This window comes from Lissotriton vulgaris, chromosome 3_2 (genome assembly GCF_964263255.1).
Source record: "Lissotriton vulgaris chromosome 3_2, aLisVul1.2, whole genome shotgun sequence".
NCBI classification, from domain to species: domain Eukaryota; kingdom Metazoa; phylum Chordata; class Amphibia; order Caudata; family Salamandridae; genus Lissotriton; species Lissotriton vulgaris.
The window spans coordinates 69687992-70264707 of NC_141690.1; the positions used below are offsets into that span (position 1 = coordinate 69687992).

Here is a 576716-nt window from a genome sequence, read left to right on the forward strand (position 1 = left end):
GGGTTATTTCCCCTCTGATGGGTAATTGTAGATCCGGAAGGGAAATCGGCTCCTAAGCAATAATGTCCAAATTGCTAGTAGACCAACCCAACATAGTGTAAGAGGTATGTACTGATTTTTCACCGGAAGGTGTTGCTCGTGCAGATGCGCATTGATAATCGGAAGACGTTGCCGATTCGCACCCGGGTGCGTTGCTATACATACCCTCGGAGCTATGATCTATAGTATCTTTAGTTGTTAGTATTATTTCTTTATCAGACAGACATTCTAAAAGTGTGGTGGTTTAGGCATTCTGAGAAGGGATGTGATGAGTAATGACTCCATGGCTTTTTATAACTGGCTATAACACCCGAAAGAGAGAAAAATAGCAGTCATTACATCATCTTTGGTGAAGTTATGTCTAATTTATTGCTTCTTTTTAAACAAAAGTTCAATCTCTGTGATGATGGAATTTTCAAAGGTAATGACTTCTTTTGCTATCAACGAATTGGGTGGAAAGAAAGTGGATCGATTATGCAACCCTGTGTAGTCAGTTGCTGAAGTCAATGTTTTGCATGCAAAGAAGTTCAATTTTACAGATCGAAAAAATTGGTATAATTCCAATTTAGGGGCTCATTAGGATAGCGGATTTTCCGCATCCTCTGGGCCGGCGGAAGCCACCGCCGGCGCAGAGGATGCGGAAAATCCGCTGCGGACCCACCAAAGACCCACCGCCACATTAGGATGGCTGGTTTCAGTCCGCTTCTTTTCCGCTGCGGCGGAAAAGCTCTAATATGGTGGCAGTGTCTCTCAGACACCGCCAGCCATATTAAGATGGGTTTTAAACAATGCTTTTCCTCTGCGGGTTTTCCGCTGTGGAAAAGCATGTGGAACTTCACTGCATGGGCCCGTTGCGGGCGCCCTGGGTGAAGGGGGGCGTGGGGGGTGCACATGGGGGGTACCTATGGTACCCCCCTGCATTTGCATGCAGAAATCGGCAGGCTCCGCACGGTGCCTGCCGCTTTCTGCGTACTAATGCAATGTATGCATTTTTACCATTGCGGCGGGTGCAGCTTCAAGTGGCACCCGCCGCAATGGTAAAAATAGGGGATGTGACCGCCAGGGTGGCGGTCACATCCTAATTTCACAGGGTGGAACTCCGCAGGCCAAGCGTAGGTTCCCTCCTACTCTGGGTTCGCGGACTGACGCAAGTCCGTCCGCGATCCTAATGGGCCCCTAAGTTTGAAAAGGGTCACTCTTATTAGTCGGTACAAAGGATAAACCCGATGACAAAACAGCTATCTCTGACTCTGAAAGGATGTATTGTAAAAGATTGAAAATTGGAATGGTCTGTTGGCAATTTACCATTCGTAGTACTGGTTCCTTGTCTGTCTGAACCCAGGGGTGTACTGGTTCCGGAACCATCCTCTCTTGGACGAGCGTTGTCTCCAAGGTTGGCCTTGTCCCTTCAGGTCTTGGCCTAAAAAGCCTGTCTGGAGGTGAAAGGTTGTTGTTCGTAGCATTGGCGATGGGTATTGTCTGAGGCGTGTTCGGTATCGGTATCTGAGTTGGTATCTGAAAACGTAGTTTTCTTACGTTGAAATTGATTGGGACCCTCAGGTAGATAAAAATCTTTCAGAAGAGAAGGATAGGTCCTCTCTTTACTGTATCACCTAATATCTTTGTGTAATTTATCATTTTTTTGTGAGAATTGAATTCCACAAATTCCTTGATTGTGAGTGCAACCTTATCTAGGAGTATTTTGGAATTAGCGATATTTGAATCAGATTCAATTTTCTTCTCTAAGTTCTCAATTTCTCTTAAGAGAATCTTGATGTGTTTCAAAGAGGTTTCTATGCTCAGCACCATCCAGGTGTGTCAGCACTTGTAGGCAGAATAGCTGAAACCTACTTTGAAATCATCATCATCTGTGAAAATTATTGGGATGTTTTTATTCATGTAAACTGAATATGTTAGGGATAACATTTTAACCCCAGACTTATGCATACTTTTTATTAGATATTTTTTGAACTGGACGGTGTACAAGTTCAATTTCCTTGGCTCCTTAAAAAGAAATTATATAAGTAAGCAACACTATTTTGATTACCTTTGATAAGAGGTAGTGTTCCTCTAAAAAATAAACGCTTTTTCTTTAACATGGTGATTTGGGTCCCTCTCCTATCCACAATTTCGGGTTGAGATGTAATTTTTCTTACTTTTAAAGTTTGGCTGCCTATATCTTGTTTTTTCACACAGTGCGTCTTTCACTTCTTTTAATATACTGATTAAGTTTGTTGACAATGTTTAAATATTTATTTACTTTGTACATACAGAGATACTATTTGGTTTCATATTCAACTCCACATCCTGAAGATGGTCTGATGGTCTCAGAACGAAATGTCGACTGCAACATCTATTTCTTTCTTCATTTGTTGATTTAAAGGAATTATTTTCTGTTGTATCACATCGTTTTCTTTTACCAACTCACAGAATAGATAAATACATAGTTTCTTTGCAGGCAAATTTATGTTACCTTTAGAACTATGTTAGGTTGATTCCAACTTCACTTTCCCTGGTCCTTATTTGTTCGTATATTAAATATATGTTTTGTTTGAAGTAAAGTCTACCCCGTGTGTTACATTTTATGATTTTATGACAGATGTCTGCTAAGTAAAATCACTCTTTCGATGCTAGATTGATCTTCAGTTCACCACTAATTAGGGTTGAACAGCAATAAATCCTTTTGAGATAATATCTCTGAAATTCATCTACAAATAAAATCCCTTGTAGGCAAGCCTTCACTTATTTCAAGTTTTATCACCCAAGCCTCCAATGGTACATTGAGTTTTCCCACTCCTTTTGATATAATCCTTAAAGACAGGCCATCTGAGGACTCCTGCTCCGAGGTCAGTGTTTCTGAGTCTTCCTTAACCTCCAGTACCAATGCCCCTAAGATCACGCCGAGATCCGCTGAGGATCTCCTTTGACTATCACCCACAGGGCATTGACAGCATCCTCTACCTAACCACCGACCCACAGGGAACTCAGGTGACACTCCTCTACACTATATGGGTCTTACTATGGGGGTCTCCGACTGCTTCCATGGACCATTGACCTGGCCACTCGACACTGTTGATTTGATCCTATGTCACGTCCTACCATAATTCCTATTTGGACTGTTTATTTATTTTATTTATTTATTTTAAACATTTATAAAGCGCAACATATACCCGTGGGTGTCTTGGCGCTGTGACTTAAGCTAGCAGTCTCTGGTTAATCAAGGTATCTACCTTAGGGAATATTTGTGCTGAACGGTTATTGGTCAAATAGCCAAGTTTTTACAAGTTTCCTGAATTGAAGTAATGAGGGTGCCGATTTTAGTTCCATTGGAAGCATGTTCCATAGTTTGGCTGCGGAGTTAATGAAGCATCGGTCGCCCCATTTAACAGTCCTGGTTCGTGGCACTACCAGAAGAAGTCTCTGTTCCGATCGAAGAGATCTTTTCGGAAGGTAGTGGCATAGTTTCTGTTTAGGAAACGCTGGGCCATGTTGATTGCATTCTCTTATTTTTTCTTAATTCTTACTTTCGATTTTTGAACACATATGCGGGCCATTCTGTTAGCACCACCCGGGAGTAGTATTGCCAAATTGATTGAATGTTGTTTATTTTTCTAAGTTATGCTCCAGGACTATTCGTGAAGATTTGAGGTAATCTTGATCCATTTGTCACAAACATCTGCATTGGAGATGGGGGTGTACATGGATGGGACACAGCGGCACGCGAAGGAGAGTACTTTCATCCTACATGTCTTGCACGTCTTTGCAATGCTTACAGCCATGCTTACATCAATACCTGACCATTCTGCACCGCAGTATCACATACTTACCAGGAATGTGCAGGGCATGGCCACTCCATCCAAGCGCTACCTTATTTATGCGTACCTCAAATGTCACAATACTCATATTGCGATGCTAGAAGAGACCAACCTTACAGCATTGGAGCTACGTAAAGTACGCTCTAAATGGAGAGGGCAGACTTACGGGACCACAATGTCAGCATATGCCAGGGGCGTTCTTATAGGGATAGCCCAAGGGGTCCCCTTCACTCTCGGTACACAACGGGTGGACACGGATGGGAGGTATGTCATATTATAGGGAAATCTGGATGGGGCCCCCCTCACTTTAGTGGCCATTTATGCTTGCAATTCCAACAAGGTGAAGTTTCTAGATAGTTTCACCCCAGCACTCCTTCATGACCCACATAGTGCTGGGATCTGGTTAGGTCATTTCAATTGTGTTTAAGCCACAAAAGAGCTGCTCCTAGCGGAAAAAACAAAACAAAAGTGAGCTAAGTGTAAATGTTCCTTAATTTAAATTATTGCCATCTTACAAAAAGTGTAAGACTGGTCTCACACACCACCTGGTGTCATGCTTCATCATTGACCAGTCCTCGCCCTCCAAAAACTCAGTTTGATGGAGGGCGGGCATGCACCTGACGACAGGGATGCACTTCTAAGCTAAGTGGGGGCCCAAAGAAAACGTGAGTTAAAAATCCATTATAGGCGTCATATTATTTTTAATATTGCTGGCACCTATATGGTATACTAAAAACGTGGTCGGTGTGTTGGGGTATTAATTGTCCCCAAACCGATTCTAGGAGGTCGACATGTTTCTGCCAAATGGCCCGTGTGGGTCCGCGGCATTCATCAGGACCAATGTGTGACTAAGGGTCGGGCTCCACCCAGTCCAAACTGTAGTTGGAGGGTGTCCACTGTGTGGGCAGATGGTGATTATGCTCCACTATAAGGTGGCCTTGGTAGTAGTAGCCTGTAATGACATATCAATACACAAAAAGAAACAATTACACAAAGAACACAGGGATAGTGATAATACATGGCGTGCAGCAAGGGAAATGTCTGCACACTATCATTATTACTTGGTAATAATGCTTACCCTAAAAAATTGGAACTCATTGCTCCATAGGAGGGTGAAAGACCAGGGATCCTTTTGATACGAGGCTTTTGTTAAAAAATGAGGAGAAAGGAGAGAAATAAATGCCCAGATTTAGTTCTTTTAAAAAGGTATAGGTGAAATTTCACATATTCCCAAGGTAAGAGTCCCGCTCTCTTGGACTCGCTCACACATTCTCACACAAGCATTCTCTTACTGTGTATTAGGATAGTCTCCGCTGCTCCACCTATACGTCCTTCTCCTCTCCTCGATGGTTGTAGAATAATGTGTGAGGGGAGGGGAGTATATATAGTGTGTGCACCGTGAGTAATGCAACCCGATGCCTGGTCACCTTACGTGTATGGAGGAAAATCATGGAGGTTGCCTGACTCGCCATAAATGGCCCTTCCGGACTCTGGTTTCCGATTTGAAACACCTGTGGTATTCTTTAACGCGGAGCGCTAGTGTTGTAGCTTGCGCAAAGGAGTGGTGTCAACGAGTCGGAGCATGTGCAACCGGTTTAAGTTGCGGCTCGTGTAAACAAGCGGCGGCATATGCGATTGTTATGAGACTCGGTTCATGTGCTACCCATGCGCACACAGATGTTGTTCCGAGCAACCTTCTATGGAACGTGTAACTTGGTCGTGCACCGCGATCATAGCCTCATTAGCATGTGCGTTTTAAAGGGGCTGAGTTTGATGAGTATTCTGTCAAGTACCGAAGGTGCATATATACAAAGAGGTCATTCACAGGGGAAAATGAGACCAGTTTTGTACTGTTTGGGTATGTATGTACTGTGCATGTGCCCATATGGAAATGAACCAGACACTATAGCTGTGGAGTTTACTTAATTGAAAAGTGCCAGGCACTGGCGTTTAGACGGTACTAAGGCACCAGGTTTGTTCATAACATTACAGGAATGTGGAAATGTATCGCCATGTCTAATGTTCTAGATAGACTCAGTTATGTGTGGCTCGTGATGCATTCCAAAGAAAGTCAATTCATTTCGCCAGTTGTAGCCACGGTATATCATCATTCAGGCCGTTGATACATGTTCGTAGGCGGTACACCCATCGCTGTTCTCTAATGTGTAGTGGTCTGGTAAGATCATTCTTCTATTTCCTCATTACTTCTAGCACTACCCATTTGAGATCATTGTCTGTGTGATTCTGGTCAACAAAATGCTTTGTGAGTTTGGTGTTTGTTTTTCAACATCTGATGGTACTCCGATGCTCATTGATCCTGGTTTTGATTTTTCGTGTGGTCATGCCCGTGTATTGTAAGTTGCATGGGAATGTCAAGAGGTACACCACATTCTCTGTGTTGCAATTAGAAAAGGTGTTCAATTTCCATGGACGTGTGTTACCAATGTAATGATAGTGTGCCGACATTTCCCTTGCTGCACGCCATGTATTATCACTATCCCTGTGTTCTTTGTGTAATTGTTTCTTTTTGTGTATTGTATTGTTATGTCATTACAGGCTACTACTACCAAGGCGACCTTATAGTGGAGCATAATCACCATCTGCCCACACAGTGGACACCCTCCAACTACAGTTTGGACTGGGTGGAGCCCGACCCTTAGTCACACATAGGTCCTGATGAATGCCGCGGACCCACACGGGTCATTTGGCAGAAACATGTCGACCTCCTAGAATCGGTGTGGGGACAATTAATACCCCAACACACCGACCACATTTTAGTATACCATATAGGCGCCAGCAATATTAAAAATAATATGACGCCTATAATAGATTTTTAACTCCCGTTTTATTTGGGCCCCCACTTAGCTTAGAAGTGCATCCCTGTCGTCAGGTGCATGCCCGCCCTCCATCAAACCGAGTTTTTGGAGGGCGAGGACTGGTCAATGATGAAGCATGACACCAGGTTGTGTGTGAGACCAGCCTTACACTTTTTGTAAGATGCCAATAATTTAAATTAAGGAACATTTACACTTAGCTCACTTTTGTTTTGTTTTTTCCGCTATGAGCAGCTCTTTTTTGGCTTAAACAGTTATATTGGAGGCCACTAGCTCCTAGAACCCCATGCCTCCAGTTCCCTTACACCTAGACAAACTCTGGGTCATCGTGGTTATACATTTCAATTGTGTGCCTGATTTGCAGTTCGATCGCTCTACCTCACCACTGCATGCAGCAGCCTGCGTCCGTAAAACACACGTCACAGCAGGCTGCATGTCTTGGTGCAGACAAAAGTGAAAACACGACATGACTCATTCCTGTCCCCTAACATGGCATGTATTATTTGTTAGTCACCCCTTACAGCAGGCTTTACAGTCCTGAGGCATGGTGCTTCATATTATATGTGAGGGCATATCTGCATGAGCAAATATGCCCCAGTGCTTGTCAGTTCCATTATTGCTAGTACAAGTGAACAGGGAAGACATTTTAAAACATGTGCTGTACACTGGTGAAAAAGAGTTCCCCAGCTACATGATGGCTTCACTGAAAAGAGGGATGTTTGGTATAAAACCTATTGTATGAAGAAATCCACACCGATGCCAGTGTCAGGTTTAGTAATACATGCACCCATAGGGCACCTTAGAGGTGCTCCTTGAAAACCTACCAGCCCCGTATGCTGACTGGCTTTCATCAGCCCATCACCAGAGAGGAGTGTATGACCACCCCAAGGATGAGGGTCTTTGCTCTTGATAGGCCAGAAACCAGGCCTGCTTAGGAAGGGGGCACATTCACCTCTTCCCACAGAATGACCTCAGATTAACATTCCAGGTCAGGGACACATCAAGTTTCTCTCACACCCCTCTTTTCTCCAGAGCCATTTGGCCACTGAGCAGGCAGTACAATTCTCTAGTCAGATAGGTGTGGCCTGAAGTGGACATGACTTTTCAAAGCCAGCCATATTGGTGATGGCAAAATAATTATGGGACAGGGTTAAGACCACCTCCCTCAGGATGTAGTCATACTGGGATTGTAGTAACCCCACAGGTAGGTGGTCCATTGGCTACTACCCTACACAGACCCTACACGCCCCTAAATTCAGTATTTAGGGAACCCTGGCACTAGGGATTCAGATAATGCCAACTAAAAGAATAAAAAAGCCAGAAGAGCCGCGAAAAGCAAGAATTGTGGAAGAAGCAACTGACTTGGCACCAACCCTGCCGGCATATCTGCTGTTCCAGAGGATTGCACCAAAGTTGACTCATCCTGCAAGCTGCTGTGCCTGCAAAAGCCCGGAAGTTCTGCCAACCCTTCTGTCAAGACTCAGGAACTTCCGTAGAACAGCTGAGCTGTTCCCTGCATCCTGCAGGCACCCAAAGAGACCTGAGAGGGCTCTGGACCACCAAAACCTGACACCAGAAAGCACCGCCTAGACCGAGCTGAAGTGAACCAGTGGTGCCAGCATGGTCCCATGGCCCTCCAGAGACAAAGCTCACCCTGGACGTGCCCACTGTGGTCTTCCCAACGCCGCCTGCAGCTTCTGTTTGCAGGCCCCCTCTACCGTGAGTGCTCCGGTAATGAAAATCCGATGCCTGAAGGCACCTATGCATCCATCGCAAAGTGGACCAAGGACATCTCCATGTACCCCAAGCCTTTTGAGAACTGATTCCCCCTTGTGGTTCAGACCGACTGGCTTTCCAGTCCAAGCCTGCAGCCTCTTTTTGACCGAATAGAACCCATAGGATAACATTGGGCACCCAACACTGCCCCAGTGCCGCTCGAGGTGGCCTGTTGGTGCTGCCTTGGACCTTGTCCCATACTTAACTTAAATCCAGTACATTGATCCCATAAGACGCTGCGAAGTGCCCGAATGCAGTATATGTTTTTTCCCCCAACGTTTAAAATTGGGTACCCAGTGCTAAAAAGCACCTCTGCACCCGAGGTGAACTGTAGGTGCTGCCCTAGACCTTGCCCCATACTCACCTTTAGTCCAGGAGACTAAAGGTGAGTATGGGGCAAGTAAGTCTTGTAAGTGCTGTACTGTACCTGAATGCTGTACGTGTTTTCCTCCAATAGGATAACATCACAGCTTCTGAAAAATGCACCAAGTGTCAACTTTTTAAATGCAAAAGTATTCCTCTTGAAAAACGTTCTAACCAGATCGTATTGATATGTGTTATTTATTTAAGTTGGTGTGGATCTGCTTATTGAGTCATGTGAATGGACTTTTGGAGCTGATCGGACGGACGTGTTGACGGCTTGCAATTTGTTGGCCTTATTATGGCTACAACGACTCCAGGGTCTTCCTACGCAATACACTGGAGAAAATTTGTATGAGTTTAAAGCTGGTAAATTCCTATGTGAACAGTTCCCAAGCGGATATCATTTAAAGATCTTATAAGCCCTGATGAAGTTCCCCTTGAGGGAATGAAATGCGTTGCCTGAGTGTTTTATACTCACATGAGAAACAAAAAATGTTTAAAAAAAGGATTATTTTACACTACTTTCAGTCTACTGGACTTCATTGCCTGGCGCACTCTCGCTTGTAGTAGTTGAGTCGTGTGAATTATTTGTTGACTACTGTAGAAATTTGCAGCTGTCTAACACTCCTCTCTGATAAGCCTAAGACTGCTCCATCACACTTCCCCTGGAAGAGCACCCTAGGATTGCTAGAGCAAGCTCCTGCCCACTGGTAAGGGAATATCTGGACCCTTCACAGTATACCTCTTTTTGGTATGCTATATAAAGAGCCAGCTTCCTAAAATATATTTCGTTCCAGCATTGGTGTTTTATTGTCCCACATAAATGATGAAAACAGTCCCTCAAAAGTGCAAAAGAGTGCTGCATATAACAAATTTAATAATGGCAACACCGACATCTGAATCAGTGCTATTCTGCATTTTATAAATAGAGACTTAATTTTATCTAGTAGAAGTAAATAGTTGAATTTAAAGAGATCGGCTACATTTGTGGTTGTCTATATTCAAAAATACCTTTTTGGCCTCAAATTAAACAGTGGCTACATCTCTGGAAGTAAAGTGTCTATATGCAATTGTATTTTAGAACTTCGACTTTCATATAAAATACATGAGGCCATAGCTGGGCTTCAGCCCAGGAAGACTCCAGGTCCACACGGGTGCCCCCTGGAATACTATAGTAAGTTCTGAACCTCCTCTCCTTGCATCTCCTCAATGTGTAAATGGGGGCAGACCGAGCACACAGCTTCCTACACCGAAGACGGACGTGGCTACGATTGTGGTGCTCCTCAAATCTAACCAGCCCTCGTCATGTTGCAGCTCATATAGGCCTATATCACTTATAAATCTAGAAGTGAAGATCTTGAGAAGAGTATTGTAACCAGGCTCGGGTGTGTGATTTCTAGCTGATCCACCCTGATCAGCATTACTTCATGCCCAACTGCAGCACCCAGCACTGCATATGTCAGATGCAAGTGGCCTTGTCCCAGGCCATGATATCTCGGGGCCTTGCTTGCTCTTGCTCCTTGACTTTGAGAAGGCCTTCGATTTGGTGGACTGAGGCTTTATGCAAGCAGTCCTACTCAAGATGGGCTTCGGCCCATGGATTTAAGAATACGTTGATCTTCTTTATTTCCAGCCTACGGCCCAGGTTTTAATAAACAAAGTTCTCTCTGACCCTTTTCCTATCGGTCAGGGGACTAGACATGGGTGTAAATGTCATCCCTTCTGTTTGTCCTAACTATCGAACCATTGGCACGACTGAATATGCTGCAACACCCAAATGCGGGGATGGAGCTGGGAGGGATTCATGGAGGACAGAATTGCACTTTATGCTGATGATGTCCTCCTGCATCTGGATGTACCCCAGTTGTCAGAGCCTCGATGCCTTCATCCTTAGCACTCTATGATAAATCCTCTGGCCTCAGGATGAATTGTTCCAAATCCTTACTAGTACCAATGCAAGGGGACAGTGGGACTACGAACTGGCAATCTTCTATACCCATAAAATGGCTGGTTCAAGTATTTGGACATTCACATAGCTCTTCTTCCTGAATTGACTTGGAGCCTTAAAATGGCACTCCTCCTGATCCAAACAAAACTAGATCTCCAACGTTTTTAATCTACTGGGCCAATTGGTCCTCTTTAAAATGATGGTCCTCCGAAGCTATCTTTACATACTTCAAAACTTCCCATTGTTGACTCCCGACCAGTGGTTTAGAGGCCTCACCTCTATGACCCGTGACTTTTTATAGGGAGGTAAGCCATCTCTGGTCTAAGTGCTGGTTTTTCCTATTTGACAGCGGTATGGCAACGGTGGACTTCCAACTATACTTTTGGGCTGTGCACTTACTGGGGGTTGGGACGACCCTGCTTATTGAGCAGAATTCTCTCTGTTGAATGTGTACAAAGTCATGGACTTACTGTATGGGGACCTGTAAAAGGGTAGCTAGACAACCAGTGACCAAAGACCCTTTTGTGTTGCCCGGCGGTGTCGCCTCTATTACCCACAAAATAGTAATCAATAAAGAAGCAGGCGCTGGAGACTGAAAGGCAGGAAACGAGGGTTTATTCTCTCCGGAGGAGAACACATCAATTCGGACAGCAAGTATCGTCACGAGGTGCTCTAACCACATCTCTGAGGCCTGGCCTCTTATACGCAGGTTTATTGCTTTATTACATGAAACACATATTCGTCAATACTTTGATGTTCGGAAAAGCATCCTAGGAATCCCCGCTTCAAGCCCGTTCCCACACATTTACAATTGAAGCCCCCCGCCCCGGTCACAACAGGTGATGATTATCGCGCAGCTGGACATTCCGCCGATTCACGGAATGTGTGGAGTTGATCGGATCTCATGGGGTGAAGGGTGTTCGATCGACTCGAGGGTCCTTTGATAGGGGGAAGTTTCCTACTGTACGGGGGTGGGATAAACAGCATCCGCAGAGCCAGGTGGCGGCCTGGGAACAAGGGAGACAAACGGGTATACAGGAAAAGGGGGTTTGTATCAAAGGACTTGGGACCAAAAAGGGGTGAAGGGAGGTGTCGCGCTGGGAACAGGATGGGATTCCGAGGCAGAGCCGCGCTGAAGAGGGGTTTATGACCCAAGGCATGTGAGAGCGGGGGCTGTCAGCGTGCGGGGGGATGCTTGCGAGGTCAGAGAGAGAGAGAGAGAGAGAGAGAGACACGCTGGCTATCATCGAGGGCAGGGAGGCCATGGTGCTTAAAATGGCTGTCGCTTACGCGCAAGGCATGCGAGGGCGGGAGTGGTCAGTGCGCGAGGGTGCTTGTGAGGGTGATTCTGATCAAGGCAGCTAAAGTGGTGGGTGTGTGCGACAGAGTGTAGCATCGGGGAAAAGGGAAGATGGCGCAGATAATGTTCACCAGACAGTATTTCATTTTCCACAGTCCTCCCTTTAACATTTCTAAGACATCTTGCCGGCCTATTTCCTATCTAGGTCTACTGCGGTGGTCATAAAATGAAAACCCAGGCGAAGGAACTGTACATAAACATCACATTTTTAAAAATCTTTTCATCTTAGTGGGCAGGCTCATCGTTAAGCTCGTTGCAGGAAAGTCATAGTAATGCAATATCAGACAAAAATTATATGGTGAGAGCGTTGGGTACAGATCATAGATGCTTATAGTCATTCGGAATAGGAACTGATAGGTTACCACGAAGGTAAGTTCTTTTTGTACTCGGTTGGAGCATAGTCAATTCAATGGCGGCTGGGAGAGAAATGAGACATAGTAAAAACAATAATCGGGGTTTCCAGTGTCTTGTGGTCGTGGACCATCATTAGTGAGTTCTCAGCATTTTTTGTCATTTTCTGTTGGCACTGTTGAGCACCTATATTACAATTTGTTCTTTAGTAGAAATGTCCGCGTGGATTGCCTTTGGAGGTCTGCAGGCAGGAGTGTGTTTTTGTTTTGTTTCGTCAGACCTCGTGGGAGAAATACGTTACAGTCTTGGAGCAGGTGCGCTTTCTTCCATAACCCAGAGCATGGTCATTAGGAGGAGACAGAAAAGGATTGTGATGAAGAGTGCAATTGTCTTTGAGCGGTGGAGTCTGTCTATCCTCGGGTCTCTGTAGTGGGTATTTCCTGTTGCTTCCATCATCTTCAAGGTGCTCGGTAGCAGGCAGAACCACAGACTTCGTTTAGCTTCCCTTTGGGGTGACCCTCGGTGGTGTTTAGGTCATCGTTCTGAGATTTAACACAGTTTGTGGTCTACTTAGTCGGAGCTCCCCCCCTTTTGGCGCAGGAAATACCCTTCTCTAGATGGCACAGTAGGATTTAGAGGATGTTGGAAGTTCAGGTGGAGGGAGGGGGGTGTGCAAGTAGTCCTTATGGTAGGTCGGAGGAGGAGGGAATGGAGCAGGGCCAGATCGGGAACAGACCAAGGGGACGGAAAATTTAGACAGACGGGTCCATAACCAGGTTCAGAGAGCGGGGACTTTTTCGGCACATGTCGATCATAAAGCAGGGGCCTCAGGTCAGCCCTTTCCTTTCATTCTGTCAGAAACAGTGCCTCGTCCTGCGACTCCTTACTGTTGCGGTCTCGCCTTGGCCAATGTCGCTGATGTTCCACGATCTGCAGTCAGGCCGCGTGCTCCCACATCCGGTCTCTTTCTCCTCCGACAGTGGTACCCTTAAATGAGTTTGAAAAGACAGTCTTTAGAGATTTCGCAGAGGAAGGTAATCACATAAATCTATTTCTCTCCCAACACTAAGCAACTGGGTAAGCATCCGTTACATTGAGGTATTGCAGCCAACGTATAAATAATCGGTGATAGGTTTGCTGGGTTCCCTACAGCTTTCCTTCGTGACTATGTCTTTGGCATTCTGTTGGTACCACATTCATTGTCGTGGAACGAAGTCTGATACTTATTTATTGCATTTTATCACAGTCACGTCAATTCTTCTGGCAGAGACCCACTTTCCTAGTACGAGTCCTATGGAGCTTATGCCGTCCTTCGGGGCTTTGTATTTCACGAAAAAGTGCAACGTGCTATTCACCATGGTCTGATAAGTATCTTTCTGCGAGGAATGAACATAGGCTAAACGATTTTTCATTATCTCAATGCATTCTATCCTTCGGCTAGACAGTTTACTTTCAACAGGGTTTACTTGCAACAATTTCTTTTATTTTTGACTTAATTCTAACTTCACAGACATTATTCTAAATTCTACATAGTTTCTTACAACTTGGCTACTTAATTGAAAAACTCGGGGCCTGTGATGACTATTCAACTCATCCTTGGGGTGAGCGAGGTCTAAGGGAAAACAGCTAGGAATATAGCGAACTGGGGCAAGGGACATTTTTAAAACTCTCGTCCGGGGCAGTTGATACAAAACTGGGGGGCATTCTGGGAAAACGGGGATGTCTCGATCACTTTTATTGTTTGGGCATTGATATAATTTCGGGACGGGGAAGGTCGCGTTACCTGAGGTAGTTTTATCATAGAAGCCACTGACAAGTAGTTCCCTTAGTACGGGTCAGATTAGGGAACCTTAGTCGTCTTACCTGTCCCTTTCTTATTGGCCAATCTAGGTTTCATCAGTATTTAGCAGAAAAGGAGAGGTAGTAACGTGGTATCGATGTAACTTTTATTTTAAGACAAATTTGTGCAAATACTTGTGGTATTTGGAGCCAATCAGGTGGTGCACCAGGGGTGGTGGTTCACCAATTAGGTGCCAGTCGCTAGGAAGAGTGAAAGTGTGGAGGAGAGAGAGAGAGAGAGAGAGAGAGATAGAGAGAGACAGATATAGAGAGAGAAAGAGAGATCAACAATAGGCTAAATAGTACACGTGTGACATGGAGAGTGGCCGTGTACTATTTAGGCTATTCAGTGCATTACCCGACATGAGACATTTCGGGTCTGTGTTAGAATATGGAAAGCATGCAGTTTGGGACGGAAGAGCATTAGGCCGGGTACATAAGGACATGCATTGAGTTGGGTGTCTTTAGGTGCCATCTTGCAGCGTAGGTCCGCTTCGGGTATCGGACATGGCGTGGCTCCGGATCTTTACTATACCCTAATCGTGATTCCAAGGTAACCTGTAGAGGGAGAAAAAGGAAGAAAGGGAGGGGGGGGGACAACATTCAAGCATATCGAAGGTACGGGCACGAAAGTTCTTTACTTACCACATACTCGTCTTATCTCCTCGGGATAGAATCCCTAGGGTCTTAGTTTCCGAAGTCAAAAAAGGGGGGGGGGAGGGGGGTCTGAGTGTGGCGTTATAGATCGTGTGTAGGGAAACGCTAAAAAGAAATCAGAGGCGCCTAGCGCGAGGTATCTGGTTTGTGGATGTATCCAGCTATCGGGATCCTGAAATCATTCCCAATGCTGTGATGTTCTAAGGCATATCAGTCCTTCGGCCAACCCTGTCCCTTAGTACCTTCGAGCATCATACCTTTATAACATTCTGACATTCATACCGCTTCGCTTTTACCCATTCTCAGAAGTCAAGGTCCTTCTTTATGCGTTAGTTCCTGAGCTTAGTCGCATATTTGGAGGCAGCGTATCACACCTTAGATTCGATCATCAATCCGGGGCCGAACAGCCATTTTCTAATAACCTTAAAAAGAGAGCAAAACGGTTGTGTACAAAATAGCCCTCCCGCCAATTCCCACATTTACAAAAGTATGCGATACCTGTTCATAGCTTGGAAAACCTTTATTTGCATAATTGTTCAGTAAGTAAATATGTGAGTGCAATCGTATTTGGCCGGACACGGTGAGGGCTGAAGCACATACAGTAGGGGCTATTTTGCAGCATTTCAAAAACATCGAAAAAAAAACGTCTACTTAGTCATTTGCAAGGAACTAAAAACGTCTATCAATAATTGAGGGATCAGAGAGTATTTATTTCATAAATTGAAACACAGTCAGACTAATTGTAATCACATTTCCTAGATGTATACCATGGGCGTGCGTCATAAGCTACGTTACATATCGGCTACAATAAATATCATAATAAGTCGTACATTGAAATCAACCTTTTAACGGGTTCCTTTCAACTGTTCGCCAAGTGAACCCTCCTCCCTTTTTCGTCAAGTGTACAAAGGTTCACATACATATCTCAGAACATCAAGTCTTGTTAGCCAAGGAACACCACGAGGTGTTCGTAAGTTCCTATTGATACCGGCGCCATTTTGGACGATGTCGGGTTGGTTGCACCAGAATCCCTTTCGGCAGTTCAGAAACCTGTGCTAACAGAGGGACTGGTAATGTGGACCGTCAATCAAAAGGGGAGGGAGGTAGAACCTTCCTTACCGGATCACGTTGAGGTTCAGCCGGAACTTACTCGAATCCGTTAGCCCACAATATTTTTGGATGATTCAAACTGAAGCTGATGCTGACACGAGAGCACCACCATCTTGTGGCTATGTCGAGGTCATTTCATTAGTGATCAAGGCAGTTGTTCCCCACCGGGAGCCTGTGGATGCCGAGGGCTTCTGGGACTCTGGTAGAATCTTCAAAGCTGTGGGGATGTTGTCGGAGGTGGGGGCTCGTGCCCAGGCAGGCAAGCGCCCGAGTTGCAATACCGGACAAAGTTACTCCAGCGGCCTAGACCCGCCTTCCAGGGGGCCCAGACGCCATTTTGAGACCCTGCAGCAGCCGCCCTTCGTCGCGTCTTCAAGAGTGGAAGAGACTTCTCTGGGGCGAGAAAAAAAAAAAATGGAACACCGTGTCGTTGGAGCAGGACATTGGCTCGGGGCACTAGGATGCAGCTGTGGCACCTCTACTTGGGGAGGTGAGGGAAGCTCGTTCGCGCCATCTCCCTCTCCCAGTGCATTCCACGCCGTTCCTTCAAATCAGGGGCGCACATGATGACCACCCTACACCCCTGACTCGGCGAGTACTCTGGAGGGCCATTGCATGTCCGGTGCTGCGCAAGTATGCCCGTCGGACATTGCATGTTCTGTGCTGCGGAAATAGGTCCGTCGGACATTGTATGTTCTGTGCTGCGCAAATAGGTCCGTCGCCCGGCTGGAGGACTTCGGCGCCGGGCCGGGGCTGGGAAGCCTCCGAATCCTAACCACTAGACCACCAGGGAGGAGAGGATGGGAGGTGCCGGGCCCATGGTGCCTTCTGGGCATCCCACCGGCGACCTCCGTGATTGCTGGCTGTCGGCAGGACCCCGCCCCACTCGTGCTGAGTGTTTCACCTTCCGGATGGGCGTGACCGGAGACCTGTTGCATTTTGGGGACTTCCGGAGTTGGCGTAATTTTATTTATATTGTTCCTGTTAGTACAGTTTTACTTTACAGAATGTTTTACTAGTTTTCTATTTATCGTTGGTTGTGTGTTATCTTTACTGTAATTAAATCTTAAATTATATAACAGAGATTTGGCTTCCTTGAATCCCTTTACTACGAGGACCTCATTACAGTGGGGGTAGGTGTTTATGCCTGGGTAATGGGGGCGGGGTATCCACGAGCACAGATTTCTTGCAGGGGGGGTTGTCTATGCAGGCCTGTAATTGCTTTTATTTTTCAGGGTGGGGGGTAATCAGTCCCAGAACTCCAACATGTCGTTGAAATCGGTCCGACGAAATCTGTGCCATCGGGCATAATCAAACGTTGTAGTCCTATCTGTCCTGCCCGTGCTAGTCTGATTCGTTTTTGTCTCGCGCCTTTTCCCTTTCTGCCGGCCTGTTATTTCTGTCGGCCCTCCGCTCTTACCTATGTTCCGTAGAGTCGGGCATTGGGCTTTCCAGTGCCCGAGTCTTTTACAAAAAGCACATTGGTTTTGCCTTAAGTCCGTTCGCCCTGCGCGTAGTGTCGGGGGGTTACTTTCGGGTCGTTGTGTCTCGGGTTTGTCCTGTCGGTACGTCCCTTTACACTGTTCCCTTTTTGTGCCTAATCTTTGGAACTGTGTCGTCGCTGCCCCTTCCTTTTGCCTATCAGACGCTTGGAAGGTCATCTGTCGCGTTTCTTTACCTACTCTGACTTCGTCTCTTTCCTTTCGTTGCATTGCTTCTTTGCGCCACATACCGAGACTGTCGAGCATAATAGGCGTTGTCTTGCTACTACGAAGGGCTATTTCTAACGTCTCTATTTTGTCAAGATCGAAGGATCCTACCAGTGGCCACTGTTTCTCTTGATTTGCTTTGGTATACTTGTGCCATAGCTTACTATAGGCTATGGTAATTAATCCATACTTCGTGAACATTTCTTTATTAGGGGTGCCTTCCAGCGGAGCTAGATGGTCCACCTCTAATAAACGGTCCGGGCTGAACCAGCTATCAATCAGTGGGGAGAAGACAGGCATGACGGGTCACAATGGGGACGATAGTCAGCACTACCTATCTTATCACTGTGTGCAAAGACTAGACAGAATATTTCTATTCTACGTTGTTTGCAGGCAGTGAATACCTCAAGAACCAATATCAAAAAATGGTCAATAAAATGGTCAGTAAAATGGTCAATGGGGAGAATAAGTAGGCCTGCAAAGGTCTGCGTTACCTACCCTTTCACTATCTGCAAAGAGGGAACCTATTCTTTCCTGTTTGAAGACAGAGAATCTCCAGAAAACAATTCGTAACAGTTAATCAATGGGGAGGGGCAATTGATCAGTGGGGGAGAAAGATAGGCACGACGGGTGCGTTACCTATCCTTCACTGTTTGCGAAGGGAGAGCCGGTTGTTTCTCCGTTTGCCGACAGCGAAACGCCAAATAAATTAACAAAAAGTAATACTAGTATTTTTTCAATCGATCAAACAATTTCTCAATTCGTCGTGTCTACACGACCTTACCCAGACCGCATGGACAGTTTCTTGTCTTCCGAATCCAGCGCCCGATCGTCCTCTTTTCTTCGTAATCCTCGCGGCACTCCTGATGGTTCCCAGTCAGGACCGTAGATCACTCGAGAGAGGTCTGTTCGGAACCAGTGAAGTTCGGATGATCGGCTGTCAGACGAGGGTCTATCGGACAGGGTACCTTCCGATCGTTGCAGTCGTTCACTCTGTCGTCAGGACCTCTCTCACTGGATCCACGAGTCGCTGATGGGCCCCACGCTTGGGACGCCAATTGTAAAAGGGTAGCTAGACAACCAGTGACCAAAGACCCTTTTGTGTTGCCCGGCGGTGTCGCCTCTATTACCCACAAAATAGTAATCAATAAAGAAGCAGGCGCTGGAGACTGAAAGGCAGGAAACGAGGGTTTATTCTCTCCGGAGGAGAACACATCAATTCGGACAGCAAGTATCGTCACGAGGTGCTCTAACCACATCTCTGAGGCCTGGCCTCTTATATGCAGGTTTATTGCTTTATTACATGAAACACATATTCGTCAATACTTTGATGTTCGGAAAAGCATCCTAGGAATCCCCGCTTCAAGCCCGTTCCCACACATTTACAATTGAAGCCCCCCGCCCCGGTCACAACAGGTGATGATTATCGCGCAGCTGGACATTCCGCCGATTCACGGAATGTGTGGAGTTGATCGGATCTCATGGGGTGAAGGGTGTTCGATCGACTCGAGGGTCCTTTGATAGGGGGAAGTTTCCTACTGTACGGGGGTGGGATAAACAGCATCCGCAGAGCCAGGTGGCGGCCTGGGAACAAGGGAGACAAACAGGTATACAGGAAAAGGGGGTTTGTATCAAAGGACTTGGGACCAAAAAGGGGTGAAGGGAGGTGTCGCGCTGGGAACAGGATGGGATTCCGAGGCAGAGCCGCGCTGAAGAGGGGTTTATGACCCAAGGCATGTGAGAGCGGGGGCTGTCAGCGTGCGGGGGGATGCTTGCGAGGTGAGAGAGAGAGAGAGAGAGAGAGAGAGAGAGAGAGAGAGAGAGAGAGAGAGAGAGAGAGAGAGAGAGAGAGAGAGAGAGAGAGAGAGAGACACGCTGGCTATCATCGAGGGCAGGGAGGCCATGGTGCTTAACATGGCTGTCGCTTACGCGCAAGGCATGCGAGGGCGGGAGTGGTCAGTGCGCGAGGGTGCTTGTGAGGGTGATTCTGATCAAGGCAGCTAAAGTGGTGGGTGTGTGCGACAAAGAGTGTAGCATCGGGGAAAAGGGAAGATGGCGCAGATAATGTTCACCAGACAGTATTTAATTTTCCACAGACCCGATCCCCAAACACCTCTCAGGGGCAACCCAGGTAGTTTTTCAAGATAGAGGACAGCTTGGCGGTTCATCTGATGGCTTGACAAGGTTAAGCAACAGACCCCCACTATGGCTGGGTCGATGCCTCACTCACACCTCTGGCCTGCTTGGCTTCCGGGGATGGGATTACATTGGTGTCACAACCCTGGGGGATATGTGGAAAGGGAGACACATTCAGTCCTTCCTGGAGCCCCAGATAGAATGTGACCATACTAAGACACAATTCCATAAACATGTACCACTTAGGCATGCTCTCTACATGCATAGAGACCACCTGATCTAGCTCCCAGAACATAGGCCGTTGGAAGCACAACTACTAAAGGGCAAACTGGGGAGGGGATGGTTTTCACGCATCTATTGCACACTGATTAACAATACCCCTGATGTCCTCATGTCCCTGATATGTAAGTGGGAGGCCCGGACTGTAAGATGTGGACTGAAAACATACAACTTGCCCGCATAGCTCCCCGCGAGATCACAATATCTTCCTGTCACAGGTTGATCCCCATGCATTACCTTCACTTTACAAAGATAACACCCTGGAGGTTATGGCAGGTGAGGAAGCGACAGACTCAACATTGTTTTTGCTGCCCTTGCCCAGATGCAGAGTTTTTCCACATGGCATGGTCCTCCCCTCAAATCATCCTATATTAGAAACATGTAGGGGCAGATGTATCATCACCATCATTTGCGATTCTGAAATAGTGATTTTTTAGAAATCGCTATTTGAGAAATGCAATTTGGGATGTATGTAGAATATCGCTATTTTTTAGCGATTTCTTAAAATTCCTTAATTGCGATTAGCAAATTGCTAATCGCAATTAAGGAATAATTTCCCATTCATTTCTATGGGCCAAGAGGCCCATAGGAAGGATTGGGAAGTGATTCTCAATTTGCGATTCGCAATTAGCGAATCGCAAATTGAGAATAATTTCAAGGATGCAAGGGTGTCTTAAGGACACCCTGCTGCACCCCGGAAATTTACATGTGTGCGCATATGGCGCACATACATGCCCTAAGGGCATGTATGAGCGCCACATGGCACCTTTACAAATGCCAAAAAGCGCATTTGTAAAAGAAAACGCAAAGTACCACCAACTACAAGTTGGTGGTAATTTGCGATTTCTTAGTGTGAAATCGCAAAGCTTTATTGTTTCTTACATAGCATTTAAGGAATCGTGTTTTGCGATTCCTTAAATGCTTGCGCAAAATCGCAAATTTTGCGATTCCTTAATTTTGAGATGCGATTTTCTTCATACATCGCATTTGCCGATTTTTTTGTCGCAAACGTTGCTTTTGTGCGTATCGCAGCATTTGCGACAAAAAAAAACGGATGATACATCTGCCCAATAGTCTCTACTCTTTCACATGTTTTAGGATACACCCATACACTGTCAGGCAGGGAGGCTTTGTGGTGTATATTGGATGTCCTGAGCAAAACTAGAGGGGAATGATTCTTCATTGGGCTGGCCACGGTGGTGGTGAAAAGGGACATTACCCGAACTCGAAAGGACCCACCACACCCTCGTTGTCTGAGTGGAGGAGGGGAATGGACCAGTGTATTACACTAGAACAACCCATTTATATGACACAAGACTGTCCTTGTAACTACGAGTGCATATGGGGGAAATTGATGGAACACTATGGCCTACAGGTTTTTACATAGACATGTCCATGTATTCATCCCTAGAGTGTGTTGGGGAGGACTTGTGGTTGTGGTGGCAACTGCAGTATTGTGCTTTGCTTTTTCTTTCTTTTTCCTCCTTTCATTATGTGCTTTTGTTGAAAAATAATACAATTTTCTAAAAAAGGGCTCTTTCAATACATCTTAACAGGTCACAACCTTTCAGGAAGTCAAACGTCTGTTTGTAACTTTTGGGCAAGCAGGAAGAGGAAGAAAATCAACCAAGGTGACATTGAGTAGATCATGGAAGGATACTATTTTACAGTCTGGTCAAGGATCCTATGATGGTGGCTCAGTTCAGAGCATATGTACCAGAGGCATGGCTACTTCTTGGGCGGAGTTCATGGGTCTAAATCTAGGAGATTTGTAGGGGGTCCTATTTGGAGAAGAGAAGTGTGCAGAGGTCTGGCCCGGGACCAGGGTTCAATTCCCCGCCTCGGCGGGTCTTGGGCTCAAAATTCCACGGACCTGATAATTCTCGCCTCGGTGCCTATTCCAATCATGGAGTCCCACTCTGCAACTCTGGGCAATAGCTTGCTTAAACTCCACAACGGCCCCCACAACGCTAAGGATGCCTGGCCTCCACCTTGGGGGTGCCCAGGAGTGGACGCCTCACCGGGAAAGCCAGGATGGGTTCCACAGCGGTATTCGTACAAGCGCCTCGAGACTCTTGCGGGTGAGCAGTGCGCTATACAAGTATCAATTTACATTTACCTTTGTCAGACATTATATACTGAATAATGTGCTGATTATGATGCAAATTTTGGTGTTGGGGGTTTCAGGTCTGTGTAGGAGAAATCCAAAATCTGTTTTGTTTTTCATGTTAGTGGGCATTAAATCATTAGGTGCGCATTCTACTGTCAAAGTGTTCTTTTTTATTTATCAAAGGCATATGATGTAGTATACCTCAAGTTCAAATGACTGGGACGAGGACAAGGGATGTAGAGGTAATTTTGTGAATACTTACCGGTAATGAAGATTACCTGTATGTAATCTGGACACTTTGCAGTACCTTTTAAAATTGCATCTTTGCTATGCACAGTCGCAAACAGCTTTTTCACCCTTAGCAAGTTTGAATTGTGTTTTAGCATCAGGTTCTTTGAATTTTCAAAGATTTGAAAAGGAAATTTGAACAGAGGAAAAAGAGAGCGAAATGACAATTGGAACAAAATAAGGAAACAAACTTTTTTTTAAAACCCAGAAGGTTAAACGGTGAAAATAACGAAATGAAAAGTGGAACCAATAAATCAGGTATAGGAACGAAGATGAAAGTGGTAAATAAGAATTTGGAAAAAGAAACAGTGACCTCGCAGGGAAAATATAAAAAGCACATTCAGCACGCCTAAGTGTCTAAAAATAAATCGAAGTTCTGTAATAGGTTACCTGTGTATAAATCTTCAGGACATTGGGTGATGGGCAGCCGGCAGGTAGATGAACAGGTTTCTTTCTTATACTCTGCAAACTCCACCCATGCTCGACTAGTTAATGCTGACGTAGAATAAACAGCGAGCGCACGCAGCCAGGAGCAAGCAGCCAAGGAGGCCGTTTATGGCTGCCTGGTTTACCACTGTCCTGGGGAGGCTGCTGCTGAGAATTATCCCCCCGTATCGCAAGAACTCCGATGCATGGATTTATTCAGCCATGAATTCTGACAGGACAGAGAGCGACTGGCAGGGGCTAGTGAATGAGGTGAGAGACTTTGAGAGAGTGAGGGGGGCGTGTTGGAGGGTATATGTGTGGGCGTGATGCGGGTTTAAAACGACGTGGCTGCATTTTACGTATCCCGAAAATAGGACTGTGGAAAAAATAGATATCAAGACAGCGAGTGGCAACCTGTGCGGCAAGGCAGCAGGTGACACTTCGTGTAATACTCTATAGAATAAAGCAGTAGAACGTGCTGCGTGGAAGTGTTATGACGCCTTCATGTAATATTTAAGGCGTGTGCTTTCAAAGTCTGTAATTATGGCTCTGACAAGGGATTTCTTCGAGCCTTGCAGGCTAGCAATTGTGAAGGATTACAAAATACACCTTGCCTCTCTCGACAGGGGAAGGAACCCAAGTTGACGTGTTCCTATCGAGAAACCAGGATGTAGCGAGTCACGTGTGGTAAGGGAGTGGAGCGCGCCAAAGAATCAGCTGTGTGGCATTTGTGCATCTAAAATGAACTAAACAAAACCAGCAGGCTGGCTGGGGAATAACTCCTGCTTCCACTGGGACCTTTGCTGTCTTGTCATTTTTCAGAGAAAACCCATTTTGGAAAAAAAAGTTGACAGGATTGAATAATGTCTGTTCTCTTCACCTCGTAGCCGGGTGCTGCCGGAGGCTCGATCCCTTGTATGCTGAAATTAATCCCATCCTCTTACAAGTCGTAGTTAGGCGGTATATCGATCCAGGTGGTTTGATCAAAGGCAAGGAAAACAGCAAAAATGCAATGTTCTGTAAATAAGCACTCCAGAGCTAAGTACATGGTATTCGATGAACACGGTGTAAACAAACATAACTTTAGCAATGTGTGCAGGAGGAAGCAGAGCGCGCAAGTTGTTATGTCAGGTTTCAAAACGAGACCCGTGTTTCGATCACTTCTCTTTGCATTCTGGTATATGCAGTTCTGCTTTTGTCAGGAAAAACACAGGAACCCCACCGTTTGTCAATAGAGAACTCGACGTGCTTAATGCCACCAAGCATTGTGGTACACTCGTGGTAATTGTACAATAATATTTATGTATTTATTTATTTATGTTTGTTAGAAATGGGATTCCTGCTTGGGTGAGGTATGCACCCAGGCCAGGCAGGAACCACCACTCCAGTCAGAGTAAGCTACATGCACACTTAAAGACAAACTGTGCGCACCCCCTGGGAGCTTGGCACAGAGCAGTCAGGATTATCTAAAGAGGCAATGTGTAAAGTATTTGTGCAACACAAACGCACAGAAACACAATAAGTACATCAGCACAAAAAGACTCCACACAGGTTTAGAAAAATAGATTATTATATTCTGAACAATACAAGAACAAAATGAAAAAAATTGAATGTTAGAAGTTGAGATATTGAATTTTAAAGGAAAAAATGCAGTAAAGTGGTTAGAAGCAGGTAGCGCTAAAAAGGTTGTTTAGGTTGCACTGGACCGGGGCAAAGTTAAAGTTCACGAGGACCACGATGAAGCGCCGGCTGGCAATAAGATTCACAAAGGGCCCAGTGAACAAAGTACTTTTCCTGGTTGCAAACAGCGAGATGCGTTGATCCTCTCCATGCAGTAAAGGCAATGCGTCCGTTCCACAGACAGGTGCTGGAGTCGAGAGGCGCCATTCGATGCGACGGATTCTGCCACACAGTTGAAGGGATGCATCAATTTCACCCAGTTACAACAGCGGCAATACGCTGTCCGATGCATTGGTCTCTGGAGGCAAAGGGCTGGTTCTGATGCGATGAGACGATTTTGCTCCAGCAACCGAGTTGATGCAACAGTTCTGCTACACGCAGAGATTTGTCAAAATCTGTGTTGCAAGTATCTAGACTACTTCCAGTGAGCCGGGCACAGGAGCAGTGGGTAGAGACTTTGATATCCCTGAGTCTAAAGCAACAGGAGGAAAGCCAACAAGCCCTTGGAGATCACTTGGATTGATGGCAGAGTCCAGCTCTCCTTCAGCAGAGTTGGAGAGAAGCAGGCAGCAGGACAACAAACAGAAAACCAATCCTCCCAGATTAGCAGTCCAGTTGAGTCCTTTAAGCATCACAGCAGTTCTTATGGCAGGGCTTCAGTTACAAGTCAAGTAGTGTCTGATTTGATAGGGTCAGAAACCCAGTACTTTTACCAAAAAGTGCCTTTGATGTGTGGGTGACTTCAAAGCAGTTCTCTGACAGCTACTCTACTTTAGTGGCATGTGTGAGCGGATGCGAGCAGCGGGGGCGCCAAAGGCAAGCCCATTAGCGCTCGTCCTTGGCTGTCCGGGGCCAGGGGCCACCCAGTATTCCCGTTTAAAACCAGCACACCCTTTGCGGTACTCTAGCTGCGCCCTCTGTACTATGGAGCGGTCTCTGGCTGGAACCTGTTATCACTCTGTAAAGGCAGGAGAAGGGGTTACACACTGTACAAACTGTCCGTTTAGCCTCAAACCCTGCATTACTGCATCCCAGCAGGACCACTTGAAGCATGCCCTCATAAACTGTAGATCCCTCGTCAAACACAAAACAGAAATGTATGACTACCTCACTTACCACCAGCCTGATGCTTTGTTCCTCACGGAAACATGGCTCAGTGAGGACTCCGCCCGACATTTTAGAAGCACTTCCCAATAACTGTGGTATGGTCAGACAAGACTGCATCTGAAAATGCGGTAGGGGAATAGCCATAATTTTCAACCTATCCCTCAACTGTACGCTAGATAAAGTCCTAGTAGGAAGCTCAGAGGCAGCTCTATTTAGTTTAAGGAGAGCAAACAAGACTACGATGAGTGATCTCCTAATCTATCGCCCACCTGAGCCGCTGAACCATTTTATGGCTAAATCTTATGGACCTGGCCACCCAACCAGCCCTTAAACACACTAACTTTCTGGTCTTGGGTGATCTTAATCTACACCAATAGGATCAACTCAAAACGGAGGCACAAACCGTATGCAAAGAACTTGCGAGCATACAATTAAAACTCGAATCTGTGGCACCCACACATTGTTCAGGCCACCTATTAGACCATATTTTTCAAACCACGTGGGCATGGTGGTGGATTAACTGACTCCTGTTCCTTGGTCCCACCACCACCTCATAGAATTCCGCATACCTCTACTTAAACCTCGCCCTACCAAAAACACTAATTTTCATGGTTCCCGCTGGAACTGGTCCAAGTTCAACTGTGAAAGTTTTTCAAGGGCACTTCATAAAACCCCACCTTTACACAATAATGACGTTAATCTGGCTAACACCTTGATTAATGAGTGGATGACAGAATCATTTGATGAAGTGGCTCCTTGGACATCTAAGATCCCCAAGCGAGGGTCTAAATCAGCCCCATGGTTCAACGAAGAACTCAGAGTTGCCAAACCAGGATGTAAGCGTCTAGAATGCAAACGGAGAATAGCTTTCTCCAAAGAAGCGAAAGATGCTTATAAAACAGCACAGAACAAATACCACTCTTTCCTCAAAAAGAGACGCTCTATATATTAAAAAGAGAGGATTGATAGGGCAGAAAACTCCTGTAAAGAATTGTATGCCACACTGAAAGGGATCTCGTCTCTTGAGAGAACACTTACAACTCCTGTCCACTCTGAAGAGAGTTGTAATGCTATTGCCAACTTCTTCCCACAAAAAGTATCTACAATATACAACTCTTTCCCAGAGGAAGCTCGGAATTGCCTTAGTGAACCTAAAGAGGTATCTAATGAACGATGTGCGCCATCCCTGAGCATGTTTACTGCTCCCCTTACATTGGTGTATAATTGCAATGGGGTACCCCTGTGTCCCTCAGAACCTGGGTATTTATGAGAAGAGCTACCGTGGTTCTGTTGGTGAACAATTAATTTCTTTACAAAGACGTGTATAATTCAAATGGTATACTTTGATTGTGATACTATTGGAACACAGAACAAACAAACAAGAACGCACTTCTTAGAATAGCACTTTTACTTCTTACTAAGTAAGGCAATCAGAGTATGCATTTATAAGGCTTTCAAACAATGAATGTACAAATATAGTGACATAGATTACAGTGAGGTGGAGTGCTCAGTGACTGTGGTGCTGTGATCTATCAAGAAGGATTTACAAATGAAAACATGGTCAGAACAACATTAATCGATGTCTCCGGTAGATGGCATAGTATGTATGTATGTAATTGGTTTTGAATAGCGCATAAATCACCTATAGGTCTCATAGCGCTGCAGAAAGATCAGATAGAGAGGAAGAAGAGAGGTGTGGAACATCTTGGTCAGAATAGCCAAGTTTTCAGGTTTTTCCTAAATGATTTATGATTCGGATCACATCTGATGGATAGAGAAAGTGTGTTCCAGGTGGCGGGCCGATTTTAGAGAAACGTCTGTCTCCATTTCTGACTGTACGGACCTTAGGGATTTTTAAAAGGTGTTTATTGGATGATCTAAGAGTTCTTCCTGGACAATAACCTCGTAGCTTTTGCATCAGGTACTGTGACCCTTGTCCATGCAAAGATTTGTGGACCAGGCAGCAGACTTTAAATTTAATACGTTTTATGATTGGCAGCCAATGTAGTTTTTTCAGGCATGGGGCTGAAGGGGTGCGGGGTGGAAGATCAAGGGTCAGCCTGGCCGCCACATTCTGAAGAGTCTGAAGCTTGGTTAAGGAGCTTTCATTAACATCCGCCAATAATGAATTACCATAATCCAAGCGACTGATTATGAGCCCCTGGACAAGGGGTTTGCGTGATGCCAGCGGTATCCATTTGAAGACCTTTCTAAGGCTGCGCATCAGTCCAATGCTTGTGTGCACGTTTTTATTTATGTGGCAGGCCATGGACAGTTTATCGTCAATGGTTATACCTAGGTTTCTAATGGTGTTTTTTGGTGCCGGGCAAGAGCCTAGAGACGTGGGCCACCATTCATCTGTCCAGATTTAGTTTGCCATACCAAATAAGATGATTTCAGTTTTTCCGGCATTTAGCATGAGGTAGTTGTTTGTCATCCATTCTTTAACTGACATCATGCACTGTTGAAATCTGTGTTTGGTGTCTATGGGATTAGGGCCAAGAGTGATTAGGATCTGGGTATCGTCGGCATATGATACCGTGTCGAACCCATGATCTTTAATTATCTTGGCCAGTGGAGACAGGTAGATATTGAATAATGTTGGGCTTAATATAGAGCCCTGCGGGACGCCTTTGTCGTTTTCGACATGGGCAGATGAAAAAGGACCTATTTTAACCCTAGATTTTCTTCCCGAGAGGTAGCTCTGGATCCACCTGTGGGCTAGACCCTCGACAGCAAACTCACCCAGCCGTTCCAAAAGAATGCTGTGTGAGATGGTGTCGAAGGCCGCCGATAGGTCCAGCAAGATCAAAATGGCTGATTGTTTTGCATCCAGTGCCATGCGGATGTTGTCTACTACCTCCAGGACGGCAGTCTCCGTACTATGGAAGGCTCTAGAGCCTGACTGTGATGGATCTAATAGTTTATTATCTTCCAAATGTTTTGTTAATTATTTATTAATGAGTGACTCCATCATTTTACCAAAAAGTGGCAGGAGGGAGATAGGACGGTAATTAACAGGTTGTTTGGGATCAGCGTTATTTTTTTTCAGAATGGATCTTACTGTGGCTTCTTTCCAAATTGCTGGAAAAATAGCTTGTACTAGTGATAGATAAAAAATTGCACTTAATTCAGTGATTAAGGCTGGGGCTATTTTAGCCAGGATTTGTGCTGATGCTGGATCGCTAGGGGAGCCTGACTTAGTTTTCCTCATTATATCTCCAATCTCTTCCTCCGATATAATGTTAAATTCTTTTAAAGTCTTGTGTAGGGATATTTGACCAGTATGTGCAGAATTGTCAAAGTTTGGGGCCCTGGAAGGAATGTTTGATATAGGAAAAGATTTGTGTATGTCATTCATTTTGTCTCTAAAGTAAGAAGAGAGTGTGTCGGCCCATTCTTGGGACTCCGTAATTGGGGGTTGACAGGCCGAGGGGTTAGTGAATTCCTTTACTATTGAATACAGTTCTTTGTGGGAATTTCCAGCTAGAGTGATTTTCGTTCCCAGATAGGTTTTCTTTGCTAGTGCTATCTGGGCCATGTACTCTTTATGTGGGGTCTCATATTGTAATTAATCTTCTTCGTCCTTTGTTTTGCGCCATTTGCGCTCGACGGTCCTAGCAGCTAATTTAACTGGTTTTAGTTCTGGAGTAAACCAAGGGGATCGCTTGTTTGGGCACTTAGTTCTCTGTTTTGGAGCTATGAGGTCTAATGTCACAGTAATTGCTATCTCGAGGTCAGTTGCCACTTTATTTAGATCTGAGCTTTCATTCACAAGGGGGGGGCGAAAAGGAGCGCAGGAAGGAGTCTATATTTATTTTATTCCAAGCGCGGCTCATTTTTACCTCTTTTTGATGAGCAGATTTGGTTGACTTGATATTAATGGTAAATTTAATTATTGAATGGTCAGACCATAGGACTGGGTGTAGTTTATAGATATGGACTTCCTGAGAGTTAGTGCATAGCAGGTCTAGGGTATGTCCAGCACTGTGGGTGGCCTCTGTGTCTAATAACATCAGGTCTAATGCATGGATCAGTTCGATAGTGTTGGGGTCATTACGTAGTTCAGCATGGAAATTGAAATCTCCTATTAACAGAAATTTTTTACAAGCTAATACATGTGGGGCCAGAACATCCAGAAGCTGCGAGGCGAAATTAGTTTTGCTTTCTGGTGGTCTGTAAACAAGCGTTCCTTTCCAGGATTCCTTGTTGTTAAGGTCAAGGGAAAAAGTTAAAAGTTCTCCCCAGTTGGCAATGTGTGTGTCCGCTATACAGATTTTTATATGGGATTTGTAGGCTATGGCCTTGCCCCCACCTCTCTTTGCAGTCCTGTCTAACCTTAAGATGTTGTAGCCAGTAGGCAGGGCTATGGCTATGTCAGAGCAGGATGATTCTTGGAGCCAGGTCTCCGTGATGAAGAAAAGGTCTGGAGAATTTTGATCTAATAAATCCCATATTTCAAGAGAGTGCTTCGGTAGAGAGCGGACATTGCCATACAGGCAAGTGAGATAGGTGGGGTATGGTACAGCTGACTGATATATCGGTTTCTGGCCATTTTCGAGGGGGAGTGTATTGAGCGCTAGAAGTTCTCGCCTTGAGTATCTAAGAGTGGCCATGACACAGAGCGAACAAAAGAAAACGAGCAGGGGAGGCGCTAACTTGGCGCGGACGGGCGCAGACAGGCAGGGCTTGACTCTGGCGCGACTCCGCGCATAGATGCTCATTAGTCAGAACCGTGAGACTTATTGTAGCTGAGCCAAAAGTTATCGCCGACGTTTCTACCCTGACAACAGGCTGATTAATTGATGTCAAAGCGGGTCTTCTTCAAGGCTAAAGATTTTGTTGTCAGCCCAACATAGTGCGGAATTTCCTTGAAGTAGCCTCTTTGGTGGAGGCTAGTGGTAGCCTGATGAAATTTAGGAAGACGCAAGAATTGTGAGGACGATTTCGCAGGAAAACTCAATGTGGAATCAAAGAGGTCCTCGATCATGTGAACGAGGGCAGACGTAATTATTCATCAGCCAACGGTAAAGCAAACACAAGTTATGCTCCCAGAAAGCAAGGCGGTCAAGATCCAATCCAGATGGAGTTGTGTGAATCCGTGAGGACTTAAAAAAAAAAAGGCATGGATATGACTCCAGTTTTGGCCGACTCACAAGGACAAAATGCATCCTGATTGGATCTTGATCATTACAAGTAGCCTTTTCAACCCAGTCCTGACTGCCAGGCTGTCAGGGGGTGTAATCAGTCCTTTGTGTGGGGACAGGTCACTGCCTATATTCAAGTAAAGTGTTAGCCCCTCCTTTCCATCCTACCCAGGGAAGGCCATCAGAATGCAGACATATGTAGATGGTTACTCAGACACACCTATCATTCCTGTGTTGTGGCTGCCTAGAGGAAATGCACAAAGTGCAGCTGTCACCCATCCCACACGTGTAGTGGAAAACGACTGCAAATCACACAGAGTTATAAGCACAGAGAAATCTACACTTTCTAAAAGTGGCATTTCTAAAATAGTAATGATAAATCCAACTTTACCAGTAAGGAGGATTTGTCAATACCATTCCAAACATATGAAACATGAAAAAGCTACTCTTCTCTGATCAGGAATTGCAACTTAAAAGTGTATTTAGGAATGCCCAATGTTAACCTATGAGAGCAGTAGGCCTCATAGAAGTGAAAAACGAAATAGGCTGTTTGTTACTACCAGGACATGCAAAACATACCAGTACACATCCTACCTTTCATTTACATTGAACCCTGCCCTTAGGGATACCCAGAAACCCCCTTAGGGGTAACTTGTGTGTGATAAAAGGGTAGTTTAAGGCTTGGCAAGTAGTTTTAAATGCCGAGTCAAAGTGGCTGTAAACTGCACACATAGGCCCTGCAGTAGCAGGCCTAAGACAGGTTTGAAAGGCTACTTCTGTGGGTGGCACATGCAGTGCTGCAGGCCCACTAGTAGCATTTATTTCACGGGCCCTGGATATATTGTATACCACTTTACATGGGGTTTACAAGTAAATCAAATATGCCAACCGTGTGTAAACCAATTATCACATGTTTAGAGGGGAGAACACATGCTCTGGTCAGCAGTGGTAAGATGCCCAGACTCCTGAAATCCACAAAAAAGATGGTCAGAAAAAGGAGGAGGTAGACAAAACATTTGAGGTGACACTTCAGAGAGGGCCATTATATATATATATATATATATATATATATATATATATATATATATATATATATATATATATATATATATATATATATTTCAATTCATATTTGTTTACAAGAGGGTTTGAGAGACAAGCGAAAGAAATGGCTGCCTCTACTAGGAGAATCAGTACGTATGCGGTAATAAAATCTGTTTCTATATACCCCTCACAGTGGACTACATGTTATTTCACTACACGTTATTTCACTACACAAAACATAACCCACTTCATACGTAGCTCGTGACCTTACACATGACATCAAAAATGATATTTTAAATTCCATCACCAATGACATTGATAAGATCACTGTATGGGCGAATAATGTGCGATGCAAAGTGTGTGCAAGACGAGAGAGCACACAAATTGGTTGAAGATTACATTATAAACCTCCAAGGAGCTGAACATCATCAAATACTATGTGCAGTGTATTCTGAGGATATGAATTGAAACACAGATATAAAAAGGCCCAAAATCGTGAGTCCACAGAGACCACTGTACACAGCCTGTTACAGTGCACAATGGGTCTGGGTACAATGTGTGATCTTTGTAGGCACTCTGCACTTATCCTTCTTCCTCCCAAACCTTCTGCGCATGACCTTCACCTGTGCGCAGTAGTACCTTGTGCAGATGTCCCTTTATTTTCTTCATTAACCTCTTAAAACACAAGTTCACAGAATTGAAAACACACATTTCAGGGCAGAGGTCTGTAGGTGCACCCTGCACCCAGCGATGGTGCTTATGATGTCCTTTGAGATGTCATCAGTGATATCATGCGTGAGGTGTTGATAGTCCTGCACACTTCAAAATACAATTCACCTTGTGAGGAAGGGGGTGTGGCCTTAAAGGGGCAGGGATTGATGCAGGAAACTGACTGAGAGGTATTGTTGTCCCGCCCCCATCCACCTCCCTCCCCCCACCAAAAAAAGTTGCTTAGTTGTTGCCAATGTCCTAGGATGTTTTCATACCCTTTAATGACATTGACTGCTTACAGACTCCAAAGATGAGCTGGAAACACTGAACGCAGGGATTTTCAGCTCTTTGCCTGGCACTGTGTAATGTCAGATCTTCACCGTGTGACCATATGAAGAGAGCAGATATCGTGTGACACACAGTGGCACGGTGTGAGTTGGCAGGTGTGTCATGATTTAAGGTTTATACAGCTTATCACAACTGGGGAATTTCAGTGATTTGTAGGTTTAAAATGATAACTATATCATAGTTCTTAGGGGTATTTTTGAGGCATTTTATAATTAAATGTTATTTATAAGTAAAAGTAACCATTAGTTAGCTTACACGAGGTTTCTTTCAGTGAATTAAAAAGAGCCATTATGATGACTGCACCTAACCCTCAATAGTGTGCTCTGGTCGCAGGACCCGGCCGATGACGCGGCCCCATGGCACATGCATCCATCATCCCTCCCAAACCAGCTATGCATTGGTATTGCTATTCCAAACTAGCTGTGTGCAGCCTCCGGGATAAGTGTGAAAGTACATTTTCCAACATTATATGTAGTCTTTTTTTTCTTTTACTGAACCATTTATACGAAAAAAAAACTTCATAAAGGAAACAACACAATCCTGTTTAATGTTGTCAGACTCTAGTTGCATGCTGTTGTGTTGTCTGTTACTGATTTTAATCATCTCTCTTTCGCCACATTATAAATTCAGAGTAGTATTGCTGGTAGGTGGTAGAGATATTTCCTGTATACTCCCCTTCCCTCAGTTCCCTTTACAAAAAACTCCCCATAGCCACTGACGAGGGACCCGCCCACCATTAAAGTATGGTTTGACGAGCGCGGGAAGGTCAATGATAAAGTATGACACCCGAGGGTGGTGTGAGGCCATCCTGTTAACTTTAATAAATGCCCAGGGGCGCTAGAGAGTCAGTGTGCAAGATGGCTGCATGTCCCTGAGGCTCCTGCCGTTCAGGGCCTATAGCCATTAATATCCTACCCCGAACGCCAACATCAGCCTTAAAAACTGCCCACTGCGTGTGCTGTATACTGCAGGACGATAAATCACCCGGCTTTTGGGGGAGAACAACTGAAAACTAGCATGCGGATCAACAGCGGGTCTTGATGCTCGTGATGGCGGCCTGACTGCTGGCTACTGGGCAAGGGTTGGCGTAGGTACTCAACACAGCGGAAAAACATATAGGACAGGTACCTGTGTTTGTGCGCTCTGGCATTGATGTCACAGGTGCAGAATCTGATGAGGGAGCACACCGGAGGCGGTCACCTGTTTGCGGTGGGGGCCCTTGCTCTGCTGTCTGACTCTCCTGGACCCGGGAGCAGGTAACTGCTGAGCTGGCCCAACCGCTGAGATGCGAGTCTACTGTGTGGTGCCTCCATTTCCCTCTCCAAATGTCTTTGCTGCCACTCTGGAGAGGGTGCTGGCACACGCTGCCCCCGGGCTGGGTGACAGGAGTTTATGGCCAGCTCGGATCGCTTGAGGGAGCCTGAGACCGGTGGGGGATTCGAGACACCTGGAGTCTGTGGTGGAGCGGAGGCGGTATGAACTCACTTCGGGAGAAACATTTTTTTTTTAATTGATTGCAGCGGGAGAGATGCTGTGCCGACTGCTGCTCTGCAATGAACCGCCGTGCACTGGATTTGAGCAGCAAACACACCAGAGTGCTGGGAGGTGAGTCTGAAGACACGGTGCAGCTCATTCTATATCTGCTACCCTGCGCCTGTCCTCCTCTGCCATAGTTCGCAAAATTCATAGATCAGGACAGGCCTCTCTTCCCACGCCACAGGAGGGGTGGCGGAACCTCATGGTTGTGCACAGACTGGCGCTTATTCCCGGGCATCAACACCCTCTCTGAGAAGGCAGGAAGAAACACACTCTGCATCTGGGTGCTTTAGGTCCTGACAGACATTTGGTCCACAACTATGGGTAAGTCAGACCAAACTCCAGTTTGATGCCTGTAAGTCCACCCAGATGATGGGTGGAAATACTGATCACACGGGCCAGAGGGTTGCTCCACTGAAGAGCTCACAAAAACAGCAGATATGGGATCCTTACTAGTGGCAAAGCAACAAATTCTCACATCCATTGAAAGTAAGATGTACAGTTTGTGCACCAGAAGGGATGCTATCACTCATAAACTGGAAAATCATGATAGTTGCATAACAGAGGCAGAGCATGGATTGTCTGAAGTGTAAGATACCGCATCAGGCCGTGGGAAAAACTACGCAACATGGAGAAAGTACTCAAAATAATATCAGCCAAGAACGAGGATATAGAAGAAAGATCACATAGAACTAATCTTCGTTTTACAGGGATTCCTGTATGTCCAAACACTGGTCGAATTGAAAAATTTGTGGCATGCCTCCTCACCACAATTCTTGGCACAGACACATTTTCCAAACTCCTCATAGTGGTAAGGGCCCACAGAGCGTTGACGACCAGGCCCCCTCCGGGTGCTACTCCTCACCCTATAATAGCCAGGGTGTTAAATTATTGTGATAGAGATACTCCTTTATGTCAGGCCCGCAAAAACACACATTACATTTTGAGGACAGCGCAGTGGCTATCTATCCCGATTTCACACTTGCAGTTCAAGAGGCCCACCATAAATTTCTTGCTCTCTAACAAAAATTGCGCCAAGCCAATATTCCTTATGCAATGCTGTACCCGGCAAGACTTCTTATCTTGCATATGAGAAAAGACCATGTCTTCACCTACCCCCAGCAAGCAGGAGACTTAAATAAATCCCATACTGATCTGTTTATGTTTAGAAGGTCCTTGAAAACCTGGCTGTTTGCTCACTAACAGTCAGGTTCTGCGCCTTCAGACTTATTCCAGTTGACTCCCTTACATAGTGGTTTAGCTAGTGCCAGGATACCATTTTTGGTCACAGTGCGCTTTATAAATACAAAATTCATAGATAAATAAACACCATGAGACACGGTCCTCCACATCGGGTCGGGTGGTGATCCCCCCCCGGGGACCTCCTCCCCACTATTGGAACAAGACTGAGTTGACCCTCATTGGTAAGACTCATCCAACTTGGGGGCACCTTGGACTGAGCTGCCCGCTTTGACTAAACCATCATGCGAAAAGTATAAGAACCTATTCTGCAGACGTGTCTTGTCTTTCTGTTATGCCACCACTCTGGTACCAAATGTGTTTGTAGTGCCTGATCATATGCTCATTATTGTTATTAGCTATATCAATGTAACATGCGGTACACAAAGCATATGACGTCCAGCCCGAACAACCTTGCCATGGCGGGGGGATTCCGCTTAGCTCTCTGGTTGGCTTTTCCACAGGGCACCCCTAGCAATTTTATCTAACCCTTTGTTAGTTCTTTTTTTAACTCTGGGATTTCTGTTCCTTTCCCGCTAGTGATGACTGCCACTTCTCCTGCTCGATACTATATCTAATATTCCCTTTCCGTTCTCTTCGATCTTTCTTCTACCTCTTTATTTTTAATTCCTTTTCTCCCTTTGTTGTCTTTCCTGTGCTATTATCTTTTCATCTGAATTGCCGCTAATTACGTGTCACCATGTATTACACCCCTGCATTATATCTGGATGGTTTTGGACTATTCCTTTACCTATCATTAGCTTTTGGGGTTTGGGTGGCACTGTTATTGCTGCCAGGATTGGGCCGCCTGTGTGGGTTGTAGGTAGGACAGGGGTTGTTGTATTTGTAATCTTATGCACCTTTACCTGTACGATGGTTGACACGTAGTGATACACACCGGCATGGCACCGCTTAGTCGGTCTGCCCCGCTAAATCTTTGATATGTCTTTTGACATGGCTGACATTCGATCCACAAAAGATAATAGTACTCGCTCCTGCATAAACTGACTCAAATGGAATGTTCAGGGATTAGGAGACCCACGTAATCGTAGGCATATACTTGCATGCCTAGACAGACACAATATACATATTGCCCTATTACAAGAAACTCATTTCGTTGATACTACTCACACCACATTTGCCGCACATTGGGCATCCAACAGGCAATTTGCTACACATTCCTCATATTCGCGGGGAACGGCGACATTGATGTGTATGGGTACACCGAATGTCCCACAGGGAGTGCATTATGACCCTCAGGGCTGCTATACTTTGATACGGGGCGATACCAAAGGGGATGATGGACGGAGCGTTTGAGCAAATCAAACACTCACCCCAGTCAACTGATCTGGGTTTAATCCATCATCATTCTTAAGCTCACTCCACCACCCCAGTTCAGACATGGCCATATGCAAATCAGTCTGATCCTGTACCTCATAGGAACAGTCCAGCCTGAACTGCCAAGCCATGTGCCACTGGATTCAAGCTAGCCTGGCTGAAGAAGGGTGACATACCCTGAATCCGGTCGCAGGATGCTTGTTTCCGGTCCAGGGAGGACCTGGCCTGGCAGTTCAGTCTGGACTGTTCTCATGGGGCACAGGATCAAGACTGATTTGCACATGGCTGGGTCCAAACTGGGGTGGCGTAGTGGGCAAAAGAACGATGGATTTAAACCAGATCTTTTTACTGGGCAGAATGGTGGCATTGTCAGCATTCCGTCCATCATTTGTTTGCTGTAATACCTTGATACGGGGCAGATTGGCATCTTTTTCACTCACCATTGCAAATTGTTATGTCCCCAACACTGATGATTCCTTGTTGTTCGTTAAACTCTGGGACAGGTTAACCGATATTGGCTTCACGTACTTCCTATGGGGGGAGATTTCAACTTGGCTATTCAGGCAGACCTGGATAGGCAACACGGCCTGTCTGCCCCCGACAGCATGGCTGCCCGCCATGCCCAGGACATTGTGGCGAAGGAGGCGGTGCTAGATGCTTGGCGCACACTACATCCACAGCTGAGGGAGGGAACCTTTTACTCAGGCGTGCATGCAGGTTGGTCCAGGCTGGATTACTGGCTTGTATTGTGAGGGTTGAGGTCCTGGATCAGAGACACTATTCATTTGGCGCGTACTTACTCAGACCACTCCCCCGTTCTATTGTAACTGTGCCCCCGAGGGCTTTCTTGCCGTATATGTTGTGGCGTCTTTCTCCACAGAGTCTCATGGATACCCCAATCAGAGTGGAGCTAAGACAAAAAATTAGAGACTTTTTGAGATAAACAAGGAATCTGTACCCAAGCTGTGTACTGTCTGGGAAGCCTTTAAAGTTACAATTCGGGGAATCTGCACGGATAAAAGTGGAGGTGTTGTGTGGGCAGTACAGGCCACGCTTAATGGCATTGAGCTGACATTAAGAACCTCGAGTCCTTGTTGGGCACTCCTGGAACACCTGAGGTGGCCTGAAAAATGAGGGCAGCTCAATCGGACTTTCAAGAAACTGCTGAACGTGAATCCTTATACCGAGGCAAATACACACAGGCATGGATATATGGTGAGGGAGATCGCCCTGAGCATGTGCTGGCATCTCTGACAAGTCTGCCCCGGTTTGCAAACACGGTGCTTGAGAACACAGAGACAGTGCCTTAGTACTGGATACTCTGGACATATTACATATGTTAACCTCCTTTTATGGTACATTTTACACGTCAACGAGAAGCCAGGAGGTGGATGTTGATGCTTATTTAGGAGATGTTGCGCTGGGGTGGTTGAGCAATGCACAGAGAGAACTTCTTGCAGTGGATATTGAAGAGGATGAACGATGAGAGGCCATAATGCAGTTACAGCTCGGGATGGCCCCTGGCCCTGACAGCCTACCCACTGATTTTGATAAAAACATATATCAGCACTCTTACTCCGCTGTTGAGGGCAGTTAACTCTGAGTTGAAAGGACATGATGTGCTACCACAGCCTATGAGAGGGGCCATGATCACTGTGTTACTCTTACTGGCCCCTGTCGCTCATCAATTGTGATGCCAAGATAATGGCTAAGCTGCTGGCAAACCGCCTCAGTCTCCTAATGACATTTTGGTATGTCAGGACCAATCTGGGTTCATAGCAGGGCAGTCCACCTCCCATAATTTTTGTGCTCTGTTTGCGCTGATGCAGGATAGTGACCCCGATCTGTCTGCAGTTGCGGTGTTCCCCGACGCCTCCAAAGCTTATGATACGATGAAGTGGGATTATTTACTAGCTGTGTTTTGTCGCAAGGGATTCCTCCCAGCGTTTCTGACATGGATTGCTCTCCTATACTCCCAGCCAATGTCCGAGGTAAAAAAAAAATGGGTCATGCTCAGAGCCATTCTTTATTACTCATGGCACACTACAGGGCTGCCCTCTATCGCCATTGTTATTGTGTTGGTCCCAAACCTTTGACAACATCACCGTCAATATTCGTCAGATATTTTACTAGACATTTCTTAGTTTCGCTATACGCTGATGATATTAGCCTATATCTCCGTGATCCTCAGGATAATCTGGGGACATTATGTATTCACTTTGGGGGTTCGTCAGGCATTCAAATAAACTGGGCAAAATCAAATATCTTTCCTCTAACTGATTCAACCCAAAAGCTTCAGCTGGACTTCCGGTTAATGTGGTGTGACGACAATTTTAAAAATCTCTGTGTAAAGATATCTAGAGATCAAGACAAACTTATACAGGCAAATTATGGTAAGGTTCTTTCCAATGTGACATATAGTATTACCTGCTGGATGTCATTACCTCTATCCCTTGCAAGTCGAATCTCCCTTATGAAATGGTCATATTACCATGGTTATTGTATTTGTGCTGTAATATCCCTTCCTCGCCAGGGCGACATTTCTTTAAAATACTTTCAACGCAGCTAATACGCTTGACCTGGGTGGGTATACAGTTGCACATAAAGTGGGAGATACTCACTCTGCCCTGGAGGAGGGGAGGGTTTGAAGCTCCAGACATAGATCTTTACTAGCTCTGTGCACAGGCACACTATGCCCTATTCTAGTATAGGCCTGCCCCTTACATGCCACACTGTTGAACAGGACTACGTGGCCCAAGTCCCTTCCTCTACTTACCTGGAACCCTGCGCGTTCAATGTTGCCCCTGCTAATTTTACTGTTGCATACACCAACGCGACATGGAACAGACTTACAAAAAGAATAGGTAAACCACTAGTTTAGTCCCCTTCCTTGCCACTAAATTATCAGGCAGCACTTCGTCACCCATGAGCTAGCTTGTCGAAACATGCTTACCCAGGCTGATGGTCTATTTATTAGCTGTGAGGTCCTGTTCGTGGATTGCCAACCAACACCTTTAGATGTATTTTTATACCTGGGGTTAAGACATTAGGTGAAGGTTGTTGACTCCAGCTTTCTTAAAAAAAAAAAAAAACACAGTTAATACACTACTGACCTCCAAAGGGCGGAAGCATTTGGTCTCCTTTCTATATCATACAGAAAACAGGAGAAGCCGAATCTCGGTGATGGAGCTCTGGAGAGCTGGAACTGGGAGATGTAAACTCCCCTCACCGATGCGCAGTGGCAGTTCTGCTGCCAACAGACTTGGCGCATTGCATCAAGTAGTTGGTTACGTATTATGCATGATAAATTACTGCATTGCTTATATTATCCACCTGCAAACCACCACAGATAAAAACCTCTGCCCGGACGACAAATGTGGCAGATGCGGTGCTGGATTTGTGGACATTCTGCACCTGGCATGGTCATGTTCTTATATTTAGTATCATTGGTGGGAGGTCGAGGAAGCGCTGTCACTCATGATTGATCAAACACTCAGCCTCACACCACTAGTCGCAATTCTGGGGTAGACAGGAGGAGTAGAGGCAGGATTTCCGAGGTATCTCTCACTATGTCTCTTCTTAGCTAAAAGGTGGGTAGCTTGTTCATGGGGAAGAGGTTGAGCACCGAAATTTAAGGGCTGGCTGTAGGATTTGATATACTGTAAGGAGATCAGCTGACCACATATGCCAAACTTCTGCCCTCTAGCTCAAGACTCAGGGATATTTGAGGACCGCTGGAAGTTTAGCTTTGTACTCAGGAATCCGAACCTGTTGATGACATTACTTCTGCTCTATAGATTGGTGATCCCGTTTTTGGGTGCATGTCCTGATAGCCTGCATACTTCCTCAAACAATGGTGTGTCATAACCGTAGCTGCTCTGTTCTTTGTTGTTAGTGGAGAGATCTTGCATCCCATGTGAAGGTATAACTGATAGAGGCGAACTGTAATTCATGTCTCCCTTTGCTATGCAGAACTACACTTGTATATACCTTGTTGTCCATTGATGGATTGCTAGAGGGGAGGCTGGGACCTCGGTTTGCATGTATGGTACTTGATTAGCTGGGAAGATGTTGCACAAGAGAGTTGTAACTGTTAATTGTTTTTCCTGGTCCTTTTGTACATCCAGGACAAATTAATCCTTAATGATCCAACTTCAAAATGTCAATAAAGAAATGTATTTAAAAAAAAAACTTTAATAAATGCAAGTATAGACATAATGGTAATTCGTCAGGAAAACCGAACCCACCCATAATCAAGAAATTCCTCATAGGGGGGAGGAGCCAAGCTCGCGACCGTGATGGCCGCACTGTAGCTCGGCTCCGCTAGCCTTCCTGCCCAACACACATATCCTGACACGCATCCTGCCCCGAGACGGCATACTCGGGAAGATACGGAAAGACAAAGGGAAGCTGTACTCCCCATCTGTCCCGGGGGCTCCTGCGAGCGGCGGATCCGAAGTTACACCCCTGCTTGGTCTGGGGCCTCCGCGGCGTAGAGACCGGGGACTTGCCTGTGGAGGTCAGCCGGCGAGACGATGTCGTCGGCGGCCCCTGGTGGAGAGGAGAGGTCGGCTGGGAGAGGCCGTGGTGCAGTTATGCCGATGGCAACGGATCGGGCCCGGTCCAGCAGCTGGAGGGCCCCGTGGTGAGGCGCGGCACGCCGTGGACGGGGGAAGACCGTGTAGGAGGCTCCCCCCTTTTTGTTGCCTTGTCCGGCCATCTTGAAGCTCTGCGCCCGGAGTCGGCGTGTGGCGCCTGCGGGGCGGTGGCGCTGGCGCTGGCGGTCCCCCTTTTGGTGGCTCTCCTTTCTGCACCCAGATTGCCATTCCTGGGGCTTGGGGGGGCTCCCGCGGTGGCCTTGCTTGAGAGCCCGCTCCAGAAGTTGAGGCGCACGAGGACGCGGCTGGATCTGTAAGATGGCCGCCGGCGCCCTGAGTCACGGACTGAACCAGGGCGGCGAATTTGTGTCGCTGAAGTGTTCGGGGGCCTGGTCGCGTGAGCGGGAGCCCACGCTTGGTGATGTTCATGACGCCTTAAAGACTTTACGCACGACCCTGGCCCCCGACGCCCTTGTGCTGGATAGAAGGACGGCCCCCATTGCTGTCGGGCCATCCCTCATGGACGCGGCTCGACTCAGAGTGTGTGCTGTTTCGTCCACCTCTGTTGCCGGGGGAAGTGCCGCCACCGTGCATCGGCAAGACTATATACCAGCGGCCCCGGATCCCGGGGTCGCCCTGATCGTGGCGGGCGCGGGCGTGGGCACCGCGTCGGAGCCCGTTCCTGCTCGACTGATCGGGGAGCAACGTAGATTGCCGATTCGAACTGCCCCGGCGAGACCCCAGTGTTATCCTGCGGGGACGACTCTTCTTTCCTGGGCGGTGAGACTGTACCCACACTGTTTATTGTTCCCGTTGTCGTTGCTGAAACTTCTAGACTGCCGCAAAAAGTTCTTACTTGGCCGCTGGTTGCTTGAGTCCTCTGGTTTGCTCCCATGGTCTGTCCTGCTTCGACCATACAGCCTCTCCACTTTGATTTGCTTGCTGCCCACTACTCTACCACGAGCGGTAGCGTTGGCTAGGAAAGGACAGGGGTGAGCCGGTTCTGGACCCGGAGGATTAATGGTTGGCGGATGGAGATGAGGAGTGCCCTCAACCATGATACCATGGACGATTCCTTCGAAGGTTTATGATACCCAAGACTATGTCGATTCGTTTTGATGTTGCATTAATGTGGGTGATGGCGGGGGGTAGGGGCCGAATGGTTCGATTGATGGTTCTCCTCTCCCCCTGGTTCTTTTTCCTTTTTGTCTCTTTTGTTTCCTTTATCTCTCTCTAACTTCTCCTATATTTCGGGTCTCCTATTTAGGGCGACAGGCACGCTGCTGGGGGGGGGGGGGGTAGGCTGTAGCCTTCTGCAGGGGTGCAGGGTGGGGTGGGTGGGTTGGGGTCTTTTTTTGATGGTTTTTTCGTTTCTACGGCTCTTTTGTGTCCCTTTCTTGGGACGCCGTGGCTGTGCGTGTTTCCCACGGTGTGATAGCTTGTGGGGGGGGGGGGGGGGGGTGAGCTATTCCTACTTTACACGATATTGATTGCACAGATATCCTGACTTGAATGCCCCACCCCCCAATAATGTGGTCCCCAGTCACTTGGCTCACCGTTATCGCTGTGGGGGAGCGTACAGCAGCGCGGCGTTCCTGCTTGTCTTCCTTTTTTAGCGTTCCCCTTTTTTTCTTATCTTCTGGGTCAGTATAGAGAATGACTGTAACTCCTTTTGCCGTTCTGGTTACACAGTTATGTACAAGCATAATCATTTGGTGGTCTGTGGTTACGTGGCGGGCTAAGATGGGTATTGATTGGAAATATGGCATCTATATTCTGCCTGCTGTAAACTATTGCTGATAACCGTTTTTATTGATGCCTTACTGTTTTGCTGCTTGATTCGTGACGCTATGGGCACTCAGATGATTACACTGCAACTGATCCTGCTATAATTTTTATTATAAAATTCACCTTCTTTGATCCTGCATCCGGCGGTCACACTCAGCTCCTTTACGATTGAACTACTTGTTTGCAATATACTGGGTGACTGCCGTGAAACCCCTTTATTGATCTACGTACTTTTCAGATTGTTTCGCGGCCGGCCTAATTGGTTGTAGGCCCGTATTTGTATGCTACTATCTGCACAATAAAGGTTTCAATAAAAAAAAATAAAAAAAGAAATTCCTCATAAAATAAGGTGTTTATGCCCGAAATGTAGGCTTAATTTAAAAGGTACGCTTGTTTTTTGTGTGTTCATAGAAAGTAACCAGCCAGTATTCCTCACTCTTCACTATCTGAAACTACCTAGCATAGTCACTGCCTTTAGTCCCAAACCTTCCAACACACAATCTCTCAAGCACCTCCAAAAATATGCTAACTTATAAATTAGATGATGAAATGACTTCAAAATAACTGCTAGTTAAGTACTCATATATACTAAACAATAGAATCTCTAAACTTGAAAAGGCTAACACATAATCTTTTCACAGCTATATCAGTTCTTTCCTGTCTCTGTGGCTCCAAATACACAAAGTTTTAACGAAAAGCGCAGGAGGCTATAGCGCCTAGAAGTGGGTCACTATCGCCCAGATGAAGTCCAACAGAACATCTAACTGGAAGACAGACTAATTTAAAATTCTAAAATAAATATTGAGCATCTATATCAGAAATGTGAACGATATATAAACTCTGTTTTAATAACTTATATCTTGCAGAAGTCACAATATACTGTAAAGTTTTGTGCAAACCCTTGGACCTTGCGACATTTCCAGTGTCTAATTTCTTTATCAAGCAAGCTGGTAATCAATCTATCTCCATAGAGTACAAAGTATCCTTATAAATTTTCACTAGTAAGCATTAAACAAGACTCTTTGAAGAGACTACTTTACCATTTGAAAGCTCTCCATCGGAGGACCTAAATATTCTAGTAGAGGTACATGCAAAGGATGTGTTTCACGAGATCAAGGCTAGTCAAGAAATGTATTAAATTAAAACAATATATGGAAATAATGTATTAAAATATAGCAATTCCGTCAAGAAATTGTTTATTTGATTGTTGTAAGCAAGTCAAAAATCTTTTCCTAGATCCTGACAAATGAAGAAATACTTAATTTCCGATTATAAATGAATGTAAAAAGCAGGGTTTACTTTGGATGTTTGGGAACGCTCACCAACTTGTACTTTTGTGGATATTCCCAAACTCCAATCCGTTCCCGTTCCACCAAGGGGTCAGAATTATACTCCAGTGTAAATCCTGTTCCACAGTGGGCAGAGGAACACTCATCCAAGATTTGGTGGGACTATAGATGAAGAGCTTCCCTCAAAAGGAAAACTATTTTCCACATTTCCAGGCATACTCTGTAAATGTTTACGAATTCCAGAAATGTCCTAACTTTCTTAATGGACGGGATCACAGTCTTCTATTCACCGGATTTCAATACTGACGAGTTATATTTTTGCACCTCAATTCAGTTCATGTAAAACCGTATGTTACACATTAATTATGCTATAAATTGTTAATATATCAATCAATGAATATAGACTCAATCGGTCATATATTAAGTGGACATGTCCAGCCGGACAGAGGTCTAGTATTTACTTACAAGCAGTTAAACAGTGGGTAAACATTAATATATAAAGTGGGACGCAAACCTGTGTCCTACTAAACCAATGTTTAGTAGGACAAACAATGTAAACAAAACAAAACAACAGAGGGCTCAGGCAAAGCTTGTGGTTTGTTACATAGGAACAATTCACAGTGTCAAAGAACAAATCGCGAAGAACACCTTTACACTATTCAAATGGAGAATTTTGAGTGTATAAGGTGTTTTAAAGTATCGACGGCATTTCGATCCATTGGGGTAATGTGCGGATCATCATCAGGACATTCAATTTATTCCTGTTGGGTAGAGCCTTAATACACCTGGGAGAACAAAATTGGTAGGGAATGGAGGAGGAAGGAAAATACATAAACGAAAATTTAGGAGAAGATCTTTAGGATTTACATCTAGTCCACATTTACACAGGTGTTCAAGTAGTGACAACGGAGCATGCAAGTATGGTTAATGAGGTGGGAGGGTGATGCGCAGGAGGTGTAGTGGCGCCTAATGAACCTCCAAGAAATAGCGATTGGGGATCTGTGCAGGGTAGCAGTGCCGTTGTGCGGTAAAAACTTCAATGATTATGCAGTTACCCGAGATCAGGATTTATGCACAATGTCGGTGCCATTATGCAATAGAGAATACAGTGGTTATGCATATACCTGAAATAATACTAAAGTTCGGTTTAAAACATATGTAGTCAATTTCAACGTATCCAAGGTAACACGGCATGACGAACAATAAGTAGAAACACTAGAATTTAAAGAAACAAGGTCACTGTAGGAAATGGAAGATACGGCATGGCTGTGATCATGTTACACTACAATTAATACATGGTACTAGTGACATAGGGTGTAGGAAGCCAATCGGCGTAGTGGTGATGTTGAGAGCGCAACGGGAGGGAGAATACTTCAAAATTTGCTAACATTCGTGACAAGAATTTTCAATTCTATTAAGGACAAGGAGGCGAGGATTATGCTTAGTCTCATTTCTTTACTGACACATAGCAGCCAATCACATTACAGTAAAGAAAAAACAGAGAAATACGTCACGTATGAACCCAGGGCAACCATAGAGTAGACCCATAGTATATAAACAGTCTCAGAGGTAACCACTTCCTCTTTCTTTGTCCAAATCCAGTAGGAAGAACCAATTGAACATCAGAAAACCACGGAGAACATCATCCGAAAGGGCCAAAATCCGAACGAGGAGGAGGAGGAACTTCCAAAAGCCACAGGAACAGAAGCAGTCCAACGAGAAGTAGAAACTCGCAGCAGAACTTCCACAAAGGCGGAGCCGGAGGAACCTCACTTGGGATCAGAGCCTGAAAAGAGACACAAAGCCGTAATACACATCCTGTGTAATCATGAGCAAACAAAGGGTGGGTAGAGCAAAAAATCAAAGCATTCATTGCATTTCATCAGGAAAGATCTATGAAGCATTGCATAGTAACAATATAATGCATATACAACGGGTGGGATAATCCTCGCCTCCTTGTCCTTAATAGAATTGAAAATTCTTGTCACGAATGTTAGCAAATTTTGAATTCTATTTCAGGACAGGAGGCTCCGATTATGCTTGTTTAAAGCTCATCCACCACAACAGAAGCAACAGTAGGAACAGGCTTGAAATAAAATGTCTTAAACACTGAATCTGAGGACCAATCAGCAGCTTTCATAATGTCACATAAAGAGACCCCCAATGAAAAAGCCTTAGAGGCCATGGCTCCCCGAGCCGAGTGAGCACCAAAAACAGAAACATCAATGCCCGCTTCCTCCATAAGCCATCTTACCCAACGGGCCAAAGTGGCTGGAGCAACGGGACGAAAGGGTTTTTGCAAAGCAATCAACAATTGACCCTGCATATCAGATCGATGAAGAGAAGTACTCACCTCATACTCCTTAAGGCATTGAACCACACAAAGGTTGGGTCGAGCCGGAAAAGAAGGATACGAAATGACCTCCGTGTTAGTTTTTGTGCGCCGGGAAAGGCGAAAGGAAACACCCTCAGGCGTGAAACTACGACCCGCTAGATCTAGAGCGCGGACGTCAGAAATGCGTTTGCAGGAAAGCAAACACAGTAACATAGTAAGCTTGGCTGAAAGTTGCTTACGAGATAATAAGGAATTAACCGGCCAAGCCTCTAGAAAACGTAGTACCACAGAAACATCCCATAGGGAAACATATTTAGGCTTAGGAGGAGTAGCCATACGAATACCTTTCAGAAGTTTGGCTACGAGAGGATGTTCCCCAACTGGCTTGCCATCGACAGGAAGATGACCCGCCGAGATGGCGGAACGGAAATTGTTGACTGTGCAATAAGCCAAACCCGAAGAGGAGGACAGAGAGGACAAAAAATTGCATATCAAAGAGATATCAGCCGATGTGGGATCAACTTGCCGTTGAGCACACCAATCACTCTAACGTTTCCAGGAACTTCTGTAGCGCTTGTGAGTGTTAGGGGCCCAGGCATTGCTGAGGAATCTGGCAGCGTCCTCAGAAAGGCCTGGCACCGTCCAACGTTCCCCGAAATTCGCCACGCCAGGAGAAGGAGGGAGCCTGACTGAACCAGGGGATGCGGATTCTGCAATGGATCTAGAAGGAGATTCGCCCTCTGAGGAAGAAGAAAGGGCAGGTCGCATGCCATCTCCAGAAGAACAGGGAACCATGGCTGAGCCCTCCAGAGAGGGGCAATCAGAATCAATTCCGCCTGAAAGCGCGTCACGTAGGCCAGAACCCTCGGGAGCATCATAAATGGGGGAAACGCATAACAGAGGGATGTCGGCCACGTCTGGAGGAAAGCATCGGTGGCTAGAGCCTCCGGATCCGGTCGCCAGCTGAAGAACTGGGGAAGTTGGGCGTTGAGCCGGGACGCAAAGAGGTCGATCAGACACGGACCCCAGTTGCGAAGCAGCTGGCGAAACACCGTGGGGTGGAGTCTCCAGTCGCTGAAGTCCCTCAGATGTCTGGAGTTCCAGTCCGCCACTAGATTGCGAGACCCGGGAAGGTACTCTGCAATAACAGTGATCTTGTGTTGGAGGCAATAATGCCAGAACTCCTTGGCAATCTCTGCCAACAATCGCGACCGAGTTCCCCCCAGCTTGTTGATGTAGCGCACTGCGGAGACATTGTCCATCCGGAGAAGGATGCAGCAGTGGGATTGAAGAGGCGACAGGCATTTGATCGCAAATGACCCCGCTAGCAACTCCAAACAGTTGATGTGGAGTGAAAGTTCCCGCGGAGACCACCGTCCCCCCGTCGAGACCGGACCGCAACGGGCTCCCCAGCCCCAACGACTGGCATCCGATTCGATCACAATCTCCGGAGAGGAGCCGAAGAGGGCTCTGCCGTTCCAGGCCTCCATGTGATCCAACCACCATTGCATCTCCAGCCTGGCCTCCTCCGAGAGAGGAATCAAATCGGAATACCGGAGGCCACGCTGAAGATGCTGGATCTTCAGACGCTGAAGGGCCCGATAATGTAGCGGTGCTGGAAATATTGCCTGCAGGGAAGACGCCAAAAGTCCGACTACTCGTGCTAACAACCTCAATGACACAGTCGGACTCGAGATAATGGAATTCAATTCCTTCTTGATATAGCGAATCTTCTGCTGGGGCAGCAGCAGCTGACAAGTGATGGAGTTGACTCTGAACCCCAAGAAATCGATGACCTGAGAAGGATGAAGAACAGATTTGGGAACATTCACCAGAAATCCGAGGGACTGGAGAAGGTCTATGGTCCAGTCCAGATGAGTCATTAGTCGGACGGGACAATCCGCCAGAAGGAGGATGTCGTCCAAATAAATGATCAAACGAACCCCACGACTGCGGAGCGATTCCACTACAGGACGTAACAGTTTCGTGAAGCACCACGGTGCCGACGAAAGGCCGAAGGGAAGGACTTGGTATTGATACCAAGTCCCCTGCCACTGAAACTGCAGAAAACGGCGATGTGGATGGAAGATCGGGACCGAAAGGTAAGCATCCTTGAGGTCCAAACGAACCATCCAATCCCGTTCCCTCAAGAGGTCTCTCAACAGATGGATACCCTCCATCTTGAAGTGTCTGTAAACTACCCCCGCATTGAAGTCCTTCAGATTGAGGACCAACCGTGAACCTCCTCCCTTCTTGTCCACCAGAAAGATCGAGCTGGCAAATCCCTGCGGATGGCGGACTGTCGGCACAATGGCCCCCTTCAACACCAGAGACTTGAGTTCCTCTGTGATGAACTCCTGACTTTCCTTTGAGAAGTGAAGAGGGAAGGGAGGACGAGATTGGTGAATGGGATGATAGAATTCGATTTTGAATCCCTGAACCGTTTCCAGCACCCAAGCATCGCCTGAGATTGCGCGCCAATTGGCTAGAAAATGGCGGATCCTGCCCCCCAGAACAACACTGCATGCAGGAAGAAGTCTCACCTGAAGCGGCGGAATCTTGACGTCCGCCGGAGTAGCCACCTGAACCTCCTTTCTTGAACTGCCCACGTCCTTTCCTGGAAGGGTAGAAGTTAGACCGCTGGGCATAACTGGAATCCTGATGGCCTCCTTTCTGGGACTGGTTCCCACGTTGAGTGGATTGGTATTGACCACGGCCGGACGAACGTCCCCAGTTTCGTCCGGCCTTGTTAAAAACCGGACGCATGGCCCGTTTTAAAGTGGCCTGTGCCTTGTCAATACTACTAAAAGTGCTGACAAAATGGGTGAGCTCTTTCAAAAAGTATTGACCAAAAAGAAGACCCTGAGCAGCAGCACCTGCCTCCGAGGAAGAAAGTTCAGACAATTTCGGGTCCAGTTTCAGAAGAATAGAACGCCGGCGTTCACTTGAGAGGGCACAGTTGGCGTTCCCTAAAAAACAGACGGCTCGCTGTGCCCACTGAATGAGCTCGTCAGGATCGACAGTGGAAGACGCTTCCTTGGCCCGGAAGCCTAGGTCCAACATTTTTGTGATAGGACCTAAGAGGTCCAAAACTATATCCTGACAAGCCCGCCAGGAACGGTCTAAACCTTTTTTGGGGTCCTTGGAAAATTTGGTCATGTACGTAAGAATGGTAGGGTCGACCTCCGGCGTGTCCGCCAGGTTGTCCGCCAAATCTGGCCGCGGACACTCTGAGCGAAGACGCGCTCGTACATCTTTATCAAAAGGGTGCCTGATATACTGCTGAACATACTCAGCCACAGCCGGGGAAGGAAGCCAGGCGGAAGAATTCGGGTGCACAATATCCTCGGGCTCAAAAGTTAAAACAGGAGGCCGAGAGGAGGCGTCCACAAAATGTTCTTTGCATTTACATTTTTTGGGAGGAGGAGGCAAAACCTCCGACGAGGAGGAGGAAGCATCATGGTCGTCGCTCTCTACCAGTACAGGGACAGCCTTGGATTTAGAGGACAAGGACCGAGCCAACTTCCTAAAGTCCGAAGAATGGGGATTACCAGGAGATGAGGACTTCTTGGAGGGAAGCCAACCTTGCTGTTGCGCATATTGCGTCAAATGGCGCTTCAGGGGTGTAATGGCGCGAGCCATTGCCCTATTCATAGAGAGTTGTACCCCTTTGTCCAGTGCCTCAACCAGGTCCTGCTCAAAAAAGTCAGACCCCTCCTCCTCAAAGTCACCTTCCTCCTCGAAATGATAGGAGCCACTCATGATACACTGGGAGTGTAGTAAATCAGCCCACCAGGTGACAAGGAATCTGGTATGTCAGTGACACAGTCTGAGGGAGTGAAAAACCTCACAGTCAGCAAGAAAAGCAGGAAAAAACTGCGTAGAACACAAGATTTAAAGCGTGGAGGGAGGCTTGCCGACCAAAAAATCACCACTCTAGGCAAAGCCTATGCAAATTCACAACCGGGACCTTTTTCCAAGCTCCGGCGTCGAAAGGGACAAGCTGACAGGCAGTGGGCGCATACGTCAACAGGCGCGTTCAAGAGCCGGCGCTGTGTTGACAGAAAACACAGCTGCGCGAGGAAAAGCCCTTAGGGACAAAGGTCGCGCATGCGCAGACACACGGCTCGCCCGACAGCCAAGGAGCCTGCTCGCGCTGAACGCGCGCGAGGCAGGACAGTCCCCAACTCCCTCCACTAAAATACGGGACAAACGGCAGCAAGTGCCCGACCCCGGGAGGTGACACACGCTCCCACCGACGCGCCGGCCGAGTGAAATGGAAAAACGACCAAGACGGCAGCAAGAGCGCGAAATAAGCGCCAAAGCAATAGTACACAGCGCGCACAAAGCGGTATGAATTTAAACCAATAATACAATTTAAACAGTAATAGAATAACAAGTTTGCACTTAACTGGCTGCGGAGCAGCAAAGAAAGAGGAAGTGGTTACCTCTGAGACTGTTTATATACTATGGGTGTACTCTATGGTTGCCCTGGGTTCATACGTGACGTATTTCTCTGTTTTTTCTTTACTGTAATGTGATTGGCTGCTATGTGTCAGTAAAGAAATGAGACTAAGCATAATCGGAGCCTCCTGTCCTGAAATAGAAATGCAGCATGCAAGGTAAAGGTAGCCGCAGCGAATAATGACTGGAGTGAACCTATTTCTACGGAGTGAGGGTTGTGGGCTTACCAACAATTACGGGAAATGGAACATGGGGAAGGAAACGAGGGCGGCATCAATGGCGGCTTCTGCAGGAGAGTGAATAAGGGATTAATTATATGCCTTGTGAGTATGGAGGGCGGGCGGAATGGTGACAAGAATCAGGAATTACCAGAAGGTAGAGGAGGAGTGGGTCACAGAGGACTTGTAGGAACCGCATGCCCGTACTCTGGCAGCACAGTGGCCTGGAAGGAAGGGAGGGCATGGTTAGATACGGGTTGTGGCTGTATCACTGTGCAAAGCCATGCTAAGTGCCAGAGCTTACTGTTCTTAAGATGAAGCAGGCTAAATAGCGGGAATCTACTTTCGGCGGTGCGGGAGGAGGAGGCGTGTCAGAACAGAGTTTAAGTGAGAACAGGGAGACACCGCGATTGGGTCTAGACAGTCAGGTGGTAGGTGGGGGAAATAGAAAGGGGACTCGTGGAAATCTTGGTAGAATTAGAACCGGAAGGTGGGGACCATCTTGGAATGTGCATTGAAAATACAGTGAAAGTGACATGTTCAATTGGCAAGTGCTAAGAAAACAGGATAAAACCAAGCTAAAAAGCCATTGCAGATAATCATATGTATGTAACAGGAACCATCAATCTAGATGAGTGTAATCCAGTCTTCAAGACGATTCAATCCTGTATTGAGACTGTTGGTTTTTAGGATCCATATTAGCTCTTCCTTGTTTAGTCATTTGGAAATGTCCCCACATCTGGGTGGTAGTTTGACCACAGTGATAATAGTCCATCGAAATTCGCAAACTGATTTTTTTGGTGGTCTGTCCAATGTATATTTTGTTGTATGGACCAAAAATAGCATATACGACATTGCATGTATTACAGTTTGTAAACATTCTGAGTTCAGTTTTAATATTTTCAAACAAATTCTTTACATTCAATTGTTAAATCGCAAACTATACAATTACCACATTTGGAGTGTCCTTTTAGTGGTGGTAGCGACCAGTGATCATTCAATGTGCTGGGGCATTTTTTGTTAGGTAGTGCTGCGCGAACCAAGTGGTCTTTGATGTTTTTGTTGTTCTTAAAAGCAAATATCGGGCGTTCTAGATTTAGAGTACCTGCATTTAAAACAGACCAATTTTTGATGATGGTCTTTCGTATAGCATTTGAGACAGGGGAGAAGGTAGTTACGCACACCAGACGGTTCAGATTTGGTTTACATTTACGTTCTAGTAGGGCCTCACAGCGGCAGTACAATGTTCTTTTCATTGCATTGGTACACAGTGTTTTAGCTTCATGGAAATAGTCTTCCTTTAGGAAGCCTTTCCTCCGAATCCGTAAGAACTGAGAGAATGGTAGAGAGTCTCTAAGTGCCCGGGGGTAGTTGCTGTCATACCTAAGCAAAGTGTTACGTTCAGTGGGTTTACAAAATAAACTGGTTATAAGGATGCCGTCCTTACGCTTAATGTTGAGGTCAAGAAAAGAGATTGAGGGCTTATCATGCGTTAGAGTGAATTTTAAACCACCATAGTTGTTGTTTAGCCAGTGGAGAAATGATTTTAGTATGGTCTCACTATCATGCCAAATCATAAAGATATCGTCTATATTACACTTCCATTTACCAATACATGCTGAAAGGGTTTGTGGCTGATAGAATGTAATTGTCTCTAATGAATCCATATATAGAATGGCCAGGTTGGGGGCAAAAACAGCCCCAATAAAAATGCCTTTTCACTTGCTGGTAGAACTGGTCTTCAAATAAGAAGAAATATCTGGTAAGACAGACCTCTAAGAGTTGGAGTATAAAATTGGTAGGGACTGTGTGGGGGCGGTGTCTTTGGTTGAGGAGGATTTCCATGACAAGTAAAGAGTCCCTCTGGGGTATATTCGTGTACAAAGACTCCACGTCCAATATACACAAAATATCGCAGTTGGGATTAAAAGGGTGGTTTTCAATAAAGTTGATCATTGACATACTGTCACAGATATAGCATTCAGTATGGGGGACAAAGTCTTGGTTGAAATGGTTGACATATTGTCCCAATGGTTCCAAAATACACCACAACCTGACACAACCTGACACAATGGGCCGGCCGGGAGGGTTTTCCAGTATCTTATGAACCTTAGGCAAGGTGTAGATAACAGGTGTCCAGGGGATTTGGTTTTAAGGAATTGATATTCATGTTTACTGAGAAAGCCTTGCTGAAGGCCATCATCGGTAATATGCTGAATTAGGGTCTGTAATTGCTTTGTAGGGTTTGTTGGTAGCTTGCAATAGTGGTCTGTGTTGGCTAGTTGACGATTAATCTCCTCTCTGTAGTTGTTAATCTCTTGAAGCACTATCCCCCCACCCTTGGCGGGTTTGATCACCAAGTTAGTGTTCTGGCTTATGGTGGCTGACTTCTCTTCTACAGTAATGTTATAGGGGATGTAGTGATGTGAGTCAGCTAGACGTGCTACCTCTTTGAGAACCAGTTTTTCAAAAGTAATGATCTCACTTGGGATCATACTAGCGAAGGTAGAAAAAGTAGATGGGGGTCGTAAGGGTGTGTTAACAGGGCTTGGATTCTTCAGGAAGTAACTATGTAGTCTTATTTTACGAAAAAAGGGTAGTAATTCTATTTGTAAATCTAGGAAATAAGGATATGTAGTGGGGACAAAATGATAGCTTCTTGCTCAATATTGAGATCTCATGGCTAGACAATTCATTTGTGGAAAGATTGAAGATGGGAATGGTAAGCCTACTTTCGCTCAGGTTGGGATCCATTGCAGAGTTTACCATTGATAAAACTTCTGCCTTGTCTGACGCTCCCCTGGGGGTTGTACCAACGTGGTTGTTGTTTGACACATCCTCTCTTTGGGGGATCTCATTGGTCTCTCCCTGAAAAATTGGTATTTGGGTTTCTTTTAGAGGAGCTAGTTCCCTCTCCTGCGTCAGAATTGTCGGAAGATTCAGCTGAGGTGTCCGAAAATCCAACTAGGTTGTTACACCTGTTAAAACGTCCCCAAGGTCTGGAGTTTTGGGTGTTGTGATATGATCTATTTGTGTAGAATTCCTTGTTTAAGTACGGGTAGCATGTTCTTGTGTAAAGGCTTTTATGTCCTTTTTGACTTTATTGGATTTCTTATTCTGTTCTAGCCGGTGGAATTCTTCTACAGTTTTCTTAAATTTTTCTATTAGTTTTTTAGCTTTAGGTACAGTGTTATTATCTTTAATTTGTTTTTCAATATCGTTGATTGTATCGGGTAATTTCTTCAGTTCTTCGGTTGCAATGTCAATGCCCAGCACCATCCAGTGTCTGGAACAAGTGGTGCCTATGTAGCTGAAATTATTGATGTATTTTGGATTGTCTGCAAACACACCAGGAATATTTCTAACTTGCAAGCCAACTGGCATGGTGTTGGATTTAAGGTACTCAGTGAGCATGCGTATCATTAACTCAAGGCGGACCTATTTTTTCTTTTGTTTCTCTAGTTTCTCTGGGAGATTAGTGCTATTACTACCCGGGGTATCGTCTGAACTGGTGAAGAGTGAGGGGCCTTCTAAAATCTTCCTGATGTAATCATCTGATGTAATAATGATGCAATGTCAAACATAGCAGGTAAATACGTGCAGGGTAAAGACTGGGAGAAGTAGGTTGGGAAGGAAAAAAGGAGGAGGAAAGGCTAGCAGGAGCTAGAAAAATGACCCACTTTAGAAAGGGGAACCCGCTTTACATTCTTGCAATCATGCAAATGTGCTAAACATATTCTAAAACAACAAGAGGACCCAAATTAAGTCAGCCAGGGACCTTGGGAATCAATTATTTTAAACAACAATGCTCCCTAGAGAAGTTAGAGATAAGAAACCAAGCAATGAATATAGACTCAATTGGTCATATATTAAGTTTACCAGCCAGTAAGAGGTCCAGTATTTACTTATAAGCAGTTAAACAGTGGTTAATTAATAATACATAAAGGACATTCACTTTATGCCTGTTGGGTAGAGCCTTAATCTACCCAACAGGCATAAATGGAATGTCCTGATGATGATCCGCACATTACCCCGATGGTTCGAAACGCCGTAGACATTTTAAAACCGCTTAAAAGCTCAAAATCCTCCATTTGAATAGTGTAAAAGGGTTCTTCGCGATTTGTTCTTTGACATTGTGAATTATTGATTCCCAAGATCCCTGGTTGGCTTAACTTGGGTCCCTTGTTGTTTTATAATATATAAATATAAATTGTTAATATGCCTCAAGTACTCAAGTAATGTTTTACATGTTTGACAGGCATTTAAGGAGTTCCTGAAATATTACCTAACTTTTCTCGTCCTCAACTGCACCTTGGAGCAGGGGTTTTAAGTGGGATGAAAAAAGTGCGGGTGGAGGTGTCTAAAAGGGGTGTGGCCTGCGTAGTTATAGGCATGGCTTAAACATGTAAACTACATTTCTGTAATTTCCATAGTGTGCTACCCGACCAGTACTTTGGTGCCTCTTTGAGCTTTCTGTTATTGCATCCAGATAACTAACAAACACCTAAAACCAGCTAGGAAGGTTGGCTTTTTCAGGGGTTGGCCTGTGTTTGCCCTGCAGAGAAGCAAAGGACTGGCCGAGCATCTATTCTGACCACCTTTATGACCCCTCCTGGCAGGCACTGTGAGAAACTTGCACTGCCTTCAGCCTCTACTCTAGAACCCTCATTCCTGGTCTGTTGTAAACATCTCGAGGTGACGCTTATGCACTATACAAGAGAAATATGCTACCCCAAAAAAACAACAAAAACACATCATCCTGGGAACATGTTATAATCTGCTATGCTTGTGATGCATTCTGTGCACACCTCCATTGTTCTCTACTCAGCCAGTGTGTGATGTAATGAAATGTTGGTGAGTGACTGGAGGAGTTTGATAGTTAGAGAGAGTGGGCTGAGCAGAGAAGATGCTGCTCCTGGTGGGGTTTCCCTTAAGTAAACCTGTAACTCAACCTGTTACCTCTTTAATAAACCTACAACCTGGTATTCTACATGAACTGTCTACCTGACTCCTGTATACCAAGAGAGACTCTTTTAATTGGAACACTGGTGACGATGGGAAACTGAACCTATGTGTGAGGGGAACCAATGAAAATAAAGAAGTGAGGAAAATTGAACATTGAAGACTTAAGAAGAAAAAAGAGATGCCCTGAAACCCCACCAGTGCCATTTCCACCAAACCACCTGCGGACAACGGAAGTGTAAGGGTGTTGGGCCGGTTGAACTCCGAATGTACACAGGTGTACGAAGATGATTGTGTAATCGGTGCCAACATTGTGTGGAGTTGACTTTGATACAGCATTTCGTTACTTGTGCAAGATATACCAGTGGTGAGTGAATTGACAGTGGGTGAAGACATACCGGTGGCGAGTGAACTGACTGCGGGAAATGCAAGCATTGTCAGCAATTTTGCCCTGAATTAACCTTTGCTTGCTGGCAAGTGTGGCGGACAGGTATATCTGGGGATGGAGGGTGAGTCCCCCTAAATTTAGCAGCAGTGGTAGAGGGCTGGAATTGTGCAAAGCGATACAGGCGAGCTGCGGTGTTATGGTTTGAATGGTGCATGTGCGAAACGCTGTCATCGGAGGCATAAGTGAGCATCAGGGAAGAGGGTGGACGCTTCAAAGGAGTGCATGAACACCTGTCACCGGCAGCCTGAAGGAACTAGTGAGGCTTGCTAGGCACTGCACACGAGACTAGTGTGTGTGTGCTGCACCATTGGAGTTGCGCTGAACTGGAAGTACTGTGTGCGATCCCCAATACGCAACACTGTACTACTGTTACCAAAACCGGAGCGTGCTGGACTCATTGGCGTTGCCAAGGGAGGCACTATTAAACGAAGCGCGTTGCCAAGGGAAACATAATGAAGCTAAACACGTGCATGCCAAGAATGCATTAATTAAGGGAAACCTTGTCAAGGTTTACATGCACATGCAGATCAGAGCAGCATGTGTCATTTTAGCTGCATGCGCTCCGCAGAGAAGAGACGTACGTGAAGAGCGGAGCAGCATTTGCCAATACAGCGAATGCGCCCAGCTAAGACAGTGCAAAGACACTGAAAACACTGAAATACACAGGAGAAATACCTTGCAAATGATAGTGAAGCCTCATATCGTTCTCCAACAAACCCAATATTGCAGTGGGAGAGAGGGAGCTTGCTCCGCCCCTTATTCTGTAAGAAAGGTCATTGGATAGCCGATATATGCAGGAAAGGAGTCTGGGGGAAAAACTAGAGCACCAACCTGGCAAATGAAAACCGGTTGAGTACAGTGAAAGCTTGAAGCGTTCAGCTAGATCGAGGAGTTAGTGTACAGTCAGTGTACTATTACTCAGTATACTATGTGAAGGTTTGGGTGAGATGTCGCTCACCAGAGAGAAGGATTTTTGATTTAGCTGCTAGAGGACATTGTTTAATGCTTATGATGAAAGTTTACATATGATGTCAAGTTGTAATGTTTATTTTTTTGCTCATTATGTTCCAGTTTTGAGTGTTTTAGTTCCCTGGTCCTCAAAGAGCATGCAGTAGAGGGTGGGTGTTTTATGTCCCTGGGCTTCCAGTAGTATGCAGTTGAGGGTAATTGTAGAGAATATTTCCTTGGTCCAGCGAAAGTGCGCAGTAGCGGTTAGTGTAGCACCTATCTTTAGTCCTGCAAGACTATGCAGTAGAGGGTGAGAGTGTAGTGTGTTTCCCAAAAGTGTGTGCAGTAGAGTGTATGTATTTCCATTGCCCTGCCATGTATTTACCTGGTCCTGCCAATATGCAAAATTGTGCAATAGAGGGTGTTTTAATTGAATGTCCTTGGTCCAGTGAGTATGCATTGCAGGGGGCAAGTGGTGAAGGTTTTGCTATTCGACCACTGTTCCCTGGTCCAGCGAGAGTGCATGGCAGAGGTTTTGTTTTCGACCACAGTCTGAATAATTTATAGTGTTTGAATAATTTAGAAGATCAAAGCTAGAGTCTCTTATGTCTTCTGTTTGTATTTTATTATTTTCTATCTTTGTTTCCCGTTTCCATTTTATTATTTTCTAAATGAGAGATGTATTATAATCTGCTATGCTTGTGATGCATTCTGTGCACACCTCCGTTGTTCTGTGCTCTGCTCAGCCAGGGTGTGATGTCATGGAATGTTGGTGAGTGATTGGAGGAGTGTGACAGTTAGAGAGAGTGGGCTGAGCAGAGAGGATTCTGCTCCTGGTGGGGTTTCCTTTGGGTAACTTGCAATCTGTAACTTAACCTGTTACCTCTTCTATAAACCTACAATCTCTTAGTCTGCGTGAACTGGCTACCTGACTCTTGCTTGCCAAGAGCGAACCTTTTAACAGAATACCTAAAACTCTAGCAGAGTGCAAGATTCGGTAAAACATATGAAATATAAACAAGAACTAAATCACCGACATGGATTACCTGAACATTTATTACATTAAATGTTCAGTAATCGTCAGTGTTTTTCCGAATAAAGTTAAGGACATAAAAACAGGGTCCAATATATGCACGTTTCAATGTCCATTCTATAATACTACCGGGTCTTAAAGCTCTGAGCAAAAGCACTGTTTCTCCACAGCAGTAATTCATTCATGTATCTTAAAAATATTCTGTTCCATTCCATTGGCATCTTTTAAGGCACAGCCCAGGCAGTGCCTGGAAGCAGCTCACATTCCTCCACAGATAGGCGTTTCCTGTGTCCATCTTGGCCAGTGTACCCATCCGTTCATTCCATTTCATTGACTTACCTATTTGACAAGCTGGGATCTAATGGGGAGTAAGTACTTTCATTCACGTCTCCATTCCTTTGGTGCATTCAGCATTTTCCCATATGTCACCGCTCTCCATTCTCCATTAAACATTTTGAAGGTATTTTTTTCCATAGAACATTTTGAATTCCAAGGCTGCCAATGGCTTTCATCCGGAAGGCATCAAGCGTTCTCCTTTGTGCATATTCTGATTCATACATTCATCCAACCAGTTGATTCTGTATGTACTATGTTTTTTAAATTAATATTTTGTTTATCTTGCACTTTCTAAACATTGGTGTTTGCTGGTGCTATAAGAAAAACTGATGCAATCACTCAACTTACTGTCACTACACTAGGTAGGCCCTCTTGGTATTCAAATCAGTGCAAGTCTGTTGCGAGTGCTTGAATCAACCAGACAATTTGCTTTTGGCAAATTTTTGTTTTTATTAAATGCTCAAGGGCATTGCTCTAATTGGTGCAGCACGGTCAGTGGCACAGGGGCTGAGGGCTATTCGAGACCCACTGCGCACCAATAAATGTTTAAAAAAAGACATTACTGCGCCTTGTCTGCAGCTCGATATTATAGGGCAATGCTTTTTATTAGACTTGTTGTACAGCAGCGCGGGATTCTGTACAACATTGCTTAGAGTAAAGAAAAACAAAGTGATGTGACAGGGCCAGCACTGACCGCGTAATAGCGCTTCTTTTTGTTTTTACTTTAACCCATGTTGCACATTAGCCCGTTCCGCAGTGCAATATATCTGAAAAACACATTAACAAATCCAAATAGCTCTTGCATATGCAGAAGCTAGTTGGCTTTGTAAATGTTTTTGAGCCAAATGGAAGGGGTTGGATGGGGGATGCAACACAAGGGGGGAGGGCGGCGCAAAAGGATGGGGCATTCCAGCCAGAGCTGCTGACAACTGGTGCTCCTGTTAAAGGGCTCCAATACCATTGGGTCGCGCTGTCGCTATATAACTAGAGGAGCTACTCATGCATGGACTTAAAGCCACTACATTTGTAAAGAATTAATGGAACCTTCGGCTTGGTTTATCATTAAGGATTTCTGAAATAAAAGAGCGCCCAGCTCGAATGTTGAATAAAGAACTGCTGACATATTAAGAGAAGCCCAGACAAATTGCACTTTTGCGACTTTCCATAGTATCAGTTCCAGCCACCTGCGATTGAAAAATATAATGGAGGACAGCCACGCGGCCCTCCCCCTGAGACTCTTGTGAGCCCCGGGGACCATCACCTCCCGGGGCTTACTACCCAAATACACAACCATTCCTGAACCCTCAAAAACAATTTCTACCCCATACACTTTCTATCCACCCCTGATCCCTAAAAATACCTTACTCACGTCACGTGACGAAGGAGTGTTCTACTCCGAAACGCGTAGGACGTTGTGTCTGCAATAAACCTGCACTTGAATAGAGGCCACGGCTCCTGTGTGATTCCTTTTCGATCAACCTTGGAAGGATTGCACTGGGTTGTACGTGTAAAAATATATAAATATATATATATATATATATATATATATATATATATATTTATATTAGATACGATCCCAACTACTTCCAGACAAGCCCCTGGCGAAGAAGGAAACTCAGGCCTCTGCAGCAAAGTTTTTCAGGCAAGAAATATTTTATTTGTCACCCCTCACGACGACGCGTTTCGGGCTATACAGCCCTTGATCACATTCAGCTTAAACTGGGCCATTTTTTTCTTTATATACATGTGGTGAAAGTGCACACCTGGGTTGCATTACAATAGCATTCACAAGGTTGAAAGGCAGTGTAAAAAGACTATGTTAGCATGATGTGCATAGTATTTCTTCTATACCTGACATCAATACATGCTGTAATTGCTATTAAAATATTTATAAAATACTTCAAAATGTTTGTATGTTGCACACACATTGTTAATTTCATAAATTATAGCGTTTTTTACAAAGACTGATTACTTAGATACAAAACATTTCTAACTGGATAAATCCATATTGTATCAATGTTACTGTGTAACAATATATTACTGCGCTACCCTTGTGCATAATAAGTATAACCGGATAAATCCAGGCAACCAAGTACTCAGTGAAAGTGCATAGTGCAAACAATTCCTATTATAAGGACTAATAAGACAGTGCAAAAAACAGTAGTGTGCAAATAAGCAGAAAGAAGTGCAGTGCAATATTAAATATAATAAAACCTTGATTAATATTATAAGATACAATATACAAATTTCATAGCAAGCATGTATTGCAATTCATCAATAATAAAATACTCCCACCCCCAATAACGTGGTCCCCAGTCACTTTGCTCGCCCTTATCGCTGTGGGGGCGCGTAGAGCAGCGCGGCGTTCCTTCTTTTCTTTCTTTTTTAGCGTTCTCCCTTTTTCTTATCTTCTGGGTCAGTATAGATCATGACTGTAACTCCTTTTGCCGTTCTGGTTACTCAGTTATGTATAAGTATAATAATTTGGTGGTCTGTGTGCACGTGGCGGGCTACGATGGGCACTGATTGGAAATATGGCATCTATATTCTGATTGCTGTAGACTATTGCTGATAACCGTTTTTATTGATGCCTTAATGTCTTGCTGATTGATTCGTGGCCCGCTATGGGCACTCAGATGATTAAACTGCAACTGATCCTGCTATAATTTCTATTAAAAAATTAACCTTCTTTGATCCTACATCCTGCGGTCACACTCAGCTCCTTTACGATTGAACTACTTGTTCGCAATCTACTGGGTGACTGCCGTGAAACCTCTTTATTGATTTACGTGCTTTTCAGATTGTTTCGTGGCCGGCCTAATTAGTTGTAGGCCCGTATTTGTATGCTACTATCTGCGCAATAAAGGTTTTCAAAAATAAAAAATAATAATAAAATACTCCGTCCGGGTAAAATATTAAAATTGATAAAATTATTCAAAATTTGCCTTATTGCTAAAAATCAGCATATTATAAAAATAATAATCGAGATGAGGTAAGGAAAGGGTGCTGACTTGCTGAGTGGAAATGCCAATATATAAATGATATTATTGAACAATATGGCAGAACAACTGTTTTAAAACCAAAAGTACTTTGAAAATGGTGGGCAAGATATTTTGACCCTACAGAAAAGTATGCATATCTTCTGTGTTGTTCAATCCCTGAGGCCACTTGCTGTCAAACTCTAGTATGAATTTAGTTTCAAGTTGTCTAAGTTGACGTTCTCTGTTGCCACCCCTCTTAGATTTAGGAATGGCACTGACAACATAGTATGATAGACAATTAATGTCCTTGTTATGACAGTGCGCAAAGTGCCTGGCTACAGGGTAGGCAGGGTCATTGTGCAGTATTGCCCTTATGTGCTGCAATATTCTGACGTGCACTGGCTGCTTAGTACTACCAATGTAGTTTAGCCGCAAGTGCACGTCAGAACGTAAACAGCACAATCAGTTTTACAGTTGTAACTGCCTCTTATTGGGACTGGGGATGTCTGAAAGGGTGTTTGGTAGCGTGTCTTGTTACAACCGAATTTACAGGCACGACATGAGGTACAACGCCTAAAGCCATTATTAGTGTGTAACCACAGAGTTGGTTTTCTGGTTTCTGGAGAGTTTATATCAAGTTCAGTACCCATAGATTTGCCCTTCCTGAAGGTGATTGAAGGTGTATTGGGCAATCTTTCTCGTGACATAACATCGGTCAAAACAATTGGCCAATGCTTGGTCAAGATGGTTCTGATCTTTCTTTCTCGCCTAGAAAAAGTGGTGATGAATCTAGGATTGTCAGAAACTTCCTTTACTGATTCTTTATCGGATTGAAGCTTAGAGAACAGAGAATTTCTAGGACGTTCACTAGCTTTGCTAATGGCATTATGTATAACTTTGTTGCTGTATCCAAGATTTTTGAGACGCTCACACATAGTCTCTTGACATGTTAAGAAATCCGCATGATCACTGCAAATGCGTTTCAATCTTAAAATTTCCCTGTATGGAATACTTGCTATAAGGTGTTTAGGGTGGGAACTTGCAGCATGTAATGTAATGTTCCAAGCTGTGGGCTTCCGAAATAGTGTGGTGTTTAGTATTCCATTTTTCACTTGAAGCCTTACATCAAGTAAATCAATCTGCTGTGAACTAATCGTAGAAGTGAAATTTAAATTCATACAATTATCATTGATGGCGGCAATAAATAATTCTGCCTCTTCCGTGTTCCCTGCCATATTAGAAACACGTCATCAATATAACGATAATATGCGGTAACATGTCTTTCGAATGTGTCATTATGAGTACCCCTAAGGACCTGTTCCTCCCACCAGCCTACATGTAAACATGCATAGCTGGGGGAGAAACAGGCCCCCATAGCGACTCCTCTCAATTGTTTATACAAGGTGTCGTTGAAAAGAAAGAAGTTATTGTGTAAGCACCAATCAATTAATGTGAGAATAACTTTGCTGTGAGCATAGTATTCAATAGGACGCTTAGACAAATAATGTTTAATGGCCTCAAGTCCTTGACCATGGTCGATGCTGGTATATAACGACTCTTTGTCGAGTGTAATTAACATAAGGCCTTCTGACCATGTTATGTTGTCTATTTTGGAAAGGAAATCCCCAGTATCTTTGATGTAACTGGGAAGGGTAACTACTATCTCTTGCAAAAAATGGTCAATATATTGACCGAGATGTTCTCCCATGCTTCCTACAGCCGATATAATGGGCCTACCAGGAACAGGCATACTACATACTATATATATATATATATATATATATTACCTACTGGCGGTCGCCAGTAGGTAGTTATAGTTAGGATTTTTTTCAATGTTAAATCTGAAAATTCTATTTGGAATAACTTTGGCGCCGGTTGACGAATCTGCCTGAAAATTTCCTGAAAATGGCCTCGCGGGGTTCCGGTCCTTCCCTGAAAGTTTGGGGGGGATACGTTAAGCGGGGGCCGAGATAAAAGGGGGGTCCCAAAACGCATTTTCCCCATGTTAATTTCCATAGGGCGGTCGATGTCACTTTTAGCCCGAACGGCTGAATGTATTTCCACCAAATTTGGCAAAATTGTAGGGACTGGTAGCCCGATGTGCCTTTGCTATGTCTCAAGATATGTGCTCCAGTGGATTTTGAGTAATTAAGGTTCAAAAAAATATATATATCTATAGCAGCGCACAGGTGCGCGCACCGGAGTGCGCTCCAGGCGCGACACGCGAGGTGCGCATGGAAAGCTGATTGGCTCTCGGGTGTCTGTAAACATTCGAAACAGTCCGCAGCGGCCGCCATCTTGTACCTCGGTAGGATTGAGGTGGTAAAAATCAAAGGGGGAAATGAGCAAAAGGGGGCAGGGTACACCCCCCCTGACCCCCTAGGTTTGATGTGGGGGTCATAAAAAAGCCGTACGGGGCCCCCCAAAATTTTTTTTTTTAAATTTGCGCCGAGGGAGCGCCTGGTACGCGCACCGGTGAGCGTACGATTGAGAAAAAGAATGGCACTTTTTTTAAAAAAAAAAATAGCATTTTTTTATAAATTGGAGGTAGTTCTGAAAAGAACTTTTTTTTTGTTTTTGTTGTTTTATATTTTTTTTATACTTTTTGAAACGATTTTATATTTTTTTTGGTTTTTTTTCAGGGGAAAAACAAAAACAGGGATTCAGAAAATGCTCAACAGGAGCAAAAAAATGAGAAAATTTAGGGACGGGGAGAGCATTGGTGTTCCTGTTTCTTTATTGCAATGAGTTCAACGCTCTGCTCCCCGTAACAGAGTAGTTCGTCACAGTTTGTGCATAAACATTTTATTCCTGCAAATACCGGCTGGATGTTAGGGACCATTCTTGCACGTGCTGAACCTGAAGGTGTTGCTCCACCAGTGGAGGTGCTGCTGCCATCTCTTCGTGCCTTCTCTGCCAGCTCCCTGACACTCTCCCTGGAGTAATTGTTGGGGTGTCTTCTTTTGACATGCCTAATTAAATTGGCATTTCCAAAGCTGTATTTTTTTAGAGGATTGCCTCTGGATAAAATACTTCCACATATTTTACAAGTTACTTTACTTGCATTAACTTTTTTTTGTCCTTCAGGGATGTCATAAAATTTCCAGATGAAGTGGTTCTTTGTTTTCTGGTGAGGAGGGTCCTCTTGCACAAATCCATCTGAATCACTGCTGGAGGACTCCCTTGCAGCCATTGCTGTAGATCAGGAAAATTAATGAGTAGAGAATTCACAAAACACCTCTTGCTCTCTCCAAGTGAAAATCAATAGTGAGAGAAATGGGTGGGTTTCTCTAAATTTAGAAAAAAATAATTATTGAACCAATGAAAAGTGTTATTTACAGGTCACATGACCATGGGCTTCATCATTATGAAACCAAAACTGTTATGAACCAATGAAAAGTGTTATTTTCTGGTCACATGACCCGACGCGCTTACGCGACGCGCCGCGGGGCGCGGCCAGAGGCGCGCCGCGTAAGCGTGTCAGACGCCTACGTTGCACGATCGTATTCGCGCGAGTACTTCCGGGTGCGCTTACGCCGTGCGTATCACGCGGTCGCGGCTACACGAACGTCACAATCATGTTTTCGTTTGCGGTATTGGCGCTCACGAGACGCTCCTCGGAGCGCGCCCGGGGGCGCTTTTCAGAAATACGCTTTTCGGGGCGCACTCCGGGGCGCGCTCTGGGAGCGCTCCCCCCAAAAATTAAAAAAAAAAAAATGGGAAAATTGTAGGGACAGGTAGCCCTATTCTGAAATGGTTTGTAAAAAAATTAACTTTATAAAAATATGTATTGTGCTACATTGGGCTTAATATATGTTAGAGCCAAAATGTAGCCCAAATGTAGCCCAAAGTAGCCCAATGTAGCCCAAAGATGGCCACCAGAGATCAAAAATTGTAAATGTAGCCCAAAATTCAACTAGATGTAGCCCAACTGTAGCCCAATGACAGAATGTACCAGAGTGTTAAAAAGAACAACTAGAGTGCTAACAGTCTTATTTATAAAGTGAAACTTATAGTTAGGAATTAGCATTAAAAAAACCTTTGAAATTCACTGAAAAAAACCATAGGTTTCACACCAGTTATAGTTAGGAATTAGCATTTAAAAAACCTATTAAATTCACTGAAAAAACCATAGGTTTCACACCAGTTATAGTTAGCTGGAAATTTTACTGATATAAAACCATTGAAATTCCCACGTTATAGTTAGTCGGACTCACTATAACTTGCGCGTGCAATGCACTGCTGATGACATCACATATTACATCACTCATGACATGGTCAGTGACATCACTCATGACATCACTGATGACACCATCCAGTGAATATGTGTCTTTCTGAAAAATAAATATTAGTGAGTTATGTTTAAAAATTTAAATACATATATTAGTGTTTCACTTTGTGTATAAGTGGCTACATGTGTTGATAAGTAGCAACATGCGTATGTATATGGGTTATTTGATATTATTATTAGTATCAGTATGAGTGTCTATATGGTTTGGTGGGGGTATTACTTAGCACATAGATGCATGAGTGACTGACTCTTTGTTTGTATGTGTTTTGAAGACAGCATATGTACAGGACTGTATGGGTGGATGAGTGTCTATATGTGTTTGTTAGTGAGTGAATGACTGTCTCACTAATGTCTTTATCAGTAACTACATATGTTTTAATCTAGTATATATGAATATTGATGTATATAAGTGAGTATATGTGAGAGTAAGAGATTGTAAGATTTCCTTTTTAAATAAGTATGTGTTTCTATAAGTGATTGTTTAAGAGAATAAATATGTGTAATTTTCAATAGAAGTAAGGTGGAAGTGTGTGTATAACTCTATATTCAAATAAATGGATGTCCAATAGTTTATTTGCACGTGTGAATATGTGTGTGAGTAACTTTTGGATGAATGTCGGTGTGTAACAGGATGTATAGGTGTATCACTTCATATGATGAGTGAGTATATGTATGAGTGACTATATAGAACTGTTGGTGAATGAGTGGATGTGTATATAGATAGTGGAATTACTGAATTGCTTGTTGTAACTGATATAGGTATCTCCATTTTTTTAAAAATTTCAGTTTCTATTTTTGAATATGTGTCTCAAGGGTTACATTATAGTGAAAGGAGGTCTGTCACTATGTCACAAGGATGGTGTCATGAGTGATGTCACTGACCATGTCATGAGTGATGTAATATGTGATGTCATCAGCAGTGCATTGCACGCGCAAGTTATAGTGAGTCCGACTAACTATAACGTGGGAATTTCAATGGTTTTATATCAGTAAAATTTCCAGCTAACTATAACTGGTGTGAAACCTATGGTTTTTTCAGTGAATTTAATAGGTTTTTTAAATGCTAATTCCTAACTATAACTGGTGTGAAACCTATGGTTTTTTTCAGTGAATATATATATATATATATATATATATATATATATATATATATTTAAAAAAGTGCCCCAGGACTCAAGGACGCCACTCCAACAGAGGATTGTTCAAACTGAACCTTTATTCTCAGAACTGGCTCACACATTCCCAATTAGTTGCAGTTCCTGACGCGTTTCGGTGCAGCTGCACCTTAATCATAGGGAGGGAGCTGACAAAAAGCCACAACGCACTACATCATGTTTTTCCCTTTTCGCGCATTCACTCTCCAGTGAGTGGCATGCAGGGGTTGTAGTGCCAATTCTTCCCCATCTGTGGGGGTCCGTATTCTTGCCAGATATTTATTATCCCAATTTGTTGGTGCAATGTTCAAAGCCCTCCAGTGGGTCTCAGGTCTGTAGTTCGATTCTCAATTTGCTGCTAAAAGGCTGCAATGCTTTACAGCCACACAGTCCTGTACTCCATTCCCCCAGGCGGTGCAATCCTCCACGGCTGGAGCCGCTGTGTGTAAACATTTCCAAAAAGTTCCCCAGGACTCAAGGACGCCACTCCAACAGAGGATTACAACTTGGACACTGGAATCACACACACTCAGCTTTTAGGGTTTTACACGTCTACTTACCGCACCGGGGTACCCGCCTCTGCCATTCTCATATATGTCACAACTTACGTCTCTACACTAGCCCGTGGCTCCCACCGTCCACCCGCATCCTCTACTCAAGGCGGCGCTTTACAGTTCCTTTCGCTGACCCAGCACAAACCCAACCATCCATCACTTCAAGTTCACCGCACACCCTAGACCGTGTTGGAATTATCACTTGTAGCATGGGGCCTGCTCTCCTTATTCTTCCAAACACGGAACAGCCCTAAAGAGTTACAGGACCACTCCTAGTGACGAAACACATGTCGGCTGGTTGTTTGGTTCAATACAGTCATTGCTTTGTGATAAAAAACTTTTCAAATTTACACTGGTGTCGACCGCTGTATTTCCAATACTCATAAAGACTTACACTAACATTGTGATATACCCATCACGTGTGCCCAGGACTGTGCTTAGAGGATTGCAACTAATTGGGAATGTGTGAGCCGGTTCTGAGAATAAAGGTTCAGTTTGAACAATCCTCTGTTGGAGTGTGTTTCCTATGTTAATTCCCATAGGAATTTTAAACACGATTTCAGCATGAACTGCTGAACAGAATTACACCAAATTTGGCAGAAAGCTAGTTCTTGGTCCAGAAAGAGCCCTTTTTTATTTTGTGAAAATCTGTTCTGTTGTTTTGGAGATATTAAAGGAAAACCAAATGTGTATATCCAGAGGCACGGACGGGGGGCGTGGCTAACTGCCAAGCATGTCAGTTGCGAGCTAAGGAAGATCCAAGACAAACCCGACACTTGTCAAATTATGTTGTCAGAACGGGTCACTTTTGTGCTACAAATGCCTGCAAGCTGCAGCCGAGCAATCCGGGAACAGGCGGACTGCGTGTGGTGAGCTGAAACGGTCTCCTTCCTGAGTGAAGTGGATCAGGCCGTAGCTGCGGTGCGGTGAAATCGATGGGGAGTGCAGACGAGTACACTGGTGCAGGGCTGAGCTGTTGGTACGGGCGATCTCAATTTCCCTCCTGGAACGTGGCAGGCGGTGAAGGATACTCGCGGTATCGTGCTGCAGACCCCGGTGCACTGGGGAACGGAGTAGTGGCGTTGACGGACGGCGGGATTCGAAGATGGCGCCCGGAGGGAGGTGAAAGTTGCCGGCAGGAAGCGGCGGCACTGTTGGGCAGTGGAACCCGCCTCTGAGGACTGCGGCGTGTGAGCGGGACATCTGAGGAGCTGAACTCACACTGGTAGGAGAACGGACCTGGGGTGGAGAGCTGCCATATACGGGAGGTGTGTGCTGGAACCTTTGCCCCACCCATTGGATATACCGCGGTTCTGGAACTGTGTGACCCACGAGCGGGGGAGGTCTGCCACTTGGGCTGCGTTGCAGGCACTTCGACATATGGGGCACAAAGCCAATTGCTAAAAAGCGAGGACGCTTAGCGGCTGCTGCGGGCATACAGAGACGCTGTGCAGTACTCAAAGGTGTGGTGAACATTGGGCATTGAGGTGCTGTACCGTGGAGGGGCTTGTGCCTGGAGATATCAGCTTGGAAGGAGTACACGGGCCAGACTGCAGACAACACCGCATAGGCACGGGGGTGAGGTGTTACGTGGCCTAAGAGGAGTGCTGTACTAAGAATTTGCTCACCTTCACCCACACCAATGTCGAGCCCCATGTGGATCTGCTTAACACGAGGGTGGGGGTTTACTCGTGGAGCTGGAGCTCTAAGTAAAGGGTGAGCTGCTACAGACGCTGTCTGCAAGGGGAGAATGGACAGTGCAGGGACCCGCCTGAGACCCCGAACGGGTCCTGGAAGACATTAAAAAGAGGCACTATCCCAGAACTTCCCTCCCCCATTCTGGTGGCAGAAATACTGGTGCATACATTTAACTTAGTGCTGGCAAGCCACAGAGCCCTGGAGCAGGGCCAACTCCCAGTGACATGGGGCATACTAGGGCGAAACAGACAGATGCACAGGCTGCGGACAACGCAAGTGCAATGATGTTAAGTGGCCAGACACAGGAGCCAGATAAGGATGTGATCCCCCCCAACAGATGAAATGCAACCTGTGGGCAAACTACTGAAAATACTGAAAGAAATAAGGAACTCGCGATTAGCAATGGAGGCACAGCTGGGATCCCTCTCTACCAGTTTCAACTTGTTAATGGCGGACCACAAAAATTTAGCAAGAAGGTGAAATGCAATAAAATAGCCATTGATTGACTTGATCCCGCAACAAACGGAGCAAACTATTCAAATGGAACATGTGCGGTGCCAGCTGAAGGGGCTCTAGGACCGGGTGGATGATGCGGAAGGGAGGTCCCGTAGGAACAATGTACGTATACTGGGGATACCGCAGAAAAGTGAGGGGCTCAATCCCAGTTTGTGGAGACCTGGTTAAAAGAGCACGTGGCGAAGGAAGGACTGTTGGTGATGTACAGTGTAGAGAGCCTGCATAGAGTACCAGCCAGGCCTCCACTGGCTGGGGCACCCCCAAGACTCCTGATTGCTCGTATTCTGAATTCCAAGGACTTCGACACGATACTGAGAGCGGTGCGAGAAAATGCTCCTATTCGATTTGAGAATAAAACAATCTCCTTGTACCCGGATTTTACACTGGCGGTCCAGAGGGCCAGGGCCACTTTCTTGGGGGTCAAGAGGAAGCTCAGGGCGCACAACCTGAAATACACCTTACTCTTCCCGGCCAGGTTGAAAGTGGTCTATGGACAAAAGTAACTTTTCTTTTAGACCCCGGAAGAAGATGCGGATTGGCTTGAGATCACTTTCTCCCCCCCAGGCCACGCAGGACTCCAGGCCGAGTGGTGGATCGGGGAACTCCACACGACGACGAGTTGTGCCATTGACACTAGCTGAGATGAATCATAGGTGGTCGGATCCTGGGCTATCACCATCGACGGAACAAATTACAAGCAGCCAGAAGGACCCTTTGCTGACGGCGGCGGCACTGGACGAACATGATGCTAGGATACAGGCGGTTTCTGTCCACTCGTCGCAGGGGGCAACTGCCCGTTTAGAATCAGAATCTAGCCTAACTTTGTTCCTGCTGGTGACTGCACAGACGGCGGAAAATGGCTGAACTGGGATAGGGTTCCGGACAGAAGTGGTATTGTATAATGTGTTGTCTAGCGCACTGTTCTATTGCTGATATGATGAGGTGGCCTGTTCTATATGTTAGTAAATTAGCATGTAAAGGGTTTGAGCTGGGGTACTGAGAGTATGAAACATGTACTGAGTAAATGTCAAAGAGTGCAATGGTGGTTGCCTCCCCCCGTGGCATCTGCATTGAGATATGATCTTGGCAGATTTTTGATTATATGGTTAATTCTGGTTTGGTCCTCCGTTGTTAAAAGGGGGACCCGAGTATTGGGGAGTTTTACTGGGTTTGAGGGCTCAGCTAAGTCGATCTGATAATGTCCAGACTCGGCGGTTCCTGTGGACCCAGGTTGTCACTTAATGTAAGGTATAATGGCACACTCTGACACATATAGATGTAATTCCTGGAATGTTCGGGCATGGGCTCCATTCTGAAGAGACATAGACTGTTTGCACAACAGAATAGGCGGAAAGTTAATGTGGCTTTTTTTCAGGAGACTCACCTAAATCATGATGAGGCAGTCAAGCTGAACAGGAAGTGGAGGGGTCAGTTATTCTTTACGTCATATTCGGCCTTCGCAAGGGGGACTGCGAAATGGGTGAGAAATGGCACACCCTTTAAGCTACTAGAACAAAAGATTGACTAGGAAGGTAGATATGTGTTGATCCAAGGGTTACTTGATGGGGAGCACATTGTGCTGGGCAGTGTTTACACACCAAATACGGAACAGGACAAGTTTTGGGAGGGTTTGAATATGCTGATGGTCGGCTGAGAGGGATATCCGTGGGTGGTAGGAGGTGATTTTAATGCAATGTTACACATCGGACTAGATAGGTCCCACCCACCACTACATAACGCACCTAATAAGAAAGTTGCGACGGTACTGAGAAACCGGGCAAGCGGGTGAGGAATCATGGATGTATGGAGGGAGCAACACTGCGGCATCAGGGAATACTCATTTTATTCCCCAATGCACAAATTACATACGCGTATGGACAGGATATTCTGCTCAGCCACGCTGATGAGCGCAGTTAGAGACTCCACTCATTTAGGGAAAACATTGTCAGACCATTGTCCGGTGGAGATCACACTGCAGTGGGGCAAAATTCCGACCCTAGTGCCAAAATGGAAACTGCAACCGCAGATGCTAGAAGTCTCTGTCTTCAAAATATCACTGGCCAGTACTATTATATATACTTATTTTTCTGAAAATACAAACACGGCCTCCTCCTTACAGATTGAATGGGATGCATTCAAAACAGTGTTGAGAGGAGTGGCGTTCAGTACAAGGGTGGGATTGAGACACACACTAGTCACGCAACTTACTGACATAGAGAATACACTGGGAAGAATGGAACAGAGGGCCGCATTAGATGACAGTAGCAGGGCGCAACTACAAGAAACTAATATACGTTATGCCGAAGATCTGAGACTGGTGGATAGTAGGCTTCATGCTCAGACACAACATACGATAGTGGCAGAAAGGAATGGTGGATTTGCTATTTTGATTCGCACATCAACATTGGTTCTCATTAATCATAAGCCAATTCAATTTTACACACACTGAACTGTACGGAGTGCTGCTTGGCGTTGGATGCACATCCACCTAGGGCATCAAACCGCGACCACCTTCCCAAATGTCAGTTCGGAATGGAGGTCACCACAATATGAAAAAAACCCCATTGCACTTCCAAGAGAGTCTTTTTGATCCCTAAGCTATTTTAGCGTTTCATCAACAATCAATGTCCTTGGTCAAAAAGTCAATTTCACAAAGCCAGAAGATGTAGAAATTTCAAGCCTTTATTTTGCCAACTTTATGGTCCACAGCCGACGCGCGTTTCGCCCCCTTCGGGCTTTCTCAAGGCTTTGTACGGTGTAAAGATATCTCAGTTCCAGCATCTATATACAATTATTATCTTTGTCCAGTCGATCTAGAATATAAGCTTAGCCTGAAAATTCATTAGTATTGTTGCAGGATCCTTTTATTTTCTCAAATCAGAACTGTAGTATAACGAATCAGTCTTCCCAAACACAATCTTGATGTGGAGCCATGCTACGTTCCACAATCTCATCGCGAGTGTAGCTCCGCTGTGTACGCCGTCCCTACAACCCGGCGGCATTTTTTCATAACATACGATAGTGGACAGGTCCGGACCGTTGCTGGCACTGATTGTCAAAGATGCCCCACCGGTTGTCCCCATACTGGAGGTTAGAAATGTACAAGGTGAAACGGTAAGCACACAACTCGACATAAATGAAGCCTTTAGGGAATACTATGAAACATTATATGCTAGGCCGGATGATGTGGGTGGGATGGAAATGGATGTCTTTTTTGACGGGTTGCACCTCCCTCAGTTACTACAGGCACACATAGAGGAACTCCGACTCCCGGTGACTGCAATGGAAATCAAAAAGGGGATACATAGCCTGCCCCGGAATAAATCGCCTGGCGGGGATAGGTTGCCAGTGGAATTTTATGCCGCATTTGCCGACCTACTGGTACCCCACTTACAGCGGCTATACCACTCATCCTTGGAGGTGGGCACCCTGCCGCTTACCATGTTGCAAGCTATGGTGGTTCCACTGCCGAAGCCAGGAAGGGATAGCACGGATATGGTAGGGTATAAGCCCCTCATTACTAAATGTAGATTACAAGATACTGAGTAAAATACTGGCGGATCGTATTAGTCAATATGTACCGCAGGTAATACACAATGACCAATGTGGGTTTGTCCCAGGCAGAGGTACAGCCCTTAATATTAGACGATTACATCAGGTGATGGCTCACACTCTCCAACGGACTGACACAGTGGGTTGTATTTCATTCGATTTACGTCAGGCCTTCGATTCCATGCAGTGGGAATATATGTCTTATGCTCTAGTTTCAAAAAAAGGGAGGTACCCCAAAAGAAAAACCTTTAGGGACGGGGTGTAAGACGAAAGCAACAAAAACAAGTCCCTATAATGCTAAATAAAGGGCTAACTGTTGTATTCTAAACCAACTTAAACAAAAATAATTTTTTCTTGATACCCTCTTAGGCACTTTTAATTGTAGTAACTCTCACGTCACGCCCTTTTCACACAACCAGCTCCGCAGTCTTTCTGGCGTCGCAGCACACCAAAGAGGCACTCGGCCTCTTTGGTGGGGCCCAGTGATGAAGCATGACACTGACTAGGTTGGTGTGTGAGGGCCTTCCTACTCAACTTGAGTGAGTGTGTGACTCTTCTCAACTTTGCTCCAGTTTTGTGGCAGTTCTAAGACTGACCTGACCTCTCTTTTTTTCTTTAAGTGCATTTAACCGGGGACTGAGAGAGTGTCCTTGAATCTCCCTACCTCTCCCTTTGTTGTAATGTATTCTAAACCAAGTCAAATTATATTAAGACAAAGTTAACTCAAATAACCTATGGTCATATATTGTACCAAAGCATGGACTAGGAGCCAAATGTTGTTTATAATCAACAATTGTAACCAATCAAAAATGGTATAAACAATACAGAAATTGAAGTTAATTTTTTTTATACTTATTAATTTAAAAAGATAAAAGTTTGGTTAGGCAGTTATTGTCATTACTCCCAAAATAGGTTACAATCTAATCACAAAAAAAGTCATGTATGTACCGCAGCTAATACACAATGACCAATGTGGGTTTGTCCCAGGAAGTACAGCCCTTAATATTAGACGATTACATCAGGTGATGGCTCACACTCTCCAACGGACTGAAGCAGTGGGTTGTATTTCATTAGATTTACGTCAGGCCTTCGATTCCATACAGTGGGAATATATGTCTTATTCTCTAGCCAGATACGGAGTCCCTGCGGAATACATCAAATGGGTGACACTGCTGTATACAGACCCTACGGCACAGGCGAGAACGGGTAGGCATATTTCAAGGCAATATGTGGTTGCAAGGGGCACCAGGCAGGGATGCCCGCTGTCACCCCTGCTGTTTATTTTGGCATTAGAACCCTTGCTATTAAAACTACGCACGACTGCCGGACATAGGGGAATAGTACTGGGCCCTACCACACATACTGTATCTGCATGCAGACGATCTAATATTGTATTTTACGGACTTGGATGCCGACTATGAACCTGTGCCCTCGGTTTTTGCCACATTACAAAAATTATCTGGATTGTCGATAAATGAAAACTATGCCTATTACTTTAAGGATGCAACACGTACTGGTGCACTAGTCTTTGGGGACTGGTTGTTTCGGATAGCGCCTGGCAACTTCAGGTACCTTGGGATCAATATATACAGGGATACGGATGACCTTCTGGAGGGTAACCTGGGAAGGGCTGTTTTCTTGCTGCGATCCCAAATAAAGTTCTGGGTCACTCTGCCTTTATCTGTAGCGGGGAGGGTAGCAATTACCAAGATGGTGGTGCTTCCCAGACTGCTGTATTTCTTCACCAACCTGCCCGTACTGATACCGTTCAAGATGTTTAAAATGCTTTCCTCTATGTTTACTGAATTAATATGGGGTGGGGGCAAGCAGCGTATAGGCCTTGCAAAGTTGTGCCAAGATGCTAAGCAAGGGGGAATGGGAGTTCCTGACCTGAAAGCCTATCGCTACGCGAGTCATTTGCAATGGCTGGCGTACTGGTTAGCGGGGCGAAACTTGCAAGAAATTGACATGACACACTAGGACTGGCAAAGGGGCGCAATACATACCCTAAGGCTGCCTAACAGCAAAATACCACCGTCGGCACCACACCTTTTGTAAATTGCTTTACTCTACTGGAGGCATTCCCTTCGATATACCAAGGCGGCAACCCCATATGCCCCCATTATACCCTTGCTGGGGATCCCCATACAGTATACAGTTGGGCAGAATCACTATGAGATGGATAGGAGCGTGGGAGGAAGTAGGAGTGACCACAGTGGGCGATTTCTTCAGAGAGGGTACTATGATGCCACATGTTGGGTTTACGCTGGAACATGGAGCACCACACACGCTGTTCCTTCTGCATGCCAGCCTCTCTCACTACATTTGCACTACATGGGCACCTGGGGGTTAGAACCAGCACACATGCGCTGATCACAATGCAGCATTTGATGGGCAATGGTAGACACCTTACCAGGTTCTTATACAAAGGCATTCGCACAGTGGCAGCGGTGTCCCTCCGACTCTGCCTAATAAGTGGGAAACGGATATGGGACGGGCATTTTGTGACAAAGAATGGAGTGTGTTGGTGGAATACCCTAGGAAGATGGCAAGAAATTCTAAATTTAAGTTCATACAACTTATGCTACTGCATAGAGCATATTTGACGCCGCACAGGCTGCAACGTATGTTCCCAGACTCATTGGATATGTGTCCACGCTGTCAAACACAGGCAGCGGATTTGATGCACAGGTTATGGACTTGCCCACGACTACAGCAAAGTGACAGACATTGATTAGATAATACAATTTACGTTTTTTTGTAAACAAAAACCTAGAATGAAACAGTATATTAAGTCCACTTGTGTACAGAAACCAATGAGCAAAATAATTTCTGATAGAGCTTTATTGTTTATTGTTGTTGACTATTTTTCTTTTGTTTTCTACTGTTTTTTTTAATATATATAGTTTTTATAAGTGATTATGTGTTTAAATTTTATATAGTCTTGAATTAAAAAATACAAAAGAGAAAATACAAAATCAATAGACATGAAACATATATACAGTGATGAAGGCAAAGCGGTAGACACCACTACGCGCGTTTCGGCTCTTGAGCCTTCTTCAGGTGACCGTCTATTGTTCTATAAGCAATAAAAAGATATATGGATGAAATTTACAAACACAGACATATTATGTACAATATATAAAAAAAGACATATATACAAATTATTTACATTTCTTACAGTTTTATAATGGCGACAACCTTATTATATACAGTGGACTTAGGACAGACATACATGTTATTTACAGTTATAGCAAATCATAGAGGGCAGTATAGGTGTGTCATCATAGTGGTAGAGATTCTTTTCATTTACACTTGTATTACTTCAAGGTATAGTGATTTTACAAGGATGTAACATTTCTTGTATACACGGCAAATTTTATACATTACAGTATTGACATGTTTATACACTTTAGAGCATGTTAATAGTTAGCCCTTTACCTGTTGATTACCTTAGATCTCTTTTAGTTTTACATTAATCGATAGACATTATTTGATTATACATTTCAGATCATATACATGGTTAAGCTTTACCTGTTGCCAGGCAAATTTTATACATGACATTATTAACATGTTTATACACTTCAGAGCATGTTGATAGTTAGCCGTTTACCTGTTGATTACCTTAAATCTATTTTAGTTGACATTAATTGATAAACATTATTTGATTCTACATTTCAGATCATATAGATGGTAAAGTTTTACCTGTTGGTTGTCATAAAATTGTTTTACTTGACATCAAAATGATAGACATTATTTGAGTATATTAATCTTGAACTTCAATTCATAAATTGCATTCCATAATAGACACAATATTGATAAGTCAAGGGTACAGGTTACTTTCTTAAAGCAATACATATATTGTTTGATAACCATATAGTTTTCAAAAATAAGCCACCTGTATAATGTGGAGTATACTTTTATGGGGGTAGGATAGACTTTATTAGCAAAGATGGGAATAGGCAAAATAGAGAAAGATGTGGTTTTTAATAATATCCTATATGACCTTTAGTTTAAAGTATTGCTACATTGTTAAGAGAGAAAACAAATGTTGTTAAACCAAATCAAAACGTAGCAATGACCGAGGTTCCCAGAATTTATATAAAAAGGGGGAACTTAGGTTGAACAATGATGATATAAATGTATGAAGATGTACTTACAGAGTTTCAAAGAGTCCAGGACTCACAGTTAGGTGTGGCGTGGATATAAAAGGTCAGTCGGTAAAGGCAGCTTCTTAAGATCTGGAGGTGTAATATGATTAACAACGATAATGAAAATAGTTATAATACATATCATTACAGAATTAAGATAACTTGAGACATATTCGATCCTGTAAATGAAGGAGGATTTAAACTGTACATAGGATGAGCTGCATAATAAGTCAGCGATAGGTGTAAATATAGCAGACTGATAGGTAGTAATATCACTGTTAACCCTGTTGGTGTATAGAGGACTATGAACTATGAACATGGATAGGGTCATACAGCAATGAGAGTAAGAGGCCTAATAAAATTACCTTGAGATGTGGAACGATGTAGTCCTATAGCTTGTCATATGATGTTATGACATCAGAGAAAATGAGGTGGTAGAACAGTATAGTGGAGGTAGCTTAGATTCAGATAGTTATTTGTGTTGACATTTGTAGAACCTAAAATAAAATAAGATATCATGGACCAGATATAGTTTGCATGTATAATTGACTCTCCATATAAGTGAAAGAGTGTATTATCAATATATAGTTACCTCCATGAGTATAACTTCCAGTGAGTAGATGGTAAGGTGATGAGAGCAATAGTGAAGGAAACGAGTATTTATCTAGGGATGTAAGATAAGAGGGTTTAGTATGTAATGATGCAATATATTGCATCTATAGCGCGATTAAGTATAGTGTCTAATATTACCTCCACAAGTTGATAAAATATCCGGAGGCGAGCAATAATGTATAATTGTTAGCACGAATATTTTGTATCCACCTAGGGATGAAATAGCGAAATAGAATTAAGTAGTAAACATATTTGTGCAGGGAAATCGAAGGAAATTCAATTTTACTAAAACAACAAGTTGGAAATTTACCTAAAGATAAAGTAGAAAAGATGTCCCAGGAGCGGAAAATACTATGGAGGATGATCTGGTCATAGCATCGCCTAAGAATAACATATATAAAGATAAGAGTTGCCGTATCTCTATATTGTGTTTAGCTTAGCAGAATTGAAACGCCAAATCAAACATACTTATTAACAGAAATATCTTTCACATTTGATTGGAGAAGAGGATAAGCATATCGGTGTAGCTATGCTATGAAATAACACATATAGTATAGCATATCTAGCATTTATAAAAAAGAGAGTTGCCATATCTCTATATAGTGATTAGCTAAGCATAATTAAAGAAATAACACATAGTTTAGCATATCTAGCATTTATAAAAAAGAGAGTTGCCATATCTCTATATAGTGATTAGCTAAGCATAATTAGCCGGCTCTAAACAAACATACTTAATAGTAGGAAGATATTTCACATATGATTGAGGAAGAAGGTAAGCATATAGATGTAACTATGCTGTGAAATAGCGCATTTGGTGTAGCATGAGTGTATATATAAATAAACGAGCTAGATTAAGCATGACTTCTAAAGTTTCATCTTGAACAGACTCACCCGTGAGGTTTGATGAAAATAGTGACGCTCCTGGTAGAAAAGGACTGGTAGCAATACTCGACCGCCAAAAGACCACACACCGGTATGCTAGAATGCAAGCAACCGTGTGATAGGAAGCAGCCGCTTTATAAATGGTAGATGATTGGATGGAAATACTGGGAGTGGAAATCGAGGAAGGACTTGTTCGTGCTAGGTCACAGTGATTAAAATAGAAGAAGGACTTGTAAAGTAAAATCAAATAAAATAAAGAAAGGACTGTTCTATGTCTAATGGCAGCATGAGGCAATGTCAATGGTAGACATAAGATACAGGGTTAGGTTAGAAGAAAGACTAATATGTGGCAGAAACAATACTAATAAACGATCCTAGTAGAAAATTGAAAAGATGCGAAGATGAATAGAACTGGATTTCTAAAATTACAAAGATGACAGATGACTTTAATGAGAAGAAAAAATAATAGTTCGTGATGATAAATAGCAGAACACAAATTATTCAAGAAGTACTGGGAGTGGAAATCGAGGAAGGACTTGTTTGTGCTAGGTCACAGTGATTAAAATAGAAGAAGGACTTGTAAAGTAAAAACAAATAAAATAAAGAAAGGACTGTTCTATGTCTAATGGCAACATGAGGCGATATCAATGGTAGACATAAGATACAGGGTTAGGTTAGAAGAAAGACTAATGTGTGGCGGAAATAATACTAGTCAACAATCCTAGTAGAAAATTGAAAAAATGCGAGAATTGAATAAACAAATGAATACTATAGAGGCGCTAACCTAGTTCTTAAGTAGGGTTGAAAAAAGAAGATCTGTTGTAATCTCTCTTCTTTCTTTTTTCAACCCTACTTAAGAACTAGGTTAGCGCCTCTATAGTATTCATTTGTTTATTCAATTCTATTACTTAAAACAGCACCTACAGGTATTATTGCTTCTTGAATAATTTGTGTTCTGCTATTTATCGTCACAAATTATTACTTTTTCTGCTCATTAAAGTCATCTGTCATCTTTGTAATTCTAGAAATCAAGTTCTATTCATCCTCGCATTTTTTCAATTTTCTACTAGGATTGTTGACTAGTATTATTTCCGCCACACATTAGTCTTTCTTCTAACCTAACCCTGTATCTTATGTCTACCATTGATATCGCCTCATGTTGCCATTAGACATAGAACAGTCCTTTCTTTATTTTATTTGTTTTTACTTTACAAGTCCTTCTTCTATTTTAATCACTGTGACCTAGCACAAACAAGTCCTTCCTCGATTTCCACTCCCAGTACTTCTTGAATAATTTGTGTTCTGCTATTTATCATCACAAACTATTATTTTTTCTTCTCATTAAAGTCATCTGTCATCTTTGTAATTTTAGAAATCCAGTTCTATTCATCTTCGCATCTTTTCAATTTTCTACTAGGATCGTTTATTAGTATTGTTTCTGCCACATATTAGTCTTTCTTCTAACCTAACCCTGTATCTTATGTCTACCATTGACATTGCCTCATGCTGCCATTAGACATAGAACAGTCCTTTCTTTATTTTATTTGATTTTACTTTACAAGTCCTTCTTCTATTTTAATCACTGTGACCTAGCACGAACAAGTCCTTCCTCGATTTCCACTCCCAGTATTTCCATCCAATCATCTACCATTTATAAAGCGGCTGCTTCCTATCACACGGTTGCTTGCATTCTAGCATACCGGTGTGTGGTCTTTTGGCGGTTGAGTATTGCTACCAGTCCTTTTCTACCAGGAGCGTCACTATTTTCATCAAACCTCACGGGTGAGTCTGTTCAAGATGAAACTTTAGAAGTCATGCTTAATCTAGCTCGTTTATTTATATATACACTCATGCTACACCAAATGCGCTATTTCACAGCATAGTTACATCTATATGCTTACCTTCTTCCTCAATCATATGTGAAATATCTTCCTACTATTAAGTATGTTTGTTTAGAGCCGGCTAATTATGCTTAGCTAATCACTATATAGAGATATGGCAACTCTCTTTTTTATAAATGCTAGATATGCTAAACTATGTGTTATTTCTTTAATTATGCTTAGCTAATCACTATATAGAGATATGGCAACTCTCTTTTTTATAAATGCTAGATATGCTATACTATATGTGTTATTTCATAGCATAGCTACACCGATATGCTTATCCTCTTCTCCAATCAAATGTGAAAGATATTTCTGTTAATAAGTATGTTTGATTTGGCGTTTCAATTCTGCTAAGCTAAACACAATATAGAGATACGGCAACTCTTATCTTTATATATGTTATTCTTAGGCGATGCTATGACCAGATCATCCTCCATAGTATTTTCCGCTCCTGGGACATCTTTTCTACTTTATCTTTAGGTAAATTTCCAACTTGTTGTTTTAGTAAAATTGAATTTCCTTCGATTTCCCTGCACAAATATGTTTACTACTTAATTCTATTTCGCTATTTCATCCCTAGGTGGATACAAAATATTCGTGCTAACAATTATACATCATTATTGCTCGCCTCCGGATATTTTATCAACTTGTGGAGGTAATATTAGACACTATACTTAATCGCGCTATAGATGCAATATATTGCATCATTACATACTAAACCCTCTTATCTTACATCCCTAGATAAATACTCGTTTCCTTCACTATTGCTCTCATCACCTTACCATCTACTCACTGGAAGTTATACTCGTGGAGGTAACTATATATTGATAATACACTCTTTCACTTATATGGAGAGTCAATTATACATGCAAACTATATCTGGTCCATGATATCTTATTTTATTTTAGGTTCTACAAATGTCAACACAAATAACTATCTGAATCTAAGCTACCTCCACTATACTGTTCTACCACCTCATTTTCTCTGATGTCATAACATCATATGACAAGCTATAGGACTACATCGTTCCACATCTCAAGGTAATTTTATTAGGCCTCTTACTCTCATTGCTGTATGACCCTATCCATGTTCATAGTTCATAGTCATCTATACACCAACAGGGTTAACAGTGATATTACTACCTATCAGTCTGCTATATTTACACCTATCGCTGACTTATTATGCAGCTCATCCTATGTACAGTTTAAATCCTCCTTCATTTACAGGATCGAATATGTCTCAAGTTATCTTAATTCTGTAATGATACGTATTATAACTATTTTCATTATCGTTGTTAATCATATTACACCTCCAGATCTTAAGAAGCTGCCTTTACCGACTGACCTTTTATATCCACGCCACACCTAACTGTGAGTCCTGGACTCTTTGAAACTCTGTAAGTACATCTTCATACATTTATATCATCTTTGTTCAACCTAAGTTCCCCCTTTTTATATAAATTCTGGGAACCTCGGTCATTGCTACGTTTTGATTTGGTTTAACAACATTTGTTTTCTCTCTTAACAATGTAGCAATACTTTAAACTAAAGGTCATATAGGATATTATTAAAAACCACATCTTTCTCTATTTTGCCTATTCCCATCTTTGCTAATAAAGTCTATCCTACCCCCATAAAAGTATACTCCACATTATACAGGTGGCTTATTTTTGAAAACTATATGGTTATCAAACAATATATGTATTGCTTTAAGAAAGTAACCTGTACCCTTGACTTATCAATATTGTGTCTATTATGGAATGCAATTTATGAATTGAAGTTCAAGATTAATATACTCAAATAATGTCTATCATTTTGATGTCAAGTAAAACAATTTTATGACAACCAACAGGTAAAACTTTACCATCTATATGATCTGAAATGTAGAATCAAATAATGTTTATCAATTAATGTCAACTAAAATAGATTTAAGGTAATCAACAGGTAAACGGCTAACTATCAACATGCTCTGAAGTGTATAAACATGTTAATAATGTCATGTATAAAATTTGCCTGGCAACAGGTAAAGCTTAACCATGTATATGATCTGAAATGTATAATCAAATAATGTCTATCGATTAATGTAAAACTAAAAGAGATCTAAGGTAATCAACAGGTAAAGGGCTAACTATTAACATGCTCTAAAGTGTATAAACATGTCAATACTGTAATGTATAAAATTTGCCGTGTATACAAGAAATGTTACATCCTTGTAAAATCACTATACCTTGAAGTAATACAAGTGTAAATGAAAAGAATCTCTACCACTATGATGACACACCTATACTGCCCTCTACGATTTGCTATAACTGTAAATAACATGTATGTCTGTCCTAAGTCCACTGTATATGATAAGGTTGTCGCCATTATAAAACTGTAAGAAATGTAAATAATTTGTATATATGTCTTTTTTTATATATTGTACATAATATGTCTGTGTTTGTAAATTTCATCCATATATCTTTTTATTGCTTATAGAACAATAGACGGTCACCTGAAGAAGGCTCAAGAGCCGAAACGCGCGTAGTGGTGTCTACCGCTTTGCCTTCATCACTGTATATATGTTTCATGTCTATTGATTTTGTATTTTCTCTTTTGTATTTTTTAATTCAAGACTATATAAAATTTAAACACATAATCACTTATAAAAACTATATATATTAAAAAAACAGTAGAAAACAAAAGAAAAATAGTCAACAACAATAAACAATAAAGCTCTATCAGAAATTATTTTGCTCATTGGTTTCTGTACACAAGTGGACTTAATATACTGTTTCATTCTAGGTTTTTGTTTACAAAAAAACGTAAATTGTATTATCTAATCAATGTCTGTCACTTTGCTATAGACCTTTCCTAACTCTGTTTCTTCCCTATGTATAGCAAGTGCTACTATATTATATAGGGGTCCCCTTTTTCCAAATACTTGCCCACGACTACGACAGTACTGGGGGACAATTTGTGAGATACTAACAACTTTAGCTCCGGTGAGGAGTAATGATGACCCGGTATACTCTTTGCTGGGGTTGGGCCCTAAAGGAAAGAAAGGTAGTCCGGTCACAAAATTTAACAGCCTGGCCCTTATTCTAGGCAAGCGTAATATAACAATGCACTGGAAGCCTACTAGGGCACCGACACTGAAGGCATGGTATGATGAGTTGCTGAAATAGGGCAGGGCAGAGGGAACGTAACTGCAACGGGAAGAACAGTGCAGATTGCGTAGGACGCCTATATGAATGGAATGGAATCTGCTGTTGGAGGAGCTGGGCGCCCTGGACATACTAGGATACTGTACATAGAGCGGGTTATGTAGCAAATTGTGTAAGGCGGTAATATGGTCATTAAGCCACGGGGCATATGCAGGGGAGTGGCTGAAGACCAGTAAGCTAATGTTTACACGTAACAGGAAGGTATCACGCTGTGGTGGACTAAATGTATGACAATTTCTGAATCGCTGAGCCCGAGGGGGAGGGACGGGGAGTTCGTTAGTTTTTGTTGGGTTTTTCTAAAAATCTCCGCGTTATTCAAAGTATTGGCACAATGCGGTCTGGACAGGGTATCAGAACCCGGGACGTCTCCTGCCAGAGAGACATATACGATAGATATGTTTAAAAAGGGTTTCTATCTATCCTTTTAAATGGAAAAAAAATGACAATAGAAAAATAGTCAGGTATGCGTACAGGAAAATACATGTTATGGAGTGACAACTGCTGTATAACACAGTCTTACCGTGAAATGTTTTGCATTGTTGGGGTAGGAATATGTGGAATGCTTCAACCAAAGAAGTACTGTGGAATAATCTTCTAATAAAAATATGTTTAAAAATTTAAAATAAGTCCAGAGGCACGGACCCTCCACGAATCTTGCCAATCTCGTGCACAGATCTGATTGGCTGCCAACACTTCAACCTGGAAGTGTTGGCAGCCATCTTGGGTCTTGGACTCAGCCAAATCCCAAATAATAACATTTAAAACAAGCATTAAAAATGCAATGGGTCTCGCCTTTAATTAAGTTAAAGCTATTTGATTTGCTATACAATACCATTAGCAAAGCAAATGGCTTTAACTTAATAAAAGGCGATAACTATTGCATTTTCAATGCTTGTTTGCGTAGTCTGCAGATTAACAGACCACAAATGTGAAGACAGTAAAATGCAGCCAAACCTTGATGTAATGGGATCTGTCTTTCAACATCAGTAACCATTTGCACAATTTTCTTAAACATGCAGTTCCGCTTCTTTTTGTGGCCTGGAACCTATAATGTACCATGAGATTTTCAGCTTTTTGTAAGATATTTTAGAGTGGGCTGAGTTACTTTCACACAGACTCTTAGTGGAGGCTGTCACCGCCAAGTAGCTAAATTCTACAATTGTTTTTCTGGTTTTGGATCAGTCAATTAGATTAGCTTGTTAACATGCTTGGCAAACGACACCGGCAATAACTGGAAGCAACGTACAAATGTATCACACATGCATGTAAACAAACCTATGCTGTCTACTTTAGTATAAAAAAGAACCTGCCCCTGAGTTAAGAGGGAAAGAAAATTCACATTTCCAAGCTGTGCTTTACAAAAATACAAGTTCAAAAGATTGTTTTTTGCCTGCTGCTGCAGGAACTTGCCCTGATCTTCATTGGTTAAAAAAAAGAGTAATCTGCTATTGGAGACTGCCACGTATTTGTGTGGCCACAAGAGGAATCCAAGGGTATATCACACAATGAAGCATTGTGCTTTGAGGGCTTTCGCCTTTCTGCATTATGAGGACTAGTAGAAATAAATAAATGTACCTACTGTTAACTAATCCGCAAAGTATTCCATTCCATCAACCCTATGCATGGCAATGCGAGCAATGGCAGAGATATTAACGCCAAATTCGGACTCGTCAGTGAAGGGCAGTGACAGGCTCTATGAGCATCTCATGTCTCACAGTGGAGGTGGTGGAGAGCAGCTGGTGTAGTGTGGTAGACTGTCGCTTTTGGGGCCACAACTGATGGAAGGCGGGTTCAGAATGACACAGCGGATGAATTTAGTGTTATGAGCAGCCCATATTAAATGCCAGTGGTAAACAGTCAAGCATTTTACCATTCTCTCTTCTTTACTGTCTGAATGAAAGTGCCGCTGATGTACCCAAGTCCTGCTCAGGTCTCGAAAGACTGCTTTCTGCTATTGCCTTTTAAAAATGTATGTGTGTCTTGCACGCTTCTGTGCCAAGAGTATTTGCATCAGCTGGCATTGGACCAATCCTCAAACCCTGAGGCTAAAGCAAGGCAGGCAGACTGAGTTCTGAGTGAATGGTTCAGTTTGTGGGGTTGCTGCCTTCTGCTACCATTTGATTGGGGCTGTACTGGGAATTATCCGTAGGACTGCTGCACTTTTAATGGGGCTGTACTGGGAATACTCTGAAGAGCTGCTACATTTTTTAAAGGGGGCAAAAGTAATTCTTCTCAATGGGACTGCCATACTATTAATGGGGGCAGTGCCACAAGTTCTCTTCTTCAATGGGTGCGGCTGCTGCACTTTTAATGGGGGAAGTGCCGTGAGTTCTCTTCTTCAATGGATGCGGTGTTGGGAGCTAGTTCCCTGCAAGCCAGGGCTGCGACTCTTAGTGTGGAGGCAGCAATGACACTTATCTGCGTGTCTCATACCTTGAGGCGCTGCCAGTCATGTTCCGGGAGGCAGAAGCGCAGGGTGTCTGTGGCGCGTGCAGCTGCTTTTCTATCTTGGTTGTCCCCCTCATCCTCACTCGCCGCTCGCGTGCCCAGCATGGCTCGCCTCTTTAAAGCGACCCCCTGGTACCTCGTCCTATGAATGACGCTTTACTTCCTTCTGCCGGTGAATCCAGTCGCCAGAGCTACCCACACACCTGCCCCCGTTCATTGCTCCTCACATCCTCCCAGCCAGAAAGAACCCTGAGGCACACTGGATTGTTTACCATGTTGCTGCGGTGTGTCAGGCGCTGTGCTCCCCGGGCTTCGGTTGGCGATACGGGTGGGGCTGGTGAAGGGCGGCTGGGACTCTGTGCACCGCTCTTGATCCTATGACGAGGAGTCCTGCTGCAGTAGAGAGGGTCGGGGGGAGTGAGCACGGCAGCTTGGTGAACGTGCAAGGGGCGGGGGAGTGAGCACGGCAGCGTGGTGAACGCGCTATTTAGAACAAGATGGCGTCGGACTGTCCATAGTCCGTACGGACACACGCATGCTGTCTGCTTTGTACAGACGGCGAGAGCAGCCATCTTTGTCAATGCAGACGCATGCTTGTAAGCCCGCGGGGAGAGTTGATGCCAAAAGGTCCTGTCCATGGCAAGAGCAGCGTATGCGCTGCTTTCGCCAGGCGAGACCTTAAAAGAGAAGGGGGCAGGGTCGGAATACCTTAACATCCAAGGCCTGGTGGTCGGGTCCCCCAAGGACCCCGCCACAGCCAAAAAGCATTTTTCTATTATTTTCATTGAAGTTTTGTGAATCCCTGCAAAAATTTAAAAGAAAAACAAGCATGGTCTTCTGTGCTTGTTAAAACATTGTTCCCAGGCTGGGCATGTCCTGGGGCTTAATTATATGTTAAACTAGGGGAGGTGGTGCGCACAAGGCCCCCCTCCCCATGGGCAATCTTTACCCCAGGGACCGCCACCTCCCCGGGGCAGGCCAATTGATAATTATTCTGGAAGATGGCCACGGGGCCCTCCTCCTGAGAATCTTATGAACCCTTGGGACCATCACCTCCCCGGGGCTTTATTAAAAATAGGAGGGGCCATTCGGACCCCCATACATTACTATACAGGGCCCCGGGGACCACAACCTCCCCGGGGCCTGAATTAAATTTTAAAGGGGTGGGTACCGCAGCCCCCCTCTTGGGTCATTTACGGCTCTGGGGACCACCACCTCCCCAGGACATTGTTAAATTTTTACAAGGAAGGGGACGCACAGCCCCCCGCCTATGCCATTCTGGGCCAACATATCCCTGATGTTGATACTACGTTTAAGTGCAAATATAGGTTTCTCTCATAATTTGTCTCCTAAATGCATAATTTGCCAGTTCTCGTTGTTTACCTTTTTCATACAGGACCACACATTAGTATGCAGAATGAAACACAACAGAAACTTTGGACAGGAACCCATGTACAAGGACACTTCCCCTGTGGGATGTGTTCCGTCTGTGAGTTGACAACCCACGACAGATTGACATTGGATTAAAGACGCCTGGGGTGATACATAAATACACAAATTGTAATTCATGTGTGTCATTTACCTCATCATATGTCTCTGCAGACTACTATATGTATGAATGACTACTTGCGAAGTAAGAACCAGAATAGTTGAACATAAGAGCTCTATAAGGTGCAAAAAATTCAACAAAAAACTTACATGACACTTTCTTCAACTTGGCCACATGGAGAATGAAATCAAGTAGATTGTGTTCGATAGACCAAATTACACCACACAAATGGGCCAGTTAGACACAGTTCTTTTTCGTAGAGAACAGGGTTGGATGTTTAGGCTTAAGAGTCCTCAAAGAGGTTTGAACGATGACATACCTTGGTCTTCCCTCTGACAAGGTTTACAATATAAATGCTATGATGGTAATTACTGTTGCATATATAGAAGTGTACCACAGAGATTCAAATTATGTATTGTTCAATGTGTGAATATCAGCGCCAATCAACCCTATGATTTATAGGCTCTGAGAATAATAACAGAACATATGTTAGTGATGACTGCATATCCCACACTCCCTTGCTGTGGAGAATTGAAAACCGCAAGTATAGTCAATTATGATAGAGCGTTTCTACCTTTTTGTCTACTGTTTTCCTTTTGTCTCTACCAGTTACCATTACTGGGAACACAGGGGTCAGACTCCTATTCTGGATACTATATACGTTAACCTACACTTACACAAACAGTAATCTTTGATGCCGTATATTGCTGTAGGGACTACAGATCCCGTGACTCGTTGCGCGGCTTCTGGGGTGCAACGAGGAGGCCCCTTGAAAATGACTCTTGTCACTTAATTTCCACTTCTCGGCAGCCCCATACACAACCCAACAAGCAGAAGCACTGATGGTATGTGCACTGCAAACGAGGATACTTGTATGTGTTACTGCGAGTTGAGATTGATTGGAGTTTGGAGAATGTTTCGAGGAGGCTTTGAGAGGCCTCGATTTGAAACAAGTCCTTTCCGTAAACCTGTCTAATTGAAAAACATTTGGTTTTAGAAAGTAGCAGAGCGTTTTAATTGACGATATGGCTCACTAAGAGAGAATGCAGCTGATGATTTTAATGCTGCGCTGAGTGATGAATGTAGTATGGTATGCCTGCAAAAAAACTTGTATACTATTGTTATGGCTTTGTTATATTAATTCATATCCAGGGTACAGCAGATTTTACAGGTTTTTCACAAAGTTTATTCATGTAAGAATTCTGTAAAGATAAAGTGCCACATACCCGTAACACATGGATTTATTCTTTAAGGATTGTTTTTCGACCACAGGTTGATAGTGATGGAGCAAGTACTCATATAAAAGAGACTTGCTCGGACACAATCCTCTCATATAATCCCGTAACAAAATATTAATAATGTATTGTGATACTAAAATGCACCACATTTCATATATTTTTAGTAAGAGGATGTTTACCAATCTGTTTTACTAACAAGTTACCCAAGTGTGACTTAAAATGCCTGCTAACGCGGGAAACTGTATTGCGCATGCGTCAGCTGCAACTACGCAGAATGATGTCTTTACGCTTGGAGGGAAATTTCTGCTTCTGTGCAAATGCATCTAAAATGGCCGCTTGGAAACTCACATGCTAAGCATCTGCTATCCTGAAACTCAAACGAGTTATATACTAAATGCTAACGCATGAAGAGTCAATAGGATTAGAATAGAGGTGGCATACAATACAGTGAAATTATTTTATATTGAAATTAATATCTTTTCTTTTGACCTCTCTATTAGTTTGTATTTGGGCCTCTGAACGATGCTAAAGTCTACCACCCACATGGTTCCTCATGCAGGCCCAAAGATGACAAGCCAGAAACAGTGATGTCAAGTCTTGAAACTCGTCCAAGGACGTTCTCGGTACATGTCCTAGGAACAGCTGAACATCCTGAACACTCAATGGACAACTGTAAAATGTATACATTGTTGTTTATAAACTTTGTGAATATGGGTGGGAAATAAAACTTGGGAGAACAAATTAATAGGCGGGTACTTAAAACAATGAACTAAAGAAAAATTAGTAGAACTTAGCATGGTGTGATGATAATCCCCTCAGCTTGTCCAATCAGAAATACGAGTTTTGTAGAGTTGAAACATTTGGGGGTTGTACAGGCCATTAGGAAAGTATAATTGATAATAGATAGTTAGATTAGTAGCAGTCACAGCAAGACAAATGCTGAGAGACCGGGATGCTGTCCGAATGCTGATCGACTACCTGAAGAAGCAGACTTAGAACTTTAAAGCTAAATAATTAGAAGACGATCATGGAAGACTCAAGGAGGTTATAGAATTAGAAGAAGATTGCTGAAAAATTGTGGAGGTAATAGAATTAGAAAAAGCTCGCTGAAGAATCGAGGAGGAAATTGGCGTCAGAGAGGGATGAGGAGCAGGCGTCGAATCCAAAAGAGATCATCTATCCTGTCCTGAAGTCCTTGTCACCTGAACTTTTCAAGGGACCCATTAACTCCTGGCCAGAGGGGTCTGATTTTCACACCATCCTAGGTAAATATACCTTTGTGTATTGCATCAATGTACTTCTCTCTCTCTATCCTCTTTTTCCTTTGGTACTTGTTGTTGTGAAATCTCATTTAATAGAATACTAAATTGGGTAAACCGATCTTACTTCCTCTGAAAGATGGAGTTAACACATTAATTTGTTTTGCTCATATGATATAATTAGATAAACATTTAAAACTTTCCTGAGTTTGTGGTTATTTAACACCATCGCTGCTGCAGCAATTCCCCACCTGTGCTGCTTCTCATGATTTCCCATTGTTCATGAGGAGCTCAGCTCGTCATCAGCACAGCTGAACCGTGACTCATGACGTGTTATTTTATAACTGTTTAACTGTGGTTTCTGTTCTGAACACATCTAGCTCTGCTACATAGGCGGGGACTGATGCTTGAGAGTGGAGTTTTACTTCACGCTCTGGGTAAGATAACCTGTATGTTCCTTTTTTATATTACCCTTTAATATGAGTGTGGATTAAGGTGATGGACACTTCTTGGCACTTGTACACTTCACAATAAGTCACATTAACAGAATGACATTTTGAAGGTGTGTTTTGCCAATACAAATGTGAGTAACTGCTGTTTATTTATTTTCCCGCATTATAGATGGACCTTGATGCCTGTTTTGGGCCATCCTGTTATCTACCAAGTTGAATGTATGGCTGGTATTTAAATTGTGCTCATATTAGCAGAGTGAAAGACACCTTTTCAGTCTGGATGGATGCCCTTGAACTCTATAGTCATTTATGCGCAGAAACATGTTGACTGATTGGGAAGTTCATTATCCCTTGTCCTTGTACTTTTTTAACCCTATTCAGTGGGGGAACTAGTTTAAAGGTCATTTTCAGCCCACCATGAGATCGTTTTAATGACACCTCAATTCCTTTTGCAGTCTGCCCTTCACTCAAGAACATCACCTTTGCTCATCTTGCATTAAAACACCTCCGCTCCCCCCTTTTTGACGCTTGGGAGTTGTAGTCCACACAAGGTACCCTGCAGTCCTTGTGGGATGAAGGAACCCATTGATGAAGCTTATCACCTTCGAGTGATTGAAGGTTCTTGTCCTAACAGCAAAGTGCTCCTTTTGGTCGTTGAATACCATATTAAGGTGGTTTGTTTTTATACTGGAGTTCCCAGACGTACAATTGTGTGCGAAACTGTATTGATTTAGGAGCAGTACATCTTTGGTAGTATAGATGCTCCCCTCAAGACCCTCTGTGTAGTATTAGTTGATTAAAAGAGAACGACATCCAGGTCAGTACATTGCTGACATGTTACATAGCTGAATGGAGTGAGCGCCTTTTCCCGCATTGATTTGAACTAAGGGTATCATCAACTTAAACTGGAAGAACATTGCAGGTGCATTACTACCTTTTCGACTCATGTTGGTTTATTTAGATATAAAGGGCTACGTTTTGGAGTGTCATCCGCTGCAGAACTCTTTCAGGATGTCACTTGTCGCATAATACAGCCAGTCATAAATGCGTTCAGTTACAGTGATTACATTCTAGTTTTTGGGGACACACGAAAGGAACATGATAAGCTCTTACACAAGTGTGTTGCATACTTGCTGTTGCAGGTATCCATTTAAATGTGGCACGGTGTGAGTTTCAGAAAGCCAAACTCAAGTTCTGTAGTCATATCTTTTCTGTTGGGAGAATGACTCCAGATTCAAATCAAGTATGCACCTTGTCATCCACTTCTCCCCCACAAGATGTAACCTCTGGTGCGACAGTCACTGTTCAAGTTATATATACAAGACTTTGCCACTGTTAATACCCCAATGAGAGAATTAACAAAATGTTCGATTTCGATGGTCACGTGAATGTGAACAAAGCTTCCAGAAAATCAATCAGGCAATTGAGATTGCCTTTGAAATGGCATACTTTGATCCGAAATTATAGAAGGGGGTTGTTGTTGATGCACTCCCAGTGGTTTTGTTGCACTCCTTGCCCTGCACACTAGACATCCCAGTATTCCAAAACACATTGTGGCTTATGCTAGCCAGAGTTTGTCATCAATGGAAACTGCTTTTCACAACCTGAAAAATAAAGCTGCGTTGTAGTGTGGCTTCGGAGCATTTTTATGTGTTCCTGTACAGATAGCATTTCACATTTGTCACCGACCACCAAGCACTGCTCACCATTTTCGGCAACCCTAAAGTCAAAATGCCACCTTGCATTGAGAGGTGGGGGTTGCTATTGCAGGAGTATGATTATACGATTGGGCACCAGCCAGGGAAAAGATCAAAATCCTACTGACTACTTTTCACATGTACCATTATTTATGTTAGCTTCATCATGAAATCCAATACCCCTGTTGCCATATCAGTGGAACAAATCATTACTGCCACAAACGCTGACAGAGATTTGCTAATATTTAAAGACATAATTGCACATCAACTGTGGCAAAAATATACTCAACCTCTTCATGATGTCCTTGAATACCAGAAATTAAAAAATGTGCAGAAAGAACTTTGTTACCCAAGAAGGCATCATCTTAAGAGGGTTGAGAATTGTCATACCTGAGAGTGTGAGACAATTAAACTTAGTTTACTTAGGTTGTTCTTGCAGTTTGCGTTTCTCTTGCATTAGTGATATTAAAAATTTATGTAAATATCATAAAGCATTTGAATGAATATATATATATATATATATATATATATACCTGAGAGTCTGAGACAACAAGTTATTGAACTGACCCACGAGGGACATCATGGCGTTGTTGCTTCTTATCAAGCTCTACGGGACTGAGTGTGGTTCCCTCATCTTGATGAAAGAGTTGAAAAAGATTTAAGGGTATGTCATATGTGCAACTGTTTGTCATCCAAAACAACCCTGCATCTGTTAAACAAGTCTGATCCTCCAAAGTATGCATGTATTTTCCCCTTGTGGAAGATCTGTCATCATCTGCTCATGTCAGAGTCACTGAAAGATTAGAAAGTATTTTTGAAGCGTAGGTAGGCCTTGAAAAATCATACAAATGTTACTAGACCTGCAGGTCTAGTGACTTAAATAATCTAATCTACCTAATTATAATGCTTTTGACTCAAACTGGTTTCAAATTATGTGATCCTGTCAAATATGTTGTATTCACTGAGCTGCCATTTTCTTTTTTATCACATGAGAGCACCTGCAAATACACGAGTTCAGCATGTCTACTGTTCACAAAACAATTTTGTTTGATTTAATAGACTAAACATTTGTTCTATATATAATACAAATCTAGCCACATATAGGATACAAGACCACTGACTTGCCTCTTAGTTCATGAACAGCAATGTCATCAGGGCGGGGAAGGAATGGTTCTCAAATCATGTTTAAAAATTATCACTTTTAAGAAATGCATACCTAAAGCATGAAGTTGTCCAACACTCCATTTGCAGTCAGCAGATATTCCATTGAAAGGGCCTCAAACTTTCCCACTGACATGCTACCTACTGATAAAACGGTATAGTGTACAAACAATGTTTAGAAATAGATAGAAATAGAATCTGCAAATATTTGTCATTTGCAATTTACCAAGAAAAGTGTTCTGATTTTTTTGCTCCTACTTAAATCTTTGTTTGCATCACACTTCTGAATTACAAAAAAGTGCTTTCATAATTTCTGATATATTTTTAAATATTTGTACTGTTCATTTATAAGCTGTTTAAATATTGTGTGTTCGAATTTTTTTTACATCTTACAGCCTTTTGTTTCGCAATGATTATCAGATGGATCATTTGATGAGCATCAATTAGTGAAAAGACAAACCGACATTTGACCTCTGACAACTGGATCAAGAAAAGATATATATTTAAAGGCGTCTTTCTTGCAGAACACCTATTCCCTTCCAGTTTAAGTTCACTCGCCAGAACGGACGAGTAGGTCCTATGAACAGCTCAACCTGATAACATCTGACTCGCCAAAGCGAGTGGGTGAGTAGATTTTTCATGGCATCGTAGGGTGTTCCTTCAATTTAGAAATTTGACAATGGCCCGCCTTTCAATAGTCAAGAATTTAAAGAATTTTTCACTCATCTAAATGTCAAGCATCAGAAAATCACACCTCTTTGGCCACAGACAAATAGTGTTGTCGAGAGATTTATGAGCACTCTCAAGAAGACCGCTTAGTGTGCTGTGCTGGAAAAGCTTGAACTCAAACCAGTTCTTCAGTCTACGCTATGTGCATATAGGTCATCTTCCTATTCTACCACAGGTGAAAGCCCTGACACCTTAATGTTCGGGAGAACCATAGGATCCAAATTGCTGCAATGGACCACTGAGAGATCTATTGATATTGATAAACTTTGCACCACTGATTTGTCTCACAAGGCAAAATTAAGACGTATGAGGACAGACGCCGCTGTGCTTGGAGCAATGTGTTAAAAATAGGACCACCATGTTATTGTCAGGCAGAAATGGAAATGCGATTCTGATGCTCTTTTTGATGCTCCGCCACTGAGAGTTGTGACTAGTAAAGGACACATGGTGACTGCTCACTATCCTGGAAAGTCCATTACACAAGGTTTTTCGCACTTCAAGCACCTACCTCGACATTTGCCAACTCCAGATGTCAGAAGTGAGACTTATCCACCTGAAAATCCGAGAGCCTATGGATTGTACTAATGTCTCTGTCAACACAGCCAGTCATGGACACTTCTCTTGTATCTCTGCAGTCTCACATGACCAGATCTGGGTGATTGATTCAAGCACCAAAATGACTTATTGAAGAATTGTGCTGTATGTATGTATGTAAGTATTATTTGTACTTTAAGGGGAGATGTAGTGTCTTGTGAGTAGAGATGAGGGAAGCCTTTGTTTCCTGACGGACTCCGTAGAACAGTGACCTAAGTGCATTGGTGTGGGTGATAGTATTAATGTAGTATGTTCAGTTAACGGTTACACGCTAAAGAATAAAAATAAGTAATAAGATCTGTGTGTGGAGTGATCCTTTTCATGTACCCAGGCTTGGGGGCATGCTACATTCAGTAATTTAAATCCATACTTCCAAGAGCAGTTCATATTCCAAAAATTGCCAGTTAAAATCACAGTAACCCTACTCTGACTTTGTCCATTTAACCCCTTGGCCGCCGCGGCGCTAGGGGGAGGGTGGTCCGCGCTGCACCGCCATGCTCGTGACGGAACCACTCACGAGCCACGAGCGCGATGTGCTTGTGACGGAGTGGTTCCGTCACAGCCCCGCCCGCTCAATAGAACGCCAGCGCAGGCGCGGAATTCCTGCAGCGCTGGTGGGCGGCCGCACCGTGACGTCACCAGCACAGCGTGTCCGTGGTTCGTGACGAAGTGGCTCCGTCACGAGCACTCAAGGGGTTAAGTTGAGGAGAACACGATCTGTTAATAATTAATTCTGTAATGCATCACTGTAAATTGCACACACATCTGGAGCTGTCATTTAACAAAATAATGCATTCTGGGATTTGTAGCTTTGGTTCACTAAATTAGTGCTAATACAAACTACAGTGGGGTTTCCTAAAAAATAAAATGTTTGCAGCGTATACATTTAGCAACAAAAAAAACGAAACAGGAGAAATTCCAGTTTTTGAAATACTGTGTGTATGTATGTTGGTGGGGCTGTTAGTGCGAATGTTGAAGTGGCAAGCCCATGACATAGCTAGCAAGTCTTGGGGGACTGACTCTAGGGTCTGTCCTGGCTTTATTGCCAATATCACTTTCCAAACTGATCTGTTTAAAATAGCTTCTAATGGATTATATTGCACAAAATAAGGTAACGTTCGATATTCACATTATTTCCGGGCAATAGCTGTTGGGTTCTATTCAAAAGCGTCACTTCTTCTGTCACCAAAAAAATGCATTAAAATGTCACACATAACCACACCAAAACATGGAGAGGTAACATACTCAAACTGAAATCCTGGTAGCTATGGAAATGGTTCTTTAATGCCATCGTTAGGAAGACTAGAGGCCATTCAGAGACACCCAGGCGGCCTTTAACGACGAAGAACGAGCGTCTCGCAGGGTGAGCCCCAGCATCTCCCTTCTCCAGTCCCTCCTACAGCTGCGGCACAACGAAGGGGCGGCGCGTGCTAGAGCCTCCGCCCGGAGCGGCGCGCGCCCTCCCGGCTTTCCCCAGGAAAGGAACCCACATCAGATGCGCGCGCCGCCTGTCGTGGAGCCTTGCCAGGCCAGAGGAGACCCGCGCTGCGCAGCAGGGAGTCCCCCCAACATGAAAAGCGGCAGTAACGAGGATGCCCGAGAGTGGGAGGTGAGCTTTCTCTGGGCGCGAGGCGCGCACCTTTGTGAGACGCCCATTGCTGCCTGTGTCTGACTAGCTAGTGTTCGTTACTTCTAGGATCAGTGTGCAGGAAACAGAAAGCACCGGCTAAGTCCTGCATAGGCGCGCGCTCCGGAGCGTCTCTGAGCTGTGGCGTCTCCTGGGTGCGTGTTGTGTCCCTTTTCTATCTCGCTCGTGCCCCTCGCTTGTAATAATCATCATTATGTGCTTGCATTTCTCATGTTGCCAGCAATCAAACGTCTACTGGTTGTTTCCTGGATGGGGAACCATCAACAACCCCCACTTTTCTTTTCTAAACATCCGCTGAAGGACAGTAACATTGTAAACGTATGGTATGTGCAAACAACTCAACACGCAGGTACATTGATGCGGTTTTGCTAAATATAATGGCGTCTCACCGGAAATCTTGTGTTTGAATAAAAGTATTTGGGATTGTATATCTGTTGTCAATGTATTTCTACTTTAAAGCAAGCATTGCAGTTGGTCTCGTAAATCAAAATTAAAAATAGGGTCATATGTTGCGTTCCTGTTATATAGCATTATATAATAAACTTAAAATGTGTGTTTAATTTGAGCGATGTATTTCTACTTCGAAGCAAGCATTGCAGTTGGTCTCGTAAGTAGAAACCAAAAATAGGGTCATAGGCTGCGTTCATATTATATAGCCGTATATATTAAACTTGAAAGGTGTGTTTAATTTGAACGATGCATTTCTACCTTGAAGCGAGCATTGCAAATGGCCTCGTAAGTCAAAATTAAATATAGGGTCATGGGCTGCGTTCGTGTTATATAGCAGTATATATTAAACTTGAAATGTGTGTTTAATTTGAACGAGTAATAACAAGGGAAACTGCTCATGTTCCAATTACTTGTTGATAATCTTCATTAATAAGTTTTGTGTATCATGTTTACACCTGCTCTGTAAATTCCATGAGCAAAATCATTTTATTACTGATAATTTGTGCTGGATATGCCCTTGGTGAGTTTTGCACTACGTTTATTGTTAGTGGATGAAAATGTAAAATGGTGCATATAAATTACTTTAATTCAGAGCCGGCCTTTGCTAAAATAGTGCACTGGGCGGATATAAATTGGGCGCCCTCTATGATGGTAGTGAATGAAATGAGACAGCAGGGGGTCCCTTTTGAGTTCACTGGTCAGCACCTGGATGAGCAGGGACTGGCCCCTGGAAAAAAAAAAACATTCCCAAACATCCTGAGCTCACCTAAATCACCGATATCTTAGCTGCCTCATGCAGATGATGGTTATGTTGATATTTGTCAGTAGCAGTGCTTTAAATGGGCCGGTACTATCCGGTACGGAGTACCAGCACTTTTTTATTTTGAGAGGGAGAGTACCGGCACTTCTCGAGTGCCAAATTACTTTTAATGGGAGAGTACCAGCACTTCTCAGAAACAAGCAGCTTCTCTGTAATAGACTACCTGCACTTCTATTTCTCCATTTCAAACACTGGTCAGTAGAGGCCAAAGGAAGAAGGGAGGGCAAGACAGGGGGCTAAAGGAGGGTTAAAAACATTGCCCGCCATATTATAATGAAGGACTAAAGCTACTTTAAACTGACAAATCAGACAGAAACGATCAGGCAGGGACAAGGCTGGAGCAAGATGAGAAGGGAGCTGTTTTTGGCATAACCTTAAGGCACTCTGCGGCCCTCAGAATATGGGTGCCCTGGGCTCAGCTCGGCCATGACAAAGGCTAGCGCCGCTTCCATTTTAATACTAGGGCACTTTTCGTTAACACATGTGTAAAGCTGGTAGCGAGCAAGGGTACTCTGTGAGCAAGTACTATTTCTGCTCTGCTCCTAATGAGGGCTAGTGCAAAAGAGGTCCTAATTACCACTTGCACCACTACTGTAGTATAAATGCCCTACACGTCGTCTTGGTCCTAATGCTTTCTCTGAGGCGAGTCTTCGCCCTGAAGACTGGCTACTTACTCCCTGGCCACCCAAATATGGACATTTCTTCACTTTTGACTTTTTGACTTTTGACATTTCAGTTTACTCTGAACACTTTATATATCTTAACAGTATAACCAATGCCAATGGAATTATGCATCAGGGGAGGGTCACGTTTTGCGACAGGGCCGAATAAATTATGTGGCAAGAAAAGGCAAAATATGCGGTACTGTGTGGCACATTTTATAATAGTATAACTTCATTAGTTTGTAATTTTTAAACATAGCACTGTCTGAGCATTAGTTGTACCTCATTAATAATAATAATAATAATAAAAGAGTTTATAAAGCGCCTGGTGACGCCATCCCGGCGTCCATTAGTACCATTAACACTCAAATATAGCAATGAGCTATAGAATGGTGACCAGTCAACCTTTGCAACAATACGTGTTGCTGTATTTGTACCAACATTTGAACCGTTTGAGCTAGAAACAGTTTTTTTGTTAAAATCTGCAGATTATGTCGAATATGATAGAATATGTGGCAAATCTACAGTTATGCAAAAATCGGATAATTCCAGTGACCCTGAGTATAACTAAAAAGAAGACAGAACTAGAGCATCATGACTACAAAGGGTATCCACCAGAGGAAACCTTAACTAGATGCGGGAAAACCCAATGTCCTGTGTGTTTTCCTGTATGTAAAGACCAACAATCTTTTTTTTTTTTTTTTTTTTTTTTTTATCCTCATTTGCCTGATCCTCCTCTTATTCAGCCTCCAATTGCCAAGCATTTATTACTCAGAGTGCAGGCCTCCTGCTGCCCCTGATAATGCGATTGGTTGCCCTCGGCAGAGATGGCCTGAAGAGAGGACGGGGTGTGACTCCAACCTTGGTGTTACACCAGTTGAACAACAATCTTTACAAAATTGTAACTCTGGGCCTCAATGATGAAAGCTGTTTTTGATGGAATGTGATTAGCCAGAGAGGTAGAATACTAGGGAGCCTGATGCAGATGAAAGCTAGGAACCCCAGTTAGGGATCTATGCAAGGCTTAAAAGTTGACCAAGCAAGATGCAGGGATAATTGATAACCCTAGGCATCACAATCTATTTGGTTTTAATATAGGAAGGCACTCGGGACATTGGGTTTCCCCATATCTAGATAAGGATTCCTCTGGTGGAGACACTGTAGTCCCGATGGACTCGTCCCATCTACTCTTTGTTGTTGTTCTAACTAGTGGTTTGGGAGGACACAGACAAGCAGCACCCTTATTTCCTCTCTTTGCTTTGATCCCAGATACTGGAATCTCATGTTTTGTGGCTGTTTACAGTATAAATCTAATGTATTTGACATTTACACGTCTCCAAACATCAATTTCATACATCATTCACACATTCAGCACTCCCTCCTATATATACACACTCTTTATTAATTTGTTAAAAAGAAAACCATTTACAATTTAAAACATGTTTGGTTCAAACAATATAAGATGGCCATAATAGATGTTAAAAACGGTGGGATTTAAATTACTAAAAAGTAAACGGATCATTATGGGCTAATAATGTTCTTCTGGAGGAGCTCGCTCTGGTTTTCTGATAGCGTTGTCTATAGCTCGATTGTTGGACCTTTTAACTTGGCCGCCATGCTAAGATGAGGAGGGATGGGTTGTGGATGTGGCTTCTAGTAGTTTTGATGTTTTGTGGACGAATTTCGTTAGCCCAATTTTTTAACTTGGTGTTGTTAGGATTTAGGGCGGCCTGTATTGCTTGGCGGCAAGATCGAACTCCCAACCTCATCCATTGGCCTCGCAGCAATGACCGTCTGGCCGTGGCAATGCAGGGCATACACAAACAATGTGTTCCATTGTTTCGGAATGATAGCCACACAATCTGCATTCAATACTGCTACTTGGCCGGTGCCATTCGGGAAGGTTCTTAAGAAAATGCCAGTCACCTATCCTCAGGGCTAAAATATCTTTTCTTCCAATAAAGTGCGTATGTGCTTAATAAATAGTGCGCCTGGACATCCAGTTTAAAAGTTGAGATTACTGCCCAAGCGTGTTTCCTCATGTTTCACCTTTTGTCCTTAAACTTTCAAGCAGGGCTCAAGTCAAGGTTGGATGCCATCTACCCACTATTTTTACAGGGTAGGCGCGTCTACCCTGCTGCAAAGCTGTCCGCTTTCAGCAGAGTGCCACGTTCCTTTCCTAAATTCACAGAAACATGCAGAATTTGCCACAGATTATTTTCAGACACCGGGACACTTTCAGCAGCACCTGCACTTTGTCTGTTTTTTAGGTCTCGCCTTTTCCATTCTGCAGGAATGGAAAATGGAGCGAATTCTAGTGCTCAAAATACTCGTCAAACGAAGGCTTTTTTTTGTGCGGTTTTCTAAGAGTTCACGTGACCAAACAAGCACGCGCATTAGCCTCCCTCCCTTCCTCCTAATTGCATTTTTTCACGGCCGCCACCACATCAAAGGGCTTCTCCCAGCGTGCGCTCTGCGGCTTCTCCTCCCCTAATTATTCATGGCTGGCCGGCCGTACTTTCAGTTTCCCGGCCGCTCATCTTCTCGCTTGCTACCTCTACACCTTCTCCCCTGTATCTCTCCACTTTATAAACTTCGCTTTTTCACCTTCATTCTTTTCTGTCCCTTTCACTGCACTCTCTCTTACCTTTATTTTTATTCCTTTGTTTCTCTCACTCTCTTTCATGATTCCTCTCTTTTTCTCTCTTCCCCCTCCTTTTCATGCTTCCTCTTCCGTACTTTCAGTTTCCCGGCCGCTCTTGTTTTCCTACCCTTTGTGTCTCCAAGATAACTTGCTATGATAGAAATGCATCGGGATTGATGTAACAATACGTAATTGTTACAACAATGCTTCAAATACAAAACTGCAGTCATATTCCTTGGACCGCTTTAAATGTAAGCACACATTAAATTATGCTGAGGTGTAATACAGCCCCCTACGAGTGAGACGATGTAGTCTCACACAAAGCAACTTTGACAGCTGCGTTACCATACCATACATACCATATTGGCTACCTTCTTTTTAGGGCAGGGAAGGAGGGATACAGGCGAATTCAGATTACAGGAGTGGGCAAGTAAATCAGCGTGAAACAATCAATGGACACACCGATATACACGTACACATAGTAAGGTGTTTTTGAGAAGTCCATTTTTGAGAGAACTGTGCAGTTTACCGTAATGTAGCTATGGTTCTCAAGTGAATGTGAACTGTTTGTGGCTGCAATTACATACAAGGGAAATCAAACCAGCAGAAAACGAGGGGTGGGTAGTACTGGGATAAAAAGTGACCACAGATTTAGATTAATATAATACAGGGCGGCACGAGGGCACCGCGTTGCAGTCAGAGATACCAGGAAACAGTCCTGTAAATTAACGGCGGACAATTTCTACAAAAGGGAAATGTCTTGAATAGACACAACGCATGAAAATGTTGATAGAAGGTCACTTGTCGTCCTCCACAGCCCCACCGTCTCATGTTGCATTCCTGCAAGGAGGGGGGTATCTCTTCTTGTAATTTATAGCGCTTACTACCCGTGTAGCGCTGCGACAAGGAACATTAAGCTTCCAACTATAGGCATAGCGCAGAGGGGCCCCACTGCTTTAGGGGTCCAGCGACCAGCCCATGGCCAATAAATACATCATAAATATGGGAGACTCCCGGACCCTCATTCCGTTCTGCAGAGGGACGCGTCATTTTGCGTCACGCCACTTTCCCCAACAGGGATGTTCAGAGTTAAAGCCAGCCAGGGAGCTGGACTGCTAACCTTTATCATTGTCATGCTAATGCAGGTCGTGAAAAATACCTCAGTGAAGGAGGCTTATCGGGCCCGTCAAGGCATTCCTTCGGCTGAACGCCAGATTCCCCACGAGCATGAAATCCTGCGTGGTGGGCAGAGCTCCGAGGCACTCTGAGCGGTCAATATAAAAGAATGCCAACCGCAGCCAGCATGACTCCACATAAAGCAACGCCCTGCCCGCTCCAGCAGCACTGCAACGATTCCCTGCTCTGGGCTGGAGTGCTACAAGCCCAAGGGGGAGGTGGTGGGGGGTGTCATCTTCAACTTGCTGCAGTAGCAGTAGAGTTCTCGCTAGGCAAGGTCTAAGGGGCACTAACGATTAATACAACACGTCAGCAGCAGATGAGGCAAGTTAAAATGCTACATGTCGTTTTAGCGCGATAGGAAACACTACCGTCTATTGTTGTGATACTGGCATTTGTATTGCGCACATTCTACCACCTTGTGGTACCTTCGGCGGTCCAGAGGTTACCATTGTAGACCGTGAACTGAATCTGCTTTTGATGGCGTGCTACGGTTGCTGATCGCAATCCACAAACATCAGGACCAGACTGTAAATCAACATAAGACTAGGAAAACACTCAAACCAGCACACTGAGGCCACCAAGCAATGGTTGAGCCATTTTAGCCCTCCATGCTTTGAAAATAGCCATTTGCCCTGCAGCCTACTGAGGAAATGCCAGAGTGGGCAGTACAGTCTTTGCAAAGATTTTGCCGAGTTGGTGGGGCTTACACTTGCTTGCATTACTCCTGACTTTCTTCTGGAATGCAGGAGTAAGCCATAAATACAAGGGTAAATCACAGTAAAATCTCAGTGAATTGAAACTTACTCAGTGCATACGGACGTCACTCAGTGCACACAGCCCTAACTCACACTGCACACAGGCCTCACTCAGTGCACACAGCCTTCAATCACACTACATACAGTCCACACTCAGTGCATACTGCACACACTCAGTGCACACTGCCCTAACTCACAGTGCACACAGCACTCACTCAGTGCACACAGCACTCACTCACTCGCACTGCACACAGTGATCACTCACACTGCACACAGGCCTCACTCAGTGCACACAGCCTTCACTCAGTGCACACAGCCCTCACTCACACTGCATACAGTCCGCACTCAGTGCATACTGCACACACTCAGTGCACACTGCCCTAACTCACAGTGCACACAGCACTCCGTCAGGGCACACAGCACTCACTCAGTGCACACAGCCTTCAATCACACTGCATACAGTCCGCACTCAGTGTGTACTGCACACACTCAGTGCACACTGCCCTAACTCACAGTGCACACAGCACTCACTCGCCCTGCACACAGGACTTACTCACACTGCACCCAGGTCTCACTCACACTGCACCCAGGTCTCACTCACACTGCACACAGGCCTCACTCACATTGCACACAGGCCTCACTCACACTGCACAAAGTCTTTGATTGCACTGCATACAGGCCTCACTCAGTGCATACAGCCGTCACTCAGTGCACGCAGCCCTAACTCACACTGTACATAGACTTCACTCACACTACATACAGGCCTCACTCAGTGCACACAGCCTTCAATCACACTGCATACAGTCCGCACTCAGTGCATACTGCACACACTCAGTGCACACTGCCCTAACTCACAGTGCACACAGCACTCACTCAGTGCACACAGCACTCACTCACTCGCACTGCACACAGTGATCACTCACACTGCACACAGGTGTTACTCAGTGCAAACAGCCCTCACTCAGTGCACACAGCCCTCACTCAGTGCACACAGCCCTCACTCACAGTGCACACAGCCCTCACTCACACTGCGCACAGGTCTCACTCACACTGCACATAGGCCTCACTCACACTCCACACAGGCCTCACTCACACTCCACACAGGCCTCACTCACACTCCACACAGGCCTCACTCACAGTGCACACAGCCCTCACTCACACTGCACGCAGCCCTAACTCACACTGTACACAGGCTTCACTCACACTGCACACAGGCCTCACTCAGTGCACACAGCCTTCAATCACACTGCATACAGTCCGCACTCAGTGCATACTGCACACACTCAGTGCACACTGCCCTAACTCACAGTGCACACAGCACTCACTCAGTGCACACAGCACTCACTCACTCGCACTGCACACAGTGATCACTCACACTGCACACAGGTGTTACTCAGTGCACACAGCCCTCACTCAGTGCACACAGCCCTCACTCACACTGCACACAGGCAGCACTCACAGTGCACACAGCCCTCACTCACACTGCGCACAGGCCTCACTCACACTCCACACAGGCCTCACTCACAGTGCACACAGCCCTCACTCACACTGCACACAGCCCTCACTCACACTGCACACAGGCCTCACTCACACTGCACAAAATCTTTGATCGCACTGCATACAGGCCTCACTCAGTGCATACAGCCGTCACTCGGTGCACACAGCCCTAACTCACACTGCACACAGGCTTCACTCACACTGCTCACAGGCCTCACTCAGTGCACACAGCCCTCAATCACACGGCATACAGTCCGCACTCAGTGCACACATCACTCACTCAGTGCACACAGCTCTCACTCGCACTTCACACAGGGATCACTCACACTGCACACAGGCCTCACTCACACTGCACACAGGCCTCACTCAGTGCACACAGCCTTCAATCACACTGCATACAGTCCGCACTCAGTGCATACTGCACACACTCAGTGCACACTGCCCTAACTCACAGTGCACACAGCACTCACTCAGTGCACACAGATCTCACTCGCCCTGCACCCAGGCCTCACTCACACTGCACACAGGCCTCACTCACACTGCACACAGGCCTCACTCACACTGCACTCAGGCCTCACTCACACTGCACTCAGGCCTCACTCAGTGCACACAGCCCTCATCACTCAGCGCAACCACAGCATCACTCAGCGCAACCACAGCATCACTCAGCACCACCACAGCATCACTCAGCACCACCACAGCATCACTGGTTCAAATGTGTTCTCTCAATGTTTCCAGCTTTATTACAAATGTCACAATTTTTTTTAATATTTCACTTCTGTTCTTGGATTTTCGTCACTGAACATAATCTGCACAAAAGTTATTTACAAAAGTTTAAGCTATTGCCATTAAAAATTACAATCACTTTTATTTAAGTATTAATTATTCAAAAAAATTAAAAGCCATTGTTAATTGTAATATCAATACATCTAAGTCACGTCAATACAAAACATGTGACATTACAAATACTAAAAGTGTCACATATGCTAAAGTTAAAAGTATTGGCATTGTAAATCACAAAACATAAATATAAAATGTCATTTACAAAACCAATAGCTCCAACTTTCCTACTGCGAGACCTATTGGCAACACCAGTGCTTGTGTTCTGAGCAGTAATGTGTGGACCAGGGAAATCTTAATGATTTTGGGGGCCCTTGGTCAAACTAATTTTGGGGGCCCCTGTTCAGAATAGCTTTGAACTTATGATCCAATTTTAGCTCTTTCATGTCCACTTAGGCCAGGTCACTGACCGTGCACAGTCATACTTGTTCAAATTCTAAATGTGTTTACATCTAATAGTCAATGATAGAGATGTGTGTTTCCAATATTGTAACACAACAGCAACTCACTAAAATGACTGCAAATAATCTCTGTGATAACCCTCCCATTTCTCATATGTGGGATCCTGTTTTGATTTAAAATATTTTTTATGGATGTTCCACAAAACAAACTCACTTTCTCTGCAAAATGTCTATAATAGACTCTCACACATCACCCACCTAAAAAATAAATTAAAGGAAAATGCTATTTAATCTATTTAAGAATTATTAAAAGTCATCAGGGCAAGACTTTCTGCAGAACAGAGCTGGCTCTTTCAGGGCCCACCCCTGAAAGGCGGGGGCCCTGAGCCCACTTTGCCCATGCCCTAAAACATCTCTGGTGCAGATGGGGGAGAGCCTTAATCACATTCCAGCTTCACCCAAAACAAGTTAAGGTGTCATTAAGCATCCTTTTGTTGGATTATTCTGGCTTGGAGTTATTGGGAACCTCGCACCTAGATGCAATGGAGGGGAAATATAGGCTGAAAAAAGAGAGACCGGGAAATAAAAACTCCCCTTGGGACCAATATTTCACCAACAAGGGGCAATCCACCAATTAACCCCACCATTTTTCAACTAAATAGGGATTACGTTTTTTGAACGGAGGAAGAAGTATCTGAGCCCCATAAAAAACGCAATTAGAGGGCTATAATGACCCCTTTTTAACTCAATATATGGTTTGGGTCGCTTTTGAAATAATTGAAGACCAGCCCAATATAGAAACAACGTGCCACTCGAGGTAGCATATCCTATACTTGAATACTTGAAGATTGAAAGTGACTGTAGTGGTATGAGACCTGATCCCTATCCAGAGAGAGGACCTGATGTGGTGCCACACTTGTCTGGTCACAGTGCTGGACTTATTCTAAGGGGAGATCCCTAAAATGTATAGAAGACTATATCCTTTCCCAGAAGATTGGGGCACATTTAAATTTTTTTTTATAAAAAAACAGACGAATACCTATATGGCACTGCCATTAAGTGATATTTATTTGTTTAATTTTAAATTGACGTGATCTATACCCAAAAGTATTGTCCTAAAGAACGTAGTGTGTATATACCCAAGTCCACTGAAATGCATCAACGCAAATTTAAGCTGAATCTAATTGCAAAGAGGAACTATAGATGAAACATTGTGTTTTCACCAGTTCTCAAGTGTGATGTGAGTTATTGGATCAGCAGTTGTAACAGATTTATGTGTACTGTTTTTGTGGTATCTCCAATTTGATATTTTGATTCACAAAGTTATATGCTTTTATTTATATGTGATTTACTGCGCTAACTTGCCTTGGGTGGGGCTGCAATAGGGTATGTTTTTATTGGGAAATGTTTTTAATTGAGATATGAAACATTCTTTTACTGTGAAAACATGATGTTAAAGAGTTAAGAACACTCATGAGATTCTTTTTAAATTTAAGCTTTGTGTAAAATTTCTTTACTGGCGGTTTACATTAATCCATATTTAGTTAATGAATGGTGCAGTAGAGTGGTTGATTGCACCTTGTTGGTGATATATTGGTTCCAAGGGGAGTTTTTATTTCTCATAAAGGCTCACATTTTCTCTCTTCACAGGTACTTAAGAAAGAAATGCTTTTGTCTGTGTTCAGCCCGTATATATAAGAGATATGCACACACTGCAAGAACGTCAGAAGTGTTTGTTGACCCAATATTGACACAAATAATATAAATACCACTATTTTGTTTTATTTCTTTTATCACGCTTTAGCACTACAATAATGCTAAAGTGATATAAAAGAAGTAAAACAAAATAGGGGTATTTGAATTGTTATGTGTACGTGTGATGTTAAACGCTCGAACACCCTGCATTGGGATGAGAAGTGCCACTACTCATCCCAAAGCAGGGTGTCCGAATGCTTTACATCACATGTACAGATTATACGTTGACAAATGATGTGTGTGTACATCAATTTAAAGGATGTGTTCCATAAAACAGCGAGGATTACAAGTTGTAGTAACCACATGTCCCTCATATCTCACTGTGCTATATTCGAAAGATCACAATTTATGAACTGCAAGTAACAAAAAGATCTGCCTTAAAAGCAGTAACCCACTTACCGATTCACATAAAATAAAAATCTGTCATCTGTGTGTTTCATATTGTGCTTTGCAGCAGACATATTAACCTTCTGTGCTACGTTGAATCAAAACTAGGCCAAGGCAAAACACAGATCTCTTCAGCAAATATGTTATCCTCCATAGTTATCATACCATTATTATTATTCCCTGATATTTAGCTGGCACACAAAGATCTCTGGAGCAGGTGCCTTAACCCCATAAGATATTTTAAAATACAGATATTGCAAACAATTAAGGGCAACAGATTTACTGCCACATTTCTCCTTGTTGCCAATGTCTTTGTGGCAGAGATTAAAAAAAGAAAATGCATAAGTTGAGGCCCTGGTTTTGCATCGGGGGTTGCGTCAATATTATGGCACAACCCCAGTACAAATGCTAATTTGTTAAATATTGTAATGCGCTCAAATGTACTCATAATAGAACTGCTAAAAAATCTGTGAGATCGTAATACCTATGTAATTTCCTGTGAGGTCATGGGTTGTAGTGCCACTTCCAGTGATGTCACATGTGGTGATGTTACTTCCTGTGATGTCACCTGCAGTGATGTCATAACCATTCTGCCTAACTTGGTGAGTCTACATACTTCTTGTGTTAGGACCTGGGCCCTGCTTACAAGGATACAGCACTTCAGTGTTTACAGGCCAGTGTCTGTGTAGCAAAACAGGAGATCTTCTCCTGCAGTTAACTGAGGCTAAATTGACCAGAACTGTCTAAACCCATATGATGACCTCTATAAAAGAGTAGTGAGTAAACGGTCTCGGGATTAACCAGTATAACATTGCCTCCTCGCTGCTTATACTTCAAAAAGACTTTTTCAAAACAGGCAAATACATCATTGCAACAATAAATTCATTTTCCTGACTTTAATTAATAAAACACTTCACTCCTGATGTGGGTGTAAAGCATTATATCCCTGGTGTAGGTGTAGGCAGGTCACCAATAGTGGCTGCAAACTGAACGTCTTCTTTTTGCCCTCGACTGTCATTTTACGATGAAACCTATGTACTAAAATATCACATAGCAAAATATTCATTTAAAGAGGAATTTAATTAGGCAGGTCAGAATTTGGGTCCCCTGTGAATAGCTGCAGATTCAAGGATGGAGGCATGTAAGGGGCAGCAGGCCATCATCCCTGCTTTTGATTTTCTAAATAGGGAGTTAGAAACATTGCGATTTTAAACACCTGTCTGGCGGCTATGTCCGTATCCAGACAGGAGAAGGTAGAGGGTTAGGGAAGGAACGAAAACTGGAGCAAGAAGAGACAGGACAATAGAATGAAGTATAGGGATGGAGGGATATTTTTAGGGGAGCAGGCCATCACCTCAAGTTATACATTTGTCTTTGCAGTTTGATCATTCAAACCCATGATGTCATAGCAGTAACAAGAGAGCATCAGGTAGTGAACTTCAAAGCACAAATCAAACAACAAAGTCTCAGGGTGTACCTCTATATTGCATTTAAGGGGTCTATTTTATTCCTTCCAAAAACAGTCGAGATCTACATGCGATAACATATACATCTGCTTTTTGTTCCCGCCTACAAGTGATCCACAAAGACTACAAGGTCTTTGCGGATCACTTGTAGTTTCCATATTTTTGGTTGTGTCATCAGTATATGTTACTCTCCATTTGAAGTGCTTCAGAGTTGTGTCCTTGAATGATTGATTGATTGAGGTCAAGGTCTCTGATGGTAATCTTCTCAATGCCACCCAGTCTGGTTTTCAGGCTGTTAATGACATCCTTGCTGGAATCTGGCATGATCTCCACATTCCTCCTCTTGGCCTCCATTGCTTCCACTTTTGCATCTACCTCAAATCTACCTATTTCTTTAGAAGAGAGTTCAGTGCCCCCATCATGTCTTTCTGTCTTTTCACAGAGCAGTAACCATGTCACTTGCCTCTAAATTCGCAGTTCTTTGTTCTTTGGCTTTTTAGTTGAAGAAGTCAGGTTTAATCTTTGTGTGTGCCTTTCCCACCATTGCGATGACTGTCTCTGAACAAAATTACTTGGGGGGATGTAGCACTTGAATTGTCAAAAAAAATTAACACAGATCTAAAACTAACCTCTTGAAAGTCGCTACTGGGACATGTGAAGGATGAAACCACATAGGAATATTCAGACGGGGCACTTTTACTAACCAAGAGGACGGTGGCATTGAGAAGTAGTAGAGTGCGTGGTCAAATTATGAAAGACTTGGTCAAAGATCCAATTTTCAGAATGACAAAGTTGAGGCAAATATCTCCTTGCTCCCCTGAACATCCTGACCTAAAGATGTCTGGTACCTGTTGAAGAAGTATCTAGCAAACCTGGAAGATGGGAACTGTGATAGTAAGCCAAATGGATAGGACAAAAAGGGAGGATGATGGAACAGATGGAAATCAATGCCACATTGAACAATATTCCTGTATTACATTATTGTTGTAACTTTGTGTGCAATGATTTTGAAGCAGCATGATGGTGCCTTTAATTGACTGCCTCACCAGTTTCTTGTTGTGTGAATGAGAACATTCTAAAAATGAATGTCTCTGCACCACAGTCTCTCAGCTTTCTAGGGACTCAGTCGAGCATATGATGAGTGTTGCCTCACTCTGCCATCCGCACCCCCACCCACTGCTGCCTTGATTCCTCAAAGCTCAGAACAGGCCAACAATCAAGGCCCCCCGTGAAGCCAGTGTCGAAGTCAACCCAATGGCCATCATGAAGACTCTTTCACAGATTGAACTTGAGTTCTCCATCTCACTATTGGCTCTGGACATTCCACCATCATGCTGAATCAGTGGTACTGCTAGACTTGCGCTCAACTCTCTGGAGGTTCAATCCTCCTCTGCAGCTACATCAGCGTCTGAGCCCATTGCCAAGGGCTCAAAATGCATCTTGGGGCCAGAGCCCCAGAGGAGAAAGTCCACCTTCTCTTCTCCTAGCCTTTACCTGCAGAACGTTTTTTTTAAAAACAAACAATGTCCATTAAAGGGACAGGTGCTTCTTTAAAAACATGCTTCCTGTTTTGCGGCACCTTAGGAAGAGCAACAGCCCAATATCCCTTTAGCCTGCCTGGCATAATATCGACAGCTGTTTTGCAAATTGCAGAACTTGCAACTGCAGAACACCTTTTACTTGAGAGGCTATATTGTTCACTTACTTTTAAACAGGGAAAACTGTGTGTAACCTAGGGGAAAGCCTCTTCTTGACCAGATCTCTTTAACATTCTACATGGTATTTATTCTAAGCCCTTTAACCCTTTAAGTGCTGCGAACGTCCAACGGTCGTCGTGTACACTACCTCGCTAGTGCTGTGCACGACCGTTGGACGTCCGAATCCCGTTAGCGCGATCGAACGTCCGCACTGGGGCGGAATGTTCGACGCGCTAAATGGGTTAATGATGGCTTGTTTGTTTTAAAAGATTGACGGATAATGAGGTAAACTTGTTCTGAGTTTGATGTTCAAATTACAACAATTTCTCGAAGTCCGGTACTTTTATAATGCACTGTAAATGCCTTAGCGTCTAACTATAATAGCCAATTCAATAAATCATTGTGAGAATCCATCACTCCATCTATTTTCAGTTCCCCCTCAGAACTTCACTGAATACAGTTTTGCGACTGAACTACTTACTTCATGTATCAGGCTTCCTCTTGTTTGGATGCCTTGTACATTTCATTCTTTCGTTCTCTGATATGATATATACATTATATAAACTTTTCTGGACATAGTCTCAATCACATTCCAACAACGTTCATTATCACAAAAGGGGCTCTGCAACCTCAGTGCCTGCCAACGTATGGAATCCTGATAGTTCACCTGGGTGCTAGTTCTATTAGTGTTGACCTTACAACCTGCAGCACCTAATCTGAGGCAGGTAGTGTGGTTCACTGAAACACAATTTTGGGTCTCAGAAAGCTGGGGCCTCTCTCAGGATAAGCCCGAGATCTCTCTCAGGATGAGCATGAGATCTACTCTGCAACTTCAGGGTCAATAGGATGCAGGACGTTAAGGAGACTGTATACACATTGATGACTCCAAACAAAAGGGAAGGTGAGGAAATAGTTGAAAAATCAACTAAAGGGGTTAATGTAACAATAAATGTAGAACACGAAGAAGGCCCCCTCATGTCAATGCAAGCATCAGCAGAAAGAAGTGTACAGATGTACGTATTAAAGGACAAATACAGGCCTAAGCCTGTCTGCAATTGTAGAATAGAAAAGCAGTGCAAAATGGAATCAGGTCCTGGGGAGAGGGAAGTAGACACAAGCTTCAGTAGAATAGAGAAATATAATTAGACACAGCAGAAATGGAAAGTTACAGGTCCGCATTGCGAGAACAAGTCTCTGAGAAAATATGTAGATAAAGTAGCACAGAAACGCAGGATAGGTGGGAGATTAGGCCTTGTAGAATAGTAAACTTGTAGGGAATTGAGCATTGCTAGGTTTGAAACCAATAAGCCAAGGACAACTGGTAGCACAGTAGTAGTACAGAAATGTAACGAAGTCGCACGAGTCGCATTTCATAATCGTGTGATTAGCTTGTTTTTTTGCAGAAAGTATTACTTCTTGATATGACGTTGTGCGTAAGCAAACGTATTATTGAAAATGCAAATAAATTACATATTTGCGCTCACAAATGTGTAAAAGAAACTGGCTGCCACATTGTAAATAGAAGTTTAGATTCCAGATCCACAGAGCTGACTGACCTTTTGCTCGCTTTATATGAACTTTATACTATAGTGCCTACAAAAGTCGTGTCGTCTTTCTTTCATCTGGCAACAGCTCCATCTGTTTTCAGTTGCCCCTCAGAACTTCACTGAATACAACTTTGCGACTGAACTACCTACTTACGTGTAGTAGACTTCCTCTAGTTTGGATGCCCTGTACATTTCATGCTCTTGCTATCTGATATGATATATACATTACTTAAACTTTTCTGGACCTACTCTCGATCACATTCCTACAACATTCATTCATTCTTCACTCTGTTTCACCTAAATGTTGTTAGTCACATAAGGAAAAGGGGCTCTGTTATCTCCTTGCTGCCAACATGTGGAATCCCGATAGTTCTCCTGGGTTCTAGTTATTTTAGTGTTGACCTTACAACCTGCAGCGCTCAAACTGAAGCAGGTAATGTGGTCCACTGAAACACCATTTTTGGTCTCAGGAAGCTGGGGCCTCTCTCAGTACAAGTTGAGATCTACTCTGCATCTTCAGGGTCAATGACATAATAGGATGCAGCTTCTGCAATACCACTCTCAACCTTCAACTTGTAAATCCCAACTCCTATCAGGGTGATCTATGTCTGTGAGCTGACTAATATTCTCCTTTACCTGAGCATCAGCTCTAACATTCCAGTAATGGCATCTGAAGAGGCTTTTGTTCTGGCTGATACAGGAAACTTTTGCACAACAGTACACATACATACACATCGTATAAAAGCATCGTGAAACGTACTAATGAAGAGTGAAAAAACCAATGTGGTTCTTCATGCATTTTTGTTTGTCCAGGCTGGAAACATATTGCAGTGTACGAGCATCTACTCTGACAAATTGTCATTCTCATCAAGTATTTGAATTATGAACCTTGCGGGAGCTATACACATTTCTGCACCCATCCAGTGCAATATTAGATTGAATTTGATCCGTGGTGTTGGCTTCTTTCACTAAGTCTTTTGATCAAACCAGAAGTACAACCTCCTTCTGCTAGCCTCGATGTTAAAGCAATAAAGCACTTAGATTATCTGTGTTGGCTCATAATCTATCTTTGATCATACAGTTGTCTAGGAAGCACACGAAATATGGATTCTTAAAACATATTTATTCTTCTAGATAATTCTAACAAACATCATGTTTGGGAAACCGCATGCACTGAGCCAAAGAAAACAGCAATGCAGCCAGTGGAGCTGGACACTGCCATAATTTGCCTCATAAATTAAAATGCTACTGTGAAGTTCTCCATGTCCCACAGCACAGCTCAGCTCTGTAATTATTTGAAGGATCCTTTTTTTTCATTTCAAATAACTAATGCTCTAAAAAAAGTATCCATAATGCGCAATGGGTCTTTTCCCAACACTATCTGCAGTTCTATAAAATTTTCCCAACCCCATGCATTGCACCCAACTTTGCCCACAAAGACCAAATTACTACCAACACCCTTTCAACCATACTCTAGAAGGGCTCTTAATAAACTATACACAACGAGTAGCTAAGTACTCAAGTAGTCAAAAAATAGCTTGAGGCCTTGCAGTATTCATCTAAAGCCCTATGTAAATACCGATCCAATATTCTGACCTGTGTACTCTCATAAGGTACTTGCACCAACGCATATTTGTTACTTCTTTTTACGTTATTATAAATGTAAGCTTTAGTGAGGTTTCATTACCCCCTCGTTTACATCTGTCAGCCTAAGTGCAGCCAAATCCCAGGGAACAATTTTAACAAGCATTGGCAAAGCCCATTGTTCTTACTTTTATTTTAATTAAAGTGCTTATTATTTGAGAGCCAGTTTTGCTTGTAGGATTTTTTGGGTTCTTGAGTGTGTAAATGTGAAACTGAGTCAGGGTAGATGAAAGAAGGGATGATGAGCAACTGGATGCATGAAATTGAACTTGATATGTATTGTTAGAGCACGATGGGAATTCGGCAACCTATACTTGAAGTCTTCATATTTACTGTAAACTAGATTAATTACTGCCTATTGTATTTTTTATGGTGCAGATGCAATTGTCCATACTTAATTTCTGTATACTGTAAATTAAGTGCAGTAGCAGTTTTGGAGTGGCAGCTGAGTGGGATTTGAACTTCTTTGTTACAAATCCGAAAATCTCTTTACTCCTTATGCTTTTAGATCTTCTCAAGATTTTTCAGGCATCATAGAAGTATGCTGGTTTTTGCATGTGAAAAATTTGGCGATGGTGCGGGTACGTTTGAATTTAATTCTGGCTTCAACTGGAGAAGTCATGAAAAATAGGTGTGATGTGGTAGAATTTCTTGGCTTCAGAAACTAGTCTTTCAGGAGAGTTCATTAAAGGTTCATGGGAAGCAAGGCTTACTTGTGGACGCTTGCCTGGATTGAGCTGCTATGAAATGGCAGCATGCTGATGGAACTTTGGACTACTCTGCAAACGTCTTAAGGGCAGAGCAGGCATTTTATTTGTTCCCAGATGTAAACAAGCTTCCTTCAGGTTTGGAAAAGCCACCATTGATATTCTGTAAACGCAGGACTTCAGGCTGATAAGTGCATAGCACTTGAAAAATTGTGTCACACTGTCTTGAAAACTAGAACTTACCTTCTTCACTGAACCCACCCAGTGCCTCTTCATGTTGAAATGTTTATCTGACAGAAAATTAGGAAATAGCCAGCTGGCCCATCGTACTTATCGTTCTACTCATTCTGTGTTTTTTTCTTTGTTCTGTTGTTTAAGCTGTGTAACTTGTCCTCAATGCAGATAGCCACACAAGCCTCTGTTGAGGGCTGGACGCAGCAGTTGTTTTTTAGGTTTTGCCTGCACAGTGCTTGTGAAATCTATTGTATTTAATATAAATCTTTAAAGAGGCTTACAATCTTGTCAGTATGCACCAGCTGTAGCCACCACTCCGCCACCACACACTCCAGTACATCCAGCAACCATTGATGGGCAGAGAGCGGACTAGGCCATGTCCAGTGAGTCACCGCTTAGCCAATACCAACCCCAAAAGTGCGAAACCTGTATAACATCTTAGATCTTAGACCCTTGCTTGGGTGTCGGGAGTACACCTAATAAGCAGTAAGGTATCGAGGCCTCCAGCTGGAAATGTGTAATCCCCTGTAACACCTGTAGCATCTCTACCCAATAACTATGGAGCGTACTGCATTCCCACATAAAGTGCAATAAGGCTGCAGGCTCCACTCCACCTCTGGATCACGCAGCGGAGTTTGAATTAAGCCTGTGTATCCACTGAGGTGTCAAATATGTGCTGTTTGAACTGTGCATTACTGATCACCTCCCTGACCTGAGCGCAAACTCGCTGCCATTCAGGTTCAGGCAGATCGCCTGTCCATCTGTCCCAGACCCCAGTCATATCAGTCTTGCGGTCAGCTTTCAGAGCCTTATATATGCGTGATATCAAGCCTTCAGTGGAACCCTGGGTCCAGCTGCAGCATCTGCAACTCCACTGGCTCCCCGGGAAATCCAGCCAAACCTTGTGCTCTGTGTGAGACACCTTGGTTTTCACAAAGTTATGAATTCACAAAGCATGTAATGTTTAGTTCCTGCAGATGTACTAGCCACTAAAAAACTGTAGGCTGGCAGTATTTTGCAAAGAGATTGGAAGAAGGCAGCCGTGGCCCTTTGGACCACTGCATGCTCTCCTAGATTATAAATTGAGTGTGCAGTTTCGTGAGGCTTTAGGACTAAAGGTCAGGAGGTGAATAACAGGGCAATTGCAAATGCAAATCGTATGCCGGACCAGCTATACCTTGCAGGCCTCCATCATTGCAGTTGCAAATGTTTGCAGTGGGGCACAAGCTGATTTCCAGCTCGTTATTATTAATGAGGTGGATGGTTTGCGTACTTTTGTAAACAGTCGCATTATGCTGCTTCTGTTTCATTTGGAAAATCATTTGAAGTTGGGGGAACATTGGCCATCTCCCATCTAGTTGCTTCTGTGTTTTAATGTAAAGAAAAAGGTGGTTAAGAAACCTAAATTAATGAGTTATAGTCATATTATAAATACTAATTAACTATGATTTATTTACAGAGGTGGTCTCAGTACAGGCTTTAATGCAGTGTCTGCACACTTCACTGGTTGCAGTAAGAGACAGAAGCTATTCAACTATGAACATCAATTCTCTGGCCTCTACATAGAGACTCAGATTGCCATAACCCCTCAAAAGTCTCAAACATGTGTCTCCTACTCATACCACTGTGCACCAGCATAATGTACTGCCTGTTATCAACATCAAGGGCACATATTATGTTTTGTCCCAGCACCCTCAATGCATGTCAGCTCACGTGTATATAGAAAGGTTGTGTTTAGCCGATTAAAAAACATTGCGTTCTGTGGCCAGAAATTATCAACTGCAGACCTTGGCTTGCCATGCAATCCATACAGTGTTTTGGTAGAGAAGCCTTGATTCTCAATAGCCAGTAGCTCTTAACATCCCAAAGCGCAATACGTGAATGTAATTGTTTTAACATCCAATCAGTTTAATGATGATTATAGCTAGATACATGCTACAAGTTTTCACAATCTCTGTCTACTGCTGTTGGGACTGTGCATTGTGCTAAAGAAGTCCTTTTGCACCCATTCTACCATACACATATCCATTCATTCAGCCTTTCGTTCCAGAATGTATCCAACCTTCCATTAGGGATCCATCCATGAATCCACCTCTTCCATCATCCTGTCCATCCATTCACTCATCACTCCATATGTCATCTTTCCATTCTCCATGTTATCCATCCTTTCACAACACCATCTGTTCTTCTATTCAATCCATCCACCTCTTCCTTTATGCATTAATCTATTTGCCCCACATTCCCATCTCTCCACTCATCCATAACCCACACATCCATTCACCCATCAGCACATTTAACCACTCATCCTTCCATCCATCCTCAAACACCTTCATCTACCCATCCATCCACATCACTCTTCCATCCATACATAGATACACACTTGCATGCATCCATCCAAGCATCCACAACCAGCAAACAGCACTGATCGATTTCTGAACAATTAATGTAATAAAACGATAAGGTATTCATTGTCAGCGTTTTACTTCCTGTTTATATTTAACATGTTTTACTTAATCTTGCATTCTTTGGGACTGCTCACTATTTCCAGGATGTTGTATTTCTGCATTTTTTTGTGTAGCATATTTCTCTTGTACTTTGAACTGAGTTACCTTCAGGCATTTTTAATGGGCCCCCATTGAGAGCTCTGGAGCAAAGACTTAAGGCCGTGCGAGATTCTCACAGTGCCTGTCAGTGGGTCAAAAAAGTGTTCAGAATACTTGGTGTTCCAGTTCTTGGCCTCTCTTGAACAAACCGAGCAATGGTCACTTATTCCAGTTTCAATTATGATTCCGCGCAACTGTGTGTGAAGGAGGTACACAGTAGTCAAAATATTGGGAAGGCAAAAGTAAATGAAAATATAGTGATTACTTTGGAGTCAGTGCATTGCGTGTTTGGTCGTTGTGAAGTTCTCTGGTTATACTGTATAAGCAGCTACTTATGTCATTATTATATGAAATCTCTTTATTGATGTAAATACTATACTTTCACAACTGCCTAATTATCCTTTTTGCTTTATCAAAATGTCTTAAATTTGCACAATTAGCCCACTCTTTTTGAAAAATTACCTGGGGAGAGCCCCCTCCTCCCCGAACCGCTCTTATGACTGTCTGTCTCGCTCACTAGGCTCGCTCGACACATGGCACTCATCCCGCACTTTTATGCCTCACCACTTTCAATTGTCACCAGCCACCACTGTAAAACATGGCTATTTATTGTGAAGTTCGTCAAGTTTTTTCTACTTGTGGACGCCTTCTGTTGCATTTACCGTAGCCTAGATAATCCTAAGTAATTACCAGAGTCCCTATGGGAACTAATCTCCACTGAGCAAGAATACATTGTGCTGTCTCTGGAGTAGTAAAGGTAATTAGAATTTATTTTCTGAACCTTCTTTAGTGTCGTTATCCAAAACACTTAAAGTTGTAAGAAATCATACACTCAATGTTTGCTATAAAACATTGTTAGAGGAGCAAGTGGAAATTTATAGAGGTCAAATGCATAATTTCGAGAAATAACAAAGAATTATAGATGGGTAACAATGAATTATGGGGATGTTTTTTACCGTGGGGTTCTGAGTGACACCACATGGGCAACAAGAGCGGAGCTAGAGTTGTCTGTGATGGCACCCAGAACACATCGGTGAAAACATTCCCGGAATGCCAGACTGGAAGGTATCAGAGCGCTTCCCAAAATTACAAAGCGGTGTAAAAGAAAGCAAAATACAATACAGTACAGTACATCAAGACATTCAGGATGCGAATCACAATAGGAGGAAGAAGGAGAGATCCATTATAGTTTTTGGCATTCCCCATCCGGGCAGGAGTAGAATCTCATAAAACAGTCCAAGGTGATCCTATCTGATAGTTAAAGAGCTGTCAAGGAACAGGATTTTGAGCTGACCTTTGAATTTAGGGAAGGAAGGAATAGTTCTGATGTGGGGGGGGATAGAGTTCAACATTTTGGGCGCCCTACCGGCAAAGGACCGGTCCATGGTTTTTTGTTTTCCAGTTTTTAGTGGGATCAGAAGTAAGGTGTTAGAGCTTCTGATGTATGGCCCCTGAAATCATCTGCCCCCATTCTAACTGCTGCCGCAAAGGCAGAGCTGTAATGTTGGAGCTATATATGATATGACCTCCCCTCCCTGACCCAAATGTGAAAAATAAATACCTTACCTACCATCCTTTACCAGCCCCCACCACCTTTCTTGTCTTCCTTCCCCCTCCTGCACCTACTCTTTCTGCTTCCAGTCAAAGCAGACAAGCAGCACTACACCGACAGGCTTTCAGAGAGTCTTGTCAGCTTCACCTGTAAGGCCTTTATGGCAAACCAACTGACAGTAATGAATTTTGTTATCAATTGTTGCTACGTCAAAGCAGTGTTACCAGATCTCGAATCTGGTTTAAATTATTGTATTTCTATGAGAGCCATACATAAAGAAAAAAATATGCTTAATCATGTGCCAGTCACATTAGTTTCAAATTGAGATTTTTTTAGTTCCTGAATGTACATGCCCAGTTCATCCATAATCTAGTGGTGCCAATCTGTGGTCTGTAATTTTCATTTGCTAATTCTTGTAACATCCATTCTCAATATGTTTGTCATGTCGCAAATCCTGCCTGTCACACTCTATCAGGGGTACAACTCTGATCCTTTTTCACTGGTTGTGAACTCTCTTCGCATGACACTCGCCCTTAAGACAGTCTGATGAAACAGTTCTTAAGACGTCAATGCCTCTGTCCTTCCAGATGTTGCTTTTTTTTTTACTACAAAATAGATTTATAGTGTACTATATGAATATGAGCAATAATGTAGAGAAAAGAACTTTGGCTAAACATTTGACAATAAAATTAAAAAAAGAAGGAAAGACACAAAAAGTAGTGAGGATGAAAAGCAAGACAGGTTTGCAGATAGCTCAAGGTAGTTACCAATGCTAATTAGTGGCCTGCTTCCTCTCTTTATACACCCTGAGCCAGATGGCTGATTTCTACCCTGCACCTTTCTCTAGTTAGTTCCCTCACACTTTCTCAGGATAGGCACGAATAAATATTGAAATTTTAGCAGAGCTTTTATGGTACAGCTCATTACTTTTAACCCCATTGTCCCAGTTGGAAATTAATCTCTACAGCCTTGCTGCACTCACAGCCAGATATGAGTTTACTGTATTTAATGTCAACCTTGTCTGAGTAATGGTTGACTAACGTATTTGCTCACCATGATATTGCCTTGTATAAGTAGTTCCACAAGCAGCCAAAGTTTGTTTTGATATATTGGGACCTGTTCGCAGAGCGGGCTCCGACTTGCTCGCAGGAGCCCCGCCTGAAATATTGCTTTGCCCGCACCATGCTGCATTCATCACCTAAGTGTTCCCACTAAATCTGCGAGATCCCTATCCCATCCTATCCCCCCGCTCGTGCAGACCCCAATCACCCTATCACCCGGCTTGCGCGCAGCCCTTCTTCGGCTGCTGCTGTCTCCCCCCGCGGGCGCCCCCCAAGTCACGTGATGGTCGCGCGCGGCCCCGCTTCCTTCTGTGAATGGGAACCAGTAGTTCCCGTTAGTGGAGGCAGGATAGAGGCTGTGCTGGGGTCCGTCGCAGGAGAAGAGGCTCTTCTTCCATCATGGGCAGCCACGAACAAATGTAATCTGCCCCCGAGGCTGCCATGCACCTCCTCCTTCCAAGGTAAGTTGGAGTTTACTGCGGCATGTTTGCACCATTGTGCGCGTGTGCGTACGTTGTGTTATGTGTTCTAGTGCGTTTTAGTATTGAAATCACTTGTGTACATGCGTACACTGTGAACTCCGTATGTCCGTGTAAAAAGAGAGCCCCTGCGGAAATTTTTCAAAACCAATATATATGCCATCGTGGCTGGCCTGGGTGGATGCCTGGGTGAATGCAGGAGGGGCTGCGATGCTTTCTTCCACCTTTCCCACACTGGCCTGGAAACTCTAAAACGTACCACGACTGCACTAGCGGCAAGTGTGGAGGCCCCCCATTCTGCCCCGACACCAGGCACTGCGATAGAAGGGCAGGGAGACCTGTCCTGCCCAGTGCTTTCCGCCCCAGCCCCTCCGACACTTAGTGCACTGTGGTCATACATCAACAAGATCTGAGTCTCAGCTGCATCACAACATCCTGTGAATCTGGGCAAATCACTTATTTCCCTGTACCCGTGTTCCTCCCAAAAAATGAAAGTGACTATGTGTACTGTAACTGGAGCTTATGGAAACCGTACACGCCCCTTGCATGACGTGGGAGAGCGTGCTCCCCTTCCTAGTGGTTTCTCGCAGTCTGCAGTCACAACGTTTTTGGTTTTAATCGAAGTGAAGACTTCCGGCTCTGATCAATTTCTGACTTTCAAGTACTCAGAGCCCATAGGAAACAGGGCTCTGAGGTCGAGGGGGCTAAAGTGATGTCCCCTTTTAACGAGTGGCAGTGACCCTTTCTATCCATACTCTGCGAGATTGAGTGTGGTGTGGCGTCCGGGTGTGTGTGCTCGCACATGCCTGTTTTTATGTGCGAATGTGCTATTGTGTGCATTTGTGTGCATGTCAGTGTGTGTCTAAATGCGTGCGAGTGTGATTCTCTGTATGTGTCTATGCGCTTGTGTTTGCACCATTGTGCGCGTGTGCGTGCGTATGTGTGTGCTGAGCTAAAAAATGGTTTCCAATCCCAATGTGCGAGATTCGACTGGGTGCAGTGAACCCCGAGGCGTTTACATTTAGAGCAGAAAGATGGACTCACTGGCCGCATATTTTAACAAAGTATTCAAAGGCCAGTCCAGTTTGCAAAAAGGCAGCATGTTATGCAATTTTACCTACCGCTTTTTATAAATCTCCAATATCTGCCAGCAAAAACACACAACCCGGACCTCGCATCATGTATGCATCTTGTGTAATTGTACGCATGACAATTCACAGTAATAAATATTGAAAGATTTGGAAAAACACCACATTTTTGTTCTTGAAAAGGCCAACGAATCGGGGCAGAAGCTGCCAGGCTCCAGAGTCGCGCTCACACGCTCCTTAATCCTACATACACGTTTGTTTGTTCAATGTTTCAGAAGTGCCCAGGTACTCGGGCCTACTCATCAGGCCAGCAAACGTTGACCGTTTTGACAAGTGTGACTGTGCTTTAAAGGGCGCTAGCCAGCGGCTGTAGCGCTTCAAGAGTAAATGTGTTTCATAAAGCGCTAGCCGGCGGCTGTAGCGCATATTGTACAGTTTGAAAACTATGGGGCAATTGGTGATAGGCAACGTTTTCTCCTACAAGAGAGCAACTTGTGTTATGTGCTGTAGTGCGTTTTAGTACTGAAAATAGGTCTTGCCTTTTATTAAGTTAAAGCCATTTGCTTTGCTATACAACACCATTACCAACGCAAATGGCTTTAACTTAATCAAAGGCGAGACCTATTGCATTTTCAATGCACTCACTCTATCTATCTATCGCCCTCACACTATCGATCGCCCTCACTCTGTCTATCTATTACCCTCCCTCTATCTATCGCCCTCCCTCTATCTATCTATCGCCCTCACTCTATTTATCGCATCACCATAGCATCACTCAGCACCACCACGGCATCACTCAGGGGCACCACAACATCACTATGCGCTACCACAGGATCACTGAACGCCACAGCATCACTCGTCGCCACCACAACATCACTCAGCGCCACCACAGCATCAATCTGTGCAACCATTCAACAACAACTGGTTCAAATATGTTCTCTCAATGTTTCAAGCTTTACTACAAATGTTACAAAAAGATGTTAATATTTCACTTCTGTTCTTGGATTTTCGTCACAATAAAATACACTGAACATAATCTTCACAAAAGTTATTTACATAAGTTTAAGCAATTGCCATTATAAATTACAATAGCTTTTATTTCAGTATTAATTATTTAAAAAAAATTAAACCCTATTGTCATTTGTAATATCAATACATCTAAGTCACGTAAATACAACACATATTGCATTACAAATGCTATAGGTGTCACATTTGCGAAAGTTAAAACTATTGCCATTGTAAATGACAAAGCTATTAATTTCGCTATTTTCAAAACCAACACATGAATACAAAATTTGTCATTTACAATACCAATAGCTTAAACTTTCCTCATGCGAGACCTATTGCATTGCAAATGCTTGTTGTTTTTCTTTCTGCAGGACAAAATGATCAAACATACAAGTTCATGCAGTGAAATGGTGGTGTTGAAACCTGATAAATTATGGAGCATAATCAAAGCACCGCTTTGTATTTCTGCACCGCTTCGTTGGCCAATGTCCCCAGGCAGTATTCACTAGACGTCCTGTGAGAATGGTTTGATTTACTACTCGGCGGGACCAATTCTGCATTCTTAAATGGAGCTCTTTTCAACCTTCAAGTTGACTGTGTGCCTCCTGCATGGTTTACACTGCGAGTCGTCCTACTTGTCGCAACTCTGGGGGACACAGGTTGGGGGTGGAAGGTGTCGCAGCATGGAGCGCCTTTGTTGTTGGCTTACCCCTACTCCGTGGGAACACTTTGCAGTAGTAAGTTTTCAGCAGCCTGCATGATTATTGTGTTGTGTCTGTTTTTCTAGTATCTGGTGTGCAAAAGGAAACTGGAAAGCAAAAAGGAAGCCCTGCTGATCCTGTCTAAAGAACTGGACACCTGCCAGCAGGAAAAGGACCAGTACAAACTGATGGCCAACCAGCTTCGGGAGCGACACCAGTCTTTGAAGAAGAAGTACAGAGAGCTGATTGTAAGTGTACTGTGCCTGCCCGCTGGGAGGGTGACCGGGTGCCGTCAATAGCCTGTTGTGTTATGCTTCCTTTCTTTGCAGTAAGGCTCTCCCTTTTTAAGTCACACCTCCACTTCATTATCACGCTTGGGATAAACAGTTGTTTCTAGTAGTTAATAAATACACGTCTGATGCCAGCTATTCAATGCCAAGATCTAAAGCTTCACGCTTTATATATTCCAAGGAGTGATGCTTTCTGGCTGTAAAATCAAGTTTCTGCTATTTGTGTGCTTTCCTCGATTATCTGCTTAGGTCATATGTACTCAATTGGAAAAAAAAGTCTGCAAATTCACAGTTCCCTGCTTCTTATTCTGATGTTCCTTTGTTCAGCATCATGCAATTCATTCCTTTTCTCCCCAGACTTAGCCAGGACCATCCGAAGAGCACAGAACTATAAAAACTTACACAATTAGTATTGAAATTGCCTCTTGGAACTTTACCTTCGCCTTGGCTATAAGTTAAAAATTCGCCCCAACAGTTTTAACAGAGGGCATGTTTGCTGCTGTAGCAGGCAATATTCTGAACACGGATTGTGCCACTACTGATGGAAGACCCAGCCTTCTGCTCATAAAATAGATGATTTGACCGTGTTTCTGTTATTTCTGCACTGCTAGCTGGAGGCATTTTTAGACAAGTTTTTGTAATAAAGAGCAATATGTTTATTCAGGTTTAGGCATGTGAAATGCCGGTTAAGGAGTTAATTAATTAATGTCTACGTGGAGTTTATTACTTCGATAATGCAGTGTCTTGAATAATAATAATTTGATGAATGTATTGCCGACCGTTTCTGAAAATATTTCCAGTTTTGAAACCTACATTTGTTATGCCTTTGATGGCACATCGGACCCTCTGGAATAGAGCGGCTGGCGTTTGATATTTTTGAAAATATGTTAAATAGTAGAGTTCATTGTGCAGGTGAGAACAATGGAGAGCAATTACAACAAGCATTTGCAATGCAATAGGTCTCTCATTCACACGAGTTTGAGGTATCGGCATTGTAAATAGGTGTTATATAGCTTTATTTCGAAATATTTCATTTCATAAAAGCATTACAGTAAAATCATTATAAAGGTAAAAGCACAGTTATACATCGAGATAAAAAAAACATTTCATCAGAAAATCTAAAAAATATGGAATCTGGTAAGAGGCATCATTTCTGTGGATGTTTGTACAAATATACAATTAATCATTTCTGAATGGACAAGGGCGCTTACAGGAAGTAACCGAGGCGCTATAATATAATTTGACATCCTTACTGGAGGAGCTTCCTCCTCGTGGTTCTTATCCTCCAAGCACACCCCAGAAATTTTGCCAGACCACAAGCGAACAGTGGGTGAGGGTCGGATTTTAACAGCTGTAGGGCCTCCAAATGTGACCGAGTGCCCAGCCTTGTGCAGAGCGGTTTCAGCCATCTGCGACGGGGAGCGGCGTAGGCTGGGCATTCAAATAACAAATGGGGAATGGATTCCACCCTGGTTGTACAGAAGGGGCAAGTTTCCACAGTTTGCCATGGTGGTTTCCATTTAGATGTCCATAGCCCTAAGGGCAGAACCCCGGCCCTGAATTTGAAATACAACGCCCTATCTGTTGGATTCAAGATTACATCGAGGTAGGGTTCTCTAAAGGGACGGGATTTGATACCCAAGAACTCTTTAGCTGTTCTGCACATATTCGTTTGGGAGACTCTCTCATTATCCACCCACAGCCAGAATGTTTTCTTGAGCAGCTGTTTGGGTGGCGAGGATCTACTAGCCCATGCATCGCCGAGGCCTAGGTCGCAAAGAAGGCGCTTTACACTAAGGAGCCAACCGATCTTGTGCCAGCCCGGGGTTGAAAGAAGCTCATTTAGTGCATCAGCATAGCTCGAGAGCTCAGGGACATTCCATATACGGGCCCACAGAAGGAGGGGGCGTAGCTTGGCCTGGTCAGCTATGGACCGTGTACCTGTGTCGAGTAGCAGGGGTAAGGTGGGCGAGCTGTAAGGGAGCCGCATTAAGTCTTTGTGAAACTTATTCTCCAGATGGAATAGAGTGTCAGGTTTCTGGGTACCCCACAATTCGGCCCCGTAAAGAGCCGCACTCACAGCCTTTGCCTTGTAAATGTCGAGTATCACCCCGATGGGTTTAAGGGGTGAGGCGCGATGCTCTTTTAAGAGGGCGCCCGTGACTCTCCTGTATGTCAAGGTGGATTTTTGGTGATGCGCCTTCCAAGACATGGTGTCACAAAGTCTGATTCCCAGGTAATCAAATTCCCTGACCCTTTCTAAGGGAACTGCATCAATTAATGGCGGGTGAACTGTCTTCCTGGGGGGGTTCAGCACAAGGAACTTGGTTTTGTTGATGTTAATAACCAAGCCCCTTGTGTCGCAAAAACCTTGAAACCTCGTAAGCAGGGTTTGGAGGCCCTTCGGGGATTTCGAGATCAGCAGGGTATCGTCTGCGAACAGGAGCGTTGGTATCTTTCTGCCCGCCAGGGAAGGAGCATCTGCTGGTAGTTGGAGAAGGTGCTCTACCACTCCGTTTAGATATAGGGAAAACAGAGTGGGAGCTAGCACACACCCCTGGCGGACGCCCCTGTCAACAGGAATCCGAGATGTTTTTTGGCCCTGCTGACCCCATCTGATTTGGGCAAAGTTGCTTTCATGGAATTTGATGGTTAAGGCTAACAAGTACGAGGGCATGCCCATGCCCTCAAGTGTAGCCCATAGTTGGTTACGTGGGACGAGGTCAAAGGCAGTCCGTAAGTCAATGAAAGCGAGATACAGACTGCCCTTGCCCAGTTTGACCACTTTCCAAAAAAGCATTAGGAATCGGAATGTCTGCTCAATCGTGCCGGTCCCAGATCTGAAGCCGGCCTGAAAGTCAGACAAGACCTTCATTTCCTCGGCCCACTGCAGGATCCTGCCCAAAACTACCTTCCCTGCTGCCTTCTGGGTGGAATCGAGCAGACTTATGGGTCGGTAGTTGGCCGGGTCGTCCCTGCAGCCCTTTTTAAAGATGGGGACCACTTCCGCACCCCTCCACGAATCCGGGAAACCGCCACCCACCATTGCCTCATTCAGGAGTTTAGCAATGTATAGGCTCCAAACCTCGACATTGCTACGAAGCAGGTCTCCGGGGACTCCATCTGGGCCTGCCGCCTTGTTGGGCACAATGCACCTGATTGCTATCTCCACCTCCCTGGATGTAAAAGTGGGGCCAAGATGAGAGCTGTTTGCCGGTACTATGTCACTAGGACTCCAAATAGGACCCAGTACCCCCGGGGGGTTGGAGTATAATTTGGCAAAGTGGTCCCACCAAACCTTCCCTGAAATGTTACATGTAATCAGTGAGTCAACAGGCCTGTCCCTACCTCTAATCAGAGCCCAAAAAGCCCTTGAGTCCTTTCTAGAACCAGCCTCCATTAGGTCACTCCAAAAGTTGGTTTCATGAGTGATCTTTGCCGCGACCTGGGTTTTCTTGTAGTTTTTCCTAGCTTGGGAAATCAGAGCCTGGTCTTTAGCGCTGACCGCCATAATTAGTTCACTTTTAGCTTGGCGGCAGGCATGAGAATACCATTGGTCTCTACCCTTAGTCTCTTTTCTCCGCTTGGGCCCCCCCCTCCCCTCAGGAACCAAGAAGAGATTGCTAAGTGATACAATTGTCTCCACAAATGGCACAAGTATAGGAGAGTCACAGTCCAACGTGCTTGCAATACATTTGGCTTCCATCATTATGGATTGAACTTGGGCCATTCTTTTTGCATCCGAAGCGACCTTAGCCCACTTTAGTCGCCTCCCGCAGTTTGATGGAACAACTTCGTGGGATGTTTTCCAAGTTGGCCGAGGTGATACTACTGTGGCCCCTTGGTCCCACGGGAGAGCAAGCGTGAGGATCAACGGGTTGTGATCACTATCCGTGGATTCTTGAACAACCATATCAAGGGCGTATTCCCACAAGTTAAAGTTTAACAGTACGTAGTCGATTCTGGAGGTGTGCCCAATCCTGTTGTATGTATGTGCACCTCCAGCGTCTGACTTACAACGACCGTTAGTGGCTCTGAGGGAGTGTTCCAGGCAAAGTGCGTTGATATCAATGGCATTCTGAGTCCATTTCCTGATGGGGTTGACAGCTAGCAAGGGAATGCCTCTCTTGGCATCATCCTCCCATGTATCCAAGATGTCGTCACATGCCAGAGGCTCAAAGCAACAATTGAAGTCCCCGCCCAGAATGGTAAGGGAGTCAATGTTGCAGCCAGTTAGCTCCTCTTCAACTCCAGTTAGGGACAGAGGGCTCGAATTCCCTGCCCTGGTCCCCCTTAGGTACATATTGAAGAGCTCTAGAGTATTACCCCCCGGGCACTGCATAGTAAGCCTCAAAAGGTCTGGGGATGGTGAGTTTGTATGCTTTACTACTAGACCCAAAGCAACACTTACCCAGATGAGAAGGCCACCAGAAGGGCGGCCTTTACTGCCTTTTGCCCTGGAGGCCGGCACAGAGTAGGTGGTGAAGCCGACCCTGTGCACGGGCTCCAGGCACCAAGTTTCTTGTAAAAGACAGATCCCGAAGGGCTCCATAAAGGAGATCCAATCAGGTTTATTGAAATTCCGGGCAAGCCCTGCCACATTCCAGCTTAATATTTTAAGCTGGGGAGCACATGTCAGGGTCTTGGCAGACTGTGTCTCAAGAACTGGGGAAATGGCATGAGTATCAGTGACCCTGGCAGAATGGAAAGAAGTTGCAGATGGCGGGATTTCCGAGACAATCAAATTTGTTGCTAAGTGGGTAATGGGAGGACAAACAACAGGGGGAGAGTGCACCTGATCCATTGAGAGGGGGGCCTGTGTTGGAGGCTGGGTGGGAGAGAGAGTACCAGTCTCACCTACACTAACCGTCAAGGCTGGTCTCCCCTTCCCCAATGTGGAACCATTACGATTACTTGGTATCGCTGTAGTTGGGGGCGATGGGAGTCAATCGACATCCTCCAGGCTGCCAAACCCATCAGCAGTTACGTTTCCAGGCCAACAACTGTTTGGATTGAACACAGTAGGAAGGAATCCCCAGCTAGGCTGTTGATGCGCTGGGGGCCAAAGTCCCCCCTGCGGACATACAACACGGGGAGGGTAGAAGAATGATAAGGGCCTCGGGGTAATAGAGGAGCCCCAGTCTTGGTTCCCAGGAGACCAGATGTGCCTGGCTGTATACACGTCGTCAAAAGTTACGACTATACAGTCACCGGGGGTTGATTTCCTCGTGGTGCCCACCCAGGGGACTCTACGAGTCGTTAAGACTCTACTCTTTCTTCCATTAGGAATAGGCCTATAAGTGTTAAGCCAGTACATCACTTTGTTACGTAGCGAGTGCTGGTCTTCATATTGGCCATTCTCCAGTTCCGGAACACCCGTCAAGACCACCATATAATCATTTGCTTCTGGAGGAAGGTCAATATAACCTCCTCGAAAGTTGCTCCTGGTGTGGGGACCCCTAACAGAATGGGTTGGGGGTTTATTCCGAGGGGCCTTTGCGGGACGTGAGCTATTAATAGCTGAATTCTGGGCTCTCGGTGTGGCTGTTGTGGTATTGGTGCGAGATGCCTGGGCAGGGCCGGTGTTGGAGCTAATTGGGTTCCGGGCTCTCAATATAGTTGATGTAGAGCCAGTATTAGTATGTGTCACTGGAGCATTTGGGATAGTAGCCCTGGCCTGAGGGGGCGGGTTTGCAGTAATGAGATTCCTGGTGCGGGGTTTGGGAATAGGGTGGGTAGAACAGGGCAAAGTAGGGTTGGGGGGCAAACCAGGGATAGCTGTAGGGGATGGGGTAGGAACCTCTGTAAGCGGGTTACTATCGATCACCCCCTGGCATTCAAGGCTTCTTAGGCCAAGAGTGGCCAAGGCGATGATACTTTTCTCCATTTCAAGGAGATTATTCTCTATGCGGGAAAGCCTAAGATCCAGGGGAGATAAAAGGTTTTTTAGAGACTCCCAAACCACTCCTATGAATTCCCGCTCCCTCCCATCCTGGTTTGTCCAGCCCGCATCTGGTCTTACAGGTTGTGAGGTACTTCCAGAGTCTGGAGGGCCTTGCCCCACAATATTTTCACCACCAGGGACCAATGGGAAAGGGAGAGGAATGGCCGGACTGGTGGCCACTAATATATTATCACTAGTGGTCAAATTAGCACCCTGCATTGGCAGTTTCTTCCGAGGGGAAGTTGGGCTGGGTGAACGTTTCCTCTTATTGGGATTCCCCGGGATATTATCAAAACCGCCATATGTAGTAGAGGCCAGGGATATATCAGATGAAGAAGTAGGGGAAGCAAGAGGACTGTCCTCAACAGTAGGGGGGGCGTCGGGCAAAGCAGGTAGACCTAATAATGGGAGTGGGAGGGAGGGAGTGGGCGGGACATGCGTATCGTGGACATCAACCTCTACTATAACACCCTCCCGCTTGCCGGTGTGTTTAGGGGAGATAGCTGTAGCTATATGGCCAAGAGAAGATTTCTTGCGTGAGGCAAAATCGAGTGACAACTTCCTGGCCGCTTCCAGGTCAAGGGACACTCTGGTTTGCAGTTTGTCAATTTCAAGGTCTATAGCCTTGGTTGTCCGCGTAATGAAATCGTCCATGGGCCCGTTTGATGCCGGCCCCCCCTTGGCCGCCCTATTGCGTGTGACGCGAGTACACATGGACTAACTGAGTCTAACAGGCTGGGCAGCAAAAATGAGCAAACAACAAGTGCGAGGTGAAAGTGCAAGAGAGGGGGCCCAGACCAGACCGCTCAGACCTCGAACGGCCTCAAACGGCCCGCTCTTTGCCCGGTCTTCGCCCCGCGCTTGGACCCGCACGCGTCCCGCGTCGCGGAAGCCTCAGGGTAGAATATATGGGCCGTTTGTAGGAGGTGGGCGGGCCACGGGGAGAGCGGACCGGAAGGTCTTGCTGGTCACGCAGGGACTCCTGGGCAATGGAGTCCCTGCACACGCTCGCAGCCCCGCAGCGCCTCGCTCCCACAAGCAGCCTCAAGGTCTTAGTTTTCTCCTCAGAGCAGCCCCCAGCCAACAGGGCGAAGCGGCACCCGCGGAGCGGGTGCGGCGAGTAGCAGCCACGGGATCAGGCAACAAGAGTTCCAACTGTAGCGCCAACAACAGCGCTACGGCAGCAAAAGCGTCCCAAGGAACAGTGGAGGAAGAGGAGGTAAAGTACCCTCCTGTGGGCGGTGGGCGGGCCACGGGGAGAGCGGACCGGAAGGTCTTGCTGGTCACGCAGGGACTCCTGGGCAATGGAGTCCCTGCACACGCTCGCAGCCCCGCAGCGCCTCGCTCCCACAAGCAGCCTCAAGGTCTTAGTTTTCTCCTCAGAGCAGCCCCCAGCCAACAGGGCGAAGCGGCACCCGCGGAGCGGGTGCGGCGAGTAGCAGCCACGGGATCAGGCAACAAGAGTTCCAACTGTAGCGCCAACAACAGCGCTACGGCAGCAAAAGCGTCCCAAGGAACAGTGGAGGAAGAGGAGGTAAAGTACCCTCCTGTGGGCGGTGGGCGGGCCACGGGGAGAGCGGACCGGAAGGTCTTGCTGGTCACGCAGGGACTCCTGGGCAATGGAGTCCCTGCACACGCTCGCAGCCCCGCAGCGCCTCGCTCCCACAAGCAGCCTCAAGGTCTTAGTTTTCTCCTCAGAGCAGCCCCCAGCCAACAGGGCGAGTAGCAGCCACGGGATCAGGCAACAAGAGTTCCAACTGTAGCGCCAACAACAGCGCTACGGCAGCAAAAGCGTCCCAAGGAACAGTGGAGGAAGAGGAGGTAAAGTACCCTCCTGTGGGCGGTGGGCGGGCCACGGGGAGAGCGGACCGGAAGGTCTTGCTGGTCACGCAGGGACTCCTGGGCAATGGAGTCCCTGCACACGCTCGCAGCCCCGCAGCGCCTCGCTCCCACAAGCAGCCTCAAGGTCTTAGTTTTCTCCTCAGAGCAGCCCCCAGCCAACAGGGCGAAGCGGCACCCGCGGAGCGGGTGCGGCGAGTAGCAGCCACGGGATCAGGCAACAAGAGTTCCAACTGTAGCGCCAACAACAGCGCTACGGCAGCAAAAGCGTCCCAAGGAACAGTGGAGGAAGAGGAGGTAAAGTACCCTCCTGTGGGCGGTGGGCGGGCCACGGGGAGAGCGGACCGGAAGGTCTTGCTGGTCACGCAGGGACTCCTGGGCAATGGAGTCCCTGCACACGCTCGCAGCCCCGCAGCGCCTCGCTCCCACAAGCAGCCTCAAGGTCTTAGTTTTCTCCTCAGAGCAGCCCCCAGCCAACAGGGCGAAGCGGCACCCGCGGAGCGGGTGCGGCGAGTAGCAGCCACGGGATCAGGCAACAAGAGTTCCAACTGTAGCGCCAACAACAGCGCTACGGCAGCAAAAGCGTTGTAAATGACAAACGCCTTTTATTTATGTTTTGGGTTTTAAAACATAAATGAAAGGAACTATCATTTACAATACTAATAGCTTAAACTCTCGCAAACGCGAAACCTATTGCATTGCAATAAAGGGCCTTCTTGACCGCTTTTTAAATTGCAAATATCTGAGGAAGAGACCGGCCTGCGACGTCTTCAAAGTTGTGATAAATAGCGCAGTGAAGAAGAGGTGTAAGTGTTGTACATTACACAGACACAAAGTGCGAAGTGAGTTACGTATGATTTGAGCCATGAGTAAATCAACTTCCCTGTGGAAAAGCAACTTTTGAAAACCAAAAAAGTTGTTTTACACACATAAGTATGTGTGTGACTGACCGTGTGTGTAAGCAGGCTTTACAGGCACAGTCATCTTTGAGAACAAAGTCCACAGACTTACTTTTGGGAAAATCTTTCTGAATCAGTCCCTAAATATTTTACAGTACACCCATAGTCATACTATCCGCATGTATGTAGTGCACTTCTGGCATTAGTATGACCTCATGGCGCTGTGAGCCGAATGGAATGTGCTGATCAGCCCCCTGCATTATTACAGGTACTGTTGGGAAACTGTACTTATGTGTGGCTCTTTCTCTCATTTAAGTTTTCTTCTATCATGTTCCTCCTCAACAAAAATGCACAGTCCTAATAAGCCCTTCCTGGCCTATCTCGTGCTCATATCAAACCTAAAAAACAAATTACGTACAACAATAAACGTGTTCCTTGTGAAGCAAATAAATATTTTATAACCTGACTTCAGAAAAAAGACGACTATCGAATGATGATGACACATTTTATGTTGTCTCCTATCTATGCCCCCAAAGCCTCCCGATAACATACGTGTGCACTTTGTGTGCAACACTCCCGGTTGTCTTTTGTCTCCATTCACATGATGATAGTAGTGTCCACAATTACAAACATGTCCTACCGTGCCATGTGACAGGATTTCATTTTCATAGCTATAGTTATTGATCTTTGTAAGATAAATGGATAGTTTCCAACTATATACCGTCCGTGAGCGCAGGGTAATATGCATGAAGAAACAAACATGTTGTATGAAATGAGCATGAATAGTATATGAATTGAGGTGTGCAAAATTATAACTCCACAAGCACAATTTCACTAATTTGCGACGTGGCATAACGTACGTTGAGGGGGGCCCCCCTGCCACGTACACGGAGGGGCCCTCACTCCAGATTTAATGCAGACTTCTTGGGCCCGAGTAGTGTACTGAGGGGGACCCCTGCAGCTCCCCGCCCCGCACCACGGGGACTGCGGGAGCCTGTGTTACGCCCCTTGCCACCTTCATAGAACTTATTCCGTGACCAAACGTTTCAGATAGAAAGAGATTTTTTTATTGCAAAAATCTTTTTTTGTGGAAAAAAATGTCCATTCGCCTCGAAGAACTTAATTTTTGCTGGAATCACGGGTCCCACATAAAACGTAGGGTGTTTTCCATCAAACATTTTTTTTAAAACGTTGTCACCTTTATGGAGTTGCTGAAGTTGTTCTATTGGAAACGCTGCCCATGCTATATAAATGGCCCCTTATCCCGCCCCCCCCAAAAATGGACAAAGTTATTTAAAAAAGATAATAATACCTTGTACAGTGGGTCAAGCTCAGCTTTGTAAAGTGAATCCGATTTCTCTCTTTACTCTGGTTTTGCAGCTGACATGATAGATTTTTTTTAATGTTATCTTTTGGTAATTCTCGTCTTTTAGCAGATGGCTGCTAAGCACTTCACAAAACCGAATCAGACATGGGTCTGCGAGAGAAAAGTTTGGTAGGGAACTAGCTGGACTGACGACTGGCGCTGCGATGTCCTGCCAGTGGCAGATTGTGCGCTATAGCAATGCTAATTTACAATAACAGTGTAACTATACACTTAGTAAAATAGAAGAATGAAACATAAAAGACACAACATTTAAATCAATAATACATTGGATGAAATAAGTGCTGGACATTCTAGAGGCATGTTTGCGCCAAGGTACCTGTGCCATGGGGTGTGTTTAAAGTATTGTAAACGTGTTTAAAAAGACCTGTACAGATGTTGGGTACTCTCTCGGGTGCCTACATTTAGTATTGATAGTTTTTGGCTTGGTTCCAATATTATACACATCAGCCGTGTAGTGTGATGTTTAATAGGCTTTGGGTATATGGGGCTGGGAGATATCAAAGGCCGCTGCGCAGCTCAATGGATTCCGGCAAACCAGATCTTATTCAGCGCGAGCGTCTGTGGAAAGGGGCCGGAGGAGGTTTCAATCCGGATTTAAAACCGCACAATGTAAACCAACAACCGCAGGCTCTAGTTCTGCGAGGCCGTTCATCTCCAAGATTTTAAAATGCACAACGTACACCAGCAACCACAGATATCTAGTGCTGCGAGGCCGTTCAGCTCCAAGATTTTAAACCACACAATGTACACCAGCAACCGCAGATATCTAGTGCCGCGAAGCTGTTGAGCTCCAGCATTAAACACCGCACAATATAAACCAGCAACCACAGACATCTAGTGCTGTGAGGCCGTTGAGCTCCAGCATTAAACACCGCACAATATAAACCAGCAACCACAGACATCTAGTGCTGTGAGGCCGTTGAGCTCCAGCATTAAACAACGCACAATATTAACCAGCAACCACAGACATCTAGTGCTGTGAGGCCGTTGACCTCCAGAATTAAACACCGCACAAGGAGAAGTGTGGCTCAATGATTAGAGCGGCAGACCCTGATGCAGAGGTCTAGCCCGGGACCAGGGTTCAATTCCCCGCCTCGGCGGGTCTTGGGCTCAAAAATTCCACGGACCTGATAATTCTCGCCTCGGTGCCTATTCCAATCATGGAGTCCCACTCTGCAACTCTGGGCAATAGCTTGCTTAGGCTCCATAACATATTTACAACAAGGGGTGGTGAGGGACAGAGTCTCTGAATCAAGCAGAAAGCTCTCACCCAGTCAAGAGATCAGGGCTAGATCCAACACCGTTTTTTAGCTCACTGCACCATCCCAGTTTCAGAACCTGGCTGTATGCAAATTAGTCTGTTCCTGTCCCAGTGTATGATGGGAACAGGGCAAACCAAACTACAAAAGCCAATTCTTACACTGGGAAGGAAACAAGCTCCCGGGGACCGGTTTCTGGCATTACAGCCGTCTTCGGCCCGGTTTGCTTGAATCCTGATGGTGCAATGAGCAAGGGTCTCACATCTGAGAATACCCTTCCACGCTTAGGGTGGACAAAAATATTTACAACAAGGGGTGGTGAGGGACAGAGTCTCTGAATCAAGCAGAAAGCTCTCACCCAGTCAAGAGATCAGGGCTAGATCCAACACCGTTTTTTAGCTCACTGCACCATCCCAGTTTCAGAACCTGACTGTATGCAAATTAGTCTGTTCCTGTCCCAGTGCATGATGGGAACAGGGCAAACCAAACTACAAAAGCCAATTCTTACACTGGGAAGGAAACAAGCTCCCGGGGACCGGTTTCTGGCATTACAGCCGTCTTCGGCCCGGTTTGCTTGAATCCTGATGGTGCAATGAGCAAGGGTCTCACATCTGAGAATACCCTTCCACGCTTAGGGTGGACAAAAATATTTACAACAAGGGGTGGTGAGGGACAGAGTCTCTGAATCAAGCAGAAAGCTCTCACCCAGTCAAGAGATCAGGGCTAGATCAGACTGATTTGCATATAGCCAGGTTCTGAGCTGGGATGGGGCAGTGAGATAAATAACGGTGATGGATCAAGCCCTGATCTTTGGACTGGGTAAGAGTGGTCTGTTTAATTCAGACACTCTGTTCATCACCACCCACTTTTCTGAATCGTTTTTGGCCACTATAGGTGTGGCAGGGTATACTCAGACATGAGTCCCTTTCTCACTGCTCCATCAGGATTCAAGCAAGCCGGGCCGAAGACGGCTGAAATGCCAGAAACCGGTCCCCGGTAGCTTGTCTCCTTTCTGGTGAAGAATTGGCTTGGTAGTTTAGTCTGCCCTGTTCCCATGATGCACTGGGCCAGGGACAGACTGATTTGCATATAGCCAGGTTCTGAGCTGGGATGGGGCAGTGAGATAAATAACGGTGATGGATCAAGCCCTGATCTTTGGACTGGGTAAGAGTGGTCTGTTTAATTCAGACACTCTGTTCATCACCACCCACTTTTCTGAATCGTTTTTGGCCACTATAGGTGTGGCAGGGTATACTCAGACATGAGTCCCTGTTAGACGGACCGGGAGGGTCGGCCGAGGACAAGGGGAGAGGTCTCCGGGGAGAGCCGTCTCCAGCGATCGTACAGACAAGTAACTTCCCCCCCACAGACGGACACCACACCAGGATAAGGTTCAACGATACTTTATCAGCAATTCTTTAGGTACGGTAGAAGTATACAAGGAGGTCTGGACTCAGGGGTCCCCTCGATTCTGGTCTCTGGATTGGGAAAAGGGTAGCGGGACAGTCTTGTTACCAATAGATGAAAATAGCTCTCAATCCTCGAGCTCGGCGTTCTAGATGATCGGGCCGCGGCGGAGCCAGCAGGTCCCGAGATGGATGAAGGATGCGACGGTCCGCGGCGGAGCCAGCAGGTCCCGGTGAAGATGGTGGTTACAAACGGTCCGCGGCCACGCCAGCAGGTCCCGACGACGATGAAGGTTACGAAGGTTGCGGCAGCGCCAGCAGGCAGGACGAAGGTTCGCAAGGCAGGGCTACGGCAGCGCCAGTAGTCCGACAAGGATGAGTTCTTCACTGCGTCTCTCGACTCCAGGATACAACTGCCTTCCTGCTCTGGAGCTGCCCCAGTTATAGGGCTAGTGCGCTTTGATGTCCGGACCCTCGCACTTGGAGGTTGGGGGGTCCGGGATGAAGGGGTCCAGACACCCAGCAGGGGGGTGGAGCCAGCGCCCGGGGAGGTTGTGGCGAGCGGCACCTGGCGAGGGAGAACCATCGACACCTCTTTCTCCCATTGACCTGCCAAGTAGTCCGCTCACCTCCTGGGTGGATGGTGGTGCCAGGATGTCTGAGGCCTAGCCAGGCCCAGGGTTGGGTCGATCGGGGGCCACGCGGCCTCGTGGCGGAGTGTCCAAGATGGCGCCCAGGCTGGGCGCGCGGGCCAGTAATGGATCGGGCCCACGAGGTCGATATGTTCAGAGGCAAGGGTCCCGGAGGGGACGGAAAACGTGGAGGGGTGGTGTGTGACACTTGAGGGACCGGGCTCGGGCCTGGTCGGGCAGAGGGGGGAGCGGCCCTTCACGTGGCCTGTCCAACATGCGTCCCCCCCAGCTGAAGGCGGGGAGAGTCACCCATCCTCTTGGGGACTCTCCTCGTCGAGGCGGAAAAACCGGGACAGGCCATCTGCGTTGGCGTGATCTGGCCCAGGCCGGTGTTCAACAGTGAAGTCCATCCCTTGTAGGGAGATGGACCAACGTAGAAGTTTTGGGTTTTCCCCCCGCATCTGCATCAGCCACTGCAGGGGTCGATGGTCGGTCTGCACCCGGAAGTGGGTGCCAAAGAGGTAGGGCCGGAGCTTCTTGAGGGCCCATACCACGGCGAAGGCCTCCCTCTCGATGGTGCTCCAGCGTTGTTCTCGAGGTAGGAGTCGCCTGCTGATGAAGGCCACTGGCTGATCAAGGCCTTCGGTGTTCAATTGAGACAGGACCGCCCCAATGCCGTGGTCGGAGGCATCCGTCTGGACGACAAATTCCCGGCTGTAGTCGGGGGCCTGGAGCACAGGGGCGGAGCACATGGCGGCCTTCAGTTGTTCGAAGGCTGTTTGACAATCGGGGGTCCAGTTGACCTTCTTGGGCTGATTTTTGGACGTGAGCTCTGTGAGGGGCCCCACTATGGTACCATAGTCTTTCACGAACCGTCTGTAATAGCCCGTGAGTCCCAAAAAGGCGCGGACCTCGGTCTGGGTGATGGGGGGCTGCCAGGACTGGATGGCGGCAATTTTGAGCTGCAGAGGGGCCACCAGGCCGCTTCCCACCTGGTGTCCGAGGTAGGTTACGGACCCCTGACCAATTTGGCATTTGCTGGCCTTGATCGTGAGGCCAGCTTGCTGAAGGGCCTGTAGCACCGCTCGGAGGTGGTGGAGGTGGTCGGACCAGTGGTGGCTGTACACAGCGATGTCGTCTAGGTAGGCGGCGCTGAATCCTTCGAGCCCGGCCACGACCTGGTTGACTAGCCGCTGAAATGTTGCGGGGGCATTCTTCATGCCGAAGGGCATGACCTTGAAATGATAATGGCCATCAGGAGTGGAAAATGCAGATCGCTCTTGGGCCCGGGGTGTGAGGCCGATCTGCCAGTAGCCCGCCGTCAAGTCGAAAATGCTGAGGTAGCGGGCAGCTCCCATGCGGTCGATTAGTTCATCCGCCCGGGGGATGGGATGTGCGTCTGTTCTGGTGACCGCATTCAAGCCCCGGTAGTCGACGCAGAACCGGAGTTCCGGTGTGGTGCCGGGAGCGGCTGCTTTGGGGACCAGTACTACTGGGCTGGCCCAGGGGCTGTCTGAGGGCTCAATGACCCCGAGGGTGAGCATTTTGGTTACTTCTTCCTGGATGCAAGCCCGTACCCGATCTGGTACGCGGTAGGCCCGGTGGCGGATAGGGGGGCTGTCCCCCGTGTCTACGTCGTGCACACACCAGGAGGTGACGCCTGGGGTGAGGGAAAACAGGTCGGCGAACTGCAACAGAAGGTCTCGACATTCTTGGCGTTGTTCCAGAGTGAGGGCCTCCGAGAGTCGGACCCCGTCCACGGAGCCGTCTTTCTCCCGAGTCCGTAGGAGATCAGGGAGGGGTTCGGAGTCTTCTTCGGCTCCATTGTCTGTGGCCATCAGGAGGCTGAGTTCTGAGCGCACAAAGTGGGGTTTCAGCCTATGAGCGTGGAGGACTCGGAGGGGGTTCCGTGAAGACTCCATGTCGATGAGATAGGTGACAGGACCCTTACGCTCGACTACTTTGAAGGGCCCCGTCCACTTGTCTTGCAGAGCGCAGGGCTCGGTGGGGGACATCACCCATACCTGTTGTCCGGGTTCAAATTCGATGGAGGAGGCATTTCGGTCATACCACTTTTTCATGTCCTCTTGACTGGCCTCCAAGTTTGCTTTTGCCAGCTCTCTGAACCGTCGGGTCTGGTTGCGGAGGGTTAGTAGGTATTTGAAGACATCTGGGGGGTTCTTTAGAGGGGGCATTTCCCAGCCTTCCTTGACTAGACTGAGAGGCCCCCGTATGGGGTGTCCATACAATAACTCAAACGGGCTGAAGCCGAGGGACTTCTGGGGGACCTCTCGATAGGCGAAGAGGAGGCACGGCAGCAGCACATCCCACTGGCGACGGAGGGGCTCTTCCAACCCCCCAATCATCCCTTTGAGCGTGCGGTTGAAACGCTCAACGAGTCCGTTTCCTTGAGGGTGATAGGGGGTCGTGAATTGGTAGGTGACCCCACACTGTTGCCAGAGGGACTTCATATATTTGGAAATAAAGTTTGTGCCCCTGTCGCTGACGACTTCTCTGGGGAAGCCCACACGGGAGAAGATCCCCATCAGGGCCCGGCCGACCACCGGGGCTGTCACAGTTCGCAGGGTAATAGCCTCGGGGTAGCGGGTGGCGTGGTCCACTAGTACCAGGATGAACCGATGTCCTTGTTTTGTACGGGGGTCCAGGGGCCCCACAATGTCTATCCCGACCCTCTCAAACGGGGTGGTGACCACGGGAAATGGTTGCAGGGGGGCCTTTAGTTTGCGGCCGCTCTTTCCGCTGGCTTGGCACGTGGGGCAAGATCGGCAATGCTGGAGTACATCATTCCTCATTTTGGGCCAGAAGAAGTGGGTTACTAGGCGGCTGTAGGTTTTATCCTGACCCAGGTGTCCAGCCAGGGGGACATCGTGGGCCAGGTTTAGCAAGAAGTCTCTAAAACGGAGGGGCACCACTAGCACTCGGCTGGCCCCCAACTCCGCGATCCTTTGTTCACTGTATAGCAGATCATTGTCCCAGTAGACCCAATGTGTTCCGGAGGTATCCCCTGCGCTCTGGGCGAGGGCTTGTTGGCGGAGTCCCTCGAGGGAGGGACAGGTCTTTTGCTCTTGGCGAAACTGTTCCTGTGTGGGTCCCCCCTCTTGATGCCACTGGTCGAGGCCAGCGAGGTCCGGAGGTTGAGCTGGTTCTGGGGGGACGGCACGGTCGGTGTCTTCGACTGGGGCGACCGGGGGAGGAGGCGCCGGCCATTCGGGTTCCTCTTGTCGGGGATTGGCACGGGCGGCCATGGACCGGATGGTGACGCACGCCCAGTCCGGGACGCCCAACATCCCCAGGTGTTCTCTTCATTCTACGGCTGCCCAGGGAGAGCTTTCAAGGTCATTCCCCAGGAGACAGTCTACGGGAGCATCATCTCGGACCGTTACTTTCAACATGCCGGAGACCCCTCCCCATTCGAAAGGGACGCAGGCCATCCGACACAGACTTTCCGAGTTATCGGCTGAATGGACAGGGCAGAGAATGTTTGGTATGAACTGTTCTGGGGTCACCAGGTGACAGCGGACGGCTGTTACACTGGCCCCGGTGTCACGGAGGGCTTCGGCCTGGCGTCCATTGATGCTCACCCATTGGCTGTACTTCCGGGTGTTGGCGGGTAGGGGGACCCGCGGGACCATGTCTTTCCCCCCTAAGCATGCTAAAGTCATGGCGGCTGGCTCCCATTCTTGATGCTCTTGTTCGTATTCTTCCTGCTCCTCGGCGATCTGTTCTTCCCCTAGGGCAGCAGCGGCCACTTGGCGGGGTCTTGGGCTCTGGTACTGCGGGCAATTTGGGTCGTTTGCATAGTGGCCGACTCGTTGGCATCAGTGACACGTGACATTGGCTCTGTATCCCGGTCGCACCGGGGTGTTGCCCCGGTTGGCCGGGGGGGTGGTGCTGGTAGTGGGGGCGACCGGAGCGTTGTCTTTTCCTCGCCCTTGGCCCCCCCCTCCTCCTCGGGGACGGTGTTGACCGTTGTTGTTCCGGTTTTGTTCATAGGACCCATTTCGGCCCACTCTGGTGATTTCCCACCGGTCAGCCTCGGCTGCGAGCTGCCGTGGATCAGTCAATTTGCTGTCGAGGAGGTGCTGCCGGAGCTCAATGAAGCAATTGTTTGATAGATGCTCCCACACCATGAGGTTGAAGAGTTGTTCGTACGTTGTGACATTGCTTCCTTTGATCCAGCCCTCGAAGGCTCGGCTAAAGTAGTTCACGTAGTCCACCCAAGTTGTACCCGGGATGCGGGTGCAGTCTCGGAACCTCTGACGGTACATCTCGGGTGTGAGCCCATAGCGGGTGAGGAGGGCAGCTTTCATGTGGTCATAGGAGGTCATCTGATGGTCCGGGAGCTGTAGCAGGGCATCGCGGCCCTCATTGAGGAATCTCCCCCATAGACCGGCTCCCCAATCGCTTCGGTCGATCCGGTGGGCGGTCATAGCGATTTCGTAGGCCTTGAACCATTGCTGGATGTCGTCCTCTCGGAAGTATTCTCGAACGACATCCTTGGGGATGTGTACCTTTTTCTCTGTTGCCCCTGGGTCGCGGGGTTGCTCGGGCACCCCTAATTCCCTGTTCTGCTTGCGTAAGTCTATCTCAGCTAGTTTGCGCTCGTGTTCATACGCCAGCCTCTTTTCCTCGAGCTCCCTTTGTCTCTGTTTTTCCTCTCTTTCTTCGCGGAGACGCAGGTGCTCTAAGCTTATTTTTTGTTCGGCCAGTTTAAGTTCAATATCCATTTTGAGCCGGGCCATTTCTAGTTCGTGTAGTCGTGTTCTTTCTCGTTCCTGGATCTCGTCTTGCGAGAGACCCGTTCTTTGCTCCTCGGGGGCCGTGGTGTTTTTCCCTACTGCTGCGATGTTTTGGTCGGTGGTTCCCACGGCCCCGGTTTCTGCCCAGGACTCTAGGGCCTGCTTGAAATCGTCTTTGGTACTTAGACCGGTGGTAGCGATACCTAGTTCGATGCAGAATTGTTTTAGTTCACGATGGCTGTACTCGTTCAATTTCTCCATTTGAAATTTCTCGGTGGATCCGCTTTCTTTGGTTGTCATTGTGATTTCGTCGTGGGGTGAGCTACTCTCTGTACGATTATGCGGTGATTCGGATCGCGCCGCTGGCCACCAATGTTAGACGGACCGGGAGGGTCGGCCGAGGACAAGGGGAGAGGTCTCCGGGGAGAGCCGTCTCCAGCGATCGTACAGACAAGTAACTTCCCCCCCACAGACGGACACCACACCAGGATAAGGTTCAACAATACTTTATCAGCAATTCTTTAGGTACGGTAGAAGTATACAAGGAGGTCTGGACTCAGGGGTCCCCTCGATTCTGGTCTCTGGATTGGGAAAAGGGTAGCGGGACAGTCTTGTTACCAATAGATGAAAATAGCTCTCAATCCTCGAGCTCGGCGTTCTAGATGATCGGGCCGCGGCGGAGCCAGCAGGTCCCGAGATGGATGAAGGATGCGACGGTCCGCGGCGGAGCCAGCAGGTCCCGGTGAAGATGGTGGTTACAAACGGTCCGCGGCCACGCCAGCAGGTCCCGACGACGATGAAGGTTACGAAGGTTGCGGCAGCGCCAGCAGGCAGGACGAAGGTTCGCAAGGCAGGGCTACGGCAGCGCCAGTAGTCCGACAAGGATGAGTTCTTCACTGCGTCTCTCGACTCCAGGATACAACTGCCTTCCTGCTCTGGAGCTGCCCCAGTTATAGGGCTAGTGCGCTTTGATGTCCGGACCCTCGCACTTGGAGGTTGGGGGGTCCGGGATGAAGGGGTCCAGACACCCAGCAGGGGGGTGGAGCCAGCGCCCGGGGAGGTTGTGGCGAGCGGCACCTGGCGAGGGAGAACCATCGACACCTCTTTCTCCCATTGACCTGCCAAGTAGTCCGCTCACCTCCTGGGTGGATGGTGGTGCCAGGATGTCTGAGGCCTAGCCAGGCCCAGGGTTGGGTCGATCGGGGGCCACGCGGCCTCGTGGCGGAGTGTCCAAGACGGCGCCCAGGCTGGGCGCGCGGGCCAGTAATGGATCGGGCCCACGAGGTCGATATGTTCAGAGGCAAGGGTCCCGGAGGGGACGGAAAACGTGGAGGGGTGGTGTGTGACACTTGAGGGACCGGGCTCGGGCCTGGTCGGGCAGAGGGGGGAGCGGCCCTTCACGTGGCCTGTCCAACAGTCCCTTTCTCACTGCTCCATCAGGATTCAAGCAAGCCGGGCCGAAGACGGCTGAAATGCCAGAAACCGGTCCCCGGTAGCTTGTCTCCTTTCTGGTGAAGAATTGGCTTGGTAGTTTAGTCTGCCCTGTTCCCATGATGCACTGGGCCAGGGACAGACTGATTTGCATATAGCCAGGTTCTGAGCTGGGATGGGGCAGTGAGATAAATAACGGTGATGGATCAAGCCCTGATCTTTGGACTGGGTAAGAGTGGTCTGTTTAATTCAGACACTCTGTTCATCACCACCCACTTTTCTGAATCGTTTTTGGCCACTATAGGTGTGGCAGGGTATACTCAGACATGAGTCCCTTTCTCACTGCTCCATCAGGATTCAAGCAAGCCGGGCCGAAGACGGCTGAAATGCCAGAAACCGGTCCCCGGTAGCTTGTCTCCTTTCTGGTGAAGAATTGGCTTGGTAGTTTAGTCTGCCCTGTTCCCATGATGCACTGGGCCAGGGACAGACTGATTTGCATATAGCCAGGTTCTGAGCTGGGATGGGGCAGTGAGATAAATAACAGTGATGGATCAAGCCCTGATCTTTGGACTGGGTAAGAGTGGTCTGTTTAATTCAGACACTCTGTTCATCACCACCCACTTTTCTGAATCGTAGGCTCCATAACGGCCCCCACAACGCTGAGGATGCCAGGCCTCCACCTTGGGGGTGCCCAAGAGGGGACGCCTCACAGGGAAAGCCAGGATGGGTTCCACAGCAGTATTCGTACAAGCGCCTTGAGACCCTTGCGGGTGAGTAGTGCGCTATACAAGTATCAATTTACAATGTAAACCAGTAACCACAGGCACCTAGTGCTGTGAGGCCGTTGAATTCACAATAACCTCTAGTGTTGCAAAGCCGTTGAGCTTTAGGATTTAAAACTGCATAAGGTAAACCGGACACTACAGACCTCTTGTGCTGCAACGCCTTTGAGCTGTAGCATTTAATGCAATGTAAACCGGCAAGCGCAGCCTCTAGGCTGCGAGTCCCTTGACCTCCAAAACACCTAAGTCCACTTTGTATGCAGACCACAAAGAGGAGGAAGTGGGGGGGATGGAGGGAGCAGCAAATGTCAGAAGGGTGGGATGCCCACCATGAAAAGGTTGTCAGAAACAGCAATTGTAATCCCGATGTTGGTGTCTGGCTTAGCACCACGGCCATTCCGACCAATGCATCCTCTTGATCTATGACCCTTGCGGAGGCGTCGTGTTGCGTCCGACAGCTGTGGGTTCGACCACCAGTACCATGATATGGCGGTTAGACAAAAGTGCTGTGGGGGTCTGACCGATGACATCGCAAGGAGGCCTTAAGTTACAAATAAGAGACCGTATCTGTACACTCAGGTAGTTATTTCCTGCTGGAAAACAAAGCTAGAACTGCTCCATTGGTAAAACGCTCTGAAGTAAGTGGATAAGTTATATTCCTTTAACTATTTGCTTCTGTGTTGGGAGGCTCCCTAAAGCTGTGCCTACATAAAGAAAGCAGTTCCCAAGATTCCAAGGTCATCACTAGAAAGGAGACACTGTGTTGCACCTAGAAAATAACATTGGTCTGATTGCAGAGGAAGAGGGTGGAAAAACGTTCAAGGGGTTGGGAGGAAGGTCTGACATCTTTGAAGCTTGTGTGACCACTCAATTGTGGTAACGAGCCAAAGCAAAACATTTTCTGTTTAGTTAGAGCACGGCATTTCAATGTTAAACACAAATCAAACTGAAATGACGGAAAGAACTGTAAGACACAGCATTGGAAGGCAACTTGAAGAAGAAGAACAAGAAGAAAACGGAAGAGCATCTGGGCCAACGAGGGCTGGGAGAGACTGAATACGGGAAGCGACTTTGATATGCAGCGATTAACGGACAGCGGGGCTACAGTGTGATAGAAGGCTCTGCGCTAGAACTGAGGGGCTCAATGGAGGTACATGGAAGGGAACATTAAAAACAAGAGGTCGATTTCCTATAGCAGCGCATGCGCTGTTGTAGGCTCAACCTAATAAGCAAACGCACTGCCTGACGCCTGAAAAACAAACAAGCTCGCGCAGCAACAGTAGGAGGTGGGGCAGCAGGGGGTAGGTGGGGCCTGCACCTGCGTGAGCGATAATTGCTGCCAGATGGCAGCTTGCGCTCCCGCAAGTAGATCGCCTCACGTGCACGCGTTGCCATTGATGGCAATGGAACGCGTGCACGTTTTTGGCTGAAAAGCCAAAGCAATCGGAAAAGGTATTTTTTGCCTTAGCAGCGCATGCATGCTGCGTAGGCGAGACCTAAAAACGTTTAAACTGTATTAAGTATGGAACGAGTGTAAACTTTTCCTCAAAGAGAAAAGGGGGAAAAGAGATTTCAAATCCTGGCCCACTACTTTTCCATAAGATTTACTTTGGGTTTCGTTCTCGCGCTCTGCATTCTGATCCTTGAAGACATCTAGGGCTTGAGTCTCGTGCTGCACCTTAACCATCATTTCCTTGTAAGCAATCTAAAATTGTATTCTGTAGGTCCTCCCTCCCAGGGGGTATTTGTTTCAGTGCATTCAATGTTGTGACTGTGTTTGTTTCTTCCTGGTCTTCTGAGATGTTATCATTGGCACTGGGCATCTTATCTCCAAAGTCTTTCACAAATTCAAGAGTTGGTTTATGTGGAACATACAGACTGTTGTATTCAGCAGTTTCTTTGACTTGTTTTGGAGCTTTTCGGTCCTGTCAGTAGAACTATGGTCTTGGTTGGCTTTGCTCTTTTCTATCGTGCCGATTGAGCCAGAACTGTCTGAGTGGAGCCACCCAATGTCAGTTTACCAAAAAGTGATGTGAATTTAAACTTCATTGTCTAGGTAGCTCCATATGATGTGCTGCCATCATATTTTTGGTCCATACCCTTAGCTGCCAGCTCTGTGCAAGATCTGCTAGCTCTCTGCAAGATGTTCCAACTACATTAATTTCTGTAGGTAATCCTTTGTGCTTTTGACAGCGGTGTCTTCGTTGTAGCCATGACTGAATATTTATGACCATTGCTGACACTTAGGGGCACATGCATCAGCATTTGTTTTTGCGATTCCTTATTTGCGAAAAATAAGGAATCGCAAATAAGGAATCGCAAAATGCAATGCATGAATAAAATTGCAATTTTTTTGCGATTCAGTAAAAATCGCAATTTCTACCGACTCGCATAATTTTAGAGATTCTTTATTCGCGAATTTGCAAATTGCGAATTACCCATATTGCTGCATTGCAATTACATCACAACCAGGTAGTAAGTCTACTGATTGAACACACCTGTTTCCAGGGAGAGCTGGAGGAGAGACAGTTGGCAGTTGGAGCACAGCTTGGAGCAACTGGAGCAGAGTGTGAGCCAGCAGCAAAAGGGGAACTGGCCTCAGAAAATGCAGGAGAACAACTACAGGCCAGGAAAAGGAAAATTAAATTCAGCGACCAGGAACTGGAAATTTTGATTGAGGAAGTGACCATGAGGGAGGAGCAGCAGATTGGCAAAAAAATCCTTCAAAGTGCCAGAAGCAGCGAAAAGGAAAATTTGGCTTGGAATCCAAGCAAAAGTTAATGCAGTTGGTGTTGCCCACCGTGACATTAACAATTTACAAAAGCGCTGGTATGATCTGCGTAGTCGTGCAAAAGAAAGGATTGCCAACAGGATAAAGGCAGCCAAAAGGACCGATGGTGGACCATCCAGGGATAGGCCTAATACCCCACTTGAGGACTTGGTGGAAGGGATCCTTGAAACAAAGGCAGTTGTTGGTGTCTCGGAAATTGACACCTCAGACCATGTCGGCACATCCAAAGGTAAGAGCACAACATCATGTGTATTGCATGCATTTGTGACGACAAGAGACCCTTAAGGTAGTCATAGTAGCTAAGAATATATCCCCCTAATGTAGTAATTGATACGTATGAAACAGCAGTATCCATAACCCCATATACTAACTGTACCAATGCATCAGGGGAGTTGTATTCAGGCAAAAGTTAATGTGAAGTACAGAGTCAATGATTTCAAAAGTGATCATTGCACATTTTGTATGATCAATTAGGAGACATGTCATGCGAAATGGAGCTGTTAATTTGTAATTTTCATGATTTTACATGGTCACAAGTGCAATTTAAAAAAGTAACAGACTTTTTGCACTGTTTAAATCATAGATACAGGACAGTATTGCCATTGAAGGGGCCAAGTTCCACTGTCAGAACTTTCCAGAGGCAGATGACTCCGACTCACCCACATCATCACCAACAATTGCACATAGAAGACACAGAAGCAGAGTGCGCCAACTGCAACAGTTAGAGAGTGAGGATGGCCTGGATGTACATATTCCAGACATCAGGCAGCTCCTACACCAGCAACCCCAGAAACACAGCAGAGCAGGCGGAGTAGGTTGCAACAGTTGTACAGGCGCAGGCCGCAATATTCCCAGAGCCAAACAGCAAATGATGATGAGAGGAACGCCAGTGTTGTGGAGGTGAAAATTCTTAAAGTGCAGCGCCTGCAAGGCAAAGACATACGTGTCATGAAAGGTAAAATGGGGAAAATCAGTCAGTACATTGGTGCCATACACAACTGTCTTCAGTACATGTCCAATGTGATTGAGGAAGGACAGAGGGCAACATCTGACAAACTGGACCGTGTGGCTGCAGCAATGGAGGCAATGTGTCAAACACTACAGGCGGAGCAACTATCAAGTGACCGTAGGCCTCATAGGGTACTGTCCAGCATGCAGGGGTACACCAGGTCAATCAACCGTCTTAGCCACACTAATGCGCAGCTTTCAAAACGTGCTGTTGCCATGCAAGAGGAGATGACCCACTGTTGTGGAGATGTTGCTGGGGGCCTAATGAAGGTCATAAATGTTGTGGAGGGTATGCAGACTGCTGCTGCAAGTGAAAGCCTACTGCATGGTGGTGGGAGTGATGGGGGCTCAAATGTGAGCAGCCTACTTGTACCTGTTGTGGCCGGGGGACGCCGTAACACCAGAAGACATGACAGTGCAGAGAGCCCAACTACGGATGATGGGAGGAACACAGGAAAGGCATTAGGAGTGCGTGGGCGCAAGAAGTAGGATATGACTCGGTGACCCATATGGGTCTGGAACAAGGGAGACTGCATAGCTTTCACAGTAAATGCATTTTAATTTGCTGTCAGTACACTGCATGTGCTAAGATGTCTTCAGTACCCTGAATCATTGCTAACACATTTGCGATTAAAACATTACAGTTATGCATCAGATGTGTAGTGTAGTTCTTACCTACGTCAAAAGTAATGTTGAGTTATCTCTGTCCTTCTTCTTCTCCCCTCTGCTGCGTCAGGTCCACATAGTCTTGGGTGTGTTTGTTGTGGCTGGTTATCAACTTGAGGCTGCACATCATCATCCTCCAGTGCTAAGCCTCTTCTAGTGGCTATGTTTTGCAACATGGCACATGTAAAAACTCTTTTACAGCAAATTTCCGGACGATATTATAAAGCCCCGCCAGTCTTATGTAGTATGCAAAAACCGAGACTTCAGTACCCCAAATGTTCTCTCAATTACGTTGCGGGTTGCTATGTGTGCATTGTTGTAGTGCTGTTCTTTCCGTGTTGCTGGATTCAGATAGGGAGTTACAATGAATGACCTCACAGCGTATGCACTGTCACCTATGGGATGGGATGGAAGACACAAATTAAGAGTTCAATGTGACACCATGGTAGAGATGTGCAACAACCAGAGGGAATATATTTACCAAGCAAATATCAGTCTCCAAATTCACCAGCAAGAAGTCGTGTGTGGATGCCACTATGCCTGAAAATGTACCAATCATGGGCACTGCCAGTGTAACTTGTAACTAAGTCAGTAATGATAGTTCTTGGATTGCATATCACCTGAATGTTCAGTGAATGGTAACATTTCCGGTTGCGGTAAATGTACTCATTTTCTGACGGTGGACAAATGGGGACATGCGTGCCATCTATACAGCCAATCACATGGGGAAAATGTGCCATATTGTAAAAATGTAATTTTGTTTGCAGCAAATCCTGAGGTGTGCTGGGAAATGTAATGTGGTGCTTTATCCTTTGCAACAGGGCATTGAGGAAAGCATTGAAAAAAACGCGAAAGAGAACTCTGGGACACACCTCCAGCACTAGCTATGACACCCTGGAAGGACCCCGACGCAAGGAGGTGTAGGGAACACAAGACCTATGGCATGTGTCCTGCGTGTCTGTTGCTGCAAGATTGGGTCTAATTCAGCAATCAAATCCAAAATTGTGGGAGCATTGAGTGTATACTTATCATATATTTCATCTTCTGTCTGTCCTAGTAAGGTGATGCACACTCTGAAAATCCTTTCCTGTATCCTCCTTCTCCTCATTGCTGCTGCTCTCAGCCTCAGCCTCCGTGCCACGAGGAAGAGTGCTGCCATTGTGAGACTTGTTGAGCCATTCTGGGGCCCCTTAAGTACTATCCTAATGATTTCCACGTCTCACATTTTACACCCTGGTCTGACTTCTTCTAATTTTAAGAATTGCAATTTGCAAATTTTTAAGGAATCGCAATTTGCGAAATTTCATGCATGCACATTTTTAGCCAATATTTGCGATTCCTTAACTGCGACGCCATTTTAAGGAATCGCAAAAGAATTGCGATTCCTTAAATTCCGAAACAGTACAGAAATAATGATGCATCCCAAAAGCTGAAATTGCATTCGCAACCGGCCCAATTTTGCAATTCACACTGTTTGGGAACGCAATTTTCAATGATGCATGTGCCCCTTAGCATCTACTTTAAGGTGGAGGCCTTAACAAGGTTTCAGCAGCATTAGCAGCCCTGCCAAGTACCACGCATCAGGCTTTAGACTAATGCTTCAGAGTGGTGATCCACAACACAGCACTGAAGTGCATTGCCATGCACTTATAGCGCCTCCTCAGCAAGCGGCAGCTGAGCGCTGCTAATTAGTACCACACTGAGAAATCAAAGCTGCTTGGGGGCTAGCTCAGCTAACTGCAAAATTGTTGGCAAAAAACAGCAAAGATTCAATTGGGAATTGTTGATAAACCAGAACTGTCTTGAAAATCCCATGCCAGTTTATGTATCGAGATCTGGGAAAAGCAGTGTACTTGGCCTCCCCCATGAAACTGTCCTTCAAAAAAGATATGTTGAGACTGAGGTGTGGTCTAAATTACACTAACCGGCTTCAAATTTGGGCGGTCAGGAGGGTCTACTCTACGGAACAGCATTGCCGCATATGCAATTATAAGAAGGAAAGACTCTCCCGGGTGATATCCGTGTGCCCAGCCTTGAAAAATCTAAGATGTTACTGGCTGATACCCTTGTTTCGTAAACTCGCCAATAGACAATGTGACACGGCTATTATCGCATGCCTGAGTGGTATGAATCCGCAGCTATCAGCTCGATTTATGAAATTCCTTAGAGAAGCACAGAAGCTACTAAACTTATCGTCTGTCCTACCCACTGGAGACTTCCCATCCCTTTTAGCTGGATAATTGTTGGCCTTTTTGACTTTTTGTTTTGTGTTTTTGTTCGCATCTAAAGTACGGACTAGCATGATTATTTTAGAACGGCACTAGCACTTTATTTGTGATCTTGTTGCACCTATCATTGCATAAAATATAACTAGCGGAAGTGGCCGTGGTTGCTTCAGCGCCGAATTTGATTAGTGCACCTCAGCCACAATGAACAATGTTCTTTATTTAAGAATCGTTGCATTGCACTTTACTAATAACAAAATTATTCTACTGACTTTTTTTTTTTTTGAAGTGTTGGAATGGTATAAACTTTATATACAAGGAGTCGGTTGCTATGTTGGCCGAATTTGAGGGGCCCTGTTTTTTCACTTTGCACTTCAGGGGCTTAGGGTTGCATGGGAGTTGAGGGCTGCTTGTGACATTCATTGATTGTGTTGTATTAAGTTTTTAGATCTGTGCTATCGGTTTCATTCATACTGCTTTTTATATTGTGATTGCTTTAAATAACTTGACACAATAAAGTGTATTTATGCGCCTGACATCACACACATGCAACAGAGGAACAACCAAACATTGAAGCAGCCTATTCTCTTGCCTCATCCCTGCTCCTTACAACCTCAGCTATAACTCATTGACTACAAAATGTGTTCAGTGTCCTCTATGTGTTTAAGTTCGCTTGTGTCTGGTTTGTATTTGCCCCATTTGAATCCTTATGTCTTCTGAGGGTGGACCTTTGTTTACTTCTAAGCAGCTAGTTAGAGTCAAGACTAGTCTTGGTATGTTTATGCTATAAATCAGTTCACTATTTAGACGAAGAATCTCATTGAAGAAATGCAATCCTATGAGAAAGGTTCTAACTTCTGAAAAATAACATATAGATCTGTACCCGAAGAAGCCCAAAGCCATGTTGTGAACAGTGTATTTAACATGTAGGCCTTACAACCTATATACGCTCTGCATATCGATCCTTCGCGCACCTTACTTCTAAGCTGCTAAGACTGTTTTTACTTGACCATATTTTACCACAACCTGCTGCTATAGATGTGTTGCTGCTGAGTTCTATCCGTTTTTAGGACTCGGCCTACATCCCACAAAGTGGGTGTGGCTTTTGAGTCCTATAGAGAGGACTTCGACAAGCTAACCTACGAATTCCAAAGAAGCGTGTGATTTTCGTTCGTGATTTATGGCAGCTGCATGGCAATTGGCCCTCGCATGGCTGTGTTTTTACAAGCCAGCACGCAATAGGCCATAGTCTGTAGAGTTGCTCCGCTTCCTGCATATTCCGTGCGGACACGCGCTTGTGGGCCCGTGGTAATTGAAGCCAGATGCCGGGCGTGCAGAGGCCTCTGACATCGCCTCTCCCAGCCTGCTCCTCACTGCAGCCCCCACCACTGGAAACAACAGGCTGGGAGCTCACAGAAGCCTCTGACATCGCCTCTCTCCGCCTGCTAGTCCTTTTAGCCCCCACCGCTGGAATTCGAAGCCGGACAACGACTCCTCCCTGCTGGACGGCCTCCCGGACGAAATCCCCTCAACCAGGCAGACACTCACTAACCTTCGCCCCTGTCTCGTTTTTAAAAACAGCTGTATCATGACGAGAGGATACCAGGATGGCCAAATCTGTTGCTAAGCAACCTCACTGAGTGTGTTTCCCACCTCATCGCACGTGGCTCTGACAGCCATGGCCCGAGTTAGGAGTAAGTGAGATAAAGGAGAGGCCGGCGAATAACTGAGGGAAGCTGATCCTTAACAACGACGTCTGTGGTGGCAAAGCATTGCGGTTTGACCTACTCGGGCATCCGTGCACCTGAGCATAAGGTAATTCTTCACCCGGCTCAAGAACCTGAGAGCTGGGCTGCGACCGGCCTTAAGTCACCACATGTCCAGAGCGGTATTCGGTGTGTAATGTTCTAAAATAAGCCAAACTACACAATATGTACACAGCAAAACATCACCGGCCAGGCCATCGAACACCACACGCCTGAGTTTGATTTATAGAAGAAGGAACACAGCGGTGTGCGATAGTGCCGAGCAGATGGCATTACAGTATGCCTGAAATGCTCCTCAACCACGGCCAACTATGACTCATGGCTCTGGAAGGCTACAAATCATGACAGCACTTTGTGACTCGTGCTGCGCGTTGCAACCTCATTTGTATGTCATCGCGTTTTTCTGTCGCGTTTCTAGTGTGCGTTAGCAGCACGGACCAAATGGCACGACCATTAGTACCGTGAACATGTTCTGCTTCAGCTCCCAGGGTCGGAACTGAGCTGTGACTTTAAAAAAATGGATTAAACCTCGAGGATTTGGAGGGCATATACTACTAACTTGGTACCAAGTGAGTTAGAACAGTACGTGCAGAGTGCAGAAAGCGCAGCTCAGAAAGATCCAGAAACTCTTAGAGGCTGCCACTGTTCAGTGTTTCGGAGCCATGCTGTTTTCAGCTTTTGTTCTAAATTAAAATGTCGAGTTATTACATGCGCGGCTTTAAACAGCGTGATATTGGTGAACCAACATTTGCCAAGCCATTATGTTTTTCCTTTGGAACCTCTTGGTTTTAACCAATTGCTTTTGGTGATGCTGTACAGTGTTGGGATGCAGTGCAGGATAATAAAAAAATGAAAAAAAATGCTTCGTGTATGTGCCACTGAGGGTAGGTCTGACCAGCTACTCTGCCTCAATTGTTCTGTGCTACTACAGAACAACCCCCTTACCCCCCCAAAAAAGCATAATCGGAATGCTCTTCAGAATGTCATTGAATCACAAAATCTCATTATATCTAACCAACACATAACTCTCCCACAATAATAACAGTGCAAGCAATCCTTTTACGTTACGCCACGTGGCACCACTTAGCAGGACAGCGAGTGGTCTGCTCCTATGTCGCCGCTCTGTGCTCGTCGGCAGGTGAGGTGCAGCCTATTTATTGACCCATCCCGCTGACAGGAAACCCTTCATCAGCCATTGTGAGGTGACACAGTCGAGCTTTTGTGTTGAGAGGGGCAGGAGTCTGTTTTTTGACTCGGCAGGCCACTGTTTCCTTGGCTCAAACTAATGAGTCTTAAGGTGACGTCGAATACGCCTTGAGCAACGGGTCAGGTTACCTTTGCGCGAGGTAAGGTGAAGAATAGTCAATAACAACTACTTAGAGGGCTCTTTAGAAAAGTACTTATTTTGACAGTCGTTTATCATCAAAAGCTTCCTTGTGATGATCGCAATTGTGGACGTTTCGACCTCGGTGTTACAGTTTAAAATTATTCCTAATAACTCTACATCTCATATTGGTATTTATTCGCATCTGACTGGAATTGCGTTACTAACCACAACACGTACTTCAGAAGGGACAATACAACGTGAGTGCAGATTGTCAGTGCAGAGTGCAGATGCAGATTGCGAGTGCAGATTGCGAGTGCAGATATAGAGTGCAGATTCAGAGTGCAGAGTGCAGAGTGCAGATTCAGAGTGCAGATTCAGAGTGCAGATTCAGAGTGCAGATTCAGAGTGCAGATTCAGAGTCAGAGTGCAGATTCAGAGTCAGAGTGCAGATTCAGAGTGCAGATTCAGAGTGCAGTTTCAGAGTGCAGATTGAGAGTGCAGATTGAGAGTGCAGATTGAGAGTGCAGAGTGCAGAATGCAGAATGCAGAGTGCAGAATGCAGAGTGCAGAATGCAGATTGAGAGTGCAGATTGAGAGTGCAGATTGAGAGTGCAGATTGAGAGTGCAGATTGAGAGTGCAGATTGTTAGTGCAGAGTGCAGATTGAGAGTGCAGATTGTTAGTGCAGAGTGCAGATTGAGAGTGCAGATTGTTAGTGCAGAGTGCAGATTGAGAGTGCAGATTGTTAGTGCAGAGTGCAGATTGAGAGTGCAGATTGTTAGTGCAGAGTGCAGATTGAGAGTGCAGATTGAGAGTGCAGATTGAGAGTGCAGATTGAGAGTGCAGATTGAGAGTGCAGATTGAGAGTGCAGATTCAGAGTGCAGATTCAGAGTGCAGATTCAGAGTGCAGATTCAGAGTGCAGATTGTTAGTGCAGAGTGCAGATTCAGAGTGAGGTTCCGTGACAATTGTAAGTGGTGTTTTCGACTCGCACGAATATGGTCGAGTCTGGTATCTATGAACCGCAAATGACGAGTTTAGTAAGTGTGCGCAGTTTCGCTGTGCTAACTTAAACCGTTCGTTTGTTACGTGGGCTTCTCATCTGTACCCACGGGTTCCATCTTAGATACGGCATCCATTTTGTCTCTTGCCCTCAAGTAGTCAGCGAACGGACGCTGTCCGCTTCGCGACCCTGGGACTCCCAAGATATTTGCGGAAGACACATGTCCTTTGAAAGTGTCTTTATGACGAGGGGGTTGCTACTGTAAGGCAGATGGCGCCGCTCGAGGCTCATCTTGCCGCACGGACTTATTGTCTCAGCCGTGCATCTCATTAGGCACGTCCCTTTGATGCTTGTATCTCGTGCTTCCCGACACCTCCCCTTTTACACCCTTTCCGATCTCCCCACTGTCTCCGTCTTCCTCTGCACCTGTCTTCGTTCCTGTTTCGATCTACTTTACTGCTGATTGGAATTTGCTAATGGTGGGAAGATGGGTTTTTACAGTTGGGAACCGCCAAATGTTTCCGCACTTATGTTCCGGACCTTGTATGTTTCAAAGCGACCAAAGCGACCCCTCTGGGAGCTAGATGTGGGAACTGAGTTGTAAACCTTTGTGTTCAATGTTAGCCTATGGGTAAAAACTGTATAAAAGGAGCGATCCACAAAACCAATTTGAAGCAGTCTCCCCAAGTTGCACGTGGTGTACTTGCCGTGACTTCTGTGTTCCCTGCAGTAAATAAACCTTGACTCTTTGACGCCGAAGGAAGTGTCCCGTGTCTCTGTGACTTGTACGCCGGAGCAGGTTACCCACGAAGGTTTCAGGTGTTGTGCCCTGGCACCGCTGGGTCCAAAAGAACCCAGTCCTTCAGTTGGCGCCCAACGTGGGGCTGCATCAGTGGTACCGGTCCAAGCCCGACGATCGTGAGGAACTTCGTGTGAAATCTCCGAGGGAAGGTGCACCCCGCTTCATCGATCCTGTTGTCGAAATAAGTGGCCCGAAGACTTTTCCCGCGAAGATTCCCGCCTCCTAACGGCTGCGACGGACTGCTGCCCTGACTGTAGACCTGTTTTGGCACCTGGCGTAGACCTTGGTATAGCGAGACGATTGACGGGCCTTCCTGAGGACGCCATTGATCTTTGAGTTAAGTATTTGTGGGTCGCTCCCAGAATCCTTGGTTGTAGACACTTTAGCGAGTGTCTTTGTTGTACACACTAGTGTTTGTTTTTGTTGTACACGCTGTGTGAGTGTTTTTGTCGGTGACACTTTGCTAAGCGTACTTTGTTGTTGTATTTGTTTGACGACTGCAGCCGCCAAAGACCGAGGGTTTTGTTCTTGCTGGGACTTGGTAAATCCCGTAACCCTTGAAGTTTGTGAAACTCGGCTAGCGTGCAAGATGCCTGGTCGCAGTACTTTGTTCAGTTGCTTTAGACCTTGTGGTGCGGATTCCCTGCTGGAGGACTCGTGTCCGATACCTCCGGTAGGAACTCCTACTTATGACCTATATAGCAAACATGGGCTAGGCCCGATTGCTTTTAACGATTATTGGATAAAATATACAAAGAAAGACGGCGATCTTCGTTGGCCACCTCACGGTAGTTTCGAAGCGTCGATCTTAGATAATTTGGAAATAAAGTTGTTCGAACGCAAATCTAGGCCGGCCATGTTTGATGCCTTTCGGTTGTGGCGCAAAGAAGCCCGACAGAAAGAGATCAGACAGAATAAACGTAGTGAGCGAGATAATGTTGCTACTATTGTGAAGAAAGCTGAGCAGTTTCAGCGTGATAAGGAGGATAAGGATAAGGAAGTGTTTGAGAGGTTGCAACGTATGACCATAGATAAATGCTATCCTGCTTTGCCTACGGAGTCGGATAAGAAGGAAGAGGCAGTTGAGGATTCTTTAATGTCCTATCTTATGAAGTCGCCACCTCCGTACGTACAGGGTACCGCAGTTCCTGTGGTCCCTGCCGTACCTGTTCTTCCACTTGTTATTCCTCCACCAGTTCCTCAACCTGCACCCGCTCTTCCGACTGTTCCTGCTCCTGTGCCTGTTTCTATTCCTACTGCTCCTCCGCTTCCACATACTCCTGCTCGCACTACTGCTCCTGTGTTGTTAACCCCTGTTGTTGCTACTGCTTCTACTCCTTCTCTTGTTAGTCCTGTGTCTTATTCTTGTCCCTCTACCCGTAATCGTAATTCTCCCATTGCGACAAACTTCTTTCAGTCGCTCGGACCTGTTTTTGGGTCTGCTGGTTCTGATGGTCCTCAGAGACGTAGCCAGCTCCCTGCTAATAGAGAACGCGCTGCGCTCTATAATATGGCGATGGGTTGGATGGACAATCCGCAGAGAAATCCACCCCGAGTTGTTCTTGAAACATTTAGTCAATTCAACATACCGACTCAGAGATATGTGTTTGACGAAATGTGTAAACTTTTGCATGATCAGATAGCGGCCGTTGCGCCTGACGAGGTGCTGACCGCCCTGTCTAATCTTCGGCTTCAGTTCGCAACCGGACTGATAGTCGATACTAATGTCCGACGTGCTATCGAGCAGTTGCTGTCTTTTCGTCTAGCTCCTATTCCTCACGCACTGTTTGTAGAGGATCTTGAACGCCAACAAGCTGAGTCTGGCCAATATCCTATGCGTGAAGTTCCGCCGGTTTGGGTACCCGCTGATAATACCGATGTTAATAACCCAATAGCGGCACATTTCCAGAGAGTGTGGATACACCTCCCATGGAAACGATCGGAAGTGCTTCAGGTGAAACAAACTTTGCCCGATCCTCGCAAGAATCCTGCTGGGTATTATAAGGAATTATCGCAGCTCGTAGATGCTACGATAATGAATCTTGCCGATATCGACATGTTGTTTGGCAATGTCGTACCGCAACCGGTATGGGCCAAGATTCGTCACCAAGATCACACAAATGAATTAGGTGGTGATTGGGCTGCTATTACAGCGGCAGACGCTGGACAAGCGGCTGCTACTAAACCCGATCAGCTGATTGAACTTCTTCCCCAGCGGATCATTACGTTAATGAAAACGCTCATGCCAGCTATGAAGGTAAATTGGGACAAGTTGTCCGCCTGTAAGCAGAAGAAAGATGAGAGTGTTTCAGACTTCTTTACGAGGTTTGAGGAAACATTCGTTGATCATAGCGGACAGGATATGGGTACTGAGGGTGGACAACGGCTGTTTGTGGATAAATTTGTATCGAACTTATTGCCCGATTTGTGCAATAAATTGAAGAATTCAGAAAGTGCGTGGGCCGTTTCTACCTCAGCTCAGATTCTGGCTACGGCACAATATTACGAAAATAGAGAAAAAGAGGAAACTGACCGCGCTGATAAAAAGACAAAAGAGCTGAAAACTAAAGTGTTGTTGCAACAAGCATATCCGCCGCGTTCTAATCAGAATGCGTCTCAACAGAATAGATCACAGTCGCAATCGAATCGATCGCAGTCGCGTAATGATTCCTCTTTTCAAAGATCTTCGTTAGGGTACAATCAATGTGCTTATTGTAGACAGGAGGGACACATTAAATTTGATTGTCCTGCTTTGAATGATCGAAATAGTGGTAATTCGTCTAGAGGAGGCCGTGGTGGTTCACAGAACGCATCACGTGGTAGAGGTCGTGGTGCTCAGAACGACCGTTCTGACAATTCATCAAATTCTAATAACTGTTTCGATCAACGCGGATCATCACAAGGACGATCGGCGCAGTACAATGTAGACGATTATTACGTCGATCAGGGAACTGACGATAGTAATTACTAGGACGGCCAAAGACAAGGAGAGGGAGTGGTATCAGTTCCGGTTGATCAGAGAGGGCCTTACGTCGCAGTTGCTACATCGGGCGTCGTTGAGCCTTTTCTGTTGGACACTGGTGCAGCGAAAAGTTCTATCATGCATTCGAAACTCCCTGGCGCACCTTTGTCTGGCTTAACAAATGTATCCGTTGGATTCTCTGGCGCCCCCGTTAGCAATCCAGTTTCATGCCCTTTGCCCCTCAAAATTGGGCCTCGTGAGCTCGATGCTCCGTTGATTTTAACCACTGGTTGTGGTGAAAATCTTTTGGGTCTGGATTTGCTTAAACGTTTGTATGCAACTTTGTATTGTTCTCCTGCGGGTGTAAAGCTTACGTTCGGAGAGAAAGTAGTCTCTCCCATGTATTTGTCCCTCGATAAGCTTCCACCGGAATTGGATTCTCTTCCTGCGTCTTTGTGGGCGACGGGTCCAAATGATGTGGGCCTACTTGATATCTCCCCTTATGTTGTTCAGTTGAAATCGAATGTGCGATTGCCACGTATTCCCCAATATCGCATCTCCCTGGATGGTGAACGAGCTTTGTTAGCGATCATCTATGATTTGATCGAGAAAGATGTTATTGAGGAGACACGGGGAAACGTGTGCAACAGCCCTGTACTGCCCATTCTTAAACGCACTGATCCTACCAAACCGCCTGTTTATCGTTTTGTTATCGATTTACGGGAGGTAAATAAAATTGTGGTTCCTCAATTCCCTGTTGTGCCTGACATCACGGCGCTACTGACTCTGATTCCAGCTACTGCTTCGTGGTTTTCGGTGATTGATTTGAAAAATGCGTTTTTCAGCATCCCGATTGCCGAAGAGAGCAGGGACCTTTTCGGTTTCTCTCTTGGTGGACGTAGCTTCCGGTTCAAACGCGCTCCTCAAGGCTACTGTGAAAGTCCATCGATTTACAGTCAAGCTTTGAAGGGTCAACTAGATGCGTTTAGGTTGCCAGTTGGTGCGGCTTTAATCCAATACGTCGACGACTTATTGGTGGCTGCTGATACTCAGGACATTTGCAAAATTGCTACGATATCGTTGCTGCAACATCTCTGTGAGTTAAATCACAAGGTGTCACCTTCTAAACTCCAATATTGTTGTCAAGAAGTAACCTACCTAGGTCACTTATTGTCAAAGGAGGGAAGGAGATTGACCCCAGAGAGAATTGCAGCGATTGCGCGAATGGCTGTGCCACAAACCCAGAGAGATGTGCGTGCCTTTCTAGGTATCACGTCGTACTGCAGGCAGTGGATTCCTAATTTTTCATTGCTAGCGAAACCATTGGTGGCTCTTACGTGCAAGGATGTTTCAACTCCTTTACCATGGACGGAAGAATGTCAGAAAAGTTTTTCTGAATTACGTGATTCATTGTGCTCGGCTCCTGTGTTAGGTACCCCTGATTACAGCAAGCCGTTCACGTTATATGTTCACGAGAGGGAAGGTTGTGCGTTGAGTGTCTTAACGCAACCTTTTGGTGGTAAGCAACGTCCATGTGCATATTTTTCCTCGACCTTAGACCCAGTAGCTAGAGCATTGCCGAGTTGTTTGAGAGCAACTGCGGCAGCTGCGGTCTCCATCCGACAATCAGCAGGATTGGTCATGGATAATATGCTTACGGTGATGGTTCCGCATGCAGTCGATACTCTTTTGAATCGAACGAAAACTCAGCACTTGACGAGTGCGAGGTTATCTGGGTACGAATTGACGCTCTTGGCAAGCCATATTCAGATAAAACGTTGTAATGTCCTAAATCCGGCAACCTTGTTACCGATTAGTGCAGAGTCAGATGAAGTAGCAGAACATGACTGCTACTTGCGTACAGAGGAGGAAACAAAAGGTCGAGTGGACCTTAAAAACACCCCATTGGAAGACCCTGACGGCACCCTGTATGTGGATGGGTCATGTTTTAAATTGCCGAATGGTGATGTGACTACTGCTTATGCTGTTGTGACGTTGAATACTGTTGTTGAGACTGCGAGATTGAATCAGAATTCTGCCCAAGCTGCAGAGCTGATTGCTCTTACTAGAGCATGTATATTAGCAAAAGGTAAACGTGTGAATGTGTACACCGATAGCCAGTATGCTTTCGGTGTAGCGCATAGCTTTGGACGGTTGTGGCGAGAGCGTGGTTTCTTCACGTCGCATGGCACGAAAATACAGCATGGCCAGCTCGTGAACGATCTTTTGGATGCATTGACTTTGCCTGCTCAAGTTGCAATCGTTAAGTGTAGTGCGCATCGTAAAGTGACGGATGATGTTGGTCGTGGTAATGCGTTCGCAGACGAGATTGCTAAGGAGACTGCCCGGAACCTTAGCACTCGAATGTATGTGACGAGTTCGGTTAGGTGGCCTACAGAATCAAGTATGTGTGAGAATACTATAGAGAGTGTGAAAGCAATACAGAATGAGGCCACTGACACTGAAAAGATGAAATGGAAAGAAAGTACGGGAAGGTTGGATGCGAATGGTTGCTGGATTGATTTGTCAGATCAGAAAAGATGGATGTTGCCTGATGCGTATGTACTGGCCGTTGTGACAATGGCACACGGGTTAGCACATATTAGCGCGAAAGGTATTTGCAAGTTGTTGGCTGCTGTGTGGAAGAATGATGGCATTACGAAGTGTGCTGAACGCTTGGTGAAGAATTGTATGGTGTGTATAATGTACAATCCTGGCAAAGGAACCCCAACTCCCCCTGGCAGTTTTGCTCCTCCTTCGTATCCCTTTGAGGTGATCCAATTGGACTTCATCCATATGGAGCGATGCAATAACCTGAAATACGTTTTGGTTGTGGTTTGCGCATTCTCCCGATGGACCGAGGCCTATCCCCTCAAAGATAATACTGCTTTGTCTACTGCGAAAATCCTACTGAAGGAATACTTTCCTCGGTATGGAATGCCTAGAGTCGTGTGGTCAGATAACGGAAGTGAGTTTGTTGGAAGTGTGATGAAGAGTGTGTGTAAGGGCCTTGGAATTAATCAAAAATTCCACAGCGCCAATCATCCCCAGTCAGCTGGATTGGTTGAAGGTTACAATGGTACCCTTAAACTAAAATTAGCGAAGATTCAGGCTACGACTGGACTTTCGTGGCCTGACGCTTTGCCTCTAGCATTACTGTCAACTAGGGCGACTGTACACTCCCGACTAGGGCTTAGTCCCTATGAAATAGTGTTCGGCCGTCCTGCGAATGTGTGGGGGGTTCCTAGGCCAGGAATATTCGTTGATCTTGAGTATCCGATGTTGATTGACTACTTACATGACTTGACTGCTAAACTGAGATTAATTCATCAACAGGTTTACGACGCCTTGCCGACGCAGACGGAGGGTCCAGGCCACCAGCTCCAGCCGGGTGATTGGGTAGTCACCCGTAACTTCTCACGCAAGAAGAATCTGGACCCCCGTTTTGTTGGACCTTACCAGGTGCTCCTGGCCACGAGGACTGCCGTTCGTCTCGAGGGGCGGAAGAATTGGGTACATGCTACCCATTGTAAACGAGTCCCTATTCCTTTGCCGGCAGACCCGTGGGTGAGGAAAGGCATTGCGTCAACAGAAGCAGAGACATTGCCGGCGTTTGTACCTTTTAGCGACGCACAGCTTGTTGGTGAACACTCAGCGCAGCAGAAAGCCACTGTTGGAACATTGTCAGCAAAAGACTCAAGATCAAATCAACCAATTGATCAACAGGACGCTGTCTCTTCAACGGATCCTTTGTTCGACGAGCAGACACGTCCCGGGAAACATCGATATTCTTTGCGTTCTCATACTAAGGACAAATAAAAAATTTTTCTTGCTTTGCTGAAACTGATAACTGCAATATCCTCGTTTCCCCTGATCAACTTTGAACAATTCGTATCATTGAAAATTGTTTTGTACATGTATTAAGCTTTTTCCTTGTATCTTTTTCCTTCCTCAGCTGAACTTTTGTGCTAAATAAAATACATATTGTGTATTGAGGGCCGTAGGGCCGCGCGCGTACTTCCTTCTGGACAGTAGGTCTTGACGCTAGGTTAAAGGCCGTCGGTTCCTAGGAACTCCTGGGAATTGACTATTGCTGCACAGAACGAAGTGCGTCAAGAAACGTTGCGGACGGTCGTAGGGAAATGGCATTTTCGGAGCTGAACGATTTGGAAGGAGCTCAGGCGTACAGAGTCAAACTGCAGAAACTCAGTCGTACTAAATGTGTTGTATTCCAATTGTTTGTACTGTTTTTAACTGCTTCTGCATTCTTGGCGGGTGGGGTGTATTATGCTATGTCTTACTTTTTGCTTCCTACCCCTACTTCTACTCCTTACCCTAACCTTACTTCTATTACTTCTACTGTTTCTCCTCATTCCTTTCACATTTTACCGGAACACGAACAAGCTAGACGTGTAGAATTCCGCAACAATTCCTTTATCCAGCTCCTCCATCAGCATCAGTTAGTGGTTAACACTACTAATTGTTGGGTGTGTGGGTTGATGCCACATACTACGGGTAAGGGAATTCCATATCTGGTACTGCCGTATAGTTCCCAAGAGTCAGCTCGAGCATACCAAACAATGCTTCGAAGCGCACTAGGTTTCCACCCCTCTCCAGAACGTTCCCCCAAACCTGGTCCTACCTCGTACCAGTGGGTGCTATCGATGGCCATACAGGATTTGGAAGATGAGATCCATGATGCTTTTCTCATCCCTAAGGAAGAGGTACAGGCCTATAGGGTGCTAAGTAGAGGGGAATATAGTATGTTCGCTAATGAAAAGCAGCTTACAAGCTCGTCTCCAATATGGGTCGTACCCCACACTGGTAATTTTTGTCTTGTGGGTCGTGGTTCGCAAGCCTCACTTGGAGTAAGTGCTTGCACTGAAAGTTACCTTCTGTCAATGTCCCCGACCCCTGTGCTTCTGGCTGCCAAGGGTACGTACTTCATCTGTCATGATCGTGCATATACATGGTTGCCCTCAGACTTCATGGGCTCATGTTTTGTTGCAAATCTGTTGCCTCCGACGTTCACTGTAGATGCCGATTACCATAAGACTAGAGTTGTACGAGGCGTAATTAGCGAAGAGGATACTGCCGGTCAAGAGGCAGGAGACTTTTTCAAGGGTTTCCTCCCGTTTTGGGGACCTATGGTTAATAGTAGGAACCTGAGACATTTGACTCGAGTGGTAGAATCGACAGCTAACATTACTGCCAGTGCCCTTGGTAATATCACCACAGAACTTCAGGCGGAGAGACTTATGACGTTACAAAACCGTATGGTTTTAGATGTCGTCTTGGCAGATCGCGGTGGGGTATGTAAAGTGATCCATTCGAGCTGTTGCATTTTCATACCTGATAATGCTCCTACTGTCTATCAAGCCATCTCGAAGTTGCATAAGATCTCCGAATCCATACACGTGGATGTAGGGGATTGGACGTTACTCGGTTGGTTTTGGGGCCTGATGTCGACTTGGGGTTGGAAGATTCTGATGATCATCGGGGTTGTGGTAGTGTTCCTGTTCACGTGTTGCCTTTGTGTGCAGTGTGGTCCTGCCTTATGTGGCCTCTGTGCTACAACGTGTATGAGACAACCACCTGTTACCAAGGGGACTCGGTCGGACAGAGCTATGCTACAACGACATCTTGATGGTCTAATGAATATCGAATATGATTCCGACTAGTGCTTGCCTACATGAGGGCAAAAGGAGCGTCTGAGGTTCCGTGACAATTGTAAGTGGTGTTTTCGACTCGCACGAATATGGTCGAGTCTGGTATCTATGAACCGCAAATGACGAGTTTAGTAAGTGTGCGCAGTTTCGCTGTGCTAACTTAAACCGTTCGTTTGTTACGTGGGCTTCTCATCTGTACCCACGGGTTCCATCTTAGATACGGCATCCATTTTGTCTCTTGCCCTCAAGTAGTCAGCGAACGGACGCTGTCCGCTTCGCGACCCTGGGACTCCCAAGATATTTGCGGAAGACACATGTCCTTTGAAAGTGTCTTTATGACGAGGGGGTTGCTACTGTAAGGCAGATGGCGCCGCTCGAGGCTCATCTTGCCGCACGGACTTATTGTCTCAGCCGTGCATCTCATTAGGCACGTCCCTTTGATGCTTGTATCTCGTGCTTCCCGACACCTCCCCTTTTACACCCTTTCCGATCTCCCCACTGTCTCCGTCTTCCTCTGCACCTGTCTTCGTTCCTGTTTCGATCTACTTTACTGCTGATTGGAATTTGCTAATGGTGGGAAGATGGGTTTTTACAGTTGGGAACCGCCAAATGTTTCCGCACTTATGTTCCGGACCTTGTATGTTTCAAAGCGACCAAAGCGACCCCTCTGGGAGCTAGATGTGGGAACTGAGTTGTAAACCTTTGTGTTCAATGTTAGCCTATGGGTAAAAACTGTATAAAAGGAGCGATCCACAAAACCAATTTGAAGCAGTCTCCCCAAGTTGCACGTGGTGTACTTGCCGTGACTTCTGTGTTCCCTGCAGTAAATAAACCTTGACTCTTTGACGCCGAAGGAAGTGTCCCGTGTCTCTGTGACTTGTACGCCGGAGCAGGTTACCCACGAAGGTTTCAGGTGTTGTGCCCTGGCACCGCTGGGTCCAAAAGAACCCAGTCCTTCAAGAGTGCAGATTCAGAGTGCAGATTCAGAGTGCAGATTCAGAGTGCAGATTCAGAGTGCAGATTCAGAGTGCAGATTGTTAGTGCAGAGTGCAGATTCAGAGAGCAGATTCAGAGAGCAGATTGTTAGTGCAGATTGTTAGTGCAGATTCAGAGTGCAGATTCAGAGTGCAGATTCAGAGTGCAGATTCAGAGTGCAGATTCCGAGTGCAGATTCCGAGTGCAGATTCCGAGTGCCGTTTCAGAGTGCCGTTTTAGAGTGCCGTTTTAGAGTGCCGTTTCAGAGTGCCGTTTCAGAGTGCCGTTTCAGAGTGCCGTTTCAGAGTGCCGTTTCAGAGTGCCGTTTCAGAGTGCCGTTTCAGAGTGCCGTTTCAGAGTGCCGTTTCAGAGTGCCGTTTCAGAGTGCAGATTCAGAGTGCAGATTCAGAGTGCAGATTCAGAGTGCAGATTCAGAGTGCAGATTCAGAGTGCAGATTCAGAGTGCAGAGTGCAGATTCAGAGCGCAGATTCAGAGTGCAGATTCAGATTTAGAGTGCAGATTTAGAGTGCAAAGTCAGAGTGCAGAGAGCAGATTTAGAGTGCAGATTTAGAGTGCAGAGAGCAGATTTAGAGTGCAGATTCAGAGTGCAGAGAGCAGATTCAGAGCGCAGATTCAGAGCGCAGAGAGCAGATTCAGAGCGCAGATTCAGAGTGCAGAGAGCAGATTCAGAGCGCAGATTCAGAGGGCAGAGTGCAGAGAGCAGATTCAGAGTGCAGATTCAGAGTGCAGATTCAGAGTGCAGAGTGCAGATTTAGAGTGCAGATTCAGAGTGCAGAGTGCAGATTTAGAGTGCAGAGTGCAGATTTAGAGTGCAGAGAGCAGACTCGGAGGGCAGAGTGCAGATTCAGAGTGCAGATTCAGAGTGCAGATTCAGAGTGCAGAGTGCAGTTTCAGAGTGCAGTTTCAGAGTGCAGTTTCAGAGTGCAGATTGAGAGTGCAGAGTGCGAGTGCAGATTGAGAGTGCAGATTGAGAGTGCAGATTGAGAGTGCAGATTGAGAGTGCAGATTGAGAGTGCAGATTGAGAGTGCAGATTGAGAGTGCAGATTGAGAGTGCAGATTGAGAGTGCAGATTCAGAGTGCAGATTGTTAGTGCAGAGTGCAGATTGAGAGTGCAGATTGTTAGTGCAGAGTGCAGATTGAGAGTGCAGATTGTTAGTGCAGAGTGCAGATTTTGTGGGTGGCTCTGTATGTGTGTGGCTTTTGGTGTGTGGCTCTGTGTGGGTGTAAATGCAATAGGTCATGCATTTGCGAGCGATTAAGCTATTGGCCTTTTAAATGACAATGCCATTTATTTAACGCTTACGCTATTGGCAATGTAAATGACAATGCCATTTATTTAGGATTTAAAAAAAATTAAAACACCAAAAAAAATGTCATGAGCAATGCCAATAGCTCTACCTTTAATAATGCTGAGACCATTGCATTGAAAATGCTTGTTATACTTTCTTTATAACCCGCAGGTATTCGATGTATATTAGTTTGCATCCACAAGCTCAATAACGCTAACTGTTGGTATTACAAACCCTTTTGTTTTAATGTTCTGTTTATACATACGCTGAATGTGTTTTTTAATCATCCATATGCAACAAGTACCCTCACACGCTATTTGGAAGCCTTTTATTTAACTATAGTTGTTTTACTGGCTTGTTTTTTCTCAATGATATGTATTGCTGTCAGAATCATTCTGGTGCTCTTTTAAGGATACTTTATATCCAAATAAAGATTATTATTATGTGTAATTAATGCCCTTTATTAACCCAGCCGGTGGGTGTACAGGCGTTCTTTGCAGAAGTGACTGCGTCCTTAGTGCACTAGTTCCTTCTCCTTTGAGTCATATTGTCTTTAGTATCTCATGCTGAGATATTTTTCCTTTGGTATTTTAAATGTCTTTTTAATGAACAGCGTTCATTGCAAGCGTCTCAGTAACAATGTATTCTGCTTTGCTGTCTGTTTGCAGGACGGAGATCCATCGATACCACCTGAAAAGAGAAAACAGGTAGGCTCCATTCATGCCGTCTGGGACCTTTGTTAAGTGGGCTTACAGAAATGAATGTTTGGCATTTGGGACTCTTGATGCAGCATTTCAATTGTTCTTCACACTCTAGTATTACATTGAATATTCTGATGTTAAATATGGGCCCAATATCGATCCACTATCGTCAACAGTTATTTCTAAATGCTGTTATTCACTGCATTTATGTCACAGCAGGTAAAAAACGCACTGTTTTCCACTGCTGTGACTTAGCAATAGTCACTGCTTATTAACTGTGGCTGCAATAATTTATTTCTGCTGGATGGATATGGGCCCCCCGTGCATCCCCATAATTGTATAGGTAAGTAGTGGGAAGGTTTTTAACCTGGTGTGAGAGGTATGCCATGCAGGGCTAACCATAACTGGTGAATTTCGCCGGGGAAGTCGGTAGAGGGGGCTTAGGTTTAATTTATTACTTTTACTGTAGATGTTTAAATGAATTTAACATTTTCTTTTAAACATGTTAAGTGTCGAGTAAGAGAAACCACAACTTGACTTTGTGTGTTTTTTTGTTTTATATGTGTGTACATGATCAATCTGCATAAACCCAGCTGGGAATGAAAAGTCTGCAATAGCTGCATACAGTGTTTGTCCATGAACAGACATTTCTGATTTGTTTACGACTACTTCCCAAAAACACAAGTTCACCAAGCTCAGTGCACACAACCTTCAGCTGACCGCACACACATCTACGTCCCATGAGCCGACGATCTAGGCTCTAACAATGTCTGTAGCACCTACAATGCTCCTTAAACCATGTGGAGCTGCCCCCTTTTTAAATAACCTGTAAAATTGTGAGTGCACAAGTGTACAAGATTTCACGGAGTCACTTTTACGGCCATGCTGCGTCAAAACCCTGCGCCTGCTTGAAGCAGGCGTAACGATTGACGAGCATGGTAGGCATAGGGCACCCCCGAGCCTTGCTGGAGCCGCATCGTGCTTGCAACGCGACTCCAGCAATGCGCTGCATTTCCACCGGGGGATGCAACACGCATCTGCTCATCCGTCATCAGTGGGGGCTCACTGGTGGTTTCGCGGGTCGCAAGTTTCCTGGCGCATCCCTGCTGATTTGCAGGGATGCGCCAGGAAACGTAAATCTGCCCCTTTATATGTATGGTGGAGATGCAGGTAGATTCTTGCCTCGTAGATCATTACATCTCTGTTTTCAACTCAGTCGTGCAATAAATAAACATTTGACCATATAATCCAATTTTCAGGATATAAGAATTCAAAATCAAGATGCCCTAAAAGCTCATTTACTGAGCAAATGTTTTGTGTCAGTTAAGTGTTCTATACATTAAGCTACTTTTCACTGTCTGCCATCTCTAGCAAAGACATTGTAATGCCATTACTCAACTGTTATATTTTATAAGGTATGGCGTTCCACACAAGTATTTATCATAAGCACAGGTTTAGTAAACCGTTTGTTTACTGCTCTGATGTCAGAGCAGTGAAACACTGGACCCCGAGGGACGCGCTTTGCCTGTTGCGGCCGCCGCCTTCCCCACATGCGCAGTGATTGGATGGCAGAACGTTTCCTGCGGGAATTATGGGAGGAGTGATTCTTGGGTTAGGGAGTATGGGAGAGGTTGGGCATTTTGGGAACGGCTCAGTGGTTCTTTGGCCAAAGGTGAGTGATTTGGTTTCTTCCGTGCGAAGGATGAGAGAAATTATTTTTTGTACTGCTAGGTGATATACCTGGATTATGGACTAAGGCAAATGGTCCCTCTGGTGTATTGGATGCAACAGGGATTCTTAGAGACAAAATAGTACAGAAGCCCATGCGCAGCCCTATGCCACCCCCTCCGTGTCATATTGAAAATACCTAAATCCCCTCCCCAGGCCATGGGTACAGTTATTGAGGTATCAATGTACAAAATACCAACTAAAGATATCAAACCCCTGTCAATCTTCAACTTTTCCATATTTTGAAAACCGTTCTGAATCACAGAATCAAAAGCCTAAGCAAGCTCAAGGAATGCTACATAAAGATGTAGATTGTGTTGCTCTTCTCATTTAGTACAGAATCCTTCCCAAAAGCCATCTTGAATAAACTGAAGAACTCCATTTTCAACAATATGTTTCTGGGCCTTGCCCAAGATCCACAAGTAGTACATTTTAACACATATCATGAGGATTTTTGGGCCTATATGCATCCAAGTCACCTGCCTTCTTTTTTTACATGATACAGACTAATGTTTGAGCCTGGTCGAGACTGGTCGGGACAGGGATAGGAATGCTGCCCATTTTCCCATTCATTAATACCCACACTATGTATTTGTCCCTCAGTATATAACCATTTCTTTTCATTATAGATTTGTGTCTATCTTTGTGTATTGCTTTGTATAAACATGTACAATAATTTTGTGTATTTTTTTTTTTAATTTTCAAAAACCTTTATTGTCATTACATCCGTCATGCACAGCTCTTGGCCTACAACCCGGGGGCCGGCCGCAGAAGAATCTTAGGTCGGTGGCAAACATAATCGATAGTAACACAGCCCTGAAGCTGACAACCCTGGGGTCCGGCGGCGATTTAATAATACAAAGTGGGCCATTATCCATAGGTGGCCTATGTGGATGAGAGCGTGTTAGCCCCTTACCTAGTTGAAAAAAATTGCCCTCCTCCACTATATTCAGTGTTCAATTTCAACAATATCTCAGGTCCATTCAAGTAAAAAAAAAACACCCAACCCCCCCCATCTCCCGCACAACAATAGCCCCATCTGCCCCATCCATGTCTGGGTTTGTGGTTTTCCAACGCCTCTGTCGCCACTGTGATTGTTTATGTTGGCTTACACTACTGCAGCGCTGCTTGTTCCGCTGTCGCTTGCGTAAGAGGCTTCCTGGGGTTTCGTCTCCTATTACAATGTGTTCGCTGTTCCCCCTGCCAGCGCCCCTGTTACCACTGTCGGACTCTCTATCTCTGGACCCCTCGCCCATGTCAGGAGCGGTAAAGTGCTACTAGTCTTCCTCCATGAGCATCACTGAGTCTGATAACACCGTTTCGTCAACCCCTTCTGTCTCGGCAGTTTCCTCTGCACTCCCCAATCTAAAATGTGTTAGGTACAAACCCCAAAAGTTCTTTGGGCGGCTCGTGGGGGGCAGCAGCTTGCTGTAGTGTTCTGAATGTGTGCAGCAGTATATCATATCATGCGCCCATCTCTTGGCCGTCCGGGACGGGCCCTTCATCCAGCAGTACGCTACAACTCGCCTGGCCATTAACATTCCCATGTCTGCAAGTCGTCTAACTGCTACTGGCAAGCCCCTGGAATAGCCCAGCAGCGCTAGCGCCAGATCTGGGCTCAGTTCTACGTCTAAAATTGTACTCATCTCCGTGAATATGCTATTCCAATAAGACTGGATTGCTGGGCACCACCACGGAAGGTGCATGAAATCCTCTGTCGGCTCATGGCATCTCTCACATTCCGCAGATTGTCTGAGGCCATAACGGTGCAGTCTCTCCGGGGTGTAATACACTCTTTGGAGAAACTTAAAGTGCAACAGGCTGTGTCTCACGTTTAGTGATAGCTTTTTAGTATTCCCTCAGCAGTAACGCCACATAGCATCATCAATTGTGGTCTGTAGGTCTCGATGCCAGGCAACCCTGGCTTTTATGAGTTGCTGCCCTCTGTGAGATATAGCTTTCTTGTATAGGGTAGTTAACAACTTTCGGGGTGCTATTGTTTTAATGACGTGCGTGAGCTCCGGTATCTTTGGTGGCTCCTCGAGGTCTGGGCCCAAAAGGTCTAATAGCGCGCTGCGTACTCTGTGGTATTGGAAACGGAGCAGTAATGGGGCGTCACTGCTTTCAGTCGTCGCCTGATCCCATGTTTTAACCCGCCATTCCGTGAACAAGTCTCCTGCTCTAGTGATTCCCAGTCTGCGCAACGCTTGTACCACCCCATTTTCCGCCACCGGCGCCAGCCATAACGCCCACTCCAGAGGCATGTCTGGGGAGTATAATATTTCACAGTTCTGGGCTTGTGATAGGGAGTACCAGGCATGGTTCGTAGCCGTTATAGAGTCCAATATGCCCGTTCTGCGGTCAACCGGCTTGAACACCGTGGCCGGTAGGGGGGGGGGAGGGTCTGCAAATAGGCGTTCCATGCGTACATGGGGGATATTTGCCTCTCTGTGAATCCACGTATGAAGATGAGTAGCCTGCGCAACCCTGTAGTATAACTCCAGCTCCGGTGCGCTCAAACCGCCCATCTCGTACGACAGCGTGAGAGTAGCCAACTTTGCTCTGGGTTGTTTGCCTCCCCATGCCAGTTTGATCATGAGCTGCGTAATGGCCTTGAAAAAGTTCTTCGATAGAACCATCAGTATCGCACTAAACAAGAATAAAAATCTGGGCAGTATCACCATTTTCATAATCGCTATGTGTCCCATCAGAGACATCGGCAGCTTGCACCACGTCTCCACATCATCTTCTAGCTTGCTGTATGCCACACCATAGTTCTCTCCTAATAAGATTTCTGAGTCAGTGTGCAGTTGGATCCCCAAATAACAGACCGATTCAAGAGACCATTGCAGCGGATATTCCATATCAAATTGAGTGGTAGCTGGGGTTGGGGGAAAGGCCACTGACTTCGTCCAATTTACCTTCAGGCCAGAGAGAGCGCCGAAGCGCACCACCTTTCTTAGTACCGAAGACAGATTATTCTCCGGATCACGAATATAGAGCAATGTGTCATCTGCGTGTGTTGACACTGCAATCTTGTACGTTGGGAAACTGACGCCTTCATTCCTATGATACTCACGCAGCACACAAGCAGGAGGCTCCGCCTCTAGTGCGTAAAGCAGTGGCGACAGCGGGCAGCCCTGTCTAGTCACTCTGCCGATTGGGAAGGAATCCCTGACCAGGTCTCCTAGGCGAAGCCTCCCCGTTGGCTTGTGGTATAAGGCGCCAATCATTTGAAGAAACGGCTCGCCCAGTCCCATGCGCTGCTGCACCCGAACCATGAATGGCCATTCTACCGAGTCGAAAGCTTTTTCCATATCAAGAAACACTGCTATGGCTTTCGCATCCAGCTTCACATGCTGCATAGTGCCCAGAACCGTTCTGATATTATACGTGAGGTTCCGACTGGGAATAAATTCCGCCTGTTCTGGTGCAACTAACTCGGGTGCCAGCAGTGCGAGACGTGTCGCCAATACTTTGGCGTACAACTTGGTGTCTACATTAAGGAGTGACAAAGGTCTGTACGAGCTGCACTCGGCTTGCTAGGCTTGAGTATGGTGACTATCAGCGCTTCCCTCATTGATTGCGGCATGCTGCCCTCCACGCAAATGTCGTCAAACAGTGTGGACAGATGCGGGATCAACTTTTCCTGGAATACTTTGTAGAAGCTCACCGTAAGCCCATCAGCGCCTGGAGTGCTTCCGGAGCGCATGCTCGCCAGAGCTTCCACGATCTCATCTTTGCTTATAGGCATCATGAGAAACTCCCGCTGTGCATTCTTGAGCATGGGCAAGTCCATGTGCTCCAGATATTCCGAAATGTCGCCAGAGAGATCCCCACATTTCGAGGAGTACAGGTCCGAGTAAAAACTCCTGAACCCGTTTGCTATCCCTGCCTCATCCGTGACCACTCCTCCTTCAGCCGTCTTCAGCTCAGATATCTGTGTCTTCCCTCTCGTGCCTTTCAATAGTCTGGCAAGGAGAGAGCTAGGGCGCTCCCCCTCACCGTATGTCCGGGCTGTCGCATATTTCCCCATATGTTGAACCTCCCTGTCTGCTTCTTCATTATATTCAGTAATCAATAGTTTAATTTCCTCTGTGACGTCCGTATCAGGACTATCCCTCTGTCTTTTTTTCCAGAGTCGCCAACTGCTTCTCCAGTAGCAATAGATGCTGCCGAATAGATTTGAGGACACTAGAGTGTCTGGACATGGCTATGCCCCTTATGTAGACTTTGAAGGCCTCCCATAGTGTTTGGAAGCTATCTACTGATCCTATATTAGTCTCAAAGAAGACATCAATCTCTTCCGCTAGCTCCCCCCGGAACTGCTCATCCAACAGTGAGTATGGAGGGAACCGCCATGTGAATGGGGGGATCCTTTTATGCAGGTGAGTCTAGCACCAATATTATAGGGGAGTGGTCTGAGAGGGTGCGTGATAGTACTGAGCAAGACTGGATACGCCTCAGAATGGCGGGAGACGCCATCCAATAGTCAATTCTGGTATGAATATCATGAAATGCGGAATAGTGCGTGTAGCCTCCCTTCTCAGCGTGTCTGTCGCCATACATCCTCAAGGTCTAGATCTATAAGTTCTATGCGTAGCGTTTGTGCAGCAGCATACGGTCTATGCGGAGGTCTCGCTGATCTGTTCCGTGCTGGGTCTAATACCAAGTTGACGTCGCCCCCCCAGAGCATCTGCACTGATGTATAAGTGCGAGCAGTATGTGCCAGTGTACTGTAGAATTCCGGGGAATCAAAATTAGGGCCATAAATATTCACTACAATGACCTCTAATCCCATCCCCTTGCACCTGGATATCACATATCGCCCCTCCGAGTCCGCTTGCAGAAGCGACTGGGTCTGATTATATCTAGAGTTAACCCAGGTCAAAACTCCCCTAGAGTGTGTCGTGAAACCGGCTGCAGCGGCGTTACCTGCCAGCCCCCTGCTAAGGAACATTTTGCTTACTAGCGGTAAATGGGTCTCCTGAAGGAGTGCTAAATCCACCCTCTGTCGCTGCAGGTAGCTCAACACCTTTCTTAGTTTGCAGTGATCATTGAGCCCCCTCACATTCCATGTGAGAGCCTGGAGCACAGCAGTCGCATCGTTAGAAATCACGTCACTTGTATTTGACATTTCTCCCAGGTGCGTGTTCTATGTGTGTCGTATCTTGGTGTGGTTCAAGTGTGGGAAGTTTGTGCAGTAGGAATCCCAGATCTTTCCCCCCTCCAACTGTGCGCAACAGAAAACTGGTGGTCTTCCCCTCCCCCCTCCGACAGCAGACCTCCCTCAACCTGGCCTTGCCGAATCCCTTCCCACCCCTCTCCCCTTTCTTCCCAACTCCCAACTGTAACAAGAACAACCCCGTGGTGCATTGCGCGCAGGGACAAAGGTTGCCGAACAGCCTATGCACTCTAACATTGCGCATTGCTCTTCTGGAATCGCGCCCCCGCTGCCGCCACGCCCTGCATCTTGCACCTTTGGAGCAATTAAGCTATACCAATGTCTGCTAATCATGAATCCCAACCCAGACCTCTCCCTCCCCCCCGCCCATCTACAGTCCAAAGCACGAGCATCCGTTTACAGTACATCTTGTGAGTGACTGAGCCGCAGCAGTGACCCAAGGCTGCACCTGCCCCAGTCTCCCCTCCCCCATCCCCATTCCCACGACATACGCATCTGTCCGATGGCTTCTATCTGAACTCAGTTCTGAGGCATGGCCCAAACACCTAGTCTAAGGAGATGCCACGCCTAGGAAAAACTGAAGGAGGCGGGAAAACGAAAAAGAAGGGGGGGAGCGAAGAACCAAAACAATTGCTGGAGAACCGTTGCCGTAGGCAAGTCCCACCGTACTTCTCATCCATCATAATTACTTCTGGTCGTCAAGCCGGCTGTTTCCTTCGCCCTCCTCCATGGACCTGTTAGCGCCGTTAGACTGGTCCCTCAACCAGCCTTTGAGCGCCTGCTGTAATACCCTTGTGTCTGTAAAGATGTGCAAGCGGCCCTGCCGATTCACCCTCAGTTTTGTCGGGTACAGCATTGCGTAGTCTAGACCAAGTTCTCTGAGCTGCTTCTTATATGGTATGAAATGCTTACGTGCCTCCTGTACCTTGGCAGTAAAGTCTGGGTATAATGAGATTGCCGATCCCTCATATTGTAGTGACGTTTTGCCCTTGCCAGCCGGAGAGCAGTATCTCTGTCGCGATAGTTAAGTAATTTCACAATTATAGGGCGGGGGAGCGCCCGGTTGCGGGCGCGGGCCCAGCGTGCGGTGTGCCTGTTCCACTACGAACATTGTTGAGAACACCTCCTCTCCCAAAAGAGTGGTGAGGAGTTTTTCTACAAACGTTTCCATGGGGCCCGACAGGGTGGTTTCGGGCAAACCAGTGATTCGGAGGTTACAGCGTCGTGAGCGGGCTTCCAAATACTCCGTCTTGTCCTGTAGGGTTTGCATAACCTTCTTCAGTTTTTTGTGGCCCATATCCAGTTCCGTCTGGGCCTCCTCAACTTCAGTTACTCTTCTCTCCGACATGTCGAGTCTTTCAGCATGTTTGTCCAAACGTTCTGCCATGCGGTCCATCCTATAAGTTAGTGCGTCTATCTTAGTGCCCAGCGAGGATATACTTGTCTGTAGGCCTTTTTCCATAGACATTAGGATTGTCTTGATGTCTGATCCTGTTGCCTGTTCTTCTTCTGGTTGTGCTGCTGCGCTTACCACTGCCGGAGCTCCCTGCAGCAGCGAACGTCTCTGAGTAGGGCATTTTGCTCTGTGTTTTGTCGCCATTAACCATCCTGCCAGCCAGTCCTCGGAGCTGGACTCGAGGCACCTCCGTGAAGCAGTTCCCGCCGGCACTTCAGTCTGGTTGGCACCAAGTCTCAGCACCCCCTCGTTCCACTAGTGTATGTTGTTGTCGAGCCGGTAGGTGAGGCCCGCCTCCAGGCCCAAGGTCTCTTCAGTGCAATTCACCGCTTCACTGGTATCTGCAGCCAGGCTGTGTTGCGTTTAGTTGTCTCTGCACTGCTTGGGGGTCCCCACCGTCACAGTCACTGCATACTAGCTTATCGTGGCTTCCCCCTCGGTTTTCACCCCCTCCTGCCTGTGCGCCCAGGTGATATGGGCCGCTCTTTCTCCCTTTGACGGGTCGGTTGTTATCCGGTTTCAATGGGGGGCGCCTGTCACAGGGCTCAAGTATTCATGAAGGCTTCTGGGCCCCTGCTCTTCCGCACTCACTCTGCCTGCGCTTCAGGTGTGCGCAAACACCCCTGTTGTGCTGTAGCGCTGTCTTGTACCTCTTATGCCAAGTATTCTGACCGCCCGGCATACATCGGGAGTCCGATCCCGGCTCTCACTTCACGCCGGTGACAGGGCATAGGGGGGGGGGGGGGCGGGGGGGGTCCACATCCACCCGCTGGGTCGCACAGCACAGCGACCTTTATCCCTACGTTGTCTCTCAAGGCACTCCGTCACCTCAAATCCTTCCCTCTTCCCAGGCTTGGGCGAGTGCTAGGCGATGGGGCCTTCTCCGAGGGTCCGCCGTCCGCCGTCTTCGTCCCGGCTGCTCCTGCGTTTCTCTCCAGTAGTAGCTTTGGGAGGGGGAATGCTTGTGTGTTCACAGGTGTCTCCGAGTGGGAGCCCCCTCTCGCCTGTCGCTTCAGCTGTGTGGCTTGCCCCGGGCAGGCCTGGCCGTCACTCCGGTCATGCCGCAGCGTCTTCCCCCACTCCAGCTGCATGTTGCGTTACGTTCCCTGGATTCGCGGGTCACTCCAGCCCGAGGCTTCTGGGCCTACCAGAACGCGGCCGGCCGCAGCGTCCCTCCCGTCTTCAGCACTGCCTTATCTCGGTTGAAAAGGCTCCGCTAGTTCGCAGTCGGGCGGCGGGCTCGGGAGAGGTCCGGGTGCGCCTTCAAACTCGCTCTGGTGCAGGATAATGTAGGATTAGTGAGTTGGCGTGGCGGAGCTGTGGGCTTATGCGGCTATCGCGGTTGCCGGCAAGCTCCGCCCCCGAAAAACATGTACAATAATTATGTTGTTATAAAAACAAAAGAAAAAAAATCATCTTTGGTCTACATGTACTTGCTTCTATTGTGCATCTATGCAACTCCAGGTACTTGGATCTGTATTTCTGTTACTTTTCTCCTGAAAAAGCATATCCAATGCACTACCCTATTTCTCATCCGCTACCTCTATCAATATCTTTAATCTGCATACACCTACCTCCTTTATGCATCTATATACTTCCAATGTACTTACGTATCTATATATTTATCACTTTCTTCGGTATACAACCGTTACAACGCAACTTTTACAACGGACTACTTTTACAACGCATCTACTACAACTCAGGATCCTTTACAACGAATGACATTACATAGCAGATGCTATTACAACGCATGCCATTACAACGTGAGTATAGGTAAGTATACCATTTTATTTAAACATTTATTTAATTCCCAAAAATTATTTAATTAATTTAATAGATATTAAAAATAAAATAAATTAATTAATTTAAGTAATATAGGAGTATATGTTTTGGGGTACTGAGGTATATGTTTTGGGGTGTTTGGGTATTTTAAGGGTTCAGATATAGTTTTGGGTTATGGGGTACAGGGGTATTTTTAGGGTTCAGGGCTAGGTTTGGGTTATGGGGTACAGGGGTATTTTTAGGGTTCAGGGCTAGGTTTGGGTTTTGGGGTACAGGGGTATTTTTAGGGTTCAGGGCTAGGTTTGGGTTTTGGGGTACAGGGGTATTTTTAGGGTTCAGGGCTAGTTTTGGGGTACCGGGGTATTTTTAGGGTTCAGGGCTAGGTTTGGGTTTTGGGGTACAGGGGTATTTTTAGGGTTCAGGGCTAGGTTTGGGTTATGGGGTACAGGGGTATTTTTAGGGTTCAGGGCTAGGTTTGGGTTTTGGGGTACAGGGGTATTTTTAGGGTTCAGGGCTAGGTTTGGGTTTTGGGGTACAGGGGTATTTTTAGGGTTCAGGGCTAGGTTTGGGTTTTGGGGTACAGGGGTATTTTTAGGGTTCAGGGCTAGGTTTGGGATATGGGGTACAGGTAACTCCCCCTGGAGTTAGAATATTATTTTAAAACACCTACACTATTTTTACACTAACTGGAGTTAGAATATTATTTTAAAACACCTACACTGTTTAAAAAAATATATGTATATATTTTCAAATGTATTAATAAAAAATTAATTAAATAAAATTAAGTAAATATTTATTAATTACATTAAAAAAAATATAATATGGCATGCGTTGTAATAGCATCTGCTATGTAATGTCATGCGTTGTAAAGGCATTCGTTGTAAAGGATCCTGCGTTGTAAAAATTGTGATGTAATGGTGTGCGGTGTTAATGTATGCGTTGTAACGTCATACATCCCTTTCTTCTAATTTAGCATTTCCAATGCACTACCCTATTTCTCAACCTATACTTCTCTCAATATATCTTGTAGCCCAACTTTCTGACTCATCTCAAACTGCTTTCTACTACTCTTTCCACTACCATATCACTTACCCTACAAATCTATCATTATATCCTCTAAACCCACTCTCTCATTTATCCCTTACCCCATACCCTGCTATGTTCCCCAAAATAACCCTTTCTTGACTCTCTCCTACTCTACCCCTCCTTGCATCACCTGACACTGCTTTTACTGTACCGATCCCCCAAAACAAACCTTTCTAAACTCTTCCCTCTGACTCTTCCCCTCCAAACCCCTTTTTACTCATCCAAAAGCCTCCTCCTACTGCTATGACCTATAACAAAAAATCCTTCACTCTTCTATCCCTCCACTATCCTTCTCTAATTCATATTCCTCTATACTAATTCACCACTAATCCTTTATGGGTTTCAGAGTAGTGTCCTACTCACCAACAAAGTGTTTCAACACCTCATCAGGGTTACAAGCGCTAAATAAATGCAAACCTTTTTTCCTTTTGTCCTATTGTGAACAAATTCACAGTCCTGCAAGACTTGCGAAGAGCAAATACATTTAAAGATTTTTTTTCTCCAAAGAAAGCTTCTGCGTATTTCCCTAAAAGGAATGTTACTATTAAATCTTGCACTATTTAAAAATACATTTTGACCAACAACATTACTCATTTTTAATACACAAATTGTGATCTACTCAACATACATCTGCTCCTTTAGGCTTACACTTAGTTCAGGGTAGGTGACACATAATTTGTAATTCGACAAAGCATCTGAGAGCACTCGAGGCCTGAAATGGTAAAGTGTGGGTATTTACTATTCCAGAGTACCTTCTTACTGCTGAGAAGTGCAGCTACTCTCACTTGAAAATGAACGAAGTGCAGGTACGTGGTCCCTGAAAGTACCAGCCCATTTAAAGCACCAATTATGACTACAGTAATTTTCCAGAAATACATACACATTTGTCAATGTGCATGGGGCCAAGTTACACATTTGTTTTAATGCTTATAAAACGGGGTTCACACATAACATTTTCTTTTTTTCAGGTGGATTCTTATTTTCCCGTAGACAATCCCCTTCTCCTACACTTCACACATTTTCGTATTATTCCTTCTACAGCGCATCCTTCAAAAAACAATTTACTTTTCCCTCAACAAGAATAAATCAAGGTTTAAATGTACCTTTGTAAATGCCTGCAAACTTGCAAGTATGTGGGTCATCACATAATTTGTAAGGCACTCTTGCCATTGAAAGTCCACTCTCCAGGCTTCTCCCTCAGATTAGGGTAGATGTTGTGGCAGAACAGCCAGTGCTGCCTATTTTGGAACTGAGGAACCAGGTTCGAGTCCGGGCGTAGGCTCACCATCTTATGATTTTGTACTAATCACTAAATCTCCCTGTGTCTACCAAAAATGACTGTGTCCTTGTTTAATGTAACTGGTGCTCATGTAAAGCGCTCCAATACATTTGGGTCGAGTTCGCTCCATGTATAACTGCATTAAAACAAATGTGATATACTCACAAATCATATTCTAGGAGCTATTAATATTAGTTATTGTTTGAAGAAATAATTTAGATTTTCTTTCCAGAAGTTATATTTTTAAAATATTGCGGTAATATTGTGAGGTAAGACTGTGTTATTATTTGTCTGCCTGAGTTTTATGTGCTACTGACGTTGAGACATGTTGCTTTTTTTGTCCATGAAGTACTGATGTTTGTCAATTTATGTGTATAGTGAGAAATGTTGGCTATAAGGTCCTTTAGGGAGTACATAACAGCCTTGAGAAGAACCTTGCATGTGGCAGTAGCATTAAGTATTGAGTTTAGATTATGGTCTGACTTTGCCACAGTGATGTGAGTTTGCTGTTCTCTGGGCTACTTTGAGTATCACATGGTTTTGTGGTGCTAGTAGGTTCCTTCGTGTTTTTTAAAGCTTAAGGATGAAAAATTGGGAGTATCTGTCTTTAGTGTTAAAGGTGATTGATTCACAATAGGCCATCACCTCAACTTTTGTTTAGCCAGCATGGTGACATATGACGCTACTAGACCACTTTAGAGGTGTATGTTACTTTTTCTAGCAGATGATGGATTACTGAGCCACTTATTGTATTGTATTGTAATTTCATTTGTGTAGCGCTTACCACCCCTGACAAGGCGTCAAAGCACTTTTTCGGCAAGTAGCGGGCTACTCCGGGACCCATAGAGGATTAGTGTTGAATTAGTATAGTGAAACATGCAAGTACATTTTAAGTGGTGGATATGTTAGTCAGTTATTTAGATTCGGAAGCATAGCAGAAGGATAGAAGAGGAAAGAAGGTTTGTATTTATATAGCGCTTCTAACCCCTGATGGGGTGTTGAAGCGCTTTTTTTGGCGAGTAGCACGCTACTCTGGAAACCCTTAAAGGATTAGTGGTGAATTAATATGGTGATATATGAAAGTAATTTGAGTGGTGGATATTAGTCAGTTATTTGGAGTGAGAAGGATAGCAGAGGGATAGAAGGGAAAGAAAGGTTTGCATTCATATAGCGCCTGGTACCCCTGATGGGGTGATGAAGCGCTTTTCTGGCGAGTAGCAGGCTACTCCCGAACCCATAAAGGATTATTGTTGAAAATTAGTATAGTGAAATATGAAGTAATTTGAGGGGTGGATATGTTAGTCACTTATTTGGATTAAGAAGGGTTGGGGAGGGGTAAAAAAGGGAAAAAGGTTTTCATTTATATAGCGCTTGTAACTCGGATAAGGTGTTGAAACACTTTGTTGTCGAGTAGCACGCTACTCTGGAACCATAAAGGGTTAGTGGTGAATTACTATAGTGGAATATGGAGTTGGAGAAGTGAACATGCTAGTCTGTTATTTTGATTGAAAAGGATAGTGGAGGGATAGAAGTGTAAAGGATTTTTTGTTATAGATCTTAGCAGTAGGAGGAGGCTTTTGGATGAGTAAAAAGGGTTTTTGAGGGGAAGAGTCAGAGGGAAGAATTTAGAAAGGTTTGTTTTGGGGGATCAGTATAGTAAGAGAGGTGTCAAATGATACAAGGAGGGATAGGGTAGGAGAGAGCCAAGAAAGGGTTATTTTGGGGAACATAGCAGTGGTATGGGGTAACGGATAAATGAGAGAGAGGTTGTAGAGGATATAATGTGGATGTATAGGGTGAGAGATAGGGTAGTGAATTAGAAAGAGTAGTAGAAAGCAGTTTGAGATGAGTCAAAGTCGGGCTAGAAGATCTATTGAGAGAAGCATAGGCTGAGAAATAGGGTAGTGCATTGGAAATGCTAAATTAGAAGAAAGTGATAAATATATAGATCCATAAGTACATTGAAAGTTTATAGATGCATAAAGGAGGTAAGTGTATGCAGATTAAAGATGTTGATAGAGGTAGTGGATGAGAAATAGGGTAGTGCATTGGATATGCTTTTTCAGGAGAAAAGTAGCAGACACCCAGATCCAAATACCTGGAGGTACATAGATACACAATGGAAGCAAGTACATGTAAACCAAAGATGATTTTCTTTCTTTTGTTTTTGTTTTTATAACAACATAATTATTGTACATGTTTATACAAAGAAATACACAAAGAATGGCGCACATCTATAGTGAAAAGAAATGGTTATAGACTGAGGGACAAATACATAGTAAGGGTATTAATGAATGGGAAAATGGGCAGCATTCCTGTCCCTGTCCCGACCAGTCTCGACCAGGCTCAAACATTAGTCTGTATCATGTAAAAAAAGAAGACCGTGGACTTGGATGCATATAAGCCCTCAAATCCTCATGATATGTATTAACATGTACTACTTGTGGATTTTGGGCAAGGCCCAGAAACTTATTGTTGAAAATGGAGTTCTTCAGTTTATTCAAGCTGGCTTTTGAGAAGGATTCTGTACTAAATGAGAAGAGCAACAAAATCTACATCTTTATGTAGCATTCCTTGAGTTTGCTCAGGTTTTTGATTCTGTGATTCAGAACTGTTGTCAAAATATGTAAAAGTTGAAGATTGACAGGGGTTTGATATCTTTAATTGGTATTTTGTACATCGATACCTCAATAACTGTACCCATGGCCTGGGGAGGGGATTTAGTTATTTTCAATGTGACACGGAGGGGGTGGCGTAGGGCTGCGCAAGGGCTTCTGTCCTATTTTGTCTCTACATCACTGAATTTTCCCATGGGGAGGATGACTGGGTTAAGGGTGTGCCCATGAAAAGATAAAGTGAGGTCCTCCTTCATACAGATTATACAGCCACTATTCTTTACCTCCTTGGACAATTAAATATATGTGCATAACGGGAAAGAAACAGAAGAGGCACATTTCTACAGTGGGAAACATTGTAAAATGCGCATGAGGTGCACACAGAGAGGATCTAAAGCGGTACTATATTGCTATACATTATTCTGTTGTATTCTGTTGTAATACTGCTTCTGAAAAGTATCTTCCAGGGTTGGTGGGTCCCTCAATCTCTTTTCTAAACCAGTTGAGGATGTGCTTCGAGCCAGTGGAGGAAGTGGGTGTGGCCTCCAATAAAAAATTTAGCACCTGGACTTAATATTTTACAAATAAAGCACTGGGTTTGACTGGGAGTCAATTTTCCTCGTATTGGTCAGTGGACACAAATATAGAAGAGGAATAGTGGTGGGATTCTGAAGAACTGACCAGAGGTTTTTTAAAGCTAAAGAACGTGGGAGCACGATGTTATAAGCATGTATATTTTAAAGCGAAAAGATAGCTCCTTATCAAACCAGATTCTTACCTTATTTATTTACCTTTTAGCCTGGGATGGTGAAAATAGCTTTCTCTACCAAATTACTACATATTGCGTTTGTCGCACTTCATATATATTTAATTGTATACTGCTGGTTGTAGCATAAATACTGACACATTTTGCTCAGCCCTGTTATAAAATTGTACTACATGGGCGTGCAAAGCAGAAGCTATTGTTTTGTGGAAGTGGTGGGAAAATTATTCTATTTCCAAATCTATTTTTTAGGTGTATATTTTATTGACAAGCTCTACTGCGGTCTGATCTGTAAGATTAGTATAGCCCATCTGCTGTTGTAACCTGTGAATCTCTGTACCCTAAATGACACCATTGCTGTAAGAACTGGTAAAATCTGTGGTACTGCCAGTGATTGGAATATTCTATATTTAGGGACTGATTTTGATGTCTGGCAGCGGTCCTGGGACCGACTGACACCGGGTCGGCCGTCCCGACCTCCTCATTAGGATGTGAGCGATCACTGTTCTGTCGCATTCCTATATTTCACTATGGGAGCATGCATTACGGCCATAAACCGGCAACCGGCCGTAATGCATACTCCCATAGGGACATTGGAGGTGCAGTTCACCCCATTTTCACAGTTTTTTAAAAGAGGCAGACTTGCTCCCTTGTTGCAGTTCAGGTTGGGTATAGTGCCCCACCAGGTTCCAAGAGTACCCTGACAGGAAACACCAAGAAAGAATTAACTTTTATGAATACTTATGGAAACCCGTACATTGTTGGGTCCCTCAAGAATCTTCAGGGTCTCCTTTGTTAATTATCACATACATTCACCCCGACCCAGATCATTGACTTACGTCACATTTGGATAAGGGTCCTATGCTTAAACTGGAACAAAACTGTGATCTTCATATTTGATAACAGGCCAAAAAATACTTATTAACATTTAGTTGGGCAAATACCTTGGGACACCCTCCTCAATCACCTGTTAGTTCAAACAAAACATGGGTATTATCTTCGCCAGGAATAGGTCTTTCAAGGATCTGATACATTCTTTGATTAAAAACACCAAATAATTCCTCATGATTAGAAAAATCGGACATCTCCTCCTCCACTCCAACATCGTCAAACTAACAAGAGTCCTGATCTTTCCTGAATTGGACTACTGCAGTATTTATGCAGGCCTGCAAAAATCTCAAATTCATAAAAATGGCAAAGGATAGAAAATCACATGCCCAGAATTTGCCTTAATCTCCAAAAATTCGAACCAACCTTGCTGGCACTGATTATCCTTCGTTGGTTCCTTGTATATCACGGATAAAGTTAAAAATGCTATGCATTTTGCATAATTCTCTACACCATTTCCCAAACTGAGGGGTTGGTCGCAGGCCGATTGTTGGTGGGTCTGGAAAGTCCAAGCAATAAATAAAGATCCTTTACATTCTTTGTTTATTTTGCCACATTTACAGGGGCTTTAAAGACCGAGGCCACATGACAGGCCATATCTTTTGACAAAGTGCTGCTTATTCGTTTACCATGGGATTGGTGTTTACTTTGCTTTTTCTGACTACAAAGTGAGAGGAGTTTGTTAAGTGACTTGTGTAACAATCTTGCTGAAGTATAGAAAATGTGATCGGAAATGATGTAGGAGGATGTTTCGTTTTTTTGCAGCACACAACAAAATCTAAAAGCCTGTGAATAAACTGTATGCATTTGCAGTTTGAAAGTAAATATGGCACACATTTGTTTGTCCTAAAGCAGCACATTTAACACGCCATGTAGGTGGTAGGATGATCACAAACCTTTTATTTTTCTTTGTAAGATCTGATACCCTGAATCTTGCATCACTGCCAGTGGAACACTTGGTGAGCCACTTATATTCCACATATATATTGTCCAATACTGTACTAGAGGACTGTTTTCAGTGGAAACAGGCTCGTCTAGAGGCCCATAGAGTGGAGACAGAATAAACCTGAAACCGAAGGCCAGTTTCTTGCTTTGCGTGAGCAGAATAAAAGTGGCACTCATTTTATTACAAGAATTTTGAACATATATGTTTGTTTTCTACTGAATTCAGCATTCTGAATTTTATGCAAACGTTTTTGCTCTGGGGGTAGAGCAGATACTGTAAATAGAAGATAATTTCTGTGTTTCTGTGGCAAGACTCAAACATTGTTGCTGAATATTATTTTGTATTTAGAAACACCTGTATTTTCAGCAGCATTGGGTTCCATTCTATAACAGCGTGTGCTAAGGCAAGAAAATAGCGAGATTATAATTCCACACCCAATGCCATACAAGGTTGTGTTATTTGCCTTTCATTGTTGCATAATTTGGTTCTCAACTGTTACATAATTATAGCGTACCCTGTTATTCTTAGCAACCGAGAGTGATCCTGGAATCTCCTGCCTGAAGAAGGCTCTAAAGCTCTCCTATTGAGATGAAAACAGAAACCTTAAAATTGGTGCATCCTTCTCGCCTCACTTTTTCTGACGTTCTTCTAGCTGAGTGAACTGCTTTGTTAATATATACAGCTCTCTGGTGCATGTTACACTCTATTCTACCTGTCATTCAACTACGTGGCATAACACCCCAATATCTACAGCCGTTATGATTTTTTACTTTCATTCTTATGGAAAACAGAGCTGTTTCTATGTTCTGGCTTGGCAGTGCAGTGCAGCAGTCCCCTGACATTTTACCCTACACCGATATTATTATATAGTTCTTTGCTTTTACACAAATACATGTCCATTCCCATGCTATCTACTGGTAATACTTCACAAAACCGTACAACATTTGTTTAAAGCCAGACCTATCGACATTGCCAATGCTAGTTAATGATAAGCTGTTAACTACACATGGAGACTGTAGATTAGTACCTACTATTTATATATTGTAAGCAAATATTCATCTGCAGTAATAAACAGCATATTAATAACACTGGCGACATTCTGTCAGTGGTGCTTTTAATAGGTAGGCTAAAGCTGTGAATTATTCTGGTGGGGAATGTCTGCCTTCTTTATATACAGGAAAGAGTGAAGGTCAGATGACACAATGAGGAAGTGTATACGCCAAAGCAGAGCGGGAGAGTTTCTGTGTCTCTCCACGAAAAGGCGAGCTGGCAGAATGACTCTTGTTTCCATCCCTTGAAAGTCAGTCACAACATCCTAATTCCGAAGTAATGGAGGGGAAAAGGCAATAACATTTGCTGTCAATCTCCTTTGAAGCACAACTCATTTTCTTTCACTTGACTTGGTGTTCCTGTTCCGTTTCGGATGAGAGGGTTTAATCAGAAGGGTTACTTGGTTTTGAAGGATACTTTCAGGTTATTTTAGACAATCTTGGAATTAGGGGCTCGTTAATTAATGCATATGTGCTTTTTCCGGTTTACGGCTGCATAGCGTTTACTGTCTCATAAGAGGAATAGAAATACGCATTGTGTAGGACTTGGCCTTTTTGGCTAAAGTTCCCTAAACTTTTTGCTTTCCCCCTAGACCGTTTTCCTGACATAGAGTTGCCAATTTAGATGCTTTGGTTACTTTGCCACCGCTGCCGCTGCTGATCAGTGTCAAAGTACAAGTGTTCCCTGTGTAAAGTGTAATGGTAATTGGTTGGCCAAAATTGGTATGTTTGCCTAACTAGTAAAGTCCCTTGTGATGTGCACTGTGTGTGCCAGGGCTAGTAATGCAAAGGTGCATGGAGAAGGGAACTCAGGCCTGCAGTGTAGGGCCTGCGTGTAGTTTGCTAAGTTAGCATGTTGTCCTGACAAGTGCAACCACTTGTCAGGCCTTACTTTTCCTTTTGCGTACACAGTAGGCACCCCTGTTGTTGGTCCTGGGTAACCCCTGGGCAGGGTGCAGTGTAAATAAAAGGCAGGACATGTACTGAGGTGTGTGCTATGTCCTGACAGGGAAAAACACTTCATTTCATTTTTCACTGGTAAAAGGCCATCCTTCCCATAGGACAGAATTAGGGAGGCTGGTTATTGTGTTTGTTAGCCTAGTTTCCCATAAGTCTAAAAGGGAGAAAGGTGTCACTGGGAGGGAGACACCCAGAACTGAGTTAGGCATGGGTCAGGGACCACTGAGCACAACAAACTTCACAGACATTTAGGGGTTTAACTATGAGAGCTGAGACCCCTGAACGTTGGAATAGAAATGGAATGAGACTGAAAAGGCTTAGACTCATTTTGTGGTCAAGAGGAACCTCTGCTAAGGAAGGAAACTGAAGAGACTGCTGGGAAGGACCAACCCTTGCATCGTGATCTGGGTCTGGTCTGCATGTTTGCTGTTTTAACCAAGGAAGAGGCTGTTGGGACTGTGCTTTGTGCCCTGGGGCCCCCTGCTTGAAGAAGACTGTGCTGTGTCTTCTTACCCCAAGGGCCCGAGGTGAGCTGGCTCCCTGTTTGGAAACACAGGAACATAAAAGTTTCCGGAGAAGTTTCAAGAGAGGAGTCACGTCACATCTGCAGTCTAAAAAACGATTCTCTTGATACCGTATTTCCAAAACCTAATGGGAGCACAAATGGGACAATGCAACCATCAACAAAATGCCATGGCCTTGATGGACGGGTCATCAAAGCAATGGCAAACCAATGAAAAACACATGAAAGACTATTCTGAGGAGCTGACCTAGAGCTCACACTGTGCCTGTAATTATCTTACTTTCTTGAGGAATTGATGATATGAAGACTCGTACAGTTAAAGCTGCCTGTAGCTGAACTATAAAAGATCAGTAATTAGTGATTTTTTGTTTTAAAGCACCGTATCTCCAGATATAACTTTTTTGTAAAATAGATTGAACTAAGTGCTTGTGTAGTTATGTCTGTTAATCCTTGTATGGCATTTTCTGTTCATAGATGTCATGATCACTTAATGATTTAATAAGTATGAGCATTTGTTTTACCTTCTGCCTTTGAACCAAATTCACATTTAGGATGCCAGTCAAAAGAATGTTTGGACCTTGTCCCTGCTATCTTTGTTGTTATGTGCTCTTTTATATCGCCCAGGCAGTCATGAACTACTCCAGGAGCATCTGGAGATACTTTCAGTGGATTTTTTCCATCCATTGCCAGGTGTACCACTATCTAAGTGTTATTAGAGTGTTTCTGGAATTCCATGTTGTGACAGGTGTTGCTGTGTTTGAGACTTTTCTAATGTGCACATGGCCTTCCGTTTTGGTCAGAACCACATTAGTGGGTATGTTACATATCTTTTCTATTTGTGTGTAGCACTAGCAACGGTCCTTACTGTATTCACTGATTGTATCTGCCCTCACCTTTCCTTTGGAACTCATCTGAGGTTTAAGGCCTGCGTATTCTCAGTTGATGTTTTTGCCTTCCTTCCTGTGCAACCACACAGGCACTTAGAGACCCTTCCTTAGATAGTCCTTTTATGTAGTGCTATGCATGTGTTCATGTGTTGCAATGTGCTATCAACCCACAGCACACAACCAAAATGTGTCTTTTCATGCATTTTTGTATTTTACCTCGATTGCCCCGTCATGTTTACTTGGTATGTTTGGTTTTGTAATACTACACTGGTATTACTGATACTAGGATATCAGTAGTTCTGGGTTGCAGTATTGCTGCGGTATTATAAATAAACCTCTATAGACCGCATGGAGTAAGCAATAACATGTAGAAAAAATCGGTGTTACAGCACCAATTTCCCTCCCATTTTATAATTCTTTGTCTTTTTCATTCTAATTTCTACACCATTTTTCCAAGAGAGTTTATTTCTGGAAACCAAATGCGGTAATACTACATGCAGAATTACTGCAGACCTTGAAATACTGATTTGAGTGAAAACTCCAGTTGCAGCCCAGATCAGCCCATAACAGAGCCCAGTGATGCAATGTTGAAACGATTGATTGAGTGCCAAGCCAGGAAAAGTATGGGTTGGTCTGCATGAAATCCCCACTGAAGTAGTATTTTCTTATACAACGATTGAACAAATTAAAACATTTGTGGAGCACACTGAACAAATATACGCCTCTAGGTTATATGCTGAACTTGTACATTTTTGGGACTCCTCACTGTCAAGATGAGGAACTGTCTTGGTAGCCTCTGTAACTTCCTGAAGGATGTTTGCTTTCTGGACAGGGATATCCGGTCTCTGATGCCATCCTAGAAACAGAAAAAATTGTAAATTGATACTTGTATAGCGCACTACTCACCCGCAAGGGTCTCAAGGCGCTTGTACGAATACCGCTGTGGAACCCATCCTGGCTTTCCCTGTGAGGCGTCCACTCCTGGGCACCCCCAAGGTGGAGGCCCGGGATCCTTAGCATTGTTGGGGCCGTTGTGGAGATTAAGCAAGCTATTGCCCAGAGTTGCAGAGTGGGACTCCATGATTGGAATAGGCACCGAGGCGAGAATTATCAGGTCCGTGGAATTTTGAGCCCAAGACCCGCTGAGGCGGGGGATTGAACCCTGGTCCCGGGCTAGACATCTGCATCAGGGTCTGCCGCTCTAATCATTGAGCCACACTTTTCAATGATTAGACTTCTGTCAGAGGCCCAGGAAGTTGCCAGTTGAACCTTAAAGCCCATTGCTGAAAAGTCCTATTTTCAGATCTCTGTGTGAGTACCACATTATTCGTCTACATTGCCTGCTAAAAATCTGTCTTGAAAAGAAGTGGGGCATACTGTTAGCCTCATAAGAGAAAGACATGCTTTTCTTGGCTTCGCTGGCACCTGGTTATGCAGACTTTTTATAGTGGCATCTCATCTACACCGGCTGAAGAGTTTTCCAAAGAACTGTCATCTTGATGATCAACTACTAAAAAACAATGTGTGGTACATAGCAGCCTTGCAGCTTGCTTATGCTCTTGAGGTGTATTCTCCTTCCACAAAACTGTTCCCTATCTGGTTCCTGCTGCATCCAGGGTTTACATTTGGAACAAGACATCTAAAAATGACATATATTGTAGTATTAAACGTAATTTTTCGTTGTCTTTTGTATATGTATACATTGACTTGAGTGCACAAATTAATCTGCAGAATATTTGATTTTTAGAATAAGTGTTCTGCTCAGAGATCACCAATTTCTTTTCAACAGTAAATTATATTAGGGGAATTCCACCCTGGTTGCCCACATTGAACTTTAAACTTTCATCAGAACTCTTCTGTGTTTTGAGGAAAGGGGTTTTTCCTCCCCTCCCCCATCCCAAACAAACAGGGCAACTCATGAACCCACAGAGAACCTGGGTAATAAGATTCATATGAGAAATTGTTCCAAATGTAACCGTGAATCGGGATTCATGTCACTAATTTTGTTTCACGCGAAACGTATGTTTTAAAAAAAACAAAACATGGTTTATTGCATTTTCAGTGCACTTTACCAGTAAGTATCCCGCATATATCAATTGCACACAAGAGAATAGCATATTACACAAATTGGGACACCTGCAAGGTACATTTGGTAAACAAAACATTTGTAACAACCAAAACTTCACGCTGACTGTCCCCGCCCCCCCCCCCCAGTATTGGCAAACATCATTGACAAACTGTACACAATGAAGATAAAAGCCGGACAAAATATCAGAGGAGATGGCCATTAACAGCCAGTAGATGTAGGTTCTTTTTTTTTTTTTTGTTCCTCATCTCAACCATGGCTGGCCCATAAGTACCTTGGGCTCAAAAAAGGTGTGACCTGGAGAAAAAAAGACTTGCTGTCTCAGTGCAGGACTGGCAGGGGTCAATGATTATGTAGGAGTGCCAAGACCCTACAGACAAGTTAGTTTCATCCTTAGTCACAGACCTTTATGTACTCTTAGGACGGAGCTTGCCATTAGCCAAATTACACCACTGCTTATACCACAGATTGACCTTAATTATGAAGGACAGATATGAATAAGCGACAAGGAGTACGACATGGCTTCGTAATCATTGGAACTGAGGAGAAAAAAAAACCCCAGTTTCAAATTATTGAGACCAATCGAGTTTTAGCCAGAAGGCTCTTTTTTCTGGTTTTCCTCCTCTTGAAAAATCCAGTTTTGATATAGAGAGCATAGATGAGCTCCAATCTTGTAGTGTCGGGGGGGAGGCCTCTTTCCAACGCTTACAAATCTCACGTCGGGCTACCAACATTGAATAAAACACAAGATTGTTATTTGCAGTGCGTTTTTTATCCTATATTCCAAAAATTGCCAGTCCTAGGTCTATATTCACAGTGATGCCTATAGAAGATGTTAATTTGTTGCTTATTGATTGCCAGTAAGACGATAGATGAGGGCAATCATAAAACATATGTGCGTCAGAAGCAGCAACTAGACCACACCGTGGGCAAGCTACTGGTATACCAGGTGAAAATTTTGACAGCCTTTGAGGGGAATAGTACGCCCTGTGAAGGGTAAAGAAGAAGTGGTTTCTACGCAGCCAAGCTGGTTTGACAATATCCCATAACACAGTAAAAGATATCTCCCATAGTTCCTTCATATTTAATGTCGGCAGAAGAGAACCCCAAAGTTGATCTGGAAGGTGGAATACTCCGTCTATTTCCTCTAGGAATAAATTATAGAAATGGGAAACCTCTTTAGTTTTTAGGGTATTGTTCAGGCGAGAAGATTCTAGTTGACTTCTGCCTCCCAGTAATCCTTTTGGACGACGAGTGGTGTCAGAATTTTGTGCATTCGCCCAACTAGAGATCTGGAGAAATTTAAGTCTTGATAGATTGGGGCCTACTTTTCTCACTAGATGTTCCCAGGAAAACATTTCCCCTTCAAAAAAGAGATCTCCCCAAGTTATGATACCAGCTTCTTTTAGCAGGCTTATCAAGGCATCTTTAGTCCACTCAGGTGGGTCCGGAAGGTCCCATATAGGAGAACTGTTTGAAAAGTACCCTATTTTGGTAGTTGTTCTAAGATTATACCAAGTTCTCGCTAGGCCCTGTAGTATCTTCAACTTTATCTTCTTAAAAAATTTTGGATCCCCAAACTTGAACAAGAATCCCACCTGATTTAAGCCTTCAAATTTTAGTAGTGTTGAAAACATCAGGCCGATACCCTGCTCAGCTGGAGTTTTAAATAAAATTCGAGCATGTGTCATCTGAAACGCCCAGGCGTAAATTTGAATATCGGGGCCAGCCAAGCCTCCCTTCTCCCTACGACGCCTTAATTTATTCCAAGAAATTCTTGCTAGCTTGTTCCTCCATATAAATGAGGTGATATCACTCTGCATCTTTGCTATCATTTTCTTTTCAAAGTAAAGTGGTAAACTATTGAAAATAAAGGTCAACTTGGGTAAAATGGACATCTTGACCAAATTTGATCGACCTAAGAGAGTCAATGGAAGATGTCTCCAAGAATTCATTGAATTCCTGCAGTCTTTGGCTACCTGAGCAAAATTTGTATCGGCGATCTGATTGATGTTTTTTAAGATTTTTATACCCAAATATCTCATACTATCGCAAGGCTGTACTGGAAGTAGCGTATTATTAATATTCCATGTCATAATTTCGGTCTTTTTGGCATTAATTTTGTAACCAGAAATATTGCCGAATTCTTGTGCCAGATTAATAACTGACGGAAAAGCTGCTTTGATATCAGATGTTAGGATCATAAGATCGTCAGCGTATAAAGATACTTTTTTTCCCCAATCTCTGTAACTAAATGGAGTGATATTAATATCTTCACGGATCAGTTGGGCGAATGGCTCCATATAGATATCAAAAAGTAAAGACGAAAGCGGACAGCCCTGCCGGGTTCCTCTTGTAATAGCGAAAGGTTCCGACAGTGCACCATTAACCAAAACCAAGGCTGAAGGTTCGTGGTACAGTAGTTCCACCGCTCTACGAAAAGCTCGGCCCACCCTAAATTTATCCAAGGCCCCCGACCGGTATTTCCAATTAACCCTGTCGAAGGCCTTGGCTGCGTCCAAGGTGAGAATGGCCAAGGGCAGTGATGAAGTAGTTGCCATATCTATTGCACCTATTAGGTCATAGATTAACTCGTAAAGTTGACGACCCTTTACGAAGCCCTTTTGGTTAGGATGTAAGATTAAGGGAGCTACCTGTCCCAATCGTTTGGCTAGTATTGATGCAAAAATGTTTTAGTCCACATTGAGAACTGAAATTGGGCGATATGACCCACATGCTGTAGCTATTTTGCCTGGTTTCAAAATTAACGTAATGGAAACTTTGCTCCATGATGTAGGAGGTAAATCTCCTTCTACCAGTATCAAGTTAAATAGCGCGGTAAGAAAAGGGGCAATATCGGATGCAATATATTTATAAATCTCGACCGGAAGACCATCGGGCCTGCTGCCTTACCAGATTTAGTATTTGATATTGCTGATAATACCTCCTCCATCGTAATTGGGTGGTCTAATAGGTTCGCCTGTTCTTCATAACGTGTTGGTAGGGTAATTTTGTTAAGCCAGTTTTCTACTTCAGTAGAGGTAATATTGTTATCCTCTCTATAAATTGTCTGGAAAAAATCTTTGAAAGCTGACCTTATTTCAGGATCCGAGGATGCTGTACCAGAATCCGATATTATAGAGCCAATGTTATTACGTGTTTGGTATGTTCTGGACTTCCAGGCTAATAATTTGCCTGCCCCTTCACCAAATTCAAAATTTGCTAGTTTACTAGCTTCCCACCTCTGCAAGATACACTGATTTAATAGAGAAGCCAATTGTCCTTTAAGTTTTGTAAGCTCATCCTGTTTAGTCAGTATAACATGATCTGGACAATTATTTAAGTTTTCTAGATCTGATTGAGCTTTTAGTATATTAGTCTCTATCAGTGTAACCTCTTGGGTGTATTGTTTCTTACGATATAAGGTTTTATTCTTAATGATCCCTCTCAAAGAGCATTTAAAAGCATCCCATACTAAACTAGATGCCGCCGTACCAATGTTAATTTTAAAGAATTCCTGCGTCTCCACCTTTAAGTAGTCCAGATCCTCAGGAGAAGTAAGAAAGGATCTGTCGATTGTCCATGACCTTGTCAAGTTTTGGAACTGGAGTTCGGGGTCCAACAGTACTGCCGAGTGATCGGACAGGTGTGAGGGTAGATAGGTTATATCCCTTACTGACTTTTCCAAAGAGTTGTTTACCAATATAAAATCAATTCTTGATCTGTGATGGTACTTGTAGTTTCTAAAAGAAAAAACGGATTTTAAACCCGACCTTGCCCTCCAAATATCAACAAATCCATATTGGTGCATATTTTTAATTAGAAGATCTCTTGATTTAGAATGTATCTGTTGTCTGCTAGAGGTGGATTTGTCCAACTTTGGATCTAGCACGATGTTAAAGTCACCCGCTATTATCATGGGTTCTGGAAAATGTAACAGCTCGGAGAACAACGTGGCCAAGACAGATGGGTCATCACAGTTCGGCCCATAATAGCCTACCAATGTGATACTTGACCCTCCAATCATAACAGTCGCAATTGCCCATCTACCGTGAGGGTCGACCTTTTGTTTCAAGAGCTTTGTAGTAATGTTTTTTTTTAATAGTATGACCACCCCTCTTGTATTAACTGTCTGGGAAGTGGAGACCGATAGGTCTATCGATCTATTCTTTTTTTACCAAATCTAATATTTCCCCTTCAACCAGGTGTGTCTCCTGGAGAATAATGACCTGGGCACCAAAATCCCCGATATATTGTACTATTGTACTAGCTCTAGGTTTGGTGCGCAGGCCATTAACATTCCAGGAGAGAATCTTAATGGTATTTATATTTTACGTATCTACTAAAATTGGTTAAGAGTCCTGTCCATACTTTCTCCTTAATATTGCTAAGATACTTAAGATTCGCCCATTTTTTATTTATGGAGTTTTCAGCCGCCATTTTAGAAATGAGAAACATTTTATTTTTTATTCCCCTAACCCCTTCTCTTGTGCTCACCTCCCCCCCTCCCCTAAGAAACCCTTGATTATCCAACCGGAAGGAATCCGGTTAGTAATACCCCTGATGCTCTATCTAGGCTCAGGCGGAATGTTCTTAAATTGGGATAATGGAGGGCCGAATATGTCTAGGTCTACTGAACCACAGTGCGAAGTTTTAACTGGTTAGATAACTTATAGTGGAGTCTATATGTGTTATGTGGTTTTGCGAAAGGAGAGAGGAGTTCATACACTCCTACTTTTCTGTGAATTTCAATATGGGGTTTTTTTTTTCTCCTTTCCTTCCCTTTTTTTCCTTTTTTCTTCCTCCTTACTCCCTTTCTTCCCCCCTTCCTTATCCTTTTTTTTTTAGTAGAGGGTTTTGTGATAGTGATCCCTTTTTTCCTTCTTTCCTTCTTTCCTAAATTAAGCTGTTAAATTTAGATTATATTTCCTTCTATTCTAGTAGGGAGCATCTTTTTGAGTTTGGATTTTTTTTTTCTTTTTATGCACTCACTCACTCAAAAGTTAGCACTATGCACTATACACTCTATGAAAGATTGTATAAAAACAGCTGAGATTACTTTTTAGAGGCACCTAAAGTTAGCAATAGTTCATCTGCTGCTTGTACAGTATGGACATTGAACATTTTGTTATTTAGCATAATCTTAAGAGCTGCAGGGAAGTTCAGCTGGACAGATGCACCTAAATTCCTGAATGCCTCCATCCTCCGACCCAATTCCCATTGTCTATCCAGAGTCGCCCGTGACAAATCTGAGCGCACTTGGAAGGAAAAGCCATCGCCTGCCAAGGATTTTTGTTTTAAAGCTAAGTTTAAGATATGATCCTTGAGTTGAAACGTGTGAAAATTCACTAGTATCTTACCAGGCTATGTACGTTGCGGATTGCGCCTGAATGGATCCCTGTGAATGCGCTGAATGTCCTGATTAAGCTCCTCCTCTGTGTTTTTTATATTTAAGGTTTTAATTAGGAGTCGGATAATGTATGTCTTAATGTCAGTGCCTTCGTTTGATTCTGGTATATTTAGGATGCGGATATTACACCGCCTCGCATTATTTTCCAAATGTTCTATTCTTTCTGCCAGTGCAGTGTCTACTTTTTTAAGTTTCAATATCTCCTCTTGGCATTGTCAAGTTCTATGGACATTACTGCTGTTGTCTCTTCCAAGGCTCCTGTCCTTTAGTATAGCCCATCAATTTTACTGTCTAGTGATTCGCAGTAGGACCTTATCTCTCTTTGGATTTTAGATGACTCCTCAAATCCACGTTTAATGTCCACTGTTAAATTTGTGACCATAGTTAATAATGCAGAGAGATCTGAAGGTGGAGTAGAGACAGCAGCTTCTGATAGCATTTGCTCTATACCAGCATGCTCTTCGGAACTTAGAGATTTGGAAACTTGACTTAGTTGCTGTATATTGTCCTGAGCGTATTGATCTGAGGACAGAGGGGCTTCAGGTTCCTGAGATACATTATCTGATTTAGATATCTGGTTTCCATTTGTTTCAAGACTGTTATTGCTAACATGAAGGGCAAGGTCTGCCTGTCCTATGTGGCTCGTGTTGGGTTTTAGGGCATTGATAGTGTCATTGTCACCTGTTTGTAAACTTTCCATGACTGGAAGAACTGAACCAGTAGCCATATTTTTGACTAACGTCGGACTAGAGTCTGCCTCAGGAGAAGTTACTGTGGAGGAATATGCAAGATTCAAGACTTGGGGAATTGCCTTGAAATAAGAGCTCAGAGAGGGTGTTATCTTAGTACCAGGATCTAGTACTGATTTTTTGCCTTAGACCTCTTAGATCGTTTAGGTTTAGGCTCTACTGAAAGGTATGATGAGGACTTAGAAAGTGACTTTTTTATGCTTCCACTAGTGCCTGGGGTCCTAGTGAGTGCCTCAGCATTATTGCCTCGAACCTCGTGCTCTGATATCTGAGAAGTGTCCAGTATTGAGGCAGAGAACAAATTAGACTTTTCTGAAATTAACCTCCCTTGGTTATTTAATTCAGTCCCCCCCTTAGCTACTTTTTTGCCTCTGCGACCTCTTCTGGATGTTATTGGGGCTACATTAGTCACTATCTTGGAATGCGTAGTGACTCTACTCCTGAGAGAGTATAAATTATTCACAGGACTAGTAGCCTGATGTAGGTTCTTAAGGGGGTTGCGAGAGAAGCGGGGGAAGATCTATACTCCGGTAGGTGGCCCATCTAGACCAAATTTTCCTGTGCTTTTGTGGGCATCCCCGTGCCTGGAAGACCGCCATTTCTGCCCCCATTCAAGTAGTAAGCGCCCCTCGCCACTTTCCCATTGTCGGCGGGGAAGTTCCTTTCCAAAGATGGGCGATATCACACTTGGCGATCGTGAGCGCTAGGAAAAATAATTGTTGCTTATTAGGGTTCCCCCCTATATCTTCAGTACTGTGGAGAAGGAACGGTCGGGGGTCCAGCGGGAGGTCCCATGACAGTACCTCCTTAAGACAGGTCTGAACCTAGCGCCAGAAGCGCTGTATAGCAGGGCAGCCCCACACCATATGAAAATATGACCCCTCCTCTCGGTCACTATGGGGAAGTAATAACTCCCATCTTCCAAAGATGAAGGCGTGTATAGTACACGGTATAAACACATTTAAACTCAATAAGCTGGTATCTAGAGGACACCGCAGCGCCCCTAGGGCTGGCGATGGTTTCTGCCCAATCGTTGTCAGTCAGTTCTGGGATGTCATCCTGCTATGCCCTCTGAGTCTTGTGAAGGGTTGTGCTGGCAGCGTAGTAAGTGTTTGGTAAACCGGTCGTATTTTGTGAGCGCCCAAGTCCCCCATAAGGAAGCGGCCTTCCAGTGGGTGAAATTCCGGGAGATTAGCTATACGTCGTGTCGCTGGGGTGAGCGCATTGCTAAATTGGAGATATTTATCAAATTGGGTTTTATTTAGTTGAAACTCTTCCTGTAGTTGCTGGAAAGATTTAAGGGTTTTGCCTCGCATCACATCACCTAAAGTGGAGATACCAATGAGGTCCCACTGGTGGAACCCCTTCAAAGCTGGCACCTGGCGCAGGTAATAACCCTGCCACAATGGCGTAGCCTGGGCTATGCGCCTCCGCCAACTCATCCGCCGGACCACATACCTCCACAACCGAATCGTCGTTTGACTGGGGTGGGGCAGAGAATCAAGCTTCTGTGTTCTGTATAGCAACCGTAAGAGAGGGGTCCCTGCCAATGCTGCATGTTCTAGGACATACTCCGGGTCTGTAGGCGAGTTGTACCACCAGTCATTTATGACCAGGGGATGAGAGGCTGCATATTATGAGTATACGTCGCCGGCAGCGATACCGCCACAGTATGTAGATTGTATACATGTCTGCAGGGCCACTCTTTCCACACCCCCACCCCAGTGGAAGGTATTAAGTATAGTATTTATTTGCATGAACCAAGACCGCGGAATATAATACGGAACATTTTGAAGTCGATATAGAGCACCCTGGGGAGAGAAACCCTCTTAAAAATCGATGATCGCCCATACAGCATATGGGTAGAGAGGACCATATGAAGGTTTCTTCGCGTAGCTGGACAAGAAGGGGATTGATATTTCTTGACCAGGATGTCTTGGTGCAGGGAGAAACATATACCTCAAGATATTGGAAGCCATCCGTAGCATGTTTAAGCTGAGATGCCCGAGTGCCCCTATCCTGCTGCCCACAGACTGGGAATAATACTGATTTAAAAGGGTTGGTATGGAGGCCGATGGTCTGGCCAAAGACTCAAAGGATCTGTAAAATGTGCAGGCCCGATATCCATGGGTCAGTCATGAAAAATACAACATCCTCGGCATATAATGGTATACGATCTGATTGTGAATTAGGCCAGTGAAACCCTGGAGCACCGGATCGCGGTGAACCAATATCACCAGGGTCTCCACTGCCAAGTCAAATAGAAGCGGAGGCAGGGGGCAACACTGACGTGTGCCATGGCCAATGGGGAAAGGGGAAGAACCCTGACCGGCGGCACAGACCGAAGCCATAGGTTTAGTATACAACGGGCGTATGTATCCCCGAAACCGTGGGCCAAAATGACTTGCCTCCAGAAGCTGGAATAGATACTCCCAGCTCAGGGAATCAAAGGCGGGTGGCTAGATGTAGCATAAAGCCAGATTGGTCCAAATGGACCAGGTCCGTAGGCGATCTGCTAACACCTTTCCCAAGAGTTTGTGTTCAAAATCAATCAGGTAAATCAGGCGGTATGAGGATGGGTTTTCTGGAGGATGACCTGGTTCTAAAAAGAGAACTATCTCCACCTGGCACCGTCCCGGGGCAATAACTGCCTGTCGAGGGCCTCATGTATGGTGTTCAACATATGTAGACCTAATTTAGACATATGAGAGCAGACGAATTCGGTGGGGAACCCATTGGGACCAGAGGCCCGGCCGGGCCGCCTCTCAGAGAGACAGACGTATGTTTAAAAAAAAAAAAGAAAATGTTGAATTCAGTTGGAATGATGGCATTAAAGTGCAGATAGCCTAGTGACAAAGTGTCTTATTGCTCAATTATATCCAATGTAAGCAGCACACAAAATTATTTGCATATGTGGTAAGCAGCGATTAAGTCAACAAACAGTTCCAAGTCCTTTTATATACAGAGAAAAAGTCGGCCTGTACATTACTTGTCGTTCCTCAGTAGTGTAAAATTGGATGAGGTCCTCATCATCAGGATTAGATAAGAATTACTGTCATTACCATTCATGGTGCCTCAAAGCGTTCAGTAATGACGAAATATTTCTGACACTATGAAGGAGACCTAAATTTGCACTTGCATGCAGTATACTGAAGAAAACAACAAATTGACAGAATTAATGTGCTACATACAACCAAGTACGAGACCTGTTGGTACGACCACAAAAGTCCTCCCTGGCATCTAGGCTGGGGGCATCCGCCTCAAACAGGAGTTAGAGCTGCATTCTGGGATTGTCGATAAAGGATGTTTGCCGCTCATATGCAAATCTGTAAATGGTTTGTATGGTGTACCCACCCGAAGTCGTAGGCGTTCTTGTCTTTTTCTTTTTTTCTTATGGTAGGAAGTCTCCTCCTGTTTTTTCTTCATTTGTTTAAGGAGGCTGCTCCTACTGGACTCACACATTACATTTTTTTTTAGTTATTTTGATTCATGCAACTGTTGGTGTGTGTAATCCCGTGGTGTGGTGCAGATGGAGAAATTTCTGAAAAGAAAAGCACCGGACAAAGTCGACTTACCTAGGAACATGAAAAACATGGATTTCAGAATATGGAAAAATAATAATCTTTTATGTAATGTGTGCACACAGGTGAATGATTGATCAATGAGTAAATATTTGTAATCTTCTATTAGTGAATGAATGTGTTTTAGAGTTACACATGTGAAAAATCTAGATTAGGTTGGTAAAGGAGCACAGTTTACATGCAATATTGATCTTTCCTGTTTCTTTAGGCTTAGAGTGATACAGGTAGTAGCTCTGCCCAAAAAAAGGAAAATTAATTAAGTAAAAAAATATGTGCACAGTTGTTGGAAAATGAGGCATTCGTTGTGTGGCCTGCACGAGCAATGGGTCTACATTTATTCGCCACTGGGAATCAAACAGCCCATTGTAGCACTGGACTCTCATATGCTAGTGTTGCAGAGCAGTCCAAGGCCTGCTCAAGGGAGGTGGCCTGGGCTAGTAATCACCATTCACAGATCTGCAATAATAGCTCTCAATAAATGATTTTCCAGTCTGTGCTTTTCTTTAGAAAAAGGAAAAGTACATTTATTACAAACACACTACTCAACAATTTACAAATATACATAAGCTAATGGAACAATTTACAAATATACATAGGCTGATGGAAATACTTCTTGATGGCATTGCGTAAACATTCCCTCGTCTCCCACCGGAGGGGGGTCTAGTCCCACAAGTGTAAACATTATCTCAGAACTACATCCCAAAAGTTAATTATAACTTGGAGTGAGGGCCATGACCACTTGCACCAACTGAGTTACTGCCCTCCGCATTATTTCAACAAGCATTTCATAATGGGACCACATGCAACAGTTGCCTATAACCCTGACCGAGAGCCCCTAATACTGACAGTAAAGTATACAAACTTTAAACACAGTGGCTGACAGTCTCGTTATTCAATTAAATAATTTGCAAGAATAAATGCCTAAGCATGACTTGGAAGTGTTGTGGAGCATACTTATCATAACTAATAATTGGTGTACTTATCATAACTTGTATACTTATCATAACTGACAACATGAATGAAGCAAATCAATCATAGCCACCTAGGGGCATCACAGCTATACCTACATCACTATGAAAGATTAAATTCAACTATCATAAAGGATGCTTGCAACATTCCCTTGGAGATCACTGTTGGCATAACATAATGCATATGATTTACATTTGTAATTACATGCAATGTAATTATCACTTTCTGCCCCTAGAGGATATCTCACAATGTAAATACTTATATCAACCACTTCAGGACTCAACTTGGAGCAAACAAAACAGTACGAAATCCTTGGGTCTACAAGAAAAATAGTGAAGAAAATATGCGCATAACATAATGCATATGATTTACATTTGTAATTACATGCAATGCAATTATCACTTTCTGCCCCTAGAGGATGTCTCACAATGTAAATACTTATGTCAACCACTTCAGGCCTCAACTAGGAGCAAACAAAACAGTACGAAATCCTAGGGTCTACACGAAAAATAGTGAAGAAAATGTGTGTGGGAAGCCACTACTAGATAGTTACTGAGGGAATCAACACAGACCCAATGGCTATAGCCCACAGACCTAACTGTGGGCACTTCCCTTTAAAGGACGAATTCCCTTACTCACCAGAGGTGACATGCTTCATCATATGGGATTCTTCTCTCAAAGGAAACACCTAGGGCCATATGTAGGTAAAACTTGTTTTGCGATTCTCAAATTGCGATTTTTAGGGAATCGCAATTAGAGAATTGCAAAACGCAACGTAGGTGGGATTAGCAAAATATTTTACAAACCCACCTATTCCTTGTTTGCGAATCACAATTTGAGATTCGCAAATAAGGAATACCTTCCCATTCATTCCTATGGGCTAGAAGAACCGTAGGAATGAATGGGAAGAGATTCTCAATTTGCGATTCTCAATTAGAGAATCGCAAATTGAGAATGCAATTGCAAGGTTGGAAGATTGTGTCAGTAGGACACCCTTTTGCACCCCTGAAATAAACATGTGTGCACATGTGGCGAACATACATGCGCTAAGGGCATGTATGTGTGCTACATGGCAGTTTGAAAAAAGCATTTTTCAAAGAAATCGTAAATTACCACCAACCTGAAGTTGGTGTTGATTTGCAATTCTTTAAGTCAAAATCGCACAACTTGGGTGCTACCAACATTGCATTTAAGGAATCGCAATTTGGGATTCCTTAAATGCATTTGCAATATGAGGAATTGCAAATTTTGTGATTCCTTATTTTGCATGTGGGTTTTTGTGTGCTAAATAGCACACTGCCCAAATTGCGATCGCACACGCTGACATTCTGCAAATTTCTGCATTTGCGATCGCAATTGGGCTACCTACATATGGCCCCTAGTTCATTTGAGGGCTACAACCCCCTCTCTGAGAAGGAGGAGCTCAGGGATGTTTTAAGTGCCTACTCTAATAGGATATTTTAAATCCACATATGAAGAGAATCAGTGTGAGCGAGGGCGCAGCGCCAAAAAGACCTAATGTGAGGAAAGTGAGACTAAAACTAGCTAGTGAGCATAAGAATTGTTATTTATTCTGGTACACCCACTGCTAGGATTAAAAACAGTGCACCAGCGGTTTGGATTTAAACCGCATTAGTGTGGTGGAAAATTATGGTCAACGTGTTTCAGCCTTAATGCCCATTTGTGGGCGAGGCTTTCATCAGGACCTATAATGATGCTGCTGCTTATGTGCTCAAGTGATTTGAACAAAAAAAGATACAAAAAACAGATGCTATTCCAAGTTCGTCTGTTCCATGAGGAATAATTACCTACAGTGAGGACAGGTGGTTTATACAAACATTCTTAGGAATGCTTAACAAGGTGATTACAATAATGATTCTGTGAAGATAAAGGAAATGAGACTTCCTTACCCGCAACTTCTGGGTAAGAGACTCCACCTCAACCTGGCGACAGCTCTGGAAGGGGCACCGCTCTGAAAACAAGCATTTACAATGCAATGGTTTCGCCTTTGGAAAAGTTAGAGCTATTGGCATTGCTCATGACATTTCTTTTTTTTTTTTACTTATAAATAAATGGCATTGTTATTTATATTGCCAACAGCTCTCTCAGCCCACACAGCTCTCACAGCTCTCTCAGCTCTCACAGCCCACACAGCTCACACAGCCCACACAGCTCTCACAGCCCACACAGCTCTCACAGCCCACACAGCTCTCACAGCCCACACAGCTCTCACAGCCCACACAGCCCACACAGCTCTCACAGCCCACACAGCTCTCACAGCCCACACAGCTCTCACAGCTCTCACAGCCCACACAGCTCTCATAGCCCACACTATGCTGCTGTCTCTAAGAGAAGCACTTCCCAAATTCAAAACAGATCTCAGTTTCAGAGATTCATTCCCCAAATGCAACTACAGACATGTGCTTTCCCAAGGAAATATACTGCAAAAATAAAACCAGCATTTACAAGTGGGGCCGGAGACACGGACAGCGGGAGGGGGGGCAGGAACGGGCACACGGATAGCGGAAGGGGGGCGGGAACAGGCACAGGCACAATCAAAAGGCAGAAGGCAAGAAAAATCAAAACAAAGTTGTATCTGTTATTTTGGTGCAGGCTAGAACCCACTTGCATGAGCTAGCTGCACAAAGGCGGAGTCTCATTTCAGGCCTGAAGGGACTCCCTGCACAGGGAGGGAGACTGGGGACAGGCCTGAAGGGACTCACTGCACACAGAGGGAGACTGAGGACAGGCCTGGAGGGACTCACTGCACACAGAGGGACACTGAGGACAAGTCTTGAGGGACTCACTGCACAGAGAGAGAGACTGAGGACAAGCATGGGGGGGACTCACTGCACACAGAGGGAGATTGAGGACAAGTCTTGAGGGACTCACTGCACAGAGAGGGAGACTGAAGACAAGCTTGGAGGGACTCACTGCACACAGAGGGAGACTGAGGACAAGCCTGGAGGGACTCACTGCACACAGAGGGAGACTGAAGACAAGCCTGAAGGGACTCACTGCACACAGAGGGAGACTGAGGACAGGCCTGGAGGGAATCACTGCACACAGAGGGAGACTGAGGACAAGCCAGGAGGGACTCACTGCACACAGAGGGAGACTGAGGACAAGCCTGGAGGTTTGAAAAGGTTAGAAACTGTGCAAAGTATCTCTCTCGGACTTCTGTGTAACTGGAGCTTCGCAAAAAATGGGCAACATAGGAAAGCAAATATTAGCAAAGCCAATCCATCTAGCGTTGGGTTCCAGGCTTTGGGTTTGGTTAATAGTTGTTCTGTATTGCCATTGATTGCATAAAACGCTGCAGTGGAAGTTTCCAGCCTTCATTAATATTTTAAAAAAATATAAACACGCATTTTTTCTCTAAACAAACACAGTGTCAAAGTGGCCCCTGAGGGGGTGCTACTTTGTGTGTGGATGTGTTCATTTTTACAGGGTTTGCTTTTGCCCTCGCTCAGGATGCAGTAAGCCAATGGCTGAAGTGGGCTGGGCCAGGGGGTTCAAAGCAGCGAGCAGAAGAGAAGTGCGAGTGGCACAACAGCAGATCAATGGGTGAAGAGGGCTGCCTGAACGCCCTATAAGTAAGAGCGAAATATATGATATTACTAGAATGAGAAGATCTTGGTTCACACCACACCTGAAAAACAAACAATAGATGAGGCTTCCTCAAATATGGTAGTCCAAAATCGTCGCAATGTATCCTCTTCCGACGACCTGCAACTACTACAATTGATGTGCCCTACAGAGACGTGTCAGCAACGACCCTTGCACTGCAAACAAAACCCTGCTAGCTGCACGATTAATGCACGCGCTCAGCGTACTCTAAATGCGGAGTACACTCTTGTACTCCCTCGCTGCACTGTACACCCCCTACGGCACTCCTCAATTGCACTTTACTACATCACCGGAGCACAAGAGGTGCCTGCTGCATTCGAAAATCATGCACCCGTGCTGCACTTTACATACTGCACCCTCAAACATTATTTGTTGCACTTTAAATATAAGCAATGTCCCTCTGGGTGAGGACCTGGCTCCCTTCTCACAGCACTTTACTCGAATACACCCTTCTGCACGTAAGGGCACCTATGTCAGCTGCGCGTTATTCAGTAACGCATTTAAATCCATATACCCGGGTCATTTTGTGTGTACAGATGTCGCCTGCACTTTAACTCATTCCAACCGTAAATACTATACTAGACAACACCGCTGCACTTCGGATGAACACGTTAGCACACATTACGCGGTACGCTTATAGTGTGAAGCCGAAGTGCAGGGAATCCCTTTTCTTTCCACTGCACTTTAAAGGACATTTTTTCGACTAAAGTCTCCTAAACGTTCCCGTGGCATTTCGAGATCACACCCATCTGCACTTTGCTATTTATTAATAGGTTACCAAATGTATTTAAGGATTAACCGCCCCAACTTTTTTACCAGCTCCACTTTCACTTATTTATTTCCCCTCTTCATTTTTTTTTAGGGGGGTGGGTGGGTTAGCCTAACTGCCAAAACTGTCGACTTTGAATCTGAAGAACCGTGTGGGAGTCTCAGCGTTTGCACAGCGTCCTGTGATTCTGGGCAAAACACTCACTCTCCCTGTAGCTACAAAAAATGAATGTGTCCTTGACTGTGTAATGTAGCTGGTGCTCATGTAAAGCGCTCGGATAAATTCAGGTCGAGTTCATGCTTTATAAACCTGCAACAAAAAACAGTTCTTGCAGCGAGACTTTGGACACCACTTGTCTGCTATGCAGGGAATACAAGCTTCAGGTCACACTCAACATCCAGACCCTCTCCACGTTACATTTTACATTGCACTTTCAATGACTATCCCCGCCCCATGCACATTACAGCGGTAGTTACGGGTGGCACTTTGAAGGGATATACACGGGACCTCCACAGAGCTTTGCACTGGTGGTTACAGGCGGCACTGAATGGACATCGCCGCACAACCCTCCAACCCCAAAGACACAGCACTTCACTCCAGTAGTTATGGCGGCACTTTGAATATTGCTGCTGTCAAAGCTTTGACTCTGCCCTTCAGACCTGAACTTTGACGTCACACTCCACTCCACAGCACTCGGGGTCGTGCTCACTTTACTTCTCCCGAATTATAATTACAAGAAAAGGACGGCGCAGCCGACAACACCAATAAAACCCCACAAAGGAAGCAGTAAATCAAAGGCTCCGACCCAAGTGAAAATCTGACATGGAGGCGCCTAGAACCCCATCTGACCCACCCTAAATGACACAAACAGAAAATGATTCACTGCAACAACAAACGCGTTTTAAAAACAAAAATAAAGCAATGCCGAGATAATAGACAAACGGAAAGGGAATATCAGCGTATTTAAGAAAGACAACTGAAAAATAAATTTTGGAAAAGACAACTAGTGACTAAAAGCAGCAAAGATTCTGTAAACATTAAAGATTGGCGAGGCAAAACAACTACACTTCAGATGAAAAAAGTAGATAAGTAATAGTTGGCAATAATAAAACAAGGAAGAAATGTCAACAAAAGAGTGACTAACCAGTTCTAAAACAATCGAGGAAAACAACAGGGGGGGAAGGAGGGGGGGCAGGAAAGGCACGGACAGCGGGAGGGGGGGCGGGAAAGGCACGGACAGCGGGAGGGGGGGCGGGAACGGCACACGGTCAGCGGGAGGGGGAGGGGCGGGAACTGTCACTCAACTGGACTTCTTCCGGCGGCGGTCGGCCTGGAATGAACAAAACAAACCTTTAAAAAAAAAAAAGACAACCCGCCCACCGCCGAGATGACGCGCAGAGGGGCGGAGAGGGAAGAAATCGCGGGAACGCCCACGAATCTGGTCCGGCCATGACGGACAGATCTCTGTTCCAATGGCTAGCCTCCATTTATGGAGCTAGCCAATGGAACAGAGGGGCGGATTCCCAAGCACATAATATTCTCATTAGGTTTTCGCCTGCGTCGAAAAGCTGCGCAGAGCGCAGCTCTTGACGAGGCGAAACCTAAAAACGGTGCATGTGTCATTAACACACCATGTTCTATCATGAAAGTCCAAGAGTATATATAACCAGTTTAAGGAGTTGGGATAGACATGCACTGTAGAGCATAGTTAAAACCAAGGGACCCCAATGGGAGACTGAGATCTTTTAGGGAAACCAGTAAAGAGGCCCTCCTAGTGTTAAGACTCACTAGACAGAGTCCACTTCATCGATCCACTAAGTGTAACCCCTATGCCTATAGGTATAATAAAGGTAGGCCTTAAGGTTAGAACAAAAACTTGCATTACTTCATCAAGCCACTAAGTGGGCCCCCTTTGCCTATATGTAAATTAAAGTTAGGCTTTAAAGTTAGAACAGAGACTTGCATCATGTCTAAAAAGACTTTACAAATATGAACAAGGCCAATGAAAAAGTTAATGCCAAAACTCATATTACCAGTACTCTTAAATCCCAAACCAGTAAAAGTATGGAGGGAACATGTAACCAATTAGTGTATAATCGGTATAGGGGCAGCTTTAGAAAACATGAATGAAGAGAACCAGAGATAATAAACAAACAGAGGCCCTGTTGTGACAATCACCTCTCCGTCGGTACTCCGGTCCTAATTGAGCCTGTAACCGGAGGTGAGTGTCAAAGGCGACCGCACTCTCTTATATCGTCAGAAAGGCCTAATGTCGAGTTTCAGGTGTGACAGAGACTCGCCAGGAAAGCCCACCAGTACACAGGCGCCTGCACAGAAATGCAGTACGGCTGCGCCTGCGCATATAGAAAAATCTGCGAGGCCGCATTCAGTTCCTCAGCAGAATTCCCAAAGCATGCTACGATTGGAAAACCCCGGTTTAAACAATGTGTAATCTCACTGCTCGCCCCAACAGTGCTACTTACAAAAAACGGCAAAACAGAGATCTAATGTAGGAGGTTCAGAAACGCGCATGCTCTGCAAGTCATTTGCATCTTGGGAATTGTAGGCCCAGAAGGCCCCTCTGGACACTCTGTGGGGCTTACCTCCTGTGAAAGGACATTTTCCTTGCAGGAGTTGTGTGGCTTTGGCGCAGACGACTAATACAACTGAGATTGACATTGGGTCAACTAGACCCTGGGCTTTGACCAGTCATACGAATTGCAATAGCGATAATTTGATTTATCTAATCACTTCACCTTGCACACTTCGATATGTGGGCATGACCACACGGAGAGTTAAAACCCGTATTTTAGAACACAGAAGCACCATTAGGTGTAAGAAGGACTCAACAAAATTGACCAGTCACTTTCTTGCAGCCCATCACTCGCCGCAAAATTTGGAATGGACAGTGCTGGAAAGACCATTCATTCCAACACACTTCACTGAAATTTCTACTTACCTGTTCAGACTAGAGCATAGGTTGGTCCAAAAACTAAACAGTGATAGTACAGGTTTGAATGACAATCACGTGGTTCTCTCTATAGAAATTCAAGTCAGAGATGCAGTTTGGTGGATAAATAGCTTGGTATGAGGATATTTATACTGCCCCCTCTGTATTGTGTAGACGTTGCTCTCTTCTAACTTTGTGTTCCATTACACTTTTAAGGATTACTACATGTTCCTTGAGTGGCAAGGCGGTATGTCATTCAGTAAATCATGAGCTTGCTTTCACACCCCATGCAGACACCTAGAGAATTTAACTTTAATAACTGATATGTTTGACCGCTCCAAAATGATTTGATGTCTTTACACATATTTATAAATATAACAGGTTTTATGTCTAAGGGGCCACACTAAGTGGCTCGATGAATTAATGCAAGTCTTTGTTCTAACCTTAAGGCCTATCTTTAATATACCTATAGACAAAGGGGTTACACGTAGTGGCTCAATGAAGTGGACTCTGTCTAGTGAGTCTTATCACTAGGAGGGCCTCTTTACTGGTTTCCCTAAAAGATCTCAGTCTCCCATTGGGGTCCCTTGGTTTTAATTATGCTCTACAGTGCATGTCTATCCCAGCTCCTTAAACTGGTTATAAATACCCTTGGACTTTCATGATGGCACATGCTGTGTTAATGACACATTCACCGTTTTTTTCAGAGCGGTGCCCCCTTCCTGAGCTGTTGCCAGGTTGAGGTGGGGTCTCTTACCCAGCAGTTGCGGGTAAGGAAGTTTTATTTTCTTTATCTTCACAGAATCATTATTGTAATCACCTTGTTAAGCATTCCTAAGAATGTTTGTATAATAAAAACCTGAATTTTGGCTTTTTTCCTCACTGTAGGTAATTTCTCATGGAACAGATGAACTTGGAATAGCGTCTGTTTTCTGTATCATTTTTTTGTTCAAATCACTTGAGCACATAAGCAGCAGCATCGTTATAGGTCCTCACGAAAGCCCCGCCCACGAATGGGCATTAAGGCTGAAGCATGTTGACCATCATTTTCCACCACACTAATGCGGTTTAAATCCATACCGCTAATGTACTGTTTTTAATCCTAGCAATGGGTGTACTGGAATAAATAACAATGTTTATGCTCACTAGCTAGTTTTAGTCTCACTTTCCTCATAATAGTTATTTTTTTGCGCTGCGCCCTCGTTCACACTGATTCTCTTCATATGTGGATTTAGAATATCCTATTAGAGTAGGCACTTAAAACATCCCAGAGCTCCTCCCTCTCAGATAGGGGGTTGTAGCCCTCAAAGGAACTTTGAGACGAGAATCCCATATGATGAAGCGTGTCACCTCTGGTGAGTGAGGGTTTTCGTCCTTTAAAGGGAAGTGCCCACAGTTAGGTCTTCGAGCTATAGCCATTGGTTCTGTGTTGATTCTCTCAGTAACTATCTAGTAGTGGCTCGCCACACACATTTTCTTCACTATTTTTCGTGTAGACCCAAGGATTTCGTACTGTTTTGTTTGCAATTATTGGGGATATAATCCTTTGCTGGTCATTAATATTTCCCTAGGACCCTCCAGCTATGAACTTTTTTCTTTTTGGTAGTTACTCAACTAGGAGCAGCCATCCTCTTCATCATTAGTAGATGCAACCTTTCCACTGTCGACCAAAATTCCAGTCTGGAAGAAGCTTTCAAAGCACCAAAGAAAACCCTTGAGGAGTTATATCCTTAAAGTCACTAGAGACTTAGAGTGGGGACTTTCCAATTCTTTAATGCGGGTAGGGTGGGTGTGGGCTGCTTCTGCAGCTTTCCTCGCACACCTGCTACACGATGGGGGGTGACCCCATCTTTCTGGGGTCACCACAAGCTGAAAACAAGCCGTTTCCATTAACAAACGACCCCAGGCCCTGCACGGCATTTTGGGGCGCTCCTTGGGCATTTGCATAGGCTAGCAGTGGTTCTATCGGGGAGAGCCGCCCTGGATTCCTAGGCAGGTAAGCAGCCTCTCGCGCCACTTTTACTTTTTCATGGGGTGCCCGGTCACCTCATGGCCTCATGCCTCATTGGAGAGCCTCCTGCGGGCAAACATTGGTTTGCCCGGTAGAGAAATCCCAGACTGGATTTTCGTTGTCGCCTGAAATTCCCATCACCTCAGTGAAGCTCACGGAATGGCAACTATTTGATGATGCCTCCTTCCTTTCATGCTTGAACAGTGTGAAATCAGGGTCTCCCCGTGATCCTTTAACTGCCAAAATCCTGAAGATGTTAGATCCTAACTTGTATCAGGTATTTACAAAATTGTTAAATGCCTCTTTAAAGGAATCGCATGTACCCCAGGCAAGGAAACATGCAATGGTGGTGCCCCTTCTAAAAAAGGCTGGTGCGGATGCTTCTAATCCTTCTAACTTCAGGCCCATATCCCTGTTGCCCATCTTTTCGAAAATCCTGGAAAGGCACGTCAACACTCAACTGAACCATCTAGTGGAGAGTTCTGGTTTTTTACACTCATCCCAGTCCGGCTTCCGAGCTCACTACTCCACAGAGACAGTACTTCTCTGAGTTACGGAGAGTTTACGACACAGTATCGATCAAGGTGAAACATCTGCACTCATCCTGTTGGATTTGAGTGCCGCGTTCGATACCGTGTCTCATTCCATCCTTTTGAAATCTCTCCGCTCCCTGGGAGTAGCAGGCCCGGCTTTAGCCTGGATTGCCTCCTTTCTTAGTGGGCGTACCTTCCAGGTTTTCTCGGCCAAAGCTACATCTACAATCTGCCCATCGGCTTATGGTGTTCGCCAGGGGTCTATACTCAGCCCCTTACTGTTCAATATCTACGTAAGACCCCTTGCCACCATTGTGGAGGAAGCGGGGCTGACGCTATTCTCCTATGCCGATGACACCCAAATTGTCTTCTCTCTCAGGCAGAGATGAGAACAGCCCCTCTGCTTTAAAGCTCGGCCTGGTACGCGTGGCCGAGTGGATGCAGAAGAACTGTCTGAAATTAAACGGGGAGAAGACAGAGGTGGTGATATTGGACAAGAATAAAAATCTATGACCACTTCCACAACCAGCCACAGTGGTTCGCAACCTTGGTTTCCTTGTTGACGACAAGTTATCTATGAGGCAGCAGGCTACAAAGGTTGCTGCAATCTGCTTTTCCACCTTAAAATGGCTCCAGAAAATTTTATGGATGCTGCCCCTATCCACTCAGAGAACTGTTGTCCAGGCGTTGGTTGTTTCCCGCCTGGACTATGGTAATGTTCTCTATTTGGGAGCTGATGTTGAAACATTAGGATTCTTCAGGTAGTCCATAATGCGGCTGCCCTCCTGCTTCGGAAGGTCCCTAGGAGGACTTCAGCACCTTCTGCTCTGCGCGACTTACACTGGCTTAAAATCTCAAGCCGGATTAAATTTAAAGCTTTATGTTATCTGTTCAAGATTAGGCAGGGCACAGCCCCCAAATACCTACAGAACTTAGATGTAAATGTATAGGAATGTAAATGTATAGGAATTTATATAGCGCAAATCACCGAGCGGTTTCTAAGCGCTTGCTTAGGGAACCCGTCCTGGTATTCCCCTGTGAGATAACCCCGGCAGGGAATCCACAAGGTGAAAGCCAGGCATCCCGCCACGAGGGGCCGTTGTGGAGATTAAGCAAGCTATTGCCCAGAGTCGCAGAGTGTTAACCCGTGAATCGAGTATGCACTGGAGCGAGAATTGTCGAGTCCATGGACATTTTAGGACTGAAGACCCCGCCGAGCCGGGAATTGAACCCTGGTCCCGGGCTGACCTCTGCTTCCAGGTCTGCCTCCTCTAACCAGTGAGCCACACTTCTCCACACTTAGTTCAACCATATAGGACTCATAGAACCCTTAGATCTTTTGGGAATGAAGATTTCATTATCCCAAGATTCAAACTTGCTAGAATGGGTGGGCGGTCTTTCGCTTATCTAGGTCCCAAGATCTGGAATGCTTTACCAGTTGCTCTAAAATTGGAGAATAACTTGCTGCGGTTCCGGAAGGGACTTAAGACCTTGCTTTTTGAGTGATCTGCCCGTTGTCCTGGTCTGCTTGATATTACCTGATATTTCTTTCTTGAGTCTATCCCTAGCACCGGGAAACCCACTGCGGGTAGCTGTTGCGCGTTACTGAGCGTTACAAGTTAAATAAATAAATAAATACATTGGTGCTGTGGCCAGTCTTCTGGTGACATGGGGTAGTGCGACAACACTCCCTCCTCCTCTCTCCAGCCATGGGGGCCCAGAGATTGGGTCCTGGGCCCCGTCCAGCTTCACGAGGCGCAGCAGCGCTCCCTAACTTAATCTCCATCCGAACTCAGGGATGGGTCCCTGAGGACCCTTCACGGAGCCTGCAACGGTGAGCCTCAATTTAATTTGCTTCTTGGGGGCGCTCCCCGTCTTTACTGGATGCAGCCCCCGGGACCTGATCCTCCCTGGGGGACATTGGAGACTGGAGGCAGAGCCCCACGCGCTCAGCAATCAGTCTTCTCAAAGATCGCCTACCTTCTAGAGACCATATCTCTGGCGCCGGTGGGGTGATCTCAACGCTCTTCATCTCTTTTCGCTCGTGGTGGCCTGCCCTAGCCATCTGAAGCACTTTTCTCCACCCTCCTGGTCTCCAAGAGGTCGAGCTCGGCAGGGAGCTGGCTTCATTGCTCTCCTTATGGGCCTCTCTTCTCCTGGCGCAGAAGCCCAGCTTTTCCTACACAAGTCCTGGAGGCAATCGGAGGCAGAGGCCCTGGTCCTGGAGACAGAGGGCTCCTCTTTCCAATTCACCATGGCGTCAGCCGTCAACCTCCAGCCTCAGTGTCCCTCAGAGTACATCTCAGAGAGAGCTACTCTTTCTGCGCAAAAGCTTTAAAGGAGGTTTGGAGGGTGCTGGCAGGAATACACCTCTGGCCTATCCCGCAGTGCCACCTCACCTCTCTTCCCATGATCCCACCTTCTTGCACAGCCCTCTGGGATACCTCAGTATGGCGTTGTCAGGAGGTCCCATGCCACATGGTCTCTGCCCCATTTCCGCCACTCGCTGACATCACAGCCAGTGCCTGGTATTGGGTTAAAGCTTCTGATTAATGCCCGGCAGCTTCACCCCATTTCTCCCTCCTGGACAGAAGATCTCCGCCCTGGGGAATGTTTGCAGTGGAGGGCTAGACCTCTGATGGTACAGCTTAGGGAAAGGTAATTATTCCAGCCTGTCGGCTTTGGTTCTGAGCTGAGTCAGAGGACTATGGCATTTCTGGATGACCCATAAGCAGTTCAGAAATGCTGTTGGACACAGTAGAATGGTTCTTTTCACACAATTTACAGTGTACTTTCATGCATGTCTGAAGTTTGCCCCGTGAGGCCTCCTTTTCCATAGGAATAAATTGGAGTATTCCTACAGTGAAACAGTAACGTACACTGCCTATCTCTTGAATATGTACCCCTGCATTATAAGGACTACTCCATGTTACCACCCAACTCTGTATTTTCCCTTCTGTACCCGTCTATCCGTACACAGCTCCTAGACTGCGCATAACAGGAATCTCCCCCACGCATTCCTTACTTACATGGGTGCACATGCATATGCACACATGTCCACGTGTAACCAGCCCAGTGCCCTTACCCTGGCTGCATTGCAGCACCCTCATCTCAAGGCAGACACTGGTGCAAAACATGCACAGTTCATTTTACCCTGAGTTTACAGTGGGTGAGTCCCAGATTATGAGGTTCTTCCACAGTAAAAGGAAAAAAAAATCAGGTGCTCTAAAAAAAAAAAAAATCCAGATGGCTCAGACAGTCAGAACCCCTTTCTCACAACCATATATTCACATTTTGTTCTTCAGTTGTATATTTTGAAAAACCCGATTTGCAGTAACAAACAAGAATGTAAATGTTGACCAATGTTTTATCAGTATATTGTTCTCAGCATTCTAAGTTTAGCAGAATTCTTACTTTATTCACTGAAGATGTTTGTCCATTTATCAACATTTTGTGTATGCAGGACGGCTACCATTGCCTTGCTAACTTATTAGGGGCAACAATTTCTGACACATGATTTATTTTCCTTTTAGGCTAACCTTGCACAGCTATTAATTGAGACTCGGGAACGAAACAAGCGTCTTGTCGAAGAAATAAAAGAACTTCAGCAGAGATTGGCCGAAGTACAAGGTGACAATAAGGTATGTTCATTATTCATTTTATCCAGCAGTTTAATGCCGCGTATCTACACCCGAAAGGATTATGGCGCTTCACTGAGTACTCAAAAGCTCATATTTTGCAATAAACACGGAATAAGCAAGTTGATACCCAGAAATGAGGTGCATAGTAGCATTGGGGTGTCAGTGGATGGTCTTTGAGGAGTAGTTAATAGATGTATTCACTTCGTACCAAGGTATGTACTAATGTCCTGCTCAACCACCTCACAGACTACATGATCCCAGTGCCTACTGGAAAACGGAGACCAAAACAACACTGGAAGCATCTACAGCAAGCACCAGGTAAAGTGATGTGTTGATGCACTGAAATGGCAGTTCAGAAGAAGAAAGAAAGGAAGGACCGCTTAGGAAAGAGTAGTAAAATGAAGCCATATTAGTTTTGGGGTGACTTGAGCAAAAGAAAATATAATAACGGACTATCCTAACTAGTAAGTAAAAGACTACATTTTACAAGAATAACTTCTCTGGAATCAATTGTTCCAAACCCTGCACAGCAAACAGTTATGTTCCCCATAAAAGCCTTCTTACTTATTGCATTGCTTGAACGTGCCCCCTCCCCCCCCCCCCCCCCCCCCCCGGGTCAAAGCGTCTGTCTGTTCAACTGTTGAAAAGCATGAGTTCTGTAAGTGACAGCTGGCGTCGCGGTGCCACGGAATATTTTTTATGAAGTTTACGACCGCCTCAGCCGAACCACCTACAGCGCAGTGGAGGTAACCCTTGGCTGGTCATTGCATGCATACTAACAAGACCTGTAGTGTAGGGGTTCTCATCAAGGCGCTATGATTGATTGTGGGTGAAAATACAAATGTAGGGAGTAAGAGCGTGTACCGGTGCTGACTCTGTCTGAGCAAATATGATACATGGTATTTTGGGAATTAATTCAAGGTGATTGTTGGTCGGCAGGGGGAGATGCTGTTGGGGGTTTCCTCTTTGGATCCCATGCATGGTCTAGGGGGTGATTATGCACAGTGTCCAGCCGGGTTTGTGCATTGTCTGGAAGGGCCAGGGCTTTTAATTTGGTTGTCAGCGTAGGATGTCTGGGAAAGGCCTTTGCAGGGGATAAAACAGCCCACACAATAAGTCTGGAGGCGCCAGGATATGGTATCTGGGGTTGTAGGTGCAGGGTGTCTGGACTGTTAATGTAGGGTGTTTGGGGAACGCCTGTGCAGTGGATGGGGCAGCCCGTGCAGGTTGTCTGGGCTGTTAATGCAAGGCGCCTGGACTCTGGCACAAGACTTTCTCTGAGGGGTGTAACGTTAAACGACAGTGGATATGCATCCGGGGACCGTGGCCAACTTTCAGGTAAAGCTTGGGGTCACTCTGACCCGGCTTTGGGCTCGCTCGCTGCAGTACAGTAAGACGATTATTTTACACCCTGCCACTTTCAAATGTCACCAGCCGCCGCTGCCCAGGACCACAGGTTGGGAACCACTGAACTATGTCATGTACACATTGTAGTGTAGTTCCTAGTTTCCCACTAGGCCCTGCGCATTGGAATAACATAAACAGTAGTATCGACGTGGAACTGGCTATATTCCAGGCCTCCACTGACTATGCTAAACTTAATTGGGTTGTGTTACCAACTAGCTCAGAGGTCACTGGAAACTTTCTTCTCTGCATAGGAAGTGATCAGCTTCCTTGGCACAGACAAGAAGGGATTCAGCTTTCCAACAACCGTGCAACATGACAACTTTGCTCCTCAGATCAAGAGTCGATCTCTAGGGTCGTGTGAAACAATAGACATAGATTTCACTCAGTCAGTCTAGTGCAGTTTACTTTCACGGTATGTAGAGAATAGAGAGACGGGCGTGTATCAATAAAGGTTAACATTTATTGAACAGTCTTTCTTCTCATACAAGAGAAATGTATTGCCACAATTGCAATAACTGTTATTATAAAAAGTACGTACAGTAAGATAAGTATTGCGAAATAGAACTGTAAAAGCATTGATATGGTTTCTTAGCCATACAATGGTTTAAAAGTAATAAAACATATATACAGTCATATATACATTAGGCTAACATACTCAACTGGTGCTTCTAACTAAGCCTACCCCAGTGTGCCTGACCTAAGCCTAACACGTGAGAAGGGGAGTAAGTAAGTAGCTTAAGTTAAGTTGGTTTTGCCAAGGTTTGTTTCAAGAATTCTCGTCTAAGGGTTTAGTCAACACCATACCTCTGAATAGAATGATGGAGGATTGGTATCTCCTTCAGGGGTCTCTCTCGATATCCCAGTCACCTGCGAGGGTAAACTGGAAGCGCCGGGACTGGATTTCTCTGCACGAGAAAGGCAGCGGCTTCTCTCAGCGCGTCGAGGAAGGAGGGGTGACAGCGTCCGCGGGCAGCTGGGCTGGATGTCTTCGCAGAGGACGGCTGCACAGCTCCTCAAGCGTACTGCACCATAGGTCGCGCTGTAGCGGCGATAATGGTAATCAGTAGCTTCACCACCACAGGATAGCAGGCTGCAGCGACAGAGTGCTAGTTTTTACCAACACGGGGTCATGCAGGCAGCTGGCATCAGCAACATGTTCGCTCATTGCTTAAGGCAACGTTGGTAATATTTATACCTGACAGGTGCCGGGTTTGACGCAAGTTTGCTGGACATAAGACGTCAATTAAAGATGTCACTAGGAAGTGATAGTTATCAGTTGCTCATTAGAGTTCCATTACTAATCAAAACATAGCAAGCGGGGATTTCCAGGTTTGCTAAGTTTTTATCTTGTTGAAGAACTCGGAGTGTTATCTAGGAATATCAGATAGTGACTACTGCTCTGTCATTGCACTAATTGGTCGCAAAGGAAGTAGCAGAGAGTCATGCTGGAATGTGGCTCTGTGGCTCTGCTCGTGTGAGGCCAGAGATGACTTTACAGAAAATCGTACTTGAACGGTTATGCCAATATAGGGAAGAAGGGGCTTTATAGCCGAATAGGGGCATAAGGTCACAGTATCGATCAGGAACCTAGATAAGCACATGACACCCACTCCACGAATTCATGTCCATCAAAATTACTAAAACTAAGCAATTAGATGCATGTGTAACATTGTGTAACATAGCCCACCCCAAAATACATAAATGCATTCGAAATAGGCGTACTTGCAATACATGGAATTTAGGTACTGTACGTAGTTTTAAAAGCATAGTAAACATTCAAAAATTATTGCATATGAAATCAATGAACGATTATGCATAAAGAATTACACATGAAGTATCTCTGACAGAAGAAATGCGAGATAAATCATCACATAAAAATGCATTGTAATAATATGTGTGCTAGAGGCTGGTGTTATGTTGTTATGTCTCTAGATGTGTTTTTTAGAAATAGAAGTGTGAAGCTTCTGTTCTCTAAGAATAGTTTTTACGTTAAGCAAAGAATTGTTCGTGCCAAAAGGAGAGGGTCAATATTAAAAAATTGTCCAATTCAAAGAAAAAATCAGTTTACCAAAGCTCCTGGCAGTTTTATGTTGATCAAAACTGAAGGCCGAATTCAGAGTTCATGGGAACGCTGTGTGTCGGAAAGCTTTTCAAAAGTTATTGTTTCTCTGTGGGTGAGAACATCATATCAGACAGGCTCGCAAAGAATTGGTCTACAAAATCAGGTGATAGTTCAACCAAATTAGATAGCGCTGTAACTTGGCAGGTGTGAGAATGATTGCTGTCATCGAAGACAGGATCAGCAATGCTCACAGAACGTTGTACCTGGATGATGTTGCTTTTGTCACTCGCTCCACTGTTACCACTTGGCTGTAGTACAGGAGTCTCCACGAATGCCGTCATCAGGATTGGTAGCCGCTGGGGACAACACAATGCGTGAGCCGTTATTGGACTTAGCAAAGTATCGACGTCCATTGGTACTGCTGATGGAAGTGAAAGACAGATGTCCAACACGCATTCCTCGCCGCAAAGCATACACCGTAGCACAGGTAAAATGCAATTTTGCCATATTGGTCTGAATGAAAGGAACCAGGTCATGTTTAGATCTCTCAGCCTGGCCAATCCGAGGACGTTAGTTATCCTGTCCCTGTAGCGCATTGCTAGGATTGTTTCTTCCATTCCCATGGGAGCTATGTCTGAGCCGAGGCTTGCCATAACGTAGCAGAAGGGTCAAAAATAGAATCCCTGCGATGAGTCCAAAAAATAGTGGAATACCACCAAAGATGGAGTGCACAAAATTAGGAAAGATTCCCAAAATTGCCTGGAAGGGTGTTAGCAGTCCCGTAAAGACTGTCTTAAATATGCCTGGGATGCTTGTAGCACTAGACATGTTAAGGAGTTGGTCGAGTATTTGTACGAAATGCACGGGGCAATTTGTTGAAAAAAGGTCATGGACCTCAGTAGCCGTCCTTGCGACTAGAAGATCATACGTCTCTTTAGATGACGTTATAGGCACTGTTGTCTGTAAAAGCACAGATTTCATTTTGCTTAATGTATCAATTCGTATAGAATAGAGATTCAGACGAGGCCAGAGGGGAGTCACTAAGTCTGGAGGCCCGCTCGGGAACAATGCTTGCATGCAACATTTGACCATGGACGTTACTTGTATTAGATAACTTTTTCCGGGCGCGAGGCCACAGCACCTGTGATCCGTTCTTAGAATGTAACTCCCGTTTGCGAGTTGCATAAAGAAGGGCTCTATCTGAGTTGCAGGTGTGACTAGCTGGTGGCATGAAAGGTTGTTTGAATTGCCATCACATGCTCCGTGTAAATTAATACCCTGACACAAAAGTATACCGCTTAGTGAGTGTTTACAATTTTCACCACTAAGAAATACATTTTTGTCGCTGTCACTATAGCAAGAATGAGTGTATGGTAATTTCCATTCGGATTTAACATATCCCTTACCCAATTGTTCATATTGGCCAGCAGGTATGTACTCAAGGCACTTTTTAAAGCGGAAAGTTGTTATTGGAATTGTGATAATTCCGTGTATTATCCATTCAATGACAGGGCTCTCTGACATTGTCAATGATAATCTCTCGAGTTTCTCGATGCTCAAGATTGTATAGTCTGCTCCTTTCTGTGCCAAACTGATCTGTTTATCAGTAAGGTTAAAAATGGAAAATAATGACGTTGTGTTTATCAGACGCCAAGGCACATAGCCTGAACGAAGATTTTGCAGCGTCCAGCCTAATTCTATAATAGAGCGTAATTGAGACTGGCCATGTTGTAACATTAGCAAATCTCTGTCTATCACATCAAAGGCAGAGGATACAATATTGTCCAAAGAATATATTCTGGAAGACAGAGTCATTAACCCATTGTCTACTACAGAAAGTGATTTTTCCAAATTAATACGATCAATTTCTCGTATCTTTTCAGCAGTTTCAATTTGCTTTACTTTCCAAGCCTCGTTGTAAGCAGCATAGATACTGGTCGCTATGAAACGCTTTTGACGCTGTTTGCGTGGTCCAAGAATGAAATCGCACAAATCAGCACCATCTTTTAATAAAGACAAGTGTTGCTTAATTTCAGCCAGTGTGGATGTAGTTAGCCATTCTAGGCAGAGTTTCCCTACACTGTATGTTGTTATAATCCCTGGATGTTGTCTCTGGGAGTATCTAGGGTCTAATCTGGTCATTTTTAACCCCTGTGTTTTATTCAGGAATCTATCTTGACAGTTATTTGTGTCTGTTGGCCAGATTAACCACTTTTTCCAATCAGGATGTGTTCTGTTGAAATGTAAAATTTGTGACACGTCTAACTCAATATCTGTGGTTGCATTTTCAGGTATTGGCTTTGGTATAGACGGTGTTTTAAGGTCTTTGATCTTAGCTAGGCCAAGACAAGATGTTTGGTGTATTGTGTCATTTAAAAACAACATTTGTTCTGGTATCATGCAGGTTCTAAATAGTGCTTCAATGCCTTGCACCTGCCAATCTTTTGTACCCCAAATTGTTTTCGTTTCAATATTATTTTTCCAATAATCAAAACCAAATGTCATCATTTTGTCATAAAATGCTTCTGAATATATCAATTTAGAATTTGTCAGCATTGTTTTCATTCCTGTTTTATCTAACAGTTTGTAATAAAACGTTTCTGCATCACTGGTGTTCAACCCTGAGAAGTATTTGAATTTCTCAAAAAATGCTTTCGAACTGCTTTTAGGTGGTGTAGAACAATGTTCCCATTGATTATACATAAAAACATTTCTAGGCTGTGCAGATTTATGCAAGTAATGATCCCCATAGTAGGTGTAACAGAATAACTGCTCATAACTAGATGAACCTTGTAAATAATCATGATCTGTGAATCTAGCTGACATTACTAAATCAGACATCTTACTGTTAAAGTCCCAATCATCAGAGAATGTACTAGGTGTCACAAAGTCACTTAAGGAAACCTTTAGTTGATGAGGATACTTCAGGATTTCGACCGGACCATAGATCTCATAGTCTGTTTTCTCCCATACTACCCCACCAGGTATTGGAATTGCTGTGACATTTACTGTTGACAGTTCTCTTTTCTTCACGTCGGATGATCTGTGTGGTTTCAGGACTAGGTTGATGTTCTGACTTGCTGTGTCCATTGTAATATATTTTCCTTCAATGAATTTTCCCAAACACAGTACCATGATGAGCCAAAGCAGGAGGAAAAATACACCTAGACCGAACCAGAACCCTAGCCAAGGGGAAATGAGGTAGATTTCCTTCAGTTGATGAAAGAGTTCCGTTGCTTTTTCTTTAAAAGACTTTTTTGTTTCTGGCATCACTTCCGGGTCGTTTAAATCTTCAGAGAAGTTGTCGAAGTTGATGAAATAACCAGAGGCAGTTCTGTCAATTGATTGGATTGTTTTTTCAATCTGTCTCTCGGTAGCACTTTCTGATGCCACATTAGTGTAGACTGGTGTTGTTTCTTGACGAACCGTTTCAATCTGTGTTTCAAGAGGCACGAGTTCCATGGCATTATTGCATAGTCCTTCATTGTGCACTGCAGGCTGATCGAATGTGATGAGTCTTTCAGTTTGAACCTCTTGGATTGTTGCAAGTTTGGGTATTCTGTTGTTTCTTGGGAGTCCACTGGGCCTACTGTTGATTATAGGCCACATGCTTGTGGTTTTACCAGATCGATGGACACGACTCTGTTCTCCTTTTTACCAGCAAGGGGCGGTAGCACAACTGATCTTGTTCCGGTGACTGCTAAGACAGGTACTGCTTTTCTGTAAGAAGGCCCAAATTCCTTCTTAACCGCGATCTTTTCTCTGACTAGATCCCCAATCTTTGGAATCCAGACAGGCCTTGCTGGGGCTGTTGCGGGTGGTGCCTCGTCAGTGGTACTTGGCTGTTGCTTTAACTTTATGTTGCTTAATGATTTTCTTGTTTCATTCAGTTCCTGTAAAACAGCCAAACGGTCTTTTACTTCAAACTGCGTTGTTTCTTTTTGTACCACTGACATCTGACTATCGAGGTCCTGAACGTTCATTCTTATTCCGAACAATAGTTCGTATGGGCTGAAACCTTTTAGAGAATTTCTTGGCATGTTGTTAAGACTAGTCTGGACACTTATTAAATGTTTGACCCACCCCGCGCCTGAACCTAATACCTTCGCTGTTATAGATTGCTTTATGTCACGGTTTTTTCTTTCTACCACACTATTCCCTTCGGGATGCGACGGACAAGAATACCGCAACCCAATTCCCATGCTGGCCATGGCCTCCCTATAAGCCCGAGAGCTGAAGGCAGGACCCTGGTCAGAATGGAACGTGGTAATTGCGTATGTGCCGATATGGACTCGCTAATCTTTTATAGCAGTTCTAGGCGTCAGCCGAGTGCTGGTGGCCTCATTTTTTAAGTGCATTTCGTCTTAAACGTTGTACACTGGGACGCGCTTCTCTTCTTTGATTGCGCAGATAGACCGCCTTATGCTGTCTAGAAGGGATCCTGAAACTACACTGGCCTGTTCATTACTGCGATCTCTGTTGCAGTCTTCACAATTTTGAGCAAAACATTGAATATCTATACTCATTCCTGGCCACCAGTACTCTGATTGCAATTCTTTCAGAGAAGCTTTGATTGTTTGGTGTTTCAGACCCAACCCCATGTGTGCTTCCAGTAGGAGGAAGCCCCTCCTGCTCCTGTTTGGAATTACTCTATCCCCCACTCCAGGGATTCGAGCAAAAGGAACGGAGTTTGCATCGATTATGTATGCATAATTGAGTGGATAGTTTACGGGTAGTGCTGCACAGTCGCCTTTTACGGTCGTTTTTACTGCTAGCATAGTTTCCCCGTCTATATACTTATCTGTACGCTTTTTTGTGGCTACGGAAGCCGGTTTAGTTGCTTCCGTGGTGGCTGTATTAGCCAATGAATTCCCTGCAACGTGAACGCCATCACGTTGAAGACTCTGTGCGTGAATCACGTGAGTCTTTTGTAGTTCTTTGTGTAAAAGAGCTACTTGTTCCCAAAGCAATTTATGCTTTATTGTGGCACCTGTGTCATCTTTGTAGTCGTTTTCGATCCAACTCTGCAGTTTGTTGTTGTAAGAATTGACGCAAAAATGAGAATCGCACACGATAAGTGTGGGGAATTCGCGTTCTGCATTTTCGAGCGCCATCTTTAAAGATCTGATTTCAGTTCTCTGAACCGAACAGTTTCTTACAGATTCAGTTTTTGTTACTTTCGGTCTGAATTTACCGCACAGCCAACGACCTTTAATAATCGCACATGCTGCATCGTAGGATTTTCTCTCTACGTTGAAATGCTGTACAAAGCTATCTGTATAGATTATACATGCGTATTGTGGGAGAGGCAGGATTTCGATTGGCAGAGGATATTCTTCTTCATATTCTAAATCATTCAGTTCTTCGTATTGCGGGGCGAAATAGTATTTCACGTCTTCCGCTCCTAGAGAATCTATGCATTGTATCCATTTTGGATCCAGTGACACTGTAGGCAGGTTTACTGGGCTGAATAGCGCTTCGAAGGCGGATTCCGCTGTAAGGATATTAATCCGTTTGCCGTGTGCTAGTTCTCTTTCATTTGCTAATGCGATTTGCACTGCGTTCACAGTTTTTTCTGTGCGACTGAATGTTTTTTCTGCTTGTGTGTACAAGTGAGACTTAATTGAAATTGGTACCTTTTCTCCCTCATTAGAGGTTAGGTACGTGAATCCGCATCTTCCTGGGATGACTCGGATTACAAGATCGATCGTGTTGTCACGTGTATCTAATTTTGTTTTTGCTAACATGTCTGTTTGCAGTGATCTCAAAATTTCTGTGTGTTTTTGAGTCCAATTGATTTGTTTTAAATCAGGTTTAATTAGTTCGTAGAGAGGTTTAACCCTCTCTGCGTAATTTAGGATGTAAGTTCTTCCGAAATTCAGAAAACCTAGTATGGATTGTAAATTCTTCAGCGTTTTTGGAGCTTGGAGTACAGCGCACTTCTCTAAGAAGTTGTCCGCTAGGCTTTTTCCTTCACTTGATAATTCGTACCCTAAAAACAGTACTGTCAGATGGGCAATTCGAGACTTTTTAAAGTTGAATTTGTAACCCTCTGCTGCGAACCCAAGTATAATGGTGTTCACTCTTTTCAAGTGAGTATCCAAGTCGTCGTCTGTGAGATAAATATCATCTACGTAAGATAATGCTTCATCATCATAGATTTGTAGTAACTCTGTTACCCTAGCTGAGAATAGTCCTGGGCTGTTCTTGAACCCCTGTGGGAGTCGACAGAATTTTTTCTGTGACCCAAATGCGGAGAAAGCGGTCAAGTATCTGCTTTCTGGTGCAATGTTTTGACAAAAGAAACCATTAGAAATGTCTAATGTTGTTTTATATTTTTTCCTAACTATGTTATTCATTAGGGCTGCACTATGCGAGTTTTGTACTGCAAAAGTTTTGCAACATGTATTAAGGTGTCTGTAGTCCAAAACTAGACGATATGAATTGTCTGGCTTGGAGACAGGAAACAAAGGATTGTTCATTTGAGAGGTGCATGTTTCAATCACCCCCTGGTACTCAAGTTGATCTAAGATCTCCCTGACCTGTTTTTTAGCTTCTTGCTTTATGGGATACTGCAGTTGGGCAGTTGGTTCACTTTTTAGTTGGATTTTGTGAGGAGGTGAATCCTCATCCCATCCTACATGATTTTTATACAATGCAGGTGCCTGGGCTACAGCCCATTTCCTTGCATATGTGTATTTTTTGTGAATCGGTATGTGATTCGAGAAGGCAGGCATAATCACTTCTTCGCCACGAGGGCACTCCCTGACAAACTCCGGGGGCCAATCTTTTTCAGCTAACAGAATATCATAGCCTTTTGAGAGCTTATCCCAAAATAGACCCTTAATTTTCCTAGTCTTATCACCCTCTATACGCAATGTTATTTCGTATATTTTATGGGGCTCGCTAAGCCTGGCGTCGGCAGTTTCAACCTGAATGAATTCATTCGTGTCCACTGTCTCCAGATGACTCATCAAGATCTTGCGCGCTATACTGATTTCTGCTGCACTGTCCAACATTGTCAATGCCCACTCCCCGTTTTTCAACTGTGTCCTCAGTATTCTCGGCATGGTTGATTACTCTAATACTGGCTACCTTCTTTTTAGGAAATTGAGATTTCTTATTTTGAGCAGGTTCCTTGTCTTTGGACTTGGTGTGCTCTCCTGGGTCTGACCGTCCTCTTCTTTCCGAATTCTGTGGAAAAGATCGAGAGGGACGTGTATCAATACTTTGATATCTATCAGGTTTTTTTATATTATCCCTATTTCTAAGGTTATATCTTTTCTCAGAGGGCTCCCGTTGGGGAGACTGGCGTTCTCGAGTCGGAGTTCTTTCCCTCCGTCGAGGAGACCTTCCTCTGGACTGGAAAACTTTTTCCTTGGGAGTGGATTGTTTATTTCCATCCCAGCTCTTTTTAGGAGTGTTTGAATTATTTTTAATAAATAATTTTTCTGGATTTTCGAGCAGTTGGGGCTTAACTGGTTTCCCACCCAAGCTGTCTCTACCTAATTCTTCATAGCATTTTTCTATGATTTTTGCAAGCTCAACAGGATCTTTTATATCTGTTTCCCTCAACTTCTGGCGAATCGCCACAGATGCTGCTTCTCCCTTTACATTGGCTAATAATATAGCCGTGACCTGCTTGAAGTCTTTCAGTAATTTCATACCTAGATTTAAAGCTGGTTCTGGACCGAATTCATTTTGAATCTGTTTTAGCACGTCTGGTATTACCGCCATAGACGGAACACCGTGTGTTTTTGTGTAAATGGAAGCAAAGACTGTACCCCAAGTGTCACAGTCCTCCACGCGTGGTGCGATTCCCATAGGAAGGCAGATGGTCAAGATTCTGTGTTTCTCAATAGGGGTAGTATCAGGAAATACTGCCTCTATTTGAGTGATTTTCTGGGCTAACCAGAAAGGAATTTGTTCCCGTTTTACGGGTGTTTTACCAAGACATGACTGTATGTTCTGTGGTGTAATTTTATTTGTGTTCCCCTGATGAGGGGTCAGCTGGTGTGAATTAACAGCTGGCTGGACTGTTGCAGTCCGTATTACATATTGAACTAATTGCCTATGTATTTTTATTAATGTGTTTAGCTGTACTAACAGCTCTTCTCTAGACATTTTTGCAATGTCAGGATGTGGTGTGTAGCTGGCTAGAACCGGCCACGTGGCTCCTGGTCTACCTAGTGGACCGAGCCTGGTTATGTGATCATTGTGTTTTAGGGCGCCATTAAACCAGAGCAGGTGCTCTTGAAATTTAAGTGGGATTTCAACCTCCTCGAAAGGAGCGTACTCTCCCGGAGGTTCCTCTATTTTGTAATAGTGAAACTCTTGTGTTATAGCGTTTACCGCTGGAAAGTTTATCCATGAATAGAATACCTCTGTCTGCCGATACTCGTGAGCCTCTATCACGAAAATTACTGTACCACCTTGAGGTGGCAGTCCGTTTTCTATAAGTTTTAAAGTTATAGATCTTCTTAACTGGACCGGGATGATAATAGCATCCGGGTCTGCCTGTAGGAGACTCGTGTCTTCCTCTATTAGTATGGAAGCCAGTCTAACTGCTTCTTCATTGTCTGGCATTTTAAAAATGCAGTTTTTGCAGAGTAGGTCTCCAAGGAGACAAAGATTAGATGCACAATATTTTGGAACACTGTATCCTTCAACGTTGAATAAACCAGAGCTTTACATAGGAATCTCTTCCTACTAAGGTCGGGCGGATTTTAACCTTTCACCCACTCCAGACGTCTATTGGAGTATTTACGGGAGAAAGGGGTGTGAAATATGCACGACTGAGTTACTCTACAAGTCTTGCGTTAGTTTATCGCCTTACCAAACGTTAGGGCGCCATGTAGTGTAGTTCCTAGTTTCCCACTAGGCCCTGCGCATTGGAATAACATAAACAGTAGTATCGACGTGGAACTGGCTATATTCCAGGCCTCCACTGACTATGCTAAACTTAATTGGGTTGTGTTACCAACTAGCTCAGAGGTCACTGGAAACTTTCTTCTCTGCATAGGAAGTGATCAGCTTCCTTGGCACAGACAAGAAGGGATTCAGCTTTCCAACAACCGTGCAACATGACAACTTTGCTCCTCAGATCAAGAGTCGATCTCTAGGGTCGTGTGAAACAATAGACATAGATTTCACTCAGTCAGTCTAGTGCAGTTTACTTTCACGGTATGTAGAGAATAGAGAGACGGGCGTGTATCAATAAAGGTTAACATTTATTGAACAGTCTTTCTTCTCATACAAGAGAAATGTATTGCCACAATTGCAATAACTGTTATTATAAAAAGTACGTACAGTAAGATAAGTATTGCGAAATAGAACTGTAAAAGCATTGATATGGTTTCTTAGCCATACAATGGTTTAAAAGTAATAAAACATATATACAGTCATATATACATTAGGCTAACATACTCAACTGGTGCTTCTAACTAAGCCTACCCCAGTGTGCCTGACCTAAGCCTAACACGTGAGAAGGGGAGTAAGTAAGTAGCTTAAGTTAAGTTGGTTTTGCCAAGGTTTGTTTCAAGAATTCTCGTCTAAGGGTTTAGTCAACACCATACCTCTGAATAGAATGATGGAGGATTGGTATCTCCTTCAGGGGTCTCTCTCGATATCCCAGTCACCTGCGAGGGTAAACTGGAAGCGCCGGGACTGGATTTCTCTGCACGAGAAAGGCAGCGGCTTCTCTCAGCGCGTCGAGGAAGGAGGGGTGACAGCGTCCGCGGGCAGCTGGGCTGGATGTCTTCGCAGAGGACGGCTGCACGGCTCCTCAAGCGTACTGCACCATAGGTCGCGCTGTAGCGGCGATAATGGTAATCAGTAGCTTCACCACCACAGGATAGCAGGCTGCAGCGACAGAGTGCTAGTTTTTACCAACACGGGGTCATGCAGGCAGCTGGCATCAGCAACATGTTCGCTCATTGCTTAAGGCAACGTTGGTAATATTTATACATGACAGGTGCCGGGTTTGACGCAAGTTTGCTGGACATAAGACGTCAATTAAAGATGTCACTAGGAAGTGATAGTTATCAGTTGCTCATTAGAGTTCCATTACTAATCAAAACATAGCAAGCGGGGATTTCCAGGTTTGCTAAGTTTTTATCTTGTTGAAGAACTCGGAGTGTTATCTAGGAATATCAGATAGTGACTACTGCTCTGTCATTGCACTAATTGGTCGCAAAGGAAGTAGCAGAGAGTCATGCTGGAATGTGGCTCTGTGGCTCTGCTCGTGTGAGGCCAGAGATGACTTTACAGAAAATCGTACTTGAACGGTTATGCCAATATAGGGAAGAAGGGGCTTTATAGCCGAATAGGGGCATAAGGTCACAGTATCGATCAGGAACCTAGATAAGCACATGACAACATAGCTGCCTTAGAAATCAAGTAAACAACATCTTCAGTAAAATCTATCAGCACACCTTTAAGTGTTTAAGGTTATTGCTCTTTGTAAGTAGCATCTTTGTGGTTTTTCTTTTTTTTTTTATCTGTCATCTTCTGTTAGTATTTATTCCACATTCAGAGGTTCATAGAAACTCTAAAATAATGTTTGCCAACACTTGTTTTATTCTAGAAAATGATTTCTGCTGAATGTCACCAGGACTAGAAGTAGCTAAAAAATATCCTTAACTATCTACTCAATTTGGAATATACACAACACTAAATCCCTGTGTCATGATTGGTAGTGTTCAAGACACTTACATCTTCAGCAGTCGTATTTGTAGGATGCTGGGTTTCTGTTGCAGTAACCCCCCCCATTTTTTGCCTTGGGAATCTGCTCCATCCTTAGATTGTTTTTTTCCGCCACTGGGTTCGGATGCAACTTGTCCTCTCCGGTTCTAAAATCGACTTTTCGAGGACTTCGACACGCAAAACTTTCTAAAAACAAACTTTACCTTCAATATACATAGACTCAACCTCATCACTTCGATTCCAGTCGTCAATGCGGACCGTCAGGCCTACCCACGTGGTGAGGCCTACACCTCATGGAAAGAACACCATTCAAAAGATGCCCCAGGTGTGGAGCAAAATTTCCACACAGTGTCCATCACAAGGTGTGTAACCTGTGTTTATCACCTGAACACGACGAGTCGAGCTGCACAGCTTGTGCGTCCTTTCAATCCAAGAAGACCATTCGAGATCGGAGGGCCCGTTGACGAGACATGCAGAGATCAGGTCCGGAACCGGTGGATATCTTCGACGAAGGTCCGTGTGTCCCCGAGGAAGATTCCGATGATCTCCAGATCGCATCTGAGGCACACAACTCTGATGACTCCATACCATCAGGTCAACGCGTGAGTACGACTGCCCCTACCCCAGCCCAACCACCTAAATCAAAGGCTAAGGTCAAAACTCCACCTTCGGGGCCCAGTCGAGACCGAGACATTGCTTCGAAAGCCCCACCATTGAGCCTGGCTATGAAGAAAATATTAAAGCCTTCCGGTAGCTCCATACCGAGCAAACCGCACGTGCCAATACGACCAGCTCCCTCTGCACCGAAACCGAAAGAAGTCCCGGTTCCAAAAAAGACCCAGAAAACATTGACTCCTAAAGACAATACGGCACCGAAACCAATGAAACCTGCTTCCACCTCAAAATCTTCGGTGCCGAAACCCCAAAAAACATGTTTCCGATGCCTTCAAGCCCTCGAATCAGGCTTGAACTCCGAAAACAATACCTTCGGTGCTGAAAAGTACGCCACAGGACTATACAACAACTCCTAAGGCTAAAGACAAGCAGAAACCAGGCCCGGAACCAAAAAAATCTGCGCCAATAGCAATTTCTGAGGAAAAAGAGCTTTTCAGACCTGGTCCTTTGCAGAAAAGGATATACATAGACCCAGAAACAGGACATGTTCCACCACACCACACAGGAAGGGGAAGTCAGATACAGCACCTACACCTCCAGTGCCTGTCAAGAAAAAGGACTCTGCCACATCTCCTATGCACCCTTCATCTCCTGTATCTCCCTCTCCTGCTCTCCCTTTAAACATTTCACCTCAAAATTCTCCTCTTCATTCTCCACAACATACACCTCCTCAGGATGCTGATGATGGTGAGTATAGCATGGAGGAGGGAAAGACCCAGATTACCCTTTTCCCTACCCAACAGTTTCACCAGACTGGGAGTATCCAAACCCACAGGATATACCAGATATTCCTGACCCACATATATATCCATCTAAACCTTCTCCTCCGGAAGACAATATTGGGTTTGGACACTTGATTAATAGGGCTGCCATCTATCACAATGTCACCATGCATTCAGATGAGGCAGAAGAGGATTTTTTACTAGACACTTTTGAACATTCCTAACATCTGTGCAAATACTGTCAATGATTAAAGGAGTTATTAAACATGCCCCAGAAGTGTTTAAAGATCCTGTACGGGCTAGAATCATTAACCCAAGGATAGAAAAAAAGTACAGAGCAGCTCCTGGGAAACCTGCTTACATTAAGGGACAGCTACCCTTAGACTCCCTAGTAGTTTCAAACGCTAGGAAAAGAGCATACTCACGAACATCAGGAGAAGCACCCCCTCCTGATAAAGAATCCAACACCATAGATGCTTCAGGAAAAAGAATAGCTGCCCAAGCTAGTAATGCATGGCGCATTGCTAACACACAGGCCCTCCTAGCAAGATATGACAGGGCTCACTATGATCAGTTAGAGAAGCTCTTACAACATCTACCTGATCAATATAAGGCACAGGCAGATGACCTCATACAAGAGGGTAAGCGTATATCTAATGCCTCCATTAAATGCACACTAGATGTAGCAGACACTGCATCCAGGGCAATAAACACCAGTGTCCTTAGACGTCACGCGTGGCTACGCATTTCAGGATTTAAGCAAGAGTTACAGACTACTATCTTGAATCAACCATTCAACCAACAGCAGTTGTTTCATCCAGAAGTAGATACAGCTCTTGAAAAAATTAAAAAAGATACTGATACAGCCAAGTCTATGGGAGCTTTGCAGTCCACCCAAGCAAGAGCTCCTTTCGTCGCTCCTTTTACAGAGGAGGCTCCAAACAAGCTGGAGCAGACAATTCAGCTTCCTTTAAAGCTAATACACAAGCATCCTCTAATAAAGGATACTTTAGAGGGGGCTACAGAGGTAATAACAATAAGGGAAGAGGTCGAGGTAACAACAACAATCGATCCTCTTCCACCACTAAACAGTGACTTCAGCTCCCCCAACAGCGTACCACTCCTGTAGGGGGGAGATTAACACAGTTCCTACCTGTCTGGAATTCCATCACAACAGACAAGTGGGTACAACAGATTATCCAGTATGGTTACTGCCTAGAGCTTACAGCTACCCCTCCAAATATACCACTCAGACAGCGGCCAATGTCCACAGAACATCTAACGCTGCTCCAACAAGAGGTTCCATCATTGCTGAAAAAAGATGCAATATGACTAGTTCCATTGCAACATCAAGGAACAGGGGTCTACTCACTCTACTTCCTAATACCCAAAAAGGATGGGACACTAAAACCAATTCTAGATTTGAGGCCTCTCAATCTGTATATACACTCAGATAATTTTCACATGATCACTTTACAACAAGTGCTCCCATTATTGCAACAAGGTGATATCCTCACTACACTAGACCTCAAAGACGCCTACTTTCACATTCCCATACATCCTTCTCACAGGAAGTAATTCGGGTTTCGGCTAGAAGGACAACACTATCAATTCAAAGTTCTTCCACTCGGTGTAACAACAGCACCAAGAGTGTCCACAAAGTGCTTAGCAGTAGTAGCATATTTACAACAAGGGGTGGTGAGGGACAGAGTCTCTGAATTAAGCAGAAAGCTCTCACCCAGTCAAGAGATCAGGGCTAGATCCAACACCGTTTTTTAGCTCACTGCACCATCCCAGTTTCAGAACCTGGCTGTATGCAAATTAGTCTGTTCCTGTCCCAGTGCATGATGGGAACAGGGCAAACCAAACTACAACAGCCAATTCTTACACTGGGAAGGAAACAAGCTCCCGGGGACCGGTTTCTGGCATTACAGCCGTCTTCGGCCCGGTTTGCTTGAATCCTGATGGTGCAATGAGCAAGGGTCTCACATCTGAGAATACCCTTCCACGCTTAGGGTGGACAAAAATATTTACAACAAGGGGTGGTGAGGGACAGAGTCTCTGAATTAAGCAGAAAGCTCTCACCCAGTCAAGAGATCAGGGCTAGATCCAACACCGTTTTAACACACAGGCCCTCCTAGCAGTAGTAGCAGCACATCTCAGAAGACAGTATATCCATGTCTTCCCATACTTAGACGATTGGCCCATAAAGGCCAAGTCATTCAACCAGTGTGTTCAACACACATCTCACACAATTCAGACACTGCACAACTTGGGCTTTACAATAAACCACACCAAGTCACATCTACAGCCCTCTCATGTACATCAATACCTAGGGGCTACCATAAACACCAATACAGCTCTAGCTTATCCCAGTCCAGCCAGGATACAGAGCATGCAAGCCTTAATCACATGGTTTCAAAACCAACACTCTCTCCCAGCCAAAGTGTTCATGCAACTAATAGGCATGATGGCATCTTGCATTTTTATTGTACCATATGCAAGACTGCAAAAGCGTCCATTGCAAGAATGTCTAGCACATCAGTGGAATCAGGCAAAAGGACAACTGACAGACCTGGTGTTGGTGGACAGCCGCACACATCGCTCTCTGCAGTGGTGGAACACCAAAAACCTGTCAAGAGGGTGGCGTTCCTCGAGCCTGTTCCACAAATAGTACTGACAACAGACTCATCCCTGACAGGATGGGGAGTACATCTGCTCCACCACACAACTCAGGGAAGATGGACTGCTCAACAAAAGTTGCTTCACATCAATCACCTAGAGTTGCTGGCAATTTTCCTGGCACTAAAGTCCTTCCAAGTACACATACAGAACAAAGCTGTTTTAATCTGGACGGACAACATGACAGCCATGTACTACATACAGAAACAAGGAGGCACACATTCCCTGCAACTGCCCCAGCTCGCACAAAACATTTGGAGATGGGCCATTCCACAAAAGATATATCTGCTTGCAGAGCACCTTCCAGGAGTTCACAATCAGATAGCCGATCTGTTAAGTCGACAGACACAACAGATTCACGAATGGGAACTACATCTGCAAGTTCTTCAACCATTCTTTCACAAGTGGGGTCATCCTGACATAGACCTGTTTCCCACACACGAAAACGCAAAATGCCCAACCTTCGCCGCCAGGTTTCCACACCCGTTGTCGAAGGGCAATGCGATATGGATGAACTGGTCAGGCAGATTTGCATACGTTTTTCCGCCAACCCCACTAATACCACTAGTGGTACCCAAGCTCAAACAACAGTCTCTCAAACTGATCCTGGTAGCTCCCACTTAGTCACGCCAACCGTGGTTCACCATACTGCTAGAACTCTCTCTAGTTCCACACCAAAAACTGTCTCTCACACCATCAATGCTAACGCAGAACCATGGAGACATCAGGCATCCAGATCCAAGAATTATTCCTCCTAGGTTACCACCCTCTCCAGGGTGGAACCTAAACATTGTTCTTACAAGGCTCATGAGACCCCCTTTTGAACCTTTACACAAATGTGAACTACAATTTCTCACATGGAAAACAGCTTTCCTCGTTGCTATTACATCTCTTAGAAGAGTTAGTGAGATCCAAGTTTTTACAATACAAGAACCTTTCTTACAATTACACTGTACCAAAGTGGTTCGAAGAACTAATCCTAAATTCCTTCCTAAAATAATTACTCCTTTTCATCTAAACCAATCAGTTGAGTTACCAGTGTTTTTTCAAAACCCAGACTCGGTAGCAGAAAGATAGATACGACCACGTCCTTTCGCAAAACAAAGCATTTATTTGTAGCCTTCTCTCCACCACATAAAGGCAATCCCATTTCAAAATCAGGAATTGCAAGGTGGATTGTTAAATGTATACAAATATGCTATCACAAAGCAAAACGCACATTAACAGTTCCTCCTAGAGCTCACTCCATACGCAAACTAGGAGCCTCCATGGCTTTCTTAGGAAACATTCCCCTAGAAAACATCTAGTTTAGTTGGTCTACAACATACACCTTCACTAAACACTATTGTGTTGATATTCAAGCCAAGCAGCAAGCTGCAGTAGGCCAAGCTGTCCTTAAAACTGTCTTTCAAACTACTGCAAAATACACAGGTGACCACTGCTAGGGGAGACACTGCTGCACAATCGATACTAAGTGTACAATCTGCAGCTCAAATGCCTCAAACGGAAAATGCTACTTACCAGTATGCATCTGTTCTTGGCATGTAGAGCTGCAGAGCTGTACACGCCTTCCCGCCTCCCCGGGACCTGTGTCTGTTCCAGTTTTATCTTAATTAGATATACACGCATGGACATACTTTCTTCTTTCTACTAACTCCATCATTTCCCATCATGGCGAAAAACAATCTAAGGATGGAGCCGATACCCATGCGCACTATCGTCCAAGGGAGGAGTCACCTATCTCATGACTACAAAGACTTCTTCCAAGACAACAACAACATGCAATCATCTGATCATCTGAGCCCAACACCAGGTGGCAATCTAATGCTAAGTGTACAACTCTGCATCTCTACATGCCAAGAACAGATGCATACTGGTAAGTAGCATTTTCCTTTCTCAATATGAGTGACTTTAGGTAATTACTTTGCAGAAAGGCAATAGACTTGGTAAGTACAATAGTTACTGGGGTTGCAATAGGCGACACAATTCTAAACACAATTTAACATTGAGCTCAATGGGTTTTTCTACATACATGCAGTTAATTACTTTCAGGATTACTTTTCTAACCAAAGGACTGGAACCTGGATTCAGTCCCGGGACCTAAGCTGTAAACAGTTAAGTAAAAGCGTTTTGGTTACAGTTGTAATTTTAAAGGATATAAACGTATTTTCAAAGTTGACACTTAGAAACTTTTCAGAGAAAAACTAGCAATGTTATCCTATGGAAGGAAATTCAAGTCACAGATAAAGTTGGTTCTTGTTACTTTTGTAATCCAGTACTGGACTCCTAGCTTCATTACTAGGACCTCTACCTAAGACAGGTAAGTATTTGCGTTTCAGTAGTTGGTACGGTTTTATAAGAATATTTGTAATTTGCAAACAGAAATTTCAGAGAAAAACAGTCAATGGTTTCCTATGGAAGAAAATTCAGGTAACTGGTAAGTACAGTTAGGATTACTTTTGCGATTCAGTACTGAACTAGAAAGTACAGCACTGGCTTCTCTCCTGATCCCAAGTGAGTATTTCAGAAATCGTTATTCGGCTGATTTTAGAGGAATATTTTAAAGCTTCAAAACTCCACACTTAATTTATGGTAGCTAGTTAGGGATTATTACTATAGTTGAATAGACTTCTGCGACCAGATACTCCTGAGCAATGTGAAGAAGGTGCACTGTTATTGTTATCATTTCTTGCATCACATAATTACAAAGTCACTAAAAAGAACTTGCAATATTGTAGACAGCAGGTTGCCTATTTAGGTCACCTCCTGCCTAAGGAGGGACGTGCACTCACTTCAGATCGCATTCAGACCATTTTAGATACTCCTGTGCCCCGTTGTTGTGTGTCACTTTAGATACCGTATATAGGTTTCCCGATTTATGCCCTTGTATAGACACAATTCGCGTTTCCCATATTTAGGCACATAAATCCTACCCTTATTTAGGCATTATCCATGCTAACCAAATACAGGCATAGCCACCTACATCCGTCCATCCATCCACGTCTCAACGAGTACTTGGAAAACCAGACTCTTAAGCCTTTGGTACTTCCCCTTGCTTGGATTATTGATTTCTCCAAGAACTCAATTATTATGCATGAACATCTATTCCTTAGGGGTTCATTCATGACGTTCCTCTGCCCGACGTTTACGTCAATACTGGCATTCCTAAACACCTTCAAGGTAGAAATATACCTTCACTTGCAATGGCAAATTACGGTTCGGCTGCATAATTGCACGACACGGCTCACCACGGCAAGTTCAGAAGGAAGTCGAGTGCCCGCCTGACGCACTGACCAGACGCGGTCATCCTCCTTGCAGAGAATCCATCTCCAGTGTTTCTGACTCCCCTTGTGGGGTGTAAGAGATCGAGCCCCGGAAAGAGATTCCAACCTCTCTCATTCCAAGGTATGGAGCGGACTAGAGCCTAGCGGGACTTTTGGCTAATCTTGGCTACACCAATCTAAACTATATCCCAACTAGACCATAGACAAACAGCACCTACTTCTTACCTCGTACTACACTTAGGTTAGGTACACTGGGGTAGAACTAGCTAGAAGCACCAAACGAGTATTCACATTTTAGCCTGTGTTATTCATATATGTATTTTTATGAATATATGTCATAGCTACAAACCATGCTATTGCAGTATTATTTTATCTTACTGCTAACACTGTACGTATTTTACTTTGCATTCTGTCATACAATTGTAGTACTTCAATTCTCTTGCATGAGAAATAAGACTGTTCAATAAACCCTTTTTATTGAAATGCCTGTCTATCTATTTCTGTGTAACTCTGTAGAAACGAAGCATGCACGATTGATTGAGTGAAACGGTTATCTATGGTTTCCAAGATTTTGAGACTGTTCTGATTCTAAAGGGAAACAAAGTTGTCAGGTTTATGCGGTTGTCTTGTTTATTCGAGAAGTTTCTAGTGATCTCTGAGTTAGCTGGCACACACACGTAATTAAGTTTAATGTACTCGATAGAGACATACTAACCTCAGTCCTATGTCAAAACTGTAGTGTATATTATTCCAATGCGCTGGGCCTATAAGGGATATAGGAACTACACTACATGGCACCCAACGGTTTGGTAAGGCACTAATTTAACGCTAGATACTGAAGTAACTCAGTTGTCCTTTTCTCAGAGACCCCTACTCATAAAACTCCATAAGACGTGTGGAGTGGGTAGGGATAATTTCCGCCATAGCTGAGTAGGACGAAAATCCTATGTAATAGCTTTTTGGTTTGTTCAGCATTGAAGGATACAGTGTTACAAAATATTGTTCACCTTATCTTTGTTCCCTTGAAACTTAATCTGCATTTTTCATTAAACAATGTCCTATAACAAGACTAACACCATGACCGGTCGAGCTGTACCCGACCATGTCGCAGCAGCTTTTGGTTATACAGGTTTTAATGAAACCAATGAAAATGCGATAATTATTGCTCCAAATTTAAGGAGAGCCATCACTCTAAAACTTATAAAACATGGCCTAACACCAAGAGGTTGTAGAGCAGTTTTTGTGATAGAGGCACATGAATCTCACCAGACAGAGGTATTCTACTCATGGATAGTATTCCCTGAATCACATCCAGTGACTAAAACGTTTCACTTCTTCAAAGAAGATATACTACCTGAGGAATATATTCCTTTAGAGACTATTGAAATTCTACTCACATACCAGGTGCATGATCTCTGGTTTAAAGGCGCCCTAAATCATTACACTCACATTACCAGGCTCGGTCCACTTGGTAGACCAGGAGCAACATGGACGATTTTAGCTGGCTACACACCTCATAATGACATCGAAGACATGTCAGATGTTGAATTACTTGCTCAACTCAAAGAGTTAATAAAAATTTATAGACAATTGGTTCAATATGTCATGCAGACTTTCACGGTCCAACCAACAATAGCTTTTCCAAGACAAAGCTCTCACCAGGGGAATACACTAAAAATCACTCCACAGACTTAACTCGCAATCATGGGTAAAATGCCCACAAAACGTGAACAAATTCCATTCTGGATAGCTTAAAGAATTACTCAAATCGAAGTGGTATTCCCTAATACTAGCCCTTAAGAGAAAAATAGAATTCTAACAATCTGTTTACCAATGGTGTTCCGTCTATGCGGTAATACCTGATGTCCTGAAACAAATTCAAAACAAATACGGGGCAGAGCCTGCCCTGAATTTAGGTATTTTATTTATTTGTTTATTTTATTTTGAGAGTTTTATATAGCGCTGGCTAGACCCGGAGGTATCAGAGCGCTTTACAAAAGGTTATTATTTATTATTATTTTAAGAATTTATAGAGCGCGACTGTCACCGTTGCAGGCATCCTGGCGCTAATTTTGTAATTCCACAGGAATTACAAAATTACATCATTTACACGTTACATCAGTTACTAGAAAAACATTTCAAGAGCATAGAAGACAAAATAAATGGAGCTTAGAAGGTAAGGGGGTGGGGTAAAGGAGTAGGAGGTGGGTAGGAGGTAGATAGGATGGACAGACAAAGGAGAGTCTTCCCAAAGTCAGGCTGGGTAGTGACGGTCGAGGAGGAAGTCCACAGCCCATCTCCTCTTTAGCTATCGGGTAGCTCCACCGGACATCAGCCAAACAGCTAGACCTCAACGGGAAAACAATTAAAGAGCAAAGAGGAGGGGAAAAACAGATCAGGTAGAGTTGGAAGTCCAAAGGAAGGAGACAGCTGCGGAGGAGATAGAGCCAGCCTCCTACAATAATGTCATCCATAAACTCATGTAATTCACAAAATGTCTAAGAGGTAACGCGTAATATGGTCTTACATTGGCCTGTGGCTTATAATGTTACCAGAAGCACTTGATGGCAGTATTGGTCCATAATATTTGATTACCTTTGTGCATCTCCTCTCTGCCACCCTTCAATCTATATCAACACTTTTATTATTGCTGCTAAGGGAGGGCGAGGGGCCGTCCCTACACTCCGCAATAGTCATAATTAGCCTATTACCCTCTGCCCACCTGCACATATAGTCTGTGGAAAAAAACATGTGCCCAATAACACATTATGTAGATCGATTGTACTGACATTCACACATTTGTTACTATAGTGCAACGGTCAAATTATTGTCACAGTAGAGTGAAGTGGACATTAAAAAATGTTTACTGCTTCGCTTAGTGAATATTACAATTACTTTACACATGCAAACAATTGTCCTAATGGACAAAAGGCCTGTTCAATATGGTTTATTATACTGCACTGATGTTGCCCCTTGCATCCTGGTTATGATTAGATTTCCTTTTAAGATAAACATAAAAATAAGTAAGCAGTAATAATTGAACACACATTAATGTATTTATTGCTGCAGTACATTCGTCAAATTCCATGTTAGTACCACAGTATAGCACACTTGAGCTGTAAAAAATATTGTTAGCTGCTTTAGAGATTCTATGTTAAAATGACTTTACATGGGGATAAAGTACTGACTAATAGTCAAGAAACCTTTTCAGTGTGAGTTTACCTTACTGTTCAAATGCAATCCTTTTATCCTAATTACTTTATATAACTTTTTGCTTAATCAAATAGATCCAATGGCATAAACCACATTTACACTGATGCACGGAGTGCAATATGGTATTTACTACCATTGTTGAGGTAGGAGAGAGGCAAGACATCTCACATAAGGCTTCTTCCCCCTCATGGATAATTAAGACTATGGGCCTGATGAAAGTAAAATAGAAATACAGAATTCTTAATACCGAATTCTGCTGAATCAGTAGTAAGAAATCGGTATTTCTGATGTAGATAAAAAATCGGGAAAAAATACTGAATCGGTAATTTTCAATAAAATTTACCGAATCCTTAATACCGATCGATATTACCGATTCCTAAATACCAAATCTGTAAGTGCCCAATCAGTAATTAAAAAAACAGCAATTGAAGATTCAGCCAATCTTGTGCATCCACATCACCTGCCAACCAGGAAGTGGCCACACCCATGCAGCTGCTTTGAATCAGAATCTGCTGGAGAGGCAGGGAGTGCAGAGGAGAACACAGGAGCAACTGAAAGAACATTTCCTGATACAAACTGCAGAATGGGCAACAAGGAGAGTGAAAATTATGCTGCAGAAAGGGAAAGAACATTTTAATTTAGTGAAAGGGAGCTAGAGGTCCTGATTGAGGAGGTGGCAAGAGAACACACAAATCTGTTTGGGAAACAGTCATGGCAAGTGCCAGAATCCCAGATTGGAAAAATATTGATTCGAATACAGGAAAATGTAAATGCTATTGGAGTGACCCACCGGGAAATAGACGTACTCAAGAAAAGGTGGTACGACGTCAGGAGCCTGGCAAAAAAGAAGGTGGCCGAAAGGAAAAAACAAGCCAGCCTGACAGGTGGAGGAAGAAATAGAGCACCTGCACTGACTGCATTGGAACTGCTGGTGGAGTCTACCATTGAGCCTGAGAGTGTCAGCGGGATCGGGGATGCAGACAGCTCAGTCGGAGCTGGCATCAAACAATGTAAGATGCATGCCCCCCAAGCTGTGCCCCCACTCACTGACCCCATTCCCCAATGAGGCAGTTTGAATACCACTGCAGTACAGGTTTTAGTAAACTCCAGCAATGCATTATGGGAGATGTAGTCAGTGTAACACTTATCATAACAATCATCCCACTGAACACAAAAGCATGTGCCACACATCATTGATAAGCAAGCAGAGGACAGTCCGATAGATTGGCAGACATGAAAATGTATGTTTTCGAAATGCTGCCAGACAAGTGAGCTAATATACAATTTGTCTCCACAGGCGAGACATCGCGCCTGTCTGCACATGCCAAGGCAAGAAAGTCACCCCGGAGGGAGAGATTGGAGGAGGCCATTTCAACTGCATGTCACACCACACTACCACCACCGGCATCAACACCACACCGGCATCAATACCACCACCTGCATCAACAACACCACCACCTGCAACAACAACACCACCACCTGCATCACCAGCAGCGTCACCACCGGCATTACCAAGACCCAGGAGGCATGCAGTTGCCAGATTCCAAGAGATGGAGTTGTCCGTGGAAGACTGCAGGGGTGGAGAACAGTCAACGGTGCCAGTGGATGGCAATAATGCAGGATCACTTTCCCCAAAAAACAATCCCACACAGGTGCCAGACGCTGCAGAGCTCAGGAACTCAGTCCACCTTAGCAGGGCGAGGACCATGGCGTGTTTGCAGGTCTGGAGGTGAACATGTTAAAGGTCCAGCTCCTGCAAGGAAAAGCAATCCAATCAGTTCAGCGGCAGATGAGACATATGACAGTAAGCATGCAGAACATAGAGAAGGGCATCTGCTCAATGAACACAACACTGGCTGAGGGCATGAGGGACATAGCTGAGGGCATGATGGACATATCCCAGTCAGTGAGGCTGCTGTGCAGCAAGCTTGATGAGGACAGGATGGCACGGCGTAAGGAGAGGCGGAAAATGGAGAAGTATATCAAGGAGGTCAACCGCCTCTCCACTGCCACATCTCTGCTCTGCAGGTGCTCTGTGGCCATGCAGGAAGGGATGGCACACTGCAGCCGTGATGTGTCAAGGGGTTTGTGACAGTGACCACTGCACTTGAAGTGCTCCTAAATAATTAGGCTTCCAATACTGCTGCAGGTGATGTGGGGGACAGTGAGGAGCAACAAGTCGCAGCAGTGTAACGCCCCCTTAACTGAGTCCAGGAGAAGCAACAGATGTCAAGGTGCTGGCACTGCATTGATTGCCAGTGACAGTCAGCAAAGTGAATCCAGCAGTGTTGTGCGTGGCTGTAGGAGGTAATGCAAGCCACACTTAGTCTAGCTAACTGGGAGACTTAACCCATGACCTCTTTGTAGGGTGTTTACAAACAGGACTGCCATGTTGAGCCCTTCATGTGGTGGCGTAGTGCCAATATATTAAACTACTGAGCAACAACACAGGGTCTTGACTCTTACCCAGCAAGGCTAAGTCAAATCAATCTAAACAACAACACAAATGCCAGTGCTGGACTACAATTAACACTCTTTATATCAGGCAATGGTACGAGTAAAACATACCAAACCGTTTTTACTTACGTCAGTAGTTTATTTTAATCAATAATAATCACTAGTTCAATTATTTTCATTCTTTTTCACAAGACAGTTTTTTTGTGCATATATACATTATATACAAAGACACAGTTTTTTTACAATTGCACTGAATTTTTTACAAATTTACAATATAACAACACATACACATAATCCTTTCTCACTCCAGACATTCATCTTTCATACCCAATCAAAAACTCAAAACCTTTGGAAATGTGGCCCTTTATCACTAACTTATTTGGTCATATACAGTCATAAGTCATGTTTATCTAGTCGTAGAAATTGAATAACGTGAAGACAAGATCAGTCAGGGTTTAGTCCTATCTTATCCAAACAGCGTTTTTAAACTGTTAATAAATGACAAAGAGCCAAAAGTGGTTGACGCGTTTCGAATCCCCTATTGTGGGATTTAATATATTAAACTACGTCATTCAAAAACAACAACTGGCTGTGTCTCCTTACTTATTAAAAAATAGTTGCGTGTGATCTCAGTCTGTCTTTGTCTCCCATCTGGTGCTGGCGCCACTCCTGCTGCATTTGGCTCTGGCTGTGCAAATTCATCATCATCGTCCTCAGAGTCAGTTAATTCAACTGCTGTACCTTTCTTAGTGGCGAGGTTATGCAGCGTAGCAGTAGTTGCGATGATCTTGCAGCAGATGATGGGTAGGTACTGACGTGCGCCTCTGGTTTTGTGGAGGCAGCGAAACCTGCTTTTCAATAGTCCAAACGTGCGCTCCACAACGTTGTGTGTTGATTTGTGCGTCACATTGTATCGTCTCTCACTTGGGGTTGATGGGTTTCGGTAAGGAGTGAGGATGAATGACTGCACAGCATATGCGCTATCACCTAGGTGGGGAAGACAGTGCCATTAATATCAGTCACCACCACATTCATCTGCAGCATACATCAGGGTGTGTCACAGTGATTTACATAGCAGGTATCCTTCTCCAAATTCTCCCGCAGCCAGGCGTGTGTAGATCCCACTGTTCTGGAAAATGAATGAGTCATGGGTGCTCCCTGGAAATTTGGCCACGATGTCAGTGATTAGGTTGGCTGCATCGCAGATTACCTGCACATTAATGGAGTGGGTGGATTTTCTGTTTCTGTAGATGTACTTAGTAGCTGTAGGTGGGCAGATTGGAATGTGTGTCCCATCAATGGACCCTATAACATGTGGGAACTGTGCCTTTTGGTAAAAGTCTGTCTTGGTTTTCTGCAGTTCCCGCATGTGTGGTTGGGAAGCTTATGTAGTGATACATTCTCTGCATCATGGCATTTAGGAACTTGTTAAAGAAACGGGAGCGGCAACGCTGTGACACACCACCTACCGCAGCTGTCACCCGCTGGTAACTGCCAGATGCAAGTAGGTTTAGGCTACAGAGCACCTGCACATGTGGTGGTATAGCGTGCATCCTTGGTGTTGGATGCTCCAGGAGTGGGTGCAGGTCCCTTATCAGGTCCTGGATGCTTTGGAGGTGTAGCCTGTACCTTTCATGGATCTCTGCCTCAGTCAGTTGGAAGAGTGTGATGCGCTGTCTGTAAACTCGCTCCTCCCGTCTCCAGATCCTCACTCCTGCTGCCTGTAGCCGTAGCCGACTTGCAATAACATAGAGGGCCGCCATAGTGATCACACTGTTGCATTTTGGGGCTGTTTAAATACAGTGCACCTGATTACCACCTGCTTTGAGTCAGTGGTAATTACCAACTCCTAAATACCAAATTTGCGGAAATCAGTTATTGACGTATTTGTCTACATTTCTTTTCTCGTTTTTACCGTTTCTTATCTACCGATTCGGTATTTGGGGGTTCAGTAACTCCGAATCGGTAAATTAGGAATCGGTAATAAGGAATCACTATTTACTGATTCCTTATTACAGATTCCTTTTCTACATTGGGGATTGCTAAATACCGGTCGGTAATGCTGAAATCTACTGATTTTCGGTATTACAGACTGGTATTTAGCTACCTACATCTGGCCCTATATTACACTCCAAGCATCTGCGTACATACATACTGTACATAGTATGATTTTTTAAATTCTTTTTTCATACAGGTCTAATTGAGAAATGGCTTAGATGACCTAAATTTGCCTCTCCAATGTCAGTCCTAAGGAGAAATTCACAAATGCAGCCAATTTCTGTTAAACAACTCCTCTAAGTATTCTAAATGTATCTTGTCTACCTTCTCCGTCACATGTGCAGAATAGTTAATGCCATGATAGTTTTGCAATTTATTTTGACCTTTGTGAGCGACCAGATAGATATATTGCTGATGCAAGATGATTAAAAATTACAGCCTGTTATAGAATGCACCAGTTTAGTGTTTTCTGTGCTGGAAAAAAGACTGCTTATGACTTCACACTTTTTTTGCTGCCTTTGTATCATTACCTGATCTGAGATATAATTTGCAAATAATGTAAATGTCCCTTTTTGACTATGTGCCAAAGTGATTGGTCTAGTGGTAGAAAATTGGAATTGATCTCATGGCTAATCTTGGGTCATACAGGTTCTGGGGACCATGTGTTTAGCGAAGAAGTATATGGTGTGTTTATCCCTGGTTAGATCACATTCACTTTTGTCTGTTTAGGCCCTGTATCTCCCCCAAATGATCGACCTTCATTATGAAACATTTCAGTCTAGGAATCCAGTGCCCATGTGATCAGAAGTACAGAGGATCACATGACATTACATTCTGTACCGTTCTTCATGCTTTGGAATGTTCATTGTATACATAGAATGGAACTGTTTTTGCCTGTTTTACATGTTGAATTTGTTTCCAATGTTTTTAATTTACATCCCTAACCAGAGTAAGGTGGAACATCCTGGTTTAAAACTTGTGGAAATAGGAGTAGTTTGACATGTATTGAACACATATATAGGACCTCTATTAAAACAATTGTGCTATTGATATGCTTGGTGCTGCATTGAAGGTATTTTGTCTGTAACCTGCCAGAACAGGATCCTAAGTGAACAAGAGTATTTATTTTAGACCACATCAAGTGGCTTAACTAATTTTGTACTAGAAAGTTGATTCTCCTTTACTCCTTGTGCAGCTTCTGAGAATGACCATAGCAAAACAAAGACTCGGAGATGAGGAGGTTGGGGCTCGTCACTTTGCGGCTCATGAGCGTGAAGACCTTGTCCAACAGCTGGAAAAAGCACGAGAGCAGGTAATCATGAGTGAAATATTTCTTGTTTACAACCACAGTTCTTCTTACAAGCAACATTAATACTGTTTAGTATAGCTTTTAGATTATTTTATTTGCTTATTGGGATTGTTCCTTCTTTGAATATTTAGTGGTTAAAAATCTCACTCGCATTCAAAATTATATGTTCAAGGCATGTGAACTGTAGATCACATGCTTTGTATAGCCTGCCATCTAGAGTTGGCTCCGGATGTTTGCACTTTGTTTTTTTCCGAAGAAGTCTTTTCCAGTCACGAGATAGGTGACTCCTCCTTTCGTTGATAGTGCGCATGGGCATCAACTCCATTGTTAGATTGTTAAAATTGGTTGCAAATGTGCCCTGACTGAATTATGACAGTCCAAAAAAATGTTGTTGGGTGTGAAAAATATTTCAATTCTCCAGTGCAGCAAATAACTATAGTCTTAAATAACCAAAGTGCTCTGAAGGATGATTGGGAAGTATGTGAAAATATCCTTATAGATCTACACCACAAATTCTACAGACCTCCCAAAACAGGTTCATTTGGATGTCAGTGTAGAGCTATCAATGACACCTGCAAATGGTTTGGATGGAAAATTTAAGGAACCCTATCTGCTTGTGGTGAACCCCTAGGTTTGTAGCTTTTGGGATATTCTGGGGTTTCTGACTTATGCTAGTTAGAGACCTGCTCAACAGGCCTCAGCTGTTTATAAACATTGGACAATAACATTCCATTTAATACTAGAACAACTGCTGTTAAAAAGGTACTTAGCCCTACACTTATCATGCTACCACTGAAAGAGGTGAAACATTGTGGTACTAGTCGAGTCATATATGTATGAGGTTCAGGGGTATGTTTTATTCTTCTCTGATCCTCAAACTCTCAGTTGTATTTCCAACTTGACGGATGTCTCAAAATCAAGTTTTTGTGGACCTGACACAAGTCTACAAGTAACCCTCAACTGATGGCAGCTATAAGATTGTTTAGGATTGTAAATGTTGATCTAAAACCTAGTTATGAGAGTGCAAATTAAAATTCGAATTCCAAAAGAAGACCAAAGGAAAGCACTTGACTAAACACAGCTGAGTTCTTTTTTAACAATCTACCTGACTGCCTCTAAGAGCATTCTAAACTCCGGGCAAAGGCAAGGAGAGAAGATTTTCAATTGTTGGCAGGACAGGTCAATGCAGTGTGAAGGCGCCTTACTTGACTCTGCCACTGTTCGATAAGGTCTTTGCAGGACTCTGCATTCCCTAGTTCTTGAGGACTGATTGACATTTATTCTTCGGGAAGATATGCAGTCTGTTTGTAGATTTTGAGTTCAGATTACTGCCAATGGAGAGGTCTTGCTCTGTAAAAAAGAGAGCCCCCTTTTGTTGTGGTGCAGGATACATCTAGGGAGTTTTCCTTCATCATCAGACTAGCTTAACAGGCTTTGTACTACGTCACATAGTTGTGGGTAGGATGGAGGGCAAGCATGGAATAAGTGGTTCTTTTCCCTGCAGTGCATGAGTTAGAGTTGCCGTGATATCTATTGGAGATATTGTTGAACTAAGGACTATAAACAGTGCGAATGAGAATAACATTTGCATTAACTTCCAGATGCAGAGATCTCTATGGTTGGGTGTGGTGTCTGTAACCTTCTATGTTAGCCTTTCATCTGACCCTGAAAGTGTTCATCTGCTGAACGGTCCATGTTTCAGAGTAATTGGTCCTTTTTTGTAATCCTATGTGGAGGATTGGAAGAATTTTTGTATCGGTTCTGCACCTGTGCTGACCCACAGAAGCTATGTACAAGTAGACTTTGTGTTAGAACTAGAAAACAGCTAGCAGCCTTGCCAATATACCTACATTATATTTTATCACCAGCTAGGAAATTTCGCCCTTTCTATACTTTTACGACCAGCTGGGAAAGGTTTGCCTGTTGTATGGTTAAGTGGAACTCTCCGGCTAATATCTGAAAGTCCTGTTTCTGTACTTGTAGGTGCATTGCCCCTGAATAGATATGTGCTCCACAACAAAGAGGAAGACCCGCCTCCACACAAAGCTCTACAAAGAGAGTTTACAATTCAATTTACCCAAAAGAAAAACGGAATAAATTGGAAATCTCTTGATATTTTTTTCTTTTCTTTGCGTCTGTAATTAATAGACAACATTGTTGCAATCATCCATATATATGAAAACTCCTACCATTTCGCCATACAGAATAAATATCACAATAGCCATTCAAGCTCCACACATACCACTCATACCATGACAACACACTCAAACACAATATAAATTAAAAAATCTCATATATTGAGCCATAACAAGACGGAAACCCTTAACATCAGTACTGAATATAGCCGCGGGACATAATTAACAATTTTGCCTCAAAATAAGAGTGGGCCACATAAATACATTTCTTAGTTCACTGAGGCACCTATTTGTATTGTTCAGTATTGCAGGTGATTTTTATATAATTCAGAAAAAACGTAGTATGTGCATCCCTAAGTTTTTCTGATGACTCAGAGCAGTTAAGATCACAACCGTAGAGAGAGGAAGAGAACAAGATGGCAGACACCCATTGTATAGTTGTTGTAAGAACACCCTGCCTAAGATAATAATGGAAGAATCAAGCATGGCTATTGGCCGATAGCATGCAGGACTGGCCTTATCCTTCTTAACTCTTTCGATGCTGATGACGGAACCGCTCCGTCATCAGCTGCGGTGGCGCTGTGCTGATGACGGAGCGGGTCCGTCATGGCCCTGCCGCCGCTCCTGCGCGAATTCCGCACCTACGCTGGGCGTTCTATTGAGCGGGCGGGGCCATGACGGAACCGCTCCGTCATGAGCACAGCCCAACCGCGGCTGATGACGGAGCGGTTCCGTCACCAGCATGCGGCCGCCGCGCGGCCTCCCTGCCCACTTAGCTCTGCGGCGGAATAGCCACCGCAGTGAAGGTGTTAAATATATAGGAGCTATGACAGCCTTATCCGATATTTTAGTAGAACACCACTACAGGCTTTATTAGTTAAATAAGTTAGCTAGTAATGGACTCAAAACTAACGGCTCAGCACAGAAAAGATCTGCCAGAACTCAATCCGGAACAGGGGTTCTTCTGGATCGACTGGCAATGATGGCCTATTGTGTTTCTTCTGCAGAAAAATGCAGACAAGATTTACCAGCCCAAAACTAACTCAGTATTAGAGGCAACATCAACAACTAAATCTGAGGCAAACATTTTCCCATAATGATCAAACCTGTCCTCCTCAGACTCCAGTGGCGGTAATGGTCGAAGATCGCTTTAGCAGAACAACAGTGAGTTGATAGTGACCCTAAATAGGCAAAATGCTTTAGTCTATATAGCTTGGAACAAATTCTCCAATGCCTTTTCTCTGTATTTTTACTATCTATCAGGATCTGTTTGTAGTTGCTACAACAACTGGAAATGGGAATGGATCCTTAGGAACCGAGTGGAGGACTTGTTTTAAAGTTCGATGGGTCTTAGTACAGGCTCCATCAAACATCCTTAATGAGGTCTTGACTTCAGTGGTCTTGGGTTGATTAATATAACGTTCACACATAGTGTTTCAAATGACGCATTAATAGTAATTGGTGTGGTGTGAAGCGTTAAACAAATTTAGAAAAGCTCCATGTTAGAATGAAACAATGAAGGGAGTACTATAGTAGGTCCCTCACAATTTTAGGTGCCCTCCTTTGACCAGGAAGCCTGAATATTTTAAAGTATAGGCATGTGTGTCCAGGGCTTTTTTTTTTCAAGGATGTGTGTTTCACAAGTGAAAAAGAATTAACAGTCATTCCTATTCACAGAAATTTTCTATAGAGACTTATTCCAATACATTGTTTGGAGTTCATGTTACGTTCTTTGGGTCCTGTGTTTACCAATTCACTTGAGAAACAAACAGCCTTTTTTTTTTCCTTTGTCCTCATTGCCCAAGTATACCAGAGTTTTGACTCTTAGGTCCCATCTCAAATAAGTGGAAACCGCCCAGTCATCTTATATACCGGGACGGATCACTCTACACCTCGCCATCCTTACTCACCCATCGGTAGCTGTTCCGTCACGGCCCCTGTGTGCCACCGTCAGAGTATTTTGGCAATATGATATAGAGGCCTAATCATCAGACTTTTTTATATAAGTGATTCAACCCAGTTCTCATATGGATTCCAGAAATTATTTCGCCTACTTTTAGAAACTCTGTCTAATGCATTTGTATGTTGTATTGAGGCCAACCATTCTATTTTAATAGGAGGAGTCGCTTACACCCAATTCTTACATATTTCCCTACGGGCAAGTAATATAAGGAGGAAAATCAGTTTGTTTGTATTTTTTGTCAGTGATGCATAATTAACGGGAATCCCAAAAAAGATCAAAATTTTGTGTACCTGGAGCGTTTCTCCAAGTATAACAGAGATTTTATTACTCACTTCCAACCAAAAGTCTTGGATCGACGGGCATTCCAAAAACATATGGATATCATCGCCTCACACTTAACAACATTTAGGACATTTTGGCACTGCTCCATTCCCCAATTTGGATAGTTTTTATGGCGTCCAATAGACCCTATGGAACAAAAGAGGTGGTTCTGCCTTAAATTTGTGGGCGTATTGTGGAATATTAAGTGTGACAAGATATTTGCCAGAAGTCTTCAGTCTGCTCCCCTGGTATGCTCTTCTCCCACGGCTCTTTCGGCAGGTTAAAATCACAGTCCCTCAATTCCACTAACGGCCAATATCCTTGTGCCACCTCTTTTTTCTGTTTTACCCCGGTTGCCAAACATGATTCCAGTTTGTTAGGCTGCCCTGCTCCAAGGCCCTCAGTGCGGCTCCAACTCATCTTTTGAAGATATTTAAATCTTGATAATCGTCCATTAGTTAATATTTGGCCCTTTTCCCATGATATTAGAACACCATTTTTCATCACCAGGCTCCTGGTAAGTATTCCAGCTTATTTTAGTGGCTGCGCCAGACTGTCCTTATTCCATTCCGGGGATCCTGGTGAGTTAAAGATTGGCGCCAGACCGCTATAATAAGTGATTTTTAGTTCCCTTCTAACTTTGTACCAAGTTATAGCTAATCCCTGCAGAGTTTTTAATCAAAACATTTTAAAGTAGTGAGGGTCCCCGTATTTATGTATGAAGTCAAAATCTCCTCCTTTTACATCTTTTAACATCGCTTCATACATTTTTCCAGTTTCCGACTCCTATGGTGCTTTGAACAAACTTTTCCATCCTTTTAGCAGGAACACCCAAGCATAGTAAGATAGATCCGGCAGCTTCAATCCTCCTTTCTCATATTGTCTTCTAAGTTTCTTCCAGGAGATGCGCACTCCTTTAGAGGCCCATATGAAGCTGGTAATTTTGGACTGGGTCTTTTTAAGCCACTCTTCCTTAAAAGCCATCGGGATGTGTTGGAATAGAAAAGTAATTTTTGGAAGGATGGTCATTTTGATAATATTGACTCTCCCATAAATAGATAATGGCAGATGTGGCCATCCCAGCAGCAGTTTCCCGATTTCCTTATTGATCTTATGAAAATTGGTTTCAGGAATTTGTTCTATATTCTGCACTATTCTAACGCCCAAATATCTCATTTCCTTTTTTACACATTCTACCTGTGTTCCAAACCATTATGACTGTTTTACTCTGATTTATTTCATATCCTGAAATCTTCCCAAAACCGGCAGCTAGCTCATACACCACTGGTAATGCCTAGTCCAGATTAGATGTATGCACCACCAGATCATCGGCATATAATCCCACTTTCTTTTTCCAGCCTCTTGCTTGAAAGGGAATTATTTTATCGTGTTTCCTGATCTTCTCCGCAAGAGGCTCAATATAGAGATTAAAAAGTAGTGGGGATAATGGGCACCCCTGTCTGGTCCCTCTACAGATATTAAATTTCTTAGATAGCCTTCCATTTATTAATATTTTTGTAGAAGGGGCTTTATATAATTGCGTTATGGCCCTACAGAATTTTTCCCCTAAATTAGATAACATCAAAACTACCTGCAAATAGCGCCAGTTAACGCGATCAAAAGCCTTAGTCGCATCAATGGTAATAGCTGCTAATGGCTCTTTATCTACCGAGGCCAAATCAATAGCGCCTATAAGACTGTGTGTTAGATCTTTGATACTCCTTCCTCTCACAAACCCCTTTTGGTCCTCATGAAGGAGTGCACCCACCACCCCATTTAAGCTATCCGCTAATATTTTTTGAGTAGATCTTATAATCCGAATTTAAAAGCGAAATGGGCCTGTAAGAGTCACAACAGTCTGGTGGTTTATCCGGTTTTAATGTCAATGTGACAGTGGCTTCATTCCATGAGGGAGGGATCTCTTCACCCTTTTCTTATATTGCAAAAAACAGTTTCCTTAAAGCCGGAGCTAAATATTTCTCTAGTTTTTTTATATATTTCCATAGGGAGACCATCCGTGCCTGCTGCCTTACTCGATTTCCCTAATTTAATGGCCTTCTTTATTTCTTCCTCCGTTAACTCATCATTGATACCCTCCTTCTGAGACTCTGTTATTTTATGCGGGAGCTCCAGATCTAGCCATTTAGATATCTCGGCCCCTGTTGTACTTAGAACTTCTGTGCACACTTTCTCTAAATATTTTAGTATAGTATCCTCTATGCTGTCCCCCACTTTTATTGGGCCACCTGCTATCTCATAGTGTAGCTCTTTTATAAAGATTCTTGCTTGATCGCTTTTTGTCTTCCATGCAAGTAACTTGCCACATGTGTGCGAGTTTACAGGCATGCCATCTTTCTTGTAACCTCCTTTCTACCACTGCTAACAGATTAGTTTTATGGATCTGAATACAATATTGTCCCTCCTCACATCCTATTTCGTTGTTTTGTATCTTATGCTCCAAGCTTTGTATCTTTTTTTCTAGATCTTGGATATCCACCTTCCTGTCTATTTTTATACGCATGAACTGATGTAATTTTGCCTCTTAAAAAGGCTTTATATGTGTCCCAGACTATTCCAATAGGGCTACTTACCAAGTTGTTATCAAAAAATTCCTGGGATTCCAGACCTACAGCCTGATTCATCAATCTCCCGTTTTGCGAGGCCCTAATAGCGAATTATAGCGATTCGTTATTAAGGACTCGCAAAACGGGATTCATGTAGGATTAGCAAAATTTATTGCGATTCCTACTGATTCCTTATTTGCGATTAGCAAATTGCTAATCGCAAATAAGGAAAAACTCCCCATTCATTCCTATGGGCCAAAAGGCCCATAGGAATGAATGGGGAGTATTCCTTATTTGCGATTAGCAATTTGCTAATCGCAAATAAGATTGCGATTTGAAGGGTGCCAGGGGTGTCCAAAGGACACCCTGTAGCACCCCTCAAATGCACATTTGAACAGGTGTTGCGCACACACATGTCCAGAGGACATGTGTGTGTGTAACATGCAAAACAAAAAAATGCACTAAAGTGCTTTTTACTCTTTTTTCGCAATTTACCACCAAGTCAGACTTGGTGGTAAATTGCGACCAAATATTGCGAATTCGCAATTTCCAATTGGTTGATGTATTGGATTTAAGGAATCTCTATTAGAGATTCCTTAAATCCAATTCCTCGCAAATATGCGATTTCGGTCATAGCGATTTTTGCATTTGGGATGATGAATCCCAAATGCAAAAATCGCACTCGCAAACGGCCAGATTCTCAGAATCTGGCCATTTGCGAGCGCAATTCATGTTGATGAATATGGCTGCTAATCTTTCCATTATGGCATCATCCAATAATATGGTGCGATCCATAGTCCACCTCTGTTGTAGTACCGTATTTGGTGGAAACAAAGTCAAAGTTATAGCAGAGTTGTCTGACATATGCGCGCCAACATGATTTACATCTCCAACTTGATATTTTATACTTTAATTCACTAGAAAAAAGTATATTCTAGACTGATGACCATATTTTTGTTATTAAAAGTAAAACTTTTTAGCGACCCCTTCTTTTCTCTCCAGATATCACACCACCCTAAGCTTTTAATTGAGTTTATTATTAATGATCTCGACTTATTATGCGTCATGCTTCTACTTTTAGTAGATAGATCTAAACTTCCATCTAAGTCCACATTAAAATCTCCTGCCATTATGACTGGGTCGGGACAATCTAATAATTCTGAGATCAGTTGACCAAACGGCAAAGGGTTGTCAATGTTGGGCCCATAATACCTAACCACTGTGTATAGCTGATTATGGCTTTTTATCTTCACGATTGCCCACCTGCCTGTCTTATACACTCTACTTTCCATCACCTCAACATGAGCGTTCGCTTTTATCAATATCGCCACCCCTCTTATAGTGAGTTGCCGTTTCGTGCATATCAAGCTTTGCACCCATTTCCTTTTCTCAAATAGCTCTCTCAACTCATTACAGGTTAAGTGCGTCTCTTGGAGCAAGATAATTTGAGCTGGTGCATTCTTTAAATACTGCAGGGCCCTCTCCCGCCTATGAGATCCTCTAAAGCCATTTACATTCCATGAAAGAAATTCTATACGAGGCTTCTGGCTGCCTGTCATTTCTCTTTTATTCTCCCTAACTCCATTGCATCCTGGGTACGATATATATAGAGGACAAACTTTTTTTTAAAAAGCATTTCCCAATGCTCCCACACCCGTGCACTAAAAACAACCCGTGATCCCCACCCCCTCCCCTTGGGAAACCCTCCTCTTCTTCTTTAATGGTAATAAGCCTTAGGAAGCCCCCGTTCGGGAGATTTACTCTTGCTAAATGCCGTGCCCCTTCTACCTATAGTGTACTTCTAAAAGAATTATCATTTTCCATGATTTATGCTCTCGAAGATATCGGAGCTGAAGAATTTCCCCTTTCCAGTATCTACCTTGAGCCTGCTCCTGAGATTGATTCTAAAAATCTCTCCGCATCTTCAACTCTGCGAAAATTCTTCATCTTATTGTCATACATTACACGCAGACCGGCGGGGAATTTTAACTGCACTGTCGCTCCCATATTCTTAAATGGCTCTATCATTTTTCCTAGTTCCCATTGTCTATTTGCCGTCAGTTGGGAAATATCTGATCTGATCTTGAAATCATTGCCATCGACCGTCAATAGTCTTAGTTTTAATGCTTTCAGGACAATTTCCTCTTTCAAGTTGTAGGTATGACAATTCACCCATATTTTCCTTGGTTTGCTTTTATTCAGATTCCTCCTATAAGGGTCTCTGTGTACCCTCTGTATGTCTTTCATTAATTCTTCTTCCAACCATTTCCCTTGCAATCCTTCTTTAAACAGATGCACCACAAAAGTTTTAATATCCTCTCCCTCTGCTCCTTCTTGGACCTTTAATATCCGTAGATTACACCTCCTATGATTATTTTCTAACGATGACATTTTTTCTTTCAGTTGCCTCTTGTTCCCCCTAAGGTCAGTAATTTCCCTTGTGTTAGCCTTTGTTTGAAACGTTAGATCGTTCACTTCCACTTCCAAATGTGCGGTCCTAGCAGTCACTTCATCCAGCTTCTTTCCCAAATTATCACATACGGACCTAATCTCCCTCTGATTCTGCTCAGATATTTCAAATCTATTTCATACTTCTGTCGTCAATAACTGAATCAGCTTCACAACTGATTGTGTATTATCTTGAAATGCGGGCGATGTCAAAAGCTGAGACTGAGGTAGAAACTGAGGCTGGGGCTATGACTGAGGCTGAGACATAGAATGCGGCTGAGGCTTCATGCGTAGTTTAGAATGTATGTTCTTCCAAAATTCAGGAAACCTTGAATCAACTAAGTTTTTCAGTGTTTTTTGAGGTTGGAGCAGTGCACACTTTTCTAAAAAGTTGGCTGCCAGGCTTTCGCCTCCACTTGATAGTTCATATCCTAGAAAAAGGATGTTGAGATTGGCAATTCTTGATTTTTTTTAATTGACTTTATAGCCCTCCGAGGCGAAGCCCAGTCTAATGGTGTTCACCATGTTCAAGTGCCTGTCCAGGTCATCGTCTGTCAGATAGATATCATCGACATATGACAACGCCTCGTCATCATAAATTTGTAGTAACTCTGTTACCCTTGCTGAGAATAACCCTGGGCTGTTCTTGAGCCCTTGTGGGCATCGACAAAATTGACGCTGGGTCCCCATTATTGAGAAAGCTGTCAAATATCTGTTTTCAGGTGAAATGTTTTGACAAAAGAAACTGTTAGAAATATGTAATGTGGTTTTGTATTTTTTACGCACAATGTTATTCATTAATGCTGGACTATGTGCGTTTTGCACTGCAAATGTTTTACAGCAAGAGTGTAGGTGTCTGTAATCCAAAACTAGACGATATGTATTCTCTGGTTTGGAAACAAGAAATAAAGGATTGTTTATTGAGGAGGTGCATATTTCAATCACACCTTGGTATTCAAGTTGATCTAAGATCTCCCTGACCTGTTTTTTAGCTTCTTGCTTATTCGAATACTGCCTTTGCGCAGTTGGTTGATTTTTTAACTGGATTTTATGATGAGGTGAATCCTCATCCCATCCTACATGATTTTTGTATAATGCTGGGGCTTGGGCAACTGCCCATTTCCTTTCCTAGCATAAGTATATTTTAAATGTACTGGAACATGGTTGGAAAAGGCTGACATAATGATGTCTTCGCCATGTGGGCACTCCCTGACAAATTTGGGTGGCCAGTCCCGTTCTGCTAGAAGTATGTCATAACCCTTCGAAAGATGCTCCCCCGGAGAGTGCTTTCACTTTTCTTGGTATGTCTCCCTCCATCCGGAGTATTATTTCATACACCCTATGTGGAGAAATAACCCTAGTGTATGCAGTCTCACCTTTAATCTCCTCATTCAAGTTCACTGTCTCCAGAAGTCCCTTTAGGTTCTGGCGAGCTATTGTTACTTCTGCTGCACTGTCCAACATTATCTAAGCCCATTCTCCGTTCTTGAGTTGTGTTCTCAGAATCCTCGGCATGTCTGATCTTCAGACCTTCTACCTTCTTTTTGGAGAATTGAGGTTTTGTTTTTTTTCTGAAAATGTTGATCGTCTTTGGACTTTGCGCTTTCTTCTTTTTGATCTGACCGTACTCTTCTTTCGGATGTCTGTGACGATATCTGAAAGGTACGAGAGGAACGTGTATCATTATCTTGATACCTGTCAGGTTTTCTCAAATTAACCTTATTCCTGAGGTTATACCTCCTTTCAGAGGGCTCCTTTTGAGGAGACCTACCTCGGGATTAGGAACGTTTCTCTTTTAAATGTTGTTTGATATTTTCCCACTTCTTTTTAGAAGGGGTAGGATTCTGTTTAATAGAGTCCTTCTCAGGACCACCAGACAGTTGTTGTTTAACTGTTTCCCCACCTAAACTGTCTCTGCCTAATTTTTCATAGGATTTTTTCAATTAGTCTGGCTAATTCTTGTGGTAGTTCTGTTACATCAAATTCCCCTAATTTCTGGTGGATAGCCACTGATGCTGCTTCTCCTTTAATATTATATAATATTATTGATGAGACCTGGTCGAAATTTTTCAGCCACCTGAAATAGAACCTGTGATCATGAGTGCAAACCCAGATCCCTGACATGGACGCATTCATCGATTACGCCAGCAGACCACAATGACACAACAAGCATGCACAAATATATGCTGTGGAAAACAGGTAAGTGTCTGTGTTTTGGTTTCCTTTCTCCCTGCGTTACCATGGTAATTATACAGTTAAGAAATCTGACTTGAGGATCTAGTTTAGAGTGTGGTGGTAACGGAAAGTCTTTGAAAACGCAATATCCAGGGGAGAATTCTTTGATAGAATTTCCCGGATCGTCAGTATATGATGGAAGATTCTTCCACTGCTGGATTCCTCATATAGATAGCACTTCCTCCTAAATCCGAGCTTTGCTGTTCCACAGAACTGTAAATCACACGCCCCAAGCAGGCTTCCTGTCCAGGATGCAAGGGAGTCCCCATGTCTGGGACAGGGAGCTCTCAAGGCTGGCGATGCAGTGCCTTAATGTACAGATTGGAGCCCAAGATCAGATTCCCATTGGAAACTGTAGATTGGGTTCTTGTTCTGTATGGTCCAGTGTGAAACTCTACATATTTAGTTGAACATTGGGCAATGGTCCATTTAAACATAAGTTTAAAGCAACATTAATGTGTACCTTTGCAAGCAGCCTTAGCCTACATTTCGTAACCTCTACCAGATGTTGTGTAGACATGTACAGAAAAATGTTCGAAGCTACCAGATGTTCAGGACGCTCAGGCCACAAAGGCAGAAGGCTCTGCCATTCTGAGTCAATGGACTCCACTCAGGAGGGAACTCAAACCATTCTTGCTATGCTGTAACTGCTTGCATAACATAGATGTAAAATCTAAAGTATTAAAACTTTACTCCCATTCCCTTGTGATTCACCAAATCCCCTGACTGGAGAAAGCAGAGAAAGAGAAACACACCAACCAGCCAAACCTGCCATGACTGGGAGGGGCATTGCATATTTTATATACAATATTTTTTCACATTTGTTTAGAAAAGCTGTCAAGCTTGTCATGTAGTTTGTGCATTCCTACTTCCCAGTAGATATTTTCTTTCTGTTCTCTATTAGTTTATACATCTTGGAGTATTTATTTGTTAATATTTTTTATAATAAAAAAAGGTTAAAAAGATCTGTTTTGTGATTCCCAGCCGCCTATGTTGCATAGAAAAGACACCACTTGTAGTCGCTCGGTTTCACCATAATTTCTATCCAGGGATCTGGCCTGTCTTTTAACAACAAGGGACTTGAACAACACTCAGCGCCTGACCCTAAAATGGCTGCCACTGATCTCACATGGACAAGCCTCTTGGCTGAAAACCCCCAGCCTCAGAGCCACAGTGATCAACAACCACGAACTACCCCTGTTCCTCACCCTCTGCCGGCGGATTCCAAACCGCATGGCCGATCCCAGGTGGAGCTGCTCCGACAGCTATAGGGGAGACTGGCTCTGGCACACCGCTTTGGCCATCAACTACCCAGCCGGTCTTTGGAAATTTGTCTTGTCTTCTCCTCAGCAGCTGTCGCCTTCCTCTGGACTTCCAACTCTACCTGATCTGTTTTTTCTCTCCTCTTTGCTCTTTAATTGTTTTCCAGTTGAGACCTAGCTATTTGGCTGATGCCCCGGTGGAGCTATCCGATAGCGAAAGAGGAGATGGGCTGTGGACTTCCTCCTCTGCCTTCACCTACCCAGCCGGACTTTGGGAAGACTCTACTGTGTCTCTCCATCCTATCTACCTCCTACCCACCTCCTACCCTTTACCCCACCCCCTTACCCTTCTAAGCTCCATTTATTTCGTCTTCTATGTTCTTGAAATGTTTTTCTAGTAACTGATGTAACGTGTAAATGATGTAATTTTGTAATTCCTGTGGAACCTTATGTAAAGTGCTCTGATAACTCCGGGTCTAGCCAGCGCTATATAAAACTCTCAAAATAAAATATACAAATAAATAAAATACCTAAATTCAGAGCAGGCTCTGCCCGTATTCGTTTTGAATTTCTTTCAGGACATCAGGTATTACCGCCATAGACGGAACACCATCTGTTTTAGTGTAGATAGCAGCAAAGACTGTACCCCAAGTGGTGCAGTCTTCCAAGTGTGGTGTTATCCCCATTGGTAAACAGATTGTTAGAATTCTATTTTTCTCTTAAGGGCTAGTAATAGGGAATACCGCTTCAATTTGAATAACTTTTTGAGCTATCCAGAATGGAATTTGTTCACGTTTTGTGGGCATTTTACCCATGATTGCGTGTAAAGTCTGTGGAGTGATTTTTAGTGTATTCCCCTGGTGGGAGCATTGTCTTGTAATAGCTATTGTTGGTTGGACTGTGAAAGTTCACATGCCATATTGAACCAGTTGTCTATAAATTTTAATTATTTCTTTGAGTTGAGCAAGTAATTCAACATATGACATGTCTTAGATGTCAGGATGAGGCATGTAGCCGGCTAAAATCGGCCATGTTGCTCCTAGTGGACCGAGCCTGGTAATGTGATTGTAATGTTTTACGGAGCCTTTAAACCAGAGATCATGCTCCTGGTATGTGAATGGAATTTCAATAGCCTCAAAAGGAATATATTCCTCAGGTGGTTCATCTTCTTGGTAGAAGTGAAACGTTTTAGTCACTGGATATGATTCAGGGAATACTATCCATGAGAAGAATACCTCTGTCTAGTGGGATTCATGTGCCTCTATCGCAAAAACTGCTCCACCACCTCTTGGTGTTAGGTCATGTTTTACAAGTTTTAGAGTGATGGCTCTCCCTAAATTTGGAGTGATGATTATTGCATTTTCATTGGTTTCATTAACCTGTATAATCAAAAGCTGCTGCGACATGGTCAGGTACAGCTCCACCGGTCATGGTGTTAGTTTCGTTATCGGACATTGTTTAATGAAAAATGCAGATTAAGTTTCAAGGGAACAAAGATAAGGTGAACAATATTTTGGAACAGTGTATCCTTCAGCGCTGAACAAACCAAAAAACTATTACATAGGATTTTCTTCCTACCCAGCTATGGCGGAAATTATACCTACCCACTCCAGACGTCTTATGGAGTGGAGTAGGGGTCTCTGAAAAAAGCACAACTGAGTTACTTCAGTATCTAGCGTTAAATGAGTCCTTACCAAAATGTTGGGTGCCAAGTAGTGTATTTCCATCAGAATAATATACACTTTAGTTTTGACATAGAACTGAGGTTAGTATGTCTCTATCGAGTACATTAAACTTAATTACTTGTGTGTGCCAGGTAACTCGGAGGTCACTAGAAACTTCTCGAATAAACAAGAAGGGATTAGTTTCTGACCGCATAAATATGGAAACTTTATTTCCCTTTAGAATAAGTACAGTCTCAGAATCTTGGAAACCTTAGATAACAGTTTCACTCACTCAATCGTACATGCTTCGTTTCTACAGAGTTACACAGAAATAGATAGACGGGCATTTCAATAAAAAAGGGTTTATTGAACAGTTTTATTTCTCATGCAAGAGATATGAACTACTACAATCGTAAGACAGAATGCGAAGTATAATACATACAGCGGTAGCAGTAAGATAAAATAATACAGCAATAGCATGGTTTGTAGCTATGAAATATATTCATAAAAATACATACATAAATAACACAGGCTAAAATGTGAAAACTCGTTTGGTGCTTCTAGCTAGTGCTACCCCAGTGTACCTAACCTAAGTGTAGTACGAGGTAAGAAGTAGGTGCTGTTTGTCAATGGTCTAGTTGAGCTATAGTTTGGATTGGTATTGCCAAGATTAGCCAAAAGTCCCTCTAGGTTCTAGTCCGCTCCATACCTTGGAATGAGAGAGGTTGGAATTTCTTTCCGGGTCTCGATCTCTAACACCCCGCAAGGGGAGCCAGAAACACTGGAGCTGGATTCTCTGCGAGGAGAATGACCGCGTCTGGTCAGTGCATCAGGCGGGGAGTCGACTTCTTTCTGAACTTGCCGCGGCGAGCCGTGTCGTGCAATTATGCAGCCGAACCGTGATTTGCCATTGCAAGTGAAAGTATATTTATACCTTGAAGGTGTTTAGAAATGCCAGTATTGATGTAAAAGGGCAGAGGAACGTCATGAATGAACCCCTAAGGAATAGATGTTCATGCATAATAAATGCAATCTTGGAGAAATCAATAATCCAAGTAAGGGGAAGTCCTAAAGGCTTAAGAGTCTGGTTTTCCAAGAACTCGTTGTGACGTGGATGGACGGATGCAGGTGGCCATGCCTGTATTTGGTTAGCATGGAGAATGCCTAAATAAGGGTAGGATATCTGCCCCTAAATATGGGCAACGCGAATTGTGTCTATACAAGGGCATAAAACGGGGCACAGGAGTATCTAAAATAGTCTGAATGCGATCTGATGTGAGTGCACGTCCCTCCTGTTTTTTTTTTTTTTATTAAAAGTTTTATTAAAGAAGTTGCAATGCAACTGTACAATACAAGACAGTAGCTCCATGCTGAGACACAGTGCAAAGTGGCGAGGTACATTCCAACATAGTCATATCCTGTACAATGAGTGGCAAAATGTCAACAGTAAAATCTTGAAAGAATATCGTGGCAGCGCAGTGCTTCTTAGGAAGAAATTCACCTGGGCGGGCAGGCATGGGAAGGGGAAGCCCCGGGGGGAGAAACGCAGGGACAATCAGGAAGAAAACAGTTAGGGGCTCGGCAAATGACCAGCAACAGCGACCGACGCGGGCCAAGGGCCGGCAGGGAGCGCGGGGGAGGCAACACCGGGAGGAATCCGTGGGCAGAAAAAGCACTAAGGAGGAGAAGAAAAGGAATACGGCATCGGCCGCCGCGGGCACGGGGCTGGCGGGGAGCGCAGCGGAGGCAGCACCGCTAAGAGAGGAGCGGGAAAGGAGGTAGGCGACCAGGGGGCCCCAAATGTTGACCGGTCGAGATCTAGCAGGCATCAAATCCCAAAATTCACAAAGGAGCGTTTGACAACAGGAGGCATCCTCCAGCCAACTGGCAACCACAGCCCCAGCACATAGCAACCCTGCGTCTCGCCAGCATCAAGAGCATTGAAATCAGCCGGCGTGAAGCGTCAGGACAAGGTTTGACGAAGCCAAGAAGACCGAGAAGGGGGTCCGGACGAACTGCTACACCAGTAATCTCAGAGATAGCGGAGCAGACCTCCAGCCGGAACACCTGCACCCTAGGGCAGAGCCAGGCCAGATGGGCAAAGTTTGCAGCCAGTGCAGAACATCGCGTACAGAAGTCCTCGGGAATGAGCCCCAAGCGATGAAGATGCAATAGAGTGCTAAAGAACCTGTGCAAAAACTTGAAGTGAATCAAACGGAGCCAGTAGTTCGGGGAGAGTTTGGTAGTTTGGTTGCAGCAATAAAGCCAGTCTGGGTCCGAAATAGCCACGTCGAGATCCACTCTTCGCGCGCTCGAGTCCAGTAGATGGGAGAGGCTACCAAAGCAAAGGCATACAGTCTGGTAACAAGCTTGTGTGGGGACGCAGAAGTATATACGAAATCCAGTGCTGGGAAAGTAGGCGGAGGCTGCGGAAAGGTCGGGTGTAGTTTCCGGCAGGTGGCACGCAGCTGGTAAAATAGAAGAGTATCCATCAAGGAAGGGGACTCAGGAAGGGAGTAGAAGGAATTATGCAGGTACAGATTTGCTACAGTCCTGAGGCCCCGCAATGCCGCATGTCGAGACATACTAGAGGACTGAAGGGGCGGAACATCCGGGTGGGCACGGCATTGGCGGACAAGAAAGAGAGACCAGAAAGGCGGCGCAGATATGACCATGCCCATCGTAGTGTCTTCGCAGTATTTACCTCCGCCCGAGGGCGCACCGCAGGGACGACAATGCAGTAGATAGGGGCCAGGGGGAGGCAACATCCGATTCCACCGCAACGTGGGGTTAGTAAGGGGTAGGATGCAGCCAAAAATGAAGAAAGCTGGCCTGAGCGCAAAGTGCGTACAGACGAAAATCCGGCGCACCCAGCCCACCAGCTGTGAAGGACTGGGCTCTTTTGGACCCAGCGGTGCCAGGGCACAACACCTGAAACCTTCGTGGGTAACCTGCTCCGGCGTACAAGTCACAGAGACACGGGACACTTCCTTCGGCGTCAAAGAGTCAAGGTTTATTTACTGCAGGGAACACAGAAGTCGCAGGAAGTACATCGAGTGTAGTTCGGGGAGACTGCTTCAAATTGGTTTTGTGGATCGCTCCTTTTATACAGTTTTTACCCATAAGATAACATGAGACACAATAGTTTACAACCCGGTTCCCACATTTAGCTCTCAGAGGGGTCGCTTTGGTCACTTTGAAACACATAAGGTCCGGAACATAAGTGCGGAAACATTTGGCGGTTCCCAACTGTAAAAACCCATCTTCCCACCATTAGCAAATTCCAATCAGCAGTAAAGTAGATCAAAATAGGAACGAAGACAGGTGCAGAGGAAGACGGAGACAGTGGGGAGATCGGAAAGGGTGTAAAAGGGGAGGTAACGAGAAGCACGAGATACAGGCATCAAAGGGACGTGCCTAATGAGATGCACGGCTGAGACAATAAGTCCGTGCGGCAAGATGAGCCTCGAGCGGCGCCATCTGCCTTACAGTAGCAACCCCCTCATCATAAAGACACTTTCAAAGAACATGTGTCTTCCGCAAATATCTTGGGAGTCCCAGGGTCGCGAAGCGGACAGCGTCCGTTCGCTGACTACTTGAGGGCAAGAGACAAAATGGATGCCGTATCTAAGATGGAACCCGTGGGTACAGATGAAAAACCCACGTAACAAACGAACGGTTTAAGCTAGCACAGCGAAACTGCGCACACTTACTAAATTCGTCATTTGCGGTTCATAGATGCTAGACTCGACCATATTCGTACGAGTCGAAAACACCACTTACAATTGTCACGGAACCTCAGACGCTCCTTTTGCCCTCATGTAGGCAAGCACTAGTCGGAATCATATTCGATATTCATCAGACCATCAAGATGTCGTTGTAGCATAGCTCTGTCCAACCGAGTCCCCTTGGTAACAGATGGTTGTCTCATACACGTTGTAGCACAGAGGCCACATAAGGCAGGACCACACTGCACACAAAGGCAACACGTGAACAGGAACACTACCACAACCCCGATGATCGTCAGAATCTTCCAACCCCAAGTCGACAGCAGGCCCCAAAACCAACCGAGTAGCGTCCAATCCCCTACATCCACGTGTATGGATTCGGAGATCTTATGCAACTTCGAGATGGCTTGATAGACAGTAGGAGCATTATCAGGTATGAAAATGCAACAGCTCGAATGGATCACTTTACATACCCCACCGCGATCTGCCAAGACGACATCTAAAACCATACGGTTTTGCAACGTCATAAGTCTCTCCGCCTGAAGTTCTGAGGTGATATTACCAAGGGCACTGGCAGTAATATTAGCTGTCGATTCTACCACTCGAGTCAAATGTCTCAGGTTCCTACTATTAACCATAGGTCCCCAAAACGGGAGGAAACCCTTGAAAAAGTCTCCTGCCTCTTGACCGGCAGTATCCTCTTCGCTAATTACGCCTCGTACAACTCTAGCCTTATGATAATCGGCATCTACAGTGAACGTCGGAGGCAACAGATTTGCAACGAAACATGAGCCCATGAAGTCTGTGGGCAACCATGTGTATGCACGATCATGACAGATAAAGTATGTACCCTTGGCAGCCAGAAACACAGGGGTCGGGGACATTGGCAGAAGGTAACTTTCAGTGCAAGCACTTGCTCCAAGTGAGGCTTGCGAACCACGACCCACAAGACAAAGATTACCAGTGTGGGGTACGACCCATATTGGAGACGAGCTTTTAAGCTGCTTTTCATTAGTGAACGTACTATATTCCCCTCTACTTAGGACCCTATAGGCTTGTACCTCTTCTTTAGGGATGAGAAAAGCATCATGGATCTCATCTTCCATATCCGCTATTGCCATCGATAGCACCCACTGATACGAGGTAGGACCAGGGTTGGGGGAACGTTGTTCTGGAGTGGGGTGGAAACCCAGTGCGCTTCGAAGCATTGTTTGAAATGCTCGAGCTGACCCTTGGGAACTATACGGTAACACCAGATATGGAATTCCCTTACCCGTAGTATGTGGCATCAACCCACACACCCAACAATTAGTAGTGTTAACCACTAACTGATGCTGATGGAGGAGCTGGATAAAGGAATTGTTGCGGAATTCTACACGTCTAGCCTGTTCGTGTTCCGGTAACATATGAAAGGAATGAGGAGAAGCAGTAGAAGTAAGATTAGGGTAAGGAGTAGGAGTAGGGGTAGGAAGTAAGAAGTAAGACATAGTGTAATACACCCCACCCGCCAAAAATGCAGAAGCAGTCAGAAACAATACAAACAATGGAAATACAAAACATTTAGTACGACTAAGTTTCTGCAGTCTGACTCTATACGCCTGAGCTCCTTCCAAATCATTCAGCTTCGAAAATGCCATTTCCCTACGACCGTCCGCAACGTTTCTTGACGCACTTCGTTCTGTGCAGCAATAGTCAATCCCCAGGAGTTCCTAGGAACCGACGGCCTTTAACCTAGCGTCAAGACCTACTGTCCAGAAGGAAGTACGCGCGCGGCCCTACGGCCCTCAATACACAATATGTATTTTATTTAGCACAATATTTCAGCTGTGGAAGGAAAAGATGCAAGGAAGAAGCTTATTATATGTACAAAACAATTTTCAATGATACGAATTGTTCAAAGTTGATCAGGGGAAACGAGGATATTGCAGTTATCAATTCAGCAAAGCAAGAAAATTTTATTTGTCCTTAGTATGAGAACGCAGAGAATATCGATGTTTCCCGAGACGTGTCTGCTCGTCGAACAAAGGATCCGTTGAAGAGACAGCGTCCTGTTGATCAATTGGTTGATTTGATCTTGAGTCTTTTGCTGACAAATGTTCAACAGTGGCTTTCTGCTGCGCTGAGTGTTCACCAACAAGCTGTGCGTCGCTAAAAGGTACAAACGCCGGCAATGTTTCTGCTTCTGTTGACGCAATGCCTTTCCTCACCCACGGGTCTGCCGGCAAAGGAATAGGGACTCGCTTACAATGGGTAGCATGTACCCAATTCTTCCGCCCCTCAAGACGAACGGCAGTCCTCGTGGCCAGGAGCACCTGGTAAGGTCCGGTGAAACGGGGGTCCAGATTCTTCTTGCGTGAAAAATTACGGGTAACTACCCAATCTCCGGGCTGGAGCTGGTGGCCTGGACCCTCCGTCTGCGTCGGCAAGGCGTCGTAAACCTGTTGATGAATTAACCTCAGTTTAGCAGTCAAGTCATGTAAGTAATCAATCAACATCGGATACTCAAGATCAACGAATATACCTGGCCTAGGAACCCCCCACACATTCGCAGGACGGCCGAACACTATTTCATAGGGACTAAGCCCTATTCGGGAGTGTACAGTCGCCCTAGTTGACAGTAATGCTAGAGGCAAAGCGTCAGGCCACGAAAGTCCAGTCGTAGCCTGAATCTTCGCTAGCTTTAGTTTAAGGGTACCATTGTACCCTTCAACCAATCCAGCTGACTGGGGATGATTGGCGCTATGGAATTTTTGATTAATTCCAAGGCCCTTACACACACTCTTCATCACACTTCCAACAAACTCACTTCCGTTATCTGACCACACGACTCTAGGCATTCCATACCGAGGAAAGTATTCCTTCAGTAGGATTTTCGCAGTAGACAAAGCAGTATTATCCTTGAGGGGATAGGCCTCGATCCATCGGGAGAATGCGCAAACCACAACCAAAACATATTTCAGGTTATTGCATCGCTCCATATGGATGAAGTCCAATTGGATCACCTCAAAGGGATACGAAGGAGGAGCAAAACTGCCAGGGGGAGTTGGGGTTCCTTTGCCAGGATTGTACATTATACACACCATACAATTCTTCACCAAGCGTTCAGCACACTTAGTAATTCCATCATTCTTCCACACAGCAGCCAACAACTTACAAATACCTTTCGCGCTAATATGTGCTAACCCGTGTGCCATTGTCACAACGGCCAGTACATACGCATCAGGCAACATCCATCTTTTCTGATCCGACAAATCAATCCAGCAACCATTCACATCCAACCTTCCCGTACTTTCTTTCCACTTCATCTTTTCAATGTCGGTGGCCTCATTCTGTATTGCTTTCACACTCTCTATAGTATCCTCACACATACTCGATTCTGTAGGCCACCTAACCGAACTCGTCACATACATTCGAGTGCTAAGGTTCCGGGCAGTCTCCTTAGCAATCTCATCTGCAAACGCATTACCACGACCAACATCATCCGTCACTTTACGATGCGCACTACATTTAACAATTGCAACTTGAGCAGGCAAAGTCAATGCATCCAAAAGATCGTTCACAAGCTGGCCATGCTGTATTTTCGTGCCATGTGACGTGAAGAAACCACGCTCTCGCCACAACCGTCCAAAGCTATGCGCTACACCGAAAGCGTACTGGCTATCGGTGTACACATTCACACGTTTACCTTTTGCTAATACACATGCTCTAGTAAGAGCAATCAGCTCTGCAGCTTGGGCAGAGTTCTGATTCAATCTCGCAGTCTCAACAACAGTATTCAACGTCACAACAGCATAAGCAGTAGTCACATCACCATTCGGCAATTTAAAACATGACCCATCCACATACAGAGTGCCCTCCGGGTCTTCCAATGGGGTGTTTTTAAGGTCCACTCGACCTTTTGTTTCCTCCTCTGTCCGCAAGTAACAGTCATGTTCTGCTACTTCATCTGACTCTGCACTAATTGGTAACAAAGTTGCCGGATTTAGGACATTACAACGTTTTATCTGAATGTGGCTTGCCAAGAGCGTCAATTCGTACCCAGATAACCTCGCACTCGTCAAGTGCTGAGTTTTCGTTCGATTCAAAAGAGTATCGACTGCATGCGGAACCATCACCGTAAGCATATTATCCATGACCAATCCTGCTGATTGTCGGATGGAGACCGCAGCTGCCGCAGTTGCTCTCAAACAACTCGGCAATGCTCTAGCTACTGGGTCTAAGGTCGAGGAAAAATATGCACATGGACGTTGCTTACCACCAAAAGGTTGCGTTAAGACACTCAAAGCACAACCTTCCCTCTCATGAACATATAACGTGAACGGCTTGCTGTAATCAGGGGTACCTAACACAGGAGCCGAACACAATGAGTCACGTAATTCAGAAAAACTTTTCTGACATTCTTCCGTCCATGGTAAAGGAGTAGAAACATCCTTGCACGTAAGAGCCACCAGTGGTTTCGCTAGCAATGAAAAATTAGGAATCCACTGCCTGCAGTACGACGTGATACCTAGAAAGGCACGCACATCTCTCTGGGTTTGTGGCACAGCCATTCGTGCAATCGCTGCAATTCTCTCTGGGGTCAATCTCCTTCCCTCCTTTGACAATAAGTGACCGAGGTAGGTTACTTCTTGACAACAATATTGGAGCTTAGAAGGTGACACCTTGTGATTTAACTCACAGAGATGTTGCAGCAACGATACCGTAGCGATTTTGCAAATGTCCTGAGTATCAGCAGCCACCAATAAGTCGTCGACATATTGGATTAAAGCCGCACCAACCGGCAACCTAAACGCATCCAGTTGACCCTTCAAGGCTTGACTGTAAATCGATGGACTTTCACAGTAGCCCTGAGGAGCGCGTTTGAACCGGAAGCTACGTCCACCAAGAGAGAAACCGAAAAGGTCCCTGCTCTCTTCGGCAATCGGGATGCTGAAAAACGCATTTTTCAAATCAATCACCGAGAACCACGAAGCAGTAGCTGGAATCAGAGTCAGTAGCGCCGTGATGTCAGGCACAACAGGGAATTGAGGAACCACAATTTTATTTACCTCCCGTAAATCGATAACAAGACGATAAACAGGCGGTTTGGTAGGGTCAGTACGTTTAAGAATGGGCAGTACAGGGCTATTGCACACGTTTCCCCGAGTCTCCTCAATAACATCTTTCTCGATCAAATCATAGATGATCGCTAACAAAGCTCGTTCACCATCAAGGGAGATACGGTATTGGGGAATACGTGGCAATCGCACATTCAATTTCAACTGAACAACATAAGGGGAGATATCAAGTAGGCCCACATCATTTGGACCCGTCGCCCACAAAGACGCAGGAAGAGAATCCAATTCCGGTGGAAGCTTATCGAGAGACAAATACATGGGAGAGACTACTCTCTCTCCAAACGTAAGCTGTACACCCGCAGGAGAACAATACAAAGTTGCATACAAACGTTTAAGCAAATCCAGACCCAAAAGATTTTCACCACAACCCGTGGTTAAAATCAACGGAGCTTCGAGCTCACGAGGCCCAATTTTAAGGGGCAAAGGGCACGAAACTGGATTGCTAACGGGGGCGCCAGAGAATCCAACGGAAACATTTGTTAAGCCAGACAAAGGTGCGCCAGGGAGTTTCGAATGCATGATAGAACTTTTCGCTGCACCAGTGTCCAACAGAAAAGGCTCAACGACGCCCGATGTAGCAACTGCGACGTAAGGCCCTCTCTGATCAACCGGAACTGATACCACTCCCTCTCCTTGTCTTTGGCTGTCCTAGTAATTACTATCGTCAGTTCCCTGATCGACGTAATAATCGTCTACATTGTACTGCGCAGATCGTCCTTGTGATGATCCACGTTGATCGAAACAGTTATTAGAATTAGATGAATTGTCAGAACGGTCGTTCTGAGCACCACGGCCTCTACCACGTGATGTATTCTGGGAACCACCACGGCCTCCTCTAGACGAATTACCACTATTACGGTCATTTAAAGCAGGACAATCAAATTTAATGTGTCCCTCCTGTCTACAATAAGCACATTGATTGTACCCTAACGAAGATCGTTGGAAAGAGGAATCATTACGCGGCTGCGATCGATTCGATTGCGACTGTGATCTATTCTGCTGAGACGCATTCTGATTAGAACGCGGCGGATATGCTTGTTGCAACAACACTTTAGTTTTCAGCTCTTTCGTCTTTTTATCAGCACGGTCAGTTTCCTCTTTCTCTCTATTTTCGTAATATTGTGCCGTAGCCAATATCTGAGCTGAGGTAGAAACGGCCCACGCACTTTCTGAATTCTTCAGTTTAGTGCTCAAGTCGGGCAATAAGTTCGATACGAATTTATCCACAAACAACCGTTGTCCACCCTCAGTACCCATATCCTGTCCACTATGATCAACGAATGTTTCCTCAAATCTCGTAAAGAAGTCTGAAACACTCTCATCCTTCTTCTGCTTACAGGCTGACAACTTGTCCCAATTCACCCTCATAGCTGGCATGAGCGTTTTCATTAATGTAATGATTCGCTGGGGAAGAAGTTCAATCAACTGATCGGGTTTAGTAGCAGCCACTTGTCCAGCGTCTGCCGCTGTAATAGCAGCCCAATCACCACCTAATTCATTTGTGTGATCTTGGTGACGAATCTTGGCCCATACCGGTTGCGGTACGACATTGCCAAACAACATGTCGATATCGGCAAGATTCATTATCGTAGCGTCTACGAGCTGCGATAATTCCTTATAATACCCTGCAGGATTTTTGCGAGGATCGGGCAAAGTTTGTTTCACCTGAAGCACTTCCGATCGTTTCCATGGGAGGTGTATCCACACTCTCTGGAAATGCGCCGGAACCGGCTGGGCAGCATTAGTATTATCAGCTGGTATCCAAACCGGCGGAACTTCACGCATAGGATATTGGCCAGACTCATCTCCTCTCTCAATGTCCTCAACGAACAATGCATGAGGAATAGGAGCGGGACGAAAAGATAACAACCGCTCAATAGCGCGTCGGACATTAGTGTCGACTATCAGTCCAGTTGCGAACTGAAGCCGAAGTTCAGACAGGGCGTACAGCACCTCGTCAGGCGCAAAGGCCACTATCTGATCATGTAAGAACTTGCACATTTCATCAAACACATATCTCTGAGTAGGTATGTTGAATTGATCAAACGTTTCGAGGACAACACGAGGTGGATTTCTAACAGGGTTTAGTATCCAACCCATCGCCATATTGCATAGCGCAACACGTTCTCTATTAGCAGGAAGCTGGCTACGTCTCTGAGGACCATCAGAACCAGCAGACCCAAAAACAGGTCCAAGCGACTGAAAGAAGTTTGGCACACTAGGAGAAGTACGGGTACGAGTAGAGGGACAAGAATAAGACACAGGACTAACAAGAGAAGGAGTAGAGACATTAGCAACAACAGGGGTTAACAGCACAGGAGCAGTAGTGTGAGCAGGAGTATGTGGAAGCGGAGGAGCAGTAGGAATAGAAACAGGCAAAGGAGCAGGAACAGTCGGAAGAGCGGGTGCAGGTGGAGGAACTGGTGGAGGAATAACAGGTGGAAGAACAGGTACGGCAGGGACCACAGGAGCTGCGATACCCTGTACGTACGGAGGTGGCGACTTCATAAGATAGGACATTAAAGAATCCTCAACGGCCTCTTCCTTCTTATCCGACTCCGTAGGCAAAGCAGGATAGCATTTATCTATAGACATACGCTGTAGCCTCTCAAACACTTCCTTATCCTTATCCTCCTTATCACGCTGAAACTGCTCAGCTTTCTTCACTATGGTAGCAACATTATCTCGCTCACTACGTTTATTCTGTCTGATCTCTTTCTGTCGGGCTTCTTTGCGCCAGAACCGAAAGGCATCAAACATGGCCGGCCTAGATTTGCGTTCGAACAACTTTATTTCCAAATTATCTAAGATCGACGCTTCGAAGCTACCGTGAGGTGGCCAACGAAGATCACCGTCTTTCTTTGTATATTTTATCCAATAATCGTTAAAAGCAATCGGGCCTAGCCCATGTTTGCTATATAGGTCATAAGTAGGAGTTCCAACCGGAGGTATCGGACACGAGTCCTCCAGCAGGGAATCCGCACCACAAGGTCTAAAGCAACTGAACAAAGTACTGCGACCAGGCATCTTGCACACTAGCCGAGTTTCACAAACTTCAAGGGTTACGGGATTTACCAAGTCCCAGCAAGAACAAAACCCTCGGTCTTTGGCGGCTGCAGTCGTCAAACAAATACAACAACAACAAAGTACGCTAGTAAAGTGTCACCGACAAAAACACTCACACAGCGTGCACAACAAAAACACTCGCTAAAGTGTTTACAACCAAGGACACCCGCTAAAGTGTCTACAACAAAAACACTCGCTAAAAGTGTTTACAACCAAGGACTCTGGGAGCGACCCACAAATACTTAACTCAAAGATCAATGGCGTCCTCAGGAAGGCCCGTCTATCGTCTCGCTATACCAAGGTCTACGCCAGGCGCCAAAACAGGTCTACAGTCAGGGCAGCAGTCCGTCGCAGCCGTTAGGAGGCGGGAATCTTCGCGGGAAAAGTCTTCGGGCCACTTATTTCGACAACAGGATCGATGAAGCGGGGTGCACCTTCCCTCGGAGATTTCACACGAAGTTCCTCACGATCGTCGGGCTTGGACCGGTACCACTGATGCAGCCCCACGTTGGGCGCCAACTGAAGGACTGGGCTCTTTTGGACCCAGCGGTGCCAGGGCACAACACCTGAAACCTTCGTGGGTAACCTGCTCCGGCGTACAAGTCACAGAGACACGGGACACTTCCTTCGGCGTCAAAGAGTCAAGGTTTATTTACTGCAGGGAACACAGAAGTCGCAGGAAGTACATCGAGTGTAGTTCGGGGAGACTGCTTCAAATTGGTTTTGTGGATCGCTCCTTTTATACAGTTTTTACCCATAAGATAACATGAGACACAATAGTTTACAACCCGGTTCCCACATTTAGCTCTCAGAGGGGTCGCTTTGGTCACTTTGAAACACATAAGGTCCGGAACATAAGTGCGGAAACATTTGGCGGTTCCCAACTGTAAAAACCCATCTTCCCACCATTAGCAAATTCCAATCAGCAGTAAAGTAGATCAAAATAGGAACGAAGACAGGTGCAGAGGAAGACGGAGACAGTGGGGAGATCGGAAAGGGTGTAAAAGGGGAGGTAACGAGAAGCACGAGATACAGGCATCAAAGGGACGTGCCTAATGAGATGCACGGCTGAGACAATAAGTCCGTGCGGCAAGATGAGCCTCGAGCGGCGCCATCTGCCTTACAGTAGCAACCCCCTCATCATAAAGACACTTTCAAAGAACATGTGTCTTCCGCAAATATCTTGGGAGTCCCAGGGTCGCGAAGCGGACAGCGTCCGTTCGCTGACTACTTGAGGGCAAGAGACAAAATGGATGCCGTATCTAAGATGGAACCCGTGGGTACAGATGAAAAACCCACGTAACAAACGAACGGTTTAAGCTAGCACAGCGAAACTGCGCACACTTACTAAATTCGTCATTTGCGGTTCATAGATGCTAGACTCGACCATATTCGTACGAGTCGAAAACACCACTTACAATTGTCACGGAACCTCAGCTGACATAGGCAGGGTTAGGATGTCGTAGGCAATCCTGGGCTGCCGCCCTGCCCAGACCAACGAGACCACCAGCGAGCGAAGCCGGCGGAAAAAATAAGAGGTGAGAGGGATAGGTATGTTAGAGAAAAGATGGAGGAATTTGGGGAGGACCACCATCTTGGCTATGGCAACGCGACCAGCCAGGGACAACGGCAGTCGACTCCACTGAGGGATTTTAGACTCCAACCAATCCACCGCATGGCCAAAATTGGATCTCCAGAGTTCGTCCGGGTCCCTGCTCAGCCAAATGCCCAAGTATCGCGTAGGGTCAGACGCCCACTCAAAAGAAAAATCGGGAGCAAACGAGAGAGTGGTGTTCGTCAGGGGGAAGAGCACGGACTTACTCTAGTTGACCTGAATGCCAAAGAGCCCGCCAAACCGAATAACCTCCCGCACCAGGGGACTGAGATTGTCCTGGGGATGGCAAACATAAAGAGGGGCGTCGTCAGCATACATTGAGATCAGGAGGGAGCGGGATGAAAAACCAATACCCCTGTGGGTGTGGTGCTGCCGCAGACGGACCGCTAGGGGTTCCATGGCGATGGCAAAAAGCATGGGTGATAATGGACACCCATGCCTGGTTCCGCGAGTAATGCTGATGGGATCAGACACCTGTCCATTTATACGAAGACGGGCTGTGGGGTCAGTGTATAGGAGCCGAATGTTCGGCAGACAGTGGGCACTAAAACCCATACGAGACAGGACATAAAAATGGAAGGGCCATTCCAGGCTGTCAAACGCCTTTGTGGTGTCAAGCAGTGCCGCCACGGCTGGAAGGTCAGGGGTAATTTGGTGGAATACGGAAAAAATGGTGCAGAGATTGTGGGAGGTGGCCCTACCGGGGATGAAGCTAGATTGGTCGGGGAGGGGAATGGTGGGCATTAATAATAAGAGGGGAGAAGCAATCAGCTTGACGAAGATTTTATTGTCTATATTAATAAGGGAGAGGGGGTGATAGGAATCACATTGATCAGCGGGTTTATCGGGCTTAAGAAGCAGGGTCAGCGAGGCCTCGCGGACGGACGGCGGAAGCGTGCCTGTGTCGAAGGATTCGTTCAACATGGCAGCCAGATGTGGGACCAGGAGAGAGGCAAATGCTTTATAAAAGGAGGCAGGCAGGCCGTCCAGGCCCGGTGCCTTGTGGCTCAGGAGGCCACTAATAGCTGCCAGTATCTCATCTTTCGAGAAGGGCTCGTCGAGGAATTTACGGTGATAGTCTGCCAGCCAGACCAGGGCGATGGACTCAAAGTATCGGTCAAACTCTTCCGAAGGAGGAGGGGAGCTTACGGAATAAAGACTGGAATAGAAGGCGAGAAAGCGGGACTTGATTTCCTCCGAGGACGTGGTGCGATCCGGACCCCCATCACTAAGGGCCTGTCGCAGGGATTCCGTGCTCAGACAGAACTGTGCATAGAGGCTTGAAACCTCAGTGAATTAGGGTGTGCCAAAACTCACCTTAGTATCCACAATCCCCTACCAGACAAGCTACAGTGCCTCATTGGTTATCATAAACTCCCAATGCTTAGACAAACCAGAACATGAACTTAGTACACCTCAGGTAACGTGGAACACATGAACACTCTTTCGTTATACTATCATTTCAATCCAGAACAAGGAGTAAAAGAGGACACGTGCACATTTGAAATGTTTATTCACTAATGCCGTGCTCTCAAGCGCAGTATCTTAGACAATACAAGCAAACATATTATAAGAAACAAAGTAATCAGCATAGTCACTAGTCCGTAGAACACAAACTGTGAAAGCATAGTATTATGCTAAAATTAATAGGGTTTAACAAAACCTAATTCTCACCCTCCCTAGCTAGTATATTATATTATATCTAAGAAGGTCTCTTGTGGGTTTTAGCAGAGCGGCCCCATACCTCGGGATCCTAGTGGTGAGGGATCACATCATCAGCAACCAGCTCTCTGCATGCGAAGCACCATCAAGTGTGTTTGTATGCTCTTGTGCAAAGCAATATAAAACGCACCTAAAAGCCAGAACTTGGCTACAGCTGCATGTATGTTATGTCTAGGGACGTGCGAAGATCAGTGCTCATAACAACTACTGTGTTGAGATATCCTTGAAGGTTTTAGCACTCGCTGTACAGACATAGCTCGCCAAGCAAGACTGATATCAGTGCAATAACATATTATTCTCGCATGAACCGAAAACATTTTACTACTCTCAAAGCTAAAGCAACAATTATGTGTCGTGTCCAAAAGCAGCAGAAACGTAAAATGGCGTTTAAACAGCTAAAAAAGCCCATGCTAACTTAACACAGTAATCAGGCTACATCAATCAATACATCAGGCCGTGATGTAGGAAGCAGCAAGCAGCGGGCACTGTAGGTTAGCAAGGGTACACCCCGGGCGTTTCCGCTCCCCGAAACGGCGAGCTCGGCCCTCCCTTTCCAGGAAGGACAACTCGCGACCTGCCTCGTCTGAGAATTCAGAATGTTTTTGGCGCAGTAGCGCCAACGTATCAGGGCTAGAGCTATTCACTAGGGTGGGATCCAGATCACGAATCTCCCCCTCCAACTTAGCCAGCGCGGAGCGAATAGACCGGAGAACGCCCGCCTGCTTAGAGATGCATTTTCCCCGAATGAATACCTTAAAACCCTCCCAAAAGGTAGAGCAGAATCAACGGAGCCCATGTTAAGCTCTAAATAGTTAGTTATGGCGGTCTAGATTTCGTCACAAAATACAGAGTCCCTAAGGGCGTTGGGAGAAAGACGCCAAGTGAAAGCCCGCCGCAGAGTGTTATGGGGCCGGATGAGAGTTAGGGGACCGGATGAGAAGCCGGACCGGCGCATGATCGGTCAGGGTGCGGGCCATATGGGTGGCATCAATAGTCCAGGACAGGACGTCCGGCGAGGTGATCCAGAGGTCGATTCTCGACCAGCAACCCCTCGCACCCGTGACGCAAGTGCCCTCCTGGGCTTCAGGGCTGAGATGACGCCAAATGTCAAAGAGCAAATTGTCGTCCAAAATAGAGGAAAGAGCAGTGGCAGCCCGCGGGTGAGATAGGTGAGAGCCCGATCGGTCCAGTGTCGTGGAGAAGGTAACATTAAAATCCCCACCCCAAATCACGGCAGCGGGACCACAGGAGGAGATCAGATGCCAGGCGCGGTGGAAGAAATCCGGGTCGTCGGAGTTCGGGCCATATACTGCAACAATGTTGACCGGCTGAGCAAGCAAGAGACCATGCAAGATCACGTATCTGCCTTCTGGGTCTGTAAGGGCACTGGAAGTTTGCCAGGGGAGGCCACGGCGCAGCAGGATCGAGACCCTCCTGGCATAGGAGGAGTAGGTGGATGAGTAGGATTCTCCCCAGTAACGCGCGATGTGCCTGGAAACCGAGCTGGGAAGCAGGTGGGTCTCCTGTAAGAGACAAATGTCCACGCTATGGCGCTGTAGATGGGCATGAGTCAAGCAAGCCTTGCGGTAATCATTCAGGCCACGGACATTCCATGTCCAGCAGGTTAAATTAGCCATGAGAGAGGAGAGTGCGCGGGGAAAGCGGCAGGAAACAGTCGTGCCCAACACCCGGTCACAACGGGGAGGTCGGGAGACCTATTGGGGGGTGTACGACCGGCAGCAGCCCAGTGGATTACGATCCAGCACAGGGTGGGCGCCATTGCGCACAGGAGATGAGGGGGACTGAGGGTGCCGCAGGCGCGCCAGTGTAATACAGCTGACAAACTGAAAAGGAAATACAGCCACAGCAATGAGCAAAAACCACGACATATAATAGAGCACCTTGCATGAAAGTCAGAAAACCAGAGCTTCGAGCACAGCACAGCGTCTACAAAGGAGCAAGCATAGACAATCAGACGCAACAAAATCGCAGCAAATCAGAGCCACCACCCCACTAGAGGAACTGAACCACCCCCCACCCCCGTTACCAACAGACCAGTTGCTGCGCAAAGCCCACAGAATAGCCAACCCCCCACTCCCTCCACCCCAAAACATTCCCAACACCCCTAGGCAACAGAAAGCCCACCACCTTACACCCACTCCAACCTCCAAATCAGGCTGAGCTACCCACCCACTCCACCCCGGGGACTCACAACTAGGAAAGGACAAAAAGGCTGAGACCATGGGAATCATCTTTGTGGGGGCATGGCGAGACTTGGTGGACACCCCTGCAAAGAAGCAGGGTGGCCAAGCTTGGGTGAAACAGAGGCATCAAAAGATATGGCTCAAAATGACAGAAATTACAACGTTCACACTGTTAGTCATTGTCACTTAGGCGGCCATCATTTAACAGTGGGGACTTAGGAGGTGAAGCACGTGAGTCTCTGTCCAGGCGCTTGGCGACGGCCATGGCATCTCACGGGTCGGGGAAGATAAGTGTCCGTGCACCCTGACGGACCCTCAGTTTGGCGGGATATGCCAAGGAGTATGAAACCCCATGCTTTTGAAGGATGGGCTTGGCCGGTAGAAATTCTCTCCTGGCGGCTCGGACAGTTAAGGGAGTTCCCCTAATGTGTGATAGTGCCCTTTTCCTGCCCCGCCTGAAGGATGGCGTATCAATCACGAAAGTTTAGAATTTTCGCCACTATAGGGCGGGTGGCAGGCCAGGTTTCGGGCGCGGGCCAAGGGAGTGGTGGGCTCGCTCCACTATGAAACATTCGGGCAGAACGTCCCCGAAGAGGTCCCTTATGAGTTGCTCGACGAAATCCTCCATCTTGGACATGTTGGTGGACTCAGGCAGGGCCGAAATACGCAGGTTGCTCCGACGAGAGCGCGCCTCCAGATCCTCGTTCTTTTCTCGAATAACAGCCAGGATCTTGTCCAGCTGGAGGAGCTTTTGCCTGTCCTGAGTGGCTGCATCTTCCGCATCCCACACCCGAGACTCGAGATGAAGCAGTTGTTTGTCGTGGGACTCCACTCGGGCCTTCACTGAGTCTAGGCGGGCCGACAGTTGATCGAGCTGGGACGCAATGCTGGTGACTGTCGATTTTACCTCCAGCATGATTGCTTTCAGGTCCTCCACCTGACCCGGGGGGAGGGGGGTCCATAGCGGCAGCAGAGTCGGCCCCCTCTGAGCTAATGCTGTCCTGTTGCGAGGACCTCCGAAGGTCGAAAGCGATTTTAGGCTGCTTGGGGTCGTTCTTCGCCATTGCAATGTTCGCTCCAGAAGGTCTCAGCCGCACTGCGGGAGAGAGGGGTCGGGAGAGGAGGTGGGGGTGCCGGTAGCAACCAGGCCAGAGCAGGTACGTCAACAGAGGGCACAAAACAGTGTCCAGCAAAACCCTCAGTCCCAAGAGCCCATGAAGATGGCCGCGACTACAGATGGAGGAGAAAGTGCCCGCTTCCAAAGCAGGGGTAGGTGACGCTCAGCAGGGTGGTCCCGGCTCGAGGAGGGGGGCGATGGCCGGCGAAGCGGTGTCCCACGCCGGCCGCAGGCGGGCCACCCAGGAGGCCCCGGGGTTCAGCGGGGTGATGTCGGCATGGGTAGGGCCCAGAGGAAGACCAACGAGGCAGTGCGCAGGGAGGAAGGCAGGCAAACCCTGAGCAGCATATGTTGGCACTGGCCGCCAGGGAAAGAGGATCCGCTCGATGCGCAGGAGGGAGATGCCGGGCACAGCAGGCGGGACGAGTCCAAACAAGGCTGGGGCCCCACTTGATGCCGGTCGTGGAGCGGCCGCAGGCTCCCAAACAAGGCTGGGGCCCCACTTGATGCCGGTTGTGGAGCGGCCGCAGGCTCCCTCGTCGCGGGCCCAGAAAGACGCAGAAGACTCACAACAGGCCCAGGACCAAGGTAGGAGCCGGTGAGGCCGGGGCAAGCAGATGGTAGGGCACTCCCAACGGGCAGCTGTAGGGGTGCACAAGATGCCGCTGCGAGCACGCCCCAGCGGGGGAAATCGCCAGCGGAGGATGCCAAGGGGGATCGCCGCTCCCACAGCCCGGCCCAGACGCTGCGGCAGTCACGCAAGGCCGGAGGGAGGTGGTAGGCCGCAACTAGGCCATGGTGCCCACAGCCCAGACAGCACAGCGGGCGGCCCCCAACCCTGCCGACAGATCCCGCTACGGAAGCGCCACTCACCGGATTGTCGGGCCGTCAGCAGGGCGCCTCCACCACAGGGCGCAGCTTGCACCGGCAATCTCCAGTCCAGACAGGAGCAGGCCTCTGGCGCGGGCCCGCAGCGCCAAAAACAAGGTGTAGTTCTTCGCCGTTATGGCCTGCACCAGGACCAGGGTCGGGTTAGCAGATGCCCCGGGACTCCCAGGGTCTGGAAATCGCTGTGTGATGCAAGCGAGTCTGAGATGCCTGCCGGATAATGCCGGATAAAGGAGCTTGCCACGCCCCCCAAATGCACGTCCCTCCTTAGACAGGAGGTGACCTAAATTGGTAACCTGCTGTCTACAATATTGCAAGTTCTTTTTAGAGACTTCGTAATTATGTGATGCAAGAATTTATAACAATAACAGTTTACCTTGTTCACATTGCTCAGGAGTATCTGGTCGCAGAAGTCTATTCAACTACACCAAAAATAGTAATGATCCCTAACTAGCTACCATAAATTAAGTTCCTCTGAAGTCTGGAGTAAAGAAAAAACCCAGACATGGTATAAGCATAGAAGTACGACTGCAATTTTATTACAGCCCCAAGCATAGAAAGACTTACTTATCCCTTGATTACAAATGAGTCGGAAGGGAGTGAGGTATTTTTACTAGTTACGGTAAGTACATCCTGTTAGCAGCTTTTAATTGGAAAATGTGGCATAACATATAGAAGTTGATGCTCACAACACCGAGTTTCACGTGCATGCGTTTATTGCATGTTTTTACAAAGCAAATGATAGCAGTTTGGACCATGGCAACATTTACTGGGGGAAAATTGCATGGCGAGTAGTAAATAAAGTGGTGCTGAAAATTCCGATATGTGCAGTAACAACCACTACCATCCTATGTTCTTAGCGTCGCTGGCTTGAACTGCCCTGACCCTCATGTTTCAAAAGTAGAAAACCCAGCTGCATTGACTATTGACCAGCCTACCTCTCTTCAAATTCCGATCAAACATGGCCCGTTTGCGACCCTTCTTGTTAGTGACAGCATGAGGCCAATTCATCGACTGCCCTTTCAGAAAGGGGTGTCTGAATCTTTGGTCCATGGCTTCAAAGCACTAAACAACCCATACACCAAGCATCTCTTTCTACTAAGGATGCAAGGCCTCTTTCCTAAGGTTTTGTGTAACATGGTGCAGGACTTTGGCGGTGTTTGGTGTACCTTTATGTGAAGTAACCAAACCGCCAGCCATGTCTGTTCTCTAATCTCCGGGCTTTGCCCTGCCCCTTCCCGAGCGGTCCTTTGCCAATGAGTTTTTTTCCCCTCCTCGCCACCTGTGCCTCAATTAACCACTCCCCAGGAACAATATTTTACACTTTCACAGTAAAGAAGTGCTCTTACCAGATGGGTGGTATTTTAAAACAGGCAGTATTTTGCAATTTCCACCAGTTTCCAAAAAATACTTGAGCGCCTAAAACACCTACTATGAAAATTACTATAATTACTGGCAATGCAGAGGACGTAAATTGCAGAGTATAAATACATCTCACGCTGCTTGAATGTATCACTGAAGCATGTACCACACATCATACTAAGCAAGCCTTGCTTCTATCACTGGGCATAGTGCAGGTAAAAAAAAAAAGAACAGTTACGTTACCCTACTGAAGTTTATCTGCCTGAAGAACACAACTTTCATCCTTCCAAATTAAAAAAAACTGAGTACCATTAAATCAGGTAATAGTAACACCTGTTTCAGGGCTTAGCCAAGACAAAAGTACACTCAACAAGTTTTTATTATGCAAGTGCTACCAAGTATCCAGAGGAGAACATGACAGGCATACTTAGGCACAGCCTGTCCTAGTAGGCAGCAGTCAGCCCAAGCAGCAACAAAGCCAATGGGTTTCAATTTTGTATAGTACACAGAGGGAGAGTCCAATAACTAGAAGGGTCAAATGCACTGATGTAAACAAAGCAAGACAAATACAGGCTTTTGTACTCACACAGAACATACACATACAAGCACATAAACATACTGACAACATGTACAAGCACCCAGATGTATGTCAGTCTTGCACAAAAATAGAATCCAACAAAAATATCCTAGCTGACATATCGACTACCACAGTAATGTTAATGGAAGTGTTTATAATCTAACTATGGCCTCAAAATTCTTAACCCTACATCTAATGGCTACTGTCAGTCAAGTTCTTTCTCTGTGTATTTGTTCCATAATGGACCGTACATTATGGGAGAAATACCATATTTACTATACATCTCCCTGTAAGGGGTCCCTTCTACAGGGGCCGGCTGACTTTATTCAAAACTAATCTTGGTACCACAAGAGCAGCAACACCACTTAGGAGTGTGCTGAGAACAGGCATGTTTTCCAAATATTTGTAAAATATTACTACTCCAAACAAATATTTCAAAAGGAGAAAAATCTCCACATTAACTGCCTTCACTTTTTGCAAAGAGTGAATAACAAATCCAAACCAAAAGACCTAGGCCAAAAAATCAAGAGTGCCGCTTCAGCGACCTTAACAAACAGAAGTCTTCAACTCCCACCTGCCGATCTCTGGTCAACCTAATGGTCACTGCACAATTAAAAGCTGTTTGTACATGAGACGACCCGATGTGAGGAGGATCTGCTTTGTAGCCAGCTGGCTGATTGAAAGAGTATTTCCAAGAGGGACCAAAAGGCAATTGAAAATACCGCCTCAGGTCCGTAAAGAAGAGGGAACATTTTGACTACTCCCTGAGCCAAGAGCAAATAAAAAGGCGCCCGCAGTGGTAACTGCCGATCAGTAGAAAAGAACAAATTGTAAAAAGGGTTTGGAATATAACGATGCAAGAGTAAGAAGAACCCCAATATAAGAGAAAACGACAATTAGACTCCCTCGCATGTGGTCTCTGGAACCGGACAATAACAGGAGACGCTTTTCATACACGCACTACCGAATAAAGAAGAGCAAGGCTCCTGATGAAGTCCAAAATAATAATAAATTTTAGTTGGAAGAAGCTTGTGGCGGACATGATATAAGGATTTCCTTTGAACTTGGCAACCATCCAGTGCCAGTGGTATAGGAGAGACATATTCATTATTGTCTTGAAAAAGATGGTCAAATTTTTTTACATTAACCATCGAAACGCGGCGACGCCTGGAATCACATAATCAAGGGATAGAGCTCTCTCCATAGACATTATAAGTAGAGTGCTTCCTGGATTAGTCTCTTACATTTAAGTTCCCTGATATGTACCAATATGACAAATAGGATTGTCTGTTATTTGTTCTCTCCTTTGTCTCTCTCCCGTCTATGATTAGAAGTGGTTTAGTAACCTTTTTACCAAATAATTTTGGGTTTTATTGTCAATTTTTAATTATGAAGTGTATACTGATGTATTTTTGAATGTAATTATTACGTACTGTTTTTAAAGTGTGCAACATACACACACATCTTTTTTTAAAGCTGAAAATAAAAAATGTCTCTTTAGAATCTATTGACTTGGTAGTTATTTTCACTTCTACTATATGGGCTAGAACAAATACAACCACATAATTTTTGGTTGTGTATAATCAGTTCACCAAGGGATCCCTTTCTATTTACACTGCACAATTACGCCAAAGAAAACCCCAGTCGAGACCGGACAACATCTGCAGGGTCAAATCGTGAAAACCGGAAAAGTCACGTTGGCCTGCAAAGACAATGGTCTCCTCATGCAGTGTGCATCCTCAGTAATATTTTGATTCTCTGTCAAGACCACTCCTTTGGACGGCGGTGTTTCCAATGGGGTCCCACGAGTCGGGTGCCAACTGTGGAAATTTACCTTTTTTAGGGGTACACTGGTGCAGGGTCACCCTTTTGTCAAGGGGTTCAAAGACCAACAAAATAGAGATCGTCACTGGAGTTGGAATAAATAACTAGTTTATTAATTACTCATGAGTGGGACCACATCGACACAGCACTCTCAAGTGCTGCGGGAGGTAGTACATGGAATTCACATACTGTTGTCCTTTTTAGGTTTTGCCTGGCGAAAGCTGCGCTTTCTGCGCAGCTTTTTCGCGCAGGCGAAAACCTGATGAGAACAGTAGTGTGGCTTTGGTTCGGCCCTCGTCATTGATTGGCTGGCTCCGTAAATGGAGCCTTGCCATTGGACGAGGGGCCTGTCCGTCAATGCCGGACCAGACACGGGGGCGTTCCCGAGATTCTTTGGCTTTTGCCGACGTCACGCGACGCCGGGAACGCCCCCGTGTCTGGTCCGGCATTGCCGGCACTTCTGCGTCTCTCCTGCCCCGTGACTGGCCGGCCGGCCAATCCTAGCGCGGCCGGCCGGAAGTGCCCGCCCCCCGCAGCCCGGGGGAAGAAGGAGAGGAAGACGGCAAGCAGTATGGCGGCGCCCGCGGGGCTCCCGTGGCCTGGAGGGAACCCCGGGAGATGCGGAGGACGTTGCCGGTCTCCCATGCCGAAGAGGGAGACCGGAGAAGTGCCGCCGTCGCAAGGTGCAGGTGAGTGCCTCTGCTGTGAATAGCTTGTGAGCAGCACTTTAATTCCATTATCTCCCACGAGCAGAACAAGTCATTCCTAGGTCGGCTAATAGAACTGCTGTTCAATCAAGAGCCAGTAAAAAAGATCAACAAAGCGGCGGAGCCAAAGCCACTCTCAATGTGCTCCTTTTAGTTCTCTCAGTGAGATTACAAGAGCTCGGGTAGACAACTAACGGTATCTCTAGGCAGACCTAACAGATGGTCACATCGAAGGTAGAATTCCCAATTGGTAAGCTCTCCTGAACCTCTCTCCTGGGTTTGTGTATGCCTATGTCTCTCGAGATGCATCGCTGTGGGCTTCCTTAGAGAGCACAATATTCTGGGGGGCGATGTGCAACTGAGTGCCTCTGTCCCGTGCATCCCCGTGCGCCTCCTCCTTCCCTCGTGACACTACACTCCCTAGAACAGAGCTTTCCAAACTCTGTGTAAAGGGAGACCGTTACGCGAGTGTGTGGGCGCGGGGCCTCGTTAACTTTGCTGCGTGCGACACAACCGAAGTCCGGCCTGCCTGAATAGCTTGTGAGCAGCACTTTAATTCCATTATCTCCCCCTCCCGTGTGGTGTGCATGACTTGCTGTACAGTCTAGCCTCATAACTTATGATCATAACTTTTCTTTTATTTCTTTGGTGTATCCCCTGTCTGTTCACTCCTCTTTCATGCCTACCCTGTTCTGTTCAAATGTTTTTGCCTACCCTTTCACCTTCCCCTCCCTCATCTCCGGCCTGCAGATCTCTCGTGAGGCTGAGGCTGCCATTTTTCACCGCCAGCTGTTCGAAGCACTGTCCCGTGTCACTGCTAGCTCCAGAGACCCGGCTGAGGCGGTAGCGATAGGCGCTGTGGAGGCCTCCTTTAAGAGCTTAGCTGCCGCTATGATAGTTCTGACAGAGTCCGGCAGGTAGGGCTTCAAATTAGCAGTTTCATTAAGTGATAGCAGTACAGATGTGAGTCTTTCCTTCCACAGGCATCCACCCGAATTAGCTTTCAAATCGATCTGATTTTGCAGATTGCTGCTCAGTTTGGTGCAAGGTAGGTAAGGGGAGCAGAATCTTGGCAGTTCGACAGGAGTGTCAGGGAGGACACTGGAAGGAGGAAGGTCTTTGGATGACTCGGCAGAAAACTTTAGCATGACCATGTGAAACCATTCCATAGGAATGTCATTCATTTAATTGAGTTTTGTGCAAAGTGCACTTGTTACACAGTGCATCAGTGTATATCGAACCATCCTTTGTAATGGTTTCTACAAGGCATGACACGCTTGTTAATTCTGCTGTGGTCTCCTCTCAGGCTGCCTCTATCCTGTGCCCACCATGTGCTGACTGACTTGTTTCCATCCCCCTCCCCTGCACACGTATTGCTTTGTAGATTGCCCGCGAGGCAGAAGCTGCCATCTTTCACCGTCAGCTGTTTGAGGAACTCCGGCGGGTATCACCCCTAACTTGTGACCCAACTGAAGCAACTGCTGTTGGAGCTGTGGAGGCCTCCTTCAAATGCTCCAGTGAAGCCATTATCGTCCTCACCAAGTCTGGAAGGTAGGAGATCGAAGGTCATATTGTGGTCAAGCTGTTGGAGGTCACAAATCGGGTGTGGGATGGAAAGCAAATGTTAAGTCAGCTGCCTTTTGATCCGGGGGGGACTGGAAAGCTTTTCTTAATATATTGAAATGTTTTTTTCTTCCTGTGAGGGATATGGTCTAAGACACAAGTGCGTGCTCTTGCTTGGACTCCTTGCCTTTCCAACATTGCTGGGTCTGACGTTGATATTTTAAGTGGATATTCTTAGCCTAGTGTAGCTGGCTACTTTCCCCACTTCTTCAAGCTCCTGACATAGTCTCTAGTTTCTGCGCTGAGCTTTCATACTGATACTTATACTTATGCGGTTTCTGGCATGCCTCTTCCTTTTTCAATTGCAGAATGTTTTTAGTGCTAAATCTGTATTTGAAGTCATTACACTTGAGGTGGTGGGATAGATTAATGGTCCTTATATTTACCGAATCATTGGTGTAACCACCCTCCACCAAAATGTCATCTCCCCTTCCTATGAAATCTTAATTCTCTTCAATCAAAACCTTATTATTCCAAGGTAACTTAATTACCGTTTCTGATTAACAGAAAAATTTTGCAGGCCTGTAAGTGCTGTTCTGCAGCACTGGTATCCTTCATAGATTCTCATGCGTCTCACCTCCTTCACCTTTGTGCCCCTGTTGCCTGCTTGTGCCTCTGTGTGCCCCTGTTGCCTGCTTGTGCCTCTGTGTGCCCCTGTTGCCTGCTTGTGCCTCTGTGTGCCCCTGTTGCCTGCTTGTGCCTCTGTGTGCCCCTGTTGCCTGCTTGTGCCTCTGTGTGCCCCTGTTGTCTGCTTGTGCCTCTGTGTGCCCCTGTTGTCTGCTTGTGCCTCTGTGTGCCCCTGTTGCCTGCTTGTGCCTCTGTGTGCCCCTGTTGCCTGCTTGTGCCTCCGTGTCCCCCTGTTGCCTGCTTGTGCTGTGTGGGTGTGTGTGGAGGGCTCTGTGTGGCTGTGTGTGTAGGAAGCTTTGTGTGGCTGTGTGTGTGGGGGGCTCTGTGTGTGTGGGGGGCTCTAAGTGGCTGTGTGTGGGGGGCTCTGTGTGGGGGTGTGTGTGGGGGGGCTCTGTGTGTGTTTGTGTGTCATTTGCGATAGATAAAGCTAGTGGCATTGTAAATGACAATGCCATTTATTTATGTTAAAAAAAACATAAATAAAAATAATGTCAAGAGCAATGCCAATAGCTCTAACTTTAACAAAGGCAAAACCATTGCATTGTAAATGCTTGTTATACTAGTTTTCTGCACCGTAAGCATGTGAACAGAAATAGGAAGACCAAGTTTTAGAAATAGGTATCCGCAAAACAGGGCAGATGAATAACTTCATGGTCAGCAAAGTGGAAGGGGGAGCAGAAATGCTTATGGCAGCAGTAAATGATTGACAGTTAACAGGTGCACTGGCAGCTACAAACCCTCAGCCCATACATTGCTTTTAGCTGAGTCAGGAAGTTAACTAAAATAGATAACACAAGCACAATAAAAAAGACGAGCAGCAGAGGACGAGAGAATTATGGAGGAAACTAAATGGACACCACAGCCAAAATGGCTGCAGCTTATTACAAATTTCCACAGTGAGACCTCGGTCCATTTTCAGCATGTAAGAGCGTTACAAGCCACTATTTCTAGAATCATATATATTCTTGTGGGTACATTTGTAAATCCATTTACTCTTACAATATTGCACTGCTATTGGTATAATAATGTTTTATAATAAATCTGATCACATGGGTTGGGGTGGTCTTTCCAGGGTATACATGTCCTAGAAGGTTTGGGCACACCATCAAACTGGTGACCCATAAACGTCCTATTGATGGCAGAGTTTAATCTCTGTCCATGGTAGGAATGGGGAAGGAACAGCCTCAATATCGGTGGAGTCTAGGACAAGTGCTGTCTCCATTATGAAAATTATTTCCCCATGTAGGCAAAATAAAGAGTGAAAATGCACCTTTGTAAGAACTCAAACAGGCATATCTGTATACTGTGTACAATAATTCATTTGTAAATGCTTAAGTTTGTTAGTGCCCCTGAGAAAGCTAAGACCATTGCAGCGTCAATGGAATAATCTTGAATTCTTTAGAAAATCCCCCTAAAAAAATTATTATAATGCAAATGTAAGTGTAAAGTTACGGGGAAAGATTTACACATTTCTTTGTGAATCAGGCTCTCAGTTTTCAGTTTTTTGTTAACGAGAAGGGACAAGGACAACATGCCTCAGCTGAAACAGCTGGCAAGCTAGAAGGTAGCCCTTCCATCCGACTCGCTGTCTTACCACTCCCCAGCTATTATAATGATGTGAAGCTTAGTATGTAAGAAAAATTATAAGACATTTTTAGGTTTTTCATGTTTTACCCGTTGTACCTATTTTAGTAATGTTTTTCATCTCCATTAATAGTTTGTAGGTCTTGACTCTAGACGGCACATATGCACTGTCTCGAACTGAGACTGCTGTATCTACATCTGTGGCTTAAGCCCACCCATAGGCTTGCCATTTACTGGCACCATCGTAGGTCCATTTTTCGTTACTACGATTTGACTCGTGTATGCATAGGTCATGCCTCTTCCAGTCATTAGATGGCAGTGAGAGTACAGGTCAAGTTCTGCACAACTAGGCAGCCATTTTTAGGTCTCGCCTAGCGACGCAGCGCTTGCGCTGCTCGCCGTGGCGAGATCTATTGTCGTCGACTTGGTTGCCGAGAGGGACAGGAGATGTGCATGCTCACGGCGTCTCTATCTGCTTTCCCCGGATAGCACATTGGCACACGCACGGCATCTCTTCACTTTCAAGCGCTCCCACTGCGGACAGCACATTGGCACGCGGAGGGCGTCTCTTCACTTTTGAGCACTCCCACTGCGCACTTTCACTTTTGCACGCTCAATCTCAGCCTGCCTTTTTGGCCACGGCATCTCTATCAGCTTGTTTTTATAGGGATGGGGTTGCTGTTGTCAGATAGAAAAATAAAGAGGCTGTATTTAAGCACAGACAATTATCTGCTTTCGTGTTTGTAGTTTATTTTAGATTGAAATTCACATTTTAAGACAAAACATGTTTACAGGGCCAATAATGGCCGGGTGCAGACCTGAAGTGCCCAGATGAAACTCAGTGATCCGAAAATGATATGTCATAGAAAACTACCTGAATTATAGAACTGTGACTGAATTTGCTGTGACGAAAGAGAGAAACATGTGATTGCAAAATGAACAATGAAATATTGACAGAAAAATACAACCACGTTAAATGTATATGTAATAAGACATTCCAAATAGAAATATTTGAAAGCGATAAAAACGTGCATATGGGATTTCCTATCCTACGGTATCATTTTGGGAACATTGCACGTCTGGGTCCATGGCCACATTGCTGTCCACAGAATATCACCTGTCTAACTGTAAACTGCATAACAGCAGGACAGGTGGTAGTTTGCACAAAAGTGCTATTTAGCACCTCAGTACTTTTTGAATGTGCGTGCTGTTTAGCGCTGTGTGTGCTATGTGACGCAATTTTAGGCATGCAATGTTGTTTGCAATACCAACACCATTGCTCATGTGTGCCAACATGGGTGCTATACACATAATAATCACTGCTGCACAAAAAAGTACTGACTGATCAAGAAATTGTGGAGCAAAAGGTGTCAAATTGCCATTAGCCCCGAAATCGGCACAGGTTGACAAGTTACAATAAACATTTGCATCTATCTTTTCAAATATTGGTGAATTGCCGCGTGTGCAAATTAAACAAACCGAGAATGTTCTTTCTTCGTTATGCATTTGGTTATCCAGCCTTTACTATTTATTGTTACCTTGTGCGTTATTTTTATATAGCGCACCTTTGTAATATGGCACTTATGTAAAAAAGCGCCTCAGTAAAAATCAGTACCACTGAGGCAGTGCATGTCATTCGAGCCCAGAAAATCAAAGAAAGCTTTTATGCATTGAGACAAAAAAAAGTCTATGTTTGAGTTCTGTTTATTTCAGAAGGTATGCGCAAAATGGGAAAGCGCTATAAATATAGTACAAAATGTGCACTTGAGCGCTAGAGCGCAGCGAGATAACTGGAATCGGAAAAAAGTAGTACAGGATTGTTCTTGCTGAAAAGGACTTGACTTTCACAGAACATAAACATTCCTCGCCATCAGAAGAAATGGTGGTTCGTATTGGGAGCTAACTTGTTAATTCTCTGCAGTTACCGGATCTCCAGAGGTTTGTAAAATGGCAGAGTTGCTTTAAATAGCAGATGCGGGCTAGTGTCTTGAGCTGGGAACCTGGAGATCTGCGGTACAATCATGGCTTTGCCACTTAGCCGGGAACATCGTGAGATTCTTGGCAGAACTCTTCATATCGATGTGCTTGAAACAGTAAATATTGTGTAAACCTGCGGTGCAATTTGGTGTAGTGCAAAGTGCCCAGGTCATGTCCTCCCCCCACCCCCCATCACATCCTAGTTTTAGTAATATGCTTTAACCAGGTCCTGCATATAATTTCTCTTCTACATCCTGCTCCTTGTGATCTTTAAGAAGCACCTGCTACAAAACTATACATAAAACACACACAGGGACAAACGTACGCACACACATATATATTTAAAACTCATAAAAAGGGCACATGCCATTTCTCAGGACAGTGTTTCAACTCAATGTTTACGTTTATTTATTGCTTCCAGAGTGAACATCGCAAAAGACCTCCCTTTCTCTCCAAACCTCTTTTTCAGTAAGTAATCAGAGGTTTAAATAAATCCACTAAAAGATGGGCGATAATAAGCTGCGCATTTTCTATTCAGTGCTGGCCACTGGGGATTGGTTCTGTGTAAATCGCTGCTTTCTGACTGAAGGGCAGAAAACACACCTCCCCCACCTCATGGAAGGCAGAAATGGGTCTAGTGAACTCCCTTAATTTGATAAAGAGAGGATGTGGCCTAACGGTCAGAGCTACTGACTTTGTAGCTGCGGAACCAGGTTAGAGCTTTGCGTCGGCTCAACATCCTGAGATGCGGGGCAAATCACTTAACCTCCCCGCAAGCATTTGCAATGCAATTGGTCTCACATTTACGCGAGTTTGAACTATTATTGTCATTTACAATGTCAATAGCTGAAACTCGCGTAAATGCGAGACCTATTGCATTGCAAATGCTTGTTAACTATTGTTTCTGGACTACTTTATTTTTTTGCAATGGGTGACCATCCCGTCACACATTATAAGCACTACATCTTGCTCTGCAGGCTCTTTTTGTTTCTTGAAGTTTTTATGTAGCACAAAGTCAACCTTAAGGTATTTATAAGTCGGCAGCTCAAGCCATTCCTCCTCATCCTCTCCTGGTTCAAAACAGCCAGAATTCACAAAGGGGGGCTACTTTCTTGGGGGACAATTTTTATTATTTTGATTGTTACCGGACATTGATCATGCACTCTGTGTGCATGCACTGTCTGGTGCTTTCTTAGAAGGATCTCCTATTGCAGGTCAGTTTGTGATGCTTATGGGTGTATACGTGCTGAGGGTCCACAGCAGTCTGGTGCTTTCTTAGAAGGGTCTCCTATTGCAGGTCCAGTTTGGGATGCTCGTGGGTGCATAAATGCTGAGGGTCCGCAGCAGTCTAGTGCTTTCTTAGAAGGATCTCCTATTGCATGTCCAGTTTGTGGTGCTTGTGGGTGCATACGTGCTGAGGGTCCGCAGCAGTCTGGTGCTTTCTTAGAAGGATCTCCTATTGCAGGTCCAGTTTGTGATGCTTGTGGGTGCATACGTGCTGAGGATCCGCATCAGTCTGCTGCTTTCTTAGAAGGATCTCCTATTGGAGGTCCAGTTTGTGATGTTTGTGGGTGCATCTCCTATTGCAGGTCTAGTTTGTGATGCTTGTGGGTGCATACGTGCTGAGGCTCCGCAGCAGTCTGGTGCTTTCTTAGAAGGGTCTCCTATTGCAGGTCCGGTTTGTGATGCTTGTTGTGTGCATACGTGCTGAGGGACCGCAGCAGTCTGGTGCTTTGTTAGAAGGGTCTCCTATTGCAGGTCCAGTTTGTGATTCTCGTGGGTGCATACGTGCTGTGGCTTCTCAGCAGCCGGGTGCTTTCTTAGAAGGGTCTCCTATTGCAGGTCCGGTTTGTAATGCTCGTGGGTGCATACGTGCTGAGGGTCCGCAGCAGCCGGGTGCTTTCTTAGAAGGGTTTCCTATTGCAGGTCCGATTGTGATGCTCGTGAGTGCATAAGTGATGAGGGTCCGCAGCAGCCTGGTGCTTTCTTAGAAGGGTCTCCTATTGCAGGTCCAGTTTGTGATGCTTATGAGTTCATACTTGGCTGAGGGTCTACAACTGTAGCATTGCTTTGCTCGCCCACCTGTGTGGATCTCTCGCAGGCATCAGTGATTCTTCTCCCCTGCCATGGTTTCATTGGCAGGACCCAGGCCAACAGGCCTTGAATCACTGTTCACTGCTGCGGCCGCCGTGGCAGTGCCAGGATCATCCATATGTAGTCAGTACAGTACTGGTGCCATACTGCTGACTCCGCAGCCAGCTTCAGCAACGTCTCCCATAGCAAGAGTGAAAGCACAGGATTTTTTTTTTTAACTTGCAGCTGTATCAAGCAAGATGCTATATTGGAAAGCTATGCTGTTTACTACCACACACAGGCACACAGTTTACAGAGAAAGCATGCTGCAGAGTTGCGTGGTATGTTTGCTGCTGTACTGTACAAGTTGACTGCTCTAAGAAACAATGCAAATGGACCTGGGTGGCCTGTTGTTTGAAGTGCTGTACTCCGAGCTTGTTGAGGGGTCTCAAAAATTGCTCTACACGAAAAGTCTGCTGGGACAAACAAGGTGCTGCATAGGGACGCGGAAAGATTATATTATGCATCAAGTCTTGTATCAGGCCACTTCCCTTTTTAAAGCTGATTCTGATACACTGTAAACCGAACCGGAAGCAACATCTCGATACAAGGAATCGATAAGCTGCAAAAACTCATGCAGCAATGAACAAACTCCAAAGCATGCATCTGTAACCAAGCACAGGAAATAAAGTCTGTCAACTTCTAACGCACATAGCAGTATGAAAAGAGGAGGTTACTTAATAGCTGCTCTTGTATACACTATATGTTGTCCTTTGTTTTTAGGTCTCGCGAACTGCGTTGCACTGCGAGGCATTTTGTAATCGAAAAACGGGGTTTTAGCACTGACCTAGAAATCGCACATGCTCGTGCGTGTGCTATTCCTTTTGCGCTACCCCATTGGCCTTTGCGTGCGTCTTTTTATGAAAGACTGCACGCAATTCGCCAAAGGCGGGCGTGTTGCTCCGCCCACGGCCTATTCGTGTCTTGGTGAGCGTAATAGACACCAATAGGCCGTCACGTGGTTTCTATTAGCGTGCCCACACACGGGCGCGATAATAGAAACACATGGCTTGCAGTGGTGCGCGCTCGTGCTTCTTCTTTATTTTTGGATCCATTTCACACGGAAGCAACTAAAGTCGTTTCTTTTCTTTGTGAAATGGAGGGCTGCATATCTCGTGTTGTGCAAAAAAGCACACATTCTTGTTTTCTATAGCGATCACAGAGGTAATTTGAGTTATAAACAGCCTGCTGACAAAAGCATCAGCTGACTCACCGAGCTGACGGCATCCCCGAGGCGGATGTGATATCACCAGATGAATGCACGCCGGCTCGGTGGTGATTTCATGACTGGTAATTAAATATATAATGCGTAATGCATGCTGCACATTAAAGCGAAGGATTGGCAGTCAGTTCATCTACTCAAATGGATTTTGCTGGGCGCTCACACATGGGGACAGCAGGCTGCGGGTAGATAGTTTGCCCTGCAAACAAGAGGTGACTCTATTCTAAGCACCTGTTTTTTTCCTAGTTATTTATGTTTTAATTCTGTCACCTAGCACGCCCTGGCATTTTGAACTTGTTCCCATTTTGATTAATTGTTTCATAATAAAGGTGGTGACTCGGCGCTGGATGTTTGTAGCTGGAGCACTGCTCCCGGTAATTGGTGCCCAGCTAGTCGTGGCAAGACTCGTGCGTCCCCACTGGGTAGTGAGCCTGTGCATGTGCACACCCCTCTACCTCCCTGTCGCTTGAGCCAGGACGGTACAACATTGCCTGCTAGAGGCTCCTGGCTCATCCTGTCCACTGAGCCTCTCAGACTGGGGAAAGACTGGGGGCTTCACCTTTTTCCTGGGTCTCGTTTCATGGTTTTGCAGTCTAAGCTCTTTGGATTTGGGGGAATCGTGTCTTGAGGGGTCCAGCTGCGTTCGCAGGCCTGTTGATGTCTTGCGCGCCTCTCTACAACAGGAGTCCTGACAGGAGAATCACCTGGGTGTGTATAGCTGCTCCTGCGCTGCAGACCTACTGTGTTTATTTTGTGAAGTTCTCATTCATTTTTACTTGTCGGCCTGCTGCTTTGCAGATTTTTGCTGTGTAGTGATTAAGCTAGTAAAACAATCTGCTTCCAAACAATTGTGTGATGTGATAAGTTATAAATGCATAAACCTCAGCATCTTAATATTCGCGATGCACGATCCTCTGGTATCGAGAAGGGACGTTGTGTCGCTTTGCGAGAAAAACTGTCAGCAAGATGAGGGAACATTTGAGGCAAAGTATTTACAAACACTTAGATCCACGTGTGAAACACTTTATAATATGTTTTTGCATTTTGTAGCTTCTGTGACGTGACGTGCGAATGGTTAAGCTTGGCAGGGCAATGAGAGTTGTTCATTCCTTGCTGGGCTTTGTGAAATCTGCCCCCCTGCAGGAACTTGTGTGATATAATGAATATCTGTGTCTGTGCACAACATGCAATTAGAGTGTTAACCTGGGTAATGTCAAAAAGAAAAGAGTAAATTGGAGTTTTAGTACTCTGAAAAAATAAATGAGACATTTGTCCCTGGCAAGCTGAATCGAATTTAAAACGGTGTAATTAACATTAACAGAATAAAATACGTGTTTTTCCCAAGGACCTGGGCAGTGGCTTCTTAAGAAATGTTATTGTTTTTCTAGATTTTCTTAAGGCCACAGGTAGTAATCAAGTGCTAGGTTAAGTCTGAACAAACTGTGAAACTTGCTACCCAGTGTGAGGTTTTCCCATAATTTGCTCTGTTCCTGTTGTTACTTGCCCCAGGTGCCGACAGTAAAAAAAACAAGCATTTGCAATGCAATAGGTCTCGCATTTACTTGAGTTTGAGCTATTGGCACTGTAAATGACAATGCCTTTTATTTATGTTTTGGTTTTTAAAACAAATAAATAAAATGGATTGTTATTTACAATGCCAATAGCTTAAACTCGTTTTTAATACTTTTTTTTTGCACCTTAGCTTTCACTTACGATCTACAGAGTCTGAGTCACTGAAGATCGAGTTAAGCAGTCACAAAGGTAGAATGTTAGAAATTTGACTTGACTTGCTAGCTCGCTTTCACTCAATCTTTTGTTTTTAGCATTAATGGTGGTTACTTGCTCCAAGCTCTGTTGCTTTGTTTCTGTAAACAGGGCGGAGAATCTTGTTCTTTATCTGGTCCCAAATTTGGCAGCTGCGTCTCTGTTCCATGGGGTAATTCCTCATCTAAGTCCTCTAGGCAGTGCTGCAGCTGCGTCTCTCTTCCCGGTGGCAATTCCTCATTCTTAGTCCTCTAGCCAGTGCTGCTAGCTGCTTCTCTTGTCCCAGTAGTAATTCCTCATTCTTAGTCCTCTAGACAGTACTGCAGCAGCTTCTTCGCTGGTCCTGTCATTAACTACCTCATTATAAATCCTCTAGGCAGTGATTCAGCTGTGTCTCTGGTCACAGTGGTAATTCCTTATTCTCAGTCCTTTAGATAGTGCTGCAGCTGCTACTCTGGTCCCAGTGGTAATTCCTTTATACTTAGTCCTCTAGGTTGTGCTGTAGCTGCGTCTCTGCCCCAGTGGTAATTCCTCATTCTTTGCCCTCTAGGCAGTGCTGCAGCTACATCTTTGGTCCCAGTGGTAATTTCTCATTCTGAGTCCTCTAGACAGTGCTGCAGCTGCGTTTCTGGTCTCATCTGTAATCCCTCATTCTAATTCCGCTAGACAGTGTTGCTAGCTGCTTCTCTGATCCCGTCGGTAATTCCTCATTCCAAGTCCTCTACAAAGTGCAGATACTTGCTTCTCTGGTCTCCTTGGTAATTCCTCGTTCTAAGCACTCTAGACAGTGCTGCAGTTGTGTCTCTGTTCCTAGATCCACTACACTCCATACCAAAATTCATAGGTAAAAGTAATTCAAGCCTAAAGGAAACTGAGGTAAGTAAACAATGTATGTGAATGGAGACAGTATTACGTCATAACAAGATAACCTCTACAAAGAGCATTCTATGCTTGCCCTGTAGCATCCTCGCACGGAGTGCTGTGGCTGGGAAGATATTTTAGGAAGCCTGCAATGGTAGCAGCTGCAACAAGATATAACAAGCATTGGCAAACCCAAAAGCTCTTCGCAATCCAAAAGCTAAAGGGGATGGCAATCTGGATGTATTTGTGTACGGCTCTGGGGCTGTTCCTATTGATATACACAAATGCATTAACATTGCCTCCGCCTATAGCTCACTTATTGCCGAGACCTATTGGCTTTGCCAATGCTTGTTGTATATGTAGCTAACTGAACACATTTAAATATGAAATGTAAAATTCTGCTTTTATTTTCACCTGTTTGTTTTAATATTGTCTTACAAATATAGGTTAAAAGGGAAGACAATAAACATCCACTTTAAAACAGGTCATCATTTATAAAAGGAGAGCAATAAAAACCTTCAAGACAGGGAGGAGCTTTGCGGGCAAGCAAGATGGCGGCGTAAGCTCGGAGCTCTGTAGACCCTCCGACCCTCCGCATAAATCCTGATCGAAATCCTGTTCCACGGTGGTGGATTCATGTTGGTGAATGGTCGTGGAGACGGGATCTGCTGTCCGATTCAGAATCCGACACTTATAGACGAAGATACGTCGTGCTGAAGATTCGTGCCAGGGACGAACCATTGTCTCGGTGATGGCCGACGGCGGCGACATTGAAGCGCATGATCGATATGCCGAGTGAGTGACTCCTGCGTCAGCCGGCGGAGTAAGCGGAGTTGCGAAGTGGCCTTTCGCTGACCGAACATCTGCAGCTGCTACGCTTCACACCTGCTTGTCTACTCGTAGGGGTTTCGGTGTGCCGCCCTTTGTTCAATCCCCGGCTCCAACATGGCGGGCAGGGGCGACCCAGACAGAACAGTGAACCGGGTCAGCAGAAAGACGGTCCAACCCCAGACAAACAAGATTGACCGCTATGCCCAACAAAGGACCTCGCCGACTGTGGCCACCCATTCAAAAGACACTCTACGTGCGGGCTCGCCGGACGAGACAGAGCCGACACTCCGGGACATCATGGGGGCTATAGCTGGCATCAGAACGGAGATGCACAAGCAACACGAGGCCCTGACGCACAAAGTTGATACCTTGGCGATCGATCTCAATCTGATCAGGGCCGACCTTGGCAAGACCAATGACAGAGTGAAATCAATAGACATCAAAACTGCGAGCCTCACGACTGATGTCTCGGACCTGCAGACGGAGGTCCGAAACCTGAGGTCTGTCAACGATCTTTTTTCGAGGCGACTGGAGGACTTTGGGGGACGTGCCAGGCGGCAGAACGTCCGAATTATTGGGGTTCCGGAGGGTGCAGAGGATTCGGCCACCGATCTCTTTGTCGAGGATCTGATAAAGACCCATCTGGCCCCTGCGGGCCTCAGCCATTTCTTTTCAGTTGAGCGGGCCCACAGAATGCCGGGTGGACCGCCTAAGTCGGGCGCCACGCCATGACCCATCATAGCCCGCCTGTTCAATTTCAGAGACTGGGACGTGATCCTACAGGCCTCGAGACGGCACGGGCCCCTCAAGTTCCAAAATGCGGATGTCAACTTTTACCCAGACTTTACCAGGGCGGTTCAAAGACAGCGTCAACGTTTTGCGGGAGTGAAGCGGCGTCTCAGACACTTGGGGATGAAGAACTCGATGATGTTCCCCGCCAGACTGCGTATTGAACACGAAGGTCGTGCTGTATTTTTTTACATGCCCGAGGTTGTGAGCGACTGGCTTGACACCCTGCCTCACAGACGCGAGGAACAGGAGGAACAATCAGAGGGCGCCTCGGGAGGCCCTGATCGTCAGGAGTAGGACTATTTCACTAACTTTGTCGGTCGGTGTTCCTGTTGACTATGACCTATAAGCCATACTGTTGCACTTTATTGTGAATATCCTTCTTTCAACATGGAGGGCGGCGGGGGGGGACTACGTGATCTCCTTTCTCCTCTAGGGGTCTTCTTGTAGTTTAGTTTATGGGGCGACAGCCACACTGCTGGTTGGGAGGGCTATTTAGTCTGCTGCAGGGGTGCAGGGTGGGGGGTGGTGCGGGGTTGGTTTTGTTTGCTTTCTTTGTTTCTCCTTTCTTTCTCTAAGGCAATGCAACAAATGTTTTAATTCTTTCGCTGTATCTATGGGGCCTGCTGGGGTCGGCGGAGGCCCGAGGTTTGACGATGGGGGGGTAGGAAATTAAAAGTTCTGTGTTGGAATGTTAATGGCTTGGGGGATCGCATCAAGAGAGGGGTGGTTTTGCAATTGTTTAAACAATGTATGCCTGATGTTATTTTGTTACAGGAGACGCACTTGGTGGGAAATACGTGTCGAGCGCTTAACAGGAAGGGTTTCAAAATGGTGGCACATTCAGGGTTCTCCTCGGGGTCCCGGGGGGCAGGGATTATGGTGCGCACGTCTCTCCCATTTGAGATTGACTCCAGTGTTGTGGACGAGAGAGGGCGGTACGCTGCCGTCACAGGGAGATGGGAGGGGCGGTCCCTGACTCTGGTTTCAGTTTATGTTCCCCCGGGGCTACAAAACAATACCTTTCAGGATCTTGGAGGCGCCATCTTGAGCCTACCCGAGGGGTTGCTTATTGTGGGTGGCGACTTCAACTCTGCTCGGGGACCTTGGACAGACATCCGCCCAGAGATCTCCGTAGTTCACAATCCTGGCTGCCCGATTTCCTTGACACCATGGGACTGATTGACTGCTGGAGACTTATGCATCCCACCCAGAGTCAATACTCGTTTCATTCCGGGGCGCACAGTAGCCTCTCTAGAATAGATTACGTCCTGGCCTTGGCGGCCCACGCGCTGGCTATTTCCGAGGCCCGCAAGCTGGCAAGGGGCATCTAGGACCATTCCCCGGTATGGGTGTCTTTCGACTTCGACATTGTAGTTACCGAGCGGCCTGTAGTGGTTAACCCGTGGTATTTTCGAAACCCGAAGACGTGCGGACTCCTGGCCAGAGCCATTGAGCTCTATTTTTCTGAGAATACTGGGTCGGTCGCATCGGCCGCCACTTTATGGGAGGCGTTCAAGACGGTTCTGCGCGGTGAGGCCCTAACCCTCATTGCAGACGTCCGCAGACACAGAGATGCCGACGAGTTGCGCATCGAAGCAGAGATTATGGAGCTGGACTCCCAACTGGAAGCGGGCCCAACGCCTGAATTGCTCCATACCCTCTCGCTTAAGCAATCAGAATATCGTGATATTGTCTCCGATGCTGCTAAAGACATGGGTAGGGAACAACAGGGTAGGATTTATGATGTCGGGGACAAGGCGGGCAAGCTCCTTGCTTGGCTTGACAAGGAGAGAGCTAGTCGTGTGGTTCCAGAGGTGTTGGGGGACGATGGCCTGCTTGTCACCGATCCGAGTGCAATAGTTGAGTCGTTCTCGGACTACTTTCAGGGTATTTACACTTCGGTCTCGGACCGGTCTGAGACCGACTCCTGTGCACTTTTGGCGGACATAGATCTCCCATGCCTGTCGGAAACGGACCGTGACGACTTGGATAGGGACATCACTGCGGACGAGATAGCCCTTGCCATTCATTCACTCAGACCTGGTAAGGCGCCCGGCCCCAATGGTATTCCAGTGGAACTGTATAAAATCAAGCCTGATGTCTTTTCTCCATCCCTAAGGAACATGTTCCTGGAGGCACGAGAGACGGGCATACTTCCCCTTGACCAGAGGCTGGCCACCATTGTGGTTATCCATAAGGAAGGGAAACCAAGAGATTTGTGCTGATCGTATCGTCCCATCTCTCTGTTGAATGCAGAGCCTAAGATTCTTGCCAAATTGCTGGCCAGCCGTTTGATTGGCGCAATCGGCGACTTAGTGCACCCGGACCAGTCGGGCTTTATTCCACATCGCAACACTGCCCTTAACCTTTGGAGACTCCACGGAGCCCTGGCTAGGGCCCACACACTCAGGGAGCCAGCTGTCCTGGCGTCATTGGATGCCACAATGGCGTTTGACTCCCTCGAATGGAACTACCTGTGGGCGGTGTTGGCGAAGCTCGGCTTCGGTCCGGAATTCGTAGGGTGGGTTAAACTTCTGTATGCCAGTCCGCTCGCTAACGTTACGGTCAATGGTCGAGTTTCCGCGTCCTTTGTTCTTCAGAGGGGCACTAGGCAGGGCTGTCCTCTGTCGCCCCTTTTGTTCGCACTGGCACTCGAACCATTGGCAGCCTGGATACGGCACCACCCTGACATACATGGTATTCGCTGGTCCCCTGAATTCGAGAACCGAGTATCATTATATGCAGATGACATCCTTCTGTATCTTACCTCCCCTTGTAAATCTCTCATCGTAGTATGTGACGTGCTTCGACTCTTTGGCCAGCACTCTGGCCTGGTCATTAATTGGTCGAAGTCGCACTTATACGTTCTGAGAGGGGGGACACCTCGTCTTCCAAGGGACTGTGGCATACAGGTGGCGAGACAGGGATTTAAATACCTGGGGATCTATATCTCAACTGACCCCAAGGCGCGCTACGAGAACAATTTGCTCCCCCCTCTTGTTCGTCTTCGACGTGATGTAGAGGGGTGGCGTAAGCTCCCTCTCTCCCTGCTTGGGCGTGCGGAGTTATTCAAGATGATGTCCCTGCCCAGGTTCCTGTATGCCCTACAAAATACTCAAGATCCGGTCCCGGCCAGATACTTCGGGGAAATCGAGAGCTTGCAACGTGCCCTGCTCTGGGATGGCCGGCCACGTATTGCTATCACGAAGCTTACGCTCCCGTGGTATGATGGGGGCATAGCATTGCCCGACGTGCGGAGATACTACTGGGCCTCCCAGTTGGCGGCCATTAATCACGGTCTTTACGGCCCGGCGGATAGTCCAGGTTACGCCATGGATCGGTGGCTTCTGGATGGCGGGAAATACCATAGGGCGCTGTATACGAGATCTCTTGATAGGCGGATGTCTGGGCCAACGAAAACCGCTGTGCACATCTGGAGAACGATCACTAAGGCACAGGGGTGGAAAGACAAGCTCACAATGGCAACTCCACTTTATGACTCCGAGATTTTGGGTAAATTGTGGCACACCAAGGGGTTCGATAAGTGGGACATGATCGGGATATCTAGGGTGGAGGACATGATGTTGCGAGGGGAAGTGAAGTCTTTTGCCCAACTACAGACGGAGTTCCAGCTGGGTGGTACGGAATATTTTCGGTTCGCTCAGCTGCAACATGCACTCCTGTCCGCCATGCCGGAGGGCGAGGCAATTCCAGAAAGTTCTCCCCTGGAAGGCCGGGTACTGGACGGCCACATGCCGGACAGCGCTATTTCCCTGACGTACAAAAAATGTATTAATATTCGCACGGACCTTCTCCTGGGGGTGAGAGATCAATGGGTACGGGACGGGATAGAGATCAACGACGAGGATTGGCAATGTGCGGTGTCATCCCCCAAGGAGGTCGCTATCCCCGCCCGGCTTCGATTGGTGCAATTGAAGATCCTGCACAGTCTACGTCACAGGCCCCAGATTAATACACATGGGGCACTCGGTTGACGGCCTCTGTCGGCGTGGCTGTGGCGCTCTCGCCACCTTCATGCATATCATTTGGGAGTGCAGTGTGATAGCTTCCTACTGGAGGCGGGTGCACATGATTATGAGTGAGGTGACCGGGGTGGAAGTACACGCGGAGGCCCGGAGATGCCTCTTGAATATCTGGGGTCCAACGGATTACAACACTGCACAAACCCAGTGGGTTACCCTTGGGAATATGGTCGCAAAGCGGGACATTGCACAAATGTGGGGAGCGACAACAGCCCCGAAAGTCGTACAGTGGAAGGCCAACATGGATTGGTGTATGTTCCGAGAAAAGACTGTGTATGTAGCCAGGGGTAAACCCAAAAAATGGCAGAAGGTGCGGGGGGCTTGGAACGAGTATAGGGGTGACATCTGCATACCACCGGAATCCGCCCCACTGGAAGAACACTTGACCCCATAGCCTATAACTCCAACTGACGATTTTGTATCACTGCTATCCTGTGTTTCCCTCCCCCGTGGTTCTATATATCCATATTGTTCTGAATCTCACTGTTCTCACTGCGCCTAGCCGACTCCTTGATTGGGCCCCATTACATAATGGTTTGATTGCCTTCTTTCTAGCGCTAGTTCTGGCGCCTCTTTCTGTACTTGTTCCTTCTTCATAAAATATAAAAAATGAAAAATCATAACCTCCATACGTTCTGTTACCTGGATTACTGCACCTTGATCTATTGCTCTTAGAGTTGCTGCCTAGCCTCCGGGATGTAAGGCTGAATAGCTGTGTGCACTATTTGAAAATAAAGGTTTTTAAAATTATTTAAAAAAAAAAAAAAAACCTTCAAGACAGTATTAAACATCATCTTCTATAAAATTGTACTCTGCGCCTGTAAAGCACTAAGTTTCATTTTTATATAAATCTGAAACTAGTACTCTAGCGTTGATTTCAGGTCTCTAGAGGTGCAAGTGCCAGAAATATTATCTGCTTTCCAAAAATAAAATTGAAAAAGAGAGTAAAAAGCAAAAAATCCCAAGGTCCAGAAGGTGAATACAACTTGCATGTGCCTCTCAGTCTCTGTTGGCATCTATTAGACAGGAGTGGTAATGAGTAGGACAATATTTCAGAGACTCTATCATCCACAAATGATGTACACAGAGCTCGCCCTGTGCCAGATTCAGTATAAACATGCCATCAACGATATTTTAGCAAATTAGGGCAAAGGGTAAGTCTGCTCCAATCATACTTCACCACTCATCCCTATCCTATTACTTTTAGTTAAGTTATAACCGCCATCTAACAACATGGCTAGGTAAGTTCTGTATAAAATGTCATGCAGCGCCTCCATGTGTACCTTATTGTGCCTTCAGTTCTGAAGTTAATATATAATTCAGCATGGTCTCCAGCGACCGATCCATGTGTCCGGCAAGGATACGTTATACACCTTTCTTAAGCATTGTGTTTATTGGAGGGAGAACTGGTTGGCTCATGCTCTGCTCCTGAATCATTGGGCGAGATATTCGAGCAATGCTTGATATTGAAAAGTGTATGTGGAAATCTACTGCTGCTTTCCTTCCTTCTGCCTGCAGACAAAACACACAAGGTCACCTTCCCTTACCTATTTTTCAGCTGCTCTGTTTATAAACCAGAGAATGGAAATTAGCTTTTCCTTCTAGGTCCTGTTAGCATGAGATAAGAAAACCATATCAATCCAAATACACACTTATTAACTGCAAAAAAACAAAAATAGCAGGTAAGCCTACTTTTTAGGCCCTATACTTGCCCCACACATAACTGTGTACAAAATGCACGTAAAAAGCAATAAGGTTACCGTATAATATGTAAAATTAAAATCTTTGCATTTTCAAAACGTTCTTGTCTTCTTGTGTCCTGCATTTGCACATTTCCTTATTGATTGCAGGCGTTGAATTTATTTGCTTTTTAAATGTAAACTATTTATAAAACAAATCACCACGCCTATTCTCTTGTTTCACTTTAAAAGTATAATATTGTAAAATCCATGGGTTTTCATCGAAAGGCTAGAATTTAATAAATGTATTCCGGTGCCTCAGTGGGTGTATTCCTAGCCATTTCATTGGCTCCATCACCTTTTAAATTTAAATTTAATTTCCACAGCGTGCTACTAAGTTGTAGAAACTGAATCTATTTCGAAGAAATAGGTTCACTCCCTTTAATTTCATTAAATAGTCTTGGTATACTTCTTTATTTGTTTAAAAGGTTCTGTTAACTATAATATTAATCAATAACATATTACCCAGGTGCATTACAAGATATCTAAATATTTAAAAGTAAATAGCATTGCTTGACGAGATCGACGCTCACATCGAAATAGAGATGCCCCGCCTCCCAGCATACGTCCTGTTAGGTCTCCCTAACGGTTTAATGAACCCACTGAAATCTCGCAGAGGTAGGCAAATTGCCATTGCACTGGGCTCGGCAGTCCAAAACATCCTAATACACTGGCGCACAACCACAATCCCCTCCACCACAGGTTGGCTACACAGATTGTGGCACGTATTAGGCATGGAAAAATTATCACTCATGTTGGCCGGGGAGGTGGAACAATTTGAGGAGCTGTGGCAACCATTCCATACACTACTAGCCACGGAATTCAAGGAACTCACCTGTCCAAGGTACCTGAGACTACTGAGAATTACACCACCGATAGATCACACTGCTTAAAGTCCAATCGACCAGACAGAGTTGGTGAAGAGGGGCGGGGACAGTGACACGAGCACTAAGTTGAGCTAGGCACTGGATGGGGAGGGGAGGGAATGAGGGGAGGGTAGGGTAAACGCTGGAGTTGGGGGGGGGTGGTAGTTTCATCAAAACAGGAGGGGTACATAGGATTTGCTCCCATGTTTTGTTTTTTGATTTAAGACTAAGCGTACGGGAGCGGAGCCGAAGGGGCCACTGCCACAAGAACTGGGGAGACTATGCACTACTTTAAGATGGGCCCCTCGGCACATAGCATTGAAACCATTGCTTGAATGTCTTTCTTTCTTTGTACTCTTTCAATAAAATACTTTAAACATAAAAAAAAGTAAATAGCATGAAAGCAATCTATAATAGCACTGTCCTAAACTGTTTTCTAAACGAAAAAGTCATAATATATGGAACAAACAGCCTAGGGCTCTCCTATATTGAGTGGGGTGTCAAGTCTTCCCACAGTGTAATCTATTGATCCAAAGTATTCAGAACTTATTTCGTCCCTATTTACAGATTGCAAACCCAGCCTGCACAGAGTCCTAGAAACCAGAAATATGTATTGTGGAAGCTGTGAGAGAGCCTAAATTCGAGTAATTACATGTTAACATTAATGATGTTTTTTTCTCTTTCCAGATTGAGAATCTGGAACACGATCTACAAGGAACTGTGGATGAGCTCCAGGATGTCAAGCAAGAACGGACCTTCTTCCAGGACAAAGTAGGCAGACTAAACCAAGAGTTAAACCACATCCTGGGAGGGCACGAAGCACGCATCATCGACGTTGATGCTTTGTGTATGGAGAACAGGTCAGGATTAGCATCATTTTGACTTTTATTAATGATCAATAATGCGTTTTTAAAAGGATTTACTACCCAAGCAGTGGGTGGTAAATTATATATATTATTTTTAATTGCATTTTCTCCTCATGACAATTAATTAATACAATATTAAGCTATGAATTTGGAAAGGCCAGGATGTAAAATTGATTTTTAATAGAGTAATGAGGAGAAGAATGGATAGAGGACAAATAAGAGAGGAGGCACAAAAAAGAGTTGGCATGATCAGACAAGAAAGGCAGAGGAAGAAAAGAGTGAAGGTGGGTAGTTGAGGAAAAGTTCGAGAAAAGGCGAGTCATATGTTGATCACAGGAATGTTGAGGCGACTAGAGGAGAGAAGTTGTTAGGAAATGGAAGAGAAGACGCAGATAAAGATGCGAGGAAGGGGGAAAAAAGAGAGAAAAGAGGAGTTATAGCTGTTTTTTTAAGACCAGTTTAAGCTGGTCTTCTCTTTTGGGCAAGGCAAATGCTAATGACTTGTTTAGATCAAGTGCGAAGTGCGTAGAATTCTACAAGAGCATTTCTATTGTTTAAAAAGAGATTATGTATAGCTTCTGTAGAAGACATCACAATAAAACAGAATAAAATGTATACAATAATGGGTGCATGTTATAGAAGTCAGTTACTAGATATACGTCAGAGCATGTAGCTTGTGAAAAAATAAATGAAAAATAGTTCAAGAAGTGACTGAAATTATGAGCTTTTAGGTGTTCCCTAGAAGTACAAAGTGTGTTTTTCCTGAAGGGCTGTAGATTGTCAATTAATAGTTGCACCACAAGAGAATTGTTTCCGATGGATTCTTTTAACTGCAGATTCCTCATCTTGGGAATATCACCTGGTGCCAGTCTGGATCCAGAAACTCCAGCAGTCAGTGTTTCTGCCAGTAGATGGTGTTGTGTAGATTCGCGCTGACTTTGTACAACTGTGGAAGGAACGAACAAGCCAAATATAAATGCCACCCATGCGCACTTGCATCAGTTCCTTTCTATCTGTGACTTCAGACTCTGATACAGAGCTCCACTTCTTTTCATCCTCTTGGAGAGATTTTTATGTGCGTTTTATTTCTCACAAATTTTCCAGCATGCAAGGGGCCATGTCATCTCCTCAGACCACAGGGTCAAACGTTTGTAGGGACCGTCTCAAACAGATGTCTCTGACATCCCCATGCAACGTTCCTCTGGTGCTTGGATTGGTGCACAGCTCCAGTGCCTGCAACTACTGCACCCAAATGAAGTTCATCCAAGAATGTGAAGCGAAGCTCTACATGGCCAAACACCACAAATCTCCACGCAGGTCCCAGTCCTGGTTGAAGTCGAGAGTAAGGATTCATTCCCATAACAGATCTTGGTATCTGTCAAAGTCTTTTGTTAAGCCCAAGTAAAAGCATATGAAGTCTAATTGGGACTCTGCCCCTCTCCGCTGCTGTCGATCACCTGAGAAGACCAAGTGGTACCCCTGTGCCTCTCTATCTCGCTCCTTTCCCATTGTGGGGCTGATTCCAACCCTGGTCCTATTGCACCCCGACTTTCCGGGTCTATTGACGACATGACAGCAGAACAAAACATGTAGAAGGACTATATGATGCACAGGCTACAAGTATCCGGAGAGGCCTCCAGTCAGGTTACTGCCAGCAGATCTGACCTTGGCATCAACTGTGAACCTCAACCAGCTGTGGGTTCCACACCAGCCTAGGTAACAACTTCAGTTCCATTGCCAAAATCTGCACCAGTACCTTGGATGTTGACGCCAGAGTAAAACCTACAGCATATCATGATGTCGGACTCCAAGCCAAATTCACCTCGAGCGAGACTGTACCCCGATCCCACCGAGTTACAACCATTGATCAGTCCTCCTGACTTAGACACAATACCATTACTGCACAGTCACGCACAGACATTGCACTAACGTTTTCACTTTGACTCCAATCAGAGTTAGCCATATGGAATGTGGTGATAAGGACATGTTTGACCCACCCTATGATGAGAAAAACTTGTATGTGGAACTTCAAGATGCCTGTGTACTGGATACATCACCGTATACTGGTTTGGTTTTTCCACTGGACAAGCAACTGAGGAAAGTATGCCTTTTACCATGGCAATCAGGAGAGCTGCTGAATTTCTTGACCTGCACCTCCCCACTATGGAGGTAAAAACCAATGTCCTCAACTGAGGTCCTGCAGCCTGACCAGGCACCATCCGAACCTCTTCTGAACCTCAAGGAGGGCCTCACTAACAAGCTATTGGGCATTTGGGCTAAATCGTGTTTTTGCCTGACAGTCATACACCGTAGACAAGCTGCAGGCGACCCTGATTTTTAACCTAGCATCCAAATACTTAGAGCTTTGGTGCAGGCATCCACCCGCAAAGGGAATCCTAATGCCTTTCTCATTACTCCTCCAGATAGAGTCCAAACATAAGAAACATTTGGTGAGAGATTATTTTTATCACCCAGCCTTGCCTTGAGGTCAGTCATTGTTACCTTCTTCCTTGGAAAGTACACCCATGCACTCTGGGACATGGTTAATGAGATATTACTGGCGGTTCCAGAAGACATATGGGCTTCTATGGCCCAAACCATTCAGGATGGCCAGAATGATGGCGCGTTTGTCATCTTATCAAGTGTAGTGCAATTGGAACAAGTGTGGTGCTTCGGCATAATCGTGGATGTGGTCCACAGTCTTCGGGGATGTCGGAACATCCCTAATAGACATGCCTTTTGAAGGATCCCACTTATTTGGCAATAAAACAAACTTTGCCCTGGAACGTTTTAAGGAGAGTCATTTCATAGCAGTGTCACTGGGCCTTTCTGCACCTGTTGAGCAATCTGCCCAACAGTTTTGAATCTCCTTGGGGATATGCCAGAGGCTTGGCATATTGGCACCACCAGGTTCCATCGCTCACACATCAAGCTTACCAGCCTTTTCAATATCAAGGCCATGCTCCCAACAGACAGCTTCCAGGTCATCAGGGACATGGCACATTTCAGTCCCCCACCTCTCCGGTAATAACCTCAAAAATTCTATAGAAACGTTTAGTGGCACACAGCTACAAGCATCAGTCAGAGGATCTCAAGTCTGTTTTGAGCCAAGAGGTGCAGGCTCTTTTGGCCAAAGCAGCGATAGAGAGGATCTTGCAAGTTGGGACTGGATATTATTCTTGCTACTTTCTTGTGCTGAAGAAGGATGCAGGCCTTCATCCTATTTTGTATATTCACTCTCAACGCCTTCCTGTGACTGGACAAATTCAAAATGCTCACACAGGCCCAGGTTCTATCTACTCTAGATCCAGGAAACTGGATGGCAGCGTTGGGCCTTCAGGATGCCTATTTCCATATGCCTGTCCTTTAAGCTCTCAGATGCTACCTGTGGTCCAAGGCGGGCCACACACATTTTCAGTTTGCTATGCTCCCTTTTGGTCTCACCATTGCTCCTCGAGTCTTCACAGGGAGGATGGCTGTGGTTGCTGCCCATATTATGTGGTTGACGGTACCAGTGTAACCCTGCCTCGATGATTGGAAAGTGAAGTTGGGCTCACCACAGTCAGTCTTGGACCACGTCCAGATGATGGCAGACCTCCTTACATCACTGGGGTTCACAGTCAACCTGCCGAAGTCATGCTTGACTTCTTTGCAGAGGCTTCCGTTCATCAGAACCATCAGTGTGCCATTGGGCCTTCAATCAACATCAACGAGTCCCAGGGCATTTGGGCTATGATCTGATTTTTCTGCCTCTATCTTGAGTCTCAGTAAGGATGACTCTGAGGCTCCTTGGGCTCCTGGGATACGTGTATTGCTTGGTGCTGCACCCGCCAGACAAGCCCATTGCAGGCCAAACTGTTGGATGTCTAGTTGTTTGTTTTATCTTTGGACCAGCAAGGACTTGGAAAGGACACTGTTAGAGGTTACTTGGGGGCACATCCTGCATGTTTATGTTTGCAGGTACAACCCGCTTTGTTCAAACCACTGGTTGTGATGAGATTTTAGAAAGGGTTACACCAACTTTCTTCCCGGACAAACTGGTGTTGAGATGCTGAGCTTTTTTCCTACCAAATGTAGTGATGTCTTTTCATGGCAGACAGTCTAATGCTCTGCTAACATTCTTTGCTCTGCCTCATTCCTCAAAAGAGTATGCGAGACTCCATCACTTGGATCAAACAAGAGCACTGAGCTTTTGCATCAATCATACCAAAGACCATTGGGTGCATGATTAGCTCTTTGTGTGATACTCTGCAGTAAAGAAAGCTAAAGCAGAATAGAAGTGGACCATATCACGGTAGTGCTTTGCATTAAGATCTGCTATGCATTAGCTAAGAAGCAGCCTTCAGAAGGCTTGAGGGCTCATTCCATCAGAGCCAAGGCTACTACCACTGCTTATGTCGCAGGGTACCTGCTCTAGGTATCTGTCCGGCAGCTACATTAGCATTTTGTGCACATGTTCACGAAGCACTATTGTTTTGGCAGTCTGTTCTCTCGGAATGGGCACTTTGCCTGTTCAGGCCTGCCTGACATTTTGATCTGTGCCATTCCGCAGACCCTGTACCTTAGGAGGTTCTACTTTGGTATCTATGCGCAAGGTGAGGATTCTGCAATTTGGAGTTTCTATCAGAAGATACTTAACGTTGGTAACACTTTTTCTGGAGAATACTCTGTCTAACCATAGATTCGTCACCACCCACCAACCTCAATGTCCTACATACTGGTCTCCTTTTCCATCTAAAACTGTCCCAATTCAGCAATCTGCATAATGGTCCTTCGAATTTGCTGATGTGCTCTAAGTATGAGGGTGTGGACAAGCCTATGACAGAAACAGACATCAGTGGGCATAGGTGGCGCTTCTCTATGGCTCTGTTAATCACTTACAGTTGACTTGTAGCTGCACAATGCCATCTACTGGCATGCAGGAGCACTGCTTTTTGAGCATCCAGATCCTGGCTGCCGTCTGGGGATAGTCCCATGGTGAGGAATCTGTGGTTAGAGAAAAGTATCCACCAGAAAGAATGTTACAGAAGGTAAGTTACTTGCTGTCCAAGTAAGAAAGATTTCTCTTAAGAGAAGGTCCAGATTAAGACCGTATTACTAGTAGTGCAGAGGCAAATGTAGTGGAAATGTGTGCAAGAGAGGGCCAGAAATTTGGGGAAAATATGGGATAAATGATTTCGTAATTCCAAAATCCGTGTTACTGTCTATTCCAGGACCCGCATGGTACTCTCTATTCCTTGTGCTCAGACTTGTAATGGCTGGGAAATGGGATAGCAATAGAGCATGATACTTTTACTGCCCATTTTCACAATGGTGTGAGGTGATGCAGAGGGAGTGGGATAAAAGAGGTGACGTCATAGAATAGAAGCAAGAGTTTTCAAGGAAACAATGAGAGGGATGGATGGATGGGTGGATGAAGTGAGAGTGAGAGTGTCTGTCTGCACTTTCTTTCAAAATTAGGAGTATTTATCTGTATATTTTCTCTTTTATTGTTAAGGAGGTGGAATGTGGTACGCAAACAGTGAACAGTTGAAAAAAGGCAAGAAGAGTCTGAGCTTGCTAGCTTTCTTTTGGTTGTTCGGGAATTATCATTTTTCTTTCAGATGCTCGTTATGCATTTACACTCTACTTTGGAGAATAATTATTGTTCTTTCTTAACTAATTGATTTTTCATCAGACATGTTTTTCTATTCTTTTCCTAGAGTAACTGTTTGTTCTCTGGTTGTCAAATGCCCGTGGAAAGTCCGCACAATAGAAAGTTCCAACTAACCACGTCACTCTTCCTTCACAAATAACTGGGAAAACTAGAGAAAAAAAGAAATACAAATAATAAAAAAAAATTAGAAGTCCCATGTCTTGTAGAAGAGGGTGTCGTACTCTTGCTAGAGCCCTGGTAGTTTCATGAATAACACAGCAGTGTATAATGCCAGAGTTTATTCACATTCAGTATGTAACATTCATCTTCTGTGGGTTAAAACATACAGAAGACATCGCTAAAGCATTATTCTTCAACACCCATTATGTGGGTGTTTAAAGATATTGAGTTTCACAGTGTGCATGTTGTCACAATGCAAGTTTCTTGAACACTATCATCCCTTGACGAGGGTCTTCTATCTGACATGCATCAGGGATAAAGTGATGATATAAAATGGACAAAAAATAAATTAGATCAACAGGAGAGAAAGGGAAAACAAATGGAGCCACTCTTGGTCCCCTTAATTACAAATAAACAATCAACAGAATCAACAGAAGAGTTAAAAAGATCCCTTGCTTGCCAACCTAGTTGGTGACATGCTTCATGATTGGAATACCACCCAAGGGGCCGAATGCCTCTGGGGTGTGCTACGATGCCTGATTATAGCGGAGCGGGTTTTCGTAAAGTGCAACGAGTGATAGTGAAAAAGTTAAAATGTATTTACTTGTCCCAGCTGAATCTATTAGTGGAGAAGTAAGACAAGGTTAAAAAATTGTGTAGGTGGAAATAAAATCTGTTAGTCGATAGCCAGTCGCATCCTATATGTGAAAGTGCAATTACCGGTCTACATGTTTCAGCCAGTTTGTGCGAGTAGCAAGGCTTTCATCAGGACCAGAAAGTCACAGGGTTATGCACACGCTAAGGTGCACCCTCACCTGTGACACTTCAAAACCGCAAAAACTTACGGTGACTGTGGGACTTCAGCAAAGTTTGAGAAGCCGGGTAATTATGTGGTGTAGAAGAATCTTACACCATGGATCCTAGCGGGGGTGGTGGCTTGTAGTCACACGTACGCCAAAGGCAGACGCCCGTATGTCATCTGGTGTATGCCCGTATTAAAGGACCCCAAGGATATTACTTGGGAATCACTCTTCTGTTTATTCAATGGACAAAGCCAGAGGCTTTGAATGAATAAAACACAAGAAATCATGTGAATATTAGCAAAGTGAATTATTAATAAAAGGACCAGCTCTTTGAAAGAATTTTACTGACTAACTTAATTTATTTTGTTCCAATCAGCTGAATGCAGGACTCGAGACTGGCTACAAGATTCAAAGGGACTGTCAGTCAACATTTAGCTTGCTCTCAAACACATGAAAAACACAGTTATAATAAAGCTGTGCTGCATTTTATCCAAGAAACCAGAACACTATATTGGCTTCCTTGCTGATTACTGCACTCAATACTAACCCTACACAATAGTGACCCAAACACCTGTTTTCCTTCTCAGATATCTTCATGAGCGATTAAAACAACTGCAAGAAGAAGTTAATCTCCTCAAGAGCAACATTGTCAAATACAAGGTGAGGAAGTAGAATAGAATATTAAAACTTATAGGTATGCATTTTTATGTACACGCCTTTCTCATGTTATATTTAGTTTGTTATATTAAAGGACGTATGCCTCACCAGTGTGCTCCTTTATACAAGAAAGATAAAAAGACATCAATATTCGATTTCTCTTCCCTGCTTATTTCTTTGTCCATTTCCGGAAGATACCTGTGAGCCTAGAGATCATTTCTGGCATGCATTCACATTGCGGTATAGATTTGAAATTCGTGTATTGCTGGAAAGATTTTTGTTCCTCTGAAAAACACTGTCCGACTGAATGTACGTCTCCTAAAACAGACGTTATCCCATCACATGTTTTGGGAATGGTGTTTCTGTGTTCTTCTTCTGGGTGATTACAGACTCATCGATATGTAGAGAAGTCAGTGGACTCTCACTCAGTTAGGCAAACTAAGATCCATTCCCTTTTGTGTAGTACATTTTTTGTATATGCTTTATAATGTGTAACAGGCCTTGATGCATGTTAATGTGGCCATTTTTGTATACTAAAAGGATCTGAGTGTATGACAGAAGTGCGAAGCCCGTAATTTAGCCTTTATTGGCATGGGCTACTAAGCTTAATTTTGTTTAACAGAAAGTATGCATGCAGAATTGCCACGTATTTTTGCTTCTGACTTTGTAATATCCAGAGAAGGATTTTTTTCGCTTCTCTGCAGCATTTCACGGTCTCTAGACATTGATGTGTAGGTTACTTTGCAATCCAATTCCTAACTGAAGGAATTAAAACAAACAAATCAGTAGCTTCTGTATGCTTTGTAACAATAACAGGAGCATTGTCGTCTGTTCTGTCCATTGAATGATCCAAGTCTGAGCTGAACCCACTTGCCCATACACTGAATATATGAAAAGGTTTTAAATTTCATGTTTAATATCCTGTATCTCTTCAATACACAAACCACATTTCCCGCCATAGGATTTCCTCTATCGGCCAATATTTTCTTTAAGGGAAATATGAGGTCTAGTTTCTGGATTATTTAGTTCTCTTCATTTCAAAATTTGTTGCAGAATTACCTGCATCAAACAGACTTGATTTTGAATAACAAGAAAACAGACAATCTTTAACAGAACATGTTTTTGTCTATTTTTAAAACTTCGTTTAGTGTAATCCTGCTTGGCATATTCAAATTATATCTTTGTTAATTGCTAAAACACTTCCAAGGCTTGATTTAACATCATAATAAAATTGCAATCCTCAAAACTATTCTTAAGAATAGTATATTGCATACATACGGTTGTTGCCTAGGGCGCTGGGGGTAATTCATACCATTGTCTTCCTTAGTCTTTTATTTGGAACAACTATGCTTAAATCCAATCCATTCTACTGTATTGGTGCTCTCTTTCTGATAGAATAATTTTTACAAATTGATTTTTCAGTTGACTCCATATTATTTAAATGTTAGAGGCCCATGACATCAGTCCTATTCAGGAGAAAAGACTATATTTTACCTCCCTCATAGCCTTACCTCAGCGATTGCTTCAGTATATTTCCTGCATTCAAAAAGAAGAGATTTAGGCCATTTCCACTTCTTCCCACAATATTCTATATTGATAATATCTGATACAGCATAGTGTTTGAGATAAAATCATCCCAAGATAAGTAAATTCTGTCACACTCTTTATTTATATTATATATTCAGTTAACAAGTGTAGTAATGTGACTTACTCTGACCATCTAATATCATAGTTTTTGGCTTTGATGTTTGACAAATAATAGTCATTAAATGTGAGTATGGGTAAAGACAATTCAACTATGTAGTTGGCAAACGTTAACAGGAAATTGTGGTGCTTACATTCTTTCAATTTCAATTTATTTTGTAGCCCATTTCTGCCTGCACCATCTAAAGAGATCATAATTTCTGTTTATGAACGACCTGTTTAGGCTTAAGCCAAAACTGATCATCTCTAGAATTGATGCAAGTACCGCCATCCTCTCTAGCCTTCAAATTCCTTATTGCTCCTCAACACTATCCTTAACTGTGGCTTTGCTAATCACAAAGAAGAATATATCGGACCACACTCCCATTCAGGAGAACCATCACTAGCTTCCTTTCAAGGCCCCTTAAGTTTAAAATCTGTTGCCTTAATTCCACTCCAGCAAACCGAATTACATTGCTGACCGTCTGAATATTTCCTTTGTCAGTAAAATGTTCTAAGAATAAGTACTCACTGCTGTTTGAAATGTATGTGATTAATGTCGGCATTGAATTTTGTGGGTGAGACGAGTACACCAGAATGTTGTCCACATATTATAGTATTTTATCGCTTCCTACTTGCGTAACAGTACCTTTTATTTACTTGCATTTAATGACGGATATGGCCAGTGGTTCTAGGGCTACGAGGAACAGCAACAGGGAGAGGGGCCAAGCCTGCCATGAACCATGTTTCAACCTGAAAAGGGAGGACAGGGACTGCCGCAGTTGACTAACTTGGTTGGTTCCTTGTAGAGGCATGTAACTGTTTGAACTAAGTCTTCTTCAAGTCCCATTTCAAGTCCCATTTTCCTCGTGATGTAAAAAACAAAATGGTGTCATTCAACCTGTTGAAAAGCTTTCTTTGCATTGAAACACGGGTAGTTTATGATTATTGTCCATCTCTTGCCAAAGTATGTATCAGAGATAAAATCGTTGAGAGGTAGTGTATTCCCTTGTTGATTCTATTTGCCAATATTTTTGCTAGGATCTTCATGTTCAAGTTTAAAAGGTAAATGGGCCTATAATTGGCGCATCTCAAAGGCTCTTTGTCAGGTTTTCGAATCAGCCTCACGTTTCTACCTCTACTTTGAACATTCAGGAGAGGGCCTATTAGTGGTTTATTATATTTATAAAATTAATTTGCCAATCTATCTTCCCCATATGCTTTTCACGTCTTCATACCATCTATGGCCTTGGTTATTTCCTCATCTGTAATTTCCCCCTGTTACGCCTGTTTTTGCTCATCTGTTACCTTAGGGATGCCGAGACTAGATAAGAAGGTCTCTTTTTCAGCAGTGGGTGACAGATATTGGAAGTGATCCCTAAGGACTTGCATTGTCTTTGGTTTGATCCATTCCTGTTGTAGGCACAAGCCCCAGCAACACAAGTGGTGTACTGGGGGGATGCTCTGTGGCAGGAATTTTGTTGATTCTAGCTCATGCCAGACGTTTGTCACAGAAATGCAATGTAAATGCTTGATTTTTTTTCAAAGTTTAATGTTTGGAAGTTAGTCAAGAAAACATCATGAGATCAATGCATGCTATCCTAGACTCCCCCAGGTGTCTAGTTTTCAGAATTTTCTGGATTTGGTAGGTGTCCCTTGGTGCCCGTCAGTTCCGGGCCCAAATACCACAACTCCCCCATTGATAAATCTGTTTGACAGGGAATTTTTATGTCTGCATGTTGTGTTTTGGAGCCTTTCCTGTCACGGGCACTAGGCGCACCCACACAAATGGGGTTCCATTTTTATCAGGAGATGTGAGGAAAGACTGGGCGGCAGGAAATTTGTGGATCCACGGAGATTCCATAACTTTCCTTACAGATATGTGATGAAAATTGGTGCTCTTATCCAAACGTTTGAGGTTTACAAGGGCCTCGGGGAGAGAAGAGATCCATGCACAATTTTAAATGGTGAATGCTGAACTAGGGTCCAAATTCCACAACCACCCACTGTAAAAAAAAAAAAGTTCAGTTTGAGTGTCAAATTTTGTTCTGTCCATTTTGCGTTTTGTGTTGCGGCCGCTAAGCCCACAGAAATGCGGTATTGTTTTTACCAGGAGACGTATGGGAATGGCCGTTGGTAGAAAATGTTTAGATCCCCATATATTCTGGAATTTTTCCTCACTTAAATGTGCGGCAAATGTGTGTGTTTTAGCCGAGGTTCGAGTTTTGTAAGGGCTTCTATTTGAGAAAGCCCGCAAGACCCACAGAAGTTACACCCGGGTGTCTAATTTTCTGAAATTTCTGGCTATGGTACGTTTCCCTGGGTGGCAGCTGAGCTAGAGTTCAAATTGTGCAGCTACTCACATTTCAAGGAAAACCTTGATTTTGCTAGATAAAATATAATGTCTTCAGTTTGCGTTTGGGGCATTTTGTGTCACAGATGGTAGGCTCAGCCACACAAGTGGGTTACCGTGTTTATTGAGAGATGTGGGTATGCTAGGTGGTAGGAAGTTTGTGAATCACTGCACACTCTGGAACATTCCCTCACAGAAATATAGGTAACATTTGGTTCTTCTAGTCACTTTTAGGTTTAAAGCATTTTATTAAAACACAAAAAACATGGGGAAGGGAAATAGGAGGTCAAGTTTACATACAGTACAAAAAGCGACATGTTGCATCAATTCTGGAGGAGAGTGGGGAGGTCGGTAGTCCCGGAGGGGAAAAAGGCATATGTTGTAAGGCAATAAAGCAGTACGAATAACCCTCCAATAGTCCCCAACCTCCCAATCAAAGCTAAGCCTAAGTAGCGTCCCGCAACACAGTGAAAACAACACAGTCCCTCCAAGCCCCCCGTCCCCAGAAAATTTAAAAAGGAAGAAAACAATACCCCAACATCCCCGTCCAATAGCCCGTGATAGAAGCATTCACCCCAGCCACCTACCCCCAACCCCCAATCCCCCTGATCCCACCCCTCTTAATCCGCTGGAGCCGCCGGCGGCGTCAGCCTAAGAAGGCGTAGGTACCTTGGACATGTGAGCTCGCGAAATTCCGTGGACAGCAGTGCCAAAAAAGGGTGCCAGAGCTCCTCGAACTGGTCTACATTTCCAGCCACTGTAAGCGACATCTTCTCCATACCCAGTACCTGCCAGAGTCTATGTAACCAGCCAGTGATAGAGGGGGCAGTGGGGGTGCGCCAGTGTACAAGGATATTTTGAACCCGTGAGCCTAGCGCAATAGCAATCTGCCTACCCCTGCGGGACTTCAGCGGGTACATCAAGTCATTGGGAAGGCCTAGCAGGACATATGCCGGGAAGCGCGGGAGTTCAACCTCGAAGTGCCTGTCCACCTCATCTAAGACCTCCTTCCAATAAGCAGACAGTATCGGGCAGCCCCAGAGAATGTGCGATAGAGTACCCTCCTGACCGCAGCCTCGCCAGCAACCCTTGTCGGTGAGTTTGTGCATTTCGTAGAGCCTCTCCGGGGTGTAATACCAGTAGGTGGACACCTTGGTAAAGGTCTCCGTCAGCCCAGTGTGGTACGCAGAGTGCCTCGCCCGATATGCGATCTTGTCCCACTCCTTGTGGCTCAGGGTTCTGCCCAACTCCCTGTGCCAGCGCTCTCTCCCCGGGTTGTGGTAATGAAACGGCGGGGGTTGGAGAAATTTATATAGATCGGTGATAAGCTTGGCATCCGAGGTCCGGGTCACCAGCCACCGCTCGTAGGGCGTGATTTGACGGGCAGCGACGTCGCGCACTGGGGGTTGGAGAGCCCAATGGCGGACCTGCATATAACGCAGTCTGTCCCCCTCTGTCAGACCAAATTCCTGTCGGAGCTGTTGGAAAGGGAGCACGCCCTCCGGCCCGTAAATCTGAAAGAGCGCCCTGCAACCCGCACTCACCCAGTGGGAAAAAGCTCCCGGTTCCAGGCCCGGAGTAAAGTCCGGGTTGCCAACGATGGGTGTAAACGGTGATGGGAAAGTAGTTAGCTCGCGGAGCTCACAAACCGCATCCCACACTCGTAGTGGAACCCGGGTGACAAAGGAGGCGTAGAGATTAGCCGGGCGATGTGCGCGCCGCAGGAATGGAACCTCCTGAAGGGTGCGACCTGCAACTGCCTGATCTTGAAAGAGCCAGTGCTTGTCCGATTCCCACCTGCTCCATTCCACCAAATACCGGAGTTGCGCCGCCTGAAATTACTTCCGGAGGTCCGGAACACCGAGACCCCCCGCCTCCGGGGCAAGCGTGGAAAGAACCCTCTTCATCCGAGGCTTACGGCCCTGCCACACGAAACGGGAGATGTCAGCCTGCGCTTGCTGTATCCAACCCACGGGGGGCTGGAGAGGTAGAGCGCGAAAAAGATACAAGATCTGGGGCAGTACCGTCATCTTCACCGCTGCGATACGGCCCAGCCACGAGAGCAGGCCCTTGCCCCATCGGCCGAGTTCCTCCTTGATCTTCTTGCTAAGGGAAGAATAGTTGGCCGTGACCATTTCAGGCAGCGAAGGTGCAAGCAGGATCCCCAGGTACGGCACCGTGGAGGAGGACCACTGCATAGGGAAAAGGCGCTGGAGGTCTCGCCTGGTGTCCGCGGAGAGTGACACATCCAGGGCAGCCGATTTGGACATGTTCATTTTAAAGCCGGCCACGCGAGCAAATGCGTCCAGTTCCTGGACGCAGGCAGGGAGCGACCGCCTGGGGTCATCCAGGGTCAGCAGGACATCATCCGCATATAGGCTAACAGTATGGGTATACTGACCCATCTTAACCCCAATAGCGTCCGGATTGTCGCGAATCCTCTAGGCGAACGGCTCCATATAGAGGGCGAACAAGAGCGGTGAGAGGGGGCATCCCTGTCTCGTGCCGCGCTCGATGGCAAAGCTACTAGAGCTGTGTCCGTTGACTCGCACCGATGCCGACGGTCTCTTATAACAATTGAAGACCATGGTGCGGAACTTCTCGCCGATCCCCAGTTTCCCGAGAACCAGCTCAAGGTACGGCCAATGAACCCTATCAAAGGCCTTCTCCGCATCGACCGACAGTAACATCCGCTCCCCCGGGACGCGTGAGGCCTTTTCTAACACGTGCGTCACCCTCTTGGTGTTGTCGACTGTCTGCCTACCGGGCACAAAACCAGCCTGGTCCGCCTCCACCAGGCCCGGTAGGTGCAGTCCAATTCTGGCCGCCAAGATCCCCGTGTAGAGCTTAAGGTCCACATTCAGAAGCGAAATAGGCCGATATGAACCGCACAGGGTCCGATCCTTCCCAGGTTTCGGAATAACCGACACCCTCGCTGAAAGAAGGTCCGGCGGGATGGCCCCCGGCTCAGAGAAGGAGTTGAACAGGTGAGCTAGGATAGGCGCTACAGTGGAGCAGAAGGTCTTGTAGAACAAGGCCGTGTAGCCATCCGGGCCCGGGGCCTTGCCGTGCTTCAACCGTGCGATAGCGGAGATGACTTCCTCCACATGGATGTCCCTCTCCAGGTGGTCCGCCTGGGCGGGCTCCAGGGCCGGGAGGGTCACGGACTCCAGATAGGCCTCAGCCTCTCCCGGTGGGGAGGGTTCCGCAGCGTATAAGCTACGGAAAGAATCCGCCACATCCGCGTCACCGGAAACCGGGACCCCATCTGCGCCCACTATCTCCTTCACCACGTTGCGTTGCTGCGCAGCCCTGAGCCGATGGGCCAGGAGCTTACCGCATCTATCTCCGCCTGTATAAAAGGCATGCTTCAGGCGCAACGCTGCGTATTCCGCCCGGTCTAGATCTAGCGCAGAGAGGAGTTTCCTCGCCGCTTTCAGCTGCCTCCAAACTCGAGGAGCCCCCGTTCGGCGGTGAACCTGCTCAAGTTCCCTGACTTGCGCCGTCAGTTCGTCTCTCTTACATTGCCGCTCTCTGTTCTCCGCCGAGGAAATGGAAATAAATTCCCCCCTGAGGACCGCCTTCAAGGCTGCCCACTGCGTCGCTAGAGACGTGTCGGAGTTGCTATTGTGGACCAGGTACTCCTGAATGACCTCCCCCACTCGCTTCACCACCGACTTCTTATGTAGAAGCGTATCCCGAAGCCGCCACATCCCTCTGGAGGGGGGGGCTGCCGGCCAAGCAAAAACTCCGGAAACCGGTGCATGATCGGACAGGGACAAGACCCCGATGTCTGCCGCCGTGGCGGCCGAGCGAAGCGGCCCGCTCACCAAGAGATAGTCCAACCGCGAATAAGTGCGGTGGGCGTGGGAGAAGTATGAATAGTCCCTATCGGTGGGGTGCATAGTGCGCCAGAGGTCATGCAGATCCATCTCTGCAATCCGGTCTTGCGCCGCTCGAGAAAGCTCCCCCGTCTGCGGGAAGCGTTGGGCAGACCTATCCAAGGTTGAGTCGAAGACCATATTTAGGTCTCCCCCCAAGACAACATGGCGATCGGGCGAGGCAGTGACGTCCACCAACACAGATTCCAGGAAACGATCCTGGTGGTCATTCGGGCTGTAAACGGAGCCAACCGTGAAGGCGATACCTCCAAGCCGCATGCGATACACTAGGAGCCTCCCCTTCTGCTCGGCATATTTGTACAATACCTCGCCCCTGAAGGAGCTGGCTAAAAGAATGGCTACACCAGCAGTCTTGGTCGCCGCCGATGAGAAGAATTGGGTGGGGAACTTGGCAGAGCGCAACCTATGACAATCTTTGGAAAGTAAATGAGTTTCCTGCAAAAGGCAAATGTCCGCCTGCGTCCCCTCTAGCAGGGAAAGGATCGCCCTACGCTTCACAGGGTTGTTCAGACCCTTAACATTAAGGGTCACCACTTTCAAGGACGGCATCGCTCCCAGGGGATCGAAGCGCTATGCAGCAAGCGAGGGATCAGCGGAGGGGGCGCGCGGGGCAGGGGCGCGGGGAAGGCCAGAACCGGCCTCGCGTGTGCATGGGCAGTATCGGACGGGACCCCACCAACAACAAACCAACTCCTAAGCCCTCCCAGAACCAACCCATGGCAACTAGCCAAAACCATAAACAAAGAAAAACACCCCATTGTCTCAGTCCAGCCCGAGCAGGCGAGTCTGCAGAAAACAATCAAGTGGACGTTCAGCCACTCACCTCCAACCGTTCCCCCCCAACCCCCAGCCCCAACCCAGCATCGTAGAGGCTAAGAATCTCTCCCCCCGGAGTGAAGTTAGGCCGTCATGGCCACGCCGTTGGATTCAGGCAAGTTCCTGGCCGCCGTTCTCAGGGCCTCCGCCATATCCGCCCTGATGGTAGGGGAATCAGGGCGACTCGCAGTCGCCGGTGATTGGCGTCTCCTCGATCTTCGCCGACTCCGTCGCTCGGGACGCCTCCACGCGGGCGTCGCCCCTTCTTCTTCCGTGGCCGTGAGTCCCAGCACCCCGCAGACGTCCTGGAGGGAGCGCAGCTGGTGTAACACCCCATTCCATCGGAAGATAAGACGGAAGGGGTGACCCCAAGAGTAGGCCGTCTCATGTTCCCGCAGAAAGTCCGTAGCGATACGGAAGGACCTACGCTTCTGTAGCGTGATGGCGGACAGGTCCTGGTAGAGCGCCACGGGCCGCTCTCTGAAAGTTAAAGGCTGCTTCCTGCGGGCCTCTGTCATAATGCGCTCCTTCAGGGGGAAATCCGGCAGGAACGCCAGAATATCAGGTGGGGGTGCCGATGACTGGCGCTGGTGGCCCACTCTGTGCGCTCTGTCTATGCGGATCGGAAAGTCCGTGTCTTCCCCCAAAATGTCCCGGAACAGGTCCTGCAGATAGGCCACCAGGTCTGCTCCCTCATCCGCGGATGGGACACCCCGCACCCGGATATTGTTCCGCCTGGACCTGTTCTCGAGGTCCTCAGAGTGGGCCTGGAGCTCGACACACTGCTCCCGTAGGCGGAGAACGTCCTGCTGGAGATGGACTATCTCCTCCTCGCGGCGCTGGGCTGCCGTTTCCACCGTGTCAACACGTTCGACCAGGCCCTCGACCTCTCTGCGCACTTCACGGACCTCGCTGGCCACCTCGGTCTTGAGCGTCTGGAAGTCCTCTTTGAGGGAGCTGAATAAGTCCTCCATGAAGGACCTCGTGACCGGTGGCTCGCCTCCAGTGGTGTCTGCCGAGGCCCGAGAGGACCCCGGGGACGGTTGTGTCCTGTCCCGCAGTTGCTGGGCCCTGCTGAGCATGTCTGGTAGAGTGCGGTCCCCCCTTTTCGCGCCTCCTCTCCCAGTCATCTTGGCCTCCGCGGCAGGCAAAGCTCAGGGCTGGCCGCTGTAGATGCGCCCAGTTGCTCGTGGGCACCAGATGTGAAGGCCCCGCCGGAGACAAGGGTGATGCGTCACAGGCGACAAAATGGCGGCACAGGCCGGGGCGAGACGATCATCGTACCAACCAGGGCGGTGAACAGGGCCAAAGCCAAGGTCCTTCAGTAGTTTACTTTCAGGGAAGGTGGTGCAGGAGCCAGGGCGAAAGGAGGCACCCGTTCGACAAGGGCGCGGGCGAGGGTCGCCAGCTCCAGCTCCTCAGCGACAAGATGGCGGAAGGGCGGAACCTGGAAGGGCGGCCCAGGCCGGCAAGACCGCAGGCGACCCTCGGGCTGCAATGGGCCAGGAAAGTTCAAAACCAGTGTCTCACAGTTGTACCGGCGGGTGCACCCAGATCGGCCGCCGCTCAAACACCTCCGTCTCCTGCCTCCAGGTTCGGGATCCGCATGGCATCATACACCGACATCCGTGGTAAAGGGGCAGAGCGCCAGCGCGGGTCCAGGGTCCGCTGTCCAGCGATGACTCTGGTCACGTAGGCTCCGGCCGGGAAGCCCCTGTACTCTACGGAGCACGCCGGGTCCGTTCTCCCGGGATTACCAGCTTTCAGCACTCGGCCCAGCCGAGGCGCTCGGACAGCGCCGCAATACGCTCCGCCTCCAGGCTCCTCTCCGTGGTCCGATCCAGGCTCTTCTCCGTGATCCGATCTTTGAATAAACTTTACGGGCACTTCCTCCAGAGCGATAGGAGTAAAAGTGATATCAAAATGTGCCCCAGGAACTCCGGCACAGTTCTCTCGCCCGCAGAGCAGCCGCGGGGGGAGAGAAGCGCAGGAATCTGGGCTCGAGCTGAGCTGGGCCGGAGGAGCTACGGGAGGAAGCGTCCGCTCACCCCGCCATCTTGGCCACGCCCCTTCTAGTCACTTTTGAAGTTATCAAGTATTTCTGTTTGAAAAAAAACACGTGAGGCCCCCTGCAAGTCACACCACCCTGGACACCCCCAGTGTTATTAACTGCCTGGTTTCTCTGGGTTCCAGCTTACTAGAGCCCAAAATCAACAGCTAGCCATATCTACCCAAAAAAGGGTAGGTTTTCAGTGGAACATGTTGATCTGTCAATGTTATGTTTTGGTCCCAATCCTATCTCAGGCGCTAGGCCCACCCACAAAAGTGGGGTACTGTTTTTATCATGAGATGTGTGGGAACACTGGGAGGTAGGAACTCTGTGGAACCCTACAGATTAAAGAATTTACATTGACAGAAATATGAGCAAAATCTGTATTTTTAACCAAAATGTTGTAGTTTGTAATAAATTCTGGGTAAAAAACCTTGTGAGATCCATACAAGTCACAAAACTGTGAACTCCTCCAGGTTTTCTGAAATGTCTGGGTTTGGTAGGGCACAACTACCGAGCTAGGGCACTAATTTCGCAGCTACCAAAATCAATTTTCTTTTTAAAACCATTAATTTTGCAGGATAAAACCTGATATCCCCAGGTCGTGTTTTGGAATGTTTTGTGATGCAGGCGCTAGGCCAAGCCACACAAACAGGGTATCATTTTTATTAGCAGACATGCGGGAAGACAGAATAGTAGAACAATTGTTATTACCAATTGTATTTCTCTGCATTTTTGGCTCACAATTGTAAGCGAGTGTGCAATAAAGAAGACATTTTTCAAAATTCCATCTGAATCACTTGATAGGGTGAGAGACCACAAATTCAGAGATACAAGAGATATAAGAAGCTGCCATAAGAAGCTGCTGCATGAATGCCATTTCTGGGGCACTTGGAAGAGCACGGAGACACAGCTAGCTATAACGAGACTGTTACCTATCTCAGGCAGGATCTACTTACAAGCCCCAGTGTGAGAAAGGGCCCTTTCTTGCATTGGTATGCCCCCACTTTTTGCTGAACTGCTGATGTGCTTTGACTGAGTGTGCCCTGAGCTCCTGCCAACCAGATGCCCAGGGCCTGTGTTCCTTCCCTAAAACTGTGTTGAAACTAAAACCCAATTGGCATCTCTGGCCACCTGTCAGCCCCTAGTAGATGGTACCCAGGGCATGGTGACCAGAGAAGACCCTTACGGGCTGCAGCACTTATTGTGCCACCCTTAGGGGCCCTGTACCCTGACACCCACACACTGCCTTTGCAGGCTGAGTGTCTAAGTACAGTACTAAACAAGGAGTCGACATGGCACAAATCCCTGTGTGCCATGCCCACTAGACCCACTGCCCTAGCATACCTCAGTCACCCCTCTAGTTGGGTGCCCTATGCCAGTGGTGTGGGCACAGGAGCACGAGCCCTGTGCCCCTACAGTACCCAATGCCATTCTTCGGCACTGTAAGTACAGTGATGCCATTAAGAGTATGTGGTGCTGGGAGGTCGTCATTACGAACTCCACAGCACCTTAATGGTTACACTGAAGACTGACAAGTTTGATATCAAACTTCTCAGCACATTAAACCCGCACTGATGCCAGTGTTGGATTTAATGTAAAATGCACCAGAGGGCATCTTAGAGATGGCCCCTGAAAACCTAACCTACAATCCACGTCTGGTCTGAGAAGCTGCCTAGGCTGCCACACAGCAGACATGTTGCTGGGCCCCTGGGTGGAGAGCCCCCGCTCTCCTGGGCCTGCAACAATGCGCATCCCTGGCGAGGTGCTAGGTCTCCTCCCCCAGGATGGGCAGGGGGAAGCTTCAAAGGCCTGCCACCTTCGTGAGCTTCTCCAGACCACTTGCTGTACTCAGCAACTGGCCCCCACCAGTTCTGACCCCCACTCTGGTGGAAAGACTGTCGGGAAACCCTAGGTCAGGAAGGGGGGTGTTCCAGCCTGTGTCAACCCCACCCCTCAGGTGGGAGAGGCGAGGTGAAGCACGACCCCGGGCTCTGGCCATCTTGAAGATGGGGAGCTCTACCCAATCACAGCTAGGCCCCTGCCCCCTCCCACAGGAGAGGAGCAGATTATGGGGTGTGCCCACTCCAGGACAGCGGCCTATTGGTCCCTGCCCTTGCCCGACCTGTAACGCCCCTAAATTCAGTATTTAGAGGCACCCTGACCCTTCCTTCCTCAGATCCCGATAAGAAAACAAGAAAGAAGATCAAGACGAAGAGGACTCGCCATGCAGCTGCTAACAACAGGACGACACCAACTGACTTGGCAACAGCCCTACCGGCCTGTCGACCCTGAAACCTGCCCCTGCTGAATCCCGGCGACTCCTGCGGACAGCAACCTTGGAAAACCCGAAGGACCTGCCTCCCTTGACCCTCTCAAAGACTGGAACTCTCCTGAGCAGAGGCTCTGCTCCAACACCATACCCTTGGTGCCAGCCAGGAACCGCAAATCCAGCCCACTCTGCACCCTCCGAGCCCAACCCATGCCCGAGTGACCTAAGACCACGAGGACGTCCCCCCGGCGACTGGGACCCGAAGTCCAGTGCCCAAAGACCCTCCTCGACGACCCAGACGACGCCTGCAGCCTCAGAACCAGGGACCCCTCCAACCGCGACCAGCCGAGGGTAAGATTTCCCGACACCCAAAGACACCCCTGCACCTGGTGCCCCGCGGCCCCCTGTGCCCTCCTTTGGGGTACTCACCTCTTCTCCAAGAACCCAACTTACCTTTCGAAGTGGTGGTCGCACCTGAAGAATCTCCGTCCCCGAGCCTGCAGCCTTTGTTCACCTTGTAACTTTCCTATTGCATAACATTGAGCTTCCGACGACTCAAAAGCACCCTCCACCCAGTGGCCGAGTGCCGCTGGAAGTGCAACTTCTACCCTACTTCCCCACTTGCCCTGAGTAAGTGACCAGGAGCTCAGCTCCCCCGGCAGCGTGGACTGCCTGCTTGCAGCCACCAACCAAAAGCCCCCTACCCTCCATTGGATTGCATTGGGCCTACTCTCTCTGCACCCGGCTGCCCCTCTGAGGGTGTAACAACTGTACCTTTCTGACCCTGGGGGACCCCGAAGTCTATGCCCAGAACCTCACCAGTCGAGTACTTACCTGAAAGCCGATAACCCACTTTCCTTCCATAGGCTAACATTGACTGGTTTTCACTGAAATTTCTTCTACGCTTCGATTTTTGAAACTTTAAAATATTCCTCTAAAATCAGCCAAATTACCATTTTCGAAATGCACACTTGGGATCAGGAGAGAAGCCAGTTGTGTACTTTCTAGTTCAGTATTGAACCACAATAGTAATCTTAATCGCACTTAAGTTACCGGCATTTTCTTCCATAGGAAACCATTGCCTTAGTGTCGATTTTTGCAAATTACAAATATTCTTTAAAAATCGTACCAAATACTGAAAAGTAATTACTTACCTGTCATAGGTAGAGGTCCCAGTGCTGAACCTAGGAGTCCAGTACTGGATTACAAAAGTAACGGGAACCTATTTTACCTGTGACTTGAACTTCCTTCCATACAATAACATTGCTAGTTTTTCTCTGAAAAGTTTCTAAGTGTCAACTAAATACATTTATATCCTTTAAAAATTGCAACTGTAACCAAAACGCTCTTACTCAACTGTGTACAGTTTAGGTCCCGGGACTGAATCCAGGACCCAGTCCTGTGGCTAGAAAAGTAATCTTGAAAGTAATTAACTGCATTTATGTAGAAAAATCCATTGAGCTCCATGTTAAATTGTGTTTAGAATTGTGTTGCCTATTGCAACCCCAGTAACTATTGTATTTACCAAGTCTATTGCCATTCTGCAAAGTAAGTACTTAAAGTCACTCATATTGAGAAAAGTATATTTTGATACCTGTTGGTTCTAAAATAAAACAACAATATCTATGGATATAAAAACAATTGGCCTAGAGTTCAGTTCTTGAGTGTGTGAAACCTTTTGCTGACTGAGTGTGTACAACAAATGCTTTACACTGTCCTCTGGTACTGCCTTACTGCTCGACCAACTACCACTTTAGAGAGTAAGGTCCGATCTGACTTTAACCTCTGTTATACCTCTGGGGATTGGGGACTCAATACACCCTGTACTTGACTTGGGTCCAGTATATATAGAGCCACGTTCTTACTCCCAGCAGCCCATCAGTTCTTGTTTTAGTTCTAGCAGTATGTGAGCTGGGACGCAGCGGGGGCCGGCAACCCCACCCAAAAAAAGGAAGCAGAGGGTGGTCCAAGAGAAATTTACAGCCGATCCTGGCCAGATACTTGATCTGTCTCTAAATTCACCAACCAGCCACACTGCAAACACCTTCTACCCTCAAACCTCGGAAGCCAGACCTGAAGGTCTCGCAGGATCTAAGCATACTCATTGGCTACCAAAAATAACATCTAAATTCGCTTTCCTGAAAGACGGGGGTTCCGCCGTTTTTTCCAGGAACTTAAGCATCAAGGGCTTACCATCTCCCCTGAACCCAACCGTGATTGTTAGCAAGGGGGGCACCAATGCCAACCCGTATGTTAGCAACTCAATAACTCATTTAGCTACAAGTAACCTTGTAGAGCCTGCAACGCACACCAGGGAGCTGCCACATACTCCATTGGGCAGCCTGGAGGTTTCACCATTGGAAGGGCATCACAAAATTGTGAACTCAGCTGACCAATTACAGGAAGTGATTACACTCTCAGTCAACCTTTCTCCTAGTCTAGACAGCAAGTCCACTTCTACTGTCTAGCCAACAAGAATTGATATACAGCCTTTATTCAATTCAATGCAGGAAGGAGGCGAAACCTACCCCGGCTCTTGTAGTTTGGCCATAGAGGGAGACAGTGAGGCGTTGGTTGCGGCAGAAAAGAGTCCAATGCTCTGCATCAAGGATAGCTCAGGAAGCATCAGCTAAGTTCCTTCAAGAGCCAATAGAGGAGCCACCACAGTCCAGGGATAGAAGGAGTGAGCCTGACCCAAAAATTCCTCAGGGGCAGGGTCAGAGACGGGTTTTGCTATCTCCCTATGATGATGTCGCTTTGGACCCTGGAAAAGACCTCTCCTATATTCAATCTAAAGCGTGGGAAATCATGCTCTCATCTTATGGGAAATATGCCCCCTATCATTTTGCTCCTCCACCGGTTTTTAATGAGGGGAAGGAGCAAGTTAAACCAGAGTCGGTCTGGGCCATCGCGCTGGACATTTTATAAAAGACAGTTGACGCGATGACATTCCAAGCTAATAAAATGGACATACAAATAAGTTTACTGAATACACTGGCCGTATTCGTCGCCAACATAGACGACAAAATTACAACTCTAAATAATCTGATCAGACGGGCCCAGGCAGCTACTGACCATCCGCGCCTGCTCACCGATAATAGGTAAACTAAGTGCACTTCCGGAGGTAATGACAAAGCTTTTGGCAGACCTAAAGGAACTCACTAATGTAAAGCTCACCACTCCAAGCGAAAGGGTCAGTGTCACAGGAAAAACCCAAACCAACATCTCGGAAGAGGAGCCAGATCCAGGGGCAACAAGGAGCCAGCATATGGCTACACCTCTGCCCCTGGGCACATTGGACAGCTGTGGTGGTAGTTATAACTCACATGTGCCCCCAGCTGCCAACAACTCCGGGCCAACATCCACGCCCCCGCTAGATCCAGTAGAGGAGGATGCCGACTGCAAAGGAAACGAGTAAAAATGAGGGCCACAAGAAGACCCGCCGCAGAACACGTCTCGGACCTTTACCCACTTTTTAAAACGCACACACTAGCAGATTCGATCGGACACAAGGATCCAATCTGGGAACAAGGGCCAGTAATGGAAGGGCTCAATCTATCTCCCACACCCACCTAGGCAAAAAAACAACAGCCAACTCCTTTGCCTTCGACTGTGGTGAAGGCCGGAGTAGTCAGAAAAGATCCGGTTGCCTCAGCAAGAAGGAGCCCACCTGGGTACAATGTCAGTAACCATGGACAAGCCTTGGATTCTATTCCTCTGAGGCTAGATGAGGGGTTTAAGCGCACCCGGCTAATAATTCCATCTGGCAGCCTCAACTGGCTGGATGCCACCCAATTTAGGGGGCGGCACTATAGCAGAGTGGAGTACAAGGAACCCCTGCACTGCACATTCTCCATCTTCTCAAACAGCAAACTCGGCTTTCGTCTCCAACACGTCTGCGGCGACTCCCCACATGCATTGCAGGAATATGGTGGGGACACCTCTGGGGCTCCTTGAGGAAGCCTCAGGGTGGGGCAAACCCCTCATGGAACCCAGTCAGATTAGCCATACCAGAAGGGATTCAGGGAACACTCTATTGGTAATGAAACCTAATGGCCATTCGAACATCAAGATAGCTCAAGCAACATCAGTGTATACCGTATTCTATCAAGAGTACAAGTCAAACGGTAGCTTTGGCATTCTCAATTGTGTGAACATCTTGAAGCTGATACAAGCAACAGGCTTGATGAAAGAAGTTACATTGCACGAGATACTCTCTATAGAGTTTATTCAATCAAATGAATCCACTAAAGTCACCAGGCTAACTATAGAGGTAGCAAACAAAATTTTGAGCCACATGGAAATTTTCAAGCAGTGGGGCATATCCCTTACTCCCGGAAAGGAACCGGGCTACCCATACATCCTTAATAACTTATCAGATGTGTCAAATTCAAGTGCACTACCAGAACCGGTCTACTCGGTCTTGAGGTGCGCCCAAAGTAAAACCCCTACCTTCAGGCAAAAGAACTTAAGATGTGGGCAGACTGTCCAATCCGCAGGAGCAGCGCAAGCTGACACCTGGTCTTGGCTGGCAGTCATTAAACTCGACCAGAATGCTAATGTGACAAAAAACAGGCCACAACAACCATGGAGGCAGCCTATTAAAGATATCTTCTTGACACATAAACAGCCTAGCAAACAAACTGGAAGACCAGGCCACAGTATTCTATCTTTGCTCCTTTGAAATAATCTTACTGCAAGAGTCATGACTTTTGAAACCACAGCATCTAGAAGGGTACACAACCCATTATATCCTTGCAACTAAAAAGTCCCCTGACCGTTGCAGTGGGGGTCTAGTAATTTATATATCGACCACCAGTGCAATTAGCTCCTGGGAAATAGAAAGCAATAATCAGGGGCTACAGTTAGTAGGTACTTCATTCAGTACCCCCAGTAGACATCTGAGGACACTAATCTTGATGGATGTCTTCATCCGTCCAAATCCGGCTCACAGCACTAACTGACAAGCTGACTTCCACTGTACTTAATCTGAGAACTGGAATTCCTAACGCTGACATCTTGGTCTCTGGAGATTTCAACATGTGGCTGATGTTTAACCTTCAATTGAATGAAGTAACAAAGCCACAGGTAGGCGACTGGTCTATTCCACCATAGGACTGCCCAGGGTATGGTAAAGCGGATCCAAAGGGATGAATTCTCCAGGGTAACTTGGAATATCTCGCCCTTGGAGCTCTCACCGGCCGCTTTTACCCTGACAAGCCGCCTGGTCTTTCATTCTTATCTGAAACCGGGGCCTCTCTAATCAACTATTCATTTGTCAGTCTCCCCCTATCAAACCAGGTCTCCTCTTTCGGCTGCGGGAACAAAATGGACAGTGATCACCGTCCCCAAGAGCCCACCCTTAACATCAGGCTGTGGGAACGAGATCAGGCGGTGGACCAAGGGCTTGAAATCTTTACCATTAACCTAAAACGCATCAAATGTTCAGCCAATAACTTACAGCTCCTGGCAAGAAAAGCAAAGCAAACAATTGTCAACATCGCCGGGCCAAGGGGGGATCAAATCACAAAGTGGACAATGTTTGTGGAAAGTCTAGCTGCCAGGTTTGCAAAACCGATAGTGGGCACAAGCGAACAGGCTTAAACAATCGACTTCTGCTCCTGTAACACGGATCGCCAAACGAAGCATAAACCGGTTGTGGAGGAAACTGAAAACTACACCAATGGATTCAACAATCATAACTAAACTAAGAGAGGCACGTAGTGATCTGAAGGTGGCCGAACTGGAAGAGCGAAGGAACTCCTGGAATATTTTCTGGGCCAAATTACAATTTGATCTAAGAACCAGCAACTCCGTGAGGGTCGGGCGCTCCAGAAATAGCCTAGGGGCAGGGCCCCCAAAGTTGTTTTGTCTAACATATTAGAGTCAGAGTGGTACCTTTTTTTTATTTAACAATTTTTTTATACAATTTTTATTTTGCAAGCTTGAAAGAAAAGAAGGGAAGGGTCTAGAAAAGAGGGGAAATAAAGAAAGAGAATAGGCGACATCCCGCCATGGAACCCCACACAGGGGGTGCTGGCAAACAGTGCTGTAAGGAGAAAGATCAAAATGCAGCAAAAAGTACGACCGCTAGCTGCGGCTGGAGCAATGCATAGGTCACTGCGCTCCGATCTCCATCGAGTGTGAATTGCACCCATGTCTCTGTAGCTAGCCAAAGTCCGCAGATGGAAGAGGTGTCCCAATCGTGATCACAGATAAAGGATGGCCGCACCATCCGCCCTTAAATGCAAGTTGTGTCGCAACCAAAGGAATCAACAACCCCAACTCAACATCCCATCCACCCCCCACCTCTCCCTCCCCCCTTCCCAGTCCCAGTGGTGGCGACCATCAATCATTCAAAACTTCACTACATGGACAGCTATCTAAAGTTGGAAGAGGTGTAGCGCACGAAGCGCCGAGGGGCAAACCGCTGAAGGTAAACCTCGGGACAGAAACCTAACCAGAGGACCTCAGGCAAACATGAAGTTTTTAAATTTCCCCAGAAAGATATCCGAAAGTCTCTCCATACTCAGGAGACGCCACAACCGTGCATGCCATAATGAGATGGCCGGGGCTGTCGGGCTTTTCCAGGCGGCCGCCAAAGTTAGCTTGGCCGCCCCCAGGCACAGCCATAGAATGCGTTTGTCAGCTCTCGTCTGATATTGAAGCTGCGGGTCCCGAAGCCCCAGCAGGACAAAGTCCATTGAATCAGGGATGGGGTAACCCACCACATCCTTGATGTGCGAGAGGATCTCGGACCAGAACGGCCGGATGGTGGGGCAATCCCACCAGATGTGGCGAAAGTCCCCCAGCTCCCCGCAGCCCCGCCAGCACCTATCAGACGACGTCGGAAATATCCGATGTAATTTAGACGGATATAGATACCAATCGAATATAAGCTTCATGTGAGCCTCCCTCAGATCAGTGGAGTGGTTATGCGCCGCCACATCTCTCCAAAGGCACCTCCACTCAGTGTCAGAGATGTCTCTCCCTAAGACAGTCTCCCAGTGATCCATATACCGAGGCCGGGGAGACACCGCGGTGTCAAGCAACATCTCTTAAAGAAAGGAGATCGTCCCCTTCATGGTGGATGTGCGGAGGATAAAACTTTCAAACTTCGTCAATGGTCTCGTGGCAGCATCCACCACCCCAGGTGACGTCGCCCAGTGGAGGAGTTGAAGATGACGAAAACGCTCAGTAGGCAGGACACCATAATCCCGCATACAATTATGGAACGTAAGAGGTGTCGCGCCATGAAATAGATGGGTGAGGGCTCTACAACCACCCTCTCTTCAAACCCCGAAGGGCCCATCCGTCAGTGCTGGAGGAAAGGCCGGGTTGAAGTGGATGGGAGTAAACGGGGATGGGAACATGGTCCACCGGTCGTCGCCACAAACCGTGTCCCAAACCTTCAGCACCGTGCTGGTGGGGGTGCTAACATACGCGTTTTTAGGCCGGTCCGCTTTCGGCTTCCAGGCCAAGTCCCAGATGGAGCGTCCCGCCACACTCCGATCCATATGGAGCCAATGCTTCTCCGAAAGCTGTTGGGGCCATTCCACCAGCACTCTTAATTGGGCAGCCTTATAGTACAAATGCATGTCCGGGAACCCCACCCCCCCCCCCCCCTCCGCCCGGGGGCGTCGAAGAACCGCATAGGAAAGTCGTGCCCGACCGCCTTGCCAGACAAACTTCAACATCAGGGTCTTAAGTTGGCGGAAATAATCCACCCCGATTGGAATAAGCAGTGCCTGGAAGAGATACAAGAGTTTAGGTAGAAGGACCATTTTTAATGCATGAATCCTCCCCAACCATGAGAGAAATTTTGGTTTACATCTCTCCAACTCCGTACGTATCGCCGCCAACATCGGCGGGAAGTTGGCCTGAAACAGCGTGCCCAGGGTAGAGGTCAACCTTACCCCCAGATATAACAGGGAGGAGGCCGCCCACGAAAGCGGAGTAAGCGGTCGAATCCGGTGGACTTCCTCAAGCGGGAGAGTCAGGTTCAAGATGTACGACTTACCAAAGTTAACTCTGAACCCTGCCACTGCCTCAAAGTCCGAAAGCACTGTGTGGACATGGGGTAACGATAGTGCCGGATCCCGGATAGAGAGCAACACATCGTCCGCAAAAAGCAAAATTTTGTGTTGTTCACCCGTAAAGGGGAGGCCCAAAATCTGCTCGTTTTCCCGAATCGCCAAGGCCAGCGGTTCTATGCTATGCGCGAAAAGAAGCGGCGAGAGCGGGCAACCCTGACGCGTGCCGCGAAAGTGATGAAAACTCCCGGACCTATGGCCATTCACCAACACCCGAGAGGTAGGATTGTTGTAATTGGCCTCCAGCATTCTGACAAATTGGGGCGAAAATCGGAATGCCTCCAGAGTGCGATGCAAAAAGCCCCAATCAACGCGATCAAAGGCTTTTTCCGCGTCGAGTCCCACTAGTACTGCCGGTATGCGGAATCGCTCAGCCTTTTCAATCAGATGGATTACGCGCCTCAAGTTGTCATGAGTCTGTCGACCCTTGATAAACCCGGATTGGTCCGGATGGATTAGGGCCGGCATCAGGTCTTGTAGCCTGCTAGCAAGGATAGACGAGTATAACTTAGCATCCAGATTAAGGAGCGCTATAGGGCGGTAAGAAGCGCAATTGGAGAGATCTTTCCCCGGCTTGGGGAGGATGGTGATTAAAGCCTCAGCCATAGTGTCCGAGGTCCTTCCCTCAGATGCCATCGTATTAAAGAGGGAAACCAAGAAATCGCAGATGTCCGATGCGAACGACTTATAGAACAGGGCCGTGTAGCCGTCTGGGCCCGGGGCCTTGTGGAGTTTCAGAGCCTTAATGGCATCCAGTACCTCCTCTCTAGAAATGGGGGAAGACAACAAGTCGTTCTATTCCTTGGAAACCTGCGGGATAGGAAGACCACTCAGAAACGCAGATTGGGCCTCCGGGTCCAAGGCGTCACTGGAATAGAGATCCGCGTAGAAGCGACCAAAAAGGGCCGCCTTGTCCACATCCTTATGCCGGATGGTCCCCTCACGGTCCTGTATACCCCCAATATAATCCCTCTCACGCTTATCACGCAATTGCCGGGCCAGATGACGTCCCACCTTATTCCCCTAGGAATAGGAGACGCGTCGGAGACGCAGGAGGGTAAATTCAGCCCGGTTATTGTAGTGGGCTCTCAATTTTCCTCGTACCGCCGTGAGGGGACGAAGGGTCACCCTAGACGGGTTTGACTTGTGCGCCTGCTCCAGTGCAGTAAGCTCCGCCTCCAGAGCCTCCCTCTCAGTCCGTCTAAGCTTATTAAGATTCGCATTGAGGGCGAGGCATGTACCGCGTATAGAGGCCTTGCAGGCATCCCACGTGGTATATACCGATGTAGCGGAAGGCGGGTTAAGCACGAAAAAATCCCCTATAGCCTTTCTAAGTGCGGTACAAGACACTTCATCCCGCACCAGCGCCGCTGGGAAGTACCACTTCCGCCAGCCGTCCCCCCCCCACGACCAGTGTAACCCAAGCACTACGAAGCTATGATCGGACACTGAGAGCGGAAAGATACTAGCCATTCGAACATCCCCCCTAAGGGCCTGGTTAACAAAGATGTGGTCTATACGAGAATACGAGCGGTGGACATGAGAAAAGAACGTGTAGTCCCTGGTCTGAGGATGCACAAAGCGCCAGCTGTCCACCAATCCCAGCTCACCCAGTTGTTGCTGCGTTTCCCCCGAGAAGACCCCAGTGTCCGCTCTGTGTGCCCCTGGGCTATCCAAATCTCTGTCCCACACCATGTTGAAGTCCCCCAACAGTATTAAGTGCCCTTCCACAAAATCCCCCAATTTGTCCAACAAGCATTGCAAAAACCCATTCTGGCCAGCATTCGGAGCATAAACCACCACAAACGTACATTGGCGGCCATATAAGGTACCCTTCACCATGAGCCAGCGACCCTCCTTATCACCACACACCCCCATAGGTTGAAAGTGGAGAGAGGCCCGGAACATGAGGGCCACCCCTCTATGCTTAGTGGAAGCTGATGCCCTGTAGATAAGGGGAAATTGCCTATGCCGGAGCCTCAGCTCATCCTTTCTGGCTAAATGGATCTCTTGAAGGGCAACTACATCTAGGTGGTGATCTGTTAGGTACTTCCAGAGTTTCTGGCGTTTCTGTGGAGAATTGAGACCCTTTACATTCCAGGTACCGATACCAACAGGCATAAGGATGACAGGAGACTCCGCTCAGCACGGGTACATAAGATACTCAGAGCCCGGCACCCGGGCTCCGCCAACCACCAGTCTAAACCTCCCCGGAACCGACCCCTCTCCCAACACCCCTCTCCAGACTCTAGGCCACCACCCTCAATCAGCCACTCCAGGTCACCAGATCTCCCACCACCCCACAGACAGGAAGGCACTTTGAACTTAGCATACTCAGGACAATCGAGCCGCGATACCAAGCGCAAAGTCCCAGATACCCTTCGTCCACAAGGAACCACACAGACCCCTCCCCAGCTGTCTAAACAGTGCTCCCCCACGCAGACAGCAGAGAGTGTATAAACCCCAAACCAGCACCAGATAGTAAATGCAATGGAAGACACCACTAGCGCCCACAACACCCCACACTCACCGTCCTTGGTCGCCACCACACTCCCCCAACCCCCCACCCCAACCCCAACGTTCCCCCTGCAACCCCGATATTCAGAGACCCCCGCTCCCCGAGTCCCCCCCGCTCCCCCCCCACACAGAGAAAAACAACAGCCAACAACTCAAAGCACTGAACCTGAACTGGACAGTCATAAGTTCCAGCAGACCATGGTCCAAACGGCCCCCTCTGGGCTGGTATCGGGGAAGGGGCACCAATCCAGTGACCCCCAGGGCCACTGTCCGGGGTTTCTCCTCCAAGAGTACAATGGAACCCCCGAGACCTCAGGGTCAGAGCCCCTCCGACGCCATTTAGCGATACAGGGGTCATGCCGCTCCAGAGCTCGTCTGACAATCAGCCATCGTGGCGGGGGCCACCGAGGCCACCGCGGCCCCCCTTTCCTGCACGCTAGCCGCACGATCCGGCCGCCCCCGATCCGGGGAGGGACCCACTCTGTGCCAGGAAGAAGAGCGATGCCGCCTCCTGGACGGCGAGGTGCGAGTCTCCTGAGTGGGTGCCACATCCTCCAGACCCAAAAGATCTTTCGCCACCTGTAAGGAGCTAATCTGTGCCAGACGATTCCGCCAACGGAAGATGATCCGGAAGGGATGTCCCCAGGAGTAAGAGATGTTGTTCTCCCGCAGGAAGGCGGTCACAGGATGGAACTCCCGCCTTTTCCGAAGTGTCAACGCAGCCAGGTCCTGGTAAAGCTGCGGACGGTGGTCTCTAAACTGCAGAGAAGAGATGGTTCTAGCTTTACGCAGGATACGTTCCTTCAGCTGAAAGTCATGCACACAGACGAGGATATCCGGAGGCGCCCCCCCCCGTCTGGGCAGTCCCACTCTGTGCACTCTGTCCATCCTGACTTCCTGCACACCTTCATCGTCTAGGATCTGCACAAACAGGGCCTGAACATATTCACGGAGGTCCCCCGCCTCACCGTCCCACGGCACCGCCTTGATGCGAATGTTATTTCTCCGGGAGCGGTTCTCCAAATCCTCCGCGTGGGTCTGCAGATCCATGTTCTGTTCCGTGAGACGGATGATGTCCTGCTGTAGCTGGTGCACATCATTCGCCAAACTCAAATCGTGGTCTTCCAGCGTCGCCACGCATTCGCCGATCCCATCCACATCTCTCCTTACCTCCCGAAGATCCGACGCCAATTGCAATTTGAGTTCAGAGATGTCCTCTTTTATGGAGGCAAAGAGCTCCGTCATGAAGGCCTTAGTGACAGGTGCCTCGTCATCTGACTGCCTCGATGAGCCACTGTGAGAAGTTGGCCCGATATGCAACGTTCGCTATTCTAGCGACCGCTATGTATCGTTCCAACGACCCTTATGGTGTTTGGTTGTAAGTCAACCTATAGACCAGCTATCCTAGTAGCGTGGATACGAGCAGTCTAAGGCTAAAGACTCGAGAGGGCGCGTTAAGCTAGCTGTTTACCACACATGTACCCCTTGAACACCCAGTGAAAGGACACCACACAAGTGTTATGAAAATAAACAGTATATTTATTAAGAATCACAACAGCCCTGTACTCTTTATGAGGACAGGGTACTAAGCACAACCAAATCTCTTTAGCAAATACTTCAAGTGCACGTTTAAACAAGTGTCCGAGGACACGGAAAGGTTAAGGCAAGTCGGAAGCGAGGGACTCGGGACCCTAGAGTAAGGAGGCTATGCAGGCACCGAAATGCCGAGTTACCTAGCCACGAGGGCTGCGGCTGCACAAGTCTTACAGGCGTCGGGGTCTTCGCTGACGAGCCAGGAGCCGGAAGAAAAGGAGTTGCTGGCCGGCGACCAGTGATGAATAGTTCGTAGAGATCCAAGCCTGGATCGGAGATAGAAGAAACCTGAAAGCAGAGGGGACCAAGTTCGTACTACTAGCCAGTAGTCAGAGGGTACCAGGAAGGCACCGGTTGGCCGTCACCTCGACCAGGTGAGTGGGCGACGCTAGGCTCTGCAGTCTCACGGACCAGGAGGCGTTGTCGGCGACCACGGTGGAGGTGCGAGCTGTCCCACGAAGGATGATGCTGTCGGCGTCGCTGGGCCCAGGATGGGGCAACAAGCCTCGGCAAATCTCAGGGCCACGTGGTGGGCCTAAGATGGCGTCTTGAGTGGACCAGGAGGGTCCGGGGTGCTTCTCGAAAAGATGGAAGCAAGGGCCAGTCTGGAGCAACCAGACCGGCGGTGATGATTCTCGGATGTCGTCACAGAAGAACACAAGCCAGCGGCTAGTGACCAGACAACGTGCTGAGCAGCGAGCAGAAGGGCCCCACGCAGATCGTGGAGATGCTGGGAGACTGCACTTCGGTGCTGGAGCGGCTCAGGGTCGGGGCTTCTCGGACCCCAGAGCACTCACCAGAGAGTTACCTCGATGGTCGTGCTGGTTTTAAGAGCGTGCAGGTTCTGATGATGGCCGGTCCCTCGAGGTCTCGTCGCACCCACAGATCACAGCTGAGCTGATGACGTGGGTAGAGGTCAGAGGTGCCAGGGAAGCCGGTTCTCGTCGAGCTGGGCCGTCGGATTCCTTGAGGAAGGACTTACAGCAAACCGCAGAGTTCTTAGATGGTGCCCGCTGATGCAGGGTGACTACTCCTTAGCCACAAGGGAGAAATCTTGAGAAGAGTCTTGAAGTCCTTTCGTAGAAAGTATTCTTGATTCAAAGATGATCTAATTTGGAAGGGTCCCCGCTCCGGCCTTTATCCTAAAGAAGGGGGCGGGTATGACTAGGTCCTGCCCTAAGGGTGGGACCAGGAAGGGGGTAGTTACACCCCTCTCCCCTGCCGGACTTTCCCCAGGCCAGGGCTGTCGCCCCTGGAACTGGTTCTAACCGGCAGATGCGTAGTGAGCACCGGGGTGCCACTCCGCAGTCACCTTCTTGCAAAAGCCCTACCTACCCAGAATACACAAACCCTGTCTGGGACGGTGCGAACACCGCCCTCGACAGGAACCCCTTTGTCCAAGCGCTCCTCGCTGGAAGGACTCCCAGCCGCAGGAGGTCAGACTCGTGTCTGTGGTGGCAGCATCCATTTTGTGGAGCTGAGGCTTTCGTTAACTTTAACCGGGGTTCACAGTTACGTACATGTCGTGTCCCTCTAGAAGGGCGGGATGCTAACCTCATCGCCAGGGTTGGTGAGAGGGCAGCACCCCGATTCGTATGACACCTTACTCGACATATCTTGATAACGCGACACCGAAGTTACCGATGTGGTACGCGTTATCATGGAACAGCCATTGGGTCTTTTCTCCGCAAGCTGCAACCGGCTCGGCTCGGGCCAGAACACAGTTCACACGAGCCCATGCACTCTGCCTTCAGGATTGTCAAGGCCTGCCATAGGAGTGACTGATAGGAACTCGGGTGTCCATTGTATGGTTAGATATAGGGCTACTATATCTAAAGCAAAGGGTGATTACACGACTTCGCCCCAGCTGTCATGCAGCCAGTTGTGTCAAATTTAGGAGGCCAGTCAAGGGTGGCATAATACATGCTGCAGCCCCTGGCGGCCCTGAGTACACCCATGCCCTGAGTTACAGGGTCTGATAGGGTGGCCCAGTACCAATTGGAAATGTACCTAGGGTACATGGAATCCATTTTAAAGAGAGAGCAGTAGGCCTGGGGTCCTGATTGGCAGGATCCCAGGTCGACTATGTCCAAAACCAGCTAAAACACAGGGCAAAAAGTTGGGGGCAACCATAGTCAGGATGTACCTTCCTACACAACCCCCCCCCCCCCCCAAACGAAAGGAGATAAGGCTATCCTTGTCCAGGTAAGCCTCTATTACCTAAGTGGCCATATAAGGAAGGACCAGCTCTGGCTTGGTTTCCCCCGGTGTCATGGTCCACTAGGCAACCCCTCACCCTAAGGGTATCTGAGGGTCTCCACCATAGGGAATCTCTGTCTCTGGTGTGTCTTGGGAAAGAAGAAGGCTGATGCTGGGATGGAGTACTGAAGTGAGGCTCCTCTACCTTTGGGCTAAACTTCCTCCAATCACCATTCATCATGTGTGCCTTCCTTTCTTTAGCTGAGATGCACTGAGCTCTCAGGGTCAGCCTCTGGCTACCTAAAGCTGGAGGCTGAGTCCCTCTGTTTGGCTTACTGGAGGGACAGGTCAGGTCTGGGGTTTTTAGGCCCCATGTTTGGCTGTGCCCAACAGTGTCCAGCTGTGGGAGTTCCCTAACTACTTTTAAGGGGGATCCCTCAGGAGTCTGTTCTATTTTCACTTGGCTAGGTTTACCAGCTTCAGTGATCCTAATCTGCTGATTAAGGGGTTCTTTTGGACAGGGGGCCCTTTTGGGTCCACCGCTGGCCTCCCTGATCTCTTCAGCCCTGGGCTGACTGAGGCAGGGTAGAGAGGTGCAGGTTACCTGCTCCAGACTGGGTCCCACCTGGGAAGGGTCCACTGCCATCAGGGGCTCTGCCAGGCTAGGCCTGACTACCTCTGGGGCAGTTCCTTCAACAGGGGTAGAGTCAGTTCCCTGAGGAGGCTGGCTTTCACCTAGTGTCTGGGAGGGGGAAGACTTTTCTTCCTCCTCAATGCTCTCTGTTTGAGTGGAGTGATCCATTGTTTCAGGCTTCACAACCTCACTATTTGTCTGAGTAGAGGCTGAGACCATTTCAACCTTGCCAACCTTTTCAGGAGGGCACTCAGTTTGTGTCTGGGCTGCGACTGTCACAGCCCTCCTATCCTGCTCTGGAAAGTCTGTCTGAGCCTGGGCAGTGGCTACCACTGCCTTTCCAACCTTTTCAGGGAGGAATGGTGCTTGGACTGGGGCTGTAGCTATTACTGCCCCACTAACCTGTCTGGATAGGCCTATCATTCTGGAATGAGTTTCTTGTTCCACCTCAGCCCATGCTGAGAGTTCCAGGTCATTCCCCAGTAAGCAATCTACAGGTAGGTTATCTGTCACTGCCACTCTCATGGGCCCTGTGACATTACCCCAGCTGAGCTTGACTACTGCCATGGGATGCCTTCTCTTCACTCCATGAATGTCTGTCACCTGATAAGTAAAACCAGGGGTCAGTTGAGCAGAGGGGACCAGATGGTCACTCACCATGGTGAGGCTGGCCCCTGTGTCTCTGAATGCCTCAACTTTCTGACCATTCACTAAAACTTCTTGTCTATACTTTCCCAAAATGTGGGGTCCAGTAGTGAAGTTGGCAAACCCCATGCCAGTCTCACAGACAAGAGTGTGGTCAGGGAACCTGGCTAAGCCATAGTCCTCCTGATTGCCCAAAGTAATGCCCACCACATTCTTGGGGGCACTCCCACCACCTGGGGGATTACCACTAGTGGTAACAGGAGGTTTAGGAGTATTACTTGGGGGTATGTTTTCCTTATTGCTATTTTTAGGGCACTTGGCATCACTTTTGTAATGGCCCACCTGTTTACAGGTATGGCAATAAGGTTTCTTCTGTTCTGAAGGAGTGTTCTGGGACCCACCACCCTTGTTGGAGTTTTGGGGCCCTTGGGAAGTCTTCTCTGTGGATTTATCCCCACCCTTCTCTTGAGGCTTGGTCGATTCCTTTTTCTGGTCACCACCCTGGTTTTTAGGCCTAACCCTGGTTCTGACCCATTTGTCTGCCCTCTTACCCAATTCCTGTGGAGAGGTCAGATCAGAGTCTACCAGGTGCTGGTGTAATAACTGGTTCTGACAATTATTTAAGATTTGCTCCCTTATAATTAGATTATACAATCCTTTAAAATCAGTAACCTTACTACCCAGTAGCCAGCCTTCAAAAGCCTTAGTGGCACAATCAACAAAGTCAGACCAATCTTGAGCCTGCGTTTTCTGGGTATCCCTGAACAGCACCCTGTACTGCTCAGTGGTTAGGCCGAACCCTTCAACGAGTGTATTTTTCAAGATTTGGTAATCGTTAGCATCCTCCACCCTTGTGGTGAGGAGCTTGTCTCTTCCTTTTCCTTCAAAGGAGAGCCACAAGATAGCTGCCCACTGACTCTGGGGAACACCCTGCACAGTGCAGGCCCCCTCCAAAGCAGTAATCCATTTGTGGATGTCGTCCCCTTGTTTAAAGGGGGGCACTATCTTACCAAGGTGTTTCGTATCGAAACTCTTTTCCCTATTACTAGGTACATTGCTGCCACCAGTGGGGACTGCCCCACTTAACTGTTGCTCTCTAGCAAAGGCAAGCCTTTCTTTGGCCAGGGCAAGTTCTTCCCTTTCAATCCTTAGATTAGCTGCCCTTTCCTTAGCTTCGTACACTCTCCTCTGAGGGGACGTCATCCCTCTTTGAGAAGAGTTGTGAGAGCCATTGGTTTGAAGGGATCTGCCAGAGCCTCTTGACAGAGACCTGGCTCGTCCATTCCCAATGTTAAGCGGACCTGACGGTAGCGCCGGGAGTCCCCCAGTACCACCATCATGTTTGCTTAAGTTGGACCGTGTTAGTCTGACGACCTCTACCTGTCCCTTATCTGCCTCATCCCCAGAGAGATCCTCATCCTCATCCTCCTCCCCATCTTCGTTCTCAGTTGCGAGGTGGATGAGGTCAGGATCGTCTCGGGTTCCCTCGAGGGGAGGCATGTCTCCTTCTGGATTAGAAGAGCTACGAAGTTTCTCAGCTCTTCTGGCATCATAAGTCTCCAAGAGACCAATCAGAAAGGACGTTGTGGGGTTAGACCCCTGCTGAATCTTCCTGGAGTGACACAGTCGTCTTAACTCCTTGAAGCTCAGCACAGTATATCCTGAAGGGATGACCTGTGGAGGGTCAACTGACACAAGGGGAGACCCAGAGTTTCCTCCTTTGTCCGACATACTGTTTCTAGTGTGGTGTAAGTGATGCACCTACCTACACTATGTGTTTACCTACTGTTCCCTTGCTAAGAGTTGTAGCCAAGGTGTGCTAAGCCTTGAGGAGCTACAACAGCTGGTTCAGTAGAACTCAGAGTATTCTAAGCTTTTAGTTATATGTACTAACAGTACTTGTGCGATCTTTCAACAAGATATTCTTAGGATACGTGTGGTAAAACAACAGCAAGCTCAAATCCCAACCGCTGCTCACCAATGTGAGAAGTTGGCCCGATATGCAACGTTCGCTATTCTAGCGACCGCTATGTATCGTTCCAACGACCCTTATGGTGTTTGGTTGTAAGTCAACCTATAGACCAGCTATCCTAGTAGCGTGGATACGAGCAGTCTAAGGCTAAAGACTCGAGAGGGCGCGTTAAGCTAGCTGTTTACCACACATGTACCCCTTGAACACCCAGTGAAAGGACACCACACAAGTGTTATGAAAATAAACAGTATATTTATTAAGAATCACAACAGCCCTGTACTCTTTATGAGGACAGGGTACTAAGCACAACCAAATCTCTTTAGCAAATACTTCAAGTGCACGTTTAAACAAGTGTCCGAGGACATGGAAAGGTTAAGGCAAGTCGGAAGCGAGGGACTCGGGACCCTAGAGTAAGGAGGCTATGCAGGCACCGAAATGCCGAGTTACCTAGCCACGAGGGCTGCGGCTGCACAAGTCTTACAGGCGTCGGGGTCTTCGCTGACGAGCCAGGAGCCGGAAGAAAAGGAGTTGCTGGCCGGCGACCAGTGATGAATAGTTCGTAGAGATCCAAGCCTGGATCGGAGATAGAAGAAACCTGAAAGCAGAGGGGACCAAGTACGTACTACTAGCCAGTAGTCAGAGGGTACCAGGAAGGCACCGGTTGGCCGTCACCTCGACCAGGTGAGTGGGCGACGCTAGGCTCTGCAGTCTCACGGACCAGGAGGCGTTGTCGGCGACCACAGTGGAGGTGCGAGCTGTCCCACGAAGGATGATGCTGTCGGCGTCGCTGGGCCCAGGATGGGGCAACAAGCCTCGGCAAATCTCAGGGCCACGTGGTGGGCCTAAGATGGCGTCTTGAGTGGACCAGGAGGGTCCGGGGTGCTTCTCGAAAAGATGGAAGCAAGGGCCAGTCTGGAGCAACCAGACCGGCGGTGATGATTCTCGGATGTCGTCACAGAAGGACACAAGCCAGCGGCTAGTGACCAGACAACGTGCTGAGCAGCGAGCAGAAGGGCCCCACGCAGATCGTGGAGATGCTGGGAGACTGCACTTCGGTGCTGGAGCGGCTCAGGGTCGGGGCTTCTCGGACCCCAGAGCACTCACCAGAGAGTTACCTCGATGGTCGTGCTGGTTTTAGGAGCGTGCAGGTTCTGATGATGGCCGGTCCCTCGAGGTCTCGTCGCACCCACAGATCACAGCTGAGCTGATGACGTGGGTAGAGGTCAGAGGTGCCAGGGAAGCCGGTTCTCGTCGAGCTGGGCCGTCGGATTCCTTGAGGAAGGACTTACAGCAAACCGCAGAGTTCTTAGATGGTGCCCGCTGATGCAGGGTGACTACTCCTTAGCCACAAGGGAGAAATCTTGAGAAGAGTCTTGAAGTCCTTTCGTAGAAAGTATTCTTGATTCAAAGATGATCTAATTTGGAAGGGTCCCCGCTCCGGCCTTTATCCTAAAGAAAGGGGCGGGTATGACTAGGTCCTGCCCTAAGGGTGGGACCAGGAAGGGGGTAGTTACACCCCTCTCCCCTGCCGGACTTTCCCCAGGCCAGGGCTGTCGCCCCTGGAACTGGTTCTAACCGGCAGATGCGTAGTGAGCACCGGGGTGCCACTCCGCAGTCACCTTCTTGCAAAAGCCCTACCTACCCAGAATACACAAACCCTGTCTGGGACGGTGCGAACACCGCCCTCGACAGGAACCCCTTTGTCCAAGCGCTCCTCGCTGGAAGGACTCCCAGCCGCAGGAGGTCAGACTCGTGTCTGTGGTGGCAGCATCCATTTTGTGGAGCTGAGGCTTTCGTTAACTTTAACCGGGGTTCACAGTTACGTACATGTCGTGTCCCTCTAGAAGGGCGGGATGCTAACCTCATCGCCAGGGTTGGTGAGAGGGCAGCACCCCGATTCGTATGACACCTTACTCGACATGTCTTGATAACGCGACACCGAAGTTACCGATGTGGTACGCGTTATCATGGAACAGCCATTGGGTCTTTTCTCCGCAAGCTGCAACCGGCTCGGCTCGGGCCAGAACACAGTTCACACGAGCCCATGCACTCTGCCTTCAGGATTGTCAAGGCCTGCCATAGGAGTGACTGATAGGAACTCGGGTGTCCATTGTATGGTTAGATATAGGGCTACTATATCTAAAGCAAAGGGTGATTACACGACTTCGCCCCAGCTGTCATGCAGCCAGTTGTGTCAAATTTAGGAGGCCAGTCAAGGGTGGCATAATACATGCTGCAGCCCCTGGCGGCCCTGGGTACACCCATGCCCTGAGTTACAGGGTCTGAAGGGTGGCCCAGTACCAATTGGAAATGTACCTAGGGTACATGGAATCCATTTTAAAGAGAGAGCAGTAGGCCTGGGGTCCTGATTGGCAGGATCCCAGGTCGACTATGTCCAAAACCAGCTAAAACACAGGGCAAAAAGTTGGGGACAACCATAGTCAGGATGTACCTTCCTACAGCCACTAGCTCCTGGTGAGGCCGGCTGCTGCGAGTTCTTGGGGGCACCATCCTTCCCCGGCCGCCTTTTACGCAGCGAGTTGGACATCTTGATGGTCCGGATACAGCACGTGGTCAGGTGTCCCTTCCGCTCCAGAAGCCCAGGCGGGAGCCGCAGATGGGGCGCTACACTGGCAGGCAGTAATGTTCACCCTCCCGGGCAGTCCACGCACGGTATAGCCACCCCCTCTCCAGCGAGGACACTCCCCAGGGAAGCGCAGTAGGCGGTCAACGCGGACCCCAATACAGGGGGGGGGAGCAGCCACCCCGGGGCTCGACGTACTGGACACCAGGGGAGGGCAGCGGCTGTGCAAGAGACCCCCAGCCTCACAGTCCAAGTCACAAGAACAAGCAGGGCCAAGGAGGGCCGGGGTAGCTAGAGAAGGCCCAGCGAAGATGGCGTCGTAGCCTCCCCTGCTCAACACTGCGTACTGCAGGACACGCAGCAGTGTGTCCGGCCACCCGGATCGCCGGCAGAACGGGCCAGGGGCTCCACAGCGCGAGGCCCAAAGAGCTCCAGTGCTCGGTTCTGAAGATGCAGGTAGGCCACAGGCCTATAGGGCTCAGCCGCCACTCCAGTGAGAGAGCTCAAGGAAGCCCAGGCCGGTTCCGCCTCTGTCCCCGCACTGGGTCCTCTCCCACGCAGCCGGTTCCCCAGCCCACAGCAACCGTGGTAGCTCCGTCAGTCGCCCCGGCTCACCACCGCCCTCGGGGACAGGCGCTCACCAGACGTCCCAGCGCCGCCGGACCCCCTCACCGTAGGAGGCCTCTGGCGGGTCCCAGCCTGGCGTCTCTCGGTCCCCCTCCGTTGCACCAGTCCGGCGCTGCCGACACCCTTCTCCAACGAGCTCCCGCCAGCGGAGCCCTCAAGGCAGGTCACGGCTCCCGCTGCACGGCCGGACCTCGCAGCCGGAGGTAGGCTGCCAATGCGGGTCGCGTCACTGCCGCGTTAGGTGCCGCCTCGGCCAGGGCCGGCCCCCTTCTTACGAGAGGCCGGTGCTTCACAGGCCACAGTTCGGTCCCGCTCTGGGTGGCGCTGCAGACGTCCCCTCGCTCCGCCGACGACACCGGACGGCACCCCCAGCTCTCGGTGATTTCCGGTGCTCTTTTTGCGCCGACCAGGACAATTCGGACCCCGCTATACGATGCAATGTGGTGTCGGCGTCGGAGAGGCTCTCAGAAGCGTCCTACTCCGACACCATCTTGGCCACGCCCCCTTATTTAACAATTTTAACGATCCTGCACAGCCTAATCAGAACTTCAAACAGACCAATGACCTCAAGAACAGCATGGTTCCAGAGGTTCAACTTGCGTCCCATGACAAGTAATCTCTTAGGCATTCCTACACAGAGCAAACAATTCAAAAGCAGATTGTAAAAGGGCTCAAGGATGGGGCCCCTGGGCCAGGTGGCATTCCACCAGCCCTTCTTAAGGATAATCCAGCTTTTTGGGCCACTCAGCTAGCCCCGCTCTACCTCACCATTTTAGAAAAATGCTTAATCCCGGCTTCATGGCGACGATCGATTCTCGTACTGATTTTTAGGGCTCGCCCCTTTTCTATTTCGCAGAAATAGAAAACAGGGGTGAGTCCTTATGTCGCTGATCCAGTTCTTTCCCCAAAGGCTCTCTTCAGGCAGCTGATTGGCTCTCTTCAAGGAGGATTTCCAACAGTTCACGTGAATCCCAATCACGTGACCTGCTCTCATGCACGAGCCTTCAAAGCCTCAGCCATTTGCTTCCCAACCAGCGCTGCAGGCCGTGACTCGCATCAAAGGCAGCCCAGCCCAGCTTCTCCCAGCAGGCAGCCCACCCCCCTCCCTCTCTTGACTTTCAGTGACTTCTCACTTCGTGCCCCTGTCCCTTCAAGGAAGCCCAGCCCAGCTTCTCCCAGCAGGCAGCCCACTCCCCTCCCTCTCTTGACTTTCAGTGACTTCACACTTCGTGCCTCTGTCCCTTCAAGGCAGCCCAGCCCAGCTTCTCCCAGCAGGCAGCCCACCCCTCTCCCTCTCCATATGGTCGCTCGAGTTCCAAGCTTCTCCAGTGTGCGCTCGTTCACTTCACTTTTTCACGGCCGCAGGCCGTGACTCCTTTACCACTGATTTGCCAATTGTAATGCTTTCTGTGTGCTGCTGTGAAGGCATTCTGCTTCAATTTTAAACATTAGGCCAGACACCTTTTTCACGGCCGCAGGCCGTGACTCCTTTATACACTTTTTCACGGCCGCAGGCCGTGACTCCTTTATAATGTTGTAAATACAAAACACTGACTATGCTGAATAATGTACCATTTAAAAATAGCTATTCATTATTTTCTTACTGCGAACCGGGTGTCTATAGATTAATCTTATTTCACCTGCATTGTGAGCAAATCAGAAAAGGGCCTTTTCTTTTGAGGAAAATAAATGTTTATTTCTAAAGCGCTACAACGTATCCAGGGTTTCTCAGCGCTAGATCGAAATTTTTATAATTACATGTTTTTAAGCCTGCCCAGCCTGTGCCGTCTCTCCCGACCCCTTAACCCTTCACCCTGCCCCACCTCCTTCTGTCTCCCAGTCCCTTGCTGTCGTCCAGTTCCTTGTTTCATCTTTGTTTGCCCTCTTCTTTCTCTTTCGTTCTCCCTCCAAGTCCATCTGTGAGCTGTCTTTATCTTTATCTTTCCGTCCCTCCATCTTTCACCATGTTCTTTTCCCCCCGTCACCCTTTTCACTCTCTCCCTTTTTCCTCGCTCTCTCGCTTCCTTCTTCCTCTCATTGTTCCTCACGCTGGAAAGAACGTGAAACACAGTGCAAGAAAGTGTGTTGTGCATATGGAGCGGCGTAAAGCTTTCAAGACTAAGCTGCTCGTGTGGCATTATACCAACACTTTTATTAAGCTCACTGAGTCGATAATACTGATGTTTGTTGGTAAAGCGAGTCGGATATTGTGCAGCGCGTGCACCGTGCGACACGGGTGTGCAGAGCAGATTGCCTCTTAGAACACGCTGAAGTTGTGCAAAGCACCCTGCTGCAGTTAAAATAACACACCAAACCAGCTGGACGTTGAACATCTATTAAACCCAGAGCACTTCAGTTTCATCCCTCCTGCCCACTAATTACATCCCTGTCACTCGAGCCCTGAAGCTTTTTACTGAGCCTGCAGAAACACGTCCTTTGCTCTTTTTTCCAAAGCATTGTTCTAGCCTCCAGCCTCCCATCCCCAAATCGAGGGGCTTTTGTCCATGAGCAGAGATTTATCCTAGTGTAGGGGCACATCATAAGGGCTGTCACAGGGGCACACATTTTCGAGTAGTGAAGTGTGGACAGTTGCTCCTTCATTAATACTCATTACAACTAGACTTATTCGGCAGGGGGGACACTAAATTATGCATCAAGGTTGTCTAAATTATGAGGCAAGAAAAGACAGATTATGTGTTACAATGTGCAACATTTTTAATACTTTTAATTCATTATTTTGTCATTTTACACATGGTAATGCTCTCTGATGAATGATTTGAGCACCAGTTATGTTACACAAGGGCACTTTCATTGTGTGGTAGGCGCAGGGAGATAAAGTGATTTGATCAGAATCACAGGATGCTGATCCCACGCCGAGGCTCCAACTCGGTTCCCCAGCAGCATTTGGCACATCAAAGGCTTCGTTGCCCCACCCCCCGCCGTCACTTATTCACGGTCGCAGGCCTGCCCTCCTCTTGCTGTCTGTAGTTCCTTTCACCCCCGCCGTCGTCCTGCTGTCCGTGGTAACTCACTCATTGCTTCTGTTGCATAGGTTTAAACTTGCTGTTATATCGGCCCTTGTGTAGCACAAGCAACGGATTACAAATGCTATAGGTGTCACATTTCCACAAGTTAACACTATTAGCATTGTAAATGACAAAGTTATTAATTTCCAAAATTTTAAAACAAAAACATAAATAATAAATTTGTCATTTACAATACTAATCCCTCAAACTTTACTAATGCGAGCCCTACTGCATTGCAAATACTTGTTTTAAAGGCGGGGACAAAAAACCTCCAGGAAATTACTGATTTGCCGCCTTAATCGACAATGAAGCAAAGTATTTTGCAGGTATACTGCTTAATTCCCTCCGATAATGAGCGGAGCAAGTTCAATCAACCCACCAAATCAGACCGGATTCATAAGTAACACTGTGACATCGGTCAATCTTATTACACTTTCTTTTTTGATCGACCAGGCGTATGCCAGTCTGAGCCCCATATACATGGGGTTCATCGATTACAAATCAGCCTTTGACAGGGTCAACGGGAAGAAGCTGTGGCAGAAACTTTCATTACTAAATATTCCAAATAGTCTACTCAGGGCCCTGCAGCTCCTGCATGAGGATACATGGGTCAGTATTAAGATCGGGGACGGCTCACGATTGTTGCGTCCAATACAAATAGCGCAAGGCCTCAAACAAGGTTGTGTCCTTGCACCCAAGCTTTTCAATCTATTCCTGTCTGACCTTTCAGCAGGCCTCGACCTAGTCAACTCAACCCACCAAAACTGGGTAACTTTCATCTATCCAATCTACTGTTTGCCAACAACCTGGTTCTTTTTGTCATACCAAGATAGGTTTACAAAGCCTACTGGATGCGACCGCTACATACTCTAATAAGAATGGGATAAAGATTAACAACAAGAAAACTAAAATCCTTGCGGTCTGCAAATCTGGTCCCAAAAATCCGGCTTGGTTTTTAAACCAGGAAAGATTGAAGCAACCAGTTATCATAAGTATTTAGGGGTTTTCTTTGACAACAACGGCAGATATGCAAACCAGTTGAGTGAACTAAAAAAGAAAGGAATTGCGCTGTCCTTTGCACTCATTTCCAATCATAAAAAACTAAATGGCCCAACAATCGCTCCAAACCTTCAGGCGGCCCAGGCAAAGGTCATTCCCACCCTAACTTATGGGTGCGAGGTCCTAAAAGGGCGTGACAGCGCGCAATTGGATAAATCAGTCGTAAAAATCTATAGATCAATCTTCTAGCTACCTCCGTATACGTCACCGGGACAAATCAGATTGGACTTTGGCATTTGTAGACCGTCATTGAGCTGTATGGCGACTTTTCTAATAAGCTGCCATAAACTTAGGGCATCTAAGGAAGGCAGTTTGGCCCGTTATCTATGGTCTTAGATGAATACAAGCCGTTGGCCGGGGGGCACCTCTATCTGTCCTGTAGCCTTAGCTCTCTCTGCCTGAGTACCTCTGGGCCCTGCATGTAAGCCAAAACGAATTCAAGAGGCTAGCAAAACGAATCTCCTCAGTAGAAGATAGGGCTAGCCTCTCTGCACTGAGCCATAGTTGGATGACCCTACATACTTCTTTACTGTTAAAACCCCAGAGCTACTGAACGATTATGTTCAACGCACGCACCAAGCTCCAGCTCTTAAAGCTGAGAATGGGGGTGGTTCCTATGACCTGTCACCTCCCGAAATGGAAAAAGAGGGTGCCCAGGATACGTGTCGGCTTTGCGGTCAGCATAGGGAATACATAATTCATGTGCTATGCCTGTGCCCTAATCTCTTAGAGAATAGAGGAACTCTATTACGAAGGGGATGGATCGATAAGGATGTTAGATCTTGCAGACGAGCTGTGCTGGCCTGCTTCGACTCCTCGAATACTTGGCTCAATTGCACCGTGGTCAGGTTTTTGGATTGTTTCTCAAAAAAGCTAGAGGAGGTGAGATGCCTACAGGCCAGTCGGCCCAGGACCTATACCTTTTAGCCTATTTGTCACTGCTGTTTCTAAACTGAACGTAATCTACAGCAGGTCGCAGACAGTGCACTGCAAAATTATTATATATATTAAAATTACTTTTTTTTAATAATATTGTAAGTTCTTTTATCAAATCACTTATTTTAAATACTGTAATGAATCTTCGTTACAGTCGAGCATTGCAAAGGTTTTAATAAATCATGCAATAAAGTTATTATACACTATTAGGTACACAAGTAGCCATTGTTCCTAAGCACATATTTTATTTTGTGTACATTTCAGAAAGAAATAAGTTTCCTTCATGCCCATTTTTGGTTCTTTATATTTTACCACATAATTGATGTGTAATCGATACAGTGTGAAAAATCATTTTAAGGTTCAGCTCAGTTGCTGGCTCTGGGTATCTCGTGTTTTTGGAGAACCTTCAAACCCTTTATATCCTAGCAACCAGAAGGGTGCATCGGACGTAAAGGTGTATTGCTTTTATAAATCAGTCACCATGACAATACGTTTCAGACAAAAACATTGTCCTACTCATTGAAGGATTGAAGAATCCACAGGTATAACCCTTTGCTGAATTCAAAATGTTGTTTACATTTCAGAAATGTATGACTTTTGGTTATCTCGCCTGTTTCACCACAGACTACAAGTAGGCTGAAACCACAAAAATTAGGAAATATTTACTTTATCTTAGCAGAATGCAAAACGGTGTTTTTTTTTATACAACTCTGCCTCTTCCTGAAAGCTGGAAAGATAGTGATCCTAGCACAACAAACCTTTTTTTGAAAACTACCATTTGCTTACTTGCATAGCATCTTTTCCTATTTTCCCACAAAAAAAAACAAAAAATGTTGCTATATTTTGGCTATTTTCTCAGTCCTCTCCAGCAGAATACACAACCCTGGCCACCTTTGGAATTCCTGGAATGTTTGATAGAAAGGACACACACTTGGCGTGTATACCTTTTGTGGGCAAAAAGCTATGAAGGTTTAAGTGCGATCTACCACAAGCATCGCAAAAAAGACTTAGCACCAGAGGGGGGAAAACCCTAGCGGTCAAGGGGTTAAGGTTGTCAAACAGATGCAGAGATGCCTAGCAACCATATACTTATTGGAAGATTCTCCTGGTCTTCTAATTCGCCTCCTACTTTCCGAGGCAGCATTGTTTTTGATTTTTCAATGGCCTCTGGTTCCCTCATGTTTTTAACTGTAATTCGACATATGTGTGTCAATTGATGTTGTTCTGAAATCCGGTAATAAACCTTAGACTCGCATAGACACAGGTAATATTTATATTTTATACTGTATGTTTTAAATGTGTATTATTATCATCGCATGGCATTTAGAGCTACTGAAATAACCCCAGTCTTGGCAGGTGTTTGTTTGCGTCTGTTTGTAGAGTGTGGGCATATAATTGTAGATCTAAAAAACTATTTCAGACCTTATTTTGAACTGTATTACTAATAGCTGTACTATCAGAAATCCGACTCGGAGTTTATTCTTTACTACATTGTAATATTTTAGAAAATGGCAATAAGCAAAAGTGTTACAGATCAATCTTTGTCACATGTCTGGGAAGGATTCTGTGATTGCTGACATCATACAAACGGCTGTGGCTCCAGAATGCTGTTTGGGTTCAGTCCCTCCCGTATACTCTACAGTGGGCAAACACATGTTGAATGGATTACCAGTACACTGAACATTGTTAATGTATACATCGTTTTACTATTTTATGCATGCCGCCTAGCTGCTAGGATTTGAGTTTCACTGTGTGGCATTTGCATGTTTTTGATATGCTTATGAGTGATATTTCAATGCCACATGTGTAAGACTCTGTGGGCACTCATTACTTGTGGGCAGTCATTACACATGTAAACAACTGCAGTAAGGCCTTTTCATGAAAACTTTACAGTCCAGTACTACCATGCCTAAAAAGCACGAGGTGTGAAACGATATATTATATTTTATATCGCTCACTTACGCAAACATTCACCTTTTTCCAGTATTCAAACAAAAAGACTTATTAAAACTCTGAAAATGGCATATAATTATTATTTCACGTTCTTACAAGTTTTTTCGCGGTCAGCCTCCTGAATTTGTGCAGAGCGGACTTTCCAGACAGGTGCCCTTTACAAAAATACAGGATTGGAAGGGAGATAGAAAAAGCAACCATTGTCCACTAGGGTAGGAACATCTGTGTGAGAAGGTGGCCTGATATGCAGTGCTCACTCTTCTAGTGAACACTATGTATCAGTCCAGCAACCCTTATTGATGATTGGTTGTAAGTCAACCTTATAGACCAGCTATCCTAGTAGCGTGGATACGAGCAGTCTAAGGCTAAAGACTCGAGAGGGCGTGTTAAGCCAGCTGTTTACCACACATATACCCCTTGAACACCAAGTGAAAGGACACCACACAAGTGTTATGAAAATAAACAAGATATTTATTAAGAATCACAACAGCCCTGTACTCTTTATGAGGACAGGGTACTAAGCACAAAACAAAACTCTTACGAAAATACTTAAGTTAGCACAGTATATACAAATGCCCGAGGGGCACGGAAAACCATATACTCTGAAAGTGGAATGCGAAATTACTAGCAGGTAAGTACAGTACTAATAGGCTTAGGAATCGCTAGGACTTGACTATAGAATCTTCAGATTACTTCTAGGAGGCCTAGGGGACTCGGGTGCAGAGTGTGCACTCTCACGCGTGATGCGGGACAAAGTCAATGGTAGCTAGTAATGACAAAGTTAGTGTTCTCGGGCGAACCCGACCTGGTAGGAGGAAAACGAAAGTGGATCCTGACCCTTGGATAGTGAGGCTATGCTGGGGCACCGAAATGCCGAAGTTACCTAGCCCAGGGGCTGCAGCTGCATATGTCTCAAAAGACGTCGGGAATCCTCGTAGACGGACCAGGAGCCTGGAAGAAAGAAGTTGCTGGCAGGCGACCAGTGAAGAAAGTTCGATGGATCCAAGCCTGGATCGAAGGAAGATGACACCTGAAAGCAGAGGGGACCAAGTTTGAGACTACTAGCCAGTAGTCAGTGGCACCAGGAGGGCACCGGATGGTAGTCACCTCTACTAGGTGAGTGGGTGACGCTGTGTTCGCAGATCTCACGGACCAGGAGGCGTTGTCGGCGACCAGGATGGAGGAGCGAGCTGTCCCACGATGGATGAAGCTGTCGGCGTCGCTGGACCCAGGATTGGGCAACAAAGCCTTGGCAAATTCAAGCCCACGCGGTGGACTCAAAATGGCGTCTGGAGTGGACCAGGAGGGTCCGGGGTGCCTCTCTTGAAGAAGGAAGCAAGGGCCAGTCTGGAGCAACCAGACCAGCAGCAGTGATGTCGTCAGGCGTCGTTAAGAAGGCCACAAGCCAGCCGGCTGGTAGCCAAACAACGCGGTGAGCAGACAAAAGCAGAAGGGCCCCACGCAGATCGTGGAGATGCTGGAGGGCTGATCTTCGGTGCTGGAGCTGCTCAGGGTTGGGGCTTCTCGGACCCCAAAGCACTCACCAGTGGGACACTCGGTGTGCTTGTTGCAAAGAAGTCGTGCAGTCTTGGCGATCGTCGGTCCCTCGAGGTCTCGTCGCACTCACGGTTCTCAGCTTTGCTGTAGAGGTGAGTAGAGGTCAGAGGTGCCAGGGAAGCCGGGTCTCGTCGAGCTGGGTCGTCGGATTCGTGAAGAAGGACTTGCAGCAGACCGCAGTATTCTTAGGATGGTGCCTGCGGATGCAGGGTGACTACTCCTTAGCCACAAGGGAGAATCTTGAAGAAGGAAATCTTGATGTCTTTCGCAGAAAGTCGGGTCTTGATTCCAAAGATGATCTAATTTTAACAGGGGGCCCGCTCCTATCTTTATACTAAAAAAGGGGGCTGACCCGGTGACTAGGTCCTGCCTATGGGTGGGACTAGGAGGGGGGTGTTTACACCCCTCTGCCATGCCGGACTTTCCCCAGGCCAGGGGCTGGTGTGCCCCTGGAACTGGTTCTGACCGGCCTATGCGTAGTGAGCACCGGGGTGCCACTCAGCAGTCACCTTCCTGTAAAGCCCTGCCTACCCAGGATACACAAAACCATGTCTGGGACGGTGCTAGCACCGCCCTGACAGGAAACCCTTTGTCCAGGCTCCCCTCGCTGGAAGGACTCCCAGCTGTAGGGGGTCAGACTCGTGTCTGTGGTGGCAGCATCCATTTTGTGGAGCTGAGGCTTCGTTTAACTTTAACCGTGGTTCACAGTTACATACATGTCGTGTCCCTCTAGAAGGGTGGAATGCTAACCCCGTCGCCAGAATTGGCGAGGGGTTATTATTCCAATTCGTATGACACCTTACTCGACATGTTTTGATAAAGCAATACCAAAGTTAGCATTTAACCGCGAGGATTATAATGCACTTAAGAGTATATGGTATGCGATATCATGGAACAGCTGTTAGGACTTGGTTCCGCAAGCTGCAGACAGGCTCAGCTCATGCCAGAGCACCATCTCACACGATTCCAAGCACTCTGCCTTCAGGATTGTCAAGGCCTGCCATAGGAGTGACTGATAGGAATCTGTGTGTCCATTTTAGGGTTAGGTATAGGTATACTACACCTACAGCAAAGGGTGATTACACGACTTTGCCCCAGCTGTCATGCAGCCAGTTGTGTCAAATTTAGGAGGCCAGCCAGGGGTGGCATAATACATGCTTCAGCCCCTGGTAGGCCCTGGGTACACCTATGCCCTGAGTTACAGGGTCTGATAAGGTGGCCCAGTCCCAATTGGAAATGTACCTAGGGTACATGGAATCCATTTTAAAGTGAGAGCAGTAGGCCTGGGGTCCTGATTGGCAGGATCCCAGGTCGACTATGTCAAAAACCAGCTAAAACACAGGGCAAAAAGTTGGGGGCAACCATAGTCAGGAGGTACCTTCCTACACAACCCCCCCCCCCCCCCCCCAAACGAAAGGAGATAAGGCTATCCTTGTCCAGGTAAGCCTCTATTACCTAAGTGGCCATATAAGGAAGGACCAGCTCTGGCTTGGTTTCCCCCTGTGTCATGGTCCACTAGGCAACACCTCACCCTAAGGGTATCTGAGGGTCTCCACCATAGGGAATCTTTGTCTCTGGTGTGTCTTGGGAAAGTAAAAGGCTGATGCTGGGATGGAGTACTGAAGTGAGGCTCCTCTACCTTTGGGCTCAACTTCCTCCAATCACCATTCATCATGTGTGCCTTTCTTTCTTTAGCTGAGATGCACTGAGCTCTCAGGGTCAGCCTCTGGCTACCTAAAGCTGGAGGCTGAGTCCCTCTGTTTGGCTTACTGGAGGGACAGGTCAGGTCTGGGGTTTTTAGGCCCCATGTTTGGCTGTGCCCAACAGTGTCCAGCTGTGGGAGGTCCCTAACTACTTTTAAGGGGGATCCCTCAGGAGTCTGTTTTATTTTCACTTGGCTAGGTTTACCAGCTTCAGTGATCCTAATCTGCTGATTAAGGGGTTCTTTTGGACAGGGGGCCCTTTGGGGTCCACCACTGGCCTCCCTGACCTCTTCAGCCCTGGGCTGACTGAGGCAGGGTAGAGAGGTGCAGGTTACCTGCTCCAGACTGGGTCCCACCTGGGAAGGGTCCACTGCCATCAGGGGTTCTGCCAGGCTAGGCCTGACTACCTCTGGGGCAGTTCCTTCAACAGGGGTAGAGTCAGTTCCCTGAGGAGGCTGGCTCTCACCTAGTGTCTGGGAGGGGGAAGACTCTTCTTCCTCCTCAATGCTCTCTGTTTGAGTGGAGTGATCCATTGTTTCAGGCTTCACAACCTCACTATCTGTTTGAGTAGAGGCTGAGACCATTTCAACCTTGCCAACCTTTTCAGGAGGGCACTCAGTTTGTGTTTGGGCTGTGACTGTCACAGCCCTCCTATCCTGTTCTGGAAAGTCTGTCTGAGCCTGGGCAGTGGCTACCACTGCCCTTCCAACCTTTTCAGGGAGGAATGGTGCTTGGACTGGGGCTGTAGCTATTACTGCCCCACTAACCTGTCTGGATAGGCCTATCATTCTGGAGTGAGTTTCTCGCTCCACCTCAGCCCATGCTGAGAGTTCCAGGTCATTCCCCAGTAAGCAATCTACAGGTAGGTTATCTGTCACTGCCACTCTCATGGGCCCTGTGACATTACCCCAGCTGAGCTTGACTACTGCCATGGGATGCCTTCTTTTCACTCCATGAATGTTTGTCACCTGATAAGTAAAACCAGGGGTCAGTTGAGCAGAGGGGACCAGATGGTCAATCACCACGGTGATGCTGGCCCCTGTGTCTCTGAATGCCTCAACTTTCTGACCATTCACTATGACCTCTTGTCTATACTTCCCCAAAATGTGGGGTCCAGTAGTGAAATTGGCAAACCCTATGCCAGTCTCACAGACAAGAGTGTGGTCAGGGGACCTGGCTAGGCCATAGTCCTCCTGATTGCCCAAAGTAATGCCCACCACATTCTTGGGGGCACTCCCACCACCTGGGGGATTACCACTAGTGGTAACAGGAGGTTTAGGAGTATTACTTGGGGGTATATTTCCCTTATTGCCATTTTTAGGGCAACTGGCATCACTTTTGTAATGGCCCACCTGTTTACAGGTATGGCAATAAGGTTTCTTCTGTTCTGAAGGAGTGTTCTGGGACCCACCACCCTTGTTGGAGTTTTGGGGCCCTTGGGAAGTCTTCTCTGTGGATTTATCCCCACCCTTCTCTTGAGGCTTGGTTGATTCCTTCTTTTGGTCACCACCCTGGTTTTTAGGCCTGACCCTGGTTCTGACCCATTTGTCTGCCCTCTTACCCAATTCCTGTGGAGAGGTCAGATCAGAGTCTACCAGGTGCTGGTGTAATAACTGGTTCTGACAATTACTTAAGATTTTCTCCCTCATAATTAGATTGTACAATCCTTTAAAATCAGTAACCTTACTACCCAGTAGCCAGCCTTCAAAAGCCTTAGTGGCACAATCAACAACGTCAGTCCAATCCTGAGACTGAGTTTTCTGGGTGTCTCTGAACAGCATCCTGTATTGTTCAGTGGTTAAACCAAACCCATCAACCAGTGTATTTTTCAAGATTTGGTAATTGTTAGCATCCTCCACTCTTGTAGTGAGGAGCTTATCTCTACCTTTACCATCAAAGGAGAGCCACAAGATAGCTGCCCACTGACTTTGGGGAACACCCTGCACAGTGCAGGCCCTCTCCAAAGCAGTAATCCATTTGTGGATGTCATCCCCTTGTTTAAAGGGGGGCCCTATCTTATTCAGGTGCTTTGTATCAAAACTCCTTTCCCTATTGCTAGGTTTATTGCTGCCACCAGTGGGCTGTAGCCCACATAATTCTTGCTCTCTAGCAAAGGCAAGTCTCTCTTTGGCCAGGGCAAGTTCTTCCCTTTCAATCCTCAGTTTGACTGCCCTTTCTTCAGCTTCATACACTCTCCTCTGAGGGGAAGTCACCCCTCTGTGAGAAGAGTTGTGAGAGCCATTGGTTCGAAGGGACCTGTTAGAGCCTCTTGATAGAGACCTAACTCGTCCATTCCCAATGTTAAGCTGGCCTGAGAGTGGCCCCAGGGGTCCCCTAGTACCATTCTCATGCCTGCTTAAGTTGGACCTGGTTAGTCTGCTGACTTCTACCTGTCCCTTATCTGCCTCATCCCCTGACAACTGATCCTCATCCTCATCCTCAGCATCATCTGCTTCCTGGAGGGGATGGTCATGGCTATCAAAGGGTCCCTGTAAGGAGGCCCTACTCCCATCTGGATTAGAAGGGTCTGGGTTACCAGCCCTACTGGCATCATAAGCCTCTAAGAGACCAATCAGAAAGGAAGTTGTGGGGTTAGACCCCTGTCTTATCTTCCTGGAGGTACACACCTGTCTCAACTCTCTGAAGCTAAGAACAGTATATCTGGAAGTGGGGACCTGTGGAGGGTCCACTCACACAAGGGGAGACTCAGAGTTTCCTCCTTTGTCTGACATACTGTTTCTAGTGTGGTGTAAGTGATGCACCTACCTACACTATGTGTTTGCCTACTGATCCCTTGCTAAGAGTTGCAGCCAAGGTGTGCTAAGCCTTGAGGAGCTGCAACAGCTGTTTCAGTAGAACTCAGAGTATTCTAAGCTAAGTTATATGTACCTAACAGTACTTATGTGATCTTTCAACAAGATATTCTTAGGATACGTGTGGTAAAACAACAGCAAGCTCAAATCCCAACCGCTGCTCACCAATGTGAGAAGGTGGCCTGATATGCAGTGCTCACTATTCTAGTGAACACTATGTATCAGTCCAGCAACCCTTATTGATGATTGGTTGTGAGTCAACCTTATAGACCAGCTATCCTAGTAGCGTGGATACGAGCAGTCTAAGGCTAAAGACTCGAGAGGGCGTGTTAAGCCAGCTGTTTACCACACATATACCCCTTGAACACCAAGTGAAAGGACACCACACAAGTGTTATGAAAATAAACAAGATATTTATTAAGAATCACAACAGCCCTGTACTCTTTATGAGGACAAGGTACTAAGCACAAAACAAAACCCTTACGAAAATACTTAAGTTAGCACAGTATATACAAATGCCCGAGGAGCACGGAAAACCATATACTCTGAAAGTGGAATGCGAAATTACTAGCAGGTAAGTACAGTACTAATAGGCTTAGGAATCGCTAGGACTTGACTATAGAATCTTCAGATTACTTCTAGGAGGCCTAGGGGACTCGGGTGCAGAGTGTGCACTCTCACGCGTGATGCGGGACAAAGTCTATGGTAGCTAGTAATGACAAAGTTAGTGTTCTCGGGCGAACCCGACCTGGTAGGAGGAAAACGAAAGTGGATCCTGACCCTTGGATAGTGAGGCTATGCTGGGGCACCGAAATGCCGAAGTTACCTAGCCCCAGGGGCTGCAGCTGCATATGTCTCAAAAGACGTCGGGAATCCTCGTAGACGGACCAGGAGCCTGGAAGAAAGAAGTTGCTGGCAGGCGACCAGTGAAGAAAGTTCGATGGATCCAAGCCTGGATCGAAGGAAGATGACACCTGAAAGCAGAGGGGACCAAGTTCGAGACTACTAGCCAGTAGTCAGTGGCACCAGGAGGGCACCGGATGGTAGTCACCTCGACTAGGTGAGTGGGTGACGCTGTTTTCGCAGATCTCACGGACCAGGAGGCGTTGTCGGCGACCAGGATGGAGGAGCGAGCTGTCCCACGATGGATGAAGCTGTCGGCGTCGCTGGACCCAGGATTGGGCTACAAAGCCTTGGCAAATTCAAGCCCACGCGGTGGACTCAAAATGGCGTGTGGAGTGGACCAGGAGGGTCCGGGGTGCCTCTCTTGAAGAAGGAAGCAAGGGCCAGTCTGGAGCAACCAGACCAGCAGCAGTGATGTCGTCGGGCGTCGTTAAGAAGGCCACAAGCCAGCCGGCTAGTAGCCAAACAACGCGGTGAGCAGGCAAAAGCAGAAGGGCCCCACGCAGATCGTGGAGATGCTGGAGGGCTGATCTTCGGTGCTGGAGCTGCTCAGGGTTGGGGCTTCTCGGACCCCAAAGCACTCACCAGTGGGACACTCGGTGGGCTTGTTGCTAAGAAGTCGTGCAGTCTTGGCGATCGTCGGTCCCTCGAGGTCTCGTCGCACTCACGGTTCTCAGCTTTGCTGTAGAGGTGAGTAGAGGTCAGAGGTGCCAGGGAAGCCGGGTCTCGTCGAGCTGGGTCGTCGGATTCGTGAAGAAGGACTTGCAGCAGACCGCAGTATTCTTAGGATGGTGCCTGCGGATGCAGGGTGACTACTCCTTAGCCACAAGGGAGAATCTTGAAGAAGGAAATCTTGATGTCTTTCGCAGAAAGTCGGGTCTTCATTCCAAAGATGATCTAATTTTAACAGGGGGCCCGCTCCTATCTTTATACTAAAAAAGGGGGCTGACCCGGTGACTAGGTCCTGCCTATGGGTGGGACTAGGAGGGGGGTGGTTACACCCCTCTGCCATGCCGGACTTTCCCCAGGCCAGGGGCTGGTGTGCCCCTGGAACTGGTTCTGACCGGCCTATGCGTAGTGAGCACCGGGGTGCCACTCAGCAGTCACCTTCCTGTAAAGCCCTGCCTACCCAGGATACACAAAACCATGTCTGGGACGGTGCTAGCACCGCCCCTGACAGGAAACCCTTTGTCCAGGCTCCCCTCGCTGGAAGGACTCCCAGCTGCAGGGGGTCAGACTCGTGTCTGTGGTGGCAGCATCCATTTTGTGGAGCTGAGGCTTCGTTTAACTTTAACCGGGGTTCACAGTTACATACATGTCGTGTCCCTCTAGAAGGGTGGAATGCTAACCCCGTCGCCAGAATTGGCGAGGGGTTAGTATTCCAATTCGTATGACACCTTACTCGACATGTTTTGATAAAGCAATACCAAAGTTAGCATTTAACCGCGAGGATTATAATGCACTTAAGAGTATATGGTATGCGATATCATGGAACAGCTATTAGGACTTGGTTCCGCAAGCTGCAGACAGGCTCAGCTCATGCCAGAGCACCATCTCACACGATTCCAAGCACTCTGCCTTCAGGATTGTCAAGGCCTGCCATAGGAGTGACTGATAGGAATCTGTGTGTCCATTTTAGGGTTAGGTATAGGTATACTACACCTACAGCAAAGGGTGATTACACGACTTTGCCCCAGCTGTCATGCAGCCAGTTGTGTCAAATTTAGGAGGCCAGCCAGGGGTGGCATAATACATGCTTCAGCCCCTGGTAGTGAGGTTCCGTGACAATTGTAAGTGGTGTTTTCGACTCACACGAATATGGTCGAGTCTAGTATCTATGAACCGCAAATGACGAGTTTAGCAAGTGTGCGCAGTTTCGCTATGCTAACTTAAACCGTTCGTTTGTTATGTGGGTTTGTCATCTGTACCCACGGGTTCCATCTTAGATACGGCATCCATTTTGTCTCTTGCCCTCAAGTAGCCAGCGAACGGACGCTGTCCGCTTCGCGACCCTGGGACTCCCAAGATATTTGCGGAAGACACATGTTCTTTGAAAGTGTCTTTATGACGAGGGGGATGCTACTGTAAGGCAGATGGCGCCGCTCGAGGCTCATCTTGCCGCACGGGCTTATTGTCTCAGTTGTGCATCTCATTAGGCACGTCCCTTTGATGCCTGTATCTCGTGCTTCTCGACACTCCCCTTTTACACCCTTTCCGATCTCCCCACTGTCTCCGTCTTCCTCTGCACCTGTCTTCGTTCCTGTTTCGATCTACTTTACTGCTGATTGGAATTTGCTAATGGTGGGAAGATGGGTTTTTACAGTTGGGAACCGCCAAATGTTTCCGCACTTATGTTCCGGATCTTGTGTGTTTCAAAGTGATCTAAGCGACCCCTCTGAGAGCGACTTGTGGGAACCAGGTTGTAAACTATTGTGTATCATGTTATCCTATGGGTAGAAACTGTATAAAAGGAGCGATCCACAAATACAATTTGAAGCAGTCTCCCCGAACTACACTCGATGTACTTCTTGTGACTTCTGTGTTCCCTGCAGTAAATAAACCTTGACTCTTTGACGCCGAAGGAAGTGTCCCGTGTCTCTGTGATTTGTACGCCGGAGCAGGTTACCCACGAAGGTTTTAGGTGTTGTGCCCTGGCACCGCTGGGTCCGAAGAACCCAGTCCTTCAGTTGGCGCCCAACGTGGGGCTGCATCAGTGGTACCGGTCCAAGCCTGACGATCGTGAGGAACTTCGTGTGAAATCTCCGAGGGAAGGTGCACCCCGCTTCATCGATCCTGTTGTCGAAATAAGTGGCCCGAAGACTTTTCCCGCGAAGATTCCCGCCTCCTAACGGCTGCGACGGACTGCTGCCCTGACTGTAGACCTGTTTTGGCGCCTGGCGTAGACCTTGGTATAGCGAGACGATTGACGGGCCTTCCTGAGGACGCCATTGATCTTTGAGTTAAGTATTTGTGGGTCGCTCCCAGAGTTCTTTGTTGTAAACACTTTAGCGAGTGTTTTTGTTGTAGACACTTTAGCGGGTGTCTTTGTTGTACACGCTGTGTGAGTGTTTTTGTCGGTGACACTTTGCTAGCGTACTTTGTTGTTGTTGTATTTGTTTGACGACTGCAGCCGCCAAAGACCGAGGGTTTTGTTCTTGCTGGGACTTGGTAAATCCCGAAATCCCGTAACCCTTGAAGTTTGTGAAACTCGGCTGGTGTGCAAGATGCCTGGTCGCAGTACTTTGTTCAGTTGCTTTAGACCTTGTGGTGCGGATTCCCTGCTGGAGGACTCGTGTCCGATACCTCCGGTTGGAACTCCTACATATGACTTATATAGCAAACATGGGCTAGGCCCGATTGCTTTTAACGATTATTGGATCAAATATACAAAGAAAGACGGCGATCTTCGTTGGCCACCTCACGGTAGCTTCGAAGCGTCGATCTTAGATAATTTGGAAATAAAGTTGTTCGAACGTAAATCAAGGCCGGCCATGTTTGATGCCTTTCGGTTGTGGCGCAAAGAAGCCCGACAGAAAGAGATCAGACAAAATAAACGTAGTCAGCGAGATACTGTTGCTACTATAGTGAAGAAAGCTGAGCAGTTTCAGCGTGATAAGGAGGATAAGGATAAGGAAGTGTTTGAGAGATTACAGCGTATGTCCATAGACAAATGCTATCCTGTTTTGTCTACGGAGTCGGATAAGAAGGAAGAGGCAGTTGAGGATTCTTTAATGTCCTATCTTATGAAGTCGCCACCTCCGTACGTACAGGGTACCGCAGCTCCTGTGGTCCCTGCCGTACCTGTTCCACCAGTTCCTCAACCTGCACCCGCTCTTCCGACTGTTCCTGCTCCTTTGCCTCTTTCTATTCCTACTGCTCCTCCGCTTCCACATACTCCTGTTCCCGCTACTGCTCACGCTACTGCTCCTGTGTTGTTAACCCCTGTTGTTGCTAATGTTTCTACTCCTTCTCTTGTTAGTCCTGTGTCTTATTCTTGTCCCTCTACCCGTAATCGTGATTCTCCCATTGCGACAAACTTCTTTCAGTCGCTCGGACCTGTTTTTGGGTCTGCAGGTTCTGATGGTCCACAGAGACGTAGCCAGCTTCCTGGTAATAGAGAACGTGTTGCGCTATACAATATGGCGATGGGTTGGATGATAAACCCTGTTAGAAATCCACCTCGTGTTGTCCTCGAAACGTTTGATCAATTCAACATACCTACTCAGAGATATGTGTTTGATGAAATGTGCAAGTTCTTACATGATCAGATAGCGGCCAATGCGCCTGACGAGGTGCTGACCGCCCTGTCTAATCTTCGGCTTCAGTTCGCAACTGGACTGATAGTCGATACTAATGTCCGACGTGCTCTTGAACGGTTGCTATCTCTTCGTCCTGCTCCTATTCCTCATGCATTGTTCGTTGAGGACATTGAACAACGAGATGGGTCTGGCCAATATCCTATGCGAGAAGTTCCGCCAGTTTGGGTACCCGCTGATAATACTAATGCTAATGCTCCAATACCAGCACATTTCCAGAGAGTGTGGATACACCTCCCTTGGAAACGATCGGAAGTGCTTCAGGTGAAACAAACTTTGCCTGATCCTCGCAAAAATCCTGCGGGGTATTACAAAGAATTATCGCAGCTCGTAGACGCTACGATAATGAATCTGGCCGATATCGACATGTTGTTTGGCAATGTCGTACCGCAACCGGTATGGGCCAAGATTCGTCACCAAGATCACGCGAATGAATTAGGTGGTGATTGGGCTGCCATTACCGCGGCAGACGCTGGACAAGTGGCTGCTACTAAACCCGATCAGTTGATTGAACTTCTTCCCCAGCGAATCATTACGTTAATGAAAACGCTTATGCCAGCTATGAGGGTAAATTGGGACAAGTTGTCAGCCTGTAAGCAGAAGAAAGATGAGAGTGTTTCAGACTTCTTTACGAGGTTCGAGGAAACATTCGTTGATCATAGTGGACAGGATATGGGTACTGAGGGTGGACAAAGGCTGTTTGTGGATAAATTCGTATCGAACTTATTGCCCGACTTGTGCAATAAATTGAAGAATTCAGAAAGTGCGTGGGCCGTTTCTACCTCAGCTCAGATATTGGCTACGGCACAATATTACGAAAATAGAGAAAAAGAGGAAAATGACCGTGCCGATAAAAAGACGAAAGAGCTGAAAACTAAAGTGTTGTTCCAACAAGCATATCCGCCGCGTTCTAATCAGAATGCGCCTCAGCTGAATAGATCGCAGTCGCAATCGAATCGATCGCAGCCGCATAATGATTCATCTTTTCAGAGATCTTCGTTGGGGTACAATCAATGTGCTTATTGTAGACAGGAGGGACACATTAAATTCAATTGTCCTGCTTTAAATGACCGTAGTGGTGGTAATTCGTCTAGAGGAGGCCGTGGTGGTGCACAGCACGCATCACGTGGTAAAGGTCGTGGTGCTCAGAACGACCGCTCTGACAACTCATCAAATTCTAATAATTGTTTCGACCAACGTGGATCATCGCAAGGACGATCTGCGCAGTACAATGTAGACGATTATTACGTCGATCAGGGAACTGACGATAGTAATTACTAGGACAGCCTAAGACAAGGAGAGGGAGTGGTATCAGTTCCGGTTGATCAGAGAGGGCCTTACGTCGCAGTTGCTACATCGGGCGTCGTTGAGCCTTTTCTGTTGGACACTGGTGCAGCGAAAAGTTCTATCATGCATTCGAAACTCCCTGGCGCACCTTTGTCTGGCTTAACAAATGTATCCGTTGGATTTTCTGGCGCCCCCGTTAGCAATCCAGTTTCGCGCCCTTTGCCCCTTCAAATTGGGCCTCGTGAGCTCGAAGCTCCGTTGATTTTAACCACTGGTTGTGGTGAAAATCTTTTGGGTCTGGATTTGCTTAAACGTTTGTATGCAACTTTGTATTGTTCTCCTGCGGGTGTAAAGCTTACGTTAGGAGAGAGGGTAGTCTCTCCCATGTACTTGTCCCTCGATAAGCTTCCACCGGAATTGAGTTCTCTTCCTGCATCTTTGTGGGCGACGGGTCCAAATGACGTGGGCCTACTTGATATCTCCCCTTATGTTGTTCAGTTGAAATCGAATGTGCGATTGCCACGTATTCCCCAATATCGTATCTCCCTGGATGGTGAACGAGCTTTGTTAGCGATCATTTATGATTTGATCGAGAAAGATGTCATTGAAGAAACTCGGGGAAACGTGTGCAATAGTCCTGTACTGCCCATTCTTAAACGTACTGATTCTACCAAACCGCCTGTTTATCGTTTTGTTATCGATTTACGGGAGGTGAATAAAATTGTGGTTCCTCAATTCCCTGTTGTGCCTGACATTACGGCGCTACTGACTCTGATTCCAGCTACGGCTTCATGGTTTTCGGTGATTGATTTGAAAAATGCGTTTTTCAGCATCCCGATTGCCGAAGAGAGCAGGGACCTTTTCGGTTTCTCTCTTGGTGGACGTAGCTTCCGGTTCAAACGCGCTCCTCAGGGCTACTGTGAAAGTCCATCGATTTACAGTCAAGCTTTGAAGGGTCAACTAGATGCGTTTAGGTTGCCGGTTGGTGCGGCTTTGATCCAATACGTCGACGACTTATTGGTGGCTGCTGATACTCAGGACATTTGCAAAATTGCTACAGTGTCGTTGCTGCAACATCTCTGTGAGTTAAATCACAAGGTGTCACCTTCTAAACTCCAATATTGTTGTCAAGAAGTAACCTATCTAGGTCACTTATTGTCAAAGGAGGGAAGGAGATTGACCCCAGAGAGAATTGCAGCGATTGCGCGCATGGCTGTGCCACAAACCCAAAGAGATGTGCGTGCCTTTCTAGGTATCACATCGTACTGCAGGCAGTGGATTCCTAATTTTTCATTGCTAGCGAAACCATTGGTGGCTCTTACGTGCAAGGATGTTTCGACTCCTTTACCATGGACGGAAGAATGTCAGAAAAGTTTCTCTGAATTACGTGATTCATTGTGTTCGGCCCCTGTGTTAGGAACCCCTGATTACAGCAAGCCGTTCACGTTATATGTTCACGAGAGGGAAGGTTGTGCGTTGAGTGTCTTAACGCAACCTTTTGGTGGTAAGCAACGTCCATGTGCATATTTTTCCTCGACCTTAGACCCAGTAGCTAGAGCATTGCCGAGTTGTTTGAGAGCAACTGCGGCAGCTGCGGTCTCCATCCGACAATCAGCAGGATTGGTCATGGATAATATGCTTACGGTGATGGTTCCGCATGCAGTCGATACTCTTTTGAACCGTACGAAAACTCAGCACTTGACGAGTGCGAGGTTATCTGGGTACGAATTGACGCTCTTGGCAAGCCACATTCAGATAAAACGTTGTAATGTCCTAAATCCGGCAACTTTGTTACCAATCAGTGCAGAGTCAGATGCAGTAACAGAACATGACTGTTACTTGCGGACAGAGGAGGAAACAAAAGGTCGTGTGGACCTTAAAAACACCCCATTGGAAGACCCTGATGGCATCCTGTATGTGGATGGGTCATGTTTTAAATTGCCGAATGGTGATGTGACTACTGCTTATGCTGTGGTGACATTGAATACTGTTGTTGAGACTGCGAGATTGGATCAGAATTCTGCCCAAGCTGCAGAGCTGATCGCTCTTACTAGAGCATGTGTATTAGCAAAAGGTAAACGTGTGAATGTGTACACCGATAGTCAGTATGCTTTCGGTGTAGCGCATAGTTTCGGACGATTGTGGCGAGAACGTGGTTTCTTGACGTCACATGGCACGAAAATACAGCATGGCCAGCTTGTGAACGATCTTTTGGATGCATTGACTTTGCCTGCTCAAGTTGCAATTGTTAAATGTAGTGCGCATCGTAAAGTGACGGATGATGTTGGTCGTGGTAATGCGTTTGCAGATGAGATTGCTAAGGAGACTGCCCGGAACCTTAGCACTCGAATGTATGTGACGAATTCGGTTAGGTGGCCTACAGAATCAAGTATGTGTGAGAATACTATAGAGAGTGTGAAAGCAATTCAGAATGAGGCCACCGACACTGAAAAGATGAAGTGGAAAGAAAGTACGGGAAGGTTGGATGTGAATGGTTGCTGGATTGATTTGTCAGATCAGAAAAGATGGATGTTGCCTGATGCGTATGTACTGGCCGTTGTGCAAATGGCACATGGGTTAGCACATATTAGCGCGAAAGGTATTTGCAAGTTGTTGGCTGATGTGTGGAAGAATGATGGAATTACTAAGTGTGCTGAACGTTTGGTGAAGAATTGTATGGTGTGTATAATGTACAATCCTGGCAAAGGAACCCCAACTCCCCCTGGCAGTTTTGCTCCTCCTTCGTATCCCTTTGAGGTGATCCAATTGGACTTCATCCATATGGAGCGATGCAATAACCTGAAATACGTTTTGGTTGTGGTTTGCGCATTCTCCCGATGGATCGAGGCCTATCCCCTCAAAGATAATACTGCTTTGTCTACTGCGAAAATCCTACTGAAGGAATACTTTCCTCGGTATGGAATGCCTAGAGTCGTGTGGTCAGATAACGGAAGTGAGTTTGTTGGAAGTGTGATGAAGAGTGTGTGTAAGGGCCTTGGAATTAATCAAAAATTCCACAGCGCCAATCATCCCCAGTCAGCTGGATTGGTTGAAGGTTACAATGGTACCCTTAAATTAAAATTAGCGAAGATTCAGGCTACGACTGGACTTTCGTGGCCTGACGCTTTGCCTCTAGCATTACTGTCAACTAGGGCGACTGTACACTCCCGAATAGGGCTTAGTCCCTATGAAATAGTGTTCGGCCGTCCTGCGAATGTGTGGGGGGTTCCTAGGCCAGGTATATTTGTTGATCTTGAGTATCCGATGTTGATTGACTATTTACATGACTTGACTGCTAAACTGAGGTTAATTCATCAACAGGTTTACGACGCCTTGCCGACGCAGACGGAGGGTCCAGGCCACCAGCTCCAGCCTGGTGATTGGGTTGTCACCCGAAATTTTTCACGCAAGAAGAATCTGGACCCCCGCTTTGTTGGACCTCACCAGGTGCTTTTGGCCACGAGGACTGCCGTTCGTCTCGAGGGGCGGAAGAATTGGGTACATGCTACCCATTGTAAGCGAGTCCCTATTCCTTTGCCGGCAGACCCGTGGGTGAGGAAAGGCATTGCGTCAACAGAAGCAGAGACATTGCCGGCGTTTGTACCTTTTAGTGACGCACAACTTGTTGGTGAACACTCAGCGCAGCAGAAAGCCACTGTTGGAACATTGTCAGCAAAAGACTCAAGACCAAATCAACAAACTGATCAACAGGACGCTGTCTCCTCAACGGATCCTTTGTTTGACGAGCAGACACGTCCCGGGAAACATCGATATTCTTTGCGTTCTCATACTAAGGACAAATAAATTTTTTTCTTGCTTTGCTGAAACTGATAACTGCAATATCTTCGTTTCCCCTGATCAACTGTGAACAATTCGTATCACTGAAAATTGTTTTGTACATATATCAAGATTTTTTTCTTGTATCTTTTTCCTTCCACAGCTGAACTATTTGTGCTAAATAAAATACATATTGTGTATTGAGGGCCGTAGGGCCGCGCGCGTACTTCCTTCTGGACAGTAGGTCTTGACGCTAGGTTAAAGGCCGTCGGTTCCTAGGAACTCCTGGGAATTGACTATTGCTGCACAGAACGAAGTGCGTCAAGAAACGTTGCGGACGGTCGTAGGGAAATGGCATTTTTGAAGCTGAACGATTTGGAAGGAACGCAGGCGTATAGAGTCAAACTGCAGAAACTTAGTCGTACGAAATGTTTTGTATCCCAATTGTTTGTATTGTTTTTAACTGCTTCCGCATTTTTGGCGGGTGGGGTGTATTACACTATGTCTTACTTCTTACTTCCTACCCCTACTCCTACTCCTTACCCTAACATTACTTCTACTGCTTCTCCTCATTCCTTTCATATGTTACCAGAACACGAACAGGCTAGACGTGTAGAATTCCGCAACAATTCCTTTATCCAGCTCCTCCATCAGCATCAGTTAGTGGTTAACACTACTAATTGTTGGGTGTGTGGGTTGATGCCACATACTACGGGTAAGGGTATTCCATATCTGGTGTTACCGTATAGTTCCCAAGGGTCAGCTCGAGCATACCAAACAATGCTTCGAAGCGCACTAGGTTTCCACCCCTCTCCAGAACGTTCCCCCAAACCGGGTCCTACCTCATGGCAGTGGGTGGTATCGATGATAATACAGGATTTGGAAGATGAGATCCATGATGCTTATCTCATCCCTAAGGCAGAGGTACAAGCCTATAGGGCACCGAATAGAGGGGAATATAGTACGTTCACTAATGAAAAGCAGCTTAAAAGCTCGTCTCCAATATGGGTCGTACCCCACACTGGTAATCTTTGTCTTGTGGGTCGTGGCTCGCAAGCCTCACTTGGAGTAAGTGCTTGCACTGAAAGTTACGTTCTGTCAATGTCCCCGATCCCTGTGCTTCTGGCTGCCAAGGGTACGTACTTCATCTGTCATGATCGTGCATACACATGGTTGCCCGCAGACTTCATGGGCTCATGTTTTGTTGCAAATCTGTTGCCTCCGACGTTCACTGTAGATGCCGATTATCATAAGACTAGAGTTGTACGAGGCGTAATTAGTGAAGAGGATACTGCCGGTCAAGAGGCAGGAGACTTTTTCAAGGGTTTCCTCCCGTTTTGGGGACCTATGGTTAATAGTAGGAACCTGAGACATTTGACTCGAGTGGTAGAATCGACAGCTAACATTACTGCCAGTGCCCTTGGTAATATCACCACAGAACTTCAGGCGGAGAGACTTATGACATTACAAAACCGTATGGTTTTAGATGTTGTCTTAGCAGATCGCGGTGGGGTATGTAAAGTGATCCATTCGAGCTGTTGCATTTTCATTCCAGATAATGCTCCTACTGTCTATCAAGCCATCTCGAAGTTGCACAAAATCTCCGAATCCATACACGTGGATGTAGGGGATTGGACGCTACTTGGTTGGTTTTGGGGCCTGGTGTCGACTTGGGGTTGGAAGATTCTGACGATCATCGGGGTTGTGGTAGTGTTCCTGTTCACGTGTTGCCTTTGTGTGCAGTGTGGTCCTGCCTTATGTGGCCTCTGTGCTACAACGTGTATGAGACAACCATCTGTTACCAAGGGGACTCGGTTGGACAGAGCTATGCTACAACGACATCTTGATGGTCTGATGAATATCGAGTATGATTCCGACTAGTGCTTGCCTACATGAGGGCAAAAGGAGCGTCTGAGGTTCCGTGACAATTGTAAGTGGTGTTTTCGACTCACACGAATATGGTCGAGTCTAGTATCTATGAACCGCAAATGACGAGTTTAGCAAGTGTGCGCAGTTTCGCTATGCTAACTTAAACCGTTCGTTTGTTATGTGGGTTTGTCATCTGTACCCACGGGTTCCATCTTAGATACGGCATCCATTTTGTCTCTTGCCCTCAAGTAGCCAGCGAACGGACGCTGTCCGCTTCGCGACCCTGGGACTCCCAAGATATTTGCGGAAGACACATGTTCTTTGAAAGTGTCTTTATGACGAGGGGGATGCTACTGTAAGGCAGATGGCGCCGCTCGAGGCTCATCTTGCCGCACGGGCTTATTGTCTCAGTTGTGCATCTCATTAGGCACGTCCCTTTGATGCCTGTATCTCGTGCTTCTCGACACTCCCCTTTTACACCCTTTCCGATCTCCCCACTGTCTCCGTCTTCCTCTGCACCTGTCTTCGTTCCTGTTTCGATCTACTTTACTGCTGATTGGAATTTGCTAATGGTGGGAAGATGGGTTTTTACAGTTGGGAACCGCCAAATGTTTCCGCACTTATGTTCCGGATCTTGTGTGTTTCAAAGTGATCTAAGCGACCCCTCTGAGAGCGACTTGTGGGAACCAGGTTGTAAACTATTGTGTATCATGTTATCCTATGGGTAGAAACTGTATAAAAGGAGCGATCCACAAATACAATTTGAAGCAGTCTCCCCGAACTACACTCGATGTACTTCTTGTGACTTCTGTGTTCCCTGCAGTAAATAAACCTTGACTCTTTGACGCCGAAGGAAGTGTCCCGTGTCTCTGTGATTTGTACGCCGGAGCAGGTTACCCACGAAGGTTTTAGGTGTTGTGCCCTGGCACCGCTGGGTCCGAAGAACCCAGTCCTTCAGTAGGCCCTGGGTACACCTATGCCCTGAGTTACAGGGTCTGATAAGGTGGCCCAGTCCCAATTGGAAATGTACCTATGGTACATGGAATCCATTTTAAAGAGAGAGCAGTAGGCCTGGGGTCCTGATTGGCAGGATCCCAGGTCGACTATGTCAAAAACCAGCTAAAACACAGGGCAAAAAGTTGGGGGCAACCATAGTCAGGAGGTACCTTCCTACAATCTTTTGCAGACTGTGGTGGGTGTTGTGCATCTCAGGCACCTTTCCTACCTACTACATGAAGACTGAGCTTATGCTGCCAAGAGGTGATGTCTGCCCCTAATGGCCTACTCAGTCCTGCAACTCTATGTCTTTACCAGAGGCGGGGTGGCAACTGTGAGCCTGGAACAATTTGAGTTGGAGTGTTGCCGTCAGGGTTGTCATTGAGGTTCTGAAAAATCCATGTGTTACACAAAGTGTAGCAAATGAGCGCACCCATTCGTCAGAGAGCTAATCTCTTGAGCCTCTTGGTTACGTGATTATCAAGGTTTTTGTAGATATGATTTCTCTGCCCCATCAAATAATGGTTAATCTTCATTAAGACCACTTTTGAACTTCTTAATTTGTGTTTATTAAAGTTTAGTGCTTTCAAAATAGTTATTCCTTTTTTTATTATTTAGAGGGCCTTTTGTGTCTTGCTTGACTTTCACGTTTCTTGTTACGAGAACTAGATGGTATGAGCCATGTCTCAGTGTGCACTCAAAATGGTTTAAAAAGTGTATATATCAGAGGCTTCAATAAGACTCATAAAATAGAAAAAGGTTCCGAAAGATATATGCTGGAAAAACCTTTGTCTGCTATAAATACGTAAGCCAACAATGCAGTGATGTCCACAAACTAGTGTTTTGTGTTGTGGGGTGCCAAGTGAAAATAATGAATAAGATTCCAGGGATGCACCCTGCATAAAACATGAGACTCATTTCCTATTCTGACACCGTGATGACAGATAGCCCAGCTTTACTTAAAAATTCATTTAGGGTTCTGTTTAAAACTTCTGCATTTTCACTTCTGTTGCACTAATTCCTTTAGCGTAAACTACAAGAAAAGGCTGCAAATATAGTGTTCAGAAAATGGTAGCAAATACAACTTTTTAACAAGATTTATAAATGGTTCCAAAAGATGAGATCTCTATAGTATTTATTAGCCGTCATTAGCAGATTGAATTTCAAGCACTGTGAATGGTACACGTCTGTCTTGCGTTCTTGTGGAGAAATTTTCATCCTATAACCCGGTTTGAGATCTTTCTTCTGTCACTGATCTTATGACCACGATTCCTCGTGTGAGATAGCCTTGTGTGAGGGAAAAACCATTTGAACCTTCTTGCCTCATGGTTTAATGGCCACTGGTGTCATATGTACCTTGGAGGTCCATTGCCATTTTCCCTATGTTAGCATGAGCATGCTGCAGTCCTTGCTTTTCTTTTCACACGTTACTACGCTCACATATTTTGCTTTGTGCCACTCTGTACTTTCACACAGAACTTACTGTTATTTTTGTGTTCTGCATTTTCCTGGGATTTAGTCTGAACACTGTAAACAAGGTCAAACTCCTATGAACCTTGTTATTCTGTTTTGGTCAAGCTCTAGCACATAGACAAAACACACGCATGCAGCTGTTGTTTGGGAACACATGCTCTTTGTCATACAAGTATGCATAGACCTGAAAATACACAGACAAGATTGCGACTATACCTGAGAATCTTCATCTGTGCATGCTAAGGTATGGGTCTGCTGCAAACACCCAGAGATCTTCTGATAAATAATCACTTTGAATCTGTAGAAGTGGAGGAGGATTAGTATACCCTGTCTTGTATATTGACAGCTCCTTCTCCTTTTATGATTTATGGATTAATTACTGTGCTGACCGTATTTGTGTTCGGCATCTTCTTACTTATTGTGGCAGGTATACTGCATACTAGAGTACAATAGTTAAAATAAATATTTTTAAATGTTCTTTTGTCTCTGTAAGAGCTTATTATGGACCAGTGTGAGAGTGGAAGTGTGTGTTCTGATACTGCGATTCCTGAGAGGGTCGGGAGTGTTGTGTTCTGGGGTTACCTAATCACTTGTTCCTCTCTGCGTGAGTTGGAGGGCAAGTGAGACACTATTGCTAGTCGGTACCGGGCTCATGGGTACTAATCATCTCCTCACCTTATTTAGAAGCAGCTGGCACATTTTCAAGTTAATGCTTCTTGGGCTAGATTTTGCTAAAATGAGAACATTTAGTTGCCACCAGTTGTAGAAGTATGCTTTCTACTGGCAAGTGTAGATTTTAGGACCGGGATCAAATGAGGCAATGGCCCACTATTGATTTTACTGCAAACATCAAATGTGAATATTTCTAAGGGAAGCGGATCTTCCTTTATGGTGAAATGACAATGGGCTGTGTAAAGGATTTTGATGCTTATGGAAACGTTATTAACAAAGATCATTGTATTGCAAGTATTAAAGGTGTATTGTATTAATTAACTTTCTTTACAGCCATATATTTTATTTTCTCAATTTTAGTTATCAACTTATGTGTTCAATATTGTAGGACATGCTCGCTTTATAACAAACACTCATTATATTATTTGTCTTTCTGTTGAACAAGCTTCTATTGTCTATATTTAATTGAAATGTGTTCTTTAGACAGCTTTGGAGAGGAGGAAAAATTCAAAGACGAACAGCAAATCAAGTAGCAGTGCCTTGACAGGGGTATTGTCAGCCAAACAAGGTATATATGTAATTTGGTTTTCATTCATTGAGCTGTGTGACAAATTGGTGTCTTCTCTTCAGTTCTCATCACCCTTTCTGTACATTTGAGGCACCAAACACCTTGCCATATGTCTGATTAATAATGTTGCATTATTGTAAATATATTTATGAAATCTTGACCCCAGTCACTCTTCTTTTAAAGTGAAGGAACTAGATTTTGCAATACAGCCATGGCATACTTTGTCAAGAAAAAGAGACTTCCAATAGCAGTATGGGAAGACCGTGCATAGTTTTTTTCAGACTGCACTCTGTTTCTACTCTTGTTCCCAGTGTTCCTGTCAAACACTTTCCAGTTTGGACTTGTACAAAACATTGGAAGGATGTACTCATTATACCCACAGAAAACTCTATAATATTAGTTAACAGTAAATCAGAAAATGTTTTGAAATGTTTGCGGTGCTGCCACTAAAGACATCATTCAGTGCAAACAGTTTACATTAGAACTTACTGAAAAATAATGTGTATGTGAAGGATAAGTAATAGCTCTGCCAATTGATCTATTATAACATCTCATTGAAGCATTATTCCCTGATTGATGGTTAGCCTGCCCCATAGGGACCCTTGCTTCTAAGTCAGGGAAAGGGGATTACACTACTGGATAACCCCTGCTCACCCCCTTGGTAGCTTGGCACGAGCAGCCAGGCTTATCTCAGAGGCAGTGTGTTAAGCATTTGTGAACACATACAGTAATACAGTGAAAACACTACAAATACACTACACAGGTTTTATATAAAAATAAGTATTTTTTATGTAGTCTCATCACAAGACCATAAACGACAAAAATCTACAATACTGTACTCAATAATAATTCTTCAAGATGGTAGAAATAGTTAAAAATAGGTTATTCCAGGGATGTCCCCTGTCCTTGCTCCTCTTTGCCTTGGCTCTGGAGCCTTTGGCGGCGTGGGTTAGGTGGGAACATTTGATTCGAGGCCTGCCGTGGACGTTGGAATGGGAGGACAACATTTCATTGTACGCTGATGATATCCTGTTATACCTTACTAATCCCAGGAGATCCCTGATGTGTTTCCTGGACGTGCTTGCTATATTTGGGAGGTACTCTGGGTTTGCCATAAACTGGTCGAAATCAGTGCTTTTTGTCCTCCAGGGGTAACCACCGGTCATCCCGGAGACCTGCTCGATACAAATTGAACCGACAGGATTTAGATACCTCGGTATTTATGTAACGCTTGATCCGAAGTTACGCTACGCTAACAATCTAGGCCGCCCTGACTCGGTTTAAAGGAGATGTGGCGCGGTGGAGGGCGCTCCCACTCTCACTCCTGGGTAGTACTGTTTAAAATGATGGCCCTTCCCCGATTCCTCTACGCATTGCAGTCGCGATGGATCCAGTGCCGGCTTCTTACTTCAGGGAAATAGAAGCCCTCCAGAGACAGCTTATCTGGGACTGTGCACCCCGTATAGCATTTTCTAATTTTACACTCCCCTGGTATGACGGGGGGATAGGATTATCAGACCTAAGGAAATACTACTGGGCTTCCCAACTAGCGGTGTACGGGCCCCCTGGGGATCCTGGATATGCAATGGATCGCTGGCAGGTGCCGGGGGGTGACTTCATCAGGGCAACGGCGCACGCTATGCAGGTGTGGCATGCGGCCAATAGACATCTCTAGTGGGAGGGAAAGCTTACCCTAGCCACCCCATTGTGGAACTCTGAGAAACTGGGGAGTTTAAGGAAGACCAAGGGCTTTGATAAATGGGCAATGGAATCACGCACATCAAGGATATTTGGGGAAAGGGCGCAATACACGATTTTAACTCTCTGAAGGAACAGTATCGCCTTCACAACAACGAGCGATATCGTTACCTCCATGTTAGGCATGCGATACTTACGCATGTTCCCAGAGATGCAACGCTTCCCCGCTGGAGGACCGAGTGCTAGACTGCCACCTACCGGAGAAGACTATCTCATTAGTACATAAAAAGCTTATAAATTGCACGGCGGACCTGCTTGTACTGATCTGGGCTCAGTGGAATGCTGATGGGGTTGAGATGGATGATGATTGGCAGGAGGCGGTCACCTCTCCACGGGTGGTGGCGGTACAGATGAGGCTTAGATTGGTACAACTAAAGGTTCTCCACAGCACATATGTCAAAAGCCTCGTCTAGTACGTATGGGTCGAGCGGAAAGCAGGGAGTGTCGGAGGGGGTGTGGAGAGATTGGCACTTTCATGCTGTGGCATTGCATGATGGTGCAGGAATACTGGGTGGGGACCCATGACACGATGCAAGAGGTTCTGGGGATGGAACTACGGCCGGAAGCCCGCAGGTGTCTTTTGAATGTCTGGGAGCCCACGGATCTGAACACATATACAAGACAATGGGTTACGTTAGCAGTATGTTAGCGAAGCATAATATTGCTCAATTGTGGGGAGCCTACCAACCGCGCGGGTCGAGAAGTGGGTGGAAGATCTAGACTGGTGTATGTTTAGGGATAAGTCGGTGTATGTGGCGAGGGGCTGTCCCGAGAAGTAGGGGAAGGTTTGGGGGGACTGGAATCAATACTGTGGTAATATCTGGACACCCCTGATCCTTGTGGAGGAAGCAGAGATGCAGGAGTCCCCTTGATTCCCTATCTATATATTGTGCTTTTTATTTTGAAGATGTGGAATTGTAATTATGACAATCATGCTTAGGCGCTAAAGCAGTAGCAATGCGCTGCTGGGGAAGAGTGACTGTGGGAGTACTTTGAAGTGCTAATGCTTTGGGAAGTTAACCCTACTAAGATCTTAACTACGTATTAACAAGGCACTCCTCAATATCGCTCACACGAGATTAAAAGACTACAATTACACCCTTTGAGGAAAACCGAGTTGATAGTATTCTGCCCTACTGAAGAAGTGCTACTGGAGGAAGTGTGCACTTTCCAGGCTCATGTAGTATTGAGAGGGAGCTGCAGGACTAAAAAGCTCACATTCGCAGGCAAGGCAGAGGCAGCAGTGGTGTGTTCGTGTGAGAGAGAGGGGGAGCAGGAGGTGAGCCCGGGAGTAGTGCTTGCGTGCGCGTTCAGTCTGCTCTTTTCGGAAGCACTGCACACATGCTTGTGGCGCGCCTCTGCTCCCTCCCACAAGATGGTTACCGCCTCAAGCATGAGTGTGTGCTTCCAAAAAGAGCAGAGCGACGGCTAAAGGTCATCCTATCCAGCGCATGCGCACTGCGTAGTCGAGACTTAAAATTGGAAGGTAGACTCACGCCAGTGATACCAGGTCTAACACGCATTGTTATGAGTGGCCACAGCATCATATCTTCTCAAACAGAAAGGGTACAAGTAATTCAGTAATTTTCCTGCGGAGCTTAATCAGCTGTTGCGAAGATGTACATCTTTCATCCTATGCTCAAATGAAGAAATATCTAGAAGACTTTCATTTTTATGGTGGGTTTTTTTTTGTTGCGTTCACTGTTTTTCTATTTTTTCCTGGAAGATCTGGACTAACGTAATACAAAGTTTATTGTATAGATTACTTAAAACCATGATAATAGAAAAAATTTAAAAAGAAAAAAGCATAATATTCAAAGGCAAAAGAGAATATAATGGTTCCTTGCAAACTCTATAGTATAGCTGGCATATTATGCCAGAAAAATGTAAACTCTGGGTGTGCAGGCTTTCTCTCTTCCTTCTTCACTTTCCCTTATCTTTTGTGGAAAAAATAAATAAAAATTAATTAAAATCCACCATAAAATGGCTTGTGTTTTAACTAATGTTAAAAAACTCAATTAGAAAATGGTCAAGCTCTAAAATGCTTAATGTCTGTGATCCATAGGCTAAGAGTTAACGATTTATGATCATCTCAGTGCTTTGTTGCGAGTTTTTAAGGAAGTCCTGCACCGCTTTGAAAAATGTGCTTTTTCTTGCTAATTTGATGGGAACCATAGTGCTAAAAATCCAGATCATTGCATGTTCTTATACCATGAATTAAAACAACTGGCTGGAAGATCTGGACTATCAAAATATTCCTTTGAAGATTTTTTTTTCTATTCCCACTTTTTCATGGTAATAGAATTAGAATGTGTGTGTTGTCTCTGAAACGATGCATCCCAATCAAGATGGTTGAACCAATATTCGTTTAATTGTTGAAGGAGACAGTCTTCTGTGCTTTGATCTATCTACATTTTCGTTTTTTGCTTCTGGAAATGCATGTGGACATTCACTTTTATTATATTGGAATGTTCATCTGTATCGTAGATGCATTCTTGATGGTATTTTCTTCAATTTGTTCACTGAGGTAGTATCTTCTGCTTTAACTGCTGCTTGTCTTTGATGTAGTTCTGCTTGATATTTCAGCTATTTCTCATTTGTTTGAAATTGTTATATCTGACTCCTGCTTCAGTTAACAAATCTGTACTTCATCAAGCGAAAACAAGCATTCCAAAAACAAAAACATTGAGTCAGGTACCTAGGTGTCCTATACTCCAAAACCTTGAATGCCGTGGGCCACAGATTGAGGACATCAATTAACCACAACCTTTTCCAAATACCTATTATGACTGAGCACTTTAAAAGGGCAGTCATCTTTTTTGCCACATTTACGAAATACCTATTATGACTGAGCTCCTTGAAAGAACATTTATCTGAGCTTTTGCATCCGCTAGAGCAGAGCTTGAGTAATAGAAATTATGGATGTTACACCTGCCACTTACACGCCACTTAGTTTGTTTCTTCTTCTTTTACTTTTATTAAGTTGGACTCTGTCTTAAGTGCTCTATTGTTGACTTACGTTTATGTCCAATGCTTTACAAAGCACCTAAATTCATAACCTCTGAAAATAAACCATTTCCCTGTTGTTCTTGGTTATAAGCCAGGGGCATCCTTTAGCGATCATAGACAGAGACGAGAATTCAGAATAGTCTATTTCAAGGAAAGGTTCCTACTCGCATGACTCTTGTTCTTTTCATTTTGGGATGGAATGTGCTAGAGGGTCTACATTTGGTGTCGGGTAGACCCAATATATAAGTGCTCTCATGTTTCAAACACTAGTTCGTAAGTGACAAAAAAATGTAAATGTATGCCTGGCACCATTCATTTTGTTGTTTCATTCCCCATGCCTTTTATGTGCTTAAATGTTTTCTGTGGATTATGCCACCTACAATCAAAATAACTTCTGAATCTCATAATACCCTTTGAGCTTTTACCTGTTTTTTAAGTTCAAAATGATTTTATTGACTTTTAGCAGACAAAAAACACAAAGATACATACAGAAAAAGTACAAGTTATATCATTAAATTACATGCAAGTGAATAAGAACAATCATAAATAAGCAGTCACAAAAAAGTACAACGCAAAGTACAATCGTCAACCAAAGGATAACCAAAAACAGGAAGGGAAGGAAGGAAGGGAGGGAAGAAGGGATAGGGGAAATATACATTTCATAGCATAATAAATTAAATAAATAGAGTTACTAATAATAAGCTAAGAGAGTATACTAATTAATAAATGCAATAGTAACAGTGAAAAAACATGAATCATAACTTTAAATATGAATCAATAGGAGACCAAAAAGATTGAAAATGCATAGAATTAGCTTCTGTATGTCAAATTGAATTCATGCAACTTAACTCAAGAATATTGAACAAGTTTCACATAAGGTTTCTTTTTCCATTAATATGCTTTCAAATGTATGTAGAGATAACCCAGTATGTGGTAACAAATTATGATATACCTTCCCTGTATTGTTGTTACATGCTCATTGATGCTGCGGGTCTCATTGGCAGTTGAATTTGTGTATGGGCAAGACAGACACTGCCTATCTATGGAGTTCATTGTGCTAGTAATGTGTACGTGTGATGCTTTGCACTGCAACACACTTTTCCTTGCTCATTTGTCACACTTATCTTCGTATTTTTACTTTGAGTCGATCCTTTATCTTTTTTCACGTCCTATTTCACTTCTTGCCGAAATTCCACAAGGAAAAATTGCAGATATAGATTCCGAACCAGCAGCTCCATTTCCTCTGCTGCTGATTCAGAATTTGCTCTTCTTATTATCTGCCTTCTGTTTTCATTTGCTGTACCCACTCATGTCTTCTTTAAAGCTGCTATTTTGTTATGCGCCATACCAGCTGACACTGTGTTACATTTGAGTGTTCTTCTTGGCTCCACCTTTTATTTCACGGTCCATAATTATTTACACAATATTGGAGGCGCTTGTACCTTTTCAGTGTTTCCAGTGTTTATTGAAGCCTCTCTGCAGTGCCTCAGCTTGGTAATCATGTTCAGTATAATCTAGCACTGCCATCTATTAGTCCTGGAAAGGTCTCTGTATTAAAGTTAATGTTGAGTAACGTTAAATTTGGAAACAGTGATCTGGCATTGCCATCTATCAGTTCTGGAAACATCTCTGCTTTAATGTTAATGTTGAGTGACATTGCATTTGGAAACAGTAGCACCTGTCATTTACTTAGAGAGAGCTAGAAATGTGGTATTAAACACTATCTAAAATAAATTATTAGTTATTTTCACTTTACCAAGGTTCTGCTGGTAGTGTTTTGCTCCGGTCTTAATTCACCTTCTGTGTGTAGAAAAAATTACAAATTGCTAGTTTTCAACTCAGTGATAGTTTTTTTAACTAACAAGGGGATTAATATCAGTGTATAAAATTTGGGATCTTATGACTATTGCAAATGAACATGTAGTATGCAAGTGTTTATTTCCCTAAACAAACATTCTGATTTTAAAAACTATGATCGTGAACCCATGCATAGTGCATTTTGAGCAGGCTAGTTTGATAAATCAAATCAAACCTGATTAGTTTAATTGTTTTCGGATCACTGTTTGTGCATACCATCCTTAGTAAAATGACTAATGACTTTGAGGTTGGTAGATTTCAGCTGAAAAAAGGTTAATATGGAGCTTTAACACATAGAAGTATGAAAACCAGGATTGTGTGCATCAACCTTTGGATAAAGGTGTTTGATTATTTGTAGCTCATATTTAGGAATCCTTACCTGTAGGAATTAGACTCAACTCTATCAAGAAAGCCTGTGCTATAGAGGTAGTTCTGGCATTTGTCCATTAGATTTCAAACATGGGAAAAGGAGTAATATTCACTGGACACTCAGCCGGAGGAAGAGTATGCCAGTAATATAAATTAGAAAAACAGAACACATATGAACACTTAGTAAGTAAAGTAAAGTAAAAGCATGCGATCCATGACGTTTGTGTGCCAGTTTATGAGATTACTTATGCAAGGTTATCAGCAATGATTATCTCAGTGCATCAGGCAGGGATTCCAGTAGTAGTGTGAACAACAACCTTGTCAATTTGGAATGTCTCTGCAATCCTGTTACCTGTTTTACTATGGATCCTAAGCAACTGGGCCAAGTACCCTTTAGCACATGACTCTCAGTGGCAGTGCGAGGTGAGTACTCCAAATCTTTCCCAGGGCATGAGGGGGGTAGGAAAACATAGGGGGGAGTGGTGAACACAGGCTCACAACACAAAATATGCTTGGCAACAGCACTAAATGATTGTCCAGTCAGATATTTGCTTTATGAAAAAGGAGGATTTATATATGAACACAAGAGTAAAAAACAACATTCACAATGCACGCTGTTCCCTGAGGTTAAGGCTGTAGTATTTCATAGGCAGGTCCCTGAGTTTCACTCCCCTCTCTCTAGTGGTAGTGGTTATTCCCAATTCGCTATAGGTGACATTCATATTAAACCTCACTAGTAGTCCAATTTTCAAGAGTCCCACTCCGACTTTTTATTAAAGTAGAAAGTGTTCCAGCTCCAAAGTGCTATCTGACAGGCAAATTCCCTGGGGCCATCTGGCCGAACAATCAGTCTTACCCTCACCAGCAGGGTAAGACTGATTGTTCGGCTGGTGTCTCTGAGCACTGAGCACGCAGCACTGAAGATGCAGCAGCTGCTTCCGGTAAGTTTTTCACATGCGTGATCTGGGAGGGCTGCGGTTGTGTGTCTAAGTGTTCCTCACACACTGTCCTGTAGTGGCTGGGGGGTCCTCGATGCTCCTCCAATGCTGGTAAGTTGCTCATGTTCCTCCCTACTGGTGGGGAGAGGGGCAGTGCACTTGATACTGGTCCTCACTCATGGCTTGGACCCACTCGGGTCACCACATGGCCTCCTTTTTCCAATGTCTGCTTTGACCTGACCCCTGTACCCCCTGGAATATGGTGACACCGCTCCTCCTGTGCGCATGGGCAACAGCCTAATCGGAACAGCAACAGATTTCCCGGTGGCCCCTTGGGTTGCATTCTTGGTCCCACATACCCTCTAAGGTCCGATCAGCACAGAAGCTTCACTGTGTGTGTATTACCTACTATGGTTCAGTCTATAAAATCCCTAGTCAAAGGCTGTTATTTAAATTCTGCAATTGAATTTTCGCCGACATGGTATCTGCACATGGACAACCACCCACTCAGTGCAGCAACAGTCATGGCTCACTTCACTGCACATGCAAAATGACCTGGTTGGGGCAGCATCTGACTCCTCATAACTTGCTATGGGAATCCAATCACCAGGATCCCCTAATGGACCTTGCTCCCGCCAAAGCTCTATTCTCCCTCACAGGGCACACACTGTCCCTGCCAACCAGGCAGGGGCTGATGCTCCAAGGGCAGGTGGACTTGGACTCACTTGAAGATGTACCCTCACCCAGCTAGAAGACTAACAGGCCTTAACCCCCAGTCCTGGTAACAGGTAAAATAAGTCTTGCAGAGCTGGTTCTCCTCGCAGAGCCAGATTGTCTGTTTGGCACTTGACAATATTTGGGGGGTGGGGCTCAAGCTCCATTTCCTATAGTCCATTTCCAGATACCAAATATTTAGAGTCTGAGTATTTGAAGTTTATGGTTGGGGTCTGCTTTCGTTTGAAGTGCTGTCTGCTCTGCTCTGCCCTTCCTCTGTAAAACAGTCTATCAAAGCTGCAGCAACTTCAAATCTGATAGCCCCGCAATACAGGCCATTGGAGTAACTAGAGGTTCACACCAGGATGTAAACCATAGTGGTGTGTATATCAGACGTTTACCCCAGGGCCTCAGCCCCTGCCCTTTTCTGGGATATGTCCAGTCCCCTTCCCAGCGACTTCTCTCTGAATCAAAGAGCACCTTTTAATGTGTACTGGCGAGCCTGACTCTCCCTTCCTCCAGTGTGTGTGCCACCCAGCTTACAGGGATGCAGCAATATTCAAATCTGTCTGGGGAGATTCCTCGCCTCCTCTTCGTCCAGTCAGCAGTTGGTCTCCAGAAATGGAACCCAGAGTCTTCCATGTATTGTGTGCCCTTAACAGGCACATATGCACTTAGTGCATGCATATAGCATACATGTACTGCACAGCACTACATCCTTTATGTGTTATACCCTTTGCAGTCACTCATACACCCAGCACATGCATACACACTGCCCAGCACTGCATTATCCATTTATTGTACCACACACAGAAACACATACTCCCACCAAATGTGTACCACACACACATTGCACAGCATTCCACTCGAAACCTGATATAGGCCTAATGTGAGTTAATCACACAGCAGCAGAACTTTAAATGAGTGAGGCAATAGGATTCACTCCATTGACAAACGTAAAAAGGCCCTGTTCACACCTAGTCATCGCTACAATATGCTGTTACCACCGAGCTTTTGTTGCTTAACTCCTGGCAAATGCAGTAGCCTTTCACCAGTATGAGGGTAGTGCTTTGGGCACCTCTCCTAGCCCAAAAAGACCAACGTTTGTGAGACAGGCCAATGTCATGGCGCGCACACATGATCTGTGCTGCTCAGCCAAGACAACATAAATCATCATTAGAGATCCAGACATTATTACAGTTAGGGCACTCAAGGCAGGGGTGCACGTCGATCACCATGCGAGGGACTTTCCCGTCCCAACACTCCTAACTATTTTATAAATGGAAGATTAGCATTAGTAAACCTAATCCAACTTCAGCCTTGAAACGTAACATAGCTGTAAGCATGGTACACACTGATATCAGGCTAACATATTTCTTTTTAGAAAATTGCTTTTATTTATTTGATGACTTTATAATGCCACTATACATGGGTGTCTGTTCATTTCACTAACTAACTTATGAGGTTACTTTTAAAATGGAATTAGTGACCATATTTTATTTTTTACTATATTAATACTTGTGTGTGCGTTCTTTTGACATTGCACTTTCCAGTACAGGAGCTGCTATCGGAAGATCATGGCTGCAGCTTGCCTGCCACTCCACAGTCCATCTCAGACTTGAAATCTTTAGCTACTGCTTTGCTGGAGACCATTCATGAAAAAAACATGGTAATTCAACACCAGAGGCAGACCAACAAGTAAGTTCCTGGAAAAATATATTTAGATCTCTGTGCAATAGCTTTTTATAGTCATGTTTCCAGAATTATATATTCATCCACCATAGAATCCTGTATAGAATTACTTGCTATGTAATTTCCTCTTGTGCCTGTGGAGGCTAGCAACATAGTTTTTGCTCTTAGATTTACTTCTAGTCATAGCATTGAGGATTCCTCTTTAAGCATGTATTACTTACTGTGATTAAGTCTCTATAAAAGTCCCAATCTAAGGCTGCTATTTTAATTTTGCAAATAAATTGTCACAGAAGAACCTCACATGTATCAGCCATGATATTTTCTAGTCTATATATCTTTGTTACTCATTTAGTATTATAAAAGATGGCCATATTGTGGTATAGTTGACTGAGAGAATTATTCATATTCTTATTATAGTAGTGGGACAACGATAGGCAATTACAATACACTTGACATTGTCCAGTGCTGTGCTTAGTGATGTAATAATGGAACAGTTGTTTTATTTTATGCAAGGAAGGAATGCTTTCCTCTGGCATACCAGTAGCTTAAATCATCATCAAAAGAAAGGATTGATAGCACATCAGTTCAGTTCAAAAACAAAGTTTATTGAGACCAGCTGGCCCTCAAACATTTTAAACCACATTAATATAATTCCTAAAATCACAATTCATAAATTAATACATCATAAAATTCATAAAAGAAGTCCTTCCGTCAATTCATATGACATAAGCCACATTAAAAATGGTAGAGCACACATTTCAGTTCTATTCGCATTTAAGGATTTCTTTAACTTTCTGCACATACTGAGCAATGTCCCAAACATAACAAATCGTTTTAGCAATCTTCACTTGTGAATGTAAATTTAGAAAACACAGCACAGCTAATTTCAAGTCTAAAATGATGATGGGGCTTCGGTTTTACTTCTCTTTGCTGCATCTTCCAGCATGTTTGAATTCTGTCATCTGTACGGGACTGTGTTGCTGTTAAAGCTCTTTAACCTCCCCCATGCCTTCTAGATTTTCTCTCTTCTGTTTTTTCGACACTAGCTCAGATATTCTGGAGATCATGGTGGGGAGAGTTGAGGTTGATGGGAGGGCATATTTTGAGCAAAGCTCACAATCTCTAGCTATATGTGCAATAGTGAGGCTTATAAGACCACACTCATAAGGAAATGGCCCGGAGCGAGAAAAGACCACACTGTACTCAGTTATAGTGAACGTGATATTGCACTGTTGTTTGTGTTTTAGATACATCTGACTGCTCGTCTGTCTGCTATATGTGTCTCTCAGTGACTATCTGTTAGTAATATTGCAGTCTGTATCTGTCATTTCCTCTCTTATTTTTGTTTTTGGCTTCTCATTCTCCTGCACTCTCCCCTCCTACCCTATCCTTTCTCCCCAGACTCAATATTCTCCTTTCCTATCTTTCTATGTATTTAACGTCCTCTTTCTACACTTTCCATCCACATCTTTCACTCACGTTCACATTCCTAATCTTTTGCTTCTATTCTTCGATCTCCATTTCATTTCCCTCTATTGTTAAGGCTTACCTGTATTCAAGCCTCTTCTAATACTTTCTCTGTGGCATTCAATTTTATTCTGTTACTAAATTCATCCAAGTCTTCCAAATCATTCTTGGTTCTTCGTTTCTTTTTATTTCTTCTCCCAATCCCTTCCTACACCTCTACTTCTCGTTAAGGGCTTCTTTTTATCCTTTCTTTTTTAGCACTTACTTTCTATCCCAGTCCTTTCATTTCCTAGGTGCCAATATCTTCCAGCCGCAGGGTTGTCTATAGAAGTTACCAGTCAAAGGATGATGTGGCTTATTACCACAGGCCCTGGCACAGGCACCTTCAACTTTAGTTGATATGCCTCTGCAGTACCGATTCTGTTAGGAAACAAGTATAATGTCCGGAAGCATCAACATCCATTTCTCCTAAATGACTCTATATGATCGCTCTTCAATTCACACACATTTTCAATTAAAAAAGATTACTTCACTAAACACTATTTGTTTAGTAAAGTCTATTTTATTTCAATTCATTTGGTGGTAGCCAGTTTCTTTGCAGCAAAAAATTATGTTTTGTATATTGCATATGTAGAAAAATATGAATATCAATATTTTTCTTGTCAAAATCTCACTCACCTTCTCAAATACAGTAGAGAAATTTCACACTTTAGTCTTAAATAGCTTCTCCAAGCAAATTAGTACTACTGTAGCAATTTATCTCCTCCATACCTCCCGGCAAGATACCTGCCGAGTAGGAGCTCTTCCAAAGAGCTCCTGGTTTGGGGATTACCTTATTCGTTGATATCCCTACCATAACCAGCCATACTACATCAACATCCACTCCCTTAGCTAAGACAACACGCAACACAGTTTTCTTGTGATTTTGTCACTGCTTACCTGAAGAGACGAGCTCCCTGGATCTCATCAACACTCTCGGCTGGATTGGGCCCACGGGACCGATGAGACTCGTCCCACAGCAGGCCTCTACAGAAGGGATCCACTGACGTGCCTGCCCACTTGCACATCCTTTCTCTTCCGGTGCCGATGTGCCCTCCTTCCACACATCCACAACCCATGCGTTGAGACGGTCCCGGCATGGACAGTTCCGCAAGCTGAGACGGCCCTGACGTGGACGAAGCGGACCCTCCATCCACAGACTCTTTCCCTGCCGCTTCCGAGTCCCGCATCAGAGCCGACGACTTTGATCTGGTGCCAGGCCTAATCGGACCATCACGCCTCGTCTGTGATGTCCCTTAAACAGACCGGTTATGGCCACCACCAGACTGTGAACCAGGAAGTGGTCATCCGGGTTCGGGCTATTTCCTTCCTGATGTGTCAGGCTGCCTCTGATCGAACTGCAACCGGCTGCCAGTTCTGAACAGGCCTCTTTGCCTCTACTGCAGCGGGCCACAAACAGACCCTGGTCTGACTCCAGGACAAGACCAAAAGAGGGTGAGTGGTCATATTGGCCCAGCAGCCCTCCGTATTATTTTGGAGGTCTCCCGATTGTCCATCTTTCTAGGCTCCCGATCACCCGCCCAGGCCTTGCCCCCGAGGGGAACCAGTCCACCACTCTCCCCTATGAGCGGGACACGGGCCTCAAACATGACAGCGACTCTACCACTCCGAACCATCACTTCCGATCCACTCGACTGAGCCACCACATCGGCTGTCCCAGCCGGATTTTGATCCCTCTGCCCACCACCATGTTGCGGTTGCTGAAGCTGTCTCTATGATGGGGGATGATTGCCGCCCTCCGATCCTGGCCTCTCTCCCTACCTGCACTATCTACACTCCATTATCGAAGATGAGTTTGCCCAATGTTGCCCTGAGTTGACCTCTGACAAGATCCACACGGTTGGTACTGTCTGCCGACCGGACCTCCTTTGCAACAACATTCTGTGTTCTGCTGTGGTGCCTTGATGCTTGCCTAACTGCGAACTGCGCATTATTGTCGATATATGTGCGGATGGTTGACGCCCGCCTGACTCTTCTGTTGCTTTGTTTGGTGTGCTCTTGCCTGGTATTTTGCCACCGAGAAGGGCGCGGACGCTTCATGTTGCTTTGTTTCCCACTCTCTGAGCCCTCTGCCTACACTCAACTAGATACTGTGCTCCTACTCTGTTGCTGTCCCCGAGAAGGCCGCCATAGACTAAATCGATGGTGAAGCCGCTGACTGGACCACCCATGATGCCCCTCACTGGGCTTGTGGCTCTTTATCTTATTTTGTTTTGCTGTGTATTGTTTAGCTTCTTTCTCTGTCCTCCCATATGGCATCGCCCAAGGCCTGTCTCTCGCTCTCTCTCTACTCAAACAGGTTGCCTCTGTTTGCTTCTTTCCTCTGTCTACTTTTCCTCCCCCTCCATTCACTCAAACACTGTGCCTTTCCTTATACTAGAATCTCAGACAGAGCTGATTGTGCAGCCGTTGGCCGGACCACCCACGCCGCTCTGCACGAGGACCGTGGCTCCTTTCTCTAGGTTTTGCTTTGATCTGTTTCTCTCCCGGACCCCACCAGCTGTCGTACCTTCGCCCGTGACCTGTCGATTATAGTTCTACCCCCACCAGGAAAACACCTCTCTTGTCTCAGCCAGATACTCTCTGAGCCCTCCTGCCCCTGCTTCCCGGCCGACGCTGAGAGAGACTGCCTACCCTGGGTCTCAGCTAGACAGCACTCCTCCTGAGCACGGTTCATATTTACTTAGCACACCGCTCCTGGCGCCTCAAATACTGCTCTCCTATGGCAGGCGTAGCGTCCGTTGATAGCCCTTAATTACAAATTAAATTCAAACTACCTAGGCCCGACCCCCTCCCAGTTTGCTGAAAGAGCCTTTGTGACGCTCGCGCCCGATGCAACAATTGTTCTGTCTTCACTCTCCTGCCGAAAACTATCACCCTCCATCCCGCCTATGAGTGGCACACACATATTTAAAATGGCCGCCCCAGTCTGCTGTTGGGCTCCTGATTGCTACTGTAAGTTCACGACCAGCGCATCATTTTTCCTGATCTCGCCCGCCCTAGAATGTTCCACTCTCACTTTGACTCCCCTTATTACTGCCCTTAGGCCTGCCCTCGCTCCTCTCAGAAAAGTGCACTCTCTCTGACTCCCTCTATCAATACTACGAGTTGCCACCACCCTTAGCCTCTCCCACACGCTATGCTTTTTGGCTTGCTAATTAGTAAGGCGCATCCCTTCGGCCCTCCCTATACCCCACACCTTAACACCCTATCCTGCAAGACCTATACCCCTCACCTTAAATAGTTATCTTGCAAAATTCAACACCACTGAGGGTCATTCACTGGTAACCTTTTTACTCCCACCTCTCTATTAATACTAGTCAAAATAACCCACCCCAGCATGTACCCTTCGGCTCAGTTCAGAATGGACGCCAGACTTCAGAAACTAGGTATTAATAGTCACACAATTAATTACCGGACAAACCTCTCCAAAACCCAGAATAAGGGCCAGATGTAGGTAACTTCCATTTAGCGAGTCCTTAATAGCCATTATTACCGAATCGCTATTAAGGACTCGCTAAATGCAATGTAGGTAGGAATCGCTAAAATATTAGCGATTCCTTAAAATGATTGTCCCACAACCACCGGTCAAATGCCCCTCTTACCTCGAACAACTTGCTTAAAGCTCCACCCCCCCCTCACCTAGTCTCCTTATACTCATCCACAGGGCCCCGACCATCCATAATTTCCCTGCAACTGCCTGGTTGATGAGTCTGCTATCCCTAGCCCGGTTCACCTCTCCCATACCTCCCACTCTCCTCTCCCTCCGAACGATCTCCTGCCTAACTGAAGTTCTCCACTACTGCTTGGCCAGCTCTCCACCTGGATTGCAACGCCCACTCACCACCCCTCTAGCCTCCAATCTCCTTGTTCTCCTCTCCATCTGAGACGGAAATCCCCCTCAGAGGATTTCTCCTCTCCCCTCAGCCTCTCCCTGTGAACTCACCTGCGTTCACCACAGTGAACAGCACTCCTCCTTCTATCCACGAGAACCGCGAATCACACAGGGATCCTGCTGCTAAGCTGCAAGATATAAACCAGGAACTTCTCAAGCTCAAAACTGCAATCCAAAATCTCTTTATCACCACTGCTGACCTGGCCCTTGACCTCGCTTCCAACAGGACCTCGCAAGATTTCCAGCCCTCTACCCTGCACCACCATTTCTTATCTTCCCATGTCACAATGTCTCCTACTGACCCAGGGCTGAAACCCATTGGCCAGAACTGGAATACCACCCCTTACCCTAACGCCCCATCTCGACCCGCGAGATCCAAAAATCAGCTATTAGAAACAGACATTCTCTCCCGCCTCTGAGAGTACAAGGACCCACAGACAGCCTTCTCATCCCCTTCTGGATCTTCTCAAACCACCCCTTTTAATCCACCAGAATTGAGCGGTCCCATGCAAGACAACTCAGAGACCATAAACTGCATCACTCCTAACCCACATAGAGCCCCCAGAATTAACACCAACACCTTAAACGCCAGCAACCTCTTGCAGATCCCTGTTACACAGTCCTCTGTCATTGAACACAAAGTTCACCTGAAATGCCTGCTACTTAACTGTAGATCAGCGGTGAAACATGCCACTGACCTTTCAGATCTCATCCTAGCTCAGGAACTCAACCTACTTATCCTCACCGAAACTTGGCTCACTGACTCCTGTGGCCCCATCCTTGACATTCTTGTCCCGTCCAGCAACAACGTTATCAGACTTGATCGAGTTAAGAAAACGGGTGGTGCGATACCCAGTATCCACTACAGCTCTCTCTCAGCAAAACAATCCCCCTCAACTAATCTTGCATCCAGTGAGTATCTTTCCCTTGATATAACTACCAAACATATACCCATATGTTGCCTGCACATCTTCTACCACCTGCCGGGAGAAAACCTCCTGTTTATTGAACAAATTATGGAAACCATATCCTCCAACTTGGGACGACACTCCCCCCAGATTTTCCTTGGAGACTTCAACCTCCACTGGCATGATCCGCTTGATCAGGCAGTTAATAGTCTCAAAAGATTCCTAAGCGATCTCTACCTGTCCCAAATCTGTGACACTCCCACGCACAAACTAGGCTTGACCCTAGACCTAATCATCCCCAACTCCATTCAACTCGACTCTATTCTCCCCTGTGACTAGTCTGACCATCACTACATCACCTTCCGCATCCTCGAAAGCAGGAACTAAAAAAAACTCACAACCACTCAAACATTAACAGTGGAAAAGATCGATACATAATCCCAACATAAATGAACTCATCTCACACTGCAATATTTCCCTTCAGCCCCCTGATAACGTTCACGACCTCACGGAACACTATAACAACTCCATGTCGCCTGTCTACGATGCAGCTGCCCCCCCCCCCCCCCCTTCAACTAAAACGGATACCCACCAAAGACTCCCAACCGTGGTTTAATGACAGCCTTCATTCGGACAGACGCAGCCTTCGATTGGCGGAACACGCATGGAGATCAGATCCATCAACTAAGCTACTAAAATCTCTTAGACTAAAAAGGAGCAGATACAATAAACTCATCTGAACGCCTAAAGCAAATTTCCTCAAACCCAATTTGACAAAGCCAAAAACCCTACTTAAAGACTCTTTGAGCTGATTAAGTCACAATCTAATAACACTTCCGGACAATCACCTCACATCTCCCCCTGCCCTCAACCGAACTGTGAGGCCGTTTCTGAATTCTTCCTCGCTAAGGCGAATAAGATCAAATCTGACCTCAAATCGGCTCTCATCAAACTCGCTCCCTCTCCGGACTATCCTGGCCCCTTCATACCTTCCTACACTGTCCTTTCTCTCCCCTAAAAACAGCGCACCCTGGAGCTAATTCACCCCCTCAATAAAACTGCCATCCTCAACATTCTATCGACCCTGAAACCTTCCAATCACTTCAATGACCCCCTCCCCCAACTCCTTTAAAGAAATGGTGAGAACACTAGTCCTGCTCTGGACTAAGATCATCAACTCTTCGCTTTTCTAAGGGGAGATCCCAGACTGCCTGAAAGCGGGCACTGTTCTCCATATTCTCAAAAAACCCACTGCTGACCCTTATGACCTTAATAACTATCGATCGAACTCCTCGAGAAATGTGCACATGATCAACTGCGCTAACATTGACCAGAACGAAGCTTGCCTACTAATACTAATCAATCTCTTATCTGCTTTTGACACGGTCAAACATGACAACCTACTTAACCTCACGGAATGTAGGATGTCCTTAAATGGTTTGCCTCCTTCCTCAACAAGGAACACAACTAATCAAATCCAATCATACTCTATCCAACTCCAGTCCCTGTACACTTGGCTTTCCACAAGGTTCCTCACTCTCCCCTACACTCTTCAGCCTTTTCAAGAAACCACTGACTGTAATCCTCAAAAAGTCCAACATCCCATACCACATGTATGCGGATGATACCCAACTGTACATAAAACTATCTTCGCCCGAAGATATCCAGTCTCTCAACGGAACCCTGCACAAAACCTTAAACTAGTTAACCTCCAACCACCTCAAACTAAACGCTCAAAACTGAGTTCCTCATTTCACCCACTATGCCAACCCCAACTGTAGTGAACATCCTCGCAAACCTCACCGCTCTAAACTGCAAACCACACTTCATTGACTCCACTAAATCATTGGGTGTTGTTTTAGATAAGAATCAAAACATGCAAGACCAAAGGTGCAAACTACTATCTTAGGGGCCTAAGAAAACTCAAATCTTACCTCCCTCAAGATGACTTCAAGGACTTTCATTTCAATACGGCAGTGCCACTCTATGTGGTCTCCCTAAACTCAGCCCAGCCCCACTCAGAGCATCTCTGAATGCTGCGACTAGACTTATCACTGGGTCCAAGAAATCCAACCACATTTCGCTGGACCTGAAATCACTCAACTGGCTCCCACTCGAGGCAAGGATGCAATTAAAAATTGCCTGTATGACCCATAGAGCACTTCACTTCAACATCCCTCTATACCTGAAAAATAAGCTCGAACTATCTAATAGTACTCGGTCCTCAAGGAGCACCAGCACTCTGCTCCTTAAGCCAAAGAAATTTTAAAAATGGAAAACCTACAAACGCACTTTCTCCGGCTCTTTTCCGAGAATCTGGAACTCACGACTGATTAAATCAACTTTTGCATTCAAAAGGGAATTGAAGGCTCTACTGAACAATTCGCTGAACTAGTAGCCTCTCTCCCTCACCTCCCGGCCTGTTTTAAAGTAATGTGTCACCAACTGCCCTATGCTACAGCCCAGTATCGCCTGCTACTGTGTTATTGCTATTCCCAATGTAACTTGTTGTAACTACTACCTGACCCCTGTCACGGCTCACTTTCGCCCGTATTCATGTCAATGTTGCTCCTGATGTATATTGCCTAATTGCCTTATCGACCTGTATCCTCCTCAACCCTCATGTGAAGCTCTCTGATACCCGCTTGGGTCATGTTCGCACTATACAAAATCTTTTAATAAATAAATACAATGTGGCAAACGTCTTTCACTTATAAGGTATCATCTAGCCCAAGAGGATTTCCATCTAAAGATATTGTGATCTTTTTAAAACTTCTGAAAGGGCTGCTAAAAACCTGTCCTTATATAAACCTAGCTGCAGAGGTTTATTTTTAGCGCCATTAAGCTATGTACGTTCTCTTCAGGAGCTGTTGGCATTTCTGTGTTTGAGGCTTTCTAGGAACAAGTTATGGCAATTTTTTAAACATCTGTCAACTCCATCTTAACCAATACAGACAGACAGAGAGCAAGTTATCTTTTGCCAGATTCATTGAAGGCATCCATTACCCATTATCAAGCTGCAAGTCCTCAGTCATGATCAGGAGGTATGTCTAAAAAAAGTCACTCTCCAAGTCGTCTATTTCAGCCTTCAAACAATAGTTATCTCTGTTTCCCTTTTTCGGTCTCACCTGAAAAGCCAGATTTCAACCTGCCAAACATAAATCTGTTATCCAGGTTTCAACCAGAATGCTTAGTTTTTTGGAGTTCTGACCCATTCCAAAATCCCATGTGCATGGTGAAAGTGTCAATGTGGGCAGACTGTAACCCCTCCCCCCCCCACCCCTCTCCCCCCAACAAGCTTACTGTGATGGAGGCCGTGGGAGAGCCAGAAGCAGGAGTCGGTGTCCTGGGGTATTATGCTCTGAACCCTAGCAGCAGCACCAATCATGGGAGACTATGGGGCTGTTTCATTCAGCTCCACACCTGTCATGGTGATAATAAAGAGTCTCTCAGAACCTTTTCTGTAAATGTTGGTCAAGCCTTGGTCCTTCTTGTTAGTTGTCTGCTCTGGACTTGGCGCATTTAGTTGTTAGTCAGTGCTGTTAACGTAAATGTATGCATGTGTTGTATTTTGGTGACTTCACATGGGCGTATCTATTTCAGCCTCTGATCGAATTATATGACCCCCCTATACCTCTCCTGAGGCTAGCAAACCAGCTAAATGCTTCAATCCGCTTTCACTAATTTCGTCCTGCCTACATCCAGAAACTATTATGTGTCTACTCTGTGAGAGAGCTGTCGGCAGGATTAGAGACCGCCTGAATATTGTAATCAAAAACACTGTCAAGTCTCTGATAACTTGTGACATAATTAGTCAGATGGGGGTTGTCCATCATGGATGTTGGGGTGGAGTGGCTTGAGGCCGCTGCTGAAGAAGCCATCTGCGGACCCAGGAGAACCTAAGAACTACCAACCCATCTCCCTGCTCCCATTCCCAGCCAAGGTAATTGAGAAAGCCTTCATCATCCAGCTCACTAGAAATGTTCAGAACCAAAACCTTCTAGACCACTCCCAATCCGGCTTCAAAGCATACCACAGCAGCGAGACAGCCATAGTCGCAGCCACGGATGACATCAGAATGCTTCTAGACCACAGAGAAACAGCAGCCCTCATCCTCCTCGACCTTTCAGCAGCTTTCAACACCATATTTCACCATACACTGATCAACAGACTCTACCAGATCGGAATCCAAGGAGCAGCCTTCAAGTGCATCACATTCTACCTAACAGGAAGAACGCAGAAGGCCATCCTGCCTTCCTACTCCCCGCTCCCTAAGAACATCAGCGGCGATGTACCTCAAGGCTCATCCCTCAGCCCAACCCTCTTCAATGTATACATGACACCCCTGGTCAACATCGTAAGACCCACAGACTCTGCATCATCTCGTACTCCAACCACACCCAACTCATCCTCTCCCTGACTAACTACCACCAAGGACAAGTTCCAAAGATGCCTGAAAGATGTTGCTGCCTGGATGAACAACAACTGTCTGAAACTCAGCACTGACCAGACCGAAGTACTCCTCTTTGGTAAAGGCAAGGATACCCTCTGATACAACAAATGGTGGCCACCTGAGCTGGGCACAAACCCAGCAAACATGCGTGCAACCTCAACCTCATCCTTGACAGCCAGCTATCCATGAAGAAGTGGGTTAGCACCGTCTCACCTGCTTGCTTCCTCACCATCCAAATGCTAAGGAAAGTCTTCAGATGGTTCCCACCCAACACCAGGCGAACAGTCACACTAAATCTCATCATCAGGACCTTAGGCTACTGCAACTTCCTCTATGAGGAATCACCACCCAACTAATGACGAAACTCCTGACTATCGTGAACACAGCAGCCAGACTCACATCACCATTCACCTCTGGAAGTCGCGAAGAGATGCCAGTTCAAGCTGCTCACCAGGCTTAGAAGGCAATACACAACGAAGGACCGACGTAGGTCAACAATCTAGTGAATTTCCAACAACCAACCAGGAAACTCTGCTTTGAATTCCACTCCCTAGCATGCACTCGACGTATCTGCCGGACGAACAGTGGAGGCCTCTCCTTTTCCCACCTGGCAGCAAAGGCCTGCAACAACCTCCCTCTGCACCTCAGAGCCTCACCATCGCTCCAACAGTTTGAGAGTACCTCAAGACCTGGATGTTCTTCCAATAGGCAGCGTGAGCATGATCTCCCAGCTCCTCGAGACCCTCCCAGTTGGTGCAGCCACGCTTTACAAATCCTGATTGATTGATTGACTGCACAATATAAACTAAATACAAAGATTAAAGGAACTCATAAAATCTACAGAAGAGATACAGAAAGTAAAGGTGCATACTGAGCGTACAAGATAAACTGGCTATTGGGGTCTGGAATAGCATGCTGTCTACCGTAAAAGCAATTTAACGCCTCTTCAGGGGCAGTAAGCGCTACAAAAGCACAATTACAACTGAAATTACAGTGTAAAGGCACATGCTAGGTGTGCATGCCATGCAGTACAGAGCGTAAATGTACAAGAGATTGAACAGGACTCTCTGAATACAGAACGTACAGGCAGATACTGAGTGGTCAGGACAGATTGGATACCGAAATTGAAGGTACATATTAAATGTATAGAATCTGTTTGTTCTGTGAAGCAGGTCGCATAGAGAAAGTAGTAGTACACACAGAGCATACAGGACATGCCAGCAAAAGAATATCACTGGAATAATGATGGTTCATTAAACAGCAATTGAAGATTTTTAGATTTGTAGGGCGCTGTTGTAAGACAGTGGCTAGACTGTAGTTGATTATCATTCTTTTTACATCACATCAGTGCTATGTATACCCTCTCAGTTGCCTATATCCTTGACTGGGAGTGGTGGGTGCACTGGGCTGCAGTCATATTAAATGTGTCCTGTTGTAAACCCCATTCCTCCTATTTTACATACCCTTAACAAATCACGTTTTGACCTATCACTCAGTCTTGCTGTAGGCCTGCAGTACGGTTTTAGACCTATATTGCCCTTGTCCATTGTGTTCATGAAACTTTAATCATGTACTTCATTTTTAGGTCTCGCTGGTGTTAGCAGCGCGAAGCGCAGCATTCAGCGAAAGACCTTATGTTGTGCACTTGCCGGGAATGTTGGACAGGGGAAGGGTACACGCTTTCCATCGGCAATTTCATCTCGTGGGCGCGCACGCCCAGCCCGTCACCGTGCACATCTCCTGTTCAACATTCACCGCAAGTCAGCCTCTCGCCTCTCTCAATCGCGTGTGCACACACACAGCCACACTCACGCATGCACCCACAAACACGCACACACACGCAGGCACACACACACAGCATACACACACTGCATATGCGTGCACACACACACACACACGCACACACACAGGCACGCACACAGCCACCCCCCACCCACTCACCTGGCTCTTTTGTCGCGACTCCCCTGGTATCTCCCCCGTATCACCTGGCACACGCCAGGTGCTTCCCTCACTCATGGGAGCCCCGCACTTGTTGTACAATAGCTAAGAAATTTAGCCGTGCAGGTATACCAGACCCCAAACTCCAGTCTCAGCAAGACCCCCATTCTATGTACTTACGGGTCATTGCTGGCCGTGCTCCAAGGTTCGCAGACACCGAAACTCCGCTCTCTCGTACTCTCCTGACGTCACTGATTGCCACCGGACTGACCGAGCGCCGTTTACTGAAAAACGGTTTCACTCCGCCCTCGAGACCCTACACCCTATTGGTTAACTGGACACCACGTGATTCGTGCTTGTTTTATGTTGAGTCTACCGCTGCAAAAAGTATGGGGAAAACACTCGCTGCACAGTTCTTTGAAAAAAATATTGCATCTGAATGGTCATTTAGTAGTAAAATGTTCTGTGAAAGTCGTTCACAAATTGGGCTGCAGGAATGTTAAAATCGGCCGTGTCCCTATTAGTGTCAGCTGGTTACCGCACTCCACCGCTAAAATCGACCCTGTCCCTATTAATGCCCGCTGGTTACCGCACTCTACCGCTAAAATCGGCCCTGTCCCTATTAGTGTCCGCTGTTTACCGCACTCCACTGCACTCTGCCAATCATCTTTGACCTCAGGGTTTTTCCTCTCAGAATTGCTCAAAAATGGGACTGAGGCCCAATAAAAATGAGCTGCCCTGATGAAGTGAAAATAGCCTGAACTAACGTGCCATGAAATGAAAGGTCAGCGCCAATGTGTCTCAATAGAATGTCACAAATCGGGTGCACTCTGTGAATGCAGCCGGCCTGTGTAGCGCCTATTGCAATGGCGATGCCAGCAACCCGTGAGTGCGCACTATGCGGGCACAGGTCGCCTGCCAGGGACAGGGCTTTGAAGTCCTTTCAGGTCGCGCAGGGGCACTGTGAACTACTGTGGATGGTTTGTGGGTGGAGCCTGTCATGTTTGTGTGTCTACACAAGAAAATGCTGGCTGTGTGGGACAATTTAAAGGCAAGGGAGTCTGTCGGAGTGAGTTGTGATGACACCTGTGTGTGCGTTATGTCACTGCTTTTAGTGAAGCGCGCTTCTTGCCAATTGTATGGTTTCTTAGCACTTTCTGAGACTTTATGCACCTTCTGTGAATAATAAGGGTCCTGCAGGCCTAAATGCAGCCAAGATAAAATAGGCTGATTGCTTCCAGGTTGAGTAGCAAAACAAAAACAACCATAAAAACAGCTGTAATGGTGATGCAGTGCGCCGCTTAGATTGGGACTTTTCGCCACTGCACCTGCCGCACTATTGATAGCCTTGCCACTGCACACTCTCTCCTAACGCTTATCTTTGTAGCATGGGCGCCAAATGCATTTAGAATGCAATAGGTCTCACATTTGAAAGAGTTTAAGCTATTGGCATTGTAAATAACAATGCCTCTTATTTTGGTTTTAAAAACAAGCCATAAATAAAAGGCATTGTCATTTACAATGCCAATAGCGCAAACTCTCGTAAATGCGAGACCTATTGCATTGCAAATGCTTATTATAGTTAAGATTTGTATTTCATTTTTTGTAACATTTAGTGTTTTATCTTTGAGATATAGTCAAAATCACATTTGATACATATGATGTTTTGTGTATATGAAAACAAAAAGAAGGATGTCTAATATTAAGCCCAAATGTTTTGAATCCCTTTGGAAATCATATTTTTCTCGGCTCTAGCAAGTGGATTTCCCTTCTACTTCTTCCCACTTTCCAGATATTTTCAGCACACTTTCTCACTGGAGGTCATAAAGGATCACTACAATATGTACAACATATTGGCTTCTAAGGCTACATTAGCTATTCGCTTTTGCTGAATCATAGAGTTGTACTTTATTGGTAATATCAGACAACTGCTTTAGAGCACAAAGGGTCTGGTCTTTCGGTAGAGATACGCAGGCACTACGTTTATAAAGTGCTACTGCCTATTGCAAGCTCCGCTGACTTTGTCTCAATAGAGTTTATATATTTCCACTTGCTTGAAATGCTCTTTTCACTTCTTCGTATCACTTCTATTGTTTCATTTTAATCACTTACTCCCTCCAATGTCCTTCCAAAGCCAGTTTTTATCTTTTCTATTGTCTTTCTCACCCTCACTAAAAATTCATTTCCCCCTGCTAAATACAGTCTTCGTCATATTCCTTATCCTAGGTCTAAATAATCTTGCTTATTATTATTATTATTATATGAAATTTGTAATGCGCTCAGCTTACCCGGGGGCATCCCGGCGCTTACCATTATTTCCCTACTGTGCTATTTACTTATCCTTCTGATTGGTACTGTGTTTCTTCTTTCTTCACGCCCGCCACCAACTCATCATTGTTTTCCTACTGCTACTAAATCTATTTTACTGCCACTTGAAACTTCCTCCTTTTCTGTTATCTTTGTCACTCTATTTGCCTGAAAGTAATTAAAACCCTTCCTATCAACTCAAATTCCTCAACTTATTCACGTAAACCTGTGCTTGTTTGTTCAAACAATTTCGATCCCCCTTTCAGTGATTCTTATTGATATCTTATTGTTAACCTTGCCATGTTTAAATGAGGCACTGCTATGCGTCTGCATTCTTTAACCCTCATCAAGTAGCTTTGGAAGAGAAGTTTTCTCTGTTAAGAACATGCTATTTTCTTTTTCCTCGCAGAATTTTAGGCAATCGTGTTGCAGAATTGGAGAAAAAGTTAAGAACTCTGGAGGTGTCTGGTTTGTGGAGTCTTCCAGGTTAGTATGTGTGAAGAACCAAATCCTGCCAGTGAATGAACCCTTTCCTATTTCAATGGAAATGTGTTATGTTATTGTAAATATATTTTTAGTTTACATGTATTCATGAAGGACTGCATAACCTTTTAACCATGAATTCTACTTAAACTGCATCTCTCATAAATATGTGCAGGTCAGGATTTGGTTCATTCAGGTATTCAGAAAGTGGATCAAGACATAGCCAACTCTGACCTCCTCTGCGCTCTAGTAGTATTCTGCGCATACTTATATCCAGTATAATCCACTTCCATGCCTTTTTGAGTTCACGGGGCTCCTGAGGACTGGCAGAAGGGAGTCCCACCAAGTTATGTTGCAACTACAATATACTTGATGCTAAGCACTTGTCATGTGAGATGGTTGTGCATTAAGAACCAGGGGTGGGGGGAATTTGCGTAATCGCGTTATGCAAATCTCCGCGAAACAGTAAAAAACCTCCACGAAGAACACTCAGAAATTCCACGAACACGCAGAATTGCTTGTTCGCGATGCTTTTTTACTGTTCGCAATCGCTTTTTGCATGCTCGGGGGAAAATATCTTGTGAACACACATTTAAGAACGCGAACAGGCAAAAAATTTCGCGAGGTCGCGGAACGCAGAATTTTGGGCAACTTCGTGTTCTTTGCGGAACGCGAAATTACCCAAATTCCGCGAACGGAACGGAATTTACCGCCCAGGCCAATTAAGAACTTAAGTGTTTGTAATGCAAGAGCAAGCAAGGGGCCTTATGGGTAATGTAGGCTTGTTTGACATTGTCCTAGAGAGCATTTTGTTTATGTTTGGACTAAAATAATGTATTTCATACAGCAACTCTTAGACACTGATAGTAATGTAATCTTAATAACAAGTAATTCCATGCTTCCAAAGTCAAGCTAAAATTAATTTACAGAACTAGCAGTATTTGGTCTGGTTGGCCACATAGTTATAACAAATAGCATGTCCAGTTTTTGAGTATGGATCCTCAGAATTTGATCTACAGATGTGGTTCTGTCACTGCCCTTCCTGCCTCTCCTGGTCTTTTAACCTGTTTGCAGTAAATACTATTGTATAGTTAAATTGGTCAATAAAAGTGTCTACAGTACCTGCCTAAGACTTGCACACAAAAGGGGCTGCATCCGGAGCCTCATCTGTCTCCCCACATGGGCCTGTTTTTGTGAGAGCATGGTGGAGGGTGGTTTTGTAATGGAGCAGGACCTTAGGGTCAGTTATGAGAGAGAGTTTGTACTTTTTTTTAAACTTGGTTGCTGCTCTGTCGTACTGTTATCACCTGTATTGAAACCTGATAACACCATACATGGAATACAACATTTTGGTGGAGAGACATTTTTACTGTCTTTCTGAAAAGTAATGTGAAAGGCACAGAAGAAACTTTAAAATCAGTCAGATCAGGCTCCCATGGATATAATGTTAAAAAGGTGGAAAAGTAGTGTTGTCTACTTTGACAGACATGTTCAACCATTCACTACAGTCCGGGACTGTCCCACCAACATGGAACATGCCATTGTCAAGCCTTTGTTGAAAAACTCTCTGTTGATCCCTTACAGTGTGAAAATTACAGACCTATCTCTCTCCTTCCAGGGCCTACTAAAGTCCTGGAAAAGTTTGTAAACAAGAATCTCTGTCTGTATCTTGAGAAAAATTGTATTTTACAACCTTCCCAGACTGGTTTTAGACCAGAAAGTAGCACAGAAACTGCTTTGCTTGCAGCCACAGAGAGGTTAAGAGCTATCTTGGATCAAGGTGGCTCAGTGGCCTTAATTCTACTAGATCTGAGTGCAGCTTTTAATACCATCTCCCAGCCTGTCTTCGTTCAAAGGCTGAAAGAAGAAGGCATTGATGGAGCGACTAAATTGGCTTGCCTCCTTCCTTGAAAACAGAACTTTTCAAGTTTCTGAAGAAGCCACTCTGTCAATAACCCACTCCCTAAAATGTGGTGTGCGCCAGGGTTTGTCACTAAGCCCCACTCTGTTTAGTCTGTGTTTTCTGTTGGCAGAGATTGTGAAGGCTTGTGTTTCTCAATTTTATCTTATGCAGATGACATACAAATTGTTATCTCCCTTTCTCCCCACACAGAAAAGACTTCCATCAACACAGTAACTGCTTAAAGCATGTAATAGACTGGATGGATGCAAGCAGTTTTAAATTAAAGGAGGATAAGACAGAAGTGATAGTGGTAGGAAACAATCTTGCCCAGTGAAAGGAGTTGAGTTGTCCAGATTTTCTCTCCACTCATCCCATCCCTAAAACAGGAGTCAAGATCATGGGCTTTTGGATCAACAGCAAGCTATTTGTATATATACTTTATTCGGCCATAGGCCATCAAAGGTGCATAAAACAATGTATATACCGCTCTTTCTACGAACATAGCAATGTCCATGTCCTTTCCCCATTGCTACAATGTAGGCGGTGATCCTGAGCCCCAGTTTCTGGCTATGTTTCGTTTTGCGAGTGTAATACCTAGTGTAGCCCAGTTTTGCAGTGCTAAATTGAGATCAGTGGGTTGCCAAATGTTCAATAGGCAGCACCGGGGGACCCTTTGAACCTCTGCCCATCCCACCTCTGATTTTCCTGTCATTACCTGGTCCCAATAGCATTGTATTTTGGGGCATTCCCACAGTATGTGATAAAATGTTCCGACTTGCCCACATCCTCTAAGACAAAATTGATCTGGTGCGTGTCCGAGTTTATGTAGGATGGTGCGGGAGTAGTACACCCGATGCAGCACTCTGAGCTGTATCAATTTGAGCCGGGATGGGATTGCCGCTTCCCGGGCCGACGCCAACGCAACAAGCTAATCGGAATCCTCTATGTCTCTCAGGTCTGCCATTTTCCTCGCAGAGTCAGTGTGTGGTCTGGTTGATTATTCACCAGCTTGCGATAAGTTTGTGAGATGGCTTTTTTATCCATGTAGTCTGTGAGAATCCTGTCCTCCAGAGGTGAGGACTCTGCCAATTTGGTACCCTGGGGAATTGCGCTTTGGAGAGTGTGTCTAATTTTAATGTATCGATAATGTTTAGTGTCTCCCATATTAGATTTATCTTTTAGTGCTTCAAAAGTGAGGATCCCCCCTCGCACCCACAGGTCTCCAACTTTAATGATACATATGAGGTCCCACTGTCGGAACCCTTTGGTGTTTACTAGGGTGGCCAGCCGCCGTGTCTCCTAGATTGGAGTGGCCAGTGTCAGTACTCCTTCCCAACCCAATGCCCTTTGCGCGGTGTGCCAGATGTTGATCGTGTGTGCGGTGGGGCCTGTAAGTGTATGTTTCTTTTTGTTAGTGTAGAGGGCCTTCGTCAATTTGTCAACAGGGAGCAGGGTCCTGTCCATTCTAAACGCCGGTTCGTCCTGGGGACATGCAGCCACTGGTTTATGATCATTAGTTGCGAGGCCCAATAATAGAACTTTACGTTTGGTAGGGCAATGCCGCTGTCATACCAGCTATGTACCAGCTTGTGTTGCACTATGCGGGAAGGCCCACCGTCCCATAGTAGTAAGGAGATCTCGGCCTCAATAGCCTTGAAATAAGAAGAAGGGACTGAAAGGAGGTATTTTGGAGGGCGTAGAGAAATCTAGAAAGCACCAACATTTTGAATAACGCCGCTCTCCCCAATACTGTTAATGGCAGAGACCGCCAGTGTCCGACGTTCGCTCTGAGCCGTGCAAGGGGTTTTGTCAAGTTCTCTTCTATGAATACGCTGTCTTGCGGGGTTACGTATATCCCTAAATACTTGAAACCCCTGGTCGCAATTTGGAGCGAGCAACCCGGAGGGAGCTCAGGCGTGGGGCCATGCAGTACATATAGTAGCGATTTTGCCCAATTAATGGTGTATCCAGATATCAGCCTGTACGCCGTGAGGATTTCCATCAGGACCTTTAATGATTCCCCTGGGGATGTTATATAGATTAGTGCATTTTCTGCATATAACGAGAGCAGGTCCTCCCAGTCCGCTTCCCACCGAATCCCACGTATCCTTGGTTCCTGCCGCAGCCACGCCGCAAGAGGTTCCAGTATGAGGGTAAAGAGGAGTGACGATAGCGGGCAGCCTTGCCGCGTCCCTCTCCCCAATATGATCTCTCTAGAGATATGGCCGTTCGCGACCACATGTGCCAACGGAGTCGTATATAGCAGCTTGACCCACCCGCAGAATTTGGGGCAGAACCCCATCTTTCAGAGGACTGCAAATAGGAATGGCCACTCAACTAGATCAAATGCCATCGTGGCATCTAAGGAGAGGATGGCAGCGTCTTCCTCTATCATGGGCATTCGGGCTAATACCTCATGCAGGCGTCGTAGGTTTAAGGAGGTGTTGCGACCCGGCATGAATCCTGACTGATCTGGATGCACGAACGTCCGAAGGTGCGGCTGCAACCTGAGTGCCAACGCCTTCGCGAGTATCTTTGCCTCCGCGTTTATTAGCGATATCGGGCGGTAGGAGGACACCATCATCTCGGGTTTGCCCAGTTTATGTATTGCCACAATCATCGCCACTCTCTGACATCGGGCCAGTAGTGCCTGCGTCTGGCAGTCATTATACATGTTTAGCAAGTGGGGCGTTATGGTTTTTACTACCTTTTTATAGAGTTCCACTGGCAAGCTATTGGGTCCCATGGCTTTTCCCGCATGGAGGACCGCTAAGGCCACCCGTAGTTCCTCGGCCGTGAGGTCTACCTCCAGTGCCTGCATGTCCTCCAATTGCAACGCAGGCATTTCCACACCATCCAAAAATTTCAAGTTGTCTTCCACTGTGGCTGTGGTGGACGACGTGTCGACCCGCTCATAATAAGTTGCTAGCTCCTCTACTATAAGTTGGGGGTCAGTTGTGATAGTGTCGTTTGCTAGTGTCAGCTGTGCTATCCATCTATTTGCTTTCTCCTTGTTCTCCAGCCAGGCCAGCATCCTCCCTGCCTTATCCCCCAGCTCATATAATCTGTGCAGTGTGTCCGCTTGCCTAGATTTCGCTTGTTCCCAAACATATGCTCTAAATTCTTGGGTCGCCAGTGCTAAGGCTTGTGTTGTAACTTCAGTGGATTTCTCTGCGTGCGCCTCTTCTGCCCGCTGTTCTGCCAGTTCCAGCGCCTCTAGGTGTTCCCTGCGCACCCGTTTATGTTGTGTAATGGTGGAGATTGCATGACCACGGATCACTGACTTGCAGGCTTCCCATAGGATGCTCGGCGAGTCTAGTCGGCGAGTCGGCGAGTGAATTCTCTGCAAAGTATTGTTCGGTGGATTTCCTTAGGGTCTTAGCTATGTTGGGATTCTGGAGGTAACCTGGATATAGTGGGTAAAGCCTCCACCTACTCGGCAGCTGCGTCATATAAGTGAGCTGTATAGGGGAGTGGTCAGAGATGCCTCGCGGCAGGTGCTCCACCATAGTCCATAGTCTATGCGGGAGAGACTATTTTGTGCGCTTGTGTGAAAGGTGTATTGGCGATCTGCGGGGTTTTTAAGCCGCCAGAGGTCAGTAAGTCCGATCGCGTCGAGGAATTCCCTGAGGGCCAGATTGTGCTTATTTGTGTCCCTAGGTGGCTGCCTATCTATCGCCGCGTCCAGCACCATGATCAGCTCTCCTTCGGGGAGATCAAATAGAAATTTACCCAGGTCCTTGAAGGCCGCCTGGTGAAGCGCCGGGTGAATGTATGCAGAGACTATGTTATATCTGCGGCCCTCCCTTTGACAGGACATGGCGGTGAAACGGCCCTGGTCATCTGACCAGGTTTTCTGTATCACTAGTGGGGAGTTTTTGTGAACCAATATACCGACCCCCCGGGATCCTGATGTAAACTCTGCATGGGTGATCATTCGAAATCCCCACCTGTCCATAGCTTTGCATGCTGTGCCCATTAAGTGTGTTTTTTGAAGTAGGGCAACCGTGGGGCCCTTCCGTTTAAGATACTGTAGAACTAGCCCTCTTTTTATCTTGTGCCCCAACCCGTTTACATTCCAGGAGATAATTGACATAGTCGGGCATGACGATTTTGGGGTTTGGCAGTCCACCTCCCCTTCTTCATGGCGTGCCATTATGGTCAGCGTGCAACTCTAATAGATGTACAGCCATTCTCTTGGCACCGGGGCTGAAACATGTGGCATATGTGCATATACATTTCAAAGGTACGAGCAATTTTCTTTTTTGAGTGCTTGTGTGAAAATTCCATTTGATTGGCATTTATGGACAGATTGATGGTTAACTGAAAACTAAACCAAAGGAAACCCGCAGCATCTAAAACCTTCACCCCCCACCCTGCCTCCCTGCCCGGCGGATCCAGAACCGTCCACCACCCCTACTGAGAAGAGTGCTTACTCGGCATAACCAACTTCAGTGTTCGTGAGGATGAGACTACTGTGACTTTTATAGCCCTTCCCCCCCACCCGCCAATAATGTCCATGCAGCGCTGCATCAATGTAGCAGGTCCTACCTGTAGGAGTCCTCGCAACGTGCCTCAGTACCTTGTCTCATATCGTCCCTCTGAGACTGCGGGCAACGTGTCATACCGCCTCCCCACTTCCACTGCCCAGCCATGGCCTTGTCCATGCAACAGTGTTCCATGATGGTGGCACGAAGCGTGCTCCTCGTTAAAATCTGTGAACCCGGATGAGCCATAATACAGCGTCCTACCATCGATGCAGCATGCCGTGGGCCACACCTACCGCTTCATCTGTTGTTCCTTCTTGCTTCCCTGTGCTTGGGTCCTCCTGTCGGTCTCCATCCCTCCAGCCAATCTTGTGCGTACTCGGGCGATTCAAAAAACCACGGCTTCCCCTCCGCTTCGACACGCAGCTTCGCTGGGAAAATCATTGAGCATTTCAGTTCCCTGGTTCGGAGTTCCCTTTTTACCTCAGTGAAGTTACGCCTTTGCTGTGCCACTGCCGCCGTGTAGTCAGGATAGAAAGTAACTTCTGCGTTGTCGATTGTAAGCGGCGGGGCAACGCGAGCGGCTTGCAGGATAGCATCCCGGTCGCGGAAATTGAAGATCCTCGCTAGAATGGGACGGGGCAGTGCTCCCGGCCTCGGCTTTTCCCCCGGCACCCGGTGGGCCCGCTCCACTGAGAAATAATTGGACAGACCTTTCGGCTGAAGCTTAGTTTGGATGAGTTCTTCTACAAAGAGATCTAGTGCTGGGCCCCCTGTGGACTCCGGGACACCCACCAGGCGCACGTTATTGCGCCGTGAGTGGCCTTCTTGCTCGTCGAGTTTGGCCTTCAGCATGAGGTTATCATCCTCCTGGTCTGTACTTTTTGTTTCAGTTCTGCAGTGTCACCTGTGAGGCCTGACGTCGCTTTTTCGACCTCTATCAGACGATCAGACAGTTTGGAGAAGTCCGCCCTTATCAGGGAAATGTCTGTGGAGATTGGGCCCATCGATGTTTGCATCGTTTTCAGCGCCTCCATGACATCTTTCAAGGTAATCTGATCACCGCTCTCAGGCGGGTTGGTTGTCTGGGGCGGTGTGCGCAGTGCGTCCCCCCGTGGCGTGTCCTGGGTTCTTTATTGTATGCATACTTGTCTAGCCGCAGAGGCTGTTGTACTCTGGGCCCCCTGCCGCTCATTTCGCCTTATCTTAAGGAGCTTCTACGCAGGTGTTGCGCGTGGGGACCCGGGCTATACATGTCTGCTGGTGGATCCCCACGAGTCCGTCAGCTTCTCCCCTTGATGACTCAAATGGCGAGCTAAGGCAACAGATCCACGCAGGCAGACCCACTCCGACACGAGCGCCGCATTTGATTGTATTACTCACAGCTCTTGAGGCACAGCCGGGAGCAGGGCACAGACAGCTCATTTTAATACTATTTAAAGAAAACTGTATTGATTTCTTTTACCTTGCGCCGTATTTGCACCCCCTCACCTACTCAGCAGATTGCTTGCTGACGTAGGCTCGTATTTCCTGCTGAAACGACAGGATTGGCCGGTCGCTAGGACACGCCCACCTCCGTAGCCACGCCCCCTCTGACATAAACGCGCGCTGATCACGAGCGCCGCGTTTGATTGTATTACTCACAGCTCTTGAGGCACAGTCGGGAGCAGGGCACAGACAGCTCATTTTAATACTATTTGCTGAAAACTGTATTGATTTCTTTTACCTTGCGCCGTATTTGCACCCCCTCACCTACTCAGCAGATTGCTTGCTGACGTAGGCTCGTATTTCCTGCTGAAACGACGGGATTGGCCGGTCGCTAGGACACGCCCACCTCCGTAGCCACGCCCCCTCTGACATAAACGCGCGCTGATCACGAGCGCCGCGTTTGATTGTATTACTCACAGCTCTTGAGGCACAGCCGGGAGCAGGGCACAGACAGCTCATTTTAATACTATTTGCTGAAAACTATATTGATTTCTTTTACCTTGCGCCATATTTGCACCCCCTCACCTACTCAGCAGATTGCTTGCTGACGTAGGCTCGTATTTCCTGCTGAAACGACGGGATTGGCCGGTCGCTAGGACACGCCCACCTCCATAGCCACGCCCCCTCTGGACCCCTCTCCTCTCTGCTATAAAGCATGTGCCCCCACCGGAAGCGCAGTGGACGAGAGCAGCGGGCGCGACGATTGCGCGACGATTGCGCGCCGAAGGCGCACTTAAGGAAAGCCTTCCGCACCTGGACCGGGCCTAGGGCCACCCCCCTGCCAGTTTTGCTATTGCTAATCCTGCAACAACCTTTTCGTATGACTCCGACTTTCTGCTTTCGCTAAATACCACATCTCATCAATGTCAGCGTCTTGATTTGGCTAAACAGCCATACTTTCTTCCTTATACTTGTCCTAGTTGCTCCTATATCACTAATAATTACCGACGCTTACCGATAATTACCACTAGCAAGAATAACATACTGCCTAAACCATGTGTAGCTGCATTAATAAATGTACACTCCTTGCCCAAGCATAAATATGAGATCTCCAATTTCATTGAGGTGTGCAATCTTGATCTCCTCTTCATCACTGAAACATGGGGTGATCCCGCCTGTGGACCTGACTTCGTTAGTGCCACCCCCGAAGGATACTCAAATGTTAGACTGGACAGACCACTCCCAAAAAAAGGAGGCGGATTAGCCATTATATACCGGAGCAATCTAACAGTACGAACAGAAACCATTCCCACCCCATGTTGTGAAGCTTTATCTTTCACAATCTCTATTCCAAATGCCCCCCCATTCAAAGGCATACTTATTTACCGCCCCCCTGGACCTCGCAGTCCTTTTCTCGCTAATTTACCCATTCTTTTAGAACCATTGGCAGGTGAAAGCCAGTACACCATTCTGGGTGATTTTAATTTCCACCTTGAGCTGCTGGATAATCCCGACACCGCCGCCCTGCTATCTGAATTAGATGCAATAGGACTTCCACAACTAGTCACTGGCTCCACGCATACCGCGGGCCATCTTCTGGACGGTCTCTTCTCTAGCGAGAAATCACTTATGATAAAGGACCTCCTTCCCTTCACCTAGATGGACCACTCTGCCATTCTTTTCGACTTTTTCTTACAACCTACTCCCCCCCCCTAGTTAATACTCCCTCACCCACGAATCATTTTAGAGCATGGAAAAGCATTGACATTCCCGCTTCTCAGTCCTCACTATTAACTTCCCTGCCTCCCACTGTGACTGATCCTGAACTAGGTGCTAATTACTATACTAACTGGATACTAAACAATGTCAATTTGACAGTTCCTGTAAAGAAACAATCCACCAACAGGACTCTTAAATCCTCACCCTGGTTCAATGATGCTCTTAGACAAGAAAAACAAAAGTGCAGGCAACAGGAACGCATATGGAGACGTGACTACGACCCAGATCAAAAATCCCTCTACAAAACCATGATGTCTAATTACAAGCAACTAATTATCATGGAAAAAAGTAAATTCTATAGCAACCAAGTCAATCTTGCACAAGACTCGACTAACCAACTTTTTCAGGTAGTGACGCGCCTCTCTGGACAAGCAGTGACCACTCCGATCACAGCCACCCAAGAGCTATGTAACTCCTTGGCGAATCACTTCCAAAAAAAAGTCACAGATATTTTTACCCAATTCAAAGCCCACTCAACCAGCATTGGACACCCACCCTCCACTCCCAATGCCCACAGGCCCCTGGCCCGGGCATGCTCCAGCCCCCCTCACTCAAGCCCCTCTTGATCCTTCCAAGAATTTACCCAGATTCCCTCAGAACTGGTGTCCCATCTTATACGTACCACAAACTCTGGATCTCCGGAAGATCCATGCCCCCCTTCCATTCTTAAAAACTTTCCAGAAATTATAGGTCCAAAACTCACGGAAATTTTTAATGCTATGTTTTTGTCCACTACCTTTCCCTCCATCTGGAAGAAAGCGACCATCAAACCACTCATCAAGAAAAGCTCATTAGATCCTTCGATAGTCACCAATTACCGACCAATAGCCTGCCTTCCGTTTCCCGCCAACATCGTGGAAAAAATCATGAACACCCAAATCTCAGAATTTATAGACCAAAACAACTGTCTGGATGATACACAATTTGGCTTCCGGAAGGGACACAGGACGGAAACTGCGCTTATTAAAGCTACAGAGGAAATCAGGAAGACTCTTGACGATGGAGGATCAGCAGTGCTTATTCTACTGGACCTGTCGGCAGCTTTTGACACGGTCGATCACTCCATCTTGATCAACCGTGTCACAGCGGCAGGCATTACAGATGCTGCTAAAGACCTCATCGTTTCTTGCTGATCGAGTACAGTCAGTCGTCTTCGGCAACTTCAACTCACCTCCTTTTACTCTCCCCTGCGGTGTCCCCCAGGGATCCTCGCTAAGTCCTACACTATTCAACATTTATGTGTCGGACTTGGCGAGGATCATAAAAATCCATCACCTGGCAGTAACATCCTACGCTGACGACACCCAGATTGTCCTAGCCATAAACAAAAATGGAGATGAAGTGGCCTCCAATTTTCATCTGGGAATGCTGGCAATAAGTAATTGGATGTCCACAAATTGTTTGAAGCTGAACTCCGATAAAACGGAGGTGATGATGTTTGGTAACCTCTCCCCTGCCTGGTCTCCCACATGGTGGCCTGACGCCCTAGGACCACCCCCTCCCCCAGTGACCAAGGAAAGAAATCTTGGAGTTATACTGGATACCAAGCTTTCATGCACCACGTTAATGCGGTAGTATCCTCCTCATTCTACACCATGAGAATGATTAAAAAACTCCTACCCTATCTCCCCATAAGTATGGCAAAAACTCTGATCAGCGCACTTGTCATGGCCTGCATAGATTATTGCAATGCCCTTCTAGTTAATGCTCAAGAAGGTGTCCTAAAAAAGCTGCAATTGGTGCAGAATGCTGCGGCCAGATTGATCTCAGCAACTCCCAAGTATACCTCCATATATGGCACAATTGAAAAGCTTCACTGGTTACCAGTAAAGAAGAGAACAAAATTCAAAGCTCTATGCATTGCGTATAAGGCAATTCACGCCCAAGGCCCAGCTTTTCTGAAAGATGCACTCTGCCCTTATTAACCTGCTAGATCCCTTCGATCTTCAACTGCTGGTCTTATGCAGGTCCCCAGGACTAAGAAAGTCTCCTGGGGAGACAGATCTTTCATAGTGACCACCATCAAACTATGGAACAGTCTTCCACATCATACCAAAACCTCTACTTCCCTTCTTTCTTTCCGCAAACAGATAAAGACCTGGATGTTCAAGCAATTACCACTCATGGGCTAGTTCAGTAAACACTCAGCGCCGAGACACCCTCTGGTATTTGAGCGCTTAATAAATATCCCAAAATAAATAAATAAAGACACTTCTGCTGCGGCGCACCCCTGAGCTTAGTGGCACTCTTACCGCAGGCTAATCTGCCATGTCACGGTCCCACACTGTCTCATCAGGCTTGCTGTGTGCTAAGATGGTCATCGTCGCTCAAAATTACCGGAAGGGCACCCCTTCTGTGCCGGGCGTCCTCTGGTCCTTAGGGGCTTGCTCCCCCTTCACAGAGATTATTCTTTTCCTTCCCCCCACCCCCGTTGTCCAGCTGCTGAGTGGGGTAGATGATCGTAGCGGTGTTCAATGGGGCCATGGGTGGTGAGAGGAGGCCGCCACCAGGCCCCAACCGCTGACTCACCGGCTCTGATCTGGGCCGTTTTGTTCCTTCCGTGGGCAGGAGCCGTCACCTTCCCGCCTACTACGGCTTTCTTGCACGTCGCGTTCCCGGGCCGTTGTCTCCCGGCCTCCGCCTCTCAGCGCACCAGAATTTTGGGGGTCCGGTCGGGTCGCCTCTCCGCCGGGCCGCCGTTAAACTTTAGTCCCCGGCTCCGGCGCTGTTGTTAGGCCGCAAACTTCTCCGTGGCTGTGTGGCGCGAGGTTTAGGAGCGGGGCAGAACGGGTCAGAGCGGCGCAGACCGGAGGTTCTCCCGCTTTCGCTGATGTGCTGCAGCACTCACTGTGTTCAGGATAGATTTACGGATTTTGGGAAGAGGGCTCCTCAGTCACAGAGCTCTGCTATAATGCGGCCATCTTGTCCGGCCGCTAGCCACGCCCCCCCCTATGTTTTCATAATTAATGTGACAGAAAACATAAACCTTAGCTAAAGTAGCCATCTTTTCATGTTGCACATTGTTTGATAATACCTAATGATTGAGTAGTCTGATGAAGTCTATGAATATGTAGTATTTGTATTCCTGTGGTGAGTATTTTATTTTTCTTAGTGCATCACGTGTATCTTATTATTGAAGTGGTGGCATCCTGATATTCATTCGCTGTCCGATGCAGGCTGCTCTGCCTTTCTGTATACCACTGGTCACGATACAGCACTCATATTGACCAGATAAGTTCAAGCATGTATCACTTATCTATATTTAAAGTGCGTTTATATATTTAGCAAATCCTGAATAGGATATGAGAGATATGTATGTCCAACCTATTTGTGTTTCAGACATGGAGGTAGATCTGGCCTGTGATATAGACAGACCTTGCTGCTTATGTCCTGCTAATTTCTGAACTGTTAAACAGGTTGCATGAACTTTAAAGTTCTTGATAACCAGGTTGCATAAATGTAAATGTTTGATTCTAAAGCTTTGACAAATCATGCTGCCCTGCTTTTGATCCACGTAGATCTTTGGAACTTAATAGTGTATTCATTTAAAACATGCAGTGAAAAAAATGGAGCGCATAACATTTGCACTATATTTGCTAGTTTAAACCAGTGTCATCGTAAGGATTTTAGGAGACCCTGGGCAAGACCTATTTTAGAGGCCCTTTAATGTAGCAACGGTGGAATTCATTACCTATGTCCTGCTAATTCAAGAAAGTATGAAGCCAAACAGTACTACATTATTTGCTAAAGTGTAACAGGGTTAGGCAACCCCAATTAAAATATGTGTTGCCTGGGACCCTAAAAATCCTTAGGATGACACTGGGTAGACAGACTGAGTCAGAGGTAGGTAGAGAAGTTTAGATAGTGAAATCGAATAGACAGAAGTGAAATAGAGAGAAAGTTCTCTTTCTCAGGGGGCCCTGTGATGTTGGGGGCACTGGGCAACTGGCCACTTTGTCCATACCTTAAAACGTCTCTGTTTCGCACTTCTTTTGTTCCTCTTTATACTTTTAAAGCAATGACCCTAACCTAGAGCAGTGTTTGTTTGAGCCATAATATGATGTAGTAGCATCATAAATACAAAAGGACCGATTTGTTAAAACTGAGCACATTTACATATGATAAATGCGTGTGTCTTTGTTTTATCAATAAAGTTAAGAACATTTAATATATCAAATAACTATTCTCTCTTTCCTTTTTCTTTGCCGCCTGAAGGTCTGAGCTACAATGTCTCAGTGGGATTTGGGAGTAGGTTCCCTTGCATCTACATATACAAAACATAAATGTTCATTGGCTTATAAAAACAACTGCTTGTGCATGCTAATAAATAACATTCACTATTTTTTCACATTTATGCTACTCACAATGAGATGTTTAGAAGCATGTTTATGCAACATCTTATTTATTTGCTGGGGTAATTGTCATCACATTTGATACATATTAATTTTGTTCTAAAACAAAAAGCTCCTCCTGATGAGCATCTGTTCTGACATATCAGTTACTGCAAAGTTCAGCACCCTCTCCATAGAGCAGGTACATCTTAGCAAACATGCTTGAGCTCATAAACATTCTGAGCACAGGTCAACGCAAAGGGAGAGGGCTGCGCCCCTCACCTCAAGAAGTGGAACGTGAAAATCAAAATTCTTTAGCTGCTGCTAAATCTTTTCGGCACCACTGCTGGTGGTTTTTTTTTTTTATGTTTGTGGCACTTCAAGCTTAGGCCTTCATAAGTTATTCCCAACAAAAGGTATCTTGGACAAATAAACGTTTTTTTTTCACATGTTGGAGATTCTAACGGTACCAAATATGTTTTTTGATTCTCTTGCCGGAAACTAAAACAAGCATTGGAAATGCAATAGGTCTCGGATTATTTTGAGTTGGAGGTAATGGCATTGTAAATGGCAATGTGTTTTATACATGTGTTCACCCTGCACACTCATACACTGCAGTCACTGTCACTCCGCAGTCACTATCACTCTGCAGTCACTCTGCACTCACTCTGCACTCACAGTCACTCTGAATCTGCACTCTGAATCTGCACCCTGCACTCTGAACTCTGCACTCACAATCTGCACTATGCACTCACAAATGCACTCTTCACTCAGACTCTGCACTCTGAATCTGCACTCTGCACTCACACTCTGCACTCTAAATCTGCACTCTGCACTCTGAATCTGCACTCTGCACTCACAATCTGCACTCTGCACTCACAATCTGCACTCTGCACTCACAATCTGCACTCTGAATCTGCACTCTGAATCTGCAATCTGCACTCTGCACTCACAATCTGCAATCTACACTCACAATCTGCACTCAGAGTGCAGAGTGCAGATTCAGAGTGCAGATTTAGAGTACAGATTCAGAGTGCAAAGTGCAGATTCAGAATCTGCACTCTGAATCTGCAGGCTGAATCTGCACTCTGAATCTGCACTCTGAATCTGCGCTCTGCACTCTGAATCTCCACTCTGCACTCTGAATCTGCAATCTGAATCTGCACTCTGAATCTGCACTCTGAAACTGCACTCTGAAACTGCACTCTGAATCTGCACTCTGAATCTGCACTCTGAACTCTGCACTCTGAACTCTGCACTCTGAACTCTGCACTCTGAACTCTGCACTCTGAATCTGCACTCTGAACCTGCACTCTGCACGCAGAATCTGCACTCTGAAAGTGCACTCTGATTTCTGAATCTGCACTCTGATTCTGCACTCTGATTCTGCACTCTGATTCTGCACTTTGAATCTGCACTCTGAATCTGCACTCTGCAATCTGAATCTGCACTCTGAATCTGCACTCTGAAACTGCACTCTGAATCTGCACTCTGCACTCTGAAACTGCACTCTGAATCTGCACTCTGCACTCTGAATCTGCACTCTGAATCTGCACTCTGAATCTGCACTCTGAAACTGCACGCTGAAACTGCACGCTGAATCTGCACTCTGAATCTGCACTCTGAATCTGCAGTCTGAATCTGCACACTGAATGCTGAATCTGCACTCTGATTCTGCACTCTGATTCTGCACTCTGATTCTGCACTCTGAATCTGCACTCTGAATCTGCACTCTGAATCTGCACTCTGAATCTGCACTCTGATTCTGCACTCTGATTCTGCACTCTGAATCTGCACTCTAAATCTACTTTCATTTGAGGTCTGGGTAAAAACGAGTTTTTAAAAATTGTGGTGGCCTGTTAAAAAGCGTTTCAGTTTTGACATCAGCCACGAGTCTGCATTCGTAAGTCTGGTCTCGCAGTGTAGTGTCGAGTTCACAGAGGCGCCGGTGTGTGCACAGAAAGTGTAGGCCGATACTTTATTACAAGGAAGCGTAGAGCCCAGCGAGTCTTCATTAACCACCACTTTTCCAGATGCTCGAATAATAATAAAAACAAATCTTTCTCAGACACTTTTTTCTTTTCACACCACAAGCACAACCAATTAACCCATTCATTGTTGGGGAAGTACACGTTTGCCGTAAGCGATCGCTTTGTGTTTTGTGTGTCTGGCGAGGCTTTCATCTCAGGGATTCCCTTTATTGCTAAAGAAATCCGTTCATCACCCCCTCGCTAATTTACTGATCCCACTACAAGGGAACGGCTACCCCCACTCCTCCGTCCTCTCCTCCCGCGCCAAACACCCTCACACCCAGAGAAGATAGGCGCATGGTAAAATCACGTTTTAATCACTTATGTTCAGGGTGACAGTATTTTTTCTCTTCAGAGCTGGGTCTTTCATGTTTCCTAGCGCAACCGTCGGACCGCCAACCACTAAAACAGGCCAACTAACACATTGCTACCGAAATAACAGCTCTGCGCACGCCCACTTCCCCAGATCGTACCTTATGTACAGTGGGCTTCCCTTTTATTATATTTTTCGAACTATCAGACATTTTCCTTTTCATCAACGCTCCCCAAAGTCTCACAACAACTTTGTTTATTGATTTTTTTTGTGGCATGTTATCAATGGAAGCACCTTTCTGTGTTTCTATTATTTGTTTAATGCATTTAATATTCCGATGTAATGTCAATCCCAAACACCCGATTTCTGCCGATCTGAATCCACTACTGTTACTCAGGCTTACTGTATATTTTAGACCGCAGGAGCAAGCCACCATTTTTTTGTTGTTGGTGGACATAAAACGCATTCCTGCAGTGTTAAGCCGCCTCTGTCCCCACAGCTACAAGGGTCCGCACATTTCCGTTACCAGGGATGTATCTACGCGAACAGACTTTGACATGCATCACTATGGTGTGTGCCGCTCCTGCCAGGTACAAAAAATCAAGCAATTCTCTCTGATTGTCACTTGGAGTCTCTTAGTAGCTAAAAATGTATTTTATCTGCAGCTTCCACTGGTGATCCCGGGCCTGTGGTCCCGTTTGTACCTCTCTGCTGTCCCCTCCGTTCACGGTCCCGTGACCGCAGCATCGCTTCGAAGCTTCCGCCTGGGAGTTCAAGCGCTGTAAAGAGTATACTTAAAAAGAATACATTCCAGAATCTTGAGATCACGGCTGCAAACAACGATATCCACTGGCAGGTGTTCAGTTCCCTACTTCCCTGAAAAAGATTTCACATGAACGGCAAATGTGTTTAGTAACCCTGGCAGACACCGACATCCCGCTGATGTCTGCGACAAATAAATGAATCAATGGGTGGGGAGGTGAATGCAAAAATGAGAGGCGAGCGCCCATAGCCCTGAGCCCTGAAAACAGGAGAATGGTGCACGCGCGCCCGGCATCTGGCTTCAATTACCACAGCCCCTGACAGCTGGTAATTGATGAAATATAGCCTTCTGGTGCAGGTGTCCGAACGGAATATGAGGAAGTGGAGCAACTCTACAGACTATGGCCTATTGCGTGCTGCCTTGTAAAAACACAGCCATGCGAGGGCCAATTGCCATGCAGCTGCCATAAATTACTAACACAATTCACGTGCTTCTCTGGAATCTGTGGGTTAGATTGTCGAAGTCCCTCTCTACAGGACTCTGGCCACACCCACTTCGTGGGATGTAGGCCGAGCCCTAAAAATAGTTAAAATATAGGAAAATGCTGTTGTTTGTTGGAAAAAGTGCAATGCAAGAAAGTGTATGTTTATTTTTCTAAAAATGGCATTAACAAAACTTCTGCTGTGCTAAGATCACCATTCAGATTTCAGCAACAAGAACAGGTGTATTCATATATTTTACAACCATTTTTGCATTTTTCGAATTAGTAGTCCATTTTTTATATTTTCTGTGTCAACCTACTGCAGTCTGTGGTGGGAAATGGTGTAGAACCCATGAGTAAGCCCAACAGACTATTGAGCCTGACCCCATCGGGCTGACACCATCACCAAAATAGTAATATTCCATGCCAAACATTTGATGCTGCCATGCCCTGTTGCGGGGTCTAGAGCCAGTCACACAATTGTGGTATTGTCTTTACCAGTTGTGTGTAAATACTGTGTGGTAGGAATTTTGTTGATGTCTCGGATTCTGTAACTTTACTTAACAGAAATGAGAAGAATATGTGTCATTTTAGCTGCAATTTGTGGTTTGCAAGGCATTGTGGGTAAGACAACTGAGCAGGATCCACGCAAGTCACAATACACTATGCTGGCCTCCTCTGGATGTTCACTTTTGAAAAATGTCAGGTTTCTCGCCAGATGATCTGAAATAATTGATAGCCCCTGATGAAGGGCCACAGCACGAAATGCATTCGGATGGGATAATGCAATATAAGTTTTCTTGGATTAAATTTATCATGAGGAGATTATGATTTATTGAATCAACCAACATGATGTGTGACAAGTTGGACGAAAAATAAATATATTTCCTTGACCTAATAAACATAATATATCTGAATCTAACTTAACCCCTTCAGCGCGGCGCGAATTTTCGCGCTGTGCTGAAGGTTCTAATGAGCCTATCGGCTCATGACGGAACGGTTTCGTCATGAGCACAGCTCAACCGACGCTCATGACGGAACCGTTCCGTCATGAGCATGGAAGGGGTTAAAGTTTATATACTCTTTTAAATTCTAATAAACTTATTGAACAGGAAAAGTTGAATCATTTCAAAACAACCCCTGGGCATAGGAGCATTTGCTGTGCTGAAGTGGAGGGACCTACCTGGGGATGCTGCTATTCTACTTTGTTACACATACTCCAGAATCAGAGATTGAGACCCTTTACAGCACGCTGCAAAGTGAGTAAGGAGAACAACAGTTGGAATTACCATTGCGTGTTCTCATTTATCTATCAGGTTGTTATTGTTACCTCGGAGCCAATCCACTACTCGAGCACAGACTTATACTGGTTAGTTTCAGCAGACCTCAAAGTGACTGGCTCAAATACTAATAACAGTATCAAAATATTATCAGAATAATGAACTCATGTTGTACTGATAGTGAGCATTAAAGCCACTTCAAGGCACTAATCACTTTACTAGACATTCATATGCTTTATATGCTCCACATACAAGGGTATTAACACTGCCATGTGCGGTCTACTGCCATTCAAATGCCCAGTTATTCATATGCCCACAGGACTGAAATACCAGCCATACTGCTACTCTCCCAGTCATTAGCCAAATAACATACAAACACACCTTCAGCAAACCACTCCACAATTACCGCCAGCCAACGCATACTGCCATCCAATAGCCACACATCCCACCAACCAATAGAGACTCAATCGGCTATACACAAATACCATCAGCGAAAGAGTGGTTGATGCCGTATATCTGTGTGTCACTCCTGCCTTGACCATATCCCTTCTATCTACTCATGGTTCTTATTTAAACAAGCGTAGGCTAAGCTTTGACTATCTGTTAATGTCTCACTCTGAGTCATAATACTGTATGAATGCCAGGTGCATCTTTATTAACATGTCCCCATGGCAGCCTGCTTCGGCTCAGGAAAACCTGTCTTTCAATGTACAGACAGTGCACCGAATGTGTGAAATCCAACTCTTTTAATTTTTTTATATCACGTTGGAGGTGTCTTAAGATGCCTTTGTTAACCCACACATTAGATTGTGGGAACAAAACTGTAGGAAAGTGGGTTATTGTTGCAGTAACCCCCCCACTTTTCGCCAGATGTCTGATGCACTTTGACTTGACGTGCCCTGGGTCCCAGCCAATCAGGTTCCCTGGGCCTTTGTTCTTTACCCAAACTGTACTTTTGTGCCCCCAATTGGTAACTCTCTGGCCACATATATGTGTGTGTCCCTTCTAAAAAATACCATGGGTACCAAGGGCACTGTGACCAGGGAAGGCCTCTAAGGGCTGCAGCACATATTGTGCCCCTCTTAGAGGTCCTTTACCTTAACACACACACTGCGATTGCAGGCCATAAGAGCATGCGTGGCCTTTTCAAGCCATTAGAGGGGAAGAAAGCTGGTTGTGACTGACATCCCGCTGCGGCAAACACTGTGGCAGCGCCCCCTGCCATCTTGCGCAGAGCCGAACAAGGGGATTAGCCAGAGAGGACAAACTGGAGGTCCATTCCTCTGATCGTGTCCCTGGAGCAGAGGGGAAAAAACAACATCCTGAAAGGTGCCTCGGTCCTGTGATATGTAAAGGGTCAGCGCCCCTTGCTTGCAGCGGCGGCTGCCCTGCCCTCATAAAATTGATTCAGAAAAGGGGGGTAGTGATGAACAGAGTGTCTGAATTAAGCAGACCACTCTTACCCAGTCCAAAGATCAGGGCTTGATCCATCACCGTTTTTTAGCTCACTGCACCATCCCAGCTCAGAACTTGGCAATATGCAAATTAGTCTGACCCTGGCCCAGTGCATCATGGGAACAGGGCAGACCAAACTACCAAGTCAATTCTTATACTGGGAAGGAAACAAGCTACCGGGGACCGGTTTCTGGCATTTCAGCCGTCTTCGGCCTGGCTTGCTTGAATCCTGATGGTGCAATGAGCTAGGGACTCTTATCTGAGTATACCCTTCCACGCTTATGGTGGACAAAAATGATTCAGAAAAGGGGGTAGTGATGAACAGAGTGTCTGAATTAAGCAGACCACTCTTACCCAGTCCAAAGATCAGGGCTTGACCCATCACCGTTTTTTAGCTCACTGCACCATCCCAGCTCAGAACTTGGCAATATGCAAATTAGTCTGACCCTGGCCCAGTGCATCATGGGAACAGGGCAGACCAAACTACCAAGCCAATTCTTATACTGGGAAGGAAACAAGCTACCGGGGACCGGTTTCTGGCATTTCAGCCGTCTTCGGCCCGGCTTGCTTGAATCCTGATGGTGCAATGAGCTAGGGACTCACATCTGAGTATACCCTTCCACGCTTATGGTGGACAAAAATGATTCAGAAAAGGGGGTAGTGATGAAAATTGGCCTCTGATATTACACGGGTCCCTTGTGGTTTGTGAAGGAGCCAGGGGTCAATGTTTGAAGTGTTCTCTCGGGCCCAGCTCTCCCAAAGCTCTGCGCTCAATTATTAGTATTGACCGTTTATATAGCACACACCCCCAACTACACAGTCTCTCAGTGCTAAAGCGAAGTGTTTTTCTTACTAACGTGGCGCTACTTATTTAATTACTTCATTAGTTAAAACACTGATAAAACACACATTGAAAGAGATTCTAGGTGCGAGACCAAAAGGCTGAGCAGACTTTGCAGATTTGAATCTCTGACCTGCAGGCACTCCAGCCTCCAAAGGGCCCAACCAGTGAAACTAGGCCTCTAGGCTCATATAGTCAACAATTAGTCGAGTTCAATCAAATTTTCAGAATATCTTTAATGGATATGCTCCAGATAAATTTGCACATATTGATTTTCAGTGGTGATCATTTGCACATTTCTTGGACATTTAAAAATCAGACTGGAGTATACGATTTGGTGTGCAGACAAGTCCAGCAATCCTTGCTTGTCCAGCAAGCCATCTTGTCACTATCTGCGCCATGGAAGCAGGCACAGGACGTGGCCGCGCGTGTACTACACTGCCATGGACCTTGCATTGCAAGCGAATGATGCCATGCCTGGCAGCACAGTCGTGCACGGCTGGGCATGGTCGTTGTGGAGTGAACACGATCTTTGTTGTGTACAGCACAGCAGCTGTCAAAATACCTTTTCACTTCCTGGAACTTATTATTCCAAAGTGTACTGCTAAAAATTAAAATATAATTAAGGTCTTTTTGTAAAGAGTGTGAAAGTGGGTCTGGTCGTATCTGGTGGATGTCTTATGCCGGCCTCAAACAAAGGTGTACACTGTACTTATAACTGGACTTATTAATATTAACAGGAAGTAGATCTTAGAACCCAAGCTCTAATAGAGAATCTTTTTCTCCATGTAATGCTCTGCCCAAATCTAGGGGGTGTGGGCCAATCCATAGGGTACCCGCTGGCGGCCCTGGGATGACGTATAATAAAATAATACATAGTGGGAGGGGCCACCATCTTGGGATTCTCCAGTTGTGCAACTAAGATTCCAGATTAACAAAGTCTCTTACCATAGACCCAAGGACTGGAAGTCATTTGTCATGGTGACGTGGAAACATGTAGCCATCTGGTTTCCTATCTCAGGCAAGTCCCACGGGTTAGACCATCATTGTTGCTGAACACGTTTTGGGAATGACAGTAACTTTTAACAGCACCTGCCAAACTAAAGGCATCATTTTTCGAGGTCTGTGGGGTCAAGCTGAAAGTACTATGAGTTTGGTGCACTTGTACGCATCTCTCGTATTATCAAGAATGTTCTCACCATAAGATCTCTGACTGCTAAAGAGGTGAATCGATATGTAACTTCTCACTTTCTTTCTTTTCTTTTCTTGTCTTCCTTTCTTCTTTCAGGGCATTTCCCTTCCTTTCCTTTCCTTTCCTCTCCTTTCCTTTCCTTTCCTTTCCTTTCCTTCTTTCTTTCTCTCTTTCTTTCGGTCTCTTGCAGTTTTTTGAAACAATAAATATGTGATATTTTGTCAAATCCAATTCCCATGCCTTAAAATGAGAAAAGAAAATAGAAATTGGAGAGGGGCAGGCAAGCGGCAGAACATAATCAAATTATCAGCTTTTTGTACTTTTTCTTTTAAACTTCGGGATTTCCATCAATATAAATAAAACTAATTCTTCTTGAATGTAATGGATCCGCAGTTTTGAAAGTACTGCCTTATCCTTTTTCACAACTTGGGCCTTATTTAAGGGGCAAATAGTTTCCTTCTTTTGCATTGTATTTGGTAATTGGTGGCGTGTAAAGACTGGGACCGTTCTTGGCCTGAAGTAGGGTGGTAGGGTACTGTTGAGTTATTGGAAATGTCGTTGCCTCAGTTTTACTAGAGCTGCCGCCGAGGTATAAAAGCAGTTTATTAGGCCCGGTGTATTGTTTGGATAACAAACTGCGCAGCCCATGAAAACTTTTTATTGGCTCGGTCATCTTTTCTGGACAAACTAGCCTGGCATCATCATCATCATTTGCTCATTGACTAACAACTCCATCCCGGCAGTGCATGTCCAAGTGGTGTGGCGCAAAGGACATTAGTCCAATGACAGATGAGCTATCAGCTCAGCAAGCCGGAAAGAACATGCTATGAAAGAAGGGTAGGATGGTGGCGGGCGGCGAACAGTGGTACAAGCCTTCATCTTGAGTGCCGAGTTCACCAAAGGTCAATGGTCATGGCAGTCACCATTGTCGGACCAGCCCTTGATCTGTCGCCCCTGGAAATATCGTCCTCATCGTGAAACCATAGGCTGCCGACCTGGTGTGTTATGTCCCTCCCCTAATTTAAGTGAAGTGTTAACTATTTATTTAATCATTTTATTTAGCTCCATGTGTTACCATAATATCTCTAAAGAGATGCTACAGAAGTCTGTTTGAAGGCAGGTAGGTACAGGAGTTAAGAGTCCTTTTGGGTGGAGGTAGGGACCACTGTCTGAGTTTCTTAAGTTGTGTGGCGATCATTCGAATGCAAATTTAAGTAGTTCAGTCTTTGGTGATCCACATGCTAAGGCCATGAACTCCCAAGGATTTGCCTCCGTTTTTCAACAGAGTGAAGGCTCATTGGGTGGTCAAGTGTTCTTTGACTAATCACAGGTTACCATATTGAGCATCGAGGACTGCAAGTTTATGCTGGTAGCTCATTCCATTACCTCAGAAGACCTTGAAGTTGATCCTTACATCCATTGGAAGGCACGCCCACTGGAAGACAATGGCCGCTTTCAGGACTTGTAAGTGTGGTCATGCTTTGGAAGGTTCAGGCATGTTCTAAAGAGCCATTAGTATTTAGCTATTATAGCTAATAGTAAAATGTTGCACTCGGGGGTCTCTGGTTGGCACAGTTATGCACTTGTGACAAACAGGAACCCTCTCCTCTAGTCAGGGTAAGAGAACTACTCCTTAGAAATAACCCTTGCTCACCCTCTAGGTAGTGTGGCGCGAGCAGACAAGGCTAATCTTCAGGGCGATAGTTGAGTTAAGCATTTATGACCACATACAGTAAACCATAATGACCCTCCACAAAGGGACACCAGTCGTAGGTTTTGTATCAAAAATACGTAGCTTTATATAAAAATACTTAGTTGCAGAATTATCACAAGACCATATATAACGTTTAGCGAGTGAAGCCACCAGATTTAAACAGGCAAAAGTTCTTTAGTGTTTTTGTCAGCAAGGTACGCTGGGGGTCGATGCACGCTTCGCGCTGGTGAAGCGACCCGTTGTGAGTGACGGACGACAGGGAAAACAAACGTTGCGGACCCTGGATCCGATGTGAACTCGGGATCCAGTTCAAGTGTACCTTGTTGCGGGTGTCCGAGGCATTTCAGGCGCGGCCTACGGTGAGGGCGGACCTGGGATGGGGCCTTCAGTTCTCCGAGGATTTATCTGGCTCAAAGCCACCTCGAGGTGCGAGGCGGGTGAGCGGGACGATGTGGAGGGTTGCGGGCGATCCGGGGTCTGGAGCAACTCACGGGGCGAGGCGCTGTTCAGCCCTGCGGGACGTACTTCTTCTTAGTACGCCGGGTCACACCTGTGGATCTGGGTGGGGCGTTGCGTTCTTAGGCAGGCGGGTGCAGCACCGGGCCTCCGGTACCGGACGTACTAGAAGCTCTTCTTGAGGTGCGGCACGGTCCTTGGTATGCAGGAGGACAAAGCGAGACAGTCGGGTACGTATCAGCGTACGGACCGTCTGGGGCTATCAGATGCGCTCCGTGCAGATTCCGGCGGGAGAGGGTGAGAGGCGCACAACGCACTCCGTAGCAGGCGAGGTGACAGGAGAGCGGGCGGCCCGGCCCAACGGGGACAGAGCGACTCGAACTCGAGCGGGGCTCTCAGTGGGCGGGGGCGGCCAGACTCCGAGCTATCACGACCTTAGGAGGGGCGAGGGCACCCGAGTCACGGCTCCGGCGAGGGAATAGAACACAAGGGCCCAGCAGCAGACGAGCACAGGCAGAATTGAACCCACTGGTCCTGGGGTTCAGTCCAGGGGGAAAGCTCAGGAGCTTGGAGATTGTTTCAGGCACAAGTCTACAAAGTCCTTTCTGGTCTTTTCCTCTCCTACCCTACGAGAACAGGTAGCCTTGCAATAGTGAAAAACGAGAATGGCTGTAATTCACTATTAGGACATGCCACACACATCAGGGCTTGTCCTACCTTATGCTTACAATGCACCCTGCCTGTGGGCCTTCCAAAGGGGTGACTTATATGAAGTAAAGGGAAGGGTTAGAGGCTGGCAAGTGTGTGCACTTACCCAGCCAGCATGACAATGCCAGACTGCACGCAGGTTCTGCAGTGGCAGACCTTAGACACATTTTACAAGGCGGCTTCTGTGGGTGGTGCAACCCGCGCTGCAGGCCCACTAGCCGTATCGGTATTTACAAGCCCTGGCACTCCAGGTGCACTTTACGAGGGACTGATAGTAAATCCAATAAGCCAATCATCGAAATCAATTACAGGTATACACTTGCATTGGGAGCACTTGCACTGTGGCAATGATTGGCAGTGGCACAGTGCTCTGAGCAGCTAACACCAGCAAAACATCTGAGACACATCAGCAAAAAGTGGAAGGGAGTCTCACGCCAAGGTGCCAGGTCTAACGTAAAAGAACTCAAACTAAAAAACTGAAAATTATGAGTTGAAAAACTAGTTAAAAAATAATTAACTACCTTAGTGGGATTGTTTTATTTAATCAAAAATACATAACTTAAATATGCACTATTGTGTTAAATTAAATGTTTACTAATCCATAACATAATATGAAGCTTTATCTCAATCGCCACATCGCCGTCACCGACGACATCAGGGCCCTGCTGGACAACGGCGAAACTGCAGCCCTCATCCTCCTGGACCTCCCAGCCGCCTTTGACACAGTTTGCCACCGCACCCTACGCACCCGCCTCCACAACGCAGAGATCCGAAACAAGGCTCTGGAATAGACCATTTCGTTCCTCTCTGACAGAACCCAGACTGTCTGCCTCCAGCCTTCTTGATCCAAAGCCTCCAAGATCATCTGCGGCGTACCACAAGGATCCTCCCTCAGCCCGACACTGTTCAATGTCTACATGGCACCTCTCGCCCACGTAGCCCAACTGCACAACCTCAACATCATCGCCAAAGGCACCTAGCTGATCGTCTCCCTCACCAAGGACCCCGTCACTGCCAAAACCAACCTCCACGAAGGAATGAAGGCTGTCGCCGAATGGATGAAGAACAGCCGACTGAAGCTGAACTCTGACAAGATGGAGGTCCTCATCCTTGGCTCCACCCCCTCGGCCTGGGACGACTCCTGGTGGCCGACCTCTTTGGGAGCAGCACCGACACCCACCGCCCACTCACGCAACCTGGGGTTCACCCTCGACTCCACACTCTCCATGACCAAGCAAGTCAACGCCGTCTCATTGTGTTTCACCACACTCCATATGCTCTGCAAGATCTACAGATGGATCCCCATCGAAACAAGAAGACCGGTTACCCAAGCCCTCGTCAGCAGCAGACTGGACTACGGAAACGCCCTCTACACTGGAACCTCAGCTAAACTTCTGAAACGACTACAACACATACAAAACGCCTCTGCACACCTAACCTTGCCACAGCCACATCACACCCCACCTAAGAAACCTGCACTGGCTCCCCGTCAACAAGAGGATCACCGTCAAGCTCCTCACCCATGCACACAAGGCACTCCACAACACCGGAGCGGCATAGCTCAACAGACGACTCACCTTCTGCACCCTGAACCGCCAACTCCACTCTGCCGACCCTGCACTCGCAACCGTCCCCCGCATCCGAAGAGCGACCACCGGCGGCAGATCGTTCTCTCTCCTCGCCACCAAGAGCTGGAACACCCTCCCCATCCACCTGCGGCAGACCCAGGACCTACTTACCTTCAGGAGGCTACTCAAGACCTGGCTGTTCGAGCAGTAGCAGTACCCTACCCCTTCCCCCCACAGCGCCACGAGACCCTCCCAGGTTGGCTTTAGGGAAGGCATCGGGACTGTAGATCAGTGCCTTAACTTGCATATCCTTCTAGAAAAATATACTAAAGCCAAAGGTGGTAGGATGTTTTTAACTTTTGGAGATCTTACATTTGCCTTTGACTGTGTTACCCACAGTAAGTTGTGGCAAATTTAAGAGCGTTTGGGAGTGGCGGATAATATTATTCAATTTCTCAGGAATTTATATAACGGTGCAAGGGCCTCGATTAGATATGGAAAAAATGGTGAATGCACCAGGATGTTTAGCATTGCTAGGGGTGTACGGCAAGGATGAGTCCTGGCCCCATTTTTATTTACTATCTATATTAATGATTTAGAAAAAACTTTGCTGCAGGAATGTCAGGACATTCCACTGGCATCCAATCGTTCAATACCAGCATTAATTTATGCTGATGATGCAGTATTGATGGCCAGGACTCCACTTGCAATGCAAAAAATGATTACATCATGTTCTACTTTTATGACCAACTTGGATATGAGAGTCAATTCCACAAAAACTTTTTGTATGAACTGTGGTTCGTGTACACTTAAATTAAAGAAAACAATGTATATTGACTCCAAACCGTTAGATTTTACTCAAACTTTTCCCTATTTGGGTATTTTGTTTGATTGTTCTGGTTGATGGTGCAACGCAGTAAAATCCAGGCAGCTGTTTTTAAAATCTATCATGGCGCTTAAATCGTTTAGTAAGAGAATGGGAAAGAAACCTATTAAAGAACTTTTATGTATTTATAAAGCAAGTTGTGTTGCAATTGCTACATACGGGGCGGGAATTTGGGGGAATACAAATGTGACTATCCTTCAGGTAATAGAAAATAATTTTCTAAGATATTTGCTTTCAGTACCGGACAGTGTGTCCACCCTTAATTGTCCTACTGAACTCGGACTGCCGTACTTGGAAGATATTGTTACGGTGCAGCTGGTTCTTCTGTGGCACATGGTTTGGACCACAGAAGAATGTTCTCTTAATTGTCTCATTCTGGGGGACGCTATAAATCTTGATTGTGCCCATAAGATGAGATGGTTACAGTATATTAAGACATTCCTTGGGAATATTGGTCTCTCGAAGTATTATGAAGATCCCTCAATGATGAGTCTGATCTCAAGGAAAGAGCTGAAAAAATTATGTATAACTTACCTGGACGAATATAGGGAAAATGTGAAGCTCAATAAAATATCTGTGATTTCACATCAATTGATATTGACTTGAAATGTCGCCCAACCATACATTAATCTACAAATGAGAGACTTTGAAAGGTTTTTGTTAATCCGTCTTAGATTTGGTATTTTATTCAGGTTGCTAAGTTTCCCCATTGTGAACGATTGGTCTAGGTTAATCATTAAGTGTCCCTGTGACGATTTGTCTGATCAATCTGACATTCACATTTTATTTTTTTGTAAGTTTTATACTATTCCCAGGAAAAGGTGGATACTGCCCATTTTAAAGTAATCGAAATTTTGGAAAATGTCGACCTGCTTTTTTAGCAATCCAGAGGTTAGATAACATTTTTACTGTCGCATCCCTCTCGGCTTTTCTTAAAAATGTTTTTATTTCATGGAAATCAATAACTATTTAAAGCGTAATTAGTTAGTTATTTGTATGAAATTTGCATGAAGCTGGATAGCTTGATTTTTATTCTGTATTGTATATTTACTTTATGTTTAACCCCTTCGATGCTGATGATGAGCTCAGCTCGTCATCAGCCACAGGTGGCGTGTGCTAATGACGAGCTGAGCTCATCATGTAACATTGCTTTTTGAATGGTGCAGCACAGCACAAAAATCACCGCAGCAGCGATGCGGTTAATAGATGATGTGATTTTATTGTACTTTTATGGTTATTGTGCATTATAACCGAATAAACTTATCTGACTGACTGACTGAGTAGTGCGCTTTATAAATGCCCTGATTGATTGATTGAATGGTGACCGCTTGGGTCCATATGGTGCATCCTATCTTCGTAGCCATGTCACACTGCATGGCCTATCATCGAATCCCAGGAGTGCAACCCCTTTAAGTAGACAGGCCGTCATTGGTGCTTCTGAGGGATGCTTTTGGAAGGTCTTTACTCATGTGCCATACTATTTTAATTCCCACGGAACAGGAAAAAGCACCTGCCAAGCAGGGCGTTCTTATTGTTTCATCCGCCCGGGTCCCCGTGAACTCCTGGGAGCCTCTGGCCGCGCTGCAGCGTTGATCTCGGTTCCCGTTATTTAGTTCTCCCACAAACTGCTTTGTTTTCTTGCGCTTTTGGAAATAAAAGCTGGCAGGCCTTCTCCCGGCCACGCTGCCTGCCTTTAGCGCCTTACTCCCCCACCGAGGTTGCACACCTCTGCCACGGCCCTCTCTAGCACCGCGTGTGGGGGACGGGGTGACCCAGGGGCTGTGCCAGGTAGCCGTGGTCTTGTGAGAAACAGCAGAGCTGAAGGAGGCCCGTAGGAGGGCAGGATGCAGACAGTCTGAACTAATAACTTGATGGTCATGAGCGCTTGCTGCTTCGTAGAACTGTAAATTACATGAGTTACTGTTACCCAGCTCAATAATTCTCATTACATCTGCATAAAAAATGACAAGCATTTGCAGTGCAATAGGTCTCGCATTTATGCAAGTTTAAGCTATTGGCATTGTAAATGACAATGCCTTTTATTTATGTTTTAGAAAACGAAAACAAAAATAAAAGGCATTGTTATTTGCAATATCAATAGCTCAAACATGCATAAATGCGAGACCTGATGCATCGCAAATGCTTGTATACAGGGAGCATTCGCTCTGTGGCACTGATTAGCAGTGGCATGGTGCCCAGAACATCTACATCCAGTTAACATACAAGACAGGAAGAGTAAAAGGGGAAGGGAGACCCGCACCAATGATGCCAGGTCTAACAGTGGCCATGTTTGGTATAACAAAAATATAGTTAACGAAGAGCAATTGAGATTTTCAAATGTGTGATTCAGGTATATAACTCATTCTTGTGTACAAACTACGCAAATCAGTTGGTCTATGACTTTTCTTCAGATAATCTTAATTCAGAGCAAAGTTAGGGCTTGTATTGAGCGTTAAACAAAATATTTTGAAGAAAGTATAATTCCATTATGACATAAATTGCTTGGATTTCATTAATGCACACGGTAGTCAAATATTATGGGAATCATTTTTATGTTTATAATTATGCATGCTTTATTTGTGTGAAGTATTTAGCACTACAGATAATAGAAATTTCAATATATGTTTTACTGTGACAGGAGGAAGAGACACGATCACATTAATGGATCCTACACTTCCGGTAATGCAGAGGCCAAAGTCACCACTGCTAGCAATAATTGACAAAAATCCTCAGCAGAAAATGCAGAGCCATGAAGGTAAGTAAGATAGTTTTCTAAGTATGCCTGCAGTCATGCCATTCTTGTTGGGCCAGTTACAGATACCTTTTATACGAGGAAACAATTGTATGTAGTTTTGATGAAGTAATAGTATATGTAGCAAGACACTACAGCAACAGTGCTCTCTGAATATGGTGTCCTCAGCCCACATTTCCATAAGCTGTTGAATGCAGTCACTGTTCTCCATTAAATCAAAACTGAATCTGAGGTAAAGGGACAAGACTGTCCGTCTTGAAAACATTTGTTTCAATAGAAAACAGTCCATCTCGTGTATGCATCAGATATCTGTTGTCCCACTAGTGGAGGAGGTAGTGTTAGTGTCATGCCTGGTTATATAATGCACTATTCAAATATTTTTAGGCATGTTGGTTTATATGTTTTTTTATAGGCCAATCATTCCTCATAACCTCAGTCCACCGGAGTACCATGATACTTCATACAATTCCTTGTATGTATTCCATCATGAGATATGTATTTGCTCTGCTGTTTTATGTCATGACCACATGTCATCTTGTAATTATTTTGAAGTGCTAATTACAGACAAAACATCACCATAATAATGAGCGAGGCCTTTTCCTTAAAAAAGACTGTATTAAGTGTTCTCCTGGCCCAGTGACCGCTTTAGCTGTTCGTAAGAACTTCTGGAAATAGCACTACAATAAATGAAGGGGTTTGGGGTCACTCGCCTACTTTGTTGTAGAGTGGGGCAATGGGTTTGCCCCGTTATTCCATTGAGAAATTTCAGGGGCTAGCAGTGTGAGTGATGGCAATTTGCATGTTCACATCTGACTCCTCATCTGAGTAGTAACAGGCAGAGTCTCCTGCTCAGCTGTTGTAAGAAATCAATAAGCTTAATCATTACCTGGAGTGCTGTTCAATAAAAAAGGAACAGAATGCTGTAGGATTTTTAGGGGAGTCCCTCACCTAAGATGGCTGCTGCATCATTATATGACATAATTACCATAGCAAATGAGCCGATTGCCTTAATCAACACATTGCTCACAAAGGAGTTCACTAAAAAATGTAGCTTCACTTAACTTCTTAATCATTTTATCACTGAGATCAATTTCCCACCTAGGCACTTATACAAAAGACCCAGCAGGGAACGCTTTTCATTTAAGAAGGCTGCTGTTTCATGACCTAAGAAAATGCTTTAACATTTTTCAGAGTTGAACTTCAAGAAGTAAGGCTCATTTCTGATCTAAGATGCAGAGAAATCACTTTACTTTATCCATTGGAGTATTACAGTGGCTACATACCAAAATGAGATCCTACTTCTAAATTCTTTGTTTTACACAAATCCGTTGGTAGTCATGCTTTCGGCTATCTGATTTATCTTACAGCCTGCTCATGCTTTAAGCAGCCTGCTCATGTTTGACACTCCATTACCCAGAATTCCCTGCTTGCTGCTTCATCTCCACCCCTGCAGGCCAAGGGTGGGTGGAGGAATTCAGCTCACCTGTGGCTGGCTGCTGCTAGCCTTCTCACAACTGTTGCATGTAATTACTGTGAGCTGTTTTAAGCTCCAGCTGCCTTCAGTCCAGGCTTGGTCATTGTAGCTGTTTTCCAGTGAGACCAGTCGGTGTTCCTGAGATTTTGCTATTCCTTGATTTCTGAGCTATAGTTAATCCTTGTTCCATGATTCGTGACCTATAGCTATTCCTTGTACCTGAATTAGCATTGCCTGCAGTGCAACCTTGTTTCCTGAGCTGTAGGTAGTCTTTGTTCCTGTTCCTGGGGTTCAGCTATTTCTATTTCCCGATTTGCACTGCTTGCAATGCTCTCTTGGCTCCTTATTTCCTGAGCTGTAGCTATTTGCCTGTTTCCTTGAATTGGCATTGCCTAGCGGGCCACGAGGTTGTGGGAACAAAGCTCCTGGTGTTAGGCTCAGGGCAAAGGGGAATCAGATTTAGCACACAAGGTGGAGCCACACTGGGGCAGCCGGGTGCAGGGTGCTGTTTTGGCGATGGGTGCCCTGTTGTTTTCAATAGGAGTTGCCAGTTTTGGATTTTGGCTGCAGGCTCGGTCCAAGAAGACTTCCACAAGGAACCAACAGATGGACAGGTAAGTTGGAGAGCTCGGGACGTAGGTGCACCCTGGCTTCTTTTCTCCAAGGCACAGGGCAGATGGGTGCATGGGTGTCTTTTGAGGTTGGATTTCACCTTAGGGGCCACTCACGTTGGGAGGGGGTCTGTGTGCAGAGGCTGCAGGAGACATCGGGGAGTCCTGGAGGGGTTAACCCTTGTTGGTCTCTGGAACACTGGAGGACCTCGCTGGGACTGGTGGGCTACCCGGCTTTGGACTGTAGGCATCGGGTGCAGTGGTGGTTCCAGGTGTTGAGTTTCTTTGTCCTCAGCAGGCTCAAAGTCTGTCTTGGGAGTTTCTTAGGAACAGCGAGATCCAGACTTTGTTGAAGGAAGTCAGTCCTCCCAGGGTTCTGGAGGTGGCTGGCCACAGGACAAGGTGACTTTTGGCACAGGATCTCTGGAAACTGCAGACGGGCCTGTAGGGCTGGGGCCAAGTCAATTCTTCTCAGCAGTCTCCTCTCCTGGGCATCTTCTCTTGTCCTTCTTCGTAGCTGGCGGGAATCTGCCTTCCTGGTTCAGGGCTTCCCCCTAAATACCGTATTTAGGGGGCGTTTTAGGGTTCTTGAGGTCAGTAGCCAATGGGCGACTGACCTTAGGGTGACTACACCCTTGGTGTGCTCCCCCCATGTGGGGAATTGGGCATAATCCCTAATCCTGATTGGAGAGTGCCTGTCATCAGCAAGATGGCGGGCACTGAAGAGTGGGCTTCGCTTCGCCTCCCCAACCTGAGGGGTGGGGTTGGCAGAGGTGGGCACACCTTCTGGGCTGCTCTAATTTTTCCTCCCTGTGTTCCAGCAGAAAAGAAGGGGAAACAGGAAGGGGTCCTGCTCTTGATAGCGGGAGAGGCTGGGTGTCGTGTTATAAAGGCGGCAAGGCCTTTGAAGCTCCCCTGCCACAGATGGCTCTTCCTGTCCTGGGGGAGGTGTGACTCCCTCCGCCCAGGTAAAGGTTTTGGTTCTGGGCTCAGGGAGCAATGGCACCCACCCCAAGGGTCCAGAAACGTATATTGTGGTGGCAGTCTGGTGTTTAACAGTCAGGTAACCCACCAGAGGCTGGTCGTTTTTCAGGGAGCATCTCTAAGATGCCCTCTGAGTGCATTGAATAATAAATCCACATTGGCATAAGTGTGGGTTTATTATGCTGGGAGGTTTGCTACCAAACTTCCCAGAATTCAGTAAAACCATTATGGGGCTGTGGAGTTCGTAATGCTCTTTTATGGCTTTACTTCACTTACAATGTCTAAGAATGGACTTAGACGCTGTAGGGGTACAGTGCTAATACAACTGTACCCTCACCATTGGTATAGTGCACCCGGCTGGAGGAGTGACTTGCCTATACCATATCAAAACCAAAGGGAATGATGGACGGAGTGTTGAACATTGCAAGCACTCACCCCCAGTCTACTGATCTGGTTTTAATCCATCATCATTCTTTAGTTTACTCCACCACCCCAGTTCAGACATGGCTATATGCAAATCAGTCTGATCCTGTTCCTCATGGGAACACTCCAGCCCGAACTACCAAGCCACGTCTTCCCTGGACCAGAAACAAGCATCCTGGGACTGGTTTCGGGCTCACAGCACTCATCAGCCAGGCTACCTTTAATCCGGTGGCAAAGTGAGCAAGGGACCCACGTCTGGTCATACCCTGCCAATTTAGGGCGAACAAAGCTAAACCAAAGGGGATTATGGACGGAGTGTTGAACATTGCAAGCACTCTTCCCCCAGTCAACTGATCTGGGTTTAATCCATAATCATTCTTTTGCTGAATCCGCCAGCCCAGTTAAGACATGGCTATATGCAAATTAGTCTGGCCCTGTGCCTCATGGGAACAGTCCAGCCCGTACTGACAAGCCATATCTTCCCTGGACAGGAAACAAGCATCCTGGGACTGGTTTCGGGCTCACAGCTTTAGGCAGTGGGTTGCAGGCATGGCACACTGTACCATGTCGACTCTTCATTTTTCTCTGCACCAAAACACGCAGCCCACAATGGCAGTGTGTGTATATGTTACGGTAAAGGACCTCTAAGAGAGGCACAATATGTTCTGCCGCCCTTAGAGGCCTTCCCTGGTCACAGTGCCATTGGTACCTATGGTACCTTTTACAAGGGACTTTCATGTGGCCAGAGAACTACCAATTGGTGGTACAAAGGTACAGTTTTGGGAAGGAACACAGGCCCTGGGAACCTGATTGGCAGGGACCCAGGACAAATCAAGTCAAAGTGCATCAGGCAGCATCAGGCATCTGGTAAAAAGTGGGGGGGGTGTCTGCAACAGAAACCCAGCTTCCTACACATGGGGAAGGCTTTATTAAACGTAATAGTCTATTATCTTTGCTATGGAGCTACCTTGCAATATCATTCAAAGTAAGTGGGACGTCCTCTTGCAATGCCTTTTATTTTTCTACAGGGAGCTGCGAACCACCACTAGTGACGCTCATTGTGCTCCTGGCAAACTCTTTTGATGCAAATGGAACCCTTGGTTCAACTTGAGATAGTAGAACTTCTGCAGGACCTGTTTGGAGCTGTATCTGACCCGCTCTCCATTCGTGGTCAGCTTGATCTTTCATATTTGGCCCGGTTTAGTGCGACCTCAAGTAACCTTTTAGCGCTATTGACTTCTGAGCACTGTTTTCACATTTAATATACATAAATTCATATCTCATCTTCTACTGATTGGATTGCTGTCATTGTGGTCTTGTTTTAATCAGAGAAACACTATCTATTGTTCTCAACTGGTGTTACTGTAATTTAAGTGTTGCACGAATACTTTACACATTGCCTCTTAAGTCAAGCTTGACTGCTCTGTGCCAAGCTACCAAAGGTGAGCACAGGTTAATTTAGGGTGTGTATCTGGCTAACCCTGACTAGAGTGGTGGTCCCTACTTGGACATGGTACATACCTATGCCAACTAGAGACCCCATTTCTATCACACGCCTTCCCACCTTATTTTCAGTGTGTGAGTCATAACAGTTATCTTGTGTATATTGCACAGTCTGTTGGCAGTACTTTAAGTGGGATATAAAAAGTGGGCAGGGGCTCTGACAGGGTTTTGGCCTACGAAACGTACCTAGAAACCACCACAAGAGGCATGCACCATGCAACAGTGTGATAGGACGCAAATGAAAAACAGTCTTGTGCTTTCATAGTTTTTCTTAATAAAGAATAGCTGAAGTGACTAGGCAATACAATATGTATTAAACATTTATAATAAACATTTATACGGAGGCATAAGCAATAAAACAAGTCACAAGATAAATTTAAAAGTAAGATGTGAAAGTTTAGTGTTTTAGTTGGAAGTAAATAGAAACTTTGGCCCTGGGCACCAGTAGCAAACTAGAGTATCCACCATGCCATTTTGGAAAAGTCTCAATAAGGGAACTTCTGGTTAAGTTGCTGCTTCATTGTATTACAGGGAGGCAGATACAGTAGGTTTTCTCCGGCTGGCGAAAGGCAGAAATAGAAGAGCCTGGTTCAGTTTATTTTAAGATCTGATTGCAGACAACTTTAGTTGTCTCAATGGCTTTGTAGCATCAGTTCTTGCAATAGGAAGTAGAGAGAGAGAGAGTGGGCATTTAGTCAGCACCCTGTGTTTTTTATAGTTTGTCATTGGTGGAGGGGATATCCATCAAGGCCATGGCATTCCGTGGATTTCCCAGTTTGTAGCTATTACGTTTAGATAATAGTGCTCATAGAGTAATTTTGTAAGATTAGACCCAGTTTGTGCGCTAGATGTATTTACCTTTATGGCATTTTAATTCCTGTGTAATAATTTTTTGTCTTTAATATTTGGGTGCCTTATACTGTAATACGGACAGAGTGCTATTCACCAATCACCCCTGGATGCCCATTTGTTTGACTTTGCTCTCAAGGTGACATGTTGAATTCACAGGGTTTTTTGTTCACAAAGTAAAACTGTGCAAGTACTTAAGCGTTCTTTAAGATGGAACACAAATACAGGCTCTTTGTTAAAAGTATCTACTATGCAATATTAAGGCGTGTGTGCTTTTTATGTTCACCACTTACAATGCTAATTTCAGCTTCTGAGTCCTTTTCATAAAACTCTTATTTGAATATTCTGGTTTGTCCTGTTAATGCAGTCTGATCACAAATGGGCCCTACTCACAGCTTCCAAATTGTTGTAGCCTAAGTTGTTGTTCCATTGTGGGATTTTCTTTCTAGGGCCGCTGGGGGCAGCACACAGAAAAGTGCCTACCTCTTTCTAAACAATGCCCCAAGCAAAACATCAGTCCTTTTGTCTTTGCCAGTTCTTGTTTGACTTTGCCAGGTCTTAGCCTTGGCATGCCCTGGCCTACCAAGACCCTCCTTACGAGTTGAATAGAAAGTGGGCCAGATTTTCCCCACCCCAGAGTTAATAATACCGGTCACACCAGGGTGGGGATTTTCCAGCCCATTATGAGTTGGGCCCTGAGGGCCCTCTAAGAAATTAGGAACTACCAGGGCAATCCATAATAGTGGAGTTGAAGGACTGGGTTCTTTTGGACCCAGCGGTGCCAGGGCACAACACCTGAAACCTTCGTGGGTAACCTGCTCCGGCGTACAAGTCACAGAGACACGGGACACTTCCTTCGGCGTCAAAGAGTCAAGGTTTATTTACTGCAGGGAACACAGAAGTCACGACAAGTACACCACGTGCAACTTGGGGAGACTGCTTCAAATTGGTTTTGTGGATCGCTCCTTTTATACAGTTTTTACCCATAGGCTAACATTGAACACAAAGGTTTACAACTCAGTTCCCACATCTAGCTCCCAGAGGGGTCGCTTTGGTCGCTTTGAAACATACAAGGTCCGGAACATAAGTGCGGAAACATTTGGCGGTTCCCAACTGTAAAAACCCATCTTCCCACCATTAGCAAATTCCAATCAGCAGTAAAGTAGATCGAAACAGGAACGAAGACAGGTGCAGAGGAAGACGGAGACAGTGGGGAGATCGGAAAGGGTGTAAAAGGGGAGGTGTCGGGAAGCACGAGATACAAGCATCAAAGGGACGTGCCTAATGAGATGCACGGCTGAGACAATAAGTCCGTGCGGCAAGATGAGCCTCGAGCGGCGCCATCTGCCTTACAGTAGCAACCCCCTCGTCATAAAGACACTTTCAAAGGACATGTGTCTTCCGCAAATATCTTGGGAGTCCCAGGGTCGCGAAGCGGACAGCGTCCGTTCGCTGACTACTTGAGGGCAAGAGACAAAATGGATGCCGTATCTAAGATGGAACCCGTGGGTACAGATGAGAAGCCCACGTAACAAACGAACGGTTTAAGTTAGCACAGCGAAACTGCGCACACTTACTAAACTCGTCATTTGCGGTTCATAGATACTAGACTCAACCATATTCGTGCGAGTCGAAAACACCACTTACATTGTCACGGAACCTCAGACGCTCCTTTTGCCCTCATGTAGGCAAGCACTAGTCGGAATCATATTCGATATTCATCAGACCATCAAGATGTCGTTGTAGCATAGCTCTGTCCGACCGAGTCCCCTTGGTAACAGGTGGTTGTCTCATACACGTTGTAGCACAGAGGCCACATAAGGCAGGACCACACTGCACACAAAGGCAACACGTGAACAGGAACACTACCACAACCCCGATGATCATCAGAATCTTCCAACCCCAAGTCGACATCAGGCCCCAAAACCAACCGAGTAACGTCCAATCCCCTACATCCACGTGTATGGATTCGGAGATCTTATGCAACTTCGAGATGGCTTGATAGACAGTAGGAGCATTATCAGGTATGAAAATGCAACAGCTCGAATGGATCACTTTACATACCCCACCGCGATCTGCCAAAACGACATCTAAAACCATACGGTTTTGCAACGTCATAAGTCTCTCCGCCTGAAGTTCTGTGGTGATATTACCAAGGGCACTGGCAGTAATGTTAGCTGTCGATTCTACCACTCGAGTCAAATGTCTCAGGTTCCTACTATTAACCATAGGTCCCCAAAACGGGAGGAAACCCTTGAAAAAGTCTCCTGCCTCTTGACCGGCAGTATCCTCTTCGCTAATTACGCCTCGTACAACTCTAGTCTTATGGTAATCGGCATCTACAGTGAACGTCGGAGGCAACAGATTTGCAACAAAACATGAGCCCATGAAGTCTGAGGGCAACCATGTATATGCACGATCATGACAGATGAAGTACGTACCCTTGGCAGCCAGAAGCACAGGGGTCGGGGACATTGACAGAAGGTAACTTTCAGTGCAAGCACTTACTCCAAGTGAGGCTTGCGAACCACGACCCACAAGACAAAAATTACCAGTGTGGGGTACGACCCATATTGGAGACGAGCTTTTAAGCTGCTTTTCATTAGCGAACATACTATATTCCCCTCTACTTAGGACCCTATAGGCCTGTACCTCTTCTTTAGGGATGAGAAAAGCATCATGGATCTCATCTTCCAAATCCTGTATGGCCATCGATAGCACCCATTGATACGAGGTAGGACCAGGTTTGGGGGAACGTTCTGGAGAGGGGTGGAAACCTAGTGCGCTTCGAAGCATTGTTTGGTATGCTCGAGCTGACCCTTGGGAACTATACGGCAGTACCAGATATGGAATTCCCTTACCCGTAGTATGTGGCATCAACCCACACACCCAACAATTAGTAGTGTTAACCACTAACTGATGCTGATGGAGGAGCTGGATAAAGGAATTGTTGCGGAATTCCACACGTCTAGCTTGTTCGTGTTCCGGTAAAATGTGAAAGGAATGAGGAGAAACAGTAGAAGTAATAGAAGTAAGGTTAGGGTAAGGAGTAGAAGTAGGGGTAGGAAGTAAAAAGTAAGACATAGCATAATACACCCCACCCGCCAAGAATGCAGAAGCAGTTAAAAACAGTACAAACAATTGGAATACAACACATTTAGTACGACTGAGTTTCTGCAGTTCGACTCTGTACGCCTGAGCTCCTTCCAAATCGTTCAGCTTCGAAAATGCCATTTCCCTACGACCGTCCGCAACGTTTCTTGACGCACTTCGTTCTGTGCAGCAATAGTCAATTCCCAGGAGTTCCTAGGAACCGACGGCCTTTAACCTAGCGTCAAGACCTACTGTCCAGAAGGAAGTACGCGCGCGGCCCTACGGCCCTCAATACACAATATGTATTTTATTTAGCACAAAAGTTCAGCTGAGGAAGGAAAAAGATGCAAGGAAAAAAATCTTAATACATGTACAAAACAATTTTCAATGATACGAATTGTTCAAAGTTGATCAGGGGAAACGAGGATATTTGCAGGTATCAGTTTCAGCAAAACAAGAAAAAAATTTATTTGTCCTTAGTATGAGAACGCAAAGAATATCGATGTTTTCCGGGACGTGTCTGCTCGTCGAACAAAGGATCCGTTGAAGAGACAGCGTCCTGTTGATCAATTGGTTGATTTGATCTTGAGTCTTTTGCTGACAATGTTCCAACAGTGGCTTTCTGCTGCGCTGAGTGTTCACCAACCAGCTGTGCGTCGCTAAAAGGTACAAACGCCGGCAATGTCTCTGCTTCTGTTGACGCAATGCCTTTCCTCACCCACGGGTCTGCCGGCAAAGGAATAGGGACTCGTTTACAATGGGTAGCATGTACCCAATTCTTCCGCCCCTCGAGACGAACGGCAGTCCTCGTGGCCAGGAGCACCTGGTAAGGTCCAACAAAACGGGGGTCCAGATTCTTCTTGCGTGAGAAGTTACGGGTGACTACCCAATCACCCGGCTGGAGCTGGTGGCCTGGACCCTCCGTCTGCGTCGGCAAGGCGTCGTAAACCTGTTGATGAATCAATCTCAGTTTAGCAGTCAAGTCATGTAAGTAGTCAATCAACATCGGATACTCAAGATCAACGAATATTCCTGGCCTAGGAACCCCCCACACATTCGCAGGACGGCCGAACACTATTTCATAGGGACTAAGCCCTAGTCGGGAGTGTACAGTCGCCCTAGTTGACAGTAATGCTAGAGGCAAAGCGTCAGGCCACGAAAGTCCAGTCGTAGCCTGAATCTTTGCTAGTTTTAGTTTAAGGGTACCATTGTAACCTTCAACCAATCCAGCCGACTGAGGATGATTGGCACTGTGGAATTTTTGATTAATTCCAAGGCCCTTACACACACTCTTCATCACACTTCCAACAAACTCACTTCCGTTATCTGACCACACGACTCTAGGCATTCCATACCGAGGAAAGTATTCCTTCAGTAGGATTTTCGCAGTAGACAAAGCAGTATTATCTTTGAGGGGATAGGCCTCGATCCATCGGGAGAATGCGCAAACCACAACCAAAACGTATTTCAGGTTATTGCATCGCTCCATATGGATGAAGTCCAATTGGATCACCTCAAAGGGATACGAAGGAGGAGCAAAACTGCCAGGGGGAGTTGGGGTTCCTTTGCCAGGATTGTACATTATACACACCATACAATTCTTCACCAAGCGTTCAGCACACTTCGTAATGCCATCATTCTTCCACACAGCAGCCAACAACTTGCAAATACCTTTCGCGCTAATATGTGCTAACCCGTGTGCCATTGTCACAACGGCCAGTACATACGCATCAGGCAACATCCATCTTTTCTGATCTGACAAATCGATCCAGCAACCATTCGCATCCAACCTTCCCGTACTTTCTTTCCATTTCAGCTTTTCAGTGTCAGTGGCCTCATTCTGTATTGCTTTCACACTCTCTATAGTATCCTCACACATACTTGATTCTGTAGGCCACCTAACCGAACTCGTCACATACATTCGAGTGCTAAGGTTCCGGGCAGTCTCCTTAGCAATCTCGTCTGCGAACGCATTACCACGACCAACATCATCCGTCACTTTACGATGCGCACTACACTTAACAATTGCAACTTGAGCAGGCAAAGTCAATGCATCCAAAAGATCGTTCACGAGCTGGCCATGCTGTATTTTCGTGCCATGCGACGTGAAGAAACCACGCTCTCGCCACAACCGTCCAAAGCTATGCGCTACACCGAAAGCATACTGGCTATCGGTGTACACATTCACACGTTTACCTTTTGCTAATATACATGCTCTAGTAAGAGCAATCAGCTCTGCAGCTTGGGCAGAATTCTGATTCAATCTCGCAGTCTCAACAACAGTATTCAACGTCACAACAGCATAAGCAGTAGTCACATCACCATTCGGCAATTTAAAACATGACCCATCCACATACAGGGTGCCGTCAGGGTCTTCCAATGGGGTGTTTTTAAGGTCCACTCGACCTTTTGTTTCCTCCTCTGTACGCAAGTAGCAGTCATGTTCTGCTACTTCATCTGACTCTGCACTAATCGGTAACAAGGTTGCCGGATTTAGGACATTACAACGTTTTATCTGAATGTGGCTTGCCAAGAGCGTCAATTCGTACCCAGATAACCTCGCACTCGTCAAGTGCTGAGTTTTCGTTCGATTCAAAAGAGTATCGACTGCATGCGGAACCATCACCGTAAGCATATTATCCATGACCAATCCTGCTGATTGTCGGATGGAGACCGCAGCTGCCGCAGTTGCTCTCAAACAACTCGGCAATGCTCTAGCTACTGGGTCTAAGGTCGAGGAAAAATATGCACATGGACGTTGCTTACCACCAAAAGGTTGCGTTAAGACACTCAACGCACAACCTTCCCTCTCGTGAACATATAACGTGAACGGCTTGCTGTAATCAGGGGTACCTAACACAGGAGCCGAGCACAATGAATCACGTAATTCAGAAAAACTTTTCTGACATTCTTCTGTCCATGGTAAAGGAGTCGAAACATCCTTGCACGTAAGAGCCACCAATGGTTTCGCTAGCAATGAAAAATTAGGAATCCACTGCCTGCAGTACGACGTGATACCTAGAAAAGCACGCACATCTCTCTGGGTTTGTGGCACAGCCATTCGCGCAATCGCTGCAATTCTCTCTGGGGTCAATCTCCTTCCCTCCTTTGACAATAAGTGACCTAGATAGGTTACTTCTTGACAACAATATTGGAGTTTAGAAGGTGACACCTTGTGATTTAACTCACAGAGATGTTGCAGCAACGATATCGTAGCAATTTTGCAAATGTCCTGAGTATCAGCAGCCACCAATAAGTCGTCGACGTATTGGATTAAAGCCGCACCAACTGGCAACCTAAACGCATCTAGTTGACCCTTCAAAGCTTGACTGTAAATCGATGGACTTTCACAGTAGCCTTGAGGAGCGCGTTTGAACCGGAAGCTACGTCCACCAAGAGAGAAACCGAAAAGGTCCCTGCTCTCTTCGGCAATCGGGATGCTGAAAAACGCATTTTTCAAATCAATCACCGAAAACCACGAAGCAGTAGCTGGAATCAGAGTCAGTAGCGCCGTGATGTCAGGCACAACAGGGAATTGAGGAACCACAATTTTATTTACCTCCCGTAAATCGATAACAAAACGATAAACAGGCGGTTTGGTAGGATCAGTGCGTTTAAGAATGGGCAGTACAGGGCTGTTGCACACGTTTCCCCGTGTCTCCTCAATAACATCTTTCTCGATCAAATCATAGATGATCGCTAACAAAGCTCGTTCACCATCCAGGGAGATACGATATTGGGGAATACGTGGCAATCGCACATTATCTTTCAACTGAACAACATAAGGGGAGATATCAAGTAGGCCCACATCATTTGGACCCGTCGCCCACAAAGACGCAGGAAGAGAATCCAATTCCGGTGGAAGCTTATCGAGGGACAAATACATGGGAGAGACTACTTTCTCTCCGAACGTAAGCTTTACACCAGCAGGAGAACAATACAAAGTTGCATACAAACGTTTAAGCAAATCCAGACCCAAAAGATTTTCACCACAACCAGTGGTTAAAATCAACGGAGCATCGAGCTCACAAGGCCCAATTTTGAGGGGCAAAGGGCATGAAACTGGATTGCTAACGGGGGCGCCAGAGAATCCAACGGATGTATTTGTTAAGCCGGACAAAGGTGCGCCAGGGAGTTTCGAATGCATGATAGAACTTTTCGCTGCACCAGTGTCCAACAGAAAAGGCTCAACGACGCCCGATGTAGCAACTGCGACGTAAGGCCCTCTCTGATCAACCGGAACTGATACCACTCCCTCTCCTTGTCTTTGGCTGTCCTAGTAATTACTATCGTCAGTTCCCTGATCGACGTAATAATCGTCTACATTGTACTGCGCCGATCGTCCTTGTGATGATCCGCGTTGATCGAAACAGTTATTAGAATTTGATGAATTGTCAGAACGGTCGTTCTGAGCACCACGACCTCTACCACGTGATGCGTTCTGTGAACCACCACGGCCTCCTCTAGACGAATTACCACTATTACGGTCATTTAAAGCAGGACAATCAAATTTAATGTGTCCCTCCTGTCTACAATAAGCACATTGATTGTACCCTAACGAAGATCTTTGGAAAGAGGAATCATTACGCGACTGCGATCGATTCGATTGCGACTGTGATCTATTCTGTTGAGACGCATTCTGATTAGAACGCGGCGGATATGCTTGTTGCAACAACACTTTGGTTTTCAGCTCCTTTGTCTTTTTATCAGCGCGGTCAGTTTCCTCTTTTTCTCTATTTTCGTAATATTGTGCCGTAGCCAGAATCTGAGCTGAGGTAGAAACGGCCCACGCACTTTCTGAATTCTTCAATTTATTGCACAAATCGGGTAATAAGTTCGATACAAATTTATCCACAAACAGCCGTTGTCCACCCTCAGTACCCATATCCTGTCCACTATGATCAACGAATGTTTCCTCAAACCTCGTAAAGAAGTCTGAAACACTCTCATCTTTCTTCTGCTTACAGGCTGACAACTTGTCCCAATTTACCTTCATAGCTGGCATGAGCGTTTTCATTAACGTAATGATCCGCTGGGGAAGAAGTTCAATCAGCTGATCGGGTTTAGTAGCAGCCGCTTGTCCAGCGTCTGCCGCTGTAATAGCAGCCCAATCACCACCTAATTCATTTGTGTGATCTTGGTGACGAATCTTGGCCCATACCGGTTGCGGTACGACATTGCCAAACAACATGTCGATATCGGCAAGATTCATTACCGTAGCATCTACGAGCTGCGATAATTCCTTATAATACCCAGCAGGATTCTTGCGAGGATCGGGCAAAGTTTGTTTCACCTGAAGCACTTCCGATCGTTTCCATGGGAGGTGTATCCACACTCTCTGGAAATGTGCCGCTATTGGGTTATTAACATCGGTATTATCAGCGGGTACCCAAACCGGCGGAACTTCACGCATAGGATATTGGCCAGACTCAGCTTGTTGGCGTTCAAGATCCTCTACAAACAGTGCGTGAGGAATAGGAGCTAGACGAAAAGACAGCAACTGCTCGATAGCACGTCGGACATTAGTATCGACTATCAGTCCGGTTGCGAACTGAAGCCGTAGATTAGACAGGGCGGTCAGCACCTCGTCAGATGCAACGGCCGCTATCTGATCATGTAAAAGTTTACACATTTCGTCAAACACATATCTCTGAGTCGGTATGTTGAATTGACTAAATGTTTCAAGAACAACTCGGGGTGGATTTCTCTGTGGATTGTCCATCCAACCCATCGCCATATTGTAGAGCGCAGCGCGTTCTCTATTAGCAGGGAGCTGGCTACGTCTCTGAGGACCATCAGAACCAGCAGACCCAAAAACAGGTCCGAGCGACTGAAAGAAGTTTGTCGCAATGGGAGAATTACGATTACGGGTAGAGGGACAAGAATAAGACACAGGACTAACAAGAGAAGGAGTAGAAACAGTAGCAACAACAGGGGTTAACAACACAGGAGCAGTAGTGCGAGCAGGAGTATGTGGAAGCGGAGGAGCAGTAGGAATAGAAACAGGCACAGGAGCAGGAACAGTCGGAAGAGCGGGTGCAGGTTGAGGAATTGGTGGAGGAATAACAGGTGGAAGAACAGGTACGGCAGGGACCACAGGAACTGCGATACCCTGTACGTACGGAGGTGGCGACTTCATAAGATAGGACATTAAAGGATCCTCAACTGCCTCTTCCTTCTTATCCGACTCCGTAGGCAAAGCAGGATAGCATTTATCTATGGTCATACGTTGCAACCTCTCAAACACTTCCTTATCCTTATCCTCCTTATCACGCTGAAACTGCTCAGCTTTCTTCACAATAGTAGCAACATTATCTCGCTCACTACGTTTATTCTGTCTGATCTCTTTCTGTCGGGCTTCTTTGCGCCACAACCGAAAGGCATCAAACATGGCCGGCCTAGATTTGCGTTCGAACAACTTTATTTCCAAATTATCTAAGATCGACGCTTCGAAGCTACCGTGAGGTGGCCAACGAAGATCGCCGTCTTTCTTTGTATATTTTATCCAATAATCGTTAAAAGCAATCGGGCCTAGCCCATGTTTGCTATATAGGTCATAAGTAGGAGTTCCTACCGGAGGTATCGGACACGAGTCCTCCAGCAGGGAATCCGCACCACAAGGTCTAAAGCAACTGAACAAAGTACTGCGACCAGGCATCTTGCACGCTAGCCGAGTTTCACAAACTTCAAGGGTTACGGGATTTACCAAGTCCCAGCAAGAACAAAACCCTCGGTCTTTGGCGGCTGCAGTCGTCAAACAAATACAACAACAAAGTACGCTTAGCAAAGTGTCACCGACAAAAACACTCACACAGCGTGTACAACAACAACAAACACTAGTGTTTACAACAAAGACACTCGCTAAAGTGTCTACAACAAAAACACTCGATAAAGTGTTTACAACCAAGGATTCTGGGAGCGACCCACAAATACTTAACTCAAAGATCAATGGCGTCCTCAGGAAGGCCCGTCAATCGTCTCGCTATACCAAGGTCTACGCCAGGCGCCAAAACAGGTCTACAGTCAGGGCAGCAGTCCGTCGCAGCCGTTAGGAGGCGGGAATCTTCGCGGGAAAAGTCTTCGGGCCACTTATTTCGACAACAGGATCGATGAAGCGGGGTGCACCTTCCCTCGGAGATTTCACACGAAGTTCCTCACGATCGTCGGGCTTGGACCGGTACCACTGATGCAGCCCCACGTTGGGCGCCAACTGAAGGACTGGGTTCTTTTGGACCCAGCGGTGCCAGGGCACAACACCTGAAACCTTCGTGGGTAACCTGCTCCGGCGTACAAGTCACAGAGACACGGGACACTTCCTTCGGCGTCAAAGAGTCAAGGTTTATTTACTGCAGGGAACACAGAAGTCACGACAAGTACACCACGTGCAACTTGGGGAGACTGCTTCAAATTGGTTTTGTGGATCGCTCCTTTTATACAGTTTTTACCCATAGGCTAACATTGAACACAAAGGTTTACAACTCAGTTCCCACATCTAGCTCCCAGAGGGGTCGCTTTGGTCGCTTTGAAACATACAAGGTCCGGAACATAAGTGCGGAAACATTTGGCGGTTCCCAACTGTAAAAACCCATCTTCCCACCATTAGCAAATTCCAATCAGCAGTAAAGTAGATCGAAACAGGAACGAAGACAGGTGCAGAGGAAGACGGAGACAGTGGGGAGATCGGAAAGGGTGTAAAAGGGGAGGTGTCGGGAAGCACGAGATACAAGCATCAAAGGGACGTGCCTAATGAGATGCACGGCTGAGACAATAAGTCCGTGCGGCAAGATGAGCCTCGAGCGGCGCCATCTGCCTTACAGTAGCAACCCCCTCGTCATAAAGACACTTTCAAAGGACATGTGTCTTCCGCAAATATCTTGGGAGTCCCAGGGTCGCGAAGCGGACAGCGTCCGTTCGCTGACTACTTGAGGGCAAGAGACAAAATGGATGCCGTATCTAAGATGGAACCCGTGGGTACAGATGAGAAGCCCACGTAACAAACGAACGGTTTAAGTTAGCACAGCGAAACTGCGCACACTTACTAAACTCGTCATTTGCGGTTCATAGATACTAGACTCGACCATATTCGTGCGAGTCGAAAACACCACTTACATTGTCACGGAACCTCAGAGTACTATCCCTCATTTTCTCCATACTTTCTTACAGAAATTTTGTTCGTTTTCAGAAGCTGAAATCTGTGCGAAAGTAAAAAAAAAACAAGCATTTGCAATGCAACGGTTTTCCCTTTGGAAAAGTTAGAGCTATTGGCATTGTAAATGACAATTTTTTATTTATGTTTTCTTTTTGAAAACCGATAAATAAATGGCATTGTCATTTACAATGCCAATAGCTTAATCTCTCGCAAATGTCACACAGACCCACACCCACACAGAGCCCCCCACACACACAGGGCCCCCAACACACACACCCACAGAGCCCCCACACACACACCCACACAGAGCCCTCACACACACTGTGAGCCCCCACACACCCAGACAGAGCCCTCCACACACCCACACAGAGCCCCCCACACACCCACACAGAGCCCCCCACACACCCACACAGAGCCCCCACACACCCACACAGAGCTCTCCCACACACTGCGAGCCCCCCCTCACACACCCACACAGAGCCCCCCCACACACACACACACTGCGAGCGCATCTGGAGGCAAGCAAAGGCAGGTGAAACAAGCAGGGTAGGTGAGAGAGCCCCCCCAGAGAAAAATGGACAGATTAGGATTACAGAAATCAAGCAACATCAGACAAGGACAAGGCAGCCAATTGGAGACTTGGCAATGAGCCTGTGGCAAGCAGGGACAGAAGAGGGTCAAAGAAAGCAAAAACTGCCATGTTTGTGTTCTAGCTACCCCTAAAAGAGAAGAAAGCCAAGAAGGTTCTGATCATGGTCGGCTAAGATCAGAGGTTGGTGGGGACATTACTGTCCTTTTTGTTTAAGAGCTGCAGTCACTCACATGCCAGGCCACTGACCCTGCGCACACACAGAGCTAGCCCTGATTGTACATGTACAGACGAAGAAGCGCCATTTCCCGATTCATTTAGAAGCCTAAGTGGCCCTCTCTGTTAGTTGACACACAAGGGAGAGACCCTGTCTGTTCCTGTGTTAAACATAAATAGGTAGCCTAATTCATATATACACACTGAAGCACCACTCCGCTTCTGAGCACATCCAAAGGTGTCCTTCATGCTCCTCTACCCAGAAGGGGTGGGATGTGGCCTAGTGGCTAGAGCTGCAGCCTGCCGATTTCAGAACAGGAGGGTTTGCAAATGCCCCAGCCCCCAATTACCACACAAGCATATTTGGATATGGATTGTAAGTATGGAACACCCACAATTTTCAACACGTAAATTTGGGTAGGTCAAAAAAAATGTCCTTGAAGTAAGTGGCCAATACACATCAGAACTTGGTGTCTGGTGTGCAAAGCAAGTAATGCCCCAATGTAAACATCATATTGTTTGTTAGGCGAAAACTGCCTCACTTAAATTCCACTCTCAAGAATATCGGATTTTAAAACATGCAATAGTTATCACAATTCCACCTGGTCCACGCACAAATGAAGATCACAGTGCTGCAAGTCCAATAATTGCATGAGGCATACAATGTTGTATTCTGGCAACACATTTTATCTTTCTAATGCAGATGATATCCGTGTGTATGTATTTACACAGTAGTGTGTTACTGCAGCGATTTATGCACAACCTGCAGGGGATGGCTTTCTCCGACTTTCTTCCTAAGACTGATTTAAACAAGCAACGAGGGACGAGCCACGCAAAGACGGCAAACAAAGACGACAGGGGGGCAGGAAAGGCACGGACAGCGGGAGGGGGCGGGAAAGGCACGGACAGCGGGAGGGGGGGGCAGGAAAGGCACGGACAGAGGGAGGGGGGGATTTTAAAACATGCAATAATTATCACAATTCCACCTGGTCCACGCACAAATGAAGGTCGCAATGCTGCAAGTCCAATAATTGCATGAGGCATACAATGTTGTATTCTGGCAACACATGTTATCTTTCTAATGCAGATGATATTGTTTGAACCCGATCACTGCTGTACCACTTTTGCTAACCTCTTCGAGTTCTAGAACATAAAGTAGTCCGATTAGCCATCTTATTAGCAACACAAAATATAAATCAAACAATTGTGGACCACATTGCATGAGCCATGTAAATTATTATAATATCCACTATTTTGTCGGGAATAGAAATAACACACGTGACATGAGAAAGTAAATTAAACCACAACTTAAAGGGTGCATATTTTCTCAGAGGTCTTGCATCCCACACCCAAACATAAAGTTATCTGCGCCTTGAAAATTGGTAGTTAGTCAGCTGATTCAAGGGCTCCAGCTGTAGCGCTGCTCGTCTGTTTAATCTGGCCTGCGCCACTGCACGCGGTCCCCCATCCCCCACTTCAATGAAGAAACAGCGATTACACAGCCGGGCCCGGATAATACCTGAAACAGTCGGAGTGTAAAAACGTTACTAAACAGTGTGCGGGACGCCACTTCTCTCCCGCAGCCAACCCTGTAAAAACAAGCCACAGTGGCCAGCTGGACGGCAAACAAAGACTACAGGGGGGCAGGAAAGGCACGGGCAGCGGGAGGGGGGGCGGGAAAGGCACAGACAGCGGGAGGGGGGGCGGGAACGGCACACAGTCAGCGGGAGGGGGGGCCGGAACGGGCACTCACTTGGACTTCCTCCGGCGGCGGTCGGCCGCAGAATGAACAAAATAAACATGGACGCGACAAAAAAATAAACACCGCCCACCACCGCATGACGATTTCGAAAGGGGCGGAAAGCCTAAAATTTGCAGGAACGCCCCCGAATCTGCTCTCAGGATGACGAGCAGATGTCTGTTCCAATGGCTAGCCTCCATTTATGGAGCTAGCCAATGGACACAGAGGCGGGGACCAAAGCCACAATGTTGTATTCTGGCAACACATGTTATCATTCTAATGCAGATGATATCGTTTGACACCGATCACTGCTGTGCCACTTTTGCTAACCTCTTCGAGTTCTAGAACATAAAGTAGTCCGATTAGCCATCTTATTAGCAACACAAAATATAAATCAAACAATTGTGGACCACATTGCATGAGCCATGTAAATTATTATAATATCCACTATTTTTTCGGGAATAGAAATAACACACGTGACATGAGAAAGTAAATTAAACCACAACTTAAAGGGTGCATATTTTCTCAGAGGTCTTGCATCCCACACCCAAACATAAAGTTATCTGCGCCTTGAAAATTGGTAGTTAGTCAGCTGATTGAAGGGCTCCAGCTGTAGCGCTGCTCGTCTGTTTAATCTGGCCTGCGCCATTGCACGGGGTCCCCGACCCCCTACTTCAATGAAGAAACAGCGGATAATACCTGAAACAGTCAGAGTGTAAAAACGTTACTAGACAGTGTGCGGGACGCCACTTCTCTCCCGCAGCCAACCCTGTAAAAACAAGCCACAGTGGCCAGCTGGACGGCAAACAAAGACTACAGGGGGGCAGGAATGGCACACGGTCAGCGGGAGGGGGGGCGGAAACGGGCACTCACCTGGACTTCCTCCGGCGGCGGTCGGCCACAGAATGAACAAAATAAACATGGAGGCGACAAAAAAATGAACACCGCCCACCGCCGCATGACGATTTTGAAAGGGGCAGAAAGCCTAAAATTTGCAGGAACGCCCCCCAATCTGCTCTCAGGATGACGAGCAGATGTCTGTTCCAATGGCTAGCCTCCATTTATGGAGCTAGCCAATGGAAACAGAGGCGGGGACCAAAGCCACTTTACTCTTCTCATAAGGTTTTCCCTGCAGCTGCGCAGTGCGCAGCTCGCTAGTCAAAACCTAAAAAAGATTTCAATGGGGCCGGTAACTGTTGTTAGAAGCTTCATTGGATTTAAGAGACCACTCATAATGAGGACCTAAGAGCACAGTGCATTGCTATTAGGATAAAGTAAGTGAATTACTTCAGTGATTCTTAGCTCTGTCCCTGGTGAAATCCTGATGCATTTTACTCGATTTAATCAAAAGCACTTTATAAGTCAAGTTATACCGAGTAGTGTGTCCCTTATTCCATCTTTACATATTTATTAATTGCAACGTACAGACATGATCAGTTGAAATGATCGTCAGATGAAACCTCCATCAAGCAAGGCCTGCGTTTCGGCAGGTATTAGTGACCCAAAATATTGCACGTGGTAGCCTTGTGGGATATCGATCAGTTTTTCTTGCTTGATTGCCCTTCCATATATCAGAGCTACCATGGCGGAGTGGTAGAGAAGGTGTATGACCCCAAGAGAAAACACTGCTTTTGAGATCCAAAAAGCAAAGGAAGCGATTGAGATTAAATCGGATTTGAAAACGAAAACTGGGACTTTATTGTGCCCAGGTAACTATCGACCTCGGTGACATATATTTTGCATAGGTTATACATCAGGCAAAAGGCACACTTGATATGTATTTTAACTGTAAAGGTGATGACAGTTATTCACATCAAATGTCCTATTGTGTGTCCTACCACCCATACAAAGTGTACATTAAGTTGTCGCTACAATGACAATACTGTTGGAAGATTTTTGTGTTATTGTATCTGAATTCATGTACATTGATGCCTTTTTAGGTCTCGTGCCTAGCGGTGCAGTGCGCAGCATTGCTCGCGCAGCGCGAGACAGTGAGGGAAAAACGGGGTTTGGGTAGCTGACCTAGGAATCGCACACACTCCTGCGTGTGCTTTTCCTTTAGTGCTACCCGATTGGCCTTTGTGTGCGTCTTTTTATAAAAGACTGCACGCAATTGGCCACAGGCGGGCGCATTGCTCCACCCATGGCCTATTGGTGTCCATTACGGGCTTGGTGCGCGTAATAGACATCAATAGGCCATGTGGTTTCAATTATCGTGCCCAAACATGGGCGCAATAACTGAAACCACATGTCTCGCTGTGGCGCGCACGCGCACCACTCGCGAGCCTTTGTTTTTGTTTGGATCCATTTCACTGTGAAGCAACCCGGCCGAGGATAGCAGTGTCAGCGCAGGATGCCCGTGAGTCAGTGCGCGCTGCGGCTCTCCCCTCCGGCGCAGAGTGGGCGCGCGAGGATGGCGAGCTGGCCAGGGTGCCGCCGCCGCTGCAGGAGCGGGCCCCCGAGGCAGCCTTCAGCTAGGCGCAGAAATGGATCGAGGTGAGTGTCGGGGTGAGCGGGCCTGGCCTGACAGCCCCGCGTGGTCAGGTTTGGCGTCCCCTTTGTATGGCAGAGTGAGTCTGAGCACACTGATGGAGAGGAAGCGCCCGACTGAGCCGGCTACATATTGCAATGCCTTGTACGCGATCCTAGCCAAACAAAAATACAAGAGACCAAAACGCACAAGTGCATATCATTTTCGCACTTCAAAAACACAATTTAGTCACTACCCGTCTTGTTTAAGTATGGCGCCAGCAGTACACTAATTACGTTTCACGCTTTATTTAAGGGAGAGTATAATTAACGTCTGGACTTTTCAAATTAAAAATGACAGTAAAATGGAATTAGGGGGAAACGACAGGAGTTTCCATTGGACTGCTGCTTCCCGCCCCCTCACCCCGCCTTCCCTGCACACAGTGGTCCCTGTCTCGTGTTAGCTAAAGCCTTTTAACTAATCTAGCGAAGTATTTTTAGAAAAAGATCCTGGCAGTTGTTGTTCAGAGCGAAGGCTCTCTATCTGTACAGGGAGGTTTTGCACGACAAATGTAGTTCTGTTTTTATACGTATATTATTTTATTTCCCTCTGATTCAGATATGAGCAGGTTACCCAACGGTGCTTCCTTGTTCAGTGACCAGGGGTGCTGCTTCTGCATGTCGGTCACGTAGGTATGGAAGGAGTGCGTGTTGGCGAAGGGGGGAGGCACACATGGCAGTTGTATCCACGGGGTCTTTGTGCCCAGACAGACCTGCCTTCATTGATGCCCTGGTTCATTGTTTGCACTAGGCGGAGAGATAAGGCTGCAGAGGGAGCCGGTGTATGGATAATCAACCAGCTACTCCCCAAGCAGTGCTTTCCCAGCCCTTGATATTTTGGGGTCAACACAAGCCCCCCTGTATTTTTTTACACTTTCCGTGGCACAACACAGCAGGCCTTCCCCTGCAAAACGGGATAATTTATAACAGGGGACGCCACGTACTGCTCGTGTGTTTGCTACAGTTTCTGTTCTCTGTCTAAAATACACAAGGCATGTCACTGTATGTTTAACGTTATAAGGAGGCTTACATGGAGTGCACGTCTAATGATCAGGAGTCATGCCTTTACGTGCCACGTTAGCGGAGTGCTTTGAATAAAGTATATATTACTGTTTGACGACCTGTGACGTGCTATTGTATGCCTCCTAGACATGCTGTTCTAAAGTAGCACGTGCCAGATTAAGGAATTATGCTCTTAATATTTACAATGCACGCTTTGTAATTACCCTATTTTTATACATAGTGCAATACTGGTATTTGGCCTTTCTCCAAAGGTGTGGAGAGGGGAAACATTTTTTGGATTCAATATTATAACTCATGATAACGCAGCATGATTACCTGGGGGACACTGTACCCGAGTATTACCAAGGGTAAAGTATCTGCAGGTAGTACAGAGGGCTACAGGCCTGGAATGGAAATCAAAATCAGCGATGGCAAAAAATACTGAAAGCAGCACAACACTGCAGGAGGCCGTGAATAGTACGAGTTTATGGGCGTTTTGTTTCAGGTTCATGGTGGCCCATCCTGCTCTGAATGCATCCCCCTAGGCTGCAGCTCACTAGAAAAATAGCAAGAATGCTAGAATGGCCAGTCCACCCTGTTAGTAGCTAATTGAGACATTCATACTTTTGAGATGCATGTAAAGAAGAAGCAATAAACACTCGGGCCTATTTACGAAGTTGTCACGCAGTGCAGCCCAGCAAGTCACTTTGCTGCGCTGCATGACAGGGAAAAGGCAAGAATGGGCTGTATTTTGCAATACGGTGATTCCTGCCTTTTCCCCTGCGCTGTTGCACTTTTGGTAGCCTAGTGCCTGCATTGCATGTTGGATTGTTTTTGTGCAGGGAGGAACACCTTCCTGCACAAAAACAATCCTGAGAGGCATTTTCCTCATTTTTTGCCTCAGAATGCAAAACATACAGAAAGAGGAAATAACAAAGAAAAATATTTTTCTCCTCGTTAGGCCTCTCCTGGGAAGGCATACGTTTTGGCCCTTTACCAGGGCTACCAGTGCTAGTAAATCTGGGAATGAGTAAAAAAACATGGGAGTTGCGTGGGAACACCCACGCAACACCCATGGAAAGCCTTAGAAGGGCAGAGTAAGGCAAGACAGCAATTTGTGCTGTGCTGCCTTACTCTAGATGTATTTAGTCACAAAGGACCACGCAAAGTGGATTAATAAACTGGACTTAAGGCTTGTCACTCTTGCACCACCTTGCACCACGCAAGAGGGACGCAAAACCACCTCCTAAATAAGCCCCTCAGTTTGAGGTGTCAAAACACACTTACATCGGGTACTCGGACGAAAATCTGCGAGGAGTGACAAAGCATTGGCTTAGTACCAGTTACTAGTGCAAGGAGTAACAAAGAGAAAGAAACAAGGAGAAATATGAGATGTATGTTACCGTTTTTTTTTAGACAGTACATGGCGGATTAACCACTGTAAATGTAATCAAACAACCTAAATGCAATCCAACAAGTCATGGGCACCAGGTCAGTGTAGCCCAAACATCTGCATTCTAAAAGATTTAATCGGAGCACCCACACCCGCATTCCAAAAGATAGGATTAAACATTTAAATAGCACAGAACGTGAATGTCTTTCTTTACAAACCGCATTTCAATTACCATTGTAAGGTATGTAACACCATGCTTTTGAGATACACATGACATATGTATTTTACTTCAGTTGTATAGCAGTACAAGCAGGCAGAGAAGTGCTCTCGAATTGAAATCATTGTAATGGACAAATGTACAGTGTAACATACGTGTATTTTGTCCCCTCACCATTTTTAGGTTTTGACTAGCGAGCTGCAGGGAAAACCTTATGAGAAGAGTAGAGTGGCTTTGGTCCCCGCCTCTGTTTCCATTGGCTAGCTCCATAAATGGAGGCTAGTCATTGGAACAGACATCTGCTCGTCATCCTGAGAGCAGATTTGGGGGACGTTCCTGCAAATTTTTGGCTTTCCGCCCCTTTCGAAATCGTCATGCGGCGGTGGGCGGTGTTTTTTTTTTTCGCGTCCATGTTTATTTTGTTCATTCTGCGGCCGACCGCCGCTGGAGGAAGTCCAGGTGAGTGCCCGTTCCCGCTCCCGCTGACCGTGTGCCGTCCCCCCCCCTCCCGCTGTCCGTGCCTTTCCCGCCCCCCTCCCGCTGTCCGTGCCTTTCCTGCCCCCCTGTAGTCTTTGTTTGCCGTCCAGCTGGCCACTGTGGCTTGTTTTTACAGGGTTGGCTGCGGGAGAGAAGTGGCGTCCCGCACCCTGTTTGGTAACGTTTTTACACTCAGACTGTTTCAGGTATTATCCGGGCCTGGCTGTGTAATCGATGTTTCTTCATTGAAGTGGGGGATCGGGGACCGCGTGCAGTGGCGCAGGCCAGATCTCAAATTAGTATCACAAAGCGTTGCCTTTCTAAACAGATGCACATTAACAACAGCTTACCGGGAGTCTCTTCACAGATCTGCCTTTTTAATTACAGGCGCATTATCAACTGCTCACCGGTAGCTTCTCCACAGATCGGTGTCAAACGATATCATCTGCATTAGAAAGATAACATGTGTTGCCAGAATACAACATTGTATACCTCATGCAATTATTGGACTTGCAGCACTGTGACCTTCATTTGTGCGTGGACCAGGTGGAATTGTGATAATTATTGCATGTTTTAAAATCCGTTATTCTTGAGAGTGGAATTTAAGTGAGGCAGTTTTCGCCTAACAAAATTTGTTTTAAAATCCCCCCCTCCCGCTGTCCGTGCCTTTCCCGCCCCCCCCCCCTCCTGCTGTTCGTGCCTTTCCCGCCCCCCCCTCCCGCTGTCCGTGCCTTTCCTGCCCCCCTGTCGTCTTTGTTTGCCGTCTTTGCGTGGCTCGTCCCTCGTTGCTTGTTTAAATCAGTCTAAGGAAGAAAGTCGGAGAAAGCCATCCCCTGCAGGTTGTACATAAATCGCTGCAGTAACACACTACTGTGTAAATACATACACACGGATATCATCTGCATTACAAAGATAAAATGTGTTGCCAGAATACAACATTGTATGCCTCATGCAATTATTGGACTTGCAGCACTGTGACCTTCATTTGTGCGTGGACCAGGTTGAATTGTGATAATTATTGCATGTTTTAAAATCCGTTATTCTTGAGAGTGGAATTTAAGTGAGGCAGTTTTCGCCTAACAAACGGTATGATGTTTACATTGGGGCATTACTTGCTTTGCACACCAGACACCAAGTTCTGATGTGTATTGGCCACTTACTTCAAGGACATTTTTTTTTACCTACCCAATTTTACGTGTTGAAAATTGTGGGCGTTCCATACTTACAATCCATATCCAAATATGCTTGTGTGGTAATTGGGGGCTGGGGCATTTGCAAACCCTCCTGTTCTGAAATCGGTAGGCTGCAGCTCTAGCCACTAGGCCACATCCTGCCCCTTCGGGGTAGAGGAGCCAGGAGGACACCTTTGGATGTGCTCAGAAGCGGAGTGGTGCTTCAGTGTGTATATATGAATTAGGCTACCTATTTATGTTTAACACAGGAACAGACAGGGTCTCTCCCTTGTGTGTCAACTAACAGAGAGGCCACTTAGGCTTCTATTTGAATCAGGAAATGGCGCTTCTTCGTCTGTACATGTACAATCAGGGCTAGCTCTGTGTGTGTGCAGGGTCAGTGGCCTGGCATGTGAGAGACTGCACCTCTTACACAAGAAGGACAGTAATGTCCCCACCAACCTCTGATCTTAGCCGACCATGATCAGAACCTTCTTGGCTTTCTTCTCTTTTAGGGGTAGCTAGAGAACAAACATGGCAGTTTTTGCTTTATTTGACCCTCTTCTGTCCCTGCTTGCCACAGGTTCATTGCCAAGTCTCCAATTGGTTGCCTTGTCCTTGTTTGCTTTCTCTGACCCTACTCTGACGTTACTTGATTTCTGTAATCCTAATCTGTCCCTTTTTAGGTCTCGCCTGTCGATGCGCATGCGCATCGAGCTTGCGAGACTATGGGGGCTTAACCACTCTTTAACTAACTTGCAAGGAATCGTGGCGATTCCTTGCAGTGCCCGTGACTTTTAAGCTCAATGCGCATGCGCATTGAGCTTAAAAGCGCGTGCACATCAGTTCCCTCATCCGCACGTCGCATTTCTCCTCCCCCCTCGCCCCCTCCCCTGCCCGCCGTGTCGCATTTCTCCTCCCCCCTCCCCTTATCTGCCTTCCCTCCGTCTTGTTTGTTTCGAATTTCTCCTCCCCCCTCCCCTGCCCGCCGTGTCGCATTTCTCCTCCCCCCTCCCCTTATCTTCCTTCCCTCCGTCTTGTTTGTGTCGCATTTCTCCTCCCCCCTCCCCTTCTCTGCCTTCCCTACTTGTTATGCTCTAGCGTACAAATCCGTCACTGGCTATCAAAATGTCATGACCACTTCTGTCGACGTACTGTTCACAGCCAGTAAATCGGAGCTTCTGTTTTTTTCACATTCTTTTCCTCTCTTCCGTGATGCGCAACACTTCTGTAAAGCAGGCTCCACCTCTGCTGTACTCCCCAACCACCTCCCCCTACCCTTCTCTAATCCTCATATAACATCTGGCACTGTTCCTTTCTCTCCAGGGCACTCCCCCCCCCTTTTCATCTTCTCCCTCGGCGACTTGAAAACGCCACCTGCACAGCCACCCTAAAACCCACCATCCGTTGCTGGAATCCTTCCTGTTCCTTCTCGGGTATGACATTCTTCAGCTATCTATTGCGCCCTCAAGAACTGTTAACTATATGCGACGTTAGAAGGCTGCGTTGTTTTTACTAGCCGTTGTGAGGCTCCTTCGTCAGTGTACTCTTCTCCCTTTGTCGTTTGCCTCCCCTTGCCTCTTTGCTAAGCACTGCTATCGAGGCAGTGGTCGCAGAAATCATGTTTCCACTGTTAATGGTAAAGTACTCACACTCCTCTAACACTGCCTTCTACCCTTAGAAGGATGTACGCCCCACTTACCAGATACTTCTCGTTGGGGGAGAATGCTCCAAGCTGCCCAGAGAGTTTGAAGAGCTCGGAGAAGTTCATTGCTCCGGGTACTCCCGGGCATTTCAAACCAGCCGCTGTTTCTACCGCCGCGGCTCAACTGACAGCCGCACACGCCGGAAGCTAGACACCAAAACGCACTTCCGCTGCTGAGCATGTTGCATTACAAAGCTATAGGTGTCACATTTGCAAAAGTTATAACTATTGGCATTGTAAATGACAAAGCTATTAATTTAGCTATTTTCAAAAACAACACATAAATTAAAAAAAAGTCATTTACAAGACCAATAGCTCCAACTTTTCCAATGCGAGACCTATTGCATTTCCAATGCTTGTTCTCGGGGGGTGGGGGGGCACTCTCACCTACCCTGCTTGTTTCACCTGCCTTTGCTTGTCTCCATATTCGCTGGGGGGGCTCTGTGTGGATGTGTGAGGGGGGGCTCACAGTGTGTGGGGGGCTCTGTGTGGGTGTGTGGGGGGGCTCTGTGTGGGTGGCTCTGTGTGGGTGTGTGGAGGGCTCTGTCTGGGTTCGTGGGGGGGCTCACAGTGTGTGTGAGGGCTCTGTGTGGGGGGGCTCTGTGTGTGTGTGTGTGTAGGGCTCTGTGGGTGTGTGTGGGGGGGCCCTGTGTGTATGGGGGGGCTCTGTGTGGAGGGGCTCTGTGTGGGGGGGCTCTCTGTGGGTGTGGGGGTGTGTGGCATTTGCGAGAGATTAAGCTATTGGCATTGTAAATGACAATGCCATTTATTTATCGGTTTTCAAAAAGAAAACATGAATAAAAAAATTGTCATTTACAATGCCAATAGCTCTAACTTTTCCAAAGGCAAAACCGTTGCTTGTTACCTCTATGCTTCCGCCCCTCATCACATCCTGCTTTCTGTAATAGGATTTCACAGAAGCACAATGCAGTTCCGCGTAGAACCTCATGATTCAAATGCTGTGAAGGTTTTTCTTTTTTTTTAATTTCTGTAATTTTTTATTGTATATAAAAAATATATATTTACATGGAGCATACATGAGTGGAGGAAAGAGAGAGGAGAGAGAAAAAAGAAGGCGCAGAGATAAGGTTCTAGACATGCCTGAGTGGTACAGACTTGGTATATCCACGGCCCAAGACCTTCAGAGACAGGGCGCGAACACAACTTTCGACACACTCAAGGAAACGCACAACCTGCAAAACATAGAACTCTACAACTTCCTGAAAATAAAAGTAGCAATTAGGAAGGCAAACCTTAACAGCCGGACACCTTCGCTCATACAACTTGCAGCCAGTCTCAACACACTAGGACACCAAATAGCTCACCTATACAAAGCCCTACGCCCCAAAAACACCAAACTCAATGATAAGGTCACAAACTTCTGGGGGACGTGTGAAGGTTTTTCTTAAAGCCTCCAGCTTATCCTTGAAGCTAGCCACAAGCTACTTCAAATACCCAAAGCAAATTAATATGCTGCTTAAGGGCGCTTGCTTATTATTTATTTTCACATGTATGCTTATTTAGGCTGTTCTCTTTTACTGAAAACAGAATCAACAAGAATTTGCAATGCAATAGGTCTCGCATTATTAAAGTTTGAGCTATTGGTGTTGCATTATTTAGCAATGCCAATAGCTCAGACTTAAATAATGCGAGACGTATTGCATTGCAAATGCTTGTTGTAAATATAGATGCATGTCGTTTTATGGTGGGGATTTCTGATGCAGCTAGATAAAATAAAATTACAATCATGTGTCTGTTATAGTTGTGAGTTGTTCAGATGTTTTTTCTTAATTGCCTGTTGTTGTATAAACCCAAATGGTCATACTCTGTTCCTTTTCTGCTTTAGAACAATACAAGAATGAGAACTTAAAAAGAAGTCCATCTCCGACCACCCCGTTGATTGCCACTGAAGAAACAGTCCAGGCCTCTGATGCCCAGCCACGCAGCAGTCAGAACAGCCCCCGCCTTGGGTCTCCCTTAACACGGCCACCCTTCGAGAAAGAAGAAATCGACCGACGAGGAAACGAAATCATTAAACTTACTGAGGAACTTGCAGCAGCCGAACTGGAGGCGAGCACCGTAGCACGTCCAGAGCAGAGCGGCAGCTCAGTGATGAACCAACACTCCCTCGATAGCTCCTCGGGGGGCGAATCCCCGCTGTCCAGCCCGGAGCGCCTGGATCTTTCAGACTCACCGGTTGACAATGCGCTTCCGAGCAATGGTAACAACATCTTGGAAGACACAGATGGCGTCTCAGAGAACACTGTCTCTGAAAACTCGAAGCCACTCGAGCTGGAGACGGCGAGCGCTAAAAACGCTACTGAAAATAGTTCCAGTACAAAAGATAGACAAATGGCAGCTGAAAACCAAATTAACTCTTTGAAAAATGAACCCACATCAGTGGACAAAAAAGTTTGTAATAACCCCTCTAAATACTCAAAGAATAGCATAGCTTGATTTAAATAGAATATCGCGAGAGCTCTCTGTGCTGCGACGAGTTATAAATTATTGTCAAAGTTGTCTCTGAAAGATTGTGCTGTTACGGTTTGCTTTTGTCAACCTTCATGCCATGCTTCTTGATTCGTAAAAGCGAAGGGTTGGTATTCTCTGCCCCAGGTTAATGTTTCTACGCGTTTAGAGCTCACCCCTTTTGCTTGGCAGAACTGTCCTATTTCGTTCATGAAGGTATCAGCTACTTTACATTTTCATTTCGCTCCCGCAGTGTCTTGTACACTGCTGTAGTGGCTTCATTCCTTTACTTTGGGAAATGTGGTTTTGGGATATCTCTTTAATACTGATGCGATATATTTTTTTCGGCTGGCCTCTGTTCAGTTATTGTCGGGCTGTGGAGTTTTCATTCACAGACGCACGGTGTGTTTATTTCAGCTGCTTGCCATTGCAATGAAACAAACACATTCTAGTTGAAAAGAACAGTCTCGATGCTGCATGTTTTGCGTTTGGGGAAATCTTCCATACCGCAGTATGTAATTGTCCTTCTCTGTTTGCTCCTGGGTATTTTCAAAGGCTGAATTGCACGTTGTATCTGCGCCAGCTCACTGTGTGTTCTTTTTTCTCTGACCTAACTTCTTAATCCATGCGTCTTCGGAAGGAACGCAGATCACCGCATAACTCGGTGCCGCCTTTTTTGCCTTGGTAGGTGATGGTGCGTGTTTGAGACAATGAGTGACTTAAGGAATGCTGGCATGTTTGTGTTCTCTCCTCATGCAACACATCTGTTTTAGAGCCTCTGAGCAGCAGGATGTCTTCCCCAAGCCCTGGAGCAGCTGACGACAAACCCATGCCAGCAGCACTCAGGGATGCATCGTGCATGCAGAGGCTGCGCTCTAGTAAACCTCAGCCTCCGCTGGCTGGCTGGATCCAGTGGCCATGCGAGCATACGCCACGCGAGCTAGTCTATTTGGCAATGTCGTTTGTTCATTTTTCATTTATGAAGATTTATGTAACAGAGTTCGGTATTCTATTATTGAAAAGTAACCTGCCAAATGTGTGTGTGAGGGATTGGAAGTTTAACGAGAAATATTAATTTGTTAAAAAAAAAAACATACGCACCATCTAAAATGTATCCGATTTATAAAGAAAAATAAAACAGAAATTGTTATGTTTTTGCTTTTCATCGCAGAATACTATTATGTTTAACTTTCTTTGCAGATTGCTGTCTAACAAAAATATCTGTAACCTTTACACAGATGTTTGGGGTTCAGTATTTGGAGCAGAATCAACTTCTGTCTCTCGACTCTTCTAATCTGTTCTAGACTTTAGTACAGATAGCCCAGTATGTACCTGCATCCGTCCTGCACAGAGTTATGAGAGCACATGAACCCGAGGGCATGGAATAAACTGGCAGTTACCTAGAGCCAGGTGCACTTCTATCGGTCATTGGATCAGCTGCAGAGCAGTTTAACTGCTCAGCGGGTAGTCGCCTCTCATGCCCTGCTGGAAAGAAGTGCATTCCATGTCGTTGTTTTTCTCTCCTTTCGGACAATCTGTGCCTGGCGAAGCCATGTACGTACCTTGGAGGAGGTGAGAGAGGCAGGGAGCACACGCCAGGGAAATCAAACTAAGAATGTGTCTTGTCAAGAATTCCTTTCAGCTGGAGACATGCCCACTTCTTAAAATAACAAGCACTTGCAAGGCAAATAAGCCTCGCCATTGCTTAAAACAATTTCTAATCCAGTGAGTCTGCTTACTTTTTTGAATTACCCACAGTAAACACCACAGCTTGTCAAAGTCAGCAGAAGAAATGTGTGCTTCTGTGCAGCATCGGATTGGTAACGTGGGCATTCGGGCAATGCCCGAGGGGCCAGTGTCCGAGTTCCTGCGGTGGGCTGCTTTTTTCAGAAGGGGGGGTGGGGGGGGGGGGGGGGGGGGTCCGATTTGGGCGCTGTCTCTATTGTTTGAATGCAGCCAGCGGCAGCAGGTGTCTGAGTGGCCTTTCCAGAGGCAGATGGGCGCTCATTCCCTCCCGTTTAGCAACAGGCAGAGGTATCACACCCTTTGTCTTGCTGGCCAGCCTACTAATGTGTGCACATACTGAGCGGGGGCAGGGGCCTGAGTAGAAGTGGCCTCACTTGTTTCCAGATGTGTTTCACCAGTGTAAACTAATGCATGCATTTTTAGACCCCCCCTCCTTTTTTATAAGATTACGCCGAAGCAGTGATTTGAGATAAGGCATTATGCAAACGTGGGCCGAATTTATGGACGTGCCCGGGCCGATTTTCAATCCCAATCCCAATCCAACCCTGCCTCTGTGCCCTGCTTGCCAGAGGCTCACCCTGAGAGTGCTGTGCCGATCTGTCCACTTGGCTGAAAACGAGCGCTGCTGAGTTTCCAGACTGCAGAGCCTAAAACATGTAATGCATATACCAGTGGTTTCAGATGTTGTTATGTATATGAATATCTGAAATGTCGGGTTTTATACCCAGGATCCTTTTTTTCAGCTTTGTTCCGTGTTTGTGCAGTTTTCCTCGCAGAAGAGGCGGAGTTAAGGTTGTTCACCTGATTTATTCATGGATGTGTCTGCTGATTGGCTGCTGGGCATTCTGTTATGACTTATATAGTTATTCTGGAGCTTGGGGTTTGTAGTTTTTTATGATATCCTTATGGTTGATGTCTTTTTTACATGACTTCTGTTAAAAAAAAAAGAAAACAGGAGAATGCATAATCTGAAGCCTCCGGTCCAGACATAGAATCAAGTTGTGTGGATTTCATTGGAGTTAAATTCATGTCAAATACCTCAATAAAATAATAATATTAATCACACAGAACCCTTCCCGTCAAACACCACCCTCTTAAACTCAGAGTCTCCCTTGTCTCCGCCTCTATAACGGCTGCACACAAGTGGGAACCATGGCTCCCTGTGCTTGCTCGAGTGCTCGCTGTTCCCCTTCTTTGCTGCTGTACTCCCTTTGAATGTTACTTTTATGAATGTCATAAGACCTGAACGTAGCATCTTATATAGCCCTCCACATCATTTACGTCCAAACTGAGCAGCACAGGCGTTAACCCACAGACCAATACAAACCGTTTCAGTCACGGAAGGGATCCTACACACAGCCCACACCAAAGATAAAATTAAATGAAACTCTGAACAGAAGAACAGAACAGAAGAAGTGAAGGCGAAAATGCTAGAGATTTTTATAAAGACCTCCACCTGACTAGAGAGGTTGGAGGGGGCGAGAATGGAAAGAGAGAAAATAAGTTAAAGCATCGAGAGTGACTAAGGGGAAATCTGAAGGATGTTGCAGGGTTGCAGGGAAATGGAAGACTGGTGAGAGGGAAGAACATGGGGGGGTTACGTTAACATTGAGAAGGAGAAAGATCACATTCTGGGCAAATTTTGCAATCTCCCCTGGCTTAAAAAAATGAATGTGTTCTTGAGTAATGTAAAAAGTTGTGCTTCCCACTGACAAAGTGGAAGCATCCCCTAACGCACAGCCGTTAGATCCTACTGGGAGTCACCCAGAGTTCCTCAAAAATTCAAAACAAAATTTTTTAAATGTTTGCAAATATTCTTTCTTTTTCAATAAATGTCTTTTTTGATTGAATTCATCAATTTTTCTACTTAGAATGCATTTTAGTAGTACTCAAGTCCAATGCATTTCGGTCAATAAGACCTTCAATAAGACCTTCATCTGGGACCACATGAGCTGAAACAAGGTGGAACAAAAAGTCGTGTCACAAAACGTAAAAAAATAATAATAACATGGTGAGCATTCATAAATACTGTCATGTTACTTATGGTGACTAGTTTGTGAAATACACCCCAGTGCACAACCAGCTTCTGTGTCATTGTGTCATTAATATCACAAGATAACGCCCGTATGGGCACTTACATTTGCAGTATTTTGCCAACGTCTCATGTATTATGCTTGTGGTCACATGTAAGACACTGTCAGGGAGAATGCATAAATGAGTTCAATGCAGAACCTTCTTACGTAATTCAAATTACTCAAACTGACGAACTGCCCATGTGTACACCTCCCCAAGCTTGTAATCAAGCGTGTCCCGTTTAAATTTTCTTAATTTTCTCTCATTAATCTCTTGAGTATGGCACTCTATTTGTTCTTTAACATCCTTCAAAGCTGCATCTAGTTCTTCTGTAGTCATCATTTTTGACAACTCTTCTGTGAGTTCCTCCATTTCTTTGGTCAAGTCTATCAGAATAAGCGAAAGTTCCTCTATAATTAGTAGAATAAGATCCAATGAACAACGATTTAGAATGGCGTACCATTTTTCTTGGAAGGGCTTGGAGTTTTTACAAAGGGATGGCTTGAGGGCAATTCTTAGGCCTCTGGGTATGCGTTGAGCTTTATGGTAGCGAATAAGCGTGGACAGAACTACTAAAAACACGAATGAAGAACAAACAGGAAAGAATGACAGTGGTATCGAAATACTCAACCATGAGTCACAGATTCAAAAAAATCATACGGACACATTGGAGTATCCTTAGAGCGGAAATTGACTTTAAACCTAGTTTTGAACAACAACCAATCTTTGCCTTTACTCGTAATAAAAACCTAGGAGAACTGCTGAAACAAAAAAGCTCTAAGGATGAAATATACCGAGGAACAAGACCATGTTTACAGTGTGGTCACTGTAATAACATCATAAGAGGAAACACTATCACACACCCCATGAAAGGACACAACATAAAGCTACATGTCAATGCCACCTGTGAGACGAGCAACGCCATATATATGCTGAAATGCCCATGCGGAAAAGCATATGTAGGAAAAACTACCAGGAAAATAAAAACACGATTAAATGAACATAAATCAAACATAAGAACAGCTAACGTGAAGTCCACAATAGCGTTACATTTTAACGAAGCCAAACATAATGTGTCTCAACTTCAATTTACGATCTTGGAAGTAATTGAAAAAAAGAGAAGGTCGTGATAATAACAAATTTCTCCTTCAGAGGGAGAATAGCTGGATGTATCTGTTGAATACCGATAAGCCCTTTGGACTCAATGACCGGGTAGAATTTATGTGCTACTTATGAACGTGATGAAGATGCAATAATAAGCACAATCTGAGCTCTGCCTTCTCCGTACTGGTGGATGATGTAGCCATCCATTTCTATTTATATTTGTTTACATTTTAGCCATATGTTTTGAATGATATACTTTTCATTGCAATTCCTGTTATTTATAGAACTTTTGTTTCTTGCATTATCAATACATTTGCCATCTGATGAATTCACACAATGACCGATCGATATTTATATTATGCGATGCTTTCCTAACACCCTATCGGTCTAGAAACAGTTCTGGATTGGACGCTACCCCGATCACATGACCGGGGCTCGTCCAATCACAGCAATTGTGTGAACCACGCTAGATGCAGTGAGAGCAATAAGGGAAATCATTGGACCGGCGTCTAATGGAAGCCGGAAGACTGATCGTGTTGTCGAACGGAGATTAAGAGAGAGGAGACGCTGTTGTTTATGCGTCAAGAAAGTAAGTGAATTACACGTTAACTATACTCCGAACGTCAGTTCGTCAGTTTGAGTAATTTGAATTACGTAAGAAGGTTCTGCATTGAACTCATTTATGCATTCTCCCTGACAGTGTCTTACATGTGACCACAAGCATAATACATGAGACGTTGGCAAAATACTGCAAATGTAAGTGCCCATACGGGCGTTATCTTGTGATATTAATGACACAATGACACAGAAGCTGGTTGTGCACTGGGGTGTATTTCACAAACTAGTCACCATAAGTAACATGACAGTATTTATGAATGCACACCATGTTATTATTATTATTTTTTTACGTTTTGTGACACAACTTTTTGTTCCACCTTGTTTCAGCTCATGTGGTCCCAGATGAAGGTCTTATTGACCGAAATGCATTGGACTTGAGTACTACTAAAATGCATTCTAAGTAGAAAAATTGATGAATTCAATCAAAAAAGACATTTATTGAAAAATAAAGAATATTTGCAAACATTTAAAAAAATTTGTTTTGAACTTTTGAGGAACTCTGGGTGACTCCCAGTAGGATCTAACGGCTGTGCGTTAGGGGATGCTTCCACTTTGTCAGTGGGAAGCACAACTTTTTGGATTATTCAGTGGGTGTCCGAAGGCAAGAGGCGCCGCCCTGACTGCACGCAAATATTGATAAAACTACAAACTACAAGCTAAAACATAACTCACCAATAGAAAGCAGTGCGCTCAAAAACCTCATTTTGTTCTTACAGTTCTTGAGTAATGTAACCAGTGCTCTTGTAAAGCTCTCCAATACCTTCCAGTCAAGCTTGCACTACTTAATAAAAATACACAAAAAATAAAGAGAAATGGTACCTCAATCACGTGGACTGACACTAATTATGGTAAATCAATCTGTACTTTGTCCATGCTCCTCACAAAGACCAGGAAGTGGCAGCCTTACAAAGTGTTGCCAAAATAGAAGACAGCAAAGAAGAGTAATAAGGATGCCAACAAATGGTAAGTAATGGGCATGCTGGTAGTCCTCTTTTGAAGAGTTTTTTTCTAGATTCAACAGATCCTCGCAAAGCAACAACGCATGTGCTCTGCCTTCAGGCATGACCTAAAAAGGAAACAAAAATACATGAGGGAGGTGGGGCTTAGTGCTAAATACAGCTTGACACACTTCTGCCTGCCCCCAACCCTTTCACTAAAAACAAAAATACGCTCAAAAACAGGAAACAATATTGAGAGTTTGGCAACCAAGTACAGCCACCACACAGTGCTGTGAGATGTAAACTTGCACTTAGAAGATGCTAATGATAGTGGAGTAGTAAGCTTTGTGCTTGACCTAAATGCATCCAGTTGAAGCAAATGGTTCAGGGACCCACACATCTAGGAGGCCACTTGCTGGACCCAATATTTACGAATAACCCCCTGTTGCAGGTGGTAGACCAGGGTGCCTCTTACTTGGAGAGATCACTATTTTCATTCCCATGACTCTTAAGGTACGCAGCACCACACTACCCCAGAAATGTAAGGTAGTTAAGGACGGGCTTTAGTACAAGCTCAAACGTAACAGCTGGAGAAATACTCTGAATGGGACGTCCCTCTTGCTTGACAGGAGACCAACAAACAGTTAACATGGTCTCAGACTGGCTGGTCTCTGCTTTAGATCAAACCATTCCTATTAAGACCATGCCTCAGAAATCTATTAATAAGTCGGCCCCATGGTACTCCTCGCACCTAAGAATACTAAAATAAAACTAAAATTGCAGAAAGAGCATTGAGAAAGGATTATGAGGAAAACAAAAAAACTTCATGTGGAAAGTTTGACAAATTCAGACCTCCATCTATGAGACAACAATGGTGTGTAGTTCCTATTAACCTATATAGGATCTGCTCGTTTAGACAACATAGACTGTGGGATTGGTGTTCAGACTGATTCCAGACACCCCCACCGAGTATGTTCACCTGTATATCAGCTAGCTCACAGTGCCACTAACCAAGGAGAGAATAGTTCTAGGCAACTATCGAACATGACAACTCTGTCCCATCAGTGATCGTGGAAACAGTACAGTACTTTTTGCTCAGTCATTCGTGCTCACTTTGTCTCAGAGAGATGCGCAGGATGAAACAGTGGGCACTTTTTCAATAAGTATTAATTGAACCATCGTCATTCTAGTGTAAAATAGGTGTGCTGAAACAGCCATTAGACAGAAACTGATATAAATGATCATAAGCACCAACAGAGTAAAAGGATGGTAGATTTCTACCTTAGTGCTAAAACGATGAATGCAGGCAAGTATAAAAATACATGACAGTAAAATGCATATTCCTACTATGCGACCCTAAAGAGATGTACCTAAGTGTACCTAGCAGGTACGTGAGGTGCAGAGCCAAGAATCCCTCTAGGATAAAGTCAACCCCATTACCTGAAGTGAGAGACTGTGGGACCCCGTCTTGGTCTCGAGGTGGACACCCAGCGATGATTGTCCGCCCATTGTGAGCTGGAGTGTCTACATGCAGGAATCTCAGCGTCTCGCGTCAGTGTGTCAGCATGGAAGTCCTTTTTCACCTCTGCCTACCCCAGCAAAATATGGTGCTTATATACCCAAAGTCTACCTTGCTGTGAGGATGACTGAAGGAATGAACCTTATACATAGTTTTTATGCAGGAGATGATAGTCCTGCTGAGTTTCCAAGAATCCTCATGCGTAATGGATGAGGCTAGTTTTCAGAGAAAACCCTATGTCCTGTAAGCAGTACCATAGCAAGGTAAAAGGTCAGTCCCAAGAGCCATTATGTAGTGTAATGGTTGGGGAGAATATAGGTGAAAGTTTAGGTGTTTATGTTTATGTTTATTATGTTTATTAAAACTTTTGTAGCGCGCTCTGTTACCACGGGGTATCCTGGCGCGGTGAGTGAATTTTGAGAACAGAAGTACTGAAACAAAGTCTGGAAGAACTACAAGAGAGGGGCATTGAACAAGTGGGTCTTGAGATCTTTTTTAAACACAGCAATGGTTGGCGAGGCTCTGAGAGAAAGGGGGAGAGCATTCCAGGCAGAGGCTGCTTTAACTGAAATGGATTGGCCACCTATACGTGCATATTTGAATTTGGGGGTGGTTAAGAAACAGAGGTTAGCTGATCGAAGGGCACGGTTGGGAGTGTAAAATGAAAACCTTTTCTGCAGGTATGTTGGTCCCTGGCCATGGACTGCTCTGAATGCCAACACAAGAATTTTGAACAAAATTCGATGAGGTACTGGTAGCCAGTGCAAACTGCGTAAGTGGCTACGCACGCTAGATCTCCTTGGGAGGGAGAAAAGCAGACGTACTGCAGCGTTTTGTATCACCTGCAGGCGGTGAACCATGTACGCAGGTAGACCACTAAATAAGGCGTTGGCGTAGTCGAGCCGGGATAAAATCAGAGCTCGAAGGACAGACTCCTTGGCTGCCCTAGGCAAAAGAGGAAAGAATTTCCTCAGGGCACGCAGGGTGCCAAAGCAGATGCCGGTCAATTTTTTTATGTGATCAGCAAACTTTAGGTCTTGACCGAACCAGACCCCCAGGTTCTTAGCTGGGCCTCTCGTCACGCTGGGACAAGGCAGGTCCGAGGGCCAGATCTGGTCCTTGAAATTGTCAGGGAAGGGGCCGAAGAATAAGACCTCGGACTTGTCTTCATTGCACTTAAGTTGGACTTGTGCAAGCCACCTGAAGACTTCCGACAGACAATGTTGGACTGCTGATGGATCGGACACACCCTTAGGCCATGTGAATAGCAGCTGAGTATCATCAGCATATGCTATTATCTTGGCTCCCAGATGTTCCGCCAGATAGAGTAGCGGGGTCATATAAACGTTAAACAATAACGGGCTTAACGTAGAACCCTGCGGGACTCCAGTTGACAATCTCTTAGGGGCCGAAGCGTAGGGGGGCATCCAGACCTGTTGAGTTCTGTCACTCAGGAATGATGACAGCCAGTCAAGGGCCAGCCCAGAGACGCCAACAGCACGTAGTCTGTCAATCAGTAGGGCATGTGGGACCGTATCGAAGGCGGCAGAGAGGTCCAATAAAATCAGGACCGCTCTGCCACCTCCGTCCAGGCACTCACGGACAGCCTCCGATACCTCAACTAGAGCAGTCTCGGTACTGTAGGCAGCTCCGAATCCTGACTGAGAAGGATGTAGAGCGTGAGAAGACTCAATGAAGCTGTCCAGTTGTTTAAAGGCCACCTTTTCACACACCTTAGCCAGAGCTGGCAACAATGAAATGGGCCGATAGCTCGATGGTAGTGCTGGGTCTGAACCGGCCTTTTTTAATAAAGGGAGCAGCTTTGCCTCCTTCCAACTTCTCGGGATCCTGGCCGTGGAGAGGGAGAGGTTGATGATGTGCGTCACCTCTTGAGTAATGGTGTCCGTTATCCCGCCCAAAACCCTGGCAGGGCAAGGGTCTGAGGGAGATCCAGATTTTAAAGCAGTCAGGATTTGCCGTATGTCCAGTTCCGAGGCCGGAAGGAAGGCAACAAGTTGGTCCCGTTGACCTAAACTGTCCAATCCAAGTAGGGCAGAAGAGGTCGTAAGGGACTTTTGAGCCATTTCTAAGTCCGATTGTATTTTTGCAATTTTGTCCGTAAAATAGCAGGACAGTTTTTCACACCATTGGGCGGAAGAAGGGAGCTGGGGTTGGGCAGCACAGGGAGATAGGAAGTTTTGGACAATTGAGAAGATATCTTTGCTGTTGTTTTCCGCCTTCTCAATTCTGTCCGAAAAATACCTACTTTTAGCTGACTTGATCGCAGCATAGTAATCCATTTGAGCCTATATTGGGATGCCTATATGAAACATAGCACCCGCTCCTCATCCGACTGGACAACATACTAAAAATTTGAACACATTTGTAGGCGTTGTAAGCAAAGAATTTAATAGATCCATAAAAACAGTATTTAAAAATGTAAAAATTCTTTAAAAATGTCACGGCAATAGTTTAAGCATTAGAAGTCTTTACTTTCATATACATAGTTCAAACACCTATGAGTGACTGAAAGCCATGCAGGTCAGCAAAAGTGTCTATTGTTTAAAATTCCAAATTCGGTTGTTTTTCAAAAAACTTAATTTTTCCCAGCACACGATGTGCCAGTCAGTCAAATATACTTTTATTTGATTTCATAAAACATGCATAAAATATACATTTTTGAATTTGAAGAATCGGGAAAAGACATGGAAAAATGTGTCGAAAAGCAAAGAGCAATGATTAAAAAAGTATTTTAAAACGTGCATTAGTCACCCCGAGTCGGACGGGTATGCCCAAACGTTGGTCCTGTGCTGTCCATGCCACTGGAGTCAAGCTATCCTGGCTGAAGAGGGCTGAAAGCCTGAAACCGGTCCTAGGATACTTGTTTCCAGTCCAAGGAGCACCTGCCTGGAAGTTCTGGCTGGACTGTTCGCATTGGGCGCAGGGTCAAGACTGATTTGCATATGGCTGGGTCCAAACTGAAATGGCGTGGTGAGCAAAAGAAAATGATGGATTTAGGCCCAGATCTCTCTACTGGGGTGAATGTATGACATTGTTCTTCATTCTGTCTATCAATTGTTCTTTTTGCAGAGTCTTCCACAGAAGCAGATGAAAATCTCCCAAGTCCACAATGCGGTTGCAGAGACAGAATAACTGAATCAACACCCACGGGGGAAAGGGGAATGGGAAAAGATAGGGAGACTGCATACGTGTCTTAGGAACTGCCCAACCACCTCAAATCAGGATGTCTTCTATGTGTAGGATCTCACATCTGTCTCCTTGACTCAGGAAGTATTCAGGCCGAATCTGCAGAGGGCGAGAGAACAAACCTTATGCCTCTAAACTTTTTCCTAATTCCTCTCTGCCAACCTCCCTCCCGAACTAGAATAACTACCTTAACAAATCTGCAGACTATCCCCTCTCTTTATATGTAGAATGGAATTAGTTTACTGAAAATTTTTGATGCCAGTATACTCCTTAGATTTTCTAAATTTTCCACACTAGGAAAAGAGTTGGTAATGTTCAAAACCTTTGCAAGCAAGACTAGTTGGTTTCTTTTTAAGCTCAGTAACTTCTTGGTGTTCGTGGTCTCAGCAAATGGACAGTTCCAAAAAATTATGAATTTTCTGTCTTTTTTGCAGGATACACGGTCTCTTCTTGAACTCAGGGGTGGTTGTGTTCTCACAAGAACATTACTTCAGACCGCTGCCAAACCAGGAATTTCTGTGAAAACCTGACTAGAAGATTCTCTCAGGAGGAAAAAACAAATAGCTCCAAAAATTCTTGGGAACCGCGTTCCCGATGTGAACACCCTTCCACGAAATGCGTGAGAAAAAATCGGGGCTTATTCAGGAGTCGGCACTGAAGGCAAAGGCTGCTCCTTTCCAAAATCTTCAGTTGAAGTGCGTGGCTCACAGGGAGCTCATGCTAGAGATTTGCTTAGGCTCGAGCCTTTAGTCGAAAGACTAGAAAGACTAGAGTGCACAGACTTGATTAGATGGCAGACGACATCTTGGATTTTCTGCAATTAAGAGCAAAACCACTGTAACAGCAGCCACAAGAGGGGACGCAACCTTTTTAATTTGGAATGCGGGACCAATTAGCTTCTTAATTTAGATGAGGAGGTGAGAGCAGTTGCGATCGAGTTCCTGACAGGACCCCACGGAGGATGGGTGCAGTGTGAGAACACAACCTTGTGCTACGTACAATTCAATGGGAGTGTCACGGTGGCAGCTTTAGTGTTTAAGGACAATTCCAATTGGATTACGATAAAACCCTTTGGAACATAAAATGTCGGAGAGCCTCCCCACCCGTGGATACCAAAGCACCAGTTACCTATCCCAGGGAAGCCGGGTGCATAGGAATTAAGTGGAGTCGGCAACCGCTGTCGTTCTGAATGGGAGTCGTCAAAGAAATGCCACTGCTGGAAAGAAGAAAAGTGTGCGGTGGAACCCACAGGTGGATTCTTGAGGGCAGGAAACTGAAAGCAGAGGGGACAGAGTCTGGGTCACTCAGGAGTGACCAGGGGCTCGGTATGCGAATGCCCACTGATGTCTTGCTTTAGGTGCGAAGAAGTAGACCTCGACTCTGCAGCTACGGGGACCAGGAGACAATGATTATTACCAGGAGCCAGATATGAGCTGTCCAGCGGAAGATGTCGAGTGCTGAGTGGTCGGTGTCCGGCGGGAACACCAACAAGCCTTGCAATGGCAACCCACGAATAAGGTCAAAGAAGGTTACGGTCTGGCCCAGCAAGGAACAGAGGACTCACCACAGCAAGGGGAGTCAGGGCTGGCCTGGACAACCAGGGGAGCCCAAGAAAATCAGGATTGTTCCTAAAATGGACCTACAGACTGAAGGCACAGGATTTGCAAGTGGACCTCTAGCGGTTTCACCAAACAATGACTAGTAGGCCACAGAGTGCAAGGAGGCCGAAGTCTTTTGTACAAAATGTGCGCAGAGGTTTGGGCTATCAATAGCGTATTGCACTTAGTTGGGGAACGCCAACAAGCATATGCAATTGCAAAAGTATGTGGTGCACAGGGATTCGGGTTATGCGGTCCCCGCGAGGGATACTGGCCTCAAACTCAGTGAGAGGGCAGCTCGACCTCAAGAAACTTAGGAACCCACATCCTGTGTTGCTGGAACCTTCAGAGTCCGCAGGAGCTCAGGATCAGCAGACCGGTCAGTTGCATTAAGGTGCCTGCGAATGCAGGGGAGTGACTTCTTCACCCTAAGTAGATACTTCGGAAGTCTTTGATGCTCCACAGCTCCTACATGGATCCTGTATGGTGCACAGGCACAGACTATGCTATGGACTGAGGGAGATGGAGTCGAGATCAGTCGCAGGCCAGCAAAGTCCAGAGTGTCCAGACAGTCGAAGGTCAGTGGTTTCTTGTTCAGAATCTTATCCACATCGCATTTAGGGACCTACAGCCAGGTTATCCCTTTTTTACCCAAGGGAGAGGTTTGAAAAGATTCAGTGGACCCTCCCAGGGGAGGGTCATGGTAGAGGGGAGGATACTCCCCTGTCCTTTGTCCAGTTTCACGCCAGAGTAGAAACCAACGGCTCCCAGGACTGGTTTGAACTGGATTATGCGCAGGGACCCCATGTATGCCCCAGATGCAGACTTTCGAGCACTTTGGAAGTGCACCCACCCAGCCCTAATACACTAAATCCTGCCTGGGAGGTGGTCACACCTCACTGTGACAGGATGCCTATTGTCTTGCCTTCCCCTGCTCGAGCTTGGCTCATTAGCAGGAGGGTAGAAATGTGTCTGGTCGGCAGCAACCATTTTGCGCAGCCCGGACAGACCAGTGACCCCACAAAGCTTGCTTGAGAAGGGTGGAATCATACCTCCCACACCAGTTACTGGTGTGGAGTTGTGGTTCCAAGGTGTTTGATACCAAAACCAACATGTTTTGTTTCAGCCGTTTTCGAGATAGCTTTTACAGCGAGGTTATAATGAACCTCTACCTATATGTCTGGGTGTGTTACAGACAACCTGGGAGAATGGTCTGCGAAGGCTGCAGAGGGGCTTTGCTCATGCAGGGGCACCCCCATGTTAAACCCAGCAACCTGCCTTCAGAATTGTCAAGACCTGCTATAGGGGTGACATAGAAGTTGTAAGTGTAGTGACATATAGATATAGTAAACCTATATTTAAAGTATGTGGTGCAAGCACCAGCTTACACAAGCTGCAAATGCAGGCCTGTAGTTCCATTTTGCATGGCCTCTCGTGGGTGGCATAATACATGCTTGAGCCCATGTGAGGCCTCTGGGGTACCTATGCCCCGGGTAAATGTGCACCATATACTAAGGACTGACAAGGGTACCCGAGTATCCAATCTAAAGTGTACCTAAGTACATGGCATAATATGTCAGGGAGAAAGCAGATATACTGGGGTCCTTATTAGCAGGATCCCAGTCAGGCTAGTCAAAAATAGTGTAACATCAAACAAAAAGTGGGGGTAACCATAAGAAGCACATCCTGATTTCCTACCCCCCCCCCTCACCCTCCCGCACAAATGTAAGATGAGACTAACCTTGCCAAGTTGAGTCTTCATGTTCTAAGTGGAAATAACTGGAGAGTCCATCTGCATTGGCATGGTTACTTCTAGCTCTATGTTCCACTGTATAGTCCATCCCTGAAGGAAAATGGACCACCTCAAAAGTTTGGGGTTTTCACCGTTTTTCTGGTTTAGCCATAAGAGGGGCCTATGGTCTGTCTGAACAATGAAGTGAGTGCCAAACAAGTATGGCCTCAGCTTCTACAGAGCCCAAAACACAGCAAAGGCTTCCCTCTCAATGGCTGACCAACGTTTCTCTATGGGGGTCAACCCTCTGCTAATAAAAGCTACTGGTTGATCCTGACCCTCTGCATTAAGTTGTGACAACACAGCCCCTACCCCCAACTCAGATGTATCTGTTTGGACAAGGAATTGTTTGGAATAGTCAGGACTTTGCTGAATGGGAGCAGTGCACATGGCCTGCTTGAGATCATCAAATGCCTTCTGACCACTAACTGTCCACTGAACTTTCTTGGGCATTCTCTTTGATGTAAGATCATTCAAGTGAGTCACTATTGACCCATATTCTATCACAAATCTTCTGTAGTACCATGTGAGGCCCAAGAAAGCTCTGACCTGAGTCTGGGTAGTGGGAGCAGCCTAGTCCATGATGATCTGGATTTTGCCCTGCAATGGTTGAACTTGGCCTCCATGCAGAAGGTGGCCCAGGTACACAACCTTACTCTGCCCTATCTGACACTTGGTGGCCTTGATAGTGAGACCTGCTTTCTGTAGAGCCTCTAAAACATTCTTCAGGTGGACCAGGTGGAGCTAAAGACCGCTATATCATCAATATATGCTGCACTATATGCTTACAGGCCTGTAAGGACTTTATTTACCGGCTTTTGGAATGTGGCAGGTGCATTTTTCAAACCAAAGGGCATCACAATAAATTGATAATGCCCACTAGGGGTTAAACATGCTGTTTTGGGTTTGGTATCCTCAGCTAGTCTGATTTGCCAATATCCTGCAGTGAGGTGAAATGTGCTCAAGAACTTGGCTGAGGCCAAAGTGTCAATGGGTTCATCTGCCCTAGGAATAGGGTGAGCATCAGTCCTAGTGATTGCATTTAGCCCCCTGCAGTCCACACAAAACCTAATTTCTCTCTTACCACCCTGGGTATGAGGTCTGGGTACCAGGACCACTGGACTAGCCTATGGGTTATCTGAGGGTTCAATCACTCCCAGTTCCCGCATCTTTTGGACCTCAGTACTGATGCAATCTCTGACATGGTCAGGTTGCCTGTAAATCTTAGTCTCTCACCTATGTCCACTTCGTGGTTATACCAGGTGGTCTGACTAGGAGTCAAAGAAAACATGCCTATATTGATTGAGGACCTTCGTACAGTCAATCTGATGTTGCTCAGTGAGGCTGCCTGCCAAAGCTACACCACCAAATAAGTCATCATCAGGGTTCTGTGAGAGGAGTGGGTCACTCTCTACCTCCTGTCCCTCATCAGCAGACATGAGCAAGCCCATGTCTGCCCTGTCCACATAGGGTTTGAGCCTCATTACATGGAGCACCCAATGGGGGCTCCTGGGAGTTCAAAGGTCCACCAAGTAGGTGACTGCTCCCTTTTGCTCAAATATAGTATGGGGTCCACACCACTTGTCCTGGAGGGCTGCAGGGGCCACAGGCTCAAACACCCACACGTTCTGTCCTGGCTGATAAACAGTCAGTACAGTCTTTTGGTCATGCCAAGCTGTTTGCAATTCTTGACTTGCCTCAAGATTTTTGCTGGCCTTCATTATGTACTCAGCCACCCTGGAGCGGAGACCAAGTACATAGTCCACAATGTCTTGCTTAGGTGGTTTGAGAGGTAACTCCCACCCCCACTTCACTAAACACAGGGGACACCTAACTGGATGCCCAAACAGAAGTTAAAAAGGGCTGTAGCCAACCCCCTTGTGTGGGACCTCTCTGTAGACAAAGAGAAGGCAGGGCAACAGGACATCCCATTTTCGCCTAAGCTTTTCTGGGAGACCAAGTACATAGTCCACAATGTCTTGCTTAGGTGGTTTGAGCGGTAACTCCCACCCCCACTTCACTAAACACAGGGGACACCTAACTGGATGCCCAAACAGAAGTTAACAAGCATTTGCAATGCAATAGGTCTCGCATTTGCAAGAGTTTAAGTTATTGGCTTTGTAAATGACAATGCCTTTCATTTATGTTTTAAAAATCAAAACATAAATAAAAGGCATTGCCATTTACAATGCCAATAGCTCAAACGCTCACAACTGTGAGACCTATTGCATTGCAAATGCTTGTTCACTTTGCAAGCGGACGTTGCCTCATTTGAAATTTCCGGACGTGCTCACTGGACTTGTCTGTTATAATCGCCATAAAAACAAGCACCACCAGGATTCCACACAAGGCACGAGCCACTAAGTGACGCAAATGTGCGCACCTGCCTTTGCGTGAAATCCCGGCGCCAAATGAAAACAGGCGCAACCAAGGAACAAAGGCTAAATAGTACCATTGTTCCATGGCCAATGCGTGAAACTTCCTTGAAAGGGACGCATATTGCTGATTTAGTCTCGGGTGGGTGCGTGTGTGCGTGTAAAGAGTGGTCCTGGAGGGTGTGCATGGAGCACACACTTATTTGCCATTACACAATGATAAATCCTCTTAAGCATTACACAAAAGTGACATTTTTCACGAAACCATCACCAGTGACGTCAGCAAGTAACACAGGGTAAATTCAGAGCTGCGCAGTATTTGCAGTTCGCACCAGCGCAGCGCTACAGGTTTCCGTGCCGTGTTGACCTTCTACACTCCCACCTGCCAGCTACGATCAACCAGCCTCGCCCTCGCCGCCGTTCCACGCATCCGCAGAGCCACCACCGGAGGAAGATCCTTCCCCTACTTGGCAGCCAAGACATGGAACTCCCTCCCCATCCACATCCGGCTAAACCAGGACCATCTCTCCTTCAGGAAGAAACTCAAGACCTGGCTTTTCGAGCAGTAAAGTACCCCTCTCCCCCAGCGCCTTGAGACTCCTCCGGGTGAGTAGCGCTCTTTATAAATGTCATGATTGATTGATTGATCTCAGAAAATGTAGGCATGTGAACGGTTTCCAATGAAGATCGCATCAAGATACTCGGGCCTGCTTCGCCCCCGCCCTTCGATTCATCAGCAGCAATCAGTGCCTATTGTTAGCTGTCATTCCTGAGAAAGGTTGAAAACTTCTGACTTCTGCAGGCAAAGCTTCATAACGCAGAAAAGGACATATTACTCTGAGCAGAGCTGCATGTAGGGTTCAGGAGCTGCTGTGTGTGTTCCCTGAATACAAGCTATTTAAAGTGACCCAACACACAGGATGTCCGGGGTGTGCAGTGATGTAAAACAGATTATATAAATGCAGGTCATGCAATGACCCGTCAGACCACGGGTGGGGTTGAAGGCGGTGGGGGCGAGGGGGTGCTTATGAAGCCCCTCATTCAGGATGCTTTTTAAATCCCACACTTTGCTGTCAGCAGCGCCTCTTTCTCTGCCCCTTGCAGGGCTGTCAGCTAGAAATGGAAAGCTGAGGAGCAAGGAGCTTGCTTGACAGCCCATCCCCCAGCAGGGATGGAAGCCCCATGGAGATAGGAGGGGGAGATGGGCGGGGTCAAAGGAGGAGCCGGTAGTGTAGCATGGATATAATTGGGCCTGGTGCAAGGAAAATAGCACCAATTATCAGGGTTAAATGGCCCCAGGGTTCTGGGACCGGTGCCACTGCACCTGCTGTACAAATAGAAGTTAGGCCTCTGGGCGCCACGTTTCTGCTCTCCGTTTGAGTGCATTGAAGAGGTGACATAGGGAAACAGACGTTTGTGCGCTCTGCGTCCTGAGATATGTGAATTAGTAGGTGCAACTCAGCTCTTCATCATAGTGAGGTCGGTAAAAATGCATCCATGAGCAAGACAGCGCACATTATTTTTTAAGATGAATTTTGCATATAAGAACTTAGAAGTAGTCTGGTTTGCGCAGGCGCTATAGGGGGTCAAAATTAATAAAATGAAAGAACGGGCCATTACAACGTCAGTCCTGGCACGAGCAGCGCCCACGGGAGCACAATTCATGCACTACTTTTGTTTGTTGTGAGAAACGAAATCGGACCTACTTGTGAGGCTTGCAGCAGAGGAAGCTCCTTTTAGCGGCATATTTATATAATCTTTATTAAAGCGGTTCTCCTTTCAAAGAGGCGATAGTACCTTTTTTTGTCTGGTAACACTACCCTCCTGTGTTTACCGTGCCCAGAGCAGGGTGCCAGAAGAGGAAATCTCCGCTGTAAACAAACATCCCCTTGCATTGTCGAGGGCATTGTGCGTGAAAGTGTCACAAGAACTCTCTGCGCTTTGATCCGCAGCCACTAAAGCTCAGCGGGCTACTGCACCTGCTGCTGCATTCTGCGTGCGATCTACATGTCGCTGCGTCTACGCTCCAGCGCAGCCTTTCATCTTCCAGTGGTTGATGAAAGTATGGCTAGTGGGCTGCGAAATGGTAATGTTGCTTACTGGCAGTGCTTTGACACTACAGCCGCTAACTAAAACACAACCAATTAGCCAAGGTTCGTCCCATCAACAGCCAGCGCTAAAGCAATGAAAATCTCTTCTCTTCTCCAAACAGTACCCGACAATGGCAAGAAGCTACAAGCTTGGTTTGCAAACCAACAACATTGTGATCATGTAAATATGTGCTGACAGTTCAGCTGCTCCTCAGCACACGTTTGAAAGAGGTGCGTGACACATTAACATGCCTTCTGCATTTGAGTGTGTGTACCTTCAATAATGCGCCAGCGTACCCCGTTTCAACTACTTCGGAGCGCTTTGCGCAAGTTGGCACAGCCGAGTTTATTATTCAACGTATATATCTGGAGCACTAAGCTCTCCGAATTCTACAAGGTTAAAGAAAGCGATCATAGTTTGCACAGGATCACACGGTTTGTTCAAGTGGACGAATTAGGATCTGAGGCAATGCAGTCTTGCACAGAAGTCGACCACTTTTCAGCTGAAATACAACTGTCTCTCAACTGTCTCTGAAATCACAGACTGGCATCTCAGTCGATGCCTGACACCACCAGACAGTACCTGCGTAAAAAGAACGATTTTGAAGAAAAGTCTGTTAATAGAGCGCCTGGACAGACGCATTGGTGCGGCACAGGCATACACAGATGCAAGAGGGCACTTACAAGCTTCCTGGGGTACATTTTGGGGTGAGGGGAAGCAGTGCACCGCGACTTAAAGATCCTCATGTAAGTATGTATAGAAAGATCAGCAGGTGGCAGGAACGGAGGAAGATCACACATTAGAACAGCGTGATGCGCAGTGAAAGGATGCCTGGCGGAGTGAAATAAGTGTAGTTTTAAAGAGATGGTCTCCTCAGTGGTCTCAGGACTGTCAGTCAGTGCGCAAATACGCACCTAGGAGGGACGCCGGAGCTCGCACAATTACATCTTAGATCACTTACAAGCCTGCACAACAAATATTGATTTACTCTGAGTAAAAAAGGGCGACAAAATTAACTTTTCCAGCTTGTTTCACAACACGACCAATAAAATGTTCATTAAACGCAGACTTACCCAACAAGCTGAGCCGTGGGAGCAGCCCGTCGGCGGACGCCCAGCCCAAACAGTCATAGCGTGTGAAAAGATGAGATCGCAGCGGCTTCTTTAAATTTGCATTGCACTTTCACTTTAAGTAAAAGCGCGATGCAAAAATAAACACGCAGCTGCCCTTCGACTGGAAAAACATAGTGCAGACATTACTAACATGCATTCTCGTGGAATGCTCACACAAAGAACCAGCCTGCTTATCAGCGCCACGCGCCTCGTGAACAGCAGACTCCCCCTGCATTCCGAAGGAACTGCTCACGAGGCGCGCGACGCGATCCGATTCTTTCTGCCATGCAGAAAGCAGCACAAGTTCACGCGGGCAACATTATCCTATGGGAAAACGCTGCGCGCGGCCAGGTCTTGTCTCCACTTTCCACTCATTGTCGGCTGTGCCGACAGCTATAGTTCTCTCTGCGAGAGCGCGCTTTTCGCAGAGAGCCCTAAAAAGGGCTGTAGCCAACCCCCTTCTGTGGGACCTCTCTGTAGGCAAAGAGAAGGCAGGGCAACAGGACATCCCATTTTCGCCTAAGCTTTTCTGGGAGGCCCATGATCATGCCCTTCAGGGTTTTGTTGAATCTCTCAACTAACCCATTGCATTGTTGGTGATAGGGTGTGGTGAACTTGTAGTTTCCTCCACACTCCTTCCACATAGCAGTAATATACCTTGACATGAACTTGGTACCTCTGTCAGTTAAGAACTCCTTAGGGAAACCCACTCTGAAAAAACTTCCCAGGAGGGCCATGGCCACCACAGGGGCTGTGGTGGGTCTAAGGGGTGTAACCTCTGGATACCTAGTGGCATGGTCCATCACCACTAGTATGTAACTGTGCCCAGATGCAGTTGGAGGGTTCATGGGACCAATTATGTCAATCCCAACCCTTTCAAAGGGAACCCTCACCACAGGTAGTGATATGAGGGGAACCTTTGTGGTACCACCTGTCTTACCACTGGAGCGACAAAACTCCTTGGTGTCCTCTGACATGTGGGGCCAGTGTAAGTGAGGGACGAGCCTGTCCCAAGTCTTACTTTGGCCTAAGTGTCCTGCTAAGGGAATGTTGTATCAATGTAAGTAGGAAACCCCTAAGCCTCAGAGGTGTTACCAACCTCCTGGTGGCACCAGGCCTGGGATCTCTACCCTTTTATTAAAGGAATCCCTCATCCCATTAGATCCTGTGGGATCCACTGACACTCCCAGGAGCCTCAGCAGCAACCTGCTGTCTGAGACCTTCAAGAGAGGGGCAGGTTTGCTGCTCCTGACTCAGATCTTCCCTGGAAGGGTCCCCTGTTCCCAAGAATTCAACCTAAGCAGGTTCCAGTTCATCTGGGACAGTTCCTTCACAGGGACTGAGATCATCTCCCTCAAGAGATTGATCCTCTCTCTGAGCCTGGGGGAAGACACAGCCTTAGCCCTCCTGCTCCTTCTCTTGTTAGACACCTGGTCGAACTTTTCAGAATCCAGGGCCTGTTCAGTAGACATCAGTTTGGCCTGTGACCTGGTCACAGCAAACACATCTGCAGAGAGACCCAGCATTGCTGCAGGAGTCCTTAGTTCCAATTCAGCCCAGGCTGAAGTTTCCAAATCATTGCCCAACAGGCATTCTACTGGAAGGTCTGAGCTAACAACAACATTCTTTGGGCCAGTTATCCCTCCCCAGCTGAAATTAACAACTGCCAAGGAATGATCAGTCCTGAAATTGTTAAGATATTTGGTCACCATAGTGATACTTGCTCCTGTGTCCCTATTTGCCATGGCCTCCTTACCATTAATCAAAGGCTGTTGCCTGTATTTGCCCAGGTTACTGGGACTGACAAATAACATAGCAATATCCATGCCACCATCAAAGACAAGTACAGCCTAAGCTGGAGTTCTGACTAGTCCATAACTCATCTCAGAGCCCAAGGTTAACCCTACCATTACCTTGTTCCCTGTACCACCTCTTGAAACTGTACTAGGGACAACAGTTGCCCTAGGAGGTTGGAGTTGAATCCTTGGCCTTTGGACAATTGGCATCTTTTGTCCAATGGGTCTTTTCTTTACATAAGTAACACCAAGGTTTATTTTTGCCTTTTCCCTTGTTGGACTGTGACTCCCCGTAGATGCAGGTTTTTGGGGCCCTGATAAATACTTTTGATCTTTACCCTTGTTCCCACCCTTATCTGAGGTTTTAGCATCTTTTTTCTTTTGGTCACCACCAGTGTTCTGGTTGTTCTGCTTCACCCTGGTTCTGACCCACTTACCTGCCTTCTTTCCCAATTTTTGGGGAGAAGTCAGATCAGCGTCAACCAGTTATTGATGCAACAACTGATTTTGGCAATTATTAAGGATCTACTCCCTCATAATCAAATTGTACAATCCTGTAAAATCATTCACTATACTGCCAAGCAACCAGCCTTCCAGACCCTTAATGGCACTGTCCATAAAGGCGACCCAGTCCTGATTCTGTGCCTTCTGGGTGTCTCTGAAGTTAATCCTGTATTTTCCAGTGGTTAAGCCAGACCCATCAATGAGAACACTCTTGAGGACTGAATATTTGTTAGTATCCTCGTCTCCAACAGTGAGGAGCTTATCTCTACCTTTGCCACAAAGGAGAGCCACAAGATAGCTGCCCACTGCTCCTGAGGTCCCTCTCTAAAACAGAGAAACAAAAAAGTGGCAAAGCTTTTCCTGCGCACAAAATACAGTTTATACTCCCAAAATCAACAGTGAATAATAATTATAGTGTGCTCTCAAGGACGGGGACAGCCACTTGTACCCCCAGATAAGAACCAGTAAACCAGTCCAAATTCAATGTTAGATCAAGAGTGTCCTGAGCACAACTTCACCACGAGAATAAAGAAGTCCAGTCAATCTTCTCTTATGATGCTTTTATTCTTCCAATCAGATAAAATATTCTTGATAGTCACTTATAGAGATCTTCAAATCATTCACAATTATCCAAAGTCAAAGCCAAAAACGTGTTTCGTCAGTGACGATGCCGCTGCATCTCTGACTTCTTCAGGGCTCTCAGGAAATTCGTCCAAATTCAATACTCCCAGCTATTCTCCAGTACAAGTGGAAGTCTCGCTATATCCAACTTCTATTCAACTCGGTCAGTATTCAGTATAACGTCCAATTGAAAGTTTTGACATACACCCGGTCTGATGTCAAAATATCTACAGCACGGAGAGTACTCCCCGCGCACCAAAGGCAAGCCCGTCTGCGCCCGTCCGCGCACGACCGCCACCAGACGCAAGGACCCCTGTATCCCTCCCTCTGGTAATTATTGCGGTCCTTATTAATATGGCTAGTCTCAGGTACTCTAGTAATGACTTATATGAAATTAATAACCCTCAAGCTAACCTTTGAGGCCTTAGTAGCAGAAATTGGCAGGTTTCCCGAAATCTCCTGCCTGGCCCTTCTTTCTGGTCAGATCGTGACGCCTGTACCTCTCCGTCCCAATCTGCCTAGTAGCACGGTTACTAAAGGACTTACTGCTATCTATCTCAATGCGCGGTCCATTTGTAAACATGCATTATAAAGATGGAGCCTGCTTAATTTAGAAACTCCGGACATCTGCTTCGTCTCCGAGACCTGGCTACATGAGAATGCCACTCCCGATGTACATGTTGCCTTTCCTCCCGAGTATAACATCACACGATTCGACAGGAATGACTCCAGGGGGGGCGGACTATTAATCGCAACCAACCAAAATATAAGTGTTGTCAGTGTGGAAAATCTTGTTTTTAATCGTACCGAAATGATCACGTTCAAGATTAAAGGGCCCTTAAATAGCACCTAGAAGGGAGCCTTACTTTACCGCCCTCCTGGCGCTAAAGGAGAGTTTGCGAACGAACTGCTTGAGATCATCGCCCCTCACGTTTTGACCCCTGAAAAATTTCTTTTGATAGGTGAATTTAATTACCATGCGGACGTACAGCTGAATGAGGATACTGGTAAATTCATTTCTAATATGAACACCTTAGATCTTGTTCAGATGATCTCAGGCCCCACCCATCAGGTCGGTCATACTCTTGACCTTCTTTTCTCAAATTCTCCTGATATCATGGTAGACCACCCCATCCCATTACTTTGGACAGACCATTATCTGTTGAAATTTACCATTCCTATTGCTACTTCCGAAGTGGCTCTTGAAAATGAATTCGTATTACGTAGACCTCTGAAAAAAATTACCCTATCCTCGTTTTCTAAACTCTTCCACTTTGATCCGATAGCTCCCTCTATGAGTGCTAGTAGAGCAGCACATCACTTTGATAAAGCCATTTGAGTCAACATTGGATAAAATTGCCCCTTTGGAGTAATGTTAAACATAAGATCAGAAATTCCCCATGGTTCACTGAACAACTGAAAACCACTAAATCCTTAACGAGAGCTGCTGATAAAAAATGACGGAACAGCAAAGAGCAGGTCGACCGCAAGGCATACAAAGTATTGCACACTGGTTATATGCGTGATATAAGGTCGGCAAAGTGGACGTTTCTTGCGGAGCAGATAAATAAAGCTGAGAACTCCTCCAAAGAACTGTACCAAATCCTAAAGGAGTTTACCACCTCTTGCAATCCGTTATCAACACCTAATTCCCAAGAGTGAACTGAGGGAACTCAGTATTCTTTGAGGATAAAATAATGGCAATTCACATCTCATTTCCCCCGCATCAAGCTATAACGCAGTCTGACGCCCGCGCAAATCTGTCATGCGACCCTTCTCATATACTGAGTGAATTTGTAAAATTTGACAGTGAAATGACCATGTCAGTTGGGCAAAAAATAAAGTCTGGGTCTCCTACTGACCATATTTCCCCCAAACTATTTTCCATACTATCCCTGGTTTTGGTGGAATGTCTGACCGGTCCTCTTAATAAATCTCTCTCGGAAGCAGACTTCCCCACAGCATGGAAAGCAGCAAGAATCAGACCAATATTAAAGAAACCCCTGGCCGACCCTAATATCCTCTTAAACTATCGACCGATCTCATTACTCCCGTACTTTGGGAAAATACTTGAATTTTTTGTCAACAAACAGCTTGTGAGCCATCTTGAAAACCAAGGACTTCTCGACCCGTCTCAATCGGGTTTCCGGGCATCACACAGTACGGAGACCACATTGGTCGAGGTTGTTGATAACATTAGGTTAGCATTAGATAAACATCAATCAACCATCCTCGTCCTGCTCGATCTGTCCGCAGAATTTGATACCATCTCCCATTGCATCTTAATTCAACGGCTTTGGGAGATTGGTGTCAGAGGCAATGCCCTAAAATGGCTCACTAGCTATCTATCGGATCGTACTACTGCGGTCCAAATTGGCAAAAATATAGCAGGTAAAAGACCTGTTAAGATGGGTGTCCCTCAGGGCTCTATTTTAAGCCCTACGCTTTTTAATGTGTATATGACACCCCTGGTCAGAGTGATCAGAGCCATTGGCTTTGATGTTTTGTCTTATGCAGACGACACACAGATTTTAATCTCTCTGGATCCGGATCCCAATGAGACAAGACAGCGTTTTAAAAATTGTATGATTGAGGTTGATAAATGGATAAACACCAACTATTTGCAGCTAAATGGCAGCAAATCGGAAATAATGCTCTTTGGCAAGGCCGCAGAACACTGGGCACATGACTGGTGGCCAACTAACCTTGGCAATTGTCCAACGCCCAAAGAATGAGTGCGGAATTTGGGTTTTTATCTGGACAACAAACTATCCATGAAAGACCAAATAAATCATATCGTAGGGACCTGCTTTGGACTTATGCGCAGCCTTAGAAAGGTCTTCAAGTGGATCCCAGCTGAGGCTCTGAAACCCTTAGTCCAGGGTCTAATCATAAATAGAATGGATATGTGGAGAAGTGTGGCTCAGGGGTTAGAGGCGGCAGACCCGGAAGCTGAGATCGGCCCTGGACCAGGGTTCAATTCCCCGCCTCGGCGGGTCTTGGGCTAAAAATTTCACGGACTCGATAATTCTCGCTCCGGTGTCTTCTCGACTCACGGGTTCACACTCTGCGACTCTGGGCAATAGATTGCTTAATCTCCACAACGGCCCCTCGTGGCGGGATGCCTGGCTTTCACCTTGTGGATACCCTGCCGGGGTTATCTCACAGGGGAATACCAGGACGGGTTCCCTAAGCAAGCGCCGGGGAACCCACTGCGGGTAGCTGTGCGCTATATAAGCTCAAATACATTTACATTTACAATGGACTATGGGAATGCGCTTCTACTAGCCACCAATGAGTACCATCTGAATAGACTTCAGGTTCTTCAGAACACGGCAGCTCGACTGGTGCTCAACCTTCCACGAAGATCTTCATCGGCCCCTTGTTTAAAGACCCTTCACTGGCTCCCGGTAAAAAAACGAATCCTGTTCAAAACACTATGTCTAATCCACAAACATATGCACGGAAACGGTCCAAAATACTGGTCTCAAAAGCTAACATGGTACCAGCCTCAAAGAGAACTCAGATCCAGCTCAGAGTCTCTGCTAACATCTCTTAGAATACATACTTCCAGAAATGGAGGCCATGCATTCTCGTTTCTTGCCCCTGCTTCATGGAAAAAAATGCCCCACTACCTCCGCATCATCCCTGAACACAGCTGCTTTCGTAAGAAGCTGAAGACATGGCTCTTTGCAAACTAAGATCTCTCACTTTCCTGTCAGAACCATCTGCAAGCGCCATGAGACTCTTTGGATGTGATATGTGCGTGATACAAATGCTTCTGACTTGACTTGACCTACAGATTGTCCTGAGTGATGCGACTCTGCAGAGGGAGATCTAGATCTCCTTGGTAAACTCTGCACTCTTTCAGAAGGAGTGTTGGTATTCGTTAAATGAAAGGAGAACCACACAGTAGTAAAAAAAGAAATGTATTTATTATTATAACACACCTTAAATACCTCACAGTATCAGCTACATGCAGATAAACACAAAGCATACAATACTGTAGCAGAGAAACAATCGTAAGTAGCACTAAAACAGTGGGCTCCAGGGGGAGACCAAACCATATACTGAAATAGTGGTATAAGAACCACGACTCACGCCAAGACAATGTCTAGAGAGTGTAGAATCACTGGGACCCCAAGGAACCACCCAAGGTGAGTAAGCAGGCACCCCACAGAGGACGGGTGCAGTGTGAGAACACGACCCCGTGCCACGTACAATTCAATGGGATTGCTGTCCACCCTATATGCTTCGAGAAGTTTTTACCACATGTCCTGACCCCCTCACTTATTTTTGAACAACTCGCTTGAGCTTGGCATTGTCCCTGACTCCTTTAAAAGGGAAGCAATCATTCCAATCTTGAAAAAAACAGGTGCCGATTCTTCAGCTCTTTGTAACTATCGTCCGATCCCTTTGTTGCCCTATCTGGGAAAAGTTTTAGAGGCGCATGTAGCTAATTGTCTTAGCTCCTTTGTCGAGCACTTTCAAATTCTGGATCCTCATCAAGCGGGTTTTCGACCCGCTCACTCCACTGAGTCGGTCATTCTCTCTGTGATGGACGAGCTCAGAGGAGGGGTGATACAGATATCTCCCAGGCCCTGATACTCTTGGATCTTTCTGCAGCGTTTGACACGATCGATCATGGTATCCTGATCGACCGTGTCAGGAACGCGGGAATTCAGGGTCTAGCCCTAAAGTGGCTTTCCTCCTTTTTGAGCAACTGATCCCATGCAGTGCGCCTCGCCAATTTTTCCTCTAGTCATGGAGACATTACCTGTGGGGTTCCCCATGGCTCCTCTCTTTCCCTGCTACTTTTTAATCTCTATCTTCTTCCTTTAATTCATTCATTGAGGAAAAGGAATGTTAGAATTTTTAAATACGCAGATGATCTTCAACTGGTGTTTAACATACATTTTTCTGCTTTGTCCAAGTCCAATGTTGAAGATACAATGGTCTTCATTAGCGACTGGATGAACAACAACCAGTTGAAGGTGAACCCGGAGAAAACTGAACTCATTCTTACGGGTGGTCCGGCAAATCCTTGGGACTCCAACTTCTGGCCCCCGAAATTGGGCAAACCACTTGTGCCAGCTGCTTCTTCTAAGAGCTTGGGGATCATCATAAGTAATGATTTGTCCATGAAAACCCATATCAGCTCAGTGGTTTCTGCCGGCTTCTTTCAGCTGCGTAGAATAAAAAAGATTAGTAGATTTTTGAGCGGGGAAGCTATGATCTTGGTCACTCTAGCCCAATTGATTTCTCGCTTGGATTATGCCAATTCATTGTATGCCGGTATTCCGGTATACCAATTGAAGCGCCTCCAGCTTGTTCAGAACCAGGCGGCCAGGCTGATTTTTCATCAGCCTAAATGGCATCATGTTAGCCCATTAATGAAAAGCCTTCACTGGCTTCCAGTGAGTAAACACTGTGCGTTTAAGATGGGTTGCACCATCTTTAAAGCATTACATTTTAACGGTCCGGCTTTCATCTCAGCTCACTTACGCTGCTACATTCCCACTCTAGACCTTAGATCCTCCCACCTGAATTTATTGGAAGTTCCATCTGCCAAATGCAAGAAGTATGGTGTACTAAGGTTCTCAGTCTTAGAACCACAATTGTGGAACTCTCTCCCGGCTGAGCTAAGGTCTCTTACTTCCTTAACTCAGTCCAGGAAACAGCTGAAGACCTGGCTGTTCATTCAAGCAAACACTGATTAAGTGTTCTCCCTGTCCACTGCCTTGACCTTCACTCCAGCGTCATGAAACCGTTGGTGTATGTGCGCTTAATAGGTGTTTTTGACATAACATAACAGATTTGCAGCTGCAGTTTGTGCTTAAGGATCCTTCCCAGTGGATTACGAGAAAACCCTTCGGAACATAGAAGGTTGGAGAGCCACCTCATGTCGGGCTTGATGGTGTATCCAGGCAGAAATCCAATCTCCTCAGGAGCGAAGATGTTGTTAATCCCTTTCCTAAAGATTTCGCCCTCTTAGTGTATATAGAAACCCTTAGGCGAAGGTAAATATCTCACGAAAAGGGAGGGACCACAAAACTAAAGGTCCGCCCAAGGAAGAGGGAAGCAAATCAGGTACGACTCCAGATCAGCAACTCTCACTGCAGTAGGGAGACAGACAAAACATAGGATAGCAAGAATAAGGTCTAATGCACTAGATAACAAATAGATATAACAAATAGCCCCGGGTTGTGTGCCATCCCACACTCACCTGACCTGGTGACTCAAGATCTTTTCATAACGGTTTCAATACAGGTCTCAAAAATAAAGAAAAGTGACAATGTTCAATCTCTCCCTGAGAGCAATAGAATGTATGCAGAAATGCTCTTTCTTAGAAAAAAGAAGGGGGTAGAAAAAAGCTTCTTTGCATGATTTATAAAGTCTGGAGCAAAGGAACAAGAGCGTCACCATAGGGTTAATAGGAGTTGCCTCGCGTTTCAAAGGGAAAGCGGCTTCTTTGAGCTTCTGGAGTACTCGGAAACAAATAAACGCGTCCTCGCGTTTACACAAACATTGGAGGCAAAGTAACAGAGCTCATCACCGGCGGCAGGTAAGGAGCTCGTGAATATACCCAGAGCAACTGTAGGCAAACACGAGCAGCAGGCAAACACGAACAGAGTTTTCACAGCCACAACGCTGCAGGGAATAATAAAGTTCAATGGAAGAAAAAGGAAATAAATGCCTCGAGCGGTTTGTTATGTAGCGATGATTCGCAGGCAACGTAGATTCCAGGGATGAGGCATAAAAAGGGAAACATGAACCTTTAAGTTGCGCGTTCAGATAGCCAGGTAGTCAAGATTTCAGGCAAGAAAAGGAGGGGGAACAGCATCTCAGGTTGAGCTAGGAAAACCAAGCACCGCCATCTTTGATAGAGAGGCTTAAGAACCTCCCCTCTTGTCACATGGTTTGCTTCTAGGCAGTATGGGACAGCACACAATCCTTCTCCCTTGCACTGCATTCTGGTAATTGTAGTGAGATGAGGGTGCACATGCTTCTAGTCCTAACACCTCAACCGTGGATACCGAGGCACCTAAATTACCTATCCCAGGGAATCCGGGTGCATATGGCTTAAGTGGCGTCGGAAACCACTGTCGTTCTCAATGAGAGTCGTCACAGAAATGCCACTGCTGGAAAGAAGAAAAGTGTCTGGTTGAACCCACAGGTGGATTCTTGAAGGAAGGAACCTAAAAGCAGAGGGGACAGAGTCTGGGTCACTCAGGAGTGACCAGGGGCTCAGTAGATGAATGCCCACCGATGTCTGGTGCTTCCGGTGCAAAGAAGGGGACCTTCACTCTGTAGCCACAGGGACCAGGAGACGTGGAGGGTGACCAGGAGCCACATACGAGCTGTCCCTCGAATGATGTCGAGTGCTGAGGGATCGGTGTCCGGCAGGAGCACCAACAAGCCTTGGCAACGGTAACCCACAAAAAAGGTTACAGTCTGGCCCAGCAAGGACCAGAGGACTCACCACAGCAAGGGGAGTCAGGGCAGGCCTATAGCAACCGGGAAAGACCAAGAAAAAAATCAGGATTGTCCCTCAAATGGACCTATAGGCCGAAGGCACAGGAGTCGCGAGGGGACCTCTCGCAGTTTCACAAAACAACGGCTAGCAGGTCACAGAGTGCAAGTAGGCTGAAGTCCTTTGTACGAAATGTGTGCACAGGGGTTCGGGTTATGCGGTCCCCACGAGTGATACTGGCCTCAAACTCAGTGAGAGGGCACTCTGACCTCAAGGAACTTAGGAACCCACCTCCTGTGTTGCTGGAGCCTTCAGAGTCCGCAGGAGCTCAGGATCAGGAGACCGGTCAGTTGCGTTACGGTGCCTGCAAAGGCAGGAGGAGTGACTCCTTCACCCCAAGGGAGATACTTTGGATGTCCTTGATGCTCCATAGCTCCTACACGGGCCTGTAAGGTACACGGGCACAGACGATGCTTTGGACAGAGAGGGAGACGAAGTCAGGCCCTGTCAAAGTCCAGTAAAGACTAGACGGTCGAAGGTCAGTTGTTTCTTGTTCAGAATCTTGTCCACGTCGAATCTAGGGTCTTACAGCCAGGTTAGCCCTTTTGTACCCACAGAAGAGGGTTGGACAGATTCAGGGTACCCTTCCAGGGGAGGGTCAGGACAGAGGGGAGGATACTCCCCTGTCCTTTGTCCAGTTTTGTGCCAGAGCAGGAGCCAACGGCTTCCAGGACTGGTTTGAATAGGACTATGCACAGGGACACCACGTGTGCCCTTGATGTAGAATTTCAGGCACTTTGGAAGTGCACCCACCCAGCCCTAATACACTAAATCCTGTCTGGGTGGTGGTCACACCTCCCTGTTAGAGGGTGCCTATTGTCCTTCCTTCCCCTGCTCGAGCTTGGCTCAGCAGCAGGAGGGCAGAAATATGTCGGCAGCAACCATTTTGCGCTGCCTGGGTCAAGAAGGCAGGTACCGGAAAGACCAGTGGCCCCACAAAGCTCACTTCAGAAAGGTGGAATCATACCTCACACACCGGTTACCAGTGTGGAGGTATGATTCCAAGGTATTTGATCCAAACACAACATGTTTTGTTTCAGCCATTTCGAGATCACATTTACCGCGAGGTTATAATGCACCTCTACCTATATGTCTGGCTGTGTCACAGACAACCTGGGAGAATGGTCTCGGAAGGCTGCAGAGGGGCTCTGCTCATGCTGGGTCACCCTCTACAGCAACCTGCCTTCAGGATTGTCAAGGCCTGCTATAGGAGTGACATAAGTTTTAAGTGTAGTGACCTATAGATATAGTAAATCTATACCTAAAGTAAGTGGTGCAAGCACCAGCTTACACAGGCTGCAATGGCAGGCCTGTAACTACATTTTGCATGGCCTCTCATGGGTGGCATAATACATGCTTCAGCCCATGGGAGGCCTCTGGGGTACCTATGCCCTGGATACATGTGTACCATATAATAGGAACTGACAAGGGTACCCCAGTATCCAATCTGAAGTGTACCTAAGTACATGGCATAATATTGTAGGGAGAAAGCAGATAGACTGTGGTCCTGATTATTAGGATCCCAGTCAGACTGGTCAAAAACAGTATAACATCAAGCAAAAAGTGGGGGTAACCATAGCAGATCCTACTTTCCTACACTCTTAAAGCTATCTCGCAGTTAGTACCACTTAGAAACAGTCCATGTCCCCACTCCTGCATTGAGATCTGTATGGCAATTCCAAAGATTCCTTGATGAACTCCCTTCCCATTGTTCATATCTGCCCGCCTGTTGTTGTTCTAGGCAATACGGAAACTGGAAAGTTATGACCTGTAATGTTATATGGCCATGGATTTACCATTCTGTGGATGGTGACTCTGCCACAGTAAAAGGTAATTGGTCCAGTTTTTCAATACGCAGAATTGTATATTTTGCTCCCGTTTGTGCCATTGTTATCTGCTTATTAGTTAGATTATATGCAGAAATAGGGACGAACTGTTAATAAATTGCTAAGGCACATAACCAGCGCTCAATGATTGTAGTGTCCAGCTTAATAACATAATAGAGCGTAGTTGAGATTGTCTGTGTTGTAGTATGGACAAGTCCTGTTCTAGTATATCTATAGCAGAAGATACAAAGTTGCCCAGTGATTAAATCCTGGATGTTAACGTAGTCATACCATTATCGACTACAGCTAATGCTTTCTCTAGGTTAATTCTATTGATTTCACAGAGTCTCTCAGCGGCGTCTTGTTGAGAGATTTTCCAGATTCCATTATATAAACAGCGTATAAGAAACGTTTCTGAAGTGGCTTTCGGGGACCTAACAGAAAATCTCTTACAACCACCTCATCTATGAGTAAGGATAAGTGCTGTTTCATCTGGGACAATGTCAAGGTTTTTAACTAATCGAGACACAACTTCCTAACACTGTATGATGTCACCACCCCCGGATGTTCTCTTTGTACATATCGTTGGTCCAGCCTATGGATACTAAACCCTTTGGTTGTACCCTTGAACCTTGAATGACATCTGTTTGTGTCTGTGGGCCAAACGAACTATACCTTCCAATTGGGGTCTGTACTGAAGTTTTGTACTGCATGATGTCCTCTTTTGTACCCCCTGAACCCGATGTAAAATTGATGTGTGAAGGTGTGGGAATCAGAGGTGGGTTCAAATCCTTGTTCTTGGCTACTCCAAGGCAGGAAGTCTGTTGCACAGTTTCATTCAGAAATATTATCTGCTGTGGAATGAGGCGCTCTAAATTGTGCATCTGTTCCCTGAACTTGCCAATCCTTTGAACCCCAGACTGAATATATGTCCATAGTGTCTTTCCATAAGTCGAAACACTGTTCAGACAGTTGGAAAAAAAAATGCAGAGTAAATCTGTTTGGTGTTAGTAAGCATATTTTTCTGTGCAGTTGTAGGTGCAACCTTATAGTAATATGAAGTCGGGTCAGAAGTATTAAAACCTGAAAAATAAGAACATTTCTATGCAAAGATTTTTGAACTACCTATGTTGGTGTTGGGCAATGTTCCCATTGGTGGTATGTGAAAACATTACTTGGGATACTGGATTTGTGTAAAAAGTGATGACCATAATGATGGTGACAATACATAGTGTTATAGTCTGATGTATTTTCTACGATTTCAGTACTTGAAAATGCAGCAGATTGTTCTAAATCAGACAACATATTATTTACAGTTTCAAAATCCCAATTGGAAAATGTACTGGAGGTAATGATATCATTTAGAGAAATGTTCAATACCTGTAGTATTTTCAAATGTTCAGTGGGACCAAAGACATCATAATCAACCTTTTCCCAAACTATACCATCAGGAATTGGAACAGATGTAATGTTCACAAAGGACCTGTCTCTTGGGGCGCTAGAGGGCGCGCACACAGAATGGCCGCCTAACGAGGAGGCTCCTGTCCCCTGGAGCATAAATCCTTAATTAATCCTGCCTTACTGGAAGCCTAACGGTCCCAAACCCTGCTTGACTGGTCGCGGAGGCGATTTTCCAGACTCGGTCTGAGTTTGGGACAAATCCGACCACCAGTGCCTTCGCGCTGTGCTGTGGCAGTTCCCCCGGCGCCGGCACCGGAACTCCGATGGAAGGTGAACCGGGGATGACCACGAGGTGTTCGGCCTCACCACCGGACCGCGCGGACCGGGATTGAATGCACGGTCCCTGAACCACCACTGGAGGCGCGTATTCCTGCCACCGCCTCCATGGAGAGCTTGACAGACATTGGTGCTGCGCGTGCTTAGGGCACCTGAAGAGGTTGTGTTGGCCCGCACTGGGAAACCATCGTGCCACCCCATGCTGCATTGGATCTCGCTACCACAGGCCCAAGCACTGCTGGTGAGTCTGACCGGGCAATTGTGCCCTCAGAACTATTTACACTACCGGCACAGCACAAGAAACACTGGGCGAGACTATCCCTCGCTAACTGCGGGAACACGCAGATCGCTGGTGACATTCCTTGTTTTGCTGGAGGTTCGTGGGGCTGAGAGTTTGGCGCGCCCGACGGCGATATCACCTGCTACTTTGGGCGCTGGTGGGCTGCGGTTGCTGTGATAGCTCCTGCCTTGAGACGGTAAGCCCGGGGTGAGGCGTATTGTCGAGGATTGCGCCCTCTCCACTACTCCTCATGGAACATAGCACTGACCACGGAGCGGTTATTTATTTATTTACGTAATTTTTATAGCGCAACAAATACCCAGGGGTGTCTCGGCGCTGTGGAGCTACTGAAGTCAGTCATCCTCTTACTGGTTAAACAACCATGTTTTTAAGAGCCTGCGAAAGCTCATCAAGTTCGGGGCAGTTTTGATGGCAAGTGGCAAAAGATTCCAAAGTTTTGGAGTGGCCACAAGGAAGCACCTGTCTCCCCAGGTGGCCGTTCTTGTACGTGGCACAGGGAGGAGACTGGTGTTGGCCGATCTTAATTGCCTTCTGGGAGAATACAGTTGAAAGGCTTCGGTCAGAAACCTGGGTCCTATGCCATGTACTGCCTTATATGCAATGCAGAGGGCCTTGAATTTAATACGGCTCTCAACTCTCAGCCAGTGGAGCTGACGAATGCCAAGAGTGGTGGATTTGCGGCGAGGAATGTTTAGAAGGATCCTGGCAGCCGCATTCTGGATGGATTGCAGCTTCGTTATGACACTCTTCTGGGTGTGAAGAAAGAGAGCGTTCCCATAATCTATTTTAGAGAAGACTAAGGTAGAGACCAGAGTCTTCCCCGCTGAGGGGGGGAGATAAGGTAGCAGCTTCTTGATTTTTTTCAAGATAAAAAATGAGGACGACACAACCTTGTTAGTGTGGAGGTCAAAAGCCAGCTTGCTGTCAAAAATCACCCCCAGATTTCTAGCTTTTTCCACTGGGACAGGTGGATGGCCGAGCTTTTCCGGCCACCAACTAGGGGACCATTCAGGGGAGAGTTTTCCGAAGGTCATAACCTCGGTCTTGTCCGAGTTGAGCCTAAGACAGTTCGAGGCCATCCAGGTACTGACCTCAAGCATAGCTCTCTGGAAGTTGGCTGCCACAGTAAGGCCGTCCTTGTGGATACCCAGAACCAGCTGGGTATCATCTGCATACGATGTAAGCCGTACCCCATGGGCCTTTATTACCCTCGCTAAGTCCGCTACATAGATGTTGAATAGCATAGGACTTAGCGAGGAGCCTTGTGGGACTCCACAAGGGAGTGCAGAGATAGGAGAGTAGAAATCTCCCAGCCTTACTGTCTGGGTACGGTTTGCCAGGAAAGATGAAATGAGATCCTTGGCGAAGCCGTTTATCCCCAGGGTTGTGACACGGTCGACTAGAGTGACATGGTCGACCGTGTCAAAGGCCGCTGACAAATCCAAAAGGATGAGGACAGCCGCCCCTCCCTGATCCAAAATCGCCCTGACCTCATCAGAGGCCTTTTATCAAGGCGGTCTCTGTTCCATGCCCTTTCCTAAAACCAAACTGCGTTTCGTCGAGAAGTCGGTGGGTCTCGACGAACTCTGAGAGCTGTCTATTCATCAGGGATTCGCATACTTTGGCAGGAAAAGGCAGGCACGCAATGGGTCTATAACTGGCGACAGCTGTAGGGTCTAGGGAAGGTTTTTTTAAAAGGGGTTTTATAACAGCCTTCTTCCATATACTGGGAAATTGGCCTGTTTGAAATGCAGTATTGCAGATCTCCATGAGGGGGCGTGAGATCACTTCTGTGAGTTTTAGCATCACAGAAGGAGGGCAAGGGTCCAGAGGGGAGCCCGATTTGATGATGGAAATGAGTTTAATAACATCATCATGTGAGGCAGGTGAAAAACATGGAAAGGAGTCATGATTGTGGTGGGAAAGTACTTTATTCACAGTACCGCCTCTATGTTCAGTTTTAATATCATCTTCAAATGAAGCATATATATCTGCCACCTTTGTGGTAAAGAAAGTGGATAATTCATTACAGAAGATCTGTGAGGGCTCAGGTTAGGCAAGATAACCGCCAACCGAAGCTATCCTTTGAGGCCGCAAAGAGGGGGCAGAGGGCGACTGTTGAGAAGCCCAGCGCGAGTGGGGCAGGTGCGGCCGGCGGTGCCCCCCGCTGACAGCCAAGATCTACAACAGATCCTGCAAGAGATGCGACAAGGCTTCGCCACGGTAGTGGACAAGGTGGACAGGATGTCCTCCAGGATGGATGCCCTTGTCCACAAAGTTGATCAGCACGAAGAGAGCATCGTGGATGCTGAACAACGTATCTCTGATGGCGATGATACCACAGCCTCCCACACCACTCAATTGACCAGTGTCATTGCGGCCAAGAATGAGGATTTGGAGGCCCGCAGTAGACGAAATAACATTCGCGTCACGGGCGTGCCGGAGTCCACAAACACAGGCAGAATGGAACACTACGTTGAGAAGATGCTCCTAACGTCCATTGGAGAAGAAGCATTCTCCCCACAGTCCATCATTGAGCGAGCACACAGATCCCTTGGACCGGTGCCTAAACTGGGAGCACCACCGAGACCCCTAATAGCCCGCTTACTGAACTACCGAGACCGCGACACAGCCCTGAGAGCAGCGCATGCGAAAGAGACCCTATCCTACAATGGCGTGAACTTCTCCATTTATCCCGATTTCTCTACCATGGTCCAAGAGGAAAGGCATAAGTTTCTTGCAGTAAAGAAAAAGCTACGAATTACGCATCAAGGGAAATAGCGTTTCTTCACAAACCCACAAAAGGTAGAGGACTACTTGAAGGCCATTAGAAGGGCGCAGAGAGGGCCACGAGAACAGGATGTGGCGGAAGGAGACGGAGTGCCAGAATCGGATGAAGACGTCTGAACCGGTGCGGTCGGGACGGCCACCAATCTTCGGGTGGCGACCATGCACTGCTGCGATGCTACATCCTATGTTCTATGGGAAAATGCTGGACCTAAGACAAGGGACAGAGACCTACTACCAGTGATAATGTACTCCAGGGTCCACTACCTCCCCTCTGCCTCACTCGAGGGCGTGACACACTAAGAGGCTAGTGAGGGGAGTTGTGGTTGTGTGCCCTCTGAAGCTGTTTCCCCTGAGGGTATACCCCATACTTCTGTTTAGACTTTTTGCGGTTTCTTTAATTTGGGGAGGAGGTAAAAGGGTGTGGGTACAAAGAACCCTCCCGGTGAGTTGGGGCAGCTGAGGAGACCTGGGGGAGGGATGGGGTGGGTAGGTGTTGGACCCGGCCTCGTGGCATGGCCCGACCCCTCCCGCATGGCGGGTCCCAGACTACCGTCACCCCTGTTCCCCAGACAAGAGCCGCACCTTCCGCCCTCCGGGCTACCCCAGCTATTCCCCAGACTCATGTCCGCAACCTTCTCGGCTGGCCCGGACCCCGTTTCCCGGACCACCGTCCCCGGCCCAGCCGCCATCTTGGACCCTCCATGACCAGGCCTCGTGGCCTCGGGTCGACCTCAGCCTCAGGCCCAGCCAAGTCCCGACATCGAGGCACCGCCATCCACCCAGGGGGTAAAGAGACCACTCGGCGAGTCAATGGGAGATGGAGTGTCGATGGCTCCCATCCGCCTGGTTTCGATCGCCCCCGGCCTCCCTGGGCGCTGGCTCCACCCCCCTGCTGGGTGTCTGGACTCCCTCATCCCGGACCCCCCGACCTCCAAGTGCGAGGGTCCGGACATCAAAGGGCACCAAACCCATAACTGGGGCAGCTCCAGAGCAGGAAGCCAGTTGTATCCTGGAGTCGAGAGACACCGAGAGGAACTCATCCTTGAAGGCCTGCTGGCGCTGGCGCGGCTCATCCTCGTGAACCATCTTTGAAGGCCTGCTGGCGCTGCCACGGCTCATCCTCGTGAACCATCTTTGAAGGCCTGCTGGCGCTGCCGCGGCTCATCCTCGTGAACCATCTTTGAAGGCCTGCTGGCGCTGCCGCAGCTCATCCTCGTGAACCATCTTTGAAGGCCTGCTGGCGCTGCCGCGGCTCATCCTCGTGAACCATCTTTGAAGGTCTGCTGGCGCTGCCGCGGCTCATCCTCTTGAACCATCTTTGAAGGCCTGCTGGTGCTGCCGCAGCTCATCTCCGTGAACTATCTTTGAAAGCCTGCTGGCGCTGCCGCAGCCCCTACTTGAGAACCCTCCAGCTCGAGGATCGAGAGCTGACCGCCCGATACACCTGTACCAGGACGGTACCGAGACTGTCCCGCTACCCCCTTCCCACAGAGACTAGAATTGCAGGGATCCCAGTATCCTGCTCCTTCCGTAACGTTCCGTTAACCTGCCTAAGAATACTGATAAAAGTGTTGAGAATCTATCTTTGTGTGGTGTCCATCTGTGGGGGGGTGGTTGCCCGTCCGTACGATCTGAGGAGAGGACCCTCGCCAGGAGGCCTCTCCCCCTTGCTCGGCCGACCCTCAGGTTTCCCATCTAACATTGGTGGCCAGCGGCACGATTCGAGCCGACGCAAATCGTACGGAGAGTAACTCGCCCCACTACAAACGAAAAACACACAGCGACCATGTCGACAAAAGAAACCGGAACAACCGCAAAATTCCAGATGGAACGGCTGGAAGAGTACAGTCACAAGGAATGGAAGCAATTCTGCATAGACTTGGGTATCGCTACCACGGGACTAAGTACCAAAGACGATCTCAAGCACGCTTTGCAGACTTGGGTGGAGACGGGAGCATCACCACCCCAAAGCGAAAACATCGCGACCACAGAAATCATTACAACCCCCGAGGAGGAGAGAAGCGCGGGCCTCTCTCCCGAGGAGGCCCGAGAACGAGAGAGGAGCCGGCTCCACGAGTTAGAACTGGCTAGACTCCGCTTGGATGGGGAACTGAAACTAGCAGAAAAAAAGATAGCCCTTGAACACTTGCGATTACAGGGAGAACGGGAAGAGAAAAAAAGCCAGAGGGAGCTGGAGGAAAAGAAGCTTGCGTACGAACACGAGCGCGGGTTAAAAGAACTAGAAATAAGAAAGCAAAACAGGGACCTCGGCGTCCCCGAGAACCAGAGCTCCACTCCCTCTACGGACACCAAGGTCCACATCCCCAAAGATGTTGTTCGAGAATACTACCGGAACGACGACATCCAGCAATGGTTTAAGGCATACGAAGTAGCCATGACCTCCCACCGTGTCCCGCGAAAAGACTGGGGGGCCTGATTGTGGGGGAGATTCGTTAACGAGGGAAGAGATGCCCTGCTACAGCTCCCCGATGCTGAGGTGACCTCCTACGACCATATGAAAGCCGCCCTTCTCACTCGCTATGGGCTTACACCCGAGATGTACGGGCAGCGATTCAGAGACTGTAAACGGATCCCCGGTACCACCTGGGTGGAATATGTGAACTTTTTTAGCGGAGCCTTAGAGGGGTGGATCATAGGCAGCCAGGTCACCACCTACGAACAATTAATCGATCTCATTGCGTGGGAGCACCTCTCCAATAACTGCTTCGTCGAACTAAGGCAGCATCTCCTCGACAGCAAACTGACTGAGCCCAGGAAACTCGCCATTGAACCTGATCGATGGGAAAGCACCCGGGTCCCCAGGAATTGGGCGGGTGACCAAGGCCGAGCCTTCCAGGGGTCCCACCGCCCGCGAGGAGGAGGAGGCCAGGGTCGGGGCCGGGACACCACCACGATGCCCCCCACTAGCACTCCCCTAGCCGGAAGAGGAAGCCCTCCGACGCGGCCGGGATTCCGCAACAACGGTGTCTGCCACAAATGCCAGCGACCCGGTCATTACGCCAATGACCCCAACTGTCCCAGAAACCAGCCAGGCCAGGCCACGGGTCAGCTGAACCGCCAGATCACCGCCGTCGCCCTCGGAGAAGAGCGAGGCGAAGAAGAAGCAGAAGATTGTGAACCATACCCGGCAGAGTGGGAACCCGCAGCCATGTCCCTGGTGTGTCTAGGGGAAAGAGACATGGTCCCTCGGGCCCCCATCCCGGCCAACACGCAGAAGTACAGCTAGTGGGTCACCATCAATGGACGCCGGGCCGAAGCCCTCCGCGACACAGGAGCCAGCGTAACAGCCGTCCTTTGCCATCTGGTGACCCCGGATCAAATCTTGCCCAACGTACTATGCCCAGTACGGTCTGCCGACAACTCTGAAAGCCTCTGCCAGATGGCCCGCGTCCCCTTCGAATGGGGGGGAGTTTCGGGCATGCTGAAAGTGACCATCCAAGACGATGCCCCCGTGGACTGCCTCATGGGGAACGACCTGGAAAGCTCCCCCTGGGCGGCCGTTGAACGAAGGGAGCACCTGGGGATGCTTGGCCTTCCTGAATGGGTCTGTGCGACGACCCGATCCATGGCCGCCCGCGCCATCCCCTACACGGAAGAACCCGAGTGGCCCGAACCTCCACCGCCCGTCACCTCTGAGGACGCCACCCCGGACGCCGACCCACAGGGGCCCGACGACGAAGCATCGGAACCACTCCGCGACCTCCCCGAGTTGGCCCAGTGTATGTATGTATGTATAATGTATGTATAAAATATTTTATTACGCGCTCTGCTACTACAGAGTATCCTGGCGCGATATGTGAGCTTAAACAGGGCCAAACCAGAAGGAGAAAGAAAAAAAAGCAACTAGATACTGAGTTTAAAAAGGTGGGTTTTTAACCCCTTCTTAAATTCTGTCAGTGTGGCTGAAGCTCGCAAAGAGAGCGGCAGGGCATTCCACGACCGAGCTGCTTGGACAGAGATAGACTGGCCACCCAATCTCACATATCTGACTTTAGGCGTAGACATCAGAAGGAGATTAGCTGATCGGAGTGCACGGCGAGGAATATAGAAAGTAAACCTCTTGTGCAAGTATTGTGGTCCTTGTTGGTGCAAGGCACGAAAGGCCAGGACCAGTGATTTAAACACAATACGATGGGCCACAGGAAGCCAGTGGAGCTTTCGAAGATGGGCAGATGCGCTAGTTCTTCTCGGGAGGTGAAATAAAAGTCGAACCGCAGCATTCTGAATGATCTGCATTCGATTATGGGAAGGTGGCCCCACTCAAGAACAGTTCCGCCAAGAACAAAAGACGTGTCCCTCCCTCGAGGGGATCCGACAGCAAGCGGCAGCCCAGAGCGCAGGTGATGCCTCGGGGGCTCACTGGGTCTATTGGGACAATGAGCTTCTCTATAGCGAGCAGAAGATTGCCGAGCTAGGGGCCAGCCGGGTCCTGCTGGTCCCCCTTCGCTTCCGAGACTTCCTCCTGAACCTGGCTCATGATGTCCCTCTCGCTGGGCACCTGGGACAGGACAAGACTTACAGCCGCCTGGTGACCCATTTCTACTGGCCCAAGATGAGTGATCAACCACTGCCGGGCCTGCCCCACCTTCCAGGCCAGCGGAAAGAGTGGCCGAAAACTGAAGGTCCCCCTGCAACCCTTTCCCATCATCAACACTCCCTTCGAACGGGTGGGGATTGACATTGTGGGGCCCCTGGAGCCCCGGACATCGCAAGGTCACTGGTTCATACTCATCCTGGTGGACCATGCCACCCGCTATCCCGAAGCCATACCCCTCCGGACCGTGACAGCGCCCGTGGTGGGCCGAGCCCTGATGGGGATCTTCTCCCGAGTAGGCTTCCCCTGAGAAGTCGTCCGTGATCGGGGCACGAACTTCATCTCCCGATACATGAAGTCCCTATGGCAACAGTGCGGCGTCACCTACAAATTTACGACCCCCTACCACCCGCAAGGGAACGGACTCATGGAACGCTTCAATCGCACCCTCAAGGGTATTATCATGGGCCTGAAGGAGCCCCTACGGCGCCAATGGGACGTGTTGCTGCCCTGCCTCCTATTTGCCTACCGGGAGGTCCCACAGAAGTCCCTGGGATTCAGCCCCTTCGAACTGTTGTATGGGCACCCCGTCCGGGGTCCCCTAAGTCTGGTCAAAGAGGGATGGGAGGTGACCCCCCAGAACGCCCCTCCTGATGTGTACAAATACCTCTTAACCCTCCGGAACCAAACTCGGCGATTCTGGGAGCTTGCCAAGGCCAACCTCGAAGCCAGCCAAGAAGACATGAAACGTTGGTACGATCAAAACGCCTCATCCATTGAGTTCGAGCCGGGACAACAGGTCTGGGTCATGTCCCCGGTCGAACCTTGTGCCCTCCAGGACAAATGGACAGGACCCTTCAAGGTAGTGGAGCGCAAGGGCCCCGTCACATACCTGGTGGACCTGGAGTCCCCCAGGAACCCCCTCCGGGTCCTCCATGCCAACAGACTCAAGCCTCACTTTGTGCGCTCCGAACTTAGTCTCCTGATGGCTACCGACAGTGGGGCTGAAGAGGACTCCGAGCCCCTCCTGGACCTCCCGAAGACCCTCGAAAAGAATGGCTCTGTGGAAGGAGTCAACCTCTCTTCCGCCCTGACCCCAGCCCAACGCCAAAGCTGCCAAGACTTGCTGCAACAGTTTGCCGACCTGTTCTCCCTCACCCCTGGGGTCACTCCCTGGGGCCTCCACGATGTCGACACCGGGGATAGCCCCCCTATCCGGCACAGGGCCTGCTGAGTGCCCGATCGAGTATGCGCCTGCATCCAGGCGGAAGTATCCAAGATGCTGGCTCTAGGAGTGATCGAGCCCTCCGACAGCCCCTGCGCCAGCCCGGTCATGCTGGTTCCCAAGGCCGCCGCCCCTGGCGTCGCCCCCAAACTCAGATTTTGTGTGGACTACCGGGGCTTGAACGCCGTCACCCGAACAGACGCTCACCCCATCCCTCGGGCTGATGAGCTGATCGACCGACTGGGGGCCGCCCGCTACCTGAGCACTATTGACTTAACTGCGGGCTACTGGCAGATCGGCCTCACCCCGGGCGCCCAAGAACGATCCACCTTCTCCACTCCGGATGTTCAAATTGCTATGAATTTCTGAATCATGTTACAAGAGACGCACATATCACCACAGACTCGCACTACTTTTGCAAGTAAATGGGCCAATACACGTTCATTCTCATCTTACTCCTCATACGCAAGAGGGGTGACTATCCTGATTAAACGCAACTTCCCCTTTCAGATGTTGGGTGAGGCCTCAGACGCCGAAGGGCGCTTTGCTATTGTATGGGGGCGCCTTGGCCGCTGCACTTTTACACTGGTGAACTGCTACGCCCCTAACATGGATCAGCCCGAATTCTTCACCACACTTTGGGGCAAGATCCTCGATGTAGGTTCTCAACATATATCGTCTGGGGGGGTGACATTAATGTGGCGTTAGTACCCCGATTGGATAGAGCTGATGGTGTGGCGCTCTACAAGCCCAGAACCAGGGAAGCACTTACGGGTGTGATTGAGGAGGGAGACTTGTTGGATAGTTGGAGACATCTCTACCCAACCCATAAAGAGGGAACACATTTCACATCACTGACTGGTACGTGGGCGAGACTGGACTATCTATTACTGTCTAAGAATTTGAGTGTTGGTTTGACCAGGGCGGAACATTTGCCTAGAACGTACTCCAAGCATAGTCTGGTCCTGATATGCCTGCAGGTACCCGGCTGGGATAACCCCCGGCCGCACTGGCAGTTGCAACCTGCGGCGTTGCTGGACATGGTTTTTCGTGAGGAACTGGGCGATGAGATAGCAGCTTTTTTTCCACGCAACAAGAGGTCAGTAGACTCGGTAGACACCATCTGGGAAGCGTTCAAGGTCACTGTTAGGGGATACTGCATATCGAAAAGCTTTGGAGTGTTGCGTGATATACAACGCACAATCCGTACCCTAGATAGAGACCTGAAAAGCCTAGAAGCTAGGATGGTGTTGGATAACACAGCTGACATACATGCGGAATTCAGGATCAAATTAACGAAATATGAAGAGGAAGCGGCTAGGGAAGCAAAATTTAAAGGGAAACATTGGCAAGCGAGGAAATATTGTGAGGGAGATAGACCTGGTAGGGCACTGGCAGTATTGACCCGTCCTTCTAATACACCAAATGTAATACTCGAAATTATAGATGATCAGGGCCATAATATACAGACCCGGATGGTATACTATCTGTGTTCTTGTCGCACTATCACACGCTATACACCACTACCACAACCGAGGACGTGCCATACGATGACTTCCTTGGAGAGGTAGCCCTTTGTTGGCTGGGTGACGCTGACAGGTCCTTTCTTGCTGCTCCCTTTGAGCTGGATGAAATTAAAGAAGCCATTATGTCACTCCAAAATGGCAAAGCCCCTGGCCTAGACGGGCTACCAGTAGAGTTTTACAAGGCATACATTGATATAATGGCTCCTGTCCTTAGTGAGGTCTTTGAAGAATCTCTGGCCGACGGAATCGTCCCCCGGTCAATGCGAGAAGTCGTTATCACGTCGCTCCTTAAGCCGGGTAAGAACCCTAACACTTGTGATTCTTACCGCCCACTGTCTCTACTGAATTGCGATGTCAAAATATTGGCTACGGTACTAGCCACCAGGCTTTCCCTCTTGATGACTCAAATCATACTGCCAGACCAATCGGGCTTTGTCCCTGGCCGCTCCACCTCCCATAATTTGCGCACGTTGTTGTCCCTAATTAGAACGGTGCACCCAGATCTCCCGGTCGCAGCGGTCTTTTTGGACGCCACTAAGGCCTTCGATTCGGTCGAATGGCCATATCTATTTACTGTCCTGGAACGTATGGGATTCCCTACTTTATTTGTTTCTTGGATTCGGCTACTATATACGCAACCCACGACGAGAGTACTGATCAACGGCTACCTTTCTCCCTCAGTTGCGATTACCAGGGGCACCAGACAGGGGTGCCCGCTGTCCCCTCTCCTATTTGCGATTGCTGTAGAGCTCCTGGCTTGTAGGCTGCGACAGCTGCACCGAGAGGGTGCATTCCGCTGCCTTCAACGTCAGATTGATGTGTCATTGTATGCTGACGATATGACACTTTATGTCAAGGATCCGGCGCAGAATCTTAACCCCTTGTTGCGGGCATGTGTCGTTTTTGGCAGGCTATCTGGGGTATGCATCGATTGGGCCAAATCGCAATTCTACCCCCTCACAAATGCAGTCACCGACTTTCCATTGGACTTTCCCTTGGAATGGTGCCGAACAGACTTACGCTACCTGGGAATTCAAGTCACACGTGATAAGGATGTAACACTGCGACTCAATTATGGAGTTGCGATCACTAAACTCACCGCATCGGTTGACCGCTGGATTTCTCTTCCCTTGTCTATGGCGGGGAGGGCGTCACTTATTAAAATGGTGGTGCTGCCCCGCCTTCTATACCTTTTTTCTTAATATTCCCTACTACCCGGGCGCTTTCTTCTTCAAAACATTACGAATGGAGCTGAGCAGGCTCTTCTGGGGCGGCAAGCACCCACGGCTTCACTGGTCGATACTGATCCAGCCATATGATCAGGGAGGCTTCGATATACCTGATTTCGAGGCCTATTACGTATGTGCGCAGGCACATTATGCGTACCATTGGATGCACCCCACGCCTTTTATGCCTCAATTAGCAGTCGAGGACTGGATTGCGGAGCCCCTACCTCTGAGTGGGCTCATACATTGCTCCACGGCGGCCATAGAAATGCTGTTTACTACGGTCACATGCCCTGTCGATGCTTGGTGTCGACTGACTAAGATGTTGGGCTGCACTATGCCATATTCTCCTCGCCTACCATTAACATACCACCCTGAGTTGGAACTCCTCCAAGAGCGCGGCTTCCAGGCACTCTGCCAACGATTGCAGCTCACCTGCTGGGGAGATCTTTTTACTGACGGCCAGTTCAATGCAATGGACTTGTTTTTTCAGACCCATAACCCCACTCCTCTTGAATCATTCTATTACCTGCGGTTGCATCAAGGGATGAGAAAGATTTTGCCTGACTTTCCTAATGAACCAACGGTCCTGCCCCTCTTACATTTCATGTTATGCTCACAGGACGGCTTACACTTAGTATCGGGCATGTACCGACATGTTCGAACATCTCGAAGAGAACAGGGGAGCTCAGCCCAATCACACTGGGCTGCTGACCTAGCGATAGAGATCACGGATGACCAGTGGTCCTACTGCAGTGGCCTCACGGCTCGTATTTCAGCTAGCTGTAGGCTCAGGATGATACATTTTAAGTTCCTTCAGCGCCTATATTACACACCGGTCAAGAAACATAAGTTCCGATTATCCAATGATGACAGATTTGAACGCTGTCGCGCAGAGCATGCTGGATTCCTACATTTGTCCTGGGAATGCCCCTTAATCCAAGCTTATTGGCAGCAGGTACATGTTGCCCTTGAATCTATGACAAAAACACCAATAGACCCTGATCCTCTATTAATGTTACTGGGGCACACACCGCACATACCTAGGTCCTGTAGAAAATTCTTAGACATTGCTCTCCTCCTTGCTAAGCGCTGCGTGGCGTGTCGCTGGGGACATGGCAGGGCGCCGAAGTTCAAGGAATGGCTAGCTGATCTAACCTACTGCCGGGAACAATTCACTATTTTTGCAGAGACGCTTCCAGTCTCTAGTAAGCCTAGGGACGTTTGGGGCCCTCTGACCACATACTTATTTACCCAGACACATGGGGATGAAGACGTATCCGGGGGGGATATGCGGACTGAAGATGAACCACATGTAGCTGAAGCCCTACCCATGTCATGATACTATCTATGTATAGAGTTTCCTGTTGTACATTTTCTGTATACGTGACTGCATAGCTGGGTATCTTGTACCGTGTGTTAACAATCATTGCTGATCTGCACGGAATCATGATTACTGTATGCCGTAATTGTTTGGCCTGAACTGCACTACAACACTTGTGCGTTGTAAATGTCTTCTGACACACACCCCTGTCGAACATGCATAGCGTCTACTCAGGCCCCTGTCCCTAATTGGGTCCTACTGATGTGCTGCCATGAATTATCTGAATGATGTGATGTAGACATTGCTGTAACGTTCCACACTGCTAACCTCTGTTTTTCTTGTTTTGCAGAGAGATACACAGAATGAAACGGTGGGGATGTTTTCAATAAGTATTTATTGAACCATTGTCATTCTAGTGTAAAATAGGTGTGCTGAAACAACCATTAGACAGAAACTATATAAATAATTATAAGCACCAACAGAGTAAAAGGATTGTACATTTCTACCATAGTGCTAAAACGATGAATACAGGCAAGTATAAAAATACATGACAGTAAAATGCGTACTCCTACGATGCGACGCTAACTAGATGTACCTAGCATGTACGTAGGTGTAGAGCCAAGACCCCCTCTAGGATAAAGCCAACCCCATCACCGGGGACTGTGGAACCCCCTCTTGGTCTTGAGGTGGACAACCCGCGAGGGATGTCAGAACACTGCGTGCCAGAGTGTCTGCTTTCAGGTACCTCAGTGTCTCGCGTCAGTGTGTCAGCATGGAAGTCCTTTTTCTTCTCTACCTACCCCAGCAAGATATGGTGTTTATATACCCAAAGAGTTACCCTCAGGGGTTCTTCCTTGCTATGTCATGTTGGACTTAGGGTGACGGAAGTAATGACCCTTATACATAGTTTTTATGCAGGAGATGGTAGTCCATCTGAGTTTCCAAGAATCCTCATGCATAATGTATGAGGCTAATTGTCAGGGGAAACCCTACGTCCTGTAAGCAGTACCGTAACTAGGTAAAAGTTCAGTCCCAAGAACCATTATGTAGTGTAATGGTAGGGGAGAATATAGGTGAAAGGTTAGGTGACTACTTGAGCTTATATTGGGGTACCTATATGAAACATATCAACAACAATTAATAATGCTACAATCTCCCGAAGAGAGAGATTTAGAATTTCAAGGTCCTTGTTGGAGCCTATCATGAATGCCCTCGTGGTTCAAGCCTCCAATGATAGGTGCAGTGCCTTGGCTAACTTCTTTAATACTAAAATTCTGAATATCTACCATCATTTAAGAGACTAGTAAAAGCGATAGTTCCATCTCATCGATTTTCAAGGAGAATGGGTGCACACCTATCCTTTCCAATTTCACTCCCCTTTCGCTGGAGGAATTCTCAGTCCTCTTCAGGAAAATTAAATCTTGATCCAGCACCTCTGAGAAATCTTTCTCTTGAGTCGGAAACTATCTTCCCCTGCCTACTGTTATTGATTAATCTGTCCCTGGAAGCGGGCATGGTTCCCCCCTAATGGAAACACGCGATGATCTGAGTTGCTTTAAGGAAGACTAAATTTGACCCCTCCTGTCTAGAAAACTATTGCCCTATCTCCCTGCTCCCTCTCCAGATTGCCCTATCTCCCTGCTCCCTCTCCGGGTCTAAGTAAGGTAGCAGTAAAAAACATGCTAATAGATGTCTATCTGATTTCTTGAAATCAAATTCAATTCTTCACCATACACAGGCTGGCTTCCGGCCTAAGCACAGCACAGAGTCTGACTTATTGGTGGTAGTGGAGGAAGCAAAAATGAGAATGGCTCATGAAGCTACAGCGGCCGGTGTGCTATTTGATCTTATTTCGGCCTTCAACACGGTCAACCACTCACTCTATACATTTGGGTACAGTTGGCAGGGCTGGGGTTGTATGGAGAGCCTGGGAGTGGGTGAATTCCTTTATAAAGGAATGAACATTCCAGGTCTTTGATGCGGATTGTTTCTCTGAAACGCCGCCAACAGGGTCCCAGGTGTCCTCACTGAGCCACACATTGTTCAATATATATCTTCAACCCGTGGCAGATATTGTAGCCCCCTTTGGGGTCTCTATAGTCTCCTATGCTGATGACCCCCAGCTGGTGATATCCTTTGCCTCAGGTTCGGACCCTGTAACATCTAATTTAGAGCCCTGCCTGGAACAGGTAGCTAACTGGATGAAAAAGTCATGTCTGAAGCTTAATGAAGCAAAGATGGAACTAATGATTCAGGTGCATAATTCTTTGGCCCAACAAGACTTAGTTTTGCTCTCTAGCCTTTGCTCCCCACCAATCCCTAAGGCTGTGATCAAGAGCGTAGGGATGTGGGTTGAAGATACCCTGACCATGGAATTCCAGGCTACTAAAAATATTTGTAGCCGTTTTGCAATGCTGCGGGTGTTACGCAGGATTTTACCCTTGCTGCCTCAGACTTCTAGATGAGTGGTGGTTCAAGCACTTGTCCTTTCACGGCTGGACTATCAGTCAATCAGTGATCTTATAAAGCACAGCTATACACCCGTGAAGGTCTCAAGGTGCGGGGTGGAAGGTGGGTCTGCGGTTCAGTGAAAGAGACAGGTCTTGAGGTCCTTCTTGATTTGCGGCAGTGATGGTGATTGCCTGAGGTGCAGAGGTAGGGAGTTCCAGGTATTTACAACGAGGTAGGATAAGGATCTTTCTCCAGCCATGGTCTTGCAGATCCATGGGATGGTGGCCAGTGCCAGTTGGGCAGAGCGGAGATGTCTGGTGGGAGAGTAGAAGTAGAAGTGGTGGTTGAGGTGTGTTGCTGTAGTCGAGTCTACTGCTGATGAGCACATGGGTGACTGTTTTCCTGGAATTGGTGGGGATCCACTTGAAAGTCTTACAAAGGAGGCAGAGCATTTGGAAGCAGGAGGCTGAAGCGGTGTTGATTTGGTGGTTCATTGAGAGCAAGGAGTCCTGGATGATGTTGAGGTTTCATTTGAGATTCGTAGTGGGCATTCTGGGAGCTGCAGGCCACCAAGAGACTATGATAACTCCTTGTACTTGGGATCTCCTAAAGGAGCTACCTGGAAATTTCAGACTGTGCAAAATGGGGCCGCACGAGTATTGCTGGGAATCCCTCTGTCACAGTCAGTTAGACAGGTACTAAGAGCTTCCCTGGTTGCCGTCTGCTCAGAGTGGAATTTAAATCGCTGTGTATTGCCCACCGTGCTTAACAAGGTCAAGGCCCAACCATTTTATGACAGCTGTTCACCATTTACACCCCTACCAGAGAACTTTGATCGTCCAATCTTACCCTGGCTGCCACCCCTACCATTAAAAGAGCGAGAAGAGGTGGTTATTTGTTTAGTTTCAATGTAGCAAAGCTCTAGAATTTCCACCTTCTGGCCATTCTAGCTACTGAGAATGAGCTAAAATTTCAGAATAAGATTAAAACCTGGCTTTTCAAGTAAGGACTTAGGCGGTCTTTCTTGTTTGTGGTGCTGCCTGTGGTCCAGTGCTGGGATGCATCTGTCACAATGCACTTTACAAATTTGTAACAATTGAAATATCCTGGAAGGCACCTCGCAATGGATAACTGCTGTCCAGGAGCTCCACAGACAAGCTGAAAACCCACTCTAGCGGGGTTTCCAGCTACTCCTTTGTGTGAAATGTATTCCTCCCCTGTAGACCGTGTGAAAGAAGCTGATATCATGTCATATGGTGGCACCATGCGAGTTGTGAGATCTGCAAATGTCAGTAAGTAACATCTCCTGAGCCTATGACCGTGACCGATGAAAAGGCTTCATGGACATACACATGCAAGCTGAGGTAATGATACAATATACCCAAGATTTCCTGGCATTATTGCTGATTTGACTGCTTTCTTCCCAACAATTCGGAGTCACCAATTTCTTTTAAAAAAAAATCTTTTTATTGCCATTTTCTGTATTTACGTACATTACAGCAGTAACGATTGCATTGTTATACACCACAAATCTCACATACTTTACAACTTGGCATGAGATTAGGTAACATCATGGTCTACAATCTCTCGCGCAGCCTCAGAGTCTATGATGGGTCTAAGGGACAAGTGGTGGGGTAGTGTCATCACCCATACGAGGCAGGCTTTGTTGTACGCTGAGATGTTAGGCGTGCTCTCTCTGCTAGCACGATATCGTAGGGGTGGTAGCATGCCAGCAGTAATATAAACTTAAACAAACCTGGGGTATAGAACTGGGGTGCACTGTCTTTTTATTGTTACTGTTTGGGGGTAGTCGCCTGATTGATGCATTGTGACAGGGTGCCTAGTTAGGCATGCGCAGGTGGGAGGAGGGGGAGGGAAAGTGCCAGAGAGCACCCCCATGAAGATGTAGTTACGGTCCGCTCGCTGCTGTCAGCTGCGACCCGCCGGGCAACCTGGCGATGGCGAAGAATCCTATGTACCATCACATATTCAGCTTATGCCCGAGGTGCCCTTATAAGGATACGGCCTGGCATCCCATTCCAAGAACAATCCCGAACCATCGACCCGATGGACGCTACGTCCTTCTACAGGGGTTACTAGAAAGTCAGCCAGTGCTGCTGGGGAGTATATAAGGGCCCAATGCAGACCTGTGTGAGTCTGTGAGGGCAAATGTAGTGCCACTATTACGCATGGGCTCTAGTGTAAAGAGAAACCACACGTTCCACTGAGGGGGAGAAGCTGCCCCCCTCCCATTACCTCCAGAGTACATCATGATTTCAGTTAGATCAGATCATCAGCAGAACACAGGGTGACCGCTGGGAGGGCCACCGAGCTCGTACTGGATTGTGTCTCCTTCCTCCTCTGAAGAAAAAAGGTTTGGAGCTCGTTCAATGTCCATCACAGGGGAGGTGGGCCGGATGCTTGCAGCTGCCTTCAGAGCTTTGCGTCACCATAGAACAATTTGCTCCAGGTCGGGTGAATCCAGAGTGCGCGTGAGTGATTTGGTATCTCCCTGTTGGCTGTGACGCTGCGATCGGCGCCTTCTGGGGCCTGAAGCCTTCGTATGTCGGTCCTGGGCGTTCTCAGCATCGCGACCTGTGGCACAGTTCTGGTCTGCCCAGTCGTGCGCCTCCTCTGCAGACGTAAAAATGTGAGTGGTGCCATCATGGATGACTTTAAGGTGGGCAGGGAACAACATGGAGTACTGAATACTGTTCGTTCGCAGATGTCGCTTCACTGCCAGGAAGGATGATCTTTGTCTTTGGACAGCCCGAGAGTAGTCTGGCAAAAGTATAATGACTTTGTTTTCAATTCGAAGTGGTCCAGCCTGAAGGGCCGCTCTCAGAACCACATCCCGGTCTCGGAAGTGAAGAAATGTTGCCAGCATTGGACACGGCAGAGCACCTGGCAGGGGCCATCGCGCAGGAACGCGGTGGCCCTTTCTATGGAGAAAAACTCTGTCCGCTCTGCATTAGGGGTAAAATATTTTGTTCAAGCCTCCATGTATCCCACCGCGTCAGTCCCTTCAATTCCTTTGGGTAGGCCAAGAACACGTATGTTACAGCGTCTCAACCGTCCCTCCAGGTCGTCAATGCACTCTTCCATGGTGGACACACGGCCAATCAGAGTTTGTAGCGAGTCCCAGTGTGCCTGCACTTCGGGTTACATGGAGGAGACCGTTTTCTCATTATCTGACACCTTTTCAGCCAGTTTACGGTGGTCATCGCGCAGGAGGCTGATTTCTGTTGTCAGGGTGCCCAACTGTTGCTCCATGGACACCCCAGAGTGTTCTATGGCCACCAGCACTCTGTCCTGCGTGTCTGAGAGGGAGTGGTCTATCTCCGCTGTGGTGTCTTTGGAGGTGATAGGTTGATTGCTGGTGGGAGCGTTTGAGGTGGTCCCCTGGGACACTGCTGGTGCTCTGGGTTTCCCCATGTCAGTTGCGATGTCGTGTTGGCACTAGGCGAGCGTTATTGTCTCTATGGGTGTCACACCTCCACACGGTGTGGTTGGGCACTATCTTGTGCCCCCTACAAGAGGGAGTGGATGTGGCAAGGCGGCCGAGTCCCATGAAGGAGGAGTGTTCCGGCATAGCGGGGGATCCCGCTGGGCAGGCCGTATGTAGCCTCGCTGCGGGACCGCTGCACCTATTCCGGGTAGTCCTGCCCAGTATCTTCCACGGTCCCCGCACCTACCACGCCACCGTATTGTTGCTGCCCCCTGTCTATAAGAGTTATGTGCTGTGGGCGCCATGTTGAGGTCAGGCAGGGCTCATGAGCAGTCTTGGCGGACTCCGGGTGATGTCGCTGGCTCCTTCAGTTCTCTGTTGCAGAGATGGGGCCAAATCTAGCGGTCGGCAAACAGGTATGGGAAGTCCAGGCCACAAGCATTGGGGATCAGTCACTTGTCTTGTCAGCGGGGCTCAGGAGCAGCACATAGGTGCCATCTTGGGGTCAGGCCAGCCATTCTTATTTTTGCCCCTCTTCTCAAGAACCGAGGGACAGGCAAGGCCCTTCCTCCGCTAGGCCTCACCTGCTGATGCGTGTCGTTGGTGATATCTTCTTGCCACAGCTGCAGAAGGCGTCCTGTCTTATTCGGGTCCCCAGGGAGATCAGCGAGGCCAATTGCGTGGGTGGCGATGTGTCCTGGTGATTCCCACCTACCGGACTATCACCCGTGCCTATGAGTGTGATTGCAGCACCAGCGGGGGCTCCATCGAGGGTCCGGTAGGGATTTGCGGCTTGTCACCAGCGTCAGGGCCTCTGCGCTGCAGCTGGGGAGGAGGGGGAGGGGCCGGTCCCCCAATGAGTGTCCTTAGGCCTCGGAACCACAGCGCTTTCGAACTGGGGCTGCGTTCCTCCGGCGGCCGCCTCCCCCCCACCGCTGACCTCTCGTTTGAGAGAACTGCTAGGCACCGAGAGTCCACCCACGAGGGCTTCAGGACTGCAATGGAATCAATCGGTGAGGCGGGAGCCCGCAAGGGGAGTGAGTGTCATCTTGCTTTCTGTGCCGCTTCACTGCTTTGCAAGGCTGCTTTCTGACTCTGCGAGCCCACAATTCCATCGTCGGGGTCCGCACCGAATGCCCCTCACATTCCGGTATCAATCGGTGCCTGCAGGTACCAACTGGGCGCAGCATAAATGGGTGAGGTGACAGCCCGTACACAGAGCCTCATCAGAGCAGTTCCGCCATGGCAGCCATCTTGGCCACGCCCAACAATCGGAGTCACCAATACATTTTTTTCCCTTCCCACTATGGTGTGTACTGAGTTTGTAGATGCAAAACCAAAGACCCCCACTTTTGGTTGGCTGTTCTAGTGATTTAGAGCATTACACACTTTCAGGAAGATATTTTCTGAAACCCTGAATGTAAGACAATAATGTACTAAGCTGAAATGTCCTCCAAATATCTATTTTAACATCACCAGAATAGCCCAGCAAGCCAGAAAGACCTGTTAAAGGCAAAACTGGGTAGACATTCATGGGAACGAAGGCCAACAGTGAAGATGGGGGGAGGACTGCTTAACCTGCCTGTGCTGCATTCTCCGCCAGACATACAGCCAGCTGACAAGCACTTGACAATCGACTGCAGCAGATCAACCAAGAATGAAATACGGCAAGCCATCCAACATCTGAGAATAGGAAGGCAGCAGGACCTGACAAAATTCAAGCAGTGGCACTGAAGGCATACATTGAAACATCAGCCGTCATGCTCTACCCCATGTTTGGAAGGTTCTGGGAAGAGGAAACAGTGCAATCAGAATGGAAGAAGGGATAGCTCATCAAGATCCTGAAGAAAGGTGACCTGAATAACTGCGCAAACTCTAGAGGGATAACACTTCTTTTAACCCTAGGCAAAGTGTTCAACTGAGTCCTCCTGAGCAGAATGAAAGAACAAGTCGATGCTCAAGTGTGAGACCAGCAACCTGGCTTCCACAAAGATAGATCCTACACAGACCAGATTGCAACACTTCATATTTTTATCAAACAGTCGATGGAATATAACTCCCCTCCTCTGTCAGTGTCATTGACTATGGGAAGGCATTCAACAGCATATATTACTTCCTACTGGCTGTTACCTGTAGATAGTTATATTTAGGACCTAGTTTCCACAGGAAAATAATTTATTGTTTTACTAATAAATGTGGCGCTGTATGATGAATCTTCATGACATTTTCAAAATAACTTTGTCAGTTACTTCAGCTGCTGTCTGGAAAGTTTTGGGGTGATTTGTGAAGCTGGTGGTGAGAAAAAAGGGGCGGGGGTTCCAAATCAAATTTTTCCCCATGCAATTTCCCATAGGGATTTTAGATACGCCTAACAAACTTACACCAAATTTGGCAGAAAGCTAGATCTGGGTCCAGAAAAAGTGATTTTTGTAATTTGGTGTAAATCTTTTCAGTAGTTGTGGTTGTTTAGCCGCAACCTGAGAGAAATGTTGCGGCTGCCATTTTATGAATCTGGACACGATTCCTGGGGGGAGGAATAAAGTAGAAACACAATATAAGGGGTCAGGATTTGGTATCCAGACTCTACGAGATTGATGGAGGGGTCTGTGAGGGACCCCTCATTGGGTAGACATTGTAGGAAAAAAAGTATTTTGCACGAGGATCCGCGGGTCCACTGTGACACTCAGCGTGGCCACCCATGGGAATCTGGAGATCCCAATCCCCAATTAAAATAACACATACACCCACTCAGACCCACTCACACACTCTCCCACTCCCACACAACTACTCACACTCTCACTCAATCATCCATACACATACAGCCACTCACACAGCTATACAGATACATCTACTCAGACCCATAGAACCACTCACACACCCACTCAGACCCACAGGCACCAACACCCCCCACATACACAGCCATACAGCCACTTGCATACCCACTCACAGTCCCACTCACAATCCCACTGCCAGACTGATACAGTAAAACCACTGACATACCCACTCACATGCCCCTACAGCTACTTGCACACCACTCATGAGACCCACACAGCCACACCCACCCAGCACACATTCACATAACAACTCATACTCCTATTCAGTAACCCAGAAGACTACTCACACACTCTCTGGGCAACTCTGTGGTGGATCTGCAGATCCAGACACCAATTCAAAAAACACACACACCAACTCACAGACCGACTCACACAGTCTCTCACATCCCACACAATCACCCACAAACCCACTCATACATCCATACACCCTCTCATACATACTCACACACCCATAGTCACTGGTGCATCCACTCAGGGAACCACTCACAGACCCACATAACCACTTACTCACACACCCATACAGTAAAACCATTGACACACCCACTCACCACTCTGAGACACTCAAGGCCACTAATACACCCACTCATACACCTACACATCACACTCTCATGAACCCCCTTACACACCCACAGAAACACTCACACACGTGTACAGACACTCACACACCAACCCCCATGTGAATCTGCAGTGGTTCCACTGATCCAGATCCCAATTAAAAAACCCATGCACCCACTCACACACCCACACATCTCATACACGCACTCACACATCCATACACCTACTCATACACCCATGCACACACCCATACGGTCACAGATACATCCACTCATACCTAGAGAACCACTCACACACCCACGCAGGCACTCACACACCCACTCACACACCAGCTCACATAGCTCACATAGCCACATGTGCAACCACTTACACACCCTCACAGGCCGACACAGCCACTTACCCACTCACATACCCGTATAGCCACTGATACACCCACCCATCACACAACCACTCACAAACCCACTTAGAGGCCCAGAAAGCACTCACACACCCACAGGCACACCCAAATGGACACAAATTACCCCAGTGATTCTGCAGTGGATCCACAGATCCAGACCTCAATTAAAAAAACTCATACACCCACTCAGACCCACTCATACTCTGTGACACACCCTTTTACACATTCATGTACCCACTCACACACCCATACAGTCACTCACACATCCACTCAGAGACCCAGAGAACCACTCACATATGTACTAAGACCCACAGAGGCACTTACACACCCACTCACACACACACAGCAAAACCACTCACACTTACACACATACCACTCAGAGACCCACCCAGCCACTTACATACACACTCTCACACACCCATTTACACAGCCACTCATATAGCAACTCACACACCCAGTCACTAACACACCCACTCAGAATCACTTACACACAACTACTCACATACCAATACAGCCACTTACCTATTTACAGATCCAGAAAACCACTCAGACACCCAAATAGGCACTAGATAGCTAATCACACACCCACACAGTGACTCTCACACCCAGTTACACACCCACTCACACACCCATATGGCCCCTCACACACCCACACAGTTACTTACACAGCTACTCACACACAGGCAGTGATACACGTTTATACATTTTAATAGGATATGTTTGTATTAAACATGTTGTTGTTTTGTATTGAATGTGTGCTTTTAGTTGGTAAAGGATGTGTGGATCCTTCGTGGATCCGGCAGTAACATAGCCAGCAGATCCCTTATTTGGCCAAGGATCCACGGGTGAATCCAAGTGAGATATTAGAAATAAGGAATGGGAAGAGTGTTGGCTCTGAAAAGAGTGTTTGTGTTTATGGTATGTAGATGATAATTACACATATAACAGGTTGCATTCTTTTAAGTTGCTGAGGAACACCCTGTTGCCTATATCTGTGAAATTGACTCAGTCTTTTCGATATATATTCCATCCATGTCGAAGTGTAAGTTGTTGTGGTGTATATATATATATATATAAATATGTTGTGGTCTCGTAGAAATGCAGAAACAGTTTTATTGACATGTTTCCTCGTTTTCTCTATCTGCGGACAAAATTGGGTTGACCACTGCCACTTCTATCTTTGGCAAGTGTTAGAGAACACCAAGGCAGTATGTGGGAAAAGTGACCTCAATTTAGCAAATTAATACTTCATTATGATTTCCAGTCCTACCCTAGTAATTGTGCTTGGGTCAGTTCCACCACAGTGAACAATCATGAGGTCTGGATTTTGGCAATCCACAATGTGTTCAACCAAAGGCAGCAATTGATGCCACTTTGATCCTCTCTGGCCAATCCAAGTATTGCACCCACAAGCCAGACTCTGACTATTTTGGAGACAAGCAAGAGTAGCACACAGGAAAAGGCTGCAGCAGAATTAGGCAGTTTGGAGGATGAAAGGCAGTTACAATGGAGGACAGCAAGTGAAATAGAAAATAGCATATTTGATTGGATGGCGATGTGCATAGAACTAAAATTAGGTAGTGACTTTAGGGGGGAAAATTAACTAACTCTATGATTGGCTTTGGAAAAATAAAAAAAGGTATGTTGTTTGGGATATGCTTGGAATTGGAAACAGTCAACCACGCCTGCTAAAGTTAATGTGAAGCTAGTATGGTGTTGAGAGACAGTCTTGTGAACTTTTGACCTACTGGCAGACAGAGACAATTAGAAACATGGTTACTATTGAAATTTAGCTAAAAGAATATGGAGTAAGGGAACAAAAGAGACTGCAGTGGGAAACTGAAAAGCAGACTAATGCACACAAATTACTAAATGGGGAGTGCTTTGTCTTGTAAATGACAATATTTTACAAAATATATGTAAATGAAAAGCATTAACAGCAGATTGTTTAATGCTTTAAAGGACTTTCGTATGGATCCACGGATCCGTAACAGACCACACAGGAAAGCCCTGCAGTGAATCCAGGGATCTGCAAAAAAACTGCCAAATTGGGCTTCTTTACAGGAAACAGTTAACAATAGTGACTATTTAGAAGTAGTATAACAAAAATAAAAGGCGAAAGAAAGTCTTTGATTTGCTAAGTACTGGAATATGAGTGAGAGCACAGTGGGAAGGGTAGCCATTATTGGTACTTCTGTAATGAGAGCGGAGAGGATTGCCATATTTCTGACTCAAGATTTGCAGTGGAAAACAGATATTAACAGATTAAAATAAAAGTTGGACAACAGCAAAGGGATTTTACAGATATGCTAATTAGGTTGTATTTTAGAATAGTATATTTAAAAAAAGCTGAAAGAAAATGTGTACCTTCTAGACAGTACAGTGAAAGGCAAAATAGAGGGGAGATTAGATGAGAACATTAACGACAAATATAGTGAGCAGCAAAGGAGGAAGAGGAATTGCTATACAGAATATATAGTTATTTTAGTAAGCCAGAGTGAATATGCTTGAAATTAGATGTGGGTGGTTGTTTATAGTATGTCATTTAAAAGTGTTTAATTTGCACCAACTCACACCGTCAGGCAGGCACTTACACACCAGTTACATTCTCACAAAAACCCTTATGTACCCACCACTCATATATAACCAGACATTTACATACACACTCAGTCACACACCCATAAAATAATTCAAACACCCATTTAATCACTGATAAGTCCAGTTTCATAGTCATTCACACACTCATACAGGCACTGTCACACCCACACACACATAAACAGCCTTTCATGTAGCCACCATTCACACAGTTGGCTACACACACATACCCATACACCCAGTTATACAACCAGCCACACACCCATACAGCCACTCACATACCTATTTGCAAACCACACAGCTACTCACATACCCAGTCAGACAGTGACAGGGGCACTTACACATCCATACACACATCACTTATGTATCTATCACTTACAGACCACTTACACACACAGTTACATACCCAAACACCCACTAACAGAGACAGTTACCAATCCATACAGCCACTTACATACCCATTTAGTCACCCATACAGTCACTAACCCACCCAGTCGCATACCCACACAGCTACGTACACATCCAGTGACACACCCACAGAGGCACTGATACACTCACTCACATATCCCTTCAACCACTCACACACTCAGTCACCCACCTATACAGTCACGTATATACCTATTTATAGACTAATAGTCAGACACTTACACAGCCTCTTGCATAATGACATAACCACTTATTGACTACTACCTTGCTTATTGTATTTAATCTAATTGTACGGAATGTTAAGTTATATGTATTCTATATCTGCTTTTCAAATATCTACTTGAATTTAAAGAGGAATGGAAGAGGGAACAAAAAAACCAATGATGCTTGTTGAGAGCTTCCATAAACTGGGCAACAGATGACAGTTGCCACAATGAGTCACCATATCTTGAATTTTTTTGTGAAAAAGCAGGCCACCTTTCCTCTTTCTCATCATCCTGTGATACTTCCTTGTATGTAACTGGTTTTCAGGTGCTTCCACATAGAGGATATGCTATGTTAATACTTCTTCCGCGTACCTCTCTGCAGTTATAAGCTGCATATATTGCATTGGACAAATTTTGGACCCACTTTCTTCCCTCCTGAAGGGACAGAGAAATATTTCCAAACACCAGAGGACTTTTGGGAGGTGGTGAGTCTTCTCCGTTCCGCTCTTCCCCTTCTCTTCTATCTTTAGCAAAACATCCTGACTTTAAAACTTTGTGCTTTTGAAGGTAAGCTAAAAACAGGATAGAGCTGTGGTTTTTGGAGAGATGTGAAACTCAAATAACTGATTTAGGGTGTGGTTACCAATGTGCAGAGGTGGAGACTTACTGTATCCAATGAAAAAAATAGTTTAGGGTGTGTTCCTGGAATCGCAGTGGATTTGCTGTGGCATTGCAACAGATCTGCGGATCCATGAAATTAATTTGAAAAAGATGAAGACTTGGTGTATTTCATTTATAGAAAGACTAGATAAGTTACCTTACGTTGATTTGTTAATTGTTACTTTTACATGTACAATAAGAATAAACGTGTAAATAAAACCATAACTCCACTATTATGGGTGTGATACCCTTCTGCCAAAAGTGACAGGGTTTAATGTTCATGAAAACAACAAAAGATACCTCTTGTAATACACACTCGTATTCTTTCATCTATATACTCCTTTTTTTATAGGAACTCTTATACATGTATCATCCACACAGCTATCTATACGCTGAACCCTGTGCAATGCAAAACATTTCTCCTTTATTTCATTTAATAAACCCTCAATACATAAAAATATACTATGTCCAATGATGGATACAGGTAATATATTAGAATCTCATTAGATCAAGTTTATAAAAAACAGTATTCATTGTTTATGCAATATCTCATCATTGTAAAATACAGTCCTCTACAATTTTATCAAAACAATATCAATTCTTTTCAATATTTTTACAGCTACAGTACAAAATACTGTGACCGTGATTCACATAAAAACATTAAATTGCCAGTTATCCCCAAATAGGGCAAAGAAAGCAAATAGATGCAGCGTTTCTGTGGTATGCAAATCGATCACCCCACCTTCTTCAGGAAAAAATATTAAAAATCAATAGAATAGTCATTTTTCATTTCATGAAGCTTTATTCGGTACATTAAAACAATGATCATAAAAGCACACAGGCAAAATGCATTACAATAAGAAGATACAGGTTAAAAAAGCAAATGGTTTAAAATATCATGCTTTTCCTTTTTTTTTTTTAAATATTTTTATTTTATTTTCACCTGGTACGAGACAACAATATATTCACAATTATTTCACATCATACTGTGATTTGATTTGGATGAACTTAATTTGTACAAAAAGTTTGATTAAATACAGAAATTGCTATTAATAAGGTCAAGTATATCACATACATACACAGAAATCTATAATTCAAATAACATAATAGGGAGGCTGAGATATACCAACATAATCCACTTGTCAGTCAGAGTTAGTCTTTACGTCATTCAGTTCAATCTAATTCCCCCCAAATTTTCTCAAATTTCTTTAGCGACCGAATGTCTCTTAATTCTGCTAGAGTACACTCCATTGTTTTGATTTCAATGACTAAATACCACCAATCCATGACGTAAGGTACATTAAGGCTAATCCAGGCCCTTGCTAAGGTTAATTTGGCACATGAAATTAGTATTGATGCCAATGCAGGTCGTGGTTGATTAGTCAGATGTAGACCAAATAATGCCATAGGTGCCGTTATAAGGGAGCTAAGGATGTTTTTAGAAGCCATAATTTTTCCCACTTCTTCCCAGTATTTTCCGAACATTGGACAGGAAAACAGCATGTGCACCAAATCCGCAGCATATTTCGGGCATTTGGTTTTGTCTCCCAGGGCATTGCTTGTGAGCCATTCCGAGAATTTTTCTGGCGTATAGTAAAGCATGTAGGTGGTTCTGTAATGTTGGAGTCTTAAACTAGTTGACCGTACAGAATTATGGATATTGGTGTAAGATTGAATTATATGTTTTCCTGTAAAATTTGTTCCAAGTTTGAGGTTCCATTTTTTGGCAAGTATATCACTGTCGTCAGGTCTGAGGCCTGTAAGAAATTTGTACGTCGAGCTGATAATTGATTTCTCTTTTCTAGAGTTTAAGCAATCCCAGATTCCACCACTTGACACGCTATTGATTTTATTTTTGCGCACTAAAAAATCATAGATTTGTAAATATTTAAACCTATGTATTTCAGACAGGCCATATAAATGTTTTGGAGTGGGAAAGTCTAGCATGCCTTGAGAGTTGTACAAATCACCCAAAACTGTTATGCCTTTCAACTGCCATCTACGGGATTCTCCATCGCTGAATATGCTCGGTAGGCCGGGATTGTTCCATAGAATCAACTGAGAGTGATATATAGTGGTTTTGTAATAATCAAGAATATCCTTCCATATTCTTATTATATCACGTGCGGTCTTAAACTTGACCCGTTTGTAGTAGTTTGGGTCTGTTATATGTAGTAAAAATTGGTTAGAGTCGCCTTTTAGCAATAAATGGTGGTAAAATAACCTATCCTTAATGTTTAATAATGACCGTATGCGTCTTACATATGATGCCCAAAAGTATAATTTCAAATCAGGAAAATTAAGGCAGCCAGACCCTATCTGATTTTTCAATACCTTTAAAGATCTTCTAGCCTTCTTGTACCCCCAAATGAAGTTACCAAAAATCCCATCTAACTGTTTAAAAAAAGACCTATTCAGTATCAAAGGAATTGATCTAAACAAATATAAATATTTGGGTATGATTTTCATTTTGATCAGATTCATTCCACCAATTAGACTTAGTGGAAGTCGATGCCATTTTTTCAGAGTCGAGATGGTAGTTTTCGTTAGATCGTTATAGTTTATAGCGTTAAGTTCTTTAATGTTTGAGGTGATTTTAACTCCAAGATAGGTTGCAGCCTTACAGATTTCTGGTACTGGTGTCGGGGGGGGGGCAAAATTAGCTATTATTTGAGTTTTATGTGTATTCAGTTTATAACCTGAAACTGTGCCGAATTTAAGTGCTTCAAGATTAATAGCTCTTAGGGACTCGATTACTTCAGACGTATAAATAGCAATATCGTCTGCATATGCAGTAATTTTTAGGCTATGCGTGCCAGTCTTGAATGATATTATTCCAGGTTGGGTATCCAAGGCCTGTAAGAACGGTTCAAGTGAGAGGGCAAATAGCAGAGGGCACCCTTGACGAGTGCCCCTCAGGATTGAAAAAGACGGTGAAGTAAGCCCTCCATAACTAATGTGTGCCGTTGGTTTGTCGTAAAGTGCATGGATCCGTTTAAGAATCCCCCTTCAAAGCCCAAAGATCCCAGTGTGCACCATAAGTAGTCCCATCCCACCCGCTCAAATGCCTTTTCGGCATCAAGCATTATCATAGCAAGAGGGGTGGCCTCTACCTCTGCTATGTCAAATGCTGTTATTGCTGTATTGACATGGGCTGATGTGTCCCTCCCTGTTATAAACCTGTGCTGTTGTATATTTACAATTCTGGGCATTAATGGTGCAAGTCTTTTAGCCAAACATTTTGCGAAAATGTTTGCGTCTGAATTAATCAGGGATATGGGACTACATGAGCCCATCTCCTTTTTAGGTTTGCCCTTTTTGTGGAAAAATATTATTTTAGCTTTTTTCCAGGAGCTGGGGGCCAATCCTGTCCTGCCAATATGTAATATCACTTCTAAAAGAGAAGGTATTAGTTCATCTGAGCAAAGTTTATAGATTTCCAATGGAATGGTATCTTCCCCTGTGGCTTTCCCTATAGGCAATAATAGTATAGCCTCTTTTAGTTCTTTTCTCGTTATGCCTATGGCCAGAGCGTCTACTTCAGTCGCGGTTAGTTGGTTTGTTAGATTTTCTCTTAAGTAATCCTCAATTACAGAACCGGTAGGCGTACATTCCGGGGTGTACAAACTTCGTAGTATTTAGCGAACTGTTGGGTAATATCATTTGGTGAATTCTGCATCAATAGTAATCTACCCCCGCATCTCATCCGATCATAACCCCATCATGGTGGAATTTTATATCTCCTCGAATCGCAAATCTCCCAGACCTTTTACGTTCCCTAGGAATTTAATTTCAGACACGTCCTATATTTTGCAGTTAAAACATCATATGATAGAATTTTTAGACATCAACAGAAATACTGCTTCATGTTTAATAGTATGGGACACTTGTAAGGCAAGCATCCGAGGGTTCACGCAATCTTATGTCCTGAAACAGAATTATGAAAGACGTAAGAACGATGTAGCCTTGACTTCTGATATTGCTGCTGGAGAGATTCGGTTAGCACTAGCCTTAAGAGATAACTTACCTACTCTGGAAATCTGCGCAAATCTCTGCCAGCTAAAATGTAAGACCAAAGAAAAACTTTAAAAAAAAAATAGTGCTCAGATACATAAATATAAATTTTCCAATTATGAGGGTGGAGACAAAATAGGCAAAATTTTGGCCTTTAAAGTGGCAGAAGATAGAGTAGATTCCACGATTACTCAAATAACGGGACTTGACAACAAGAAATATAGTCAAAATATCATGCTTTTCCTAGACTGGATAGAATTACATATAAAAGTAGCAGTATAAAAACATTTGTCCTCAGAGTTCATATTATAAATCAGCTTCATTGCATCTGCCACATAAAAAATGCCGTACTTCACAAACAAAGGTTTTAAGTAAACAACCCTAAAGTTAAAAAATAACGTGCAAATCAGCATAAAGTGCGGGTGCTTTGTTTTGAATGCCCGTCGCAAGGGCAAGGGCCAACAGGATGCTTCCTTAGAAGGGGGAAGGCCACCAGGACATGGGCCGTTCCAAATCTAAGTCTTGTTAGGACAAATCTATGGGCTGATCTAGTTACCAGGCTCAGGTACTGTTGGAAGCCTTCACTTTCAATGTATTTATTATAAAGTTGAACTGTAGTCATTGGATCACAATTGACTTTTACTTCCTTGTCACATGCGGTTTGATTCACATCAGTCATACCTTTAAATAGGATGATCTTTTTATTTAATTTTGTTTTAATATGATCACCCAAGCAATCTGAGGGGTAAATCCCGTTTTGTTCTTTATCTTCATCAGACAAATCTCTCAAATATCACTCATGATGTTCACTAAGTACAAACTCCATTTCTTTTTCCTTAGTACTCTTTGCAATAGGGAGCCTTACTACCAATTTGTACTTCTCTTTCTTATGAAAGTCTGCATGGTGCTTTCTTAGTTGCGCCCGCGTGTTCTTCTTTAACGCCTCCCTGCACAAAAGCAATCCTTCGAGGCAAGGGCACCACAAACCCATGATAGAGTATTGGTGCATGGTACCAGCCTAGCAGGGAGGAAGTAGGACATCAGGAACACAGGCAGGAAGTGAACGTCAAGTGAACAATGCTGCCAGCATTCTGTTCCAGTGTGAGCTAGATAGGTGCTCACTTGGGCTGATTTAAGGCATGATTTTAACTCATGTCACTCACTCTTACAGTTATAGTATATCAAGGGTGTTGTGTAACTTGCAATCTTCTCTGTGGATGTATGTACCTCAGTGTCCCAATCTCCATGATGTGCAGTACATAAAGGGGGGTGGAATTGACTCATCAAAAGGGGGGGGAGCTAAGATCATTCTTTGAAATGCATAAATAGTTCAGCGTTTTATTGAGGTTTTGGATTATGAAACAAGGAATAGGCTACCTGATTTAAAAAGTACAATGCTCTGCCTAAGAAAGAGTACCACCAATAGTTTTTTAATCTTTTGTTCATAAGCACCCCAACTACCACAGCACCAGTGCCATGGCAGATGGTTTCGCTGCCCCTTTAAACCATGTTTATTATTTCTTACTTTCTGTTGCCACTACTAAAATTAGACCCTTGTATACTTATTACTGTTTCTTCAGCTCCGATTGGATATTGTTTTTTATCCCTGCATTTCCCTGTATTTCCAGTTTTCCAGTTTTCCTAGCTGAATTTCACTTGTCTGTAGCTTTCTTCTGCTCCATTTTTTCATAAGCTTCCTCATGGCCCTCTGTTTGCCATTGTAAACGAAAACCCAGTGAAATTTGTTTTGTAGCCAGTGTCGGTGGGATTACTACTGACTTAGCCCAGTTTATACTCAGTCTGGAGTAGTATTGAAATTGTGTATAATCTAATATTAGTGGATTTAAATTGTCTTCTGCGTAGCGGGTGTATAATACCATATAATCCACATACAGTGATATGCTGATTGGTCACAAGCGGAACTGTAGTGCTGAATTTGCATGTTTTTGCCTGATCTTGCATGCCCGTGGTTCAAGTACTAGTGTCAACAGTAGGGGCTATAGTGGGCATCCCTGTCGTGTTCCTCTGTGAATATGTAAGGGGAGGCGGTAGTGCCGTTAATCCGGAGTCTTGCACATGGTTCTGTATACAGCAATTTAATCCAATGAAGGAACAGTTGTGGGAATCCCATTTTTTGGAGAACAAAGAACATGAATGACTACTATACTGAGTCAAATGCCTTGGCGGAGTCAAAGAGAGCTGCAGCTGCAGGCAGGTCTAGCTGTGGTTGGTGGAAAATTGCAAATCTAGTGCACATGTTGTGTATCGTTGATCGTATTGGAATGAATCCTAAACTCTGCATTACAGGTTGTAATCGCGTGGCTATTATTTTGGCTAGGATTTTAATGTCTTAGTTTATAAGAGATAAGGGTTGGTATGAGTCACAATTGGCAGGGTTTTTCTCTGGCTTGAGTAGTGCGATTAATAACGCTTCTCTTAGTGAAGGGGAAAGAATCCAGTTGTCATATGCCTCTGAATACATAGCTAGGAGATGGGGGGGTCAGTAGATCACTAAACTCTATATACATTTCACCTAGAAGACAGTCTGTTCGTGTAACTTTATTATTGGGAAGGCTGAGTGTGGGCAGGCTAAAAGCCCTTTCTGAGTTGTTTTTTTTAAACACAATAGATCGCCGCCATAGCGACAGCGCATGCACGCTACCTACAGGCTCAACCTAAAAATAAAGACAAGACAAAGTCCTGGGGTGGGTCTCCTCAACAGGAAGCCATTGAAAAACAATATAATCTTCAAAACTGTGATAATATCAGACCGCCTGACAGGTATCAGGATACTGATACATGTTTGTCTCGTTCCTTTCAGGAGTCATTTGAAAAACATTCAGAGAGAGGTGGACGGTCAGAGTGCAGATCGGAAGAGCTGGTGAATTGGAAGAAGGACACACAATGCTCAGCCAATTATATAATAACACAGGAAGATAAACCAAAACCTTCCAGGCCTGAATTTAAAAAGAAGAAGGTAGCTGGACTAGAAGTCAGGTGTACCCAGAATATTTATGACTCTGCTTCTAAATGGGGAATGGCAGTGACAATGCTAGCCAGTGTAGCAGAAGTCACAATAGTTCGCCAGAACCTGATGGATTGTCTGCTGGGTGTAACACTGACTAAGCATATCACAGTGGAAATACCTGAAACTTGGGTAAGTATTACCCATTGTTTATACAAACTAAATTCCATTAGAAGGGAGAGATACCCAGCTACATCAATGTTCTCCTTTGGGAAGACCTAACTTACGGTTACGATATTCTTTTGGCTGAAAAGGATTGGCCAACTGATTTCATAATGGAGTGCCCAAATGGAGAAACTAGTGATAACATTTTGAGGTGCCAGCAAGGGATTTTGTTTGTACGAATGATAACCAGATTTCAGACTTGGATATTATTTCACAACAATTGTCTGTACAATCAAATTTAATCTCAGACCAGTTAACTGTATAGCTGTCAAATAGCTAGGAAAAACATGCAAATGAAATGCTCAATATTCAATAAGAAGAGATGTGAGAAATATGAAAAACACGGGAAATCTTGTTATAAAAAAAATTCTTTGATATTTTTTAATCATAGATTTGTGGGGTACATAACAATTTACGTTGATTACAATGCTTTCAAATGAAAAAGAAAATGCTCAAGTCTTTCTACAATTCATCTGAAAAAGAGTCCAATCTGATATTAAAAACAATAAGTGACACCTATTTTGTTTAAAAATTAAGGACACTTATATAGTTGATATTCGATGGAGAAATGGACCCAACAGTCGACGTTTCGGTCTCCTCTGTATTATTCCATAAGACCTTCATCAGGACAACACAATGAGCAGGTGGAAGTGACCCCTAGAAGTAACATAATGTAACTCATTACTTTTTATGTCCACATAATTAAAAATCTTGACATTCAAAAACATATTCCAGTGTAAAAATAAAAAACTACTTTTCTCCAAACATTTCATATTCTCTTTTTTGCTTCATTAGAATACTCAACAGAAATTCCTCTTTATCTAGACATTCATATGAAAAGAGACTGTATGGCATTATCTTTATATGACAATTTTGACTTGAATCAGCTTACTTCATTTGTGAATCCAATTATCACCTTGAAAATCCAGTATGATCTAAAATGATTCTCTGGGGCAATCGCATTTTTAATCTGGAAATAGGAAGGAGGCTTGTCAGTTCACTTTATTAAATCTGTAGCTGTAGGTATCTATGACCCCGTTTGTATGCTGAAGACATTTACCTGGTTATTCTGGCCCCCATGACTGATCTGTGTGCAGAATTTCTTTATCAGTCTTTTTTAGTACACTATGAACTTTATTGCTCCGGTCTGTACAGTGAAATTTAATATTCTCACTTGTGGATAAATCTTTTTTTATATACAAAAATAAGAGGCCAATTTAATCGCTACATTCTGAAAAATCACTTTGTACATTGCAAAGAGATTTATTTCCGATATTGCATGGGCACTAAGTATTATACTGCAAAACAGTAAACTTTACCATGATCGATAGTCACTGGCGTTTAAGGAAATCAAGTTACCAAGGCTCAGTAGAGCAACAGCATCTGTGTATGCAATGACTTGAAAAGCCATACGTCGTAATGTGGAACATGGGCTATATCGATTTGGCAGTCTTAAAAATATACTTGAAAACGTCATGTACAGCCCAAGAACTTAGGTGATGTACCCAAAGTCAGACGCAACCTTTATTGCCATACAGCCTGCGTGAAAAAGTATTTAAAAAGGTGTATTATGGACGCTGCGTGATTTTTGCCAGATATTAGATCGGGTAAATAAGTATGTTTATTCCTTTTCTTTTAAGTTAGACCTCATCCTGCAGACCTTGAAACTTACAAATATGAACATGCCATATAGCCCCTTCCTACGTACTTAACATGAATTGCCGACGTGCAATGCGGTGAGGCTTGCCGGATCAGAACATGAACGTCTCTGACAGTCAAGTAAGTTCAAGAGAAAACATGACTGCAAAGCGCCTATCATTTTAAATTAATAAATACCAGAAATTAAACCTTCACATAAGTTCAAAAGGAAGTTAAACCTTCGATGATGTGCAAAGCAACAGCCATCTTGGAATGTATCTGATAACACTCTTATGCATTGCAACAATAGGCTTAATGTTTTAAAAACCAGTATCTTTTTATATTGATCAATATTTAGTAAAGAAGCACCAGGTGACAAAATCGACATGTTGTTTATCATAAAGACAATGATTTATGTCCGTCTTATGCAAATATATAGTTCTTAATGTAGCCACTCTGTTTTATGTAAGCCTATCTAAGCGTTGTTTTCTGTCTGCCATCTCAGAGTGCATATAACTTCATGTTCAAAATTCCTGTATATTTCATGAAAAACTAAGCTTAGTCCCCCCAAAGATTATTTTAACAACACTGTGCTGCATTTTCTGTCACTTACTAGAGTGCTCACAATCTATGTGAGAATCATGCGGCTAGTTAGATCAACATATAAAGACGTACAATGTTATTACAAAGATGGAATCGTATGATCCCGATTTGAAGGCCTGCTATCTTGCCAAGATTAAAGCATATCATAGGGCGGTGTGTAGAACACGAGCAACCTTTTATGCTCATGAGTTTCAGAATAACCCGAACCCTTCAAAACTTATTTTTAAGGTGCTCAAAGATCTGATGATGAAGAGGACAGCGGGGGTGGAAATTTGTTCGGACTCCCACTGTGAGGGTCTGGCCTCTTTTTTTCGCGAGAAAGTACTAGCCATTTATCGAACCTTCCCAACGGGATTTTCAACTCCAGAGCGGGTCAGCTGTATTTTGAGAGACAGTGAGTGTCTTACGATTCTGCCCCCCCTGTCTATGGAGGCCTTTGATTCTCTTAGCCTCAAAATTAAGTCAGGATCTCCGGCAGATCCATTGAAACCGTCCCAGCTTAAGAATCTATCGCCGTCATGTCCCACTCCGGTGCTTTCTTTGATCAACCTATCACTCTCTTCTGGGGTAGTTCCCGTCAGATGGAAGCAGGCTGTAGTCACACCTATTTTGAAGAAGGCAACCCTGGACCCTCTCAAACCTGAGAACTACCGTCCTATCTCGTTACTTCCTTGGACTACGAAAGTCGCTGAGGCCCATGTGAACACCATTCTGGTAGACCATCTATCTAGGGCTAACATTCTTGACCCTACCCAGAATGGGTTCCGTGCGGGCCATAGTACGGAGACGGCCCTACTCTCCATGGTCGAACATCTGCGTTCTGTGCTTGATGCAGGTCGGACGGCGGCACTATTGCTATTAGATCTTAGTGCCGCGTTCGACACGGTCTCGCACAGGATTTTGCTTCAGCGACTTGAGGAGGTGGGGGTTACAGGCTCCGCCCTATGCTGGTTTCGATCTTTTCTTGCTGATAGGTCATTCCAGGTTGCGATTCCACCCGGTAAGTCTAAAATCTATCCGCTAGATCTGGGGGTCCCACAGGGTTCATCGCTGAGTCCCACTCTATTTAACCTTTATGTGAGGCCGCTGGCTGTGGTCATCAAGCATCGGGGTCTGACGATGGTCTCATATGCAGATGACATGCAGCTAGCGGTCACGCTGAGTGGGGACTCAGACACGGAGGCCCTCAGGTTCTGTGACGGCTTACGGGCGGTGGCTAACTGGATGAATTCCAACTGTCTCCAGTTAAACACCAAGAAGACTGAGATTATGGTAGTCGGCAAGCAGGCGGCACTGTGGGATGACAAGTGGTGGCCTTCTGAACTAGGCGTGACTCCATCTCCAGCATCGGAGATAAAAAATCTGGGGGTATGGCTCGATTCGTCCCTCGGTTTCATCTGCCACACCACGAAGGTGGGGGCTTCTTGCTATGGCATTATTAGAGGACTCAGGCCAATCCTTAAATTCTTTGATGCTTCCGCTAGGCAGCTGGTGGTTCAAGCATCAGTGTTGTCTGGGCTGGATTATGCCAACTCACTTCTGGCTGGGATCAATCAATCAGAACTCTTCCGGCTGCAGCGAGTTAAAAATGCGGCAGCCAGAGTAGTGATAGGTCTGCCAAGGCGATGCTCGGTCGCTAAATCTCTGCATTCTCTTCACTGGCTTCCCGTACAACAGAGGATTAAATTCAAGGTTCTATGCCTTGCGTTTAAAATTCTCAAGGGTACGTCTCCCCAAATCTTGGAGAATTTGCTGACACCGTATGTTCCTTTGCGAACCCTCAGATCCCTGGGTCAAAATCTGGCTTAATTTGAAAAGGATGAAAAGCTTTTGGAAAAAATACAGCTGTTAGCATACAGTTCGTGACTTACATAAATAGTAAATATAGATCTAAAAGCTGATCTAAAATATGCATACTGCAGTATGTTATTCTGTAGTTAAACTGATTAAGATTGCTAGCTGATTTACACTATGCAGGCTAGAGTGTGCCACTCTGTGGCAGAGTTAAGGCCTGATTTTATACTGTTAGACTGGTTGATCCAACGATTTTCCTTAAGTGTCAGCATTTTTTCAAAATTTTTCTGTCACTTCCACATGCTCATTGTGTTGTCTTGATGAAGGTCTTATGGAATAATACAGTAGAAGAACGAAACGTCGACTGTTGGGTCCAGTTCTCCATCGAATATCAACTATATAAGTGTCCTTAATTTTAAACAAAATAGGTGTCACTTATTGTTTTTAATATCAGATTGGACTCTTTTTCAGATGAATTGTAGAAAGACTTGAGCATTTTCTTTTTCATTTTAAAGCATTGTAATTAAAGTAAATTGTTGATATGTACCCTACAAATCTATGATTAAAAAATATCAAAGAAATATTTTTCTATAACAAGATTTCCCGTGTTTCTCATATCTCTCACATCTCTTCATATTGAATATTGAGCATTTCATTTGCATGTTTTTCCTAGCTATTTGACAGCTATATAGTTAACTGACCAGAGATTACATTTGATTGTACAGACAATTGTTGTAAAATAATATCCAAGTCTGAAATCTGGTGATCATTCGTACAAACAAAATCCCTTGCTAGCACCTCCAAATTTTATCACTAGTACCTGCCCAAGCTCGCAAGGGTATATTGGGTCTCCCACCCCCCTTATCTTCAAATGGAGAAACAGTAATTTTAAATGCTTTCTCCTACTTTGTTCCAGAATCAATAAACATTCATACGCTAAGGAGTGGGCATTAACGCTAGCCCCTACGTTATACATCAACCATGTGGGGTGGGATGCCTTTTCCACTCAACCTGAGATCCCATTGAGGAACACCCCACAACCTCAACGATAAAACCCAATTAAACATGAAGCTAAAAAACAAGTTAGGGAAAGTTGTAATAGAAAGTTGCACCTCATCCATGAATAATCCTTTGTTTCCAGTAATGAAACCGGACCATTCATATTGTCTAGTATTAGACTACAGACACTTAAATACAGCTACTCGCACATTTGCAGTAACGAATGCACACAGTGCCGCACAAAATCAACAATATTGTTCGGAAAAAATAGAAAACAACACTTGATATTTCAAATGGATATTTCTGTCAAAATATAGCTAGGCTAGCATTGGGGATACCTTGAAATACCTATTAAGCTGTAATTCCTGATTGGAAAGGAGTAGCTACTCCATATTTAATACATTTGGAATGATGATGATAAATCCTCTTTCGTGGTAAAATTGAATTTGACATTACCATTCTAAAAATGCCACTTTTAGAAAGTGGACATGTCTGTGCTCTTAACTTTGCTCTATGTGACTGCAGCCTTTCTCCAATACACATCTGGGTTGAGTGACAGCTATACTTTATACATACTCCCTAGGCAGCTACAATACAGGAAGGGCTGGCTGTTACAGGGGATATATCTGCATTCATCTGCATACTAATAGTCTTTATGAGCAGAGAGACGAAGAGGTGGCTCAAACTTACATCTGAATAGGTTGTGTCCTGCCCTCACACAAAGAGCAGATTTACCTCTTACTGGTTGTCTGAAGCCATGGCTGGGCTGAAAGAGATCCTTGTACGCCTCAGAAGGCTCTTTTGAAGTCACCCATACATCAAAGGCACTTTGGATTATAAGTATTAGGGCTCTGGTCCTATCAAATCAGTACACTACTGGACCTGGAAGAAACTCTGCTGGAGTAAAGGCTGCTGTGCTGAAGGATTGTGTAGGAAGGTAGGATCCTTCTGCATGGTTACCCCCACTTTTTGCCTGGTGCAAAGCTGTTTTTGACTAGTCTGACTGTGATCCTGCTAATCAGGGATTCAGTCTCTCTGCTTTCTCCCCTAAATTGTTATGTTTAGTACTTAGGTACATACCAGATTGGATACTGGGATACCCTTATCAGTCCCTAATATATGGTACGTGAGTACCCAGGGCATAGGTACCCCAGAGGTCCCCCATGGGCTGAAGCATGTATTATGCCACCCATAGGAGACCCTTCAAACTGTAACTACATGCCTGCAATTGCAGCCTGTGTAAGATGGTGCTTATACCACTTACAAAAGATATAGGTTCCCTATACCTATGGGTACTCCACTTAAAACCTATAAGTCACCCCTCTAGCAGGCCTTTACAATCCGGAGGGCAGGCTGCTTAGTCTTAAGTTTGAGGGTGCCCCTCATGAGCAGGACACCCCTACAGCCTACGGTGTCCATTCTGCTGGGTTGTAAGTGAAGCAGCAATATACCATATAGAGGAGTACCGCATAATTATGCAATGCCCATCTCGAAATCGGCTCCAACGACTCCCATCATGTTTGGTATCAAACATGTTGGAATCATAGCCACACATCATAAACCGCATGGGAGGTATGATTCCAAGCACTGGAAGAGCCCTCCGTTAGGCTCTCAGTGCTACCATTACCAGTCTTTTAGACCCAGGCAGCACAACATGGCTACTGTTGACCAGAGACACAATTCTGCCCTCCTGCTGCTGAGCTAAGCTCGAGCAGGGGAAGGCAGAACTAAAGGTATCCTGTCAAAGGGAGGTGTAACCACCTCCCAGACATGATTTAGTGTATTAGGGCCAGATGGGTGCGATTGCCAGCAATACTCAGACTGCATGAGGGGAACATTTGGTGCCTCCTTGCATAGAACAGTTCAAACCAACTCTGGGAGCCGTTGGCTCTCGTTTTGGCGTGAAACTGGACAGAGGACATACGAGTACCCTCCCCACTGTCCAGTCCCTCACCTGGGAGGGTCCCTTGAATAGTCTCAACATTTTTCTAAAGGTACTTAAGGGCTTACCTCTGGGTGGGTCCGTAGATTCGTTGTGGGACACGATTCAATTCAAACACCACTTAAACTTCTACGGTCTGGGCACTCTGGACTTCGCTGGACTTCGTTTGGACTCGACTTCTAACCCTTTTCAGTCTGCTGCATTGTCCGTGCCTGTGCACCATACAGGAACCTTCCAAGGCCTGTGGGCATCCAAGACACCTGAAGGAATCTCCCTTGAAGTGAAGGAGTGACTTCCCTGCATCTGCAGGCATCGCAACTAAGCTGAACGGTCTGCTGATCCTGAGCTCCTACAGACTCAAAGGTTCAACAACATTGGCGGTGGTTCTCCAGAGCTCTAGAAGCCTGCCCTGCCCTCTCATTAAATTTGAGGCCAGTATCCCTCGAGGGAGCCACAGGGACTGCACCCATGTGCACCGCCTCAACTTGCCATTACAAAGGCTTGTTGGCTTTCTTCTACCAAGATCTTCGGGCTCCAAGTAGCCCCAATCTACAGTAACCAGTATCTACAGCCACACTACATCAATTGCCTTGTGGCCTGCATCTTTTGGTGAGGTGCTCGGGAAACAATCTTAACAACGCTGTCAAAACACCGTAATACATTGCGATTGCTGCTTTTACATCACAAGTCGTTAACATGACTTACAGTGGAGGGCGCTGTAGACTAAGGAATAGTGTGATTTACTATTCCAACACCTTCCCTACTATACGTAGGCTGGAGTTGGAATAGTAAATCGTGCTATTCCTAAGTCCAGCGCTCTACAGCGCAAGTCATTGTAACTACTTTCGTTGTAAAAACAGCAATATAATGTATCGCAATCTAAATGATCGCATTGTAACATTTTACTTCCGAGCTGCTCGAGGTCCTCTTGCAACTCCAGTGCTTTTGGGTCCTGTTGAGTGTCACATTTGTTTCTTTTGGGCTCCCCTGATTGCTAGGGCCTGCCCTGCTTGTGGTGAGTTTCCCTGGACCTAGCTGGTCCCGATATTGCACCTTCTTCGATTTCCACGTTGTTTGCAGTTGCTTAGGCTTCTTGGTGCTTTTGACGGACAACGACCCCTCGGCTTGCGATATCTGATGTGGTACAGCTCATGCACGGCTCCTGGTCTTCCTTAGTGCCACCTTGCCCTCACAGCTGCAGAGTCAAGGTCACCGTCAACTTCCCTGCAACACCCGACATTGGTGGGCATTCGTCTTCCAGTTTCTGGGTCTCTCCCAAGTGATATAGACTCCCCTCTGCTTGCAGGTACCTCTCAACTTGAATCCACCTTCGGATTCAACTAGACACTTTCTCCTTCTCCGGCAGTAGCACTTTCCTGAAGTCCTCCATTGGGTTCGACAGCGGTTTCCGACACCACTTCACACCTATTTACCCGAGGTGCCCACGTAGGTGCGCCCCACCTTTCTTGTGGTGATTTGCCTATTTATTTGTACATTTGTCAACAGCCTAGGTATATGGTGACATTGGCTGTATGATGGTCTGTTCTTTAAAGTTGTCGACATCGGATGATTCCGAGTGCTGTTAGTCCTTTAATGTGGAACGATCTCCGTCTCTCTGTGTGGCCGGCGATTTAATCAGCTGCCTCTTCGTTTTGCATTCCGGCTTGTGGTGCGATGACCTCATCGCACCACTCTGAATCATCCGATGTGACAACCCTCGAAATATAGTGCTACGGACGTAGCAGGGCATCAGAAGAGCCCGTTTAACATACCGGAAAGAGCCAGCTTATTGCAGCTTCCCTCATAGTGAGAACCCGGCCGGGTCCTCACGTGAGTCCTTCTTATTCCTTTCACCACACTTGGGTCACATCACTTTCACTAAGCTGCTCCTTACGAAACCATATGTCCCCACATAAACAGTCCTGAGTAGACCCCCCCATACATAGTGGGTCGAAACGTCGTCGACCATTATCAGCCAGTGTCACCATATACCTAGGCTGTTGACAAATGTACAAATTGAATGGTCGATTCTTGCTTTTAAGGAAACCCCTTGTAAATTGTTCACTTTATATGGTCACAATTTTTGGTTCCATGTTTCACTTAGGGACACAACGCACAAAGTGTAGCGCTTTTTGAATTTAAGAAAGTGTTTTATACTATCTGATTGTGTATTTATAAAAACGTTAAAGATCAAACTGTGTAGAGTGTTTGTTTTGCCCTCTGATATTAATAGGGTCTTTACAAAACTTACTGCCATTGCGCATACTTATTGCCAAAATTGCTTTCCTATTATCCACTAGAACCATTGTTTTCTTGGTTTCAGCAGAGGCTCTTGGTGGCACATCCTGATCGGGACTGCCTCCCCCCCACCCAGAGATGCAAGATTCAACCCTGCTCATTGCCTTTAAATGACCCCCGCACTGGGAGACGCGAAAATCAGCTTGGTGTATCGCCTTAAAACTACCACCATACTGCACGAATCCCCCTGCCAATCAGGTGTTCTGAATTCAACACAACCCTTCTACTCAAGCGTGTTGGCCGAGTGACACCGGTGGGCCCTGTGCCGACTAACAGCCCCAGCCCAAGAGGCCTGAGGATGACATTGTACCCTGAAGCCTGTGAGCCACCCCAGCTGCAGCATTTCCAAAATGTACTGGGTACTGGAGGTGCCCACGTAGTGATTGCAGTGGGCCCACCCCACCTTTCTCATGGTGAATTGCCTATTTACTTGGTCTACATGACTTATTTTTCTTGCACAAAGAAACAACAATAACTTGATTAAGCTACAGTAGTAGCGAACATACTCTGCAGCCACATTGCAAAGTGACTGTGCATTCACTACCGCGGTTACGATCTTTAAAGCACTGTGTTTGCCTTAATTAATTGAAATGTGAGATCTCTTAATCTAGTGATTGGATTTTTGTCTATTGGTCTAATTTAATGCAGATAAGTATCATATTTTTCTACGCCTATGCTGAGTCTGTTTGTGGTGTATTCATTGTGTTACTGTGTGTGTGTGTGTGTGTTGCACAAAAACTTTACATATTGCCTCTAATAATAAGCACGCCTTCTCTGTGCCAAGCTACCAGATGGTGAGCAAAGGTAATCTTAGGTGTGTAGCTTGTTTACCTTGACTAGAGTGGAGGATTATGCCTGGCTTAGGTGCATACCCTAGGCAATCAGAAGCCCCAATTCTAACATTGGTGATTAGCGGTGAGGATATTACTTGTGTTTGTGCAATACATATAGTAATTCAGTGTTTACTGCAACTCTATACTTAGACCAATTCAAATGTATTCCTACTGATTGCCAACATTTTTGTCTGTCAATGCTAAATGACATTTTTCATTTCTTCAATTTTCCATGATTGGCCTTTTGATTGTTCTGTCAAAACATGTTTCAATTTGGAGAACCTGCACCTGAAGTTGTGTCATTTGATCTGGCCCAGTTGGAGTCTTATATCGTGTTTCAGATGACAGCCTTTTGCAAACAATGTATTGTCTCAGTGAAGGCGTTCACCACAAAGGTGCACCTGCATAAAGCTTTAAGGGCCTGAGTAGAGACCCAGGGTGCAGGCGTGGATGACCTAGAGCATGAAATTCCTAAGGAGGATGAGGAACTGGTCCTAGATGCCTGTATGGATTCAGGACTGCCTGTGGTAGGGGCCAATGACTTGCCAGCGGTAGTAGTTGTTCCCAGATCAGGAAGCAGTGTCTCATCCAGGAATCTGGGACAAGCTCTTGAGGAGCAAAGGCTGACCATGGAAGAGAGGAGGATGGCCAATTAGCTCAGCTTGAGAGAGCTGAACATAAGAGCCCTACAAGTGGGGTCCAGCAACAGCAGTAATGGTGGCAGCATACCTGAAGTGTCTTCACAGGAATCCAGAGTTCTTAATCCAAAATATGGTGCCTAGTTATAATTTGGGGGATGGTATATGTTAACCCTGGGTGGGTAACTCCGCTCCACCAACAGAGTCTGCGGAGATTTGCCTACTCCACGCTCCGTGGCGAACATGAAGTAGGCAAAAACTACGCCTCCGTGGCGAAGCGGAGTTGCCACTCCCTCTCCCAGCCAAAGTCCTTTAAAAATTATTTAAAACGTACTTACCTGTTGTTTGCCGCCTCCTCTGCTTTCACGCTTCCTGTCCTGCTCCTCGCGTTTCTTCAATAATAGAAAAAAACATCTGACACGCATTTAATTGTCCTCTTTCTTTGTGTGCTGCAGAGGAAAAAGCCTCTTGTGATTGTTTTTGTGCAGGAAGGTTTACCATCCTGCACACAAATATTTATCCCCGCAACGCAGGCACCCTTGCACCATGGTGCAAAGGTGCCTGCGCTGGCACACAGCAGCATATTGTATGCTGGCGCAGGGCAAAAGGACAGGAATGGTGCGTGTCTAATCGATACGGTGCATTCCTGTTTTTTTTCTTTTGCCATAGACCCAGACAAACGGCTTGCTGAGAGATTCAACAAGACCATAAATGGCATGATCAGAAGTCTGCCTCAGGGCCTGAGAAAAAGTGGGATATCTTCCTGCCCTGCCAACTGTTTGCCTAAATGGAAGTACAGCAGAAGGGGGTGGGCTTTATCCCCTTTGAGCTTTTGTATGGTCACCCTGTCAGATGACCGCTCAGCTTGGTGAACAAAGGGTGATAGAAAGCTCCCAGGAAAGTTTCCATAATGTAGTAAGCTACATGCTGGTCTTTTAAGTCCAATTGTTAAGTTGTGAAAGCAAGCTTCTGACAGCTTCGAAGCTAGCAGGCTGTATTGTGGGATAACCTTCCTGCACAAAAGCAATCAATGAAGGTAATTTCATCTTTCAATATGTGTAGCAGAATGTACCACACATAAAAAGAAGAAAAAATGAGGAGAAATAATGTTATTTCTCTATGTTGCGCCTCCTCTACGCCACAACTGGCGCGGCATAAGCTTCTCACACATTCCCAGGTTTAGGAAATCTCGTAAATCTGGGAATGTGTCAAATGCCAGGGGTATTATGTAGGAACACCTACCATAATGTCCATGGCATGCCTCCTTATAACCGGGTGAGGCAACTCATTGACTTGTGCTGAGTTGCCTCAATTAATATCTACAAGCCCATAAAAATCCAAGCAGGATTGCTTTACCTGGCCTTGCAGATATGGCCCTGCAGTGTGCACCACTGGACTGTCACTAAAAGTGACGTTCTGGTGGTGCAGGGGCATTGTAAATGATGCCCATTGTGTGGGTCATGGAACACGGGGAGCCAAGTGTCCTTCAGGACCATTGGACTGAGCCTTATGAGGTGATTGAGAAGAAGTATAAGGCCACTTATGTGGTGGACCTTAACACCCCTAGACAACTCCACAGGGTGCTTCACATCAATCGTCTCAAACCATATTTTTAGAGGTCTGAACGCACCATGCTGATGGTGACAAGTAGGGTGGAGGAAGAGGAGAGAGAACCTCTCTTTGACCTCGTAGCCTCAGAAGAGAAGGATGGGTCTGTGGAAAGAGTGATCCTTTCGCCCAATCAGACTCCTGAACAACAGAGAGACTGTCACCAAGTGTTGGGATAGTACTCCTCTCCCTTATTCCTGGGATTACCCACCAGTGTACCCATGATGTGAACACACAGAACAACCTCCCTGAATAGAATACATATTTGAGGTTGTTGGATAAGGTGAGGGCCAGCATCAAGAGAGAAGTCTCCAAGATGCTGTATTTGGCGGTGATAGACCCCTCAATGAGCCCCATGTCGAGTCCTGTGGTTCTAGTACCAAAAGCTGCCCAAACAGGCACCGCACCTGAATTGAGGCTCTGTGTGGATTAGAGGGGGTGACATTCTGTAAACAAGATTGATGCTCATCCTATTCCTAGGGCGGATGAGCTTATTGACAGGTTAGGGGCCGCCCAGTACTTAAGTACCTTTGATCTTACATCAGGGTACTGGTGTCGTGTGGCGGCTTTCAGTGGTCCCGGGCGCCGCAGGATACATGCAGACATCGGGACACTCACTTCCGGCCGGAAGTGGTGTCCCGGTCTAGTCCTCCATCACAGACATTGGGATACCCGCTTCCGGCCGGAAGTGGTGTCCCGTTGCAGTCCTTCACCGCATTAAGCACTTCCGGGCTAGCACATTTAAAAGTGCGTGAAGCCGCCAGATCGGTTCTTCTAATCCTACCTGACAGACGCGCTGAAGCCCAGCAGACGCCAAGGGTTTCTTCAGGTCACGGTAACGCTGCCTTGCCTCACGCGTTACGTGACTGCTTCAGTCTGTATTCTTTGGTGTCAGCCGTGCAGGAGCGCAGCTGATACAACTCTCACGAAGCAGCTGCAAAGACACGCTGCTACTTCCCAGCCTTGGTTCGTTTTGCTGGCAGTGGCACAGGAGCGTTACTGCCTGTTTGTAGTTCAAAGTGCAGGTGCACTTTGCCTTCTGGTTCCTTTTGTTGTTTTGCCCGAGGCGCAGGAGCGCTTAACTTTCTTTTCCTTTGGACAGACATTTGCCTTGGTGGTGGCGCAGGAGTGCTACTGCTTGGCTCCTACACGCAGGAAGCGTAGGAGCATTGTTCATTTTGGGCCGCACTATAGCGCTTACCCTGGAGTTCTTGTCCTTGCCTGCTTTTCAGCGCAGAAGCGCTTTTCTTTAAGTACTATTGGTTCCTTGGTGGTCCTGGCGCAGAAGTGCCTCATTCTTCATTTCCCTGGCCACGGACGTGAGGCTCCTGGACGACACTGCACTGGCCTCTTCTTTAAGACAACCCGAACAATAATCAGTGGTGAGTGTCAGCAACAGGGGCTCCTGTCTGCATGTGTCTTGTGGGGTGTTGTCCAGCACGCGCGTAGTACCTTGCCCTAATCTGTGTCTTGTTCCCTCAGCTGTGCCAAGACCCATCCCAACGTCCCTACCACCAAAGCCACTTCCTTGGTTCCTTTTGGCCCCCATCCCTGGATCCATCTCATCCTTGTCGGGCGTTATTCCCCGTGAGGGTTTGTTGGGATCAGGGGCAGTGGTTTCTGTCGTCTCTGCAGGATTGCCTCACAAGCCCAGGTGAGTCTTGTGGGGTACTTGACAACTGGCAGATCACCCTAACAGAGGGAGCCTAGGAAAGATCAGCCTTCTCCACTTCAGGGAGTAGCTACCAGTTCAGGGTGATGCCCTTTAGATTCAGAACACCCCTGCCACCTTCCAGAGGTTGGTGTGTTGTATAGCGTTTTAGGACCCTAGTGTAATTTTCCAGATTCATGTCCTCATATAGCTATAATTCACATTACCCTTATATAGGCATAGAAATCATACCCATATTTTAGACATAGCCCATTCAGTCCAAATACAGGCATGGCTACTTCCACCAGTTCCAAAAAGCCACAACGATTTCTTGGAAAACTCGGCTTCAACAGTCAGGGACATCCCCTTTCTTGAATATTGATTTATCCTAGAAATCATGGCATTTTCAAAGAACTACCATTCCCTTGGGGTTCTTTGGTGATGTTATTATGTCCGACTTCATGTCAAAGCAGGCACCTTCAAGGTATAAATATGCCTACACATGCTCTAGCAAATACACAGTGGTTTGGAGCAGTTCGACTATCTACTTGCCCGACGCAGCTCGCTACAGCAAGTGCCGAAGGAAGCTGACCCTCTAGCTGACGCACTGACAGAGAGGCTGCCTTTCTCTAGCTGAGAATCCAGCTCCAGTTACCTAGCTCTCCTTGCGAGGTGTTGGGAAATCGAGTCCCGAGACAGAGATACCAGACCTCCTTCATTCTAAACCAAGGTACGGAGCTGATTAGAACCTATGAGAAATCTTGGATAGATTCTTGGCAAAGAAACTAAACCTATGCTACACCACACTTACTTCTTCCCTCGTACTAGACTTAGGTTAGGTACATCAGGGTAGGCGTATTTTAGAAGCACCAGTTGAGTACTTTTAGTCTTTGTTATTTATGTATGTATTTTATGGCTTAGAAACCATACCATGCTTTTACAGTATTATTTTATAATACTATTCTTGCTGTACGCATTATACTTTATAGCCAGTATTACGATCGTAGCAGTTCATTTCTCCTGCATGAGAAAGAAGACTATTCAATAAATACTTGTATTGAAAACGCCGATCTCTCTACACCTCTGATGAAACGAAGTATGCCCGATTGACTGAGTGAAATATCTATCTATTGTTTCCACGACTCTGAAGATATGTTTTATCTTGGGGAAACAAAGTTGTCATGTTTATGCGGTTGTCAGAAACTAATCCCTTCTTGAGTATTCAAGAAAGTTTCTAGTAACCTCTGAGCTAGCTGGCACTCACAATTAAGTCTAATATATTCGATAGAGACCTAGTCGACATAAGTTCTACGTCACATCTATAGGATATATTATTCCAATGCGCATAGCCTATAGGGAATATAGGAACTACATTACATGGCGCCCAACGTTTGGTAAGGCACTAATTTAATGCTACATACTAGAGTAACTCAGTCGTGCTTTTCACAGACACCCCTTTTTCCCGTAAAATACTCCAATAGACGTCTGGAGTGGGTAAAAGGATAAAATATCCACCATTACTGAGTATCCGAAAATCCTATGTAATAGTTTTTGGTTTGATTCAACGTTGAAGGATACAGTGTTCCAAAATATTGTGCACCTTTTCTTTCTTTCCTTGAAACTTGCTCTGCAAACTTTCAGTCAACAAAATGACTGAAAACAAGTCCGGTGGAGCTACAGCAGCCTGACTGGGCTTTGATGTTACAGGGTTTAATGAAGACGATGCGGATGCTAATCATTTTGGAAAACCTAAGGAAAACCATCACTATAAAGCTTATAACAAATGGCCTATCATCAAGAGGTGGTAGGGTAAGTTTTGTCATAGAGGCACACAAATATCGGCAGACAGAGGTATTCTGTTCATGGATTATCTTACCAGAAGCAAATCCATTAACACATGTGTTCCACTTCTACAAAGTAGAGGAACCTCCAGTGGAATACACTCCTTTCGAGGATGTTGAAATTCCATTAACCTACCAAGAGCATGCGCTCTGGTTTAAAGGCGTCCTACAACATCAAAATCACATTACCAGGCTCGGTCCAATAGGTAGACCAGGAGCAGTATGGCCGGTACTAGCCAGCTATAAACCACATCCTGCCATTGAAGAAATGTCAGGTCCAGAACTATTAGTTCAACTAAAACAGCTAAAAAAAATACATAGACAATTGATTCAATATGTCATGCGGACTCTAACAGTCCAACCGCCTATCAGGATTCCACAGCAAACCCCTTACCAGGGGAAAACAAATAAAATTACACCACAGACTATACATCAGTCATTGGTAAATTGCCCGCAAAAAGGGAACAAATTCCATTCTGGTTAGCTCAATAAATTACTCAAATAGAGGCAGTATTTCCAGACAGTACACCTCATGAGAAACACAGAATTTTAACAATCTGTTTACCAATGGGGATCGCACCACACCTGGAGGACTGCGACACTTGGGATACAGTCTTTGCTGCAATCTACTCAAAAACTCATGTTGTTCCGTCTATGGCAGTAATACCAGACGTCCTGAAACAAATTCAAAATGAATACGGGGCAGAGCCTGGTTTAAATCTGGGTATGAAATTACTTAAAGATTTCAAACAGGTCTCAGCTATAATATTAGCTAATATTAAAGGTGAAGCTGCATCTGTGGCGATCCACAAAAAATTTAAAGAACTTGATGTAACTGAGCAACCATATGAATTGGCCAGAATAATTGAAAAATCCTATGAAGAATTAGGTAGAGATAGTTTGGGTTGGAAACCAGTTAAGCCCCAACTAACAGAAAATCCTGAAAACACTCTCACTACTCCTAAAAAGAAGTGGGAAAACACTAAAAAAAAACACTTCCTAAAGAGAAGCGTTCCCAATCCAGAGGAAGGTCCCCTCAAAAGGAGCACTCTGAAAAGATGTATTACCTCAGAAATAGGGATAATTTGAGAAAACCTGATAGATATCAAGATACTGATGCACATTCCTCTTGTACTTTTCAGACTTCCTCACAGAAATCGGAAAGAAGAGGACGGTCAGAACACAAGGAAGAACATGTGAAGTCCAAAGACGATCAGCACGTTCCAAAATATAAGAAAACCCAATTCACCAAGAAGAAGGTAGCAGGTCTAAAAATCAGACAAGCCGAAGATCTTGAGGACACAACTCAAGAACGGGAGTGGGCTCAGACAATGCTAGACAGCGCAGCAGAAGTTACCATAGCTCGCACGATCCTGAAGGATCATCTGGAGACAGTGGACTTGAATGAGACAGTGGACTTGAATGAGTACATTCAAGTTGAAAGTGCCGATACCAGGGTGAGCATACCCCATAAGTTATATGAAGTAACACTCCGGATGGAGGGTGACATAACTAGGAAAATAAGAGCACTCTTTTGGGAGAAGCTCTGGCAATCAAAATTTGTCAGGGAATGCCCACATGGCAAAGACATCATTATGCCAGCCTTCTCTAATCATATTCCAATTCACTTAAAATGCACCTATGCCAGAAAATGGGCAGTAGCCCAGGCTCCAGCATTATATAAAAATCATGTAGGATGGGATGAGGATTCCCCTCACCATAAAATCCAGTTAAAAACTCAACCAACTGCACAGAGGCAGTATCCAGTAAAGCAAGAAGCTAGAAAAACAGGTCAGGGAGATCTTAGATCAACTTGAATACCAAGGGGTGATTGGAACATGCACCTCGTCCATGAACAATCCTTTGTTTCCTGTCTCCAAACCAGATAATACATTTTGTCAAGTTTTGGACTACAGACATTTAAACTCTTGTTGCAGAACTTTTGCAGTACAAAATGCACACAGTGCAGCACTGATAAATAACATTGTGCGTAACAAATATAAAACCACATTAGATATTTCTAACGGTTTCTTCTGTCAAAACATTGCACCTGAAAGCAGGTACTTAACCGCTTTCTCAATTATGGGGACACAGCGTGACTTCTGTCGTCTCCCCAACGGGTAACAAGAATAGTCCAGGGTTATTTTCAGCCAGAGTAACAGAGTTACTACAAACGTATGATGATGAGGCATTATCTTATGTCGACAACATCTATCTAATAGACGATGACTTGTACAGACACTTGAACAGGGTGAACACCATAATACTTGGATTCGCATCTGAAGGGTACAAATTCAACTTTAAAAAATGAAGAATTGCCCACCTCAAAGTCCTATTCTTAGGATATGAACTTTCAAGAGAAGGCAAAAGCCTGGCAGCAAACTTTTTAGAGAAATGTGCGCTGCTCCAACCTCCAAAAACGCTGAAAAACTTACAGTCAATTCTAGGTTTCCTGAATTTCAGAAGAACTTACATTCTAAACTACGCAGAAAGGATCAAACCTCTCTACGAATTAATCAAACCTGATTTCAAGCCAAATAATTGGACTCAAAAACACACAGAAATTTTGCGTTCAGTGCAAACAGACATGTTAGCAACATCACATTTACAGACAAGCGTAAACATACGCAACCTTGTAATCAGAAGAATCCCAGGAAGATGCGGATTTACGTACTTAACCTTTAATGAAGGAGAATAAGAACCAATTGCTTACAAATCACACTTGTACACACAAGCTGAAATGAAATTTACTTCAACAGAAAACATTCTGACAGCGGTTCAAACTGCAGCGAGCTCTTGCACAGGGTAAGCGCATAATGGTCGTTACTCCTGTACCTGCCTTAGAGGCAGAGACAAAAGCAAGCATTCCTAATGCAAAAGTTTTACATCCGAGATGGATACAATGGGTTAACTCTCTTGCTGCAACAGACGTTGAATGTGTTTTTGACCCCTACTTGAAAACTCAAGAATTTTTACAATACAAACAAGAATGTCCTCTGCCCACTGAGATTCTGTCTCTAGAACAGTATGAATGTATAATTTATACTGACCGATCAGCACAGTCCGCAATTGGGGGTAAACAAGCTTAAAGTGCTGCATGCATCGCTATTGCTTGGTTAGCGGGAAAAAAATGTCGCCGAGCACCGAGGATTTTTACAGCTGAGATACCTTGATATTATCAAGGTTTATCTCAAAAGCGGTAAAAATCCTGCGAAATGCATGAATATTGCTGAAAAATCAGCGATATTCATGCATTATCTTGACAATGCTCTTAGCCGTGTTATCCACCTTCCATTGGATAACATGGCTAAGAACTGCTTTTAGCAGGCGTTAGCTTTTGGAGATATTCGCGCTTAGCGCAAATATTTCCAAAAGTTGTTAATAGGAGTTAGAGATGTTAGCGACTGTTTTCAGTCGCTAACATCTTGGCACGCCCACTTTGCATGTCATTAGCGATAATTAAAAAGTGGGCCCCTAAATGCCCGCTATCGCCTACCAGCTGTCGCTAACTGGTGTTAGCGACAGCTTGGTAATAGGGCGATAAAATTATCGCCGCATTAGCGGGAAAAAGTCACCCTAATGCGGCGATAATGCCCTTGGTAATATGCCCCTGAATCCCTAGGAGATTGTACAGCTCAACGAGCTGAAATATAAGCTTTCAAAATGGCACTGGAAAATACTGATCGCGAATTCCCCAAACTTATAGTGTGCGATTCGTATTACTGCGTCCAGTCTTACAATGAAAACTTGCAGAACTGAGTCCAAAACGGTTGCAAAGATGCAAAAGGTGGCACAATCAAGCATAAGTTGCTTTGGGAACAAGTAGTTCAATTACAGAAAGAAAGAACTACAAAAGACTCCCGTGATCCATACACTGAGTCACCAGCGTGATGGCGTTCACATTGAAGGGAATTCATTGGCTGATGAAGCCGCGAAGGCAGCTGTGCAAACGGCCTCCGTAGCTGCAATCATATACTCAAAAACAAAAATAGACAGCGAAATAATGCAGGTTGTCGCCGCTTCCAATGAAGACAGTGGTAAAACATTACCAAAAGGCTTTCCACTCAAGTACTCATATATAACTGATGCAAATAATGTTCCTTTTGCTCGAATCCCTGGAGTGGGGGATAGAGTAATTCCAAACGTGGAACATAGATTAGGACTAACCTTAGCAGCACATGAAGGGCTCGCCTCTGCACACGCAGGTGTTTCCGCCACAGTGTCATTATTAAAACAAAGATACTGGCGGCCGCCATGAGGAAACAGACCAGAAACTATGTTTTGGAATGTGAAATCTGCCAAAAAATGAAGATTTCGACCGTGAAACGCTCGGTGCAGACGCCCCTTCTAATTTCAGATAAACCATTAGCATGTGTTTACCTGGACCACTGTGATCCCTTACAGAGGGATGGCAACTATAAATATATCATGGTTGCAGTGGATTCATGCTCAAGATTCATTTGGATGTGGCATCAGCGCTCGGCTGATGCCCGAACTGTAATAAAAGATTTGCGAGTCTTTATCGGCACATATGCAATCGGCGTGCTACATTCTGACCAGGGTCCTGCGTTTAGCTTTCGAGCTTACAAAGAGGCCATGGCCAATCTGGGCGTTGCATTGCGGTACTCAAGTCCATTCCATCCTGAGGGAAATTCTGTAGTGGAAAGAAAAAACCGGGACATAAAGCAATCTATAACAGCTAGGGTATTAGGTTCGGGTGACGGGTGGGTCAAACATCTAATAAGTGTCCAACGTAGTTTAAACAATCTGACAAGAAATTCTCTGGGTGGAATCACGCCATATGGAATCCTATTTGGTACTAGAATGATTATCGAAGACCTCGATGGTCATACTTCAGTGGTAGAACAAAAACCCTTTGATATCAAAGACCGTTTGGCTGTTTTACAGGACTTAAATGAAACAAGAAGTCTAAGCAACACAATACAGAAGCCAATGACAACTGAAGAAAACCCACCTGTCCCAGAAAGTCCTGTCTGGATTCCAAAGATTTGGGATCTAGTCAGAGAAAAGATTGCGGATAAGAAGGAATTTGGGCCTTCATAGAGAAAACCAGTACCTGCGCTAGCAATTCATGGATCAAAAACAGTGTTACTGCCGTCCCTTGCTGGAAGAAAGGAGAACCTTTGTATCAATCGACCTGGTAAAACCACATCATGTGGCCGATAATAAGTAGTAGGTCCAGTGGACTCCAAAGATGTAGCAGACTACCAAATCTAGCTACTATCCAAGAGGTTCAAACTGAGAGACTCATCACCCGTGAAGAATCTGCAGTAAGAAAAGGACTATGCAACAAAGCAATGGAACTTGTGCCTCTTGAAACTCAAATAACAATGATATAGCCTCTGACTATACTAACATGACAAGGGACCAAGCAGCTCCAGCGATTTCAAATAATCCGGATGCAATACCAACAATTGACAGAACTGCTTCTGGCTATTCATCAACTTTGATACGTTTTCTGAGGATCCCAGTGAGCCCGAAACAAGGCCAGCAAATAAAACTTTCAAAGACCAAGTAACAGAACTTTTTCAGCAACTAGAAAAAACTTATCTGGTTTCACCATGGGTTGAATTTTAGCTGTGTTAGGCGTACTTTTTCTCCTACTTTGGCTCATTCTTGTATTAAGTTTGAGAAAACTTATAGATGGAAATAAAGTAAAATGGACACAGCAAGTTAGAACATCAACTTGCTCCTGAAGCTACACAAATCCTCTCTTCGTGAACAGAGAGACCTGTCATCAGTGAACATCACAGCCGTTCCTATACCTGGTGGTATAGCATGGTACAGAACTAAATATGACATTTATGGTCCGGCCGAGCTGTTGAAGATTCCACACCAATTTAAGGTTTCCTTGAGTGACTCTGTTTCACCCAGCAAATTTTCTGATGTTTGAGGCTTTGAGACTGTTAATAATATGATGTCAGATTTAGAAATGTCTGCAAAATGTACAAATCATGAATATTTAGAAGGTTCATCAGATTATGAACAAATGTATTGTTACAATCACTATGGTCATCATTACTTGCACAAATCTGCAAACCCTAGAAATGTTTATACTTATAATCAATGGGAGCATTGTCCAACGCCACCAAAGGGTAGATAAAAAACATTTAATGAAAAATGTCCATACTTCTCAGGTTTTAATACCACAAATCCGGAAACATTTTATTTTAAAAATGTTAATAAGACAGGAATGAAAAGTATGTTAACAAATACAAAGCAAATCTATTCAGCAGCCTTTTATCCCCAGCTATCCTCAGTAGGCTTTGACGTTTGGAGTGACAACATAGAAACAAAAACTGTGTGGGGCTCAAAAGACTTGCAAGTGCAGGGATTAGAAGCGTTATTCTGAGCCTGCATTATTCCTGAGCAAATGATGTTTTTGAATGACACTGTTCAACAAACATCCTGTCTTGGCCTAGCCAAGATAAAAGATTTAAACAAACCGTCCATACCTGTACCTACAGCTGATAGCAAAAACTCTTCAGAAGGAGGGGTCAACGTAAAAACTATTTTATTAAAAAACAGAACTGATCCTGATTGGAAAAAATGGTTAATCTGGCCCACAGACACAAATAACTGTCAAGATAGATTCCTGAAAAATACACAAGGGTTTACAGTAACTAGGCCAGACCCAAGATATGTCCAGAGACAACATCCAGGGTTAGTTACAACATAGAGTGTAGGAAAACTATGCCTCGAATGGCTACAAAAATCTACACTTACAGAGGTTAAACAACACTTAACTTTATTTAAAGATGGCGTTGATTTGAGAGACTTTTTACTAGGGTCTCATAAACCACATCATAAACGTTTCATATACGCCGGTATTTATGCTGCTTATAATGAAGCATGGAAAGTCACGCAAATGGAAACTGCAGAACGAATACGAGAAATTGATCATATTAATTTAGAGAAAGATCTCTCTGTAGTTGATAATGGTTTAACAACTCTGTCATCCAGAATGTATTCTTTGGACAGCATAGCATTCTCTGCCATGGACATAATGGAACAGGGCTTGCTCATGTTACAACATTGACAGTCTCAATTGTGTTCTATAATGCTGCTAGGCTGGATGTTACAAAATCTTCGTTCAGGCTATGTGCCTTGGTGTCTAATCAACACCACGTCATTGATTACTGGATTTAACCTTACAGATAAACAAATCTCTTTGGCACAAAGGGGAGAAGACTATACAGTGCTGAGCATAGAAAAACTGGAAAGATTACCGTTGACTGTTTCTGAGAAACCATCCATAGAATGGATAATACATGGCACCATTACGATGCCATTGATGATTTTCCAGTTTCAGTATTGCTTGAAACACATACCAGCAGGCCAGTATGAAAGGTTGGGTAAAGAATACATTAGGTCAACCTGGGATTTACCAAACACACACAAATATTGGAGTGGGGGAAAAGAAGTATTTCTTAGTTGTACACAATGTAACAGCGCACTAAGTGGTACACTCTTATGTCAGGGTATTAATTTACACAGAGCCTGTGATAGTTACTCTACCAACTTATCCTGCCACCTGCAAGGTTCTCCCGCAAATTTTTAGGCAGCTTGCCAATGGGAGCTACATAATGTTGAATGATCACAGCTGTTTTGGAATGATGCCCGGAATTGCCTATCTCATAACTGTGTCAGCCAGGGTCACTTGTTGTATGCAAGTATTGTTTCCTAAAGCAAAGAGAGACGGGGAATCGCCACTATGGCCTTCACTGAACATCTCTTCTATTCGAATTGATACTTTAAGCAGAATGAAAGCCATTCTTTTACAAAAAACTGTGCCACTGACCTCGTCCAAAGAGACATATGATCTGCAGGTTGCAAGGACCTCTGCAGAGATACATGCCCTTTTATCCACAAACTGTCCAATACACTTCGTAGAAATGTTAGGTCATATCTTAAACATGTCTGATACCAGTGGTATTGTACATGTATTTAAGACAATTTTTTCGGGACTGTTTGCACCTTTTGAAGCAGTCCTCGGCATATTTCCGAACTTCGTGCACTCGATGTTTGGCGGACTGCCTCTCGTTTTAGGACTCGCAGCAGGAATATTATTCTTACTACTTCTGCTTCAAAACGGCGAGCCAATCCACCAACGACGCCCAGATTACCATCGAGAACACTCTCCTGGCAATGAAGTGTCAAAGAGCGCATAATCTAAATTTTGGGCTTGGCTCGTTTAAGAGATCTGAATACCACATGATTTCTATCATTCAGGCCAATCTGGCAAGATTGCATCTTACCTGTTCTACGATGCCTGCTATGTGGAGAAGAATGCGTGCTAGACATCTGTCTAACACTTCCATCAGCACTGTCAACAGATGTTGACGCTTTGCTTGGTTCGGTAACGGCTCATGCACTGTGTTGTCTCCAACTGCTACCAATCCTGATGACGGCATTCATGGAGATCTCACCAGCACAACCAGCTGACGGTGAGATACGTGGACCAACAGGCACACAGGTATCATCTACTGCGAACATTGCTAATGCGGCTACGGCGATGCTTCTCATCTGTGTACAATTGATCTGCTTAACGAGGTAGTCCAACTTTCACCTAGACAAATTATTTTCAAACTTAGAAGATTTGTTGTTTTCTCCCAACAGCGAGAATGATTTTTGAGTTGGCACACAGCATCTGATGAACTCTGAATTTGACCTTCACTTTTCAAAACAAAACTTCTAACTTTGAAACTCAATTTCCTTCGATTTCACTTTTTCCAAATTGAACTTTTTTTGCCACACAGTAATCTGCTTAAAGTAGAACTATTCTTACAGAACAAGAATTCTTTGAACACTTCCAAGAGACAATATTTGACCTTGTTCACAACAAAAACACTTTTTATATTCTGCCATGGAATGATCTCAACCTTTTTTTTTCTTCTGTATTTAAGAGCCATTTCATAAATGTTATTTCATGACTCATTCTGATAAGCATTTTTTCCAATGTCACACTACATGCTTTGAATGAAAATAATGTTTTTTAAATGCGTACAGCACAAATGCTCATTTTCGTGTTCAACCATTTCGAATGCATTTTATGTATTTTGGGTGGGATTGTAAACACATGCTTTAGATATGATTTTGCTTAGTGTTTAGTAATATCGAACATAATAAAGTGGAGTGGGTGTTGTATAGCGTTTTAGGACCCTAGTGTAATTTTCCCGATTAATGTCCTTATATAGGTATAATTCACATTACCCTTATATAGGCATAGAAATCATACCCATATTTAGACATAGCCCATGCAGTCCAAATACAGGCATGGCTTTTTCCACCAGTTCCAAAAAGCCACAACGATTTCTTGAAAATCTCTGTCAGGATCTGCCAAGGCGCCTACCTAAAATATAGGAACTACAACTCCCAGAAGTCCAAAGAGGGGGGAGTGGTCCTATAAAGGCTGGGTGGGCCCTTTCTACACTGTTCGTGATTTTGTTAACGGCAGTGCTTTTGGTTTCCTTTAGCTGTGTGCTGTAGCTCGTCTTCTCCCTGGTTTCTGCAGAGAGAGGTTTTTGTCCCGTTCATCACGTTACCAGCGCGAGTGAAAGAGGAAACGCGCTTCGTACTTTGGATTGACTCGGGTTCTTCCGAGTAGCGCGTATGTTGTGCTTCCTGTTCGTTTTCCCCTGGCGTTCCTGTTGATTGCCATATACCGTGGCTGGAAGGAGAGGAATCCTAACGGAGGAAGAGCGGACCCTGACTGCGTGGCACAAGTACTGTGAGTTAATTAAGCATCACGTGACAGTTAACGCATTGCTAGGATTGTATTGAATAGTTCTTCCTAGAGTGCAAGTGAAACACTTCGGAGTGTACGACAGGCGCGGCTGTGTCCTGCAGCGGATTTCTGGTTGTGTTAAAAAGGGAGAGCGGAGTGTAGTGGGGCAAGCCTTCTGCTCACTGCCGCTACGAAGAAAGGCACTAGTGTCTACAGGGTCAATTGCCAAAGCGGAAGGTAGTGGGGTATTCTACACCTTGCCGTGTTTGGAGCATTCCTTATTGAGGACACGGTGATTGTTAGTCTGAGAGCGGAAGACTGTAGTAGGAAGCTACGTCTTGCCATATCTAGTAAGGATTCTACTTGTACATTCATAAAGGAAGAACTTGTCTTTCAAGAGACCGACTTTTGATTTGGATTCACGTTGGTTGGTGGAGTTACACGTTTATTTTTTGGGCACTGAACTATCACAAGGCGGGGTACGTACAAATCCAAATAGAGAGAATTGAACATCTGTTCGCTGGGTTATATGAGAGTAACTGGTGTTTATGTTCCATAGGGACTAGCTGTGCGGTTATTCATATTCGATATACAGGGAAGAGGTGGAGTGCACTTCTTCAGGAAAGGTGAATCACTTAATCTACTTAGAGAGAATGAAACGAGAGTAGGATTTCCCTGTGACCATTTGTAACCTGTATACTTGTTTTCTTGTCTTTCAGCCATCCCTTCCCTGCTGTCCCCTTCCGTCCCCTCCTTGTTCTGTTTCTTTTTTCCCTCGCCCTATCCCTCGAACACGCTGTGTTGTTAGTACCAGCGTGTTGGTGAGGTCGGGAGGTGGAGTTATATGTACAACAACCGGATCCTGCAGCGTGGAGTCTGACAATCTCGGCTTCAACAGTCAGGACATTCCCTTTCTTGAATATTGATTTGTCCTAGAAATCATGGCATTTTCAAAGAACAACCATTCCCTTGGGGTTCTTTGGTGATGTTATTATGTCCGACTTCACGTCAAACCAGGCACCTTCAAGGTATAAATATGCCTACACTTGCTCTAGCAAATACACAGTGATTTTGGAGCAGTTAGACTATCTACTTGGCCGATGCAGCTCGCTACAGCAAGTGCCGAAGGAAGCCGACCCTCCAGCTGACGCACTGACAGAGTGACTGCCTTTCTCTCGCTGAGAATCCGACTCCAGTGTTTCCAAGCTCCCCTTGCGGGGTGTTGGGAAATCGAGTCCTGAGACCGAGATACCAGACCTCCTTCATTCTAAACCAAGGTACAGAGCTGATTAGACCCTATGAGAAATCTTGGATAGATTCTAGGCAAAGAAACGAAACCTATGCTACACCACACTTACTTCTTCCCTCATACTAGACTTAGGTTAGGTGCATTGGGGTAGGCGTATTTTAGAAGCATCAGCTGAGTACTTTTAGTCTGTGTTATTTTGTATCTATTTTATGACTTAGAAACCATACCATGCTTTTACAGTATTACTTTATAATACACTTCTTGCTGTACGCATTATACTTTACAGCCAGTATTACGATTCTAGCAGTTCATTTCTTCTGCATGAGAAAGAAGACTGTTCAATAAATACTTTTATTGAAAACTCCTTTCTCTCTATTTCTCTGCACCTCTGATGAAACAAAGCATGCACGATTGACTGAGTGAAATATCTATCTATTGTTTCCACGACTCTGAAGATATGTTTTATCTTGGGGAAACAAAGTTGTCATGTTTATGTGGTTGTCAGAAACTATCTGGCACTCACAAGTAAGTCTAATATATTCGATAGAGACCTAATCGACATATGTCCTATTTCACATCTATAGGATATATTATTCCAATGCGCAGCGCCTATTGGGAATTTAGGAACTACACTACAGATGGCCCAGGTCTTTGCTGGTTTGGAGGCCTCCTAAGCTGCCTACCTGAATGACATAGCTGCCTTCAGTAGCAATTGAGAGGACCACCTATTTCACCTCTGGGAAGTGCTCAGGCCCTGCAACGGGCAAGCCTGACTATTAAGGCCAGTGAGTGTCAGATAGGGCAGGGGTATGTGGTGTACTTGGAACACCAGATGGGCAGGGGGAAGGTGCAACCCCTCCAGGTCAAGAAAGAAACAATCATGGCCTCACAGCTCAGCAAAATGTAGCTGACTTCAGAGCCTACTTGGGCCTCACTGGGTACTACAGGAAGTTTGTCAAGGGCTATGGCACACATGTTGCCCCCTTGACAGTGATGACTTCAAAGAAGCAGGAAATAAATGTGATTTGGAAGGAGGCATGCCAAAAAGCATTTGAGTCCCAAGTCCTGTGCACAACTCCTGCGCTTAAAACCACTGACTTCTCTCAGGAGTTTATCATTCAGACAGATGCCTCAGAGCATACTATAAGGTCAGTACTCTCACAGCTCAATGAAGAGGGCCTGGGCCAATGTGTGGCCTTCATCTCCTATGAGGTTACTCCCCAGGGAACAAAGGTAGAGAGCAATAGAAAGGGAAACTTTTTCTGTGGTTTGAGCACTGAAGATGTCGAGGCCATACCTGATTGGCACCCTCTTCCTGATTCCTCAGGTGGCTCATGCAAATGTGGGGTGAAAACCCTAAATTGTTGAGGTGGTTCATTTTATTACAGGGGATGAACTTTAGGGTGGAACACAGACCAGGAGTAGTCCATGCCAATGCTGAAGGTGGGTTTAGGTTTGTCTTCCTTAGTGATGAGAACTCCCTAGAGGTTGGGTAGTTCTTCCTAATTTAAGCTGGAAGACACACATGTTAGACTTGTCATCCTCAGGATGATCTTCCCCAACCTTTTGCCTTCCACTTTTTGTTGTATCTTTGTGTTGGCCTTAGGACTCTGAGCATTTTACCACTGATAACCAGTGCTAAAGGGCACGTGCTTCTTCACTAAACATGGTGACATTGGTGTATAACTGATTGGCATATTTAGTTTATGTGTAAGTCTCTTGTAAAGTGGTACCCCATGTACACAAAGCCTATACTCTAAATGCTACCAGTGGGCCTGCAGCACTATTTCTGCCACCCACACAAATAGCCTTTCAAACCTGTCTCAGGCCTGCCATTGCAGGGCCCGTGTGAGCAGTTTACTGCCAATTAGACTTGCCATTTAAAACCTTGCCAATCCCTAAAACTCACTTTTAATCACATATAAGACCCTAAGTGACCCCAAGGGCAGGGTGCTGACTAATTAAAAGGCAGGACATGTACTTTAAGTTTTATATGTCCTGGCTGTGACAAACAACTAACCTAATTTCTCATTGCTGTGAAGCCCATTCCTCCATGGAGTAGCATTTGGGATTCCTTAAGATACATTTAAGCTGTGATTCCTGATTGGAAAGGAGTAGCTACATTGTGTTTAATATCTTTTAAATGGTGACGATAAATCTTCTTTGGTGGTAAAGCTGGAATTGGCATTACTATACTACAAATGCCACTTTTAGAAAGTGGACATTTCTGTGCTCTTAACTTTGATCTGTGTGACTGCAGCCTGCCTCCAATACACATCTAGGCCAGGTAACAGCTACACTTTGTGCATACTCTCTAGACAGCCACAACACTGGAAGGCCTGGGTGTGGCAGGGGATGCATCTGTATTCATCTGCATACTGATGATCTTCTTGGGCACGGAGAGGTGGTCCACACTTACATCTGAATAGGTTGTGACTTGACCTCATTCTAAGGTCTGATATACCCCCCTACTCGTAGTCTGGAGCCAGGGCTGGGCTGAAAGGGATCCTTCTGCACTGCAGAAGGCTCTGTTGAAGTCGCCCCCTACATCAAAGGCACTTTGGTTTATAAGTATTAGGGCTCTAGCCCAATCAAATCAGAACACAACACTGGACCTGGAAGAAACTCCCTGGAGTAAAGGTTGCTGTGCTGAAGGATTGCCACTTTGCTTTGCCTGTCTGTCTGCTTCCCTGCTTTGTTGAGCTGCCCTGGTGCCTGCTGACCTCTGCCATGCTAGAGGCCCACGGACTGAGCCCCAGAGTGACACCAAGGGCTTGCTGACTTGCCCCCTGTTGTCCACGAGGTCTCAGGGACATCAAAGACAATGCTACTTGCTTCATTTACTCCACTCCTAGAGAATATTTCCTGCAACCACAAGCCCTCCACTCTGGGAGAGAAACCTCCTCATGGAGGGAGCCATCACACTGGGCTAAGGAGGCCTGTCCTGCTCGGGACTTCCTCCCCCCCAGAGATGCAAGGATCAGCCCAGCTCATCGCCTTTAAATGACTGCCACACTGCATGAACCCCCCCTCATCGCGGCCCCATCAACTAAGGCCTGAACGTGACATCGTATCCTGATGCTTGTGAGCTAACCCGGCAGCAGCATTCAAACAGGTACTGGGTGTGATGGGGAACCACAAGGTGATTGCAACGGGCTCACCCTGCCTTCATCACGTTGAATTGCTCATTTACTCCATCTACACAATCCGTTTTTCTTGTACAAAGGAAAAACAATAACTGATTAAGCTACTGTAGTAGCGAACACATCAACTATCGTCGTGACTGTGCATTCACTACAGTGATTATAATCTTTAAGCACTTTGTTTGCCTTAATTCATTGAAAAGTGATATCTCTTAATCTATTGGTTGGATTTTTAGCATTTTGGCCTTATTTAATGCAGAAAAATGTCTCTCATTTTTCTAAGCCTATGTGGAGTCCTTTTGTGGTGTATTCATTGTGTTACTGTGTGTTGCAATACTTTACACATTGCCTCTAATGATAAGCCTACCTGCTCTGAGCCAAGCTACCAGACGGTGAACATAAGTTATCTTAGGTGTCCAGCTAGTTTACCTTGACTAGAGTGGAGGGTTCTGCCTGGCCTAGGTGCACACCCTAGCCAACCAGAGCCCCATTTCTAACACATGGCCATTACAATAAAACCAACCGACAAAGGCAGAGCGGTCATCATTCTCCACACAACATCCTATAGGGCTGAATACCTCAGACAACTCAGTATTAGAGGCTCCTACCGACCACTTAACCTGTTTACCACGGCGGACATTCTGCCGCGGTGCAGGCATTCTATGGAGTAGGCGGGGCTGCGTCGGCCAACGGTCATGCACAGCACCCAGAAGGTAGTGCTTGCGATGACCGTTGGCCGACACGAGCACGGAACGGGTTAAATGTGATCCCACTAAACAACTGCAATCTACCATCAAACCAACGGTGGAAGATGCTAATGACTCAGGTTGGATAACAGTAAATGAAGCCGAATTCTTGATTGCAACTGACCCTGCTACTCCCCATTCCTATGTACTACCGAAATTACATAAGCTACAGCACCACCACCAGATAGACCTGTCATCTCAGCGATCAGCTCACTGCTTGAACCCCTCTCACAGTTCATAGACTTGTTTCTATGACCACTTGTATGGACCATGCCCACTTACCTACATCTTGATGGTCTAGCCTTCTATATCCAGACAGAGTACTTATTCTCCCTTAATGTTGAATCACTGTACACTTGTATTTCTCAAGACCAGACCATTGCCACTGTTGAGTCCATGCTCTCAGTCTGTCCCCATGACTTCATCATGGAATGTGCCAGCTTGGCCAGGAAAGAAAATGTATTTTGATTTGAGGACTGTCTATACTTACAAACCTTGAAAAACAAAACAGGTGTGTGGAGGGTCGAGGGGAATCTTTAACGACCTGTCTGCTCATACCCCTTATGCCAATATACAATACACAAAAGAGCAGACCAGGTCTGGAAACAATGCGTGGCTATTCCAGTCGCCACGGCGACACATAGTGCATGTGTAGGTGAAGGTTGCAGTCAACATATATTCATTGATAACACATTTAACAGAAATTGTTAAGCAGAAACCTAAGCAATTCCCATCAGACCACCCTTTCTGGTGGAATTTACGTCATGTGGGGATTGCTGAACATTCCGTCCGACCATGTAGTGCCGGTATTGGAATGGATATCAGTGATGTAGTCATAATAAACATCCTAGTGTGATACTAGTGAAAAAGTGCAGTGCTAAGGTGATGGTGATAGATAAAAATGACTACACAGACTCAGAGGAGGGTTTTAACAAAAGTCCATGTGCCAGAGGTTTAAAAATGCGCCACATAGTAAAAATGCCTAGTGGCACAGTGCAGAGCGGTTGACATGTTTCAGCCATAGGGGCCATTACCCCGGCTTTCTTCAGGACCTTTAAACATAGAGTGGCTACTGCACTTACATTAAAGTGAAAGATATGCAAGATGTACTACAACACAATACATTAGTTATTCATCTACCAGGAACTTCAATACTTAGGTGTCCACTGGAGGGAGATCAAAGTGTTTTCTTCCTATCAAGAAACATGAAAATATTTGGTCAGACAACGCTAAACTCTACAAACACAACCACATATTTACACAGAGACCGATCACCCACACTTGCAAGAATAATTTGCATTCTGCATTTCTAAACAAGCATATTAGCTTCATCACCCTGAGGCATTTCCTCACGATGATACTCACCCAGCTTTGTGTGGGTGAAGACCTCACCTCACCCGGCAACCGCTCGGGAGTATGAGGCCCCGCTCTGTAGTGTAGAAAAAGGGGTACAGTAAGCACACACCTTCACTGTACCCAGTCCAATCACTCTACACTTATATCCCAACAGACATGTGTGCACTATGTGTCGCCGTATTGTATACTTACAAACCTCCAGGACTTCTATGGGCAGTATCTACGCCCTCCTTCTGGCGTATCTGTACGTGCATGACTTTGAAACCAAGCATGTCCTTTCTGCTTAGAATCTGTACCACTTCAATATCAAAATCTGGAAGCAGGACATTGATGACATCATTGTCACCTGCAACGGGGATGCAGTTTGGATAGGATCATTCCACCAATGGCTGAACACTTAAAATCTATTTTTTTTAATTTACATGTGAATTCAGTAAAGACAAGCTCCCTTTCTTAGACTTGCTGATTTTTCGCTCTACCCACATCCTTGAAACTGAGCCCTACAGAAAACCCATGGCAAGGATTGCTCTTCTTTCATACACAACGTTCGTTGAAGTTACTTAGGGGCAACCTACCATTAGGCTAGTTCCTTCGGCTAAGGTGTAAAGTTCCCTAGTTGAAAAATTCAAAGAACATGCAAAAGATCTGTCTAACAAAGTATTACACAGATAGTACCCTGCCTCACTAGTGCATTTGGTGGCCAAAACTGCTAGAAACAATAACCGCAATGCCCTCTTGGAAACAAGACCTCCCAGACCCATACGCGAGAGACTAGTCAGTGTCAACACCTTCAGCATTCTCTCCAAGTCCATCAGAGGTCCATATGTAGCAGCAACTGGCACATACTGAACAAGGGTAACCAGACTATACAATGTCCCTTGTTTGCATTTAAACAAAGCCAGAATATGAAAGACAAACTGGTACATACCAGGGGCCATATTTACGAGACACTTATGCAGCTCGGTACCGCAATTCATTTTGCTGCACTGGGTTATTTTTGATGCACAGTGATGCAACATATTTACAACAATATGTCACATCTCTGTGCTTCTCCTTGCGCTGGCAAACACAGACTGCTGCCATGTGCCGGTGCAGGCACCCTTGTACCATGGTGCAAGGATGCCTGCATTGTGGGGAGATTGTTTTTGTGCAGGAAGGGCCACCTTCCTCCACAAAAACAATCAATTGAGGGGATTTCCTCTTCCAATGTCTTCTACAGCACACTTTGAGATTACCATGATCCCCGCAGAGTTGCACCCTTCTTTACGGGTTTAAATTAGCTTGTTGCCGCCACCACCAGTATTCATGAACCTAGCATTGGTTTGGACATTCCAGGAGCACTACATGAGGGTAAGCGCTCTTATTTAATGTGACTCACTGCTATTTTGAATTGAGCTGCCTTAACATAAATGATCTCGGTGCTCGGAGCAATACGCTTGATCTGCGTCCTGGAGCTTGCTATTGGCATGGGACTGTCTTTTCTATTTATTCTAGTCACACTGCATTGAGTAAGAGTCTGTCACGGAGCTGTTGCTCCTAGCCGCTTATTCCCCTTGCCTACCCTTGGCAAGCTCCAGCTGCGAAGCAGACTATACACTCCTAGCGTATTTAGCTCATTGCATGCAGCACTATAGTTGTATATTAATTTTAAAATATTTTATTAGTTTTGAGAGAACAGGCATATAGTCAGACATCACTGAGATACAAACAAAGGTTGAGCACTTATATCAGAAAAACCAAGCGTATGATGTTCAGAGTACACATGAACTGCTATTGGTCTACATACACTAGATGTCAAAATACGAATGATAATTGGATATATGAGAACTTCTAAATAATGATATGAGACATAAGTCACAGATAAGAGAAAAACATTGCAGAACTAAAAGGCCCACATTCCAAAAAATACCTTGCAGTCATCCAGAGTGTATGTGTGCAGATGGTTACAGAAATATTGTACCTTGCGTGTGTGGACTCTAACAAGTGTATGTGGTTCCTAGAAGTATGTATCACCTTCATAATGAAGATAATCTAAACCTGAAATGGAAATTGGAGGACGAAGGAGGGGGGCAGAGGGGCTATCTGCTATCTAGACGTGGGTAAGCTATTTAAAATTCAAGAACCAGTCATAGGTTGCGCTACTAGTTCAACGTATTTATCAAGAGAACACCAAATTACATTAGAGATTGGAGGTGCACCTCATTTTTAGACTATAAGGTATGCGCCCTTCGGAGACATGAGACCCATGCCCACCATGTGCGATGTAATAAATGGTTGAAATATTTCCATTCTGAAAGAATGACTTTACCTGCATGGTCAGAAAAATGTCTGCAGTGCCATATCATCAGTTTCTAAGGGCAGCGTGGGTACTGAGGCCCAGGAACCCAATACTACTATAGAGAAGGATAAGGTTATGTTAAATATATATATACGTGTGGATGTGATCCCTGTTCATGATTGCAATTCCACCACTTGTCCTATTTTTGTAGTTTCAATTTGTGAAATCGAGATGGGGTCCAATGCAGGAGATTCATTGTAAGGAATTTGGACTGGATAAGAGAGGGGGCAATTTTATTGCTTAGGGAGAGTTTGCCAATCTTATTCCAGTTATCGGCCGTGATGTGTTAAAATACCCCTAAGTCAAAATGTTTAGCCCATTTGGTGTATACATTTAAATTCTGTGATGGTTGTGGGTCGTACAGGAACTAGTACATTTTGGAGGTGACATGCCCAGAGTGTTGCCATAGGGCGAGGTGAGTAACTAGAGATGAGTGTTTAGAAAGGTTAAGTTTGGAGATTTTGATTTTGATCTTTAGAAAACTGTAAAAGTCCAAGTTGGAGAAGTTGTATGTTTTGGCCAGAGCTGAAAAGGGGAGTGGATTGTTGTTGTTGATGTAAAAGTCCCTGATTAGCTTGACACATTTGGACTACAAAGGTGTAGTGGTAGGTGCAATCACAGCATTGACTTTTGGATTGAGCCATAGTGACGCCCATCTGAAGTTATATAGAGATTCTGGCAGGTGTCTGTCTAGCATCTTTAGTGCATTTGCAGTATCTGTAAGCATACTGTGGGAGTGTGAAGTGTGTAAATTTCAACATTGTAATAAAAGAGGATGTGCTGAAAGGGGAACATATATCACGTTCAATATTCAAGCAGAGTGAGGCATTTTGTGAATCTTGAAGTAGCCATACAGCACCTGTGCAGCCAGGAAGGCTGATTGGTAGGGGTTCCAATTTGGAAGGTTACTCCCCCCCCATCAGCCCCCCCCCCCGACATGACGCCCTACCTGAGGGATTTGTTTATGATACTTGCTCTCTTGTCCCTCCAATTAAACTTTGAGGTGATTTTATCTATTTCCTGGAAAAAGGAGGGGGATAATTTTAAAGGTAGCAAGAATGACAGAAAGTTCATTATAGGAGTGATCATCATTTTGTGTATTTGGAGCCTACCCCACCAGGATATAAATGTGGGCGACCAAGTGGTCAGGAGATCTATAACCTTGGCAATTGTCTGTGATTCATTAAAAAGTAGTGTGTCAGTAAAATGTTTACAAAACTGAATCCCAGGTATTTAGGATGTGTCGACTGCCATTTAAATTCTAAGTCACCTAAGTGTGAGGGGGAAAAAAAATTGGTTTAAAGGAAGTTTTGTCCTAATTTAAGGTGTATTCAGAGACCTCCGAAAAGGATAATATTGATAACAAAAGGGATAGCTCTTTCAAAGTCCTTTGAGAAGATAAGGATGTCATCCGCTTATGTTGCTGCTTTATATATATGGCCCTGAGTTGAAGACCTCAAAAATATGAGGAAGTGGAACCATTAATCCTAATTTTTGCTTTGGGATTTCCATAGAGCTCCAGTACCATATAAATAACCACTTCGGCGCTGATGACGAGCTCAGCTCGTCATGAGGTTTACCTGTCATGAACCGCGGGATTTTGCATTTTTCAGCGCACAGCGGGAAAATGCGCCGCAGCGATGCGGTTAAAAGAGTCGCCCAGATTATGGGATTCAAGGACTGCATGCAGAAAAGGCCAAGACACTTTACAGAATGCCTTTTCAGCATCAAATGTGATCATCGCAGCCGGTAGTGAGGAAAGACAAGCTTTTTATATAATGTGGCAGAATGTGCACATGTTGTCTATCGCAAGGCGAAGAGAGATGTGGCGATTGTTTTTGAGGTCTGAATGATCCTTGCCCTCTTAGGGCATAACCAATATGGTTGCCTCGACGGTCATGCTAGAGGCCATGTAGGGCAAAGTGATCAAGTGTATTCTTAAGGTGCTTGATAATCGAGAAGGTGAACGTTTTATAAAAAACATTGGGGAAGCAGTCAGGGCCAGTTGCCTTCCCTGACAGGATGGCTTTTATTGTCATAACAATCTCCTCCATTTCTATAGGGTTATTCAAGCGTGCCCTTTGTTTCTCGGAGACTGAAGCAGTAGGTAGAGAATTAAGGAACTCTTGGCATTATATTTTACCACATGACGATTAGGGAGTATATAGCTTCCTATAAAATTCTTTGAATACCTCAAGGATCTCTTTGTTATGGAATTTTTTAGAGCCTTCTTGGTCCTTAACGCATGCAATTTGGTTGTTGAGGTTGTTAAATTAGAGGGTGGAGGCAAGTAGTTTGCTGGCTCTGTTACGTAATATGAGTTGTCTGGATTTTTGGGCATGAATACTGAGGTAGGCTCTTTTACTAACTATGGAGTTGAAGGTGTATTTTACCTGTTTCTTGTCTTGAAGTAGGGACCTATTATTAAAATGTCTAAACATTTCTTCTCTTTTGTTTTAATTCAGGACCCAGTGATTGAAGAGTTCTCTTAACTTTGTAGTTTTTCCAATACATTTGTTTAATGATTTGCCCTCTTATAGCACATTTAAGTGTGTTCCATATTAGTATTGTTCATTTTCCATGAAGAAAACATCTATTTCATTTTGTAGTTCCGCAGTGTCAGTTTCAATCTCAGTGTTTAGGGGCCAGGTTCGACTACCTCCTTTATCAGAAAAATTAAGAATGGTCATTGAGATTGCAGAATGGTCAAAGACGAAGATTGGATGAATTTTAGTTTCGGAGGTGGACTTTAGGAGTAAGACATCTACAAGGAGATAAGCAATATGGGAGAACCTGGTAGGAGGTGAGGAGAAAAATGGAAAGTAACTGTCCTTAGGATTGTTTGATCTCCAAGCATCCAGGAGGCAACGTGAAGAGCAAAGGTTGAGCAACTGTTTGTGTTCCCTGGGTGTTCTGTATTTGAACGCTGAGTGTCGATCTAAACTGGGATCCAATGAAAGGTTGAAATCTCCCCCTACTATTGTTTTTGAGCCTTATGGAATGTCTGCTAATTTTTATTATGGGTATGCCAAAAACTAGGGTAGTCTACATTAGGAGCATATATGTTCATCAGAAACCAAACCCAGGGTATTGGGTTCTTAAACCTAGCTTAAGATTGGCCAATGTGGTCAGATTAGAGCCTGAAAGAAAGAAAAATGTATTTCTTGAGTCCCCTCACTCACCAGGGTTTCCCCACAGTAACATGCTTCATCATTGGGGCCGTCCCAGCTTTTTACAAACTGGGGCGTGCTACGACTTGCGGAGTTACGTAGGAGCACTTTTTTGTGGAAGACTATGTGTGGTGCAATGCGTGGTGGAGTGGATGTATGTTGGGGTAAAAATACTGTGCTAGTGGGCCTAAATTATTTTATTCCTGCTCCTAGGTTGGTATGGTTAAAAATGGGGTTGACACTGCGTACCTATCTATGATGAGAAGGTAATCAGTGTGTGGTCGACCTGTTTCAAGCTACCCCTAGCTTTTCTTCAGGACCACAAACGAACCAGCCCTGTGTTTGCCACCGCTGTATTGACTTTAATAGGAAAAGTAGTAATAGACATAAACAAAGTGAACGCTGCTACTTCTAAGAGCATGCGTTAGAAATACATACGATTGCTAGTTCTCATTGTGTATCTGTAATGTAAAAGAATAAAGAAAAAACATTAGATTATACACCTCCTGCTTTGAGTGAGGGTACACATTAACTCTTCCATTCTGCATTCGTATATGGGTGGTATGCTCCATATCAGTGCATACAAACTCCAAGGCGCGGGTGGTTGTGCCTAGAAGAATCTTAAAAAGTAAGCAATAATGCATGCGTGGCGTGAATTTGCACAAAGAAACAACACAGGACTTGATGTGACAGAATTAACACACACATTGTTTAACATAAACACACAAAGACAATCACTGTATCTTAAATCATTACTTGTCAGTGTGCGTGACGCAAAGATGCGGTCCGGCGGGGCAGAAAAGTAGGTGTCCTGGCGCAGCGTCTCCAGTCTTGAAGTAAGTGCTCTAACTCCCTACAGGTCCCGTGGCAAGAGAGGCCATTACCATGCATTTTTTACGTTAAGATCCACGACCTGACGATAACGATGGCTGCCTCGTTTTCTTTCCCTTCTTTTTTTATCCTTCCATGACAGGATTGTTTCAAAGAGAGACACCGCTCCCCCCGAGATCATGATGTGCTAACACACACACTGACAAGTAATGATTTAAGATACAGTGATTGTCTTTGTGTGTTTATATTAAACAATGTGTGTGTTAATTCTGTCACATCAAGTCCTGTGTTGTTTCTTTGTGTGAATTCACGCCACGCATGCATTATTGCTTACTTTTAAGATTCTTCTAAGCACAACCACCCACGCCTTGGAATTTTGCACGCACTGATATGGAGCATACCACCCATATACGAATGCAGAATGGAACAGTTAATGTGTACCCTCACTCAAAGGAGGGGGGTGTATAATCTAATGTTTTTTCTTTATTCTTTTACATTACAGATACACAACGAGAACTAGCAATCGTATGTATTTCTAACGCATGCCCTTATTAGTAGCAGCGTTCATCTTGTTTATATCTATTACTACTTTTCCTATTAAGGTCAATACAGGAGTGGCAAACACAGGGCTGGTCCTTGTATGGTCCTGAAGAAAAGCTAGGGGTAGCTTGAAACATGTCGACCGCACACTGATTCCCTTCTCATCATAGATAGGTATGGAGTGTCAACCCCATTTTTAACCATACCAACCTAGGAGCAGGAATAAAATAATTTAGGCCCACTAGCACGGTATTTTTAACCAACATACATCCACTCCACCACACATATCACCAAACATAGTCTTCCACAAAAAAGTGCTCCTACGTAACTCCGCAAGTCGTAGTACGCCCTAGTTCGTAGAGAGCTGGGATGGCCCCAATGATGAAGCATGTCACCGTGGGGAAACCCTGGTGAGTGAGGGAACTCAAGAAAAACATTTTTCTTTCTTTCAGGCTAATCTGACCACATTGTCAGAAGCCGTAATCTTAAGCTAGGTTTAAGAACCCAATACCCTGGGTTTGGTTATTGATTACACGCCTTAGGAGGGTGGCCTAGTCTTGCATCCTCCACCTCCCCCAACTTTATTTATTGCATATATATTCATGACATACGGATCAGTCCCATTGTTTGGCCGAGTAAGTAGCCATCAGCTATTGGTGTCATGCTCAGATGCAATTATGTTTAAACTCAATTTCTTGAATAGAAGGGTAACACTCTTTAAAAAAAAGGAACCAGGAGCATAGAAAGGTCCAGCACACTTGCTCCTAATAACAATAATCTAATCAAAAACAAGGGTGTACAGTTCCTCTAATGCAAGGGGAAAGGAGGGAGGAAAAAATGCTTCTCATGTTCCAAGTAAAAGACAAAAGCTCCAATAGGAGCAAGTTCCCTCTCACACTCCGAGAGGTGTCATGCTTCATCATTTGGGCATGCTCCTCGTCGGGCAGGTCCTGCAATGCCTGATGGGCACCCACTAGGGGGCTCTTTGCTGGAGATCTTCTAAATGCAGTAAGGTAAAGTGTTGGTTGTGTTTTGTATGTCCTGTGGCGGCTTAGGGGTGGATTAAAACAAGTAAAGTGAGGCTTAATGTCAGAAAAGTAAAATAAAAAAATGCTCACTTCCCTAATTAAAAAATGTGGTGTTCAATTGGGATACAATGGTCTCAATGAGCAAGGTGCGTCAATTAGTTGTAAAATGGGGTCAACATGTTTCTTGCCTGTGTCTTTAATTTACTAGTTTTAATGTTATGTTATGTTAATGAAGTTTATAACGCGCACAGATACTCCACAGAGTGTCCCGGTATGAGCCTTAAAGGATGCTGTGATATTAATTAGTTAAACAGAAATGTTTGGAGCTGTTTTTTAAAATGAACATGATCCTGAATGTTGTGCAGAGCTAAGCCACCACACTATATACACAACACAACCCACACCCACACTTTCCCCTTGTTTTAGAGGAACTGCACACCCTTGTTTTAATTAGTTAGAAGGGTAACAATCACATTTTCCCACTTACTTTAGAGCATGCCACATCAGAGACCCAACCTTATCTCTTTAGCAGGGATTCTCTAAAGCATACCTTGGTCTCTAGGAGGAGTACTAAGTAACCCACAAGCTCCTAGCAGTAGTCCAGGATTTTGGTTCTTTTGCCAGGGTGGTTCAACCCCTTGGTGTTCAAGGATACAACGTTCATAGAGGACATTGGACATATTTCTGGGTTGCTGAGGTGTATCTTGATGTAGGGGACTCTAAACAGGCCTTAGGCAGTCATGGGCAACTCTTTGAAGGACCAGATATCACACTAGGAAAAGGAACTAGGGGAAAGGGATGAGAATGGAAAATAGAACAAACAACTTTGGGGGGGGCATTAACTCTGGGGACTCCCAGGGGATGCCAGGGCCCCTTCCCAACAGGGGACGTTTGTAAGGGACGTGGTGCATGGGAAAAGTCATGGCAGAACTTGGATGAAGCCACTGTGACAAGTAAAGGAGGCCAGTTTTGCAGTAACATATGCAGGGGAGGGTGAATGGCGATATGGTGGAGTGGAAATTGCCATTGTACATGGTATTCAAAACTTGAACATCTTAATGAAACAGTTGTGAACAGAAGAAAATCAAACACGTTTAGCTCGGAATAAGACAAAGAAGTCAGGCCCTAGTAAGAATCACCGTTAGAGAATGAGCACAATCAAAATTCAGCACACATTAGAAGCATATGTGAAGCAAAGTACAGTTCACAGAAAACATAGTACCTGACAATTAAACACACAAACAGTAGGATACTGATGGAGAGCGGAAGACAGCATTAGCAAGGTAAATATTAGGCACATTTCCTGCAATGAAAGCATGCGTCCCTAAATAGTTATTACAGAGTGTACCTGACGGTTAGGAAGGGAAAGATAGTATGTGTCCCTATCTAAGATGCATAGAGTGATATGCTCATGACCAGGACTACCATGCGATCGGTCTACTTACTTTTCAGGATGAAGTTGTGGCCCTTTGTCCATCCCACAGTAACCCCGCGAATATGTGTGAAAACAAAGCATCTGATGCTAACGTCTGAAGTTTCTTTCTGGGATGAGTAACCTGGGTTGACCTTACTACGGGAGTGATAGGTTCCTATATAATTACTGGAGATATTGTATGCTTAGAACAGGAAAAATAGTGTGTGAACCACAGATAGAGCACTGTACAGGCTAGCTCTTAGACCGAGTGTACAATTTAGTCATCACAGAGACTGTTGGACTATGTGCACCGTAGGGGGAGCAAAGCAGTCTCTATGGAGTAGAGCAGGGTTCTTCAAAGTCAGTCCTGGAGGGCTGGATCCATGCCAGATTTTGTGTATATCTCTATTTAGATAAATAGAGTTGTCTTAAAATCCAGCATGGATCCAGCCCTCCAAGACCGACATTGGAGAACCCTGGGGTAGAGTCTAACTTGTATTTGCTTCCACTATCCAAAATGAGTGGCAAACATGTGACTATAACAATCTCTACAAGATCAATGGGAGCAGAGGACTTCTGAGCTTGTGTCAGGCCTGACTATGGTATGTGAAGACATGTGGACAAATAGACTAATAAAAGAAGTGCTAATACAGAGCAGGTCCTGTGTCCTGAAAATAGAGAACAAACAGCGTGTATCAAGAACGATCTGACTAACAACAAAAGGATATATTCATGGAGTCAATTTCGGCAGGTGAGCAGCTTCCGGCAATTCAAAGTTTATGAAGACTAGTGGAAGTGCTAAGATGAGAGTCCGAGCCCATATGTGACTTCGATTGATTGTCAAGAAAGGCTGCTAAATCTGCCGGCTCCATGAATATTTTTGTCTGGCCTCTGAAGGCTATTAAAAAATTTTAAGGGCCCGAAAATGAGAAAGGAATTTCCATTTCTATGAGCCGCTTCCGTAAGTCCAGGAAACCCTTTAGACTAATTACATTCCCTCTAGCTTCCCTCTGAAATGGAGACATTATGATCTTGCCACTGGATCTTCCGAATCTTCCTCATATGTGCCAAGATTTGTCCTATGTGTTGATGGTGTAAGGGTTTGAAGATCAGAGGTCTTGGAGTCAACATGTTTTTAGGTTTGAAAGCTGGAACCCTGTGGGCTATTTCAATCTCAAAGTCCTTGCTGAAGGTGATCTGGAGGACCTCTGGGTTTCACGTAATTAAGGAATTGGCAACTGAGGGGGCAGAGGTTTCAATAACTTCCAGCAATCTAAAGATGCGAAGATTGCTTCCTCAGTTGCAGTTTTCCTATAATGTGAGCTCTCTCTTTAGTGAGGAAATAGAATGGAATTTCCATTTCTATGAGCCATTTCTGTAAGTTCAGAAAACCCTTTTGGTGAATTAGTCTCTCTAGTATAGTCCTGTGAAATGGAGACTTTCTGATCTTGCCACTCGATCATCCAAACCTTTCTCATATGTGTCAACATTTGTTCCATGTGTTGATGGCGTAAGGGATTGAAGATTATCGGTCTTGAAGTCAACATGTTTTTAGGTTTGGAACCCTATGGACTCTTTCGATCTCAACGTCCTTGCAGTCCTGGAGGACCTTTAGGATCCAAGTCATTAATAAATCGGCAACCAAGATGACAGAGGTTTCAATACCTTCCAGCAATCCAAAGTTGGAAAGATTGCTTCTTCGATTGTGGCCTGCCTCCTCCGCAACTCTCTCTTTAGTGAGTAAATAGAATGCTTGAGGTTTTGAAGATGATTGACTTGAACATTTGTGAAGTCTTCCACTGTACTTATTCTTGTTTTAGCATTCAAGATTCTTATTGTTAAATCTTTATGGTCTTTATGGATCCCCGTCACTTCCACCTGAAGCAGATCCATGTTTGTTTTAGTGCCCTAAGCTATCTCATGTACAGTATTGAATTGAAGGAGTATTGCCTATAAACTTGAGTAGGATTTGGGACTGCCTTTTATTGGTGACTCTGGAATAGGTGGCGACTGCTTTGAGTGCTTCAGATTTGCCTTAGTATCTCAGTCTTTCATATTTCCGACTCATGCATTTGACAACTTGTGAAAGTTGGTCTGTTAGTTCTCATAGAGAAGTAATACCACCTGTGCGTGCGAGTTACTCAGCTAAGAGAGTGTGTCCCACCAAAAGTCAGACTTGTTTAATCTCTTGTCCTCGGACAGTGCACTGATGTAGATGCATTCAGTGAGGATCTTGGATATTGAGTGCGCTACTGCAACTCGACCCAATAGCAAATATAGTCCATCACAGGACTGGGTTCCTTTGTGACACTCTGATCAGGTTGGGACTTCACTGTGCAACTATGGGACCCATGAGTCAGTGCACAAGAGAGAAGATTGGACCTAGGCTCAGGTGAAGAAATGTCCTGTTCGAGGTGTGAATCTGGTGTACTGAGTCCCAGCTCGGGGTGGGGGCAAAAGTGAGCCCTTGCAGAATTAGTTCTCTTCTCTGTGAAATAGCACTGATAAGGAGTCTTCCAGGGGTATTGGAGCATGATTAAACGATGGACACATATGTTGTTTTTTTTTGTTTGTTTTTTTTTTGCGATTTCTAAAGCGCCTGGTGACCCGTAGGCATCCCCGCGCTATTCAACCTGTAAAGATCCAGAGGAGGGAAGAGGGAGTGCCCTATTTGGGGAACAGGAGGGTTTTGAGTTTCCTGCGGAACACCATGTGGGAGGGTTCCAGGCGTAGACTGAGAGGGAGTGAGTTCCACGCTGTGGAGGCTTTGACCGAAAAGCGGTGACCGCCGGTACGAGCCTTCCTGAATTTGGGCACCGTAGCAAGGTGTTCGGCATCGGAGCGAAGGGGCCTTGAGGCTTTATATGGGGTGACCATATTTTTAAGCGCGGCAGGCCCAGCTCCATTGATAAGCTTGTGGGTAGTACATAGGGCCTTGAACTCTACTCTCTGGCGGACCGGTAGCCAGTGTAGGGCTTTGAGGGCGGGCTTGGCCGACACTCTAGAGGGGAGGTTCATAATGAGCCTGGCCGCCGCATTCTGGGTGCGTTGGAGTTTGGCTAGGGTATATTCGGGGGCCCCCAGATAGATGGCATTGCTGTAATCGAGCCGGGCCAAGACCAGACCCTGGACAAGTAACTTCCTGGATGGAAGGGGAAGAAGAGGCAGGATCTTGCGTACGGACCGCAAGAGACCGAAGCAGGTGCCTGCTGTCTTGGCTGCCTGCGTTTTCATGGTAAGGTCAGGTTCCAACCAAACTCCTAGGGTTTTGATTTCATTTCTAGGAGAGGGGATTTCACTGAAGGTGTCGGGCCAAGATGTAGGAGGAAAGGTCGTCCCTTTATTGCCCAGGAGCATGATCTCGGTCTTTGCGCCGTTCAGCTTCAAGGCCGAGTCACACATCCAGGTATGGATGTCCTGGAGGCAGTGCAGCAAGCTGTCAGGATGGTTATCAAGGTGGGATAGGGATACGACAAGTTGGGTGTCGTCAGCGTAGTTAATTATTTTTATACCGTAGGGGGCCACTACGTCTTCCAGGGGAGCCATATAGACATTAAACAGGGTGGGGCTGAGCGACGCTCACTGAGAAATGGATCCCATTGACTAGATAGCCCCCTTGTTGATGCACAGGCTCAGATCAAGAAAATTGCGCACAAACAGACAATTATACTCAGTGGTGGTATTAAAAACAGGCATCAGAATCAATCGACGTTAGCGGTATGGTCAGAGCACATTGTGAGGAACACAGGGCCAGTACTGATCTTGTGGCCACCACCAGTGACCTGGGACCTGCTTTTGTTTGTTGCGTGCAGCGCTATGGTGTGAGAAAGTGCCCTATTTTTGCATGGGTGTCCCCACTTATTGCTGAACTGCTGATGTACTTTGACTGAGTGTGCCCTGGGTTCCTGCTAATAAGGTACCCAGGGCCTATGTTCTTTCCCCAAAACTGCATTGTAGACCAAACCCAATTTGGCACTCTCTGACCGCAGGTCAACCCCTTGTAAATGGTACCCCAGAGACCCTGGGCACTGTGACCTGGGAAGGCCTCTAGGGACCAACAAACTTATTGTGCCACTTGTAGAGGTTCTGTACCTTTACACTCACACACTGCCTTTGCAGTCTGCATCTTTTGGTGCAGAACAAAGTGAA

General features: G+C 45.7%; 1 protein-coding gene across 5 annotated transcripts; it reads left to right on the forward strand.

The window, feature by feature from the left end:
• The first annotated feature begins 23097 nt into the window (after window positions 1–23097).
• CCDC149 (coiled-coil domain containing 149) lies at window positions 23098–464399 on the forward strand. 5 transcript variants are annotated; one of them, XM_086964017.1, is made up of 13 exons: window positions 23140–23310; window positions 125127–125288; window positions 168843–168881; window positions 210874–210936; window positions 216244–216351; window positions 246751–246867; window positions 306133–306305; window positions 313517–313589; window positions 376350–376434; window positions 386633–386777; window positions 402209–402285; window positions 432536–432652; window positions 462623–464399. In XM_086964017.1, exons 1-13 carry the CDS (start codon window positions 23170–23172, stop codon window positions 463231–463233), a joined length of 1911 nt encoding a protein of 636 aa, XP_086820143.1. In that variant the 5' UTR covers window positions 23140–23169; the 3' UTR covers window positions 463234–464399. The 5 variants fall into 5 exon arrangements, with proteins under 5 accessions (XP_086820145.1, XP_086820143.1, XP_086820147.1 ...); XM_086964018.1 differs by lacking the exon at window positions 23140–23310 and adding an exon at window positions 97671–97824; XM_086964019.1 differs by lacking the exon at window positions 210874–210936 and having other exon boundaries at window positions 23098–23310.
• The last annotated feature ends 112317 nt before the right edge of the window (window positions 464400–576716 follow it).

Excerpts from the sequence above, each read along its gene's own strand:
- CCDC149 (XM_086964017.1), top strand. The coding sequence starts at position 23,170 with ATGGCTGCCTGGTTTACCACTGTCCTGGGGAGGCTGCTGCTGAGAATT. Across the intron at positions 313,590-376,349 it reads GCAACATTGTCAAATACAAG|ACAGCTTTGGAGAGGAGGAA; the intron begins GTGAGGAAGTAG and ends TGTGTTCTTTAG. Across the intron at positions 376,435-386,632 it reads GGTATTGTCAGCCAAACAAG|TACAGGAGCTGCTATCGGAA; the intron begins GTATATATGTAA and ends TGCACTTTCCAG.